The sequence below is a fragment of the Pristiophorus japonicus genome, chromosome 23 (assembly GCF_044704955.1).
Source record: "Pristiophorus japonicus isolate sPriJap1 chromosome 23, sPriJap1.hap1, whole genome shotgun sequence".
Lineage (NCBI taxonomy): Eukaryota > Metazoa > Chordata > Chondrichthyes > Pristiophoridae > Pristiophorus > Pristiophorus japonicus.
Genome location: NC_091999.1, coordinates 46,364,891 through 46,941,606, shown reverse-complemented (window position 1 = coordinate 46,941,606; position 576,716 = coordinate 46,364,891). Strand labels below are relative to the sequence as shown.

The 576,716-nt window shown below is 44.4% G+C and overlaps 11 non-coding genes, 3 pseudogenes and 1 gene segment (V, D, J or C); 4 read left to right on the top strand and 11 right to left on the bottom strand.

The window, feature by feature from the left end:
* The first annotated feature begins 10,285 nt into the window (after window positions 1-10,285).
* On the top strand, window positions 10,286-10,368 carry trnal-uaa (transfer RNA leucine (anticodon UAA)). Its single transcript has one exon. It is a non-coding gene; the product is annotated as a tRNA-Leu (tRNA).
* A 4,509-nt stretch (window positions 10,369-14,877) lies between these two features.
* trnal-uaa (transfer RNA leucine (anticodon UAA)) lies at window positions 14,878-14,961 on the top strand. Its single transcript has one exon. It is a non-coding gene; the product is annotated as a tRNA-Leu (tRNA).
* A 24,852-nt stretch (window positions 14,962-39,813) lies between these two features.
* Window positions 39,814-46,195, bottom strand: LOC139235519 (Ig heavy chain C region-like; annotated as a pseudogene).
* Window positions 46,196-159,664: 113,469 nt separating this feature from the next.
* On the top strand, window positions 159,665-399,588 carry LOC139235364 (zinc finger protein 229-like; annotated as a pseudogene).
* On the top strand, window positions 233,573-233,654 carry trnaf-aaa (transfer RNA phenylalanine (anticodon AAA)). The gene has a single exon. It is a non-coding gene; the product is annotated as a tRNA-Phe (tRNA).
* LOC139235669 (probable G-protein coupled receptor 139) lies at window positions 296,258-368,262 on the bottom strand (annotated as a pseudogene).
* Window positions 302,363-302,445, bottom strand: trnal-uaa (transfer RNA leucine (anticodon UAA)). The gene has a single exon. It is a non-coding gene; the product is annotated as a tRNA-Leu (tRNA).
* trnal-uaa (transfer RNA leucine (anticodon UAA)) lies at window positions 304,765-304,848 on the bottom strand. The gene has a single exon. It is a non-coding gene; the product is annotated as a tRNA-Leu (tRNA).
* On the bottom strand, window positions 307,171-307,253 carry trnal-uaa (transfer RNA leucine (anticodon UAA)). Its single transcript has one exon. It is a non-coding gene; the product is annotated as a tRNA-Leu (tRNA).
* trnal-uaa (transfer RNA leucine (anticodon UAA)) lies at window positions 309,564-309,646 on the bottom strand. Its single transcript has one exon. It is a non-coding gene; the product is annotated as a tRNA-Leu (tRNA).
* trnal-uaa (transfer RNA leucine (anticodon UAA)) lies at window positions 311,956-312,038 on the bottom strand. Its single transcript has one exon. It is a non-coding gene; the product is annotated as a tRNA-Leu (tRNA).
* trnal-uaa (transfer RNA leucine (anticodon UAA)) lies at window positions 314,362-314,444 on the bottom strand. The gene has a single exon. It is a non-coding gene; the product is annotated as a tRNA-Leu (tRNA).
* On the bottom strand, window positions 316,768-316,850 carry trnal-uaa (transfer RNA leucine (anticodon UAA)). Its single transcript has one exon. It is a non-coding gene; the product is annotated as a tRNA-Leu (tRNA).
* Window positions 399,589-438,984: 39,396 nt separating the features above from the next.
* LOC139235518 (Ig heavy chain C region-like) lies at window positions 438,985-457,511 on the bottom strand. The segment is given in 7 exon segments: window positions 438,985-439,151; window positions 446,348-446,656; window positions 448,616-448,933; window positions 449,883-450,182; window positions 456,594-456,635; window positions 457,033-457,338; window positions 457,466-457,511. Coding segments are annotated over 7 exon segments (1,488 nt in total).
* A 64,740-nt stretch (window positions 457,512-522,251) lies between these two features.
* trnaf-gaa (transfer RNA phenylalanine (anticodon GAA)) lies at window positions 522,252-522,324 on the bottom strand. The gene has a single exon. It is a non-coding gene; the product is annotated as a tRNA-Phe (tRNA).
* Window positions 522,325-576,716: the final 54,392 nt, after the last annotated feature.

The following is a 576,716-nucleotide window of genomic DNA, read 5'->3' as shown; positions in this document are numbered from 1 at the left end:
TCCAATTGCCCGACGGGGAGGCAGTTGTTTCAAAATGTTGAATTTTACTTCTGTTTCTTGGTAGAGATTCATATTAAAAATTCCAGAGCAATATAGAACTGTAAAAATACAGGTGGAAGAGATTGCCTGTTCCAGATTTTTAGCAAACGGAGTCTTTTTCAGGATTCGTTGGCCGTCTGCTGCACCGAGATGGATGACTGAGTTTTTTCTTAGTAACGTTTAACAAAGCAGCGACACAGTGGTAGTGGCCGAGTGGTAAAGGCGATGGACTAGAAATACGTTGGGTTATACCGCGCAGGTTCGAATCCTGCCGACTCCGATTCTCAGCATTTTTCATTCCATTTCACAATTTAGCCAGTTCTCTGCCAAACTGATCCTGAGATTGATGGAATAACGTCCCACACCTTTCAACACTGAAATTTTTTTCTCGTTTTTATTAATCTGCAATATTCATGATACATCCGTTTAAAGAAATCGCAAAAATCAGTCAAATTTGCTACAGAGATTCAGCCTGTCTATCCCTCGAGATGTCGAAGGCATCTGTGCATGCCCGTTGGTGCGTGTAATTTTTTGGTTATGTGTGTGTGTGTCTCTGTGTCTGTCTATCTCTATATATATCTCTGTGTATGTGCAACTGTCTGTGGAAATCATAACCATGAATTTGGTATATCCTGGATCTTATAAAAAAGACTTGGGGAAAATAATACGGTTGTGAACTTTTGTATCGGCTTTGGTTCAGTGGCAGTATCCTCAACTGAATCAGGAGTGTGTGTGTTCAAGTCGCACTCCTGAGACTTGAGCATATCATCTTGGCTAACACTCAAGTGCAGCACTTCAGGAATTTTGCAATGTTAAAGCTGTTGACTTTCGGATGAAATGTTAAATTGAAGCTCCGTCTGTACCCTCGGGTGGATATGAAAGGTCCCAGAGAATTACTCGAAACAGAATAGGAGAATTGCCCCCGTGTCAATATTACTAAAACTGTTCGTAAATGCTCACCAAAAGCCGATGTGCATGCGTTTGTATGTGGGATTGGGGTTGAAGCCCAGTTTGTCACAGAGACACAATCCAAGCTCTCACAGGACCAGGATAGCCGAGTGGTTAAGGCGTTGGCCGTAAAATTCAATATGTTTTTCCGGCGTGGGTTTGTACCCCACTCCTGGTATCTCGTTACTTTAACATGTATTTCCTCCCATTCTGATCAGTAGTGCCCGATTTTCATCGGTTGAATCAACAATTTTCTGCAACTGTGTGAGACTCTGAACCGATAAAGAAATGAAATTGTGAAATGTATCTGTCTCGCTCGGTCTCTGCCTCTCTCTATCTTCAGAGAGCTGTATCTGTGTTTGTATATTTGAGTCTTTGTCTCTCTCAGTCTGACTCACTCTGTCTGTCCCTGTTTCTCCGTTTGTCTCTGTCTCTCAATCTGTCTCTTTCTCACGGTGCCCACGTCTGTTCCAATGGGATTCTCTCAGACTCTTTGTCTGGCTGTCTCTCTCTTTCCCATCATTTCGGTCTGTCCATGTCTTTGCCTGTCTCTGTTAGTCCGTGCCTCTAACCTGAGAAGTATTTCCATCATTTTCTGTTTTAGTCTCTATCTCTATATCTCTATCTGTCTCTCACCTTGTCACTGTCTTTATCATTTTCTTTATCTCACTCTTTCCCTCTCTCTCTTAATAGATCACACACATTCATCTCGATATATGTATGTGTTTGATTCTTTTGCTCACTCAGTCTGCCTCTCCTTTTCAGTCTCACACTTTCTGTTTCTCATTGTCTCTATCTCGCTGTCTGTCTCTCCCTGGTTGTCGGTTTGTCTCTGTCTCTCAATGTGTCTGTCGACTTCTCATGGTGTCCAGCTCTGTTCACAGCTCGATTCCTGCTCTGATAGAACTCATGCTCGTTAGTATCGTGGTAAGTATCCCCGCCTGTTCTGCCGGAGACCGTGGTTCTACTTCCCTACGCGGTGGCAGCTTTTACAAAATGTAGAATTGTACTTCTGTTTCTTGGTGTTGATTCATATTAAAAAGTTCCAGAGTGATACAGACCCAGTACAAATACAGGAAGAGAAGATTGCCTCTTCCAGATATTTAGCAAACGGAGACTTTTTCCGGATTCTGCGGCCGTCTGCTGGACAGAGATGGATGACTGAGTTTTATCTGAGTAACATTTAATGATGCAGCGAGCCAGTAGTCGTGGCCGAGTGGGTAAGACAATAGACACAAAATCCATCAGGGGTTCTCTGCGCAGGTTTGAACTCTGCCGACTATGTTTCTCAGCATATTTCATTCTGTTTCACAATTTAACCACGTTACTGCAAAACTGATTCTGAGATAGATGAAGCAACATCTTTCGACGCAGCCGCTGTTTTCTTTCTTTCATTAATCTGCAGTATTCACGATACATATGGATAGAAACACGCAAAAACCAGCCACAGAAGCGACAGTCACACTGCCTGTCTATCCATCTATTTGTCAAAGGCAACCTGTGTATATCTTGATCTGGGTGTCATTGCACATCAGTCATTGAAAGTTGCATGCAGGTGCAGCAGGCGGTGAAGAAGGCAAATGGCATGTTTGCCTTAATGGCTAGGGGATTTGAGTATAGGAGCAGGGAGGTCTTACTGCAGTTGTACAGGGCCTTGTTGAGGCCACACCTGGAATATTGTGTTCAGTTTTGTTCCGCGAATCTGAGGAAGGACATCCTTGCTATTGAGGGAGTACAGCGAAGGTTCACCAGCATGATTCCCGGGATGGCAGGATTGACATATGAGAAGAGACTGGATCAACTGGGCTGCTATCCACTGGAGTTTAGAAGAATGAGAGGTGAACTCACAGAAACATATAAAATTCTGACGAGATTGGACAGCTTAGAGGGTGAAAGAATGTTCTCGTTGCTAGGGAGGATGAGAACAAGGATTACAGTCTAAGAGTAAGGGGTAAGCCATCTAGGACCGAGATAAGGTGAAACTTCTTCACTCAGAGAGTGGTTAACCTGTGAAATTTTCTACCGCAGAAAGTCGTTGAGGCCAGTTCGTTGGAAAAATTCAAAAGGCAGTTAGATATGGCCCTTACGGCTAAAGCGATCAAGGGGTCTGGAAAGAAAGCAGGAAAGGTGTACTGACGTTGAATGATGAGCCATGATCGAAGGGCCGAATGGCATATTCCTGCACTTAATTTCTCTGTCACTTTCTTTCTATGTTGATGCGTGTAAAGTTTTGGTTATTGTGTGTGCGTGTGTCTGTGTATGTCTATCTGTATATATGTCTCTGTGTATGTGCAACTGTCTGTGGAAATCATCACCATGAATTTGGTATGTCCTGGAACTTTTAAAAAAACTTGGGGAAAATAATATGGTTGTAAACTTTGGTATCGGTTTTGGTACAGTGGCTCCATTCTCGACTGCATCAGGAGGTTGTGTGTGTAAGTCCCACTCCTGAGACTTGAACACATCATCTTGGATGACACTCAAATGCAGTATTTGGGGAATGTTGCATTGTTGAAGCTGTTGACCATCGGCTGAAATTTTAAATTGAAGCTCCATCTGCACCCTCGGGTGGATGTGAAAGTTCCCAGAGCCTTAGTCGAAAAAGAATCGGAGAGCTGGGCTCCTGTCAATATTACGAAAAATGTTCGTAAATGCTCCCTGAAATCCAATGTCTCTGTGTGTCGCTGTGGGGGTGGAGCTGAAGCCCAGATTCTCACAGAAGCAGTGTCCAACCACTGACCGGATCAGGACCAGGATGACCGAGTGGTAAAGGCGTTGGACTTAAGATGTGATGGGTTTATTGCCCCGTGGGTTCAAACCCCACTCCTGGTAATTCCTTAATTAAACAGAGTTTTTTCCCATACGGCTCAGTGATACCCGATTTTCATCTCCTGAATCTCCAATTTTCTGTAACTCTGCAACTCTGTGACACTCTGAGCCGATAATGAAATGAAATTGTGAAATGTATCTGTGTCGCTCTCTCTCTTTAGAGAGCTGTGTTTATGTTTGTGTATTTGAGTCTTTGTCTCTCTCAGTCTACCTCTCTGACCCACTCTGTCTGTCCCTGTTTCTCTGTTTGTCTCTGTCTCTCAATCTGTCTCTTTCTCATGGTGTCTAGTTCTGTTGCAGTGGGATTCTCTCAGACTCTCTGTCTGACTGTCTCTCTCTGTCCCATTATCTCTGTCTGTCCATGTCTTTGCCTGTCTCTGTTAGTCCCTGTCTCTAACCTGATAAGTATTTCCATTATTTTCTGTTTTTGTCTCTATGTCTCTCTCTATCTATCTGTCTTTCTCTCTATCTGTCGCCCTCTTTGTCTTTCTCTTTGTCCCTGTCCTTTTCTCTGTTTCTCAATGTGTCTGTCACTTTCTCACGGTGTCCAGTTCTGTTCGAATAGGATTGTCTCAGTCTCTCTGTCTGACTGTCTCACTCTTTCCCATCATCTCTGTCTGTCTATGTTTCTGCCTATCTGTCTCTCTTTGCCTGTCGCTGGTAATTCCTGTCTCTAACCTGCTGAGAATTTCCATCATTTTCTGTTTATATATTTGCCTCAGTCTCGATCTGTCGCTCTCTCTCTATCTGTCTCTCTCCTTGTCACTGTCTTTATCACTGTCTTTCTTTCACTCTTTCCCTCTCTCTCTTTATTGATCACACACACACATCTCTGTATATGTAGGTGTTTGAGTCTTTTTCTCAGAGTCTGCCTGACTTTTCAGTCTCACCCTTTCTGTCTCTCGTTGTCTCTCTCTCTCGCTATCTGTCTCTCCCTGTTTGTCTCTGTCTCTCAATGTGTCTGCAGACTTCTGTTCACAGCTCGATAACTGCTCTGACACAACCTGTACCCTCGTCCGTATTGTGGTGAGTATCCCCGTCTGTTACGTGGGAGAACTGGATTTAATTCCCCAACAGAAAAGCAGCTTTTTCAAAATGTCGAATTTTACTCCTGTTTCTTGGTATAGATTCATGTTAAAAAGTTTCAGAGCAATATAGAACAGTAAAGATACAGCAAGAGGAGATTGCCTCTACCAGGTTTTTTGCAAACGGAGACTTTTTCAGGATTCTGTGGCCGTCTGCTGCACAGAGATGGATGACTGAGATTTTTCTGAGTAATATTTAAAGTGCCAGAGACGCAGTAGTTGTGGCCGAGTGGTTAACGCGATGGTTGAGAAATCCTTTGGTTATTCCCCGCGCTGGAACGAATCCTGCCGGCTACGATTCTCAGCATTTTTCATTCCATTTTACAATTTAACCAGGTTTTTGCAAAACGGATCCTGAGAAATGCAGAAGAACGTTCCACCCCTTTCAACACTGACATCTATTTCTCATTGTTATGCAATATCTCAATATCTGCAATATTCAAGATACATACGGATAGAAAAACGCAATAATCAGCCAAAGTAGCGACAGTGATTCAGCCTGTCTATCCCTCTATATGTATAAGGCATCTGTGCAAATCCGTTGGTGCATGTATATTTTTGGTTATGTGTGTGTCTGTGTCTCTGTGTCTGTCTATCTGTATCTATGTCTCTGTGTATGTGCAACTGTCTGTGGAAATCATCACCATGAATTTGGTATGTTCTGGAAATTTTAAAAAAGACTTGGGGAAAATAATACGGTTGTGAACTTTGGTATCGGCTTTGGTTCAGTGGCAGCATCCTTGACTGAAAAACGCAAAAGCCAGCCAAAGTAGCGACAGTGACCCTGCCTGTCTATCCATCTATTTGTCTAAGGCAACCTATGTATATCTTGATCTGGGTGTCATGGTACATCAGTCATTGATTGTTGGTATGCAGGTGCAGAAGGCGGTAAAGAAGGCAAATGGCATGTTCGCCTTCATAGCGAGGGGATTTGAGTATAGGAGCAGGGAGGTCTTACTGCAATTGTACAGGGCCTTGGTGAGGCCACATCTTAAATATTGTGTTCAGTTTTGGTCTCCAAATCTGAGGAAAGACGTCCTTGCTATTGAGGGAACACAGCGAAGGGTCACCAGCATGATTCCCGGAATGGCAGGACTGACATACGAGGAGAGACTGGATCAACTGGGCTGGTATCCACTGGAGTTTAGAAGAATGAGAGGGGATCTCATAGAAACATATAAAATTCTGACGAGATTGGACAGCTTCGAGGCTGGAAGAATGTTCCCGTTGCTCTGGTGTTCGAGACCAAGGATCATAGTCTAAGAATAAGGTGTAAGCCATTTAGGACCGAGATGAGGAGAAACTTCTTCACTCAGAGAGTGGTTAACGTGTGAAATTTTCTACCGCAGAACGTCGTTGAGGCCAGTTCGTTAGATATATTCAAAGGGGCACTTACGGCTAAAGGGATCAAGGGATATGGAGAGAAAGCAGGAAAGGGGTACTGAGATTGAATGATGAGCCATGATCTTATTGAATGGTGGTGCAGGCTCGAAGGACCGAATGGCATATTCCTGCACAAAATGTCTATGTTTCTATGTTTCTATGTTGATGCGTGTATATCTTTGGTTATTGTATGTGCGTGTGTCTGTGTTGTCGACATGTATGTATATTTCTGTGTATGTGCAACTCTCTATGGAAATCATCACCATGAGTTTGAAACGTCCTGGAACTTTTTAACAAACTTGGGGAAAATAATACGGTTGTGACCTTTGATATCGGTTTTGGTTCAGTGGCTCCTTTCTCGACTGAATCAGGAGGTTGTGTGTGTAAGTCCCACTCCTGAGACTAGAACACATCATCTTGCCTGACACTCAAATGTAGTACTTGGGGAATGTTGCATTGTTGACGCTGTTGACCATCGGCTGAAATTTTACATTGAAGCTCCATTTGCACACTCGGGTGGATGTGAAAGTTCCCAGTGCCTTAGTCTAAAAAGAATAGGAGAGTTACGCCCGTGTCAATATTAAGAAATATGTTCGTAAATGCTCCCTGAAATCCGATGTGTCTGTGTGTCGCTGTGGGTGTGGAGCTGAAGCCCAGATTCTCACAGGCAGATTCCAACCTCTGACAGGATCAGGATCAGGAAGGCCGAGCGGTAAAGGCGTTGGATTTAAGATGTAATGGGTTTATACCCGCGTGGGTTTGAACCACAGTCCTGGTAATTCCTTAATTAAACGTAGATTTTTCCCATCCTGCTCAGTGATACACGATTCTCATCTGCTGAATCTGCAATTTTCTGTAACGATATGACACTCTGAGCCGATAATGAAATGAAATTGTGAAATATATCTGTGTCGCTCGGTCTCTGCCGCTCTCTCTCTCTTTCGAGAGCTGTGTTTGTGTCTGTGTGTTTGATTCTTTGTCTCTCTCAGTCTGCCTCTCTCTGACACTCTCTTTCTGACTTTCTCTCTCTGTCCCATTATCTCTGTCTGTCCATGTCTTTGCCTGTCTCTGTTAGTCCCTGACTCTAACCTGATAAGTATTTCCATTATTTTCGGTTTTTGTCTCTATGTCTCTCTCTCTCTATCTGTCTTTCTCTCTATCTGTCTCCCTCTTTGTCTCTCTCTTTGTCCCTGTCCTTTTCTCTGTCACTGCATCGCTAATTGCCTCCCTCTCTTTATGGAGCACGCAAATACATCTCTGTGTATGTATGTGTTTGAGTCTTTTTCACATTCAGTCTGATCCTCTCTTTCAGACTCAAACTTTATGTCTCTCTTTGTCTCTATCTCACTGTCTGTCTCTCCCTGTTTCCCTGTTTGTCTTTGGTTCTCAATGTGTCTGTCTCTTTCTCACCGTGTCCAGTTCTGTTCGAATGGGATTCTCTCAGTCTCTCTGTCTGACTGTCTCACTCTTTCCCATAATCTCTGTCTCTCTATGTTTCTGCCTGTCTGTCTCTCTTTGCCTGTCGCTGGTAGTTCCTGTCTCTAACCTGCTGAGTATTTCCATCATTTTCTGTTTATATCTTTGCCTCTTTCTCTATCTGTCGCTCTCTCTCTATCTGTCTCTCACCTTGTCACTGTCTTTATCACTGTCTTTCTCTCACTCTTTCCCTCTCTTTTAATAGATCACACTTACACATCTCTGTATATGTAGGTGTTTGAGTCTTTTTCTCGCTGTCTCTGACTGACTTTTCAGTCTCACCCTTTCTGTCTCTCGTTGTCTCTCTCTCGCTGTCTGTCTATCCCTGTTTGTCGGTTTGTGCCTGTCGATCAATGTGTCTGTCGACTTCTATTCACAGCTTGATTACTGCACTGGCGCCACCCATTCCCTCGTTCGTATAGTGGTAATTATGCTTTCCCTGTTACACGGGAGAACCGGGTTCAATTTCCTGACGGAAAAGCAGTTTTTTCAAAATGTCGAATTGTTCTTCTGTTTCTTGGTATAGATTCATATTAAAAAGTTCCAGAGCAATATAGAACAATAAAAATACAGCAAGAGGAGATTGCCTCTTCCAGATTTTTTGCAACGGAGACTTTTTCAGGATTTTGTGGCCGTCTGCTGCACAGAGATGGATGACTGAGTTTTTTCTGAGCAACATTTAAAGTGCCAGAGACGCAGTAGTTTTGCTGAGTGGTTACAGCGATGGTCTGGAAATCCTTTGGGTTTTCTGCGCATTGGTTCGAATCCTGCCGACTACAATTCACCGCATTTTTCATTCCATTTAAAATTTAACCAGGTTTTTGCAAAATGGATCCTGAGATAGGCGGAATAATGTCCCACACATTTCAACACTGACATCTATTTCTCATTTTTATTAAACTGCAATATTCATGATACATACGGATAGAAAAACACAAAAATCTGCCAAATTAGCGACAGTGATTCAGCCTGTCTATCCCTCTGTATGTCTAAGGCATGTCTGTTGGTGCGAGTATATTTTTGGTTATGTGTGTGTGTGTCTCTGCGTCTGTCGTTCTGTATATATGTCTCTGTGTATGTGCAACTGTCTGTGCAAATCATCACCATGAATTTGGTATGTGCTGAAACTTTTTAAAAAGTCTTGGGGAAAATAATACGGTTGTGAACTTTGGTATCGGATTTGGTTCAGTGGCAGTATCCTCGACCGAAAAACGCAAAAGACAGCCAAAGTTGCAACAGTGACCCTGCCTGTCTATCCATCTATTTGTCTAAGGAAATCATTGTATATCTTGATCTGGGTGCCATGGTACATCAGTCATTGATTGTTGGTATGCAGGTGCAGCAGATGGTGAAGAAGGCAAATGGGATATTCCCCTTCATAGCTAGGGGATTTGAGTATAGGAGCAGGGAGATCTTACTGCATTTGAACAGGGCCTCCGTGAGGCCACACCTGGAATACTGTGTTCAGTTTTGGTCTCCGAATCTGAGGAAGGACGTCCTTGATATTGAGGGAGTACAGCGCAAGTTCACCAGCATGATTCCCGGGATGGCAGGACTGACATATGAGGACAGACTGGATGAACTGTGCTGGTATCCACTGGAGTTTAGCAGAATGAGAGGAGACCAGAAGAGACATGAAAAATTACGACGAAATTGGACAGCTTAGAAGCTGGAAGAATGTTCTCGCTGCTGGGGAGTTCGAGACCAAGGATCACAGTCTAAGAGTAAGGGGTAAGCCATTTAGAAACCGAGATGAAGAGAAACGTCTTCACTCAGAGAGTGGATAACCTCTGAAATTTTCCACTGCAGAAAGTCGTTGTGGCCAGTTCATTAGATATATTCAAAAGGGAGTTAGATATTGCCCTTACGGCTAAAGGGATGAAGGGGTATAAAGAGGAAGCAGGAAAGGGGTACTGAGGTTGAACGATCAGCCATGATGTTATTGAATGGTAGTGCAGGCTCGAAGGACCGAATGGCATATTCCTGCACCTAATTTCTATGTTTCTATGGTGATGCGTGTATATTTTTGGTTATTGTGTGTGCGTGTGTCTGTGTATCTCTCTGTATGTCTGTCTCTGTGTATGTCCAACTGTCTGTGGAAATCATCACCATGAATTTGGTACGTCCTGGAACTTTTTAAAAAACTTGGGGAAAATAATACAGTTGTGAACGTTGGTATCGGTTTTGGTTCAGTGGCTCCATTCTCGACTGAATCAGGAGGTTGTGTGTGGAAGTCCCACTCCTGAGACTTGAACCCATAATCTTGGCTGACACTCAAATGCAGTACTTGGGGAATGTTGCGTTCTTGAAGCTGTTGACCATCAGCTGAAATTTTAAATTGAAGCTCCATCTGCACCCTCGGGTGGATGTGCAAGTTCCCCGCGCCTTAGTCGAAAAATAATAGGAGAGTTGCGCCCGTGTCAATATAACGAAAAATGTTTGTAAATGCTCCCTGAAATCCGATATGTCTGGAGCTGAAGCCCAGATTTTCGCAGAGGCAGAGTCCAACCTCTGACAGGATCAGGGCCAGGATGGCCGAGTGGGAAAAGCGTTAGACTTAAAATCTAATGGGTTTATACCCGCGTGGGTTCGAACCCCACTCCTGGTAATTCCTTAATTAAAGAGATATTTTTCCCATCCTGCTCAGTGATACCCGATTTTCATCTGCTGAATCTCTAGTTTTCTGTAACAATGTGACACTCTGAGCAGATAATGAAATGAAATTGTGACATGTCTCTGCCGCTCTCTCTCTTTCGAGAGCTGTGCATGTGTTTGTGTGTTTGAGTCTTTGTCTCTCTCTGACCCACTCTGTCTGTCGCTGTCTCTCAATCTGTCTCTTTCTCACGGTGTCTGGTACTGTTGCAATGGGATTCTCTCAGACTCTCTGTCTGACTGTCTCTCTCTTTCCCATTATCTCTGTCTGTCCATGTCTTTGCCTGTCTCTGTTAGTCCCTGTCTCTAACCTGATAAGTATTTCCATTATTTTCTGTGTTGTCTCTATGTCTCTCTCTCTCTATCTGTCTTTCTCTCTATCTGTCGCCCTCTTTCTCTCTCTCTTTGTCCCTGTCCTTTTCTCTGTCATTCCATCACTATTTGCCCCCCCTCTCATTTTGGAGCACGCAAATACATCTCTGTGTATGTATGTGTTTGAGTCTTTTTCTCATTCAGTCTGATCCTCCCTTTCAGTCTCAAACTTTCTGTCTCTCTTTGTCTCTATCTCACTGTCTGTCTCTCCCTGTTTCCCTGTTTGTCTCTGGTTCTGAATCTGTCTGTCTCTTTCTCACGGTGTCCAGTTCTGTTCGAAAGGGATTCATTCAGTCTCTCTGTCTGACTGTCTCACTCTTTCTCATCATCTCTGTCTGTCTATGTTTCTGCCGATCTCTTTCTCTTTGCCTGTCGCTGGTCGTTGCTACCTCTAACTTGCTGAGCATTTCCATCATTTTCTGTTTATATCTGTCTCTCTCTCTATCTGTCTCTCTCCTTGTCCCTTTCTTTCTCTCACTCTTTCCCTCTCTCTCTTTATAGATCACACACACACATCTCTGTATATGTAGGTGTTTGAGTCTTTTTCTCACTGTGTCTGCCTCACTTTTCAGTCTCACCCTTTCTGTCTCGCGTTGTCTCTCTCTCTCGCTGTCTGTCTATCCCTGTTTGTCGGTTTGTCTCTGTCGATCAATGTGTCTGTCGACTTCTGTTCATAGCTCGATTACTGCTCTAACGAAACCCGTACCCTCGTCCGTACAGTGATGATTATCCCCGCTTGTTATGTGGGAGAAGCGGGTTCCATTTCCCGACGTCGCAGCAGTTTTTTCAAAATGTCGAATTTTCCTTCTGTTTCTTGGTTTCGATTTTATTAAAAAGTTCCAGAGCAATATAGGACAGTAAAAATACAGCAAGAGGAGATTGCCTCTTCCAGGTTTTTATGCAAACGGAGACTTTTTCAGGATTCTGTTGCCGTGTGCTGCACAGAGATGGACGACTGAGTTTTTTCTGAGTAACATTTAAAGTGCCAGAGACGCAGTAATTGTGGTCGAGTGGTTAAAGCGATGGACTAGAAATATTTTGGGTTTTCTGCGCTGAGGTTCGAATCCTGCCGACTACAATTCTCAGCACTTTTCTTTACAATTTAACCAGGTTTTGGCAAAACTGATCTTGAGATAGATGGAATAACGTCCCACACCTTTCAACACTGACATTTTTTTCACATTTCTATTAGTCTGCAATATTCACGATACATACGGATAGAAAAATGCAAAAATCAGCCAAAGTAGTGACTCAGCCTGTCTATCCCTCGATATGTCTAAGTCATCTGTGCATGTCCGTTGGTGCCTGTATATTTTTGGTTATGTGTGTGTGTGTGTGAGTGTGTGTGTGTGTGTCTGTGTCTGTCTATCAGTATATATGTCTCTGTGTATGTGCAACTGTCTGTGGAAATCATCACCATGAATTTGGTATGTCCTGGAACTTTTTCAAAAGACTTGGAGAAAATAATACGTTTGCGAACTTTTGCATTGGCTGTGGTTCAGTGGCAGCATTCTCGACGGACAAATGCAAAGGCCAGCCAAAGCAGCGACAGTGACCCTGCCTGTCTATCCGTCTATTTGTCTAAGGCACTCTGTGTACATCTTGATCTGGGTGTCATGCTACATCTTTCATTGAAAGTGGGCATGCAAGCGCAACAGGCGGTGAAGAAGGCAAATGGCACGTTCGCCTTCATAGCTAGGTGCTTTGAATTTAGGAGCAGGAAAGTCTTCCTGCAGTTGTACAGGGCCTTGGTGAAGCCACACGTTAAATATTTTGTTAGTTTTGGTCTCCAAATCTGAGGAAGGACGTCCTTGCTATTGATGGAGAACAGCGAAGGTTCACCAGCTTGATTCCAGGGATAGCAGGACTGACATATGAGGATAGACTGGATCAGCTCTGCTCGTATCCATTGGAGTTTAGAAGAATGAGAGGTGATCTGATAGAAACATATAAAATTCTGACGAGATTGGACAAGTGAGAGGCAGGAAGAATGTTTCTGTTGCTGGGGAGTTCGAGAACCAGGGGTCACAGTCTAAGAATAAGGGGTAAGCCATTGAGGACCAAGATGAGGAGAAAGAGCTTAATTCAGAGAGTGGTTAACCTGTGGAATTATCTACCGCAGAAAGTTGTTGAAGCCAGTTCATTAGATATATTGAAGAGGGAGTCAGATATGGCCCTTACAGCTCAAGGGATATGGAGGGAAAGGAGGATATAGGTACTGAGGTTGAATGATCTGCCATGATCTTATTGAATGGTGGTGCAGGCTCGAAGGGCCAACGGCCTACTCCTGCAACTAATTTCTATGTTTCTATGTTGATGCGTGTATATTTTTGGTTATTTTATGTGTGTGTGTGTCTGTCTATGTCTATCTGTATGTATGTCTCTGTGTCTGTGCAACTGTCTATGGAAATCATCACCAAGAATTTGGTATGTCCTGGAACTTTTTAAAAAACTTGGGGAAAATAATACGCTTGTGATCTTTGGTATCGGCTTTGTTTCAGTTGCTCCATTCAAAAGGTCGTGTGTGTAAGTCCCTCTCCTGAGACTTGAGCGCATCATCTTGGCTGACACTCAAATGCAGTACTTCGGGAATTTTGCATTGTTGAGGCTGTTGACCATCGGATGAAATGTAAAATTGAAGCTCCGCCTGCACCCTCGGATGTATGTGAAAGGTCCCAGAGCATTACTAGAAAAAGAATAGGAGAGTTGCCCTCGTGTCAATATCACTAAAAATGTTCGAATATCCTCGATGAAACCCTCTGTGTGTGTGTGTGTCTGTGGGGGTGGCGCTGAAGCCCAAATTCTGACAGAGACAAAGCCCGTTTCTGCCAGGCCCAGGATGGCTGAGTGGTTAATGTGTTGGACTTAAAATCCAATGGAATTATAACTGCGCGGGTTCGAACCCCACAACTATTTGCCTCTCTCTCTTTATGGAGCACACAAACACATCTCTGTATATGTACGTGTATGAGTCATTCTGTTATTCAGTCTGACCTTCCATCTCAGTCTCAAAGTCTCTGTTTCTCTTTGTCTCTATCTCACAGTCTGTCTCTCCCCGTTTCCCTGTTTCTCAACTTATCTGCCTCTTTCTCACGATGTCCAGTTCTGTTCCAATGGGATTCTCTCAGTCTTTCTGTCTGACTGTCGCTCTCATTCCCAACCTCTCTGTCTGTCCATGTCTCTACCTGTCTCTCTCTTTGCCTGTCTCTGTTAGTTCCTGTCTCTAACCTGCTGAGTATTTTCATCATTTTCTGTTTATATCTCTGCCTATCTCTCGATCTGTCACTCACTCTTTCTCTGTCTCTCTCTTTGTCACTGTCTTTGTCACTGTCTTTCTCTCACTCTTTCCCTCTCTCTCTTTAAAGAGCACATACACACGCATCTCTGTATATGTGTGTGTTTGAGTCTTTTTCTCACTCAGTCTGCCTCTCCTTCTCAGTCTCATACTTTCTGTCTCACTTTGTCTCTATCTCGCTGTCTGTCTCTCCCTGTTTGTCGGTTTGTCTCTGTCTCTCAATGTGCCTGTCGACTTCTCATGTTGTCCAGTTCTGTTCACAGCTCGATTCCTGCTCTGACAAAACAAATGACCGTCAGTTCCTCGTTAGTGTCGTAGTAAGTATCCCTTCCTGTCACTCGTGAGTTCGGGGTTCAATGCCCTGATGAAGGTGGAGCTTTTTCAAAATGTTGAATATTGCTTCAAATGTCCTGGAACTTTATGAAAAGACTTGGGGAAAGTAATACGGATGTGAGATTTGGTTCAGTGGCAGCATTCTCGGCTGAATCAGGAGGTTGTGTGTGTCAGTCCTTCCCCTGAGACTTGAGCATTTAATCTTGGCTGACACTCAAATACAGTACTTGGGCAATTTTGCATTGTTGAAGCTGTTGACTTTCGGATGAAATGTTAAATTGAAGCTCCGTCTGCACCCTTGGGTGGATGTGAAAGTTCCCAGAGCATTACTCGAAAAAGAATAGGAGAGTTGCCCCTGTGTCAATATTGCTGTAAATATTTGAAAATGCTCATTGAAAACCTCTGTCTGTGAGAGTGGAGCTGCAGCCCATATTCTCACAGAGACAAAATCCGAATACTGACAAAACCAGGATGGCCGAGTGGTTTAGGCGTTGGACGTAAAATCCAATGGGTGTGTAGCTGTGTGGGTTCGATACCCCACTCTTGGTAAATCTTTAAATTGAAACCGATTTCCTCCCATTCTGCTCAGTAATACGCAAATGTATTCTGTTGAATCTGTACATGTCGATGACTTTATAACATTCTCAACTGACAAAGAAATGGGATTATGCAATGTTTCTGTGCCTCTCACTCTCTGTTTTAAGAGAGCTCTTCATGTGTTTGTGTTTGAGTCTGACTCACTCTGTCTGAGGAATTACGAGCTGAATTTAGGGAGCCTGGAGCTAAATTAACAAATAGGACCTCAAAGGTAGCAATTGCAGGATAGCTGCCACTGACACCTGCTCGTCAGAGTAGGAATCGCAGGATAGCTCAGATGAATGTGTGGTGCAGAATGGAGTGATTCAATTTCCTGGGACATTGGAAACGGTTCAGGGGGAGCTGGGACCAGTGCAAACCAGACGCTCTGCACCTGGGCAGAACCAATGTCCACAGGGGAGAGTTTGCTTGTGTTGTTGGGGAGGGGTTAAACGAATATGGCAGTGGGATGGGAACCTATGCAGGGAGACAGAGGGAAGTATAATGGATGCTGAAAAGTAAAGGTGGAGGGCAGAGAAACCCAAGGCAAAAATCAAAAAGGGCCAAATTGAAGCCAAATTATAAAGAGACAAGGTTTGGTAAGATAACAAGCCTGAAGGCACTGTGCCTCAATGCGAGGAGTATTCGTAATAAGGTGGACAAATTAACTGCACAGGCAGCAATTAATGAATATGATGTAATTTGCATCACGGAGAAATGGCTCCAGGGTGACGAAGGCTGGGAACGCAACATCCAGGGATATTCACCAATCAGGAAGGATAGACAGAAAGGAAAAGCAGGTGGGGTGGCATTGCTGGTTGAAGAGTAAATTAACGCAATAGTAAGGAAGGACATTCGCGTGGATTCTGCGGAATATCAAAGGGAAGAAAACGCTAGTGGGAGTTGTGTATCACCAAACAATAGTAGTGAGTTTGGGGACAGCATCAAACAAGAAAGCAGGGATGTGTGCAATATAGGTACAGAAGTTTATTGGGCGACTTTTATCTACATATAGTTTGGACTAACCACACTGGTAGCAATACTGTGGAGGAGGATTTGCTGGAGTGTATACGGGATGTTTTACTTGACCAATATGTTGAGGAACCATCTGGAGGGCTGGCCATCCTAGACTGGTTGATGTGTAATGAGAAAGCATTAATTAGCAATCTTGTTGTGCGAGGCCCCTTGGGGAAGAGTAACCATAATAAGGTAGAATTCTTTGTTAAGGTGGAGAGTGAAACAATTAATTCTGAGACTGCGGTCCTGAACTTAAGGAAAGGTAACTTCGATGGTATGAGACATGAATTGGCTAGAATAGACTGGGAAATGATGCTTAAAAGGGTTGAGGCCGATAGGCAATGGAAAACATTTAAAATCACATGGATGAACTTCAACAATTGGAAATCCCTGTCTGGAGTAAAAAAATAAAACGGGCAAGGTGGCTCAACCGTGGCTAACAAGGGAAATAAAGAATAGTGTTAAATCCAAGGAAGAGGCATATAAATTGGTCATAAAAAGCATCAACCTGAGGACGGGGAGAAATTGAGAATTCAGCAGAGGAGGACAAAGCGTTTAATTCGGAGGGGGAAAATAGAGTATGAGAGGAAGCTTGCTGGGAACATAAAAACTTCTATAGATATGTGAAGAGAAAAAGATTAGTGAAGGCAAACGTAGGTCCCTTGCAGTCAGATTCAGGTGAATTTATAATGGGGAAAAATGAAACGGTCGACCAGTTGAACAAATATTTTGGCTCTGCATTCACGAAGGAAGACACGCATAACCTTCTGGAAATAGTACGTGACCGAGGGGCTAGTGAGAAGCAGGAACTGAAGGAAATCCTTATTTGTGGGAAATTATGTTCGGAAAATTGGTGGGACTAAAGGTCGATAAATGCCCTGGGCCTGATGGTCTGCATCCCAGAATACTTAAGGAAGTGGCCCTAAAAATAGTGGATGCATTGGTGATCATTTTCTAACAGTCCATCAAGTCTAGATCAGTTCGTATGGACTGGAGGGTAGCGAATGTAACACCACATTTTGAAAAAGGAGGGAGAGAGAAAACACGTAATTATAGACCAGTTAGCCTGAATATCAGTGGTGGGGAAAATGTTGGAATCAATTATTAAAGATGAAACAGCAGCACATTTGGAAAGCACTATCAGGATCGGTCCAAATCAGCATGGATTTATGAAAGGGAAATCATGCTTGACAAATCTTTTAGAATTTTGTGAGGATGTAACGAGTCGAGCGGACAGGGGAGAACCAGTGGATGTGGTGCAGTGGGACTTACAAAAGACTTTTGACAAGGTCCCACACAAGAGGTTGATATGCAAAATTAAAGCACATGGCATTGGAGGTAATGTATTGATGTGGATAGAGAACTGGTTGGCAGAGTCGGGATAAACGGTTCCTTTTCACAATGGCAGGCAGTGACTAGTTGGGTGCCGCAGGGCTCAGTGCTGGGACCCCAGTAATTTACAATATACATCTATGAATTAGATGAAAGAATTGTGCATAATATTTCCAATTTTGCAGATGACATTCTGCTGGATGGCGGTGTGATATGTGCGGAGTATGCTAAGAGGGTTCAGAGTGACTTGGACAGGTTCGGTGAGTGGGCAATTGCGTGGCAGATTTCTGTAATAACGATAAATGTGAGGTTATGCACTTTGGTGGCAAAAACACGAAGGCAGAATATTATCTGAATGGCGACAGATTCGGAAAAGAGGAAGTGCAACGAGATCCGGGTGTCATGGTACATCAGTCATTGAAGATTGGCATGCAGGTGCAGCAGACAGAAAGAAGGCAAATAGCATGTTGGCCCAATATCCTTGGGGATTTGAATATAGCAGCAGGGCGGTCTTGCCGCAGCTGTACAGGGCCTTGGTGAGGCCTCACCTGGAAAACTGTATTCAGTTTAGTTCTAATCTGAGGAAGGACGTTCTTGCTATTGAGGGAGTGCAGCGAAGGTTCACCAGACTGATTTCCGGGATGGCAGGACTGACATATGAGGAGAGATTGGATCGACTGCGTCTGTATTTACTGGAGTTTAGTAGAATGAGAGGGGACCTCAGAAACTTAAAATTCTGCATGGACTGGGCAAGTTGAATGCAGGAAGAACGTTCCCGATGTTGGGGAAGTCCAGAACAAGTGGTCACAGTCTAAGGACAAGGGATAAGCCATTTAGGACCGAGATGAGGAGAAACTTCTTCACTCAGAGAGTTGTTACCTGTGGAATTCTCTTCCACAGAACGTTGTTGATGCCAGTTCATCAGATATATTCAAGCGGGAGTTGGATATGGCCCTTGAGGTAAAGGGATCAAGGAGTATGGAGCGAAAGCAGCAAAGGGGTACTGAGGTGAATGATCAGCCATTATCTTATTGAATGTTGGTGCAGGCTCGAAGGGGCGAATGGCCTATTCCTGCAACCTTTTTTCTATGTTTCTATGTTTCATGGTGCATGCATCTAATGGCCCAGTGTGCTGTGCCATTTCTTTCAACTGGGTGCTATTTATTGAAACTTTAACTCGCCCGCTTTGTATCTGATCCATATTGTGTCTCACCTGACCAATCATCCATCTACCATAGGCATGACATGTGTCTATTTTCCTGTCCTCGGCATCGTCCTCTCAATTCCTGCTTATTTTGCTCTTTAATTGTTCGTGCATGGCCTTCCAATACGGATACACCCTCTAGCATTTTTTTTTGATCTTTTAGATCCTAACTCTGAAGATTCTATCCCAATCCTGGCCTGTTTCCTGATTAGTACCTCCGTTGTTCCCCTCAAACTATCTACACGTGTCTGGATCGCCTGTATATCTGGTGCATTTACTAGAAATGTCCCTGTAAAGTTAATACGTCATTCGCTGTAAATCTCCTCTGTCTTCCTTCTTTGTGTCTCAGCTTCTTGTGTTACTCTCTTCCTCCTGATGTGTCACTAGCTATTCTCAGGATTGTGTCTAGCAATCGTATTTACAACGCTTTAGTCTTGTGGCTAATTTTTTCTGGCAGGTATAGGGCTGATTCATTTATACTCACAGGTAACATTTCATGCTGCACATTGTCAAATAACAACATTACTTCTGTTCCAGGTTTAACTACCAGGCAATTTCCCAAGTTTAATTCCCCTGGTTTACAATATTCAGGTAACATTGTTTACACACTTATCTTATGGCTTCAAGACAAACGCTCCTGATACTTAGATGTCGCCCTCTAGAGGCTGATTTACGTAGTTGTTGTACCCTCCGCTGTGGTTAAATGCTTCTGGGCAACCTCGGGGCAGCCTTGTAGCTTGTCCTTGTACAATCTGAAGGATGGTGATGATCACGTTTATATTCCGTTGATAAAACACATCCTGGATATTCCAGGTTTTAGTTAGAGTCTTACCATTTCCATTTCAACCGGATTTTCCTTTCACTAGCCACTGTATTGGTTCTGCAATTGCTGTGGTAAGGCACAAAATTCCTGCAATAGCTAAAGAACCCCAGTACCTTACAAACCCCTCAGGCTGGTTTTGATCGGGGCATAATCCTAATGTTCTCCTTCCTGTCATTGGACATGGTCCGAGTTCCTTGGGATATTTCATGTCCCAGGTACTGTACCACAGCTTGTCCGATTTTTGCCTTTTTGGGATTTACTTTAAATCCTGCTTTCCGTTATCTTAAATGATTTTTCCATAACTGGAACAGAGTCTAGCACGGAGGCTTTGATTGTTGCTTTCCGTTATCTCAAATGTTCCAGTTTCAAAGCCTTTATGTCTCACTTTCTGTGGTTCTTCAATCACTGTATCTTAAGTCACAAGTTCAACTTATATTTTCCTTTGTTCTAAACTGCTAAAGCCTGCCGTTTTAACATTTAATTTTTTTCAAAATTCCTTTTAACTTTCGCAGATAGCTCCCCACTTGCCCAGGAGTTTGACCTGATCCCTGAAGGTATTTCTATATTGTTTTCAAACATTATAGTTTTATTTTTTTTTAATGAGATCAGATTTAACTTTTTATGTTAAATGTATTTCATTTTGTTGTGTATTTTCTTAAACAGTGGTACTTGAAATATTCACAACAAAATTAACTACTCACTGCTCCCATCCTGATTTCTGCTCCCCTTTTGTAGTATTTGTATTTTTTGTTGGATTATGAAATGTCAAATATGGTAATACTGTTTTTTAATCGGACTTATCATTTATGCTTTGTAGTGATTCATAGATCACAGAATGCAAAGTACTTGTTTTATAATTACGTGCCAAACTTCTGTTTTAGAAGATGAACATCAAAAACTCTAATCTTTTGCGTTGTAACTTCAATTTTGTGATACAGTATCTCATAAATTTAATCTTTTTGAGCTTCAGCGTCTGACGCAGTATGTTTACTTTTATTAAAAGTCTTTCCAAACCCAAGATTTTCCAATACAACCAAAATGTTTATCAAGGAGAATCACCAGAAATATCTCAAAATCCCAACTCAAATATGCCAATCTTTTATTTAAAAATCTTTTTACTGAGCTCGAAGCTTTCGTATCATGATTTTACAAAAAGAAATATGGGGGCGTACTTCCCAAGCACGCAGCCTTGAGACACCCATGCAGGATTCTTTTCTAAGGCATTACAATTTACCTTCTCCATTCTTTATCTCGTTCCTAGACTAAATGTATTGTCTTTCAAACAAATGTAATCAATGATTACATGTTTTCTTTTGACAAATGAGCGTGTCGAAATTTTTTTTTTAAACCATCGGGACCACACATTTTTTATCTTTTGCTCAACAAACCTATCCTTTGTGCATTTCCTAGCTCCATAACATATCATCTGAATAAATCCACACCTGGGTTTCTAAATTAAAATGTAATTCAATTCTAGGTTCACACTTTCTTAAAACTTCCTTCATACAGGACAACACTGCAAAGGGTTAAAACAAATTAACTCTGTCTGAAAAAGTGGTTGGGGCCATAACAACAGATAGCTCTACCACTTTCTGAAGCAGGCTTTCAGACACATGAAAAATTCATTAACTCCCAACTCAAATATTCCGAAGTCCAAAATCACACAAGCACTTTCATTCAAAGACAGACAATCCCAAAAATCTCTCTTCATTCAACAAAGCTTATTGTTTGGCCGGCTCTATTTTTGTATCCATACTTCACTTAAGAAAGTCATAATAGTTTTTGTTGTGGACTTCGGGAAAATATCTACTAAGCGAGCCTTCTGGCCCCCAATCATTACTTTATTTTCCTCAGGTCCTAATCATAACCCTATTAGTGGGGGATACAAATTTGGGCCAAATTCCTCTGTCCATTCCCTTCTGTCATCTATATCTATTTTTATACTTACATCCTGTGGTCTTTTGTCACTTTCTCTTTCCATCTCACCTTCGGGTATCTTTCTATTCATCTTTTCGGCTTTTAAAATGATCTTTTTCCCTTCATCATATCCTGCCTTAACCATCTTCATGAGCTTTTCAGATTTATCTCTCAGAAACTATTCTGGTAGTTTATACCTCAGCCGTCCAAGGGCCTTGGCAGATTCCTTTGCCATTTCATACATTGGGGCTTTTTCCCCAGTTCCTCTTTTACCATCTTTACTTAAGCAGAACTTTTTAAACCAAGGCTTTTTACCTAGTGCTGTTTTTCCGCTTTTACTTATGTGGGACTATTTACACTGAAGCTCTTTTCCTGTATACGTACTTTTTGTACCAAAACTTACAGTCTTTATTTACAGTGTCCTGACGCGCCCCTCAACTGGATTTACTGGCTGCATGGACTCTACCTCAGATTCGTTGGATCTCTCGTTACTTTGCGAGGAGAATTTCTCAAGGTAATTCTCTACTCACTTGTTATTCGGTTGGTTTGGCTTTTTGAGTCTAATCTGCCCGTCCAGTAGATCCTGCTGACTGCGCCACGTTGTTAGAGTTAACTTCAAACCATACTCGGAGTCCATTTGCCTTAAAGTAAATGCAGTTTTTATTAATAAAAGATACAAGCTGCCAGTTGAGCTATCCTTGAATGAATGCTCAGAGAAACTGCCAGAGACATCTTATTTTATACAGTTTCAGATTATAGTCTTACTTAATTATGCAAGTTACAATTAATATGTGCTGATTGATTAATACATGATTATCTGGTAGGTTGCTTCCTCCAATCAGGCCTCTATATGTTTAATTAGTAATTCAGGATACATGTTGTTATGATTCTTTTTACTTAACTTGTATCTTATGACAGAATTCAAATTCTATGTTATCTGTGTCTGTGCCCAGCTCCCAAGGCCTTTGCTCTATGAATTGGAACATCTGCTCCTCTGTGGAAGGCATCCCACACATGCTTCTCACAATCTGAAAAACAGGCTGTGGGATCCATTTTAAAAATCTGTTAACTCCATTTTAAAACATCACAATTATTATTATTAATTGGAATTACGATTTGTCATCTGCCCTTTCAGTCTATTATGGGATATCTTATCGAAGGCCTTTGGAAATCTAGATAAATTACATCTACTACATTACGTTAGTTTACGCTATCTGTTACTTCTTCGAAAAATTCAAATAATTTGGTCAATTCAAGACTTTCCCTTTTATAATCCATGCTGACTATTCATTTTTGGATTCTAGTTGTTCTTCCACTTTCTCCTTTAGTAGGGAATCCATTATTTATCCTCCCAACGACGTTAAGTTAACTGGACTATAGTTCCTCAGACACGTTCTACCTCACTTCTTAAAAATTGGTATTACATTAGGTATCTGCCAATCCTCTGGCACTGCACTTTATTCTAGCGAAATAATGAATATGTTTATTAATGCCTCTGCTATCTCTTCCCTCGATGTAATTTGTCCGAAGCCGGCATTTTATCCATTTTCGGTTTGATTAGTTTATATAATATTTTACTCTTGTTATTTTAAATGCAGTTATTTCATTTCTAATATCATCCAATATCATGTCCACATGTGTTGACTCCCTGATAAATACTGATGCAAAGTAGTTGTTTAATATTTCTTCCTATCTCTGTCTGTGGACAACATTGTGAGCCACGTACCTTGGTATGTATTGTGGATGTCCTCCACGCAATCTTTATCCCTATCGTTGGGCAGGAGCATTGTCTCATTCTCAGCCTCTCCTCAGTTCTCGCCACACGACACCCAATCAGCCACGGACTTTCCTGAACCTGCGCTTTTCTGTGGGATGTGACTGTTTTCTGGATTAAATCACTCCTCCTGTGTGTTTCAGAGTGTGTCGAACTCGCACTCCAGCCCAATTACCCTGAGCCAGAGCGAATAAAGAATACACATTTATTGCAGATGTGGGAATGTGGGACAGATTTGATGTCCACAAACTCACACACACTACAGTCTCGTCTCATTGCCTACCCTGCCATCTTTAGTTATTTTTTATAAATTTATTTGCTTATTACACACTGAATTAATTTAATTACTTAGTTTTTATTCAATGGTTATTTATAATTATATTAATTAATTAGTAATTATAGTTAAATTATTAATTTAATAAAGTATTGTTATTGCTCCCAGGTCTTAGTGTGGACCAAGCTTCGAGAAAAAAGGTAATACTCTCCAAACGTTCATCAACCTGCTGTATTTTGGAGGCCAAAGCAGCACCTCCTTCAACCACTGTTCCCATTCAAACTCTCACCAAATTCCGTTTAATATCACTGTGCAGAACACACTGTGCATCAGCAGTTAGTGTTTAGTTTTATATCTTTGGAGCCACACACAAGTTACAAGTGCTGTCTCAGCTCCATGCCCATTGCTCGCAGTAATTAGCACATATTTAAGACTAACACTTACAGCTGACTGATAGTTAACTACCACTAACAGGCAGTTTCTGCTAACTTCTGTATTTAAAGTTCTAAGTTCAATTCAAAACGTTAATCGAAATGTCCCTTTTTACAGCTAATACTCAGCCAGACTCACCACGGACTTACCACTGAATCTCACTTTCTCTACGTTCCCAAGTTTTAAACTCTCTTTGTGCACTCCGTTTAAGATCATGATGTGGTGATAGAGTAAGCTCTGACATGCTTTGCTGGGCCGAAAGGGTCGGGGTGGGGAAGGTCGCTCTGTAAATTTGCAGTCCACAGGCAGATGGGCTGCTAACTCCCAGCACCCCCAGGGAAACCTCAGGGGAACAGCCTCAGACCAGTTTGCAGCCGCGAGCACCGACTGGCCTATTTCTCTGCTGCAGACATTAAGTAACTGTATGTAAAGTAATGTGTGAAGGAGAAGGGATGTCTGAAATGCAATTTTGGGTCAACCACAGACCAGGGCATGGTCAGAAGGGCAGGTCTGTGATGTCACAATACTCAGGCACAGTGTCATGTGAGTTTCCCTGCTTTATTACATCACACATACTGCAATACCGAGCAACAAAGCTCGTTACCACCCTCCCTGAACACTGCATATTATGGGCTATGTTTAGCAAGGAGATTTTACAGAGAGTGAGGAGGAGCTGAGTTTAATGTGTGTTGAGTGTGTGCGGGGAACACTTCATCCTGCAGCTCACCGCATTGTTCAGGCAAACTTACAAAGGAATGTTATAGTTGTGAATTTCACTGGAATATACTTCGTCTGCAGGAGGCCCGTTAATCCCAAAGGTAGATTATCTGAAACAAGGATACGTCGCTATCACCGGGCGCTGGGGCTGCTCAGGTTAAACCCCACTGGGAGAAAAACACAAGGAGCCTGCAAAAGGATGAAAGCACTGACCTTTGAGCCTTTGAAACCTTGCCTCCCTGGCTGTTGTTTGGTCCCAGGCCATTTCCCCCCAGCTTTCCCTGGGAGTGCTGGGGACTGAGCGGCCCTTCCGCCCGTGGACTGAAAAGTAACAGAGCCACCTTCTCCGTGCCGCTCCCTTTGGGTAAACACATCTGACACGAGCCTGGCGGTCGGGAGCTTTATAAACCCGTCCGAGACCGCAGCAGACGTCTTAGCGGGGATAAAACCTGCAGGAGTCCAACGGGACTGATCTCCGTGGACTTCCCCACCTCTACCATTTTTGTGAGTCGCTGAATCCGCGCAGTGAAAGATCAAAACATGCCTCACTCTGTGTATATCACAGAGATGAGCGGATTGGGCAGAACACCCGCCCAAAACATTGTGTGATTCTTATAATTTAATGCATTTAACAATTACAGTAAAGGGATATTTCACCACATTCTTCAACTCCTCTCTGAATTTCGTCTGGGTCACGGCATAAGTACATGTGTTGGTGCAGCAACTCAGGAGCTGAAGCTTTAATCCCATTTCCTGTACATATCTAGGTAGAGATACAGGAATAACGTTTAACGAATACAATCGTTCAACCACAGAATACAACAGAAACACTGCCCATAAGATGATAAAATTGCCGGATATAACAAACAGTAATATGATGGATTTCCTTCGCTTCTCCATCTCTGGGTCACTGGGACTCTCCCCACTGCTGTGGGCCCTGAGTCTCCTGCGGGCTCTGCTCGACACTAAAACGTGTCTGACAGTTAAAGTATTGAGCAGAAGGATCAGAACAAATGGAATAAACGGTGTTATAATATAATGAAGGAATTCAATTACTGCCCATGATACTGACTCATAGACTTCCAATCGAACAAAACAAAACCAGGGACTATTGGAAATATTATACATACCTCCATACATAAAGTACCAGAAAGTGTTCTTTACACAGAACAGCGCACTCACTGTTCCCACAGCCACAATCGCCGTTTTCTCGGTGCAGTATTTGGTTTTGAGCTTCTGACAACAAATGGCTATACATCGATCAAAGGTAAAAGCAACTGTGAACCAGACGGAACAGTCCGTGACTGCGTAAAGCAGGATGGCATGGATATTACAAACATTAACCTTCCACATGAACACAAACACGGTTGAATAACGAATAGCAATCTGCCTGAATATCAGGTCGAGGATAACGACCAGTAGATCCGCCGCTGCCATTGCCACCAGGTAACGGGTGACACACTTGGAGAGACCGCACCTTCCTTGAGACAGGATCATTATCGTCACTAAGTTCACTGTAAGAAAGAGAAAAAGAGGGAATTTATATTTCAGATTGAGAGCAACAACAGCTGTCTCAAAGTATTATGTGTGAAATGAGTCAGGATTATATGAACCAGCCATTGGGACTTGTGGTATTTGGGTCAGGACTGATGAAATAATCGGATGAGACGTGTGCTGTTTGGGACAGGACTGATTACACCAGCGGATGGGATGTGTGGTGTTTGGCACAGTTATTGAAAGAACCACTATATGGGACGTGTGGGTGTTGGCTCTGGACTGAATGTGCCATGTATGGGATGTTTGGGTGTTGTGACAGGGAGTGAATGAAGCGGTGGATGTGATGTGTGGGTGCTGGGTCATGACTGAAAGAATTAATGTATTGGACTTTTGCCAGGTGTATAAAGCTCCGAATGAGACTCTGATATCACGCCATATCCAAGTCAGAGGGAGCAATAATTCAGCACAATAAGCCGCGAATTTGTGAACAGCCTGCGACCATTGAGGGGAATAGAGTCATTTTCCAGGGATGGGAATGTAGTATGGGGACAGCGAGGGGGATGAAATCTGTGTCCAGGGAGGAGAATGTAATTGGGGGCCAAGGGAGGGAATGCAGTCTGTGGCCAAGGAAAGGAATGGAGTCTGTGACAGGGAGGGGAATGGAGTATGTGGCCAAGGAGAGGAATCGATTCTTTGTCCACGAAGGGGAATCGAATCTGTGTACAGTGAGGGGAATGGAGTCTGTGGCCAAGTTGGGGAATGAAATCTGTGGCTGAGAGGGGAATGCAGTCTTTGGCGAGGTTACTGCGGTTGTGTCGTAAGCTGAAGAAGATGACTTGAAATGTATTATGTGTCGAAATCAGAACCTTTCCAACCATTGTTTTGAAAGTACACTTTGTAACTGGCTTAAGCTGACTTTCCACGAATATTGCAAATAATCTTTAAAGAAGGGACTGTCGCTTTACGAACGTGTCTGTTTACAGCTGGAACTGTGTCAACCAACTGCCTTTCACCTGGTGTGAGTAAATTACAGACTTCCAGTAGACAGAGAGAGTTTGAGACTTGAAATATCAAAATATTTCACAATATAATGCTCCATTTTGAATAGTTGCTACCGTGCGGCCCACCCCGAGCTCTCCTGAACTGTGGCTGAATAAGGGAAATAAATCAATTCAAACACAACTGAATAAACATTTTACTGGAAGACGTATTGCAGTTTTAACCCTGTCCTGATCATCTGGAATTAGTGATTGTGAGGCAGAGCGGGAGGCGGTGGAAATTACGACAACTGTCTAAAGCTGAATCATTAGTGAATAATGTCTCATATCTCAGTGTATTTGTGAAGGATCTCTCAACGCTGATTTCCACAGATCAGTGTCATTAACAATAACCAGTGGACCTTAAAACACTTGTTGCCGCTGAACACATATTTATTATCCAACACTGGGCATCAGTGCAGAAAGCTGATTGCAAGCTGTTCAATAATATAATCGTTCACTAACATATCTGTGTCAATAAAATCAAATTTCTCTCAAATCCTGTAAACCACTATCACTGGAAGCAAGTTGTGGAAACAACATACTGTTCATTGAACTGGGAGCAGCGAATTAACAAACGATCAAACATTACATGACAGAAACTTCTTTGCATTGCCAGACAAAGAACAAGAGGGTTAAATTGAATACAATTAATAACTAGAACTAAAGGACAAGGACAGCAAATACAGAGAAACATGGGTTACATAAATTATTGCAGATGAAGGACTCACCAGGAACACCAACAGCAGCGAGGAGCGGGTAATAAATACGTTCTACATCCAAAAGTGCCCACAGGATCCAAAGCTGAGTTGGAATCTCCCAGAACATGACTTGACTTTCTGTGAGCTCCAATGAGCGCTGTTCGTTTTAAACAACAACTTCAGTCAAACATTGCTGTATAGACTGAAAACAAATACCTATTTATAGCCTGAGGGAACTCTCCAGTGAGACAATTAAACTGCATACTGAAGGATATTAATCACAGTCACTGAATAAACAAGTTGTCCGAACCTTTTCTTTGCATCACTTTCAATTGCAAAATATCTTAAAAGCAACGTGGCTTTCAGATCAAAAAACTTTATCCAAAACCAAGCACTATTGGTAAAAGCAGAAATAGTTAACTCCACAGAATCACAGCATGCATGTGAAGGGAGCAGCTTAATTTAAGGAGTTTCTATTATTACTGAGATGTAAAATAGCTCTGTAATTTCAGATTTTCAATTCACTTCTCGGGGTAACACAAGTGAAATAAAACAAATGGAAGGATAGAGGCAGGCTAAGTAAATGTCAGTAACATACACGGGGACTGACAGTACAGTTCAAATTAAGGATACATGGGGACTGATAATACAGTGGTTAGTAAGGGTACATGGGGCAGATAATATATTGGTCAATAATGGTACATGAGGACTGATAATACAATTGTCAGTAAGGGTACATGGGGACTGATAATACAGTGGTTAGTAAGGGTACATGGGGACTGATAATACAATCGTCAGTAAGCGTACATGGTGACTGTTAATATAATTGTGAGTAAGGATACATGGGGACAGGTAATACAGTGGTCAGTAAGGGGACATGGTGCAGATAATATATTGGTCAGTAACGGTTCATGGGGACAGATAATACAGTGGTCAGTCAGGGCACATGGGGACAGATAACATATTGGTCAGTAAGGATACGCGTGTGCTATTATTACAATGGTCATTAAGGATTCATGGCGACCGATGCCATACTGACAGTCACACGCCATCAAATCGTTTATTTTCCTCAGAGCAGGGAATGTAGAGACTGGAGGTGAGGAATAGAGATGAAAGGAGCAGAGAGGTGAGGAGAGGAGAAGAGAGATGACATGAGGTGGGAGGGAAGTAGACGAGAGGAGATGAGTGTGGAGGAGAGGAGAGGAGGGGAATAGGAGAGCAGAGGTGAGGAGAGGAGATGCGTGGAGTGGAGAAGACAGCAGAGCAGAGTAGATGATAGGAGGTGAGAGGAGAGGTGGGAGAAGGAAAGAATGAAGATGAGCAGGAAGGGGAGGAGAGGTTAGTGGAGGATAGGATAGATGAAAGGGGAAGTAGAGAGGCGAGCAGAGGAGAGCAGAGCAGAGATGAGTAGAGGAAAGCAGAGGAGAGTTGAAGAGAAGATAGGAGAGCGGAAGAGAGGAGAGGAGGGGAAAGGAGATGATAGTGTAGGGGAGATGGATGGAGAGGAGAGTGGAATAGAGGTGAGGAGAAGGTAGGGGAGAGGAGAGGGATGCGAGGAAAGGAGAGGCGAGGTGAGTGGAGATGAGATTGTAGGGTAGAGGGGTGGAGAGGAGAGTGGAGTAGAGGTGGGGAGAAGGTAGGCGACAGAAGAGAGATGAGAGTAGCGGGGAGAGGAGGAGAGGAGCGTAGGAGAGAAGGGAGGAATGGAGAGAAGTGGAGAGGTGAGAGATGATGAGAGAGAAGGAGAGTAGAGCAGAGGAGAGGGGAAGGGCAGTGGGAGAGCAGAGGAGAGACCAACAGAGGAGAGGAGAGGAAGAGAGTGGGGAGAGCATGGGCGAGAAGAGATGAGAAGGGAGGGGAGGAGAGGGGAGAAGAGAGGGGAAGCGGAGAGGAGAGTGAAGGAGAGAAGAGCTGTGGAGATTCGAGCAATGGAGAGGAGAATAGAGGAGATGAGAGGATAGGAGAGAAAAGATGAAAGCAGAGTGGAGAGAGGAGGTAGTAGATTAGAGGAGAGGAGAGGAGAAGAGAGGGGACAAGGGAGGAGTTTAGAAGCGAGGGCAGGAGAGGATAGAAGAGTGGGTAACGGAGAGGGGAGTAGAGGTGAGTGGAGAAGAGGGGAGGGAGTTAGGGGAGAGAAGAGAAGAGAGAAGACAGTGCATGAGAGGAGGAGGTGAAAAGAGGGTAGAGGAAAGGAGGGCAGAGGGGAGGAGAGTGTAGGAGGGGGAGGAGAGAAGTGGAGAAGAGAGGACTAGACAGGGTACAGGAGAGCAGAGGGAAGGAGAGGAGCGGGAAGGAGAGGAGAGGAGAGAACATCAGAGGAAACAAGTGAGGAGAGGAGTTAAAATGAAAGGGGAGAATAGGTGAGGAGGAGAGGAGAGGGGTGAGGAGCGGAGGGGAGAATTTAGGGGAGAGGAGTCGCGATGATTGGAGTGGAGACGAGTGGAGAGGAGAGAGGAGAGTGGACAGAGAAGCGACCTGAAAACAGGAGAGAGGAGAGGATAGGTGAGGATAGGGGTGGATCGGGGAAGACAGGAGATGAGAGAGCAGAGGAGATGAGAGGAGAATGGAGGAGAGGGAAGGGGAGGAGAATTGTGTAGGGGAGAGGGGAGAATGGAGTAGAGGCGTGGAATAGGTAGGCAAGAGGGGAGAAAATGAGGCACAAGAGAGTTGAGGAGAACAGCTGAAAGGGAAGGAGAGTTGCGGAGAGTGGAGAGGAGAGAGGAGAGGAGACAGGAGAGAACGGGAAGACAGGTGAGAAGAGAAGTGGAGAGGAGAGAGGAGGAGATGGGAGAAGGGATGAGCCGAGTGGAGAGGATGGGGGAGGAGAGGGGAGAGGAGAGATGATGAAAGGATAAGGAGGTGAGCAAAGGGGAGAGGAGAAGAGTGTGAAGGAGAGGAGAGGCGAGAGGAGGAGAGTAGTGGAGAGGGGAGGAAAAGAGAGACGAGGGGAGGAGAGGGGAGAAGAAAGCTGAGCAGGGGAGAGTTGTGGAACGGATAGTGGATGTTATGAGAGGAGAGGAGAGGAAAGCGGAGTGAAGAGGGTAGGGAATTAGAGGGGAGGACTGGGGAGAGGAGAGGGTAGAGGCGAGGGTGGGAGAGGAGAATAGAGTAGAGGAGGGTAGATGGTAGAGGAGAGGAGAGAGGTGCGCAGAGGAGAGACGTGAGGAGAGAGGAGAGGAGATGGAGGGTGAGGAGGGGAGCTGTTGTGGTAAAAAAGAGGCTTCTCTCGCTCGGGATGGACCAACTGATATAGTTAACCGACACCTCGCCCAGCTTCCCACTGTATGACGAACACGGAAGTAAACAAACGAAACCTCAGGTTTACCAGTTTTATTACGAGCAATGAACGGGAAGGTTCAGTCTTGGAACCTCCGAAGTAGAAGAATTTTTAAGCATAATGTATACAGGTGTTGGAGAGGAGCTATCCTCCTCCAAAATCATCGAAAGGTCTATTGCTATCAGCGAAGTTACAGTGATTTGTCGACTCTTATCAGACGGGCTCTGAGTGGTACATGAAACTGCCCATCTCTCATCATTGTTTTATTGTATTTTGCCCTCTACCCCAGTCTATCCGACGCTTAGTGTGGTTGTTCTGGCTTATTTATCTCTTCATCAGCGACTTTGAAACAAAACTGCTGACTTTGGCTGTTTCAGTGTTACTAAGGTTAAGCTACAATATAATGCGTATAAGTGTGTTATACCGATATAAGCAAGTGTTACATACATCGACAATTGATAAGTTCACTACGTTCGGCATAATTCTGACCCCCTTTCTATAACCTTACTATTTATCCTTTACAATTCCCCCCTAATGGCCCAGGCTATTTGCCCCAGATAGGCAATTTCGCAATTAATTCCACATGGGTGAGCTTCCAGGGGTGTCCTTTCACTTGGGTATGGCTACTTCCCGAGTTCATGGATCTACCTGTTGGCTTTCCCATCAAGGTTATACTATGTAAGTCCTTTTTGCAGGACTGTCTGTTTTCCCTTTCTTCAATGTTTTAACTATAGTACGGGCTAGGGCCTACCTCTTACGTCGGTTACAGCTTTTTAAAGGATATCAAGGTGAGCCCCCTTGCACGACAACCAATACATTGAGTCCAGCTTCGTTCGTGTATAAGTCCTTTGTAGCCAACATTTTCTCGGTGTTCGAATTATGCCACGCCTGCGTTTTCTGCTGTTTCATCTATCTTCCCTCCACTTGGGGTCTTCACTGTTCTGCCGAAATTCTGCCCCGCCTGGAGTATCCTTTATGTTGTCGAATGGTGTTTGTTTCTCTTTCAATTCGAGTATCGGTTTTCCTTGTGGCCCGATGGTCTTCGCATAACCTCCTCAGGCAATGTCCATCATTGTCCCATCGATCATTCCTCCTTTAGCTCAGGGGTTATAATAAACCCATTTATATCTGTCTCATCAAGTGGAGTAAAGCAGAAGTCAATATCCATAATGGTGCATGAGGTTTTCCTTCATTCATTTCAGTTGCCGTGGTGCTCACACATCAATCTCCATATCCTCGTACTACAGCGATAATTTAGTAATCCTGTGTTAGTGGGGGTGATACTCAAGGTGCACCCGTCCACTTGGTTATATCCACAGTCATCTTTTCTCATTCGTAGTGGATCTCGACATAAAGCAACTTGGTTATTTTTATAACAATCTACATATGCTGAGACTCTTAGTACTGTTGTTCTCTTCAATTAAATTTCTGGTTTTTCATCGTACCGCACGCGAGTTTGATTCCTTATTTCTCCTACATTGTTTGGTATAGAGGATCTCCTGTTGTCATATCATACTGTCGTATAGATAATACAAAATCTATTTAAATGTCTGGTAACACAGCTGGCCTTTGAAACCCAAGCATGACTGTTTCTCTGCACCTCGCAGGCATGAGTCATGTTTTTGTCTAAGGTCCAGTTGGTAAATATATCGAATGTTATCCAATCCGGCACATTTCTATTCTGAAGCTACTCTATGTTATGTTGTATTCCATTGAGCAACCATGCTCCATATCCTGCACGTACTAGTTCTGTCTGTATGGGTTTACTTAAGTTGCGTTATGCTCTATTCATTTATAGTTCTGGTGTGGTCTCGCAATGTGTGGGCCACTGTAATAATTCGCTTTCTGCGCCATTACCCAGCTGTACCTGTATCTTTTCATTATCCTTATCCCTTTCCAGCAATCCCTGTCAGGTTAATGTTAAGGCGTTAACTCAATCATCTAGCGTGTGCAGGTCTATCGTTTCGCAACTCCCGCCACATACACGTATCCCGCCGTGTATTCTGCAGTGTATCCTGCCACGTATCCTGCCGTGTATCCTGCCTCGTGCCATTTCTAGTATCCCTCTTTTTCCCCTATCCCGTCTTTTTTTACCTGACCCTCTTTCCACATTAAACTTCATGGTTTTGGATTCAGCGCCTTTAAGTGCTCGAAGGATCAGGTTTCTATACAGGCTTATACTGTTTAACCCGCAGATGATTGGGTAGCTTTATTGTTTAATTTTAGGAATACAGTAATTATTCGCTGACGTACCCTGAAGTGTATCTTATCCTTGGTCTGCCTTATCAATTTCTCTTTTGCCCCAGTGTTCACAGTTGGACGCGTTTGTGGCGCTGAGGGTGTGATGGTCGAGGGCCTGGTAGCGCTCACTGTTGCTAAAGTAGTGGATGGGGCCGTGTTGGTGGGTCTATCTCTGGAGATATCCCTCCACCCCCATTCATAGATGTTCATGAAATCTGCACCCCATTCCCCTGTTGCAATATGTTTGTCCCTCCTGATTAAAAACACACCGCGGTCTTATTCCCACTAATTATGGTTCTATATTATTGGCTCATCCCCAATGTTGTTTCGTTTCCTTGTAACATTGTTTTATGTCCGTTATTTAACTCTACTGTTGCTCCGTCCGACACCATCAGTGTTTTTGATGTTTTATTAAACTAATGTCGTCCGAGTCCCTGTAATACAGGCCTTGCCATCCCTCAGTCTGTTGTCCCTGATATGAGGCTGCGTTACTCCACGTTATTTCCATGAGCTCTCGAGTCCTGCAAAAAGCAATATTTTCCGGTCGTCACTGGTTAGTTAGTGACCATGCTTTTTTAACTTGGTCCAGTGTTTCCACTTGCCGATACTCCTTATAAGTACCATAACGTAGTATGATTACCTGATAGAGACCGATCCATTTGGATGCGATCTCGAACCTCTCTGGGGTAATCTCTTGACTGCATATTTGGGGTGTTTGGAACTTCTGTTTCTTAGTGTCGTTCTCTAAATCCTTGATTTGCTGGTCTCTAAACTTTTACTCTATATTATAACTAAACAGTATGTTTTCCCCCTGTTGCTGGATAATGGTCCAATAAAATCTACCAGCAAATTTTCCCAGAGTCCCTTCGGTCGGGGCTAATGTCCCATTCTGACCTTTACTTTCCCCACTGGGTTTTATTTTGTGCATATCACGCACCTTCTGCAGAGGTCCTCTATATCTCTAAATATTCCCTTCCACCACCAGCATCTGGACATCGAGCTTATCATGTTGGTTCTACCTGTATGCACATACCCATGGTATAAATTTAATAGGCTCCCCTGGATGCATTCCGGGGCCACCACATTCGCATCTTTTCTCCATATCCCGTCGGTCCCTTGTTTGGCCCATCTTTGCTTCCATCCCTCCTGTTCCTGCGGATTGGCCTCTCCCTGTACCTCAAGCGTATTTACTTCCTCAGGCCTGATTTTACATGCTCTGCCTTGGGCTTCCCCGGTCAGTGTACCTGCCACTCGCTTGGTTGCTTCATCTGTCCATGCATTCCCCTGTTCATACTGATAATTCTTTTTTACATGTGCTTTAATCTTTATTATCGCACACTCCTGGGGTAGGTGGGAGGCTTCCATTAGATGTTTATCAATGTCCTCATGTTTAATCGGTCCTCCTCCTGAGGGCGTGTATCCCCGTCTGCTCCAGGCTATCATATAATCATGCACTAATCCGAAAGCGTTTCGACTGTCTGTATAGACGTTTACTCATTTTCCCCTAGCCAGCCTCAGAGCCTCAGTGAGAACCACTAATTCAACCACTTGAGCTGATAGATTCTCTTCTAACCGTCCTTCCCCTTTGGCCTGACCGCTGCGATCTACCACGGCCCATCCTGTCTGTGGTGTCCCATTGATATAGCGCCAAAACCTATCTACATATAGATCCATGTCTGCCTCCTCAAGCGGGGTTTTATTTGCCTGACTACTTCTCTCATCTTCTTCTGTTGTGCTACACTGATGCTCCTCTCCCTCTGTATTTTATTATTGTTACCGTCCCGTTGGGTGGGTGGGGGGGGGGGGGTGGCGGGAGAGGAGGGAGGAGAGCATTATTTACCACCTCGCCATTTGTGCATCGAATACCTTTTTAGCCTTCCAGTGTTAAGTAATTCTACTAAGGTACGCTGGGTTTGTAGAATAATGCATCCTGGCATTATTATTGGTTCGTTAACTCTGATGGCCCAAGCAGCACAGTCGAGGGCATCAACGCAACTGGACAGTCCTGCAGCTACAGGTTGCGGTTTATCTGAGTAATATGGCACTGGGCTATGCCTTTCGCCATGTAATTGAATCACTACCGCGTTATAATGATGGTTAATATGGTAGGAAGAGACGTAAAAGGGCCTATTCTGGTCTGGTAGTCCCAGGGCTGGAGCACTTGTGAGAGTTTGTTTTAACCGCACACATGCAGTTTCTTGATCTAGATCCCAGTTTAGTGGCTCTTAGGAGGGTTCCCATCCTTTGACCTGTTTCTGTATAGGTTCGGCCACCTTGGCATATTCGGGAATAACATTTCTGCAGTAGTTTAATAGCCCTAGTATCTGCCTGACCCCTTTCACGGTTCCTGGTCTGGGGATTGAGTGAATTGCTTCCTTACTGTCCTCGGGCATCTGTCTCTTCCCTTACGATATTATGTATCCCAGATATGTTACTTCGCTCCTTCTTTCTCCTAAGTCTACTGGTTCCAAAATCCCTGACAATATTCGATGAAATATGCTCCAGCTGTTATTGAATCACAGTGGTACCTTGGCCCATGTGTATTGTTATCCATTTAGCATGAAGATAAATTTTCCTTGAGACTCTTTGGCTGAGGGAATCGTCCAAGTTCCATTCACTATATCCAGCATGGTGAATATCTTATGATCTGGATCCAGGCCATTAAAAATTGTGGCCGGACTTGCCACTATTGGGTGTTGTCTGGAAGTCACCTTATTCAGGGTGGTATAATCGATAGTCAGTCGGTAACACCGGTCGGGTTTCTTCATCAGCCACACAGGTGAATTAATGGAAGCTATTACATATTTCAATATACTTTGCTCCTCTAATTCATGCACTATCTGACAGACCGCTATCTAAGCTTCGGGTGTTAATTGGTACGGTCGGTGAGCTTTGTGTTCGGGTCCAGGAAATTTGATGGGTGATATCTCTGCTAATCCACAATCTTGTTTGCATTGTGCCCACAGAGTCGGGTATAATTGGCACACGCTACCCAATACAGCCATTGAATCCCACTCGGGTTGGATTATGGTTGTTCCTGCCATTCGTTGCTGCTGGTGTCCCGAGTTTTCGAACTTAATTCGGTTTTCGTGCTGATCCCCCAAAATTATCCGATTACGCTGAAGAGCTATTAGTACCCCTATCTCTCTTAATGTATCGCTGCCTTCTGTATACCTTCTTTATGTTGCCTTCTGTATTCTGACAGCACCAAAACTGAGCAGGTAGCATTACCCCTGTATTTAGACAACACCATCTCACTTAGGGTTGCTTTCTGATATGCCCCACTCTCTCCTTGTATGTTGATGGTCCTATGGGTCAGGTGCAAATCTAAGTTGGTTATTGGGTGTTCTCTGGTTGGGGCGGTGGTGGCAGTGGTACCAGTGGTGCTGGTACCTGTCTGAGCGTGTCCATCAGATCTTCCCTGATTAATGGTATTCCCTTCTGTGCCTGTTTGTGGTCTCGCCATCCAGCGCCTTCCTCATAACTCCAGCTATCTTTGGCCAGATGTCCAAGTTTACCACAATTTTGACATCTCCCTTTAGAATTGCCGAAACCTCTGCTTTTCTGCAGGCAATCCCTATTGAACTTGCCTTCCTGATTGCAGTTTAAACATATCAGTGGAGCTGCGCAGGAGTGTGTCTCTTCCTCCTTCGTCTCTGTTGCTAACGCTGTTGTTGCTATTTTTGCTCTTTTATCCCTTGTTCTATCTTTAACCCCTCTACATGTTCTGCCCATTCCAAAGTTTCATCATAATCATCTCCAATCTTAAATAATCATTTAATTATCTTTTGATGTGCCTTTCCTCGTCCATCCTTAAACATTTTCAAGAATGCTGCATCATTTATGTTGCGGTCATCAGCCCCAGAGTGGTTTTTGTATTCAATCCACTTTCGTTCCCCGTACTCCCCAACCCTTTTCCCTGCCTCTTGAGTCACAGTATTCTACTCCAATCTTTTGTCAGAGTTCTGTATCTCTACTATTTTGCTTTAGCGGGTGGTAACTTATTCAATAGAATTTGTCTCCTGTGGGCTGAGGGGCACCTCCTTTATGGTAATTTGGGCTGCTCTACTCCCACTGGAGCGAATGGTGGTCGTACGTATCAGTGCCACTGATAAATAGCCATCATCATGTGCCGGGGCCACCTCCACTCCAAACTCATTATCCCTCTCTGATTGACTGTTAGGTTGGGGTTGTGGACTGCACTTGGTGTACATTATCTCTATTACCGTAGGTGATGGTGCTATGTCTGTGCTCTGCACTATCCATCTGGTCCTGTCTTTTTCTCTGCCAGCTTATTTATCTTAGCTTCTAACTCTTGAATTTGATGCGTTTAAGTATCTATCTGTCCTCTGCAGCAGGTGAATATTGTTACATAGGCTTTCTTCGTTTTGTTTTCATTCTGAATATCCCCACATTTCTTCTGTCTGTCAGGTGAGTCTTTTTTCTTTTATTAAGAAATCCAAATTAATAATGTCCAGTATAAAACCGCTTTCAATGGAAAGGGTTAACTCTTTTACAGGTTTGTAAGAAGGCCTGGCGTCATTACGTGACTTCGGGTATTCATCTGCAAATTTTTCCCAAGTCTTTGTGCTTTCAAAACTTGCTAAGAAATTAGGAATCCGTTAAAATAGTATAAATTATTCGTAAAGTTGTCAAAATAAAACCTTCTCAGCGGGAAAGGCAGCATTTTAGATTAAACTCCAATTTCTCTACACATCCAATTCAAATACTTGCCAACGAGTTTTTCATTGATTTAAAGCGAGACCACACATTTTAATAGCTATTTTGTTTACAGAAATCCAGTTTCCACGCAAGCTATATACATTCCAGCATTTTGTTTTTTTATGGTCCCGTTCACTGAGCAAATCTTGTGTTTTATTTCTCTCAGCACAAAATCTAAACTTCAGTGCCGGTCCATCTTTTTAAGAATCCTGTAATTCCTAGTTTTTTCTTTCTGTGCTGAGTTCACATAGCTTAGACCTTTTCCCCCTTTTGAATCTGAACTTAATCATTTTTTGATGACCTTACTCCAGTCCATAGTTAAACATCTTGGTTTCTCTTTCTCGGCACAAAGCGTTGTCGGGTTTAACTCATAAATTTTTATATTTCAACCAATATCTTTTTCACAGCCAATTTAAATCTCGTTTCTTCAAATTTGGTTTTGTATTTTGATGATCTTCCTCCAGTCCATTTTCCTCAACATCTTTGTTTCTCTGCAGCTTTCAAGGTCATATTTCTATCTTTTGATAAAAACAAACTGTCCTTTGTAAATTCAATTTGATTTCCAACATTTTTCTTTTCTTTTATTAATTTTCCATGTATCTCAGCGAGCATTTTAACCCACTGGCCAGTTTACTTTGGATCCTGGGGTCCAAGCCCACGGTTTAGGTTGTATTTCTTCTTGTTTGCACCGCACACGATCAATACCAGCCTCACAGTGTTATTACCACGTCACGCTTCAGGACATACGCCTTATATTTCCCATAACGATCGCTGGGGTCCACTCCCCCCGCGGTTGCATTCCTTCTTTTTCAGGCATACACCTATCCCACCCTTGGTTTTCAGCCATCTGTGGTTCGTTATAAGTTGTCCGACAGCTGAACCCTTCTAATCATTTATACAAATTAACTCCTTCCCCGTCAATGCTACAGCTGCATGTGGTAAAAAACATGCTCACTACCATTTAGCTGTCACGTGATCCAGGTCGGAAGGTCTGCATTCGGTTCATGACGCCAAATGTTGGGGTTAAAATGGAGGCGTATCTTCTTTGACGTGGACTAACTGATAAAGTTCATCGACACGTCACCTTTCTCCCACTATATAACGACCACGGAAGTTAACACACGAAATCCCACGATGAACTGGCTTTTATTACGAGCAATTGCACGGGAAGGTTCAGTCGTGGCACCTCCGAAAAAGAAAAGTTTTCAAGCATAACTTATACAGGTTTTGGAGAGGAGCTATCCTCCTGCAATATCATCGATAGGTCTATTGATATCAGCAAAGTTACATTGATTTGTCGACACTTATCCGACGGGCTCTGAGTGGTAAATGCAACAGTCCATCTCTCATCATTGTTTTGTTCCATTTTGCCCTCTACCCCAGTCTATCCGACGGTTAGAGTGGCTGTACTTGCTTATTTATCTCTTCCTCAGGGACTTAAAAAAACTGCTGACCGGCTGTTTAAGTATTACAGAGGTTACGGATTCAGTTCAATGTGTTATACATTTGCGCTGTACCTACATAAGCAAGTGTTACCTACATAGCAATTATAAGTTCAAGACCTTCATCATAATTCTGAGCTCCTATTTGCAACCTTACAATTTATCCATTGAAGGGGTCGATGCAAATCCTCCATCATTGCTCCCCATGAGTCCTCTCATTGTTTGGTGAGACGTTTATTCTCTCTGCTTAGATCTTCGTTTTACACCTCAAGATTTCCGAATTGTTTGCACTGCAGCCCCGACGTGAATTGCATTGATACTCTGCTGTTGGATTACTGCAGTAGCTGAGGCAAATTGACTCTGCAAATTCACAATTTTCTGTTTAATGTCTGAATCTATTTTCTGCAATTCTTCATTCTTAGCCGATTTTTTTTTTCAGTTCTGATATTTTATCCTCTAATTCTTTCTTGACCTTTGATTGACGTCCTCGGAAGTACGAAGCTGCACAGGTGACTAGACGCATCGTCTTACCGAGCTTCCATTTCTTAGCTTTAATGTGTTCATAAATAAAAGTGACCACATCCTTAAGGGATGCATTCGGATTCTTCCCGAGGCAATCTAGCAACTGTGTCTGCACTTGCGTTTCGTCCCATCTTTTTTCTATCTTTTTCTGATACTCTTCCAAGAGACACTCCTCCGGCATCTGAAAATTAATTATTTTTAAGCAAGCTTCCTTAATGAAGATAACAGTCACTAGCAGTTGACGTAAATCAACCTTACACAAGATTTGATCGGTGATCAAACGATCTGCCTTGCATCTGCTGGTGATACACAACAACTTGTTTTCAAATAGACAGAAAAAATTACAAGAGTTCCCAATTAACTTGATTATTGAGTATATTGCATTTTGTTCAATATCTCTTTGTTTTGTTCCTTCGTGGTCGCCAGATGTAGTTTTTATCCAATGAGCAGCTTTTTGCCGCTTTGCTAACTATAGCAATTCAACTATTTTCAGGGTATATATTTAATTCAAACTGGGAGACTCTTGTTCAGATCATACCAAATGCTTTTAATAGAGGTATAGTGAGTAGAAACAGTGTTTTATCAAGTAAATTACATTCTGTTACAAAAAGTAACACTAAACAAATTATAGTCGCAGCCTAATTCTCGATAACGTCCTCTCGAGCTGACCGTGGTGCCGACTCCTTATCTCCTGTTCGCTTGATTTGCACTGCCTTCTGAGTAGAAGAGCTGTTACCTTATACCATTTTTCTCCCATTCAAAAGCTGTGAAAATTTACAGCTGTTGTAGCCTTACAATAGATCATATTATCTATTGCCTTTGACTTTCTATGTTATCTCTATCTCCCTCCCTCTCTGTGGCACGAATCACTTCTCTGAGAACAATTATACAGACCATGGTCACACAGAATTCATTACTGAGCTTGGCTTTACAAAGATATGACAAGAACTGGTACGCAATGTATACCTTTATGTTATTGATTAATAATTTTGGCCTTGATCTTTCTATTTCTAAATGAAGCTTTATCAGCAGTTACAAAAATGGATAAAATAATAATGACTCAATTTAACGTGATGCTTTGTTCATGTGTGGACATGTATAAGTATGGTTATGTCGAAATGTTTGTTTATGTTGAGGTGTAAGTGTGTTTGAGTTTTCGTGTAACATTGTGTTTACATGTAAGTGTGTGTGTATGTTTTGTGTTAGTTTGCGTTTGGATTTATATGCATGTTCATGTTTGTGTAAGTGTGTTGAGGTGTGTGTTTTCCTGCAAGTGTATGGTTATGTCTCAATGTTGTTCATGTTTAGATGTAAGTCTGTGTGTGTATGTGTGTGTATGTTTCGTGTAAGTGTGTGTTTTGATTGATGCGTGTGTATAAGTGCAATAGTGTGTTTGCATGTAAGCGTGTGTGTGTTTTGTGTATATCTGTATTTGGATTGATGCGTTTGTTTACGAGTGTGTATGTGTTTTGTGCAAGTCTGTGTGTGGATTGACGTGTATATTTATCTGTGTGTAAGTCTGTTTGTGTGTTTTGTGTAAGTGTGTGTGTGGATTGATGTGTGTGTTTATGTGTGTGTAAGTTTGCTTTGTGCAAGTGTGTGCGTGGATAGATGTGTGTGTTTATATGTGTGTAAGTATGTATAAGTGTGTTTTGTATTAATGTGTGTGTGGATTGATGTATGTGTTGATATGTGTGTAAATGTATGTAAGTGTGTTTTGTGTTAGTGTGTGTCTGGATTGATATGTGTGTCTATGTTTTTGTAAGTGTGTATAAGTTTCAGTTGTGCAAGTGTACGTTTCGATTGACGTTTATTATTGCTATTGTTCAAAGTTTCAGAGAGTACCAATAACTGGATTTGACAATGATGGTTTTCATTATATTCTAGTTATGTATAATATTACGTGTCAGGTTGTTAGTATGTCTTTATATGTAAGTCTATGTGTGTTTATGTGTAATTGTGCACTTACACAAAAACACAAACTTATACAAAATCATCAAAACACTCACATGTGAACACACACAAACTCACTTTCACATGTATTCTCCTCCGCTCTGTGTAAATGTGTTCTGTGTGAGGCGCAATGTGACATCAGCCGAACGAATGCAACAATTCAACCGATGGGCTTCAGCAACATCAGGGACACAACTGTGAGAAACCCGCAGAGGATTCATTCACCAGTTTAGACATGGCCCATTAGAATTCAACATGTTAGTTTACAATTAACAGGGACTGTTGCACCCCCAACCCTATTTAAAAATATTACGTGGAATAAATAGCTATTTCAGAATATAATACTCATATGGAAAGTTTAAAATCTTTAGATCATGGGTTAGAACGTACGATGGCAACTTACTGCATTTCAAAGAGAGTGGTTCACTTCCCATCACCCTGCGGGAGGGGCAGTGGAGGTTACATGAATTACACGTTTCCCTTTCTCCTCTCGCTGGTGCGTGTGAGAGGTACAGTGAGTAAAAATTACCCTTTACTCCCTCTCAGCTGAGGTTACCTTCAGGAATCCTGTAATGAGAGAACTCCACCCAGTTTCTAACTCATGCTGTATCTGAGCTGGGAGCGCTGGCTGTACAAGCCTTGGGAACGAGATCCGCAAACACCCTATTTCAGATAAACAGCCCTCACATTGGCCAAAATAGGAAACATAATTAATTGTAAAGGCTGTGTGTTTAACTCACGGTTGGAAGAAAAGCCCTTTATTGTTTTTTATTCAAGTACTGAAATGCAATCGAGACATTCTCATTGACAAGAATGTCGAAGAAAGCAATAAAGAAAGGCAAGATCGATTACAAAGATAAACTTGCGCAAAACATGAAAACGGATAGTAAAAGCTTTTACAGATATGTAAAACGGAAAAGAGTGACTAAAGTAAATGTTGGTCCCTTAGAAGATGAGAAGGGAGTTTTAATAATGGGAAATGTGGAAATGGCTGAGAGCTTAAACAATTATTTTGCTTCGGTCTCCACAGTGGAAGACACAAAAACCATGCCAGAAATTGCTGGTCAAAGGAATGTGGGAAGGGAGGACCTTGAGACAATCACTATCACTAGGGGGGTAGTGCTGGACAGGCTAATGGGACTCAAGGTAGACAAGTCCCCAGGTCCTGATGAAATGCATCCCAGGGTATTAAAATCGATGGCGGAAGTTATAGCAGATGCATTCGTTATAATCCACCAAAACTCTCTGGACTCTGGGGAGGTACCGGCGGATTGGAAAGAAGCTAATGTAACACTTCTGTGTAAAAAAAGAGGGCAGACAAAAGGCAGGTAACTATAGGCCGGTTAGTTTAACATCTGTAGTGGGGAAAATGCTTGAAACTATCATTAAGGAAGAAATAGCGGGACATCTAGATTGGAATAGTGCAATCAAGCAGACGCAGCATGGATTCATGAAGGGGTAATCATGTTTAACTAATTTACTGGAATTCTTTGAGGAGTTAACGAGCATGGTGGATAGAGGTGAACCGATGGATGTGGTGTATTTAGATTTTCAAAAGGCATTCGATAAGGTCCCACACAAAAAGTTACTGCAGAAGATAAAGGGACACGGAGTCAGAGGAAATGTATTAGCATGGATAGAGAATTGGCTGGCTAACAGAAAACAGAGAGTCGTGATGAATGGGTCCTTTTCGGGTTGGAAATCGGTGGTTAGTGGTGTGCCACAGGGATCGATGCTGGGACTACAACTGTTTACAATATACATAGATGACCTGGAAGAGGGGACAGAGTGTAGTGTAACAAAATTTGCAGATGGCACAAAGATTAGTGGGAAAGCGGGTTGTGCAGAGGACACAGAAAGGATGCAAAGAGATTTAGATAGGTTAAGCGAATGGGCTAAGGCTTGCCAGATGGAATACAATGTCGGAAAGTGTGAGGTCATCCACCTTGAAGAAAAAAAACACGCAAAGGGAATATTATTTGAATGGGGAGAAATTATAACATGCTGCGATGCAGAGGGATCTGGGGGTCCTTGTCCATGAATCCCAAGATGTTAGTTTGCAGCTGCAGCAGGTAATCAGGAAGGCGAATGGAATGTTGGCCTTGATTGCCAGAGGGATGGAGTACAAAAGCAGGGAGGTCCTTCTGCAACTGTATAGGGTGTTGGTGAGGCCGCACCTGGAGTACTGCGTGCAGTTTTGGCCACCTTACTTAAGGAAGGATATACTAGCTTTGGAGGGGGTACAGAGTTGATTCACGAGGCTGATTCAGGAGATGAGGGGGTTACCTTATGATGATAGATTGAGTAGAGTGGGTCTTTACTCGTTGGAGTTCAGAAGGATGAGGGGTGATCGATAGAAACATTTCAAACAATGACAGGCATACACAAGATAGAGGCAGTGGGGTTGTTTCCACTGGTCGGGGAGACTAGAACTAGGGGGCAGAGACTCAAAATACGAGTGAGCCAATTTAAAACTGAGTTGAGAAGGAATTTCTTCTCCAACAAAGTTGTGAATCTGTGGAATTCTCTGCAAAGGGGAGGAATTGAGGATAGCTCATTGAATGTATTCAATTCACAGATAGATAGATTTTTAACCAATAAGGGAATTAAGGGTTATGGGGAGCGGGCGGGTAAGTGGAGCTGAGTCCAAGCCCAGATCAGCCCTGATCTTGTTGAATGGCGGAGCAGGCTCGAGAGGCTAGATGGCCTTCTCCTGTTCCTAATTCTTATGTTCTTATGTTCTTATGACGTTGTCCATCAGAACAAGGGAAATGCTTTACCATTGGATTTATTGACGGTTCTGTTGGTGATTATCAATGGGATCACTTCATGTCCCACCACACAGGAGTGAGAGTCGCCGCTGGCCCATTCCTTGGCTGCAATGGATAGCAGGCTGTACATGAAGAAGGAGCTGCTGCCGTTCTCCGCCATCACCTCGGTGTTCTTGTAGTTGCCGTAATCCACCAGTTTATCATTGACGGTCCTTTTGACGAAGATCTCTCGGGGGGAGAAACCTCTCACTAAGCAGGTGAGGCTGACCAACCTCTGAGCAGAGACTTCTTCTGCTGAGGGCAGGAGGACAGACATGGCCGGTTCCCGCGGATCTTTCGCTGTAGGACAGTTACAACAAAGGCCAATGAACTGGATAGTTCCAGAGACAATGGGGGAATTTCAACCCAATACAGCGGGCGGGTTGTGGGCGTGGAGGTTGTTAAATTGGTAAAAATCAGAATCCCGACCTCAACTCGCCTACTTCCAGTTGTAATATTACATTTGAGTAATATATTTAAATGAGATTGGAATCCTCTATTTTAACCACCATTTGGTGTTTAACTGTCGCTGGTCCGGCTTGACAAACTGTGTAAATCTCAGCAGTTACAGCAAGGCGGGGATTGCTGCGCCCAGCTGGTAATTGCCCTTACACCGACCTCCTGGATCCAGGGTCCCTGCCTAACCCATCGCCCGCGATCCGCGACCTCCTCACTCGGCTTCCAATCCTCCCGCTTTCACTGGTGGCCTGTGAGACCAACGCCCACAACTCGCCTTCCTCATTTAAATTCAGCCATTTTCCGATGGTTAGATGTGAGAGAAATGGACACTGCATTGCATTTTAACATTTTACCTTTTCCCCTCTGTTGCCTCTCTGGTTTTCCATCCCTTATCAGAGGGAACGTGATCTTTCTCTCTGAAATCTTGAAGCGTTGGACTGGAAAATGACATAGAATTTAATGCACAGAACGAGGAGATTTGGCCAACTGCTCTATGCCGGTGGTTGTGATCCACACAAGCCTCCTCCGAGCCCACTTCATCTAAACCTAATAATATACCCTTCTATTTCTTTCTCGCTCATGGACTTATCCAGTTTCCCCTAAAATACATAATCTCAGGTCCCAGAGTGCTGAGTTGGTGGAATTACCAACCTGAATGATCAGAGTAGCCATTAAACACTTTATATAATCAATTGGCCCTTGCACACGCATCGAAATTGTCGCAGTTTCTCACTTATTGCAACAATCTCCCCGCTCACCCTTTTCCTTGTGGCTGGAATCTCTGAGAGGAATCGGCATATCCTGATGGCTCACCACGCAGTAGAACTTATCCCCACTCAGCCAGTCTTTTGTCGAGATGTTTAAGTTGCTGATCACACTGTTGGGATCCTCTCTGGGTTGGACGGCAATCTCTGATTTCAAAGTCTCGTTTTTTCGGGTCCAGGTCACGGTGAGCCCATAAGGAGCGTCAGACACGACACACGTTAAGGTCACCGTCGCCTCCAGTAAAACCTGTTCCAATTACGGTGGGCGAAGAGTGATTTTTAATCGCTGCATGGGACATCCACTGCGAAACAGGAATGAAAGTCAGGAAAAGCCGCATCTTCAGAATCAGGACACCAATAATTAGCCTTAACTCTTTCAAGGGGAAATTCTCACTTTTGAGATATCAACCTCTCGCTATTGCTTGAACACCGTCGTTATGGAAGGACAATGAATTGGCAACAATTCCGGGAGGTCTGTAATATTTCCTGTGTATTTGAGCCAGAGCCACCTGTAATGGGCTATGAAACAAATACCTGGCGTAAAATGGGAATACATTGGGACGCAATTGTGATAGGCACTGAATAGCGCTCTTTCTGAAATCCTTTGCTCCTTTACGCCCGTCTATAGATTATTGCACCCAAGTGCATCTCCACTGGTTATAATGGCTGAAGCCCGAATAGCCCAAGTTCAAGAGGTCTACACTAGCATTATACTTGTTCAAAACCAGTGTCAAATTAATTTCAGGATTTATGGGACAACAGGAAACAAAGTTAAGTTTCTAGTCTTTTGCTGCTATTTTTGTTGCGATGAAAATGTGCACGAACCAGTCACATCCCCCGTCAGAGAAGAAGTGCAAGTTCCGGAGAATGGAGTTGCAAGGAATCTTTTGTGGTGGGGCATCATTTGTAATGATGTAAGGTAGTTTGTTAATATCTGTAATTACTGAACATTTATCATGTCTGGTGAGAGAGATTCAGAAAGCACTATGACCTCAGGGCATTAATAGTAACATAGGAATAGGAGAAGGCCATTCAGCCCATCCATTCTGTCCCGCCATCTAGTTAGATCATGGCTGATCAACACTCAACACCATCTTCACGCCTTGGTTATGTAACCCATGATAACCTTGCCGAACAAAAATCTATCAATTTCAGTTTTCAACTTTTCAATTGAAAGCAAGTGTCAGCAGCTTTTGGGGAGGGAAATCCCGACTTGCACTATTCTTCCTGTGAGAAAATCCTTTCTGACATCACCTCTGCACGGCCTAACTCTAATGTTAAGGTTCTGCTACTTGTTGTGGACTCTCACATCAAACTAAATAAATGTTTCTATAACTAATCGATACAATTCCATTTATCAACTTAAACACGTCAATTGTATCATCTCTTGACGTTCTATACTCACCACCTGATCATTTTACATTGTTAGCCCCGGTATAATTCGGGTAAACCTGCAGTTTAGCACCTCCACGTATATCCTTCCTCAGGTGCGGAGCCCAGAATTGGGCTCAGTACTCTGAATAGGGTAGATGCCCATTCTTGCAGTGGGTTCCTGGACAGTTAGCATTAAAGGATTCCAGACTCCTATTGCCATTCCGTATATGATCAGCCAACTCAGGATATACCTGAGACTAAGGACACTTCACTCACTGCCTGACACCAGAGCAAGGGGAAAGCTTCTTTGGCGAGGATAATAAATCCTGAGCAATGAGGAATCCTGAACCAGAAGATCGTGGGTTGAAGTCTCACTCCAGTTATTTGATCACAGTATGTAAGCTGAGTCTCTCAGTGCAGTACTGGGGGCGTGGTGCATTGTCGGAGGTGCCGTATTTCGGATCATGTGTTAAACCAAGAATCCGTCTAGCCTCTCAGGTGGAGGTAAAAGTTCCCCTGGAATTATTTCAATGAAAAGCAGAGGAGTTCTCCCTGGTGTCCTGGGAATATTAATACCTCAAGAAATAACACTAAACAAAAAAAATAGTCGTTATCACACTGCTGTTTGTGGGAGCTTGCTGTGCACTAAATGACTGCCGCACTTTATACATTACAACTGTGACCACATTTCACAACTTAATTCATTGCCTGGCAAGCGCTTTGGTTCAGTCTGTGGTCGCTGAAGGCGCTGTATAAAGGCAACATTGTATCGCAAGAATACACAAACTGCATGATTGGAAATTAGGAATATTCCTCTGCTTTCTACTAATTTCAATCAAAGTCCTGACTGAGATCAACGCTCAGAATGGTCTGGAACCTCCCTGGATTGTGCCTCTTACCCTGAGATCTGCTGAAGTTACGGCTTTGTGTGCCCCATTCATGAGTGACCTGGCAGGTGTAGACCGAGCCGGTGAACCATTCCCTGTCGGGGAGTGTCAGCCGACTGGCCGTCAAAACGTTTCTGTTCATCTCAAAGGCGGGAGAGGTGGTGAAGCCCGAATCCAGGAGTTGTTCACTCTTCAGCCAATTCACGGTCAGTGACTTTGGCCTTAATTCGATGATTAAACACATGGCGCTTGCATATCTGCTGCTGATGATTTGTTCAGTGGAGCTTAGCAAGAGGAGAACAATTGGAGGAACGATGATCCGTTCAGGACGTTTACGAGAAGGCATTTTATTGACATTGCTTGTAAAATAAATGATTAAGAAATGCAAAGTGTCCTTATATTTTAACAAGTTCTTTGCTGTCAGATTCACACTAACCTGGCATTTGAAGAGAGCAAGATTGTGCACAGTATACTCAGTGTAATATGCAGACCAGAACTGTGCATAATATTCTAAGTGCGATATGGGGACCAGAACCATGCACAGTATTCTAAGTGTGATAGGGAGACCAGAGCTGTGCATACTATTCTAAGTATGATATGGAGACCAGAACTTCACACAGTATTCTAAGTATGAGAAGGAAAGCAGAATTGTAAACAATATTCTAAATGTGATAAGGAAACTAGAACTGTGCACAGTATTCTAAGTATTATATGGAGACCAGAACTATGCACAGTACTCTAACTGTTGTCTAACCAAGTTTCTATACAAGTTGAACATAACTTCTCACCTTATCACAGTTTGCCCTGTATCTCACATCATTAACCTGACATTGTGATGTTCCACACCGATCCACCACGTCGAACCTCGCAGCAAATTGTGCTGCTCCCCAACTCGGACTCGGTGATGGTTAACTGGCTGCTCAGTGTGTAGGCTCAATTCTTTTTGATCAATGACGGGTAGATCTTCAATCCAGTGGTGATCGGCTCTTTATCTTCCTTCCAGAAAAGTCTGATGATGTCAGGGGAGTAGTCCATCACCAAACAGCCCTACGTGATGGAGCCATCGGTGCTGGGTTGTTCACAGGAGGCGAACAGGGGGCAGAGGGTGGGGGGAGACCGTGTTACTGGGAAGGAATGGCCCATTGAACAAGTTAGACTCTGTAATCCGTGCTTATAAAAGAAATAAACAAATCGAAATTTGACTGCAGAATAAACTAATTCCACCATTTCTCCATCAAAGACTACACAGGCATTTGAGCTTCTGTCAGTTCTATCGTAAGCACTTGTCAATGCGCTGGTCAGGAACGCACCTCTCTATCACCGAGCTCTATCACATTACACAACAAGAACCTTTGCACAACTCGTCAATAAAGACGCCTTCATTGGATCATACAATAGCAAAACAGAGAAATGTTCCTGTTATTTCGGCCTGCATTTATTTCTCAATCAGCACCATTTCTTGTCCTTTATTTAATTGCAGTTTGGGGAAATTTGCTCTGTGCACGTTGCCTGCGGTTTATCAGTACAAAACAACAGTGACTGCACTTCAAAGTAACATCGGAATTCCTGCTTCGGACGTTAGCAAAAAACCCTCCAAACTTGCCTACCACATAATTCAACAGGTAGCATTTCCATAGTCTAGTTTCTAAGATGCAAGTTGTAAATGAACCGCGATTGAGTCGAATTTATTCCTTATTTTCACAGCATTTGAGGGAGAGCGATGTCTTTCAGCGCACTGTGATCTGAGCTCTATTCCATCCTATTATATGCATGTCTCTTGAGTAGCCTGCTTCCTGCCACTCAATTAATAATCCGAATAAAATACCATTCCAAAATCCGATTAATTTGAAGTTACTCCTTAAATGGCCCGTTTCAATTTCCATTGTTGTTCTTGTTGTATAACAATGACATGGACTTGGTTACAGGGAATACAATTTCGAAGTTCAAAAATAATTCAAAACCTTGCAACGTAGAGAATAGTGAGCATGATAGCAGCAGACTCCATGAGGAGACAGATGGACCAGTGAAATAGGCTGGGACAGGGCAATTACAATTAAATGCGAATCATTGAGAAGCGATGCAGATTGGGTGGAAGTTGGAGAGGCAGTATAATCTAAATAGTATTATTTTGAGGGGATGCACGAATAGAGAGATCTGGATGTACATATTCACAAATCTTTGAAGATGGCAGGGCAAACTGGTAAGGCTGTTAGGAAAGCGTATGGGATACTTGACTTTGTAAATGGGGCATTCACTACAAAATCAAGGTGGTTATGCTAAACTTACAGATCACGTGTTAGGCTTCAGCTGGACTATTGCGTACAATTTTGTAACCACAATGTAGGAAGGATGTCAAGCCCTTGGGGAGTGTAAAGGGAAGGCTTTTAGCTGGATGATGCCAGGGATGGGGTCTTCAGTTATGTCGAAAGATTGGAGAAGCTGGGATATTCTCCTTAGTGCAGAGGTTAAGAGGAGACCTAAGAGAGATATTCAACATTATGTCAGGTTTTGATATACTAACTCGGGAGAAATTGTTCCGCTGGAAAATAGGTGGGTAACCAAATGTCGCAGTTTTAAAATAATTGTGAAAAGATCAGAAGGTAAAATTCAGGTGATTTTTTTCACACAGAGGGTTGGTAATTTCAGGAATGCTCCAGGCAGTATCTCCTGTACGTCAGGAGGACTCATTTGCACGTTTATAATGTTAACTCTGGGGAGTTGGACTAAATTGGACAGCTCTTTCAGAGCCGGCACAGGCACAATGCCTGAATGGCCTCTTTCAATGCTGTGAGATGCTATCAGTCTACACGAGTCAGTGGGAATAGTTCTTCTAGATTTCATGGAAGGAAACACTTCATATTTTCGATACCTCTACCAGATCTTTTTTTATTGTTCGTTATAATGAAAGAGGATATTTAAAATAAAGGGATCTTATGAATCTGACGCAAATTAGTCAATCGCATGCTGTTAGAAAGGCTTAAATTCATTGCGAATGATGACGTATTGCAGGTTGACTCTCTCTCTTTAAATGTTTCACAGAATTGCAGCCCAGTGACTGTGTGCCTTGTGTTGTGACCCAGGCTATTAGCTGCATCTCGTCACAGTTTGTCACTGCCTTTAACCTTCTCAGGAAGAATTGGACAACATAATGTTTCTAAACATGAGGTCCCCATGACGGTTATTTGAAGTGGGAGTCTCGATATTCTCTATTTTAATTGTGGAAATAACTTGTAACCTCCCATCAGATCAGAACAGGCGCTGCTTTCTGGAGCGTTATTCACTTCCTCAAACTGTTTGTTCTGAAAGTGAGCTGAGGATCAGGACAATCATGTTCATTAGTAATCTGATGCTCAAAATGTTCAAACATTAATAACTCATTAAAAATTGGGCATTTTTTCAGAAAGAATATAAACATCAAAGAATGTGCGCTTTTTAATCTGGGCAATGGGACGAATTATTGTATATATCTGGCACGAGCAGTTTATCTGCTATCTGTTAGTCGCAGATAACGGTGACTAGAACACTGCCTGACCAAGCACTCTCAGGTCAGATACAGCACGGATAAGAGAGCAAAGCTCCCGCTATGCTGCCGTGTGGTCAGGACAGGTATAGCAAGTGTTGCACACAGAGTAATATGTTATCTATACTATCCCGTCAAACATTCCCAGCTCAAGTACTGCAGAGATGTGCTACGAAATGTCTCCCCATAAAATGTGTTATCAAATTGACCGATTAATTAAGCACAATTATGACGAGTACAAAGAAAAGCTTCCAATACACTCTCCCATTAAAGCGCACCACCCCTCCAAAGCTCTGATTAAATAGAAGATCATTCTATATTGAAGGACGCAATTAAGTTCCACGTCCTTGTAAAGAAAAGGTTAAATACTGATTAAAGCTATCTCTGCAATGTCCCATCAAGCACTGCCAGATAAGATAACGCACGGGTTAGTTGCAGAGTAAAGCTTCCTATCAAACACTGTCAGGGCAGGTACAACCGGGTTAGAAACTGATTAAAGCTCCTTCGACTGTCTCACCGTAGTGTTTCGGAACTGCTCCTTCTGACTGTCACAATCTGGGTTACTGATCTCATTTCTACGGCGACTCCTCAACCTTAAAGTCAATCTTTCACGTTTCTCACATATACCAGTTTCTTAAATAACTGAATTAAGTGACACTCCCCGCAATACAGGATCACAACCCCGAAGGTTTACAACCCGTCAGGAGGACTCCTGATTCTCACACAGTGAGCATGCGCACAGAAACAGAACAGACACAAACGGTGCAACAAGGGTGCTCCAGGCAGAGAGAGACCAGTTCAATCTGTTAATTTCAATGAAGTTGTTTGATTTCTAGTTTATTTCTTGTCAATTTCCAACCACCTCAACGCTGCAGATTCTTTGAAATTAATGTGATATTAATTTGAGAGACTCTTCAACATCCAGCCATTTCCCCATCTCTGTCAACTATCTTGTAAACCGTGCAAAGATTAACTTCCCTGAAAGCAAGTATCTGGAAATAATTCACATTCCACGGGAATTTTCTGCCCGTCACACGGGACTCGGTGACAGAGTAAGAATGTCGCAATCCAGGAGACATATACAGTGATACCTAATCACCCACTGATTTTATATGTTTTCATCAGTAAATATAACCTGTAATATCATCGCGGCAAAACAGGAAATTAATTCACTAAAATCTGCAGCGACACCTTGTCGAACTCAGCACAGCCGAGTTATCAATGCATTGTTTTCTAAATTAATTTATGAATGAATTAAACATTATCTCCAACCCTTGAAATGTTGCAATAATTGTAATACTGACCAGTATGCAAAACAATTGTAAGGGCTCGCTTACGTTTTAATGAATTAGCACTTATGTTACATTCTAATTTAATGTTCATGTTAGCTGAATATTGAAAATAATCTGAGTGCCAGTCTGGCCCTTCCTCCTCAGAAGCATACCTACCTGGAACTTTTGAAATTAAATTAATGTGCTTGAATTTCAGCCATACAAATACAAGTAATTATTAATAATTTTAAAACCTTTTCTGCCTGATAACTTGTGATATATTATGGTTTACTTAACTTACCATAACAATTAATCAATATTACAATATTAAGCAGCATATTAATACATAACTACTCATAAATATACTTTATTTTTACTTAAATGGAATCAAATTTGAATAATTGACAATAATCACGCATTTCTACTATTGTCCCGCTCTCGACCGACACCTTTTTAAACTCTGCATATTTCTAATATCGCATAATCTGCGTCTATTCGCAGAGAATATTTCACATGATGGATTTGGGTGTGGACTAATTTAAATAGTTCTCTGTCCAGCCGGGGTCACAACTCCGATGGGCTGTAAACCGCTTGTTTACTAATGCTGGAATCTCGAGCTGAAATATTCTCCTCAACCTTAATCCCCAAAAATGTTTTTATTAATTAAAATATATCCTTGCAGTTTGCAGTCAGTAGCAGAGCCTCCGCTACTTAATAACACAGACAATCTTTTAAAGTTCATAGAAACATAGAAAATAGCTGCAGGAGTAGGCCATTCGGCCCTTCGCGCCTGCACCGCCATTCAATGAGTTCATGGGTGAACACTCCAGTTATTCACAAAATGCCCGTAAGTTAATGATTAAATATATTCTGCTACTTCTTGAAAATAGTTTCAAGAATGGTCAGTGTAAAACTAGAGGATAACAATTCATTCAGACCATCTGGGGCACTGAAACTGAATGAGCAAATGGAGGAGAGACTTTGTTCATCAATTTAATATTAATAAGAATTAAACATAGCACTCAGATATGATTTGTGCTTTGTCTACCGTTCTATTCCGCATACAGCAGCGTTTTGGGAGATAGGATTTTGTATCAAATTCGAAATCAGATGAACCTTTTGTAAGTAAATTAATCTGCTTGAATTTCAATGGATTATTTGCTTTCTCCAGCCATACGCAGTCGGAACCTGCCTTGAATTTCAATATAATTACATGAACAATTCTTTGACTGCCAGCGATGCCTCTCTCTCAGCTTTTGTTCTTGCAAAGTGTTCGAGATTAACTTAGTGATAATTTTATCAAACAACACACAATATTGATTCAATAACAAATTTCGGCTACACAGTGAGAATGTCACACCCCGGCAGATATATTAAATTGACAAAATGCAATTTGCAACACGGCTTCAAGTTATAATTAATTGCACTCAGTCATTCATCTGTGTAAACAGGAGGTAGCAAGTAATTGAACTCCCGACTCAAACTGAACACAGCGGTGGAATCAGTATGTTGTTAATGAAATAATTGCAGGCATAATTAACAACTGTATCCAGCCTCTAAAAGTTTCTGCTTCCCTTAATGGTGCCCAGTGTAGAGCAGGATTTTTGAAGGTGAATAATATTAAGTAAATGAACATTGGACTTATAGCATATTTTAATAACATTCGGAGATATTATTGCATTATAATCGGTTGGTTAATAGTAATTTAATTCAACTACAACCTGAATAAGTTAATTATGTAGATGGCAACTAGTTACATTTCACATATTAAAATACCAGCATCGTCAACATAGATTAATAGTTGAATATATAATTATCACTTCAATAATTGTGATTTTAAAATACCTTTCAATGATTTCTGATGTCTAAACCCGTCCTGTTCTTTGCCTACCTACTGTTTTCAAACAGTTTCAAAATACATATCGTGTTTGGATTCGATCAGAAACCTGCTGCTACCCGCTGTCACCGATATTAAACATTGTAGAAACGCCAAACAGCTTCACAAATTCTAAGTATTCTGAGTAACACAGGCACGAACTCTCCTCAGAAGATCAACACTAAATCACATCGCTGAGGGGCGGAATCCCTCGACAGAACCTTTCATGGAGCAGATCCGTAATTCTATAAACCCTTTCAGCAGAATCAAATATATCATTGCAAAAAAATCTCATTACACAATCACCGAACCCGCCTCACACTGAAATAACTAATGATTGAATTCAACAGAAATATAAAATACTGACAGAGAATTGTGATTAGATGGATCATGTTAAATACATTAATTTTGATAGTATAGCATATTTAAATAATAATTGGTGATATTACTACGTTATAATAATGTTAATTTAAATGTGTTCCAGCTGGAAATATGTTAATTTTTCAGTTCTTAATTACAGCTCACGTATTGAATCTGATCATTCGGGAACATTCGGTCAGGAGATGACAATGTAATTTTCATGATAAAACTTAAAATTCCTTAAGGGTATTTACTGATCACTAAGCTTTCTGCTTTGTGCCTACAATGTTCTTTTAAACACATTCAAACACAATGTTTGCATTCGATCAGAAAAACTGCAGCAATCATGGGTCACCAAGATTAAACATTGCAGAAACGTCAAACAGTGTAATAATCATTAAGTATTTAAAGTAACCTAGACACACAGTCTCGGCAGCAAATAAATACCAAATCACATCAACAACATTTTCTGTGGAGAAACAGTTGAATTCTATAATCACTTTGCAGCAGAATCACATTGAACATTGCAAAAAATCTCAAAACAAAATCCACCGAACCCAAGTTTCAGTGAACAAAGTAATTATTAAAATAAACAAAAATATAAAATAAAGACACAAATACAAGTGTTACTGAATCAGTGAATGCTCCTTACCTGCAGTCACCTTCACCATGGTCCCTTGTCCCCAGTAGCCCATTGCGTAACACAGTGAGACACGTTGTGTCAAATACTCCGGCGGACTGTTAACTGTAAAATACAGAGATTAAATTCCACACAGCTCTAAAAACCCGATTCCGACTCTCGTAAGAGTGAATCAGCGAGATATTTCATTTTTTACCGTTCATTATATTTACAAAAATGATTGGAATACTTCTGAAGCATCTGTGCATTTTCAACATGGCAATCAATAGTAATAAAGAAGAAAACTGTTACACATTTAAATATATATATATATATATAACTTATTTCTAATTATTTTTATTTAAGCCTCAGTTCCTTCGACGCTCCTGGCGTGGTAATGGTCGCAGGTTTGAGCAAACTCCCTGTCTGGGGTTTTTGTATGGAGAGCTCGCTCTGTATTTCACCGTGACCCACTCCCGTAGTCCTTCCTTGCACAGTAATAGATGGCGGTGTCTTCGCTCCTCATGTTCTTCATGTCCAACGTGAAGATGTTGTTTGAAGTGTCTTTGGATACAGTAAATCGGCTATCAATCCCTGGGACGTTATTCTTGTTCGATGGAGTGTAATAGTAAACCAGCCACTCCAGCTCCTGTGCGGGAACCTGGCGGACCCAGTTCATGCCATATCCGCTAAGATCGAACCCGCTGGTTTACAGGTCAGTCTCAGGAAGCCTCAGGAAATCCTGGTCTTTGCCTCGGGCTGAGTCAACACCACATCCGACTGGACACCTGTAAAAATAATCAAAATACCCTGAGGATCAATCCTCGAGAAATGATTCCTGACTCTGTAAAATTCCAGAGAGAGACTTTCACTGAGACAGTAACAATGAGAGAATTGGACAATAAAATCTACACACGGGAAAGTAAAGCCAGCAACAGAACGAAAGCAATCGCCGACCTCATCCTCATGGCAATGTGTGGTGACTGGTTCCGGCAAGAACTCACTGAGCAAACCCACTCCCAGACTGTTGTATTGCGCTCCCAGTGGCCGGCAGCTAAATACCCGGGTGATGGGGGCGAGTTGAAAGGCGCCACCCATTGATTCCCTGATAGAAGCGTTTTCTGGATCCACGTCACTCCTTCCACATCACCAACAGAATGGACTCACATCTGGACTGTAAATTAAATCCGTTTATTCCTCACTCTTTCACAGGGGATGTAAATCTTTGAGAATGAATTACCTAATCAGGATCTAAAGACACTGCCAGTTTGTGCTTTTACATCTCCCGCTATCTATCCATGCAACTGTACCAATAAAGTATCCCCTATAATCTGAATTGATATCACTCTATGTAACCGAGTGCGGTAGATGGGTAATGTGATTCTATTTACAGTGTACTTGGCTGAAGCTACACTTTTGTTCTGGAGATGAGATCATATTCCTCACATTATAAAATTGTCTCTCACTGCATTTCACTAACTGCCCCTGAGTCTGTGACTCTAAGACAGCCGTTTGTAAATTTAGCTGTAAAATAAGTCCGCTTGTCTGATGATTAAGGAGTGAGTTGACGAAGACACATAAGAAAGTGGGGCCCGCCCGCTTCAGACCAGCGTTTTATGAGAGAAGCTGGTGAATCAGAATCGATAATGTGATCAGCAAACCTCGACATCCAAAGCCTTGCAGCTAACTTTAATAGCGACCGAATGTGTAACAGACACGGGTAACAGGAACACGGTGTATCAGGACATAGTGATATGTTGCAGAATATCACAGGAATAAATGCTTCATCTCCAGCAGAAACAGATCACAATCTGGGGCCTTTCACCACCCACTGGTAGCCGGGCTATGACAGGGCTTGTTCAGGGATCCAAATCATTTCAAATTACACCACACACTGCGCGGCTACTAATCACGAATAATGGAGACATTAGTTTAGACCAGGCGCAAAATTCTGTGAGAATATTAAAGAAGTGCAGCTGGCACTTCTCTGTGAGAATAATTCAAGGCAATTCAACCTGTTTTAGTTAATTTCCGAATCCCACTCATCTCATTACAGTGTGGGGTGAGGACATTAAACCTCTCTCCAGCATTTCATGCTGTACTGAATAAATCGACTGAAAGATTTAGAATGGTCTTTATTTGGAAATAGTTTTCATTAGGTACCGTGTGGATCAATTCATTATTTTCCGATCCTGTTTTGTAATATTGTGAGCATGCAATTTACGTAAAATCATTCTTGAGATGTTATACTATGTAAAATGTTTCTTATTTTAAAAGTTCGACTGAATAATGTAATATTTAAATAGTTAAATACCATCTTTCTCTCATTCTTGTTCACGCTAATCTGACCCGCACAATATTTGGCAGTAACCCAACCGACTGCCGTCAGCGAGCATCGAACACCAGTGTCATTTTCAGAAAGCATCTGGGGTTCTGTGCACTCCATCAAAGGTCAGTTTTCTCACTACTGACCGCATGCCTGGAAGCCAACTTCAAAACATTCACATTGTCAAAAGACCTATTTATATACACATCTACCCAATAACAGAACTGGTGTTAAGTTAAATGTTTTCGTTGTGTAAATGTGTGTAACTGTTCACATATTGCAGGAAAGGAAATATATCCAAAGTCTCAGACACCATGTCAGTAGCAGCAGTCAGCTGGAGTCTCAGTACCGCACATAACTCTGTAATAGATAGATAGATAGATAGATAGATAGATAGATAGATAGATAGATAGATAGATAGATAGATAGATAGATAGATAGATAGATAGATAGATAGATAGATAGATAGATAGATAGATAGATAGATAGATAGATAGATAGATAGATAGATAGATAGATAGATAGATAGAAAGATAGATAGATAGATAGATAGATAGATAGATAGATAGATAGATAGATAGATAGATAGATAGATAGATAGATAGATAGATAGATAGATAGATAGATAGATAGATAGATAGATAGATAGATAGATAGATAGATAGATAGATAGATAGATAGATAGATAGATAGATAGATAAACAGAAAAACTAATAGATAGAAAGAGGGATCCCACAAAGATCAGTGATGGGTCCACTATTGTTCACAACTTATATTAACAATTTAGATTTTGGAGTCAAACACACAATTTCTAAATTTTACCAATGCACTTGGGGCGGGCGGGTCGGCGTGTAAATACTGTGGAACACTGCAACTAATTAAAAGAATACATGAATTGACTAATTCATTTCAGCACAGACAAGTATGAGTTATTACAGTTTGGTAAGACAAATAAGGAGGTCACTCATCACGTTTAAAATAAGAACCTATGCGGGATGGAGGAACACAGGTCTCTGAGAATGCAATTACGCACATCACTAAAGGTAGCGACGCAGGTTAATAAGCTATAAAAAGAAGAACACTTACACTCGGGTTTATTTCTAGAGGGATAGAATTGAAAAGTGCAATAGTTATGCTAAACTTGGTTAGACCACACTTGTCGTACTTTGTATAATTGACCAATCCCCCGCCATTTCCCTGAAGCCCTGCATATGTTTCCATTCAGATATATGGATAGTGCAGGGAAGGGGAGTTGAGGTAGAAGAGCAGCCATGATCCCGTTGAATGACGGAACAGGCTCGCTGAACCATATGGCCTACTCCTGCTCCCAATTCCTATGTTCTTATGTTGTGATTTCCGAGGAAATATGGACATTAGATACTCAATCTCTCCTGATAGAACATCCCCCCACCCCCGCCGCCGTCCCAGGAATCAGATCAGTCTGATGAACCTTAGATGCACTCCCTCCAAGGCAAGTGTATCCTTCCTTAGATAAGGAGAAGAAAACTGTGCACGATACACCAGGTGTAGTCTCAGCAGAGCCCCATATAAGTGCATGAAGGTTTCTTTTTTCTAATACTCCAATCCCTTTGCAATAAAATGTTGCTTACCATTTGCTTTCCTAATTGCTCACTTTGGCTCCATGTTAGCTTTCTGTGATTCGTGTACAAGGCCATCCAGGTCTTTCTGAATAACAATATTACCCAGTTTCTCTGCATTCAAAAATTATTATGCGTCTCTATTTGTCCTACCAAAGTGCGTAACTTCACACTTCTCCACATTATACTCAATCTGCCATGTTCATGCCCACTCACTTAACCTGTCAATATCCCTTTGCAGCCTCCTTACTACTTCCTCACTGTTTACTGTCCCACCTACCTTTGTATTGTAAAGTACGCTAATTTAAGTCATCTTTCTATACACGTGTAGAAGCTCGAACAATCTGTTTGTAGATTATTGATAGCTTATTTCATTTTATATTTTCTCCCATATTATCAGTTGCATGTGCATCTTTTGCAGAATTCCAAAATCTTCCCAATTTTTGGGCTTATTACTCTTTTTGTCAACATTCCATGGCTGTTAATTTCATCTATTACTATCTTTAACTTCCTTTGTTAGCCACGGTTGGACCATTTTTCCTGTGAGGTTTTTATTCATTATGGATGTTTATCTAATCTGACGGCTCTGTATGATGAGCTGAAGGTGAATTTGCAATAATAATTTTGCTAATTCCGCCCTTGATACTTCCTGATCATCTGCACCTCTTGTGGTTTGTTCTAAAAAAATCCTCTGGGTAAACGTTCAAGCAAGTTATTGTAGTGGGTGTTATGAATCATGTTTAAAGTAAGCTCTGGAGCTTGCAGTAGATGTCGTTTATCAGCAGGTGGCGACAGAGATCATATTGATACATGAGTCATGTGGAGACAGATGTTGCTGAGCATTTCAGTCACCGTCCGTTTTGTCAAAACAAGTAAAACAATATAATTAATGCTTCTCAGTCAGTCAAATTTGAAGGGAGCATGTATCCTTAGAAATAATCTGAAGGACAAATAAAGATTGCATTTTTTTCAATCCACATTTTAAAAAGATTGTCGGGCTCTTGTCGAGGATGCAGAGGAGATTGGTGGAAGGCATGAGGGAGTTCAGTTTTGTGGAGACGAGAGAGGATGGGTTTATTCTTATTATAGCAGGGTATGCTTAGGGGAGAATTAACAGATGTTTTCAAAATTGTGAAGGGGTTTCATTGAGTTAATAGTAAGGTGGGGATTCTATCGGTAGGTCTATCGGTAACCAGAACACAAAGATTAAGATGAATGAAAAAATAAATCCAGACGGGAGATAAGGAGATTTTTTATGCAGCGAGTAGTAATAACCTGGAATGCAGTGTCTGAAAGGGTGATGGCAGCAAATGTAATTATAACTTTCAAATAGGGAAATCAATATCTATTTGAAAAGGAAAGATGATCTGGGTAATACAAAGAGAGACAGTGTCGAGGATAATATAAACAGTGACAATGCCTGGCGTATTATAAAAAGAGACAGGGTCTCGTGTGATATAAACTGAGACAGTGTCTACTGGCATATAAACAGAGACAGGGTCTAGTGTAATACAAAAAAAGACAGGGAAGACAGGGTCTAGTGTAATATAAACAGAGATAGTGTCAGAAAGAATATAAACAAAGATAGTGTCTGGTGTAATATAAACAGAGACATGGTCTAGTGTAATATAAACAGAGACAGGGTCTAGTGTAATACAAACAGAGACAGGGTCTAGTGTAATAAAAACAGGGATAGTGTCAGAAAGAATATAAACAGAGACATGGTCTAGTGTAATATAAACAGAGACAGGGTCTATTTTAATATAAACAGAGACAGGGTCTAGTGTATTATAAACAGAGACAGGGTCTAGTGTAATATAAACAGGGATAGTGTCTGGACGAATAAAAACAGAGACAGGGTCTAGTGTAATATAAACAGTGACAGGGTCTAGTGTAATACAAACAGAGACAGGGCCCAGTGTAATATAAACAGGGATAGTGTCAGAAAGAATATAAACAGAGGCAGTGTCTGGTGTATTATAAACAGAGACATGGTCTAGTGTAATATAAACAGAGACAGGGTCTAGTGTAATACAAACAGAGACAGGGTATAGTGTAATATAAACAGGGATAGTGTCAGAAAGAATATAAACAGAAACATGGTCTAGTGTAATATAAACAGAGACAGGGTCTAGTTTAATATAAACAGAGACAGGGTCGAGTCCAAAATAAACAGGGATAGTGTCTGGAAGAATATAAACAAAGACAGGGTCTAGTGTAATATAAACAGGGACAGGGTCTAGTGTAATACAAACAGAGACAGGGTCTAGTGTAATATAAACAGGGATAGTGTCAGAACGAATATAAACAGAGGCAGTGTCTGGTGTAATATAAACAGAGACAGGGTCTAGTGCAATAAAAACAGAGACAGGGTCTAGTTCAATATAAACAGAGACAGGGTCGAGTCCAATATAAACAGGGATAGTGTTAAGAAGAATATAGACAGAGACAGGGTCTAGTGTAATATAAACAGAGACAGGGTCGTGTTTAATATAAAAGGACACAGGGTCTAATGTAATATGAAGAGAGACAGGGTCCAGTGTAAAATAAACAGAGACAGGATCTAGTTTAATATAAACAGGGACAGGGTCCAGTATAATATGAACTGGAAGAGGGTCTAGTGTAATGTAAACAGAGGCAGGGTCTAGTTTAATATAAACAGAGACAGCGTCTAGTACAATATAAACAGAGACAGGTTCTAGTGTAATATAAACAGAGACAGAGTCTAGTGTAATATAAACAGCGATAGTGTCTGGAAGAATATAAACAGAGACAGGGTCTAATGTAAAATAAGCAGAGACAGGGTCTAGTTTAATATAAACAGAAACAGGGTCCAGTGTAATATAAACAGAGACAGGGTCTAGTAGAATATAAACAGAGACAGGGTCTAGACTAATATAAACAGAGACAGTCTCTGGTATAATATGAACTGGGAGTGGGTCTAATGTAATGTAAACAGAGGCAGGGTCTAGTGTAATATAAACAGAGACAGGGTCTAGTGTAATATAAACTGGTACAGGGTCTAGTGTAATATAAACAGAGACAGGGTCCAGTGTAATAAAAACAGAAACAGAGTCTACTTAATATAAACAGAAACAGGGTCTAGTGCGATATAAACTGGGACAGGGTCCAGTATAATATAAAAACCGACAGGATCCATTATAATATAAACAGGGACAGAGTCTTGACTAATATAAACAGAGACAGTGTCCAGTATAATAAAAACTGGGACAGAGTCTAGTGTAATATAAACAGAGACAGGGTCTAGTACAATATAAACAGAGACAGGGACACGGGTAATATAAACAGAGACAGGGTCTCGGGTAATATTAACAGGAACAGGATCTTAAGAGAGACAGGTTCTAGTGTAATATTAGATAGAAGTACAGATAGATGGATAGAAGTACGAATCGACGGACGGACGGACAGACGAATGGACCGACCGACCGAACGACAGACAGATAGACAGTCAGACCACATGAAGATTCGCATGGCTGGAATGTTATTATCAAATTATTCCAGACATTCTATATGTTTAAATTACTCTGGACCCTGTTTAATTATAACTACATCTCTCTTTTCGGATTGCACAAGGCCCTGTCTCAGTTATTACTGCACTAGACCCTGTCTCTGTTTATATTATGCTCGGCTCTGTATCAGTTATCACAGTACTGGACCCTCCGTTATAATACATTAGACCCATTCTCAGTTACTACTGAACTAGACGCTGTCACTGTTTATATGACCGTACACCACGTTTCTGTCAATATTTCACTAGTTCCTGTCTCGCTTTATATTACACTCGACATGTCTCAGTTTATATTGCACTAGAAAATGTCAATGTTTCTACTACAATAGTTCATGTATTAGTTAGTATTAGAGCACTTTATCCGTTGTTATATTATGTTGGACTCTGTCACTATTTATATTATACTATCCCCTGTCTCTTTATAATAGATTGGTCCTGTCTCTGGTTATATTACACTAGACCCTGTCTCTATTTATATTACACTCGACCCTGTCTCTATTTATATTACACTAGACCCTGTCTCTGTTTATATTATACTAGACACTGTATTTTTTACATTACACTAGACACTGTCTCTGTTTATATTACACTAGACACTGTCTCTGTTTATATTACACTAGACACTGTCTCTGTTTATATTACACTAGAAAATGTATTTTTTATATTACACTCGACATTGTCTCTGTTTATATTGCACGATACCCTTTATTTTCTATATTACACTAGACACTGTCTCTGTTTATATTACACAAACCCTGTCTCTGTTTATATTACACTAGACGCTGTGTCTTTTTTTTTTACACTGGTCCCTGTCATTGTAGATATTACACTATATCCTCTCTCTGTCTATGTTACACTTGGACGTGTCTCGGTTATTACTGCACTAGACCCTGGTGTATATATAGGTCAAATCGAGCAATCCATTTGGCTGAGGGTCAGACGTCGCACTGATGTAGCAATGGCGACCAAATCACGTTGATGACGCTGCTTTGTTGTAAACAATGACGTCACCCATTGTTTACGTGTTGCTGACGTGATGATGTCAAACAGGTAAACACGAAATGCAATATACAGGAAGTTGCACTGACAAAAACAATTTTCTGCGATAGTGATGTCACACTGTCCATTCAAACATTCCCAGGGCAGGGACAGCGCGGGTCTATGCAAAGAAAAGCTCCCTCGATGCTGTCCCGTCAAACACTCCCAGCTCAGGTACAGCACGATTCGAAAAACAATAAAGCTCCCTCTACACCGTAACATCAAACTCTCCAAGTGCAGGTACAGCACGGTTTAGATAGAGAGTAAATCTTGCTCAACACCGTCCCATCAAACTCTCCCAGGGCAGGTACAGCTCTGGTCTATGCAGAGTAAAGCTCCCAAAACACTGTCCCAGCAAAGACTGCCAGGGCAGGTACAGCACGGGTAAGCTATAGAGTAAAGCCCCCTCTATACCGTCCCATCAAACTCTTCCAGAGCAGGTACATCACTGATCTATGCAGAGCAAAGCTCTCTCGAAACCGTCCCATTAAACACTCGCAGGGCAGGTACAGCACGTAGTTAGATGCAGAGTAAAGTTCCCGCTACAGAGTCACATCAAACACCCAAGATCATTGAGTTCACACGACATATTTTATTATAAAGCTGCCATTCCGCACACATACCAATTTGGTGTGAGGCCTGGAAATAGACCTTAGAGAACATTTTTGTTAGACATTGACTTCTTATTGTGAGGTAAAATAATGACGCATTCTTTAGAGGCAAGGCAAAAGGTGGGGATATTAGAGAGAGGCAGAGAGGGAGGGGATGCAGAGAATTGCCACGAATACATTTGAGCTGTGACTATGTATGGTGACTAGAATCTTTCCCCATTCTGGCCGCGGATAACATCGTTGATTTGTTCACCAATAACTGAAAAAAAATATCCCAAACATCAATTGTTGCTGGAATCCGTTGAGACATTAGCGTTTCTTTCTCTGTTTATTTCTATTCTGTCGTTCACTATTCTAATCTGGGACTTCTATTTCTGCGTTTATTTACAGAAACACCTCACAGGTTTCCATGAAGTGTTCATGGCAGCAAAAGCAGATGCACAAAGTAATTTACTGATTAGTTTTAACTCACAGCACAGGTTTATTTTATGAATATTGGTAGTTGGTACAAAGAAATGGAAATATCTCCAGCTGTGACATCGGTTTTTGGTTTGTTCAATTAGAAGAGATATGATTTATATCAAAGGGAACATATTAAAATTAATAATTCAATTCTGAAAATTCTGCTACCAAAGTCAATGGAACCTCGCTGAACAGATCAGTAATTCACTGAATGTCCATTTAGCGTAAGATTCCAGCCACTTAAACTAAACAAGTTAACACAGCGACCAGAGGATTCACCCATTGCAACGTGTATTTTAAATGTTGACTTTTAGAAATAACTTTCACGATTTTCATGTCCTCAGAATGTCCAAAAGTGCTTTATATTGAAGTACGTTTGAAGTGTAGTCACTTTTGTAATGTAGGAAACGTGGAGTCAAATTGCACACAGCAAACTCCCACAAACATAATGTGATAATAACCATAGAATCTGTTCTTTAGCGATGCTGGTTAATGGATAAATATGTGTAATGGACTTCGGGGTGAACTCCCCTGCTATTTAAAATAGTGCCATTCAATCTCTTACATCCAACTGTAAGCGAAGACTCAGCAGATGTAACGTCTCATCCGAAAGACTGCTCCACCGTCAATATAGCCCCCCTCCCCTTCTCCTTCGGTACTGGTACCGGGAGTGCCAGCCAAAATTATGTGCTCAGTCTCTGGAGAGGGGTTGTGAACCCACAGCCTTCTCACTCAGAGGTGAGAGTGATCCCATTGTACCAGGGATTTAGCACGTCACAGCTTAATTTTTTAGATGTTGTCATTTAGTTCAGAGTGTCCAAAGTTCAAAGCCTGAGACGAGTCTTACACAGTCGGTTTAATTCCCTCGGATAATACTCTTATCTTGCCTGGGATGATATTCTGGCACTGTTGTAAAATGGGATCAAATCTTAGCGACTCCTCATCTGGATGTTCATGAGGTGCATCAGTAGAACGGCTGGAAACTGGGACGGTGCTCCTTATATCCGAGAATGTTAAGGCAGATTTAATAGTGGCGATCGAAATTATGAGGAGTTTTAATCAATTAAATAGTTAGAAACCTTTGCCACTGGTAGGACGGACAGTAACCACAAGCCGGAGATTTAAAATGGATTACTGCACTAGACCCTGTCTCTGCTGAGATTACATTAGACCATGTCCCTGCTTACATTGCACTAGACCCTGTCTCTGTTTATATTACACGAGACCCTGTCCCTATTTTCATTACACGAGACCCTGTCTCTATTTATATTACAGTCGCTTAAACAAAGGGGACTACAGTGGGATGATGGCAGAGTTGTCTAAAGTAGACTGGAAACGCTGACTAAACGGTGGCACAATTGAGGAACAGTGGAGGACTTTTAAGGAGCTATTTCATAGTGCTCAACAAAAATATTTTCCAGTGAAAAAGAAGGGCGGCAAGAGAAGGGATAACCAGCCGTGGATAACCAAGGAAATAAAGGAGAGTATCAAATTAAAAACCAATGCGTATAAGGTGGCCAATGTTAGCGGGAAACTAGAAGATTGCGAAAATTTTAATCGACAGCAAAGAATGATTAAGAGAGCAAAAGAGAAAGGAAAGATAGATGACGAAAGTCAATTTGCGCAACACATAAAAACAGATAGTATAAGCTTTTACCGATATATAAAACGGAAAAGAGTGACTAAAGTAAATGTTGGTCCCTCAGAAGATGAGAAGGCGGATTTAATAATGGGAAATGTGGAAATGGCTGAGTCCCTAAACAATTATTTTGCTTCGGTCTTCACAGTGGAAGACACAAAAACCATTGCAGAAATTGCTGGTCACGGGAATGTGAGAAGGGAGGACCTTGAGATAATCATTATCACAACGGGGGTAGTGCTGGATTGGCTAATGGGACTCAAGGTAGACAAGTCCCCTGGTCCTGATGAAATGCATCCCAGGGTATTAAAAGAGATGGCGGAAGTTATAGCAGATGCATTCGTTAAAATCTACCAAAATTCTCTGGACTCTGGGGAGGTACCAGCGGATTGGAAAGCAGCAAATGTAACGCCTCTGTTTAACAAAGGGGTCAGACAAAAGGCAAGTAACTATAGGCCGGTTAGTTTAACATCTGTAGTGGGGAAAATGCTTGAAGCTATCATTAAGGAAGAAATAGCGGGACATCTCGATAGGAATAGTGCAATAAAGCAGACGCATCATGGATTCATGAAGGGGAAATCATGTTTAACTAACTTACTGAATTGTTTGAGGATATAATGAGCATAGTGGATAGAGATATACCGATGAATGTGGTGTATTTAGATTTCCAAAAGGCATTCGATAAGGTGCCACACAAAAGGTTACGGCAGAAGATAAAGGTACGTGGATTCAGAGGAAATGTATTTGCAAGGATAGAGAATTGGCTGGCTAACAGAAAGCAGAGAGTCGGGATAAATGGGTCCTTGTCGGGTAGGAAACCGGTGGTTAGTGGTGTGCCACAGGGATCGGTGCTGGGACCAGAACTGTTTACAATATGCATGGATGAACTGGAAGAAGGGACAGATTCAATCAAGTTAGTCAGACATGACCTTCCCTTAACAAATCCGTGCGGACTGTTCCTGATTAATCCATGTCTTTCCAAATGAAGATTTATCCTGTCATTCAGGATTTTTCCAAAAAAAATTCCCACCACTGAGGTTAGGCTGACAGGCCTTTAATAAATCGATCTATCCTTGTCTCCCTTTTTAAACAAAGGTTAAACATTAGAGGTCCTCCAGTCCACTGGCACCACACCTGTAGCCAGTGTGGATTGGAAAATGATGGTCAGAGCCTCTGCTATTTCCTCGTTTGCTTCTCTTAACAGCCTGAAATACATTTCATCTGGGCCTGGGGATTTATCCACTTTCAAAGCAGCTAAGTCCCTTAATACTTCTTCTCTAACTATGTTTACCTCGTCCAATATTTCACACTCCTCCCTCATTGCAAAATCTGCATCGCCCCTCTCTTTTGTGAAAACAAATGCAGGGTATTTATTAACAATTATATTCACTTCTTCTGCTTCCACACACACATTTCCTTTGTGGTCGCTAATAGGCCCCATTCTTTCTCTAGTTATCCACTTAATATATTTAGAATGTCTACCTGTCCTGAAACCTTCATGGGTCTGTGGATATGCACTCCTAGATCTCTTTATTCATCGACACTTCTCAGTATCCTACGATTCATTGTGTATTCCCTTGCCTTGTTAGCCCTCCCCAAATGCAAGACCACACACTTCCGCGGATTGAAGTCCACTTGCTACTATTCTGCCCACCTGATCAGTCCATTGACATCTCCCTGCAGTCTATAGCTTTCTTCTTCATTATCAACCACAAGACCAATTTGTGTGTCATCTGCATACTTCCTAATCATACCCTGTAGATTCAAGTCCAAATTATTGATAAAAAAGGGACCTAGTAGTGAGCCCTATGGATTCGCTACTGGAGACAGCCTTCCAGTCTCAAAAACACCCATCAACCATTAACCTTTGCTTCCTGACTCTGAGCCAATTTTGAATCCAACTTGCCACTTTGCCTTGTATCCCAATTGCTTATACTTTTGTGACCAGTCTGCCTTGTGGGACTTTATCAACATCGTTGGTAGAATTCATATACACTACATCAAATGCACTGCCCTCATTAAATTTTTTGAGTGGCTATACAGGAGAGTCAATCGGTAGACAGACCCGACTTTCCCTTAACAAATCCATGCTGACTGTCCTTGATTAATCCGTGTCTTCCCAAATGAAGATTTATCCTATCCATCAGCATTTCGTCGAAAATTTTTCCCACAAACGAGCTGAGGCTCTCACCAGCTTGGAGAGGATCTAGGTCCCAGCTTTGTTCAGGTGCAACCCGACTGGCTTGTCCAGGTCATACAGCCCCCAGAAACAGTCGCAATACCACAAGAATTTAAAGTCTTCCCTCCTGCATCGTCTCAAGCCACATATTCACCCGCTCGATCCTCCTATTCCTGTACTCACTAGCACGTGGTACTGGGAGTAATCTGGAGATTACTACTTTTGATGTCCTGTTTTTTAGTCTCCTTCCCAGCTCCCTCAAAACTGCCTGCAGGACGTCATCTCTCTTTCGACCTTTGTCATTTTTGACAATATAGACCACGACTTCTGGCTATTAACCCCCCTCCCCCCGGTTCCCTCACAATGTCCTGCACACTTTCAGTGACAAACCTTGACCCTTGCACCAGGGAGGCAATAACTATCCTGGAGTCACGTCTGCAGCCGCCAAACGTCCATATTACTAGGGGGATTAAGGGGTATGGCGAGAAAGCAGAATGCGGTACTGAAGTTGCATGTTCAGCCATGAACTCATTGAATGGCGGTGCAGGCTAGAAGGGCCGAATGGCCTAGTCCTGCACGTATTTTCTATGTTTCTATGTCTGTCTATTCCCCATGTATCAATTGACCTACCACTATTGCTCTTCCACTCTTCTTCCTTCCCTTCTGTGCAGCTGAGCCACCTATGGTTCCGTGGACTTGGCATTGGATTCACACCCCAGAGCAACCATGGTGCTCCTCATTAACCAGAACTGGAAAGCGGTTAATGAGTCAGGGGATTCCTGTCCTACATGCCAGTTCCACCTTGTCTGTCTGACGATCTTCCATTCCCTCTATGCCTGCACAATTTTAAGCTGCTGGGTGACTACCTCCTGAAATGTGTTATCCTCGAAGCTCTGAGCCCCGCGGATAGACTGCATTGACGCTAGCAACCGCTCAAGCTCCGAAACCCGGAGCTGAAAATGCACCCCTATGATATGGAATCTATATGGGTAGAGCTGCAGAACACCAAAGGGCAATACACGTTAGTGGGAGTTGTGTACAGACATCCAAACAGTAGTAGTGATGTTGTGGAGGGCATCAAACAGTCAATTAGGGAGCTGGCGACACTTCCCGCAACGTGGTCATCCAGGTGTTCCCACATGGCCCAGTATGTGTATTCCATGGGAATGTGCTCCCTGACCAGGATGTACATTCCATGGGACTGTGCTGCCTGCCCAGGATGTACATTCCATGGGACTGAGCTGCCTGCCCAGGATGTGCATTCCTTGTGACTGAGCTGCCTGCACAGGATGTGCATTCCTTGGGACTGAGCTTCCCTGCCCAGGATGTACATTCCATGGGACTGAGCTGCCTGCCCAGGATGTGCATTCCATGGGACTGAGCTGCCTGCCCAGGATGTGCATTCCATGGGACTGAGCTGCCTGCCCAAGATATAAATTCTCTACAGACAGTTCTAGTTTCTCTGGAACATTCTTTCCTCTCTTGCTCATCCTAAGCTGTATAATTAATCCACTCTACTGCTCTGCCTCATAACCCTGCAAATCTATGCAACTCAAATATTTATCTCATTTGCACGTAAGGAGTGAATCTGCCTCCACCACCCTTACAGGCAGTGCGTTCCAGGCCATAACATTTCGCTACTGAATGTTTTTCGCTCGTGTGGCATCTGGTTCATTTGCCAATCATCTTAATTCGGTGTCCTCTGGCTACCGAGCCGTCTGACACTGAAAATGTTTTCCCTCATTAAGAGGGTTGGTGGGCTGCAGGAGGTTAAAGAGATAGGGAGTGGCGAGGTTTTGGCGGGATTTGAACAAGAGGAGGAGAATTTTAAAGGCTGAAGACACCCGCCGTCTCCCCCAGTGCAGAATGTGGCTCTCTATTAACAGGAAATATTTTTGTTTCACAACTAAAGATGCATAATGAGGGGAAATCAATCTGTGTTCCTTTAACTAACAGCGATATGGAAAGAGAGAAATGAATGGCCTTTAAACACCTGTTTATCGACCCCCGAAATTGTAAATTATTTCTCATTATATAACCATAGAAATTTACAGCACGGAAGGAGGCCATTTAGGCCCATCGTGTTTGTGCAGACTGATAGAGAGCTATCCAGCCTAATCCCACTTTCCAGCTCTTAGTCCGTAGCCTTGTAGCTTGCAGAGGCGTGAGTTCGGGGCCATTGGGCAGCGCGGGCCAGACCACACAGTGGTCACTAGGTCCGCGCAGCAGAGCACATCTAGGATTACCCTTGCCACTGGAATAAGACCTAGCTCTGTCAAGCCCGTGTGGCGGCTGGTGTGTAACGGCCACCACACGTTAAAAAAATCCATGCACAAGCATCTTCCACCCGTCAGGATGTAGTTTGGAACCTGGAATATTAGGTCCTTCATTGAAACATCTGTGAACTCATCATTCTTTTCGGCGTGGAAGCAAGTCATCCTCGTTTCGATGCACTGCCAATGATGATATTTGTATCGGGTGAGTATGCAATGTGTTGTGTGAGTACAGATTAACATTTGTCCGTATATGTTGTTTTGTGTGGGTACACCTTGTATTGTGTGAAGTCACGATATATTGTGTGAGTAGAATTTGTGTTGCATGAGTACAGCTTGTGTTGCGTGACTACATCTTGTATTGTGGGAGTACACCATGTATTTATAAGTAAAGCTTTTATTGTGTGAGTACACCTTGTATTGTGTGAGTACTGACTTTGTTGTATGAATACAGCTTATATAGTGTGAGTATTGATATTATGGTGTGAGTTCACATTTTATATCGTGTGAGTCTAACATTTATGGTGTGAGCACACGTTGTATCGTGTAAGTACATCTTGTATTGTGAAAGTAAAGCTTTTGTTGTATGTGTACACCTTGTATTGTATGAGCACCCCTTTTACTGTATGTGTACACCTTTTATTATGTGATTACACCCTGGGGTTGTGTGCGTAAACCTTGTATTGTGTGAGAATAGATTGTATTGCGTAATTTCAGCTTGCATTGTATAAGTACACCATGTATTATGTGAGTAAACCTTGATCTCAGATCGGGAGGAGCATCAGTTGGAGGAGCTAGAGGGAGCGGGAGGATCGAGGCGGATAAAAGTTCTGCGGCAGATCGGGAGGAAGAGCAGTCACAGGAACAGCTGGTGTAGCGTCAAAAAACAAAAAGCAAAATAGAAGTAAAATGAAATCGAAGAGTAATGTCACAACCAAGCGGGTAAGTTTTTGGCTGGTTGATTGGTAAGCATTTTTTCGTTTTCTTTTTCTTTTCTTATTAGTAGGAAACCTTTGGCATTGTTGCCAAATTATGTTCATCTAAAGGTTAAGTCATGGCAGGAGAGCCCAGAGCCGTGTCCTGCTCCTCCTGCGGAATGTGGGAAGCCAGGGACACTGGCTACTATGTGTGCGTGAAGTGTGTCGAGCTGCAGCTCCTGTCAGGTCGCATTGAGGCACTGGAGCTGCGCATGGATTCACTCTGGAGCATCCACGATGCTGAGGATGTCTTGGATAGCATGCTTAGTGAGTTGGTCACACAGCAGGTAAAGGTGACACAGACAGATAGGGAATGGGTGACCATCAGGAAGAGCAGGGGAAGGAAGGTAGGGCAATTATACAGTTTTGGATACTGTTGAGGATGGTGGCTCATCAGGGAAAGGGAGCAGCAGCCAAGTTCATGGCAGCAGCAATAACAGTGCTGCGCAGGTGGGCTGGAAAAAGAGTGGAAGGTATATAGTGAGAGGAGATTCTATTATAAGTGGAAGAGATAGGCGTTTCTGCGGCTGCAAACGAGACTCCAGAGAAGTATGTTGCCTCCCTGGTGCAAGGGTCAAGGGTGACTTGGAGCGGGTGCAGGGCATTGTGGAGGGAGAGGGTGAACAGCCAACTATCGTGGTGCATATAGGTACCAACAATATAGGTAAAAAACTGGATGACATTCTACAAGCTGAATTTAGGGAGCTAGGAGTTAAATTTAAAAGTCGGGCCTCAAAGGTAGAATCTCAGGATTGCAATCAGTGCCACGTGCTATTCAGAGTTGGAACAGCAGGATAGTTCAAATGAATACGTGGCTTGAGGACTGGGGCAAGGGGGAGGTATTCAAATTCCTGGGACATTGGAACCGGTTCTGTGGGAGGTGGGGACCAGTACAAACCGGATGGTCTGCACCTGGGCAGGACCGGGACCGAGGTCCTCGGTGGTGCGTTTGCTAGTGCTGTTGGCGAGTGTTTAAACGAATATGGCAGGGGGATGGGTATTTTTGTAGGGAGGCAGTGGGAAGTAAAAAGGCGGCAGAAGCAAAAGATAGGTAGGAGAAAAGTAAGAGTGGAGGGCAGAGAAATCAAAAAGCGGCATATTAAAATTGGAAGATTTATTGATATTTGTATCTCATCATGCCAATCAGCATCGCGTGATTTGCTCTCTCTATTGCCTCACTATCCTTCCGATGCTGCAATACTTCATACCGTATTCTTAACTAAATTTCGTTAACCATGCTGTCCGTATACTAACTCCCACCATCCGTTTCATCCATCATCCCCTGTGCTTGCTGACCTACACGAGTTCCTGGTCGAACAACGCTTTGATTTGAACGTTCTCAGCCTTGGTCAAATCCTTCCATTGCACCACACCTCCAGACTTTGTAACCTCCTTCAGCCCTACTATCTTTGATCATGAATGCATTCCTTGAATTATGGCCTGTCCCCCATCCCCAATGTTCTTCATTCCACCATTGGTGGCCATGCCTTCAGCTCCCTAGTCGTTAAGCTCTGGAATTCTCTCTAGAACCGTGCTATCTCTCTCTCGTCATGAAAGACGTTCCTTAAACCTATCTCTCTGATCAAGTATTTGGTTATCGTTCCGAATATTTGGCTCATTATGATACTCCTGTGAAGCGTCTTGGGACGCTTTACTTCGTTAAATGCGCAATATAAATGCAATTTATTTTATTATATAGTTTCATTATTATCTCTTGGCTTTTATTTTCTATTCCAGTAGAGATAAAATCTCGGGGTTTATCCCTATTTAATTAGTTGCTACTTTTATTGGGGATTGCAATCTCCAATATTTTCGTTGTCGTGCAGTATGCATGAAATGACAACATGGAAATGTTGCACATGAATAACAGGTGTGTCCCCGAATGTAAGGAGCATTCGACATGTAAGGGTTGATGTGTAGGTCATTGGTGAGGAATTTATCATTTCTGGTGAAGGGCCTGTAACCGAAGCCAGATTCTTTCTGTGTTCTTTACAGATGCTGATTGAGTTGTTGTGCATTTCCATCTCAGTGGTTTATTTTCAGAGCTGCAGCATTTGCAGTTTCATTTCAGAGGGTTTTGGTTCATTTTTGCTACCCACTTTTTATTATTATTTCTCATAATGCGTTAATTGTGGCCTTTAAATTGGATCTTTCGTCGGCTTCTAGTGGGAATCCTGGCGGAAAGGATTGCGTTGCTGATAATGAAAGACTGAATATAAACTGAATACAGACAACATTTTGTAAACCAATGTAGAGATCAGACGAGAACGATCACATGTATCGGATAGAATTTTTAAAGTGAGGTTGTTAAACCAATGATTCAATCAATGATTACATTTATCGGGTAAGTTAACTTAAGTGATTATGTTTAATTTTTACAATAATTATTAATTGAGAGAGTCAGTATCACTATCAAATAAGGTGAATAGTTTATTTACTGGATAGAACGTTGTTCAGGTATTGCTGCTTAGTGTTAATGGGTAATTTCGTGATGCTCGATTCTGAGACACTCCTGATGGCCAGAAGTGGATGAGCAAGGAAGATGGCAGGGAAGACATGCTGCTTGCTCGTTCAGCATAAAACCGGGCTAGATAACCGAGAAGTGATGGGTTTGACAGGAAAATCGTTGAGGCTAAGTAGACAGAATTAGAATTTAACATGGATCACGGCATACTGACCGTGGAGGGAGTCGGAGGGGTCGGCATACATCGGGGAAGCTGGAACAGGTCTTGAAACGGTCGTGAGGTTGAGAGTTGGGCACAGGGACTAGTCGTAGGCCAGTAGAACAAAACAAGTTTTGGCTAAGATTTATTTAATAACCGTACATTAGTAGCCACGCATAATTAAATAAACTTTGAATAAGTTTGATGTTTTTGTCTTGTAAATATTATATTTAGTTGCAAAGAGAAGCTATAATATTTTAGTGACAGATGAACGTTTGATATAAAACAGTAAGCTGCATGAAATTTCCATCTAAAATATGTTCGCATCGAATTGAGTGTGACACAAAACTCTGAGAAAAAATTGAGATAGAAAGAGTGATGAACAGGAAATTCACGTGGAATGTAGGGTCCGGATATTGGGAGATCTCAATCCAGGAGCAGCATCGGGACACCTGTTTGGCGACCCGAATTGCCGGCCTGGCTTAAATGAGGCCGTTGCTTCAAAATCACAGGGACAGCACTGATATTCGACTTCAACTCGACCTTTCCGTACTATCACCATATCACTTGATACCTTCAATATGCAAAAATCTATCGATTGCAATCTTGAATAATAATATGCTAAACATATTTATGCTTGCTCTTGGTGTCTAAAGGAAAGTGACTTTCCATTTTTATATTTTGGCAAATGTGTGTGCGAATTTATTTCATTACATTAATAGAAACTGCTAACTGTAATCATTGCTATTTACTTACACAATTCCGGCATAAAGGGTGTTATAGCGCTTTAGTTTGGTGTTACACAGCAGCTTACTTTACACGATACAAAATCGCCAAATCTTCAACCAACTATTTTCCTCAAATTCAGTAACGGTTTCTATTTAACTAGGAATAATAATACTGAATCAGTATTGTAGGACTGGGTTGAATTCCTACTTTTGCTGCCAGCCAAAAAATGTCTCGCAGGCAATCTCAGCCCCTTTTGCACACCAATATATTTTCATCGACTTTGCCCATTATAATGATCGCTGTTTGTGTTCAACATTGAAGTAAATGGAAATGAAACGCAGCCGATGCTACACTCTTAATAAAGTATAAGGATCCATCCTCTCTTGAACAGAGCATTCGCGCACACATTCCCCCTCCCATTTCTCTATCTACATATATATATCGAAAATCTATAACCACATGTATTCTCGAACTTGTTTACTTTATTAATCTTGACAGAACATACAAGTATGTCATACTTCTACACTTACTAGTAGGATACCCACCGGTTTATAAGAACTATGGATCAACCCAGGATCATTCTCAGCAAGGAGTCCCAAAGGACAACTGCTGGGGCCAAATTGCCCATTTTTAGAGGCCCGTTAGTGCCTCCAGGGGTGCCAACGGGGCAAAATACTATTTTCGCAAGGGGTGGAGGTGGGGTGATGGGGGCTCTCCTGGCTCTTGGTAAATTGCACGGGAATTTGGAGAACGCTTCCCGCAAGGCTGGCGCGAGCGGGTGCCAACCCCAGCTTCTGACTTCCGCTGCAGCCAGAAGTTAAAAGTAATGTCGCCAGAGACCGGCGACATCATCTTCCTCGTTTTGCCGACTCTCGGGTTGGCTCTACATGTACCCATCTGGCATGGTCAAAGGTACTGCACAAGATAAAGTTCACTTGGTTGTGACATGTAAAGAGGATTGGCTAACAAGCAGAGAACAGAGTGTCGGGATGAATAGTTCATTCTCTGGTTGGCAACCAGTAACTAGTGAGGTGATGCAGGGATCACGCTGGGACCCCAACTATTTACAATCTATATTCATGACTTCAAAGAAAGGACTGAGTGTAACGTAACCACGTTTGCTGACGATACAAAGATGGGAGGAAAACAAATGTGTGAGTGGGACACAAAAATCTGCAAAGAAAATTGAAAGGCTAAGTGAGTGGACAAAACATTTGGCAGATGGACTAAAATGTTCGAAATTGTGAGAGGGTTTGGCCGAAAAAAATCAAAGAGCAAGTCATTATTTGAATGGCAAAAGATTGCAAAGTGCCGCAGTCCACGGGACCTGGGCGTAATTGTACATGAAATACAAAAGGATAGTACGCAGGTGCAGCAAGTGATCAGTAAGGCCAATGGTATCTTGGCCTTTATTGCAAAGGGGATGGAGTATAAAAACAGGGAAGGCTTGCTACAGCTATAAAAAGTTTTGGTGAGGCCTCTCCTGGAATAATGTGTGCAGATTTGGTTTCCATATATACGGAAGGGTATCATTGCTTTGCAGGCAGTTCAGAGAAGGTTCACTAGGTTGCTTCCGGGAATTCTGGAGTTGATTTATGAGGAAAGGCTGAGAAGGTTGGCCCTATAGTCTATGGAGTTCAGAAGAAGGAGAGGTGATCTGATCGAAACGTATACGATTATGAGCGGGTTTGACAAAATGCATGCAGAGAGACTGTTTCCACTGATGGGGGAGACTTGAACTAGGGGGTATGATCTTAGAATAAGGGGCCGCCGATTTAAAACAAAGATGAGGAGGAATTTATTCTTACAGATGGTTGTAAATCTATGGACTTCGCTGCCTCAGAGAGCTGTGGAAGCTGGGGTACTGAATAATTTAAATTCAGAAATAGACAGTTTCTTAAACGATAAGGGGATAAGGGGTTATGGGGAGCGGGTGGTGATGTGGAGTTGAGTCCATGATCAGATCAGCCATGAACTTATTGAATGACAAAGCAGGCTCGAGGGGCCGTATAACCTACTTCTGTTCATATTTTTTATGTTCTTATGTTCTTATGGTCCGAGCCACCATCGTGGAGCCCGTTATTCTCTTTTGGGTGCCGGGCTGCAGGGCCGGTTCCACGCTGTCCTGGCGGTTTATTGGAGACCACCAGAGGTTTGCAAAGTGCACAGAGGCCGTCCGCTTTAGGCGAAGGGTAGGGGCATTAAACCGCATCAGCGTTATGTGGAGCATCTGTGTAGCACTGCACTACTCACCCTGTTAGCGCTGCTGGTACCGCCTCTAAAGTAAGTGGAATGCGCGAGTTTGCACTCCATTTCATTTGAGCGGCAATAAGCACAATTCAGCAATCGGGGTGGGACTTCCACACTGGGAGCAGGACGTCCCAACCCCAGCAGGTTACCAACACCAATCAGGGTGCAGGGCAATTTCGCTCCGTGAGCTTTTGCCGATTTATACACCTAGATGTGAGATCAGTAGCTGTGAACCTATCAATTCTGAGATTATTCTCATGTCGTGTTTCTGTTGTCATGTGCCACATCACCTGTAAATGGAAGTGTGGCACCATAGACACTCCAGTCTCGCTGGGATTAGAGTTGTGTTTGTGTTGAAGATATCGAGTTTGTTTGGTTATAAAGATCAGATATCAACAGAATCTAGAACAGTTTGGAGGCGTGTTAGCTCCATACAAGCGAGAATTCTTACACATACCCTTTGATGCTCCTTAAATTGCATTAACATGAATCCTCCTGCTTACTGAGTATTATCATGCAGTATCCCAATGGCCACATCTAAACCGTGGTCGGCTCTATCAAATAATACATTCTCATAATACAAAGTTATTAATACTGACGATTATATTTTTAAGCTACTTTCCTGTTATATTATACTGTATCCTACAGTTGACAACTAATTATCGCGAGTAATGTCGAGATACAGGTGACACTGGAAACGCACTAATATTTTTTGGGGTATATTTTGTAAACGGTGTTCTGATGTGGTTGGATGAAGTCTCAAAATGTCACAGAATAACTGTCACACTTAGGTGTTTGCTGAGACTTTGACTGGTAGCTTCCCAATGTTAACTTTCTTCTTACTCTCAGTTAATTTAGTGGCAATTGTGATCCTGTCCCGAGGAAGGTGCGGTCTCTCCAGATGTATCACTCGGTACCTTGTGTCCATGGCGGTGACGGATCTTCTGGTCGTTATCACAGCTGTGATATTCAATCGGAATAGTGGCATTTATTTTCCAGTTAGTTTCTTGTCCCTGACCCCGGCGTGTACTCTTAGTACTGTGGTAATGTGTGCAGCCACGGAGAGTTCGGTCTGATTAACGGTCGCTTTCATCTTTGATCGATTTGTAGCCATTTGTTGCCAGAAGCTGAAAACAAATTATTGCACCGAGAAAACAGCGGCTGTGGTTATATGAACGGTCTGTTTACTGAGCTGTTTACAAAGCGTTCGCTGGTACTTTATATACGAACCACTCGATATAATCAACAAGGTCCCTTGGTTTTGTAATATTAAATCCAGCTTCTACACTTCACTCGCGTGGACAGCGTATGATTGGTTTGCTCGTCTTTTAAACCCAGGCCTCCCGTTCTTCCTGATCTTGCTGCTGAATGCTCTGACCGTCAGAGACATTGTAGGAGCCAACAGAGCCCGCAGGAGGCTCCGGGCCCACATCAATGGAAAGAATGAAAGTGATCCAGAGATGGAGAGGCGCAGAAAGTCCATAATTTTACTCTTCACCATCTCGGGCAGTTTTATCCTGTTATGGATGACGTATGTTGTAGATTTCTTGTATGTGAAAATTACAAACGAATCTTATTTCGCAGGTTCCAATTTCAATGACCCCAGGTTCATTCGCCAGGAAAGGGGAAACATGCTCCAGCTCCTAAGTTGCTGCACCAACACGTCTATTTATGAAGTGACTCAGAAAAAATTCAGGGAGGAGTTAAAGCATGCGGCAAAATATTTTTGCAATCGAATTGTAATGTTAGTAAACTAGGAAAGCTTTAAGAGTCGGCTTCAATTACTACTCGGATTATATCTTGGTGTCTTTCTTTTCTTCGGTCTAACATTCTGTCATGACATTGGTCTTTGTCGGCCTTGTAAAATGTGCAGCCGATTCGCTATTGCCAGCTTTGCACTGCTGCTCCCTTCAAGACTGCCCCCTTCGTCCGTGACTAGTTACCTCTGAAGAACAAAAGAACGTAAGAAATATGTGCAGGAGAAGGTCAGGTGGCCCTTCCAGCCTGCTTTGCCGGTCAATAAGGTCATGGCTGAACTTGTACATCATCTCCACTTCCCATCGCCATATTCGTTTTGAGCCCAAAAATCTATTGGCCTCTGCCTCGAATATACAACGACTGAGCCTCCACAGCCCCCGGGAACATAAAAATTCAAAATATTCACCATCTTCTGAGTGAAGTAATCCCTCCTCATCTCAGTCCTAAATGGCTGACCCGTTATGCTGGGTCTATCAACCCTCGTTCTAGAATTTCAGCGAGGGTAATCATCCTCTCATCATCGACACTGCCAAGCCCTCTTAAAATTGTCCCCATTTCAATGGGATCACCTAATTCCTCTAAACTCCAGAGAATATAGGCCCACTCTACTCAAGCTTTAATCTCTCTGTCTGACACGAGGCCACTCCCTACTCCATTTTAACCCTGAGGAAATCAAAGGATAATGCAAAATGATCTGGCAAATCGTCAGGTCAGCAAAGTTCACAAAGGAACACGAACAAATGTGTAATACATTCCTTTGTGTATTTTCTTAACATGGACTTTAAACCTATTAAAGTGTGCGCTCTTGGGCAAAAAATACCAAAGTTAAGTTCTCAAGAAGAAACTTCATCATTGGAAGGTCTGCCCTCCTCTTACTGTTCCAAATTGGCACAATGTTTTCCTGACGCTGCACATTAGGTTTTGATACAATCACAGGCACGGTCTCGACCATGTGGTACATCGAAATTTCTGTCAGCAAACACAGTCGCAACTGCAATCTTTACATTCTTTTTTAATAATGGCCTAGAAATCCCAGTCGAGGTCTTCCCGAAGGCGATTGACTAAAAAATTTTAAAAGTTGCAGAACGACCTTCAAATGCTGCGACTACCATCAATTCAGGCCTTGAGGCCTCCACGCTGTGCAGCGGAGGCGTGCACGTCTTAACGTCCATAAGCTTGAGCTGGAATCACATGGCCCTGGGCAGCCAATCACGATACAATATTTTCTCATTTAAAATAATGGGAACTCCATAAGTTGGTATTCCGATTATTATGATTGAGAAACACACCCGCCAAACATCAAAACAAAAAGAAAAAAATAGAAAATACACCACATATTTAATATTTATTTAAATTAAAGCTATTTTTGTCCAATTTAAAAAAACTTTCCAAATTTTTAAAAGTTTTTTTTAATTTCCACTTTAAAATAACCTTACCTCAGTGGGCAGGGCTTTTGACAAAAATGTGTTTTAAATTTTATTTTTCTATGAATTTTATGATTTAAAACTCTATGCCTCAAAAAGAAGGCTATGCAAATGCTTTTATCAGGTTCAAGTTTTCAGGACATTTACTGGGCAAGATATGGATAAATAACGCAATCTTGCCCATCCGAATGTGCTGGCTGCTGAGATGTGGAGGATCTGTCAAGTTGGAGCTTGACAGATGGGAAAAGCCGGCTTTCAACCATGCACATTGTGCACAGAGCACATTGTACCCAGTGAACAGTAATAAATGACGCTGTTAGACACCTGGCAATATTGAATGGTTAAAGGAACAGTTCCTATGGCATTGTCTAATGTAACTAGAGCAGACACTTCCCAAAGGCAATTACATTTTTTCTGGCTCGAGCTTTGCAGTATTTATTGCGGATTTGCCTCTGGCTGCTGAATGCATGAGAAAAAAGAAGGGTGAGGAGGTGATGTCGGATAATTACACTTCAAAGTGTAATACTGCGTTGGTGAATTGAACAGGATTTACTGGGATTGCATTGGGCATTGAACCATATTCATTCTGGCAGTTATTGTTTGTTTCTGCTGATCTGAATAACCCCGATATCTGCGCTGGAGATTAATGTTCTATATTAATGTCCTGTGATAGTTTGAACTGGTGCTCTCCTCGCTCTATCCTGTGACATTTGGAGCTGGTGGCCTCCACTCTCTCTCCTGCGACATTTGGAGCTGGTGCTCTCCACTCTCCCGTTGGTGTAGGAGGGAGGGCTTTAGTTTCCTGAACAATTGGGACCGCTTCTGGGGAAGGTGGGACCTGTGCAAGTCGGGACAGGATACACCTCAACAGCGACGGGACCAATGTTCCCGCGCGTGGTTTTGAAAGTACAGTTGGGAGGGCTTTAAATTAGCTTGGCAGGGGGATGGGTACCCAGGAGAGGTCTCTGAGCTAGCTGGAGTGGGTGAGAGCTCAGATGAACAGAACCCCAAGAAAGAATGCAAAAGCCAGGAGGCAACAAAGCAGAGTAGCACTGGTGGAAGTGGAAACCACAAGGTGATAAGAAGGAACAATATGTATGAATATAAAGGGGCTGCAGCAGGGGTCAAAACTAAAAATCATGGTGTAAAAATTAGTATTAAAATACTCTACCAAAACGCACGCAGCATTCGAAATAATGTAAATGAGTTGACGGCACAAATCATTACAAATGGGTATGATTTGGTGGCCATTACAGAAACGAGGTTGCAGGGTGGCCAAGACTGGGAATTAAACATACAGGTTATCTGACAATTCGGAAAGATAGACAAGACGGGAAAGGAGGGGTGTTAGCTCTGTTAATAAAGGATGATATCAGGGCAGTTGTGAGAGACGATATTGGCTCTAATGAACAAAATGTTGAATCATTGTGAGTGGAGATTAGAGATAGTAAGGGGAAAAAGTCACTGATGGGCTCAGTTTATAGGCCCCCAAATAATAACTTCACGGTGGAGCGGACAATAATCAAGGGAATAATGGAGGCATGTGAAAAAGGAACAGCAGTAATCATGGGGGATTTTAATCTACATATCGATTGGTCAAATGAAATCACACGGGGTAGAAACATAGAAACATAGAAAATAGGTGCAGGAGTAGGCCATTCAGCCCTTCTAGCCTGCACCGCCATTCAATGAGTTCATGGCTGAACATGAAACTTCAGTACCCCCTTCCTGCTTTCTCGCCATACCCCTTGATCCCCGAGTAGTAAGGGCTTCATCTAACTCCCTTTTGAATATATTTAGTGAATTGGCTTCAACTACTTTCTGTGGTAGAGAATTCCACAGGTTCACCACTCTCTGGGTGAAGAAGTTTCTCCTCATCTCGGTCCTAAATGGCTTACCCCTTATCCTTAGAGTGTGACCCCTGGTTCTGGACTTCCCCAACATTGGGAACATTCTTCCTGCATCTAAACTGTCTAAACCCGTCAGAATGTTAAACGTTTCTATGAGGTCCCCTCTCATTCTTCTGAACTCCAGTGAATACAAGCCCAGTTGATCCAGTCTTTCTTGATAGGTCAGTCCCACCATCCCGGGAATCAGTCTGGTGAATCTTCGCTGCACTCCCTCAATAGCAAAGAAGTCCTTCCTCAAGTTAGGAGACCAAAACTGCACACAATGCTCCAGGTGTGGCCTCACCAAGGCCCTGTACAACTGTAGCAACGCCTCACTGCCACTGTACTCAAATCCCCTCGCTATGAAGGCCAACATGCCATTTGCTTTCTTAACCGCCTGCTGTACCTGCATGCCAACCTTCAATGACTGATGTACCATGACACCCAGGTCTCGTTGCACCTCCCCTTTTCCTAATCTGTCACCATTCAGATAATAGTCTGAGCCTCTGTTTTTACTACCAAAGTGGATAACCTCACATTTATCCACATTATATTTCATCTGCCATGCATTTGCCCACTCACATAACCTATCCAAGTCACTCTGCAGCCTCATAGCATCCTCCTCGCAGCTCACACTGCCACCCAACTTAGTGTCATCCGCAAATTTGGAGATACTACATTTAATCCCCTCGTCTAAATCATTTATGTACAATGTAAACAGCTGGGGTCCCAGCACAGAACCTTGCGGTACTCCACTAGTCACTGCCTGCCATTCTGAAAAGTACCCATTTACTCCTACTCTTTGCTTCCTGTCTGCCAACCAGTTCTCAATCCACATCAGCACACTACCCAGAATCCCATGTGCTTTAACTTTGCACATTAATCTCTTGTGTGGGACCTTGTCGAAAGCTTTCTGAAAGTCCAAATATACCACATCAACTGGTTCTCCTTTGTCCACTTTACTGGAAACATCCTCAAAAAATTCCAGAAGATTTGTCGAGCATGATTTCCCTTTCACAAATCCATGCTGACTTGGACCTGTCATGTCACCATTTTCCAAATGCGCTGCTGTGACATCCTTAATAATTGATTCCATCATTTTACCCACGACTGAGGTCAGGCTGACCGGTCTATAATTCCCTATTTTCTCTCTCCCTCCTTTTTTTAAAAGTGGGGTTACATTGGCTACCCTCCACTCCATAGGAACTGATCCAGAATCAATGGAATGTTGGAAAATGGCTGTCAATGCATCCGCTATTTTCAAGGCCACCTCCTTAAGTACTCTGGGATGCAGTCCATCAGGCCCTGGGGATTTATCGGCCTTCAACCCTATCAATTTTCCCAACACAATTTTCCGACTAATAAAGATTTCCCTCAGTTCCTCCTCCTTACTAGACCCTCTGGCCCCTTTTATATCCGGAAGGTTATTTGTGTCCTCCTGAGTGAATACCGAACCAAAGTACTTGTTCAATTGGTCTGCCATTTCTTTGTTCCCCGTTATGACTTCCCCTGATTCTGACTGCAGGGGACCTACGTTTGTCTTTACTAACATTTTTCTCTTTACATACCTATAAATACTTTTCCAATCCGCCTTAATGTTCCCTGCAAGCTACTTCTCGTACTCCATTTTCCCTGCCCTAATCAAACCCTTTGTCCTCCTCTGCTGAGTTCTAAATTTCTCCCAGTCCCCGGGTTCGCTGTGATTTCTGGCCAATTTGTTTGCCACTTCCTTGGCTTTAATACTATCCCTGATTTCCCTAGATAGCCACGGTTGAGCCACCTTCCCTTTTTTATTTTTACGCTAGACAGGAATGTACAATATTTGTAGTTCATCCATGCGGTCTCTAAATATCTGCCAGTGCCCATCCACAGTCAACCCCTTAAGTATCATTCGCCAATCTATCCTCGCCAATTCACGCCTCATACCTTCAAAATTTCCCTTCTTTAAGTTCTCTGAATTAACTGTTTCATTCTCCATCCTAATGCAGAATGCCACCATATTATGGTCACTCTTCCCCAAGGGGCCTCGCACAATGAGATTGCTAATTAATCCTCTCTCATTACACAACACCCAGTCTAAGATGGCCAACCCCCTAGTTGGTTCCTCGACATATTGGTTTAGAAAACCATCCCTTATGCACTCCAGGAAATCCTCCTCCACCGTATTGCTTCCAGTTTGGCTAGCCCAATCTATGTGCATATTAAAGTCACCCATTATAACTGCTGCACCTTTATTGCATGCAGCCCTAATTTCCTGTTTGATGCCCTCCCCAACATCACTACTACTGTTTGGAGGTCTGTACACAACTCCCACGAACGTTTTTTGCCCTTTAGTGTTCTGCAGCTCTACCCATATAGATTCCACATCATCTAAGCTAATGTGTTTCCTATTGCATTAATCTCCTCTTTAACCAGCAATGCTACCCCACCTCCTTTTCCGTTTATTCTATCGTTCCTGAATGTTGAATACCCCTGGATGTTGAGTTCCCAGCCCTGATCATCCTGGAGCCACGTCTCCGTAATCCCAATCACATCATATTTGTTAACATCTATTTGCACAGTTAATTCATCCACCTTATTGCGGATACTCCTTGCATTAAGACACAAAGACTTCAGGCTTTTTTTTTAACACCCTTTGTCCTTTTAGAATTTTGCTGTACAGTGGCCCTTTTTGTTCTTTGCCTTGAGGAGGAATTCATAGAATGCATACGGGATAGTTTCTTAGAACAGTATGTTACAGAACCTACAAGGGAGCAAGCTATCTTAGATCTGGTCCTGTGTAATGAGACAGGAATACTAAACGTTCTCACAGTAAAAGATCCTCTCGGAATGATTGATCACAGTATGGTTGAATTTGTAATACAGATTGAGGGTGAGGAAGTAGTGTCTCAAACGAGCGTACTATGCTTAAAAAAGGGGACTACAGTGGGATGAGGGCAGAGTTAGCTAAAGTAGACTGGGAACACAGACTAAACGGTGGCATAATTGAGTTACAGTGGAGGACTTTTAAGGAGCTCTTTCATAGTGCTCAACAAAAATATATTCCAGTGAAAAAGAAGGGTGGTAAGAGAAGGGATAACCAGCCGTGGATAACCAAGGAAATAAAGGAGAGTATCAAATTAAAAACCAATGCGTATAAGGTGGTCAAGGTTAGTGGGAAACTAGAAGATTGGGAAAATTTTAAACGACATTAAAGAATGACTAAGAAAGCAATAAAGAAGAGGAAGATAGATTATGAATGTAAACTTGCACAAAACATAAAAACAGATAGTAAAAGCTTTTACAGATATATAAAATGGAAAAGAGTGACTAAAGTAAATGTTGTTCCCTTAGAAGATGAGAAAGGGGATTTAATAATGGGAAATGTGGAAATGGCTGAGAACTTAAGCAATTATTTTGCTTCGGTCTTCACAGTGGAAGACACAAAAACCATGCCAAAAATTGCTGGTCACGGGAATGTGGGAAAGGAGGACCTTGAGATAATCACTTTCACTAGGGGGGTAGTGCTGGACAGGCTAATGGGACTCAAGGTAGACAAGTCCCCTGGTCCTGATGAAATGCATCCCACGGTATTAAAAGAGATTGCGGAAGTTATAGCAAATGCTTTCGTTATAATCTACCAAAATTCTCTGGACTCTGGGGAGGTGCCGTCGGATTGGAAAGCAGCTAATGTAACGCCTCTGTTTAAAAAAGGGGGCAGACAAAAAGCAGGTAACTATAGGCCGGTTAGTTTAACATCTGTAGTGGGGAAATGCTTGAAGCTATCATGAAGGAAGAAATAGCGAAACATTTAGATAGGAATACTGCAATCAAGCAGACGCAAGCTGGATTCATGAAGGGGAAATGAGGTGTAACTAATTTATTGGAATTCTTTGAGGATATAAAGAGCATGATGGATAGATGTGTACCGATGGATGTGGTGTATTTAGATTTCCAAAAGGCATTCGATAAGGTGCCACACAAAAGGTTACTGCAGAAGATTAATGTACGCGGAGTCAGAGGAAATGTTTTAGCATGGATCGAGAATTGGCTGGCTAACAGAAAGCAGAGAGTCGGGATAAATTGGTCCTTTTCGGGTTGGAAATCGGTGGTTAGTGGTGTGCCACAGGGATCGGTGCTGGGACCACAACTGTTTACAATATACATAGATGACCTGGAAGAAGGGACTGAGTGTAGTGTAACAAAATTTGCAGATGACACAAAGATTAGTGGGAAAGCGGGTTGTGTGAGGACACAAAGAGGCTGCAAAGAGATTTAGATAGGTTAAGCGAATGGGCTAAGGTTTGGCAGATGGAATACAATGTCGGAAAATGTGAGTTCATCCACCTTGGGACAAAAAACAGTAAAAGGGAATATTATTTGAAAGGGGAGAAATTACAACATGCTGCAGTGCAGAGGGATCTGGGGGTCCTCGTCCATGAATCCCAAAAAGTTAATTTGCAGGTGCAGCAGGTAATCAGGAAGGCAAATGGAATGTTGGCCTTCACTGCGAGAGGGATGGAGTAAAAAGCAGGGAGGTCCTGCTGCAACTGTACAGGGTATTGTTGAGGCCGCACCTGGAGTACTGCGTGCAGTTTTGGTCACCTTTCTTAAGGAAGGATATATTAGCTTTGGTAGGGGTACAGAGACGATTCACGAGGCTGATTCCGGAGAAGAGGGGGTTACGTTATGATGATAGATTGAGTAGATTGGGTCTTTACTCGTTGGGAGTTCAGAAGGATGAGGGGTGATCTTATAGAAACATTTAAAATAATGAACGGGTAGACAGGATAGAGGCAGAGAGGTTGTTCCACTGGTCGGGGAGACTAGAACTAGGGGGCACAGCCTCAAAATACGGGGGAGCCAATTTAAAACCGAGTTGAGAAGGAATTTGTTCTCCCAGAGGGTTGTGAATCTGTGAAATTCTCTGCCCAAGGAAGCAGTTGAGGCTAGCTCATTGAATATATTCAAATCACAGATAGATAGATTTTTAACCAGCCAGGGAATTAATGGTTATGGGGAGCGGGCGCGTAAGTGGAGCTGAGTCCACGGCTCGATCAGCGGTGATCTTGCTGGGTGGCGGAGCAGGCTTGAGGGGCTAGATGGCCAACTCCTGTTCCTAATTCTTATGTTCTTCTGTTCTTATGTTCTTATTAATGTTGGGGAAGTCCAGAACCAGGGGTCACAGTCTTAGGATAAGGGTAAGCCATTTAGGACCGAGATGAGGAGAAACTTCTTCACCCAGAGAGTGGTGAACCTGTGGAATTCTCTACCACAGAAAGTTGTTGAGGCCAATTCACTAAATATATTCAAAGAGGAATTAGATGTAGTCCTTACTACTCGGGGGATCAAGGGGTATGGTGAGAAAGCAGGAATGGGGTACTGAAGTTGCATGTTCAGCCATGTACTCATTGAATGGCGGTGCAGGCTCGAAGGTCCAAATGGCCGACTCCTGCACCTATTTTCTATGTTTCTATAAATATTGAATAAATCAGCTTGGTTCAAACACAGTTTGTCGAATGTTTGATTTCTCCATAATAATAACTAATTAATGTTCTGTTACCGACTGTTCCATTTTGGGCCTTTTCTTATATAGATTATTTCACTTCTACCCCAGTTGATCTTTTATGATATCAAATACCAAGGTTGTTCTCTATGAGTATACGGCTTGTGGGTGTCATAAACTGAACCGGAATGTTTCACATTACACTCATATGACATTCCTTTCAAGCAACCATTGAAAGTATTATGTTGCTTAAGACTGGAAATCTATTATTTTGTACATTGTTTAATGCTTTTTGAATGTGGTTACTATATGTAATCGTCTTTGAAATGTGTGATCTTTTTAACTGTCTTTCCTGATGTAATAGTTTTGTTGATATAATTTCTTGTTACTAACATAGCTTGCAGAATTTCTTGCATCAAGATAATTGTTGAAATACTTCCATTATCGGGTCTTTAGCTCCTCCACTGATCCCTGTGAACAACCTTTGATTCGGGACTGGGTTTGGGCGCGGGTTTAGGGTTTAGTGGTTGTTGTTATTTGTTAGGATTGGGGTTAGTGGTTGGGATAGTCAGTAGGATATTAGGCACCTTGGAATCCCTGGCCAAAGTCCACCATAAGCGAAGGAAGAGCTTCCAGGAGGGCACTGAACACCTCGAGTCTCATCGCCGAGAGCATGCAGAAAACAAGCGAAGGTAGTGGAAGGAGCATCTGACAAAGCAGACTCCTCACCCAGACTTTCCATCAACGACTGTCTGTCCCACCAGTGACAGTGACTATAATTCCCATATTGCACTGTACAATCACCTGAGAACTCACTTTTAGAGTGGAAGCATTTCTTCCTCAATTTCGAGGGATTGTCTATGATGATGATGATGAGGCTTAGGAGATAGTAATTCTCTGAACACCTCGAGTCTCAACGCCGAGAGCATGCAGATATCAAGTGCAGGCAGCAGAAAGAGCGTGCACAAACCAGTCCCACCTACCCGTTCCCTCAACGACTATCTGCCCCATCTGTGACAAGTCAGTGGCTCTCGTATTGGATTGTTCAGCCACCAAAGAACAATCCAATACGAGAGTGGAAGCAAGTCTTCCTTGATTCCGAGGAACAGCCTATGATGATGAGTAATTAACACAGAAACCATTATTGACAATATAAGTGTCACTGGTTGTGTCCTTTTCCATTTCATGCCTTTAACCTCATGCAGACGAGTCACAAACCTGCCTCACAAACTGTTCATTCAAAGAACCTTCTTTCCTGCAAGCCTCATTTCCTCCCTTCTCTACATAATCTCACCGAACATTTAATTAGGGACATTAGATTTTGGTATTTTGGAACAAGAACAGACGTATACGTTTGCTGTGCTGGTTACATCAAATTATCAGCCTGTCTGAAAAGTGCTTCTGACAATAACCTATTACAAAATTGAAAAAAATAGAAAAGCAAATTATAATTTAAATGGAGAAAAATTGCAAAGTGCTGCAATACAGAGGGAGTTATTGGTCCTTGTGTATGAAACACAAAGCGTTAGTATGCAGGTACAGCAAGTAATCAGGAAGGCAAATGGAATGATGACCTTTATTGCAAGGGGGATGGATTAGAAAAGCTGAAAATTCCTGCTGCAACTGCACAAGGTATTGGTGAATCCAAACCAAGAGTACTGCATACAGTTTTCATCTCCGTATTTAAGGAGGAATATACTTGCATTGGAGGTGGTTCAGAGAAAGTTCACTGGGTTGATTGCAGTGATGAGGTGATTGACTTATGAAGATAGGTTGAGTAGGTTGGGCCTATACTCATTGGAGTTCAGAAGAATGAGAGGTGATCTTATTGAAAAATATAAGGATCATGAGGAAGCTCGACAATATGCTTGCAGAGAGGATATTTCCACGCACAGGGGAAACTAAAACTAAGGGGCAAAGTCTCAGAATAAGGGACCGCCCATTTAAAACTGAGATGAGGAGGAATTTCTTCTCTCAGATGGTTGTAAATCTGTGGAATTCTCTGCCCCAGAGAGCTGTGGAGGCTCGGTCATTGAATATATTTAAGGTGGAGATACGTTGATTTTTCAGCAATAAAGGAATAAAGGGTTATGGGGAACGGGCAGGAAAGTGGAGCTGAGTCCATGATCAGATCAGCCATGAGGGGCCAGGTGACCGACTCCTGTTCCTACTTATGTTCCTGTACCAGGCTCCACCAGTCACCATGTGATGCCACCGTCATATCTTCATCCATTACTCAGCTTTTGCCCTCACTAGAGCTGGTTTCAGCATCATGACCATTGCCCACACTAAGACTCTCTAATTCCCGAATGGTGCACAAACGCCAGCATGGACTGGTTATTCCGAATGGCCCATTTGTGTGTCGTAAATCCTGTGTAATTTTGTCGTCTCAGTGTAAGTGGCCCCTGGATTTGGTGCCTCAGTGTAACTGGTCCAAGGATCTCGTGTCGCAGTGTAAGTGGTCCCTGGATTTGGTGTCTCAGTGTAAGTGGTCCCTGGATTTGGCGTCTCAGTGTAAGTGGTCCCTGGATTTGGTGTCTCAGTGTAAGCGGTCCCTGGATTTGGTGTCACAATGCGAGTAGTTTTTGGATTTGTTGTCGAAAGCACCTCGTCACTGGGACTGAGTGCAAACCCGCAGCCCAGCATTGCATTCAGCACAGAATGATCCCACTCAGTCTATTCCCAATTAACACGGTCCACATTAATTCAACAGAAACAACCCAGTGCCCACAAGTAACTGCTGCCCCGCATTTAACTTCAGTGAATTATAAACATTTTAAAATAAAAATGAACCGCATCATAGCACAACAGAGGTGATTAATTTCAGTAAATCCCTTTCACTCATACACCTCCTTCACCCCGACTCTTCAACTCCCTCTCTACATACAACTCCTCACCCCAGCTCCTCTTTCCCACTGGAGGTAAATCTCAGGAGCTTCTGTGTGACGGTGCGATGATCACTGGACAATAAAGCGCAGAGACGGCGGGGAGGGCGGGGGGGTGGGGGCTGCTCATTATCCTCGATGTGATTTAATCCACTTTCCCACTGATTACTGCAGACAGACATGGTCACCTTGTAACAGAATGGTCAGTGTGACGTCACCTTTTGAACAAGAGCACACAAGACAATGTGTTATCAATAAATGGTAAAGTTATTAAACACCCCGCAATTGCATTGTAAACAGAATGGAAATAAATTGTTGGAAAATAATTGGTGAAAATAATTATTTATCTCTGTGGAATTGACTAGCAAACATTAAGAGTGTCGTGTTTTGTTTACAAACACACATAAATATTTATATATATAGCAAAGACTCTGTGTTTGCCCTTTTCAGTTGTTCTGCTCAACCCGACCGTTTTTACGATGTGCATTTTAGGACCCTGCGGCAGCCCATCCGGCGGTGCTTGCCGGGTCAGGATATAAAGAGACCGTGCGCTGTTCCTCCTCCCACTGCCTGGGGGAATGGGGCAGGTATTTAAAGGGACCGGGACTCCCCTTTCTCTGCTTCTTTATAGTTAAAGGGACAGTCCAGTTTATCTTGGGGTGTCGGAGGACTTCACTAACAGAGTTCCCATTGACAGTCGCTCCCTTCTGTACTGTGCAGTGATTGTAAAGCTGTCCATTTCAGTTACTTGAACATTTCTAAAATGTCTCACTGATTTTGATGATCCAATTGTATAATTTGGAAAGAGTCCAGAATTGTGCAGTGTGAGGAAGATTTCATTTAAAGGTGGAGTAAAATTTGTTTCAAAATATTCTGTTCTAATCCTTCCCCAACCCCCCAAATTTTAGAACACTACAATACTGACTGGGAAGGTCCCAAGTTTAATCCTTGATCTGGGCTGTTGGTTGACCTCAGCCAAGGCAGCAGTTCAGGCGTTATAATTGTCCTCAATACCATTGGGCTAAATAAGAGTAAAAATCAGACACTGCCCCTGCTCTTCAGACCGATCAAGTGACGTCAACTGGGAAGAGTGTGGATGTCATTTGAGGACAGGATTTGAGGCTGTGATGCCTACCAAAGTGGGAATCCTGCTGGCACTCACTGTGTCGACTGACGGTGAGGCACGAGAGGTTTTCTAATGTCTGTGGAATTGCACCCAGCCAGATTCAGCACTTTCTGGAGATAATACATCTCAGGCGATGAAAGGAATGCTGATTTTAGAGAGTGAGGATGGAGGGGAGAGTCTTGAATAAGGAATTTACAGCTTAGGGGGGACAGGAGAGGACAGGATGTTCTGTAGAATCTGGAATAGTGTGTTCTGAATTTCAATCCTTTACTTAAAGTAACAACGTTTGTAACCACCATTTGCAGGGTATTAGAAGAGGAGGATCTGCAGCTGGGAAACTCAAACCGGACATCACGTCAAGATTTGAGAGATTCCCTGGATTGATTAGGATCACCTTATCATCAGCCTTTGTAAAAACACCAATCACAGCGGGGAGAAACAGGACACATGTTCTGTGTGTGAATGTACCTTCAACCAATCGTTCAGCCTGTGAGACTCGTGCGCCCACCTGACTCAACACTGTAAATGTGGGGACAGTGGGAATGGATGCTGTTGCACGTGGAAAGTGATTCAGTCGCTCATCTCACCAATTGACATTCGAGGCGTTAGATAACAGACTTTCTCCTGTGAAAATAGAGCTAGGTTATTCGGCTGTGATTTGTTTACTTATTCATCTAGTTGATTATAAACCTTTGCCAATTATTTGATGTGATTGGTTTAGAGAGAGATGCTGTGGGGTGTTGTGGAAAAATATTTCCGAGATTGTATAATATATAAAAAGAGGTTTATTAAATCGGAGACAAAGCTTTGGGAGAAGTGTTGGATACCCCTGTCTCTGAACCAGCTTCTCAATTTGATATCTCCAGTGAGCTTCTTTTATCTTACAAATTACGTCACTTTACATCACGTGCTTTAGCACTAGTCCTTAAGTCGCATTACAAAGTTTACAAAGCTTTTCATACAATTACTGTCCAAGGCTGAGCTCTTGATATAAACCAGCCTCACATTGTGACAGGAATTATATACATCCAAGAGGACTAGTTCCCCTTTTATCAATAAAACAACAAGTGGCAGGCTTTTTGGCACTGGTATAGACAAACATACCCCCACTTATCTCTCCAGTCGTTCATTATCTCACTTTCCTATCTCCATAACTCAAGGTCAGCATACCTTGAAGTCTAACTGTGTTTTTTTGTATAAAGCATATTACATCAGTATTGTCCCTTACAAAATTCATTCAAGGGGAAAATAAAAACAAATGTTTGGTCCCGTATACTAGTCAAGTATATGTCCAAAAATCCGCTCCAACAATATTCCCCCTTTTGGTCCTGGAGGATGTTCGCGAAATCTAGATGACCACAATGATCGTAGCATGGTGTCATATATTCGTCCTTTCGGGTATGTTACTTCCCTGATGTTCCGTATGTCCACCTTGCCAGTAGCTCTAGGCTACCCTTCAAAGATAGTGGTCAGTGTCAACGTCGTCTGTTTATTCATCCTTGGTGTCTTCAGGTATTTCCATCAGGTGTGCTGCTGCTTCTTCGGCGATTACACTGGCTACTGGATCAGTCGGGCCATCATAACTTTACAGCAGATATTAAAACACCCGATAATCAGACAGCAAGTAATTATTATTACAACCAGAATAATTACTCCATGCATAAGATAGGACCCCCAGGATTCCCCTAACAGCCAGTCAAACCAGCCAGATCCTCCTGCTGTCGTGGATAACTTCTTTACCTCCCTTCTTATGTGATCAGCGAGGTTGGTTATGTTTTCTGAAGTATCGGGAATGTAAGTGCAACATTCAGCTCCAATTAAAGCACATGTGCCCCCACTTTGTGCTAGTATCTAGGGCCATTCGGTTCTGGAGTACCATTGTGCGCATGGCTACCATTTCAGCCGTTATGCCCTCCATTGCTTCAGCAGTGTCGTTAACTATCTGTTCCAGTACCCTCTCTAGGTTACGTAATTCATCCATGGTGCGTCCTATCCCGAATGGGAGCATCATGACCCCAAATAGCCTCTCTACCGGGGTAAGAGCTCGTCATATTCGACCTGGTGTCTGTGCTTCTGCTAAAGTATGTACCCGTCTGACAAAGCTGACCACATATCCCAAATAACAGGACCCCCTCCAGTCCTGTGGCAACCAGGGGTAGGCCTTGTGCCCGCACACAAAATAAGTGCCATTGTATGCTTTTAGATTCGATCCCAATCTCTCTCTCTCAGCCCCCGTCGCCACCTAATCTCAGGGTCCCAGTCCTGGCTACTTGTCTGATTCTTCAAACCCTTCATTTCAAGGAACCCCTGGTTTATTGTTTCGCTGTCTGTTATGTTCCACCTGGTGAGGTTAAAGTATTGCGTACAATTGCTATATCCTGCTCAAAACCTGTTTCCTCACCAGTCAGGTTTCGAGTGAAACAAATGTCAGCGGTGAGCCTTCCAACTCCTGAGGTGTTGGTCAAAACCATGAATGGGTGTCGTACCGACCTATTGTATTCCGACTGGTACCATCCATCAATGCATCCAAAAGGTAACCCCCCCATCTCCACGTTTCTTTATTACCCACTCCACTACTTCCGAAATGTTGAGGGAGATTGACCTCAAAGGGATGCCTCCTTTGCTATGTATGGGGATGTGGAAACATACCCAGCAACCAGAAAAGTTCCCATTTTGCGCGTAAACATAAGACATGTATAAAAAGGTATTCACATGTAACTCTCGTTTCGGTCTAGCTAGCAGGCCGGACCAAACATGAACTATGATAATCGCACCGGTCACAATATATAGTTTCATCTTATTACTCTATATTTAACAAATAGTCAAAGGCAAAATGGCCATATGGCTGCTTGAAGAATCTCTCGCTGTCAATCTGTAAATAGACAAACAACAACAAATAATACGTGTGCTAAACGGCTGGTTCAAAAACCTTAAGCTGGGTCCAATGCTTCCATTGTCCGTTCCCTTTAACATCGATGCAGGCACAAGTGTCCCCGCTGATTATAACCTCATATGGTCCTATCCATTTTGGGGCAAACCCCAGTTTTCCCGGGAGGACCCTTACCATAACGCGACTTCCCGCCAACGGGACTTCAGGGAGCTTTGTAAGCTCTGCTTCCGCGTATCTTTCTTGCTGATTGTCCCTAACTAATTTACACATCCCTTTTAATTGAGTACTTAGTTCCAAGGCACACCTTTTTATTATGTCTTTTAATGGGCCTCCATCGGCCCCCCCTGTTATGATGTTCTCTGGTAATTGCATCGCCCTTCCTGTCATTAGTTCATAAGGGGTTAATCCGGTTGTCCAGTTTGTCGTGGCTCTTAACTTCCTCAATATAATGGGTACTACTTCCGTCCACGTTTTTCCTGACGTTTGCATGGCCTTTGCCAGGGCGTTCTTAAGGGTATGGTTCATGCGCTCTACCATCCCAGAACTCTGCAGGTGGTAGGGGATGTGGAATTTTTATTTTATGCCCATCAGCTGGCATATTGTTTTTACAATCTTCCTTGGTCAGAATATCCTTACCACTGTTGAGGCAGTGCAATCACGTGTGGGGAAAACTTCTACCCACCGGGTAAGTTGATCTATAATCACTAGGCAATATCTTTTTTCCATGGGATGGGGACAAAGGACCTGTGAAATCAATTTGTACATGTTCCCATGGCACCCGTTGACGGGGCTGGTGTCCCATTTTAATTTTAATGGGCCGGCCTGGATCATATTGTGCGCACGTAATGCATCGATGGCAATGTTTGGTGATAGCTCTCCCCATCCCTTTCCACCACCAATCTCTCCCAAGACTCCCGGTCATGGCCTCTCATCCTGATTGAGACAGGCCATGATGCAACTCCAATAAGGTATTCTGTATGCATTCAAGCGCCATTACCTTGTAATTTCGTCTCCAAACATTATCCTTCCCTTGCGTTGCGCCCTGCTTTGTCCACATACCTATTTCCTCCTCAGAAGTGTCCTGGTGTAGTTTCTCAATACTTATCTGTTCGTCTCGGGCTCCAGCAGCACTGACTTAATTTTAATAATTTAAAATCATTATCAATGGAGAGTGTTTTTTACCTCTTCAAATTTTTTTTTCCAATTAAACCAATATCTTTTTCACAGCTGATATCAACTGGTATTTAGTAAGTTATGTCTTTACCCATCGCAAACACCCCTTTATTTTTTCCAGCACCTAATTATTGTATTACGTCTTTTTTTTTTAGATCACCTTTCTTCAAATTAGGTTTTGTATTGAAAATCATCAGACAATCGAAGACAGTTTTTCTTTCCAATCGTTCAATTTGTTTATTTTCAAAGTTGCGTCTTTATCTTTTTCTTTTCTAAACTGCTAAAGCTTACTGTTTTAGCATTTTTCAAATGTCCCTTTTACACCTTCACAGATAGCTCACCACTAGCCCAGGAGTTGGCCTGATCCCTGAAGGTATTTCTCAATTTAAATCTTTTTTTTTACTGAGCTAGAAGCTTTTGTGTCAAGGTTTTACACAAAGGAAAATGGGAGCATTTTAAAAGGCATTCTTTATCTCATTCCTCGACTAAATTTATGTCTTTCAACCCAATTGCATGTTTTCTTTCGACAAGTAAGTGAGTGTGTCAAATAAATTCTTTTTTTTTTAACTACTGGGACCATGTATTTTTTATCTTTTATTGAACAAACCTATCCTTTGTGCATTTCCTAGCACTGTAACTTATCATCCGAATATATCCACACCTGCGTTTCTAACTTAAAATGTAATACCATAAGGTTCACACTTTCTTAAACTTCCCATATATAGGACAACACTGCGAAGGGTTAAAAAAAACTTTCACCCTGTTTGGAAAAGGTGGGTGGAGCTAAAACAGTCAGCCACTCCATACCTTCCCAAACAGGCTTTTCATTCATTCCGCAGTCAAAATCACTCAAGTATTCTCATTCAAAATAGACATTCACAAAAGTCTCTCTTCATTCAACAAAGCTTAATTCTGGCCAGTTCTATTTTTGGATCCATATGTCACTTAAGATAGTCACTATCAGATTTCTTATGGCATTATGTAATTACGCAAGTTACAATTAATGATAGGAATTAATTAATGACCCGGGCAGCCCGCGTTTTACATTCCCTTCCTTACCTTCCATGTTCGCCAGTCTTGGACGTTTCCCTTTGTTTCTGTAATACTCACGGCCATGACTACTCTGTGGAGACCCTTTGTCTTCGCAACAAAGCTAGTGTGTTTCCTTACCACCGGAGTTTCGGCTCTAGGTTGGAGTGATCAGCTCCCTTCTGCACTGACCTTATTTGCTAAAGGGACAAGTCAAACTGGTTAGTCAGCCTCCTCCTGCTATCTACTTACTCGTATCTTATACACTATCCCGTCGTGCTCATACACCTCTCTCTCAGTCTCTAACACCAGATTCCAAATACTGTCTTAAGTGATCACGTCTGATCGGACAGTATCCTGTTTGTGACGCCATTTTGTTGTGGAAAAATATTTCCGAGACTGTATAATATATAGAGAGAGGTTTATTAAATCGGAGACAAAGCTTTGGGAGATGTGTTAGAGACCCCTGTCTTTGAACCAGCTTCTCAATTTGATATCTACAGTGAAATTTTTTATCTTACAAATTATGTCACTTTACATCACGTCCTTAAGTCCAATCATCGCATTACAAGGTTTACGAAGCTTTTCATACAATTACTGTCCAAGGCTGAGCTCTTGATATAGACCAGCCTCGCATTGTGACAGGAATTATATACATCCAAGAGGACTAGTTCTCCTTTTATCAACAAAAAAACAAGTGGCAGGCTTTTTGGCACCGGTATAAACAAACATACCCCCACTTATCTCTCCAGTCGTTCATTATCTCACTTTCCTATCTCCATAACTCAAGGCCAGCATACCTTGAAGTCTAACTGCGCTTTTTTTTATATAAAGCATAATGCATCAGTATTGTCCCTTACAAAATTTATTCAAGGGGAAAGTAAAAACAAATATTTGGTCCCGCATACTAATCAAGTATATGTCCAAAAATCCGCTCCAACAGGGGCACACACTCAGTCCAGTATCTGAAAGTGATTAAGAGACGGGGTATTGTGTTTAGTGATCCCGGGCGTGTTTCTGACACCTTTGCTCGATACCAAGGCAAGGAGAGGTACTCTGGAAGGTAAGAGGAACTGGGACTTGTCCCTGAGAGTAACCAAAGATATGAGACTGAAATAATGGAGAATTAGAAAGTAGAAAATGCACAACATGGTGCAGTCGGTAACAGGAAATAACTTAGTCCCCTCTTATCTTGGAGACATCAAATATCGACACAGTCTGTTATTTAAAATATCAAATTATTAAACTCCAGCCCAGTTATAGGGGTTATTCACATCAGCAGAAACAAATTCCAACCAACACAAGAAACAAGATTCAGTCAGGAAGCCATTAACACCAGCAATAACAGCAGAATCTAACCCCTGCAGTCACTTGTGAACTCGCTGGTGTGTCAGCAGGTTGGATGACTGAGTGAATCACTTCCCACAATCAGAGCAGGTGAACGTCCTCTCCCCAATGTGACTGTGATGATGCATTTCCAGTTTACAAGGTTGGGTTCAATTCTGCACCCGCTGTGCGCAGAGTGAGAATAAAATCAATGAGCTGCTGATTCTCTCTGCTGGACACTGCGTCTTTTGTGCTGGTCCAATAGGGTGAACCCATGCTGCCCCAATAAGGTGAGCCCGGGCTGGCCAGTAGGCTGAGCCTGGGCTGGCCCAAAAGAGTGCAATTGAGTGGCCCAATAGGGTGAGGCCGTGCTGGCCCAGTAGGGTCAGCCCGTGCTTGCCCAATTGGATGAGCCCATGCTAGCCCAATAGTAAGATCCTGGGCTGGACCAATAGGGTGAGCCCAGGCTGCCCAATAGGTTGAGCCCAGGCTGGCCCAATCGGTTGAGCCCAGGCTGGCCCAATAAGGTGAGTCGGGCTGGCCTAGAGTCACCAGGCAACAATCAGCACAAGAAGACTCCCTTTCAGGGGCCACTGACCTGGTCACAAACATCTGGTCCAATCAAACTGACAGACAACCTGAAGCCCCGCCCACCCATTGTCCCTGCTGAAAAAGCCACGCATGCGCCGCGAGACCCGCCCAGACCAAGATGGCGGCCGCTAAGCCCGCTCCCTCCAAACTGGCCAAGATGGCGGCCGCTCAGCCCATCTCCCACCCCCCCACCATGACCAAGATGGCGGCCGCTGAGCCCGTTCCCTCCACCATGACCAAGATGGCGAAGATGGCGGCCGCTGAGCCCGCTCCCTCCACCCTGACCAAGATGATGGCCGCTGAGCCCACTCCCCCGGACGCTCATTGACCGTGTCTGTAACCGGTGGGTAAACACGGGGTCTGCAGGCTGTGATTCGGGGCCTGGGGACGAGCCCAGGTGTGTGTGAAGCGGATGGTGCGGAGTGTTGTCTCTCGGGCCTGGGCCCACACTCGGGCTGTGTGACCCCACTCACTCCCCGGGTTTATTAACCCAGAAAACTATTGGTTCTGCACTTTGTGATTGACAAGCGGCAAGCCCCGCCCCCTCCTAGCCCGAATCATTCCATGCAGGTGGTGCAGGGAAATAGGACTTAAGGAAGGCACTTCGGCTGGGGGAGACATGTACTGGGACTGGGGTAAGGCACATCGGCTGGGGGAGACATGCACTGGGACTGGGGTAAGGCACATCGGCTGGGGGAGACATGCACTGGGACTGGGGTAAGGCACATCGGCTGGGGGAGACATGCACTAGGACTGTGGTAAGGCACATCGGCTGGGGGAGACATGCACTAGGACTGTGGTAAGGCACGTCGGCTGGGGGAGACATGCACTAGGACTGGGGTAAGGCACATCGGCTGGGGGAGACATGCACTAGGACTGGGGTAAGGCACATCGGCTGGGGGAGACATGCACTAGGACTGGGGTAAGGCACATCGGCTGGGGGAGACATGCACTAGGACCGGGGTAAGGCACATCGGCTGGGGGAGACATGCACTAGGACTGGGGTAAGGCACATCGGGTCGGGGAGACATGCACTGGGACTGGGGTAAGGCACTTCAACTGGGGGAGGGATACATTGGGACTGGGAAAAGGCACATCGGTGGGGGAGGGATACATTGGGACTGGGGTAAGGCATTTCAACTGGGGGAGGGATACATTGGGACTGTGGTAAGGCATTTCAACTGGGGGAGGGATACATTGGGACTGGGGTAAGGCACATCGGTGGGGGAGGGATACATTGGGACTGGGGTAAGGCACTTCAGCTGGGGAGGGATACATTGGGACTGGGGTAAGGCACATCGGTGGGGGAGGGATACATTGGGACTGGGGTAAGACACATCGGCTGGGGGAGGGATACATTGGGACTGGGGTAAGGCACTTCAACTAGGGTAAGCATGCACTGGGACTGCGTTAAGGCACTTCAACTTGGGCAGGCATGCACTGGGACTGGGTTAAGGCACTTCAACTAGGGTAGGCATGCACTGGGACTGGGTTAAGGCACTTCAACTAGGGTAGGCATGCACTGGGACTGGGTTCAGGCACTTCAACTAGGGCAGGCATGCACTGGGACTGGGGTAAGGCACTTCGGCTGGGGAGGAATACACTGGGACTGGGGTAAGGCACTTCAAATGTGGGAGGGATACATTGGGACAGGAACAACGTACTTCAACTGGGGGAGGGATACACATGGACTGGGGTAAGGTACTTCGGCTGGGGAGGGATACACTGGGACTGGGGTAAGGCACTTCAAATGTGGGAGGGATACATTGGGACAGGAACAAGGTGCTTCAACTGGGGGAGGGATACACATGGACTGGGGTAAGGTACTTCGGCTGGGGAGGGATACACTGGGACTGGGGTAAGGTACTTCAAATGTGGGAGGGATATATTGGGACAGTAACAAGGTACTTCAACTGGGGGAGGCATGCGCTGGGACTGGGGTAAGGCACTTCAACTGTGGGAGGGATAAACTGGCACTGGGGTAAGGCACTTCAACTGGGGGAGGGATAAACTGGCACTGGGGTAAGGCACTTCAACTGAGGGAGGCATACACTGGGACTGGAGTAAGAAACTTTGGCTGGGGAGCGATACAATGTGACTGGAGGAAAGGCACTTCAACTGTGGGAGGGATACACTGTGTCTGGAATAAGACACTTCAACTGCGGAGGCTTACACCAGGACTGGGCAAAGGCACTTCAGCTGGGAGGGATACCCTGGGACTGGGGTAAGGCACTTCAACTGGGGGATGCTAACACTGGGACTGGAGTAAGACACTTCAACTGGTGGAGGGATACACTGGGACTGGAGGAAAGGCACTTCAACTGTGGGAGGGCTACACTGGGTCTGGAATAAGACACTTCAAATGGGGGAGGCATAAACTGAGACTGTGTTAAGGGCACTTCAATTGGGGGAGGGATACACTGGGATTAGGATAAGGCACTACGGTTGGGGGAGGCATGCACTGGGACTAGGGTAAGGCACTTCGGCTGGTGGAGAATATACTGGGAATGGGGTAGGGTACTTCGGCTGGGGGAGGCAAGCACTGCAATGGGGGTAAGGCATTTCGGCTGGGCAAGGCATGCACTGCGCCTGGGGTAAAATACTTTGGCTGGGGGTGGCATGCACTCATACTGTGGCAAGGCACTTCGGCTGGGGGAGGCATGCACTGGGATGGGGTAAGGGACTTCGGTTGTGGGGGAGGTGTGCACTGGGTCTGGGGTAAGGCACTTTGGCTGGGATAGGCATAAACTGTGACTGGTTTAAGGCACTTTGGTTGGTGGAGACATATACTGGGACTGGGACAAGGCATTTTGGCTGGGAGAGGCATGCACTGGGACGGGTGTAAGCGACTTCGGCTGGCAGAGGTGTGCACTCGGACTGGAGTAAGGCACTTCAACTGGGAGAGGCATGCACTGGGACTGGGGTAAGGCACTGCATCTGGGTAGGGATACAGTGGGACTGGGGTAAGGTACTTCGGCTGGGGAGGGATGCACTGGGACTGTAACAATGCACTTCAACTCGGGGAGGCATGCACTGGGACTCGGGGTAGGCTGTTCAACTGGGGGAGGTATATACTTGGACTGGGGTAAGGCACTTCAAATGTGGGAGGGATACATTGGGACAGGAACAAGGTACTTCAACTGCGGGAGGCATACACTGGGACTGGGGTAAGGCACTTCAACAGAGGGAGGGTTACACTAGGACTGAATTATGGCACTACAGCTGGGGGAGGCATATACTGGGATTGGGTTAGAGCACTTTGGCTGAGGAGGCATGCACTGGGACTGGGGTAAGGCACAATGGCTGGGGGAGGCACTTCAACTGGGGGAGGGATAAACTGGCACTGGGGTAAGGCACTTCAACTGGGGGAGGCATACACTGGGACTGGAGTAAGAAACTTCGGCTGGGGAGCGATACACTTTGACTGGAGGAAAGGCACTTCAACTGTGGGAGGGATACACTGGGTCTGGAATAAGGCACTTCAACTGCGGGAGGCTTCCACCGGGACCGGTCTAAGGCACTTCAGCTGGGGAGGGATACCCTGGGACTGGGGTAAGGCACTTTGGCTGGGTGAGGCATATACTGGGACTGGGGTAGGGTACTTTGGCTGATGGAGGCATGCATTTGCACTGAGAAACGCTACTTCGGCTGGGGGAGGCATATATTGTGACTTGGGTAAGGTACTTCGGCTGGGGGAAGCATGCACTGGGACTGGGCTAAGGCACTTCAACTGACACTGGGACTGGGCTAAGGCACTTCAACTGGTGGAGGCATGCACTGGGACTGGGTTATGCACTTCAACTGGTGGAGGCATGCACTGGGACTGGGCTAAGGCACTTCAGCTGGGGGAGGCATGCCCTGTGACTGGGATAAGGCACTTTGGTTGGGGGAGGCATGCACTGTGACTGGGATAAGGCACTTTGGCTGGGGGAGGCATGCAATGTGACTGGGGTAAGGCACTTCGGCTGGGGGAGGCACATACTGTGACTGGGATAAGGCACCACAGCTGGGGGAGGGTTGCACTGGGACTGGGGTAAGACACTTTGGCTGGGCGAGGCATAGACTGGACTGGGGTAAGGCGCTTCAACTGAGGGAGGGATACACTGGCACTGGGGTAAGGCACTTCAACTGGGAGAGGCATAAACTGGGACTGGGATAAGGCACTTCGGCTGGTGGAGGCATGCACTGGGACTGGGGTAAGGCACTTCAACTGGTGGAGGCATGCACTGGGACTGGGCTAAGGCACTTCAGCTGGGGGAGGCATGCACTGTGACTGGGATAAGGCACTTTGGTTGGGGGAGGCATGCACTTTGACTGGGATAAGGCAATTTGGCTGGGGGAGGCATGCAATGGGACTGGGGTAAGGCACTTCGGCTGGGGGAGGCACATACTGTGACTGGGATAAGGCACCACAGCTGAGGGAGGGATGCACTGGGACTGGGGTAAGGCACTTCGGCGGGGGAGGCATGCACTGGGACTGGGGTAGGGTACTTTGGCTGGGGAAGGCATATACTGGGATTAGGGTAAGGCACTTCGGCTGGGCAAGGCATGCACTGCGACTGGGGTAAAATACTTTGGCTGTTGGAGGCATGCACTCACACTGTGACAAGGCACTTCAGCTGGGGGAGGCATGCACTGGGACTGGGGTAAGGCACTTCAGCTGGTGGAGGGTTGCACTGGGACTGGGGTAAGGCACTTCGGCTGGGGGAGGCCTGCACTCTGACTGGGGTAAGGCACTTCGGCTGGGGGAGGCATGCACTGTGACTGGAGTAAGGCACTTCGGCTGGGAGAGGCATGCACTTGAACTTTGGTAATGCACTTCGGCTGGGGAGGCATATACTGGGACTGGGGTAAGGCACTTTGGCTGTGGGAGGCATATACTTGGATGGTGGTAAGACACTTCGGCGGGAGGAGAAATGCAATGGGACTAGTGTCGGGCACTTCTGCTGGGTGAGCTATGCATTGGGACTAGGGTAAGGCACTTCGTCTGGGGGAGGCATATCTTGGGACTGGGGTAAAGCCCTTCGGCTGGGGGAGGCATGTATTGGGACTGGGGTAAAGCACTTCGGCTGGGGGAGGCATGTATTGGGACTGGGGTAAACCCCTTTGGCTGGGGGAGGCATGTATTGGGACTGGGGTAAAGCACTTCTGCTGGGGGAGGCATGTACTGGGACTGGGGTAATGCACTTCGGCTGGGGGAGGCATGCACTGGGATGGGGGCAAGGTACTTTGGCTGGCCCTTGCTATCTTATGGGGAGCTCTGTCCTCTGTCACTTCAGCAATTCAAAGTGGATCAAGTTACAATTTGCAAAGTCAGTGAGACCTTGGGATGGGCGGTTCCAGTTACACATTCCAGTGAAATCTCAGGGTGTGGCTTATCCTCCAAGGGACCAATCATAGACAAATGGTGCGGCGTGGCGGCCATTTTGGCAGTACAAATAAGCATGTTCTTTATTAACCCGCTCCCTCCCTCCGCCCATCTCTCACCTGCTGACTCACCCACTGTGCATGCTCAGTTCACACTGCCTGGCTGATTGACAGCAGCTCCCGACCAATAGGGAGAATGGGGGCGGGGCTGGAGGACCAGGCAGGCGGTTGGTCCTCCAGCCAATCAGACTGTGTGAGAGGTGAGGCTTGCAGCCCCGCAGTGGGCGGGGCTGAGTCTGGATCTCGCTCATTGGCTGAAACTCTGCCCCATTGTTAAAGCTGATGTCCCTCAAACTCCAGGAGGAAATGGGACATTTCTGTCGTGGCTTTAAACAGATGGAACTCTGTGGGGTGGAGGAAACATTGCAGCATTTGGTAGTGACATGGATTCATTCAGGCCAGACAGCGGGGATTATTTCTGGAAATAAAACAGTGTAGTTGTTTCTGTTGAAACAGATGAAACCCTGTCGTTGTGGAGCAACCACACTTCTCATGTCCTGGTCAATCACGTGTGCAACAAGTGTCGTCATGGAAGTAAAGGATGGTATCAAATTGGAAAAAATGGCAGATAATGTTGTGAAGGACAGTGGAAGGCCAGAGGATTGGGAATTTTTAGAAACCTGCAAAGGATGACGAAAAATGAAAAAGATAGAGAAGATAGCAGATGAGAGCAAACTAGCAAGAAATATAAAAACAAACAGTAAGAGCTTCTGCTGGGATATAAAAAGGAAACGAGTATCTAAAGTAAACATTGCTCGCTTAGAGGATGACATTGGAGAATTACTAATGGGAAACACGGAAATGGCAGAGATTTTGAACGAATATTTTGTATTAGGCTTCACGGTAGAGGACACTAAAAACATCCCAACAGTTGCTAACCAAGGAACTATTGCGGAGGGGGAGTGGGGGGGATGACTTAAAACAATCACTATCACTGCAGATAAAGTGCTAATCAAACTAATGTGACTAAAGGTGGACAAGTCCTCTGGACCTGACGGCATAAATCCTCGGGTCTTAAAATAATTAGTTGCAGAAATAATGCATGCATTGGTTGTAATCCACCAAAATTCCCTGAATTCTGGAGAGGTCCCAGTGGACTGGAAAACTGCAAATGTAACACGCCTATTCAAGTAAGGAGGGAGACAGGGAGCAGGAAACTATACATCAGTTAGCTTACCAGCTGTCAGTGGGAAAATAATCGAGTTCATCATTAAGGAAGTACTAGCAGGACATTTAGAAAACCATACTGCAGTTAGGCAGAGATAGCATGGTTTTATGAAAGGGAAATCAGGTTTGACAAATTTGCTGTAGTTGTTTGAGGATGTAACGAGCAGAGTGGATAAGGGAGAACCACTTGATGTTGTATATTTTAATTTCCAGAAAGAATTCGATAAGGTGCCACACAAAATATTACTGCACATGCTAAGAGCTCATGGGGTTGGGGATAATATATCAGCATGGATAGAGGATTGTCGAACTAACAGAAAATAGAGTGTCCGGATAAATGGATCATTTTCAAGTTTGGCAAACAGTAACTAGTGGGGTGCCGCAGTGATAAGTACTGGGGCCTCAACTAATTACAATTTATATCAATGACTTGGATGAAGGGACCGAGTGTAACGCAGCCAAATTTGCCGATAGTACAAAGATAGGTGGGAAAGCAAGTTGTGAGGAGGACGCAAAGAATCGACAAAGGGGTATAGATAGGCTCAGTGAGTGGGCAAAAATCTGGCAGATGGACTATAATGTGGTAAAATATCAGGTGATTTCCTTTGGTAGGAAAAAAAAAGCAAATTATTATTTAGATGTGGACAATTATAAAATGCTGTTATACAGAGAGATCTGGGGATTCTTGTACATGAAACTCAAAATGTTTGCATGCAGGTACAGCTGGCCTTTATTGCAAAGGGGATGGAGTCTAAAAGTAGAGAAGTACTGCTACAACTGTAAGACCACACCTGGGCTACTGCGCACAGTTTTGGTCTGGACTTGTCTCCATTCTCGTGCCGAGAGGATTGATACACCCAGATGGGAAGGACAACATTTGAGTACACTGATTCCCCACCAATTCCCATTCCCCTTCTTTCTGGTGGATATGGAGGGGCCACTGTGTGTAATGAGCAAGTCATTAAGAATTGTCAGCAAGCTTTTTCCAATTGGAGATTTTATTCAGTGGAAACTTTCACACACTATTGTAGATTTTGTATCAAAGATCAATTTAGGATTAAAGTAAAAGTTCATCATTTTATTGCAAACTAAATTTATGTTGAGAATTCCTGAATTAAGGGGAAAGATAACCCACAGTGTTTCTTAAATGGACACTGCAGCCCTGAGAACACAATCAGCAATATATCCAGAATATTAAAGTCCAGCCCAGTTACAGGGTTATTAACATCAACAGAGACAAACCCCAACTGTCAGAATGAACATGGTTCAGTCAGGATATGATTAACAGCCTCAATAACAGCAGAATCCAACTCCTGTCGTCACTTGTGAACTCGCTGGTGTTTCAGCAGGGTGGATGACTGAGTGAATCCCTTCCCGCACTCCGAGCAGGTGAATGGCCTCTCCCCAGTGTGAACTCGCTGGTGTGTCAGCAGGTGGGATGCCTGAGTGAATGCCTTCCCACACTCCGAGCAGGTGAACGGCCTCTCCCCAGTGTGTACTCGCTGGTGTGTCAGCAGGTTGGATGACTGAGTAAATCCCTTCCCACATTCAGAGCAAGTGAATGGCCTCTCTCCAGTGTGAACTCCCTGGTGTGTCAGCCGGTGGGATGAACAAGTGAATCCCTTCCCACACTCATAGCAGGTGAATGGCCTCTCCCCAGTGTGAACTCGCTGGTGTGCCAGCAGGTTGGATGAACAAGTGAATCCCTTCCCACACTCCGAGCAGGTGAACGGCCTCTCCCCAGTGTGTACTCGCTGGTGTGACTGCAGGTGGGATGACTGAGTGAATCCCTTCCCACACTCAGAGCAAGTGAACGACCTCTCCCCAGTGTGAACCCGCTGGTGTGTCAGCAGGATGGATGGCTGAGTGAATCCCTTCCCACACTCAGAGCAGGTGAACGGCATCACCCCAGTGTGAACTCGCTGGTGTGTCAGCAGGTTGGATGAACAAGTGAATCCCTTCCCACACTCACAGCAGGTGAACGGCCTCTCCCCAGTGTGAACTCGCTGGTGTTTCAGCAGGTTGGATGAACAAATGAATCCCTTCCCACACTCCGAGCAGGAGAACGGCCTCTCCCCAGTGTGAACTCGCTGGTGTTTCAGCAGGTCGGATGATGCAGTGAATCCCTTCCCACACTCCGAGCAGGTGAACAGCCTCTCCCCAGTGTGAACTCGCTGGTATTTCAGCAGGTCGGATGACTGAGTGAATCGCTTCCCACACTCAGAGCAGGTGAATGGCCTCTCCCCAGTATGACTGTGTTGATGAATTTCCAGGACAGATGGTGATCTGAATCCCTTCCCACAGTCCCCACATTTCCACGGTTTCTCCATGGTGCGGGTATCCTTGTGACTCTCCAGGTTGGACGATCAGTTGAAGCCTCGCCCACACACACAACACGTTTACAGTTTCTCCCCGCTGTGAATGGTGCGATGTTTCTTCAGGCTGTGTAACTGGTTAAAGCTCTTTCCACAGATATTTGAAATCTTTTCGCACAGACAGAACAAACAAACATTTCTCCTTCCACTTTGAAAGGCCGATGATATTCAGGTCCTGATGAATCGATTGACTCCGTCAGATCTTGACACGATGTTTGGTTTGTGTTTCCTGTCTGAAAATCTCCCCTTCTAATATGCTGTAAAAGGAGATAACAAAACTCATCACTGTCAGTACAAGACACAAATTCAGGATAGACACATCTAGTTTCCATGGAACATTCTTTTCTCTCTTGTTCTTCCAAAGCTGTAAATCCCTATCCCACACAGTGTCCCTCCTGCAGCGCTGAAAACCAAATCAACACACATTTCTAGCCTGTTTCTCCTCTACTCCCAGTTTTCACCACCAATTCTGGTTGGGTTCAGTTCTACACTCACTGGTTCCCGTCCCTCTCCTCCCCTGAATGTTCTGACAGTGGCTGGGTTCAGGTCAACACTCACTGGTTCCCCACATCCCTTGAAGATGCTGAGTCTGGTTGTGTTCAGTTCCGGACTCACTGGTTCCCTACCTCTGCTCCCCTGATGGTGCGGTCTCTGGCTGGGGTCATTTCTGCAATCACTGGGTCCCCTCCGTCCCTCCCCTCTTTCCCCACAACTGAAGATGCTGACTCTGGCTGGGTTTACTTCTACTGTCACTGGTTCCTCTCCCTTGAAGGTACTGACTATGGATGGGTTTAGTTCTACACTCACTGGTTCCCCTCCCCTGAAGTTACTGACTATGGCTGGGTTCAGTTCTACACTCATTGGTTCCCCTCCCCTGAAGGTGCTGACTCTGGCTGGGTTCAATTCTACATTCACTAGTTCCCCTCCCCTGAAGGTGCTGACTCTGGCTGGGTTCAGTTCTCCACTCACTGGTTCCCCTCCCCTGAAGGTACTGACTCTGGCTGGGTTCAGTTCTACACTCACTGGTTCCCCTCCCCTGAAGGTCCTGACTCTGGCTGGGTTCAGTTCCAGACACTGACATCATTCACTTTGTTCCTGCACCAAGATGGCCATGCCTGCGCTGTGCTGCTCAGTGAATCAAATTGGCGGCGTGAACATGCCTTCCTGCACCAAGATGGCCGCCGTTGGCCTGGGCCTGTGACCGGGAGAAAGCCCCAAAGCTGCAACCGCCGATATTCCGGTTATTATTCCGCGCTTGCAGTGAGCACCGATTGTTTATGAAGCCTCCCCAGCTCCCCGCTGGTCCATTAGTTTCTATAGGTATGTAAAGAGAAAAAGGTTAGTAAAGACAAACGTAGGTCCCCTGCAGTCAGAATCAGGGGAAGTCATAACTGGGAACAAAGAAATGGCAGACCAATTGAACAAGTACATTGGTTCGGTATTCACTAAGGAGGACACCAACAACCTTCCGGATATAAAAGGGGTCAGAGCGTCTAGTAAGGAGGAGGAACTGAGGGAAATCCTTATTAGTCAGGAAATTGTGTTGGGGAAATTGATGGGATTGAAGGCCGATAAATCCCCAGGGCCTGATGGACTGCATCCCAGAGTACTTAAGGAGGTGTCCTTGGAAATAGTGGATGCATTGACAGTCATTTTCCAACATTCCATTGACTCTGGATCAGTTCCTATGGAGTGGAGGGTAGCCAATGTAACCCCACTTTTTAAAAAAGGGAGTGAGAAAACAGGGAATTATAGACCGGTCAGCCTGACCTCAGTAGTGGGTAAAATGATGGAATCAATTATTAAGGATGTCATAGCAGTGCATTTGGAAAATGGTGACATGATAGGTACAAGTCAGCATGGATTTGTGAAAGGGAAATCATGCTTGACAAACCTTCTGGAATTTTTTGAGGATGTTTCCAGTAAAGTGAACAAGGGAGAACCAGTTGATGTGGTATATTTGGACTTTCAGAAGGCTTTGGACAAGGTCCCACACAAGAGAATAATGTGCAAAGTTAAAGCACATGGGATTGGGGGTAGTGTGCTGATGTGGATTGAGAACTGGTTGTCAGACAGGAAGCAAAGAGTAGGAGTAAATGGGTATTTTCAGAATGGCAGGCAGTGACTAGTGGGGTACCGCAAGGTTCTGTGCTGGGGCCCCAGCTGTTTACGTTGTACATTAATGATTTAGACGAGGGGATTAAATGTAGTATCTCCAAATTTGCAGATGGCACTAAGTTGGGTGGCAGTGTGAGCTGCGAGGAGGATGCTATGAGGCTGCAGAGTGACTTGGATAGGTTAGGTGAGTGGGCAAATGCATGGCAGATGAAGTATAATGTGGATAAATGTGAGGTTATCCACTTTGGTGGTAAAAACAGAGAGACAGACTATTATCTGAATGGTGACAGATTAGGAAAAGGGGAGGTGCAACGAGACCTGGGTGTCATGGTACATCAGTCATTGAAGGTTGGCATGCAGGTACAGCAGGCGGTTAAGAAAGCAAATGGCATGTTGGCCTTCATAGCGAGGGGATTTGAGTACAAGGGCAGGGAGGTGTTGCTACAGTTGTACAGGGCCTTGGTGAGGCCACACCTGGAGTATTGTGTACAGTTTTGGTCTCCTAACTTGAGGAAGGACATTCTTGCTATTGAGGGAGTGCAGCGAAGATTCACCAGACTGATTCCCGGGATGGTGGGACTGACCTATCAAGAAAGACTGGGTCAACTGGGCTTGTATTCACTGGAGTTCAGAAGAATGAGAGGGGACCTCATAGAAACGTTTAAAATTCTGACGGGTTTAGACAGGTTAGATGCAGGAAAAATGTTCCCAATGTTGGGGAAGTCCAGAACCAGGGGACACAGTTTAAGGATAAGGGGTAAGCCATTTAGGACCGAGATGAGGAGAAAATTCTTCACCCAGAGAGTGGTGAACTTGTGGAATTCTCTACCACAGAAAGTAGTTGAGGCCAATTTACTAAATATATTCAAAAGGGAGTTAGATGAAGTCCTTACTACTCGGGGGATCAAGGAGTATGGCGAGAAAGCAGGAAGGGGGTACTGAAGTGCATGTTCAGCCATGAACTCATTGAATGGCGGTGCAGGCTGGAAGGGCTGAATGTCCTACTTCTGCACCTATTTTCTATGTTTCTATTACTCTGCTCCGTCCCACTGAAAAGGACACTTCTTAGGAGCCTGTAAAAAACGTGTCTCCTCCGCCATTAAATGCACCGTGCATGCTCCAAACACAGCCAGGACCCGTGCTTGCGCACTGAGCTCCTGTCGTCTGGGTGCGGCTCATTCTCCCCTGCGGGGCATGCTGGGTACATATGACCATGAGAAAAAGGAGCAGGAATGGGCCAGCCAGACCCCCGGGCCTGCTCCCCATTCAATAAGTTCATGGCTGGTCTGATCACAGACTCAGTTCCACTTCCCTGCCCACTCCCCAGAACCCTTTACTCCCTTATCGCTCAAAAATCTGTCTATCTCCGCCTTAAATATATACAATGACCCAGCCTCCACTGCTCTCTGGTGCAGAGAATTCCACAGATTTACAACCCTCTGAGAGAAGAAATTCCTCCTCATCTCAGTTTTAAATAGGTTGAGGAGAAAGATTGCATTTGTGACTAGAACACGATTTACTGTGATTACATTGGGCACTGAACCATGTTCATTCTGGCAGCTCTTGTTTGTTTCTGGTTATCTTAATAACCTCTATACCTGAACATAAAACATAAGAAATAGCAACAGGAGTAGGCCATATGGCCCCTCGAGCATACTCCGCCACTCAATAAGATCATGGCTGATCTGATCATGGACTCAGTTCCACTTCCCCGCCTGCTCCCCATGCCCCCATATTTCCATATCTTTTAAGAAACTGTCTATTTCTGTCTTAAATTTATTCAATGGCCCAACTTCCACAGCTCTCTGAGGCAGTGAATTCCATAGATTTACAACCCTCGGAGAGAAGAAATTGCTCCTCATCTCTCTTTTAAATGGGCGGCCCCTTATACTAAGATCATGCACTCTAATTCTAGACTCCCCATTATCAGTGGAAACATCCTCTCTGTATCCACCTTATCAAGCCCCCTCATAATCTTATACGTTTTGATAAGATCACCTTTCATTCTTCTGAATTCCAGTGAGTAGAGGCCCAACCTACTTAATTGTTCCTCATAAGTCAAACGACTCATGCCCAGAATCAACCTCGTGAACCTTCTCTGAGCTGCCTCCAAAGCAAGTATATCCTTTCATAAATATGGAAACCAAAACTGCACGCAGTATTCCAGGTGTGGCCTCACATATAGCTGTAGCAAGATTTTCCTGCTTTTGTACCCTATCCCTTTTGCAATAAAGGCCAAGATACCATTGGCCTTCCTGATCACTTGCTGTACCTACATACTATCCTGTTGCATTTCATGCACAAGTATCCCCAGGTCCTGCTGTACTGCGGTACTTTGCAATTTTTCGCCATTTAAACAATATGTTGCTCTTTGATTTTTTCTGCCAAAGTGCATGACCTCACACTTTCCAATATTATAGTCCATCTGCCAAATTTTTGCTCACTCACTTAGCCTGTCTATGTCCTTTTGCAGATTTGTTGTGTACTCCTCACACATTGCATTTCCTTCGATCTTTGTATCATCAGCAAACTTGGCTATGTTACACTCAGTCCCTTTTTCCAAGTCGTTAATATAGATTGTAAAGCTGGAGATTAATACCCTCTATAAATGTTGAATAAATTATCTTCGTTTCAAACACAATTTGTTGAATATTTGATTCCTTCATGATCAGAGGAGATTAATTGATGTTCTGTTACGGACTGTTCCCTTTTCGGGCTTTTTCTTAATCTAACTTATATCACTTCTCACCTAGTTCGCTTTCTAGCATATCAAACTCCAAACTTGTTCCATTTGCATACATGAGTTGTGGTTGTAGTCGACTTAACTGCAGTGTCTCACTTTAAACTCAGCTGAAATCTTTTGAACCACCCCTTTATTGAACTGTCTTGCATAAGATTTGAAATCCGTTACTTTCTCGATCAGTTAACCTGTTTTTGAAACCAATTGAATATTAAAAACTCATCCACATATTTTGCACGTGATAGCCTGTGAAATATTCTGATATTTGTAATTATCATTACCACAAGCTCTGTTCCCTAGTGACCGACTCCATCCCTCTCCCCAACTTCTGTCTGAGCCTGAACCAGACTGTTCGCAAAGCTTGGTGACATACTTAACCCTGAAATAAGTTTTTGACCACATATCCACAAAATAACTAAGAATGCCTATTTCCACCTCTGTAACATCGCCCATCTCCGCTCATGCCTCAGCTCATCCACTGCTGAAAGCCTCATCCATGCCTTTTTTTACTTCTGGATTTGACTATTCCAATGCACTCCTCCCACATTCTGACCTACATAAACTAGTGTTGATCCAAAACTCGGCTGCCCATGTCCCAACTCGCACCAAGTCCAGCTCACCCATCACCCCTGTGCTCGCTGACCTACAGTGAAGCAATGCCTTGATTTCAAAATTTCCGCTCACACTGCCCCCACAACACCCCCATGCCCGCCGCTCCCGCCCATGAGATATCAGTCTTTCTGAGTATCCCTGATTATAATTGTTCAACCATTGGTGGCTTTTGTGGCTGTGCCTTCTGTTGCCCAGGCCTCAATTCTGGAACATCCAGCCTAAACATTTCTGTCTAACCCCTGCTGCACCTGCCCTGGCAGTTTTTGATGGGATAGTGTAGAGCACGTTTTTCTCTGTATCTACTCTGTGCTGTATCTTCGCTCAGAGTGTTTGACGGGACAGTGTAGAGTGATTTTTACTCAATATGTAACCCGTGTTGTTCCTGCCCTGGGTGTGTTTGATGGGACAGTGTAGAGGGAGATTTACTCTGTATCTAACCCGTGCTTTACCTATCCTGGGAATGGTTAATGGGACAATGTACAGGGATATTTACTTTGCATTATAACCCTTTCTGTACCTGCCGTGGAGTGGCTGATAGGACAGTGTAGAGGGAATTTACTCTGTATCTATCATTTGTGTACTTGCCCTGGGAATGTTTGCTGGGACAGTGTAGAGGGAACGTTACTCTGTTTGTACCCAGTGCTGTACGTGCCCTAGGAGTGTTTGATGGACAGTGTAGAGGGAGTTTTACTCTGTATCTAACCCGTGCTGTACCTGTGATGGGAGTGTTTGATAGATCAGTGTAGAGGGTACTTTCCTCTATATCTAACCCGTGTTGTACCTGCCCTGGGAATGTCTGGTTGAACATTATAGAGGGAGATCTCCTCAATATCTAATAAATGCTGTATCTGCCCTGGAATGCCTGGGACGTTAGAGGGAGATGTACTTTGTGTCTAACCTGTACTGTACTTGCCCTGGGAACTGTATAGCGGAAGCTTTGGTCTGTATTTAATCCATGTTGTACCTGCCCTGGGAGAGTGTGATGGGACAGTGTATTGGGATCCTTACTGTGTACCTACTCATATCCGTTATACCCCTTGGAGGACAAAATGCGCACTGTGACTCCGGGAGGAGCTCCTCAGCCGGAGTGACTGGAGTGCATCATCACTCCCAGCAACCAAATTTTAATTTGATTTAAGTTTACTGTCCAAAGTTTAATTGGTTTATTTTGTTGGTTATAGTGCCCCCCCACCCCAGCTTTAATCAGGGGGCACTTGATTTACAGATCAACAATGAAATACTTGTGCTCTCCCTGCCCTGGGATTTTTTTATTGGAACAGTGTAGAGGGAGAAATTACTCTGTAATTATCCCGTGCTGTTCCTGCCCTGGAGTGTTTGTGGGACATGTACTCCATATGTGCTGTACCGGCCCTCGTCTGTTTGTTGCGACAATGTTGAGGGAGCTTGATTCTGGATATAACCTATGCTGTACCTGCCCTGGGATTGTTTAATGGGACCGTGTAGAGAGAGATTTACTCTCTGTTTAAACCGTGCTGTACTTCACCTGAGAGTATTTAATGTGGCAGAGTAGAGTAGCGGGAGCTCTACACTGTATCTAACCCATGTATCACATCATGGGCCACCCCAACCTGCGAGAGAACATCTCCACAGGTTGGGGCTATAAAAAGAGCAGGAGCGAGCCACTGCAGCTTCAGTGTGAGCAGACACAAATGTGTGACGGCTTCGAGGTAGATGACTGGGTGACATCATCAGGGCCCAGATTGCCATTTGGAGCGTGAGCAGGAGCATCGGCAGGGCCCTGGTACAGCAGAGGAACATGGAAGGTTGTGGTGAACTTGTGACGAGTGATCGGGGCAGAGGAGTGATGAGGGAGCATGCCTGAGATTTGGTGGGTGATCGTGATGGAGGTTCAGTGAATGTTTGGTGCAGAGATGGGGCAGGAGATTGTGGCGGAGATGCGATGAGTGTTTTTTTGGAGGGGGAGCGGAGAGGGATCGTGCTGGAGGTGAAGCGAATGTTTGTGGTGGAGGAGTGGTGAGAGATCGTGGTGGAGGTGCAGCGAATGTTTGTGGTGGAGGAGTGGCGAGAGATCGTGGCGGAGGTGCGGCGAATGAGGGTACCGGGCGCAAAAGAGGCGAGAGCCCAGGGGCAGCACGGACCAGCCCACACTGTTATATTTATGCACACTAGCTCCGTGCAGCAAAACAGGTCTCCAGTAATCCTGATTAACCCTTACCACTGGACCAATCCTAGCTCTGTCATGCCCGTGTCGTGGCTGGTGTGCAACGGTCACCACACGTTAAAAACAATCCACCCATAGGCATCTTCCACCTTCTCAATTGGAGGTCAGGACTGGAACATTGGGTCCCTCATTGAAACATCTGTGAACTCATGTGGAAGCAAATCATCCTCATTCGAGGGGCCAGCTATGGTCATCTAACCCGTGCTTTACCTGCCCTGGGATTGTTCAGAACAGTGTAGAGGGAGCTTTATTCTGTATCTATCACATGCTGTAGTTTCCTCTGGCACTGACTCTCACTGGGGTACAGTTCCTTTGGCACAGATTTACTGTATATTTAATTCGTGCTGTACCTATCCTGGGAGTGTTTGATAGGATAGTGTAGAGTGAGCTTTATTCATTATCTAACCAATGCAGTATCCACTCTGGAATGCATGGGACAGGTTGAGGGAGATATACTCCATATCTCACCTTGGAATGTCTCCTGGGATAGTGTTGAGGAAGCTTTACTCTGTATCTAAGTAAGGCAAGGATATCCTTCCTGAGAGAAGGAGACCAAAACAGTGCACAGGACTCCAGGTGTGGTAAGGAAGTGAAGGGTTCTGGGGAGCGGGCAGGGAATGGAGCTGAGTCGATGATCAGAACAGCCATGACCTTATTGAATGGGGAGCAGGCTCGGGGGTCTGGGTGGCCCACTCCTGCTCCGATTTCTCATGGTCGTATGTACCCAGCATGCCCCGCGGGGGAGAATGTGCTGCACCCAGACTACAGGAGCTCAGTGCGCAGGCGCGGGTCCTGGCTGTGTTTGGAGCATGCGTGGTGCGTGGAATGGCGGCATCGACACGTTTTGGATAGGCTCCTCAGAAGTGTCCTTTTCAGCGGGACAGAGCGGAGTAATGGACCAGCGGAGAGCCGGGGAGGCTTCATAAACAAATTGTGCCCGGTGCAAGCCTGGAATAATATCCGGAATATCGGTGGTTGCAGCTTCGAGGCTTTCTCCCGGTCACAGGCCCAGGCTAACGGCGGCCATCTTCGTGCAGGAAGGCAGGTTCAGCGCTCCGCTATTTTGATTCAGTGAGTAGCAGAGCGCATGCGTGGCCATCTTGGTGCAGGAACAAAGTGAATGGTGTCAATGTCTGGAACTGAACGCAGCCAGAGTCAGTACCTTCAGGGGAGGGGAAGCAGTGAGTGTAGAACTGAACCCAGCCAGAGTCTGTACCTTCAGGGGAGGGGAACCAGTGAGTGTAGAACTTAACCCAGCCAGAGTCAGCACCTTCAGGGGCCGGGGAGGGGGCGGAAACCAGTGAGTGTAGACCTGAACACAGCCAGAGTCAGTACCTTCAGGGGAGCGGAACCAGTGAGTGTAGAACTGAACCCAGCCAGAGTCAGTACCTTCAGGGGAGGGGAACCAGTGAGTGTAGAACTGAACCCAGCCAGAGTCAGTACCTTCAGGGGGTGGGGGGGACAGGGAGGGGATAACAGTTCATGGGGTTGGTGGTAATATATTAGCATGGATGGAGGATTGGCTAACTGACAGAAAACAGAGAGTCAGGATAAATGGTTGCTTCTCGGGTTGACAATCAGTAACTAGTGGGGTGTTGCAGGGATCAGTGCTGAGTCTCCAACTATTTACAATCCATATTAATGACTTGGAAGAAGAGACAGAGTGTAACGAAGCCAAGTTTGCTGATGATACAATGATGGGAAGAAAAGCAATGTGTGAGGCAGGGACACAAATTCTGCAAAAGGACATAGGCAGGCTGAGTGAGTGAGCATAGATTTGGCAGATGGAGTATAATGTTGGAAAGTGTGAGGTCATGCACTTCGGCAGAAAAAGATTAAACAGCAAGTTATTATTTAAATGTTGAAAGGTTGCAAAGTGCTGCAGTACAGCGAGACCTGGAGGTAATTGTACATGAAACATAAAAAGATAGTATTCAGGTACAGCAAGTGATCAGGAAGGCCAATGGAATTGTGGCCTTTATTGCAAAGAGGATGGAGTATAAAAGCAGGGAAGTCTTGCTACAGTTGTACAGGGTATTGGTGAGGCCACACCTGGAATATTGCGTGCAGTTTTGGTTTCCATATTTCCGAAAGGATATACTTGCTTTGGAGGCAGTTCAGAGAATTTTCACAAGGTTGATTCCAGGGATGAGGGGGTTGACTTATGAGAAAAGGTTGAGGTTGGGCCTCTACACATTGGAATTCAGAAGAATGAGCGGTGGTCTTAACGAAATGTGTAAGATTATGAGGAGGGTTTGACAAGGTGGATGAAGAGAGGAATTTCCACTGATAATGGGGAGACTAGAACTACGGGGCATAATCTTAGAATAAGGGGCCGCCCACTTAAAAGAAGAAATTTCTTCTCGCAGAGGGTTGTGGATCTGTGGAATTCACTGCCTCAGAGAGCTGTGCAAGCCGGGACATTGAATAAATTTAAGACAGAAACAAAGATTCATAAACGCTAAGGGAATAAGTGGTTATGGGGAGCGGACAGGGGAGTGGACTCGAGTCCATGATCGGATCAGCCATGATCGTATTAAATAGAGGTGCAGGCTCGAGGAGCCGTATGGGCTATGCCTGCTCCTATTTCTTATGTTCTTATGTTAACTAGTGAGTGCAGAACTGAAACCAGACAGATTCAGCATCTGCATTGGATGAGAGGGGAGCCAGTGAGTTTGGAACAGATTCCGGCCAAAGTCAGCACCTTCAGGGGAGGGGACCAGTGATTGTAGAACTTGTTCCAGCCAGAGCTGACACCTCTAGGGGAGTTGATGGAGGGGAACCAGTGAGTGTGGAACTGAACCCAGCCAGAGTCAGTACCTTCAGGGGAGGGTAACCAGTGAGTGTAGAACTGAACCCAGACAGAGTCAGTACCTACAGGGGAGGAGAGGGGAACCAGTGAGTGTAGAACTGAACCCAGCCAGAGTCAGTACCTTCAGGGGTGGGGAACCAGTGAGTGTAGAACTGAACCCAGCCAGAGTCAGTACCTACAGGGGAGGAGAGGGGAACCAGTGAGTGTAGAACTGAACCCAGCCAGAGTCAACACCTTCAGGAGTGGAACCAGTGAATGCAGAACTGAACCCAGCCAGAGTCAGCACCTTCAGGGGAGGGGAACCAGTGAGTGTAGAACTGAACCCAGCCAGAGTCAGTACCTTCAGGGGAGGGGAACCAGTGAGTGTAGAACTGAACCCAGCCAGAGTCAGATACCTTCAGGGGAGGGGAACCAGTGAGTGTAGAACTGAACCCAGCCAGAGTCAGTACCTTCAGGGGAGGGGAACCAGTGAGTGTAGAACTCAACCCAGCCAGAGTCAGCACATTCAGAGGAGGAATGCGAAGGGAACCGAGTGTCGAACTGAACCCAGCCAGAGTCTACACCTATAGGAGACGAGAGGGAGGGGAACCAGTGAGTGTAGACCTGACCCCAGCCAGAGTCAGGTCATTCAGGGGACGGGAAACCAGTGATTGCCGAACTGAACCCAGCCAGAGTAAGCACCTTCAGGGGAGGAGAGGGATGGGAACAAGTGAGTTTAGAACTGAAACCAGACAGAGTCAGCATCTTCAGTGGAGGGGAGGAGGCAGTTCAGAGAAGGTTCACAAGGTTGATTCCGTAAATGAGGGGGTTGACTTATGAGGAAATATTGAGGTGGTTGGGGGCAATATATTAGCATGTACAAAGGATTGGCTAACTAACAAAAAACAGAATATTGGGATAAATGGTTCATTCTCAGGTTGGCAACCAGTAACTAGTGGGGTGCTGCAGGGATCAGTGCTGGGACCCCAACTATTTACAATCTATATTAACAACTTGGAAGAAGGGGCAGAGTGTAATGCAGCCAAGTTTGCTGATGAAACAAAGATCGGAGGAAAAGCAATGTGTGAGGAGGACACAAAAAATCTGCAAAAGGCATAGACATGCTAAGTGAGTGGGCAAAAATTTGGCAGATAGTATATGATGTTGGAAAGTGTGAGGTCATGCACTTTGGCAGAAAATAATGAAAGAGCAAGTTATTATTTAATGGAAAAAAATTGCAAACTGCTGCAGTACACGAGACCTGGGAGAACTTGTGCCTGACACGCTAAATGTTAGTACGCAGGTATAGCAAGTGATCAGGAAGGCCAATGGACTCTTGGCCTTTATTACAAAGGGGATGGAGTATAAAAGCAGGGAAGTCTTGCTACAGTTATACAGGGTATTGGTGAGGCCACACCTGGAATACTGCATGCAGTTTTGGGTTCCATATTTACGAAAGGATATACTTGCTTTGGAGGCAGTTGAGAGAAGGTTCAGTAGATTGATCCAGAGATGAGGGGGTTGGCTTATGAGGAAAGGTTGAGGAGGTTGAAGTTCAGAAGAATGAGAGGTGATCACATCGAAACATATAAGATTATGAGGGGGCTTGACAAGGTGGATGCAGAGAGAATATTTCCACTGATGGGGGAGACTAGAACTAGAAGGCATAATTTTAGAATAAATGGCCGCCCATTTAAAACTGAGATGAGGAGGAATTTCTTCTCAGAGTTGTAAATCTGTGGAATTCACTGCCTCAGAGAGCTGTGGAAGCTGTGTCATTGAATAAATTTAAGACAGAAACAGACAGTTTATCAACCGATAAGGGAATAAGGGGTTATGGAGAGCGGGCAGGAAAGCGGACCTGAGTCCATGGTCAGATCAGCCATGATCGTATTTAATGGCGCAGTAGGCTCGAGGGACCGTATGGCCTACTCCTACTCCTATTTATGTTCTTCTGAGTTTGGAACTGAACCCAGCCAGAGTCAACACCTTCAGGGGAGGGGAACCAGTGAGTGTAGAACTGAACCCAGCCAGAGTCAGTACCTACAGGGGAGGGGAACCAGTGAGTGCATAACTTAACCCAGCCAGAGTCAGTACCTTCAGGGGAGGGGAACCAGTGAGTGTAGAACTGAACCCAGCCAGAGTCAGTACCTACAGGGGAGGGGAACCAGTGAGTGTAGAAATGAACCCAGCCACAGTCAGCACCTTAAGGGGAGGGGAACCAGTGAGTGTAGAACTGAACCCAGCCAGAGTCAGCACCTTCAGGGGAGGGGAACCAGTGAGTGTTGAACTGAACCCAGCCACAGTCAGCACCTTCAGGGGAGGGGAACCAGTGAGTGTAGAACTGAACCCAGCCACAGTCAGCACCTTCAGGGGAGGGGACAGAGGGCAACCAGTGATTGTCGATGAAATTGGATTTTAGAATCTCACTGTCGAAAGACCCTGGCAATAGTCAAAGTAGGACAGCAGCAAACCCGGTTGCCCGAGCAACAGGAGGATGGAGCTGTAATAATAAAGTACATCACAGACAATGATCCAAGAAATAGCATGGGACAGGATGTTCGGCTGCGAGAATGTAAACCACAGTCAGCAGAGACTGCGAGATGTGCACTTCTCTGTAAATGTCACAGACATTGTGGTTGAGATGTACAAACCACACAATTCGAGCAAAGTTGTATTAATACAGTCAACACCATGTTTTAGAAGCAATGTTAAATGTCATGAAACCTTGCGTTGGGCCGGGCACGTGTGTCTCTGACAAAAATAGGTCAATGTCGCTGTAAAACTGAACCCAGCCAGAGTCATTACATTCAGGGGAGGGGAGAGATGGGAGGGAGGGGAAGCATGGAGTATAGAACTGAACCCAGCCACAGAAGGTACCTTCAGGTTCATAGAAACATAGAAACATAGAAAATAGGTGCAGGAGTAGGCCATTCAGCCCTTCTAGCCTGCACCGCCATTCAATGAGTTCATGGCTGAACATGAAACTTCAGTACCCCATTCCTGCTTTCTCGCCATACCCCTTGATCCCCCTAGTAGTAAGGACTACATCAAACTCCCTTTTGAATATATTTAGTGAATTGGTCTCAACTACTTTCTGTGGAAGAGAATTTCACAGGTTCACCACTCTCTGGGTGAAGAAGTTTCTCATCTCGGTCCAAAATGGCTTACCCCTTATCCTTAGACTGTGACCCCTGGTTCTGGACTTCCCCAACATTGGGAACATTCTTCCTGCATCCAACCTGTCCAAACCCGTCAGAATTTTAAACGTTTCTATGAGGTCCCCTCTCACTCTTCTGAACTCCAGTGAAGACAAGCCCAGTTGACCCAGTCTTTCTTGATAGGTCAGTCCCACCATCCCGGGAATCAGTCTGGTGAATCTTCGCTGCACTCCCTCAATAGCAAGAATGTCCTTCCTCAAGTTAGGAGACCAAAACTGTACACAATACTCCAGGTGTGGCCTCACCAAGGCCCTATACAACTGTAGCAACACCTCCCTGCCCCTGTTCTCAAATCCACTCGCTATGAAGGCCAACATGCCATTTGCTTTCTTAACCGCCTGCTGTACCTGCATGCCAACCTTCAATGACTGATGTACCATGACACCCAGGTCTCGCTGCACCTCCCCCCTTCCTAATCTGTCACCATTCAGATAATAGTCTGTCTCTCTGTTTTTACCACCAAAGTGGATAACCTCACATTTATCCACATTATACTTCATCTGCCACGCATTTGCCCACTCACCTAACCTATCCAAGTCACTCTGCAGCCTCATAGCATCCTCCTCGCAGCTCACACTGCCACCCAACTTAGTGTCATCCGCAAATTTGGAGATACTACATTTAATCCCCTCGTCTAAATCATTAATGTACAATGTAAACAGCTGGGGCCCCAGCACAGAACCTTGCGGTACCCCACTAGTCACTGCCTGCCATTCTGAAAAGTCCCCATTTACTCCTACTCTTTTTGCTTCCTGTCTGACAATCACTCCCTGGTTGCCCTCCCATCTGGTGTAGCAATCCCCTCAGCACGGGAATGGAGGCAAGTCCAGACCAAAACTGTACGCAGTACTCCAGGTGTGGTCTTACCAACGCCCTGTCCAGTTGTAGCAGGACTTCCCGACTTTTATACTCCGTCCCCCTTGCAATAAAGGCCAGCATTCCATTTGCCTTCCTGATTACTTGCTGAACCTGCATACTAACTTTTTGAGTTCCATGTACAAGAAACCCCAGATCCCTCTGTATAACAGTATTTTGTAATCGTCCATTTAAATAATAGTTTGCTTTTTTATTTTTCCTACCAAAGGAGATAACCTGACATTTACCACATTATAGTCCATCTGCCAGATTTTTCCCCACTCACTGAGCCTGTCTATATCCCTTTGTAGATTTGTTGCGTCCTCCTCAAAACTTGCTTTCAAACCTATCTTTGTATCATCAGCAAATTTGACTGCATTACACTGGGTCCCTTCATCCAAATCATTGATATAAATTATAAATAGTTGAAGTCCCCGCGGCACCCCACTAGTTACAGTTTGCCAACCTGAAAATGACCCATTTATCCCAACTCTGTGTTTTGTGTGTTACCCAATCCTCGATCCATGCTGATATAGTATCGACAACCCCGTGAGCTCTTAGCTTGTGCAGTAACCTTTTGTGTGGCACCTTATCGAATACTTTCTGGAAATCCAAATATACAACATCAACGGGTTGTCCTTTATCCACTCTGCTCGTTACATCTTCAAACAACTCCAGCAAATTTGTCAAACATAATTTCCCTTTCATAAAACCATGCTGACTCTGCTTGACTGCAATATGATTTTCTAAATGTCCTGCTACTACTTCCTTAATGATGGACTCCAGTATTTTCCCATTGACAGATGGTAGGCTAACTGGTCTATAGTTTACTGCTTTCTGTCTCCCTCTTTTCTTCAACAAGGATGTTACATTTGCAGTTTCCAGTCCACTGGGACCACTCCAGAATTCAGGGAATTTTGGTAGATTACAACCAGTGCATCCACTATCTCTGCAGCCACTTCTTTTAAGACCCTGGGATGCATGCTATCAGATCCAGGGGACTTGTCCACCTTTAATCCCATTAGTTTGCTGAGTACTTTATCTCCAGTGACAGTGATAGTGATTCTTTTAATGTTCCCGCCCCCAGCAATAACTCTTATCAAATATTGGGATGTTTTTAGTGTCCTCTATCGTGAAGACCGATAGAAAATATTTGTTCAAAATCTCTGCCATTTCTGTGTTTCCCATTATTAATTCTCCAGTCCCATCCTCTAAGGGACCAATGTTTACTTTAGCTACTCTCTGCAGAAGCTCTTACTGCCTGTTTTTATATTTCTTGCTAGTTTGATCTCGTATGCTATCATCTCTGTCTTTATCATTATTTTTAGTCGTCCTTTGCTGGTTTCTAAACATTTCCCAATCCTCTGGCTTTCCACTGTCCTTGGCAACATTGTATGCCTTTTTTTCCAATTTGATACCATCCTTTGCATCCTTAGTTAGCCAGGGATGGTTCATCCTTCTCTTAGTATCTTTATTTCTCTGCTGAGATTATGAAATATCTCCTCAAATGTTTCACAAAGCATTTCTACAGTCTTACCCTTTTACATATTTTCACAGTCCACTTGGTGTCAGTGACAAGGATTGGTTTATATCACATGGGAGGAGATTGGTGTCAGTGACTGTGGGGTTAATTCAACCTTCTTTGACACTGTCAACCGTGAGGGATTATAGGGTGTACTTTTCAAATTCGGCTGTCCTCAAAATTGGTCACCATCCTCCACTTGCTTGGTGATAACATGCAAACTGTGATCCTGAGCAATGGATCCACCACAGACCCAATTCATGTACGGACTGGGGTGAAGCAAGGCTGCGTCACAACACCCACGCTCTTCTCCATCTTCCTTGCTGCATTGCTGCATCTCACCGTCAGTAAGCTTCCCGCTGGAGTGGAGATAATCTACAGAATAAATGGGAAACTGTTCAAACCTCCATCACCTTCAGACCAGATCCAAGGTCGTGCCATCCTCTGTCATCGAATTACAATATGCAGATGATGCTTGTGTCTGCGCTCACTCAGAGGATGAGCTCCAAACCATCGTCAACACGTTCACCGTAGTGTCTGAGAGCATAGGCCTTACACTAAACATCTCCGTAAAAGAAAGGTGCTCCATCAACCTATCCCCGCCAAACAGCACTGCCCTTCACCCCCACCCCACCCCGGATGATCAAAATCCACGATGAGGCCTTTGGCAAGATGGACCATTTTTCATACCTCGGGAGCCTACTGTCAACAAGGGCACATATCAATGACTAGGTCCAACACCACCTTCTGTGTGTCAGCACAGCCTTCGGTCGCCTAAGTCATAAGTCAAGGACACCCTCAAGGCCTATTTGAAGAAGTTCAACATCCCTGCCGACACCTGGGAATCCCTGCCACAAGATCGCTCAAAATGGAAGAGAATAATCTGTGAGGGCGTCGAACACTTCGAGTCTCTCCACCTGGAGCAAGTGGAGACCAAGTGCTGACGGCGGGAGGAGCACACGACAACCCAAGCACTTCAACAAACCGGCACTTCAACCAATGTACTTTCAACCACCGTCTGTCCAACCTGCGACAGAGACTGTAGCTCCCGCATTGGACCGAACAGAGATCTGAGACCTCATTTGTAATGTGGAAGCAAGTCATCCTCGACTCCAAGGGACTGCCTATGATGATGGTTGGTTTATATCAGACAGGAGGGGATTGGTGTCAGTGACTGTGGGGTGGGTTTATATCAGACAGGAGGGGATTGGTGTCAGTGACTGTGGGGTGGGTTTATATCAGACAGGAGGGGATTGGTGTCAGTGACTGTGGGGTGGGTTTATATCAGACAGGAGGAGATTGGTGTCAGTGACTGTGGGGTTGGTTTATATCAGACAGGAGGGGATTGGTGTCAGTGACTGTGGGGTGGGTTTATATCAGACAGAAGGGGATTGGTGTCAGTGACTGTGGGGTGGGTTTATATCAGACAGGAGGAGATTGGTGTCAGTGACTGTGGGGTGGGTTTATATCAGATAGGAGGAGATTGGTGTCAGTGACTGTGGGGTGGGTTTATATCAGACAGGAGAAGATTGGTGTCAGTGACTGTGGGGTGGGTTTATATCAGACAGGAGGGGATTGGTGTCAGTGACTGTGGGGTGGGTTTATATCAGCCAGGACGAGATTGGTGTCAGTGACTGTGGGGTGGGTTTATATCAGACAGGAGAAGATTGGTGTCAGTGACTGTGGGGTGGGTTTATATCAGACAGGAGGGGATTGGTGTCAGTGACTGTGGGGTGGGTTTATATCAGCCAGGAAGAGATTGGTGTCAGTGACTGTGGGGTGGGTTTATATCAGACAGGAGGGGATTGGTGTCAGTGACTGTGGGGTGGGTTTATATCAGACAGGAGGGGATTGGTGTCAGTGACTGTGGGGTGGGTTTATATCAGATAGGAGGAGATTGGTGTCAGTGACTGTGGGGTGGGTTTATATCAGACAGGAGAAGATTGGTGTCAGTGACTGTGGGGTGGGTTTATATCAGACAGAAGATTGGTGTCAGTGACTGTGGGGTGGGTTTATATCAGACAGGAGGGGATTGGTGACATGGAATCATAGCAGTTTACAACACAGAAGGAAACCATTTGGTCCACTGTGTCTGTGTGGCTGAAAAAGAGCTATCCAGCCTAATCCCACTTTCCAGCTCTTGGTTCAGAGCCCTGTCGGTTACGGCACCTCCAGTGCGTATCCAAGTACTTCGGTAAATGCGATGAGGGTTTCTGCCTCTACTGTTCTTTCAGGCAGCAAGTTCCAGACTCTGGAGGTTATGCTTGGACTGTGTAAAACACTAGTTAGACCACAGCTAGAGTATTCACACAGTTCTGGTTACCACAGTGCAGGAAATATGTCTTTGCACTGGAGAGGGTACAGATGAGATTTACAAGGATGTTGCCTGGACTGAAGAATTTTAGCTGAAGAATTTTAGATGGGCTGGTGTTATTTTCTTTGGAATAGAGGAGGCTGACGATAGAATTGCGTACAAAATTATGGAGGATCCCAGATGGAGTGGATAGGAAGGACATAAGAACATGAGGACAAATAAATAGGAGTAGGCCATCGGACCCCTCGAGCCCACTCCGCCATTCAATAAGATCATGGCTGATCTGATCTTGGTCCCAACTCCACTTCTCTGCCCACTCGCATAAACCGTTGACTTTTTTATCTATCAAAAATCTGTTGATCTCCACCTTAAATATATTCAATGACCCAGCCTCCACAGTTCTCTGGGGCAGAGAATTCCAAAGATTCACGACCCTCTGGGAGAGAAATTCTTCCTCATTTCCATTTTAAATGGACAACCCCTTATTCTGAAACTATGCACCCTGGTTCTAGTTTCCCTCACGAGGGGAAACATCCTCTCTGCATCAAACCTGTCAAGCCCCCTCAGCATCTTATACATTTCAATATCACCTCTCAGTCTTCTAAACTCCAATGAGTATAGGCTCAACCTATCTTCATATGACAACCCCTTCATCTCAGGAATCAACCTTGTGAACCTTCTTTGAACTGCCTTGTGAACCTTCTCTGAACTGACCTATTTCCCTTCGCAGAGAGGTCAATAACCAGGGGGCACAGATTTAAAGTAATTGGTAGAAGGATTAGAGGGGAGTTGAGCAGAAACTTTTCACCCAGAGGTTGGTGGGGGTCTGTAACTCACTGCCTGAAAGTGTGGTAGAGGCAGAAACCCTCACCACATTTGAAACATACTTGGATATGCACTGGAAGTGTCATAACCCACAAGGCTGTGGAGCAAGAGCTGGAAAGTGGGATTAGGCTGGATAGCTCTTTTTCGACCAGTACAGACACAGTGGGCCGAATGGCCTCCTTCTGTGCTGTAAATGTCTATGATTCTGTGGTCGTTGAAATCCCCGACGATTGCTGCCCTATTGGTTTTGGACTTCTCAGAAACATTCCTCCATATTTGCTTTTCTATCTCCCTCTGACTGTTTAGAGTACACTCCCAACACTGTGATTGCCCCGCTTTTGTTCATCAGTTCAACACATATGGCCTCATTTGATGATCCTTCCAACATCTCATCCCTCCTCACTGCTGTAACAACACCTCAGCTGATCTGCCTTATCCCCTAGACTTCTTGCATTGAAGTATATACCATTAAGCGCGGCCAAACTCCTTTGTTGTCGATTTTCTAGCCTTTGTTTCCTCTGCCTTCCAAACTCATTTACGAATTTTCTACTCCCATTTCCAAGCTTTGCTTCTCTCCCTTCTGAATCTACGCTCAGGTTCCTATCCCCCTGCCAAGCAAGTTTAAACCCTCCCCAACAGCATTAGCAAACCCCCGGGAGGATAATGGTCGGGGCCCTGTTGAGGTGTGACCTTATCCGGCTTGTATAGTCCCCAGCCCCTCAGGAATCTGTCTGTTCACGCTCGCCCCTCAGAATGTCCTGCAGCCTCTCAATGTTATCCTTGACCCTGGCACCAGGAAGACAACCGACCATCCTGGAGTTATGTCAGTGGCAGCAGAAAGGCCTGTCTGTTCCTGTAACTATTGAAATCCCGTTCAATATTGCCGACCTGACCTTGCCCTTCCCCCCGTTCCGTACAGTTGAGCCACCCATGATGCCTTGGACTTGGCTCTGGCTGTACTCCCTGAGGAACCACCAGTACAGAAAGTGAGATGCACTGAGAGGTGTCCTGCACTACCTGCCTGGTCCTCCATGTCTGGCTGGGCAGTCACCCATTCCCTCTCTGCCTGCACACTCTTATGCTGCGAGGTGACGACCCCCTGAAAGGTGCTATCCACGTAGCTCTCAGCCACGCGGATGCAGTGACACTCGCTGCTGCTCAAGCTCCGAAACCCGGAGATCGAGCTCCTCCAGATGACGACACTTATTGCACATGTACTTGACCAGGGCACGAGAAGCGTGGTTGTTCCACAATGACAGGGTTTCATCTGTTTAAACAAAAACAACTCCACTGTTATTCCCTGAAATAATCCCCGCTGCCCGGCCTGAATGAATCCATGTCATTCCCAAACGCTGCAATGTTTGCTCCACCTCACAGGGTTCCATCTCTTTAAATGCACTCCTCCAGCCAAAGTGCCTTGCCCCAGTCCCAGTGCATGCCTCCCGCAGCTGAAGTGCCTTATCCCAGTCCTGTTTCTCAGCACCACCTGCATGGAATGATTCAGGGGGGAGCGGGGGCTAGACAGTGCGAGGGGCTTGTCGCCTGTCGGTCACAAAGTGCAGAACAAATAGTTCCCTTGGGTTAAATAAACCCCGGGGGGGGAGGTGGGGTCACACAGCCCGAGTGCGGGCCCAGGCCAGAGTGACGACACTCCGCACCATCCGCTTCACACACACCCGGGCTCGGGCCCAGGCCACGACTCACAGCCTGCAGGCCCCGTGTTCACCCTCCGGTTCCAGGCCAGGCACACACTTTTGGGCCAGCCTGGACTCACCCTATTGGGCCAGCACAAAAGACCCAGTATAAACCGGGTCTAGTGTAATATAAACCGAGACAGGGTCTAATGTAATATAAACAGAGACAGGGTCTAGTGTAATATAAACAGAGACAGGGTCTAGTGTAATATAAACTGTGTCGGGGCCCAGTGTAATATAAACAGAGACACGGTGTAGTGTAATATAAACAGAGACAGGGCGTAGTGTAATATAAACAGAGACAGGGCCCAGTGTAATATAAACAGAGACAGGGTGTCGTGTAATATAAACAGAGACAGGGTCTAGTGTAATATAAACAGTGTCAGGGCCCAGTGTAATATAAACAGAGACAGGGTCTAGTGCAATATAAACAGAGACAGGGTCTAGTGCAATATAAACAGAGACAGGGTCTAGTGTGATATAAACAGAGACAGGGCCCAGTGTAATATAAACACTGACAGGGTGTAGTGTAATATAAACAGAGACAGGGTCTAGTGTAATATAAACAGAGACAGGGTCTAGTGTAATATAAACAGAGACAGGGTGTAGTGTAATATAAACAGAGACAGGGTCCAATGTAATATAAACAGAGACAGGGTGTAGTGTAATATAAACAGAGACAGGGTCCAGTGTAATATAAACAGAGACAGGGTATGGTGCATTAATAACTGACACAAGGCCTAGTTTTACACGAAAAACAAGTCTTTAATATTGAAAGAATTTTTTGGCAATAATAATTGAAGAGGTGATAGTGTCACACTAACAGAAGCCTTTAACACTTTAACAATACCAGAAACATACTCGATAGAATACAACAGATACACAATCTACAGTTATAATAACAGAGGTGTGCACTAGAACTGGAACTACAGTGGCAGGTTATTTTCAGGTCAAGTGTAACAATTCCAGAGACAGGGTCCAGAGTAATAACAGCAAATGCATGGCCCACTGTGAGAGTAACAAAGACAGTGTTTGATCCAATAATAACAGAGGCAGACTCGAGTGCAATACTGAACACAATGCTGGATCGAGTGTGATGATCAACAAAACAAAGATTGGGTGTCCTCTAATAGTGTGTGCAAGTCAGGGCCTATTGCTATAACCTCATTCACCCATCCCCCTGTGCTCACTGACCTACATTGGCTCCTGGTTAAGCAACGCCTCGATTTTAAAATTCTAATCTTTGGTTTCAAAACTCTCCATGGCCTCGCCCCTCCCTATCTCTGTAAACTCTTACAGACCCACCACCCTCCGAGTTTCTGCACTCCTCCAAATCTGTCCTTGCCCATCCCTGATTTTAATCACCCCACCATTGGTGGCCGTGTCTTCAGCTGCCGAAGCTCTAAGGTCTGGAATTCCCCCCTAAACCTCCACCTCCTCTTGCAAGGTTCTTTTTAAAAACTACCTCTTCAAATCAACCTTTTGGGAATCTGTCCTGATATCTTTCTCTGTGGCTCTGTGTCAAAAATGTTTTCTTATTGATATCGATCGTGTTAAGCGCCGTGAGATGTTTCATTGCATTAAAGGCGCTATATTAATGTATGTTCTGGCTGTTTTCTTGTTGTAACAAATGCTTTGCCGAATGTCTGAGAACAGAATCAAAGTATGAATGTGTGGGTCAGTGTAATAACACCGGCACGGTCTAGTGTAACGGGAACAGGGAACAGACCCTGTCAGCCTTGGCTCAGTGGTAACACTCTCGGCCGAGTGAGGGTTCAATTCCCAATCCAGAGTCCGAGCACATCATCTAGGCCCAGACTCCAGGTGTCAGTACAGAGGGAGTGCTGCACTGTCAGAGGTCCGTCTTTCAGGTGAGATATTAAACCGATGCCCTGTCTAGATTTTAAGTTGGATGTAAAAGATCCCACAGCCACGATTCAGAGGAAGAACAGGCGGAGTTCACCCCGGTGTCCTGGGTAATGTGTATCCCTCAACTTACATCACTGAGAACGGATTGTCTTGTCATCATTACATGGCTGTTTGTGGGATCCTGCTGTGCACAAATTGGCTGCTGCATTTCCTACATTACATCTCCCCAAAACCCCCTCACCCCAACCCCTCCTTCACCCCTACTCTCCAACCGCCCCTCACCCCAACCCCTCCTTCACCCCTACTCTCCAACCCTCCATCACCCCCCCATCCCCTCCTTCACCCTACTCTCCAACCCCACCTCACCCCAACCCCTCCTTCACCCCTACTCTCCAACCCCCATCACCCCAACCCCTCCTTCACCCCTACTCTCCAACCCCCCTCACCCCAACCCCTCCTTCACCCCTACTCTCCAACACCCCTCACCCCAACCCCTCCTTCACCCCTACTCTCCAACCCCCCCTCACCCCCCCATCCCCTCCTTCACCCCTACTCTACAACCCCCCTCACCGCAACCCCTCCTTCACCCCTACTCTCCAACCCCCCTCACCCCAACCCCTCCTTCACCTCTACTCTCCAACCCCCCTCACCCCAACCCCTCCTTCACCCCTACTCTCCAACCCCCCTCACCCCAACCCCTCCTTCATCCCTACTCCCCAACTCCTCACCCCAACCCCTCCTTCACCCCAACCCCTTCTTCACCCCTACTCCCAGCCCCTCTTGTGTCTTGAATTGCATTCACTGTAATGGAAACTGACAATTGGAACTGGTCAGTATTTGAAAGATATTTACAACAAATTCGAGATGTTCTGAGAGTCAGTATCTTTCTCTATTCTGTCCACTCGCGGAGTTAGATGACCAACTTTCTCTTGTGAATATCGAGCTGGAGTATTGGGTCGTGATGTATTCACTCGTTCATCCTGTTGCCTCTAAATATTGAGTCTTGTGGTTTCAGACACCAGATAATCAAGCTCAGAACGACAGACTGACTTTTACTGACGTTATTAACAGCACTGCAAACATACAGACAGTATAGTTACCGGATCCGGAGAACAGGGATAATGGAGTGGGTTCCCAGGGCTCCTCTCCCCAGGTGTGTCTAACAAGCTGCGGATACACTGGCGATATTTATACTGAACTTGTTTGCGACATTCCAGATCTGACGCTGCTCAAACCATAACCACAAGGATATCGGTGCATGGTTCTGCCTGTGACCACAGGGCTGTGTCACTGTCACACACAGATACCGTTTCCTTGTTTCACATCTCCATACAAACACCATCACTTCACACATCCCCTTTCTACACAATTACAGCAGACATGAGCAAGGACATGAGCCACATTAAACTACACAAACATTTCATAATAGCAAAAGTTAAACTGGGATAAATGTTCAGTTATTTTCTGTTCAGGCAAAATGCAGAACAATCCAGCAGCTCACCAGCACCTTTACAGCGTCTCATCGGCCGACAGGCTTTCATTAAGTACATTTGCTGAGTGCATTTAAATTTAAAACCAGGTTTGTAGGCGTGATGCTCCATTCACACATCGAAGGTGAGAGAGATGCTGTGGGGCACACACTAAGTCCAGTATCTGAAAGTGATTAACAGACTGGGTTTTGTGTTTAGTGATCCCGGGTGTGTTACAGACACCTTCCCTTGATACCAAAGCTCGGAGAGGGACTCTGGAAGGTATGGGGAACTGGCACTTGTCCCTGAGAGTAACCGAAGGTATGAGAACTGAAATAATCCAGAGTTAGAAAGGAGAAAAGGTCCCAAAATTGAACAGTCGGTAACAGGACATCAATTAGAAACAAATACTCAACTGTGCGTTTGAAACAAAGCTGACCTGTTTTTTTTATTTGTTCATGGGACATGGGATATGGGTGTCACTGGCAAGGCCAGCTCTGGGCCAATAGGAAGAGCGAGGGGCGGGGCTGGAGGACTGAGCGAGCAGTTGGTCCTCCAACCAATCGGAGTGAGCGAGGGGCGGGGCTTGCGCCCCCCCCCCCCCAGTGGACGGGGCTGGGCCCGGATCTCCCGCACTGAGCATGCATGGGCTGCGGCGGCCACAGTTGGTGGAACCCGGATGATTTCGGACAGGAGACAGTCGACTGTCGGTGTGGGGCAGGAATTGGAGCCACGAGTGGGCGGGTGAACGTCAAACACCTGCTGTGGGCCCCAGGCCACAATCACAGCCCAGAGACCCCGGGTTTGCCTCGTGGTGACAGGCCCGGGTCAGCGGAGTCACTGGCCGACATCTTGGACGGGTTAGAACATCAGAACATCAGAAATAGGAGCAACAGTGGGCCATCCGGCCCCTCGAGCCTGCTCCGCCATTTAACACCATCATGGCTGATCCAATCATGGACTCAGTTCCACTTCCCTGCCCGCTCCCCATAATCCCTTATCCCCTTATCATTTAAGAAACTGTCTATTTCGTTCTTAAATGTATTCAATGTCCCAGCTTCCACAGCTCTCTGAGGCAGTGAATTCCACAGATTTACAACCCTGAGAGAGATTCCTTCTCATCTCAGTTTTAAATGGGCTGCCCCTTATTCTAAGATTATGTCCCCTAGTTCTACTCTCCCCCATCAGTGGAAACATCCTCTCTGCATCCACCTTGTCAAGCCCCCTCATAATCTTATGCGTTTCGATAACATCTCTCATTCTTCTGAATTCCAATGAGTAGAGGCCCAACCTACTCAACCTTTCCTCATAAGTCAACCCCCTCGTCCCTGGAATCAACCGAGTGAACCTTCTCTGAACTGCCCCCAAAGCAAGTATATCCTTTAGTAAATATGGAAACCAAAACTGCACGCAGTGTTCCAGGTGTGGCCTCACCGATTCATTATATAGCTGCAGCAAGACTTCCCTGCTTTTATACTCCATCCCCTTTGCAATAAATGCCAAGATACCATTGGCTTTCCTGACCACTTGCTGTACGTGCATACTATCCTTATTTCATGCACAAGTACCTCCAGATCCCGTTGTACTGTGGCACTTTGCAATCTTTCTCCATTTAAATAATAACTTGCTCTTCGATTGTTTTCTGCCAAAGTCCAGGAGCTCACACTTTCCAACATTATACACCATCTGACAAATGTTTGCTCACTCACTGAGCCTGTCTATGTCCTTTTGCAGATTGTGTGTGTCCTCCTCACACATTGCTTTTCCTCCGATCTTTGTATCATCAGCAAACTTGGCAACGTTACACTCGGTCCCTTCTTCCAAGTCGTTAATATAGATTCTAAATAGTTGGGGTCCCAGCACTGATCCCTGCGGCACCCCATTAGTTACTGGTTGCCAACCAGAGATTGAACCATTTATTCCGACTCTCGATTTTCTGTTCGTTAGCCAATCCTCCATCCATGCTAAATTATTACCCCCAACCCCGTGAACTTTTATCTTGTGCAGTAACCTTTTACGTGGCACATTGTCAAATGCCTTCTGGAAATTCAAATAAACCACATCCATTGGTTCACCTTTATCCATCCTGTTTGTTACATCCTCAAAGAACTCCAGCAAATTTGTCAAACATGACTTCCCTTCATAAATCCATGCTGACTCTGCCTGACCGAATTTTGCTTTTCCAAATGTCCTACAACTGCTCTTTTAATAATAGACTCCAACATTTTCCCAACCACAGAGGTTAGACTAACTGGTCTGTAGTTTCCTGCTTTTTGTCTGCCACCTTTTTTAAAAAGGGGTGTTACATTTGCAATTTTCCAATCTGCTGGGACCTCCCCAGAATCCAGGGAATGTTGGTAAATTACAACCAATGCATCCACAATCCCCGCCGCTACTTCTCTTAAGACCCGAGGATGTAATCCATCAGGTCCAGGGGATTTATCTGTCTTCAGTCCCATTATCTTACTGAGTACCACCTCCTTAGTGATTGTAATTGTGTTACGTTCTTCCCCCACCCTACAGCCTCTTGACTATCCACTATCGGAATATTGTTAGTTTCCTCTACCCATGTCATTGGTCCCGATGTGGACCACAACCTCCGGCTGTTCACCATCTCCCCCCCAGAATGCCCTGCAGCTGCTCAGTGACATCCTTGACTCTGGCACCAGGGAGGCAACATACCATCCTGGAGTCACGTCTGTGGCCGCAGAAACAACTGTCTGTTCCTCTGACTATTGAATCCCCTACCACTATAGATCTTCCATTCTTCTTCCTCCCCCCCGTGCAGCTGAGACACCCGTGGTGCCGTGGATTTGGCTCTGGCTGCACTCCCCAGAGCCACCATCGCCCTCACCGGTACTCAGAACAGAGAACCGGTTGGAGAGCGAGATGGACTCAGGGGAACTCCTGCACTACCTGCCTAGTCCTCCACTTCTGTCCAGGGGTCACCCAATCTCTCTCTGCCTGCACATTCTTAAGCTGCAGGGTGACCACCTCTAGAAACGTGAGATCCCCGTAGCTCTCAGTCTCATGGGTGCACCGCAGTGACTCCAGCCGCTGCTCAAGCTCCAAAACGCGGAGCTGGAGTTGGTGCAGCTGGAGACACCTCCTGCACATGTGGTCGTCCCGGCTGTGCGAAGCTTCCAGGATTTACCACATGCCAAGGATGTGTTATCCACGGGACTGAGCTGTCCTGTCATCCCTCTAGTTACACTCGCAACTATCAAGTAGAACTAAACTCTAAACCTTAGAGAAATACACCCAGCAACTACTCAGCAATCCGCTGATTTAATTAACTGGCTCTCCTTAGATAATAAAGTTCACATATATTTACTGGCAGATCCGACTTCCAACAATGCCAAAGGTTTCCTATTGAAAAGCAAATGAAAAAGATTTACCAATCCACCAGCCAATCACTGACCCGCTGGGCTGTGACCCTGCACCAGCTGGTTCCTCCGGAACTCTTCCCCCCCCCCCCATCCCAGACCGCCCCTCCTCCCTTCTCCCCCCCCCCCCCATAGACGACCCCTCCTCCCCTCTCCCCCGACGGCCCCTCTCCCCCCCAGACAGCACCCCCCTCCCCCAAATGGCCCCGACTTAATGAAAGCCTGTCGGCCGATGAGATGCTGGATTGTTCTGCATTTTGCCTGAACAGAAAATAACTGAACATTTATCCCAGTTTAACCTTTGCTGTTACGAAATTTTGTATAGTTTAATGTGGCTCATGTCCTTGCTCATGGCGGCTGTAATTGTGTAGAAAGGGGATGTGTGAAGTGATGGTGTTTGTATGGAGATGTGAAACAAGGAAACGGTATCTGTGTGTGGCAGTGACACAGCCCTGTGGTCACAGGCAGAACCATGCACCGATATCCTTGTGGTTATGGTTTGAGCAGCGTCAGATCAGGAATGTCGCAAACCAGTTCAGTATAAATATCGCCAGTGTATCCGCAGCTTGTCAGACACACCTGGGGAGAGGAGCCCTGGGAACCCACTCCATTATCCCTGTTCTCCGGATCCGGTAACTATACTGTCTGTATGTTTGCATTGCTGTTAATAACGTCAGTAAAAGTCAGTCTGGTGTTCTGAGCTTGATTATCTGGTGTCTGAAACCACAAGACTCAATATTTAGAGTCAACAGGATGAACTAGTGAATACATCACGACCCAATACTCCAGCTCTATATTCACAGGAGAAAGTTGGTCATCTAACTCCTCGAGTGGGCAAAATAGAGAACGATACTGACTCTCAGAACATCTCGAATCTGTTGTAAATATCGTTCAAATACTGACCGGTTCCAATTGTCAGTTTCCATGACAGTGAAGGCAATTCAAGACACGAAGGGGCGAGGGGGGGGGGATGTAATGTGGGAAATGCAGCAGCCAATTTGTGCACAGCAGGATCCCACAAACAGCCATGTAATGATGACAAGACAATCCGTTCTCAGTGATGTAAGTTGAGGGATACACATTACCCAGGACACTAGGGTGAACTCCGCCTGTTCTTCCTCTGAATCATGGCTGTGGGATCTTTTACATCCAACTTAAAATCTCGACAGGGCATCGGTTTAATGTCTCATCTGAAAGACGGCACCTCTGACAGTGCAGCACTCCCTCTGTACTGACACCTGGAGTCTGGGCCTAGATGATTTGCTCGGGCTCTGGATTGGGAATTGAACCCTCACTCGGCCGAGAGTGCTACCACTGAGCCAAGGCTGACAGGGTCTGTTCCCTGTTCCCGTTACACTAGACCGTACCGGTGTTATTACACTGACCCACACATTCATACTGCAGTGGGCCTTGACTCTGTTATCAGACATTCGGCAAAGCATTTGTTACAACAAGAAAACAACCAGAACTTACATTAATATAGCGCCTTTAATGCAATGAAACATCTCACGGTGCTTAACACGATCGATATCAATAAGAAAACATTTTTGACACAGAGCCACAGAGAAAGATATCAGGACAGATTCCCAAAAGGTTGATTGAAGAGGTAGTTTTTAAAAAAGAACCTTGAAAGAGGAGGTGGAGGTTTAGGGGGGAATTCCAGAGCTTAGAGCTTCGGCAGCTGAAGACACGGCCACCAATGGTGGAGCGATTAAAATCAGGGATGGGCAAGGACAGATTTGGAGGAGTGCAGAAACTCGGAGGGTGGTGGGGCTGTAAGAGTTTACAGAGATAGGGAGGGGCGAGGCCATGGAGAGTTTTGAAACCAAAGATTAGAATTTTAAAATCGAGGCGTTGCTTAACCGGGAGCCAATGTAGGTCAGTGAGCACAGGGGGATGGGTGAATGAGGTTATAGCAATAGGCCCTGACTTGCACACACTATTAGAGGAGACCCAATCTTTGTTTTGTTGCACTAGACACTGCCTGTGTGACCATCACACTCGATCCAGCATTGTGTTCAGTATTACACGAGAGTCTGCCTCTGTTATTATTGGATCAAACACTGTCTTTGTTACTCTCACAGTGGGCCATGCATTTGCTGTTATTACTCCAGACCCTGTCTCTGGAATTGTTACACTAGACCTGAAAATAACCTGCCCCTGTAGTTCCAGTTCTAGTGCACACCTCTATTATTATAACTGTAGATTGTGTCTCTGTTGTATTCTATAGAGTATGTTTCTGGTATTGTTAAAGTGTTAAAGGCTTCTGTTAGAGGGCATAGTGTCACACTTTGTTATTATTGCAAAAACGCTGTTTCAATTATTAAATACTTGTTTACAGTGTAAAACTAGGCCGTGTCTCTGTTTGTTACACGCCGGACCCTGTCTCTGTTTGTATTACGGCGGACGCTGTCTCCGTTTGTATTACGCCAGACCCTGTCTCCGTTTGTATTACGCCGGACCCTGCCTCCGTTTGTATTACGCCGGACCCTGTCTCCGTTTGTATTACGCCGGACCCTGTCTCCGTTTGTATTACGCCGGACCCTGTCTCCGTTTGTATTACGCCGGACCCTGGGTCTTTTGTGCTGCCCAATAGCGTGAGCCCAGGCTGGCCCAATAGCGTGAGCCCAGGCTGGCCCAATAGCGTGTGCCCGGGCTGGAACCGGGGGTGCAAACACTGGGCCTGCAGGCCTGGGACCGAGCCCGGGTGTGTGTGTAACGGACCGAGCCCGGGTGTGTGTGTAACGGATGGTGCGGAGTGTTGTCTCTCGAGCCTGGGCCCGCGCTCGGGCTGCGTGACCTCCCGAGATTTATTAACGCAGGGAACTATTTGTTCTGCACTTTTCTGATGGACAGGCGACAAGCCCCGCCCCGTGTCCTGGCCCGCCCCCTCTAAGCCCAAATCATTCCATGCAGGTGGTGCCGAGAAACAGGACTGAGGTAAGGCATATACTGGGACTGGGGCAAGGCATATACTGGGACTGGGGCAAGGCACTTCAGCTGTGGGAGGCATATACTGGCACTGCGGTAAGGCACTTCATCTGGGGGAGTCATGCACTGGGAGTAGGGTAAGGCACTTCAGCTGGGGGAGGCATGCTTGAGCATGGGGTTTGAGAGCTTGAGCAGCAGCGAGTGTCACTGCATCCGCGCGGCTGAGAGCTACGTGGATAGCACCTTCCAGGGGGTCGTCACCTCGCAGCATAAGAGTGTGCAGGCAGAGAGGGAATGGGTGACTGCCCAGACAGACATTGAGGACCAGGCAGGTAGTGCAGGACACCTCTCAGTGCATCTCACTCTCTGTACTGGTGGTTCCTCAGGGAGTACAGCCAGAGCCAAGTCCAAGGCATCATGGGTGGCTCAACTGTAAAGTGGGGGGCAGTGGGAAGAGGAAGGTCAGAGATACAGAGGGGTGTCGGGCTGGAGGAGGTTAGAGAGATAGAGAGGTGTGTAGGTGCTGGAGGAGGTTAGAGGGATAGGGAGGGTTTAAAAGCTGGAAGAGGTTACAGAGGGGGAGGGGTCTAGTGCTGGAGGAGATTACAGAGGGGGAGGATTGTAATGCTGGAGGGGGTTATAGAGATAGGGAGAGGTGTCGGACCTGCAGGAGGTTAGAGATAGGGCGGGGTTTAGGGCTGGAGGAGATTACAGTGAGGGAGGGATGTAGGGGATGGAGGTTACAGAGATAGGGAGGGGTTTAGGGCTGGAGGAGGTTTTCGAGAACAGGATGAGTGTAAGGGCTGGAGGAGGTTAGAGAGAGAGAGATGTTTGTAGGGTCTGGAGGAGATTACAGAGATAGGGAGGGTAGTAGGGCTGCAGCTGGTTACAGAGATAGGGAGGTGTGCAGTACTGGAGGAGATTACAGAGATAGGGAAGGGTGTAGGGGCTGTAGGTTACAGAGATAAGGAAGGATATAGGGGCTGTAGGTTACAGAGAGAGGAAGGGGTGTAGGGGCTGGAGTAGGTTGCAGAGATTGGGAGGGTTGTAGGGGCTCAAGGAGGTTAGAGATAGGAAGGGGTATAGGGCTGGAGGAGGTTACACAGATAGGGAGTGGTATAGGGCTGGAGGAGATTACAGATATAGGGAGAGGTGTAGGGCTCGAGGAGGTTACAGAGAAAGGGAGGGTTGTCGGGCTGGAGGTGGTTACGGAGATAGGGAGGGGTGAAGGGGCTGGAGGAGGTTACAGAGATAGGGAGGTGTGTAGGGGCTGGAGGAGGTTACAGAGATAAGGAGGGGTTTAGGCTGGAGGAGGTTAGAGATAAGGAGGGGTGTAGGGTTGGAGGAGGTTACAGAGATAGGGAGGGGTTTAGGACTGGAGGAGGTTAGAGAGTTCGGGACGGGTGTAGAGACCAGAGGACGTTAGAGATAGGGAGGGTTGCCGGGGCTACGGGAGGTTACAGAGATAGGGAGGGATGTAGGGCTGGAGGATGTTGCAGAGATAGGGAGGGGTGTACGGCTGGAGGATGTTGCAGAGATAGGGAGGGGTGTACGGCTGGAGGAGCTTACAGAGATAGGTAGAGATGAAAGGCTGGAGGTGGTGAGAGATAGGGAGGTGTGCAGGGGCTGGAGGAGGTTTGAGAGATAGGGAGGGGTGCACGGGCTGGAGGAGGTTAGTGAGATAGGGAGGTATGTAGGGGCTGGAGGAAGTTACAGAGATAGCGAGGGGTGTCAGTCTGAAGGAAGTTAGAGATAGGGAGGGGTTTAGGGCTGGAGGAGGTTACAGAGAGAGGGAGGGGTGTAGGCGCTGGAGGGGATTACAGAGAAAGAGAGGGGTGCAAGGACTGGAGGGGATTACAGACAAAGGGAGAGGTGTAGGGTCTGGTGGAGGATGGAGATAGTGAGTGGTGTAGGGACTGGAGGTTGCAGAGATATGGAGGGCTGTAGGGGCTGGAGGACATTACAGAGAGAGGGAGGGGTGTATGGCAGGAGGAGGTTAGAGAGATAGCGAAGGGTGTAGCGCCTGGAGGAGATTAAAGAGATAGGGAGGGGTGTATGGGCTGGAGGAGGATATAGAGGGGGAGGCTTGTAGTGCTGGAGGACGTTACAGATAAAGGGAGGGTTGTCGGGGCTGGGGGAGGTTACAGAGATCGGAAGGGTTGTCGGGGCTGGAGGAGGTTACAGATAGGGGAGGGTGTAGGGGTTGGAGGAGACTACAGAGATGGGGAGGGATGTAGGGGCTGAAGGAGGTTCCATAGATATGGAGGTCTGTAGGGATGGAGGAGGTTACAGAGATAGCGATGGTGTTGGGGCTGGAGGTTACAAAGATAGGGAGGGTTGTAGGAACTGGAGGTGGTTACGGAGATAGGGAGAGGTGTTGGGCCTGTATGAGATTAGAGGTAGGGAGGGAATTAGGGCTGCAGTTGCTTACAGAGATAGGGAGGGGTCTAGTGCTGGAGGAGGTTAGAGATCGGGAGCTGTGTAGGTGCTGAAGGTTACAGCGATAGGGACAGGTGTAGGGGCTGGAGGAGGTTAGAGAGATGTGGAGGTGTGTTGCACTGGAGGTGGTTACAGATGGGGAGGGATGTAGGGCTGGAGGAGATTGCAGAGATAGCGAGGGGTGTAGGGTCTGGAGGAAGTTAGAGATAGGGAGGGGTGTAGGGTCTGGAGGAGGTTACAGAGATAGGGAGGGGTATAGGTCCGGAGGAGGTTACAGAGATAGGGAGGGGTGTAGGGTCCGGTGGAGGTTACAGAGATAGGGAGGGGTGTAGGGGCTGGAGGAGGTTAGAGATAGGGAGAGGTGTAGGGACTGGAAGAGGTGACAGAAATAGGGATGGATCTAGAGTTGGAGGAGGTTACAGATAGGGAGGGGTGTTGGGGCTGGAGGAGGTTATAGAGATAGGGAGAGATGTCGGGGATGGAGGAGATTAGAGATAGGGAGGGGTGTATGGGCTGGAGAGGTTACAGAAATAGGGAGAGATATAGGTCTGAAGGAGATTGCAGAGATAAGGAAGGGTCTAGGGGCTCGAGGAGGTTACAGAGATCGGGAGGGGTGCAGCGATTGGAGGAGAGTACAAACATAGGGAGGGGTCTACGGGCTGGAGGAGGTTACAGAGATAGGGAGATATGTAGGTGCTGAAGGAGGTTAGAGATAGGGAGGTATGTAGGTGCTGGAGTAGGTTGGAGAGATACCAAGGTGTGTAATGCTGGAGGAGGTTACAGAGGGGGAGGGTTGTCGTGCTGGAGGAGGTTGCAGACGTAGGGAGGGATGTAGGGGCAGGGGGAGTTTAGAGAGATAGCAAGGGGTGTCGAGCTGGAGGAGGTTACAGAGATACGGAGGTGGATAGGGTTAGAGATATGGAGGGGTGTAGGGGCTGGAGGAGGGTTAGAGAGATAGGGAGGGGTGTCGGGGCTGGAGGAGGTTTAGAGAGATAGGGAGGGGTGTAGGGGCAGGAGGAGGTTTAGAGATAGGGAGGGATGTAGGGCAGGAGGAGGTTCGAGAGATTGGAAGGGATGTAGGGCTGGGGCTTTGGGGCTGGAGGAGGTTTAGAGAGATATGAGAGGTGTCGGTGCTGCAGGAGGTTGAGAGAGATATGGAGGGGTGCAGGGCTGGAGGAGCTTACAGAGATAGGGAGGGTTGTAGGGCTGAGGAGGTTACAGAGATAGGGAGGGGTATAGGGTCTGGAGGAGGTTACAGAGATAGGAAGGTGTGTAGGGGCTGGATGGGGTTACAGAGATCGGGAGGTGTGTAGGGGCTGGAGGAGGTTTAGAGAGATATGAGAGGTGTCGTTGCGGGAGGAGTTTACAGAGATCGGGAGGGTTGTAGGGCTAAGGAGGTTTAGAGAGATAGGGAGGGGTGCAGGGCTGGAGGAGATTACAGAGATGGGGAGGGGCTGGAGGAGGTTACAGAGATGGGGAGGGGAGGGGAGATTGAGGGATTTGAACACGAGGCTGAGAATTTTAAATCAGTGCCTCACTGGGGCCGAGGAGGAGGGGGGAGAAGTGCAGGAACACAACCCCCTCACTACCTACTCTGCACTAACCCCCATCATCTGTTAAATCACCGGGAGTTCCAGCGACATTCCTCCCCCTCTCTCTCGGTATTTATCTACTCACTGCCTCACTCAAAGCTTATCTCCCATTGACAGTCCGTGTGAGAGCCCTCATTGTCCCAGAATTGCTCCCCGTGGACACCGACTGACCTTCCCCGTGCCTCCACCGCCCTCCTCCTGCTCCGTGACGGCCGACAAATTCAGGTTGTGTTCCAGTCAGCAATCGAAAGATCGGCGGTGGGGTGTATAAATTAAAACACGTGGCAGCCGGAGGAAGGGTCTTGGGGGGGACATGTCCTGCCCACGGGCCGTATGTTTGACACCCCTGAGCTACACTGTCAAGCCCTGTAAGAATTTTCTATGTTTCAATGAGATCACCTCTCATTCTTCCAAACTGTAGAGAATATCGGCCTGGTCTACTCAATTTCTGCTCACTGGACAATCCCCCCATCCCAGGATTCAGTCAGGTGAACCTTCGTTACCATCCTCAATGGTCTGTACATCCTTCCTTAGGTAAGCAGCCAAATTGTACACAATACTCCAGGTGTAGTCTCACCAGGGTCCTATATAATTGCAGTCGGATGTCTAGGAGCAAGTTATTTTTTAAATGGAGAAAGATTACAAAATGCTGCAGTACAGTGGGACCTGGGGTCACTTGTGTATGAAGCACAAAAGGATAGTATGCAGGTACAGCAAGTGATCAGGAAGGCCAATGGTATCTTGGCCTTTATTGCAAAGGGGATGGAGTATAAAAGCAGGGAAGTCTTGCTACAGCTATATAAGGTATAAGTGAGGCCACACCTGGAATACTGCGTGCAGTTTTGGTTTCCGTATTTATGAAAGGATATACTTGTTTTGGAGGCAGTTCAGAGAAGGTTCACTTGGTTGATCCCAGAGATGAGGGGGGTTGACTTATGAGGAAAGGTTGAGTAGTTTGGGCCTCTACTCATTGGAATTCAGAAGAATGAGTGGTGATCTTATCGAAATGTATAAGATTATCGGGGTGCTTGACAAGGTGGATGGAGAGAGGATGTTTCCACTGATGGGGAAGACTCGAACTAGAGGGCATGATCTTAGAATAAGGGCCACCCATTTAAAGCAGAGATAAAGAGGAATTTCTTCTCCGAGGGTTGTAAATCTGTGGAACTCGCTGCCTCAGAGAGCTGTGGAAGCTGGGACATGAAATAAATTTAAGACAGAAATAGACAGTTTCTTAAACGATAAGGAGATAAGGGGTTATGGGGAGTGGGCGGGTAAGTGGAGCTGAGTACATGATCAGATCAGCCATGATCTTATTGAATGGTGGAGCAGGCTCGAGGGGCCGTACGGCCTACTCCTGTTCCTATGTGTTATGCTCTTATGTTTACTCTTATCCTCAAATCCTCTTGTAATAAAGGCCGACATACCATTTGGTTTCTTCATTGCTTCCTGTACCTGCATATTAACTTTCAGTGATTCGTGTACAAGGACACCAAGGTCCCTCTAAACACCAACATTTCCCAATCTCTCACCATTTCAAGTAGCTGTTTCCAGTCCACTTTGGCGAAATCACAGATCAGCTTAGTAAAATTGGCTTTTCCCCAGTTGAGAACTTTTATTGCTGGTCTATCTTTGTCCTTTTCCATAACTACCCTAAATCTAACTGAATTACGATCACTAGCACCAATGCTCTCCCACTGATACCCCTTCCACCTGCCCAGCTTCAGTACCTAATACTTAGTCCAGAACTTCCCCCTCTCTTGTTGGGCTTGCTACGCACTGGCTAAAAAGTTCTGGTTGTTGCTGACCCCTCTGCGAAGGGAAATAGGTCCTTCCTATCCACTCCATCTAGGCCGCTCATAATTTTATACACCTCATTAAAGATCTTGCCTCAGCCTCCTCTGTTCCAAAGAAAAACAAATATTAAGAGGGTTGGTGGGCTGGACGAGGTTACCGAGATAGGGAAGGGTGAGACCCTGGAGAGATTTGAACAAGAGGATGAGTATTTTAAAGGCTGATGCCACCAGCCATCTCGCCCAGCACAGAATGTAACTCACTACCAACAGGAAGGATGTTACTTTAACTGCTAAAGATGCATAATGCGGGGAAATCAATCTCTGTCCCTTGAACTAACAGCGACATGGAAAGAGGGAAATGAATGACCTTGAAACACCTGGTCCACTTGGCACTGAAGTGTCTGAAACTTATAATAGTAACTCATAAATATAAATAAAATACTGACAGATGTTAAAACTGTTTTGTTGACAAAAGAAATCTCGATTTAACTTTTAAAAGGTGAATTGTTTAACAGGGATTCACACAGACTCACCTGATAGGCCGACTCAGGATCCACCCCTCAAGCACCGCGATTGGTTGAAGAACACACTGCTCCCTGGGCCCTCCGGCCTCTGACCTCTCTTCCTGTTGGTTCTCAGAGCAATCAATCACCAGTCGCCAACATTACACTGACAGATTAAGTTGAGTGGCTTGGAGGAAGAAATAAAATGAGGCCGTGAATCTGAGTTAAGAAATAAAATTAGAAAAGCATGATTAAATAAACAAGGAGAGGCAATATAAATTAAAGGGTACAATCCTAAAGGGGGTGCATGAACAGTGAGACCTGCGGGTATATGTGGACAAATCGTTGAAGGTGGCAGGACAGGTTGAGAAAGCAGTTAAAAAAACTGACAGGATCCTGGGCATCATAGAGTACAAAAGCAAGGAGGTTATGATTAACCTTTCGAAAAATTGGTTCGGTCTCAACTGGAGCATTGTGTCTAATTCTGGGCACCACACATTAGGATGTGAAGGCCTGAGAGAGGGTGCAGAAAAGATTGACAAGAATGATTCACGAGATGAGTTACTTCAGTTCCGTGGATTGACTGGAGAAGCTGGGGTTGTTCTCCTTGGAGCAGAGAAGATTGAGAGGAGAATTGATAGAAGTGTTCAAAATCATGAGGGGTCCGGACAGAGTAGATAGAGAGATACTATTCCCATTGGTGGAGGGGTCGAGAACCAGAGGAGACCGATTTAAGGTGAATGGCAAAAGAACCAAAGGTGACATCAAAAAAATCAATTTTATGCAGAATAGTTAGGATCCGGAATACACGGTCTGAAAGGGTGGTGGAGGAAGACTCAATCACAGCGTTCAAAAAAAAAAGTTGGATAAGTATCTCAAAAACAACATTTGCAGGGCCGGGGGAAAGGGAGGGGAGTAGGCATGGGTTCGATGGGCCGAATGGCCTTCCGTGCTGTAACCATTCTCTGATTGTGTGAGCAGAACCATCTGTTCCCTGACTCAATCTAAAGCCTTCCTGATTGTGAGCAGCTCTGTTAAACCTGCCCTGCACCTTCACTGCTCCAAGGAGAACCACCCCAGATGCTGCAGCCATCATCTTATTTAATGGCGGCAGGCTCGAGGGGCCAAAGGGCCGACTCATCTCCTATTTCTGATGTTCTCGTGTGTTCATGTCACTGGTCCCCATCCTGCATCTGCTCCCTGCAGTAAGATGGCCGCCACGCATGCTCCCTGCCCTGCAGCGGGACAATGGAAAGTATTGTGACATCGAGGAAGCACCGCCCCTGTTGCTCCCTGCTCCCCGTGGCGGGCGGACCCCTGCTGCCCAAAGATGGCGGCTAAACTCCCGGCAATCCCCGACAATAACCAAGGCCTGTCCCTGCCCGAAGATGCCCCACAGCTGCCACCCGCCGACAAATCTCACCGCCAGCGTGAGTCTGTGAGTCCTCAGGGAGGCTGGGCGCACTGCCCGGGCTGCTCATCCATCCTCCGCGGGGGAGGCAAATCGTCGTTCGTCCACGGCTGTTCTCCCACAATAGGCTGGCTCCACGCCTGCGCACAACTCCGCCTCGCCTCACCTGGGCCCCGAGCTCAACGGCTGCGAGCGGAGCCCACCATCAAACCCCCCAACCGCCCGCCCGCAACACTCAGCCCACAGCCAATAGCGAGGGGGCGCGGGGCACCAGCCCACCCAGCGCGCTGCTTCGCACCAATCAGTGGCGGGGCCGCGGGGCCGCGGCACCCTGGAGGTACTGACTCTGGCTGGGTTCAGTTCTACACTCACTGGTTCCCCTCCCCTGAAGGTACTGACTCTGGCTGGGTTCAGTTCTGCACTCACTGGTTCCCCTCCCCTGAAGGTACTGACTCTGGCTGGGTTCAGTTCTACACTCACTGGTTCCCCTCCCCTGAAGGTGCTGACTCTGGCTGGGTTCAGTTCTACACTCACTGGTTCCCCTCCCCTGAAGGTACTGACTCTGGCTGGGTTCAGTTCTACACTCACTGGTTCCCCTCCCCTGAAGGTACTGACTCTGGCTGGGTTCAGTTCTGCACTCACTGGTTCCCCTCCCCTGAAGGTACTGACTCTGGCTGGGTTCAGTTCTACACTCACTGGTTCCCCTCCCCTGAAGGTGCTGACTCTGGCTGGGTTCAGTTCTACACTCACTGGTTCCCCTCCCCTGAAGGTACTGACTCTGGCTGGGTTCAGTTCTACACTCACTGGTTCCCCTCCCCTGAAGGTACTGACTCTGGCTGGGTTCAGTTCTACACTCACTGGTTCCCCTCCCCTGAAGGTACTGACTCTGGCTGGGTTCAGTTCTACACTCACTGGTTCCCCTCCCCTGAAGGTACTGACTCTGGCTGGGTTCAGTTCCAGACACTGACATCACTCAATTTGTACCTGCACCAAGATGGCCGCGCATGCGCTGTGCTACTCACTGAATCTGCCTTCCTGCTCAAATATGGCCGCCGTTAGCCTGCGCCTGTGACCGGGAGAAAGCCCCGAAGCTCCAACCACCGATATTCCGGTTATTATTCCGTGCTTGTGGCGGGCACGAGTTGTTTATGAAGCCTCCCCCGCTCCCCGCTGGTCCCTTACCCCGCTCCGTCCCGCTGAAAAAGAGAATCCTGAGGAGCCTGTCCAAAACATGGCTTTTCCGCCATTACTTGCACCGCGCATGCTCCAAACACAGCTCCTGCATTCTGGGTGCGGGGCATGCTGGGTAGATAAGACCATGACAAACAGGAGCAGGAGTGGGCCAGATACTGCAAGCGTTATATACAGAGTGAAGCTCCCTCTGTACTGTCCTAAACAATCCCAGGGCAGGTACAGCACGGGTTAGTTACAATTTAAAGCTTGCTGTCCGTTGACTTTCATCAAACACTCCCAGGGCAGGTACAGCAGATGTTAAATACTCAGTAAGGGTTCCTGCACACTGTCCCACCAGGTATTCCCAGGGCATGTACAGCACGGGTTAGATACAGAATAAAGCTCCCTCTGCACTGTCCCAAGAAACAATCCCAGGGCAGGTACAGCGCAACTATTTTGTTGTTAATCTGTAAATCAAATGCCGCTGATTAAAGGGAGGAGGGCACGATATCCAACAAAATAAACGAATTAAACTTTGGATGGTAAACTTAAATCAAATTAAAATTTGGTTGCTCGAGGTGACGATGCACTCCAGTCCCTCCAGTGCCAACCTCTTACAGAAGGCCGCAAGCGTACCGGTAGCAGGTAGAGCAGGGGTTAGAGACAGAGTGAAGCTCCCTCGACACTGTCCCTTCAAACACTCCCAGGGCAAGTACAGCATAATTTAAATGCAGGGTAAACGTCTTTCAAAACAGCCAATCCAAAAATTAACAGGACAAGCACAACACAGGTTAGGTACACATTATCATCATCATAGGCAGTCGCTCGAAATCAAGGAAGACTTGCTTACACTCTGAAGGTGAGTTCTTAGGTGACTAAACATTCCAATACGGGAATTACAGTCTCTGTCACAGGTGAGACAGCCGGTCATTGAAGGAAAGGGTGGGTGGGACAGGATTGCCGCATGCTCCTACGCTTGGTTTCTGCATGCTCTCAGTGATGAGACTCGAGGTGCTCAGCACCCTCCCGGATGCACTTCCTCCACTTAGGGCAGAATTTAGCCAAGGACTCCTAGGTATCAGTGGGGATGCTGCATTTTTATCAAGGAGGCTTTGAAGGTGTCCTTGAAATGTTTCCTCTGATCACCTTGGGCTCGCTTGCCATGTAGGAGTTCTGAGCAGAACGCTTGATTTGGCAGTCTTGTGTCAGCCATGTGAACAATGTGGCGAGCCAGGGTATCTCTGGAGTTGGAGCACGCCGTGTCCACAAGAGATGGCCACTGCAGAGACTGGAGTGCATCATTTCAAGAGAGAACAGAATTTTAATTTTAATTAATTTGATTTGATTTGACAAAGGTTCCCTTTATGTTGAATTATTAAGTTGTGTTTTTGGTGCACTCAAAAAAAAAACAAGGGGGCACTTTAATGAAAGTTTCTGGAGTGTGACACCCCCCCCCCTTTTAATCAGGGGGCACTTGATCATTGTTCGACTTAAAATAGTTGTGAACAATGTGGCCCACCCAATGCAGCTGGTCGAGTGTGGTCAGTGCTTTGATGCTGAGGATGTTGGCCTGATCGAGGAAACACCGGAAATGGTTGATGAGAATGACCAGGAGATCCAAGAGCTAATAAATCGCAAGCGCAGGGCATTTCTGAACCTAAAACAACAACACAACTCAGGACCAGCAAAGCAGCATTACAGGTGGCTTCAGGCCGAGATCCAAGAAAAAACCTGTGACCTAAAGCATAGATGGTGGGTGGAGAGATCACAGGAGGTTCAGCAGCTGGCTGACAGCCATGATCTGTGAGGATCCTTCACAGCAGTCAACGCCACCTACAGCCCAACCACCCAAGGCACACCCCACTGTTGGCCAAGAATGGGGAAACACACATTAAGGACACCGAGGCAGTCAGAACCCGCTGGAAGGAACACTTCGAAGATCTCCTTAACCGACACACTGCCTTTGACTCGAGTGTCCTCGACTCCAACGCACAGCATGCTACCCACTACCATCTCAGCAAAACCCCAGCCCTGTATGAGGTGGAAAAGGCCATCTGCCAGCTCAAAACCAACAAGGCAATAGGAGTGGATGAAATCCTCACTGAGGCACTAAACTATGGCGGAGAGGCACTATTGGCACAAATGCATGACCTCATCTCTCTCATCTGGAAGAAGGAGGGCATGCCTGGAGATCTCAGAGATGCAGTAATCGTGACCATCTTTAACTAGGGGACAAGTCCGACTGCGGCAATTACAGATGAATCGCCCTGGGAAAGCCATCGCTAGAATCCTCCTCAACCATCTTCTCCCTGTGGCTGAGGAGCTCCTCCCGGAGTCACAGTGTGGTTTTCATCCTCTGCGGAGTATAACGGACATGAGTAGGTACACAGTAAGGATCTCAATACACTCTCCCACCAGACACTTGCAGGGAAGATACAGCATGGGTCAGATACAGAGTAAAGCTCCCTCGACACTGTCCCATCAAATATTCCCAGGGCAAGTACAACATGGCTTAAATAGAGAGTAAAGCTCCCTCTATACTTTTCCATCAGACGTTCCCAGGGCAAGTACAGCACAGGTTAGACACAGACTGCATCTCCCTCTGACTTGTCCAGCCATTCCAGGGCAGATACAGCATCAGTTCGATATCGAGAAAATCTCCCTCTATACTATTCTGCTGGACATTCCCAGGGCAGGTACAGCACGGGTTAGATACAGAGTAAAGCTCCCCTTACACTGTCCCATCAACCATTCCCAGGGCAGGTACCACCAAGCTCATGGTCTACAGGGCTGTAGTAATACTCGCCCTCCTGTATGGCTCATAGGAATGGACTATGTACAGTAGACACCTCAAGTCGCTGAAGATATATGACCAATGATGTCTCCGCTAGATCCTACAAATCCCCTGGGAGGACTGGCACAGCAACATCAGCGTCCTTGTCCAGGCTAATGTCCTCAGCATTGAAGCACTGACCACACTTGATCAGCTCCGCTGGGCAGGCCACATAGTTCGTATGCCAGACACGAGACTCCCAAAGCAAGTGCCCTATGTGGAGCGCCGTCACAGCAAATGAGCCAAAGGTGGGCAGCGGAAACATTACAAGGACACCCTCAAAGCCTCCCTGATAAAGAGCGACGTCACCACTGACACCTGGGAGTCCCTGACCAAAGACTGCCCTAAGTGGAGACAGTGAATCCGGGAGGGCGCTGAGCACTTCGAGTCTCAATGCCGAGAGCATGCAGAAATCAAGCGCAGGCAGTCGAAGGAGCATATGGCAAAGCAGTCCCACCCACCCCTTCTCTCAATGACTATCTGTCCCACCTGTAACAGAGTCTGTGGCTCTCATATTGGACTGGTCAGCCACCAAATAACTCACTTCAGGAGTGGAAGCAAGTCTTCCTTCTATTTTTCCTCGATTCCGAGGGACTGCCTATGATGATGATGATGACAACACAGGTTAAATGCAGAGTAAAGCTCCCTCTACACTGTCTCACCAGACATTCCCAGGTCGGTACAGCGTGGGTTATTAAAGGTTAAATCTCACTCTAGCCTGCCCCAAACACTCCCAGGGTAGGTACAGCATAGGTTAGATACAGCGTTAATCTCCCTCTACGCTGTCCGATCAAACATTCGCACAACAGACACAGCACGGGTTAGTCAGAGAGCAAAGCTCTCCATATACTGATCCATCAAACACTCCCATCGCAGGTACAGCACGAGTTAGATACTGAGTAAAGCTCAATCTACACTGTCCCATCAAACAGACCCAGGGCAGGAACAACACAGGTTAGATACAGAGTAAAGCTCACTCTACACTGTCCCATCAAACACTACGAGGGAAGATACAGCGTGGATTAGATAAGAGAGAAAAGCTTGCTCTACACTATCCCATCAAAAAATGCCAGAGAAGGTACAGCATGGGTTCGACAGAAAGGTTTAGGCTGGGTTTTCCAGAACTTGGGACCTGGGCAACAGAAGGCACCGTCACCAATTATAATCAGGGATGCTCAGGAAGACAGATATCTCATGGGTGGGGGACAGGATGGTGGTTGTGGGGCTGGAGGAATATACAGAGCTAGGGAGGGATGACGCCATGGAGTGGTTTAAATATATTAGAATTTTTAAATCAAGGCGTTGCTTAACTAGAAGCCAATGTAGGTCAGTGAGGACAGGGGTGATGGGTGAGCTGGACTTGGTGCGAGTTAGGGCATGGGCAGCCGAATTTTTGATTAACTCTAGTTTATCGAGAGTCGAATGTGGGAGGAGTGCGTTGGAATAGTCAAGTCCAGAAGTAACAAAAGCATGGATGAGGGCTTCAGCAGTGGATGAGCTGAGGCAAGAGCGGAGACGGATGATGTTACAGAGATGGAAATAGGCAGTCTTAATTATGCCGTGGATATCTGGTTAAAGAGCCTATTTCAGGGTTCAGTATGACACCAAAGTTGCAAACAGTCTGGTTCAGGCTCAGACAGAAGTTGGGGAGAGGGACAGAGTCTGTGGCTAGAGAACGGAGTTTGTGGCAATGACAATCCTAAATATCAGTATATTTGACAGGCTATTACGTGCAAAATGTGTGGATGAGTTTGTAAAATTCAATCGGTTACAAAAACGGGTTACAGAAAGTAACGGATTTCGAACCTTATGCAAGATGGTTCAATAAAGGGGTGGTTCAAAGGATTTCAGTTGAGTTTAAACTGACACACTGCAGTTAAGTCTACTACAACTACAACTCGTACTCAAATGGAACAAGTTTGGGGTTTGATAGAAGGCGAACTAGGTGAGAAATGACATAAGTTAGATTAAGAAAAAGCACTAAAATGGAACAGTCAGTAACAGAACATCAATTAGTCTCCTCTGATCATGGAGGAATCAAATATTCGACACACTGTGTTTGAAACAAAGATAATTTATTCAACATTTATACACAATATTAATCTCCAGCTCAGGTATAGGGGTTATTAAGATCATCAGAAACAAAGTAGAGCTGCCGGAGTGAACATGTTTCAGTGCCCAATGCAATCACAGTAATTCCTGTTCTATTTACAAATGCAGCCTTTCTCCTCAGCCCATTCAAAACTGAGATAAGGAGAAATGTCTTCTCTCAGAGGGTGTAAATCTGTGGAATTCTCTGCCCCAGAGAGCAGTGGAGGCTGGGTCATTGAATATATTTAAGGCGGAGATAGCCAGATTTTTGAGCGATAATGGAGTATAGGGTTCTGGGGAGCGGGCAGAGAAGTGGAGCTGAGTCTATGATCAGACCAGCCATGATCTTATTGAATGGGGAGCAGGCTCGGGGGTCCGGGTGGCCCACTCCTGCTCCAATTTCTCATGGTCTTATGTACCCAGCATGCCCCGCGCGGAAGAATGAGCCGCATCCAGACTAGAGGAGCTCAGTGCGCAGGCGCGGATCTTGGATGTGTTTGGAGCATGCGTGGTGCGTGTAATAGCGGAGGAGACACGGTTTGGACAGGCTCCTCAGAAGTCTCCTTTTCACCGCGACGGTGTGGAATAATGGACCAGCGGGGAGCCGGGGAGGCTTCATAAACATCCGGTGCCCGCCGCAAGCCCGGAATAATAACCGGAATATCGGCGGTTGCAGCTTCGGGGTTTTTCCCGGTCACAGGCCCAGACTAACGGCTGCCATCTTCGTATAGGAAGGCAGGTTCATCGCTCAGCCATCTTGGTTCAGTGAGTAGCATAGCGCATGCGCTGCTAACTTGGTGTCGGAACCAAGTGAATGATGTAAATGTCTGTAACTGCACCCAACCAGAGTCAGTACCTTCAGGGGAGGAGAACCAGTGAGTGTGGAACTGAACCCAGCCAGAGTCAGCACCTTCAGGGGAGGGGAACCAGTGAGTGTAGAACTGAACCCAGCCAGAGTCAGCACCTTCAGGGGAGGGGAACCAGTGAGTGTAGAACTGAACCCAGCCAGAGTCAGTACCTTCAGGGGAGGGGAACCAGTGAGTGTAGAACTGAACCCAGCCAGTCAGCACCCTCTGGTAATGAGAGGGAGGGGAACAAGTGAGTGCAGAACTGAACCCAGCCAGGGTCAGCACCATCAGCGGAGGTGAGCTCGGGGAACCAGTGAGTGTCGAACTGAACCCAGACAGAACCAGCGTCTTCAGGGGAGGAGAGGCGAACCAGTGAGTGTGGAACTGTTCCCAGCCACAGTCAGCATCTTGAGGGAAGTGAAGAGAACCAGTGAGTGTAGAACTGAACCCAGCCAGAGCCAGCACTTTCAGGGAAGGAGATGGAGGGGAGCCAGTGAGTGTCGAACTGAACGCAGCCAGAATTGGTGGTGAAAATTGGGAGTGGAGGGAAAACAGTCTATAACATAAGAACATAAGAAATAGGAGCAGGAATAGGCCATTTGGCCCCTCGAGCCTGCTCCCCATTCAATAAGATCATGGCTGATCTGATCATGGACTCGGCTCCACTTCCCTGCCCGCTCTCCATAACCCTTTACTCTCTTATCGTTCAAAAATGTGTCTATCTCCACCTTTAATTATTCAATGACTCAGCTTGCACAGCTCTTTGGGGCAGAGAATTCCAGGGATTTGCCACCCTCAGAGAGGAAATTCCTCCTCATCTCACTTTTAAATAGGCGGCTCCTTATTCTGAGACTATGTCCCCCTAGTTTTAGTTTCCCCTATGAGTGGAAATATCCTATCTGCATCCATCTTGGCGAGCCCCCTCATTATCATTAAGTTTCAAGAAGATAACCTCTCATTTCTTCGAAACTCCAATGTGTATAGGCCCAACCTACTCAACCTATCCTCAGAAGTCAACCCCCCATCTCCGGAATCAACCTCGTGAACCTTCTCTGAACAGCCTTCAATGCAAGTATATCCTTCCTTCAATACGGAGACCAAAACTGTACACAGTACTCCAGGTGTGGCCTCACCAATACTCTTTACAGTTGCAGCAGGACTTCTCTGCTTTTATACTCTATCCCCCTTGCAATGCAGGCCAACATTCCATTTGCCTTCCTGATTACTTGCCGTACCTGCATACTAACTTTTTGTGTTTCATGCACAAGGCCCCCAAGTCTCTCTGTAATGCAGCTCTTTGCAATTTTTCTCCATTTAAATTATAATTTGCTTTTCTGTTATTTCTGCCAAAGTGGATAACTTCACATTTTCCCACATTATACTCCATCTGCCAAATGTTTGCCCTCTCACTTAACCTGTCTATATCCCTTTGCAGATTTTTTGTGTCCTCCGCACAATTTTTGTAACAACAGCAAACTCGGTCCCTTCATCCAAGTCATTAATATGGATTGTAATTAGTTGAAGACCCAGCACCGATCCCTGTAGCACCCCTCTAGTCATGTTTGCCAACTGGAAAATTACCATTTATCCCGACCCTCTGTTTTCTGTTGGTTTGCCAATCCTCTATCCACGTTAATACATAACCTCCAACCCTGTGAGCTTTTATCTTGTGCAGTAACCTCTTATGTGGCACCTTATCGAATGCCTTCTGGAAATCCAAATACACCATACCCACTGCTTCCCCCTAATCCACCTTGCTTGTTACATCCTCAAAGTACTCCAGCGAATTTGTCAAAAATGATTTCCCTTTCATAAAACCATGTTGAATCTGCTTGATTGAATCATGCTTTTCCAAATGTCCTGCTACTGCTTCCTTAATAATCGACTCCAGCATTTTCCCAATGACAGATGTTAGACTAACTGGTCTCAATTGTCCTGCTTTTTGTCTGCCTCCTTTTTCAAATAGGCACGTTACATTGGCGGCTTTCCAATCTGTTGGGACCGCCCTAGAATCCAGAGAATTTTGGTAGATTACAACCAATGCATTCACTATCTCTGCAGCCACTTCTCTTAAGACCCTAGGATGCAAGCCATCAAGTCCAGGGGACTTGTCTGCCTTTGGTCCTATTATTTTACCTAGTACTACGTCATTAGTGATCGTGATTGTATTGCGTTCCTCCCTATCTCTCGCCTCTCGCTTATTCACTGCTGGGATGTTTTTAGTGTCTTCTACCATGAAGGACTCTTACTATCTGTTTTTATATTTTGTGCTAGTTTTCTTTCATAATCTATCTTCCCTCTCAATCATGTCTGCCACTGCTCATCAACCGTCCCATTCTTTAATCTATTTTCCCAGTCCGCTTTGGCCAACTCTGCCCTCATACCATTGTAGTCTCCTTTATTTCAGCTTGGGACCCTGGTTTGAGAACCAACTTTCTCACCAACCATTTTAGTACGAGATAATTTATTAATCCTGTCTCATTACACAGTACTAGATCTAAGATAGCCTGCTCCCTGGTTGGTTCCACAACATACTGTTCAAGGAAACTATCCCAGCTACACTCTATGAACTCCTCCTCAAGGCTACCCTGGCCAATTTGCTTTGTCCAATTAATATGAAGTTTAAAATCACCCATAAATATTGCCGTTCCTTTATTACAAGCCTCCATTATTTCTTGATTTATACTCCATCCAACAGTGTAGCTACTGTTAGGGGCCTATAGACTCTGCCCACCAGTGACTTTCCCTTTATTATTCCCCATCTCCACCCAAACTGATTCAATATCTTGATCCTCTGAGCAAATATCGTTTCTCACTAACGCACTGATCTAATTCTTTATTAACAGAGCTACCCCACCTCCTTTTCATTTCTGTCTGTCCTTCCGAATTGTCAAATACCCCTGAATATTTAGTTCCCAGTCCTGGTCACCTTGCAACCACGTCTCAGTAATGGCTATCAGATCGTACCCATTTGTATCTATTTGTGCAGTCAACTCATCTATTTTGTTACAAATGTTATGTGCATTTAGACAAAGAGCTTTAAATTTGTTATTTTTACCTGTTTTTCCTGCTTTTTTCCTCTGTCCAACAGCACTGACAAACCCCCCCCCCCCCCCCCGGACGAGGATATTGGTCCCGGCTCTGTTGAAGTGCAACCCGTCCGGTTTGTGCAGGTCCCACCTCCCTCCAGAAGCGGTCCCAATGCATCAGGAATCTGAAGCCCTCACTCCTGCACCACCTCTCCAGCCAGGCATTCATCTGCTCTATCCTCCTATTTCTGTACTCACTAGTTCATGGCGCCAGGAGTCATTCTAAATATTACCCTAGACCATGTCACTGTTTATAATTACACATGACCCAGTCTCGGTTTATATTACATTCGACCCTGCATCTGTTTATATTACACTAGACCCTGTCCCTGTTTATACTACACTTGACAGTATCCCTGTTTATAAATAGAAGTATAGAGTACAAACGCATGGATATTATGATGAACCTGTACAAAACACTGGTTCGGCCTCAACTGGAGTATTATGCCCAATTGTGGGCAACACACTTTAGGAATAATGTGAAGGCCTTGGTGAGGGTGCAGAAAAGATTTACGAGAATGATTCCAGGGATGAGGGACTTCAGTTACCTGGACAGACTGGTGCAGCTAGGGTTGCAAGGGGGATAGAGTATAAAAGCAGAGAAGTCCTGCTACGACTGTCGGGTATTGGTGAGGCCACACCTGGAGTACTGTGAACAGTTTTGGTCTCTGTATTTAAGGAAGGATATACTTTCATTGGAGGCAGTTCAGAGAAGGTTCATTTGGTTGATTCCTGAGATGAGGGGGTTGACTTATGAAGAAAGATTGAGTAGTTTGGGCCTATACTCATTGGAGTTCAGAATAATGAGATGTGATCTTATTGAAACATAAAAGATACTGGAGGGCTAGACAAGGTGGATGCAGAGAGGGTGTTTCCATTCATAGGAGAATCTAGAACTGGGGGCATAGTTTCAGAATAAGGGTTTGCCCATTTAAAACTGAGATGAGGAGGAATTTCTTCTCTGAGGGTTCTAATTCTGTGGAATTCTCTGCCCCAGAAAGCTGTGGAGGCTGGATCATTGAATATATGTAAGGCGGAGATAGACAGATTTTTTGAGCGATATGGGAGTAAAGGTTTATGGGAGCGAGGGTTAAGTGGAGTTGAGTCCAGGATCAGATAAGCCATGATTTTATTGAATGATGGAGCAGGCTCTAGGGGCCAAATGGTCTACTCCCGCTCTTATTTCTTGTGTTCTCCTTAGAGCAGGGAAGATTGAGAGGAAATTTGATAGAGGTGTTCAAAGTCATGAGTGGTCGAGAGATACTGTTCCCATTGGCAGAAGGGTCGAGAACCAGAGGACACAGATTTAAGGTGATTGGCAAAAGAACCAGAGGCGACACAAGAAAAAACCTTTTTGCGTGGCGAGTGGTTAATATCCGGATTGCACGGCCTGAAAGGGTGGTGCAGGCAGACTCAATTGCGGCTTTCAAAAGGAAGTTGGATAAGTACCTGAAAGAAAAACATTTGCACGGCTATGGGGTAAGGGCGGGGGAGTGGGACTAGCTGAGGTGCTCTTGCAGAGAGCTGGCACGGGCTCGACGGGCCGAATGGTCTTGTTCCGTGCTGTAACCATTCTCTGATTCTATGGTTCTAACTCTCTCAGCATAAGCCTCTATTCCCTTCTCCCTCATATGCTGATCTTCAGTGCATCGATACTGGAAACACAGAGCGACCAATCCAGACCAATCAGGGTGGGTGCTGGATACGGAAGTCGCTCCCTGGCCTCCTGTGTGCGTCTGTTTGTTGCATCAGTTTGACCTGGAGTGGAGAGGGGGGGAAGCTGCTGGGTTTAACCCCCAGAACCTCTGGGCCCAGTTGGGACCAACAATTTCCGATGAGAGACTGTCAACGGCGGTGGATTCTAGGGGAGATTAGGTTGTGAAACAGACACTGCCCGCACAATGTAGAAGAGTATTGTTTTAGGAACAAGTATTTCTGCAGAGGCTTTCAATATACAGATTTGTTTTAATCCATTCTTAGGATGTGGATGTTGCTCATAGGGCCAGAATATATTTCCAATTTCCATTTGTCCCTTGACAAGATGATGGTGGGCCTTCTCGAACTGCTGCAGTCCGTGTGGTGAAGGCCCTCCTACAATGCTGTTAGGTGAGGAGTTCCAGGATTTTCACCCAGTGACGATGTAGGAACGGTGATATATGCCCAAGTCAGGATGGTGTGAGACTTGGAGGGGAACTTGGAGGTGATGGATTTCCATGCACCTGCTGCCCTGGTCCATCTGGGTGGGAGAGGTTGCGGGTTTGGGAGGTTCTGTCAAAGTTCTGGTCGAGTTGCAGATGATTAAATTCCCTCCCCTTCACCCCGCCCACCTCTCCCTCGTCCCATAGAAGCCAGAGTCTTGTGTCGGCCCAGACCGGTTGGTGGGTTCACTTCCCTGCAGGACATTAGTGACCAGTTGGGTTATTATGACAATCCGTCAGCTTTCATGGTCACTTTTCTTCTGCTGATGGCCGCACAAATAGCCAGCTTCATTCAGCTCAATTTCACAACCTGCCTTTGTGTTTTTGTGCGTTCTCTCTCACCCACCCTTTTTCCTGTTTGAAACTCACTTTACAGGGTATTAAAAGGGGAGGATTTGTCAACCAGAGGCCCAAACCAAATATCACATTAAGATCTGACGGAGTCACTCGATTCATCGGGAACGGAATATCATCGGCCTTTGTTCATGGAAGCAAAAAGCACTGTTCACAGCGGGGAGAAACAGTACACGTGCTGTGTGTGTGGACAAGGCTTCAGCCGATCATCCAACCTGGAGAAACACAAGTGCAGTCACACTGGGGAGAAACTGTGTAAATGTGCGGACTGTGGGAAATGTTTCAACTACCCATCCCAGATGGAAACACATCGGCGAGTTCACACTGGGGAGAGGCCATTCAGCTGCTCCGATTGTGGGAAGGGATTCACTCAATTATCCAACCTGCTGATACACCAGCGAGTTCACACTGGGGCGAGACCGTTAAGCTGCTCTGATTGTGGGAAGGGATTCACTCGGTCAGCCGACCTGCTGAGGCACCAGCGAGTTCACACTAGGGAGAGGCCATTCACCTGCTCCGAGTGTGGGAAGCATTCACTCAATCATCCAACCTGCTGATACACCAGCGAGTTCACACTGGGGAGAGGCCGTTCACCTGCTCCGATTGTGGGAAGGGATTCGCTCGGTCCTCCCACCTGCTGAGGCACCAGCGAATTCACGCTGGGGAGTGGCTATTCACCTGCTCTGAGTGTGGGAAAGGATTCACTCAGTCATCCCACCTGCTGAGACACCAGCGAGTTCACACTCAGGAGAGGCCGTTCATCTGCTCAGAATGTGGGAAGGGATTCACTCAGTCATCCCACTTGCTGACACACCAGCGAGTTCACACCGGGGAGAGGCCGTTCATCTGCTCTGAGTGTGGGAGGGGATTCACTCAGTCATCCACCCTGCTGAAACACCAGAGAGTTCACAAGTGACTGCAGGGGTGGGATTCTGCTATTATTGCTGCTGTTAATCACATCCGGACTGAACCATATTCATTCTGACAGTTGGGGTTTGCTTCCGCTGATGTCAATAACTCCTGTAACTGGACTGGAGTTTAATATTTGGGAGAAAGAGACAAATAAATTCTTGTTGCTTTCAACACATTGGTGTGGATTTCTTTCTTTCCCACCCGAGAGTTTAGCATCACCTGGCTGGAGCTCATTGAGGACAATCTGGGCGGAGGATCGTATGGGGGGTGAACTTCAGCCTGGACACAGTCCTTCAGGGTCACACTGAGAGGGGCAAATGGCACTTTGGTCTTTCTAATCACTCATTCATTAACAGCAAAGTCGCCATGCGGGTTCACCTTGACATTGTAAGGTACGGATGATATCCACCCAAGGGTGTTTAAAGAGATGGGACGGGTGCTCTGTCAGCACTTTACCTATACCTCCATCAGCTCAGTAGAGTCATGGGTTGTTCCCCGAGATTGGAAGGTAGCACACATAGTTCAAGTTTTGCAAATTGGCCACAAGTTGGGAACTGAAGGCCCATCAACGTGACCTCGATCACTGGGAAGGTGCTTGACGGGATCCTGAGAGATGCTGTTTTCCATCATGGGGAAAGGGAAGGGGCCATTTCAGATACTGAACATGGATTCCGGGAAACATGGTCACGCCTTACAAACTAGCTTGAGTTTGTAAAGAAGTTGTTCGGTTGGTGAATGGGCGAATCCGGTTGACATTGTCTACCTCAAGGTGTCAAACTCATTTTCTATGGTGGGCCTGATCCGATACCCTGGCACTTGGCATGGGCCACATTCAGCAAAAGCTATTATAATAGGAATAAATGAAGATAAACTACATCGGAATTTACATTTGGATTTTATTTACTGCCGCTGCTCCCAATCCCTGGCACCTCTTCGCTTGAGCATTCATGGACTGACCCTGCTCAAACCATAAGCTCAAGGCTATCGGTGCATGGTTCTGCCTCTGACCACAAGGCTGTGTCACTGCCACACACCGATACCGTTTCCTTGTTTCACATCTCCATACAAACACCATCACTTCACACATCCTCTTTCTACACAATTGCAGCAGACATGAGCAAGGACATGAGGCTTATTAAAAGACACATTTCATGACAGCAAAGGTTGCACTGGGAGAAATGTTCAGTTACTTTGCATTACAGGCAAATACCGGACAAACCAGCAGCACACTGGCACCTGAGCAGTGTCTCATCGGCCTTCAGGCTTTTCTTAAATAGATTTGCTGCCTGGATATAAACTTAAACCAGCTTTGCAGGCGTGATGTTCTATTCACACATTGAAGGTGAGAGAGATGCTGTGGGGCACACACTCAGTCCAGTAGCTGACTGGGTTTTGTGTTTAGTGATCCCGGGCGTGTTACCAATACCAGCAAAGATGAAGCCCATGGAAAAAAAGGGACAGTGGATACTGTCTCACTTTGAGCGAGTCAGAATGAGAAGCTTTAACAACAGCCGATGTTTCACAAAGGGAGACCTCACCAGACCAAAGGACATTGGTGGCGTTTAATGGGCTGTTTGTGTCACTGGGCTACAGGAGGCTATTTGTGACAGAAGGAAAGCTGGTCACAGCAAACAAACAGTTTACCGGCCTGTCCAGGGCCCACTCTGACCCCCACCTTCTCTCTCTCAATATTGATGGACACTGCTGCAGTATTTCCTCCTCTGACCTTTCCTCTCTTGTCCCTCCTACACCCCTAATACACGGCCCGACACAATCTCCCTCCCCCGACATCATCACTGTGCTGGAATCCACACCAGTCTCCCCATCTGTTCCTTTTTCCCTCCCTGGATCCTGAAACTACAGTCTGAATCCCAATGTACTTAAGGAAGTGGCCCTCGAAATACTGAATGCATTGGTGATCATTTTCCAACAGTCTATCAACTCTGGATCAGTTCCTATGGACTGGAGGGTAGCTAATGTAACACTACTTTTTTTTTAAGTCGAGAGAGTGAAAATGGGGAATTATAGACTGGTTAGCCTGACATCCGTAGTGGGGAAAATGTTGGAATCAATTGTTAAAGATGAAATAGCAGCACATTTGGATCGGTCCAAGTCAGCATGGATTTATGACAAGTCTTCTAAAATTCTTTGAGGATGTAACTAGTAGAGTGGACAAGGGAGAACCAGTGGATGTGGTGTACTTGGACTTTCAAAAGGTTTTTGACAAGATCCCACACAAGAGATTGGTGTGCAAAATTAAAGCACAGTGTATTGGGGGTAATGTATTGACTTGGATAGAGAACTGATTGGCAGACAGGAAGCAGAGAATTTGGATAAACAAGTCCTTTTCAGAATGGCAAGCAGTGACTAGTGGGGAGCCGCAGGGCTCAGTGCTGGGACTCCAGCTATTTACAATATGCATCAATGATTTAGATGAAGGAATTGAGTGTAATATCTTCAAGTTTGCAGATGACACTAAGCTGGAAAGTGGTGTGAGCTGTGAGGAGGATGCTAAAAGGCTGCAGGGTGACTTGGGCAGGTTAGGTGAGTGGGCAAATGCATGGCAGATGCAGTATAATGTGGATAAATGTGAGGTTATCCACTTTGGTGGCTAAAACATGAAGACAGAATATTTTCTAAATGGTGACAGATTAAGAAAAGGGGAGGTGCAATGAGACAAGGGTGTCATGGTACATCAGTCATTGAAAGTTAGCATGAAGGTCCAGCAGATGGTGAAGAAGGCAAATGGCATGTTAGCCTTCATAGCTAGGGGATTTGAGTGTAGGAGCAGGGAGGTCCTACTGCAGTTGTAAAGACTTTTGCTGAGGCCTCACCTGGAATATTGTGTTCAGTTTTGGTCCCCTAATCTGAGGAAGGACGTTCTTGCTATTGGGGGAGTGCAGTGAAGGTTCAACAGATTGATTCTCGGGATGGCAGGACTGACCTATGTTGAGAGACTGGTTCGACTGGGCCTGTATTCACTGCAGTTTAGAAGAATGAGAGAGGATCTCATAGAAACATATAAAATTTTGACGGGACTGGACAAGTTAGATGCGGGAAGAATGTTCCCAATGTTGGGGAAGTCCAGAACCAGGGGTCACAGTCTAACGATAAGGGGTAAGCCATTTAGGACCGAGTTGAGGAGAAACTTCTTCACTCAGAGACTTGTTAACCTGTGGAATTCTCTACTGCAGAGAGTTGTTCATGCCAGTTCGTTAGATATATTCAAGAGTGGGTTAGATATGGCCCTTATGGCTAAAGGGATCAAGGCGTATGGAGAGAAAGCAGGAAAGGGGTACTGAGGTGAATGATCAGCCATGATCTTATTGAATGGTGCTGCATGCTCGAAGGGCCGAATGGCCGACTCCTGCACCTATTTTCTATGTTTCTTACTCACTCTTCCCCTCCTGAAGCCTACAAGCTCTAAAACTGAAGCTTGATGGCCCTCAGTCCCCACTCCTTGATTTACCTCCACTTCTCTCCTCCTCTTTCCCCCTTGGTTCTGGTCTGCACTGTGGGACTTGGGCCATCACCGGGGATTCTCAGAATGAACAGGGGGATGTGTGTTGAGATAGGATGTCCCAGCTCTCCTCCTCTTTCCCCTTTGGTTGTGTTCCACACTCTGGACCTTGGGCCTTTCCTGTGGATTCTCAGTATGAACAGGGGGATGTGTGTTGAGACAGGATGCCCCAGCTCTCCACCTTTAAAGGGACAAGGAGATGACCAGCTGGGCTGAATGGCCCTGCTTTATGACATCACTGCAGTGCCTAGCAACCAAACTCCCTGAGCCCTGCTCATTATGGGCTGGGTTGAGCTTCGTGCTGTTACAGGAAGGGAAACAGGAGCAGGATTCGACCCGTGTGGAGCCCAGCATTAATGGGGAGAGGTACAGGATCAATTTATACCTTAGAGTGAGAAATGTCAGTGTTCCTGACACTCCCTGTCCCTCAGTATCTGTGTCGGGGAGCGACCGATGGGTTCACTCTGTATCTAACCTGTGCTGTGCCCGACTGGAGAGTGTTTGATGCTGGCACGAGGTGCTCAGCTCGATAAGCACAACATTTAACCCAAAGATGATCAGATAACCCATCACCTTGTCCCTGGAGACAGGTCCTGAACGACTTGAAGTGTTTCTAATAATTTGGCTGGTGTCCTTGATCAAATTGAAACACCTCCGATCTCTCTTTAAAAATGTGTTTATGGGATGTGCGTGTCAACTCTCACCTCTCCTTCTAAATGCGGAAGAATATAGGCCATGTCTACTCATTCTCTCAGGACAATCCCCCCATCCCAGGAATCAGTCTGATGAAGCTTCATTGCACTCCCTCTGCAGCAAGTTTATCTTTCCTTAGGTAAGGAGACCAAAACAGTGCACAATACTCCTGGTGTGGTCTCACCAGGGCCCTGTATAATTGCAGTAAGACGTAAGTACTCAAATCTTTTTATACAAAGGCCATTATAGCATTTGCTTTCTTAATTGCTTGCTGGACTTCATATTAACTTTTAGCGATTTGTGTACAAGAACACCCAGGTCTCTCTGAACACCAACCTTTTCCAATTTCTCACCATTTAAAAAACTACTCTGCCTTTCTATTTTTACTATCAATGTCTAACTTAACATTTCTTCACATTATATTCCATTTACCATGTTCTTGCCCACTCACTGAGCCTGTATATATCCCTTTGAAACCTCTTTTCATCCTTCTCACACTTACATTACCAACTAGCTTTGTATCCTCAGCAAACTTCGCTATATTACATTTGGTCCCCTCATCCAAATTATTGATATCGATTGTGAATAGCTGGGGCCCAAGCACCGATCCTTGCAGCACCCCACCAGTTACAGCCTACCAACCCGAAAATCACCCGTTTATTCCTACTCTCTGTTTTCTGTCCGTTAACCAATCCTTAATCCTTGCTCGTATATTACTTTCAATCTCATGAGTCCTAATTTTGTTAATCTCTTGTGTGGCACCTCATTGAATGCCTTCTGTAAATCTAAATACACCACATCCGGTGGTTCCCCCTTATCTATCCAACGAGTTACAACCTCAAAAAACACCAACAGATTTGTCAAGAACAATTTCCATTTCATAAATCCGTGTTAATTCTGCCCAATCCTGTTATCACTTCCGAAGTGTCCTGTTACCACGTGCTTAATAATAGATTGTAGCATTTTCCCGCTACTGATGTCAGGATTACCGGTACTGGAAGAGTTCGATACAAAGTAAATCTCACTCCAGCCTATCCCAAACACTACCAGGGTTGATGTCGAGTAAATCTCAGTCTACAACATCCCAAACACTCCCAGGGCAGGTACAGCACTTGTTGGATACAGAGTAAATCTCCCTCTGCACAGTCCCATCAAACTCTCCCAAGGCAGGTACAGCATAATTTAGATAGAGGTTAATCCTCTCTCTAACCGCGCTCTGCAATTGCACAGGACCTTGGTGAGACCACACCTGGAGTACTGTGCACAGTTTTGGCCTCTTTATCTGAGGAAGGGTATACTTGAGTAGCTTTGATACAGAGTACAGCTTCCTCATCACTGTCCCACCAGACATTCCAAGGGCAGGAGAAGGCCACCTGGCCCCTCGAGCCTGCTCCATCATTTAATAGGATCATTGCTGATTTCATCATGGACTCAGCTCCAGTTCCCTGCCCGCTGCATATAAACCTTTATTCCCTTATCGCTCAAAAATCTGTCGATCTCTGCCTTAAATATATTCAATGAACCAGACTCCACAGCGCTCTGGGAAGAGAATTCCATAGATTTACAACCATCTGAGAGAATAAATTCTTCCTCACCTCAGTTTTAAATGGGCAGCCTTTTATTCTGATACTATGTCTCCTAGTTTTAGTTTCCCTGATGAATGGAAATATCCTCTCTGCATCCACCTTATCGAGGCCCCTTATTTTCTTATCTGTTTCGATAAGATCAGCTCTCATTCTTCTGAACTCCAATGGGTATAGGCCAACCTACTCAAACTATCTTCATCAGTCAACCCCCTCATTTCTGGAATCAACCTAGTGTCCCTTCTCTGAACAGCCTCCAATGCAAGGATATCCTTCCTTAAATACGGAGACCAAAACTATACGCAGTACTCTAGGTGTGGCCTCACCAACACCCTGTACAGTTGTAGAAATACTTCTCTGCTTTTATACTCCATCTCCCTTGCAATAAGGGCTAATATTCCATTTGCCTTCCTGATTACCTGCTGTACCTGCATACTAACTTTTTGTGTTTCATGCACAAGGACCCCCAGGTCCCACTATAATGCAGCACTTTGCAATTTTTCACCATTTAAACTATAATTTGCTTTTCTATTTTTTCTGCCAAGGTGGATTACCTTACATTTTCCTACATTGTACACCATTTGCCAAATTTTTTCCCACTCACTTAGCCTGTCTATCACTTTGCACATTTTTTGTGACCTCCTCACAATTTGCTTTCTCACCCATCTTTGTATCATCAGCAAACTTGACTACATTACAGTTAGTCCCTTCATCCAAGTCATTAATATAGATTGTAAATAGTTGAGGACCCAGCACCGATCCCTGCGGCTCTCCACTAGTCACTGTTTGCCAACAGAAAAATGAGCCATTTATCTTGACGCAGATACAAAGTAAATCTCCGTCTACACTGCTCCATCAAACACTCCCAGGGCAGGTATAGTACAGGGTAGCTACAGCAAAAAGTTATCTCTTGAATGTCCCATCAAACACTCCCAGGGCAGGTATGGCACGGGTTGGATACAGAGTAAAGCTGCCTCTACACTGTCCCATCAACCACTCCCAGGGCATGTGCTGCATTGGTTGGATACTAAGTAAAGCTCCCTCTACACTTTCCAAATAAACACTCCTAGGGCAGGTACAGCATAATTTAGATTAAGGGTAACCCTCTCTCTAACTTCGCTCTACAATTGTACAGGGCTTTGGTGAGACGACACCAGGAGTACTGTGCACAGTTTTGCTCTCCTTATCTAAGGAAGGATATATTTGCCTTGCTTAGATACAGAGTAAAGCTCCCTCAACACTGTCCCACCAGACATTCCAAGGGCAGGGACAACACAGGTTAGATACGGATTATATCTCCCTCTACTCTGTCCCAAGCATTCCAGAGTCGATGCTGCATTGGTTAGATACATAAATAAAGCTCCTTCTACACTGTCCCATCAAACACTGCCAGGGCAGGTACAGCACGGGTTAGCTACAAAATAAAGCTGCCTCTACACTGTCCCATCAAATCATAGGGCAGGTACAGAATGGGATAGATATAGAGTAAAGCTCCCTCTACACTATCCCATCAAACACTCCCAGGGCAGGTCCAGCACGGGTTAGAAATCTGACACAAACACCCCAGAGAGCACAACCCCGGGGAATGATTCCCAGAGCCCGATGCCTATCAGATACACACACGCTCTCTCGATCGTTTTCTGTTATACACACCGACTCTCTCAATTTTCCACTTGAACACACAGAAAGGCTCCAGTTTTTAGACAATATTTCAGGGAGATGAGAGGCGGTGCCAGACGATGCCTGCGAGTATTATTGACCCTTCTCCGCTGGTGGGCTCAGTGGGGGTGTTGATTCCTGGATTCTTTTAACTCAATCTGGTTCAGCAAAATTACTGAAACGAATACCGTTTGTGCTTTAAACAAAGCAAGCTTTTATTTAAAAAGCAAATCCCGATCGGGGACTTTATCAGACAGAAGGAATGCAAGTCTGTTCGAACGCACTCACTTCCTACGGACAAAGTGACGTTACATTGTAAAGGGATGATGGTTATACATTTTCGGCAAAAGATAACAAGATAGGGCCAGAGTGACATCCCAGCTCAGCCCATCTCTTTTGATCCCTCCTTCCCTTTGTCCACTCATAAGCCGACCCAAACATGGTCCGATTTTAAACAAAGACCTTCTGTCAATGTTTCAGGTTAATAACATGATTTAATAAGACCTTGAGGTTTTTCTGCAAGCTGTGGGTTTTGTTTCAATATGTGTTAGTGTTGTAACATTTTGCAGTCTCGAGTCTGAGATGTCATGGCTATTCCACCATGAATTGTTTGTTAGCTTATACTGTCCCTATACAATTCCCACGTTCTCAACTTCAATGTCTCTATACATTTTTAAACATTCACATTCCCCCCTTTTATCATTCCATGATAACACTTAGGATCATTCTAGGAGTATCGCATTCATCCGTTCACACTCTATTTCCTGACAGCCTCAGTTAGGGTTAGTGGAACTCCCCCTTTGGAATGTATAGGGAATGTATAGGGAATGTGAACACACCCAACATCTAGAAAAGTTCCCATTTTGCGCATAAACATAAGACATGTAGCTCATGTCTCTGTCTCCCCTCCCATGCGCCGAAACTGTCATATATCAACACTATTATACAGACTGTGGCATACAGACAGTTTCATGTTATGGCTCAGGATTCAGATAAATAGTCCAATTATTTTGTTGATTAAAAGAGTTCAGTTTTCCCGTCTCTCTTCTCAGGTCACCGTCGGTGTAGCTGGTTGTCTATCACTATGGGTAAAAGTTCAAACTGGTCCACGTTCCAATTAGGATGCCAACGGCCTTGTTCAGCTATGGAGAAGAGCAAGTCTGGAACAGAAACAGGAGTTATAATAACCAGTAAAATAGGTTCGTTAGAGGGTGGTGAGCTTGCTGTGGTGCAGGTGAACCCAGGCACTTTCCCACTCAACCTTGGCTGCAGTGGGGATAGTGAGTAACACCTGAAAAGGCCCCTCCCATGGTGGCTCTAATCCCTTCCGAATCCATACTTCCCTGGTGCCACGAGGGACAATTCGGGTAAAACTGGGAGGTCGAGGTGAGCATCTTGAACCTGGTTGTGAGCTAGTCGCAGAGCCTGAGTCAGAGAAAGAACATAGGTGGTCATCAGTCGAGCTGAGATACCATATCTAGGAACAATTTCCCTCATTAACACCTTAACAACAGTTTGAGCCTTATTGTCCAGGGTATGGTAGGCTTCAATCCATCTGCTAAACACATGTACTATTACTAACACATATTGTAACACTGAACTTTTTGCAACTCAATGTAGTCCAACTGAAATGTCTCAAAGGGACCTTCGGGTAGGGGCATTTTACCCCAATCACAGGGGACTCCCTTTCCTGGATTATGTTGCTGGCAAACCAGGCAACGACTACTGATGTTCTGGGTGAGCGCCTGGAGTCGAGAGTGCCACCAAGTAGCCAAAAGTGTGTCACTCGTGGTCCTTGCTCCACAATGAGTAGCAAAATGCATACATTCAATAACCCATAGAGCCAACTCGTCAGACATGCAAGTCTGTTCCGCGGGAGTGGTCCAGAGTTTAGAAACATTGTCATAAGTACATGCATAATATTTCCACAACAGTTTAACTTTTTCAGGAGCGTCCTCCTGTGCTTTTATAACATCTTGCATGGCTGGCATTGGTTTTTCCGAGGCTAACTTATCCTTCGCAGGATTTTTAGTCTGACTCATAATTTTGGGCACTACCATCTGTTGGTCACGAGAGGCTTGTTTGGCCTCTTGGTCAGCGCAACGATTCCCTATATCAACCAGAGAATTTCCGGTAGTGTGGGCAGCACATTTGACAATGGCAATGCGTTTGGGGAACATGAGGGCTTGCAACAAATCAGATACTAGCTGTTTATGGGATATCTCATTCCCCTGTGAGGTTAGGAATCCCCTATTTTTCCATAGTTGTCCGAAATCATGGGCCACCCCAAAGGCATGCCTAGAGTCGATATAAGCAATTTCAAAAGTGGCAGATTCCAAGACCTGATTCTCCTGCTTTACTATGGCGTATCCTGAGATTCGAGTACTTTCTGGGTTAATTCCGTCAACATACATAATACAGTCTGGACTTTCAATTGGTACATCAACAAAATCTTCCCTGACTGATGTGGCCTCTTAAATTAAAGATAAACAATCATGACTGGGCTCTTCCTCATCTTGGGGTGGCTCAGTAAGAAAACAGGCCGGATTAATTGCAGTACAGTGCCAAAAGGTCAGCTTAGGATTGTTTAGTAAGTAGATCTCATATCTGCTTTGCCTGGCCATGGTAAGTTGTTGAGTCTGCAGTTGGCCCAGGAGGGTAGCTACGGAGTGAGATGTGTTAAGACAACGGTAGCACAGTCTTTCAGAACTGTAAATACAGTTGAAAGTGCCGGTCATAGTGGGGCCGGCCCAAAGCCGGAGCTTGCAGCAGGGCTGTCTTTAGTTCCTTAAAGGTGTGGACGTCTACGGTTTCTATTTCAAAGCTGCCTTACTTATTTGTATACGGGGTGAGGTGCTTAGTCATCAGGGCAACATTAGGGATCCAGGATCTGCAGTAATTGATCATCCCCAAACACTGTCGCATTTGTTTAGCCGTGCTAGGGACTGAAAACTGGCAAATTGGTTCGAATCGGCTAGCCTCCAAAGCTCAGTGGATACTCAGTATTGCCTGTGATAACCCACTTGGGAGGGGTCCTCTGCCCACACATGAGGATCCACATAGTCAGGTATGTCAGAGCCAGTATGATGCTGCAGAGTCGTTAAGACCTTCTCGGGGTCCCCGTGGAATTGGACTGTACGGCCATGTTTTACAATTTGCACATCCCGGCTGGTAGGGTCAGCCTCGTCTATAGCCTGGCGCACCATAACTCGCAAATCTTTAGCATGGTGGGGAGGTAATACTTCACGAGTAATATGTGGTGCCACCGTTGGGGGCTGTCCATTTCCACAAAATCTGCCTTCCCTTCCGGTCCAGTCACTCTAGACCTTAATAGAATTTCCTTCACTTCCCCTTCGTGATCCTGATAAAAGTTCTGCAGGTCCTGATTCTTTCCACTGGGATCGTATGCTAGGGTCACGTGATAGGGTGCCTGCCGCAGGTCCAGAGACCATCACTGAGGGGTTCTAGTGGTATAATACTGCCGCTTAAGGGTTCCCTGTTTTACAATGATCCCATCATCTCCACACTCCAAATGCAACTGGAATTTGCCGAGGAGGTCTCTAGCCATAAAATTACAGTCCAGATTGGTTGTGATAACAAATCGATGTTCCACCGATTCTTCCTGGTAACCCATTTTAACCGGTTCTGACACCGGGAATGTCGAGATTTGTCGCAGGAATCCTGAAAGTTCCTGTGTTTCAGTAGAGGCAGGGAGTTTAAGCTTTGATTGTACAGAAGACATGAAGGCTCCCGTATCTATCAAAAACGGTTGCCACTCATTCAGAATCTTTAACAATATCATTGGTTCGTCGTCCGGGGAGGATCCCTGCACAATCAAGCTGCGCAGTCAATCGGGGGACAATTGACCAAAGGGGTTGTTCTGGGAGAAGTTAGTGTAAGATCCTCCTCTCCCCCCTTGCCCCCCTCCTCTTCCTTTTCCATGCTGACGGTAGGGGCAATTTTTATTCCAATGTCCTTCCTGCCCACAATTAAAACAGTCAATTCCTCTTACCCAGTCCCGGCCTCTTCCCATACCATGCCGGGGACAATTGGGAGGTTTATTTGCAGGGCTCGGGCCGTTTGGTTGTTTAGTATAACCGTATTCTTGCTTATCCATCCAATTCTGTATGCAACACTGCGGTTCTATTCATCCTCCCTCCCGAGATGGCTCTTCCTTGCTAGTCACGTATTCAGTCTTGACCTGGGTTGGGGGCGCACCTCCCCCCTCCCCTTTCTTTTCCTGCCAATAATATCTAACTGCCCTTTCCATTTGTCTGGATAGCGTGAGCAATCGAATAGTTGTTCGAAGATCACATCGAAATCTAGAGTGGGGTGGTCTGCAGCTTGTTGTGCATCAGGGTTTGGCATTGTTCTGACAGGGAATTGGTGTCGGGATTTTGGGATCTTGGAAATCATTTCTAGGTCGGAGGATGTTTCGGAGCTGTCTGACTGCTTGACAGTTCTGCGTCTCGATCAGCAGATGTGTTTGCTATGTCTTTCACAACTTGGACTGGTAGATTGACTAGAAGATTTACGGAACTGTCTGTGATATCGAGATATAGTTCTGCCCTTTCGAGTGTGTGATCTGGTCCTTTCGGCTATATTGCTTGTGAACTGGGGATCCGAATCGCAATCAGAGGATGAGGAGTCAGTTTGGGTTTGATGCTTTGGTGGTATGGGGTTATTTTTAACTCCTCTCACCGGAGTGTAAGGTGGAGGGTGTTGGGAAGAGGACTGGAGCAAGGGGCCAGGAGGTGCGGGAGGCGCCGTTGGGCGCTGAGTCAGTGACCACTCATCAATTTCATCATCAGCCTCGGTTAACACAAAGCCAGCCATTTGACTACGTAGTCGGTCAATACCTTTCTCAGAGGTCCCAGAGGATCTCTTAGTAAGTTTCTCGTGCACACATTCTTTTTTTTTAAGACGTCTACAATTTTAACATATGTTCCCTCTGTCAATGAGAATCCCAATTTAATAGCATTTATTTGCCAACTTGACAGAAGTGATGCATCTTTTAATTTTTGACAATCCATGTGCTTTTTTTTGCTACCTCTACGCTCCTAGTGCCACCTAGAGGCCACTGGTCATCTCCTAATAATTTGTTCAGGGCTCCTGATAATTTTCTAACGTCTTCAGCTCTTTCAGGTAATTCCTCACATAACTTTTGTAGCGGACTATCCGCATCCGTTGTTTTATCCAACTGATTACCCATTTTCACGCTGCCCCTCATATTACCGTGTCGTTACGCGTTCGTGTCGTCGTGCAAATTGAACGAACTTAAAATAAACACAGACTTTACTGAAACTAACTCTGACTTTGAACAAACGTAAAATAAACAAAGACTTTACTAAATCTAGCACTGATCCGCGTCGCCCCGTGGTTCGCGTTGCCGCGCGATTTAAAACACTTAAAATAAACAAAGACTTACTGACACCAGCACTGACTTTGATATCACCCCGCGGTTCGCGTTGCCGCGCGTTCGCGTCGTCCCACGTTCACTCGGCCGCGCGCTCGCGCCGTCGCACGTCCCGCGCTGCCACGCGTTCCACACTGCTGTGCGTCTGCGTCAGCCCTCCTTCACTCGGCCGCACTGTCGCGCCGCTGCACGTCTCGCGTCACTACGCGTTCCATGCTGCTGCGCGTCTGCGTCAGCCCTCCTTTACTCGGCCGCACGCTCACGCCGCCGCACGTCTCACGTCGCTACTCGTCTTACGCTGCTGTGCATCTGCATCAGCCCTCCTTTACTCGGCGGCACGCTCACGCCGCCGCACGTCTCGCGTCGCTGTGCGTTCGCACCGCTGCGCGTCCGCGTCGGCCCTACCTTTCGAGTTGCTGCGTGATTTAAATTCAATCAGTGCCTAGACGGGCCAAGTGATATACGAGGTCGACGTCACACCTGACTTGAACACCTATACTCTATTTAATTCCCCATAAACCTTACTTAATTTCCTGTGAGCCTAATTTTCTAAATTTGATTTCTTATGAGCCTTATTTAAGTTCTTTTAGTCTCCAAATGTCCCGATCCTTTCGCGTCACTGCGCAGTTTAAATCCAATCAGTCAATGAAAGCCCTAATTTAATGGAGTTTTTCTGCCAATTGGACAGGAGTGATTTTTTTTTTAGACTGCCGTGGAATTTTTCTCATAATTTAAAATCTCAGAAAAAAAAAAATTTTCAGCACCTATTTAGTACGTTACTTTTATTTGTCTTTTCCATAACTAGAGGGAAGTCTGGCACGTAGGCTGTGGACTGCTTTTCGTTATCTCAATTGTTCCAGCCTCAAGGTCGTGTTATTTAATATAATATATTTTTTTGAATCCTTTTGAATCCATCTCAGTTGTTTTGCTGTGCCTTCTCTGAATGTTTTCTTTCGACAAGTAAGTGAGCATGTTAAATCCTTTTTTTTAACCACCCGGACCATGTAATTTTTTTCTTTTTTTTTTAACTCAACAAACCTATCCTTTGTGCATTTTCTGGCTCCGTAACTTATCATCCGAATATAGGTAATTCAATAAGGTTCACACTCTTAATCTTCCCACATACAGGACAACACTACGAATGGTTAAAAAAAAAATTCATTCTGTTTGAGATCAAACAAACCACAACTCCCCGGCTTTTTTTTTTAACAGTAAAAATCACATAGGCATTTCTCATTTAAACAGACGTTCACAAGAGTCTCTTTTCTTTCCTATTAATTTTTAGATCCATGATTGATCATCTATCCCTATCTAGCTCTAACTTTAACCTATCTTTCCAAGTCGCCGCTTGGTTTGCGTCATCGCGCAATTTCCCTATCTCTATCCCTATTCTAAGTTTGAAAGATATTCACCAGATTGTCCTGGATCTCGTTCAGACACTACCTGAGAACCAGCGAGTGGCTAAACTTTCCTCAGACTTTTGAAACCGGGGGAAACTGGAGCAGTATTGAAATCATACTCACACTAGTGGCCACTTTCCCCTCGTCTCGTCCAAGGCTAGTCTGGCTCTGAATTCGCAAGTTTTCGGCAGTCGTCCGTTGAGATCCCACTTTTGACACCAAATGTTGATTCCTGGATTATTTTACCTCAATCTGGTTCAGCAAAATTACTGAAACGAATACCGTTTGTGCTTTAAACAAAGCAAGCTTTTATTTAAAAACCAAATCCCGATCGGGGACTTTATCAGACAGAAGGAATGCAAGTCTGTTCGAACGCACTCACTTCCTACGGACAAAGTGACGTTACATTGCAAAGGGACGATGGTTATACATTTTCGGCCAAAGATAACAAGATAGGGCCAGAGTGACATCCCAGCTCAGCCCATCTCTTTTGATCCCTCGTTCCCTTTGTCCACTCATAAGCCGACCCAAGCATGGTCCGATTTTAAACAAAGACCTTCTGTCAATGTTTCAGGTTAATAACATGATTTAATAAGACCTTGAGGTTTTTCTGCAAGCTGTGGGTTTTGTTTCATTATGTGTTAGTGTTGTAACATTTCGCAGTCTCGAGTCTGAGATGTCATGGCGATTCCACCATGAATTGTTTGTTAGCTTATACTGTCCCTATAGAATTCCCACGTTCTCAACTTCAATGTCTCTATACATTTTTAAACATTCACATTGGCAGGGTGTGTGATCGCTGGGAAAAGTCCAATTCTGATCTAATACCATTTAATTTTGACCAGGCCAAATATGTGAGTGGAGCCCTCCTGTCGGGGAGAGCACTTGTACAATGATTTTTGGTTTTGGATTAGCCTCTTTAAATAACTCCCATGTCCAAACGTTTTAACAGACTGAGGAGCAAAGTAACCACCTCCAATCCTGCTCTAATCTCAACAACACCAATTAACCCTAACACTCAGTCTCCTATTTCCAGACTAAAGTTCGCCCTACTGGAATTAGTAATGGGGAACATGGAGATGGCAGAAACTCTGAACAAATATTTTGTATCAGTCTTTAAGGTAGAGGGCACTAGCAATAATATGGCAGTGGATAGTCAAGGGGCTGTGTGGGTGGGGGGTGGGGGGTAGGGGGAGGAACTTAACACAATCACAATCTCTAAGGAGGTGGTACTCAGTAAGATAACGGGACAAAAGGAAGATAAATCCCCTGGACCTGATGGCTTGCATCGTAGGGTCTTAAGAGAAATAATGGCAGGGATAGTGGATGCATTGGTTTTAATTTACCAAAATTCCCTGGATTCTGGGGAGCTCCCAGCGGATTGGAAAACTGCAAATGTAACACCACTATTTAAAAAAGGAGGCAGACACCAAGCAAGAAACTATAGACCAGTTAGCCTAACATCTGTCGTTGGGAAAATGTTGGAGTCCATTATTAAAGAAGCAATAGATGGAGATTTGGAAAAGCAAAATTCGGTCAGACAGTGTCAGCATGGATTTATGAAGGGGAAGTCTTGCTTGACAAATTTGCCGGAGTTCTTTGTGGATGCAATGAAGAGGGTGGATAAAGGGGAACCAGTGGATGTGGTGTATTTGGACTTGCAGAAGGCATTTGTTAAGGTGCCACATAAAAGGTTACTGCACAAGATAAAGTTCACGGGGTTGGAGGTAATATATTAGCATGGATAGAGGATTGGCTAACGAAAAGAATACAGAGAGTCGGGATAAATGGTTCATTCTTGGGTTGGCAACCAGTAACTAGTGGGCTGCTGCAGGGATCAGTGCTGGGCTCTCAAATATTGACTATCTATATTAACGATTTGAAAGAAGGTACTGAGTGTAACGAAGCCAAGTTTGCTGACGATACAACGATGGGAGGAAAAGCAATCTGTGAGGACACAAAAAACCTGACAAAGGAAATAGACAGCCTAAATGAATGTCCAAAAATTTGTCAAATGGAGTATAATGTTGGAAAGTGTGAGGTCATGCACTTCGGCAGAAAAAAATTATTGTTTAAATGGAGAAACATTGCACAGTGCTGCAGTGTAGCGGGATCTGGGGGTACTTGTGCAGGAAACACAAACAGAGAGTATGGAGGTACAGCAAGTGATCTGGAAGGCCTTGGCATTTATTGCAAAGGGGATGGAGTATAAAAGCAGGGAAGTTTTGCAACGGCTACATAAGGCCACACCTGGTATACTGCGTGCAGTTTTCGTTCCATATTTAAGAAAGGATATACTTGCTTTGGAGGCAGTTCAGAGATGATTCACCAGGTTGACTCCGGGGATGAGGGGTGGACTTATGAAGAAAGGTTGAGTAGGCTGGGCCTCTCTACTCATTGGAATTCAGAAGAATGAGAGGTGATCTTATCGAAACGTGTAAGGTTATGATGGGGCTTGACAGGGTGGATGCTCCCATTGATGGGGAGACTAGAACTAGAGGGCACGATCTTAGAATAAGGGGCCACCCATTTAAAACAGAGATGAAGAGAAATTTCTTCTGTCAGTGGGTTATAAATCTGTGGAATTCGCTGACCCAGAGAGCTATGGAAGCTGGGACATTGAATCAATTTAATGCAGAAATAGACAGTTTCTTAAACGATAAGGGGATAAGGGGTTATGGGGAGCGGGCAGGGAAGTGGAGCTGAGTCCATGATCAGATCCGTCATGATCTTATTGAATGGCGGGGCAGGCTCGAGGGCCGTATGGCCTACTCCTGTTCTTATGTTCTTATGTTCTACTCTGCTCCGTTCCCTCTGATACCATCTCCCTGAACTCACTGATCATCACCCTGGGGATCCTGTCTCCCTGCTCTGCGCCATTCCCTCTGATACAATCTCCCTGAACTCACTGACGATGACGCAGGGATCCACCAGTGACATTCGCACCCTGTTTCCCTGAAGTTTGGGAATCTGTCCTTCACCATCTGAACTTTCATTCGGAGCCACCCGACCATGGAACACCTACTGCGGTTTCTGGTCACACCCGAGTATCTTCCGGAATTTTCCATCTGATGCCACGCTGCTCTTCCTCTAAGATGATGGGGTCCAGGCCTGAGGCCTCCTGTAGTAGAATAGTGCTTCGGGTTGGCGGGAGGGAAGAATCATCGGTGCTGCTGAAGAGGCTTGCAAGTGAATTTGGGAATGTGTGGAGTTGGTGAACATTGTTATATATCACCTATTGACAGATGTTAGAAGTTAGTATTAAGAAGCTTATTTTACACATCTTTAATGAATAAATAATATTTATGTTTGTAACCTCCTGTATATGCATTGATTGTCTGTAAAACTAGTTTATAAAGATACAAAATGGCAGTAAAACATAAAATGGGGTTTAAAATGGCCAAAGGCTGAGAAGCAAAGCATCATGGTAAATTGAGCCATTATTATGTTATCCATTTTTGTAACTGCTGATACAGCTTCACTTAGAACTGGAAGGATCATGGCCAAAATTATTAATAGGTAAGATAAAGGTATGCAGCATGTACCATTTATTTTCATAATTTTGTAAAGCCAAGCTCAGTAATGAATTCTGTGTGACATGTTCTGTATAATTGTTCTCAGAGAACTGATTCCTGCTACAGAGAGGGAGAGGAGATAGAGATAACATAGAAGGTCAAAGGCATTAGATAATATGATCTATTGTAAGGCGACAACAGCTACAGATTTTCACAGCATTTGAATGGGAGAAAAGGGGTATAAAGTAACAGCTCTTCTACTCAGAAGGCAGTGCGAATCAAGAGAACAGGAGATAAGGAGTCGGCACCAAGGTCAGCTCGAGAGGACGCTATCGAGAATTAGGCTGTGACTATAATTTGTTAAGTATTACTTTTTATAACAGAAGGTATTTATTTGATAAAACTCTGTTGTTTTTACTCACTATACCTGTATTAAAAGCAATTGGTATGATCTGAACAAGAGTATCCTAGTTTGAATTATATATAAACCCTGAGAATAGTTGAATTGCTATAGTTAGCAAAGCGGCAAAAAGCTGCTAAGTACTTAACAACTACGTCTGGCCACCACGAAGGGACAAAACAAAGAGATAGCTGATAAAATACAATATATTTATTAAACAAGTTAATTGGGGACTCTTGTATTTTTTTCTCTCCATTTAAAAACAGATTGTTGTGTATAAACAGCAGACGCAAGGCAGCTAGTTTGATCACCGATCGAACCTTAGGTGGGTTGATTTACGTCAAATGATAGTTACTATTATCTTCGGTAAGGAAGCTTAATTAAAAATAATTAATTTTTTCTCCCTCATTTTTTAAAAAGTGGTGTTACATTAGCTACCTTCCAGTCCATAGGAACTGATCCAGAGTCGAAAGACTGTTGGAAAATGATCACCAATGCATCCACTATTTCTCGGGACACTTCCGTAAGTACTCTGGGATGCAGACAATCAGGCCCCAAGGATTTATCAGCCTTCAATCCCATCAATTTCCCCAACACAATTTCCCGCCTAATAAGGATATCCTTCAGTTCCTCCTTCTCACTAGACCTTCAGTCCCCTAGTACCTCCGGAAGGTTATTTGTGTCTTCGTTCGTGAAGACAGATCCAAAGTATTTGTTCAATTGGTCTGCCATTTCTTTGTTCACCATTATAAATTCACTGAGTCCGACACAAGGGACCTACGTTTGTCTTCACTAATCTTTTTCTCTTCACATATCTATAGAAGCTTTTGCAGTCAGTTTTTATGTTCCCGGCAAGCTTCCTCTCGGACTCTATTTTCCTCCTCCGAATCAAATACTTTGTCCTCCTCTGTTGAATTCTTAATTTCTCCCAGTCCTCAGGTTTGCTGCTTTTTCTGGCCAATTTATATGCCTCTTCCTTGAATCTAACACTATCCTTAATATACCTTGTTAGACATGATTGAGCCACATTCCCCGTTTAATTTTTACTCCAGACAGGGATGTCCACTTGTTGAAGTTCATCATGTGATCTATAAATGTTTGCCATTGCCTATCCACCGTCAACCCTTAAAGTATCATTTGCCAGTCTAGTCTAGCCAATTCACACCTCGTGCCATCGAAGTTAGCTTTCCTTCAGTTCAGGACCCTAGTTAGCGAATTAACTGCGTCATTCTCCATCTCAATAAAGAATTCTACCAGATTATGGTCACTCTTCCCCAAGGGGCCTCGCACAACAAGATTGTTAATTAGTCCCTTCTCATTACACATCACCCAGTCTAGGATGGCCAGCTCCCTTGTTGGTTCCTCGATAGATTGGTCTCGAAAACCATCCCTAATACACTCCAGGAAATCCTCCTCCACCGCATTGCTACCAGTTTGTTTAGCCCAATCTATATGTAAATTAAAGTCGCCCATGATAACTGCTGTACCTTAATTGCGCACATCCCTTATTTCTTGTTTGATGCTGTCCCTAACCTCACTACTACTGTTTGGTGATCTTTACACAACCTCCACCAGCGGTTTCTGCCCGTCGGTATTCCGTTGGTCTACCCATACCGATTCCACATCATCCAAGCTAATGTCCTTCCTTACTATTGCATCAATTTCCTCATTAACCAGCAACGCTACCACACATACTTTTCCTTTCTGTCTATCCTTCGTAAATGTTGAATACCCCTGGATGTTGAATTCCCAGCCTTGGTCACCCTGGAGCAATGTCTCTGTGATGCCAATTACATCATATCCATTAACTGCTATCTGCACAGTTAATTCATCCACCTTATTCCGAATACTCCTCGCATTGAGGCACAGAGCCTGAGGCTTGTCTTTTTAACACACTTTGCCGCTTTAGAATTTTGCTGTAATGTGGTCCTCTTCGTTTTTTGCCTTGGGTTTCTCTGCTCTCCACTTTTACTATTCTCCTTTCTATCTTTTGCCTCTGTCTCCCTTTTATTTCCATCCCCCTGCTATATTAGTTTAAATCCTCTGCAACAACACGAGCAAACACTCCCCCAAAGACATTGGTTCTGCTCCTGCCCAGATGCAGACCATCCGGTATTTACTGGTCCCACCTCCCCACAGAACCGGTTCCAATGTCCCAGGAATTTGAATCCCTCCCTTCTGCACCACTCCTCAAGCCACGTATTCATCTGAGCTATCCTGCGATTCCTGCAGTGACTAGCTCGTGGCACTGGTAGCAATCCTGAGATTACTACTTTTGAGGTCCTACTTTTTAATTTAGCTCCGAGCTCCCTAAATTCATCTCGTAGGACCCCATCCCGTTTTTTACCTATATCTTTGGTATCTATATCTTTGGTACCTATATGCACCACGACAACTGGCTGTTCACCCTCCCTTATCAGAATGTCCTGTACCCTCTCCGAGACCTCCTTGACCCTTGCACCGGGGAGGCAACATACCATCCTGGAGTCTCGGGTGCGGCCGCAGAAACGCCTATCTATTCCCTTTACAATTGAATCCCCTATTACTATAGCTCTCCCAATCTTTTTCCTGCCCTCCTGTGCAGCAGGGGCACCCATGATGCCATGAACTTGGCTGCTGCTGCCTTCCCCTGTTGAGTCAACAGTACCCAAAGCGGTGTATCTGTTTTGCAGGGCGATGACCGTAGGGGTCCCCTGCACTTCCTTGCTTGCACTGCTCTTCCTGTTGGTCTTCCATTCCCTATCTGGCTGTGGACCCTGTACCTGCGGTAAGACCAACTCGCTAAACCTGCTATTCACATCATGGATGCTCCAGAGTGAATCCACCCACAGCTCCGGTGCCGCAATGCGGTCTGTCATGATCTGCAGTCAGATACACTTCCTGCACATGTAGTCGTCAGGGACACCGGAAGCATCCCTGAGTTCCCACATAGTACAGGAGGAGCATAACACATGCCCGAGCTCTCCTGCCATGACTTAATCCTTGGATTAACTTAATTAGGCAACAACAATGTTAAAAGGTTACTCACTGATAAAAGAAAGAAAAAGAAAAACTATCCCTTACCTCCTTGGTTGTGACATCACCTTTCGATTTCTTTCTACTTCTTTTTTGCTGCCCTGCTGCAGCTGCACCGGCTGGGCCTTTATAGGCCTCAGTGATCTCCTGCTCCACCTCTCCGACACTGCCGCCGATCCCCGGTCTCCCGCTGGGCCTTTATAGGCCTCAGTGATCTCCTGCTCCACCTCTCCGACACTGCCGCTGATCCCCGATCTCCCGCTGGGCCTTTATAGGCCTCAGTGATCTCCTGCTCCACCTCTCCGACACTGCCGCCGATCCCCGATCTCCCGCTGAACCTTTATAGGCCTCAGTGATCTCCTGCTCCACCTCTCCGACACTGCCGCCGATCCCCGATCTCCCGCTGGACCTTTATAGGCCTCAGTGATCTCCTGCTCCGCCTCTCCGACACTGACGCCGATCCCCGATCTCCCGCTGGACCTTTATAGACCTCAGTGATCTCCTGCTCCACCTCTCCGACACTGCCGCCGATCCCCGATCTCCCGCTGGGCCTTTATAGGCCTCAGTGATCTCCTGCTCCACCTCTCCGACACTGCCGCCGATCCCCGATCTCCCGCTGGGCCTTTATAGGCCTCAGTGATCTCCTGCTCCACCTCTCCGACACTGCCGCCGATCCCCGGTCTCCCGCTGGGCCTTTATAGTCCTCAGCGATCTCCTATCTGCCTCTCCGACACTGCCGCTGATCCCCGGTCTCCCGTTGGGCCATTTTAGGCCTCAGCTATCTCCTGCTCTGCCTCTCCGTCACTGCCGCCAATCCCTGGTCTCCCTCTGGGCCTTTATAGACCTCAGCGATCTCCTGATCCGCCTCTCTGACGCTGCCGCCGATCCCCGGACTCCTGCTGGGCATTTATAGGCCTCAGTGATCTCCTTCTCCGCCTCTCTGACACTGCCACCGATCCCCGGACTCCCATTGGGCCTTTATAGGCCTCAGTGATCTCCTTCTCCGCCTCTCTGACACTGCCACCGATCCCCGGACTCCCGTTGGGCCTTTATAGGCCTCAGCGATTTCCTGCTCTGCCTCTCTGAGGCTGCCGCCGGTCCCCGGATTCCCGCTAAGCCTTTATAGGCCTCCCGAACTCCTACTCCGCCTCTCCAATGCTGCCGCCGGAATTGGAGGATAAGATATCAGCATTGAGAAAACAAAATTCGGCTAAGAATGAAGAATTGCAGAAAATAGATTCAGTCAGTAAACAAATTGAGAATTTGCAGAGTCAATTTGCCTCAGCTACTGCATTAATGCAACAGCAGAATATCAATGCAAATCACGCAGGACTGCAATGCAAAAATTACGCAATTTTGAGATTCAAAACGAAGATCTAAGCAGAGAGAATAGACATCTCACCAAACAATTAGAGAACTCATGGGGAGCTATGAGGGAGGTTTTGCATCGACCCCAAAGAGAGGCAGACCATCAACCTTGTCAGTTTACGATCCGACAGTTTTTCAACTCGTTGGGAGTAAAAACATGCAGTTGTAGCCGCAGTAACGATGGACTATACCTGCTCAGATCTTAATGAGAGTCTGGCTCGTTCTGGTTGAAATTTGTATGCATTTATCCTCGCTCTCTTACTGCTAAATACCACATCATGTGGTAATAATGACACAACAATTAAAAAGGATGAGAAAAAGGCTCCGCTCAAACCCCCGGCTATCGAAAACCAGTAAGTATCGTGACTTGAACTGATGTCACCTCAACTCAACACCAGATGACACTGCGGCAGATACTGATTGAGTTGCACCACCGGCACTCCTGTTTGGTAGGCGCTTATCAGCATTCTCAGCCTTCAAAAACTAAACTTAAAAAAGCCAGTTAGAAACCAGAAAACACAACATACCTCTGCGCGTAGCATAGAAACTTGTGAAACAGGATAAGCATGAAGTGCAGGAGAGAGAGTAGGAAGATCTAAGAACTCAGCAAAGGAAGAAAAAACGGAACTAGAAAATATGTTGCTGAAATAAACTAATTGAAAAAAAAATGAAAGTATGAATAAATTGAGCGTTAAAATATTCATTGTGTACTTAAAATTGAATTACATTTTGAGTTAGAAACGCAGGTGCCTAGTTAGTTTAATTATGATTTATGCAGCAATGGGTTTGTAAAAAGGATGGGTTTGTTTAACAAAAGATAAAATTTAAGCCTCGAAGTTACAGTTGCTAAAAAAATGATTTGGAAGTTTTAATTGGATTACAGTAAAAAAATAAATGCATGGTCTCATTTTAAATTAATTCAGATTGTAACAAAGCACTGTCTTTTCAATTGTGTTATTACAAGCTGAAAAGTTCCGAGATGCTCACTTACCTATCAAAATAAAACTTAAAAATTGATTACATTGGTTTGAAAGATAAGTGCCTTTAAAAAAAGCCTGCATAAATTTCTCGAAGCTACAAGCTAAGGGAAAATCCCCTCTCTTTTGCCTTTTGTGTAGAATGTGTTTCTGATGTTTGTTAAATACAAAAACGATTGTTTCTCCAGTTACATTCAGAATTTTAAAATTAACCTGGTCAGCAGAAAGTCGACACCATTTGGACGCTTCCGCTGCCTGTGTCAAAGACAGTGCTGTGATCCTTCTTGGGACTGATAAGATATCAAAGGAATTTAATTCTGCATTTTGCAAACAAAACAAAACCTATGTATGAACAGTTGAAAAATGAGTATGGGGAAGACTTTCGACCGGCCTGGGGTGATATCCAGACAAATTAAGTAAAATGCTTTAAAACAAGCTACAATACAGGCAACTGCTCTTATCTCTCTAGATGGGATTCAGAGTGAACACCCACTCATCTCAGCAAGCAGAATTGGTAGCCATTATTCGCGCCACCCACTATACAGTATCTGAAGCAATAAACATTTGGTCTGACAGAAGCTATGTATGCCATGCAGTTATGGCCTTGCACCAATACCAAAAACTGTGTACTATTTGTTAGATAGTAAAATTCTAATACATTCTGGTCTCCTCCGTAAACTTTGGGAAGTGCTCCAGAAACGACTCGCCCTTGTCATATAGGCCACCAGAAAGATTCCTCATCCCATAACAATGGCCATAATGCAGCTGATCAGTTGGCTAAAGAATCTGCAATAACCGGATTAAATGTACCAGGTTGCGTTTTGGAAACTCCCCAGATATCTGCTGTAGCGGCTGCCACTAAAACACAATACATCGACTTGCATAAACTCCAGTCCAAGCACGACACTACATGCGAGACGAGTAAGTCCATATGAGGCTATGACTGGGAACCAAATGTGGATACCAATAGACATAAACCTGGGGAATAACATACCACTCAAATGGACGGGTCCACATCAAATAATTGATAAATTAAATCCCGTTCTGTGCCTATTGAAACATACATAGAAACATAGAAAATAAGTGCAGGAGTAGGCCATTTGGCTCTTCGAGCCTGCACTGCCATTAAATAATATCATGGCTGATCTTTCCCTTAGTGCACCTTTCCTGCTTTCTCAACGTACACCTTGATCCCCTTAGCCGTAAGCACCATATCTACCTCCCTCTTGAATATATCCCATGAACTGGCATCAACAAATCTCAGCGGCAGGGAATTCAATACGTTAACAACTCTCTGAGTGAAGAAGTTTGTCCTCATCTCAGTCCTAAATGGCCTACCTCTTATCCTAAGACTATGTCCCCTGGTTCTGGACTTCCCCAACATCGGAAACATTGTTCCCGCATCGAACCTGTCCAGTCCCATCAGAATCTTATTCATTTCTATGAGATCCCCTCTCATCCTTCTAAACTCCAGTGAATAAAGGCCCAGTTGATCCAGTCTCTCCTCATATGACAGTTCAGCCATCCATGGAATCAGTCTTGTGAACCTTCGCTGCACTCCCTCAATAGCAAGAATGTCCTTCCTCCGATAAGGACACCAAAACTGAACACAATATTCCAGGTGAGGCCTCATTAAGGTCCTGTACAACTGCAGTAAGACTTCTCTGCTCCTATACTCAAATCTCCGAGCTATGAAGGCCAACATACCATTTGTCTTCTTCACTGCCTGCTGTATCTGCATGCCAACTTTCAATTTCTGATGGACCATGACATCCAGGTCTCGTTGCACCTCCCCTTTTCCTAATCTTCCACCATTCAGATAAAATTCTGCCTTCGTATTTTTGCCCCCAAAATGGATAACCTCACATTTATCCACATTATACTGCATCTGCCATGCATTTGCCTACTCACCTAAGCTGTCCAAATCACTCTGCCGCCTCTTAGCGTCCTCCTCAAAGCTCACACCGCCATCCAGTTTTGTGTCATCTGCAAACTTGGAGATATTACACTCAATTCCTTCATCTAAATCGTTAATGTATATTGTAAAGATCTGGGGTCCCAGCACTGAGCCCTGCGGCACTCCACTAGTTACTGCCTGCCATTCTGAAAAGGACCCATTTAACCCGACTCTCTGCTTCCTGTCTGCCAACCAGTTCTCTATCCACGTCAGTACATTACCCCCAAAACAATGTGCTTTGATTTTGTACACCAATTTATTGTGCGGGACCTTGTCAAAAGCCTTTTGAAAGTCGAAGTACACCACATCCAATGGTTCTCCCTTGTCCACTCTACTAGTTACATCCTCAAAAAATTCCAGAAGATTCGTCACGCATGATTTCCCTTTCAAAAATCCAAGCTGCCGTGGACTGATCCTGTCACTGCTTTCCAAATGTGATTTAAACACTTAAAATAAACAAAGACTCCCGTGTCGCCCCGCGGTTCGCGTCACCACGCGATTTAAAACACTTAAAATAAACAAAGACTTACTGACACCAGCACTGACTTTGATATCACCCCGCGGTTCACGTTGCCGCGCGTTCGCATCGTCCCACGTTCACTCGGCCGTGCGCTCGCGCCGTCGCACGTCCCGCGCCGCCACGCGTTCCACACTGCTGCGCGTCTGCGTCAGCCCTCCTTCACTCGGCCGCACGGTCGCGCCGCACGTCTCGCGTCACTACGCGTTCCATGCTGCTGCGCGTCTGCGTCAGCCCTCCTTTACTCGGCCGCACGCTCACGCCGCCGCACGTCTCGCGTCGCTACGCGTTCGCGCTGCTGCGCATCTGCATCAGCCCTCCTTTACTCGGCCGCACGCTCACGCCGCCGCACGTCTCGCGTCGCTACGCGTCTTACAGTGCTGCGCATCTGCATCAGCCCTCCTTTACTCGGCCGCATGCTCGCGCCGCCGCACGTCTCGCATTGCTGCGTGTCTGCGTCGGCCCTACCTTTCGAGTTGTTGCGTGATTTAAATTCAATCAGTGCCTAGACGGGCCAAGTGATATACGAGGTCGACGTCACACCTGACTTGAACACCTATACTCGATTTAATTCCCCATAAGCCTTACTTAATTTCCTGTGAGCCTAATTTTCTAAATATGATTTCTTATGAGCCTTATTTAATTTCTTTTAGTCTCCAAATGTCCCTATCCTTTCGTGTCACTGCGCAGTTTAAATCCAATCAGTCAATGAAAGCCCTAATTTAATGGAGTTTTTCTGCCAATTGGACAGGAGTGATTTTTTTTTTAGACTGCCGTGGAATTTTTCTCATAATTTAAATTCTCAGAAATTTTTTTTTTTTCAGCACCTATTTAGTACGTTACTTTTATTTGTCTTTTCCATAACTAGAGAGAAGTCTGGCACGTAGGCTGTGGACTGCTTTTCGTTATCTCAATTGTTCCAGCCTCAAGGTCGTGTTATTTAATATAATATATTTTTTTGAATCCTTTTGAATCCATCTCAGTTGTTTTGCTGTGCCTTCTCTGAATGTTTTCTTTCGACAAGTAAGTGAGCATGTTAAATCCTTTTTTTTAACCACCAGGACCATGTAATTTTTTTCTTTTTTTTTAACTCAACAAACCGATCCTTTGTGCATTTCCTGGCTCCATAACTTATCATCTGAATATACGTAATACAATAAGGTTCACACTCTTAAACTTCCCACATACAGGACAACACTACGAAGGGTTAAAAAAAACTTTCATTCTGTTTGAGATAAAACAAACCACAACTCCCCGGCTTTTTTCTTTACAGTAAAAATCACAGAAGCATTTCTCATTTAAACAGACGTTCACAAGAGTCTCTTTTCTTTCCTATTAATTTTTAGATCCATGATTGATCATCTATCCCTATCTAGCTCTAACTTTAACCTATCTTTCCAAGTCGCCGCTTGGTTTGCGTCATCGCGCAATTTCCCTATCTCTATCCCTATTCTAAGTTTGAAAGATATTCACCAGATTGTCCTGGATCTCGTTCAGACACTACCTGAGAACCAGCGAGTGGCTAAACTTTCCTCAGACTTTTGAAACCGGGGGAAACTGGAGCAGTATTGAAATCATACTCACACTAGTGGCCACTTTCCCCTCGTCTCGTCCAAGGCTAGTCTGGCTCTTAATTCGCAAGTTTTCGGCAGTCGTCCGTTGAGATCCCACTTCTGACACCAAATGTTGATTCCTGGATTCTTTTACCTCAATCTGGTTCAGCAAAATTACTGAAACGAATACCGTTTGTGCTTTAAACAAAGCAAGCTTTTATTTAAAAACCAAATCCCGATCGGGGACTTTATCAGACAGAAGGAATGCAAGTCTGTTCGAACGCACTCACTTCCTACGGACAAAGTGACGTTACATTGTAAAGGGACGATGGTTATACATTTTCGGCAAAAGATAACAAGATAGGGCCAGAGTGACATCCCAGCTCAGCCCATCTCTTTTGATCCCTCCTTCCCTTTGTCCACTCATAAGCCGACCCAAGCATGGTCCGTATTAAACAAAGATCTTCTGTCAATGTTTCAGGTTAATAACATGATTTAATAAGACCTTGAGGTTTTTCTGCAAGCTGTGGGTTTTGTTTCAATATGTGTTAGTGTTGTAACATTTCGCAGTCTCGAGTCTGAGATGTCATGGCTATTCCACCATGAATTGTTTGTTAGCTTATACTGTCCCTATACAATTCCCACGTTCTCAACTTCAATGTCTCTATACATTTTTAAACATTCACATTGGCAGGGTGTGTGATCGCCTGGAAAAGTCCAATTCTGATCTAATACCATTTAATTTTGACCAGGCCAAATATGTGAGTGGAGCCCTCCTGTCGGGGAGGGCACTTGTAAAATGATTTTTGGTTTTGGATTAGCCTCTTTAAATAACTCCCATGTCCAAACGTTTTAACAGACTGAGGAGCAAAGTAACCACCTCCAATCCTGCTCTAATCTCAACAACACCAATTAACCCTAACATTCAGTCTCCTATTTCCAGACTAAAGTTCGCCCTACTGGAATTAGTAATGGGGAACATGGAGATGGCAGAAACTCTGGACAAATATTTTGTATCAGTCTTTAAGATAGAGGGCACTAGCAATAATACGGCAGTGGATAGTCAAGGGGCTGTGTGGGTGGGGGGTGGGGGGTAGGGGGAGGAACTTAACACAATCACAATCTCTAAGGAGGTGGTACTCAGTAAGATAACGGGACAAAAGGAAGATAAATCCCCTGGACATGATGGCTTGCATCGTAGGGTCTTAAGAGAAATAGTGGCAGGGATAGTGGATGCATTGGTTTTAATTTACCAAAATTCCCTGGATTCTGGGGAGCTCCCAGCGGATTGGAAAACTGCAAATGTAACACCACTATTTAAAAAAGGAGGCAGACACCAAGCAAGAAACTATAGACCAGTTAGCCTAACATCTGTCGTTGGGAAAATTTTGGAGTCCATCATTAAAGAAGCAATAGATGGAGATTTGGAAAAGCAAAATTCGGTCAGACAGTGTCAGCATGGATTTATGAAGGAGAAGTCTTGCTTGAAAAATTTGCCGGAGTTCTTTGTGGATGCAATGAAGAGGGTGGATAAAGGGGAACCAGTGGATGTGGTGTATTTGGATTTGCAGAAGGCATTTGTCAAGGTGCCACATAAAAGGTTACTGCACAAGATAAAGTTCACGGTGTTGGGGGTAATATATTAGCATGGATAGAGGATTGGCGAACGAAAAGAATATAGAGAGTCGGGAAAAATGGTTCATTCTTGGGTTGGCAACCAGTAACTAGTGGGCTGCTGCAGGGATCAGTGCTGGGCTCTCAAATATTGACTATCTATATTAACGATTTGGAAGAAGATACTGAGTGTAACGAAGCCAAGTTTGCTGACGATACAACGATGGGAGGAAAAGCAATCTGTGAGGACACAAAAAACCTGACAAAGGAAATAGACAGCCTAAATGAATGGGCAAAAATTTGTCAGATGGAGTATAATGTTGGAAAGTGTGAGGTCATGCACTTCGGCAGAAAAAATTCGAAGAGCAAGTTATTGTTTAAATGGAGAAACATTGCACAGTGCTGCAGTGTAGCGGGATCTGGGGGTACTTGTGCAGGAAACACAAACAGAGAGTATGGAGGTACAGCAAGTGATCTGGAAGGCCTTGGCATTTATTGCAAAGGGGATGGAGTATAAAAGCAAGGAAGTTTTGCAACGGCTACATAAGGCCACACCTGGAATACTGCGTGCAGTTTTCGTTCCATATTTAAGAAAGGATATACTTGCTTTGGAGGCAGTTCAGAGATGATTCACCAGGTTGACTCCGGGGATGAGGGGTGGACTTATGAAGAAAGGTTGAGTAGGCTGGGCCTCTCTACTCATTGGAGTTCAGAAGAATGAGAGGTGATCTTATCGAAACGTATAAGATTATGATGGGGCTTGACAGGGTGGATGCTTCCATTGATGGGGGAGACTAGAACTAGAGGGCACGATCTTAGACTAAGGGGCCACCCATTTAAAACAGAGATGAAGAGAAATTTCTTCTCTCAGTGGGTTATAAATCTGTGGAATTCGCTGACCCAGAGAGCTATGGAAGCTGGGACATTGAATCAATTTAATGCAGAAATAGACAGTTTCTTAAACGATAAGGGGATAAGGGGTTATGGGGAGCGGGCAGGGAAGTGGAGCTGAGTCCATGATCAGATCAGTCATGATCTTATTGAATGGCAGGGCAGGCTCGAGGGCCGTATGGCCTACTCCTGTTCTTATGTTCTTATGTTCTACTCTGCTCTGTTCCCTCTGATACCATCTCCCTGAACTCACTGATCATCACCCTGGGGATCCTGTCTCCCTGCTCTGCGCCATTCCCTCTGATACAATCTCCCTGAACTCACTGACGATGACGCAGGGATCCACCAGTGATATTCGCACTCTGTTTCCCTGAAGTTTGGCAACCCTGTCCTTCACCATCTGAACTTTCATTCGGAGCCACCCGACCATGGAACACCTACTGCGGTTTCTGGTCACACCCGAGTATCTTCCGGAATTTTCCATCTGATGCCACGCTGCTCTTCCTCTAAGATCATGGCGTCCAAGCCTGAGCCTCCTGTAGTAGAATAGTGCTTCGGGTTGGCGGGAGGGAAGAATCATCGGTGCTGCTGAAGAGGCTTGCAAGTGAATTTGGGAATGTGTGGAGTTGGTGAATATTGTTATATATCACCTATTGACAGATGTTAGAAGTTAGTATTAAGAAGCTTATTTTACACATCTTTAATGAATGAATAATATTTATGTTTGTAACCTCCTGTATATGCATTGATTGTCTGTAAAACTAGTTTATAAAGATAGAAAATGGCAGTAAAACATAAAATGGGTTTTAAAATGGCCAAAGGCTGAGAAGCAAAGCATCATGGCAAATTGAGCCATTATTATGTTATCCATTTTTGTAACTGCTGATACAGCTTCACTTAGAACTGGAAGGATCATGGCCAAAATTATTAATAGGTAAGATAAAGGTATGCAGCATGTACCATTTATTTTCATAATTTTGTAAAGCCAAGCTCAGTAATGAATTCTGTGTGACATGTTCTGTATAATTGTTCTCAGAGAACTGATTCCTGCTACAGAGAGGGAGAGGAGATAGAGATAACATAGAAGGTCAAAGGCATTAGATAATATGATCTATTGTAAGGCGACAACAGCTACAGATTTTCACAGCATTTGAATGGGAGAAAAGGCGTATAAGGTACAGCTCTTCTACTCAGAAGGCAGTGCGAATCAAGAGAACAGGAGATAAGGAGTCGGCACCACGGTCAGCTCGAGAGGACGCTATCGAGAATTAGGCTGTGACTATAATTTGTTAAGTATTACTTTTTATAACAGAAGGTATTTATTTGATAAAACTCTGTTGTTTTTACTCACTATACCTGTATTAAAAGCAATTGGTATGATCTGAACAAGAGTATCCTAGTTTGAATTATATATAAACCCTGAGAATAGTTGAATTGCTATAGTTAGCAAAGCGGCAAAAAGCTGCTAAGTAGTTAAAAACTACGTCTGGCCACCACGAAGGGACAAAACAAAGAGATAGCTGATAAAATACAATATATTTATTAAACAAGTTAATTGGGGACTCTTGTATTTTTTTCTCTCCATTTAAAAACAGATTGTTGTGTATAAACAGCAGACGCAAGGCAGCTAGTTTGATCACCGATCGAACCTTAGGTGGGTTGATTTACGCCAAATGATAGTGACTATTATCTTCGGTAAGGAAGCTTAATTAAAAATAATTAATTTTAAAATGCCAGAGGAGTGTCTTTGGGAAGAGTATCAGAAAAAGTTAGAAAAAAGATGTGGCGAATCGCAAGTGTATACACTTTTGGTAGATTGCCTAGGGAGAAACCCGAAAGTGTCGCTTAAGGATGCGGTCATTTTTGTTGATAAACAGATTAAAGCTAAGAAATGGAAGCTGGGTAAGGCGATGAGTCTAGTCACCTATGCAGCTTCATACTGCGCAGAACGTGAATCAAAGGCCAAGAAACATAGAAAAAAAACATAGAAACATAGAACATCGGTGCAGGAGTAGGCCATTCGGACCTTCGAGCCTGCTCCACCATTCAATAATATCATGGCTGACCATTCGCCTCAGTACCTTTTCCTGCTTTCTCTCCATACCCCTTGATCCCTTTAGCTGTAAGGGCCATATCTAACTCCCTCTTGAATATATCCAATGAACTGGCATCAACAACTCTCTGTGGCAGGGAATTCCACACGTTAACAACTCTGAGTGAAGAAGTTTCTCCTCATCTCAGTCCTAAATGGCCTACCCCTTATCCTAAGACTGTGTCCCCAAGTTCTGGACTTATCCAACATTTCCATGAGATTCCCTCTCATCCTTCTAAACTCCAATGTATAAAGGCCCAGTTGATCCATTCTCTCAACATAGGTCAGTCCAGCCATCCCGGGAATCAGTCAAGTGAACCTTCGCTGCACTCCCTCAATAGCAAGAACCGTCCTTCCTCAGATTAGGAGACCAATTCTGAACACAATATTCCAGGTGAGGCCTCACCAAGGCCCTGTACAATTGCAGTAAGATCTCCCTGCTCCTATATTCAAATCCCCTAGCTATGAAAGCCAACATGCCATTTGCCTTTTTCACTGCCTGCTATACCTGCATTCTAACTTTCAATGACTGATGAACCATGACACCCAGGTCCCATTGCACCTCCACTTTTCCTAATCTGCCGCCATTGAGATAATATTCTGCCTTCGTGTTTTTGCCACCAAACTGGATAACCTCACATTTATCCACATTATACTGCATCTGCAATGCATTTGCCTACTCACCTAACCTGTCCAAATCAACCTGCAGCCTCTTAGCATCCTCCCCACAGCTCACACCGCCACCCAGTTTAGTGTCATCTGCAAACTCCAAGTTACACTCAATTCCTTCATCCAAATCATTAATGTATACTGTAAAGAGCTGGGGTCCCAGCCCTGAGCCCTGCGGCACTCCACTAGTCACTGCATCGCATTCCGAAAAGGACCTGTTTATCCCGACTCTCTGCTTCCTGTCTGCGAACCAATTCTCTATCCACACCAGTACATTACCCCCAATACCATGTGCTTTGATTTTGCACACCAATCTCTTATGTGGGACCTTGTCAAACGCCTTTTGAAAGTCCAAATACACCACATCCACTGTTTCTCCCTTGTCCACTCTACTAGTTACTTCCTCAAAAAATTCCAGAGGATTTGCCAAGCCTGATTTCCCTTTCATAAATCCATGCTGACTTGGACTGATCCTGTCACTGCTTTCCAAATGCGCTGCTATTTCATCCTTAATAATTGATTCCACCATTTTCCATACTACTGATGTCAGGCTAACCGGTCCATAATTACCCGTTTTCTCTCCTTCCTTTTTTAAAAAGTGGTGTTACATTAGCTACCTTCCAGTCCATAGGAACTGATCCAAAGTCGAAAGACTGTTGGAAAATGATCACCAATGCATCCACTATTTCTCGGGACACTTCCGTAAGTACTCTGGGATGCAGACAATCAGGCCCCAAGGATTTATCAGCCTTCAATCCCATCAATTTCCCCAACACAATTTCCCGCCTAATAAGGATATCCATCAGTTCCGCCTTCTCACTAGACCTTCAGTCCCCGAGTACCTCCGGAAGGTTATTTGTGTCTTCCTTCGTGAAGACAGAACCAAAGTATTTGTTCAATTGGTCTGCCATTTCTTTGTTCTCCATTATAAATTCACTGAGTCCGACACAAGGGACCTACGTTTGTCTCCACTAATCTTTTTCTCTTCACATATCGATAGAAGCTTTTGCAGTCAGTTTTTATGTTCCCGGCAAGCATCCTCTCGTACTCTATTTTCCTCCTCCGAATCAAATACTTTGTTCTCCTCTGTTGAATTCTTAATTTCTCCCAGTCCTCAGGTTTGCTGCTTTTTCTGGCCAATTTATATGCCTCTTCCTTGAATCTAACACTATCCTTAATATACCTTGTTAGACATGGTTGAGCCACATTCCCCGTTTAATTTTTACTCCAGACAGGGATGTCCACTTGTTGAAGTTCATCATGTGATCTATAAATGTTTGCCATTGCCTATCCACCGTCAACCCTTAAAGTATCATTTGCCAGTCTAGTCTAGCCAATTCACACTTCGTGCCATCGAAGTTAGCTTTCCTTCAGTTCAGGACCCTAGTTAGCGAATTAACGGCGTCATTCTCCATCTCAATAAAGAGTTCTACCAGATTATGCTCACTCTTCCCCAAGGGGCCTCGCACAACAAGATTGTTAATTAGTCCCTTCTCATTACACATCACCCAGTCTAGGATGGCCAGCTCCCTTGTTGGTTCCTCGATAGATTGGTCTCGAAAACCATCCCTAATACACTCCAGGAAATCCTCCTCCACCGCATTGCTACCAGTTTGTTTAGCCCAATCTATATGTAAATAAAGTCGCCCATGATAACTGCTGTACCTTTATTGCGCACATCCCTTATTTCTTGTTTGATGCTGTCCCTAACCTCACTACTACTGTTTGGTGATCTTTACACAACCTCCACCAGCGGTTTCTGCCCGTCAGTATTCCGTAGGTCTACCCATACCGATTCCACATCATCCAAGCTAATGTCCTTCCTTACTATTGCATCAATTTCCTCTTTAACCAGCAACGCTACCACACATACTTTTCCTTTCTGTCTATCCTTCGTAAATGTTGAATACCCCTGGATGTTGAGTTCCCAGCCTTGGTCACCCTGGAGCAATGTCTCTGTGACGCCAATTACATCATATCCATTAACTGCTATCTGCACAGTTAATTCATCCACCTTATTCCGAATACTCCTCGCATTGAGGCACAGAGCCTGAGGCTTGTCTTTTTAACACACTTTGCCGCTTTAGAATTTTGCTGTAATGTGGTCCTCTTCGTTTTTTGCCTTGGGTTTCTCTGCTCTCCACTTTTACTATTCTCCTTTCTATCTTTTGCCTCTGTCTCCCTTTTATTTCCATCCCCCTGCTATATTAGTTTAAATCCTCCGCAAAACACGAGCAAACACTCCCCCAAAGACATTGGTTCTGCTCCTGCCCAGATGCAGACCATCCGGTATTTACTGGTCCCACCTCCCCACAGAACCGGTTCCAATATCCCAGGAATTTGAATCCCTCCCTTCTGCACCACTCCTCAAGCCACGTATTCATCTGAGCTATCCTGCGATTCCTGCAGTGACTAGCTCGTGGCACTGGTAGCAATCCTGAGATTACTACTTTTGAGGTCCTACTTTTTAATTTAGCTCCGAGCTCCCTAAATTCATCTCGTAGGACATCATCCCGTTTTTTTGGTATCTATATCTTTGGTACCTATATGCACCACGACAACTGGCTGTTCACCCTCCCTTATCAGAATGTCCTGTACCCGCTCCGAGACATCCTTGACCCTTGCACCGGGGAGGCAACATACCATCCTGGAGTCTCGGAAGCGGCCGCAGAAACGCCTATCTATTCCCTTTACAATTGAATCCCCTATTACTATAGCTCTCCCAATCTTTTTCCTGCCCTCCTGTGCAGCAGGGGCACCCATGATGCCATGAACTTGGCTGCTGCTGCCTTCCCCTGATGAGTCAACAGTACCCAAAGCGGTGTATCTGTTTTGCAGGGCGATGACCGTAGGGGTCCCCTGCACTTCCTTGCTTGGACTGCTCTTCCTGTTGGTCTTCCATTCCCTATCTGGCTGTGGACCCTGTACCTGCGATAAGACCAACTCGCTAAACCTGCTATTCACATCATGGATGCTCCAGAGTTAATCCACCCACAGCTCCGGTGCCGCAATGCGGTCTGTCATGATCTGCAGTCAGATACACTTCCTGCACATGTAGTCGTCAGGAACACCGGAAGCATCCCTGAGTTCCCACATAGTACAGGAGGAGCATAACACGTGCCCGAGCTCTCCTGCCATGACTTAATCCTTGGATTAACTTAATTAGGCAACAACAATGTTAAAAGGTTACTCACTGATAAAAGAAAGAAAAATAAAAACTATCCCTTACCTCCTTGGTTGTGACATCACCTTTCGATTTCTTTCTACTTCTTATTTGCTGCCCTGCTGCAGCTGCACCGGCTGGGCCTTTATAGGCCTCAGTGATCTCCTGCTCCACCTCTCCGACACTGCCGCCGATCCCCGATCTCCCGCTGGACCTTTATAGGCCTCAGTGATCTCCTGCTCTGCCTCTCCGACACTGCCGCCGATCCCCGATCTCCCGCTGGACCTTTATAGGCCTCAGCGATCTCCTGCTCCACCTCTCCGACACTGCCGCCGATCCCCGTTCTCCCGCTGGGCCTTTATAGGCCTCAGTGCTCTCCTGCTCCACCTCTCCGACACTGCCGCCGATCCCCGATCTCCCGCTGGGCCTTTATAGGCCTCAGTGATCTCCTGCTTCACCTCTCCGACACTGTCGCCGATCCCCGGTGTCCCGCTGGGCCTTTATAGGCCTCAGTGATCTCCTGCTCCACCTCTCCGACACTGCCGCCGATCCCCGGTCTCCCGCTGGACCTTTATAGGCCTCAATGATCTCCTGCTCCACCTCTCCGACACTGCCGCCGATCCCCGATCTCCCGCTGGGCCTTTATAGGCCTCAGTGATCTCCTGCTCTGCCTCTCCGACACTGCCGCCGATCCCCGGTCTCCCGCTGGGCCTTTATAGGCCTCAGTGATCTCCTTCTCCACCTCTCCAACACTGCCGCCGATCCCCGATCTCCCGCTGGGCCTTTATAGGCCTCAGTGATCTCCTGCTCCACCTCTCCGACACTGCCGCCGATCCCCGATTTCCCGCTGGGCCTTTATAGGCCTCAGTGATCTCCTGCTCCACCTCTCCGACACTGCCGCCGATCCCCGATCTCCCGCTGGGCCTTTATAGGCCTCAGCGATCTCCTGCTCCGCCTCTCTGACACTGCTGCTGATCCCCGGTCTCCCGCTGGACCTTTATAGGCCTCAGTGATCTCCTGCTCCACCTCTCCGACACTGCCGCCGATCCCCGATCTCCCGCTGGGCCTTTATAGGCCTCAGCGATCTCCTGCTCTGCATCTCTGAGGCTGCCGCCGGTCCCCGGATTCCCGCTAAGCCTTTATAGGCCTCCCGAACTCCTACTCCACCTCTCCAATGCTGCCGCCGGTATTGGAGGATAAGATATCAGCATTGAGAAAACAAAATTCGGCTAAGAATGAAGAATTGCAGAAAATAGATTCAGACAGTAAACAAATTGAAAATTTGCAGAGTCAATTTGCCTCAGCTACTGCATTAATGCAACAGCAGAATATCAATGACAATCACGCAGGACTGCAATGCAAAAATTACGCAATCTTGAGATTCAAAATGAAGATCTAAGCAGAGAGTATAGCCATCTCACCAAACAATTAGAGAACTCATGGGGAGCAATGAGGGAGGTTTTGCATCGACCCCAAAGAGAGGCAGACCATCAACCTTGTCAGATTACGATCCGACAATTTTTCAACTCGTTGGGAGTAAAAACATGCAGTTGTAGCCGCAGTAACGATGGACTATACCTGCTCAGATCTTAATGAGAGTCTGGCTCGTTCTGGTTGAAATTTGTATGCATTTATCCTCGCTCTCTTACTGCTAAATACCACATCATGTGGTAATAATGACACAACAATTAAAAAGGATGAGAAAAAGGCTCCGCTCAAACCCCCGGCTATCGAAAACCAGTAAGTATCGTGACTTGAACTGATGTCACCTCAACTCAACACCAGATGACACTGCGGCAGATACTGATTGAGTTGCACCACCGGCACTCCTGTTTGGTAGGAGCTTATCAGCATTCTCAGCCTTCAAAAACTAAACTTAAAAAAGCCAGTTAGAAACCAGAAAACAAAACATACCTCTGCGCGTAGCATAGAAACTTGTGAAACAGGATAAGCATGAAGTGCAGGAGAGAGAGTAGGAAGATCTAAGAACTCAGCAAAGGAAGAAAAAAACGGAACTAGAAAATATGTTGCTGAAATAAACTAATTGAAAAAAAAATGAAAGTATGAATAAATTGAGCGTTAAAATATTCATTGTGTACTTAAAATTGAATTACATTTTAAGTTAGAAACGCAGGTGCCTAGTTAGTTTAATTATGATTTATGCAGCAATGGGTTTGTAAAAAGGATGGGTTTGTTTAACAAAAGATAAAATTTAAGCCTCGAAGTTACAGTTGCTAAAAAATGATTTGGAAGTTTTAATTGGATTACAGTAAAAAAATAAATGCGTGTTCTCATTTTAAATTAATTCAGATTGTAACAAAGCACTGTCTTTTCAATTGTGTTATTATAAGCTGAAAAGTTCCGAGATGCTCACTTACCTATCAAAATAAAACTTAAAAATTGATTACTTTGGTTTGAAAGATAAGTGCCTTTAAAAAAAGCCTGCATAAATTTCTCGAAGCTACAAGCTAAGGGAAAATCCCCTCTCTTTTGCCTTTTGTGTAGAATGTGTTTCTGATGTTTGTTAAATACAAAAACGATTGTTTCTCCAGTTACATTCAGAATTTTAAAATTAACCTGGTCAGCAGAAAGTCGACACCATTTGGACGCTTCCGTTGCCTGTGTCAAAGACAGTGCTGTGATCCTTCTTGGGACTGATAAGATATCAAAGGAATTTAATTCTGCATTTTGCAAACAAAACAAAACCTCTGTATGAACAGTTGAAAAATGAGTATGGGGAAGACTTTCGACCGGCCTGGGGTGATATCCAGACAAATTAAGTAAAATGCTTTAAAACAAGCTACAATACAGGCAACTGCTCTTATCTCTCTAGATGGGATTCAGAGTGAACACCCACTCATCTCAGCAAGCAGAATTGGTAGCCATTATTCGCGCCACCCACTATACAGTATCTGAATAATAAACATTTGGTCTGACAGAAGCTATGTATGCCATGCAGTTATGGCCTTGCACCGATACCAAAAACTGTGTACTATTTGTTAGATAGTAAAATTCTAATACATTCTGGTCTCCTCCGTAAACTTTGGGAAGTGCTCCAGAAACGACTCGCCCTTGTCATATAGGCCACCAGAAAGATTCCTCATCCCATAACAATGGCCATAATGCAGCTGATCAGTTGGCTAAAGAATCTGCAATAACCGGATTAAATGTACCAGGTTGCGTTTTGGAAACTCCCCAGATATCTGCTGTGGCGGCTGCCACTAAAACACAAGCCATCGACTTGCATAAACTCCAGTCCAAGCACGACACTACATGCGAGACGAGTAAGTCCATATGAGGCTATGACTGGGAACCAAATGTGGATACCAATAGACATAAACCTGGGGAATAACATACCACTCAAATGGACGGGTCCACATCAAATAATTGATAAATTAAATCCCGTTCTGTGCCTATTGAAACATACATAGAAACATAGAAAATAAGTGCAGGAGTAGGCCATTTGGCCCTTCGAGCCTGCACTGCCATTAAATAATATCATGACTGATCTTTCCCTTAGTACACCTTTCCTGCTTTCTCCACGTACACCTTGATCCCCTTAGCCGTAAGCACCATATCTACCTCCCTCTTGAATATATCCCATGAACTGGCATCAACAAATCTCAGCGGCAGGGAATTCAATACGTTAACAACTCTCTGAGTGAAGAAGTTTGTCCTCATCTCAGTCCTAAATGGCCTACCTCTTATCCTAAGACTATGTCCCCTGGTTCTGGACTTCCCCAACATCGGGAACATTGTTCCCGCATCGAACCTGTCCAGTCCCATCAGAATCTTATTCATTTCTATGAGATCCCCTCTCATCCTTCTAAACTCCAGTGAATAAAGGCCCAGTTGATCCAGTCTCTCCTCATATGACAGTTCAACCATCCATGGAATCAGTCTTGTGAACCTTCGCTGCACTCCCTCAATAGCAAGAATGTCCTTCCTCCGATAAGGACACCAAAACTGAACACAATATTCCAGGTGAGGCCTCATTAAGGTCCTGTACAACTGCAGTAAGACTTCCCTGCTCCTATACTCAAATCTCCGAGCGATGAAGGCCAACATACCATTTGTCTTCTTCACTGCCTGCTGTACCTGCATTCCAACTTTCAATTTCTGATGGACCATGACATCCAGGTCTCGTTGCACCTCCCCTTTTCCTAATCTTCCACCATTCAGATAAAATTCTGCCTTCGTATTTTTGCCCCCAAAATGGATAACCTCACATTTATCCACATTATACTGCATCTGCCATGCATTTGCCTACTCACCTAAGCTGTCCAAATCACCCTGCCGCCGCTTAGCGTCCTCCTCAAAGCTCACACCGCCATCCAGTTTTGTGTCATCTGCAAACTTGGAGATATTACACTCAATTCCTTCATCTAAATCGTTAATGTATATTGTAAAGATCTGGGGTCCCAGCACTGAGCCCTGCGGCACTCCACTAGTTACTGCCTGCCATTCTGAAAAGGACCCATTTAACCCGACTCTCTGCTTCCTGTCTGCCAACCAGTTCTCTATCCACGTCAGTACATTACCCCCAATACCATGTGCTTTGAATTTGTACACCAATTTATTGTGCGGGACCTTGTCAAAAGCCTTTTGAAAGTCGAAGTACACCACATCCAATGGTTCTCCCTTGTCCACTCTACTAGTTACATCCTCAAAAAATTCCAGAAGATTCGTCACGCATGATTTCCCTTTCAAAAATCCAAGCTGCCGTGGACTGATCGTGTCACTGCTTTCCAAATGCGCTGCTATTTCATCCTTAATAGAAACATAGAAACATAGAAAATAGGTGCAGGAGTAGGCCATTCGGCCCTTCGAGCCTGCACCATCATTCAACAAGATCATGGCTGATCACCCACACCAGCACCTCCCACCACGACCCCTCCACCCCCCCCTGACCCCCACAGCCGCAAGGACCACATCCAACTCCCTCCCGAACACATCCAATGAACTGGCATCAACAACTCTCCGTGGAAGGGAACCCCACAGGCCAACAACTCCGTGAGTGAACAAGTCTCTCCCAATCCCAGCCCCAAACAGTCCAACCCCCATCCCAAGAGCGTGCCCCCCACGGTTCCGGACCCACCCAACACCGGGAACACTCCCCCCACACCCAACCCGCCCCGTCCCGTCAGAATCCTTCCCAAACACCCCTGGATATCGAGCCCCCAGCCGCGGCCATCGCGGAGCCACGCCCCCGCGACGCTAACCACACCACATCCACCAACCGCCAACTGCGCAGTCAACCCATCCACCCAACTCCGAACACTCCCCGCACTGAGGCACAGACCCCCCAGGCCCGCTCCTCCAACACACTTCGCCCCCGCACACATCCGCTGCAATATGGCCCCTCCTGTCCCCCACCCTGGATTTCTACCCTCCCCCACCTCCACCACTCTCCCCTCCATCCGACGCCCCCATCTCCCCTGAACTTCCCTCTGCCTCCCCGCACAGGCTCCCATCTTGGGGGCGGTAACCTTCTGGAGCAGGGAATTTTAGCCCCCAGCGTGTAAGTCCTGCTCCCGCCGCAGAATTGGCCTTACCACCCCTCAATGGAAGCGGAGTGCAATTTCCCACACTCCACTTCCTTTGGGGGCCGTTACCAGGGCAGGATATGATGCTCCTGTGACATTTGGAACTGGTGCTCTCCACTCTCCGTCCTGTGACAGTTGGAACTGGTGCTCTCTACTCTCTCGTCCTGTGACAGTTTGAACTGGTGATTGATTCCAATTAATGATTGATTCCAACATTTTCCCCAATGCTGATGTCAGGCTAACCGATCTATAATTACCCGTTTTCTCTCTCCCTCCCTTTTTAAAATGTGGTGTTACATTAGCTGCCCTCCAGTCCATAGGAACTGATCCAGAGTCGATAGATTGTTGGAAAATGATCACCATTGCACCCACTATTTCTAGGGCCACTTCTTAAGTACTCTTGGATGAAGACCTTCAGGCCCCAGGGATTTATCGGCCTTCAATCCCATCAATTTCCCTAACACAATTTCCTGCCAAATAAGGATATTCTTCAGTTCCTCCTTCTGACTCGACCCACTCTCCCTGAGTACATTCGGAAGGTTATTTGTGTCTTCCTTCGTGAAGACAGAACCGAAGTCTTTGTTCAATTGGTCTGCAATTTCTTTGTTCCCCATTATAAATTCACCTGAATCCGACTGCAAGTGACCTACGTTTCTTTTCACTCATCTTTTTTCCCTTCACATGTATATAGAAGCTTTTACAGCTAGTTTGTCTATTCCCTGCAAGCTTCCTCTTGTACTCTATCTTCCCCTCTTAAATAAACCCTTCGAACTCCTCTGTTGAATTCTAAATTTCTTCCAGTCCTCAGGCTCGTTGCTTTTCTAACCAATTTGTATGCCTCTTGCTTGGTTTTAACACTATCCTCAATTTCCCTTGTTAGCCATGGTTGAGCCACCTTCCCCGTTTTATTTTTACTCCAGACAGGGATATACAATTGCTGAAGTTCATCCATGTGATCTTTAAATGTTTGCCATTGCTTATCCACCATCAACCCTTTAAGTACCATTTGCCAGTCTATTCTAGCCAATTCACGCCTCATACCGTCGAAGTTACCTTTCCTTACGTTCAGGATCCTGGTTTCCGAATTAACTATGTCACTCTCCTCTTAATAAGGGATTCTACCATATTATGGTCACTCTTCCCTAAGATGCCTTACACAACAAGATTGCTAATTTGTCCGTTCTCATTAAACATCACCCAATCTTGGATGGCCAGCTCTCTGGTTGGCTCCTCGACATATTGGTCCAGAAAACCATCCCCAATACACTCCAGGAAATCCTCCTCCACCATATTGCTACCAGTTTGGTTCACCCAATCAATATGTAGATTAAAGTCGCCAATGATAACTGCTGTACCTTTATTGCACACATCCCTTATTTCTTGTTTGATGCTGTCCCCAACCTCACTACTACTGTTTGGTGGTCTGTACACAACTCCCACTAACGTTTTCTGCCCTTTGGTATTCCGAAGCTCCACCTATACCGATTCTACATCGTCCAGGCTAATGTCCATCCAAACTATTGACTTAATTTCCTCTTTAACCAGCAACGTCGCCCCGCCTCCTCTTCCTCTCTGCCTATCCTTCCTAAATGTTGAGTTTCCAGCCTGGAGCCATGTCTCCATGATGCCAATTACTTCATACCCGTTAACTGCTGTCTGTGCAGTTAATTCGTCCACCTTATTCCGAATACTCTTCGCATTGAGGACAGAGCCTTCAGGCTTGCCTTTTCAGAATTTTGCTGCAATGTGTCCCTTTTTATTTTTTGCCTTGGGTTTCTCTTTCCTCCACTTTTCCTATTCTCCTTTCTATCTTTTTCTTCTGCCACCATTTTATTTCCATCTGTCTCACTGCATAGGTTCCCATCCCCCTGCCATGTTAGTTTAACTCCTCCCCAACAGCACTAGCAAACACTTCTCCTCGGACATTGGTTCCGGTCCTGCCCAGGTGCAGACTTTCTGGTTTGTACTGGTCCCACCTCCCCCAGAACCGGTTCCTATGCCCCAGGAATTTGATTCCCTCCCTTTTGCGCCACACCTCAAACCACGTATTCATCTGAGCTATCTTGCGATTCCTACTCTGACCTGCATGTGGCACTGGTAGCAATCCTGAAATTACTACTTTTGAGGTGCTACTTTTTAATTTAGCTACTAGCTCCCTAAATCCGTCTCGTAGGACCTCATCCCGTTTTTTAACGATATCATTGGTACCTATATGCACCACGACAGCTGGTTATTCACCCTCCCTTTTCAGAATGTCCTGCACCCGCTCCGAGACATACTTCACCCTTGCACCAGGGAAGCAACATACCATCCTGGAGTCTCGGTTGCGCCCGCAGAAACGCTTATGTATTCCCCTTACAATTGAATCCCCTATCACTATAGCTCTCCCACTCTTTTGCTTGCCCTCCTGCGCAGCAGAGCCACCCACGGTGCCATGAACTTGGCTGCTGCTGCTCCCCTCTGATGAGTCATCCCCTCAACAGTACCCAAAGCGGTGTATCTGTTTTGAATGTTCCACATGACCTAAAGGAAGAACCAAAACTGAAATGGTTCCATATCAATCAGATGAAACCTGTTCAGAATGAAAAAATATTATGCTTGGTTTTCTTGCACGTGAATGATGTGGATCTATACGCTTCTATTGCTACTAGGAAGTTTGGGATAGACAACGAATGAAGAGCAGGACTGCAGAGCACTCTCAGACGATAAATGTACTCAGCCCCTCTTTTTTGGAACATTTCCACTGGTTCTTGGTGGACATAAAAAATGACAGAATGAATCTTATGGATGGCATTTCCCATTGTGGATGAAGCAGGATAATAATGTAACAACAGAATACACTGCAGGTTGTGGTGCTATAACGGAAGGTGTAGATCAGTGGAAAATAAAAGAAGTATACGGAGTATGTATGAGATGTCCGTTTGGAGATACGGAAGGCCGACAGGTATGGAGATTTCTGAAAAAGAGTGGGGGATTGTGGGGAGAAAAAAAAAACAAGGCACAATAGCATCAGAAAGGAAAGCATACAACCAATTGTTTTGGCCTAGATGGTGGAAAAAACATGAAGGGCAGTACGCATGCATTGGGACACATATTAATCCTACCCACCCGGAAAATAAACCTGTCATGACGACATTCAAGGCTTGTGGAAAATATACCGACCTCACACGTGACGGAAGTGGGATAGGTGCACAGATGGTGAAATTTGAGGATGCTGTAGAAAGTGGTTTAAATGATAGAGGGGAATTCTGTAGTATTAGGGTTGAATCGTAAAAAGAAAATAATGACTCAGGTCAGGATCAGAGATGCGGAACTGTGTAAAATTTAAAGTTTGATTAAAGTATATTCAGTCAAGCACGAATGCCACAAGGTAGGGAACCAAAAATTATAGGGATTAATATAGAAAAGCTTCCCTGGATTAGAATAATTTCACATTTATTGTTAATTGTTCAACTCACATTGTTAATATGTTTAATAGTGCACATCTTCAATTTATAGCATCTCATACGCCAGACACAAACATGACTTAACGTTATAACTGCCCAAAACCTATTAGACAAGAGTCAAAATGAAAACTTAGGAAGTCCCTCCACCTCAAGGTAGGGATTGTAAGATATCAGCTATTGACAGATGTTCGAAGTTAGAATGAATAAGCTTATTTTACACGTCTTTAAATAACGAACAGCCTTTACGTTTGTAACTTCCTGTATGTGCATTGATTGTCTATAAAACTAGTTTATAAATGATAGAAAATGGCCATGTAATATAACGTGTTTCAAAATGGCCAAAGTCTGAGAAGCAAAGCATCATGGTAAATTGAGCCATTATTATGTTATTCATTTTTTTAACTGCTGATAGAGCTTCATTTAGAACTGGAAGGATCATGGCCAAAATTATTAATAGGTAAGATAAAGGTATGCAGCATGTACCATTTCTTATCATAATTTTGAAAAGCCAAGCAGAGTATAATTGTGTGTATAAAGGTCTGCATAACTGTTCTCAGAGAAGTGAGCCCTGCCATAGAGAACGAGGAAAGATAGAAATAACATAGTAGGTCAAAGGCAGTAGTCAATATAATCTATTGTAAGCTTAAAACGGCTGCAGATTTTCACAGCATTTGAATGGGAGGAAAGGGGTATAAAGCAACAGCTCTTCTACCAGGAAGGCAGTGCGAATCAAGTCAACAGGAAAAAATCATCTTCAGAAGGAAAAGAGGATAACGGGTCGGCACCACGGTCTCGCAAGAGGACGCAATAGAGAACAGGATGTGATGATCATTTGTTAAGTATTGCTTTTTGTAACAACGTAATTTACTTGAAAAATCTCTGTTGTTTTTACACAATATCCCAGTAATAAAAACATTTGTTCTCATCTGAACAAGATTCTCCTAGTTTGAACTGAATATAAACCATGAGAATATTTAATTTTCTATAACTTGCAAAGTGGCAAAAAGCTGCTAAGTAATTAAAATGTGAACGGCCTCTCATCAGTGTGAACAAGCTCGTGTCCCTTCAGCTTCCCAGAGCTTTTAAAGCTCTTCCCACAGTAAGAACACTGAAATAGTTTTTCGTCAGTGTGAACTCGCTGGTGTATCTGCAGGCAGGATGAATAAACAAGTCCCTTCCCACACACAGAATAGTTGAACGGACTGTCCCCGGTGTGACTGCACCGATTAACTTTCAACAGAGACGAGGAACTGAATCCCTTCCCGCCGTGCCCACCTTCACCCGGTTTCTCCCCAGTGTGACGGTGCACGTGTCTCACCAGGTCAGGCGATCGGGTGAATCCGGATCCACACTCGGGACACGTGTTTGATTTGTACGTGCTGCGATCGCTGCCCTCCCGTTCCATGAGCAAAGCCGATGATATTCACGTCCGAATGAATGACGTTACCCTGTCAGATCCTGACGTAATGTTTGGTTTCAGCTTTCTGTCTGTAAATGCTCCACTTCTAAAACCTTGCAAAAACAAGTTTCGAAAAGTGATAAATGTTACTAAATGTCCCCACCTCCCAGTCCGGGGGCAGAGAAGCTGATTTTCAGCCGCAACTGCTGCACAGGTTGGTTGAAAGGACCAACAATACTGGCGGCTGCAATACCCACAAGCCGCCGCGCTCCGGCCACCGCCCGGAGTTGTGACTGACACCGCGCATGCGCCCCTGGCCCCGCCCACTCCCCCAAAGGCACCGGGTCCGCACCGCGCATGCTCAGCACACACACAAACACACACACACACACACTGGGACCCAGTCAATCATCCTCCCCCCCACCCCCGCCCGCCTGCTCGCTGGGCCCCTGAGTTTCAGGCTGCCGTGCGGGCATTTCTTTGTAAAGAGAGAAACAAAGTAATTTACAGCGCAGAAGGAGGCCATTTCGGCCCATCGTGTCCGCGCTGGCCGACAAAGAGCCACACAGTCCGGTCAGCGGCCCTGAAGTTACATATAAACCTATGTACAATGAACAATGGTGGACAGATAAAGAGTACCCGGTCCAACCAGTACGCCCCCCACAACTGCGATACTCCATGTATCGCAACATTTTACACTCCGCCACTCCCGGACCCATACGATCTCTTGGGAGAGGCAAAAAAAACAGATCAAAACTCAGGCCAATTGTAGATCAGAAAAAAAATCTGGGAAAATTCCTCTCCGACTGCTCCAGGCAATCGAACCGATTCCAGGAGATCACTCTGGCCATATTAGATTCCCTGCAGTACTTACTATTGTATCTGCACCAGCCAACAAGAGGTTATCCAGTCTAAACCCACTTACCGGCTCTAGTTCCTTAACCCTGCAGGTGATGGCACCTCAAGTGCCCATCCATGCACCTTCTAAATGCGGTGAGGGTTTCTGCCTCTACCTCCTTTCCAGGCAGTGAGTTCCAGACTCCCACAACCCCCTGCGTGAAGAAGCTTTCTTTAAATCCCCTCTAAACCTTCGGTACTGGTGAAGAGCCGCAATCAGTGAGGGAAAGTGAGTTTTCCCCGAGATAGAAACATAGAAAATAGGAACAGGAGTATGCCGTTCGGCCCATCGAGCCTGCCACGCCATGCAATATGATCATGGCTGATCCTTTTATTCAACACATTATTCCCGCTTTTTCTCATTAGCCCTTGATGCCTTTTGTGTCTAGAAATCTATCTATCTCCTTCTTAAATATATTCAGTGCCTTGGCCTCCACAGCCTTCAATGGTAGGGAATTCCACAGGTTCACCACCCTGTGAGTAAAGAAATTTCTCCTCATCTCAATCCTAAATTTCCTACCCCGTATCTTGAGAGTGTGACCCCTTGTTCTAGACTTCCCAGCCAGGGGAAACCTCTTCTTCGCATTCGGTGTGTCCAGCCCTGTCAGAATTTTAAATGTTTCAATGAGATCCCCTCTCATTCTTCTAAACTCTCGTGAATACAGGCCTAGTCGACCCAATCGCTCCTCATACGACAGTCCTGCCATCCCAGGAATCAGTCTGGTGAACATTCGTTGCACTCCCTCTAGGGAAAGTATATCCTTTCTTGGATAAGGAGGCAAAACTGCACACAATACTCCAGTTGTGGTCTCACCAAAACCCTGTATAACTGTCGTAAGCGATCCTTGCACCTGTACTCAAATCCTGTTGCTGCTTGTTGCACCTGCATGTTTGCTTTCAATAACTGGTGTCCAAGGACACCAGGTCCCTTTGTACATTGATATTTCCCAAGCTATCACCATTTAAATAAGACGTTGTCTTTATGTTTTTCCAACCAACGTGGATAACTTCACATTTATCCACTTTATAATGCATCTGCCAAGTGTTTGCCCACTTACGAAACCTATCTAAATTGCCTTGCAGCGTCTCTGCATCCTCCTCACAACTCACAATCCCATCTAGTTTTGTGTCGTCAGCAAATTGGAAATATTACATTGATTCCCTCATCCAAACCATTTATATATATATTGTGAATAGCTGGGGCCCAAGCACTGATCCCTGTGGTACCCCACTAGTCACTGCACACTACGTTGAAAAAGAACTGTTTATTCCTACTCGCTGATTCTTGTCAGTTAACCAATCTTCAATCTATGTCAGGATATTACCCCCAATCCTATGTGTTTTAATTTTGTACACTAACCTCAAATTGGGAATTTATCAAAGGCCTTCTGAAAATCCAACTCCACTGCATCCCCTGGTTCTTGCTTATCTATTCTCAGTTACTTCCTGAAAAACACCAGTAGGTTTGTCAAGCACGATTTTCCTTTCATAAGTCCATGTTGACGTTATCTAATCCCGTTGATATTATCAAAGTGTCCCGTTATCACATCCTTTATAATAGACTCTAGCATTTTCCACACGACTGATGTTAGACTAACTGGTCTGTACTTCCCTGTTTTCACTCTCCCACTTTTTTAAAAGTGGGGTTACATTTGCCACACTACAATCTGCAGGAACTGTTGCATAATCTGCAGAATTTTGGAAGATGTCAACCAATGCATCCCTTATTTCCATGGCTACCTCTTTTAGTATTCTGGGATGCAGCCCATCAGGCACTGGGGATTTATCTACCTTCAGTCACATTAGTTTCTCCAGCAATATTTTCTTACTAATAATCATTTCCTTTAATTACTCTTGCTCACTAGTCCCTTGATTCCCCAGCATGTCTGGGACGTTATTTGTCTCCTCTTCTGGGAAGACAGAATCGAAGCCTTTATTTAGTTGTTCTGCCGTTTCCTTTTTCCGCATTATAAATTCTCCGGTTTCTGACTGTAAAGGGCCTACATTTGTCTTCACTAATCTTTTTTTCTTTTTACATACTTGTCGAAACGTTTGCAGTCGGTTTTTATGTTTCTTGCAATTTACTCCCATACTCTAGTTTTACGCTCTTAAATCAATCTTTTGGTCCTTTTTTGTTGAATGCTAAACTTTTCCCAATCCTCAGGCTTGCTACTTTTTCCGGCAACTTTGTATGACTTCTTTTTAGATCTAATACCATCCTTAATTTCTTGTGTTAGCCATGGTTGGGTCACTTTTACTTTTGTGTTTATGCGCCAGAAAGGAATGTATAAATGTGGCAAATCATGCATTCGTTCCGTAAATGATAGACATTGCATATCCACCACCATGCCTTTTAATGAATCTGCACATTCTATCATAGCCAATTCATTTCTCACACCTTCGTAGTTTGCTTTGTTTAGATTTAGGACCCTAATTTCGGATTGGACTACTTCACTTTCCATTTAATAAAGAATTAAATCATGTTTTAGAAACACAGAAACATAGCAAATCGGTGCAGGAGTAGGCCATTCGGCCGTTCGAACCTGCAGCTTCATTGAATAAGATCATGGCTGATCATTCTCCTCAGTACTCCTTTCCTGCTTTCTTTCCATACCCCTTGCTCCATTTAGCCGTAAGGACCATATCTAACTCCCTCTTGAATATATCCAATGAACTGTCATGAACAACTCTCTGCTTTAGAGAATTCCCCAGATCAACAACTCTCTGAGTGAAGACGTTTCTCCACATCTCAGTCCTAAATGGCTTACCTCTTATCCTTAGACTGTGTACCATTGGTTCTGGACTTTCCCAACATCGGTAACAGTCTTCCTGCATCTAACCTGTCCAGTCCCGTCAGCATTTTATATATTTCCATGAGATCCACTCTCATCCTTCTAAACTCCAGTGAATACAGGCCTGGACGATCCAGTCTATCCTCATATGTCTGTCCTGTCATCCCGGGAATCAGTCTGGTGAATCTTCGCTGCACTCTCTCAATAGCAAGAACGTCCTTCCTCAGATTAGGAGACCGAAACTGAACACAATATTCCAGGTGAAACCTCACCAAGGCCCTGTACAAGTGCAGTAAGACCTCCCTGCTCCTATACTCAAATCCCCGAGCTATGAAGGCCAATATACCATTTACCTTGTTCACCGCCTGCTGTTCCTGCATGCCAGCTTTCAATGATTGATATAACAAGACACCCAGGTCTCGTTGCACCTCCCCTTTTCCTAATCTGCCGCCATACAGATAATATTCTGCCTTCGTGTTCTTGCCACCAAAGTGCATTACCTCACATTTATCCAAATGATACTGCATCTGCCGTGCATTTGCCCACTCACCTAACCAGTCAAAGTCAGCCTGCAGCCTCTTAGCATTCTCCACAAATCTCACACCGCCACCCAGCTTAGTGTCATCTGCAAACTTGGAGATATTACACTCAATTCGTTCATCTAATCATTGATGTACATTGGAAATAGCTGGGGTCCCAGCACTGAGCCCTGCGGCACCCCACCAGTCACTGCCCGCTATTCTGAAAATGACCCGTTTATCCCGACTCTTTGCTTCCTGTCAGGCAACGAGTTCTCTATCCACATCAGTACATTACCTCCAATACCTTGCGCTTTAATTCCGCACACGAATCTCTTGTGTGGGACTTTGTCAAAATCTTTTCAAAGTCCAAATACACCACATCCACTGGTTCTCCCTTGTCCACTCTACTAGTTACATCCTCAAAAAAATCCAGAAGATTTGTCAAGCCTGATTTCCCTTTCATAATTCCATGCTGACTTGAACCGATCCTATCATTGCTTTCCAAATGCGCTGCTATTCCATCTTTAATAATTGATTCCAACATTTTCCCCACTACTGATGTCAGGCTAACCGGTTTATAATTACGTGTTTTCTCTCGCCCCGTCACTCTTCCCTAAAGGAACCCGCACAACAAGACTTAATTAATCCCTTCTCATTGCACAATACCTAATCTGTTGTGAAGGTAAATGGTATGTTGGCCTTCATAGCTAGGGGATTTGAGTATAGGAGCAGGGAGGTCTTACTGCACTTGTACAGGGCCTTGGTGAGGTTTCACCTGGAATATTGTGTTCAGTTTCGGTCTCCTAATCTGAGGAAGGACGTTCTTGCTATTGAGAGAATGCAGCGAAGGTTAACCAGACTGATTCCCGGGATGGCAGGACAGACATTTGAGGAGAGACTGGATCGTCCAGGCCTGTATTCACTGGAATTTAGAAGGATGAGAGTGGATCTCATGCAAATTTATAAAATTGGGTATTCTGCCTCTTTCTGCGTAGGCTGCTCAACATACAGGTCGAAAAAAACACCTCGTAGACACTCCAGGAATTTATCTTCCACGGTATTATTGCTAATTTGGTTTGGCCAGTCTAAGTGCAGATTAAAATCACCTACGTTTACTGTAGTATCCTTGTTACATGCATCTCTAATATCCTGTTTGATGCCATCCCCGACATTACCACCATTGTTTAGAGGCCTATAGATAACTTCCACCAATGTTTTCTGCCCCTTGGTGTTTCCTAGCTCCACCTAGACTGATTCTACATCTTGATTTTCTGAGCCAATATCCTTTCTCACTCTTAATCAGATTTCATCCTTTATAACAACGCCACACCACCCCCTTTTCCATTTTGCGAAATATCGTATATCCTGGGCTATCGAATTCACAGCCCTGATCACCCTGCAACCATGTGCCGTAATTGCAACTATATTGTATCCATTTACATCTAATTGCGCTGCTAATTCATGTACCTTATTACGGATGCTTCGTGCACTCAGATACAGTGCTTTTAGATTCGTATTTTTAGCATTATTAGATATCTTAACATTATTTTGTACTATAACCCTATTTGTCTTATCGCTATTTTTTCTTATCTGGACCCTATTTGCGAGAGCAGTTTTTTGTTTGTATGCTCTATCCCTTCCTGACGTAAACTGTGTATCATTACCACAGTCAGTTTCCTGCATTGCTTCCTTTTCTTTTGTCTAGTATTCTGGATTTCACTTTATTGTGAATCTCTCGCTGCATTATTTACTTTGAAGCCCTATCTACCTACCTGGTTATTCGATTCGCTAGAATTGTGGTCCCAGCATAGTTGAGGTGTAGTCTGTCCCCACGGAAAAGCTCTCTCTTTCTCGAGTATTGGTGCCAGTGCCCCAATAATCGAAACCCACTTCTTCGACACCAACCTCTGAGCCACATATTCATCTCCCTGATTCGACTGACCCTATGTCAATTTGCTCGTGGCTCAAGTAATAATGCAGAGATTATTAGCTTTGTGGTTCTGTTTTTCCATTTAGTCCCTAGCTAAAAAGAGTAGGAACGCGATAGTGATAGGGGATTCGATGGTGAGGGGAATAGATAGGCGTTTCTGCGGACGCAACCGAGACTCCAGGATGGTATGTTGCCTCCCTGGTGCAAGGGTCAAGGATGTCTCAGAGCGGGTGCAGGACATTCTGAAATGGGAGGGAGAACAGCCAGTTGTCGTGGTGCACATTGGTACCAACGACATAGGTAAATAAAGGGATGAGGTCCTACGAAAAGAATTTAAGGAGCTAGGATCTAAATTATAAAGTAGGACCTCAAAAGTAGTAATCTCGGGATTGCTACCAGTGCCACGTGCTAGTCAGAGTAGGAATCGCAGGATAGCGCAGATGAATACATGGCTTGAGCAGTGGTGCAGCAGGGAGGGATTCAAATTCTTGGGGCATTGGAACCGGTTCTGGGGGAGGTGGGACCAGTACAAACCGGACGGTCTGCACCTGGGCAGGTCCGGAACAAATGTCCTAGGGGGACATCTAGTGCTGTTGGGGAGGAGTTAAACTAATATTGCAGGGGAATGGGAACCTATACAGGGAGACAGAGGGAGACAAAAATGAGGCAAAAGCAAAAGACAGAAAAAAGATGAGGAAAAGTGGAGGGCAGAGAAACCAAAGGCAAAGAACAAAAAGGGCCACTGTACAGCAAAATTCTAGAAGGACAAAGGGTGTTAAAAAAGCAAGCCTGAAGGCTTTGTGTCTTAATGCAAGGAGTATCCGCAATAAGGTGGATGAATTAACTGTGCAAATAGATGTTAACAAATATGATGTGATTGGGATTACGGAGACGTGGCTCCAGGATGATCAGGGCTGGGAACTCAACATCCAGGGGTATTCAACATTCAGGAAGGATAGAATAAAAGGAAAAGGAGGTGGGGTAGCATTGCTGGTAAAAGAGGAGATTAATGCAATAGTTAGGAAAGACATTAGCTTGGATGATGTGGAATCTATATGGTTAGAGCTGCAGAACACTAAAGGGAAAAAATCGTTGGTGGGAGTTATGTACAGACCTCCAAACAGTAGTAGTGATGTTGGGGAGGGCATCAAACAGGAAATTAGGAGTGCATGCAATAAAGGTGCAGCAGTTATAATGGGTGACATTAATATGCACATAGATTGGGCTAGCCAAACTGGAAGCAATACGGTGGAGGAGGATTTCCTGGAGTGCATAAGGGATGGTTTTCTCGACCAATATGTCGAGGAACCAACTAGGGGGGAGGCCATCTTAGACTGGGTGTTGTGTAATGAGAGAGGATTAATTAGCAATCTCATTGTGCGAGGCCCATTGGGGAAGAGTGAGCATAATATGGTGGAATTCTGCATTAGGATGGAGAATGAAACAGTTAATTCAGAGACCATGGTCCAGAACTTAAAGAAGGGTAACTTTGAAGGTATGAGGCATGAATTGGCTGAGATAGATTGGCGAATGATACTTAAGGGGTTGACTGTGGATGGGCAATGGCAGACATTTAGAGACCGCATGGATGAATTACAACAATTGTACATTCCTGTCTGGCGTAAAAATAAAAAAGGGAAGGTGGCTCAACCGTGGCTATCTAGGGAAATCAGGGATAGTATTAAAGCCAAGGAAATGGCATACAAATTGGCCAGAAATTGCAGCGAACCTGGGGACTGGGAGAAATTTAGAACTCAGCAGAGGAGGACAAAGGGTTTGATTAGGGCAGGGAAAATGGAGTACGAGAAGAAGCTTGCAGGGAACATTAAGGCGGATTGCAAAAGTTTCTATAGGTATGTAAAGAGAAAAAGGTTAGTAAATACAAATGTAGGTCCCCTGCAGCCAGAATCAGGGGAATTCATAACGGGGAACAAAGAAATGGCAGACCAATTGAACAAGTACTTTGGTTCAATATTCACTAAGGAGGACACAAACAACCTTCCGGATATAAAAGTGGCCAGAGGGTCTATTAAGGAGGAAGAACTGAGGGAAATCTTTATTAGTCGGGAAATTGTGTTGGGGAAATTGATGGGATTGAAGGCCGATAAATCCCCAGGGCCTGATGGACTGCATCCCAGAGTACTTACGGAGGTGGCCTTGGAAATAGCGGATGCATTGACAGTCATTTTCCAACATTCCATTGACTCTGGATCAGTTCCTATCGAGTGGAGGGTAGCCAATGTAACCCCACTTTTTAAAAAAGGAGGGAGAGAGAAAGCAGGTAATTATAGACCGGTCAGCCTGGCCTCAGTAGTGGGTAAAATGATGGAATCAATTATTAAGGATGTCATAGCAGCGCATTTGGTAAATGGTGACATGATAGGTCCAAGTCAGCATGGATTTGTGAAAGGGAGATCATGCTTGACAAATCTTCTGGAATTTTTTGAGGATGTTTCCAATAAAGTGGACAAAGGAGTACCAGTTGATGTGGTATATTTGGACTTTCAGAAGGCTTTCGACAAGGTCCCGCACAGGAGATTAACGTGCAAAGTTAAAGCACATGGGATTGGGGGTAGTGTGCTGACGTGGATTGAAAACTGGTTGTCAGACAGGAAGCAAAGAGTAGGAGTAAATGGGTACTTTTCGGAATGGAAGACAGTGACTAGTGGGGTACCGCAGGGTTCTGTGCTGGGGCCCCAGCTGTTTACATTGTACATTAATGATTTAGACGAGGGGATTAAATGTAGTATCTCCAAATTTGCGAATGACACTAAGTTGGGTGGCAGTGTGAGCTGCGAGGAGGATGCTATGAGGCTACAGAGTGACTTGGATAGGTTAGGTGAGTGGGCAAATGCGTGGCAGATGAAGTATAATGTGGATAAATGTGAGGTTATCCACTTTGGTGGTAAAAACAAAGAGACAGACTATTATCTGAATGGTGAGAGATTAGGAAAAGGGAAGGTGCAACGAGACCTGGGTGTCATGGTACATCAGTCATTGAAGGTTGGCATGCAGGTACAGCAGGCGGTTAAGAAAGCAAATGGCATGTTGGCATTCATAGCGAGTGGATTTGAGTACAGTGGCAGGGAGGTGTTGCTACAGTTGTACAGGGCCTTGGTGAGGCCACACCTGGAGTATTGTGTACAGTTTTGGTCTCCTAACTTGAGGAAGGACATTCTTGCTATTGAGGGAGTGCAGCGAAGATTCACCAGACTGATTCCCGGGATGGTGGGACTGACCTATCAAGAAAGACTGGATCAACTGGGCTTGTATTCACTGGAGTTCAGAAGAGTGAGAGGGGACGTCATAGAAACGTTTAAAATTCTGACGGGTTTGGATAGGTTGGATGCAGGAAGAATGTTCCCAATGTTGGGGAAGTCCAGAACCAGGGGTCACAGTCTAAGGATAAGGGGTAAGCCATTTAGGACCGAGATAAGGAGAAACTTCTTCACCCAGAGAGTGGTGAACCTGTGGAATTCTCTACCACAGGAATTAGTTGAGGCCAATTCACTAAATATATTCAAAAGGGAGTTAGATGAAGTCCTTACTACTCGGGGGATCAAGGGGTATGGCGTGAAAGCAGGAAGTGGGTACAGAAGTTTCATGTTCAGCCATGAACTCATTGAATGGTGGTGCAGGCTAGAAGGGCTGAATGGCCTGCTCCTGCACCTATTTTCTATGTTTCTAGCTGTTCAGACTCTCTCAGCAAAAACTCTTTCTTAGTCCTACCTATATCATTAGTACCTACGTGCAACACGACAAATGGACCCTCCCCCTCCCACTGAAACTTCTTCTTCAGCCCGGAAGAGATGTCCTTTATCCTGGCACCGGGTATGAAACAAAATCTTCAGGACCCATGCTCTAGGTTGCAGAGAACCCTATCTATCCCCCTAAAATTAATGTTCCCAACCACAACCATTTTCATAGAAACATAGAAACATAGAAAATAGGTGCAGGAGTAGGCCATTGTTCCCTTCTAGCCTGCACCGCCATTCAATGAGTTCATGGCTGAACACGCAACTTCAGTACCCCATTCCTGTTTACTCGCCAAACCCCTTGATCCCCCGAGTTATAAGGACTACATCTAACTCATTTTTGAATCTATTTAGTGAATTGGCCTCAACAACTTTCTGTGGTAGAGAATTCCACAGGTTCGCCACTCTCTGGGTGAAGAAGTTGCTCCTCATCTCGGTCCTAAATGGCTTATTCCTTATCCTTAGACTGTGACCCCTGGTTCTGGACTTCCCCAACATTGGGAACATTCTTCCTGCATCTAACCTGTCTAAACCCATCAGAATTTTAAACGTTTATATGAGGTCCCCTCTCATTCTTCAGAACTCCAGTGAATACAAGCCCAGATGATCCAGTCTTTCTTGATCGGTCAATCCCGCCATCCCTGGAATCAGTCTGGTGAACCATCGCTGCACTCCCTCAATAGCAAGAATGTCCTTCCTCATGTTTGGAGACCAAAACTGTACACAATACTCCAGGTGTGACCTCACCAATGCCCTGTACAACTGCAGCAACACCTCCCTGCCCCTGTACTCAAATCCCCTCACTATGAAGGCCAACATGCCATTTGCTTTCTTAACCGCCTGCTGTACCTGCATGCCAACCTTCAATGACTGATGTACCATGACACCCAGGTCTCGTTGCACCTCCCCTTTTCCTAATCTGTCACCATTCAGATAATAGTCTGCCTCTCTGTTTTTACCACCAAAGTGGATAACCTCACATTTATCCACATTGTACTTAATCTGCCATGCATTTGCCCACTCACCTAACCTATCCAAGTCGCTCTGCAGCCTCATAGCATCCTCCTCACAGCTCACACTGCCACCGAACTTATGTCATCCGCAAATGTGGAGATACTACATTTAATCCCCTCGTCCAAATCATTAATATACAATGTAAACAGCTGGGGCCCCAGCACAGAACCTTCCCTCCCTCCCCCTTCCTCCCTCCCTCCCCCTTCCTCCCTCCCTGCCCCTTCCTCCCTCCCCCTTCCTCCCTCCCTCCCCCTTCCTCCCTCCCTCCCTCTTCCTCCCTCCCTCCCTCTTCCTCCCTCCCACTGCCCCGCTCCCGCTCCCTCCCTCTGCCCCGCTCCCCCTCCCTCCCTCTGCCCCGCTCCCGCTCCCTCCCTCTGCCTTGCTCCCTCCCTCCTGCCACGCTCCCTCCCTCTGCCGCGCTCTCTGATGTTACCCCGCACAAAGATGCCGCATTTTTTCCTCTTTACTCCGCTGACTTGAACGGCGTTATGACCACGGGATTAGAATTATATCCCATGTGTTCGTCCTAGTGCAGCTGATAGTGGTGTTGATGCTCCTGGGAGACTGTGCAGGCAGATACAAGTAACCCCAGACCTGCTGTACTGCGGCACTTTGCAATCTTTCTCCATTCAAATAATAACTTGCTCCTAGACATCTTACTGCAATTATATCGGACCCTGGTGAGACTACACCTGGAGTATTGTATACAGTTTTGATTGCTTACCTAAGGAAGGATGTACTTACCATTGAGGGTAGCAATGAAGGTTCGCCAGACTGATTCCTGGGATGGGGGAATTGTCCTGTGAGGAGAGTTTGAGTAGACTAGGCCTATATTCTGTACAGGTTAGAAGAATGGCAGGTGATCTAATTTTAAAACATTCACAATTCTTATAGGATTTGACAGTGTAGATCAGGGGTGTCAAACATACGGCCCGCAGGCCGGACACGATCCCGCAAGCCCCTTCCTCCGGCAGCCACGTGTTTTAATTTATATAACCCCTCCTCCCCCCAGCCCTTATCTTTTGCTTGCTGAATTTGTCGGCCGTCACAGAACAGGAGGAGGGCGACGGAGGCATGAAGAAGGTCAGTCGGTGTCCACGGGGAGCAATTCTGGGACAACGGGGGCTCTCACACGGACTGTCAATGGGAGATAAGCTTTGAGTGAGGCAGTGAGTAGATAAATACCGAGAGAGAGGGGGAGGAGTGTCGCTGGAACTCCAGGTGATGTAACAGATGATGGGGGTCAGTGCAGGGTAGGTAGTGAGGGGGTTGTGTTCCTGCACTTCTCCCCCATCCTCGGCCCCAGCGAGGTGCTGATTTTAAAATTCTCAGCCTCCTGTTCAAACCCCTCGATGGCTCCGCCCTCCCTATCTCTGTAATCTCCTCCAGCCTCTACACCCCTCCCTATCTCTGTAACCTCCTCCAGCCCTACACCCCTCCCTATCTCTGTAACCTCCTCCGGCCCCTACACCCCTCCCTATCTCTGTAACTCCTCCAGCCCTGCATCCCTCCCTGTCTCTGTAACATCCTTCAGCCCTATACCCCTCCCTATCTCTATAATCTCCTCCAGCCCTACGCCCCTCCCTATCTCTGTAACCTCCTACAGCCCTACACCCCTCCCTGTCTCTCTAACCTTGTTAGGATTAACTTCAAAACACCACTAGGATTCTGTGAGACTTGAAGTAAATGCAGGTTTTATTAATACAAGCCGGCAGGGGAGCTATCCTTGAAGGAATGCTCGAAGATACTGCCAGAGACATCTTACATTATACAGTTTCAGATTATAGCATTACGTCATTACACAAGTTACAATTAATACATGCTGATTGATTAATACAGGATTGATTGGTACAGCGCTTCCTCCAATCTGGCTTCTATATGCCTTAATTGGTAATTCCAAATACATGTTGTTATGATTCTTTTTAATTAACTCTTATCTTGTTATACAATTCAAATTCTAGGTTATCTGTGTCCGTGCCCAGCTCCCAAGGCCTTTGGTCTATGAATTGGAACACTGCTCCTCTGTGGAAGGCATCCCACACACACTTACCACAGTCTGAAAAACAGGCTGTGGGTTCCATTTTAAAAACCTGTTAACTCCATTTTAAAACATTGCCATTATTATTATTAATTGTAATTACAATTTGTAATCTGCCCTTTCAGTCCCTCCTGTTGCTCCCTGATTATTTCTAAATAATCAGCTGACCACATATATGTTCTGAGTCATCTGCTGGAAATGATGATAGCAAGTCCCTTTCCCTGGGCTCGCTTGTAGTTCCATCTTTTGTGGAGTCTTTACATACTACCCCTGACCATTTCCCTGGGATATTGGCACGCCACTGATATTTCTTTGTGTACATACAGTGCATAAGCTCGGGGGTCTTGGTTGTTTCCCTAACGCATTACAAAGTCATTCGCATCCTTAGCATGCCTACATTACATAATTAATGAGGCTGTTTGCTGTTCGGCTAGAACCATGTGGTTGGATATCTCTCTGATCTTACACATCAGATATAGTTGGATCACGATACATATCCCTAAGTCTACCATTATTGCCACAATTGAATGCCACATCAATTTGAGGACCACGTAGGCTTTAGGTGACCAGCCCTTAAAAATATCCCATCATGAACAACAATTTTCCTTTCCCTGCCTTATCCTGTCTTGATTCGTTAGTGTCCCGCCTCGGTTTCGTTGATCAGGCGATAGGATTGTGACACTCACGACTCAGATCAGGTATTCATGCCGTCTTTTTGTTTGATTAACCCTCTTTGGATCCAGCAAAGGCTTTCTGTGTTCTTGGTTACGGGCCTTGGCCAACCTTTTCTTTCTGCGTCTCTTGTATCTGCCTGCACAGTCTCCCAGGAGCATCAACACCACTATCAGCTGCACTAGGACTAACACATGGGATATAATTCTAATCCCTATCTTGTAACTTTGCTCGGGTAAGCCTCGCCTGTCTTTGCACTTGTTACATAACATCACCAACCAACTCAAAGCTATTACTATCTTACTGCCACTAGGGTATGTGAAAGGATCGTTATCCAGGGACATAGAATCTCAAGCACCAAGGCGGGTTTTTCAGGTCATCCTTTATTTCACTGTCCAGTTCTTTTGCTTTATCCTTCAGTTTTTAATATCTTTTAATGTTATTTCTTGAGCTCAGTTAAATCTTCAAGTAACAGGGGAATTGATTGTGCTTGCTCTTCCATGTAAACATCAATATCTTGCTTAATCTCACCGCTTATATTTCATGTCATTTTCTTCCTGGCATGTCATGCGTGCTCTTCCCACTGCCACCGACAGTCTTGGAGTAACATAAGTTCAGAGGCTAGTTACCACACCATATTCTCCTCACACTTGATAGTTGTAATGTGTGGGTTCGGTTCGGGCAGAGTTTATTCCAATGACACATCCTTCCGTAGTATTTTCAAACCCGCAGCTATCCTTGCTCCCATCTCCCACTGGGTGAGGGCCTATAGTTAGGCTTCCCCTCTCCGGCACATGGATAAAGATATTCCCCTTATATTTCCATTCGTTTTGATCTCATACTGGTCCATCGCGGATGTACTCTTCCCCTCGTATTATGTTTGTTTCTCCTCACAGCATCCTGTAACCACATACACCCTTTTCATTCCTTTCAAAAAGGGCCACATTACAGCTAAAGTCAGAGGAACAAAGTGTGTTAAAAAGACAAGCCTTAAGGCTCTGTGCCTCAATGCGTGGAGTATTCGTAATAAGGTGGACGAATTAACTGCACAGGCAGCAATTAACGAATATGATATAATTGGCACCACGGAGACATGGCTGTCCTAAGGCTGTGTCCCCTGGTTCTGGACTTCACCAACATCGGGAACAAGCTACCCGCATCTAACCTGTCCCGTCCCGACAGAATCTTTATGTTTCTATGAAATCCCCTCTCATCCTTCTAAACTCCAATGTATAAAAACCCAGTTGATCCAGTCTCTCCTCATATGACAGTCCAGCCATCCCGGGATTCAGTCTGGTGAACCTTCGCTGCACTCCCTCAATAGCAAGAACGTCTTTCCTCAGATTAGGAGACCAAAACTTCCAATGAGGCCTCATCAAGGCCCTGTGCAACTGTAGTAAGAATCTGTTGAATCTGCATTTTACTGTAACTCGATGACATTCTGAACCGATAAAGAAATGGAATTGAGAAATGTATCTGTGCCTTTCAGTCTCTGCCTCACTCTCTACCTCTGTCTCTTTAGAGATCTGTGCATGTGTTTCCGTGTTAGAGTCCTTGTCTCCCTCACCCTGCCTCTCTCTGACTCACTCCGTCTCTCTCTGTTTCTCTGTTTGTCTCTGTCTCTCAATCTGCCCGTGTCTTTCTCACAGTGTCCAGTTAAATTACAATGGGATTCTCTCAGTCTCTCTGTCTCGCTGTCTCTCGCTTTCCCATCATCACTGTCTGTCTATGTCTCTGCCTGTCTGTCTCTCTTTACCTGTCTCTGCTTGACCCTGTCTCTAACCTGTTGAGTATTTCCATCATTTTCTGTTTTTATCTCTCTCTCTCTCTCTCTCTCTCTCTCTCTCTCTCTCTCTCTCTCTCTCTCTCTCTCTCTCTCTGTCTCATCTCTCACTATCTCGCTCTCTCTTTGTCGCTCTCTTTGTCCATGTTTTTGTCTTTGTCTCTGGCTTTCCATCACTATTTGCCTCCCTCTCTTTATGGAGCACACACACACACATCTCTGTGTATGTGTGTGTTTGAGACATTGTCTCACTCAGTCTGCCTATCCCTCTCAGTCTCACATTTGCTCTCTCTCTATTTCTCTCGCTCGCTGTCTGTCTCTCCCTGTTTCTCTGTTTGTGTCTGTCTCTCAATGAGTCTGTCTCTTTCTCATGGTGTCCAGTTCTTTTCACAGCTCGATTCCTGCTGTCTCAAAATCTACACCCGTCAGTACCTCTTAAGTATAGTCGTGAGTATCCCCGCCTGTCACGCGGGAGGAAGCATTTTCGGAACGTAGAATTGTACTTCTGTTATTCAGTATAGATTCATATTAAAAGTTCCAGAGCAACATAGAAGAGTAAAAATACAGCATGAGGAGATTGGCTCTTCCAAAGTTTTAGGAAATGGTTACTTTTTCAGGACTCTGTGGCGTTCTGATGCAGAGAGAGGGATGATTGAGTATTATCTGAGTAACATTTAATTCGGCAGCAATCCAGTAGTCGTGGCCGAGTGGTTAAGGCAATGGACTAGAAACCCATTGGGGTTTTCCCGCGCAGGTTTGAATCCTACCGACTACGGATCTCAGGATTTTTCATTCCATTTCACAATTTAACCAGATCCCTGCAGAACTGATCCTGAGATAGATGGAATAATGTCCCACACCTTTCAACGCTGACATTTTTTTTCTCATTTTCATTAATCTGCAATATTCACGATACATAGGGAGAGAAAAACGCAAAAATCAGCCGAATTAGCGACAGTGATTCAGCCTGTCTATCCCTCTCTATGTCTAAGGCACTCTGTGCATGTCCGTTGGTGCGTGTATATTTTTGGTTATGTTTGTGTGTGTCTCTGTGTCTGTCTATCTGTATAGTATGTCACTGTGTTTGTGCAACTGTCTGTAGACATCATCACCATGAATCTGGTATGCCCTGGAACTTTTAAAAAAGATTTGGGGAAAATAATACGGTTGTGACATTTGATATCGACTTTGGATCAGCGGCAGCATTTTCGACTTCAAGTCCCACTCCTGAGACTTGAGCATATAATCTTGGCTGACACTCAAGTGCAGTATTTGGGGAATTTTGTATTGTTGAAGCTGTTGACTTTCGGATGAAATGTTAAATGGAAGCTCCGTCTGCTCTCTCGGGTGAATGTGAATGTACCCACAGCATTGTTCGAAAAAGAATATGAGTTGCCTCCGTGTCAATATTACTGGAAATGCTCACTGAAAACCTGTGTGTATGCGTGTGTCTGTGAGGGTGGAGCTCAAGCCCAGATTTCCACAGAGACAGAATGTGAAGGTTCCCAAGTCTAGAATGGCCGAGTGTATAAGTCGTTGCATTTAGGATCTAATGGGTTTATACCCGCGTGCGTTCGAACCCCTCTTCTGGTAACACTTGAATTTAACACCAATTTTCTCCCATCCTGCTCAGTGATACCCGAATGCCTTCTGTTGAATCTGAAACTCTGTCACACTCTCAACTGACAAAGACATGGTATTGTGTATCTCTGCCTCTCACTCTCTGTCTTTAGAGAGCTCTGTGTATCTTTATGTTTTTGAGTCTCTGTCACTCTCTGACTCACTCTATCTGAGGACCGACAAGCTGAATTCATGGAGCTCGGAGTTAAATTAAAAAGTCGGACCTCGAAGGTCGCAAAGTCAGGATTGCTACCAGTGCCACCTGCTCTTCGGAGCAGGAATCGCAGGATAGCTCAGATGAATACGTGGCTTGAAGTGTGGTGCAGATGGGAGGGATTCAAGTTCCTGGCACTTTGGAACCCGTTCTTGGGGAGGTGGGATCAGTACTAAATCGGACGGTCTGCACCTGGGCAGGATCAGAACCAATGTCCAAGGGGGAGTGTTTGCTCGTGTTGTTGGGGAGGGTTTAAAATAATATGGCAGGACGACGGGAGACAGAGGAACGTGGAATGGGCGCAGAAGCGAAAGAATAAAAGTAAAGGTGGAGGGCAGAGAAACCCACGGCAAAAATCAAATAGGGCCACTTTACAGCAAAATTCTAAAGGGTCAAAGTGTGTTAAAATAACAAGCCTGAAGGCTCTGTGCCTCATTGCGAGGAGTATTCGTAATAAAGTGGACGAATTAACTGCACAAGCAGCAATTAATGAATATGATATAATTGGCATCACGGAGACATGGCTCCAGGGTGACCAAAGCTGGGAACTCAACATTCAGGAAGCATAGACAGAAATGAAAAGGTGGTGGGGTAGCGTTGCTGGTTGAAGAGGAAATTAAGCCAATAATAAGGAACGACATTAGCTTGGATGATGTGGAACATGTATGGGTGGAACTGCGGAATACCAAAGGGAAGAAAACGCAAGAGGAGTTGCGTGCAGATCAGCAAACAGTAGTAGTGAGGTTGGGGACAGCATCAAACAAGAAATTAGGGATGCGTGCCATAAAGATACAGCAGCTATTCAAGGGCGACTTTACTCTACATGTAGATTGGGCTAACCATACAGAAAACAATACGGTGGAGGAGGATTTCCTCGAGCGTATTAGGGATGGTTTTCTCGACTAATATGTCGAGGGACCATCTGGAGGGCTGGCCATCCTAGACTGGGTGATGTGTAATGAGAAAGGACTAATTAGCAATCTTGTTGTGCGAGGCCCCTTGGGGAAGAGTGATACCATAATATGGTCGAAATCTTTATTAAGGTGGCGAGTGACACAGTTAATTCAGAGACTAGGGTCCTGAACTTAAAAAAATGTAACTTCGATGGTATGAGACGTGAATTGGCTAGAATAGACTGGCGAATGGTACTTAAAGGGTTGACGGTGGATAGGCCATGGCAAACATTTAAAGATCACATGGATGAGCTTCAACAATTGTATTTCCTTGTCTGAAGTAAAAATAAAACGGGGAAGGTGGCTCAACCGTGGCTAACAAAGGAAATTAAGGATAGTGTTAAATCCAAGGAAGAGGCATATAAATTGGCCAGAAAAAGCCGCAACTTGAGGACTGGGAGACATTTAGAATTCAGCAGAGTAGGACAAAGGGTTTAATTAGGAGAGGAGAAATAGATTATGAGAGGAAGCTTGCTGGGAACATAATAAAGTTCTATAGATATGTGAAGACAAAAAGATTAGAGAAGACAAACGTAGGTCCCTTGCAGTCAGATTCAGGTGAATTTATAATGGGGAACAAAGAAATGGTAGACCAGTTGAACAATTACTTTGGTTCTGTCTTCACGAAGGAAGACACGCACAACCCTCCAGAAATACTAGGGCACCGAGGATGTAGCGAGAAGGAGGAATTGAATGAAATCCTTATGAGTCAGGTAATTGTGTTTGGGAAATTGAAGGGATTGAAGGCTGATAAATCCCCGGGGCCTGATAGTACTTAAGGAAGTGGCCCTAGAAATAGCGGATGCATTGGTGATCATTTTCCAAATGTCTATCGACTCTTGATCAGTTTGTATGAACTGGAGGGTAGCTAATGTAACACCACCTTTTAAAAAAGAGGGGACATAGAAAACGGATAATTATAGACTGGTTAGCCTTACATCAGTAGTGGGGAAAATGTAGGAATCAATTAATAAAGATGAAATAGCAGTGCATTTGGAAAGCAGTGACAGGATCGGTCCAAGCGGCAAGAATTTATGAAAGGGAAATCAAGCTTGACTAATCTTCTGGAATTTATCGAGGATGTAACTGGTATAGTGGACAAGGGGAACCAGTGGATGTGGTGTATTTGGACTTTCAAAAGGCTTTCAACAAGGTCCCACACATGTATTGGTGTGCACAATTAAAGCACATGGTATTGGGAGTAATGTACTGACGAGGATAGAGAACCGGTTGGCAGACATGAAGCAGAGAATCGGCATAAACGGTTCATTTTCAGAAAAGCAGGCAGTGACTAGTGGGGTGCCGCTGGGCTCAGTGCTGGGACACCAGCTATTTACAATATACATTAATGATTTAGATGAAGGAATTGAATGTAATATCTTCAAGTTTGCAGATGATACTAACAGGGGTGGCGGCGTGAACTGTGAGGAGGATGCTAAGAGGCTGCAGGATGACATGGACAGGTTAGGTGAGAGGGCAAATGCATGGCAGATGCAGTGTAATGTGGATAAATGTGAGGTTATCATTTTTGGTGGCAAAAACACGAAGGCAGAATATTATCTGTATGGCGGCAGATTAGGAAAAGGGGAGGTGCAACGGGAGCTGCGTGTCATGGTACATCAGTCATTGAAAGTTGGCATGCAGTTACAGCAGGCGGTGAAGAAGGCAAATGGTATGATGGCCTTCATAGCTAGGGGATTTGAGTATAGGAGCACGGAGGTCTTACTGCAGTTGTACAGGGCCTTTGTGAGACCTCACCTGGAGTATTGTGTTCAGTTTTGGTCTCGTAATCTGAGGAAGGACTTTCTTGCTATTGAGGAAGTGCAGCGAAGGTTCACCAAACTGATTCCCGGGATGGAAGGATTAACATATGAGGAGAGACTGGATCGACTGGGCCTGTAGTCACTGGAGTTTAGAAGGATGAGAGGGGATCTCATAGAAACATAAAACATTCTGACGGGACTTGACAGGTTAGATGCAGCATACTGTTCCCATGTTGGGGAAGTCCAGAACTCGGGGACACAGTCTAAGGATAAGGGCAGGCCATTTAGGACCGAGATGAGGAGAAACTGCTTCACTCTGAGAGTTGTTAACCTGTGGAATTCCCTACCGCAGAGAGTTGTTGATGCCAGTTCATTGGATATATTCAAGAGGGAATTAGATATGGCCATTATGGCTAAAGGCACCAAGAGGTATGGAGAGAAAGCAGCAAAAGGATACTGAGGTGAATGATCAGTCATGATCTTATTGAATGGTGGTGCAGACTCGAAGGCCCGAATGCCCAACTCCTGCACCTATTTTCTAAGTTTCTAGGTTTCTCTGTTTGTCTCTGTCTGTCAATCTGTCTCTTTCTTTCTCACGGTGACAAAGGTCTGCTCCAATGGGATTCTCTCATTCTCCCTGTCTATTTGGCTCGCTCTTTCCCATTATCCCTCTCTGTCTGACTGTCACTCTCTTTCCCATCGTCTCTCTCTATCTGTCTCTGTCTCTGTCTGTTTGTTTTTCTTTGCTTGTCTCTGTTAGTCCCTGTCTCTAACCTGATAAGTATTTCCATCATTTTCTGGTTTTGTCTCTATCTCTCTCTCTCGATCTGTCTTTATCATTCTCTTTCTCTCACTCTTTCCCTCTCTCTCATTATAGATCACACACACACACATCTCTGAAAATGTATGTGTTTGAGTCTTTTTATCAATCAGTCTGCCTCTCCTCCTCAGTTTCACACTTTCTATCTCTCGTTGTCTCTATCTCGCCATCTGTCTCTCCCTGTTTGTCGGTTTGACTCTGTCATAGCGGAACCATGGACAGTCATTTTCCAACATTCCATAGACTCTGGATCAGTTCCTATCGACTGAAGGGTAGCCATGTAACCCCACTTTTTAAAAAAGGAGGGAGAGAGAAAACAGGGAATTTTGACCGGTCAGCCTGAGATCAGTAGTGGGTAAAATGATGGAATCAATTATTAAGGATGTCATAGCAGCGCATTTCGAAAGAGGTGACATGATAGGTCCAAGTCAGCATGGATTTGTGAAAAGGAAAGCATGCTTGACAAATCTTCTGGAATTTCTGAGGATGTTTCCAGTAGAGTGGACAAGGAAGAACCAGTTGATGTGGTATATTTGGACTTTCAGAAGGCTTTCGACAAGGTACCACACAAGAGATTAATGTGCAAAGTTAAAGCACATGGGATTGGGGGTAGTGTGCTGACATAGATTGAGAACTGGTTGTCAGACAGGAAGCAAAGAGTAGGATTAAATGGATACTTTTCAGAATGGCAGGCAGTGACTAGTGGGGTACTGCAAGGTTCTGTGCTGGGGCCCCAGCTGTTCACATTGTACATGAATGATTTGGAAGAGGGGATTAAATGTAGTATCTCCAAATTTGCGGATGACACTAAATTGGGTGGCTGTGTGAGCAGCGAGGAGGATGCTATGAGGCTGCAGAGTGACTTGGATAGGTTAGGTGAGTGGGCAAATGCATGGCAGATGAATTATAATGTGGATAAATGTGAGATGATCCCCTTGGTGGTAAAAACAGAGAGACAGACTATTATCTGAATTGTGACAGATTAGGAAAAGGGGAGGTGCAACGAGACCTGGGTGTCATGATACATCAGTCATTGAAGGTTGGCATGCAGGTACAGCGGGCAGTTAAGAAAGCAAATGGCATTTTGGCCTTCATAGCGAGGGGATTTGAGTACAGGGGCAGGGAGGTGTTGCTACAGTTGTACAGGGCCTTGGTGAGGCCACACCTGGAGTATTGTGTACAGTTTTGGTCTCCTAACTTGAGGAAGAACATTCTTGCTATTGAGGGAGTACAGCGAATGTTCACCAGACTGATTCCCGCGATGGAGTGACTGACATTACAAGAAAGACTGGATCAACTGGGCTGGTAGTCACTGGAGTTCAGAAGAATGAAAGGGGATCTCATAGAAACGTTTAAAATTCTGACGGGTTTAGACAGGTTAGATGATGGAAGAATGTTCCCAATGTTGGGGAAGTCCAGAACCAGGGGTCACAGTCTCAGGATAAGGGGCAAGCCACTTACGACAGAGATGAGGAGAAACTTCCTCACTCAGAGTGGTGAACCTGTGGAATTCTCGACCACAGAAAGTTGTTGAGGCCAATTTACTAAATGTATTCAAAAAGGAGTTAGATGGGGGATCAAGGGGAATGGCAAGAAAGCAGGAATGGGGTAATTAAATTGCATGTTTAGCCATGAACTCATTGAATGGCGGTGAAGCTCGAAAGGCCTAATAACCTACTCCTGCACCTATTTTCTATGTTTCTATGTTTCTATGTCATTCAATGTATCTGTCGACTTCTCATGGTGTCCAGTTCTGTTCATAGCTCGATTCCTGCTCTGACAAAACTGATATTCGTCAGTTCCTCGTTAGTAGAGTATTACGCATCCTCGCCTCTCACGCGGTGAGGCAGTTTTTTTCAAAATGTTGAATTTTACTTCTGTTTCTTGGTAGAGATTCATGTTAAAACGTTCCATAGCAATATAGAACAGTACAAATACAGGTAGAGGAGATTGCCTCTTCCAGATTTTCAGCAAACGGAGACTTTTTCAGGATTCTCTGGCCGTCTGCTGCATAGAGATGGATGACTGAGTTTTTTCTGAGAAACTTTTAAGACAGCAGAGAAGCGCTATCCGTGGTCGAATGGTTAAGATGATGGACTTGAAACCGCTTGGATTTTGACTGCCCTGCTTCGAATCCTGCCCACTACGATTCTCAGCATTTTTCATTCCATTTCACAATTTAACGAGATCTCGTCAAAACTGATCCTGAGAGAGATGGAAGAACGTCCCACACCTTTCAACACTGACATTTTTTCTCATTTATATTAATTTGCAATATTCACGATACATACGGATAGAAAAACGCAAAAATCAGTCAAAGTTGCGACAGTGATTCAGCCTGTCTATCCCTCGAAATGTCTAAGGCATCTGTGCATGTTTGTTGGTGCGTGTAATTGTTTGGTTATATATGTGTGTGTGTCTCTGTCTGTCTATCTGTATATACGTCTCTGTGTATGTGCAACTGTCTGTGGAAATCATCGCCATGAATTTTGTATGTCCTGGTACTTACAAAAAAGACTTGGGGAAAATAATACGGTGGTGAACTTTTGTATCGGCTTTGGTTCAGTGACAGCATTCGCGACTGAATCAGGAGTTTGTGTGTTCAAGCCTCACTTTTGAAACTTGAGCATATAATCTTGGCTAACACTCAAGTGCACCACTTAGGGAATTTTGCATTGTTGAAGCTGTTGACTTTTGGATGAAATGTAAAATTGAAGCTCCGTCTGCACCCTCGGGTGGATGTGAAACGTCCCAGAGCATTACTCGAAAAAGAATAGGAGAGTTGCCCCCGTGTCAATGTGACGAAAAATGTTCGTAAATGCCCACTGAAAGCCTCTGTGTGTGTGTGTGTATGTGGGTTTGGAGTTGAAGCCCAGGTTCTCACATGCACACATAGACATAATCCAGATGCTGACAGGACCAGGGTGGCCGAGTGGTTAAGACGTTTGCCTAAGAAATTCAATGGGTTTTTCCCGCGTGAGTTCGTACTCCACTCCTGCTGTCTCTTTAATTTAACACGGAATTCCTCCCATTCTGATCAGTGATATCTGTTGAATATGCAATTGTTTGTAACGATGTGACACTCTGATCCGATAATGAAATTAAATTGTGAAATGTATCTGTGTCGCTCGGTCTCTGCCTCTCTCTCTCTTTCGAGAGCTGTGAATGTGTTTCGATGTTTGAGTCTTGGTCTCACTCTGACTGTCCCAGTTTCTCTGTTTGTCTCTGTCTCTCAAATTGTCTCTTTCTCACGGTGTCCACTTCGGTTCAAAGTGGAATTCTCTTTGTCTGACCCGCTGTCCCTTTCCCATCATTTCGGACTGTCCATGTCTTTGCCTCTCTCTGTTCGTCCCTGTCTCTAACCTGATAAGTATTTCCATCGTTTTCTGTTTTTTCTCTATCTGTCTCTCTCTTTGTCACTGTCTTTATCATTGTCTTTCTCTCACTCTTTCCCTCTCTCTTTTAATAGATTACACACACATCTCTGTATATGTATGTGTTTGAGTCTTTTTCTCACTCAGTCTGCCTCTCCTTCTCAGTCTCACACTTTGTGTCTCTCGTTGTCTCTATCTCGCTTTCTGTCTCTCACTGTTTGTCGGTGTGTCTCTGTCTCTCAATGTGTCTGTCGACTTCTCATGGTGTCCAGTTCTGTTCAGAGCTCGATTCCTGCTCTGACAGAGCTAATCAGCCTCAATTCGTCGTTAGTATAGGGGTGCGTATCCTTGTCTGTTACATGGGATACGGGGGTTCAATTCCTGACCGGGTGGCAGTTTTTTCAAAACGTAGAATTTTACTTCTGTTTCTTGGTCGAGATTCATGTTAAAAAGTTCCAGAGCAAGATAGAACAGTAAAAATAATGGTAGAGAAGATTGCCTCTTCCAGATTTTCAGCAAACGGAGACTTTTTCAGGATTCTTTGGCCGTCTGCTGCATAGAGATGGATGACAGAGTTTTTTTTTGAGTAACGTTTACGAAGGCCCAGATGCAGTAGTCGTGGCCGAGTGGTTACGGCGCTGGACTCGAAATCCATTGGCTTTTCTGGCGCAGCTTCAAACTCTGCTAACTACAGATCTCAGCATTTCACATTCCATTTCACAATTGAACCCGGTCTCTGCAAAACTGATCCTGGGATCGATAGAATAACGTCCCACACCTTTCAACACTGACATTTTTTCTCATTTTTATTAATCTGCAATATTCACGATACAGACGGAGAGAAATACGCAACAATCAATTAAAGTTACGACAGTGATTCAGCCTGTCTATCCCTGATTGATAGCCACGGTTGAGCCACCTTCCCTTTTTTATTTTTATGCCAGACAGTAATGTACAATTGTTGTAGTTCATCAATGTGGTCTCTTAATGTCTGCCATTGCCAATCCACAGTCATCCCCTTAAGTATCATTCGCCAATCTATCCTAGCCAATTCACGCCTCATACCTTCAAAGATACCCTTCTTTAAGTTCTGGACCATGATCTCTGAATTAACTGTTTTATACTCCATCCTAATGCAAAATTCCACCATATTATGGTCACTCTTCCCCAAGGGGCCTCGCACAACGAGATTGCTAATTCATCCTCTCTCATTGCACAACACCCAGTCTAAGATGGCCTCCCCCCTAGTTGGTTCCTCGACATATTGGTCTAGAAAACCATCCCTTATGCACTCCAGGAAATCCTCCTCCACCGTATTGCTTCCAGTTTGGTTAGCCCAATCTATGAGCATATTAAAGTCACCCATCATAACTGCTGCACCTTTATTGCATGCACCCCTAATTTCCTGTTTGATGCCCTCCCCAACATCACAACTACTGTTTGGAGGTCTGTACACAACTCCCACTCACGTTTTTGCCCTTTGGTGGTCTGCAGCTCTACCCATATAGATTCCACATCATCCAAGCTAATGTCCTTCCTAACTATTGCATTAATCTCCTCTTTAACCAGCAATGCTACCCCACCTCCTTTTCCTTTTATTCTATCCTTTAATTTAACACGGATTTCCTCCCATTCTGATCAGTGATCCCGGATTTTCATCTGTTGAATCTGCAATTTTCTGTAGGTATGTGACACTCTGAGCTGATAACGAAATGAAATTGTGAAATATATCTGTGTCGCTCGGTCTCTGCCTCTCTCTCTCTTCAGAGAGCTGTGTATGTGTTTGTATGTTTGAGTCTTTGTCTCTCTCAGTCTGACTCACTCTGTCTGTCCCTGTTTCTCTGCTTATCTCTGTCTCTCAATCTGTCTCTTCCTCACGGTGTCCACTTCTGTTCCAAAGGGATTCTCTCAGACTCTTTGTCTGACTGGCTCTCTCTTTCCCATCATTTCGGTCTGTCCATCTCTTTGCCTGTCTCTAACCTGAAAAGTATTTCCATCTTTTTCTGTTTTAGTCTCTATCTCTCTATCTCTACCTGTCTCTCTCCTTGTCACTGTCTCTTTCATTGTCTTTCTCTCACTCTTTCCCTTTCTCTCTTAATAGATCACACACACACATGTCTGTATATGTTTGTGTTTGACTCTTTTTCTCACTCAGTCTGCCTCTCTTTCTCTGTCTCACACTTTCTGTCTATCGTTGTCTCTATCTCGCTGTCTGTCTCTCCCTGTTTGTCGGTTTGTCTCTGTCTCTCAATCTGTCGACTTCTCATGGTGTCCAGTTCTGTTCACAGCTCGATTCCTGCTCTGACAGATCTGGTACCCATTAGTTTCTCGTTCGTTTAGTAGGTATATCCCGCCTGTTCCGCGAGAGACCGGGGTTCAATTCCCTGACGGGGAGGCAGTTGTTTCAAAATGTAGAATTTTACTTCTGTTTCTTGGAAGAGATTCATATTAAAAGGTTGCAGAGCAATATCGAGCTGTAAAAATACAGGTAAAGGAGATGGCCTCTTACAGAGTTTGAGCAGATGGAGACTTTTTCAGGAATCTTTGGCCGTCTGCTGCACAGAGATGGATGACTGAGTTTTTTCTGAGTAACGTTTACAAAAGGCAGCAACACAGTAGTCGTGGCCGAGTGGTTAAGGCGATGGACTAAAAATCCATTGGGGTTTTCCAGCGTAGATTCGAATCCTGCCGACTATTTCTCAGCATTTTTCATTCAATTTCAACATATCTCTGCCAAACTGATCCTGAGATCGATGGAATAACGTCCCACACCTTTCAACACTGACATTTTTTTCTCATGTTTATTAATCAGCAATATTTACGATACATCCGTTTAAAAAATCGCAAAAATCAGTCAAAGTTGCGACAGTGATTCAGCCTGTCTATCCCGCGAGATGTCTGAGGCATCTGTGCATGTCCGTTGGTGCGTGTATATTTTTGGTTCTTTGTGTGTGTGTCTCTGTGTCTATCTATCTCTATATATATCTCTATCTATGTGCAACTGTCTGTGGAAATCATCACCATGAATTTGGTATGTCCTGGAACTTATAAGAAAGACTTGGGGAAAATAATACGGTTGTGAACTTTTGTATCGGCTTTGGTTCAGTAGCAGCATTCTCGCCTGAATTAGGTGTTTGTGTGTTCAAGTCGCACTCCTGAGACGTGAGCATATCATCTTGGCTAACACTCAAGTGCAGCATTTGGGGAATTTTGCAATGATGAAGCTGTTGACTTTCGGATGAAATGTTGAATTAAACTCCGTCTGCACCCATGGGTGGTTATGAAAGGTCCCATGGCATTACTCGAAAAAAAATAGGAGATTTGCCCCCGTGTCAATATCACTAAAAATGTTCGTAAATGCTCACTGGAAGCCGATGTGCATGTGTTTGTATGTGGGGTTGGGGTTGAAGCCCAGATGCTCACAGAGACAGAATGCAGGGTCTCACCGGACTAGGAAATCTCAGTGGTTAAGGCTTGGGACTTAAAATTCAATGGGTATTTTTCCGCGTGGGTTCGTACCCCACTCCTGGTATCTCTTTAATTTAACACGGATTTCCTCAAATTCTAATCAGTGATACCGGATTTTCATCGGTTGAATCAGCAATTTTATGTAACAATGTGACACTCTGAACCGATAATGAAATGAAATTGTGAAATGTATCTGTGTCGCTCGGTCTCTGCCTCTCTTTCTCTTCTGAGAGCTGTGTATGTTTTTGTATGTTTGAATCTTTGTATCTCTCAGTCTGACTCATTCTGTCTGTCCCTGTTTCTCTGTTTGTCTCTGTCTCTCAATCTGGCTCTTTCTCACGGTGCCCACGTCTGTTCCAATGGGATTCTCTCAGATTATTTGTCTGACTGGCTCTCTCTTTCCCATCATTTCGGTCTGTCCATGTCTTTGCCTGTCTCTGTTAGTCCCTTCCTGTAACCTGAGAAGTATTTCCATCATTTTCTGTTTTAGTCTCTATCTCTCTCTCTCTGTCTGTTTTTCTCCTTGTCACTGACTGTATCATTGTCTTTCTCTCACTCTTACCCTCTCTCTCTTAATAGGTCACACATACACACATCACTGTATATATATATATGTGTTTGAGTCTTTTTTCTTACTCAGTCTGCCTCTCCCTCTCAGTCTCAACTTTCTGTCTCTCTTTGTCTCTATCTCACTGTCTGTCTCTCCCTGTTTCGCTGTTTATCTCTGCCTCTCAATGTGTCTGTGTCTTTCTCACGGTGTCCAGTTCTGTTCCAATGGGATTCTCTCAGTCTCTCTGTCTGACTGTCTCTCGCTTTCCCATCATCTCTGTCTGTCTATGTCTCTGACTGTCTGTCTCTCTTTGCCTGTCTCTGTTAGTTCCTGTCTCTAACCTGCTGAGTATTTCCATCATTTTCTGTTCATATCTCTGTCTCTCTCTCTATCTTTCTCTCTCTCTCTCTATCTGTCTCTCTCCTTGTCATTGTATTTATCACTATCACTCTCTCACTCTTTCCCTCTCTCTCTTTATAAAGCACACAAATATATCTGTGTATATGTGTGTGTTTGAGGCTTTTTCTCACTCAGTCTGCCTCTCCTTCTCAGACTCACACTTTCTGTCTCTCTTTGTCTCTATCTCGCTGTCTGTCTCTCCCTGTTTGTCGGTTGGTCTCTGCCTCTCAATGTGTTGGTCGACTTCTCATGGTGACCAGTTTTGATCACAGCTCGATTCTGGCTCTGACAGCATCCACCTCTGTCACTTCTTCGGTAGTATAGTGGTGAGTATCCCCACCTCTCAAGCTGGGGAGCGGGGTTCAATTCCCTGACGAGAAGGCAGTTATCTCAATATGCAGAGTTTTACTTTTGTTTCTTGGCATAGATTCATATTGAACAGTTCCAGAGTAATATAGAACAGTAAAAATACAACAAGAGCAGATTGCTTCTTCCAGATTTTTAGCAAACGGAGATTGTTTCAGGGTTCTGTGGCCGTCTGCTGCACAGAGATGGATGACTGAGTTTTATCTGAGTAACATTTAAATAGGTAGCTAACCAGTGGTCGTGGCCGAGTGGATAAGGTGATGGACTGCAAATCCATTGTGGTTTCCTGGCACATATGCGAATCCTGTTGACTACGTATCTCAGCATTTTTCATTCCATTTCACAATTTAATCAGGTCCTGCAAAACTGATCCTGAGTTTGGTGGAATAACGTCCCGCACATGTCAACACTGACATTTTTTTTCTTATTTTCATTAATCTGCAATATTCACGATACATAGGGATAGAAAAACGCAAAAATCAGCCAAATTAGCGACAGTGGTTCTGGCTGTCTATCACTCTGTATGTCTAAGGCACTCTGTGCATGTCCGTCGGTGCGTGTATATTTCTGGTTTTGTGTGTGTGTGTGTGTCTCTGTGTCTGTCTCTCTGCATGTATGTCACTGTCTATGTGCAACTGTCTGTGGATATCATCACCATGAATTTGGTATGTCCTGGAACTTTTTAAAAATAATTGTGTAAAATAATACGGTTGTGAACTTAGGTATCGGCGTTGGTTCAGTGGCAGCATTCTCGACTGAATCTGGAGGTTGTGTGTTCAAGTCCCACTCCTGAGACTTGAGCATATAATCTTGGCTGACACGCAAATGCAGTACGTGGGGAATTTTGCATTGTTGAAGCTGTTGACTTTCGGATGAAATGTTAAATTGAAGCTCCGTCTGCACCCTCGGGTGGATGTGAAAATTCGAAGAGCGTTAATCAGACACATAGAAAAATAGAAAATAGGTGCAGGAGTAGGCCATTCTGCCCTTCGAGCCTGCACCACATTAAATGAGTTCATGGCTGAACATGCAACTTCAGTACCGCATTCCTGCTTTCTCGCCACACCCCTTATACACCTAGTAGTAAGGACTACATCTAACTCCTTTTTGAATATATTTTGTGAATTGGCCTCAACAACTTCCGAAGGTAGAGAATTCGACAGGTGCACCACTCTCTGGGTGAAGAAGTTTCTCCTCATCTCGGTCCAAAATAGCTTACCCCTTATCCTTGGACTGTGACCTCTGGTTCTGGACTTCCCCAACATTGGGAACATTCTTCCTGCATCCAACCTGTCTAAACCCGTCAGAATTTTAAACGTTTCGATGAGATCCCCTCTCATTCTTCTGAACTCCAGTGAATACAAGCCCAGTTGATCCAGTCTTTATTGATATATCAGTCCCGCCATCCCGGGAATCAGTCTGGTGAACCTTCGCTGCACTCCCTCAATAGCAAGAATGTCCTTCCTCAAGTTAGGGGAGACCAAAACTGTACACAATACTCCAGGTGTGGCCTCACCAAGGCCTGTACAACTGTAGTAACACATCCGTGCCCCTGTAATCAAATCCCCTCACTGTGAAGGCCAACATGCCATTTGCTTTCTTAACCGCCTGGTGTACCTGCATGCCAACCTTCAATGACTGATGTACCATGACACCCAGGTCTCGTTGCACCTCCCCTTTTGCTAATCTGCCATCATTCAGATAAAAGTCTGTCTCTCTGTTTTTACCACGAAAGTGGATAACCTCACATTTATCCACATTATACTTCATCTGCCATGCATTTGCCCACTCAACTAACCTATCCAAGTTATAGCATCCAACTCGCAGCTCACACTGCCACCCAACTTAGTGTCATCCGCAAATTTGGACATTCTACATTTAATCCCCTCGTCTGAATCATTAATGTACAATGCAAACAGCTCGGGCCCCAGCACAGAACTTTACGGTACCCCACTAGTCACTGCCTGCCATTCTGAAAAATACCCATTTACTCCTACTCTTTGCTTCCTGTCTGCCAACCAGTTCTCAATCCATGTCAGCACACTACCCCCAATCCCATGTGCTTTAACTTTGCACATTAATCTCTTGTGTGGTACCTTGTCGAAATCCTTCTGAAAGTCCAAATACACCACATCAAATGGTTCCCTCTTGTCCACTCTACTGGAAACATCCTCAAAAAATTTAAGATTTGTCAAGCATGATTTCCCTTTCACAAATCCATGCTGACTTGGACCTATCATGTCACCTCTTTCCAAATGCGCTGCTATGACATCCTTCATAATTGATTCCACTACCGATGTCAGGCTGACCGGTCTATAATTACCTGTTTTCTCTCTTCCTCCTTTTTCAAAAAGTGGTGTTACATTTGCTACCCTCCACTCGATAGGAACTGATCCAGAGTATATGGAATGTTGCAAAATGACTGTCAATGCATCAGCTATTTCCAAGGCCACCTCCTTAAGTACTCTGCAGTCCATCAGACCCTGGAGATTTATCGGCCTTCAATCCCATCAATTTCCCCAACACAATTTCCCGACCAATAAAGATTTTCCTCAGTTCCTCCTTCTTACTCGACCCTCTAACGCCTTTTATATCCGGAAGGTTGTTTGTGTCCTCCTTAGTGAATACCGAACCAAAGTACTTGTTCAATTGGTCTGCCATATCTTTGTTCCCAGTTTTGACTTCCCCTGATTCTGACTGCAGGGGACCCACGTTTGACTTTAGTAACCTTTTTCTCTTTACATATCTGTAGAAACATAGAAACATAGAAATGTTCCCTGCAAGCTTCCTCTCGTACACTATTTTACCTGCCCTAATCAAACCTTTTGTCCTGCTCTGCTGAGTTCTAAATTTCTCCCGGTCCCCTGGTTCGCTGCTATTTCTGGCCAATTTGTATGCCACTTCCTTGGCTTTAATACTATCCCTGATTTCCCTTGATAGCCACGGTTGAGCCACCTTCCCTTTTTTATTTTTATGCCAGACAGGGATGTACAATTGTTGTAGTTCATCCATGCGGTCTCTAAATGTCTGCCATTGCCCATCCACTCACAACCCCTTAAGTATCATTCGCCAATCTATCCTACCCAATTCACGCCTCATACCTTCAAAGTTACCCTTCTTTAAGTTCTGGACCATGGTCTCTGAATTAACTGTTTCATTCTCCATCCTAATGTAGAATTCCACCATATCATGGTCACTCTTCCACAAGGGGCCTCGCACAACGAGATTGCTAATTAATCCTCTCTCATTACACAACAACCAGTCTAAGATGGCCTCCCCCCTAGTTTGTTCCTCGACATATTGGCCTAGAAAACCATCCCTTATGCACTACACGAAATCCTCCTCCACCGTATTGTTTCCAGTTGGGTTAGCCCAATCTATATGCATATTAAAGTCACCCATGATAACTGCTGCACCTTTATTGCATGCACCCCTAATTTCCTGTTTGATGCCCTCCCCAACATCACTACTACTGTTTGGAGGTCTGTACAGAACTCTCACTAGCGTTTTCTGCCCTTTGGTATTCCGTAGCTCCACCCATACCGATTCCACATCATCCCAGCTAATGTCTTTCCTTACAATTGCATTAATTTCCTCTTTAACCAGCAACGTCAATCCGCCTCCTTTTCCTTTCTGTCTATCCTTCCTAAATGTTGAATACCCTTGGATGTTGAATTCCCAGCCTTAGTCACCCTGCAGCCATGTCTCTGTGATGCCGACCACATCTTATCCGTTGACTGCTATCTGCACAGTTAATTCATCCACCTTATTCTGAATACTCCTCGCCTTGAGGCACAGAGCTTGCCTTTTTAACATACTTTGACCCTTTAGAATTCTGCTGCATAGTGGCCCTTTTTATTTTTTGCCTTGTGTTCCTCTGCCCTCCACTTTTACTCATCTCCTTTCTGTCTTTTGCTTCTGTCTCTATTTTGTTTCCCTCTGTCTCCCTGCATTGATTCCCATTACCCTGCCATATTAGTTTAACTCCTCCCCAACAGCACTAGAAAACACTCCTCCTAGGACTGTTGTTCCGGTCCTGCCTCGGTGCAGACCGTCTGGTTTGTACTGGTCCCACCTCCCCAGAACCGGTTCCAATGCCCCAGGAATTTGAATCCCTCTCTGCTGCACCACTGTTCAAGCCACGTATTCATTTGAGCTATCCTGCGATTCCTACTCCGACTAGCACGTGGCACTGGTAGCAATCCCGAGATTACTACTTTTGAGGTCCTACTTTTTAATTTATCTCCCAGCTCCTTAAATTCGTCTCGTAAGACCTCATCCCGTTTTGTTTTAGCTATATCGTTGGTACCAATGTGCACCACGACAACTGGCTGTTCACCTTCCATTTTCAGAATGTCCTGCACACTCTCCGAGATATCCTTGACCCTTGCACCAGGGAGGCAACATACCATCCTGGAGTCCCGGTTGCGGCTGCATAAGCGCCTATCTATTCCCCTTACAATTGAATTCCCTATCACTCTCGCTCTCTCTCTTTTTCATACCAACTCGAAAGAGAATAGGAGAGTTGGCCCCGTGTCAATATTACTAAAAATGTTCGTAAATGCTCACTGGAATCCTATGTGTATATGTGTGTCTGTGGGGAAGCCCAATCTCTCACAGAGACAGAATCCGCATACTTACAGGACCAGGATTTCAGAGTGCTTAAAGCGTTGGACTTAAGATCCACTGAATTTGTAATCACGTCGGTTCGAGCCCCACTCCAGATAAGTCTTTGATTTAACACTAATTTTCTCCCATCCTGCTCGGTGATACCTGATTGTTAACTGTTGAATCTGCATTTTTCTCTGTGACACTCTCAAATATCAAGAAATTGAATTGTGAAATGTATCTCAGTCTCTGCCTCTGCCTCTTTCCTTTAGCAGCAGGTAACCTTTATCATTATTGTTGACAAATTAAGTTAATCTAAGGGTTAAGTCATGGCAGGAAAACTGGGACACAAGTTGTGCTCTCCTGTGCTTCGTGGGAAGTCACAGTGTCCTTGACGATTACATGTGCGCGAAGTGTTTCCGCCTGCAGCACCGGACAGAGCGTATTGTGGCAGTGGAGCTGTGGGTGGATTTTCTCTGGAGCATCCGTGATGCTGAGGATGTCGTGAATTGCACGTTTAGTGAGTTGGCCACACCGCAGGTAAAGGGTACACAGCCAGATAGGGGATGTGTGAACAACAGGAAGAGCAGTGGAAGGAAGGGAATGCAGGGGTCCCCTGCAGTCATCGCCCACTGCAAAACAGTTACACCGCTTTGGGTACTGTTGAGGGGGATGGACTCATCAGGGGAGAGCAGCAGCAGCCACTTTCATGGCACTGTGGGTGGCTCTGCTGCACAGGAGGGCAGGAAAAATAGTGGGAGAGCTATAGTTGCAGGGGATTCTATTGTAAGGGGAATAGATAGACGTTTCTGCGACTGCAATCGGGACTCCAGGATTGTATGTTGCCTGCCTGGTGCAAGGCTCAAAGGTGTCTCGGAGCAGGTGAAGGACATTTTGAAGGGGGAGGGTAAACAGCCAGTTGTCGTGGTGCATATAGGTACCAACGATATAGGTACAAAAACGGGATGAGGCCCTACAAGTTGAATTTAGGGAGCTAGGAGTTAAAATGAAAAAAGTAGGACCTCAAAGGTAGTAATCTCAGGATTGCTACCAGTTTCACGTGCTAGTCAGAGTAGGAATCTAAGAATATCTCAGATGAATACGTGTCTTGAGGAGTGGTGCAGCAGGGAGGGATTCAAATTCCTGGGATATTGGAACCGGTTCTGGGGGAGCTGGGACCACAAAACGGACGGTCTGACCCTGGCCAGGACCGGAAGCAATGTCCTCGGGGGAGTGTTTGCCAGTGCTGTTGGGGAGCGGTTAAACTAATATGGCAGGGGATGTTAACCTATGCAGGGAGACAGAGGGTAGTTAAACAGGGGCAGAAGCAAAAGATAGAAAGAAGAAAAATAAAAGTGGAGGGCAGAGAGAGCCATGGAAAATATCAAAAAGGGACACATTGCAGCAAAATTCTAAAAGGGCAAAGTGTGTTAAAAAGTCAAGCCTGAAGGCTCTGTGCCTCAATGAGAGGAGTATTCGTAATATGGTGGACTAATTAACTGCACAGGCATAATCAATATGATATAATTGGCATCACAGAGACATGGCTCCAGGATGACCAATGCTAGGAACTCAAAAACCAGGGGTATTCAACATTCAGGAAGAATAGGCAGAAAGGAAACGGAGGTAAGGTAGCGTTGCTGGTTAAAGAGGAAATTAATGCAATAGTAAGGAAGGACATTAGCTTGGATGATGTGGAATCTGCATTGGTCGAACTGCGGAATAGCATAGGAGAGAAAACGTTAGTGGGAGTTGTGTACAGACCACCAAACGTAGTAGTGAGGTTGGGGCCAGCATCAAACAAGAAATTAGGGATGCATGCAATAAAGGTACAGCAGTTATCATGGGAGACTTCAATCTATACATAGATTGTGCTAACCAAACTGGTACCAAGACGATGGAGGAGGATTTCCTCGAGTGTATTCGGGATGGTTTTCTGGGCCAATATTTCGAGAAACCAATGAGATGGCTGGTCATCCTAGACTGGGTGATGTGTAATGAGAAATAACTAATTAGCAATCTTCTTGTGCGAGCCCCCTTAGGGAAGAATGATCATAAAATGGTAGATTTCTTTATTAAGATGGAGAGTGACACAAGTAATTCAGAGACTAGGCTCCTGAACTTAGGGAAAGGTAACTTCGATGTTATGACAAGAGAATTGTTTAGAATAGACTGATAATTAAAGGCTTGACGGTGGATAGGCAATGGCAGACATTTAAAGATCACATGGATGAACTTCAATAATTTTACATTCCTGTCTGGAGTAAAAATAAAACGGGGAAGGTGGCTCAACCGTGGCTAACTAGGGAAATTAAGGATAGTGATAAATCCAAGGAAGAGGTATATAAATAGGCGAGAAAAAGTAGCAAACCTGAGGAGGGGGAAAATAGAATACGAGAAGAAGCTTGCCGGGTACATAAAAACTGACTGCAAAAGCTTCGATAGATACGTGAAGAGAAAAAGATTAGTGAAGACAAACGTAATTCCCTTGCAGTCGGATGCAGGTGAATTTATAATGAGGAACAAAGAAATGGCAGACGAGTTGAACAAATACTTTGGTTCTGTTTTCACGAAGGAAAGCACAAATAATCTTCCGGAAATACTAGGGGACCGAGTGTCTAGTGCGTAGGAGGTACTGAAGGATATCCTTATTAGGCAGGAAATTGTGTTCGGAAAATTGATGGGATTGAAGGCCGATAAATCCCCAGGGCCTGATAGTCTGCATCCCAGAGTACTTAAGGAAGTGGCACTAGAAATACTGAATACATTGGTGATCATTTTCCAACAGTCTATCGACTTAGGACCGAGATGAAGAGAAACTTCTTCATTCAAATAATTGTGAACCTGTGGAATTCTCTACTACAGAACGTTGTTGAAGCCAGTTCGTTAGATGTATTCAAAAGGGAGTTAGATGTGGCCCTTACAGCTGAAGGGATTAAGGGTATGGAGAGAAAGCAGGAATGGCGTACTGAAGTTGCATGATCAGCCATGATCATGTTGAATGGTGGTGTAGGCTCGAAATGCCTAATGGCCTACTCCTGCACACAGTTTCTATGTTTCTACGTTTATATGTATCACTCAATATCTCCCTCAGTGTCTCTCAATGTCTCCCTAAATCTCTCTTTCAATGTCTCTCTCATAGTCTCCCTCAATGTATGTCTCAATGTACCTCTCAATGTCTCTCTCAATGTCTCGCTAAATGTCTCCCCCGACATCGCCCTCAATGTCACTGTCACTGCCTCCAACAATGTCTCTCTCAACTTCTCACACAATGACTCGCTCAATATCTCCCTCAGTGTTTCTCAATGTCTCCCTCAATCTCTCTTTCAATGTCTCTCTCATAGTCTCCCTCAATGTATGTCTCAATGTACCTCTCAATGTCTCTCTCAATGTCTCGCTAAATGTCTCCCGCAACATCGCCCTCAATGTCACTGTCACTGCCTCCAACAATGTCTCTCTCAACTTCCCACACAATGACTCGCTCAATGTCTCCCTCAATGTGTCTCTCAATGTCTCACTCAATCTCTCTCTCAAAGTCTCTCTCAATATCTCCCTTCAGGTGTTTGTCAATGTCTCCCTCAATGCCTTGCTCAATGACTTTCTCAATATATCTTTCACTGTCTCCCTCAACGTCTCTCTCAATGATTCTCTCGATGTCTCTCTCAATGTTTCCCTCAATGTCTCCTTCAATGTTTCCATGAATATGTCCTTCAATTTCTTTCTCAATGCTTCTCGCAATGTTCCCCTCAATGTCGGTCTCAATGTTCCCTCTCTGTCTCTTTCAATATCTCTCTCAATACCTGCCTCAATGCCATCCTCAATGTGTCTCTCGATATCTCTCTATGTGCCTCTCCCAATGTCTCTCTCAAAATCTCGATCAATGTATTTCAAAGTCTCTCTTACTGCCTCCCTCAATGTCTCCCTCAATATATCTCTCAATGTATCTCTCAATGTTTCTCTCAGTGTCTCTGTCAATGTTTCTCTCAGTGTCTCTCTCAATGTTTCTCTCAGTGTCTCTCTTAATGCCTCCCTCAATGAATCTCTCAATATATCTCTCAATGTATCTCTCAATGTTTCTCTCAGTGTCTCTGTCAATGTTTCTCTCAGTGTCTCTCTCAATGTTTCTCAGTGTCTCTCTCAATGCCTCCCTCAATGAATCTCTCAATATATTTCTCAATATATCTCTCAATGTATCTCTCAATGTTTCTCTCAGTGTCTCTCTCAATGCCTCCCTCAATGAATCTCTCAATATATCTCTCAATGTATCTCTCAATGTTTCTCTCAATGTTTCTCTCAATGTTTCTCTCAGTGTCTCTCTCAATGCCTCGCTCAATGAATCTCTCAATATATCTCTCAATGTATCTCTCAATGTTTCTCTCAATGTTTCTCTCAATGTTTCTCTCAATGTTTCTCTCAGTGTCTCTCTCAATGCCTCCCTCAATGAATCTCTCAATATATCTCTCAATGTATCTCTCAATGTTTCTCTCAGTGTCTCTCTCAATGCCACCCTCAATGGCTTTTTCAATGTCTCTCTCAATGTTTCCCCCAATGTCTCCCTCAATGTCTCCCTCAATATCTCTCTCAATGTGTCTCTCAATGTGTCTCTCAAAGAATCTCTCAATGTCGCCTTAATGTCTCACTCAATGTCTCATTCAATGTTTCACTCGATGTGCTTCTCAATATCTCACTCAATATATCACTCAATGTTTCTCTCAATGTCTCTCTCCATGTCTCTCTCCATATCTCTCTCAATGTTTCTCTATGTCTCTCGTTCTTCCTTTCTGTCTCTCTCTTTCTCTCTCTCTGTAACTTCGCCCTCTCTGTCTCCTTCTCTCAATGTCTCATTGTGATTCACGTGCACTCCCTCTCCTTCTGCCTCAATCACTCTGTCTTTTTATCTGTCTTCATCTGTCTTCTTTAACTCAATTTTTAAAATAACTGCAACTTTATCCCCTTGTGCATTAATTAGCAAGTCCAATTTAACAACTAACTAATTTAATTAGGTCTGTGCTCGTTATATTCAATTGAACAATTAACTGTAACTTTACTCCACTGTATAATAATTAACCGGTCCAATTTAACGATTGACATTAATTTTATTACCCTGCGTATTTGATATCATGCCAACTTTCACAATTATCTGTAACATTATTCTCCTGTGTATTCGTTATCATTAAATTAACTGTAGTTTTATCCCGTTTGCCCTCGTTATCATGACCAATTTAATAATTAACTACATTTATTAGCCAATGTGTTCGTTATATTCAATTGAATAGTTATCTAGGTTTATTCCCCTGAGATTTACTTATCATTTGTGCTGGTTGTCATGTCTAATTTTACCATTAACAGTAACGTTATCCCCCTGTGAACTGTTTATCATGTCCAACTTTACCATTAACAATGACGTTATCCTCCTGTGTACTAGTTATCATGTCCAAATTTAGCATTAACAGTGATGTTATCCTCCTGTGTACTGGTTATCATCTCCATTTTTACCATTTACACGAACGTTACCCTGTGTACACAGGAGCACAAGAAATAAGAGCAGGAGGAGGCCATTTGACCCCTCGAGCCTGCTCTGCCATTTAATAAGATCATTGCTGATCTGATCATGGACTCAGCTCCACATCCCTACCCGCTCCCCGTAACCCTTTATTACCTTAACGCTCAAAAATGTGTCTATCTCCATCTTAACTGTAACTTTACTCCCCTCTGTAATAGTTATTGCGTCCAACTGAATGATTAACTTTATTTTTGTTACTCTGTGTATTGGATTTCAACCCGAATTTCACAATTATCTGCAACATCATTCTCTTCTGTATTCGTTATCATTTCCAAATTATACAGTAATTGTAGTTTTGTATTTTGTGCACTCGTTATCATGACCAATTTAACAATTAACCACTTGTATTAGCCAGTGTGTTCGTTATATTCAATTGAATAATTAATTAAGTTTATTGCACTGAGCTAAGCTTATGTCCATTTTTACCATTAACACTATCATTACCCTGTGTACTGGTTATCATGTTCAATTTTACCACTTACATTCACGTTATCCTCCTGTGTACAGGTTATCGTGTCCAGTGTTACCATTTACAATAACGTTATCCTGTTTACACAAGAACACAAGAACTAGGAGCAGGAGTAGGCCATTTGACCCCTCGAGCCCGGTCCGCCATTTCATAAGATCATTGTTGATCTGATCATTTAATCAGCTCCACTTGTCTGCACGCTTCCCATAAACATTTATTCCCTTATCGCGCGAAAATCTGTCCATCTCCGCCTTAAATATATTCAATGACCCAGCATCCACAGCTCTCTGGGGCATTGAATTCCACAGATTTACAACCCTCTGAAAGAATAAATTCCTCCTCATCTCAGTTTTAAATGGGCGGTCACATATTCTCAGACTATGTCCACTAGTTTCAGTTTCCCCTATGAGTGGCAAAATATGTTCTGCGTCCATCATGTCCAGACCTTTCATCATCTTAGATTTTTGGATCTGATCCTCTCTCGTTCTTCTGAACTGCAATGTATATGGACTCAACCTACTCAACCTATCTTCATAAGTCAAACCCCTCATCTCTGGAATGAACCTACTGAACGTTCTCTGTACAGTCTCCAATGCAAATATATCCTTCCTTAAAAACGGAGAACAAAACTGTACGCAGTACTCCAGGTGTGGCCTCACCAATACCCTGTACAGTTGTAGCAGGACGTAGCTGCTTTTATAATCAACCCCCTTGCAATAAAGCCAAACATTCCATTTGCCTTCCTGATTTACAAGCTGTACCTGCTTTATAATTTTCGTGTTTCATGCACAAGGATCCGCAGGTCCCACTGTACTGAAGCACTTTGCAATTTCCCGTCATTTAAGTTATAATCTGCTTTTCTATTTTTTCTGCTAAAGTGGATAACCTCACATTTTCTAACATTATATTCCATCTGCCGAAATTTTGCACATTCACTTAGCCTGTCTATATCAATTTGCAGATTTGTTGTGTCCTCCTCACAATGTGCTTTCCCACCCATCTTTGTGTCGTTTGCATGTCCAATTTTACCATTAACACTAACGTTAACCTCCTGTGTAACGATTATTATCACCAATTTTATCATTAACTGTTATGTAAATCTCCTGTGTACTTGTTATCATCACCAATTTTACCATTAGCACGAAATTTATCCTGTGTACTGGTTATCATGTCCAATTTTTCAATTAAAAGTAACATTATCCTTTGTAATCTTTTTCGTGACCAATGTTACAAATAACAATAACGTTATCACCCCGTGGACTGGTTACTAAGCCCACTTTAACAAAGAACTGTAATTTTTTTCACCGCAGTATTAGTCATCATGTCCAATTCAATAATTACCTGCAGCATTTTCCCCCTGTGTATTGGTCATCCTGACAAATTTATCTGTTAACTGTAACCTTATTACCCTGTCTATTTGTTAGAAATTCCAGTTTAAAATGTAAAGATAACATTGTACCCAATGCACATGTTATCACAACCAATTAAACGTTAATTAATTTTATTTGCCAGTGTAGTTGATATAGTCAGTTGAAGAAGTAACTGAGACATTTTCCTCTGTTGATTACTTATCATCTCAATTAACTGTGATTTTATACACCTGTGCAACAGTTAATAAGCCCTTTTAAAAATTAGTGATGAATTTATTGTTCAATGTATTTTGATGAAGCTCAATTCCATAATCAACTGTAACTTTGCACGAATTTTACGAGTAATCATGTCCAATTTAACAATTAACTGTAACTTTATTCCCCTTTCTAATGGTAACCAAGTCCAATTTAACAATCACCTGTACCTTCATACCCTCTGTATTAATTATATCCAGTTCAACAATTAACTGTACCTTTATATCCTGTCAATGAATTATATCCAATTTAAGAATTAAAAGAAGATGTATACACTGTGTATTAGATGTATCCAGTTAAACAAGTGGGAGAACCATTAGAAGTTCCTGAGTCGACAAGAGGCAGCGTGGGGAGGCCTATAAAAAGGCCCAGCGTTGGTGAGTCAGCGAGAGGCCAACCGGTGCAGCTGCAGCAGGGAGAGAAGGCAAAAACGAAGTAAATAAAATTGAAAGGTGACGTCACAGCTAAGGGGGTAAGTGATTGGCTGGTGATTGGTAATTAGCTTCTGTTTTTTCTTTTCTCTATCAGTAAGTAACATTTAGCATTGCTGTTGCCAAATTAAGTTTATCTAAGGGTTTTGTCATGCCAGGACAGCTCGGACACGTGTTATACTCCTCCTGTACTATGTGGGAAGTCAGGGACGCTTCTGGTGTCCCTGACGACTACGTGTGCGGGAAGTGCATCCACCTCCAGCTTCTGACGGACTGCATTGCGGCACTGGAACTGCTGGTGGATGAACTCTGGAGCATCCACGATGCTTACAATGATGTGAATAGCAGCTTTAGTGAGTTGGTCTTACCACAGGTAAAGGGTGCACAGCCAGATAGTAAATGGGTGACAAGCAGGAAGAGCAGTACAAGGAAGATGGTGCAGGGGTCCCCTGCGGTCAACCCCCTGCAAAACAGATACACCGCGTTGGGTACTGTTGAGGGGGATGACTGATCAGGGGGGAGCAGTACCAGCCAAGTTCATGGCACCGTGGGTGGCTCTGCTGTACAGGAGGGCAGGGCAAAGAGTGGAGGAGCAATAATGATAGAGGATTCGATTTTAAGGGGTTTGGCGTTTCTGCGGCCGCAACCGAGACTCCAGGATGGTATGTTGCCACCCTGCTCCAGGATGTCTCAGAGCGGGTGTAGAGCATTCTGAAAAGGGATGGTGAAAAGCCAGTTGTCATGGTGCATATAGGTACCAATGATATAGGTAAAAAACGGGATGAGGTCCTACGAGATGAATTTAGGGAGCGAGGATTTAAATTAAAAAGTAGGACCTGAAAGATAGTAATCTCAGGATTGCTACCAGTGCCACGTGCTAGTCAGAGTAGGAATCGCAGGATAGCTCAGATGAATACGTGGCTTGAGGAGTGGTACACGAGGGAGGGGTTCAAATTCCTGGGACACAGGAACCGGTTCTGGGAGAGATGGGACCAATACAAACTGGATGGTCTGCACTTGGGCAGGACTGGAACCAATGTCCTAGGGGAAGTTTTTGCTAGTTCTTTTGGGGATGAGTTAAACTAACATGGCAGGCGGATGGGAACCTATGCAGGGAGACAGAGGGAAATAAAATCGAGGCAGAAGCAAAAGATAGAAAGGAGAATAGTAAACATGGAGCGCAACATGGAGGGCCACATTACAAAAAAATTCAAAAGGGGCAAAGGATGTTAAAAAGACATGCCTGAAGGCTCTGTCCCTCAATGCGAGGAGTATTCGGAAAAGGTGGACGAATTAACTGCGCAGACAGCAGTTAATGGATATGATGTAATTGGCATTACAGCGACATGGCTCCAGGGTGACCAAGGCTGGGAGCTCAACATCCAGAGGTTTCAACATTTAGGAAGGATAGGAGAGAGAGGAGAAGAAGGCAGGGTGGCGTTTCTGGTTAAAGGGGAAATTAATGCAAGAGTAAGAAGGGACATTAGCCTGGATGATGTGGAATCGTGATGGATGCAGCTACGGAATTCCAAACGGCAGATAACGTTAGTGGGATTTAGACGGCAGATAACGTTAGTGTACAGACCACCAAACAATAGTAGTGAGGTTGGGGACAGCATCAAACAAGAAATAAGGGATGTGTACAATAAAGGTACAGCAGTTATCATGGGCGACTTTAATCTACATATTGATTGGGCTAACCCAACTGGTAGCAATGCGGTGGAGGAGGATTTCTTGGAGTGTATTAGGGATGGTTTTCTAGACCAATATGTCGAGGAACCAACTAGAGAGCTGGCCATCCCAGACTGGGTGATGTGTAATGAGAAGGGACTAATTAGCAATCTTCTTGTGCGAGGCCCCTTGTGGAAGAGTGACCACAATATGGTAGAATTCTGTATTAAGATGGAGAGTGACACAGTTAATTCGGAAACTAGGTTCCTGAACTTAAGGAAAGGTAACTTCGTCGGTATGAGATGTGAATTGGCTAGAATAGACTTGCAGAGGATACTTAAAGGGTTGACGGTGGATTAGCAATTGCAAATATTTGAAGATGGCATTCATGAACTTCACCAATTGTACATCCCTGTCTGGAGTCAAAGTAAAACGGGGAAGGTGGCTTAGCCATCGCTACAAGGAAACTTAAGGATAGTGTTAAAGCCAAGGAAGAGGTATATAAATTGGTTGGAAAAAGCAACAAACCTGAGGACTGGGAGAAATTTAGAATTCAACAGAGGAGGACTAAGGCTTTAATTAAGAGGGGGGAAATAGAGTATGAGAGGAAGCTTTCAGGGAACATAAATACTGACTGCAAAAGCTTCTATTAATATGTGAAGAGAAAAAGATTAGTAACAACTAACGTAGGTCCCTTGCAGTTGGATTCAGGTGAATTTATAATGGGGAACAAAGAAATGGTAGACCAATTGAACAAATACTTCGGTTCTGTCTTCACAAAGGAAGACACAAATAATCTTCTGAATGTACTAGGGGACAGTGGGTCTAGCGAGAAAGAGGAACTGAAGGATATCCTTATTAGGCGGGAAATTGTGTTAGGGAAATTGATGGGATTGAAGGCCGATAAATCCCCCGGGTCTGATAATCTGCATTCCAGAGTGCTTAAGGAAGTGCCCCTAGAAATAGTGGGTGCATTGGTGATTATTTTCCAACATTATATCGACCTGGATCAGTTCCTATGGACTGAATGTAAAACCACTTTTTTAAAAAGGAGGGAGAAAGTAAACGGATAATTATCGACCTGTTAGCCTGACATCAGTAGTGGGGAAAATTTGGAATCAATCTTTAAGGATTAAATAGCAGCGCATTTGGAAAGCAGTGACTGGATCGGACAAAGTCAGCATGGAATTATGAAAGGGAAATCATGCTTGACGAATCTTCTGGAATTTTTTGAGGATGCAACTAGCAGAGTGGACAAGGGAGAACCAGGTGGATGTGGGGTATTTCAACTTTCAAAAGGCTTTTGACAAGGCCCCGCACAAGATATTGGTGTGCATAATCAAAGCGCATGTTATTGGGGTGATGTACTGACGTGGATAGAGAACTGATTCGCAGACAGGAAGCAGAGAGTCAGGATAAACGCGTCCTTTTTAGAATGGCAGGCAGTGACTAGTGGAGTGCTGCAGGGCTCAGTGCTGGGACCCCAGCTCTTTACAATATACATGAACGATTTAGATGAAGGAATTGAGTGTAATATCTCCAAGTTTGCGGATGACACTAAACTGGGTGGCGGTGTGAGCTGTGAGGAGGACGCTAAGAGGCTGCAAGGTGATTTGGACACGTTAGGTGAGTGTGCAAATGCATGGCAGATGCCGTATAATGTGAATAAATGTGAGGTTATCCATTTTGGGGGCAAAAATTAGAAGGCAGAATATTATCTGAAGATTAGGAAAAGGGGAGGTGCAACGAGACCTGGGTGTCATGGTTCATGAGTCACTGAAAGTGGGCATGCAGGTACAGCAGGCGGTGAAGAAGGCAAATGGTATGTTGGCTTTCATTGCTATGGGATTTGAGTACAGGAGCAGGGAGGTCTTACTGCAGTTGTACAGGGCCTTAGTGAGGCCTCACCAGAAACATTGTGTTCAGTTTTGGTCTACTAATCTGAGGAAGGACATTCTTGCTATTGAGGGAGTGCAGCGAAGTTTCGCCAAACTGATTCCAGGGATGGCCGGACTTTATTATGAGGAGAGACTGGATCAACTGGGTCTTTATTCACTGGAGTTTAGAAGGATGAGAGGGGATCTCTTAGAAACGTATAAGATTCTGACGGGACTGGACAGGTTAAATGCAGGAAGAATGTTCTCGATGTTGGGAAGTCCAGAAGAAGGGGACATAGTCTAAGAATAAGGGATAGGCCCTTTAGGACTGCGATGAGGAGAAACTTCTTCACTCAGAGAGTTGTTATCCTATGGAGTTCCCTGCCGTAAATAGTTGTTGATGCCAGTTCATTAGATATATTCAAGAGGGAGTTAGATATGGCCCTTACGGCTAAATGGATCAAGAGGTATGGAGAGAAAGCAGGAAAGGGGTAATGAGGGAATGATCAGCCATGATCTTATTGAATGGCGGTGCAGGCTCGAAGGGCCTAATGGCCTACTCCTGCACCTATTTTGTATGTTTCTATTCTTCTATAACAACTAACTGCAACTTGATACCCTGTGTATTATTAATTTCCAGTTTAACAAATAACTGTACTTTTATACCTTGTGTAACAATCAACAATCAACTCTGGATTTATACCTTGTGTATTAGTTATATCCAGCTTACCAATGAACTGTACCTCTAGTTATATCCAGTTTAACAATTACCGGTGAGATTAGTCAACTCTTGTGCACGAGATATCATGTCCAATTTAACAATTATCTGTAAATTTAATCAACCCTTGTGTATTAGTTATATCGAGTTTAACATTAAACTGTAGAGTTATTCAAACCTTGTGTATGCGTTACCATGTCCAATTTAACAATTTTCTGTAAATTTTCGCCCCGTGCCTATGTTCTTTTTCCAGATTTAAAATTAACTGCAGCTTTTACCCCTGTGCGCTCATTATCATGATCAGCGTAACAATTAACTCATTCCATTTTCTGTGTATTTGTTTTATTCAATTAAACAATTGACTGCAACATTACTAAGCATCTATATCAGGCTGAAACAGACTGTTCGCAATCTTAGTGTTAAATTTGATTTTGATTGAGTCCCACAAGGCAGAATGTTCAGGAAAATATAGGCCCATGGGATCCAAGGCATTGTGGCAAGTTGGATCCAAAATTGGCTCAGATGCAGATAGCAAATTGCAATGTTTGATGGGTGCTTTTGCGTATGGAAGGCTGTTTAGAATGGGGTCCAACAGGGCTCAGTAATAGATCCTTTGCTTTTCGCGGTATATATTATGATTAAAATGTTAGCAGATGATTCTAAATTTGGCTGTGTGGTTCAAAATGAAGAAGAACGCTGCAGAATGCACGAAGATGTAATAAACTAATCAAAGGTGAGCAGAACAGTGGCAAATGGAATTCAATCAGGAGAAATGTGAGGAAATGCATTTGGGGAGGGCTAACAAGGTAAGGAAATATATATTAAATGGTACGGCATTGAGAAGTGTAGAGGAACAAAGAGACCTTGGTGTGCATGTCAACAGATCAATGGCGATAGCAGGTGAAGAAAATAAGGTGGTTAAGAAGGCAAACGGAATACTTGCCTTTATTGGCAGAGGAATAGAATACAAGAGCAGGGATGTTATGCTTGAACTATATAAAATACTAGTCAGGCCAAAGGTAGAGTACTGCGTGCATTTCTGGTCACCACATTACAGGAAATATGTGATTTCATGATAGGAGACTTACAATGATGTTGCATGCACGGATTAATTTTAGATGAGGAAAGATTGGATTGACTGGCCTTGTTTTCTTTGGAAAAGAGGATGCTGAGGAGAGACGTTAATGAGGCGTGTAAAATAATTAGGGTATAAATAGAGTGGCTAGGAAGCACTTATTTCGCTCAGCCGTGGTGTCAGCAACAAACGGGCATATATTTAAAATAATAAGCCTTGGAGAGGCAAGAACAAGGTAAAATGCCAGGCCATTTAAGAAAAGAAATCTGCGAAAATTCCTCTCCGACTCATCCAGGCGATCGAATCTAGAGGTGATTTGAGGGGAAATGTTTTCACCCAGATGCAGGTGGAGGTCTTGAACTCACTGCCTGGAAGGTGGTAGAGGCAAAAACGCTCACCACATTTAAAATGTGTTTGGATGTACACTTGAAGTGCTTAACCAACAAGACTCCGGACCAAGAGGTGGAAATTGGGATTAGGCCGGATAACCCTTTGTCAGCCATAATGGACACGATAGGCCGAAATGACCTCCTTCTGTAAATTTCTATGAATGTATGATTGTATGATTGATTTAACCCTGAAATGAAATTCCGACCACAAGGTTGCACCGTTATTAAGACGGCCTATTGTCACCTCTGGAACATTGCCTGACACTGGTACTGTCTCAGCTCATTGGCTACTGAAACCCTCATCGTTGTCTTTAGAAACATAGAAACCTAGAAATCTACAGTGCAGAAGGAGGCCATTTCAGCGCAACGTGTTCACGCCGGCCGACAAAGAGCCACACGGCCCTTGGTCAGAAGCCCTGAAAGTTACATAAACCTATGAACAATGAACAATGGCGGAAAGGTGAACAGCACCTTTCATAGCCTGAGAATCTGTTTCAATCTGTCCTGAACTGTCTGTCAGTGGCCCTAAATCATCTTTAACGGTCTTCTGACTCCTGAAGTAGCTGGAAAAGCTTTTGCTATTATTACCAGTATTGTTCACCATCTTCTTTTTCCACAGATTCTCTAATGGCTGCTCTAATCTCCCTCAATTGTGGGTGATATTTGCTGCTATTCTGCTGTAAACTGAATCCATCTTGTTCTGAACTGGAGTCAATGTGAGACAAGAGTACAATACTGTGGATCCTGGAATCTGAAATAAAAACAGAAAATGCTGGAAATCTCAGTGGGTCAGACAGCATCTGAAGAGAAAAACTGAGTGAACGTTTCGGGTCGATGACCCTCCGTCAGAACTGGCGAATGTTCGAAATTAACAAATTCGAAAGGAGCACTGAAATGGGAAGGGGAGAAAAGGGAAGGTCTGTGATAGGATGGATGACAGGAGAAACCAAAGGGATGATGGGACGACTTGAGATTATAATAGCAGAAGTTAGAAACGAAACGAAGGTGCGTTATAGCCTTCTGGACTCAACATTGAGTTCAACAATTGCAGACCTTAGCCTCTGCCCATATTTTGCTCTGATATATTTTTTCTCTCTTTGTTTCCCATGGCAGCTGCTAATTAATCTGCCATTTACACCCTATCTAAACTAATCTTGATCTAACTTCTCCTATTACCATCTCAAGTCATAGCATTAGCCCTTTTGTCTCTCCAAACTCTCCTGTCTTCCACCATATCACAGATCTTCCCTTTAGTTCTTTCCCCCTTTGGTCATTTCAAATATTCGCCTGTTCTGACGAAGGTTCATCAACCCGAAACGTTAACTAGGTTTCTCTGCACAGATGCTGCCTGACCCGCTGAAATTTTCAATGTAAGACAGTTCTGGGAGTCAGGAATCATTCACCCCCAGACCTAGGCTGGCAGCTAAAACCCCAGGCGATTCTTTAGTAAGGATTCATTTTGGTCCTTGTCATATATTTGTCAGGGTACCGAATTCCAGCTTTCTTACAGTCCACTCCTGGAGATTCCACTCCCTGAGCCTATAACCTTCAGCGGGGCCACTGGTGGAGTTCCATAGCGGGACTGTCCCAGATAAACTGTCGGGATCACGCCTCAGGTGTTGTTCCATGTCATTTATTTTTAGCTATCCTGATGTCTAATAAGCAATCATCCATAAAGCAGGGAATTTCTGGAAACAGGCTGCAGGTCCTACTGTAACTGGAGAGGAAATATCTGTTGTATAATTGTACCAGGCTATAATACAGATGCTGCAGGATGGTGGTGCTCAGCACCTTTCACTGTTTGCCCTCGGTACCTTGCCGAGTGTAAGTTCTGAGCTCTTAGCCTATACAGAAGCTGCTGCATGATGGTGGGGTTCAGCCCCAGTCACCGTTTGCTCACAGTAACTTGCCGAGTGGTAATTCTGAGCTGTGAGTGAGCCTGCGGCATTTCATAAAACATTATAAAGAGGAGGAGAGTAGGGCCCAGCGCACTTTGAGCCTGCTCCAACATTCAATAATATCCTGGCTGATCATCGACCACAACTCCACTTTGCCACCTGATCTCCATTCCTTGATTCTCCTAAAGGCCAAAAATGTATCTGTCTCAGCTGTGAATATATTCAGAACTCAGCATCGACATCCTCTGAGGTAGAGAATTCCAAAGATTTACAAGTCTCCGAGTGCCGAAATTCCTCCTTACCTCAGTCTTAAGTGGCTTACGCCTTATCCTGAGACTGTGCCCTCGAGTTCAAACACTCCAGCAAGGGGAAACTACCTCCCAAGGCTAACAGGGGTAGCAGCACAGCCTCCGTCCCCGGCTGAATCTGTCTGGCAAAGCAGAGCAATAGCAACTAGAATTTACATAGGACCGCTACCATAGTAAAGCGATCGAATGCGCAACACAAGAGAGCAATCTCTCAAAAATTTACACTGACCCACGGAAGAAGACATTGGAACAGGTGACCCAAACCCGGGACAAACATTGTAGGTTATCAGAAACTGAAGGCACGGCCGCCAATGGTGGAGAGAAGGAAATGGGGTTTGCACAAGAGGCCAGAGTTAGAACCATACAACAACACAGCACAGAAGGAGACTATTCAGCCCACGGAACCTTTGCTGGCTCTTTGAAGAGCTTTTCGATTCAGTGCCAAACAACTGCGCTTTCCCCTGAAGTTACAGCAGTTATCATGGGCGACTTTAATCTACGTACAGATTGGGCTAACCAAACTGGTAGCAATGCGGTGGAGGAGGATTTCCTGGAGTGTATTAGGGATGGTTTTGTAGACCAGTATGTCGAGGAACCAGCTAGAGGGCTGGCCATCCTAGACTGGGTGATGTGAAATGAGAAAGGGTAAATTAGCAATGTTGTTGTGCAAGGCCCCTTGGAGATCAGTGATCATAATATGGTAGAATTCTTTACTAAGATGGAGAGTGACACAGTTAATTCAGAGACTAGGGTACTGAACTTAAGGAAATGTAACTTCGATGGTATGAGACGTAAATTGGCTAGAATAGGCTGGCAAAAGATACTTAAAGGCTTGATGATGGATAGGCAATGGCAAACATTTAACGATCACATGGATGAACTTCAACAATTATACATCACTTTCTGGAGTAAAAATAAAACGGTGAAGGTGGCTAAACCGTGGCTAACAAGGGAAATTAAGGATAGTGTTAAATCCAAGGAAGAGGCATAGAAATTGGCCAGAAAAAGCAAAAAACCTGAGGACTAGGGGGATTTTATAATTCAGCAGAGCAGGACAAAGGGTTTAATTAGGTGGGGGAAATAGAGTATGAGAGGAAGCTTGCTGGGAACATAAAAAATGACTGCAAAAGCTTCTATAAATATGTGAAAGAAAAAGATTAGTGAAGACAAATGTAGGTCGCTTGCAGTCAGATTCAGGTGAATGGGGAACAAAGAAATCGCAGACCAGTTGAACAAATACCTTGGTTCTCTCTTCACGAAGGAAGACACAAATAAGCTTCCAGAAATACTAGGGGTGCGAGGGTCTAGTGAGAAGGAAGAACTGAAGGAAATGCTTAATGTTGGGAAATTGTGTTAAGGACATTGATGGGATTGAAGGCCGATAAATGCCCGGAGCCTGATAGTCTGCATCCCAAAATACTTAAGCAAGTGCCCCTAGAAATAGTGGATATATTGGTGATCATTTTCCAACAGTCTATCGACTCTGGATCAGTTCCTGTGGACTGAAGGTTAGCTAATGTAACAACACTTTTTTTTAAAGTAGGGAAGAGAGAAAACTGGTAATTATAGACCGGTTAGCCTGACATCAGTAGAGGGGAAAATGTTGGAATCAATTATTAAAGATGAAATAACAGCGCATTTGGAAAGCAGTGACAGGAACGGTCCAAGTCAGCATGGATTTATGAAAGGGAAATCATGCTTGTCAAAGCTTCTAGAATTTTTTGACGATGTAACTGGTAGAGTGGACAAGGGAGAACCAGTGGATGTGATGTTTTTGGTCTTTCAAGAGGCTTTTGACAAGGTCCCACACAAGAGATTGGTCTGCAAAATTAAAGCACATGGTATTGGGTGTAATGTACTGACATGGATAGAGAACTGGTTGACAGACAGGAAGCAGACTCGGGATAAACGGATCCTTTTCAGAATGGCAGGCAGTGACTAGTGAGATGCCTCAGGGCTCAGTGCTGGCACCCAAGCTATTTACAATATACATTAATTATTTAGATGAAGGAATTGAATGTTATATCTCCAGTTTTGCAGATGACACGAAGCTGGCTGGCGGTGTGAGCTATGAGGAGGACGCTTTGAGGTAGCAGGGTGACTTGGCCAGGTTAGGTGAGTGCATGACAGATGCAGTATAACGTGGATAAATATGACGTTATCCATTTTGGTGGACAAAACATGAAGGCCGAATATAATCTGAATGGCGGCAGAATAGGAAAACGGGAGGTACAAAGAGACCTGGGTGTCATGGTACATCAATCATTGAAAGTTGGCCTGCAGGTACAGTCGGCGGTGAAGAAAGCAAATGATATGTTGGCCTTCATAGCTGGGGTATTTGAATATAGGAGCAGGAAGGTCTTACTGCAGTTGTACAGGGCCTTGGTGAGGCATCACCTGGAATATTTTGTTCAGTTTTGGTCTCCTAATCTGAGGAAGGACGTTTTTGCTATTGATGGAGTGCAGCGAAGGTTCACCAAATTGATTCCCAGGATGGCAGGACAGACTTATGAGGAGAGATTGGATCGGGTGGGCCTATACTCACTGGAGTTTAGAAGGATGAGAGGGGATCTCATTGAAACATATATAAAATTCTGACGAGACTGGACAAGTTAGATGCAGGAAGAATGTTCCCGATGTCGGGGAAGTCCAGAACCAGGAGGCATAGTCTAAGGATAAGGGGTAAGCCATTTAGGACTGAGATGAGGAGAAACTTCTTCACTCAGAGTTGTTAATCTGTGGAATTTCCTACCGCAGAAAGTTGTTGATGCCAGTTCATTGGATACATTCAAGAGAGAGTTAGATATGGCCCTTACGGCTAAAGGGATCAAGAGGTATGGAGAGAAAGCAGGAGAGGGGTACTGAGGTGAATGATCAGCCATGATCTTATTGAATGGTGGTGCAGACTCGAAGATTCGAATGGCCTGCTCCTGCATCTATTTTCTGTGTTTCTATGTTTCCATGTCTCGCCTGCAATTTATTTTCCAATTAAAATTTTTACCCAATTCCCATTTAAAAATTGCTAGTGAATCTAGTTGCATTGGCCTTTCAGGCACTGCCTTGCATGTCTTAACATCTCGCTGTGTAATTTATGCCCTCATGTCACCTCTGGGTCTTTCACCAATTACCTTCAATCTGTGGCCTCTGCTTATCGACTCTTCTCACTGCAAACTGTTTCTCCTCAGTAAGGTGGGTTGTGGGGCTGGAGGAGGTCAAAGACATACGAGCGAGGCCATGGAGCGATTTGAACAAGAGGATGAGAATTTTAAATGCTGAAGCCACCAGCCCTCTTCCCCAGTGCAGAATTTGACTCAGTACTAACAGGAAAGACATTACTTTATCTCCTAAAGGTGCAGCATGTTGAGACATTGTCCCTCTAAATATCACAACAGATGCATAACGAGGGGAAATCAACCTCTGTACCTTTAAATAACAGTGACATGGAAATCGGAAATTGTATGGCCTTTAAACATCTGGTCCACTTGGCATTGAGCTGACTGAAACTCATAATAGGAACTCCAGGCAAATGAAAGAATGAGAGATGCTAAACAGTTCCCTTGACAACAGAAACCTCGATTTAACTTTCAAAAGATAAATAGTTTAACAGGGGTTAATACTGACTCACCAGAATGGCCAATCAGGCACCACGAATGGTTTCAGAACACGCTGCTCCCTTGGCCTTCCGACCTCTGACCAATATTCCTGTTGGTTCCTAGGACAATCGATCACCACTCATTACGCTACCAGGTGAGTCCCAAATGCTCCGAGCAAGAATCTGAGCTGGGAACTGCAGTTACAGAAATATGATACAGTTTATAAAATAAGCTATTTAAAATCAAATCAAATGAATTGCTGCAATTAATATTTGCCTCTTGCTCCAAGTGAGCAGCAAGTGGTGTGTGGGCTGTGCAGGAGTGTTTGCACCCGATTAAACTGCATGTTCCTGTCTGTCCACTCCAACTGCACTTCTTTCAGCTCATCGGTCTCATTCACACATCTAACTGACTGGATTAGCCTCGCCCTTCTTAACCCCATCACAGCAAGAGCAACATTGGTGTTGACTTCTGGAAAAGATTTATAAAACACTGGTTAAATTTCAGCTGGAGAATTGTATTCAATTCTGAGCGTCACACATTGGGAAGGATGTCAAGGCCGTAGAGAGGATTCAGATTTACTAGATTGGTAGGAGGGACGAGGAACATTTGTTGTGTTGAGAGACTGGAGAAGCTGGGGTTGTTCACCTTAGACAAGAGACGGTTTAGAGGAGATTTAATAGATGGGGAGAAAAGGAGAAACGGTTTCCTCTGGCAGAAGTTTCTGTAACCAGAGGACACAGATTTAAGGTGATTGGGCAAAGAGCCAGAGGTGATGTGAGGAACGTTTCCTTTACACAACAATTTTTTATGACCTGCAATGCACTGCATGAAAGTGTGGCGGTAACAGATTCAATCGTAACTTTCCAAATGGAATTGGATAAATACAGGAGGGGAAATATTTGCAGGTTTATGGGGAAAGAGCCCGGGTGTAACATAGAAAAAACATAGAAAATCGGTGCAGGAGCAGGCCATTCAGCCCTTCTAGCCTGCACCGCCATTCAACGAGTTCATGGCTAAACATGAAACTTCAGTACCCCCTTCCTGCTTTCTCGCCATACCCCTTGATTCCCCGAGTAGTAAGGACTTCATCTAACTCCCTTTTGAATATATTTAGTGAATTGGCCTCAACTACTTTCTGTGGTAGAGAATTCCACAGGTTCACCACTCTCTGGGTGAAGAAGGTTCTCCTCATCTCGGTCCTAAATGGCTTACCCCTTATCCTTAGACTGTGACCCCTGGTTCTCGACTTCCGCAACATTGGGAACATTCTTCCTGCATCCAACCTGTCCAAACCCGTCAGAATTTTAAACGTTTCTATGAGGTCCCCTCTCACTCTTCTGAACTCCAGTGAATACAAGCCCAGTTGATCCAGTCTTTCTTGATAGGTCAGTCCCACCATCCCGGGAATCAGTCTGGTTAATCTTCGCTGCACTCCCTCAAAGGCAAGAACGTCCTTCCTCAAGTTAGGAGACCAAAGCTGTACACAATACTCCAGGTGTGGCCTCACCAAGGCCCTATACAACTGTAGCAACACCTGCCTAATGTGTGACTAATTGGATAGAACATAGGAACATATGAACAAAGCCACAATGACAGGCAGGTAAAAACCATTTGGTCCATCAAGCCTTCCACATACAATTGCAATAGCGTGTGTATCACAACATATACACTTCACTCCACCCAAATCATGTGATCTCCTGGGAGCTGCGAAATACCAGATAAACAGCACGGGCCAATTTGTGGGGAAAAATCTGGGAAATTCCTCTCTGATCCATATAAGCGATCGAAACAAGCTCAGGAGATCACTGTCGACTTGAATTCCCTGCAGAACCTATGCTTTGAAAGAGTTAAACTCCACCGCAGCAAGAAACAAATTCAGCTTTCACTTGAAGAAATTCAGTGAGTGTGCATCCACCAAATGAAATAGCAGCTTTTTCCTGAAGTCTACTATTTTCTGGCGAAAGAACTACTTCGTGACGTCTAACCTCGACCTAATTCTATAAAATTAAAATATGTGACTGCTTGTTCCGCCTAACCTATTTAATTCAAATAAACTGTCAGCTGGAATACCGTCTATTCTCTTTATTATCTTATAGAGCTGAATCAGATCGCCTCTAAGTCTGCGATGCTCTAATGTATAGAGGGGGCTGGAACCTCCAATTTTTTTGCCTGCTTAACGCCCACTTAACGCCCATTTTATCGCAATGATTCTCGTAAAAAGCCATCTGGTTCAAAAAGGTCCTTTAGGGAAGGAAATCTGCCGTCCTTACCCGGACTGGCCTACATGGACTCCAGTCCCACAGCAATGTGGTTCACTCATAACAACCAAAAGGTATTAATCTCCGGAATACTCCTGCTGCCACGGCGAGTGAGTATAGAACCTGGAGGATAGAGCAGATTAATGCATGGCTGCAGAGATGGTGCACAAGGGAGGGCTTCAAATTTCTGGGGAATCTGGGACCGGTTCAGCGGGTGGTGGGACCTCTACAGGCCCGAGGGAATGCACCCCAAAACAGCTGGTACCAATATCCTCACGGGAATGTTTTCTATTGCTGTTGGGGAGTGGTTAATCAATTTGGCAGGGCGATAGGCCCCAGGATGTAACATTAGAAAGGGGAAAGAAAGTGTCCAAATAATTGGGAGAGGCAGAGAACACTAAAGTACGAAATAGTAAGGTATCTGGTGGGGTCAAAATAAGAGAGAATACAGGATGGCTTTACAATGTATGTATGTAAGGGAGTAAAGGGTTATGGGGACCGGGCTGGGGAGGGGAATTGAGGCCAAGATCAGATTAGCCATGACATTATTGAATGGCGGAGCAGTCTCGATACGCTGAATGGCCTTCTCCTGCTCCTATTTCTTATGTTCTTATGTGAATGCACGAAGTTTAGTAAACAAGGTAAGTGAACTGGAGGCACAAATAGCCAGAAATTGGAATATGATTTTGTGGCAATAAATGTGATCTGGCTAAAAAAAGGCAGGATTGAGTATGAAGTATTCCTGTTTATAAGGTATTCAGGAAAGATAGGGAAGGAAAGATAGGAAGTGGCAATATTGGTTAAGCAGAATGTTACAGAGCTGGAGAGGGAGGATGTCTGGAGAGTCCCGGACAGAATCTATATGGCTACAGATAAGAAATAATAGAGATGCCATTACACTACTAGGTGTTATCTATAGATCACTAAATAGTGGTAAATATATAGAGGACCAAATTTGCAGATACATTACTGAGAGGTGCAAGAACTATAGACTAGTAATAATGGGGGACTTCAAATAACCTAATATAGACTGGGATCAAGTTAGTGTTATGGGCAGAGAAGGGGAATAATTTCTGATGTGTGTTCCAGAGATCTTTTTTGATCAGTATGTTTACGACACGACGAGAGAGGAGGCATTGCTGGATTTTGTTCTGCGGAATGAAGTTGGTCAAGTGGAGCAAATATCAGTCAGTGAACATTTAACCATCAGTGATCATAGCATCATAACGTTTAGATTAGCTATGGAAAAGGACACGGAGCAAACTAATGTAAAAAATCTTCAACTGGGTGAAGGCCAATTTCAGTGGATGAGAACGAAATCTGGCCCGGGTAAACTGGAATGATATATTTGCAGGCAAAACTATAGTGGGATAATGGGCGGACTTTAAAGAGGAAATAGTTCCGGTACAGCCGAGGTACATTTGCACGTAAAGAAACTAAAGTCAGAGCTCCCTGGATGATGAAGCAGAAAAATAGCGTGTAAATCAGATATGAGGTTGCAAATATATATAGAAAGATGAGAGGGGAAATGGAAAAGAAAATGAGGGGCAAACAGAGAGTATGAGAATAGAATGGCAGCCAAAATATATCATAAAGGGTTAATAAGAGATGGGGTGGAGCCGATGAGAGAATATGTGTGGAGGCAGAGGGTATGGCTGAGACACTAAATGAGTAACTTGCATCTTTCTTCACTCAGGAAGAACATGTTGCCACAGACATAGTGAACGACGAGGTCGTGGAGACACTTGATACGTTAATATTGGTAAAGAATGAGGTAGTAGAAAGGCTGGATATACTAAAATAGATCTATCACCAGGAGTGGATGGTATGCATCCCAGAATGCTGAAGGAATTGAGGGTAGAAATAGCAGAGGAACTGCCCATAATATTCCAATCCTCCATAGGTACGATGGTGATGCCAGAGGCCTGGAGAATTGCAAATGTTGCACCATGTTCAAAAAGGGAGTGAAGACAAACCTAGCAATTACAGGCCAGTCAGTTTAACTGCGGTAGTGGGGAAGCATTTAGAAACAATAATCAGGGACACAATTAACAGTCACTTGGATAGCTGTGAATTAATTAAGGAAAGCCAGTATGCATTTTGTAAAAGGCAAATCGTGCTTAAGCAAATTGATCGAGGCTTTTGAAGAGGGAACAGAGAGGGTTGAGGAGGGCAATGGGATTGATGTACTGTACATGGATTTCCAAAAGACGTTTGACAAATTGACACATAATAGGTTTGCCAGCAAAATTGAACCCGTGGAATAAAAGAGACACTGGCAGCATGCACACGAAATTAACTACGTGACAGTGGTGAGTGATTGTTTTTCGGACTGTAGGAAGGTATACAGTGGTGTTCCTCAGCGGTCGGACCTAGGAGCAATGCTTTACTTCATATATATTAATGACTTATATGTGGGTGTACAGAGGGTTCGTTCACAATTTGCAGATGAAACTAAACTTGGAAATATAGTGAACAGTGAGGAGGAGAGTGATAGACGTCAGGAAGATATAGACAGGCTGGTGAAGAGAACACACATGTGGTATTCGACGTTTAACACAGAAAAAATGCGAAGCTACAGAGGTAGAAATAATGAGGAGAAGCCTTATAAAGTAAGTGGTACAACCCTAAAGGGGGTGCATGTACAGAGAGACCTGGGGATATATATGTGCAGAAAGTGTTGAATGTGGCAGGGCAGGTTGAGAAAGCAGCTAAAAATGCTTACGGGATTCTCAGCTTCATAAATAGAGCTACAGACTACAAAAGTGTGGATATTATGATGAACCTCTTTGAAACAGTGGTTCAGCCTCAGCTGGAGTATTGTTTCCAATTCTGGGCACCGCACTTTAGGAAGGATGTGAAGGCCTTAGAGAGGGTGCAGAAAATAATTACGAGAATGATTCCAGGGATGAGGGACTTCAGTTACGACATCAATAAAGCACGCAAAGTCAAGATGGCTCCAATGTGGAACTTTGTTTATTTGTATTTCTACTTCATCTTTGGCAGTCCCTTGGACTCAAGGATGACTTTCTTGCACGCTAATATGAGGTCTCAGGTTACTGATGAGTCCAGTGTGGGACCGACAGTGTCTGTCACAGGTGCGTCAGATAATGGTTAGGGGGACGGGTGGATGGACTGCTTGGGTTGCCATGTGCTCCTTCTACTGTTTCCACATGGCTTCCATGTGCTCGCAGCTAAGAGATTGGTGGTATTCGGGCCATTCCCGGATGCTTCTCCTCCACTTTGAGCGCTTCTGTGAGAGGGATTCCCAGGTGTCGGTGGGAATATTGTACTTTTTCAAGGAGGCTTTGAGGGTGTCCTTAAAGAATTTCCTCCACCCATTTGGGACTCGCTTACCGTGTCGCATCTCTGAGTAGAGCTCTTGTTTTGGCAGCCTAGCATCGGGCATGCGGATGCTGTGGCCCGTCCATCGGAGCTGATCAAGCAGGGTCAATGCTTCAATGCTAAGGATGTTGGCCTGAGCAAGAACACTGACGTAGGTTCGTCTATTCTATCAATGGAGTTGCAGGATCTTGCAGAGGCAGCGCTGATGGTACTTCTCCAGTGCTTTGAGGTGCCTACTGTACACGGTCCGTGTCTCTGTAGCATACAACAGGACGGGTATCACTACTTTTGGGTAGACTGTAATCTTATTTCCGGACTTGAGTTCCTGGACTTCGTCATCCACGTTTGCCCTTGTCAATAGTAGGATCCAGAGGTATGGAAAAAGGTCCATGTGGTCCAAGGCTTCCTCGTGGATCTTGATAATCACGGGGCAGTACTGTTTGACGGAAGCAGATTGATTGAGGTCCTTTGCATTACTGATGTTTATTATAAGGCCTATACTTGGTGCGCTTAGTGAAAGTGTTGAAGACGGTTTGGTGTTCGACCTCCGAATGTGCACAAACACAAATGTCGTCTGATTACTGTAATTCAATGACAGACGATGGAATATATTGGATCTGGACTGGAGACGACGGATGTTGAATATTTGTTCTGCAGATTACTGTAATTCAATGACCGAGGATGGGATGACCTCGGACCTGGACTGGAGGAAATGGATGTGGAACAATTTCCCGTTTATTCTGCAGATTAGCTCCACTCCCGCGGGGAGATTATTGAATGTGACATTGAGCATTGCAGCAAGGAAGCTTGGGTAGTTCGGTGTTGCGATGATACAGCCTTGCTTGACAGCGGTCCGCACGTGTATTGTGTCTGGGATGAATCCATTTGTCAGGATCACGGCTTGCATGTCATTGTGAAGCAGGTGGAGGATCGTGACGAACTTTTGAGGCGAGCCGAATTTCAGCAGGACACGCCATTACCCTTCGCACTTGACAGTGTCCAAGACCTTTGTGAGATCAAAGAACGCCATGTACAGAGGTTTGTGCTGTCCCTGCATTTTTCTGGAATTTGTGGGCGGAATCCACATTGCAAATCTAGGAGGAGCTGTTCAGCCACTTCAAGACAGCGATTGAGGAGGATTCTCGCGATGACTTTCCCTTTGACAGATAGCATGGAAACTCTTCTGTAATTACCACAATCGGTCTTGTCACCTTTCTTGAAGATCGTCACGATCACAGCGTCTCTGAGATTCCCTGGCATGCTCACCACCTTCCAAATAAGAGAGATGAGTTTATGGATTCGCGCCAAGAATGTTTTTCCACCATACTTTAGCGCTTCAGCGGGGATTCCATCTGCTCCTGAATCTTTTTTGTTCTTCAGTTGTCAGATGACCTTTTCAACCTCATGCCGGGCTGGGCAAGTGCTGAGGTTATGGAGTCGAGGATACTCTCGTCGAAGACAGTGTATTGGTTAAGGAGATCATCGAAGTGCAACTTCCTGCGGGCAGTGACCACCGCCCCCCGTACCCTCTCTGTCCTTCACGAGTAATGCTCCGTTCTTGGCCCTCAGTGGGGTAGGTCCTTGGGTGCTTGTGCTGTAGGTGGTCTTGACTTCGATAAAGAGTGTTTGCATGTCGTGGTTGTCGGCTAGTTGCTAAATCTCCTGCATTTCTCCACACATCATCTGTTTTTAGGTCGCGAGTTTTTTGTCAGACCTCTTCTTCAGACGTCAGTAGATTTGCTTTCTTGCTCTTGAGTTGTGTTGCTATTTCGAGTTCAAGAATGCCTTAAACTTGTCGGCTATTAGCTACTGGATCTCTGATCTTTCTCGTACAACCAGTCTTGGTATTTCCTGGTCGAATGACCGAGCGTCTTTTCACAGGTGCTAATTATAGAGGCCTTGAGGGCAGACCAGGCACTGTGGAGATTCTGTGCCTCTGGATCACTGGTAGTCGTCAGGTTGGCAGTGAGGCGCTGGCTGAATAGAACTTTCTTAGTCGGGTCTTTGAGTGCTCCAGTGTTGGTTGTCCTGCCGCATTGCTTCTGTTGCCGTTGCTATTATGGAGCTTCATTAATGGTGATGACAGAGCGGATTAAGATGTGGGCCGTCCAGCAGTCGTCAGCTCCTGTCATGCCGTGGGCGATGCGCATGAACTTGCGGTCCCTTGCTCGGACGATGACATGGTCTAACAGATGCCAATGCTTGGAGTGAGGGTGTTGCCATGAAGTCTTATATTTGTCTTTTTGATGGAATAAGATGTTGGTTATGACAAGGCCATGTTCCAAGCATTTCGTCAGCAGGAGGGTGCTGTTGGAGTTGGTTTTCCCTACTCCCTCTCTGCAGGACATAAATCCCCGGAGGTCTGTGTCCTTTCCAACTCTGGCGTTAATTTCGCTGAGGAGGATTAGATTGTCGCCCGCTGTTTTGGATCAATAATAACAGACCCAGGTTCGGGATCTGGATGAATGTTAATTAAGAGACAAGACAAATGAAGTAAAGAATAAAATGCAATTTTACTGAGAGAAAAGAAACATTAGTAATACAGTTTACGAAGAAAAGAGAAGTATGATAAGATGCAACAACACTCACGGTCTTCTGCCCGTCTGGAACTCCTCAAGGGACGCCTGGTCTGGAGCATTTGGGTCCAGGCACCGCTCGCGAATCATGGTCCAAGGTGAAGTTCGAAGAGCTACGGTAGAGTGCTGTACCTTTATACTATCAAATAACATATTATTGAGCAAAACATGGGTGCATGTGGCTTATGGCTAACTCCTAATCTGTAAGGCCCCAGGTGCTCGTCCACAAAGCATGAGAACTCAAGGTCTCTCTCTCGCTGTTTCTCTGCATAACATTCCACGAGGCCTGGGAGAAACACACACAAGATGACTAAATATCATAATTAACCTTATATGATTAACCCTATAAAATACAATCCACCCTTGATGTCTAGACATTCTAAGTGAAATAATCAAGTTAAAGGCGTAATGCATCAGTTACACGTTGAGTAGGCACAAGCAACACACGCAATCTACACCAAAGAATACATACAAGCAGTAATATCAGTAATAACACGACGAATCAAATGACGATCAGTGTTAGCTTTTAGAAATTGAGCTAAACGAGTTAGGTCTGCAGTGGGAGGAAGGTTAGTCATTGTCGTGCATACGACCAGTGTTAGCTAACCGCCACCCTATACGGCCATCCCATGCTGTGTTTGAGGATGGAGTAGCACGGCCACAGATAACGAGACAAAGAGACTGGCCAGCATGAGTTGGTATTCGCCATTTTGGGCAGAATTCCTGCGGGAGGAAGCATAGGTATGTTAATTCAGCCTCGTTTAGTCAATTTACCCTTGTCAACACAGCGAGGAATATCTTGACCAGTCAGGAACACCCAATAAGTGTTTTCTTCTCCTTTCGCTAAGATTTCTCCTGCTTGTAAGGGTTTCTGGGGGTACTGCACCACCACTTTTCCTCCTTCATAAACTGAGTCCTCAGTCTGATTTGCCTTTTCAATAGTAGGGACACTAACTTTGCTTAACATGTGGCTTATGGGAGCTCCCCCCGCTAATGCTCAGTGATTCAGATTGCGCACTGCTTGTGGTAAGACCTTTAACCATCCTTGCAAGGTGTTAGTGGGAATTAATATTAATCTGTTGTTTAAGTAGACCATTCATGCGTTCTATTAACCCTTTTGTTTGCAGATAGTAAGGAATGTGAAACATCCAATAGATCCCATTGTCTAACACTCACTGTTGCACTGCTTGACCTGTGAAGTGCGACCCATTATCGGACTGTACTTCTGCTGGCTCTCCGTAGTATACGTTTAAATTCTCCAGTCGTTTAATCGTACTTTGTTGATTCGCTTTAGTCACTGGATAAGCTATCAAAAGTCCAGAATAGTTATCGACAGCAGTGAAGAAATATTGGAACCTTTGTTGCAATGGTAAGGTCCTATATAATCAATTTACCATATTTGTGCTGGTTGAGTCCCTCTCTTAATATGGGCACCGGTTTGTCATTGTAGGGAAAATGCTTCACCTTTTGACAAATTTCACAGGTGTTTATGATCTGTTTAACACCGTCCGTAATCAAATGTAACCCCCTAATCCGTGCCCATTTTATCGTACCCTGAATGCACAAACGTCCAGATTTGTGGTGGGCCCACTTGCCGATGCCATATTCTTCCTCTTCCGCCTCTTTGACAGCCCGTACCCGGGCTATATTATCAATGGTGTTATTATATTCAGAGGCCTTTGAAGTGTTTTTCATGTGAGCGTCCACATGATATCCAGCTATTTTCATCTTCTGGGCTTTGAACGATATTTGTTCCCATAAGTGCTTTCCCCACAAGTCTTTGCCAGTTATTTGCCAGTTATGTTCATGGCAGTTTTGCATCAAGCTCGCCATGCCATTGGCTACAGCCCATGAGTCAGTATATATGTTTACTTGTTGCTGTTCCTCTTCTAACGTAAGGACTACAGCTGCTAGTTCTGTGAGCTGGCTGGAGCCTCCCACGCCCTCATCATACACATTTGTCTGGGTTTTTGTATTGAAGGCAGCGGCTTGCCATCACCGAAGGCCGTTTCGCCAGACCGCTGAGCCATCTGTGAACCAGGCATGGCTACGTTCTTCAGGTGTTAACTGTTCAAAAGACACGCCCCAGGAGACCGGTGACTCTTTGGTTAAACTGACAGACGACTGCGTAAGTTCACTCTCAGCTATATGTAGGCACTCATCCACATGATCATGTAGTCAGGTGATTCCTTCTATTCCTGTACTTGCTCTGTCTGCGAAATACAATTTCCAGCGCATTATGGAGCTTTCCTGCGCTCGCCTGACCTTGTGTGTCTCATTGGCCAGGTCGATTACCACTCCGCACCTTCTTCAGACAGCCGCTCTGTTATAGTTGCTACATCTGGGACAGCGGTTGCCAGGGGAGGGGTAAATTTGTTCAGTTGTCGGTAGTCCACAGTCATTCTCCAACTTTTGTCGGGTTTCTGCACAGGCCAAACAGGACTATTGTAGGGGGACACTGCGTGTCCAATGATACCCGCCCCCAAGAGCTCTTGTATGGTGTCCGCATATGGTTCACACTTTCTGAAGACTTCCCACATACAGGACAACACTACGAAGGGTTAAACATGTTTTCACTCTGTTTGAAAAAATGGGTGGAGCTAAAACAAACAGGCAGCTCCACTATTTTTCCAAACAGGCTTTCAGACATATGAAAAATTAATTCCGCAGTCAAAAATACACAAAAGTGCTTTCATTCACAGACAGTCATTCACAAAGTCTTTCGTCATTCAACAAAGCTGATTATGGTTACTCCCCTGTCAGGTAAGTAATCAGAATGTGTGGCCTCAGATCCCTGGGAGCTTGGGTTGATATGGTTGTAACGGGGGGTGCTCCCGGATTCCGGCAACACCCCTAGTCGAGGGGATCTTCTACATCCTCTAACTGTCCTAAAAATAGGCAGGCGTGCGCCACCCGCTGCCCTTGGGCTGGTCCCAATAATGCGTGTAGCGCACCCCTCATCATAGGAGGGCCACTCTTCATCAGGCTGATCCGCCTTCCTGCCGTAAAGAGCTCGTGATCTGGCCCCCCAGATTGTTGATGATACATTCCTCCCTGTGTTGCCATGTTGCGCAACTGTATTGCACACTCTGCCATAGTATTCCAAGGTTTTACCTCCCCTTCCCAATCAACGGCAGAGGGATAGTTTTGCTGGACCCCAATAGTAACCATTTCTTGTAACTCACTAGTGGTGAAGTCATGCACCCCTCTAGTGGTTATCGGCTGTTCCCCATCTTACTGTTTCGTCTTATTTGTCATAAGGGGTCTAGCTTCCGTGCTCGCACCGTATGGGGGAGGGTCTTTAGTTTCTCCCGTTCCCCCCTCCTCTCCATTTCTTCCAGCTTGTATACATTCCCCATATGATTTTGCATGGGCTTTTAAACACTCACTGGGATCGGATTGAGCAAGCCCATACCACATGCCGCAGCAAATACAAACGATATATTTCGAATCCAGCTGTAATTTCCGTCGTCTAGCTTTCTTTTTAATTTGTACTGTCACCAGACGGCATATTAAAGATTCTGTTTGTTCATTGACCTTGTCCACCCGCTCTTGTGCAGTGTGGACTGCTTCAGTCAGGGTCGAGTTTTGAATTTCCAAAACCTTAACAGCTGTTTTTAGCGGTAGGTTTTCTGTCTCACTTTCCTTCAGTTGTTTACACATCGCCCTTAAGGCTATCAACAAAATCCATTCCATTTGTGGGAGATTATTCTTCTCCTGTGGGAAGCCCTCTTCGTCCAGGAGAGGCAGTACTGCGTGGGGGACGGCTCTACCTTTGTTCTGTTCCAATAACGGCGTATCCCCATGTTGCCGGGGTCCAAACCGGGCTAGCACCTTGGCTAGAGAGCCAAAACCCTCATCCCTCGTGCCCCACCCTGGTATTCTATACTTCTCTCTCGCAGGAGGAGACTGCTTCTCGTCTTTTCTCTTAAGCATTTTACCAGATCCTGTTTGTGACGCCAAAATGTTTTGGATTGATAATAATAGACTCAGATTCGGGATCTGGATGAATGTTAAATAAGAGACAAGGCAAATGAAGTAAAGAATAACATACCGTTTACTGAGAGAAAGGAACATTAAAAATACAGTTTACGAACAAAAGAGAAGTATGATACAAACTAACAAAGCACACGGCCTTCTGCTCGTCCAGAACTCCTCAAGGGACGGCTGGTCTGGAGCATTGGGGCTCCCGGCACAGCTCGCGAATTTCGGTCCAAGGTGAAGTTCGAAGAGCTACGGGACAGTGCTGTACCTTTATTTTATCAAATAACATACTATTGAGCAAAACATGTGCATGTGGCATATGGCGAACTCCTAATCTATAAGGCCGCAGGTGCTCGTCCACAAAGCATGAGACCTCAAGCTCTCTCTCTCTGTTTCTCTGCTTATCATTCCATGAGGCCTGGGACAGAAACACACTCAAGATGACTAAATATCATCATTAACCCTATATGATTAACCCTATACAATACACCCGCTGAGCCGAGGGACAGGGATTGTTCGAGCCTGGAGTAGAATTACTCTTTGGTCACGTCTGTTGCTTCCAGGGTTGGGGGGTACGCTCTGTAGACCGTAGCACCCTGGTTCTGGGCTACGGTGAGGCAAAGAATCATGATGCTTTCGTTTATCCAGCAAGGGGAGTCTCTGACACGGCCGACTAGCTCATTTTTTTATGGCGAAGCTAACACTACGGAGCCGGCATTCTTCTTCTGGTTTATCTTTCCTGAAGAAGCTGTCCCCACCGCCTTGTTTTTTGAGCTGGCTTTCCCCTAGCCGCTATCTCGCTTAATGCGGTGATGTGTCCATTAAAACGTCAGAGTTCCCGGGCAACGACAGTAATGCGACATTTTTGTCTGTCACTGTTGAAGTTGTCCATGAGGGTCCTGACGTTCCAGGTCCAGCACTTCCTTTTGAAGGGTGGAAAATGCCTGTATGTGATATATTTTAAACTCGGGTTGCGGTTGCACACCAGCTATCACACGGGCTTGGCAGAGCAAGGTCTTGGCCAAGTGGCAAGGGGATACAAGGTGACTGAAGACCACGCTCTGCTGCAAAGGTATAGTACGTACACTCATGCATACACCAACTGACTTCGTCTCTCGTTCCAGCAGTTCCTGTCTCCTTGGGATTCATGGGACTCGAAGTTGCTGCTCATGGGTACTGACCTCGCTGTTCCCAACATCTATTCCTCGCCACTTCCCATCTCCAAGCCTCGCTGGTCCCGTCCTCCGCTCCTCGCTAATGTCCACAGCTCGCCGACCTCCTGTCCTCTCCCTAATCGACGACTTGCGAACCTCCTGCTGCTGGCCGACCTCCGAACCTTGCCACTGCTCCCACTGCTCACCGACCTGCGGAGCTCGTGCTGATCGGTGACATCCGGAACTCCCACTGGTTACCGTCCTCCGGACCTCACGCTGCTCGCCAACCTCCGAAACTTTCCATTGTTCGCCAAACTCTTCTGGGCCCCGACCTCGCCGCTTGGCTCGATGTCACTCCAAGTTACGCCAACAACCAGCTACTTGAGTTGCTGTGAAGTCGGTTTTGTCACCCACTTTGCTTTTGTCTTCCTCTCAGGACGGCTTACGCTGCTCCCTGCGTTGGGCTAGCTCATCGTATCTCCGCTGTAGTTGCTGGTGTTCCCAACCAGGACGGCCTCGGTGACTCCACCACTCTGTTCAGGCAGTGCATTCCAGATCTCAACCAGTAGCTGTGCGAAAAAGTTTTTTCCTTATATTGCCTTTGGTTCTTTTACCAATCGCCTTAAATCTGTGTTCTCTTGTTCTCTATCCTTCTGCCAATGCATACCGTTTCGTTCGATCTGCTCTGTGCAGAACCTTCATGATTTTGGACACCTCTATCACCTGCCAAACATCTCTGCTCTAAGGAGAACAACCACAGATCCTCTAGTCTGTCCAGGTAACTGAAGTCCCTCATCTGTGGAATCATTCTTGTAAAACGTTTCTGCACCTTCTCGAAACATTTCGGATCGTTTTTAAAATGCAGTGCTCAGAATCGGACACAATACTCCAATTGAGGTGGAACCAGTGTTTTGGGCGGGTTCATAACAATGTCCTTTGTACTCTATACCTGTATTCTTGAAGCCCGGTGTCTCGTGTGACTTGTAACCGCTTTGTCAAACTACCCTGCCCACCTTCAACGATTTGCACACATATACAGCTAGCTCTCTCTGTTCATGCACCCACTTTAGGATTATAACCTTCAGTTAACTTTAAAACAGCCCCTGAGCTCAGGACTGGGTCGCTGGTAACACAAACTCGGTTCTAAACACAGGACTCGGCCTCTGTTAACATTAACCCGGCCCCTGGTCGCAGGAGTCAGCCTCTGTTAACATGAACCCGGTCCCTGAACTCAGGACTGGGTCTCCGCTAACATGAACGCGGCTCTGAGCACAGAAATCGATCTCTGTTAATATGAAACCGGCCCTCTGAGCACAGAACTCGGTCTCTGTTAACATGACCTCGGCTCCTTTAACACAGGACTCGTCTTTTCATCAGAAATGATAGAATAGTTACAACGCAGAAGGAGGCCATTCTGCCATATAAGCCGGTACCGGGTCTCTGCCAGATCATAGAATCATAGAAACATAGAAAACAGGTGCAGGATTAGGTCATTCGGTCCTTCGAGCCAGCACCGCCATTCAATGAGTTCATGGCTGAACATGCAACTTCAGTACCCATTGCTGCTTTCTCGCCATAGCCCATGATCCCCCTAGTAGTAAGGACTACATCTTACTCATTTTTGAATATATTTAGCGAATTGGCCTCAACAACTTTCTGTGGTAAAGAATTCCACAGGTTCACCACTCTCTGGGTGAAGAAGTTTCTCCTCATCTCGGTCCTAAATGGCTTACCCCTTATCCTTAGACTGTGACCCCTGGTTCTGGACTTCCCCAACATTGGGAACATTCTTCCTGCATCTAACCTGTCTAATCCCGTCAGAATTTTAAACGTTTCAATGAGATCCCCTCTCATTCTTCTGAAATCCAGTGAATGCAAGCCCAGTTGATTTAATCTTTCTTGATATGTCAGTCCCGCCATCCAGGGAATCAGTATGGCGAACCTTCGCTGCACTCCCTCAATAGCAAGAATGCCCTTCCTCAAGTTAGGAGACCGAAACTGTACACAATACTTTGGTGTGGCCTCATCAAGGCCCTGTACAACTGTAGTAACACCTCCCTGCCCTGTACTAAAATCCCCTCGCTATGAAGGCCAACATGCCATTTGCATTCTTAACCGCCTGCTGTACATGCATGCCAACCTTCAATGACTTATGTACCATGAAACCCAGGTCTCGTTGCACCTCCCCTTTTCCTAATCTGTCATCATTCAGATAATAGTCTGTCTCTCTGTTTTTACAACCAATGTGGATAACCTCACATTATACTTCATCTGCCATGCATTTGCCCACTCACCTAACCTATCCAAGTCACTCTGCAGCCTCATAGCATCCTCCTCGCAGCTCACACTGCCACCCAACGTAGTGTCATCAGCAAATTTGGAGATACTACATTTAATCCCCTCGTCTAAATCATTAATGCACAGTGTAAATAGCTGAGGTCCCAGCACAGAACCTTGCAGTGCCCCACTAGTCACTGCCTGCCATTTTGAAAAGACCCCATTTACTCCTACTCTTTGCTTCCTGTCTGCCAACCAGTTCTCAATCCAAGTTAGCACACGACACCCAATCCCATGTGCTTTAACTTTGAACGTTAATCTCTTGTGTGGGACTTTGTAAAAAGCCTTCTGAAAGTCCAAATATACCACATCAACTGGTTCTCCCTTGTCCACTCTACTGCACACATCCTCAAAAAATAAGAAATATGATGGTTGGGAATTGAACCCAGGTCAACTGCTTGGAAAGCAACTATGTTTACCACTGCACCTCTATGACACAAAGTACGTCGAAGGTTCCTGGGTGAGGGAATTGAGTTACATGGAGAGACTGGACAAGCTGTGGTTGCTCTCCTCAGAACATGGAAGTTGGAAAAGTGACGAGATTGAGGTGTTCAAAATGTAGCTAGCTCCACTACCCCGTCCTTTCCCCGTTTCTTTGCAGTTTATTTTTCCTTCGGGTTCTTATCCAACTCCATTTTGAAAGCAGTGATTGAAACTACCTCCACTCCCTTTCAGGCAGTGCATTCTAGATTCTAATCACTAGCTGGATAAAAAATGTTTATCCTCATGTAGCCTTTGGTTCTTCTGCCAATCACGTTAAATCACCTGTCCTCTGATTCTCCACCATTCTGCCAATGGGAATAGTTTCTCTCTAACTACTTTGTACAGACCGCTCATAATTTTGAACACCTTAATCCAGTCACTTTTCCAACTTCCATGTTCTTCTGAGGAGAACAACCACAGTATGTCCAGTCTATTCATGTAACTCAATTCCCTCACCCAGGAACCTTTGACGTACATTGTTTCTGCACCTTCCCTAAGGCGTTAACAGCCTTCGTAAAATAGTTGTCCAGAATTGGAGACAATAATCCAGTCGAGGCCGAACCAGTGTTTCATAAAGGTAAGTCAAAGCTTCCATGCTTTTGTACTCTATGCCTCTATTTTGAAGCCCAGTATCTTTTAACGCTTTCTCAACCTGCTCTGCCATCTTCAACGATTTATGCACATATAACCCCTGGTCTCGCTATTCATGCACCTCCTGTAGAATTGTCCCCTTAAGCAAACATGAAGCCGGCCCCTGACCAAAGTTTTCGGCCTCTGCTAAAATGAACCCGGCCACTTAACATAGAACTCAGCCTCTGTTAACATGAACCAGCCCGTGAACTGCAGGGTTTGCCACGATTTGCCGAATCATTTAACCTCATGTAAAGGTCTATATCCATTTTGAGCCTCCTTGCATCCTGCCCACAACTTACCTTCCCACGTCACATTGTTTCATCAGAAAACGTGGATATATTTCTGCACGTCTCCTCATTTAGTCATTGATGTAGATTTGAAATTGCTCAAGCCAAAGCATTGGTCTTATTGGTAACCCACAAGTTGCAACCAGCCATTCAGAAAAACACCTGTTTATTCCTGCTCTCCTTTCCAGCCGTGGCTCGGTAGGCAGCACACTCACCTCTGAATCAGAGCTTCTGGCTTCAAGTCTAACACCAAATATTTCAGCACAAAACTCGAGGCTGAAGCAGTGTTGAATTGTTGGCGTTGCCGTCTTTCAGATGAGACAATAAACTGAGGCCCCTGCTTTGCTCTCAGGTGTATGTAAAAGATCCCACAGCACTGAATAGGGGAATATTCCCCGTTGTTCTTGCCAATATGTATTCCTTAGTAAATATCCCTTAAAACAGATTATCTCGACATTGCACATTGATGTTTGCGAGAGATTGCTGTGTGAAATTGGCTGCCGTGTTTCCTACAATACAACAATAACTACACTTCAAAAGTCCTTTATTGACTGTAAAATTCTTTGTGATGTCCGGTGTTCATGAAGCATGTTCTCTAAATGCAAGTCTTTCTTTTTAATTTTTACTGGCCGTAAGCAATCCCCAATCCATGCTACATTTTGCAATTGCATGATCCCTAATCCTGTGTAAAAACCTCTTGTGTGGCAACTTATTGAATGCCTTATCGAAGTGCAAATATACTACATCCACCGGTTCCGCCTTATCTACCCCTTAAAAAACATGAATATATTTGTCAAACACTATTTTCCTTTCATTAAACAATTATGGTTCTTCCTAACTTTTTTGAGTTTTTCCAAGTGCCATGTTGCTATGCCCTTAATATTAGATTCTTGCATGTTCCCTATTCCTGATGTCAGGCTAACCAGTTTATGGTTTCCTGTTTTCTCTCTCCCTCCTTTCTTGTATAGCCGGGATATATTTTCCTCCTTCCAATCCACTGGTACCGTTCTAGATTCTGGGGAATCAATGCATCCACTATCTCTGCAGCTACCTCTTTCAAAGCCCTATGAGGTAGGCCGTCAGGTCCAGGGGATTGTCGTCTTTCAGTCCATTAATTTCTCCAATACTTTTACTTTACTGATAATAAATACTTTAAGTTCCTCACTATAAATACACATTTGATTCCCCACAATTTCCGTTATGATCTTTGTGTCTTCTACTGTGAAGACACACAAAAAACATTTGTAGAAATCCTCTGCGATTTTCTTATTGCAATTAACATTTCGCATGTCTCTGCCTCTCAGGGACCCACGTTTAATTTCGCTCATATTTTTTTTCCATACTTACAAAAGCTTTTAATATCTTTTAAAGTTCATTTCTGGTTAACTCTCATAATTTATATTCTCCCTGTTCATCAATTTATTACTCATCATTGCTGATATTTAAAACCTTTCCAATCTTTATGGTTATTAGTAGTTCTTGAAACCTCTTCTTTTAACCAAGTACTATCCATAACTTGTTTAGTTCGTCATGGCTGTCGTGATTTTCCAATGGAGTTTCTTCCCATACGTTATGTATACTCGTTGACAATCATGAATTATTTATTTAAATATTGTCCACTTCATCTTCCGTCATATTTTTTAATCTAATTACGAGAATGTATCTCAGCCAACTCGCATCTAAATGGCATTGTTTAAATTTAAGACTGATGTTTCGGACTTAACGTGGAATACTATCCTAATTTGATCACTCTTCCCCAGATGATACTTCACTAGAAGATTACTAATTAACCCTGCCTCTTCACACAATGCTAGATATAAAATAACCTGTTCCTTTTTGGTTCATCGACACATTGTTCCAGTAAACTCTCTCGAATGCATTCCAAGAACTCATCCTTCAAGTACTTTTTGCCAATGTGTTTCTCACAGTCCATATGAAGATTAATAATCATTCACAATATATACATTGTCCACTACTATTAGTACTCTCAGTGCAGCTATAAAGTACTCCCACCACTGTTTACTGCCCTTTGTTTCATCCGACCTCCACACATACTGAACCCACATTCTGATGTTCTGAGCTAAGAGCCTTTCTCACTATTGCCTTTACCTCTTCCTTTAATATCAGTGCTACCACAACTCCTTGGACTGATCATCCATGCTGGAGAAATAAAGTCATTTCTGTATACTGAAATGACATGTGCAAACTCGAAGCATGTTGGAAGAATCAGCAATGGAAAGAGTTTGACTAACATTGGTAAGATGTTTGGTGTCAACGTTATGATATATATCTACGACATGACATGAATCTGATAAATCGGTGGGTCACTGGTCAGAATCTGTTTTACACTCAGATGGGGATCGACTCCAAACACATCCTGTTCCTGCGGTTGTTTGTATCCCTGGTAAAATAAATGGGAATATTGTCTCTCAGTGACTCACTGTGACTCCCATCGTTATTGTTCATCTAGGAAAGCGTTTATCTGGGAGTACCTGACTGAAGTAGAGTTAACATGTCAGAGTCATATTTTATGCTCTTATCCTTCATAAAAGCTTCTCGAAGCAGCAACGAATGTCATCTTCCAGTCCAGATGGCTTCCGAAGTTGGTCCTTGCAGATGACATGAGGCAACTTCTAACGCAGCAGGTACAGAGGGTACACAACAAAGATATTTAAGGACATTTCAGTCACACAGCGGCGTGCCTGAGTGGTGGTGACAAATGAGGGAAAGACAGCGGATGGGCATGGTAGGTATTCTAAATTCAGGAACCTTCCTATTATTGGTAATTGAATCCTTCCCAGGACGAACATTTAGTTAACATAGAAACATAGAAACATAGAAAAATAGGTGCAGGAGTAGGCCATTCGGCCCTGAAAGCCTGCACCGCCATTCAATGAGTTCATGGCTGAACATGCAACTTCAGTATCCCCTTCCTGCTCTCTCGCCATACCTCTTGATCCCCCTAGTAGTAAGGACCATGACACCCAGGTCTCGTTGCACCTCTACTTTTCCTAACCTGTCACCATTCAGATAATAGTCTGTCTCTCTGTTTTTACCACCAAAGTGGATAACCTCACATTAATCAACATTATACTTCATCTGCCATGCATTTGCCCACTCACCTAACCTATCCAAGTCACTCTGCAGCCTCATAATATCCACCTCGCAGCTCACACTGCCACCCAACGTAGTGTCATCAGCAAATTTGGAGATACTACATTTAATCCCCTCGTCTTAATCATTAATGTACAGTATAAACAGCTGAGGCCCCAGCACAGAACCTTGTGGTACCCCACTAGTCACTGCCTGCCATTCGGAAAAGTACCCATTTACTCCTACTCTTTGCTTCCTGTCTGACAACCAGTTCTCAATCCATGTCAGCACACTACCCCCAATCCCATGTGCTTTAACTTTGCACATTAATCTCTTTTATGGGACCTTGTCGAAAGCCTTCTGAAAGTCCAAATATACCACATCAACTGCTTCTCCCTTGTCCACTCTACTGGAAACATCCTCAAAAATTTCCAGAAGATTTGTCAAGCATGATTTCCCTTTCACAAATACATGCTGACTTGGACCTATCATGTCACCTCTTTCCAAATGCGCTGCTATGACATCCTTAATAATTGATTACTTCATTTTACCCACTACTGAGGTCATGCTGACCGGTCTATAATTCCCTGTTTTCTCTCCCCCTCTTTTTTTAAAAAGTGGGGTTACATTGCCTACCCTCTACTCGATAGGAACTGATCCAGAGTCAATGGAGTGTTGAAAAATGACTGTCAATGCATCCGCTATTTCCAAGGCCACCTCCTTAGGTACTCTGGGATGCAGTCCATCAGGCCCTGGGGATTTATCGGCCTTCAATCGCATCAATTTCCCCAACACAATTTCACGACTAATAAGGATTTCCCTCAGTTCCTACTCCTTAATAGACCCTCTGACCCCTTTTATATCCGGAAGGTTACTTGTGTCCTCCTTAGTGAATACCGAACCAAAGTACTTGTTCAATTGGTCTGCCATTTCTTTGTTCCCCGTTATGAATTCCCCTGATTCTGACTGCAGGGGACCTACGTTTTTCTTTACTAACCTTTTTATCTTTACATAACTGTAGAAACTTTTGCAATTCGTCTTAATATTCCCTGCAAGCTTTTTCTCGTACTCCATTTTCCCTGCCCTAATCAAACCTTTGTCCTCCCCTGCTGAGTTCTAAATTTCTCCCCGTCCCCAGGTTCGCTGCTATTTCTGGCCAATTTCTATGCAACTTCCTTGGCTTTGATATTATCCCTGATTTCCCTTGATAGCCACGGTTGAGCCACCTTCTGTTTTCTATTTTTATGCCAGACAGGAATGTACAATTGTTGTATCTCATCCATGCGGTCTCTAAATGTCTGCCATTGCCCATCCACAATCAACCCCTTAAGTATCATCCACCAATCTATCCTTGCAAATTCACGCCTCGTACCTTCAAAGTTACTCTTCTTTAACTTCTAGACCATGGTCTCTGAATTAACTGTTTCATTCTCCATCCTAATGCAGAATTCCACCATATTATGGTCATTCTTCCCCAAGGGGCCTCGAACAATGAGATTGTTAATTAATCCTCTCTCATTACACAACACCCGGTCTATGATGGCCTCCCCCCTAGTTAGTTCCTCGACATATTGGTCAAGAAAACCATCCCTTATGCACTCCAGGAAATCCTCCTCTACCGTATTGCTTCCAGTTTGGCTAGACCAATCTACGTGCATATTAAAGTCACCCATTATAACTGCTGCAACTTTATTGCATGCACCCCTAATTTCCTGTTTCATGCCCTCCCCAACATCACTACTACTGTTTGGAGGTCTGTACACAACCCCCACTAACGTTTTTTGCCCTTTGCTGTTATGCAGCTCTCCCCATAAAGATTCCACATCATGAAACTAACATGAAACTAAAAATCTAACACATCATTGTTGCGTTTACATAGGATATGGTTATACATCACACTATTGGATTAATTCGTTTATATCATTGGTTATTGTCATGTATATTTATTGCTTTATGTGAAGATATTATAGAATAGTGTCATATATCGCTATTTACTTTAAGTAGAGGCATTATTGATAATTGTCATGTATCTGTATTGCCTATGTTTAGAGGTATTATAGAATATTGTCATTTATCCTTATTGCTTTAATATGAATGTATTAAAATTCATCATGCATTCTTTACCTGTAACACAAGTTCGAAAAATGGAAAACAATTAAAAGATTATTTAAAGCTCCTGCATTTATATAGCGCCTTTCATGAACCGCGGATGCACCAAAGCGCTTTACAATCAATAAAGTTCTTCTGAAGTACAATCGCTGTTGTAATGTAGGAAATCAATTCAAAGAGATAATAATACACACCAATTATGCACAATGCATATGAGATCGGTAGTATTTATAAATAATTTGCAAATGATTGGTCATCAGGAGATCACATGCGTGTTGTGTTTGCTTTTTACACTAGCCTCAGAAGAAGCAGATTGAAGATTTTCCAGCAGCTTCAGACAGTGGTATTTTTCTAAAGAATGTTTGCACCATATGTTAGGACTACATCTCTGCGTAAATGCTATTGATACAGTTGCACTCATTTAGTCCTAAGTTTAACTGTTACCATTTGTTGTGCATGTGTTGATGTCTTATCTCTTCAAACCTTTATTTCATAATATTGATTTTCTCTTTTCTAAGCTGGCAATCGAAATTCCTTCTTCACACTCCCCTCTGATAAAAGCTCACTTCTACAGCTTTGCATCTCGCTGTTGTGTGTTTTAACCTTACAATCTTACAGTACTTTCGTTTAATTACACAAAATACCAACTAAGTTATTTTATTTCATAATCTATACGTGCATCTGCTTATATTCAATAATCTGACTATCTCAATTATTAATGTCGAGATTGTCAAGGGTGAGTGGCGCTCTAAAATCTGTGCAAAAGAAAGACAGCGCCTACAGAATGGATAGAATTACTGAAAACATAATCAGAGCCTTTTACAAGATTCGATTTGGGAGAAATAGTTAAAATACCCTCAAACATGCCCACGTTGTGTGTATGTGGAACAATCTTGGAGCGAGAGGCAATCTGGGAGTTCCGTGTGAAAGCAAAGGTAGTGAGTGCATATGTTTGGTAAAAGTCTGCACCGTGGCATATTGGACAGAATCAATGTTACAATCTATGTAATTATGTAAATCATTTAACAAGTAGATTGAGAGGAAACGTCACCATATTCTTCAACTGTTGTCTGAATTTATTCTGGATAATGGCATAAATACAGGTGTTGGTGTAGGAACTCAAAAGCTTCAGCATAGTTACAAATAACCTGAAAATAAACTTTGGCTCATTGAAGTTGAAACCAACGGAATAATTACCTTTTGTAATTTCAACAAATAATGCCTTTGCAACATAGCCATCCATAATAAGTTAAAACTTCCTGACATGGCGAAGAGTAAAACGATGGAATTTCTGCGGTTCTCTGTTTCTAGCTCACTCTGAGTATCTTCATTGCCGTGGGCTCGAAGTCTCCTGCGGGCTCTACTGGCCTAGAATGCGTCTAACGGTCGGAGCATTGAGCAGCAAGATCAGAATCAACGGGAGCCACGGGGCTAGAATGCAGCCACTCCAGTCAAACGCTGTCCATAAAGGAGGCGTATAAAAAAGTAACTTAACGTTGCAGTAACATAATATCTTGTTAATTATATACCATGATTTATAGATACAATCAAAATGGATGTAAAGCACAGCGCACAGACCGTTCATATAACCACTGCCGCCGTTTTCTCGATGCTGTATTTTGTTTTACGATTTTGCAAGAAATGGCTACAAATTGATCGAAAGTGAAAGCGATGTGTGAACCAGGCCGAACTGGCTGCAAATATTAATACACTACTGACATTAAACAGCGGGAATGGATAGGAAGCTACCTGGCGAATAAGTAATACTGATCCTATTTCATATTACAGCGATGATAATGACCAGGAGATCGGTCAGCCCCATCGACACCAGATACAAAATGATACATCTGGAGAGACCACACCTTCCTTGGGAAGGGATCCCTTTCGTCACTAAATTCGCTGCAAGTAAGAGAAATGGCAGATTAGAATTACAATATGACTTTGTGTGAATGGTGTCTGAAGGTAGTAGCCTCTTTATTTTACAGAACTACATAGTGTCCATTGATACCGATGCATGGCATATTACCAAATGGTATAAGTGCGAAAGTAAATTGTGAGGAGGACATGAAACATTGCAAAGACCTGCAGTACATAGGTACCTGTGGGGTCCTTGTGCATGAAAAACAAAGAGTGAGTATGCAGGTGCAGCAAGTAATCAGGAAGGCAAATGGAATGTTGACCTTTATTGCAAGAGGGATAGAACATAAAGCAGAGAAGTTCCCCAACAACTGTACAGGGTATTGGTGAGGCCACACCTGGAGTACTGCGTACAGCGTTGGTCTCCGTATTTAAGGAAAGATATACTTGCATTAGTCGGTGTTCAAAAAAGGATATTTCCACTCATAGGGGAACTTAAACTAGTGGACAGAGATTCAGAATCAAGGCCGACCATTTAAAATTGAGGTGAGGAGGAATTTCTTCTCTCAGAGTGTTCTAAATCTAAGGAATTCTCGACCCCGGAGAGCTGTGAAGGCTGGGTCATTGAATAGAGCGGAAGTGGTTATGGGGAGCGGGCAGGGACGTCCAAGATCACATCAGCCATAATCTCATTAATTGGCGTTGCAGACTCGAGGGGCCAGGTAGCTTAATCCTGCTTCTTTTTCACATATTCTTATGTTTTTATGGAATAATACAGTAACATTTGAAATTACAACTGAAGTTTGTCAAAAGACCTGAGTGAAAGTAAAATAACGTGAAAAATAATGGGTTAAAAGTGAAGGTAGTTTGTTGCAGTACATGGAACATTGAAGTTAATTGGAAAATAAGAAACTGTGAAATCACAATAAATTAAAAAGCAACGGTAAATGATGAAAATATAAAAACAGAAAATGAGCTTTCAACGTCAAGGTAAGAATTAATAATTTAATGAATCATCAATTCAAAATCAAGCAAATAATTTGGCCAGGATTTTGTCTTTGTAAGAATCACGAAACTCGCAGCGTTTGCCTTCATTAACTTATGAAACTACCAGCACATTCTAGTGTCCAAAGATGCAGATTTAAATGTCGAAATCTGGAAGTTGCTGCAAGTAATACCCTGCTCTTCCATAGGCTGCACTGATGAAGCTCTCGAAGAAAGAAATCTTAAAATCATCGGAATTAACGTGAACTTCCACTTTTACACTCTAATATCGCATCTAAAAAACTGAAAACGTTATGCCTTGTTGAATGCGGCGAACGGCGGGTTTAAAGGCATAGCAAGTCATAATTACTGTTGAAAACGCTCTCTTGCATTGGATAAATACGTTGTAGACTGTTAAATTTCTGCATTGTGAAAAAAATCCTAGATTGTTAAATTAATAAAATATATATTTTAAGTTTTTTTAATTTATATTTCAGCTTCATTCTTAATGCCATGAGTATGTCCCAATATAATTTTCGCTTGTTATTAAATGATTAAAAAATGAATGATAATCCATGCTTTCTACTTCCTGGGTTGCTGTTTAAAGAATTATTCATTGTCACCGTCTTCTTAGCCTGCTTGATGACATCACTGTCGCTGCTCGCCACTGATCCCCTATAGGTAACACCAGAATGAAATTAATGTTGGGAAAGGTGGAATCCATGCCACAGTGATCGCTAGATGATTGTGGGCACTATTAATTGAGGGCAGCTAACTGCAAAATCCGTGGCTCTCCTTTATCCTCTCCTTTTTTTCCATCACTTTCTTTTGCTTTGTGTCCATGACTTAGCTTTTAATTAACTATTATAACTTACACTTCCTGGATCAAACTTGGCATGTCTGTGTAAGGATTTTTTTCAGTCTGGTTGGTTAAGGAGATACGCAGTTACTGGTCCTCTACACACACTGATCGGCGCTGTTTTGGATTTCTGCAGACCAAAAGTTCCAGTGCAAAAATCCATATAAAGTCTGTGGGCAAGTGTAAGTACAATGAACGGCTAGCGTTGTTCGTTAAACGCTGTCCACTATTAACCAATCAGATCGAACAATCCGCAGAATCTGAACCAAGAAGTGTAGTTAGAATAGTTTCTTCAAAACCAATCAGGTAAAGCGAAATAAATTGAAGCAACGAAAGCTAGGGTATAGCGAGAGAGATAAAAGTGAAAGAAATAACAAATATTTATCTTTTACACTTATTGAACATCTCCAACAAAAATTAACAACTGAAGGAACAGGACTCTGCATATGTAAACGTTATGTTACAGTCCCAGAGAGATAGCTTGACTGTCATTAATAATTATCTCGCCGTTAAAAATAATTTACATATCAATTGACTTACCCTAAATGATTCTGCGGTGTAAAGTGTGTATCTATCACATAACTATTCCTACTTCACGCCGTGTATTTGAAAGCCGAGTCTGTCGGCAAGTACCAGTTAAAGGATACAGGAAGCTCCTGTAGGAGCCAAGAAACTCGGATGGCAACTTTCTGATTTCACCATTTGAATCTGCATGTGTGGACGCCGCAAGTTGATGTCCGATTTACTTTTAATAAGAGTAAGCGCTGATAGCCTCGTCTTTAATTGTTTTAGCAAAGTCAGGGCCAAAGCTTTTAAACCTCATTTCAAGGCACTGATCAGAAGTAAGACACAATGTCTCGGATTTTCCTGTAGAAACAACGGCAAGGCTATCAGTGCTGTGTTCCATAAACTGGGCGGGTTCAGATACGAGGCTGCAAATCGGTTGTGAAGGAGAATAATCCTGTATCCATTGTGTGCATGAGTGTATGAGTGTGTGTAAGAGTGTGAATCGGAAGTTAACTAATTGTTTCAAAAAAATAAAAAACAGAAAGCTGGGCTACATTATTGTCTGAAAGGATACAACTTTAAGGGAGGAATTGGTGGTTAAGACAACGAGACAATTATAACTTAACTCCAACAAGTAAGCGATTTGTATCAATAATAAATTAATACCATAACTTACATGGGACTCCGACAGTTGCAAGAACGATGTAGTAAATGGTATAAATCAGGCTCTTTTGTGGTGCATGCATTTTCTGTGAGCCATTCTCTGTGACACATAAAAAGGTACCTTTGTTTATATCTGGTGTTACTCGTCCGAGAGATGATTTGATCACATCATAAATTTATTTTTATCAGTTATTTAAACAAACAAATTAACATTGATTTTCACGCATGGGAATTGAATACAGTGAATGGAACAAGCAGATGTGAGTCACTTTTACTCGAATGGGTTGGATGCATTAGACTGGATTCAAATAGAAATTATACAGGCCTAAAGCGATTTTAAGAGATTCTATGAAAAGCTTGTTGTGGATTTGCCATGGTGAAACAAAGAGCCAAACATGAAAGGAGGTCACAGTAACACTGTTACTGTTCAAACCTATTTGGCAGAGGGAAGGAAACAAGGGTGATGTGTCAGAGAGGAGAAACATATCACGAATATAACTGGGAGATAAGGCACGTTAGAATAAAGAGTAGTCTAGAAAGAGAAGGAATCAGACAGAAGTTGCTGTCAGATTCACAGGATAAACGTGGTGAACGCTGACAGTTTCGCTGCAATTGCAACCGCAAAATCCGAGCCATTACGTCAACTGCATTACCCTTTATTTACTTCCTCAAATAAATTAAGCTGATTGGTTAGACATCATCGGACCTTTTGTATTCCGCAACGATTAAACTTTATGACATCTAGTTTCTAGTTTATAGATGTTTTTCGACTACATCTTTTGGTAAATGTTGAGTAAGTAGCAAGAAAGATAAAAACAGAATGTAAGACCTTTTACAAGTATGTAAAAAGGAAGAGAGTAGCAAAAGTAAGTGTTGGTTCCTTACAGGCTGGGGCAGGTTAAATAATGAAATGGCATAGACTTTAAACAAATATTTTATTTCTGCCTTCACAGTAGTAGACACAAAAACATAAAAAAGCAATGGAAAAACAAGGGAATATTAAGAGTGAGGAACTTAAATTCATTAATATCAGTAGAGAAAAAGTACTTGAGAAACCAAAATAACTAAAGGCCTACAAATCCATTCGACCGGATTGCCTCCACCCTCGGGTTATAAATGGGGTGATTGCAGAGATAGTGGATGCATTGGTTGTCATCTTCCAAACTTTTCTGATAATAGAATGGCCCAGTGGATTGGGAGGTAATAAATATAACGCCACTGTTCAAGAAATGGAGCAAAGATAAAAAAAAAGGGAACTACAGGCCAGGTAGCCTGAACTCAGTCGTAGGGCACATGCTGGAATACATTACTGAGGAAATGATAAAAGAATATCATAACTCAAATAAATGTGTGAAACGTGATTTCGTTGGAGCAGCTGACTCCATCCCTCTGCCCAACTTCTGTCTGAGACTGAAGCAAACCTTGATATCATATTTTGACCCTGATATGAGCTTCTGACGACGTGACCACAGCACTTGCCTCAGCGCATCCGGTGCTGTAGCCCTCATCCATGTTTTTGTTACCTCTAGATGTGTCTGTTCCAATGCACTCATAGCTGGCCTCCCACATTCTACCCTACATAAACGATAGGTATCCGAAACTTAGCTGCCCGTTTCCTGCTCACCCATCGCCCCTGGGCTCACTGAGCTACATTGGTTTCTGGTTAAGTAATGCCTTAATTTCAAAATTACCATCCTTATTTTGAAATCCCTCCATGGCATCGCCTCTCCAATCTCTCTACTTTCTTCCAGCCTCTAATTCTGACCTCTTGCGCATCCCTGATTATAATCGCACAACCATTGTTGGCCCTGCCTTCTGTTCCCTGGGCTTCAAGCTCTGGATCTCCCTCCCTAAACCTCTCCGCCTCTCTACCTCCCTTTCCTCCTTCAAGGCGCTCCTTAAAACTTACCTCTTTGACCAAGCTTTTGGTACCTGCGCTAATTTCTCCTAATGCGGCTCGGTGTCAAATATTTCAGTAGCAAAATTCACATTCGGGTTTCTGACAGTTGCCCATATCAAGAAACAACAAAGATTGGTGGGAAATTAGGTTTAATTTATTAACAAGTTTGATTATTGACATACGCATGCACTGCAGTCAAAGGTTAGCTGCGGGTGTATAGTTTTGACAGCTTTATTAAAACAAGATTAAAACTTGTAACCTCTACAGGGCATCAAATCCTGCAGTAGGTTGATTGTACAGCCCGCCCTAATTTATTTATTTGTTAATGGGAATCAAATCGGATGGGGTATATGCTCTCTTGTAAGATCCATGCAAATTTGGGCGAAAGTTACTGGCGCCCAGATTGAGGCATATACTGGTTCATAGATCAGCGTGATTGTTAAGTAACTAGGATCCAGGAAATTCCTGCTCGAAATTCAGGAGGAAGCCATGTGAAATACATTTTAAAAGCAAATCTAGCAGTTAACTGGTTTATGTTGATGTGGGGTGAGGGCATTATGCGATATGGTTGCAAAGTCTAAAACCCACAGTTCCTGGATATAGCTCCTTGACCTAATCTGCAAGGGGAAAAATGATTTCCCAGCCCAATGGAGATCACACGCCTACAATGCGAGATGAATGGGAAAGCACTCTATTGGAATTGAACTGTATTGATGCAAAGTCTGGCAAAGAATGCTGAATAGCATAGAACATAATAAATAGGCGCAGAAGTCGACCATACGGCCCCTTGACCCTGAGCGCCAATTAATTAGATCATGGCTGTTCTTCGACCTCAACCCCAATTTTCCACCTGATCCCCATATCACATGATTACATTTGCGTCCAAATATCTATCACTCTAAGCATTGAATATAATCAACGACTGAACATCCACAGTCCTCTGCGTTACAGAATTCCAAAGAATCGCAATCCTCTGAGCGAAACAAAATCTCCTCATCTCAGTCCTCAATGGTCGACCCTTGTTCCTGAGATGAAACATCCTATTTCTAGACCATCCAGGCAAGGGAAACACGGTCTGAGCATCTAGCCTATCAAACCCTCTGAGAATCGTACGTCTTTCAATGAGATAATACTTAATGCCAATACATTGAGATATAATCCAAAACCGGGCAAAACTGTGGCAGTTGGAATTTAATGTGAGTATGTTTGAGATCATCCAATTGGACCTAAAAGAGATAGATCAGAGTATTTACTAAATTGTGAGAAGCTTGGAACTTGAGAGGAACAGAGAGGTTCCCACGTACAGGAAGCACTACAATTCAGTGGACAGGCACAAAATATATTCAGAAAGACTAATGGAATATTGGGCATTATCTCAAGTTATTACAAGCGAACTGGAATACAAAAAGGTGGAAGTACAAGTACATATATAAGACTGTAGGTAAAACACATTTAGTGTATTGTGTTCAATTCTGCACCTCTTTCAATTCCCATTCCAGCACTGTTACCTCTGATGTTCCCCAAGTATCTATCCTTGGCAACTCATGCTTCCCATCTCCGTGCTGCCCCTCGGCGATTATATCCGAACACAATATTACAGATTGCACATGTATGCTGATGACACCACGCTTTACCTCATCATCTGGTCTCTCGACACCTAAACTCTATCAGATTTGTCAAACAGCCTGTGCTACATCCAGTACTAAATATCATTGTCTTTGGTCTCTGGCACAAACCCCGTTCCCTAATTACTGACTCTACCTGATAACTTTCTGAGCCTGAACGAGACTGATCGTAATCTTGGTGCCATAATTGAACATTGGATGTGCACCCTACCACATTACTGATCCATCACCACGACCGCCCACTCCGAACTCCATAACTTCGCAAAATCTATCTCTGCCTCAGCTCAGCTGCTGCTGAAAACATGAGCCATTGCTTTTTGACATCTAGACTTGACTTTGCAATGCACTCCTTGCAGCTTACCTACATTCTACCCCATCGTAAACTTTAGATCATCCAAGACTCTGCTGTCCATGGTTTAATTCGCTTTAATCCTGCTTACCAATCATCCCTGTGCTCGCTGATCTACATTGGCTCCTCGTCTGATAAATGCTCGATTTTATAACGTTAATTCTTGTTTTCCAATCCCTCTACGGTCTCGCCTCTCCCGACCTCTGTAGTCTCCTCCAACCGGACTCTCCTACGAGATCTCTGCGCTGCTCCAGTTCTGGCCTCTTGAATATCTCCGGTAACTGGGAGGCCAGAGGATTGGGAATTTTTTTTAACAGCAAAGGATGACTAAAAAAAAAACTCAGAGGGGAAAGATAGATTATGAGAGTAAATTAGCAAGAAATATAAACAAACAGACAGTAAGAGCTTCAACAGGTACAAACAAAGGACGAGAGTAGCAAAAGTAAACATTGGTCTCTTACATGATGAGACTGGTGAAAAAATAATGGGGAACAGGGAAGTGGCTAATACTTTGAATACATATTTTGTATCGGTTTTTATGGTAGAATAAAAACATCGCAATAAAAATAATCAAGGGGGTATAGGGAGGGAGGAACTTTAAACTATCCTTATCACTAAAGTAAAAGCACTCGGTAAAATATGGCGACTAAAGATGGACAAGTCATCTGGACCTAGTGGCCTGCATCCTAGGGTCTTAGCAGAAGTTGCTGCGGAGATACTGGATGCATTGGTTCTAATCTAGTAAAATATCCTGGAGTTTGTAGAGGGTTCGGTGGATTGGAAAACCGCCAATGCAACAACCCTATTTGAAAAGGAGGCAGATAGAAAGCAGGAAACTATAGACTAGTTAGACTAATATCTGTCGTTGGATAATTGCTGGAGTTCATTATTAAGCAAGCAATAGCAGGACATTTGGAAACCAATAATAAAGTCAAGCAGAGTCAGCTGTGTTTTATGAAAGGGAAATCATGATCGACAAATTTTCTGGAGTTGTTTGAGGATATAAAAGGGGGAACCAGTGGAAGTGATGTATTTGGATTTCCAGAAGGCAGTCTATAAAGTGCCACATAAAGGGTTACTGCACAAGATAAGAGTGCACGGGGTTTGGGGAAATATATTACCACGGATAGCGGACTGGCTACCGAACAGAAAACATAGAGTCTGGAATAATGCAAAATTTTCCGGTTGGCAAATGATAAAGACTGCGGTGCAAGTGTCTCAACTATTTACAATCTATAATAATTATTTGGATGAAGGGTCCATGTAATGTTGTCAAGTTTGCTAATGATACAATGATGGGTGGGAAAGCAAATTGTGAGGAGGACACAGAAAATCTGGCAGGAAACAAAAAAAAGCAAATTATTATTTAAATGGAGAGTAATTGCGAAATGCTGCAGTACAGAGTGAACTGGGGTCCGTGTGCATGAAACATAAAAATTTGGTATGCAGATGCAGCAAATTATTGGGAAGGCAAATGGAATGTTAACCTTTATTGCAAGGTGTAAAGAGTATAAAAGCAGACAAGTCCTACAAAAACTGTGTAAAGTATTGGTGAGAACACTCCTAGAGTACTGTGTACGAATTTGGTCTCATTATACAAGCAGCGATATACTTGCATTGGAGGCTATTCAGAGATGGTTCACTAGGTTGCTTCTTGAGATGAACAGGTTGACTTGTGAAGAAAGGTTGAGCAAGTTAGGCACATACTCCTTGGCGTTTAGAAGAATGAGAGTTGATCTTATTGAAACATACAAGATACTGAGAGGGCTCGTCACGGTAGATGCAGAGAGGATTTTTCCCCTCGTGGGTTATTCAAGAGCTAGGGGGCATAGTTTTAAAATAAGGGGTCGCCCATTCAGAGCGGAAATGAGGAGGAATTTTTCTCTCAGTGTGTATTACATCTCTGGATTTCTCTGCCAAGGAAAGCTGTGGAGGCTGGGTCACTGAATATTTTTAAGTGGAGATAGGCAGATTTGTGTGTGATTAGGGTGTAAAGGGTGATGGGGAGAGATCAAGGAAGTGGAATTGATTCCGTGATCAGATCAGCCATGATCTTAATAAATGGCGGAACAGGCTCGACGGGCCAAATGGCCTATGCTTGCTCCTATTTCTTGTGTTCTTAATCGCTCAACCTTTGACAGCTATACCTTCAGCTGAAAAGGCATAAGCTTTCTAATTCCCTCCCTAAACATCTACGCCTCTCTGACGCCTTCTCCTTCTTTAACACGCTCTTTATACCCTACCTTTTTGTCCAAACTTTTGATCACCTGCGCTAATATCTCCTTAAGTGACTCGTTGTCACATTTTGTTCGATAAAGGTCCTGTGAAGTGCCTTGAGATTCTTTACTATGTTAAAGGCGCTGAATAAATGTAATTTATTGTTGTTGTGCACCGCGCAAGAGGAATGATATATTAGCCAGAATGACATGAAGCAGTTATTTTTTGGTATCAGCGAATAGCACACGGAAGAGAAACGTGTTGATTTGGTGAATTGCAAACATTCCTTTAAAGCCATAAAGTTCACAGTGTATATTTATACATTGAACAAGTGCCAGTCAGTGCCTGGTAATCCGTTGGCCCAGTACATCACCATGTTTTCTCTAACACTTACCCTTCACGTTCCTATTTCACAGTCTCAGTGTATATATTCTTATCATTTCATTGGAACAGAGGCAGCTGGAATGGATAGGGGAGGTTCATCACATGTAAGACTGAAGAGTTGTTCTTCAAATTACAACAGGCAGAGATTGCGATGTAAAAGTGCGTGTTGTTTTACATTAATCAACGATTAATGCAACAGAACAACATTACGAAAAAGCTGTGACCGAGACGTAGTCCCACTTTTGTGTGTAGACACTTTACAGTTTTATTTTTCGGAGATTTCTAGCGAAATATTGTACAAACATTCTTTCAATTTCGCTAGATCTAACGATGGAGAATATATTTCCTAATATTTACTGTATCAGTAATGGAGCAATTATTCCTTGCCCGTTTAGTCTATTCCAAGTGAAAACAACGAGGGATATTTTGTACATCCAAGTGAGCTGGCAGTGTTAAGTTTAAGATTCGGGCCTGTAGCTCTCTCATTAATGGATACAGCTACTTGTGTTTAAAGTGGAGACAGCAAATTTGGTAAAAAGGAGAACGAAAGAGGGATAATAAAATTATAGCTTATCTCTGCAAGAGGCAAAATAACAGTATTCCATTTTTGGGACACAACTCACTTGCTGCAGTTTCAATCCTTTTCCCTTTCCTGATGCAATGTCCAATCTCAGCTGTACGGACAAAGGACTGCGGCTGAGCGGTGGGCAATAGGAGGATAGAACAACGAAGCTGTTCTCATCTGGGAGCAGTAATTAACTTGTCTGTCCAACCTATCGGGATGCTCCAAAGGGCGTTGCAGCCAGGGTTGACCAAACGAGTGTGACATACAGGAAGGTACTAAAGAACTTTACAACCAGGGAGGTTCCAAAGTGCTTTACACCCAGGGAGGTTCCAAAGGGCTTTACACCCAGAGACGTTCCAAAGTGCTTTGCACCGAGAGAGGTTCCAAAGGGCTTTACACCCAGGGAGGTTCAATGGAGCTTTACAGCGAGGGAGGTTCCAAAGTGCTTTACACCCAGAGATGTTCCAAAGATATTTACACGCAGGGAGGTTCCAAAGATACTTACACTCAGGGAGGTTCCAAAGTGTTTCATACCCAGTGAGGTTCCAAAGTGCTTCACACCCAGGAAGTTTCCAAAGATATGTATCCCCAGGGAGGATCCAAAGTGTTTTACACGCAGGGAGCTTCCAAAGAGATTTATACCCAGGGAGTTTCCAAATATATTTACATCCAGCGAGGTTCCAAAGTGTTTTACACCCGGAGGTTCCAAAGTGTTTCACAGCTAGGCAAGTTCCAAAGTGTTTTACACCCAGGGTGGTTCCAAAATGTTTTCATGCAGAGAGGTTCCAAAGTGTTTTCCAACCAGGGAGGTTCCAAAGAGCATTACACCCAGGGAGGTTCCAAAGCGCATTACACCCAAGGAGGTTCCAAAGGGCATTACACCCAGGGAGGCTCCAAAGAGCATTACACCCAGGGAGGTTCCAAAGTATTTTAAACCCAGGGAGGTTCCAAAATGTTTTACACCCAGGGAGGTTCCAAAGTATTTTACTCCCAGGGAGGTTCCAAAGTGTTTTACACCTAGGGAGGTTCCAAAGTGTTTTACACCCAGGGAGGTTCCAAAGAGCATTACACCCAGGGAGGTTCCAAAGTGTTTTACACCCAGGGAGGTTCCAAAGTGTTTTACACCCAGGAAGGTTCCAATGTGTTTTACTCCCAGAGAGGTTCCAAAGTATTTTACACCCGGGATGGGGGGTGGTTCCAAAGTGTTTGACACCCACAGGGAGGTTTCAAAATGTATTACACCCAGGGAGGTTCCAAGGCGATTTACACCCAGGGAGGTTCCCTGGAGCTTTACACCCAGTGAGGTTCCAAAGTGTTTTACACCCAGGTATGTTCCAAAGTGTTTTTCTCCCAGGGAGGTTCCAAAGTATTTCAGTCCCAGGGAGGATCCAAAGTTTTTTTACACCCAGGAAGGTTCCAAAGTGTTTTACTCCCAGGGAGGTTCCAAGGCGATGTACTCCCACGGAGGTTCCATGGAGCTTCACACCCAGGGAAGTTCCAAGGTGCTTTATATTGAAGTGTAGTCACTGTTGTAATGCAGGAAATCGTGGCAGCAGATTTGCACTCAGCAAAGTTCCACCTACCGAGAAATAAATACAGGCGCATATAATCAGTTTTGCTGATATTTGTTGAGCGATAAGCATTGGTCAGGGCATCGGCAGAACATTTACTCACTTCTTGAAAATAATACACTCAGATCCTTGGCATCCACCTGAGAGGGAAGACGGAACCTCGGTTTAAAGTCTCACTTGAAAGACAGCACCATCTGACAAAGAAGCATTCCATCAGTACTGCACTGGCGGGTCAGCCTGTAATGGGACTTGAACCCACATTCTTCTAACTGAGGTGCAAGAGGGCTACCACGGCTGAGTGCATCCACCTCAAAAACCAAGCTATTCCTAAAGATACAACTGACTTACTGCACTAAGGTAAGTGTCAGCATCCATAGGACATGACGGGTCACTTGGGAATAAAATAAATCAGTTTACAACATTAAATTGGGTGATAAAGTGCATGTTTCCACTGTGGAGAATAGGAATGACCAGCGGGTTTGGAGAATTGGAACGAAAGACTACAGTGCAGAGCTTAATTGTGGTTGAGTGCTGGAATAGCTAGTTTCGTTATAGAAGTAATTTAACAACTAGATTCAATGGATATTTCAGCGCGTTCTTTAACTGCTGTCTGAAGTTACTCTGAGTCACTGTATAAATACACGTGTTAGTGCAGCAGCTTAGGAGCTGAAGCATGTTTCCACTTTCCTGCAGAATAAATTTGGGGTCATTGAAATTAAAACCTGTGAAATAATTATTGTTTTCAATTCGGACATAGAGAAAATTGATAACATACGTCAACCACAACAGGATGAAACTTCCCGAGATGGTGAAGAGTAAAATTATGGACTTTCGCCGGCTCTCCATCTCTGGATCACTCTGACTCTCTCCATTGTTTTGGGCCCGGAGTCTCCTGCGGGCCCTACTAGCCCCTAGAATGTATCTGACGGTCACAGCATTGAGCAGTAACATCAGGAGGAACGGTGCACACGGGGTTAGAATACGGTCCAGCCAGTCAAACGCTGTCCAAGCGGGTGAAACATAAAAAGTAAGTTTTATGTTGCAGTACCAGGCCACCTTATTAATAGTAAATAATGGTTCATACGTGAAGTAGAAAGGGATGTTTTTTAAACATCTCAGGGCACAGACCGCTCCTATCACCACAGCCGCCGTTGTCTCGGTGCATATTTTGTTTTCAGCTTCTGGCAACAAATGGCCACAAATCGATCAAAGGTGAACGCGACCGTTAACCAGACAGAACTGTCTCTTGATGAATAAATGAGCACAGTGCTGATGCTGCACGCTGGTGTGGTGGACAGAATGCTATTCCGGAAATAGATACCACCAATTCTATTCAATATCACAGCGGTGATAATGACCAGGAGATCGGTCACCGCCATGAACACCAGGTACCGAGTGATACACCTGGAGAGACCGCACCTTCCTCGGGACAGGATCACAATCGCCGCGATGTTCGCTGCAAAAAGGAGCAAAATGGAAATTACACATCAGACTACCATCATAAGAACATAAGCACATATGAAATAGGAGCAGGAGTAGGCCATTTGCCTCCCACCGCACCCCCTTCCCCCGGGCCTGCTCCGCCATTTAATAAGATCATGGCTGATTTGATCATGGATCAGCTCCACTTCCTTGCCCACCCCCCCGAAACCTTCTTTCACTTATCGCTCAAAAATCTGTTTATCTCCGCCTTAATTATCTTCAGTGACCCAGCCTCCATAGCCATTCAAAGTCTTAGTTTGACTGGACATGGTTTCTGAGTTCATTACCTGATCAGTTGATGGAAACCAATCAATTTGCCAGATCAGCAGAGCTTTACAATATGGAATCGCAGGGAAAGCGTTTTGCTCGATAGACTTGAAGCTATAATCGCCTGAACTCGGCACAAAAAGAGAAGGAGAGCGAAACTGACCATAGTAAAGAACAGACATAAACTAATAGTTAATGAATAATTTATCCCAACATTAAATAGGACAAGCTAAACATAATGTCACCTTGAAAATTGATGGTAGAAAGAGTGCGATCGACTGCTATTTACACCTCAGGAGAATCGTAAAATTCCCATATGGAATGACTCCAAATTACGATTGTTGCTCTCTTGTTAATGGAGCAGCCATTCTGCTAATGGGCGGTGAAAAAAGGCAATGAGATCATTGACCAGAAAACTGCACGTTTGTGATATTGGTTGAGGGACAAATGTTGGCCAGGGCACAACTCCCAGCACTCGGTCCAGTTGTTCCTTGAACATTAGACAGTGTCATGGTATCCAGTATCACTGTAATGGCGTCACTGCAGAGAACCTGTCAGTGACAGCTGGGTTGAGCCTATAAACTGCAGGATAAGTGGTGAGGGAGCATTGTATGGGAGCCACTCAGTGAGAGCCAGAGGTGAGTCCATAACCTGTAAGATAGAAGGTGAGGGAGCGTATAGTGTGAGCCACTTCTTGAGAGCTGGGGGTGAGTCTATAAATTGCGCGATAAGTGGTGAGAGAGTGTTTAATCGTAGCCACTCAGTGAGAGCCGGGGGTGAGTCCATAACCTGTGGGATAGGTGGTGAGGGAGCGTTTAATGGGAGCCAGTCAGTGAGCGCCGGGTGCGAGTACATAATCTGTGGGATTGGTGGTGAGGGTGCATTTAATGTGAAGCACTCAGTGAGAGCCGGGGGTGAGCCTATAAACTGTGGGATAGCTGGTGAGGGAGCGTATAGTGTGAGCCACTCCATGAGAGCCGAGGTGAGTCTATAAACTGCGGGATAGGTGGTGAGGGAGCGTTTAATGGGAGTCACTCAATGAGTGCCGGGGGTGAGTCCATAAAATGCGGGACAAGTGGTGAGGGAGCATTTAGTGTGAGCCACTCAGTGAGAGCTGGTGGTGAGTCTATAACCCATTGGACAGGTGGTGAGGGAGCGTTTAATGGGAACCACTCAGTGAGAGCCGGGGGTGAGCCTATAAACTGTGGGATAGGTGGTGAGGGAGCATATAGTGTGAGCCACTCCATGAGAGCTGAGGTGAGTCTATAAACAGCGGGATAGGTGGTGAGGGAGCGTTTAGTCTCAGCCAGTCAGTGAGAGCTGGGGGTGAGTCTATAACCCATTGGATAGGTGGTGAGGGCACGTTTAATGGGAGCCATTCAGTGACCGCCGGGGGTGAGTTTATAACCTGATGAATACTTGGTGAGGGTGCGTTAAATGGGAGCCAATCAGTGAGAGCCGTGGTCAGTCTATAATATGCGTGATACGTGTTCAGGGAGCGTTTAACATGAGCCACTCAGTGACAGCCGGGGGTGTGTCCATAACCTGTGGGTTAGGTGGTGAGGGAGCGTTTAATGGGAGCTACTCAGTGACAGCCGGGGATGAGTCTATAACCTACGGGATAGGTGGTGAGGGAGTATTTAATGGGAACCACTCAGTGAGAACCGGGGGTGAGTCTATAACTTGTGGCATAGGTGGTCAGGGAACGTATAGTGTAAGCACTCCTTGAGAGCCGGGGATGAGCCTATAAACTGCGGGATAGGTGGTGAGGGAGCGTATAGTGTAAGCTACTCGTTGAGAGCCGGGGGTGAGCCTATAAACTGCGGGATAGGTGGTGAGGGAGTGTTTAATGAGAGCCACTTAATGAGAGCTGGGAGTGAGTCCATAACCTGTGGGATAGAAGGTGATGGAGAGTATTGTGTGAGCCACTCCGTGAGAGCCGTGGGTGAGTCCATAACCTGTGGGATAGGTGGTGAGGGAGTGTTTAATGGGAGCCACTCAATGAGAGCCGGGGGTGAGTCCATAACTTGTGGGATAGGTAGTGAGGGAGCGTTTAGTGTGAGCCAGTCAGTGAGCGCCGGGTGTTAGTCCATAACTTGTGGGATAGGTAGTGAGGGAGCGTTTAGTGTGAGCCACTCAGTGAGAGCTGGGGGTGAGTCTATAACTCATTGGATAGGTGGTGAGGGAGCCTTTAATGTGAGTTATTCAGTGACAGCCGGGGGTGAGCTTATAACCTGCGGCATAGTTGGTGAGGGAGCGTTTAATGGGAGCCACTCAGTGAGAGCCGGGGTCTGTCTAGAACCTGCGTGAAACGTGTTGAGGGAGCGTTTAATGGGAGCCACTAAGGGACAGTCGGGGATGAGCTTATAGCCTGCGGGATAGGTGGTGACGGAGTTTTTAATGGGAGCCAACCATTCAGAATCGGACATGCAACAAGAAGCAGATTGTAAAAGACACGTTAAATGTTGTGAATCATTTCAGAGGTGGTGAATGTGGACTGTGCCACAAGGGATGATGAACGGTCGGGTTAAATTTGGATTTTGGCTCCCGGTTTGAAGATGGGATTAGGAGTTACATGGAAACATCGTGGAGGAGCAAATGAGCCACTGGTTGACCGGCTCCAGTAAAATGACCAAGGGGTTGCTCCAATCTGAAGTAGGAGGCCAAGGGCCAAGCAGTGAATGATACAGCACAGAAGTAAACCATTCGGCCCATCGTGCCTGTGCAGGCTCTTTGACAGAGCTATCCACTGTTCTCCTCTCGGAACCGTGCTATTTCCACCTTAGAGTACTTATCGAATTCCCTTTAGAAAGTTACTATTGAATCTGCCTCCACCACCCTTTCAAGCATTGCATTCCAGATCACAACAACACGCTGCATAAAAAATGATTCCTCCTGATTCAGTCAAGAAAGCTGCCACTGAACCAAAGCTGAGACAAAGGTTCACAGACATATTACTTTCCCCAAGTCTTTTTTTTAAGTTCCAGGACATACCAAACTCATGGTGATGATTTCCACAGACAGTTGCACATACACATAGACATTTTTACAGATAGACAGACACAGACACACACACACAAAAATTTACACGCACCAACGGACATGCACAGATTACTTAGACATCTCGAGGGACAGACAGACTGAATCACTGTCGCAACTTTGGCTGATTTTTATGATTTACTATCCGTATGTATCGTGAATATTGCAGATTAATGAAAGAAAGAAAACAGCGGCGGCATTGAAAGGTGTGGGACGTTGTTCCGTCTATCTCAGAATCAGTTTTGCAGGGACCTGGTTAAATTGTCAAATAGAATTAAATATGCTGAGAAATGGAGTCGGCAGGATTCAAATCTATGCGGGGAAACCCGAATGGATTTTTAATCTATGGCCTTAACAACTGGGCCACGACTACTGGCTCGCTGTCTTTTTAAATGTTACTCAGTTAAGACTCAACCATCCATCTCTGTGCAGCAGACGGCCACAGAATCGTGAAAAAGTCATCGTTTGCTAACAATCTGGAAGAGGCTGTATTCTTGCTGCTCTATATTGCTCTGGAACTTTTTAACATGAATCTATACCAAGAAACAGAAGCAAAATTCTGCCTTTTGTAAAATGCAGCCTCCCCGTTAGGAAATTGAACCGTGGTCTCCCGTGTGACAGGTGGGAATATTTACCACTTTCCCACGAGGAATTGATGCGCATGGGTTTTGTCAAAGCAATATTCGAGCTGTGAATAGAACTGGACATCATGAGAAGTCGATAGATAGATTGAGAGACAGAGACAAACCGACAAACTGGAAGAGATCGACAGCGAGATCGAGACAACCTGAGACAGCAAGTGTGAGACTGATAACGAGAGGCAGACTGAATGAGAAAATGACTCTCAAACACATACATCTAAAGCGATCTGTGTGTGTGATCTATAAAGAGAAAGAGGGAAAGAGTGAGAGAAAGACAATGATAAAGACAGTGACAAGGAGAGAGACAGATGGAGAGAGAGCGACAGATAGACAGAGAGACATAGATATAAAAATAAAATGTTGGAAATTCTAAGCAGGTTAGAGACAGGAACTACCAGCGACAGGCAAAGAGAGACAGGCAGGCAGAGACATGGATAGACAGAGATGATGGGAAAGAGTGAGACAGTCAGACAGAGAGACTGAGAAAATCCCATTGGAACACAACTGGACACCGTGAGAAAGAGACAGGCACATTGAGAGACAGTGACAAACAGCGAAACAGGGAGAAACAGACAGCGAGGTAGAGACAGAGAGAGACAGAAAGTTTGAGACTGAGAGGGAGAGTCAGACTGAGTGAGGCAAAGACTCAAACACATACATATACAGAGATGTGTTTGTGTGATTTATAAAGAGAAAGAGGGAAAGAGTGAGAGAAAGACAGGGACAAGGAGAGAGACAAAGAGGGAGACAGATAGAGAGAAAGATAAATAGAGAGAGAGACATCGAGACAAAAACAGAAAATGATGGAAATATTCATAAGGTTAGAGACAGGGACGAGCAGAGACAGGCAAAGACATGGACAGACATAGATGATGGGAAAGAACGAGACAGTCAGACAGAGAGTATGACAGAATCCCATTGGAACAGAACTGGGTACCGTGTGAAGGAGACAGATTGAGAGACAGAGACAAACAGAGAAACAGGGACAGACAGAGTGAATCAGAGAGAGGCAGACTGAGAGAGACAAAGACTCAAACACACAAATACATATTCAGCTCTCGAAAGAGTGAGCGAGAGGCAGAGACTGAGCGATACAGATACAGTTCACAATTTAATTTCATTATCTGCTCAGATTGTCACCAAGCTACAGAAAAATGCAAATGCCACAGATGAAAATCATTTATCACTGATCAGGATGGAAGAAATCTCTATTTAATTAAGTAACTACCAGGAGTGGGGTTCGAACCCACGCAGGTATAAACCCATTCGATCTTAAGCCCAACGCCTTAACCACTCGGCCATCCTGGTGCCGTCAGCGATTGGATTCTGTCTATGTGAGAATCTGGGCTTTAACTCCACCTCCACAGACACACACAAACACATCGGGCTTCAGGGAGCATTTCCGAACATTTTTCGGAATATTGACACGGGGGCAACTCTCCTATTCTTTTTCGAGTAATGATCTGGGACCTCTCACAACCACCCGAGTGCAGACGGAGCTTCAATTTAACATTTCATCCGAAAGTCAACAGTTTCAACAATGCAAAATTCCCCAAGTGCTGCAGTTGAGTGTTAGCCAAGATTACATGCTCAAGTCTCAGGAGTGCGACTTGAACACACAAACTCCTGATTCAGTCAAGAATTCTGCCACTGAACCAAAGCTGAGACAAAGGTTCACAGCCATATTACTTTCCCCAATTCTTTTTTTTAAGATGCAGGACATACCAAATTCATGGTGATGATTTCCACAGACAGTTGCACAAACACATAGACATTTTTACAGATAGACAGACACAGACACACACACACACAAATTTACACGCACCAACGGACATGCACAGATGCCTTAGACATCTCGAGGGATAGACAGGCTGAATCACTTTCGCAACTTTGGCTGATTTTTGCGATTTTCTATCCGTATGTATCCTGAATACTGCAGATTAATGAAAGAAAGAAAATAGCGGCGGCATTGAAAGGTGTGGGACGTTGTTCCGTCTATCTCAGAATCAGTTTTGCAGGGACCTGGTTAAATTGTCAAACAGAATGAAATATGCTGAAAAACGGAGTCGGCAGGATTCAAATCTTTGCGGGGAAACCTGAATGGATTTTTAGTCTATTGCCTTAACCTCTGGGCCACGACGACTGGCTCGCTGCCTCTTTAAATGTTACTCAGTTAAAACTCAACCATCCATCTCTGTGCAGCAGACGGCCACAGAGTCGTGAAACAGGCACCGTTTTCTCGAAATCTGGAAGAGGCTGTATTTCTGCTGCTCTGTATTGCCCTGGAACATTTTAATATGAATCTATACCAAGAACCAGAAGCAAAATTCTGCCTTTTGTAAAGTGCAGCCTCCCCGTTACGGAATTGAACCGTGGTCTCCCGTGTGACAGGTGGGGATATTCACCACTTTCCCACGAGGAATTGATGCGCATGGGTTTTGTCAAAGCAATATTCGAGCTGTGAATAGAACTGGACACCATGAGAAGTCGACAGACACATTGCGATACAGAGACAAACCGACAAACAGGGAGAGACAGACAGCGAGATCGAGACAACGAGAGACAGCACGTGTGAGACTGAAAACGAGAGGCAGACTGAGTGAGAAAAAGACTCTTAAACACATACATCTAAAGAGATCTGTGTGTGTGATCTATAAAGAGAAAGAGGGAAAGAGTGAGAGAAAGACAATCATAAAGACAGTGACAAGGAGAGAGACAGATGGAGAGAGAGCGACAGATAGACAGAGAGACAAAGAAATAAAAATAAAATGTTGGAAGTTCTCAGCAGGTTAGAGACAGGAACTACCAGCGACAGGCAAAGAGAGACAGGCAGGCAGAGACATAGATAGACAGAGATGATGGGAAAGAGTGAGATAGTCAGACAGAGAGATTGAGAGAATCCCATTGGAACACAAATGGACACCGTGAGAAAGAGACAGGCACATTGAGAGACAGAGACAAACAGTGAAAACTGAGAGATACAGAGAGCGAGGTAGAGACAGAGACAAACAGAAAGTTTGAGACTGAGAAGGAGGGTCAGACTGAGTGAGGCAAAGACTCAAACACATACATATACAGAGATGTGTTTGTGTGATTTATAAAGAGAGGGAGGGAAAGAGTGAGAGAAAGACAGGGACAAGGAGAGAGACAAAGAGTGAGACAGATAGAGAGAAAGATAAATAGAGAGAGAGAGACATCGAGACAAAAACAGAAAATGATGGAAATACTCATCAGGTTAGAGACAGGGACGAGCAGAGACAGGCAAAGACAGAGATGATGGGAAAGAACGAGCCAGTCAGACAGAGAGTATGACAGAATCCCATTGGAACAGAACTGGATACCGTGTGAAGGAGACAGATTGAGAGACAGAGACAAACAGAGAAACAGGGACAGACAGAGTGAATCAGAGAGGCAGACTGAGAGAGACAAAGACTAAAACACAAAAATACATATACAGCTCTCTAAAGACTGAGCGAGAGGCAGAGACTGAGCGATACAGATACATTTCACAAATTCATTTCATTATCTGCTCAGATTGTCACCGAGCTACAGAAAAATGCAAATGCAACAAATGAAAATCAGTTATCACTGAGCAGAATAGGAAAAATCACTGTTTAATTAAGTAATTACCAGGAGTGGGAGTTCGAACCCACGCGGGTATAAACCCATTGGATCTTAAGCCCAACGCCTTAACCACTCGGCCATCCTGGTGCTGTCAGCGATTGGATTCTGTCTCTGTGAGAATCTGGGCTTCAACTCCACCTCCACAGACACACACAAACACATCGGGTTTCAGGGAGCATTTCCGAACATTTTTCGGAATATTGACACGGGGGCAACTCTCCTATTCTTTTTCAAGTAATGCTCTGGGACCTCCAACAAACACCCGAGTGCGCAGACGGAGCTTCAATTTAACATTTCATCCGAAAGTTAACAGTTTCAACAATGCAAAATTCCCCAAATGCTGCAGTTGAGTGTTAGCCAAGATTATATGCTCACGTCTCAGGAGTGCGACTTGAACACACAAACTCCTGATTCAGTCAAGAATGCTGCCACTGAACCAAAGCTGAGACAAAAGTTCACAGCCATATTACTTTCCCAAGTCTTTTTTTTAAGTTCCAGGACATACCAAATTCATGGTGATGATTTCCTCAGAGAGTTGCACATACACATAGACATGTTTACAGATAGACAGACACAGAGACACACACACAAAAATTTACACGCACCAACGGACATGCACAGATGCCTTTGACATCTCGAGGGATAGACAGGCTGAATCACTGTCGCAACTTTGGCTGATTTTTGCGATTTTCTATCCGTATGTATCGTGAATATTGCAGGTTAATGAAAGAAAGAAAATAGCGGCGGCATTGAAAGGTGTGGGACGTTGTTCCGTCTATATCAGAATCAGTTTTGCAGGGACCTGGTTAAATTGTCAAACAAAATGAAACATGCTGAGAAACGGAGTCGGCAGGATTCAAATCTATGCGGGGAAACCCGAATGGATTTTGAGTCGATGGCCTTAACCAATGGGCCACGACTACTGGCTCGCTGCCTTTTTAAATGTTCCTCAGTTATAACTCAACCATCCATCTCTGTGCAGCAGACGGCCACAGAATCGTGAAAAAGTCACCGTTTGCTAAAAACCTGGAAGAGGCTGTATTTTTGCTGCTCCATATTGCTCTGGAACTTTTTAATATGAATCTATACCAAGAAACAGAAGCAAAATTCTGCCTTTTGTAAAGTGCAGCCTCCCCGTTAGGGAATTCAACCGTGGTCTCCCGTGCGACAGGCGGGGATATTCACCACTTTCCCACGAGGAATTGATGCGCATGGATTTTGTCAAAAGCAATATTCGAGCTGTGAATAGAACTGGACACCATGAGAAGTCGACAGACACATTGCGAGACAGAGACAAACCGACAAACAGCGAGAGACAGACAGCGAGATCGAGACAACGAGAGACAGCAAGTGTGAGACTGAAAACGAGAGGCAGACTGAGTGAGAAAAAGACTCTCAAACACATGCATCTAAAGAAATCTGTGTGTGTGATCTATAAAGAGAAAGAGAGAAAGAGTGAGAGAAAGACAATCATAAAGACAGTGACAAGGAGCGAGACAGATGGAGAGAGAGCGACAGATTGACAGAGAGACAAAGAAATAAAAAGAAAATGTTGGAAATTCTCAGCAGGTTAGAGACAGGAACTACCAGCGAAAGGCAAAGAGAGACAGGCAGGCAGAGACATAGATAGACAGAGATGATGGGAAAGAGTGAGACAGTCAGACAGAGAGACTGAGAGAATCCCATTGGAACACAACTGGACACCGTGAGAAAGAGACAGGCACATTGAGAGACAGAGAAAAACAGCAAAACAGGGAGAAACAGACAGCGAGGTAGAGACAGAGAGAGACAGAAAGTTTGAGACTGAGAGTTAGGGTCAGACTGAGTGAGGCAAAGACTCAAACACATACATATACAGAGATGTGTTTGTGTGATTTATAAAGAGAGGGAGGGACAGAGTGAGACAAAGACAGGGATAAGGAGAGAGACAAAGAGGGAGACAGATAGAGAGAAAGATAAATAGAGAGAGAGAGACATCGAGACAAAAACAGAAAATGATGGAAATACTCATCAGTTTAGAGACAGGGACGAGCAGAGACAGGCAAAGGCATAGATGATGGGAAGGAACGAGCCAGTCAGACAGAGAGTATGACAGAATCCCATTGGAACAGAACTGGATACCGTGTGAAGGAGACAGATTGAGAGACAGAGACAAACAGAGAAACAGGGAGAGACAGAGTGAATCAGAGAGAGGCAGACTGAGAGAGACAAAGACTCAAACACACAAATACATATACAGCTCTCTAAAGACAGAGCGAGAGGCAGAGACTGAGTGATACAGATACATTTCGCAATTTCATTTAATTATCTGCTCAGATTGTCACCGAGCTGCAGCAAAATGCAAATGCAACAGATGAAAATCAGTTATCACTGAGCATTGTGGGAGAAATCACTGTTTAATTAAGTAATTACCAGGAGTGGGGTTCGAACCCACGCAGGTATAAACCCATTGGATCTTAAGCCCAACGCCTTAACCACTCGGCCATCCTGGTGCCGTAAGCGATTGGATTCTGTCCATGTGAGAATCTGGGCTTCAACTCCACCTCCACAGACACACACAAACACATCGGATTTCAGGGAGTATTTCCGAACATTTTTCGGAATATTGACACTGGGGCAACTCTCCTAATCTTTTTCGAGTAATGCTCTGGGACCTCTCACAACCACCCGAGTGCGCAGCCGGTGCTTCCATTTAACATTTCATCCGAAAGTCAACAGTTTCAACACTGCAAAATTCCCCAAATGCTGCAGTTGAGTGTTAGCCAAGATTATATGCTCAAGTCTCAGGAGTGCGACTTGAACACACAAACTCCTGATTCAGTCAAGAATTCTGCCACTGAACCAAAGCTGAGACAAAGGTTCACAGCCATATTACTTTCCCAATCTTTTTTTTAAGTTCCAGGACATACCAAATTCATGGTGATGATTTCCACAGACAGTTGCACATACACATAGACATTTTTACAGATAGACAGACACAGAGACACACACACAAAAATTTACACGCACCAACGGACATGCACAGATGCCTTAGACATCTCGAGGGATAGACAGGCTGAATCACTGTCGCAACTGTGGCTGATTTTTGCGATTTTCTATCCGTATGTATCGTGAATATTGCAGATTAATGAAATAAAGAAAATAGCGGCGGCATTGAAAGGTGTGGGACGATGTTCCGTCTATCTCAGAATCAGTTTTGCAGGGACCTGGTTAAATTGTCAAACAGAATGAAATATGCTGAGAAACGGAGTCGGCAGGATTCAAATCTATGCGGGGAAACCCGAATGGATTTTTAGTCTATGGCCTTAACCACTGGGCCACGACTACTGGCTCGCTGCCTTTTTAAATGTTACTCAGTTAAAACTCAAACTTCCATCTCTGTGCAGCAGACGGCCACAGAATAGTGAAAAAGTCACCGTTTGCTAAAAATCTGGAAGAGGCTGTATTTTTGCTGCTCTATATTGCTCTGGAACTTTTTAATATGAATCTATACCAAGAAACAGAAGCAAAATTCTGCTTTTTGTAAAATGCAGCTTCCCCGTTAGGGAATGGAACCGTGGTCTCCCGTGTGACAGGTGGGGACATTCACCACTTTCCCACGAGGAATTGATGCGCAGGGGTTTTGTCAAAGCAATATTCGAGCTGTGAATAGAACTGGACACCATGAGAAGTCGACAGACACATTGCGAGACAGAGACAAACCGACAAACAGGGAGAGACAGACAGCGAGATCGAGACAACGAGAGACAGCAAGTGTGAGACTGAAAACGAGAGGCAGACTGAGTGAGAAAAAGACGCTCAAACACATACATCTGAAGAGACCTGTGTGTGTGATCTCTAAACAGAAAGAGGGAAAGAGTGAGAGAAAGACAATCATAAAGAAAGTGACAAGGAGAGAGACAGATGGAGAGAGAGCGACAGATAGACAGAGAGACAAAGAAATAAATAGAAAATGTTGGAAATTCTCAGCAGGTTAGAGACAGGAATTACCAGCGACAGGCAAAGAGGGACAGGCAGGCAGAGACAGCGATAGACAGAGATGATGGGAAAGAGTGAGACAGTCAGACAGTGAGACTGAGAGAATCCCATTGGAACACAACTGGACACCGTGAGAAAGAGACAGGCACATTGAGAGACAGAGACAAACAGCAAAACAGGGAGAAACAGACAGCGAGGTAGAGACAGAGAGAGACAGAAAGTTTGAGACTGAGAGTTAGGGTCAGACTGAGTGAGGCAAAGGCTCAAACATATACATATACAGAGATGTGTTTGTGTGATTTATAAAGAGAGGGAGGGAAAGAGTGAGAGAAAGACAGGGACAAGGAGAGAGACAAAGAGTGAGACAGATAGAGAGAAAGATAAATAGAGAGAGAGAGACATCGAGACAAAAACAGAAAATGATGGAAATACTCATCAGGTTAGAGACAGGGACGAGCAGAGACAGGCAAAGACATAGATGATGGGAAAGAACGAGACAGTCAGACAGAGAGTATGACAGAATCTCATTGGAACAGAACTGGATACCGTGTAAAGGAGACAGATTGAGAGACAGAGACAAACAGAGAAACAGGGACAGACAGAGTGAATCAGACTGAGAGAGACAAAGACTCAAACACACAAATACATATACAGCTCTCTGAAGACAGAGCGAGAGGCAGAGACTGAGCGATACAGATACATTTCTCAATTTCATTTAATTATCTGCTCAGATTTTCACCGAGCTACAGAAAAATGCAAATGCAACAGATGAAAATCAGTTATCACTGAGCAGAATGGGAGAAATCACTGTTTAATTCAGTAATTACCAGGAGTGGGGTTCGAACCCACGCAGGTATAAACCCATTGGATCTTAAGCCCAACGCCTTAACCACTCGGCCATCCTGGTGCTGTCAGCGATTGGATTCTGTCTATGTGAGAATCTGGGCTTCAACTCCACCTCCACAGACACACACAAACACATCGGGTTTCAGGGAGTATTTCCGAACATTTTTCGGAAAATTGACACGGCGGAAACTCTCCTGTTCTTTTTCGAGTAATGCTCTGGGACCTCTCACAACCACCCGAGTGCGCAGCCGGTGCTTCCATTTAACATTTAATCCGAAAGGCAACAGTTTCAACACTGCAAAATTCCCCAAATGCTGCAGTTGAGTGTTAGCAAAGGTTGTATGCTCAAGTCTCAGGAGTGCGACTTGTACACACAAACTCCTGATTCAGTCAAGAATGCTGCCACTGAACCAAAGCTAAGACAAAAGTTCACAGCCATATTACTTTCCCAAGTCTTTTTTTTAAGTTCCGGGACATACCAAATTCATGGTGATGATTTCCACAGACAGTTGCACATACACATAGACATTTTTACAGATAGACAGACACAGAGACGCACACACAAAAATTTACACGCTCCAACGGACATGCACAGATGCCTGAGACATCTCGAGGTATAGACAGGCTGAATCACTGTCGCAACTTTGGCTGATCTTTGCGATTTTCGATCCGTATGTATCGTGAATATTGCAGATTAATGAAAGAATGAAAATAGCGGCGGCATTGAAAGGTGTGGGATGTTGTTCCGTCTATCTCAGAATCAGTTTTGCAGCGACCTGGTTAAATTGTCAAACAGAATGAAATATGCTGAGAAACGGAGTCGGCAGGATTCAAATCTATGCGGGGAAACCCGAATGGATTTTTAGTCTATGGCCTTAACCAATGGGCCACGACTACTGGCTCGCTGCCTTTTTAAATGTTACTCATTTAAAACTCAACCTTCCATCTCTGTGCAGCAGACGGCCACAGAATAGTGAAAAAGTCACCGTTTGCTAAAAATCTGGAAGAGGCTGTATTTTTGCTGCTCTATATTGCTCTGGAACTTTTTAATATGAATCTATACCAAGAAACAGAAGCAAAATTCTGCCTTTTGTAAAATGCAGCTTCCCCGTTAGGGAATGGAACCGTGGTCTCCCGTGTGACAGGCGGGGATATTCACGACTTTCCCACGAGGAATTGATGCGCATGGGTTTTGTCAAAGCAATATTCGAGCTGTGAATAGAACTGGACACCATGAGAAGTCGACAGACACATTGCGAGACAGAGACAAACCGACAAACAGGGAGAGACAGACAGCGAGATAGAGACAACGAGAGACAGCAAGTGTGAGACTGAAAACGAGAGGCAGACTGAGTGAGAAAAGACTCTCAAACACATACATCTAAAGAGATCTGTGTGTGTGATCTATAAAGAGAAAGACGGAAAGATTGAGAGAAAGACAATCATAAAGACAGTGACAATGAGAGAGACAGATAGAGAGAGAGCGACAGATAGACAGAGAGACAAAGAAATAAAAAGAAAATGTTGGAAATTCTCAGCAGGTTAGAGACAGGAACTACCAGCGACAGGCAAAGAGAGACAGGCAGGCAGAGACATAGATAGACAGAGATGATTGGAAAGAGTGAGACAGTCAGACAGAGAGACTGAGAGAATCCCATTGGAACACAACTGGACACCGTGAGAAAGAGACAGGCACATTGAGAGTCAGTGACAAACAGCGAAACAGAGAGAAACAGACAGCGAGGTAGAGACAGAGATGACAGAAAGTTTGAGACTGAGAGGGAGGGTCAGACTGAGTGAGGCAAAGACTCAAACACATACATATACAGAGATGTGTTCGTGTGATTTATAAAGAGAGGGAGGGAAAGAGTGAGAGAAAGACAGGGACAAGGAGAGAGACAAAGAGGGAGACAGATAGAGAGAAAGATAAATAGAGAGAGAGAGACATCGAGACCAAAACAGAAAATGATGGAAATACTCATCAGGTTAGAGACAGAGACGAGCAGAGACAGGCAAAGACATAGATGATGGGAAAGAACGAGACAGTCAGACAGAGAGTATGACAGAATCCCATTGGAACAGAACTGGATACCGTGTGAAGGAGAAAGATTGTGAGATAGAGACAAACAGAGAAACAGGGACAGACAGAGTGAATCAGACTGAGAGAGACAAAGATTCAAACACACAAATACATATACAGCTCTCTGAAGACAGAGCTTGAGGCAGAGACTGAGCGATACAGATACATTTCACAATTTCATTTCATTATCTGCTCAGATTGTCACCGAGCTACAGAAAAATGCAAATGCAACAGATGAAAATCAATTATCACTGAGCAGAATGGGGGAAATCACTGTTTAATTAAGTAACTACCAGGAGTGGGGTTCGAACCCACGCAGGTATAAACCCATTGAATCTTAAGCCCAACGCCTTAACCACTCGGCCATCCTGGTGCCGTCAGCGATTGGATTCTGTCTCTGTGAGAATCTGGGCTTCAACTCCACCTCCACAGACACACACAAACACATCGGGTTTCAGGGAGTATTTCCGAACATATTTGGGAAAATTGACACGGGGGCAACTCTCCTATTCTTTTTCGAGTAATGCTCTGGGACCTCTCACAACCACCCGAGTGCGCAGCCGGTGCTTCAATTTAACATTTCATCCGAAAGTCAACAGTTTCAACAATGCAAAATTCCCCAAATGCTGCAGTTGAGTGTTAGCAAAGGTTGTGTACTCAAGTTTCAGGAGTGCGACTTGTAAACACAAACTCCTGATTCAGTCAAGAATGCTGCCACTGAACCAAAGCTGAGACAAAAGTTCACAGCCATATTACTTTCCCAAGTCTTTTTTTTAAGTTCCGGGACATGCCAAATTCATGGTGATGATTTCCACAGACAGTTGCACATACACATAGACATTTTTACAAATAGACAGACACAGAGACGCACACACAAAAATTTACACGCTGCAACGGACATGCACAGATGCCTGAGACATCTCGAGGTATAGACAGGCTGAATCACTGTCGCAACTTTGGCTGCTCTTTGCGATTTTCGATCCGTATGTATCGTGAATATTGCAGATTAATGAAAGAAAGAAAATAGCGGCAGCATTGAAAGGAGTGGGTCGTTGTTCCGTCTATCTCAGAATCAGTTTTGCAGGGACCTGGTTAAATTGTCAAACAGAATGAAATATGCTGAGAAACGGAGTCGGCAGGATTCAAATCTATGCGGGGAAACCCGAATGGATTTTTAGTCTATGGCCTTAACCAATGGGCCACGACGACTGGCTCGCTGCCTTTTTAAATGTTACTCAGTTAAAACTCAACCTTCCATCTCTGTGCAGCAGACGGCCACAGAATAGTGAAAAAGTCACCGTTTGCTAAAAATCTGGAAGAAGCTGTATTTCTGCTGCTCTATATTGCCCTGGAACTTTTTAATATGAATCTATACCAAGAAACAGAAGCAAAATTCTGCCTTTTGTAAAATGCAGCCTCCCCGTTAGAGAATTGAACCGTGGTCTCCCGTGTGACAGGCGGGGACATTCACGACTTTCCCACGAGGAATTGATGCGTATAGGTTTTGTCAAAGCAATATTCGAGCTGTGAATAGAACTGGACACCATGAGAAGTCGACAGACACATTGCGAGACAGAGACAAACCGACAAACAGGGAGAGACAGAGTGCGAGATCGAGACAACGAGAGACAGCATGTGTGAGACTGAAAACGAGAGGCAGACTGAGTGAGAAAAAGACTCTCAAACACATACATCTAAAGAGATCTGTGTGTGTGATCTATAAAGAGAAAGAGGGAAAGAGTGAGAGAAAGACAATCATAAAGAAAGTGACAAGGAGAGAGACAGATGGAGAGAGAGCGACAGATAGACAGAGAGACAAAGAAATAAACAGAAAATGTTGGAAATTCTCAGCAGGTGAGAGACAGGAACTACCAGCGACAGGCAAAGAGAGACAGGCAGGCAGAGACATAGATAGACAGAGATGATTGGAAAGAGTGAGACAGTCAGACAGAGAGACTGAGAGAATCCCATTGGAATACAACTGGACACCGTGAGAAAGAGACAGGCACATTGAGAGACAGAGACAAACAGCAAAACAGGGAGAAACAGACAGCGAGGTAGAGACAGAGAGAGACAGAAAGTTTGAGACTGAGAGTTAGGGTCAGACTGAGTGAGGCAAAGACTCAAACACATACATTAACAGAGATGTGTTTGTGTGATTTATGAAGAGAGGGAGGGAAAGAGTGTGAGAAAGACAGGGACAAGGAGACAGACAAAGACGGAGACAGATAGAGAGAAAGATAAATAGAGAGAGAGAGAGACATCGAGACCAAAACAGAAAATGATGGAAATACTCATCAGGTTAGAGACAGGGACGAGCAGAGACAGGCAAAGACATAGATGATGGGAAAGAACGAGACAGTCAGACAGAGAGTATGACAGAATCCCATTGGAACAGAACTGGATACCGTGTGAAGGAGACAGATTGAGAGACAGAGACAAACAGAGAAACAGGGACAGACAAAATGAATCAGAGAGAGGCAGACTGAGCGAGACAAAGACTCAAACACACAAATACATATACAGCTCTCTGAAGACAGAGCGAGAGGCAGAGACTGAGCGATACAGATACATTTCTCAATTTCATTTAATTATCTGCTCAGATTTTCACCGAGCTACAGAAAAATGCAAATGCAACAGATGAAAATCAGTTATCACTGAGCAGAATGGGAGAAATCACTGTTTAATTAAGTCATTACCAGGAGTGGGGTTCGAACCCACGCAGGTATAAACCCATTGGATCTTAAGCCCAACGCCTTAACCACTGGGCCATCCTGGTGCTGTCAGCGATTGGATTCTGTCTATTTGAGAATCTGGGCTTCAACTCCACCTCCACAGACACACACAAACACATCGGGTTTCAGGGAGTATTTCCGAACATTTTTCGGAAAATTGACACGGGGGAAACTCTCCTATTGTTTTTCGAGTAATGCTCTGGGACCTCTCACAACCACCCGAGTGCGCAGCCGGTGCTTCCATTTAACATTTCATCCGAAAGTCAACAGTTTCAACACTGCAAAATTCCCCAAATGCTGCAGTTGAGTGTTAGCAAAGGTTGTATGCTCAAGTCTCAGGAGTGCGACTTGTACACACAAACTCCTGATTCAGTCAAGGATGCTGCCACTGAACCAAAGCTAAGACAAAAGTTCACAGCCATATTACTTTCCCAAGTCTTTTTTTTAAGTTTCGGGACATACCAAATTCATGATGATGATTTCCACAGACAGTTGCACATACACATAGACATTTTTACAAATAGACAGACACAGAGACGCACACACAAAAATTTACACGCTCCAACGGACATGCACAGATGCCTGAGACATCTCGAGGTATAGACAGGCTGAATCACTGTCGCAACTTTGGCTGATCTTTGCGATTTTCGATCCGTATGTATCGTGAATATTGCAGATTAATGAAAGAATGAAAATAGCGGCAGCATTGAAAGTGTGGGACGTTGTTCCGTCTATCTCAGAATCAGTTTTGCAGGGACCTGGTTAAATTGTCAAACAGAATGAAATATGCTGAGAAACGGATTCGGCAGGATTCAAATCTATGCGGGGAAACCCGCATGGATTTTTAGTCTATGGCCTTAACCAATGGCCCACGACTACTGGCTCGCTGCCTTTTTAAATGTTACTCAGTTAAAACTCAACCTTCCATCTCTGTGCAGCAGACGGCCACAGAATAGTGAAAAAGTCACCGTTTGCTAAAAATCTGGAAGAGGCTGTATTTTTGCTGCTCTATATTGCTCTGGAACTTTTTAATATGAATCTATACCAAGAAACAGAAGCAAAATTCTGCCTTTTGTAAAATGCAGCTTCCCCGTTAGGGAATTGAACCGTGGTCTCCCGTGTGACAGGTGGGGATATTCACGACTTTCCCACAAGGAATTGATGCGCATGGGTTTTGTCAAAGCAATATTCGAGCTGTGAATAGAACTGGACACCATGAGAAGTCGACAGACACATTGCGAGACAGAGACAAACCGACAAACATGGAGAGACAGACAGCGAGATCGAGACAGCGAGATCGAGACAACGAGAGACAGCAAGTGTGAGACTGAAAACAAGAGGCAGACTGAGTGAGAAAAAGACTCTCAAACACATACATCTGAAGAGATCTGTGTGTGTGATCTATAAAGAGAAAGACGGAAAGATTGAGAGAAAGACAATCATAAAGACAGTGACAATGAGAGAGACAGATGGAGAGAGAGCGACAGATAGACAGAGAGACAAAGAAATAAAAAGAAAATGTTGGAAATTCTCAGCAGGTTAGAGACAGGAACTACCAGCGAGAGGCAAAGAGAGACAGGCAGGCAGAGACATAGATAGACAGTGATGATGGGAAAGAGTGAAACAGTCAGACAGAGAGACTGAGAGAATCCCATTGGAACACAACTGGACACCGTGAGAAAGAGACAGGCACATTGAGAGTCAGTGACAAACAGCGAAACAGGGAGAAACAGACAGCGAGGTAGAGACAGAGATGACAGAAAGTTTGAGACTGAGAGGGAGGGTCAGACTGAGTGAGGCAAAGACTCAAACACATACATATACAGAGATGTGTTTGTGTGATTTATAAAGAGAGGGAGGGAAAGAGTGAGAGAAAGACAGGGACAAGGAGAGAGACAAAGAGGGAGACAGATAGAGAGAAAGATAAATAGAGAGAGAGAGACATCGAGACCAAAACAGAAAATGATGGAAATACTCATCAGGTTAGAGACAGAGACGAGCAGAGACAGGCAAAGACATAGATGATGGGAAAGAGCGAGACAGTCAGACAGAGAGTATGACAGAATCCCATTGGAACAGAACTGGATACCGTGTGAAGGGGACAGATTGAGAGACAGAGACAAACAGAGAAACTGGGACAGACAGAGTGAATCAGACTGAGAGAGACAAAGATTCAAACACACAAATACATATACAGCTCTCTGAAGACAGAGCGAGAGGCAGAGACTGAGCGATACATATACATTTCACAATTTCATTTAATTATCTGCTCAGATTGTCACCGAGCTACAGAAAAATGCAAATGCAACAGATGAAAATCAGTTATCACTGAGCAGAATGGGAGAAATCACTGTTTAATTAAATAATTACCAGGAGTGGGGTTCGAACCCACGCAGGTATAAACCCATTGGATCTTAAGCCCAACGCCTTAACCACTCGGCCATCCTGGTGCCGTCAGCGATTGGATTCTGTCTATGTGAGAATCTGGGCTTCAACTCCACCTCCACAGACACACACAAACACATCGGGTTTCAGGGAGTATTTCCGAACATTTTTGGGAAAATTGACACGGGGGAAACTCTCCTATTCTTTTTCGAGTAATGCTCTGGGACCTCTCACAACCACCCGAGTGCGCAGCCGGTGCTTCCATTTAACATTTCATCCGAAAGTCAACAGTTTCAACACTGCAAAATTCCCCAAATGCTGCAGTTGAGTGTTAGCAAAGGTTGTATGCTCAAGTCTCAGGAGTGCAACTTGTACACACAAACTCCTGATTCAGTCAAGAATGCTGCCACTGAACCAAAGCTAAGACAAAAGTTCACAGCCATATTACTTTCCCAAGTCTTTTTTTTAAGTTCCGGGACATACCAAATTCATGGTGATGATTTCCACAGACAGTTGCACATACACATAGACATTTTTTACAGATAGACAGACACAGAGACGCACACACAAAAATTTGCACGCACCAACAGACATGCACAGATGCCTGAGACATCTCGAGGGATAGACAGGCTGAATCACTGTCGCAACTTTGGCTGATCTTGGCGATTTTCGATCCGTATGTATCGTGAATATTGCAGATTAATGAAAGAAAGAAAATAGCGGCGGTATTGAAAGGTGTGGGATGTTGTTCCGTCTATCTCAGAATCAGTTTTGCAGGGACCTGGTTAAATTGTCAAACAGAATGAAATATGCTGAGAAACGGAGTCGGCAGGATTCAAATCTATGCGGGGAAACCCGAATGGATTTTTAGTCTCTGGCCTTAACCAATGGGCCACGACTACTGGCTCGCTGCCTTTTTAAATGTTACTCAGTTAAAACTCAACCTTCCATCTCTGTGCAGCAGACGGCCACAGAATAGTGAAAAAGTCACCGTTTGCTAAAAAGCTGGAAGAGGCTGTATTTTTGCTGCTCTATTTCTGCTGCTCTGTATTGCCCTGGAACTTTTTAATATGAATCTATACCAAGAAACAGAAGCAAAATTCTGCCTTTTGTAAAATCCCCGTTAGGGAATTGAACCGTGGTCTCCCGTGTGACAGGCGGGGATATTCACGACTTTCCCACGAGGAATTGATGCGCACGGGTTTTGTCAAAGCAATATTCGAGCTGTGAATAGAACTGGACACCATGAGAAGTCGACAGACACATTGCGAGACAGAGACAAACCGACAAACAGGGAGAGACAGACAGCGAGATCGAGACATCGAGAGACAGCAAGTGTGAGACTGAAAACGAGAGGCAGACTGAGTGAGAAAAAGACTCTTAAACACATACATCTAAAGAGATCTGTGTGTGTGATCTATAAAGAGAAAGAGGGAAAGAGTGAGAGAAAGACAATCATAAAGAAAGTGACAAGGAGAGAGACAGATGGAGAGAGAGAGCGACAGATAGACAGAGAGACAAAGAAATAAAAAGAAAATGTTGGAAATTCTCAGCAGGGTAGAGACAGGAATTACCAGCGACAGGCAAAGAGGGACAGGCAGGCAGAGACAGCGATAGACAGAGATGATGGGAAAGAGTGAGACAGTCAGACAGAGACTGAGAGAATCCCATTGGAACACAACTGGACATCGTGAGAAAGAGACAGGCACATTGAGAGACAGAGACATTCAGCAAAACAGCGAGAAACTGACAGCGAGGTAGAGACAGAGAGAGACAGAAAGTTTGAGACTGAGAGTTAGGGTCAGACTGAGTGAGGCAAAGACTCAAACACATACATATACAGAGATGTGTTCGTGTGATTTATAAAGAGAGGGAGGGAAAGAGTGAGAGAAAGACAGGGACAAGGAGAGAGACAAGAGGGAGACAAATAGAGAGAAAGATAAAAATAGAGAGAGAGACATCGAGACCAAAACAGAAAATGATGGAAATACTCATCAGGTTAGAGACAGGGACGAGCAGAGACAGGCAAAGACAGAGATGATGGGAAAGAACAAGATAGTCAGACAGAGAGTATGACAGAATCCCATTGGAACAGAACTGGATACCGTGTGAAGGAGACAGATTGAGAGACAGAGACAAACAGAGAAACAGGGACAGACAGAGTGAATCAGAGAGAGGCAGACTGAGAGAGACAAAGACTCAAACACACAAATACATATACAGCTCTCTAAAGACAGAGCGAGAGGCAGAGACTGAGCGATACGGATACATTTCACAATTTCATTTCATTATCTGCTCAGATTGTCACCGAGCTACAGAAAAATGCAAAAGCAACAGATGGAAATCAGTTATCACTGAGCAGAATGGGAGAAATCACTGTTTAATTCAGTAATTACCAGGAGTGGGGTTCGTACCCACGCAGGTATAAACCCATTGGATCTTAAGCCTTAACCACTCGGCCATCCTGGTGCCGTCAGCGATTGGATTCTGTCTATGTGAGAATCTGGGCTTCAACTCCACCTCCACAGACACACACAAACACATCGGGTTTCAGGGAGCATTCCAGAACATTTTTCGGAATGTTAACACGGGGGCAACTCTCCTATTCTTTTTCGAGTAATGCTCTGGGACCTCTCACAACCACCCGAGTGCGCAGACGGAGCTTCAATTTAACATTTCATCAGAAAGTCAACAGTTTCAACAATGCAAAATTCCCCAAATGCTGCAGTTGAGTGTTAGCCAAGATGATATGCTCAAGTCTCAGGAGTGCGACTTGAACACACAAACTCCTGGTTCAGTCAAGAATGCTGCCACTGAACCAAAGCTGAGACAAAAGTTCACAGCCATGTTACTTTCCCAAGTCTTTTTTTTAAGTTCCAGGACATACCAAATTCATGGTGATGATTTCCACAGACAGTTGCACATACACATAGACATTTTTACAGATAGACAGACACAGAGACACACACACAAAAATTTACAAGCACCAACGGACATGCACAGATGCCTTCGACATCTCGAGGGTTCGACAGGCTGAATCACTGTCGCAACTTTGGCTGAATTTTGCGATTTTCTATCCGTCTGTCTCGTGAATATTGCAGATTAATGAAAGAAAGAAACTAGCGGCGGCATTGAAAGGTGTGGGGCGTTGTTCCGTCTATCTCAGAATCAGTTTTGCAGGGACCTGGTTAAATTGTCAAACAGAATGAAATATGTTGAGAAACGGAGTCGGCAGGATTCAAATCTATGCGGGGAAACCCGAATGGATTTTTAGTCTATGGACTTAACCAATGGGCCACGACTACTGGCTCGCTGCCTTTTTAAATGTTGCTCAGTTAAAACTCAACCATCCATCTCTGTGCAGCAGACGGCCACAGAATAGTGGAAAAAGTCACCGTTTGCTAAAAATCTGGAAGAGGCTGTATTTTTGCTGCTCTCTATTGCTCTGGAACTTTTTAATATGAATCTATACCAAGAAACAGAAGCAAAATTCTGCCTTTTGTAAAATGCAGATTCCCCGTTAGGGAATTGAACCGTGGTCTCCCGTGTGACAGATGGGGATATTCACCACTTTCCCACGAGGAATTGATGCGCATGGGTTTTGTCAAAGCAATATTCGAGCTGTGAATAGAACTGGACACCATGAGAAGGCTATGGGACCTTTCACATCCACACGAGTGTGCAGATGAAGTTTCAATTTAACATTTCATCCGAATGTCAACAGCTTCAAAAATTCCCCAAGCACTGCATTTGAGTGTTAGCCAAGATTATATGCTCAAGTCTCAGGAGTGCGACTGACACACACAACCTCCTGATTCAGTCGAGAATGGAGCCACTGAAACAAAGCCGATACCAAAGATCACAACCGTATTATTTTCCCGAAGCTTTTTAAAATTTCCAGGACGCACCAAATTCATGGTGATGATTTCCATAGACAGTTGCACATACACAGAGACATGTATACAGACAGACATACACACACACACACACACACACACACACAATAACCAAAAATATACACGCATCAACATAGAAACATAGAAACAAATAAATTAGTTGCAGGAGTAGGCCATTCGGCCCTTCGAGCCTGCACCATCATTCAATAAGATCATGGCTGATCATTCAACCTCAGTACCCCTTTCCTGCTTTCTCTCCATACCCCTTGATCCCTTTAGCCGTAAGGGCCATATCTAACTCCGTTTTGAATATATCTAACGATCTGGCCTCAACCACTTTCTGCGGTAGAGAATGCCAGAGTGAAGAGGTGTCTCCTCATTTCGGTCCTAAATACCTTACCACTTAATCTTACACTGTCACCCTTGGTTCTCGAATTCCACAGCAATGGGAACATTCTAACCGCCTCTAACCTGTCCAATCTCGTCAGAATTTTATATATTTCTATGGGAGCGCCTCTCATTCTTCTAAACTCCAGTGGATACCAGCCCAGTTGATCCAGTCTCTCCTCATATGTCAGTCCTGCCATCCCGGGAATCAAGCTGGTGAATCTTCGCTGTACTCCCTCAATAGCAAGGACATAGAAACATAGAAACATAGAAAATAGGTGCAGGAGTAGGCCATTCGGCCCTTCTAGCCTGCACCGCCATTCAATGAGTTCATGGCTGAACATGCAACTTCAGTACCCCATTCCTGCTTTCTCACCATACCCCTTGATTCCCCTAGTAGTAAGGACTTCATATAACTCCTTTTTGAATATATTTAGTGAATTGGCCTCAACAACTTTCTGTGGTAGAGAATTCCACAGGTTCACCACTCTCTGGGTGAAGAAATTCCTCCTCATCTCGGTCCTAAATGGCTTCCCCCTTATCCTTAGACTGTGTCCCCTGGTTCTGGACTTCCCCAACATTGGGAACATTCTTCCTGCATCTAACCTGTCTAACCCCGTCAGAATTTTAAACGTTTCTATGAGGTCCCCTCTCATTCTTCTGAACTCCAGTGAATACAAGCCCAGTTGATCCAGTCTTTCTTGATAGGTCAGTCCCGCCATCCCGGGAATCAGTCTGGTGAACCTTCGCTGCACTCCCTCAATAGCAAGAATGTCCTTCCTCAGGTTAGGAGACCAAAACTGTACACAATACTCCAGGTGTGGCCTCACCAAGGCCCTGTACAATTGTAGCAACACCTCCCTGCCCTTGTACTCAAATCCCCTCGCTATGAAGGCCAACATGCCATTTGCTTTCTTAACGGCCTGCTGTACCTGCATGCCAACCTTCAATGACTGATGTACCATGACACCCAGGTCTCTTTGCACCTGCCCTTTTCCTAATCTGTCAACCATTCAGATAATAGTCTGTCTCTCTGTTTTTACCACCAAAGTGGATAACCTCACATTTATCCACATTATACTTCATCTGCCATGCATTTGCCCACTCACCTAACCTATCCAAGTCGCTCTGCAGCCTCATAGAATCCTCCTTGCAGCTCACACTGCCACCCAACTTAGTGTCATCCGCAAATTTGGAGATACTACATTTAATCCCCTCGTCTAAATCATTAATGTGTAAACAGCTGGGGCCCCAGCACAGAACCTTGCGGTACCCCATTAGTCACTGCCTGCCATTCTGAAAAGTCCCCATTTACTCCTACTCTTTGCTTCCTGTCTGACAACCAGTTCTCAATCCATGTCAGCACACTACCCCCAATCCCATGTGCTTTAACTTTGCACATTAATCTCTTGTGAGGGACCTTGTCGAAAGCCTTCTGAAAGTCCAAATATACCACATCAACTGGTTCTCCCTTGTCCACTCTACTGGAAACATCCTCAAAAAATTCCACACAATATTCCAGGTGTGACCCCACCAAGGCTCTGTACAACTGCAGTCAGACCTCCCTGCTCCTACACTCAAATCACCCAGCTATGAAGGCGAACATGCCATTTGCCTGCTTCACCGCCTGCTGCACCTGCGTGCCAACTTTCAATGACTGATGTACCATGACACCCAGATCAAGATATAGACAGAGAACTTATACAAATAGATGGATAGACAGGCAGGTTCACTGTCGCTACTTTGGCTGGCTTTTGTTCCATCTATCTCAGAATCAGTTTTGCATGAACCTGGTTAAATTATCAAACAGAATGAAATATGCTGAGAAACGCAGTCGGCCGGAATCAAATCTGCACGGGGAAACCCCAATGGATTTTCAGTCCATCGTCTTAACCACTCGGCCACAACCACTGGTCCGCTGCCTCTTTAAATGTTACTCAGATAAAACTCAGTCATCCATTTCTGTGCAGCATACGGCCACAGAATCCTGAAACAGTCTCCGTTTGCTAAAAATCTGGAAGTAGCAATCTGATCTTGCTGTATTTGTAATGTTCTATATTACTCTGGAACTTTTTAACATGAGTCGATACCAAGAAACAAAAGTAAAACTTTGTATATTTGAAACAACTGCCTCCTCGTCGGCGAATTGAACCTCAGTCTCCTGCATAACAGGCAGGGATACTCATCACTATACTAACGAGGAACTGACAGATCGTGGCTCTGTCAGACCTGGAATCGAGATGTGAACAGAACTGGACACCATGAGAAGCCGACCGACATATTGAGAGACAGAGACAAACCGACAAACAGGGAGAGACAGACAACGAGATAGAGACAACGAGAGACAGGAAGTATGAGTCTGAGGCAGACTGAGTGAGAAAAAGACTCAAATACAAACATATACAGAGATGTGTGTGTGTGATTTATAAAGAGAGAGAGGGAAAGAGTGAGAGAAAGACAATGATAAAGACAGTGACAAGGAGAGAGACAGATAGCGAGAGAGAGATAGAGACAAAAACTGAAAATGATGGAAATACTTATCAGGTTAGAGACAGGGACGAATAGAGGCAGGCAAAGACATGGTCAGACAGAAATGATGGGAAAGAGAGAGCCAGTCAGACAAAGAGTCTGAGAGAATCCCATTGGGACAGACGTGGACACCGTGAGAAAGAGACAGATTGAGAGACGGAGACAAATCGAGAAACAGGGACAGATAGATTGAGACAAAGACTCAAACATACAAACGCATACACAGCTCTCGAAAGAGAGAGAGAGGCAGAGACCGAGCGACACAGATACATTTCACAATTTCATTTCATTATCGGCTCAGAGTGTCACATAGGTACAGAAAATTGCAGATTCAACAGATGAAAATCCGGTATCACTGATCGGAATGGGAGGAAATCGTGTTAAATTAAAGAGATACCAGGAGTGGGGTACAAACCCACGCGGGAAAAGTCCATTTAATTTTAAAGCCACCGCCTTAACCACGCGGCCATCCTGGTCCTGTCACAATCTGGATTCTGTCTCTGCGAGAATCTGGATTCAACCCCACTCCCACAGACACACACATATCGTTTTTCAGTGAGCATTTACGAACATTTTTAGTAATATTGACACGGGGGCAACTCTCCTATTCTTTTTCGAGTAATGCTCTGGGATGTTTCACATCCATACGAGGGTGCAGACGGAGCTTCAATTTAACATTTCATCCGAACTTCAACAGCTTCAACAATGCAAAATTCCCCAAGTGCTGCACTAGAGTGTTAGCCAAGATTATATGCTTAAGTCTCAGGAGTGGGAATTGAACACACAAACTCCTGATTCAGTCGAGACTGCTGCCACTGCAACAAAGCCGATACCAAAGTTCACAACAGTATTATTTTTCCCAATTCTTTTTTATAAGTTCCAGGACATACCAAATTCATGGTGGTGATTTCCACAGACAGTTACACGCACCAACGGAGATGCACCGATGCCTTAGACATATAGAAGGATAGGCAGTCTGAATCACTGTAGAAACTTTGACAGCTTTTTGCGTTTTTCTGTCCGTATGTATCTTTAATATTGCAGATTAATAAAAATCAGAACGAGCTGTCAGTGTTGAAAGGTGTGGGATGTTATTCCACCTATCTCAGGATCAGTTTTGTAGAGACATGGTTAAATTGTGAAATGCAATGAAAAATGCTGGGCATCGAAGTCTGCAGGATTCGAACCTGCATGGAGAAAACTCAATGGATTTCGAATTCATCGCCTTAACCACTCGGCCACGACTAATGCATTTCTGCCTGCTTGAACGTTACGCAGAAACAACTCAGTCATCCATCTCTGTGCAGCAGACGGCCAAAGAATCATGAAAAAGTCTCCGTTTGCTCAAAATCAGGAAGAGGCAATCTCCTCTACCTGTATTTTTACAGTTCTATATTGCTCTAGAACTTTTTAATATGAATCTCTTCCAAGAAACAGAAGTAAAATTCAACATTTTGAAACAACTGCCTCCCCGTCGGTGAATTGATCCCCGGACTCCTCATGACAGGCGGGGATACTCACCACTAACAAACGAGAAACTGACGAGCATCAGTTCTGTCAGAGCAGGAATCGAGTTGTGAACAGAACTGGTCACCATGAAAAGTCGACAGACACATTGAGAGACAGAGGCAAACCGACAAACAGGGAAAGACAGACAGAAAGTGTGAGACTGAAAAGGAGAGGCAGACTGAGTGAGAAAAAGACTCAAACACATACATATACAGAGGTCTGTGTGTGTGATCTATTAAGAGAGAGAGGGATAGAATGAGAGAAAGACAATGATAAATACAGTGACAAGGAGAGATACAGATAGAGAGAGAGAGAGAGAGACAAAAGCAGAAAATGATGGAAATACTTATCAGGTTAGAGACAGGGACTAACAGAGACAGACAAAGGGAGACAGACAGGCAGAGACATAGACAGACAGAGATGATGGGAAAGAGTGAGACAGTCAGAAAGAGAGACTGAGAGAATCCGATTGGAACAGAACTGGACACCGTGAGAAAGAGAGAGGCACATTGAGAAACAGAGACAAACAGGGAAACAGGGAGTGACAGAAAGTGAGATAGAGACAGAGAGAGACAGAAAGTTTGAGACTGAGACGGAGGGTCAGACTGAGTGAGACAATGACTTGAAAACATACATACACAGAGATGTGTTTGCGTGCTCCAAAAAGAGAGGGAGGCAAATAGTGATGGAATGAAAAGAAAAAGCCAGGGACAAAGAGAGAGACAAAGAGGGAGACAGATAGAGAAAAAGACAGATAGAGAGAGAGACAAAGAGGCAAAAACAGAAAATTATGGAAATACTCATCAGGTTAGAGGCAGGGAGTAATAGAGACAGGCAAAGACATGGACAGACAGAGATGATGGAAAGAGAGAGACATTCAGACAGATAGTCTGAGAGAATCCCTTTGGAACAGAACTTGACACCGTGAGAAAGAGACAGATTGAGAGACAGAGACAAACAAAGTAAAAGGGACAGACAGAGTGAATCAGAGAGAGGCAGACTGAGAGAGACAAAGATTCAAATACACAAACACATACACAGCTCTCTAAAGGGAGAGAGAGGCAGAGACTTAGCGACACAGATATATTGCACAATTTCATTTCATTATCTGCTCAGAGTGTCACCGAGTTGCAGAAAAATGCAAATGCAACAGATGAAATTCGGGTATCACTGAGCAGGATGGGAAAAAAAATCTTTGTTTAATTAAGCAATTACCAGGACTGGGATACGAACCCACGAGCGTAAAAACCCATTGGATCACCAGCCCAACGCCTTAGCCACTCGGCCATCCTGGTCCCGTCAGCAATTGGATTCTGTCTCTGTGAGAATCTGGGCTTCATCTCCACCCCCACAGCCACACACATGCACATCGGGTTTCAGGGAGCATTTCCGATCATTTTTAGCAATATTGACACGGGGGCAACTCTCCTATTCTTTTTGATGTAATGCTCTGGGACCTGTCACATCCACCCGAGGGTGCAGACGGAGCTTCAATTTAACATTTCATCCGAATGTCAACAGCTTCAACAATGCAAAATTCCCCAAGTCCTGCAATTGAGTGTTAGCCAAGATTATATGCTCAAGTCTCAGGAGTGCGACTTGAACACACAAACTCCTAATTCAGTCGAGAATGCTGCCACTGAACCAAAGCTGAGACAAAAGTTCACAGCTGTATTACTTTCCCCAAGTCTTTTTTTTTAAGTTCCAGGACATACCAAGTTCATGGTGATGATTTCCACAGACAGTTGCACATACACAGAGACATATATACAGATAGACAGACACAGAGACACAGTCGATTCAATCTCTCCTCATATGTGAGACCTGCCATCCCGGGAATCAGTCAGGTAAACCTTCGCTGCACTCCCTCAATAGCAAGAAAGACCTTCCTCAGATTACGAGACCAAAACTGAACACAATATTCCAGGTGAGGTCTCACAAATGTCCTGTACAACTGCAGTAAGACCTCCCTGCGCCGATACTCAAATCCTCTAGCTATGAAGGCCAACATACCATTTGCCTTCTTCACTGCCTGCTGGAACTGCATGCCAGCTTTCAATGACTGATGTACCATGACACCCAGGTCTCGTTGCAGCTCCCGTTTTCCAAATCTGCTGCCATACAGATAATATTCTGCCTTCGTGTTTTTGCCACTAAAGTGGATAACCTCACATTTATCCACATTATACTGCATCTGCCATGCATTTGCCCTCTCACCTAACCGGTCCAAGTCACCCTGCAGCCTCTTAGCATCCTCCTCACAGCTCACACCGCCACCCTGTTAGTATCATCTGCAAACTTGAAGATATTACACTCAATTCCTTCATCTAAATCATTAATGTATATTGTAAATAGCTGGGATCCCAGCAATGAGCGCTGTGGCACCCCACTAGTCACTGCCTGCTTTTCTGAAAAAGACCGTTTATCCCGACTCTCTGCTTTCTGTCTGCCAACCAGTTCTCTATCCACGTCAGTACATTACCCCCAATACCATGTGCTTTAACTTTGCACACCAATACGTGTGTGGGACCTTGTTGAAAGCCTTTTGAAAGTCCAAATACACCACATCCACTGGTTGCCCTTGTCCATTATACTAGCTACATCCTCAAATAATTCCAGAAGATTTGTCGAGCTTGATTTCCCATTCATATATTCATGCAGCTTGGACCGATCCTGTCACTGCTTTCCAAATGCGCTGCTATTTCATCTTTAATAAATTGATTCGTACATTTTCCCCACTACTGATGTCAGGCTAACCGGTCTGTAATTATCCGCTTTCTATCTCCCTCCTTTTTTAAAATGTGGTGTTACATTATTTACCCTTCAGTTCATACGAACTGATCTAGAGTCGATAGACTGTTCGAAAATGATCACCAATCATCCGCTATTTCTAGGGCCACTTCCTTAAGTACATTCCAATGCAGACTATCAGGCCCCGGGGATTTATCGGCCTTCAATCCCATCAATTTCCCGAACACAATTACCTGACTGATAAGGATTTCCTTCAGTTCCTCCTTCTCGCTAGATCCTTGGTGCCCTAGTATTTCTGGAAGGTTATGCGTTTCTTCCTTCGTGAAGACAGAACCAAAGTGATTGTTCAACTGGTCTACAATTTCCTTCTTCTCCACTATAAATTCACCTGAATCTGATTGCAAGGGACCTACGTTTGTCTTCTCTAATCTTTTTGTCTTCACATATCTATCGAACTTTATTATGTTCCCAGCAAGATTCCTCTCATAATCTATGTTCCCCCTCCTAATTAAACCCTTTTTCCTCCTCTGCCGAATTCTAAATTCCTCCCAGTCCTCAGGTTGAAGCTTTTTCTGGCCAATTTATATGCCTCTTCCCTGGATTTAACACTATCCTTAATTTCCTTTGTTAGCCACGGTTGAGCCACATTCCCCGTTTTATTTTTACTCCAGACAGGGAAATACAATTGTTGAAGTTCATCCATTTGATCTTTAAATGTTTGCCATGGCCTATCCACCTTCAACCCTTTCAGTATCATTCGCCAGTCTATTCTAGCAAATTCACGCCTCATACCATCGAAGTTATCTTTCCTTAAATTCAGGACCCTAGTCTCTGAATTAGCTGTGTCACTCGCCACCTTAATAAAGAATTCTACCTTATTATGGTCACTCTTTCCCAAGGGGCATCGCACAACAAGATTGCTAATTGGTCCTTTCTCATTACACATCACCCAGTCTAGGATGGCCAGCCCTCTAGATGATCCCTCGATATACTGAGTGAGAAAACCATCCCTAATACGCTCGAGGAAATACTCCTCTTCCATATTGCTACCTGTTTGGTTAGGCCAATCTACATGTAAAGTAAAGTCGCCCTTGATATTTCTATGGGAGCGCCTCTCATTCTTCTAAACTCCAGTGGATACCAGCCCAGTTGATCCAGTCTCTCCTCATATGTCAGTCCTGCCATCCCGGGAATCAAGCTGGTGAATCTTCGCTGTACTCCCTCAATAGCAAGGACATAGAAACATAGAAACATAGAAAATAGGTGCAGGAGTAGGCCATTCGGCCCTTCTAGCCTGCACCGCCATTCAATGAGTTCATGGCTGAACATGCAACTTCAGTACCCCATTCTTGCTTTCTCACCATACCCCTTGATTCCCCTAGTAGTAAGGACTTCATCTAACTCCTTTTTGAATATATTTAGTGAATTGGCCTCAACAACTTTCTGTGGTAGAGAATTCCACAGGTTCACCACTCTCTGGGTGAAGAAATTCCTCCTCATCTCGGTCCTAATTGGCTTCCCCCTTATCCTTAGACTGTGTCCCCTGGTTCTGGACTTCCCCAACATTGGGAACATTCTTCCTGCATCTAACCTGTCTAACCCCGTCAGAATTTTAAACGTTTCTATGAGGTCCCCTCTCATTCTTCTGAACTCCAGTGAATACAAGCCCAGTTGATCCAGTCTTTCTTGATAGGTCAGTCCCGCCATCCCGGGAATCAGTCTGGTGAACCTTCGCTGCACTCCCTCAATAGCAAGAATGTCCTTCCTCAGGTTAGGAGACCAAAACTGTACACAATACTCCAGGTGTGGCCTCACCAAGGCCCTGTACAATTGTAGCAACACCTCCCTGCCCTTGTACTCAAATCCCCTCGCTATGAAGGCCAACATGCCATTTGCTTTCTTAACCGCCTGCTGTACCTGCATGCCAACCTTCAATGACTGATGTACCATGACACCCAGGTCTCTTTGCACCTGCCCTTTTCCTAATCTGTCACCATTCAGATAATAGTCTGTCTCTCTGTTTTTACCACCAAAGTGGATAACCTCACATTTATCCACATTATACTTCATCTGCCATGCATTTTCCCACTCACCTAACCTATCCAAGTCGCTCTGCAGCCTCATAGAATCCTCCTTGCAGCTCACACTGCCACCCAACTTAGTGTCATCCGCAAATTTGGAGATACTACATTTAATCCCCTCGTCTAAATCATTAATGTGTAAACAGCTGGGGCCCCAGCACAGAACCTTGCGGTACCCCATTAGTCACTGCCTGCCATTCTGAAAAGTCCCCATTTACTCCTACTCTTTGCTTCCTGTCTGACAACCAGTTCTCAATCCATGTCAGCACACTACCCCCAATCCCATGTGCTTTAACTTTGCACATTAATCTCTTGTGAGGGACCTTGTCGAAAGCCTTCTGAAAGTCCAAATATACCACATCAACTGGTTCTCCCTTGTCCACTCTACTGGAAACATCCTCAAAAAATTCCACACAATATTCCAGGTGTGACCCCACCAAGGCTCTGTACAACTGCAGTCAGACCTCCCTGCTCCTACACTCAAATCACCCAGCTATGAAGGCGAACATGCCATTTGCCTGCTTCACCGCCTGCTGCACCTGCGTGCCAACTTTCAATGACTGATGTACCATAACACCCAGATCAAGATATAGACAGAGAACTTATACAAATAGATGGATAGACAGGCAGGTTCACTGTCGCTACTTTGGCTGGCTTTTGTTCCATCTATCTCAGAATCAGTTTTGCATGAACTTGGTTAAATTATCAAACAGAATGAAATATGCTGAGAAACGCAGTCGGCCGGAATCAAATCTGCACGGGGAAACCCCAATGGATTTTCAGTCCATCGTCTTAACCACTCGGCCACAACCACTGGTCCGCTGCCTCTTTAAATGTTACTCAGCTAAAACTCAGTCATCCATTTCTGTGCAGCATACGGCCACAGAATCCTGAAACAGTCTCCGTTTGCTAAAAATCTGGAAGTAGCAATCTGATCTTGCTGTATTTGTAATGTTCTATATTACTCTGGAACTTTTTAACATGAGTCGATACCAAGAAACAAAAGTAAAACTTTGTATATTTGAAACAACTGCCTCCTCGTCGGCGAATTGAACCTCAGTCTCCTGCATAACAGGCAGGGATACTCACCACTATACCAACGAGGAACTGACAGATCGTGGCTCTATCAGACCTGGAATCGAGATGTGAACAGAACTGGACACCATGAGAAGCCGACCGACATATTGAGAGACAGAGACAAACCGACAAACAGGGAGAGACAGACAACGAGATAGAGACAACGAGAGACAGGAAGTATGAGTCTGAGGCAGACTGAGTGAGAAAAAGACTCAAATACAAACATATACAGAGATGTGTGTGTGTGATTTATAAAGAGAGAGAGGGAAAGAGTGAGAGAAAGACAATGATAAAGACAGTGACAAGGAGAGAGGCAGATAGCGAGAGAGAGATAGAGACAAAAACTGAAAATGATGGAAATACTTATCAGGTTAGAGACAGGGACGAACAGAGGCAGGCAAAGACATGGTCAGACAGAAATGATGGGAAAGAGAGAGCCAGTCAGACAAAGAGTCTGAGAGAATCCCATTGGGACAGACGTGGACACCGTGAGAAAGAGACAGATTGAGAGACAGAGACAAATCGAGAAACAGGGACAGATAGATTGAGACAAAGACTCAAACATACAAACGCATACACAGCTCTCGAAAGAGAGAGAGAGGCAGAGACCGAGCGACACAGATACATTTCACAATTTCATTTCATTATCGGCTCAGAGTGTCACATAGGTACAGAAAATTGCAGATTCAACAGATGAAAATCCGGTATCACTGATCGGAATGGGAGGAAATCGTGTTAAATTAAAGAGATACCAGGAGTGGGGTACAAACCCACGCGGGAAAAGTCCATTTAATTTTAAAGCCACCGCCTTAACCACGCGGCCATCCTGGTCCTGTCACAATCTGGATTCTGTCTCTGCGAGAATCTGGATTCAACCCCACTCCCACAGACACACAAATATACATCGTTTTTCAGTGAGCATTTCCGAACATTTTTAGTAATATTGACACGGGGGCAACTCTCCTATTCTTTTTCGAGTAATGCTCTGGGATGTTTCACATCCATACGAGGGTGCAGACGGAGCTTCAATTTAACATTTCATCCGAACTTCAACAGCTTCAACAATGCAAAATTCCCCAAGTGCTGCACTAGAGTGTTAGCCAAGATTATATGCTTAAGTCTCAGGAGTGGGAATTGAACACACAAACTCCTGATTCAGTCGAGAATGCTGCCACTGCAACAAAGCCGATACCAAAGTTCACAACAGTATTATTTTTCCCAATTCTTTTTTATAAGTTCCAGGACATACCAAATTCATGGTGGTGATTTCCACAGACAGTTACACGCACCAACGGAGATGCACCGATGCCTTAGACATATAGAAGGATAGGCAGTCTGAATCACTGTAGAAACTTTGACAGCTTTTTGCGTTTTTCTGTCCGTATGTATCTTTAATATTGCAGATTAATAAAAATCAGAAAGAGCTGTCAGTGTTGAAAGGTGTGGGATGTTATTCCACCTATCTCAGGATCAGTTTTGTAGAGACATGGTTAAATTGTGAAATGCAATGAAAAATGCTGGGCATCGAAGTCTGCAGGATTCGAACCTGCATGGAGAAAACTCAATGGATTTCGAATTCATCGCCTTAACCACTCGGCCACGACTAATGCATTTCTGCCTGCTTGAACGTTACGCAGAAACAACTCAGTCATCCATCTCTGTGCAGCAGACGGCCAAAGAATCATGAAAAAGTCTCCGTTTGCTCAAAATCAGGAAGAGGCAATCTCCTCTACCTGTATTTTTACAGTTCTATATTGCTCTAGAACTTTTTAATATGAATCTCTTCCAAGAAACAGAAGTAAAATTCAACATTTTGAAACAACTGCCTCCCCGTCGGTGAATTGATCCCCGGACTCCTCATGACAGGCGGGGATACTCACCACTAACAAACGAGAAACTGACGAGCATCAGTTCTGTCAGAGCAGGAATCGAGTTGTGAACAGAACTGGTCACCATGAAAAGTCGACAGACACATTGAGAGACAGAGGCAAACCGACAAACAGGGAAAGACAGACAGAAAGTGTGAGACTGAGAAGGAGAGGCAGACTGAGTGAGAAAAAGACTCAAACACATACATATACAGAGGTCTGTGTGTGTGATCTATTAAGAGAGAGAGGGATAGAATGAGAGAAAGACAATGATAAATACAGTGACAAGGAGAGATACAGATAGAGAGAGAGAGATAGAGACAAAAGCAGAAAATGATGGAAATACTTATCAGGTTAGAGACAGGGACTAACAGAGACAGACAAAGGGAGACAGACAGGCAGAGACATAGACAGACAGAGATGATGGGAAAGAGTGAGACAGTCAGAAAGAGAGACTGAGAGAATCCGATTGGAACAGAACTGGACACCGTGAGAAAGAGAGAGGCACATTGAGAAACAGAGACAAACAGGGAAACAGGGAGTGACAGAAAGTGAGATAGAGACAGAGAGAGACAGAAAGTTTGAGACTGAGACGGAGGGTCAGACTGAGTGAGACAAAGACTTGAAAACATACATACACAGAGATGTGTTTGCGTGCTCCAAAAAGAGAGGGAGGCAAATAGTGATGGAATGAAAAGAAAAAGCCAGGGACAAAGAGAGAGACAAAGAGGGAGACAGATAGAGAAAAAGACAGATAGAGAGAGAGACAAAGAGGCAAAAACAGAAAATTATGGAAATACTCATCAGGTTAGAGGCAGGGAGTAATAGAGACAGGCAAAGACATGGACAGACAGAGATGATGGAAAGAGAGAGACATTCAGACAGATAGTCTGAGAGAATCCCTTTGGAACAGAACTTGACACCGTGAGAAAGAGACAGATTGAGAGACAGAGACAAACAAAGTAAAAGGGACAGACAGAGTGAATCAGAGAGAGGCAGACTGAGAGAGACAAAGATTCAAATACACAAACACATACACAGCTCTCTAAAGGGAGAGAGAGGCAGAGACTTAGCGACACAGATATATTGCACAATTTCATTTCATTATCTGCTCAGAGTGTCACCGAGTTGCAGAAAAATGCAAATGCAACAGATGAAATTCGGGTATCACTGAGCAGGATGGGAAAAAAAATCTTTGTTTAATTAAGCAATTACCAGGACTGGGATACGAACCCACGAGCGTAAAAACCCATTGGATCACCAGCCCAACGCCTTAGCCACTCGGCCATCCTGGTCCCGTCAGCAATTGGATTCTGTCTCTGTGAGAATCTGGGCTTCATCTCCACCCCCACAGCCACACACATGCACATCGGGTTTCAGGGAGCATTTCCGATCATTTTTAGCAATATTGACACGGGGGCAACTCTCCTATTCTTTTTGATGTAATGCTCTGGGACCTGTCACATCCACCCGAGGGTGCAGACGGAGCTTCAATTTAACATTTCATCCGAATGTCAACAGCTTCAACAATGCAAAATTCCCCAAGTCCTGCAATTGAGTGTTAGCCAAGATTATATGCTCAAGTCTCAGGAGTGCGACTTGAACACACAAACTCCTAATTCAGTCGAGAATGCTGCCACTGAACCAAAGCTGAGACAAAAGTTCACAGCTGTATTACTTTCCCCAAGTCTTTTTTTTTAAGTTCCAGGACATACCAAGTTCATGGTGATGATTTCCACAGACAGTTGCACATACACAGAGACATATATACAGATAGACAGACACAGAGACACAGTCGATTCAATCTCTCCTCATATGTCAGACCTGCCATCCCGGGAATCAGTCAGGTAAACCTTCGCTGCACTCCCTCAATAGCAAGAAAGACCTTCCTCAGATTACGAGACCAAAACTGAACACAATATTCCAGGTGAGGTCTCACAAATGTCCTGTACAACTGCAGTAAGACCTCCCTGCGCCGATACTCAAATCCTCTAGCTATGAAGGCCAACATACCATTTGCCTTCTTCACTGCCTGCTGGAACTGCATGCCAGCTTTCAATGACTGATGTACCATGACACCCAGGTCTCGTTGCAGCTCCCGTTTTCCAAATCTGCTGCCATACAGATAATATTCTGCCTTCGTGTTTTTGCCACTAAAGTGGATAACCTCACATTTATCCACATTATACTGCATCTGCCATGCATTTGCCCTCTCACCTAACCGGTCCAAGTCACCCTGCAGCCTCTTAGCATCCTCCTCACAGCTCACACCGCCACCCTGTTAGTATCATCTGCAAACTTGAAGATATTACACTCAATTCCTTCATCTAAATCATTAATGTATATTGTAAATAGCTGGGATCCCAGCAATGAGCGCTGTGGCACCCCACTAGTCACTGCCTGCTTTTCTGAAAAAGACCGTTTATCCCGACTCTCTGCTTTCTGTCTGCCAACCAGTTCTCTATCCACGTCAGTACATTACCCCCAATACCATGTACTTTAACTTTGCACACCAATACGTGTGTGGGACCTTGTTGAAAGCCTTTTGAAAGTCCAAATACACCACATCCACTGGTTGCCCTTGTCCATTATACTAGCTACATCCTCAAATAATTCCAGAAGATTTGTCGAGCTTGATTTCCCATTCATATATTCATGCAGCTTGGACCGATCCTGTCACTGCTTTCCAAATGCGCTGCTATTTCATCTTTAATAAATTGATTCGTACATTTTCCCCACTACTGATGTCAGGCTAACCGGTCTGTAATTATCCGCTTTCTATCTCCCTCCTTTTTTAAAATGTGGTGTTACATTATTTACCCTTCAGTTCATACGAACTGATCTAGAGTCGATAGACTGTTCGAAAATGATCACCAATCATCCGCTATTTCTAGGGCCACTTCCTTAAGTACATTCCAATGCAGACTATCAGGCCCCGGGGATTTATCGGCCTTCAATCCCATCAATTTCCCGAACACAATTACCTGACTGATAAGGATTTCCTTCAGTTCCTCCTTCTCGCTAGATCCTTGGTGCCCTAGTATTTCTGGAAGGTTATGCGTTTCTTCCTTCGTGAAGACAGAACCAAAGTGATTGTTCAACTGGTCTACAATTTCCTTCTTCTCCACTATAAATTCACCTGAATCTGATTGCAAGGGACCTACGTTTGTCTTCTCTAATCTTTTTGTCTTCACATATCTATCGAACTTTATTATGTTCCCAGCAAGATTCCTCTCATAATCTATGTTCCCCCTCCTAATTAAACCCTTTTTCCTCCTCTGCCGAATTCTAAATTCCTCCCAGTCCTCAGGTTGAAGCTTTTTCTGGCCAATTTATATGCCTCTTCCCTGGATTTAACACTATCCTTAATTTCCTTTGTTAGCCACGGTTGAGCCACATTCCCCGTTTTATTTTTACTCCAGACAGGGAAATACAATTGTTGAAGTTCATCCATTTGATCTTTAAATGTTTGCCATGGCCTATCCACCTTCAACCCTTTCAGTATCATTCGCCAGTCTATTCTAGCAAATTCACGCCTCATACCATCGAAGTTATCTTTCCTTAAATTCAGGACCCTAGTCTCTGAATTAGCTGTGTCACTCGCCACCTTAATAAAGAATTCTACCTTATTATGGTCACTCTTTCCCAAGGGGCATCGCACAACAAGATTGCTAATTGGTCCTTTCTCATTACACATCACCCAGTCTAGGATGGCCAGCCCTCTAGATGATCCCTCGATATACTGAGTGAGAAAACCATCCCTAATACGCTCGAGGAAATACTCCTCTTCCATATTGCTACCTGTTTGGTTAGGCCAATCTACATGTAAAGTAAAGTCGCCCTTGATATTTCTATGGGAGCGCCTCTCATTCTTCTAAACTCCAGTGGATACCAGCCCAGTTGATCCAGTCTCTCCTCATATGTCAGTCCTGCCATCCCGGGAATCAAGCTGGTGAATCTTCGCTGTACTCCCTCAATAGCAAGGACATAGAAACATAGAAACATAGAAAATAGGTGCAGGAGTAGGCCATTCGGCCCTTCTAGCCTGCACCGCCATTCAATGAGTTCATGGCTGAACATGCAACTTCAGTACCCCATTCTTGCTTTCTCACCATACCCCTTGATTCCCCTAGTAGTAAGGACTTCATCTAACTCCTTTTTGAATATATTTAGTGAATTGGCCTCAACAACTTTCTGTGGTAGAGAATTCCACAGGTTCACCACTCTCTGGGTGAAGAAATTCCTCCTCATCTCGGTCCTAATTGGCTTCCCCCTTATCCTTAGACTGTGTCCCCTGGTTCTGGACTTCCCCAACATTGGGAACATTCTTCCTGCATCTAACCTGTCTAACCCCGTCAGAATTTTAAACGTTTCTATGAGGTCCCCTCTCATTCTTCTGAACTCCAGTGAATACAAGCCCAGTTGATCCAGTCTTTCTTGATAGGTCAGTCCCGCCATCCCGGGAATCAGTCTGGTGAACCTTCGCTGCACTCCCTCAATAGCAAGAATGTCCTTCCTCAGGTTAGGAGACCAAAACTGTACACAATACTCCAGGTGTGGCCTCACCAAGGCCCTGTACAATTGTAGCAACACCTCCCTGCCCTTGTACTCAAATCCCCTCGCTATGAAGGCCAACATGCCATTTGCTTTCTTAACCGCCTGCTGTACCTGCATGCCAACCTTCAATGACTGATGTACCATGACACCCAGGTCTCTTTGCACCTGCCCTTTTCCTAATCTGTCACCATTCAGATAATAGTCTGTCTCTCTGTTTTTACCACCAAAGTGGATAACCTCACATTTATCCACATTATACTTCATCTGCCATGCATTTTCCCACTCACCTAACCTATCCAAGTCGCTCTGCAGCCTCATAGAATCCTCCTTGCAGCTCACACTGCCACCCAACTTAGTGTCATCCGCAAATTTGGAGATACTACATTTAATCCCCTCGTCTAAATCATTAATGTGTAAACAGCTGGGGCCCCAGCACAGAACCTTGCGGTACCCCATTAGTCACTGCCTGCCATTCTGAAAAGTCCCCATTTACTCCTACTCTTTGCTTCCTGTCTGACAACCAGTTCTCAATCCATGTCAGCACACTACCCCCAATCCCATGTGCTTTAACTTTGCACATTAATCTCTTGTGAGGGACCTTGTCGAAAGCCTTCTGAAAGTCCAAATATACCACATCAACTGGTTCTCCCTTGTCCACTCTACTGGAAACATCCTCAAAAAATTCCACACAATATTCCAGGTGTGACCCCACCAAGGCTCTGTACAACTGCAGTCAGACCTCCCTGCTCCTACACTCAAATCACCCAGCTATGAAGGCGAACATGCCATTTGCCTGCTTCACCGCCTGCTGCACCTGCGTGCCAACTTTCAATGACTGATGTACCATAACACCCAGATCAAGATATAGACAGAGAACTTATACAAATAGATGGATAGACAGGCAGGTTCACTGTCGCTACTTTGGCTGGCTTTTGTTCCATCTATCTCAGAATCAGTTTTGCATGAACTTGGTTAAATTATCAAACAGAATGAAATATGCTGAGAAACGCAGTCGGCCGGAATCAAATCTGCACGGGGAAACCCCAATGGATTTTCAGTCCATCGTCTTAACCACTCGGCCACAACCACTGGTCCGCTGCCTCTTTAAATGTTACTCAGCTAAAACTCAGTCATCCATTTCTGTGCAGCATACGGCCACAGAATCCTGAAACAGTCTCCGTTTGCTAAAAATCTGGAAGTAGCAATCTGATCTTGCTGTATTTGTAATGTTCTATATTACTCTGGAACTTTTTAACATGAGTCGATACCAAGAAACAAAAGTAAAACTTTGTATATTTGAAACAACTGCCTCCTCGTCGGCGAATTGAACCTCAGTCTCCTGCATAACAGGCAGGGATACTCACCACTATACTAACGAGGAACTGACAGATCGTGGCTCTATCAGACCTGGAATCGAGATGTGAACAGAACTGGACACCATGAGAAGCCGACCGACATATTGAGAGACAGAGACAAACCGACAAACAGGGAGAGACAGACAACGAGATAGAGACAACGAGAGACAGGAAGTATGAGTCTGAGGCAGACTGAGTGAGAAAAAGACTCAAATACAAACATATACAGAGATGTGTGTGTGTGATTTATAAAGAGAGAGAGGGAAAGAGTGAGAGATAGACAATGATAAAGACAGTGACAAGGAGAGAGGCAGATAGCGAGAGAGAGATAGAGACAAAAACTGAAAATGATGGAAATACTTATCAGGTTAGAGACAGGGACGAACAGAGGCAGGCAAAGACATGGTCAGACAGAAATGATGGGAAAGAGAGAGCCAGTCAGACAAAGAGTCTGAGAGAATCCCATTGGGACAGACGTGGACACCGTGAGAAAGAGACAGATTGAGAGACAGAGACAAATCGAGAAACAGGGACAGATAGATTGAGACAAAGACTCAAACATACAAACGCATACACAGCTCTCGAAAGAGAGAGAGAGGCAGAGACCGAGCGACACAGATACATTTCACAATTTCATTTCATTATCGGCTCAGAGTGTCACATAGGTACAGAAAATTGCAGATTCAACAGATGAAAATCCGGTATCACTGATCGGAATGGGAGGAAATCGTGTTAAATTAAAGAGATACCAGGAGTGGGGTACAAACCCACGCGGGAAAAGTCCATTTAATTTTAAAGCCACCGCCTTAACCACGCGGCCATCCTGGTCCTGTCACAATCTGGATTCTGTCTCTGCGAGAATCTGGATTCAACCCCACTCCCACAGACACACAAATATACATCGTTTTTCAGTGAGCATTTCCGAACATTTTTAGTAATATTGACACGGGGGCAACTCTCCTATTCTTTTTCGAGTAATGCTCTGGGATGTTTCACATCCATACGAGGGTGCAGACGGAGCTTCAATTTAACATTTCATCCGAACTTCAACAGCTTCAACAATGCAAAATTCCCCAAGTGCTGCACTAGAGTGTTAGCCAAGATTATATGCTTAAGTCTCAGGAGTGGGAATTGAACACACAAACTCCTGATTCAGTCGAGAATGCTGCCACTGCAACAAAGCCGATACCAAAGTTCACAACAGTATTATTTTTCCCAATTCTTTTTTATAAGTTCCAGGACATACCAAATTCATGGTGGTGATTTCCACAGACAGTTACACGCACCAACGGAGATGCACCGATGCCTTAGACATATAGAAGGATAGGCAGTCTGAATCACTGTAGAAACTTTGACAGCTTTTTGCGTTTTTCTGTCCGTATGTATCTTTAATATTGCAGATTAATAAAAATCAGAAAGAGCTGTCAGTGTTGAAAGGTGTGGGATGTTATTCCACCTATCTCAGGATCAGTTTTGTAGAGACATGGTTAAATTGTGAAATGCAATGAAAAATGCTGGGCATCGAAGTCTGCAGGATTCGAACCTGCATGGAGAAAACTCAATGGATTTCGAATTCATCGCCTTAACCACTCGGCCACGACTAATGCATTTCTGCCTGCTTGAACGTTACGCAGAAACAACTCAGTCATCCATCTCTGTGCAGCAGACGGCCAAAGAATCATGAAAAACTCTCCGTTTGCTCAAAATCAGGAAGAGGCAATCTCCTCTACCTGTATTTTTACAGTTCTATATTGCTCTAGAACTTTTTAATATGAATCTCTTCCAAGAAACAGAAGTAAAATTCAACATTTTGAAACAACTGCCTCCCCGTCGGTGAATTGATCCCCGGACTCCTCATGACAGGCGGGGATACTCACCACTAACAAACGAGAAACTGACGAGCATCAGTTCTGTCAGAGCAGGAATCGAGTTGTGAACAGAACTGGTCACCATGAAAAGTCGACAGACACATTGAGAGACAGAGGCAAACCGACAAACAGGGAAAGACAGACAGAAAGTGTGAGACTGAGAAGGAGAGGCAGACTGAGTGAGAAAAAGACTCAAACACATACATATACAGAGGTCTGTGTGTGTGATCTATTAAGAGAGAGAGGGATAGAATGAGAGAAAGACAATGATAAATACAGTGACAAGGAGAGATACAGATAGAGAGAGAGAGATAGAGACAAAAGCAGAAAATGATGGAAATACTTATCAGGTTAGAGACAGGGACTAACAGAGACAGACAAAGGGAGACAGACAGGCAGAGACATAGACAGACAGAGATGATGGGAAAGAGTGAGACAGTCAGAAAGAGAGACTGAGAGAATCCGATTGGAACAGAACTGGACACCGTGAGAAAGAGAGAGGCACATTGAGAAACAGAGGCAAACAGGGAAACAGGGAGTGACAGAAAGTGAGATAGAGACAGAGAGAGACAGAAAGTTTGAGACTGAGACGGAGGGTCAGACTGAGTGAGACAAAGACTTGAAAACATACATACACAGAGATGTGTTTGCGTGCTCCAAAAAGAGAGGGAGGCAAATAGTGATGGAATGAAAAGAAAAAGCCAGGGACAAAGAGAGAGACAAAGAGGGAGACAGATAGAGAAAAAGACAGATAGAGAGAGAGACAAAGAGGCAAAAACAGAAAATTATGGAAATACTCATCAGGTTAGAGGCAGGGAGTAATAGAGACAGGCAAAGACATGGACAGACAGAGATGATGGAAAGAGAGAGACATTCAGACAGATAGTCTGAGAGAATCCCTTTGGAACAGAACTTGACACCGTGAGAAAGAGACAGATTGAGAGACAGAGACAAACAAAGTAAAAGGGACAGACAGAGTGAATCAGAGATAGGCAGACTGAGAGAGACAAAGATTCAAATACACAAACACATACACAGCTCTCTAAAGGGAGAGAGAGGCAGAGACTTAGCGACACAGATATATTGCACAATTTCATTTCATTATCTGCTCAGAGTGTCACCGAGTTGCAGAAAAATGCAAATGCAACAGATGAAATTCGGGTATCACTGAGCAGGATGGGAAAAAAATCTTTGTTTAATTAAGCAATTACCAGGACTGGGATACGAACCCACGAGCGTAAAGACCCATTGGATCACCAGCCCAACGCCTTAGCCACTCGGCCATCCTGGTCCCGTCAGCAATTGGATTCTGTCTCTGTGAGAATCTGGGCTTCATCTCCACCCCCACAGCCACACACATGCACATCGGGTTTCAGGGAGCATTTCCGATCATTTTTAGCAATATTGACACGGGGGCAACTCTCCTATTCTTTTTGATGTAATGCTCTGGGACCTGTCACATCCACCCGAGGGTGCAGACGGAGCTTCAATTTAACATTTCATCCGAATGTCAACAGCTTCAACAATGCAAAATTCCCCAAGTGCTGCACTTGAGTGTTAGCCAAGATTATATGCTCAAGTCTCAGGAGTGCGACTTGAACACACAAACTCCTAATTCAGTCGAGAATGCTGCCACTGAACCAAAGCTGAGACAAAAGTTCACAGCTGTATTACTTTCCCCAAGTCTTTTTTTTTAAGTTCCAGGACATACCAAGTTCATGGTGATGATTTCCACAGACAGTTGCACATACACAGAGACATATATACAGATAGACAGACACAGAGACACAGTCGATTCAATCTCTCCTCATATGTCAGACCTGCCATCCCGGGAATCAGTCAGGTAAACCTTCGCTGCACTCCCTCAATAGCAAGAAAGACCTTCCTCAGATTACGAGACCAAAACTGAACACAATATTCCAGGTGAGGTCTCACAAATGTCCTGTACAACTGCAGTAAGACCTCCCTGCGCCGATACTCAAATCCCCTAGCTATGAAGGCCAACATACCATTTGCCTTCTTCACTGCCTGCTGGAACTGCATGCCAGCTTTCAATGACTGATGTACCATGACACCCAGGTCTCGTTGCAGCTCCCGTTTTCCAAATCTGCTGCCATACAGATAATATTCTGCCTTCATGTTTTTGCCACTAAAGTGGATAACCTCACATTTATCCACATTATACTGCATCTGCCATGCATTTGCCCTCTCACCTAACCGGTCCAAGTCACCCTGCAGCCTCTTAGCATCCTCCTCACAGCTCACACCGCCACCCTGTTAGTATCATCTGCAAACTTGAAGATATTACACTCAATTCCTTCATCTAAATCATTAATGTATATTGTAAATAGCTGGGATCCCAGCAATGAGCGCTGTGGCACCCCACAAGTCACTGCCTGCTTTTCTGAAAAGGACCGTTTATCCCGACTCTCTGCTTTCTGTCTGCCAACCAGTTCTCTATCCACGTCAGTACATTACCCCCAATACCATGTGCTTTAACTTTGCACACCAATACGTGTGTGGGACCTTGTTGAAAGCCTTTTGAAAGTCCAAATACACCACATCCACTGGTTGCCCTTGTCCATTATACTAGCTACATCCTCAAATAATTCCAGAAGATTTGTCGAGCTTGATTTCCCATTCATATATTCATGCAGCTTGGACCGATCCTGTCACTGCTTTCCAAATGCGCTGCTATTTCATCTTTAATAAATTGATTCGTACATTTTCCCCACTACTGATGTCAGGCTAACTGGTCTGTAATTATCCGCTTTCTATCTCCCTCCTTTTTTAAAATGTGGTGTTACATTATTTACCCTTCAGTTCATACGAACTGATCTAGAGTCGATAGACTGTTCGAAAATGATCACCAATCATCCGCTATTTCTAGGGCCACTTCCTTAAGTACATTCCAATGCAGACTATCAGGCCCCGGGGATTTATCGGCCTTCAATCCCATCAATTTCCCGAACACAATTACCTGACTGATAAGGATTTCCTTCAGTTCCTCCTTCTCGCTAGATCCTTGGTGCCCTAGTATTTCTGGAAGGTTATGCGTTTCTTCCTTCGTGAAGACAGAACCAAAGTGATTGTTCAACTGGTCTACAATTTCCTTCTTCTCCACTATAAATTCACCTGAATCTGATTGCAAGGGACCTACGTTTGTCTTCTCTAATCTTTTTGTCTTCACATATCTATCGAACTTTATTATGTTCCCAGCAAGATTCCTCTCATAATCTATGTTCCCCCTCCTAATTAAACCCTTTTTCCTCCTCTGCCGAATTCTAAATTCCTCCCAGTCCTCAGGTTGAAGCTTTTTCTGGCCAATTTATATGCCTCTTCCCTGGATTTAACACTATCCTTAATTTCCTTTGTTAGCCACGGTTGAGCCACATTCCCCGTTTTATTTTTACTCCAGACAGGGAAATACAATTGTTGAAGTTCATCCATTTGATCTTTAAATGTTTGCCATGGCCTATCCACCTTCAACCCTTTAAGTATCATTCGCCAGTCTATTCTAGCAAATTCACGCCTCATACCATCGAAGTTATCTTTCCTTAAATTCAGGACCCTAGTCTCTGAATTAGCTGTGTCACTCGCCACCTTAATAAAGAATTCTACCTTATTATGGTCACTCTTTCCCAAGGGGCCTCGCACAACAAAATTGCTAATTGGTCCTTTCTCATTACACATCACCCAGTCTAGGATGGCCAGCCCTCTAGATGATCCCTCGATATACTGAGTGAGAAAACCATCCCTAATACGCTCGAGGAAATACTCCTCCACCATATTGCTACCTGTTTGGTTAGCACAATCTACATGTAAAGTAAAGTCGCCCTTGATAACAGCTGTATCTTTATGGCACGCATCCCTAATTTCTTGTTTGATGCTGTCCCCAACCTCACTACTACTGTCTGCTGATCTGTACACAACTCCACTTGCGTTTTCTTCCTTTGGTATTCCGCAGCTCCACCCATTCATATTCCACATCATCCAAGCTAATGTCGTTCCTTACTATTGCCTTAATTTCCTCTTTAACCAGCAACGCTACCCTACCACCTTTTCATTTCTGTCTATGCTTCCTGAATGTTGAATTCCCAGCCTTGGTCACCCTGGAGCCATGTCTCCGTGGTGTCAATTATTTCATATTCAGTAATTGCTGCTTGTGCAGTTAATTCGTCCAGCTTATTACGAATACTCCTCGCAATGAGGCACAGAACCTCCAGGCTTGTTATTTTAACACACGTTGACCCTTTAGAATTTTGCTGTAACGTGGCCCTATTTGATTTTTGCCGTGGGTTTCTCTGCCCTCCACCTTTACTTTTATTCTTTCACTTCTGCGCCCATTCTACTTCCCTCTGTCTCCCGTCACCCTGCCGTATTACTTTAAACCCTCCCCAGAAACGCTAGCATGCACTCCCCCTTGAACATTGGTTCTGGTCCTGCCCAGGTGCAGACCGTCCGGTTTCGTTCTGGTCCCACCTCCCGCAGAACCGGTTCCAAAGTCCCAGAACTTGAATCCCTCCCATCTGCACCACACGTCAAGCCACGTATTCATCTGAGCTATCCTGCGATTCCTGTTCCGACTAGCAGGTGGCGCTGGTAGCAATCCTGAGTTTGCGACCTTTGAAGTCCTACTTTTTAATTTAACTCCTAGCTCCCTGAATTCAGCTTGTTGGTCCTCAGACACATTCAACACGTAAAGATATACAGAGCTCTCTAAAGACATAGAGTGAGAGGCACTTCACAATCCCATTTCTTGGTCAGTTGAGAATGTGACAGAGTTACAGTTTCAACAGAAGGCATTAGGGTATCACTGAGCAGGATGGGAGAAAATTGGTGTTAAATTCAAGAGTTACCAGGAGTGGGGCTCGAACCCACGTAGCTATAAACCCATTGGATTTGAAATGCAACGACTTATACACTCGGCCATTCTGTCTCTGTGAGAATCTGGGCTTGAGCTCCACCCTCACAGACACACGCAGACACACAGCTTTTCAGTGAGCATTTCAGAATATTTATATAAAAGTAACATGGGGGCAACTCAGTACTCTTTATCGAATAATGCTGTCAGAACTTTCACATTCACCCGAGAGAGCAGATGGAGCTTCAATTTAACATTTCATCCGAAAGTCAACATCTTCAACAATGCAAAATTCCCCAAGTACGGCACTTGAGTGTCAACCAAGATTATATGCTCAAGTCTCAGGAGTGGGACTTGAAGTCGAAAATGCTGTCGCTGAAGCAAAGCCGATATCAAATGTCACAACCGTATTATTTTTCCCAAATCTTTTTTAAAAGTTCCAGGACATACCAAATTCATGGTGATGATATCCGCAGACAGTTGCGCATACACAGAGACATATACACAGATAGAAAGACACAGAGACACACACGCATACATAACCAAAAATATAGATGCACCAATGGACATACACAGAGTGCCTTAGACATATAGAGGGATAGACAGGCTGAATCACTGTCGCTAATTTCGCTGATTTTTGCGTTTTTCTATCCGTATGTATCGTGAATATTGCAGATTAATGAAAATGAGAATAACATGTCAGTGTTGAAAGGTGTGGGACGTTATTCCACCCAACTCAGGATCCGTTTTGCAGGGACCTGGTTAAAGTCTGAAATTGAATGAAAAATGCTGAAATCCGTAGTCGGCAGGATTCTAACCTGCGCGGGTAAACTCCAATTGATATCTAGTCCATCGCCTTAACCACTCGGCCACGATTACTGCGTCTGTGTGTTTTTAAATGTTACTAAGATATAACTCAATCATCCATCTCTCTGCATCAGAACACCACAGAGTCCTGAAAAAGTCTCCGTTTCCTAAAAATCTGGAAGAGCCAATATCGTCTTGCTGTATTTTTACTCTTCTATGTTGCTCTGGAACTTTTAAGATTAATCTATACCGAATAACAGAAGTACAATTCTACATTTCGAAAATGCTTCCTCCCGCATGACAGGTGGGGATACTCACGACTATACAAACGAGGTACTGACGGGTGTAGATTTTGAGACAGCAGGAATCGAGCTATGAAAAGAACTAGACACCATGAGAAAGAGACAGACACATTGAGAGACAGATACAAAAACAGGAACATGGAGAGACAGACAGCGAGCTAGAGAAATAGAGAGAGAGCAAGTGTGAGACTGAGAGGGATAGGCTGACTGAGTGAAACAAAGACTCAAACACACACATACACAGATATGTGTGTGTGTGTGCTCCATAATGAGAGGGAGGCAAAGAGTACAGGAAAGCCAGAGACAAAGACAAAGACATGGAAAAAGGGAGCGTCAAAGAGAGAGAGAGAGAGATAGTGAGAGGTGAGAGCGAGAGACAGAGATAAAAACAGAAAATGATGGAAATACTCAACAGGTTAGAGACAGGGTCGAACAGAGACAGGCAAAGAGAGACAGACAGGCAGAGACATAGACAGACAGTGCTGATGGGAAAGAGAGAGACAGTCAGACAGAGAGACTGAGAGAATCCCTTTGGAACAGAACTGGACACTGTGAGAAAGACACGGGCAGATTGAGAGATCAAGACAAACAGAAAAACAGGGAAAGACAGAGTGAGTCAGAGAGAGGCAGAGTGAGGGAGACAAAGACTCAAACACGCAAACACATGCACAGATCTCTAAAGAGACAGAGGTAGAGAGTGAGGCAGAGACTGAGAGACACAGATACATTTCACGATTCCATTTCTTTATCGGTTCAGAATGTCATAGAGTTACAGTAAAATGCAGATTCAACAGATTCTTACTGCAGTTGTACAGGGCCTTGGTGAGGCCTCACATTGAATATTGTGTTCAGTTTTGGTCTCATAATCTGAGGAAAGACGTTCTTGCTATTGAGGGATTGCAGCGAAGGTTCACCAGACTGATTCCCGGGATGGCTGGACTATCATATGAGGAGAGACTGGATCAACTGGATTTTTATATATTGGAGTTGAGAAGGATGAGAGGGGATTTCATAGAAACATAAAGATTCTGGCGGGACGGGACAGGTTAGATGCGGGTAGCTTGTTCCCGATTTTTGGGGAAGTCCAGAACCAGGGGACACAGCCTTAGGACAGCCATGTCTCCGTGGTGCCAATTATATCATATTCATTAATTGGTGCCTGTGCAGTTAATTCGTCCACCTTATTACGAATATTCCTCGCATGGAGGCACAGAGCCTTCAGGCTTGTCTTTTTAACACACTTTGTCCCTTTAGACTTTTGCTGTAATGTGGCCCTTTTTGAAAGGAATGACAAGGGTGTATGCGGTTACAGGAGGATGTGAGGGGAAACAAACATAATACGAGGGGAAGAGTGCATCCGCGATGGACCAGTATGAGATCAAAAAGAATGGAAATATAAGGGGAATATCTTTATCCATGTGCCGGAGAGAAGGGAGCCTAACTATATGCCCTCACCCAGTGGGAGACGGGAGCAAGGATAGCTGCGGGTTTGACAATACTATGGAAGGATGTGTCATGGGAATAAACCCTGCCCGAACCGAACCCACACATTACACCTATCATGGGCGAGGAGAATATTGTGTGGTAACTAGCCTGGGAACTTACGTTACTCCAAGACTGTCGGTGGCAGTGGGAAGAGCAAACATGACATGCCAGGAAAACAATGACATGAAATATAAGTGATGAGATTAAGCAAGGCATTGATGTTTACATGGAAGAGCAAGCACAATCAATTCACCTGTTACTTGAAGATTTAACTGAGCTCAAGAAATAACATTAAAAGATATTAAGAGCTGAAGGAGAAAGCTGAAGAACTGGACAGTGATATAAAGGATAACCTGAAAAACCCGCCTTGGTACTTGAGATTATACATCCCTGGATAAGGATCCTTTCCCATACCCTAGTGGCAGTAAAGATAGTAATAGCCTTGAGTTGGTTGGTGATGTTATGTAACAAGTGCAAAGACAGGCGAGGCTTACCCGAGTAAATTTACAAGATAGGGATTCGAATTATATCCCATGTGTTAGTCCTAGTGCAGCTGATAGTGGTGTTGATGCTCCTGGGAGACTGCACATGCAGATACAAGAGATGCAGGAAGAAGAGGTTGGCCAAGGCCCGTAACCAAGAACGCAGAAAGCCTTTGCTAGATCCAAAGAGGGTTAATCAAACAAAAAAAAACGGCATGAACACCTGATCTGAGTCGTGAGTGTCCCAATCCTATCGCCTGATCAACGAAACCGAGGCGGGAGATATAGGAAACAGGTTAGGATAAGGCAGTGAAAGGAAGATTGTTGTTCATGGTGGGATATTTTTAAGGTCTGGTCACCTGAAGCCTACGCAGTCCTCAAATTGATGTGGCATTTAATTGAGATAATAATGGTAGTGGAATGGACATGTATCGTGATCCAACTATATCTGATGTGTCAGATCAGAGAGATATACAACCACGTGGTTCTAGCCGAACAGCAAACAGCCTTGTTAATTATGTAATGTAGGCATGATAGGGAGGCGAATGATTTTGTAACGCGTTAGGGAAACAACCAAGACCCCCGAGCTTATGCACTGTATGTACAAAAAGAAATATAAATGGCGTGCCAATATCCCAGTGAAATGGTCAGGGGTAGTGTGTAAAGACTCCGCAAAAGATGGAACTACGAGCGATCCCAGGAATATGGACTTGATATCACCATTTCCAGCAGATGGCTCAGAACATATGTGTGATCAGCTGATTATTTAGAAATAATCAGGGATCAACAGGAGGGACTGAAAGGGCAGATTACAAATTGAAATTACAATTAATAATAACAATTGCGATGTTTTAAAATGGAGTTAAGAGGTCTTTAAAATGGATCCCACAGCCTGTTTTCAGACTGTGGGAACCATGTGTGGGATGCCTTCCACAGAGGAGCAGATGTTCCAATTCATAGACCAAAGGCCTTGGGAGCTGGGCACAGACACAGATAACATAGAATTTGAATTGTATAGCAAGATAAGAGTTAATTAAAAAGAATCATAACAACATGTATTTGGAATTGCCAATTAAGGCATATAGAAGCCAGATTGGAGGAAGCGCTGTACCAATCATGTATTAATCAATCAGCATGTATTAATTCGAACTTGCGTATTTACTTAATGCTATAATCTGAAACTGTATAAAGTAATATGTCTCTGGCTCTATCTTCGAGCATTCCTTCAGGGATAGCTCCCCTGCCGGCTTGTATTAATAAAACCTGCATTTACTTTAAGGCTAACAGAATCCTAGTGGTGGGTTGAAGTTAACCCTAACAACGTTAGAGAGATCGGGAGAGGTGGAGGGGCTCGAAGAGGTTAGAGAGCGAGGGAGGGGTGTAGGGCTGGAGGAGGTTACAGAGATAGGGAAGGGTGTAGGGCTGGAGGAGGTTACAATTATAGGGAGAGGTGTAGGGGCTCAAGGAGGTTAGAGTGATAGGGAGAGGTGTAGGGCTGGAGGATGTTACAGAGATAGGGACGGGTGTAGGGTCTGGAGGAGGTTACAGAGATAGGTAGGGGTGTAGGGACTGGAGGAGGTTACAGAGATAGGGAAGGGTGTCGGGACTGGAGAAGGTTACAGAGAGAGGGAAAGTTGTAGGGGCTGGAGGAGGTTACAGAGATAGGGAGGGGCGGGGCCATCGAGGGGTTTGAACAGGAAGCTGAGAATTTTAAAATCAGCGCCTCACTGGGGCTGAGGAGGGGGGAGAAATGCAAGAAAACAACCCCCTCACTACCTACCCTGCACTAACCCCCATCATCTGTTACATCACCTGGAGTTCCAGCGACACTCCTCCCCCTCTCTCTTGGTGTTTATTTACTCACTGCCTCACTCAAAACTTATCTCCCATTGACAGTCCATGTGAGAGCCCTCGTTGTCCCAGAATTGCTCCCCGTGGACACCGACTGACCTTTCCACTGCCTCCGCCACCCTTCTCCTGTTGCGTGACGGCCGTCAAATTCAAGTTGTGTTTCAGTCAGCAAGCAAAAGATCGGGGCGGCGGGGGGGGGGTGGGGTGAGGGTTCATATAAATTGAAACACGTGGTGGGCCGGAGGAAGAGGCTTGCGGGACCGTGTTCGGCCCGCGGGCCGTATGTTTGACACCCCTGATCTATACTGTCAAACCCTGTAAGAATTTTTATGTTTTAAAATGAGATCACCTCTCATTCTTCTAACCTGTACAGAATATAGGCCTAGTCTACTCAATCTCTCCTCACAGGACAAGCCCTCCATCCCAGGTATCAGTCTGGCGAACCTTCGTTGCCATCCTCAATGGTAAGTACATCCTTCCTTAGGTAAGCAATCATAACTGTACACAATACTCCAGGTGTCGTCTAAGCAGGGTCCTATATAATTGCAGTAAGATGTCTCTGAGCAAGTTATTATTTAAATGGATAAAGATTGCAATGTGCCGCAAAACAGCAGGCCCTGGGGTTACTTGTGCATGAAACACTAAAGGATAGTATGCAGGTACAGCAAGTGAACAGGAAGGCCAATTGTTTTTTGACCTTTTTTGCAAAGGGGATGGAGTATAAAAGCGGGGAAGTCTTGCTGCAGCTATAGAAGGTTTTGGTGAGGCCACACCTGGAATACTGAATGCAGTTTTGGTTTCCATATTTAGGAAAGAATATAATTGCTTTGGAGGCAGTTCAGAGAATGTTCACTAGGTTGATATAAGGGATCAGCAGGTTGAATTATGAGGAAAGGTTGAGTAGTTTTGGCCTCTACTCATTGGAATTCAGAAGAATGAGAGGTGATCTTATCGAAACGTATAAGATGGGGGGAGACTGGAACTAGAGGGCATGATCTTAGAAGAAGGGGCTGCCCATTTAAAACAGATGAGGAGGAATTTCTTCTCTAAGAGGGTTGTAAACCTGTCGAACTCGCTGCCTCAGAGAACTGTGGAAGCTGGGATATTGAATAAACTTGAGACAGAAATAGTTTTTTAAATGATAAGGGGATAAGGGGTTATGGAGAGCTCGTGGGTAAGTGGAGCTGAGTCTATGATCAGATCAGCCATGATCTCATTGAATGGCGGAGCAGGCTCGAGGGGCCGTATGGCCTACTCCAGTTCCTATTTCTTATGTTCCTGTTCTTATGTTTACTATTATCCTCAACTCCTCTTGTAATAAAGGCCGACATACCATTTGTTTTCTTAATTGCTTGCTGTGCCTGCATGTTAACTTTCAGTGATTCGTGTACAAGGACACCAAGGTCCCTCTGAACACCAACATTTCCCAATCTCTCACCATTTCAAGTAGCTGTTTCCAGTCCACTTTGGCTAAACCACATCTCAGTTCAGTAAAATTGGCTTTCCCCCAATTGAGAACTTTTATTCCTGGTCTATCTTTGTCCTTTTCCATAACTACCCTAAATCTAAGAGAATTACGATCAATAGCACCAATGCTCTCCCACTGATACCCCTTCCACCTGCCCAGCTTCAATCCCTAATATTATGTCCAGAACTTCCCCCTCTCTTGCTGGGCTTGCTACATACTGGCTAAAAGGTTCAGCTAGTTGCTGACCCCTCTGCGAAGGGAAATAGGTCCTTCCTATCCACTCTATCTAGGTCCCTCATAATTTTCTACACCTCATTAAAGTCTGCCCTCAGCCTCCTCTGTTCCAAAGAAAACAAACTGTTAAGAGGATTGGTGGGCTGGAGAAGGTTACAGAGATAGGGATGGGTGAGACCCTGGAGAGATTTGAACACGAGAATGTGTATTTTAAAGGTTGATGCCACCAGCCATCTCGGCCAGCACAGAATGTAAATCACTACCAACAGGAAGGATGTTACTTTTACTACTATAAATGCATAATGAGAGGAAATCAATCTCTGTCCCTTTAACTAACAGCGACATGAAAAGAGGGAATGAATGACCTTTAAATACCTGGTACACTTGGAACTGAAGTGTCTGAAACTCATAATAGGAACTCATAAATGGAAATAAAATACTGACAGATGTTAAACTGTTTTGTTGACAAAGGAAATCTCAATTTAACTTTTAAAAGATAAATTGTTTAACAGATGTTGAAACATACTTACCCGATGGGCCGACTCAGGATCCACCCATCAAGCACCGTGATTTGTTGCAGAACACGCTGCTCCCTCGGCACTCCGGCCTCTGACATCTCTTCCTGTTGGTTTCCAGGACAATCAATCACCACTCGCCAACATTACGCTGCCAGATTAAGTTGTGGGGCTCGGAGGAAGAAATAAAATGAGGCCGTGAATCTGAGTTAAGAAATAAAATTAGAAAAGCATGATTAAATGAACAAGGAGAGACAATATAAACGAAAGGGTACAATCCTAAAGGGGATGCATGAACAGTGAGACCTGCGGGTATATGTGGACAAATCGCTGAAGGTGGCAGGACAGGTTGGGAAAGCAGTTAAAAAAGCTTGCAGGATCCTGGGCATCACAGAGTACAAAAGCAAGGAGGTTATGATGATCCTTTGTAAAACACTGGTTCGGTCTCAACTGGATCATTGTGTCCAATTCTGGGCACCGCAGATTCGGATGTGATGGCCTTAGAGAGGGTGCAGAAAAGATTGACAAGAATGATTCACGAGAATAGGGACTTCAGTTCCGTGGATTGACTGGAGAAGCTGGGGTTGTTCTCCTTGGAGCAGAGAAGGTTGCGAGGAGAATTGATCGAGGTGTTCAAAATCATGAGGGGTCCAGACAGAGTAGATTGAGAGATACTGTTCCAATTGGTGGACGGGTCGAGAACCAGAGGAGACGGATTTAAAGTGGATGAGAAGAAGAACCAAAGACAATGGAAGAAAAATCTATTTTATGCAGTGAGTCGTTAGGATCTGGAATGCACGGCCTGAAAGGGTGGTGGAGGCAGACTCAATCACAGCTTTAAAAAGGGAATTGGATAAGTATCTGAAAGAAAACATTTGCAGGACCGGTGGGAAAGGGCGGGGCAGTGAGACTGGTTGGGAGCCGGCAAGGGCTCGACGAGCCGAATGGCCTTTCGTGCTGTAACCATTCTTTGATTGTGTGAGCAGAACTACTCTGTTCCCTGACTCAATCTAAAGCCTTCCTGATTGTGAACAACTCTGTTAAACCTGTCTACCTCAGCCTTAAATATATTCAATGACCCAGCCTCCACAGCTCTCTGGGGCAGAGAATTCCACAGATTACAACCCTCTGAGAGAAGAAATTCCTCCTCATCTTAGTTTTAAATGGTCTGAGGAGAAAAGCTGCATTTGTAAATAGAACATGATTTACTGGGATTGCTTTGGGCACTGAACCATGTTCATTCTGGCAGCTCTTGTTTGTTTCCGATTATCTTAATAACCCCTATATATGGGCTGGAGATTAATATCTTGTATAAATGTTGAACAAATTATCTTCGTTTCAAAAACAGTGTGTCGACTTTTTGATTGCTCCATGATCAGAGGAGACTAATTGATGTTCTGTTACTGACTGTTCCATTTTTGTGCTTTTTCTTAATCTAACTTACATCACTTCTCACCTAGTTCACCTTCTATTATATCAAACCCCAAACTTGTTCCGTTTGAGTACACGAGTTGTCGTTGTAATAGACTTAACTGCAGTTTAAACTCAGCTGGAGTCCTTTGAACCGCCCCTTTATTGAACTGTCTTGCATAAGATTTGAAATCCGTAACTTTCTGTAACCTGGTTTTGGAACCGATTGAATTTTAAAATGCATCCACACATTTTGCACGTGATAGCCTGTGAAATATTCTGATATTTGTAATTGTCATTGCCACAAACTCAGCTCTCTAGCCACCGACTCAATCCCTCTCCCCAACTTGTGTCTGTGCCTGAACCGGACTGTTTGCAACCTTGGTGCCATACTTAACCCTGAAGTATGTTTTTGACCACATATCCACAGCATAATTATGAATACATATTTCCACCTCTGTAACATCGCCGTTGCCTCAGCTCATCCGCTGCTGACCCGTCATCCCTGCCTTTGTTACTTCTGGACTTGACTATTCCAACGCATTCCTGCCACATTCTCACCTGCATAAACTTGAGTTGATCCAAAATTCGGTTGCCCATGCCCTAACTCTCACCAAGTCCAGCTCACCCATCAGCCCTGTGCTCGCTGAACTACATTGGCTTCTGGTTCAGCAACGCCTTGCTTTCAAAATTCTAATACATTTTCAAAACTCTCCATGGCCTCGCCCCTCCCTAGCTCTGTAAACTGGTCCAGCCCCAACCAGCACCACACCGCCCCCCCCCCTCCCACCCATGAGATATCTGTCTTCCTGAGCATCCCTGATTATAATTGTTCAACCATTGATGGCTTTGGTGGCTGTGCCTTCTGTTGCCAAGGCCCCAAGTTCTGGAAAACCCAGCCTAAACATTTCTGTCTAACCCGTGCTGTACCTGCCCTGGCAGTTCTTGATTGGATAGTGTAGAGCAAGCTTTTCTCTCCATCTACTCCGTGTTGCATCTTTCCACGGAGTGTTTGATAGGAGAGTGTAGGGTGAGCTTTACTCAGTATCTAACCCGTGTTGTTCCTCCCCTGGGTGTGTTTGATGGATAGTATTGGGGGAGCTTTACATTGTATGTAACCCGTGCTATACCTGCGCTGGGAGTGTTTGATGGGGCAGTGTTGCAAGAGTTGTACTCTCTATCTAATCCATGCCGTAACTGCGATGCGAGTATTTGATGGATTAGTATATGGGGAGCTTTACTCTCTGACTAACCCCTGCTGTGCCTATTGTGCGAGTGTTTGATGGGACAGTGTAGAGGGAGATTAACTCTGTATCTAACCAATGTTGTACCTACCCTGGGAGTGTTTGGGACAGGCTAGAGGGAGATTTAACCTTCAATAAACAAAGCTGTATCTGCCTGGGAATGTGTGGTGAGACATTGTAGAGGGAGTTTTACTCTGCATCTAACCTGTGTTATCATCATCATCATCATAGACAGTCCCTCAGAATCGACGAAGAGTTGCTTCCACACCTGAAGTGAGTTATTTTGGGCTGAACAGTCTAATACGAGAGCCACAGACTCTGTCGCAGGTGGGACAGATAGCTGTTGAAGGAAGGGGTGGGTGGGACCGATTTGCAGCACGCTCTTTCCACTGCTTGCAATTGTTTTCTGCATGCTCTTGCCGATTAAACTCCCGGATACACTTCCTTCACTTAGGGTGGTCTTTGGCCAGGGACTCCCAGATATCAGTGGTGATCTCACACTTTATCAGGGAGGCTTTGAGGGTGTCCTTGTAACGTATCTGCTGCCCACCTTTGGCTCATTTTCCGTGAAGAAGTTCCGCATAGAGGACTTGCTTTGGGAGTCTCGTGTCTGGCATGCGAACTATGTGGTCTGCGTAGCGGAGCTAATCGAGTGTGGTCAGTGCTTCAATGCTGTGGACGTTAGCCTGGTCTAGGACGCTGATGTTGGTGTGCCTGTACTGCCAGGTGATTTGTAGGATTTTGCGGGAACATTGTTGGTGATATATCTCCAGCGAGAAAAAGTGTCTACTGTACATTGTCCATGCCTCTGAGACATACAGGAGGGCGGGTATTACGACAGCCCTGTAGACCATGAGCTTGGTTGTACCTGCCCAGGGAATGGTTAATGAGACAGTGAAGAGGAAACTTTACTCTGTCTCCAACCCACGCTGTATCTGTTCTGGGAGTGTTTGATAAGAACATAAGAACATAAGAATTAGGAACAGGAGTAGGACATCTAGCCCCTCGAGCCTGCTCCGCCATTCAACAACATCATGGCTGATCTGGCCGTGGACTCAGCTCCACTTACCCGCCCGCTCCCCATAACTCTTAATTCCCTTATTGGTTAAAAATCTATCTATCTGTGATTTGAATACATTCAATGAGCTAGCCTCAACTGCTTCCTTGGGCAAAGACTTCCACAGATTCACAAACCTCTGTGCGAAAAAATTCCTTCTCAACTCGGTTTTAAATTGGCTCCCCCGTATTTTGAGGCTGTGCCCCCTAGTTCTCGTCTCCCCGACCAGTGGAAACAACCTCTCTGCCTCTATCTTGTCTATCCCTTTCATGATTTTAAATGTTTCTATAAGATCATCCCTCATCCTTCTGAACTCCAACGAGTAAAGACCCAGTCTACTCAATCTATCATCATAAGGTAAACCCCTCATCTCCGGAATCAGCCTAGTGAATCGTCTCTGTACCCCCTCCAAAGCTAGTATATCCTTCCTTAAGTAAGGTGACCAAAACTGCACGCTGTACTCCAGATACGGCTTCACCAATACTCGATAAAGTTGCAGCATGACCTCCCTGCTTTTTTACTCCATCCCTCTCGAAATGAAGGCCAACATTCCATTCGCCTTCCTGATTACCTGCTGCACCTGCAAACTAACTTTTTGGGGATTCAAGCACCTGGACCCCCAGGTCCCTTTGCACCGTAGCATGTTGTAATTTCTCCCCATTCAAATAATATTCCCTTTTACTGTTTTTTTTCCAAGATGGATGACCTCACATTTTCCGACATTGTATTCCATCTGCCAAACCTTAGCCCATTCGCTTAACCTATCTAAATCTCTTTGCAGCCTCTCTGTGTCGTCTACACAACCCGCTTTCCCACTAATCTTTGTGTCATCTGCAAATTTTGTTACACTACACTCTGTCCACTCTTCCAGGCCATCTATGTATATTGTAAACAGTTGTGATCCCAGCACCGATCCCTGTGGCACACCACTAACCACCGATTTCCAACCCGAAAAGGACCCATTTATCCCTACTCTCTGCTTTTTGTTCGCCAGCCAATTCTTGATCCATGCGAATACATTTCTTCTGACTCCGTGTACCTCTAACTTCTGCAGTCACCTTTTGTGTGGCACCTTATCCTTTTGGAAATCTAAATATACCACATCCATCGGTACACCTCTATCCACCATGCCCGTTATATCCCCAAATAATTATAGTAGATTAGTTAAACATGATTTCCCCTTCATGAATCCATGTTGCATCTGCTTGATTGCACTATTCCTATCTAGATGTCCCGCTATTTCTTCCTTAATGATAGCTTCAAGCATTTTCCCCACTACAGATGTTAAATTAACCGGCCTATAGTTACCTGCCATTTCTCTGCCCCCTTTCTTAAACAGAGGCGTTACATTAGCTGCTTTCCAATCCGCTGGTACCTCCCCAGAGCCCAGAGAATTTTGGTAGATTATAATGAATGCTCCTGCTGTAACTTCCGCCATCTCTTTTAATACCCTGGGATGCATTTCATCAGGACCAGGGGACTTGTCTACCTTGAGTCCCATTAGCCTGTCCAGCACTACCCTCTTAGTGATAGAGATTATCTCAAGGTCCTCCCTTCCCACATTCCCGTGACCAGCAATTTTTGGCATAGTTTTTGTGTCTTCCACTGTGAAAACCGAAGCAAAATAATTGTTTCAGGTCTCAGCCATTTCCACATTTCCCATTATTAAATCCCCTTCTCATCTTCGAATGGACCAACATTTACTTTAGTCCCTCTTTTCCGTTTTATATATCTGTGAAAGCTTTTACTATCCGTTTATATGTTTTGTGCAAGTTTACTTTTGTAATCTATCTTTCCTTTATTTATTGCTTTCTTAGTCATTCTTTGCTGTCGGTTAAACTGTTCCCAATCTTGTAGTTTCCCACTAACCTTGGCCACCTTATGAGCATTGGTTTTTAATTTGATACTCTCCTTTATTTCCTTGGTTATCCATGGCTGGTCATCCCTTCTCTTTCCGCCCTTCTTTTTCACTGGAATATAATTTTGCTGAGCACTGTGAAATAGCTCCTTAAAAGTCCTCCACTGTTCCTCAATTGTGCCACCGTTTAGCTGTGTTTCCAGTCTACTTTAGCCAACTCTGCCCTCATCCCACTGTAGTCCCCTTTGTTTAAGCATTGTACGCTTGTTTGAGACACAACTTCCTCACCCTCAATCTGTATTACAAATTCAACCATACTGTGATCACTCATTCCGAGAGGATCTGTTACGAGGAGATCGTTTATTATTCCTGCCTCATTACACAGGACCAGATTAAAGATAGCTTTCTCCCTTGCAGGTTCTGGAACATACTGTTCCGAGAAGAAATCCCGTATGCATTCTATGAATTCCTCCTCAAGGCTACCCTGTGCGATTTGATTTGACCAATCGATATGTAGGTTAAAATCTCCATGATTACTGCCGTTCCTTTTTCACATGCCTCCATTATTCCCTTGATTATTGTCCGCCCCACCATGAAGTTATTATTTGCGGGCCTATAAACTACGCACACCAGTGACTTTTTTCCCCTTACTATCTCTAATCTCCACCCACAATGATTCAACATTTTGTTCATGAGAGCCAATATCGTCTCTCACAACTGGCCTGATATCATCCTTTATTAACAGAGCTACCCCAGCTCCTTTCACTTCTTGTCTATCTTTCCGAATTGTCAGATACCCCTGTATGTTTAATTCCCAGTCTTGGCCCCCCTGCAACCACATTTCTGTAATGGCCACCAAATCATCCCCATTTGTAATGATTTGTGCCGTCAACTCATTTATTTTATTTCGAATGCTGTATGCGTTTAGGTAGAGTGTTTTAATAATAGTTTTTGAACCATAATTTTTAGTTTTGACCCCTCCTGCAGCCCCTTTATATTTATAAATATTGTCCCTTCCTATCACCTTGTGGTTTACTCTTACCCCAGTGCTGCTCTGCTCTGTTGCCTCCTGCCTTTTGCATTCTTTCTTGGGGTCTTGTTCATCTGAGTTCTCCCCCACTCTAACTAGCTCAGAGCCCTCTCTTGGTTCCGAATACTCCTCGCATTGAGGCACCGAGCTTTCATGCTTGCCTTTTTATTACAGTGGGACAGTGTAGAGGGAGCTTTACTCTGTATCTCACCCGTGCTGCACCTGTACCGCGAATATCCGCTGGAACAGTATAGAGGGATATTTTCTCTAGATCTAACAGATCTGTATCGGCCCTGGAATGGCTGAGACAAGTTAGAGGGAGATGTAGTCTGTATCTAACCTGTGCTGTACTTGCACTGGAAACGTTTGGTGTAACAGCATAGAGTGAGTTTTATTCTATATTTAACCTGTTCAGTTCAGAAAAAGTAATGTGATTGAGTACTGTAGACGTGAGTAATTGTGACCTGTCTCTTTATTCTAACTTCAGAGTGCACGTACAACATGGAAGGTCTGCTTATATACAGTGCTCCCAAGGGAAGCTGGGATCCCTTGGGACTCCAACAGATACGGCCTATTGTGGTGGTAGAATTCTGGTTACATAGGGTTGCACACATAACATCACTCCCTCCCAAAGTCAATAGTACACTTATTTGCAAGCTGAGATGATCTGGGGCTTTTCGCTCCTGAGTCGATCGTCTCAGTACAAATACAGGTGCAGGTGAGTTGGTTGGTTCTTCGCTGGACTGCTGCGCAGATGAACTTGCTGGGCTGCTGGGGATGATGAGTTCAGCTTCGTGGTCTACCATGGTGTTGGCTGCCACTTGTGTGTGCGTCGGAGGGTCGAAGTTGGTTGCTTGTGGCTGTCTGTGAATCGCAGTTTGGTTTGGTCCAAATGCTTTCTGCAAGTTATTCCATTTGCGAGTTTGACCTGAAACACCCTCCTCCCTTCTTTGGCTATGACAGTGCCAGCAAGCTATTTGGGACCATGTCCATAGTTGAGTACAAATACAGGGTCATTGACTTCAATATTGCGTTACAAATTTGTGCGATCACGGTACATGCTTTATTGATGCTGCCTGCCCTCGACTTGATCATGGAGATCAGGGTGAACGAGAGAAAGCCTTGTTTTGAGCACCCTTTTCAGGAGCAGCTCAGCTGGGGAACCCCGGTGAAAGAATGGTGTCTGGTGCAGTGGCAGAGCAGGAGTCGGGACAGGTGGGTCTGCAGGGATTCTTTTGACAGGTGTTTCAAGCTTTGTTTGATGGTTTGGACTGCACGTTCTCTCTGGTGATTGGATGCGGGCTTGAACGGGGCAGTTGTGATGTGCTTGATCCCATTGTGTGTCATGAATTCCTTGGATTCAGCGCTGGTGAAGCACGGCCCATTGTCGCTGACAAGGACATCAGGCTGGCCGTGCGTGGCTCGTAGGTTTTCGAGGGTGGCAGTGGACGTGCTTCCAGACATTATTACACACTCAATCCAGTTGGAATAAAAATCCACAAGAACGAAGAACATTTTGCCTAGAAATGGGCCAGCAAAGTCAGCGTGGATCCTAGACCACGGTTTGGAGGGCCATGACCACAAACTTGGGTGCACTGGGTGCATTGCTCAGTTACGAGCAAGTGGTGCATTGGTACACGCAAGACTCCAAATCTGAGTCGATATCGGGCCACCTGTATGGACATTTCGTCTTTACGCTGCTGGAACAGCTTGATCTCTTCATGCATCTCCGCTGGGATGCTGGACCAACTCCCATGGAGGACACAGTTTTTACAAGGGACAGTAAAGGATCCTGGCTGGTCCAGGTCCTCATCTGGCGGCCGTAACGGGTGACTTTTCATTTTCAAATGCATCCATCACAAAGAGCAAGTCTGCAGGCTGTGCCATTTCCACCCCGGTGGTGGGAAAAGTAGCCGACTGAAGGCATCAGTGCAGTTCTCTGTGCCTGGCCAGTGATGAATTACATACTTATATGCATACAGCGTGAGCACCCATCTTTCGATGCGAGCAGAAGTATTGGTTTTAATACCTTTGCTCTCTGTGAATAGCGATATGAGCGGCTTATGGTGAGTTTCTAAATCGAACTAAAGCCGAAACAGATACTGGTGTATTTTTTCATCCCGTAAACGTATGCCAGAGCTTCTTTTTCAATCATGCTGTCGGTTATTTCGGCCTTGGACAAACTCCTGGACGCATAGGCGACCGGTTGCAATGTTCCCAATTCGTTTGCTTATTGTAACACACGCCCGACCCCGTACAAAGATGCATCGCAAGCTAGCACTAAACGTTTACATGGATCATACAGGACAAGCAGTTTGTTGGAACATAACAGATTTCGGGCTTTCTCAAAATCAGTCTCTTTTGATCTTCCCCCATGCCTAATAATCTCCCTTGGACAGCCAAATGTATAGAGGTTCTAGCAAGGTGCTCAACCCGGGTAGGAAATTACCAAAATAATTGAGGAGCCCAGGAACGACCGCAGCTCCCTCACATTCTATGGTCTCGGTGCGTTCTTGATGGCCTCTGTCTTGGCGTCAGTGCGCCTGGTGCCATCTGCCACGATTCTTCTGCCTAAGAACTCGACCTTTGGCGCCCGGAAAGCACACTTCGAGCGTGTCAACCTGAGTCCCACATGATCTAGCCGACTTGGAACCTCTTCCACGTTCTGCATGTGCTCGATGGTGTCCCGACCTGTGACCAGTATATCATCCTGGAAAATCACGATGTGCAGCACCGACTTTAGCAGACTCTCCATGTCCCTTTGAAAAATAGCCGCGATCGATCGAATTCCAAACGGGCATCTAATGCAGATGGACAGACCTATGTGCGTGTTGATGCAGGTGAGGCCTTTTTATGATTCCGCCAGCTCCTGCGTCATGTAGGCCGAGGTCAGGTCAAACTTGGTAAATATCTTTCCTCCTGCCAGTGTCGCAAATAGATTGTCTGCCTTGGGTTGCTGGTACTGGTCCTGCAGCGAAAAATGCTTAATCATTAATTTATGGTCCCCGCATATGCTGACCGTGACATCACCCTTGAAAACCAGAAAAATCTGACTATCCCACTCGTTGAACTCCACCAGTGCGATGATGTCCTCTCATTGCAGCCTGTCTAACTCGATCTCTACTTTCTCTCGCATCATATATGTCACTGCCCGTGCCTTGTGATGGATCGGTCATGTACTGGGAATCAAATGGATCTGCACCTTCGCCTCAAGAAACTTCCGATCCCTGGCTCAAACACCGATGGAAACTTGCTCAGAACCTGGGCACATGAGGCGTCATCGATGGATGAAAGCGCTCGGATGTCATCCCAGTTCCAGCGAAATTTTCTCAGCCAGCTTCTGCCGAACAGTGTGGGGCCATCTCCTGACACGATCCTTAGTGGTAGTTCGTGTACTGTTCCATCATAAGAGACTTTTAATATGCTGTGCTGTCAATTATAGGGATCAGCTCTTTCGTGCACGTTTTCAGCTTGGTGTGAATGGGGCTCAGCTTGGGCCTGTCGAAGGCCGTTTTCTCATGATGGACTGACTCGCACCCATGTCCAATTCTATGGATACTGGAATTCCGTTCAGTTCAACATTTAACATGATCGGTGGACATTTCGTGGTGAAGGTGTGTACCCCATACACATCTGCCTCCTCGGGTTGAGTCTCTAGTTCAGTTTGATCCACCATGGATCAGTCTTCCACTGCAATGTGGTGCTTTGCAGTGTTTGCAGCTCATCTGCACATTCGCTGGAGGTGTCCCATTGTTCCACAGCCTTTGCACGCATAGTGTTTGAAGCTGCATTGATGGGCTCGATGATCACCTCCGCAGTGCCAACAAGCTGTTAACTGCCTCGCATTAATGCTTGATGGCAGACTCTGAGTCATCTGAGATCATGCAGCTGCAGGCGTGTACATTCTGCCATATGCATTCCTGCCTGAAAACGATGTTACTTTGTGTACAGTACTTGCCGAAACATCTGATTGCTGAGAAATTTGTTTGGTGTTATCGCTGGTGGACATAAATGCCTCGGCTATCATTATGGCTTTGCTTAGGTGCAGTGTTTCAACAGTCAATAGATTGCGAAGGATATCCTCATGGCCAATGCCAAGCACAAAAAATCTCTTAGCATTTACTCCCGGCATCCATCAAATTCACAATGTCCTGCAAGATGCCTTATTTCGCCGACGTAGCTCGCCACTTCCTGGCCTTCAGACCGTTGACATGTGTAAAATCGATACCTTGCCATCAGAATGCTCTCCTTCGGATTTAGGTGCTCCTGGACCAGCGTACACAGTTCTTCATGCGATTTGGTTGATGGTTTCACCGGAGCAAGAAAATTCTTCATGAGGCCATAGGTTGTTGCCCCGCAGAGAGTGAGGAGGATCGCCCTTTGTTTGGCAGCATTCACATTCCCTGCCAGTTGGCCATGAAGTATTAGTCGAGTCGCTGCATGAAGACATCCCAATCGTCCCCTTCTGAGAATTTCTCCAGGATACCAACAGTTCTCTGCATTTTTGCATGATGTTTCGTTATCTCGTCGCCAATTGTTATGTCCAGAATAAAGTAATGTGATTGAGTACTGTAGACATGAGGAAGTGTGATCTTGGTCTCTTTTTTTCTAACTCCAGAGTGCACGTACAGCATGGGGGGCCTGCTTGTATACAATGCTCCCAAGCGATGCTGGGATCCCTTGGGACTCCAACAGATATGCCCTCTGATGGCGGTAGATTGCTGGTTTCATCAGGTTGCATACATAACATAACCCATGTTGTACTTGCCCTGGGAATGTCTGATGGGACAGTGTAGAGGGAGCTTTAATCTGTATCTACTCCATGTCCGTTGTACTCCGTAGAGGATGAAATCCACATTGTGACTCCAGGAGGAGCTCCTCAGCCACAGGGGAAGACGGTTGAGGAGGATTCTAGCGATGACTTTCCCAGTGGCTTGTAACAGGGAGACTTATCTGTAATTGCCACAGTCGGACTTGTCTCCTTTGTTAAAGATGGTCACGATTACTGCATCTCTGAGATCTCCAGGCATGCTCTCCTCCTTCCAGATGAGAGAGATGAGGTCACGCATTCATGCCAATATTGCCTCTCCACCATACTTTAGTGCCTCAGTGGGGATTCCATCTGCTCCCATTGCCTTGTTGTTCTTGAGCTGGCGGATGGCCTTTTCTATCTCATGCAGGGCTGAGGTTTTGCTGAGATGTTGGCGGGTAGCATGCTGCTGGATGGAGTCGAGGACACTCGAGTCAGAGCCAGAGTCTCGGTTAAGGACATCTTCGAAGTGCTCCTTCCAGCGAGTCCTGACGGCCTCAGTGTCCTTGATGAGTGTTTCCTCATCCTTGGCCAGCAGTGGAGTGGTGCCTTGGGTGCTTGGGCCATAAGTGGCCTTGACTGCGATGAAGAATCCTCGCACATCATGGCTGTCGGCCAGCTGCTGAGCCTCCTTTAATTTCTCCACCCACTATCGATGCTTTATGTCACAGGTTTTTTTCTTGGACCTCTGCCTTAAGCCGTCTGTAATGCTGCTTTGCTGCTCCCGAGTTGGGTTGTTGTTTTAGGTTCAGAAATACCCTGTGCTTGTGATTAATTAGCTCTTGCATCTCCTGGTCATTCTCATCAAACCAGTCCTGGTGTTTCCTCGATCAGGCTAACATCCCCATCATCAAGCACTGACCACACTCGACCAGCTGCATTGGGTGGGCCACATTGTTCACAACTATTTTAAGTAGAACAATAATCAGGTTCCCCCTGATTAAAGGGTGGAGGGGGGTCACACTCCAGAAACTTTCATTAAAGTGCCCCCTTGTTTTTTTAGGGTAACCAAAAACACAAATTAACAATTCAACATAAAGGTAACTTTTGTCAAATCAAATCAAATGTATTAAAATTACAATTATGTTCCCTCTGGAATGATGCACTCCAGTCTCTCTGGTGCTCACCTCTCATGGAAGGCCACGAGTCTACCGGTGGACACTGGATGCTCAATCTCCAGGGATACCCTGGCTCGACACATTGTTCACATGCCTGACACAAGATTCCCAAAGCAAGGCTCTACTCGGAACTCCTACATGGCAAGCGAGCCTACAGTAGGCAGAGGAAACCTTTCAACGACACCCTCAAAGACTCCTTGATAAAATTCAACAACCCCCTGATACCTGGGAGTCCCTGACAAACGTCCGCCCTAAGTTGAGGAAGTGAATCCGGGAGGGCTCTGAGCAGCTCGTGTCTCATCACTGAGAGCATGCAGAAACCAAGCGTAGGAGCATGCGGCAAACCAGTCTCACCCACCCTCTCATTCAACGACTGGCTGTCCCACCTGTGACAGAGACTGTAATTCCCGTACTGGATTGTTTAGTCACATAAGAACTCACCTTTAGAGTATAAGCAAGTCTTCCTCGATTTTGACGGACTGCCTGTGATGATGATGATGTGCACCTAATCTCTGTTGTGCCTGTCCTGTGCATTTTTGGATTGGCTGTTTAGAGAGACGTTTACCCTACATCTAAATTATGCTGTACTTGCCCTGGGAGTGTTTGATCGGACAGTGTAGACGGAGCTTCACTCTGTATCTAACCCATGCTGTACCTGCACTGGAAGTGTTTAATGGGACAGTGTAGAGGGAGATTTACTCCGTATCTAACTGGTGCTGTACCTGACCTGGGAGTGTTTGATGCGTCACTGTTGATGGAGCTTTACTCTGTATCTAACATGTGCTGTACATATCCTGGCAGTGTTTGATGGGACAGTGTAGAGGGAGCTTTACTCTGTATCTAACCCGTGCTGTACCTGCCACCAGTGCGCTTGCAGCCTTCTGTAAGAGGTCGGCAATGGAGGGACTGGAGTGCATCATCAGCTCCAGCAACCAAATTTTAATTTGATTTAAGTTTACCGTCCAAAGTTTAATTGGTTTATTTTGTCGGTTATAGTTCCCCTCCCTCCTTTAATCAGGATGCATTTGATTTAAAGGTTAACAACAAAATAGTTGTGCTGTACCTGCCCTGGGATTGTTTCTTGGGACAGTGCAGAGGGAGCTTTATTCTGTATCTAACCTGTGCTGTGCATACCCTGGGAATACCTGGTGGGACAGTGCAGATGGATCCTTGCTATGTATTTAACATGTGCTGTACCTGCCCTGGGAGTGTTTGATGAGTCAGCGTACAGCAAGCTTTAAATTGTAACTAACCCGTGCTGTCCCTGCCCTGGGATTCTTCAGGACAGCACAGAGGGAGCTTCACTCTGTATATAACCGTGTCGTAACGAGCCCACTCCTGCTCCTGTTTCTCATGGCCCTATGTACCCAGCATGCCCCGCGGGGGAGAATGTGACGCACCCAGACTACAGAAGCTCAGTGCGCAGGCGCGGGCCCAGGCTGTGCTTAGAGCGTGCGCAGTGCGTGTAATGGCGGAGGAGACATCTTTTTCAGAGGTTCCTGAGGACTGTTCATTTCAGCGGGGCGGAGGGGAATAATCGACCAGCAGGGAGTCGTGGAGGCTTCATAAAGAACCGGTGCACGCCGCAAGCCCGGAATAATAACCGGAATATCGGTGGTTGCAGCTTCGGGGCTTTCGCCCGTTCACAGGTCCAGGCTAACGGCGGCCATCTTCCTGCAGGAAGGCAGGTTTAGCGCTCCGCCATCTTGATTCAGTGAGTAGCACAGCGCATGCGCAGCCATCTTGGTGCAGGAAAAACGTGAATGATGCCAGTGTCTGGAACTGAACCCAGCCAGAGTCAGTACCTTCAGGGGAGGGGAACCAGTGAGTGTAGAACTGAACCCAGCCAGAGTCAGTACCTTCAGGGGAGGGGAACCAGTGAGTGTAGAACTGAACCCAGCCAGAGTCAGTACCTTCAGGGGAGGGGAACCAGTGAGTGTAGAACTGAACCCAGCCAGAGTCAGTACCTTCAGGGGAGGGGAACCAGTGAGTGTAGAACTGAACCCAGCCAGAGTCAGTACCTTCAGGGGAGGGGAACCAGTGAGTGTGGAACTGAACCCAGCCAGAGTCAGTACCTTCAGGGGAGGGGAACCAGTGTGTGTAGAACTGAACCCAGCCAGAGTCAGTACCTTCAGGGGAGGGGAACCAGTGAGTGTAGAACTGAACCCAGCCAGAGTCAGCACCTTCAGGGGAGGGGAACCAGTGAGTGTAGAACTGAACCCAGCCAGAGTCAGTACCTTCAGGGGAGGGGAACCAGTGAGTGTAGAACTGAACCCAGCCAGAGTCAGTACCTTCAGGGGAGGGGAACCAGTGAGTGTAGAACTGAACCCAGCCAGAGTCAGTACCTTCAGGGGAGGGGAACCAGTGAGTGTAGAACTAAACCCAGCCAGAGTCAGTACCTTCAGGGGAGGGGAACCAGTGAGTGGAGAACTGAACCCAGCCAGAGTCAGCACCTTCAGGGGAGGGGAACCAGTGAGTGTAGAACTGAACCCAGCCAGAGTCAGTACCTTCAGGGGAGGGGAACCAGTGAGTGTAGAACTGAACCCAGCCAGAGTCAGTACCTTCAGGGGAGGGGAACCAGTGAGTGTAGAACTAAACCCAGCCAGAGTCAGCATCTTCAGGGACCAGTGATTGATTGGTGCCGTGGCCCCGCCTCCCCGCCACTGATTGGCGCGGAGCAGCGCGCTGGGTGGGCTGGTGCCCCGCGCCGCCTCGCCATTGGCTGCGGGCTGAGTGTTGCGGGAGGGCGGTTGGGGGGTTTGTTGGTGGGCTCCGCTCGCAGCCTTTGAGCTCGGGGCCCAGGTGAGGTGAGGCGGAGTTGTGAGCAGGCGCGGGGCCAGCCTATTGTGGGAGATTAGCTGCGGACGGACGATGTTTTGCCCCACGCGGAGGATGGATGAGCAGCCCGGGCAGTGCGCTCAGCCTCCCTGAGGACTCACCTTCTCACAGACACGTGTGGGCGGTGAGATTTGGCCGCCGAGTCGGCGGGTGGCGGCTGTGGGGCACCTTCGGGTGGGGACGGACCTTGGTTACTGTCGGGGTTTGCCGGGAGTTCGGCCGCCATCTTTGTGCAGCACGGGGCCACCCGCCACGGGGGGCGGGGCTTCCTCGATGTCACAATACTTTCCATTGTCCCGCTGCAGGGCAGGGAGCATGCGCGGCGGCCATCTTACTGCAGGGAGCAGGTGCAGGATGGGGACCAGTGACATGAATACATGAGAACATCAGAAATAGGAGATGAGTCGGCCCTTTGGCCCCTCGAGCCTGCCGCCATTCAATAAGATGATGGCTGCAGCATCTGGGGTGGTTCTCCTTGGAGCAGTGAAGGTGCAGGGCAGGTTTAACAGAGATGCTCACAATCAGGAAGGCTTTAGATTGAGTCAGGGAACAGAGTGGTTCTGCTCACACAATCAGAGAATGGTTACAGCACGGAAGGCCATTCGGCCCATCGAACCCTTGCCTGCTCCCAGCTAGTCCCACTGCCTGCCCTTCCCCCAGCCCTGCAAATGTTTTCTTTCAGATACTTATCCAACTTTTTTTTTTGAAAGCTGTGATTGAGTCTTCCTCCACCACCCTTTCAGGCCGTGCTTTCCGGATCCTAACCACTCGCTGCGTTAAATAGATTTTCTGATGTCACCTTTGGTTCTTTTGCCATTCACCTTAAATCCATCTCCTCTGATTCTCTACCCTTCTGCCAGTGGGAACAGTATCTCTCTATCTACTCTGTCCACACCCCTCATGATTTTGAACACTTCTATCAATTCTCCTCTCAACCTTCTCTGCTCTAAGGAGAACAACCCCAGTTTCTCCAGTCAATCCATGGAACTGAAGTCCCTCATCTCGTGAATCATTCTTGTCCATCTTTTCTGCACCCTCTCTCAGGCCTTCACATCCTAATGTGCGATGCCCAGAATTGGACACAATGCTCCAGTTGAGGCCGAACCAGTGTTTTACAAAGGTTCATCATAACCTCCTTGCTTTTGTACTCTGTGATTCCCAGCAACCTGTCAGCTTTTTTAACTGCTTTCCCAACCTGTCCTGTCACCTTCAGTGATTTGTCCACATATTCCCGCAGGTCTCACTGTTCATGCACCCCCTTTCGGATTGTACCCTTCAGTTTATATTGTCTATCCTTGTTTATTTCATTATGCTTCTCATTTTATTTCTTCACTCAGGTTCACGGTCTTGTTTTATTTCTTCCTCCAAGCCCCTCAACTTAATCTGGCAGTGTAATGTTGGCGAGTGGTGATTGATTGCCCTGGGAACCAACAGGAAGAGAGTTCAGAGGTCGGAGTGCCCAGGGAGCAGCGAGTTCTGCAACCAATCGCGGTGCTTGAGGGGTGGATCCTGAGTCGGCCTGTCGGGTGAGTCTGTGTGAATCCCTGTTAAACAATTTATCTTTTAAAAGTTAAATCAAGATTTCTTTTGTTAACAAAACAATGTAACATTGCTCAGTTTTTTGTTTTCCTGGAGCTCCTATTATGAGTTTCAGACACTTCAGTTCCAAGTTAATCAGGTGTTTAAATGTCATTCATTTCCCTCTTTCCATGACGCTGTTAGTTAAAGGGACAGAGATTGATTTCCCCGCATTATGCTTTCGTAGTATTTAATGTAACATCCTTCCTGTTGGTAGTGAGTTACATTCTGTGCTGGGCGAGATGGCTGGTGGTATCAGCCTTTAAAATACGCATTCTCTTGTTCAAATCTCTCCAGGGTCTCACCCTTCCCTATCTCTGTAACCTCCTCCAGCCCACCAACCCTCTTTGGAACAAAGGAGGCTGAGGGGAGATCTTAATGAGGTGTATAAAATTATGAGGGGCCCAGATTGAGTGGATAGGAAGGACCTATTTCCCTTCACAGAGGGGTCAGCAACCAGCAGAACTTTTTAGCCAGTATGCAGCAAGCCCAACAAGAGAGGGGGAAGTTCTGGACTTAGTATTAGAGACTGAAGCTGGGTAAGTGGAAGGGGTATCGATGGGACAGCATTTTGGTGCTAGTGATCATAATTCAGTTTGATTTAGGGTAGTTATGGAAAAGGACAAAGACAGACCAGGAATAAAAGTTCTCAATTGGGGAAAAGCCAATTTTACTAAGCTGAGATGTGATTTAGCCAAAGTGGACTGGAAACAGCTATTTGAAATGGTGAGAGATTGGGAAACGTTGGTGTTCAGAGGGACCTTGGTGTCCTTGTACACGAATCACTGAAAGTTAATATGTAGGTACAGCAAGCAACGAAGAAAGCAAATGGTATGTTGGCCTTTATTACAAGAGGATTTGAGTACAGGAGTAAAGACGTCTTACTGCAATTATATAGGGTCCTGGTGAGACTGCAGCTGGAGTATTGTGTACAGTTTTGGCTGCTTACCGAAGGAAGGATGTACTTGCTGTTGAGGATGGCAACGAAGGTTCACCAAACTGAATTCCTGGGATGGGAGGATTGTCCTATGAGGAGAGATTGAGTGGACTAGGCATGAATTTTCTAGAGTTTAGAAGAATGAGAGATGATCTCATTGAAACAAACAAAATTCTTACAAGGCGTGACAGGATAGATGCAGGGAGGATGTTTCCTCTGGCTGAGGTGTCCAGAACCAGGGGTCACAGTCTCAAAATAAGGGGTTGGCCATTTAGGACTGAGATGAGCAGAAACTTATTTACTCATTAATCTTTGTAATTCTCTACCCCAGAGGGCTGTGGAGGCTCTGTCATTGATCATATTTAAGACAGAGATCGATAGATTTTTGTAAATTAAGGTAATCAAGGGATATGGAATAGTGCAGGAAAGTGAAGTTGAGGTAGAAGATCAGCCATGACCTCATTGAATGGCAGAGCAGGCTCGAGGGGCCGAATGGCTTACTCCTGCTCTGAAATCTTATGTTCTTTTGTTGAAGTTAAATCAGTCTCAGAGCAGTGGGAGGCATTCAATGAAGAGATAATGAGGGTTCAGAGGAAGTATGTTACCTGAAAGAAAAAGGGTGGGACTAATAAATCTAGAGTCCCCTGGATATCAACATAAGAAATAGCGGCAGGAGGAGGCCATAATGTCCCTCGAGCCTGCACGGCCATTCAATAAGATCATGGCTGATCATCGCCCTCAACGCCACTTTCCCGCCTGATCTCCATATCCCTTGATTCCCTTAATATACAAAAATCTATCTATCTCAACCTTGAATAGACTGAGCATCCACAGCCCTCTGGGGGAGAGAATGCCAAAGATTCACAACCCTCTGAGTGAAGAAATTCCTCCTCATCTCTGTCTTAAATGGCCTACCCCTTATCCTGAGACTGTGCCCCTAGTTCTAGACAGTCCAGCCAGGGGAATCAACCTCTCAGCATCTAACCTGTCAGTCCCCTTCAGAACCTTGTATGCTTCAATGAGATCACCTCTCATTATTCTAAACTCGAGAGTGTATAGGCCCATTCTACACACTATCTCATCATAAGACAGCCCTCTCATCCCAGGAATCTTGTGAACCTTTGTTGCACCGTCTCCAAGGCAAGTGTTTCCGTCCTTAGATAAGAAAACAAAACTGTGCCCAGTACTCCAGCTGTGGTCTCACCAAGGCCCTGTGCAATTGCAGCAAGACCTCCTTACTCTTATACTCCAAACCCTTGCAATAAAGGACAAACCATTTCCCTTCCTTATTGCTTGCATACCTGCATGCTCACTTTCTGTGTGTCTTGCACAAGGACACCCCAAATCTCTCTGAACACCGATGTTTAAAAGTTTCTCATAATTTAAAAGATACTCTGTTCTTCTGTTGTTCCTACCAAAGTGAATAACCTCACATTTCCCTACATTATACTCCATCTGCCACCTTACTGCCCACTCACATAGTCTATCTATGTATATCTTGCAGACTCTTGTGTTCTCACAGCTTACTGTCCCACCTAGTTTTGTATCCTAAACAAATTTGGATACATTACACTCGGTCCCTTCATCTAGATCATTAATCATAAAATCATCGAAATTTACATCATGGCAGGAGACCATTTCAGCCCACCATGTCCGTGCCGGCCGACAAACAGCTATCCAGCCTAATCCCACTCTCCAGCTCTCGGTCCGTAGCCCTGTAGGTGATGACACTTGAAGTGCACATCCAAGTATTTTTCAAATGTGCTGAGTGTTTCTGCCTCTATCACCCTTTCAGGCAGTGAGTTCCAGACCCCCACAAACCTCTAGGTGAAGAAAATTCCCTTTGTATCTCCTCTAAACCAATTACTTTAAATCTGTGCCTCCTTGTTGTTGACCACTCTGCCAAGGGAAACAGGTCCTTCCTATCCACTCTATCCAGGCCCCTCATAATTTAATACACTTTCATCAGATATCCCCTCAGTGTCCTCTGATCCAAAGAAAATGGACTCTGCATCTCCAATCTTTCCTCAAAGCCAAAATTCTCCAGTCCAGGCAACTTTCTTGTAAATCTCCTCTGTACCCTTTCCAGTACAATCACATCTTTCCTGTAATGTGGTGACCAGAACTGCACACAGTATTCCAACTGCGGCCTAACCAGTTCAAGCATAACCTCCTAGCTCTTGTATTCCATGCCTCGACTAATAAAGGTAAGTATTCCATATGCCTTCTTAACCACCTTATCTACCTGGCCTGCCACTTTCAGGGATCTGTGGACCTACACTCCAAGGTCCCTTTGTTCCTCTACAATTTTCAGTGTCGTACCATTTAATGTGTATTCCCTTGCCTTGTTAGACCTCCCCAAATGTATTACCTCACACTTATCCGGATTAAATTCCATTTGCCACTTTACTGCCCACCTGACCAGTACATTGATATCTTCCTGCAGTGTGCAGTTTTCTTCTTAATTCTCAACCACACAGCCTATTTTAGTGTCACCTGCAAACTTCTTAATCATACCCCAACATTGAAGTCCAAGTCATTGATATATACCACAAAAACAAGGGACCCAGCACTGAGCCCTGCAGAACCCCACTGGAAACAGCCTTCCGGTCACAAAAACACCGAATGGCCCACTCCTGCAACTATTTTCTATGTTTCTATGACCCAACTTTCACAGCTCTCTGAGGCAGCAAATTCCACAGATTTACAACCCTTTGAGAGAAGACATTCCTCCTCATCTCAGTTTTAAATGGGTGGCCCCTTATTCTAAGATTATGCCCTCTAGTTCGAGTCTTCCCCCATCAGTGGAAACATCCTCTCTGCATCCACCTTGTCCCGCCCCCTCATAATCTTATGCGTTTCGATAAGATCACCTCTCATTCTTCTGAATTCCAATGGGAAGAGGCCCAAACCACTCAACCTTTCCTCATAAGTCATCCCCCTCATCCCCGAAACCTTCTCTGAACTGCCTCCAAAGCAAGTATATTCTTTCATAAACATGGATCAGGAAGGCCAAGATTCCGTTCGCCTTCCTGATCACTTGCTGTACTTGTATACTGCCCTTTTGTGTTTCATGCACAAGTACCCCCCAGGTCCCGCTGTACTGCAGCACTTTGCAATCTTTCTCCATTTAAATAATAACTTGCTCTTGAATTTTTTTTCTGTCAAAGTGCATGACCTCACACTTTCTAATATTATACTCCATCTGCCAAATTTTTTCCCATTCACTCAGCCTGTATATGTCCTTTTGCAGATTTTATGTGTCCTCACATATTGCTTTTCCTCCCATCCTTTGTATCGTCAGCAAACTCGGCAACACGACATTCAGTCCCTTCTTCCAAGTCCTTTAATATAGAATGTAAATAGTTGGGATCCCAGCACTGATCCCTGCAGCACCCCACTAGTTACTGGTTGCCAACCAGAGAATGCACCATTTATCCGACTCTCTGTTTTCTGTTAGTTAGCCAATCCTCTATCCTTGCTAATATATTACCCCCAACCCTGTGAACTTTTATCTTGTGCAGTAACCTTTTACGTGGCACCTTGTCAAATGCCTTCTGGAAGTCCAAATACACCACACTCACTGGTTCCCCTTTATCCACCCTGTTTGTTACATCCTCAAAGAATTCCAGCAAATTTGTCAAACATGCCTTCCCCTTCATAAACCCATGCTGACTCTGCCTGACCGAATTTTGCTTTTCCAAATATCCTGCTACTGCGTCTTTAATAATGGACTCCCAACATTTTCCCAACCACAGAAGTGAGGCTAACTGGTCCAGAGTTTCCTGCTTTTTTTCTGCCTCCTTTGTTAAATAAGGACGTTACATTTGCAGTTTTCCAATCGCTGGGACCTCCCCAGAATCCAGGGAATTTTGGTAAATTACAACCAATGCATCCACTGTCCCTGCTGCTGCTTCTCTTAAGACCCGAGGATGCAAGCCATCAGCTCCAGGGGATTTATCCACCTTTAGTCCCATTATCTTACTGAGTACCACCTTCTTCGTGATTGTGTTAAGTTCCTACCCCCTGTAGCCCCTTGACTGTCCACTGTTGGGATATTGTTAGTGTCCTCTACCGTAAAGACTGAGAGAAAATATTTGTTCAGAGTTTCTGCCATCTCCATGTTCCCCATTACTAATTCCCTGATCTCGTCCTCTAAGGGACCAACATTTACTTTAGCCACTCTTTTCCTTTTTATATACCTGTAGAAACTCTTGCTATCTGTTTTTATATTTAGTGCTAGTTTACTTTCATAGTCTATCTTCCCTTTCTTAATCATTTTTTTTAGTCATTCTTTGCTGGCTTTTAAAAGCTTCCCAGTCTTCTGTCCTCCCACTAGTTTTGGCCACTTTGTATGCCCTTGATTTTAATTGGATACCGTCCTTTATTTCTTTAGTTAGCCACGGCTGGCTATCTTTTCTTTTACATCCTTTCCTCCTCAGTGGAAAATATTTTTCTTGAGAGTTGTGCAATCAATATCTCCTTAAATGTACACCACTGTTCATCAACCGTCCTGCACTTTAATCTATTTTCCCAGTCCACTTTACCCAACTCTGCCCTCATACCTACATAGTCTCCTTTATTTAAGATTAGTACGCTGGTTAGAGATCCAACTTTCTCACCCACCATCTGAATTTCAAATTCAGATCATGCTATGATCACTCATTCCAAGGGATCCTTTACTAGGAGATTGTTTATTAATCCTGTCTCATTACACAGGACCAGATCTAAGATAGCCTGCCCCCTAGTTGGTTCCATTACATACTGCTGAAGGAACCCGTTCCTTATGCACTCTATGAACTCCTCCTCAAGGCTACCCTGACCAATTTGGTTTGTCCAATCAATATGGAGGTTAAAATCACCCATGATTATTGCTGTTCCCTTTTTACAAGCTCCCACTATTTCCTGGTTTATGCGCTGACCAACAGAGTAGTTATTGTTAGGGGGCCTATCGACTACACCCACCAGTGACTTTTTCCGCTTATTGTTCCTTATCTCCACCCAAACCGTTTCAACATCCTAATCATTTGAGCCAATATCGTTTCTTACTATTGCAGTGATTCATTCCTTTATCAATAGAGCTACTCCACCTCCTTTTCCTTTCTGTCTGTCCTTCCGGATTGTCCAATACCGCTGAATATTTAATTCCCCAATTGCTCACCTTGCAACCACGTCTCTGTAATGCCGATCAGATCATACCCATTTGTATCTTTATGCCGTCAACTCATCTATTTTGTTACAAATGCTACGTGCATTTAGACAAAGTGCCTTGTTTTTTTACACTTTTTTCCTGCTTGTTTCCTCTCTCCTCCAAACTCACTTTCTTTCTTTTTGCTTCCTAATTCCAGCTTTACTCCCCTCCCTACTGACTCTATTTTCAGGTACCCATCCCCCTGCCAAGCTAGTTTTAAACTCTCCACAACAGCACTAGCAAACCCCCCCGCCACGAGGATATTGGTCCCGGCTCTGTTAAGGTGCAACCCGTCCGGTTTGTCCATGTCCCACCTCCCCCAGAAGTGGTCCCAGTGCCTCAGGAAACTAACGCCCTCCCGCCTGCACCATCTCTCCAGCCAGGTATTCATCTGCTCTATCCTCCTGTTTCTGTACTCACTAGCTCGTGACATTGGGAGGAATCCGGAGATTACTACCTTTGAGGTCCTGATTTTTAATCTCTCTCCTCACTCCCTGAACTCTGCGTGCTGGAGAGGGGAGGGAGGGGAAACAGTGAGTGTGGAATTGAACACAGCCAGAGTTAGCGCCTTAAGGGACGGGGCAGATGGGAGGGAGGGGAACCACTGAGTATACAACTGGACCCAGCCAGAGTCAGCACCTTCAGGGGAGGGGAACCAGTGAGTGTAGAACTGAACCCAGCCAGAGTCAGCACCTTCAGGGGAGGGGAACCAGTGAGTGTAGAACTGATCCCAGCCAGAGTCAGCACCTTCAGGGGAGGGGAACCAGTGAGTGCAGAACTGAACCCAGGCAGAGTCAGTACCTTCAGGGGAGGGGAAACAGTGAGTGCAGAACTGAACCCAGCCAGAGTCAGCACCTTCAGGGGAGGGGAACCAGTGAGTGTAGAACTGAACCCAGCCAGAGTCAGTACCTTCAGGGGAGGGGAACCAGTGAGTGTAGAACTGAACCCAGCCAGAGTCAGTACCTTCAGGGGAGGGGAACCAGTGAGTGCAGAACTGAACCCAGGCAGAGTCAGTACCTTCAGGGGAGGGGAACCAGTGAGTGTAGAACTGATCCCAGGCAGAGTCAGTACCTTCAGGGGAGGGGAACCAGTGAGTGTAGAACTTAACCCAGCCAGAGTCAGTACCATCAGGGGAGGAGATGGAGGGGAACCAGTGAGTGTAGAACTGGATCCAGCCAGTGTCGTCATCTTCAAGGGGAGAGGAGAACCAGTGAGTGTAGAACTGATTCCAGCCCGAGACAGCACCTTCAGGGGCGAGGAGAGAGAGGAACCAGTGAGTGCAGAACTGAAACCAGACAGATTCAGCATCTTCAGGGGAGGAAAGGAGAGGCAGTTGAGAGAAGGTTCATGAGGTTGATTCCGGAGATGAGAGGGTTGACTTAGTAGGAAATATTGAGTCGGGATAAATGGTTCATTCTCAGTTTGGCAATCAGTAATTAGTGGGTTGCCGCAGGGATCAGTGCTGGGACCCCAACTATTTACAATCTATATTAACGACTTGGAAGAAGGGACCGAGTGTAGCCAAGTGTGCTGATGATACAAAGATGGGAGGAAATGCAATGTGTGAGGAGGACGCACAAAATCTGCAAAACGACATTGACAGGCGACGTGAGTTGGCAAAAATTTGGCAGATGGAGTATAATGTTGGAAAGTGTGAGGTCATGCACTTTGGCAGAAAAAAAAATCACAGAAGAAGTTATTAATTAAATGGAGAAAGATTACCAAGTGCTACTGTACAGCGGAAACATAGAAACATAGAAAATAGGTGCAGGAGTAGGCCATTCGGCCCTTCTAGCCTGCACCGCCATTCAATGAGTTCATGGCTGAACATGCAACTTCAGTACCCCATTCCTGCTTTCTCACCATACCCTTTGATTCCCCTAGTAGTAAGGACTTCATCTAACTCCTTTTTGAATATATTTAATGAATTGGCCTCAACAACTTTCTGTGGTAGAGAATTCCACAGGTTCACCACTCTCTGGGTGAAGAAATTCCTCCTCATCTCGGTCCTAAATGGCTTCCCCCTTATCCTTAGACTGTGTCCCCTGGTTCTGGACTTCCCCAACATTGGCAACATTCTTCCTGCATCTAACCTGTCTAACCCCGTCAGAATTTTAAAGGTTTGTATGAGGTCCCCTCTCATTCTTCTGAACTCCAGTGAATATAAGCCCAGTTGATCCAGTCTTTCTTGATAGGTCAGTCCCGCCATCCCGGGAATCAGTCTGGTGAACCTTCGCTGCACTCCCTCAATAGCAAGAATGTCCTTCCTCAGGTTAGGAGACCAAAACTGTACACAATACTCCAGGTGTGGCCTCACCAAGGCCCTGTACAATTGCAGCAACACCTCCCTGCCCTTGTACTCAAATCCCCTCGCTATGAAGGCCAACATGCCATTTGCTTTCTTAACCGCCTGCTGTACCTGCATGCCAACCTTCAATGACTGATGTACCATGACACCCAGGTCTCTTTGCACCTGCCCTTTTCCTAATCTGTCACCATTCAGATAATAGTCTGTCTCTCTGTTTTTACCACCAAAGTGGATAACCTCACATTTATCCACATTATACTTCATCTGCCATGCATTTGCCCACTCACCTAACCTATCCAAGTCGCTCTGCAGCCTCATAGAATCCTCCTTGCAGCTCACACTGCCACCCAACTTAGAGTCATCCGCAAATTTGGAGATACTGCATTTAATCCCCTCGTCTAAATCATTAATGTACAGTGTAAACAGCTGGGGCCCCAGCACAGAACCTTGCGGTACCCCACTAGTCACTGCCTGCCATTCTGAAAAGTCCCCATTTACTCCTATTCTTTGCTTCCTGTCTGACAACCAGTTCTCAATCCATGTCAGCACACTACCCCCAAACCCATGTGCTTTAACTTTGCACATTAATCTCTTGTGTGGGACCTTGTCGAAAGCCTTCTGAAAGTCCAAATATACCACATCAACTGGTTCTCCCTTGTCCACTCTACTGGAAACATCCTCAAAAAATTCCAGAAGATTTGTTAAGCATGATTTCCCTTTCACAAATCCATGCTGACTTGGACCTATCATATTACCTCTTTCCAAATGCACTGCGATCACATCCTTAATAATTGATTCCATCTTTTTACCCACTACCGATGTCAGGCTGACCGGTCTGTAATTCCCTGTTTTCTCTCTCCCTCCTTTTTTAAAAAGTGGGGTTACATTGGCTACCCTCCACTCCATAGGAACTGATCCCGAGTCAATGGAATGTTGGAAAATGACTGTCAATGCATCCACTATTTCCAAGGCCACCTCCTTAAGTACTCTGGGATGCAGTCCATCAGGCCCTGGGGATTTATCGGCCTTCAATCCCATCAATTTCCCCAACACAATTTCCCGACTAATAAGGATTTCCCTCAGTTCCTCCTCCTTACTAGACCCTCCGACCCCTTTTATATCCGGAAGTTTGTTTGTGTCCTCCTCAGTGAATACCGAACCAAAGTACTTGTTCAATTGGTCCGCCATTTCTTTGTTCCCCGTTATGACTTCCCCTGATTCTGACTGCAGGGGACCTACGTTTGTCTTTACTAACCTTTTTCTCTTTACATATCTATAGAAACTTTTGCAATCCGTCTTAATGTTCCCTGCAAGCTTCTTCTCGGACTCCATTTTCCCTGCCCTAATTAAACCCTTTGTCCTCCTCTGCTGAGTTCTAAATTTCTCCCAGTCCCCAGGTTCTCTGCTATTTCTGGCCAATTTGTATGCCACTTCCTTGGCTTTAATGCTATCCCTGATTTCCCTTGATAGCCACGGTTGAGCCACCTTCCCTTTTTTATTTTTACGACAGACAGGAATGTACAATTGTTGTAGTTCATCCATGCGGTCTCTAAATGTCTGCCATTGCCCATCCACAGTCAACCCCTTCAGTATCATTCGCCAATCTATCCTAGCCAATTCACGCCTCATACCTTCAAAGTTACCCTTCTTTAAGTTCTGGACCATGGTCTCTGAATTAACTGTTTCATTCTCCATCCTAATGCAGAATTCCACCATATTATGGTCACTCTTCCCCAAGGGGCCTCGCACAACGAGATTGCTAATTAATCCTCTCTCATTACACAACACCCAGTCTAAGATGGCCTCCCCCCTAGTTGGTTCCTCGACATATTGGTCTAAAAAACCATCCCTTATGCACTCCAGGAAATCCTCCTCTACCGTATTGCTTCCAGTTTGGTTAACCCAATCTATGTGCATATTAAAGTCACCCATTATAACTGCTGCACCTTTGTTGCACGCACCCCTAATTTCATGTTTGATGCCCTCCCCAACATCACTACTACTGTTTGGAGGTCTGTACACAACTCCCACTAACGTTTTTTGTCCTTTGGTATTCTGCAGCTCTACCCATATAGATTCCACATCATCCAAGCTAATGTCCTTCCGAACTATTGCCTTAATTTGCTCCTTAACCAGCAATGCTACCCCACCTCCTTTTCCTTTTATTCTATCTTTCCTGAATGTTGAATACCCCTGGATGTTGAGTTCCCAGCCCTGATCATCCTGGAGCCACGTCTCCGTAATCCCAATCACATCATATTTGTTAACATCTATTTGCACAGTTAATTCATCCACTTTATTGCGGATACTCCTTGCATTAAGACACAAAGCCTTCAGGCTTGTTCTTTTAACACCCTTTGTCCTTTTAGAATTTTGCTGTACAGTGGCCCTTTTTGTTCTTTGCCTTGGGTTTCTCTGCCCTCCACTTTTCCTCATCTCCTTTCTGTCTTTTGCTTTTGCCTCCTTTTTGTTTCCCTCTGTCTCCCTGCATTGGTTCCCATCCCCCTGCCATATCAGTTTAAATCCTCCCCAACAGCACTAGCAAACACTCCCCCTAGGACATTGGTTCCGGTCCTGCCCAGGTGCAGACCGTCCGGTTTGTACTGGTCCCACCTCCCCCAGAACCGGTTCCAATGCCCCAGGAATTTGAATCCCTCCCTGTTGCACCACTGGTCAAGCCACGTATTCATCTGCGCTATCCTGCGATTCCTACTCTGACTATCACGTGGCACTGGTAGCAATCCCGAGATTACTACTTTTGAGGTCCTACTTTTTAATTTAGCTCCTAGCTCCTTAAATTCGTTTCGTAGGACCTCATTCCTCTTTTTACCTATGTCGTTGGTACCAATGTGCACCACGACAACTGGCTGTTCTCCCTCCCTTTTTAGAATGTCCTGCACCCGCTCCGAGACATCCTTGACCCTTGCACCAGGGAGGCAACATACCATCCTGGAGTCTCGGTTGCGGCCGCAGAAACGCCTATCTATTCCCCTCACCATTGAATCCCCAATCACTATTGCTCTCCCACTCTTTTTCCTGCCCTCCTGTGCAGCAGAGCCAGCCACGGTGCCATGAACTTGGCTGCTGCTGCCCTCCCCTGATGAGTCATCCCCCTCAACAGTACCCAAAGCAGTGTATCTGTTTTGCAGGGGGATGACCACAGGGGACTCCTGCACTACCTTCCTTGCACTGCTCTTCCTGTTGGTCTTCCATTCCCTATCTGGCAGTGGACCCTTTCCCTGTGGTACGACCAACTCGCTACACGTGATACTCACGTCATTCTCAGCATCGTGGATGCTCCAGAGTGAATCCACCCTCAGCTCCAACTCCGCAACACGGTCTGTCAGGAGCTGGAGGCGGATACACTTCCCGCACACGTAATCGTCAGGGACTCCGGTTTTTTACCTGGGGGTACTTGTGCATGAAACACAAAAGATCAGTATGCAGGTACAGCAAGTGATCAGGAAGGCCAATGGAATCTTGGCCTTTATTACAAAGGGGATGCAGTATAAAAGCTGGGAAGTCTTGCTACAGTTGTACAGGGTATTGGTGAGGCCACACTTGGAATACTGCGAACAGTTTTGGTTTCTGTATTTACGAAAGGATATACTTGCTTTGGAAGCAGTTCAGAAAAGGTTCACAAAGTTTATTCTGGAGATAAGTGGGCTGAATATGTTGGGTCTCTACTCATTGGAATTCAGAAGATAGAAAAGTGATCTTATCGAAATATATAAGATTATGAGGGGGCGTGACAAGGTGGATGCAGAGAGGATGTTTCACTGATGGGGGAGAGTAGAACTAGAGCGCATAATCATAGAATAAGGAGTCCCCATTTAAAACTGAGATGAGGAGAAATTTCTTCTGAGGGTTGTGGATGTGGAATTCACTGCCTCAGAGAGCTGTGGAAGCTGGGACATTGTATAAATTAAATCAGAAATAGACACTTTCTCAAACGAGAAGGGGTTATGGGGAGCGAGCAGGGAAGGGGACCCGAGTCCATGATCGGATCAGCCACGATCGTATTAAATGGCGGAGCAGGTTCGAGGGGCCGCATGGCCTACTGCTGCTCCGATATCGTATGTTAACCAGTGAGTGCAGAACTGAAACCAGACAGAGTCAGTACCTTCAGGGGAGGGGAACCAGTGAATGTAGAACTGAACCCAGCCAGAGTCAGCACCTTCAGGGGAGGGGAACCAGTGAGTGTCGAACTGAACCCAGCCAGAGGCAGTAACTTCAGAGGAGAGGAACCAGTGAGTGCAGAACTGAACCCAGCCAGAGTCAGTACCTTCAGGGGAGGGGAACCAGTGAGTGTAGAACTGAACCCAGCCAGAGTCAGTACCTTCAGGGGAGGGGAACCAGTGAGTGTAGAACTGAACCCAGCCAGAGTCAGTAACTTCAGGGGAGGGGAACCAGTGAGTGTAGCACTGAACCCAGCCGGAGTCAGCACCTTCAGGGGAGGGGAACCAGTGAGTGTAGAATTGAACCCAGCCAGAGTCAGTACCTTCAGGGGAGGGGAACCAGTGTGTGTAGAACTGAACCCAGCCAGAGTCAGTACCTTCAGGGGAGGGGAACCAGTGAGTGTAGAACTGAACCCAGCCAGAGTCAGTACCTTCAGGGGAGGGGAACCAGTGAGTGTAGAACTGAACCCAGCCAGAGTCAGTAACTTCAGGGGAGTGGAACCAGTGAGTGTGGAACTGAACCCAGCCAGAGTCAGTGCTTTCAAGGAGGAGGCACAGAGGTTTCGGGAGGGTGTTCCAGAGCTTGGGGCCTCCGTAACAGAAGACAAGGCCACCAACGGTTGAGCGATTATAATCAGGGATGGTCAGGAGGGCAGAATTTGAGGAGCGCAGACATCTCTGGGGGTTGTGGGGCTGGCGGAGATTACAGAGATAGGGAGGGGCGAGGCCATGGAGGGATTTGTGAATAAGGATGAGAATTTTGAAATCGAAGCGTTGCTTAACCGGGAGCCAATGTAGGTCAGTGAGCACAGGGGGTGATGGGTGAACGAGACTTGGTGCGAGTTAGGACACGGGCAGCCGAGTTTTAGATGAGGTGAAGATTACGTGGGGTAGAATGTGGGAGGCCAGCCAGGAGTGTGTTGGAATAGTCAAGTCTAGAGGTAACCGAGGAATGGACGAGGGTTTCAGCAGAGGGTGAGCTGAGGCAGGGATGGAGACGGCCGATATTACACAGGTGGAAATAGGCGGTCTTGGTTTTCTGGGGATATGTGGTCGCAGCATTCTGGATAAGATCATCCGCCATTTTCATAGAATGAAAGCGCAGGAGGCCATTCGGCCCATCGTGCCTGTGCTGGCTCTATGTTCGAGCTATCCAGTTAGTTCCACTCCCCTGCTCTTTCCCCATAGCTCTGCAAATATTGCCCCTTTAGTATTTATCCAATTCACTTTTGAAAGCCACTATTGAATCTGCTTCCACCGCCCTATCAGGCAGTGCATTCCAGATTGCAACAACTCGCTGCTTATACAATGGTTCCTCATGTCGCCTCTGCTTCTTTTACCAATCATCTGAACTCTGTGTCCTCTGGTTACCGACCCTTCTGCCACTGGAAAGTGTTTCTCCTTATTTAGTCTATTAAAACCGTTCATGATTTTGAACACTATCAAATCTCCTCTTAACCTTTTCTGCTCCAAGGAGAATTACCGCAGCTTCTCCAGTATCTCCACATAACTGAAGTCCCTCCTCCTTCGTACCATTCTAGTAAATCTCTTCTGGTCCCTCTCGAAGATGTAGATACCCTTCTGAAAGTGTGGTGCCCAGAATTGAACACAATGTGTCAGCTGAGGCCTAACCAGTGTTTATAAAGGTTGAGCAGAACTAAACATCAAATGCTGCTATTTGTGTGATGGGGTTTAGACGGGCGAGGTTTATCCAGTCAGTTGGATGTGAGCTGAAACATGTGCACTTGGAGTGGGGAGCCAGGGACACGCTGTGTAACCGGGAACAGACACTCTGCACAGCCCACACATCACTTGTTTCCCACTTGGCCCAGAAGGATGTATTAAATGCAACAATTAATTTGATTTTACTTTAAATAGTTTTGTTTATAAATTTAATTATGCTTCTTTAATTTTATTTCTGAACTCAGATTCACGGCCCCATTTTATTTCTTCCTCCGAGCCCCTCAACTTAATGTGGCAGCGTAATGTTGGCGAGTGGTGATTGATTGCCCTGGGAACCAACAGGAAGAGAGGTCAGAGGCCGGAGGGCCCAGTGAGCAGCGTGTTCTGCAACCAATCGCGGTGCTTGAGGGGTGGATCCTGAGTCGGCCTATCAGGTGGGTCTGTGTGAACCCCTGTTAAACAATTTATTTTTTAAAGTTAAATCGAGATTTCTTTTGTCAGCAAAACACTTGAACATTTGTCAGTATTTTATTTCCCTGGAGTTCCTATTATGAGTTTCAAACTCTTCAGTGCCAAAAAAGTGAACCAGGTGTTTAAAGGTCATTCATTTCCCTCATGTCGCTGTTAGTTAAAGATACAGAGATTGATTTCCCTTCATTATGCATCTTTTGTAAGTAAACAAAAATCCTTTCTGTTAGCAGTGAGTCACATTCTGCACTGGGGGAGACAGCTGGTCGCTTCAGGCTTTAAAATTCTCATCCTCTTGTTCAAATCCCTCCAAGGCCTCACCCCTCCCTATCTCTGTAACCTCCTCCAGCCCGCCAATCCTCTTAATAAGGGGAAACAATTTTCAGTGTCAGAAAGTTCAGTGACCAGAGGCTCAGATTTAATGTGATTGGTAAATGAACCAGATGCTACATGAGGGGACTAATGAAGCAGCGAGATGTTCTGGCCTGGAACGCACTGCCTGTTCGGGTGCTGGAAGCAGATTCACTTGTAACTTTCGAAAGAGATAAACATGAGTTGAAAAAATTTTCAGCGTTATGGGGCAAGAGTAGGACAGGAGTCCCCTGAGTGCATCTCGCTCGCTCACCGGTTTTCAGTTCTGGATACTGCTGGTTTCTCTGGGGAGTGCAGCCAGAGCCATGTCCACGACACCGTGGGTGGCTCAGCTGCACAGGGCGGGGAGGTAGAAGAGTGGAAGAGCAATAGTGGTGGTGGATTTGATAGTTAGGGGAACAAACAAGCGCTTCTGCAGGCACAGACATGATTCCAGGATGGTATGTTGCCTCCCTGGTGCCAGGGTCAAGGATGTCACTGAGCGGCTGCAGGACATTGTTGAGGGGGGAGGATGAACATCCACAGGTTGTGGTCCATATCGGGACCAATGACATCGGTAGAAAGAGGGATGAGATCCTGCAGGCAGATTTTAGGGAGCTAGAAAAGAGATTAAAAAACAGGACCTCAAAGGTAGTAATGTCCGGATTACTCCTGGTGCCACGTGCTGGTGAGTACAGAAATAAGAGGATAGAGCAGATGAATGCATGGCTGGAGCTTGGTGCAGGAGGGAGGGCTTTCGATTCCTGAGGCATTGGGAGCGTTTCTGGGGAGGTGGGACCAGTATAAGCCGGACAGGTTGCACGTCAACAGGACCGGACAATATCCTCACTGGATAGAGAGAGGGGACGGTGTGGACAGAGAGAGGGGACGGTGTGGATAGAGAGAGGGGACGGTGTGGATAGAGAGAGGGGACGGTGTGGATAGAGAGAGGGGACGGTGTGGATAGAGAGAGGGGACGGTGTGGATAGAGAGAGGGGACGGTGTGGATAGAGAGAGGGGACGGTGTGGATAGAGAGAGGGGACGGTGTGGATAGAGAGAGGGGACGGTGTGGATAGAGAGAGGGGACGGTGTGGATAGAGAGAGGGGACGGTGTGGATAGAGAGAGGGGACAGTGTGGACAGAGAGAGGGGACAGTGTGGACAGAGAGAGGGGAACGGTGTGGACAGAGAGGGGGGACGGTGTGGATACAGAGAGGGGACGGTGTGGATAGAGAGAGGGGACGGTGTGGACAGAGAGAGGGGACAGTGTGGACAGAGAGAGGGGACAGTGTGGACAGAGAGAGGGGACAGTGTGGACAGAGAGAGGGGACAGTGTGGACAGAGAGAGGGGACAGTGTGGACAGAGAGAGGGGACAGTGTGGACAGAGAGAGGGGACAGTGTGGACAGAGAGAGGGGACAGTGTGGACAGAGAGAGGGGACAGTGTGGACAGAGAGAGGGGACAGTGTGGACAGAGAGAGGGGACAGTGTGGACAGAGAGAGGGGACAGTGTGGACAGAGAGAGGGGACAGTGTGGACAGAGAGAGGGGACAGTGTGGACAGAGAGAGGGGACAGTGTGGACAGAGAGAGGGGACAGTGTGGACAGAGAGAGGGGACAGTGTGGACAGAGAGAGGGGACAGTGTGGACAGAGAGAGGGGACAGTGTGGACAGAGAGAGGGGACAGTGTGGACAGAGAGAGGGGACAGTGTGGACAGAGAGAGGGGACAGTGTGGACAGAGAGAGGGGACAGTGTGGACAGAGAGAGGGGACAGTGTGGACAGAGAGAGGGGACAGTGTGGACAGAGAGAGGGGACAGTGTGGACAGAGAGAGGGGACAGTGTGGACAGAGAGAGGGGACAGTGTGGACAGAGAGAGGGGACAGTGTGGACAGAGAGAGGGGACAGTGTGGACAGAGAGAGGGGACAGTGTGGACAGAGAGAGGGGACAGTGTGGACAGAGAGAGGGGACAGTGTGGACAGAGAGAGGGGACAGTGTGGACAGAGAGAGGGGACAGTGTGGACAGAGAGAGGGGACAGTGTGGACAGAGAGAGGGGACAGTGTGGACAGAGAGAGGGGACAGTGTGGACAGAGAGAGGGGACAGTGTGGACAGAGAGAGGGGACAGTGTGGACAGAGAGAGGGGACAGTGTGGACAGAGAGAGGGGACAGTGTGGACAGAGAGAGGGGACAGTGTGGACAGAGAGAGGGGACAGTGTGGACAGAGAGAGGGGACAGTGTGGACAGAGAGAGGGGACAGTGTGGACAGAGAGAGGGGACAGTGTGGACAGAGAGAGGGGACAGTGTGGACAGAGAGAGGGGACAGTGTGGACAGAGAGAGGGGACAGTGTGGACAGAGAGAGGGGACAGTGTGGACAGAGAGAGGGGACAGTGTGGACAGAGAGAGGGGACAGTGTGGACAGAGAGAGGGGACAGTGTGGACAGAGAGAGGGGACAGTGTGGACAGAGAGAGGGGACAGTGTGGACAGAGAGAGGGGACAGTGTGGACAGAGAGAGGGGACAGTGTGGACAGAGAGAGGGGACAGTGTGGACAGAGAGAGGGGACAGTGTGGACAGAGAGAGGGGACAGTGTGGACAGAGAGAGGGGACAGTGTGGACAGAGAGAGGGGACAGTGTGGACAGAGAGAGGGGACAGTGTGGACAGAGAGAGGGGACAGTGTGGACAGAGAGAGGGGACAGTGTGGACAGAGAGAGGGGACAGTGTGGACCGAGAGAGGGGACAGTGTGGACAGAGAGAGGGGACAGTGTGGACAGAGAGAGGGGACACAGTGTGGATAGAGAGAGGGGACAGTGTGGATAGAGAGAGGGGACACAGTGTGGACAGAGAGAGGGGACAGTGTGGACAGAGAGAGGGGACAGTGTGGACAGAGAGAGGGGACAGTGTGGACAGAGAGAGGGGACAGTGTGGACAGAGAGAGGGGACAGTGTGGACAGAGAGAGGGGACAGTGTGGACCGAGAGAGGGGACAGTGTGGACAGAGAGAGGGGACAGTGTGGACAGAGAGAGGGGACAGTGTGGACAGAGAGAGGGGACAGTGTGGACAGAGAGAGGGGACAGTGTGGACAGAGAGAGGGGACACAGTGTGGACAGAGAGAGGGGACAGTGTGGATAGAGAGAGGGGACACAGTGTGGACAGAGAGAGGGGACAGTGTGGACAGAGAGAGGGGACAGTGTGGACAGAGAGAGGGGACAGTGTGGACAGAGAGAGGGGACAGTGTGGACAGAGAGAGGGGACAGTGTGGACAGAGAGAGGGGACAGTGTGGACAGAGAGAGGGGACAGTGTGGACAGAGAGAGGGGACAGTGTGGACGGAGAGAGGGGGGACCGTGCGGATGGAGAGAGAGAGGGGACCGTGCGGATGGAGAGAGAGAGGGGACCGTGCGGATGGAGAGAGAGAGGGGACAGTGCGGATGGATAGAGGGGACAGTATGGCTAGAGAGCAGGGACAGTAGGTATACTGTTTGGAAGGCAGAGGAAACAAAGGCTAGAAAATAGACAATAAGGGAGTTTGGCAGCGCTAAATGCCAGTGCCAGTGTGTTTCAATGAGATCACTCATTTTTCTAAACTCCAGAGAGTATAGGCCCATTCTCCACAAACTCTCATCATAAGACAGTCCTCTCATCACAGGAATCAATCTAGAAATCCTTCAATGCCAATGCAAGGAGTCTGGGGATTAAGGCAGATAAGCTGAGGGCACAGACAGACATGTGGGGGTATGATATTGTAACTATTAGTGAAACACGGCTAAAAGAACTGCAGGAATGGCAGCTCAACATTCCTGGTTACAGGGTTTTAAGACGAGATAGAAATGGGGATAAAAAAAGGCGGGCGCGTCGCAGTGTTGATTAAAGAAACAATTCCAGCTGTGGGGAGGGATGATATGTTCGAAGGATCATCAAATGAGGCCACATGGGAGAAGTGAAGAACAGAAAAAGGGGCGATCACACTGCTGGGGATGTACTATAGACCCCCAAACAGTCAGAGGGAGACAGAAGAGCAAATATGTTGGCACATTTCTGATACGAGCAAAAATAATCGGGCAGTAATAGTCGGGGATTTCAACTACCCAAATATTAACTTGGATAGAATTAGTGTGAAAGATATAGAAGGAGCAGTATTCTTAAAATGCATTCAGGAGAACTTTTTTAGCCATTACGTAGCAAGCCCAACAAGAGAGGGGGTGGTTCTGGACTTAGGTTTAATGAATGAAGCTTGGGCAGGTGGAAGGGGTATCAGTGGGAGAGCATTTTGGTGCTGGTGATCATAATTCAGTTAGATTTAGGGTAGTTATGGAAAAGGACAAAGATAGACCAGGAATAAAAGTTCTCAATTGGGGTAAAGCTAATGTTACTAAGCAGAGATGTGATTTAACCAAAGTGGACTGGAAACAGCTACTTGAAGGTAAATTAGTGTCAGAGCAGTGGGAGACATTCAAGGAGGAGATAGCGAGGGTTCAGAGCAACTATGTTCCCTTAAGATAAAGGGTGGGACTAATAAATCTAGAGCCCCTCAAATGTCAATATTAGAATATCAGAGATAGGAGCAGGAGTAGGTCATACGGCCCCTCGAGCCTGCTCCGCCATTCAACAAGATCATTGCCCTCAACTCCACTTTCCCACCTGATCTCCATATCCCTTGATTCCCCGAGAGTCCAAAAATCTATCTATCTCAGCCTTGAATAGACTGAGCATCCACAGCCCTCTGGGGCAGAGAATTCCAAAGATTCACAACCCTCTGAGTGAAGAGATTTCTCATCTCTGTCTTAAATGGCCTGCCCCTTATCTTGAGCCCCCGAGTTCTAGTCACTCCATCCCGGGGAAATCGAGCTCTCAGCATCTCCCCTGTCAATACCCTTCAGAATCTTGTATGTTTCAATGAGATCCCCTCTCATTCTTCTAAACTCCAGAGAGTATCGGTCCATTCTACACAATCTCTCAATCGTAAGACAGCTCTCTCATACCAGGAATCAATCTTGTGAACCTCCATTGCACCATCTCCAAGGCAAGTATATCTTTCCTTTGATAAGGAGACTGAAACTGCCCAGTACTCCAGGTGTGGTCTCACCAAGGCCCTGTACAATTGCAGCAATAGATCCTGACTCTTATACTCCACCCCCTTACTGCTTGCTGTACCTGCATGCTCGCTTTCTGTGTTTCTTGCACAAGGACACCCAAATCTCTCTCAACACCAACATTTAAAGTTTCTCACCATTTAAAAGATATTCTGTTTTTCTATTCTTCCTACCAAAGTGAATAACCTCACATTTCCCGACATTATACTCAATCTGCCACCTTACTGCCCATTCACATCGTCTGTCTATATATCTTTGCACTCTTGTGTTCTGCTCCCAGCTTACTGTCTCACCGAGCTTTGTATCGTCAGCAAATATTACACTGGGTCCCTTTATCTAGGTCATTAATATAGATTATAAATAGCTGAGGCCCCAGCACTGATCCTTGCTGCACCCCACTAGTTACAGCCTGCCGGAAGCCCCGCCCCTCACACACTCCAATTAGTTGGAGGACCAACCGCCCATCCGGTCCTCCAGCCCCGCCTCACTCTTCCTATTGGTGGGGAACTGCCGTCAATCACCCGGGCAGTGTGAGCTGAGCATGTGCAGGCGGCGGTGACAGACGCTGACGCAGGAGGTGAGCGAGATCCAGGGAGCGGGTTAAAGAAACGCTGGGGACAACAACACCGAGTGCAGCCCCCGGGCCCAGATATAAACCGGGGAACATTCTCCCCACACCGGGGGGGGGGATATAAACCGGGGAACATTCTCCCCACACCGGGGGGTGGGATATAAACCGGGGAACATTCTCCCCACACCGGGGGGGGGGATATAAACCGGGGAACATTCTCCCCACACCGGGGGGGGGATATAAACCGGGGAACATTCTCCCCACACCGGGGGGGGGGATATAAACCGGGGAACATTCTCCCCACACCGGGGGAGGGGGGGGATATAAACCGGGGAACATTCTCCCCACACCGGGGGGGGGGATATAAACCGGGGAACATTCTCCCCACACCGGGGGAGGGGGGGGATATAAACCGGGGAACATTCTCCCCACACCGGGGGGAGGGGATATAAACCGGGGAACATTCTCCCCACACCGGGGTGCTGGATATAAACCGGGGAACATTCTCCCCACACCGGGGGGGTGGATATAAACCGGGGAACATTCTCCCCACACCGGGGGGGAATATAAACCGGGGAACTTTCTCCCCACACCGGGGGGGATATAAACCGGGGAACATTCTCCTCACACCGGGGGAGGGGGGGGATATAAACCGGGGAACATTCTCCCCACACCGGGGGAGGGGGGGGATATAAACCGGGGAACATTCTCCCCACACCGGGGGGCGGGATATAAACCGGGGAACATTCTCCCCACACCGGGGGGAGGGGGGAAATAAACCGGGGAACATTCTCCCCACACCGGGGGGGGATATAAACCGGGGAACATTCTCTCCACACCGGGGGGGGGATATAAACCGGGGAACATTCTCCCCACACCGGGTGGGGGGATATAAACCGGGGAACATTCTCCCCACACCGGGGGGTGGGGGGGATATAAACCGGGGAACATTCTCCCCACACCGGGGGGGGGATATCAAGCGGGGAACATTCTCCCCACACCGGGGGGTGGGGGGGATATAAACCGGGGAACATTCTCCCCACACCGGGTGGGGGGATATAAACCGGGGAACATTCTCCTCACACCGGGTGGGGGGATATAAACCGGGGAACATTCTCCCCACACCGGGGGGTGGGGGGGATATAAACCGGGGAACATTCTCCCCACACCGGGGGGAGGGGGGATATAAACCGGGGAACATTCTCCCCACACCGGGGGGAGGGGGGATATAAACCGCGGAACATTCTCCGCACACCGGGGGGAGGGGGGATATAAACCGGGGAACATTCTCCCCACACCGGGGAGGGGGGATATAAACCGGGGAACATTCTCTCCACACCGGGGGGGGATATAAACCGGGGAACATTCTCCCCACACCGGGGGGGTGGATATAAACCGGGGAACATTCTCCCCACACCGGGGGGGAATATAAACCGGGGAACTTTCTCCCCACACCGGGGGGGATATAAACCGGGGAACATTCTCCTCACACCGGGGGAGGGGGGGGATATAAACCGGGGAACATTCTCCCCACACCGGGGGAGGGGGGGGATATAAACCGGGGAACATTCTCCCCACACCGGGGGATATAAACCGGGGAACATTCTCCCCACAACGGGGGAGGGGGGGGATATAAACCGGGGAACATTCTCCCCACACCGGGGGGCGGGATATAAACCGGGGAACATTCTCCCCACACCGGGGGGAGGGGGGAAATAAACCGGGGAACATTCTCCCCACACCGGGGGGGGATATAAACCGGGGAACATTCTCCCCACACCGGGGGGTGGGGGGGATATAAACCGGGGAACATTCTCCCCACACCGGGGGGGGGATATCAAGCGGGGAACATTCTCCCCACACCGGGGGGTGGGGGGGATATAAACCGGGGAACATTCTCCCCACACCGGGTGGGGGATATAAACCGGGGAACATTCTCCCCACACCGGGGGGGGAATATAAACCGGGGAACATTCTCCCCACACCGGGGGGAGGGGGGATATAAACCGCGGAACATTCTCCCCACACCGGGGGGAGGGGGGATATAAACCGGGGAACATTCTCCCCACACCGGGGAGGGGGGATATAAACCGGGGAACATTCTCTCCACACCGGGGGGGGATATAAACCGGGGAACATTCTCCCCACACCGGGGGGGGGCGGGGGGGATATAAACCGGGGAACATTCTCCCCACACCGGGGGGAGGGGGGATATAAACCGGGGAACATTCTCCCCACACCGGGGGGGGGGATATAAACCGGGGAACATTCTCCCCACACCGGGGAGGGGGGATATAAACCGGGGAACATTCTCCCCACACCGGGGGGGATATAAACCGGGGAACATTCTCCACCTGCCTGCCGGGTCCTGGGTCCGCTCCAGCCCGAAGGAGCGGTCAGTGCATGCGCTGTGTCTGCGTCAAACTCTCAGGGAGTGTCTGTAAATCAACGAGAAATAGTAATGGACCAGGGAGCGTCTGTAAATGAAGGTTCAATGGTGACTGAGCAGGGAGCGTCTGTAAAGAATTCTAGAATCACAGAATATTGCAGCACAGAAGGGGGCCATTCGGCCCATCGAGTCTGTGCCGATACTTTCGGGAAGCAATCCGGTTATCCCGCTTCCCCCGCTCTTTCCCCAAAACCCTGCAATATCATTCTGCTTCAAGTGTTTGTCCAATTCACTTTTGAAGGCTACGATTGACTCTGTCTCCACCGCTCCGTCAGGCAGTGCATTCCAAACCCTAACCACTCCTTGTGGGAAAATGGTTTTCCTCATGTGACCTCTGTTTTTGCCAATCGCCTCAAATCTGTGCCCTCTGGTTATCAGCCGATAGAAACAGTGTCTCTATTTATTCTATCTAATCTTCATGATTTTTAACACCTCTATCAAATCTCGTCTTAACCTTCTCTGCTCCAAGCAGAACAATCCCAGCTTCTCCAGTCTCCACATAAATGAAGTTCCTCATCCCTGGCACCATTCCAGTAAATCTCTTCTGTCCCCTCTCCAAAGCCTTTGTGTCCTTCCTGAAGTGTGCCCAGAATTGGACCCAACCCTCCAGCTGGGGTTGAGCTAGTGTTTTATATAGCTTTAGCATAACTTCCCGGCTTTAGTACTCTGAGCCTCGATTTATAAAGCCCAGGATCCTTTACGCTTTATTAACAGCTTTGTTAACCTGTCCTGCGACCTTCAAAGATTTATTAAACTCTTTAAATATTTCAAAAAATGTAGCAGAAATGGAGAGTGGTCAGGGAGCGTCTGTAAAGGAAGGAGAAATGGGGAGTGGTCAGGGAGCGTCTGTAAAGGAAGGAGAAATGGAGATTGGTCAGGGAGCGTCTGTAAAGGAAGGAGAAATGATGAGTGGTCAGGGAGCGTCTGTAAAGGAAGGAGAAATGGAGAGTGGTCAGGGAGCGTCTGTAAAGGAAGGAGAAATGGAGAGTGGTCAGGGAGCGTCTGTAAAGGAAGGAGAAATGGAGAGTGGTCAGGGAGCGTCTGTAAAGGAAGGAGAAATGGAGAGTGGTCAGGGAGCGTCTGTAAAGGAAGGAGAAATGGAGAGTGGTCAGGGAGCGTCTGTAAAGGAAGGAGAAATGGAGAGTGGTCAGGGAGCGTCTGTAAAGGAAGGAGAAATGATGACTGGGCACGAAGCTCAATTAAAAAATTCTCATCCTTGTTTTCAAATCCCTCCGTGGCCTCGCCCCTCCCTATCTCTGTAACCTCCTCCAGCCCTATAACCCTCCAGGATCTCTGGCATCCTGCACATTCCTGATTTTAATCTCACCACCATTGGTGGCTAGGCCCTAAGCTCCAGAATTCCCTCCCTACACCTCTCCCTCCTCCTTTAAGACCCTAAGAACATAAGAAATAGGAGCAGGAGTAGGCCATTTGGCCCCTCGAGTCTGCTCCACCATTCAATAAGATCATGGCTCATCTGGTCATCGACTGAGCTCCACTTCCCTCCCCACTCCCCATAACCCTTAATTCCCTTATTGTTCAAAAATCTGTCTATCTGCACCTTAAATATATTCAATGACCCAGCCTCCACAGCTCTCTGGGGCAGAGAATTTCACAGATTAACAACCTTCTGAGAGAAGAAATTTCTCCTCATCTCAGTTCTAAATGGGCGGCCCCTTATTCTAAGACTATGTCCTCTAGTTTTAGTTTCCCCTATGAGTGGATGCAAATATCCTCTCTGCATCCACCTTTTCGAACCCCCTCATTATCTTATATGTTTCAACAAAATCCCATCTCATTCTTCTGAACTCCAATGAGTATAGGCCCAACCTATTCAACTTATTTTCACCAGACATCCCCCTCATATCCGGAATCAACCTAGTGAACCTTCTCTGACAGCCTCCAATGCAAGTATATCCCTCCTTAAATAAGCAGACTAAAACTGTACGCAGTACTCCAGGTGTGGCCTCACCAATACCCTGTACAGGTGTAGCAGACTTCTCTGCTTTTATACTCCATTCCCCTTGCAATAAAGGCCAACATTCTATTTGCCTTCCTGATTACTTGCTGTACCTACATACTAACTTTATGTGTTTCTTGCACAAGGACCCCCAGGTCTCTCTGTACTGCAGCACTTTGCAATTTTTCTCCATTTAAATTATAATTTGCTTTTCTTTTATTTCTGGCAAAGTGGATAATCTCACAGTTTCCCACATTATACTCCATCTGCCAAATTTTTGCCCACTCACTGAGCCTTTGCAGATTTTTTGTGTCCTCCTCACAATTTGCTTTCCCACCCATCTTTGTATCATCAGCAAACTTGGCTACATTACACTCTGTCCCTTCATCCAAGTCATTACTATGGATTGTAAATAGTTGAGGACCCAGCACCGATCCCTGCGGCACTCCACTAATCACTGTTTGTCAACTGTAAAAAGACCCATTTATCCCGACTGTGTTTTCTCTTAGTTAGCCAATCCTCTATCCATGCTAATATATTGCCCCTAACCCAGTGAGCTTTTATCTTGTGCAGTAACCTCTTATGTGGCACCTTATCGAATGCCTTCTTGAAATCCAAATACACCACATCCACTGGTTCCCCCTTATCCATCCTGCTCTTTACATCCTCAAAGAACTCCAGCAAATTTGTCAAACATGATTTCCCTTTCATAAAACCATGCTGACTCTGCTTGATTGAATCATGGTTTTCCAAATGTCCCATTACTGCTTCCTTAATAATGGACTCCAACATTTTCCCAACGACAGATGTGAGGCTAACTGGTCGATAGTTTCCTGCTTTTTGTCTGCCTCCTTTTTTAAATAGGGGCGTTACATTTGTGGTTTTCCAGTCTGCTGGGACTGCCCAGAATCCAGGGAATTTTGGTAGATTTAAACCAATGCATCCACTCTGCAGCCATTTCTCTTAAGACCCTGGGATGTAAGGCATCAGGTCCAGGGGATTTGTCCACCTTTAGTCCCATTATTTTACCTAGTACCACTTCATTACTGATAGTAATTGTATTAAATTCCTCCCTACCTATCGCCCCTTGATTATCCACTATTGGGATGTTTTTAGTGTCTTCTACCGTGAAGACCGATACAAAATATTTATTCAACGTCTCTGCCATTTCCCTGTTCTCCATTATTAATTCCCCAGTCTCATCCTCCAGGGGACCAACATTTACTTGAGCCACTCTTTTCCTTTTTAACCCTCTTTAAAATGTGCCTCTTTGACCATCGGTGTCAAATTTTATCTGATAATGCTCCTGTGAAGCACCAGGGGACATTTTACAGAGTTATTTCAAGGCTGAGATAGATACATTTTTGGTGTTTGGGGAATCGAGGGATATGGAGATCGGGCGGGAAAGTGGAGTTGAGGTTGATGATCAGCCATGATGTTATTGAATGGTGGAGCAGGCTCGAGGGGCCGTATGGCCTACTCCTGCTCATAACTCTTATGTTCTTAAAGGTGCTATATAAATGAAAGTTGTTGTTGTCTATAGAGGAAGGAGAAATGGTGATGGGTCAGGGAGAGCATTTGATCAGAACTGGGAGATATGGCAGATGGACAGCTTAAAGGGAGCGATAGAGTGAGGGAAAGGAGAGAGAGAGAGAGAGACCATGTACACAAGACATGAACTGTAAAGTTGGGTGGGGAAGAGGAAGTGGGGAAGTGACAGCAGACAAAAGGAGGCACAATGGGAGAAGGGAGAGTAATAAAAGACATATAGAAAATAAAAAGACTTGCATTTATTTTGCACCTTTCACCACCACCAGATGCCCCAAAGCCCTTCACAGTCAATTAAGTTATTTTTGAAGTGTAGTCTCTATCATAATGTAGGAAACGCAGCAACCAATTTACAATGTGATAATGACCAGATAATCTGCTTTACTGATGTTGAGGGAAAATATTGGCCAGGACATCGGGGATAACTCCCCTGTTCTGCTTGAAATAGTGCAATGGGACCTTTTACGTACACCTGAGGGAGCAGACGGGGCCTCGATTTAACATCTTATCCAAAAGACAGCACCTCCGACAGTACAGCAGTCCCTCAGCACTGCACTGGAGCATCAGCCGAGATTTTTGTGTTCATGTCTCTGGAGTGCGACATCAACCCACAACCTTGTGACCCAGAGGCAAGTGTGTTACCCACTGAGTCACAGCTGACACAAATACTGACATAGTTACAGCAGGTTAGCTCAGTTGGAGATGTTAGATGATGCATTTATCAATGCTTAGATATTTTGTCTATTCCTCAAAATCATCTCACGAACACCCTGTACAGTTGTAGCAAGACTTCTCTACTTTTATACTCCATTCCCCTTACAATAAAGGCCAACATTGCATTTGCCTTCCTGATTACTTGCTGTACCTGATGCTAACTTTTTGTGTTTCATGCACAAGGACCCCCAGATCCCTCTGTACCGCAGCATTTTGTAGTCTCCATTTAAATAATAATTTGCCTTTTTATTCTTCCTACCAAAGTGCATAACCTCACATTTTCCCACATTATACTCCATCTGCCAAATTTTTGCCCACTCACTGAGCCTGTCCATAACCCTTTGCAGATTCTTTGTCTTTGTCTCCTCACAACTTGCTTTCCCACCTATCTTGGTATCAGCAGCATATTTGGCTGCAGTGCACTCCGTCCCTTCATCCAAGTCATTAATATAGATTGTAAATAGTTGAGGCCCCAGCACTGATCCCTGTGGCACCCCACTAGTTACAGTTTGCCAACCTGAAAATGACCCATTTATCTGTTTTTTCTGTTAGTTTGCCAATCCTACATCTATGCTAATATATTACCCCCAACCCTGTGAGCTCTTATATTGTGCAGTAACCTTTTATCTGGCACCTTATCGAATGACTTCTGGAAATGCAAATACACAACTGCTACTGGTTCCTCTTCATCCACCCTGCTCGTTACATCCTCAAAGAATTCCAGCAAATTTGTCAAACCTGATTTCCCTTTCATAAAACCATGCCATCTCTGCTTGACTATTATGATTTTCTAAATGTCCTGCTACTATTTCCTTAATAATGGCCTCCAGCATTTTTCCAATGATAGATGTTTGGCTAACTGCTCTATAGTTTCCTGCTTTCTCTCTCCCTCCCTCCCTTGTTGAATAGTGGTGTTACATTCGAGGTTTTCCAATCCACTGGGACCTTGCCAGAATCCAGGGAATTTTGTTAGATTACAACCAATCCATCCATTTTCTCTGCAGCCACTTCTTTTAAGACCCTAGGGAGGTCCACATTTAGTCCCAATAGTTTGTCTAGTACTTTTTCTCTCGTGATAATGATTGTTTTAAGTTCCTCACTCCCTGTGACCCCTTCATTAATATTATTGGGGTGCTTTTAGTGTCTTCCACCGTGAAGACCACACAAAATATTTGTTTAAAGACTCTGCCATTTCCCTGTTTCTCATTATTAATTCCCCATCTCATCCTCTAAGGGACCAACGTTTATTTTAGCTATCTCTTCCTTTTTATATACCTGTAGAAGCTCTGACTGTGTTTATATTTCTTGCCAGTTTACTCTCAATCTACCTTTTCCCTCTTTATTATTTTTATTAAGTCAATACTTAAAACCACACAGCAGAAGGAAAGAATGTTCCATAGAAACTAGAATTGTCTCTGTTGAATTTCGATCCTGCACTTCCAGTGATGACTTTTGTAAACACTTTTTGCAGGATGTTAGAAGGGGAGGATTTGAAGGAGGGAAACTCAAACTAAACGTCACGTCAAGATCTGATAGAGTCACTCAATTCATCAGGACTTGAATATCATCGGCCTTTGAATGTGGAAGGAGAAATGTTTTTTTGTTTTGCCTGTGGGGAAAGATTACAAACATCAGTGTGACTGAAAAAGCAGAGACACAAACACCCGATTGAGAGTGTTTTAGTGCACTGATTGTGGAAAGAGCTTTAACCAGTTACACAGCCTGAAACACCATCGTACCATTCACAGCGGGGAAAACTGTAAACGTGTTGTGTGTGGAGGAGGCTTCAACTGATCATCCAACCTGGAGAGACAGAACCACACCCGCACCACGGAGAAACCGTGGAAATGTGGGGACTGTGGGAAGGGATTTAGCTACCCATCTGCACTGCAAATTCATCAACACAGTCACACTGGGGAGAGGCCGTTCACCTGCCCCGTGTGTGGGAAGGGATTCACTCGGTCATCCGACCTGCTGATACACCAGCGAGTTCACCCTGGGAAGAGGCCATTCACCTGCCCCGTGTGTGGGAAGGGATTCACTCGGTCATCCAACCTGCTGATACACCAGCGAGTTCACACTGGGGAGAGGCCATTTATCTGCTCTGAGTGTGGGAAGGGATTCAGTGTGTCATCCTGCCTGCTGACACACCAGCGGGTTCACACTGGTGAGAGGCAGTTCACCTGCTCGGAGTGTGGGAAGCGATTCACTCGGTCATTCCACCTGCTGGCACACCAGCGAGTTCACAAGTGACTGCAGGGGTTGGATTCTGCTGTTATTGCAGCTGTTAATCACATCCTGACTGAATCGTGTCCATTCCGACAGTTGAAGTTTGTTTCTGATGAAAATAACCCCTATAACTGGGCTGGAATATAATATTTAGATGTTTCAATAACAGAGTGTGTCGATATTTAATGTTCCAAGATAAGAGGAGACTAATTAATGTCCTGTTACTGACTGCACCATTTTGGGGCCTTTTCTCCTTTCTAACTCTGGATTATTTCAGTTCTCATACCTTCGGTTACTCTCGTGGACAAATGCCAGTTCCCCTTACCTTCCAGAGTGCCTCTCCTAGCCTTGGTATTGTGGGAAGGTGTCGGTAACATGACTGGGAGCCCTGAACACAAAACCCAGTCTGTGAATCACTTTCAGATACTGGACTTAGTGTGTGTCCCACAGCATCTCTCTCACCTTCGATGTGTGAATGGAGCATCACGCCTGCAAACCTGGGTTCAATTTAAATTTGAATCCACTCAGGAAATGTATTTAAGAAAATACAGATCACATCAAATAATTGCCAATGGTTTCGAGTCAACAAGATGAACAAGTAAATACATCCCGGCCCAATATTCCAGCTCTGCATTCACAGGAGAAAGTCTGTTATCAAACTCCTCGAGTAGACAGAATAGAGAACAATGCTAACTCTAAGAATATCTAGCATCTGTTGTAAATATCTTTCAAATCCCGACTGATACAATCTGGCGTTTTCCTTTCAGTTGAAGTGAATGGAAGATGAGAGGGGTATTGGCATCGGGAATTCGGTTAATTCAGCTTCTGAAAGGTGTTCATGTTTAGTTCATTCCATAGCGGCGAAAATATGGTTGTTATCATTAAAGAGAGATTTCATTGAGCAACAGTTGGTGTTTGCAACCAACTGGCTGAGGATATTTTCTTCATAGAATGTTTAGATTAGAAATATTATGTTAGAATAAGAAAAGTTCAGAGACTAGTGGTTTGTGCTTGTCACAGGAAGACCAGTGCTTCCAACATTGTTGATGAATGTTGAAGAAAATGCAGACTTGTGTCTCTGGACTATGCCGTAGCCAAAGACTACCATATCAGGCAATGCCAGTTCCAGTTGGATAAGAGGTTGATGGCATAGCAAAAGATCCAGCAGTTAAAACAAAATTATCTCCAGTTATCTGCAGACATCGAATGTCGCAGCATGCTGACAAAGTTGGACTTAAGAATTTAAAGTATTGAGTTAAATTATTGGGATTGATTGTTATAGAATTGAATTGTTATAGAATGGAAAAGTGGTGAAGTTATGCTAAACTTGTATTGAACCTTGGTTAGACTTTGTGTGTGCAATTCTGGTCACCATATTATAAAAAGGATATGGAGGCACTGGAGAGGGTGCAGAGAAGATTTACAAGGATGATACCAGAAAGGTGACCGTATACCTATCGGGAAAGGATGGACAGGCCGGGTCTCTCTTCTCTTGAAAAAAGAAGGCTGAGGGGTGACCTAAAATGATGAAAGATTATGATAGAGAAGATACAGTGTTTCCACTTGTGGGGACCAGCATAATTAGAGGCCATCAACATAAGATAGTCACCAAGAAATGAAATAGAGAATTCAGAAGAAATCTCTACCCGGAGAGTGGTGAGAATGTGGAACTCACTGCCACAGGGAGGGGTTGAAGCGAATAGTATCGATGCATTTAAGGGGAGGCTAGAGAAACATGAGGGAAAAGGGAATCGAGGGCTATGTGGATATAGTTAGATGAGGAAAGAAGGGAGGGGGCTCGAGTGGAGCATAAACGCCGGCATGGACTGGTTGGGCCGAATGGCCTGTTTCTGGGTCCTATATCCGATGTAATCCTATTGTCCAAGACACACTGCTCGAAGGAGAAGATAAATGACTTGCATCCAAACGCGATTGTTACTTTTGTCTTCTTTGTAAAATGACAAAGTCTGGGCATAATTTGTTTGTGAAATTAAAACTGATTTTTTATATATATATATATATATATATATTGCTAAGCGTCGCTGGTCAAACACATGGGAAGGAAAATTTAGCTGAAAATTGAGATAATTAAGTTTTATTTTTGAAAAAGTCCCGTCTCTGTGGTTCTGTCCAAACTATGTATTCAGAAATAAGTTTTTTGGGGCGACTGTTATGCTAAAGGTAACTAACACCCTTCCTCGTGGCATATTTTGGAGAATAAAAGGTCCAAGAAGAGGTTCGGTTAAATAAAATTAAACAAAGAAACTGGGTCAAAACTTGGAGCAAGTGGGAATGTTTGATCGATGTTTAAAGACAGTATGATAATATTGTATGCGACAGTAAAGTTCCTCTGGGCTCATGAATGAAATGGTGAACACTGTATAAAATGTAATGAGAGGAAATGAGTGAGGATATAAGAGGAAAACAGGAAAGTTACACCTCCAAATAGAAATGTTTCTTCACTAATTGTTCCTGGGTGAATTGTCATAAATCACCTGGGTACAATCTGGTGTTAATGTAAATTCTTGTTAAAGTCAGGGAAGTGTAGGAAATTGCTAAGATTTCTCTGAGATGTTTGTGTCATTGCCTACACTGAACAATAAGAAAACTGAATTTGATCGCCTGGCCCCTACCCGAGACATCAGGACCGTGCAGAGGGAGATGAGCAAAGATCTTCAGACACCCCACGATCTTTTGATAAGATCACCTCAAATGGCTTGGGTCAGATGTCACATGTGGCATGATATTGGGATACCGCTGTGTGTGTGTGTGAACGAGTCTCAGGCATGCTCAGTTATCGACAACAGCACAACATGAAATGGCTAATGTGGCTCAGGAGAGTGAGAGAACTTTTTAAACCGTCAAGGCCGTGACACGTTCTCCATAGAGAAACCGACTTTGAAATAATCAGGATGGAGTTAAACACACTGCTACCTGTCAGAGGCGTTAGAATTAACAGTAGCGAGAATGCTGATCAAATTCGGATTTCCTTACAGCTAGAATGGTTGTCAGTTTCAATGCTGCCACTAAGTACTGAACAAAGAAAGCTTGTAGAGAGGCTAAAAATAAAAAAAGTCAGCCTGTTTCTGTCTGGACAAGGTGGCCATGGCTGTGTACAGATCAGCTACAAGCTGAAGGTGGGAGAGAAGGAGGCCAGACCTTACAGGCTCCATAACAAAACATGGATCCAAGTGAGAGGCGATCTCCAGGAGGAAGCAGAGGACCTCAAAAGGGTTAGTTTTGGAATCCGTGATAAACCGAGGTATAGATCCTCAAAAGCATAATTTTGGTGGTAATAGAGAAAGAACCCTAAAGCCTGCTCCTTGGGAAGATTGGGAGACCAGGAAGACTCCCCTGAACCAGGTGGGTTGGGACACATCCTGACCCGAAACACTAAATTAATAGTGTTCACTTAAAGAGTTAGTATCACACCAGGACAATAAGTAATTCAAGACCATAATAAAATACTTCAATACAAACTTAAAATGTAATGACGGCAGGTTATTTTAAAGTAAGAAATGTCGTATGTTGATCAGTAATGTTTACTATTGGTTTGCCAAGTACAAACGCTGATAGTGATCATCATATGTGGGACTTAAATAAAATGACATCCCACCTCACAAAAAGAACTCGACCTGTCCCATCCAGTAAAAGAACCCACATGTAATGGACTAGAAGTAACTGAATCAGGAAATGTATTATATAACAATGTGTGTTTTTAAATTGTACATTGAAATCAAAAGATTTAAACATGAGCTTGAATCTATCAACTAGATTATGTGAAGGGAGATATTCACAATTAATAGACAAAATGGGAAGAGAAATAGTAAAGGATGTGTTTGTAAAGAAAAGAAAACAGGAACCAAGGGATGAGGAAGATGGGGAACACAAGGAGAATCAGTTTAAATCACAAGGAAAGTGAGAGCTGACAGGATAGCTCAGAATATGAGCCACAGCAAGGTTAGCAGGAGTGAACAGAATAGATATAGAAAGTGAATGGGAACATGATGTGGCTTACTGGAGGTATCATGTGTAGCCTCTGACATTTATGATGAATGTAGTGCAGAAGGGACTGGACAAGAGAGAGACTAATCAAATCCCTTTGTTTATTCATGAAGAACAACTGAGAAAATGGTTTAGGGGAACCAAGTCATATGCTTTGATGTGATGCAGCCAATAGGAATGGGGATTTTGTCCCCGAGGGAAGGAGAAAGAAGTGAAGATATTAGACCAGTGGGACTAGTCTTGTTTTTGCTAAGGAAAAATGGAAATGAAACGAAACCTTGGACGGTGTATAGGGTAGAACCGTTTGCAAGGATGGAAGACTGAGCTAGGTCCGATCCATAAACAGTATGAGGAATATCCAAGATATCTGATTAAGAAGGGAGTAACTTGGATAGCACCAGATATGCAGTGTTGTACTCTGAAAGGGACAACATGGGTTTGTAGCTGTTCCAGCTTGTGGGTTCACCCTCGACAAGGAATCTCCAGAATGCCAGATTGAAATAAATAAATGGGGCGAAGGCCAAACTAATACCATGTATAAAGGAAAAGGACAGTATTGTGTGACTACTACTGTCACGTATATGACTGTGGGTTCAACCCGATGCCCCAGACTGGAACATCACTTTAGCTTGATTCCACCGAGGAACACATGTATCAGTGCTAAACGTTGATTCTGGTACATCATCATAACGCAACTTATCTGCAGACAAGGCTGCCTCTGGAGGATGAAGCCATTCAAGTCATTCCACATATAGGACACTATATTCTCCCTGTTTCTGGCTTTAAAGCTCATAATTCAGCGAATTAGGTCATCCCAGAAACACACAGTGCAAATCATAGAGGAAGAGAGAGACAGAACAGGCAATCCCAAGACTTGAGAATCAGGAATGGTGGAAAGTAGTATCTAGTTAGATTGTTCCAGCTGGGATTGGTGATAGCACGGATCATAGCTTCAGGGATTATGGTCATTGCATTATGCTGTAAGGAAGTCAATAAGGGACATTGAAAATATAAGGGAAGGGAAGGACGCTGAGACGAAACTGGGATTAGTAAAGACAAAGAAGGATATAAAACACTTTGTCAACAGGTAATGTAACCCATAAAAAAACCTGTGGGACAGGTTGACATGTGGACCCTGGTTAATTCAGCTTCTGAAAGGGGTTTATGTTTCATTCATTCAATAGAGGGAAAATGTGGTTCGTATTATTAGGGAGAGAGTGACAGATTTCACTTAGCAACAGCTGGTGTTTTGCGATCAACCAGGCTTCGATATTCATAATAGAATGGATTAGAAATATTGTTTGGATAAGAAAAGTCCAGAACTAGTGGTTTATGATCACCATAGCAGGCCACAATGCTTCTAAATGTGTTGCTGATGTAAACTTGTGTCTCTGTAAGATGCAGTAGCCAGAGACTACCATATTTGGCAAAGCCGGCTCCAGTTTGATAAGAAAATAGTCTATAAATGTAAGCTTTTTCCTTTGTTCGTTAGCGTGGAGATACCCATGCCTGGTTACACGTGCTCCATCTGTGACTATACTCCACTTGTAAATTGATTAGAAACAGAAGATTTAATTCGTTACGACTCAAGTGAACAAACAGAAGTTTGTTTTAAATCAACACTTGGTTCTTTTTTTGAAGTTTGGAAATTCAAAACTTCCTTAGGAATTAAAAATCCGTCAAAACAGCTGAAATCATTCGAAAAGCTATCATTATTAACCTTGAATAAAACATAGCTTAGTTCATTTCAATAGCTCCTATTTAATTCGGAACAATATTTTATTAACTAAACAATACAGAACAGATAAAATAAAACAAAGTAGCACATGCTTACAGAACACAGTAAATTACATCATTGTTACCTTCAGGTGTTTTTCCAAATGACTAAAAATACTGAATATGAGTGGAGAAACATTGATTCAATTTGCTTAAATGTGAAAAAACAAAGTGCTTTGAGAAATTTCAAACCAAGTATCAGGCACATGGCAACCGTAACTTCAAGGCTGAAGTTTATCTTTACCGCAGGGAAAGGGTTCACAGCCAGATAGGGAATGGAAGACCAGCAGGAAGAGTAGAGCAAGGAAGGTAGTGCAGGGGTCCCCTGCGGTCATCCCCCTGCAAAACAGATACACCGCTTTGGGTACTGTTGAGGGGAATGACTCATCAGGGGAGGGCAGCAGCAGCCAAGTTCATGGCACCGTGGCTGGCTCTGCTGCACAGGAGGGCAAGAAAAAGAGTGGGAGAGCGATAGTGATAGGGGATTCAATTGTGAGGGGAATAGATAGGCGTTTCTGCGGCCGCAACCGAGACTCCAGGATGGTATGTTGCCTCCCTGGTGCAAGGGTCAAGGATGTCTCGGAGCGGGTGCAGGACATTCTGAAATGGGAGGGAGAACAGCCAGTTGTCGTGGTGCACATTGGTACCAACGACATAGGCAAAAAAAGGGATGAGGTCCTACGAAACGAATTTAAGGAGCTAGGAGCTAAATTAAAAAGTAGGACCTCAAAAGTAGTAATCTCGGGATTGCTACCAGTGCCACCTGATAGTCAGAGTAGGAATCGCAGGATAGCGCAGATGAATACGTGGCTTGAGCAGTGGTGCAGCAGGGAGGGATTCAAATTCCTGGGGCATTGGGACCGGTTCTGGGGGAGGTGGGACCAGTACAAACCGGACGGTCTGCACCTGGGCAGGACTGGAACCAATGTCCTCGGGGGAGTGTTTGCTAGTGCTGTTGGTGAGGATTTAAACTAATATGGCAGGGGGATGGGAACCAATGCAGGGAGACAGAGGGAAACAAAAAGGAGCCAAAAGCAAAAGACAGAAAGGAGAGGAGGAAAAGTGTAGGGCAGAGAAACCCAAGGCAAAGAACAAAAAGGGCCACTGTACAGCAAAATTCTAAAAGGACAAAGGGTGTTAATAAAACAAGCCTGAAGGCTTTGTGTCTTAATGCAAGGAGTATCCGCAATAAGGTGGATGAATTAATTGTGCAAATAGATGTTAACAAATATGATGTGATTGGGATTACGGAGACGTGGCTCCAGGATGATCAGGGCTGGGAACTCAACATTCAGGGGTATTCAACATTCAGGAAGGATAGAATAAAAGGAAAAGGAGGTGGGGTAGCATTGCTGGTTAAAGAGGAGATTAATGCAATAGTTAGGAAAGACATTAGCTTGGATGATGTGGAATCTATATGGGTAGAGCTGCAGAACACCAAAGGGCAAAAAACGTTAGTAGGAGTTGTGTACAGACCTCCAAACAGTAATAGGGATGTTGGGGAGGGCATCAAACTGGAAATTAGGGGTGCATGCAATAAAGGTGTAGCAGTTATAATGGGTGACTTTAATATGCACATAGATTGGGCTAGCCAAACTGGAAGCAATACGGTGGAGGAGGATTTCCTGGAGTGCATAAGGGATGGTTTTCTAGACCAATATGTTGAGGAACCAACTAGGGGGGAGGCCATCTTAGACTGGGTGTTGTGTAATGAGAGAGGATTAATTAGCAATCTCATTGTGCGAGGCCCCTTGGGGAAGAGTGACCATAATATGGTGGAATTCTGCATTAGGATGGAGAATGAAACAGTAAATTCAGAGACCATGGTCCAGAACTTAAAGAAGGGTAACTTTGAAGGTATGAGGCGAGAATTGGCTAGGATAGATTGGCGAATGATACTTAGGGGGTTGACTGTGGATGGGCAATGGCAGACATTTAGAGACCGCATGGATGAAGTACAACAATTGTACATTCCTGTCTGGCGTAAAAATAAAAAGGGGAAGGTGGCTCAACCGTGGCTATCTAGGGAAATCAGGGATAGTATTAAAGGCAAGGAAGTGGCATACAAATTGGCCAGAAATAGCAGCGAACCTGGGGACTGGGAGAAATTTAGAACTCAGCAGAGGAGGACAAAGGGTTTGATTAGGACAGGGAAAATGGAGTACGAGAAGAAGCTTGCAGGGAACATTAAGGCGGATTGCAAAAGTTTCTATAGGTATGTAAAGAGAAAAAGGTTGGTGAAGACAAACGTAGGTCCCCTGCAGTCAGAATCAGGGGAAGTCATAACGGGGAACAAAGAAATGGCGGATCAATTGAACAAGTACTTTGGTTCGGTATTCACTAAGGAGGATACAAACAACCTTCCGGATATAAAAGGGGTCAGAGGGTCTAGTAAGGAAGAGGAACTGAGGGAAATCTTTATTAGTCGGGAAATTGTGTTGGGGAAATTGATGGGATTGAAGGCAGATAAATCCCCAGGGCCTGATGGCCTGCATCCTAGAGTACTTAAGGAGGTGGCCTTGGAAATAGCGGATGCATTGACAGTCATTTTCCAACATTCCATTGACTCTGGATCAGTTCCTATGGAGTGGAGGGTAGCCAATGTAACCCCACTTTTTAAAAAAGGAGGGAGAGAGAAAACAGGGAATTATAGACCGGTCAGCCTGACCTCAGTAGTGGGTAAAATGATGGAATCAATTATTAAGGATGTCATAGCAGTGCATCTGGAAAATGGTGACATGATAGGTCCAAGTCAGCATGGATTTGTGAAAGGGAAATCATGCTTGACAAATCTTCTGGAATTTTTTGAGGATGTTTCCAGTAAAGTGGACAAAGGAGAACCAGTTGATGTGGTATATTTGGACTTTCAGAAGGCTTTCGACAAGGTCCCACACAAGAGATTAATGTGCAAAGTTAAAGCACATGGGATTGGGGGTAGTGTGCTGACGTGGATTGAGAACTGGTTGTCAGACAGGAAGCAAAGAGTAGGAGTAAACGGGTACTTTTCAGAATGGCAGGCAGTGACTAGTGGAGTGCCGCAAGGTTCTGTGCTGGGGCCCCAGCTGTTTACATTGTACATTAATGATTTAGACGAGGGGATTAAATGCAGTATCTCCAAATTTGCGGATGATACTAAGTTGGGTGGCAGTGTGAGCTGCGAGGAGGATGCTATTAGGCTGCAGAGTGACTTGGATAGGTTAGGTGAGTGGGCAAATGCATGGCAGATGAAGTATAATGTGGATAAATGTGAGGTTATCCACTTTGGTGGTAAAAACAGAGAGACAGACTATTATTTGAATGGTGACAGATTAGGAAAAGGGAAGGTGCAACGAGACCTGGGTGTCATGGTACATCAGTCATTGAAGGTTGGCATGCAGGTACAGCAGGCGGTTAAGAAAGCAAATGGCATGTTGGCCTTCATAGCGAGGGGATTTGAATACAGGGGCAGGGAGGTGTTGCTACAGTTGTACAGGGCCTTGGTGAGGCCACACCTGGAGTATTGTGTACAGTTTTGGTCTCCTAACTTGAGGAAGGACATTCTTGCTATTGAGGGAGTGCAGCGAAGGTTCACCAGACTGATTCCCGGGATGGCGGGACTGACCTATCAAGAAAGATTGGATCAATTGGGCTTGTATTCACTGTAGTTCAGAAGAATGAGAGGGGACCTCATAGAAACGTTTAAAATTCTGACGGGTTTAGACAGGTTAGATGCAGAAAGAATGTTCCCAATGTTGGGGAAGTCCAGAACCAGGGGTCACAGTCTGAGGATAAGGGGTAAGCCATTTAGGACCGAGATGAGGAGAAACTTCTTCACCCAGAGAGTGGTGAACCTGTGGAATTCTCTACCACAGAAAGTAGTTGAGGCCAATTCACTAAATATATTCAAAAGGGAGTTAGATGAAGTCCTTACTACTCGGGGGATCAAGGGTTATGGCGAGAAAGCAGGAAGGGGGTACTGAAGTTTCATGTTCAGCCATGAACTCATTGAATGGCGGTGCAGGCTAGAAGGGCTGAATGGCCTGCTCCTGCACCTATTTTCTATGTTTCTATGTTTCTATGTTTCTATGTAAAACAAACTCGCCTGACTTTCAGTGTTGCACAGCTTGCCCCAGTCAAAATATACCAACAGCGTCTTTAACTTCAAAATGTAAATCATAAAGATCCCCTGCTACTAGTTCCACAATCTGAATTGAAATGAACATACTGAACATATCCACACTTGCTTAAAACTCCCAACATCCAAGACAACAAAGGGTTAAACGGCTTTTAGCTCCATGCAGAGAAAAGTGGGTGAAGCTAAAACAAACATAACAGACGCTTTTTTCAAAGACAGACTTTCAGACAAAAGGAATACTGTAAATTCTTAAACATTCATGGTCAGGAAAACTTCCACTCTAATACAATTCACACAAACTGAAATTCCAGCATCCTTTCAGGTTCCTTTCACTCAGTAATCTTGTGCTTTATTTTTCTCGGCACAGAAACTGACAGATTCAGTGTTGGTTTCAACTTCAAGTTTCCTTTTTTCGCCTTTTAAATTGTCATCTGAGCAACTTATTCCCTCATTCTGTTTTTTCCTTCCTTTGCTGAGTTCTCGGCTGGGTTAACTTGCAGCTTAGATCTTTTTCCCTCTCTGTCTCGCCTGTTCCTTATGCTTCTCCTCTCTCACCTGTTAATTTCTCAAGTCTGTGCGCAGAGGTGGGTTGCATAAGCCAATATAAGCTTCCCTTTGTCAAATTGGGACTTGCCCTCGTCAATTTGACTCTGGACCCAATCGACCGCTTTCGGTATGAGTCACCTTGTGGACTCGCGAGGAATGATGGCAAGTGAGTGGTAGGGAGCAGCTTCCCATGTTCATTGTCCCTGGCACGTTCTGTTAGGTTAGCCATGCTTAGCAAACCCATCGCTCAACTACTGGTAGGAGATTAGTCGTCCATCTCCCAGAGATTCTCCATCCTGGATTGATAGCCTGGCCAAGTAAAACTAATTGGCCACAGATCTCCGGACCCCAGTTCCACTGAACAAAATGTTGATTAATTACTATCCGTCAAGTCAATTTGTTGAGTTTTTGGGTCTGTGCCAATTAACCCTTTCACGCCTAAGTTCAGAAAGCTTTGACTTAACTCATATTGGTGACAATAATTATATTTTATTCAGTGAAATTGAGAGACTACTATTCACCAAAACCCTCATCCCAACTCCTCTTGCTCCTCTGCTCTCCAACCATCTTCATCCCAACTCGTTTCACCCTTATTCTCCACCCTCACTTACCCCTCCTCTTAAACCCCTCTCATCTTCCATTCATTTCAATTGAAAGGAAACCGAGAGATTGTACCAGTCAGGATTTGAAAGATATTTACAACAGATTCTACAGGTTCTTAAACTTATGGTCTTCCTATATTCTGTTCACGTGATCAGTTAGAAAACAGACATTCTCCTGTGAATACAGAGCTGGACGATTGGGCTGTGATGTGTTTACTTGTTCATCTTGGTGACTCTAAAGCTTTGCCAATTAATTAATTAATTGATGTAATCGGTTTACTTGTTCATCTTTTGTTAAATACATTTCCTGAGTGGATTCAAATTAAAATTAAAACCAGTTTTGCAGCCATGATGCTCCATTCACACATCGAAGGTGAGCGAGATGCTGTGGGGCACACGCTAAGTTCAGCAGCAGAAAGCCTCTCCCCAGTGTGAAATCGCTGGTGTGTCAGCAGGTGGGATGACCAAGTGAATCCCTTCCCCTGGTGTGACTGCGCTGATGAATATCCAGGTTAGATGGGGAACTAAATCCCCTCCTACAGTCCCCACATTTCCACGGTTTCTCCATGGTGCAGGTATCCTTGTGTCTCTCCAGGTTGGATGATCAGTTGAAGCCTGGTCCACACACACCACGTGTACGGTTCTCCCCGCTGTGAATGGTAAAATGTTTTTTCAGGCTGTGTAACTGGTTAAAGCTCTTTCCACAGTCAGTGCACTGGAACACTCACTTGGGTGTGTGTGTCTCAGTGCTTCTCCAGTCACACTGATATTTGAAATTTTTCCCACAGGCAGAACAGACAAATATTTCTCCTTCTATATTAAAAGGCCGATGATATTCAGGTCCTGAGGAATCAAGTGACTCCGTCAGATCTTGGTGTGATGTTTGGTTTGAGTTTTCCGTCTCCAAATCCTTTGAATACCCTGTAAAAGGAGTTTACAGATCTCATCACCATAAGTACAGGAAAAACATTCAAAACAGTAAATTCTAGTTTCGATGGAACATTTTTTCTTCTCTTGCTCCTCCAAAGCTGTAAATCGCTGCCTCCTCCCTGTGCTGAAATCCAAACCCATCGCACGTCTCAAGACATTTTATCCTCCACTCCCAGTTTTCCCCAGCAACTCTGGCTGGGTTCAGTTCTACACTCACTGGTTCACCTTCCTCTCCTCCCCTGATGGTGCTGACTCTGGCTGGGTTCACTTCTATACTCACTGGGACCCTGAAGACCCAAGCACTCTGTGTTCATTTACAAAGATGGCCACACATGCGCTCTGCAGCTCGATGAACAGCGATAGCGATGCACAAACTTGCGGCGTTCCTTTACAAAGGCGGCCAACCTGGGCCTGTTCCTGTGAAATGTCCCGGAGCTGCAAACGTGAGAGCTCTAGGTTCTTAGTCAGGGTTTACCACCAACACCAGTTACAAATGGGTATGATCTGATAGCCATTACAGAGACGTGGTTGCAAGGTGATCAAGACTGGGAACTTAACATTTCAGGGTACTTGACAATCCGGAGGGACAGACAGAAAAGAAAAGGAGGTGGGGTAGCTCTGATGATAAAGGATGGAATCACTGCCACAGTGAGAAACGATATTGGCTCAAATGATCAGGATGTTGAAACAGTTTTAGTTACCAACGGATGGCTATCTTTTCTCTTATGCGCTTTCCTCCTCACTGGGATATATTTTTCTTGAGAGTTGTGAAATATCTCCTTAAATGTACACCAACCGTCCTACACTTTAATCTATTTTCACAGTCCACTTTGGCCAACTCAGCCCTCACCCCTTCATAGTCTCCTTTATTTAAGCCGAGTACGCTGGTTAGAGATCCTCCATCTGAATTTGAAATTGAATCATGCTACTCATTCCAACGGGATCCTTTACAAGGAGATTGTTTATTAATCCTGTCTCATTACACAGGACCATATCTAAGATAGCCTGCCTCCTTGTTGGTTCCATTGCATACTGTTCAAGGAACCCATCCATTATGCACTCTATGAACTCTTCCTCAAGCCTACCTGACCAATTTGATTTGTCCAATCAATATGGAGGTTAAAATCAACTATGATTATTGCTGTTCCCTTTTTGCAAGCCCCCACTATTTCTTGATTTATACTTCGACCAACAGAGTTGCTACTGTTCGGGAGCTTATAGACTACACCCACCAAGTGACTTTTTAAGAATTAGGAACAGGAGTAGGCCATCTGGCCCCTCGAGCCTGCTCCGCCACTCAACAAGATTATGGCTGATCTGGCAGTGGACTCAGCTCCACTTACCCGCCCGCTCTCCATAACCCTTAATTCCCTTATTGATTAAAAATCTATCTGTGACTTGAATAAATTCAATGAGCTAGCCTCAACTGCTTCCTTGGGAAGAGAATTCCACAGATTCACAACCCTGTCGGAGAAGAAATTCCTTCTCAACTCGGTTTTAAATTGGCTCCCCCGTATTTTGAGGCTGTGCCCCCTAGTTCTAGTCTCCCTGACCAGTGGAAACAACCTTTCTGCCTCTATCTTGTCTATCCCTTTCATTATTTTAAATGTTTCTATCAGATCACCCCTCATCCTTCTGAACTCCAACGAGTAAAGACCCAGTCTACTCAATCTATCGTCATAAGGTAACCCCCTCATCTCCAGAATGAGCCTCATGAATCGTCTCTGTACCCGCTCCAAAACCAGTACATCCTTCCTTAACTAAGGTGACCAAAACTGCACGCAGTACTCCAGCTGCGGCCTCACCAATACCCTGTACAGTTGCAGCAGCACTTCACTGCTATTGTACTCCATCCCTCTCGCAATGAAGGCCAACATTCCATTCGCCTTCCTGATTACCTGCTGCATCTGCAAACTAACTTTTTGAGTTTCATGCACAAGGACCCCCAGGTCCCTCTGCACCACAGCATCTTGTAATTTCTGCCCATTCAAATAATATTCCCTTTTACTGTTTTTTTTTCCCCAAGGTGGATGACCTCACATTTTCCGACATTGTATTCCATTTGCCAAACCTTAGCCCATTCGCTTAACCTATCTCAATCTCTTTGCAGCCTCTCTGCGTCCGCTACACAACCCGCTTTCCCACTAATCTTTGTGTCATCTGCAAATTTTTTTACAATACACTCTGTCCCTTCTTCCAGATCATCTATGTATATTGTACACAGTTGTGGTCCCAGCACCGATCCCTGTGGCACACCACTAACCACCGATTTCCAACCCGAAAAGGACCCATTTATCCCGACTCTCTGCTTTCTATTAGCCAGCCAATTCTCTATCCATGCTAATACATTTCCTCTGACTCCGCGTACCTTTATCTTCTGCAGTAACCTTTTGTGTGGCACCTTATCAAATGCCTTTTGGAAATCTAAATACACCACATCCATCGGTACACCTCTATCCACCATGCTCGTTATATCCTCAAAGAATTCCAGTAAATTAGTTAAACATGATTTCTCCTTCATGAATCCATGTTGCGTCTGCTTGATTGCACAATTCCGATCTAAATGTCCCCCTATTTCTTCCTTAATGATAGCTTCAAGAATTTTCCCCACTGCAGATGTTAAACTAACCGGCCTATCGTGACCTGCCTTTTGTTTGCCCCCTTTTTTAAACAGAGGCGTTACATTAGCTGCTTTCCAATCCGATGGTACCTCCCCAGAGTCCAGAGAATTTTGGTAGATTATAACGAATGCATCTGCTATAACTTCCGCCATCTCTTTTAATACACTGGGATGCATTTCATCAGGAACAGGGGACTTGTCTACCTTGAGATCCATCAGCCTGTCCAGCACTACCCCCCTAGTGACAGTGATTGTTTCAAGGTCCTCCCTTCCCACATTTCCGTGACCATCAATTTTTGGCATGGTTTTTTTGTCTTCCACTGTGAAGATCGAAGCAAAATAATTGTTTAAGGTCTCAGCCATTTCCACATTTCCCATTATTAAATCCCCGTTCTCATCTTCTAACGGACCAACATTTACTTTAGTCACTCTTTTCCGTTTTATATATTGGTAAAAGCTTTTACTATCTGTTTTTATGTTTTGCGCAATTTTACTTTCGTAATCTATGTTTCATTTCTGTATTGCTTTCTTAGTCATTCTTTGCTGTCATTTAAAATTTTCCCAATCTTCTAGTTTCCCACTAACCTTGGCCACTTTATACGCATTGGATTTTAATTTGATACTCTCCTTTATTTCCTTGGTTATCCACGGCTGATTATCCCTACTCTTCACGCCCTTCTTTTTCACTGAAATATATTTTTGTTGAGCACTATGAAAGAGCTCCTCAAAAGTCCTCCACTGTTCCTCAATTGTGCCACCGTTTAGTCTGTGTTCCCAGTCTATTTTACCCAACTCTGCCCTCATCCCACTATAGTCCCCTTTGTTTAAGCATAGTATGCTCCTTTGAGTCACTACTTCTTCACCCTCAATCTGTATTACAAATTGAACCATACTGTGAACACTCATTCCAAGAGGATCATTTACTGGGAGATCATTTATTATTCCTGTCTTATTACACAGGACCAGATATAAGATAGCTTGCTCCCTTGTTGCTTCTCTAACATACTGTTCGAAGAAACAATCCCATATGCATTCTATGAATTCCTCCTCAAGGCTACCCCATTTGACCAATCGATATGTGGGTTAATATCCCCCATGATTACTGCCGTTCCTTTTTCACATGCCTCCATTATTCCCTTGCTTGTTGTCCGCCCCACCGTGAAGTTATTATTTGGGGACCTATAAATACGCCCACCAGTGACTTTTTTCCCTTACTATCTCTAATCTCCACCCACAATGATTCAACTTTTTGTTCATTAGAGCCAATATCGTCTCCACAACTGCCCTGATATCATCCTTTATTAACAGAGCTATCCCACCTCCTTTCTCTTCTTGTCTATCTTTCCGAATTGTCAGATACCCCTGCATGTTTAATTCCCAGTCTTGGCCACCCTGCAACCACGTTTCTATGATGGCCACCAAATCATACCCATTTGTAATGATTTGTGCCATCAACTCATTTACTTTGTTTCGAATGCTGCGTGCGTTTAGGTAAAGCGTTTTAATACTCGTTTTAAAACCATGATTTTAAGTTTTGACCCCTCCTGCAACCCCTTTATATTCATTCATATTGTCCCTTCCTATCACCTTGTGGTTTACACTTACTCCAGTGCTGCTCTGCTCTGTTGCCGCCTGCCTTTTGCATCCTTTCTTGGGGTTCTGTTCATCTGAGCTCTCAACCACTCTAACTAGCTCAGAGCCCTCTCCTGGGTTCCCATCCCCCTGCCAAGCTAGTTTAAAGCCCTTCCAACCGCACTATCAAAACCACCCGCGAGAACATTGGTCCCGTCTCTCTTGAGGTGTAACCTGTCCGACTTGTACAGATCACACCTACTCCAGAAGCGGTCCCAATTGTTCAGGAAACTAAAGCCCTCCCTCCTACACCAATGCCCCAGCCACGTATTTATCTGACTAGCCTTCCTATTTCTACCCTCACTAGTACGTGGCACTGGTGGTAATCCCGAGATTACCACCTTTGAGGTCCTTGCTTTCAATCTTACCCCTAGCTCCCTAAACTCAGCTTTCAGGACCTCACCCCTCTTTCTACCTATGTCGTTGGTACCAATGTGGACCACAACCACTGGCTATTCCCCTTCCCTCCCCAGAATGCCCTGCAGTCGCTCAGTTACATCATTGACCCTTGCACCAGGGAGGCAACACACCATCCTGATGTCACTTTTGCTGCCGCAGAAGCGCCGATCTGCTCCCCTAACTCTTGAATCTCCTATCACTATAGCCCTTCCCGTTTTCTTCCTCCCCCCCTGTGCAGCTGAGCCACCCACGGTGCTGTGGACTTGGCCCTGGCTGCACTCCCCAGAGTCATCACCGCCATCGCCAGTAGTCAGAATAGAGTACCGGTTTGAGAGCGGGATAGTCTCAGGGGACTTCTGCACAACCTGCCTGGCCATACTCTTGTGCGCGACGGTCACCAATTCCCTATCCTCCTGTACCCTTTTAATCTGTGGGGTTTGCCTTTATTATTCATTATTTCCACCCAAACTGTTTCAGCACAGAGCCAATTTAATTAACTGGTTCTCCTCAGATAAAAAAGATCACAAATATTTAATTGCAGTTCCTAACCAAAGATTTCTTAAAGAAAAAAAATACTCATCAATCCACCAGCCAATCACTTACCTGCTTGGCTGTGACGTCACACTTCGATTTCAACTTTTTTTTTTTACTTTATGTTTTTGGTGAAGCTGGCCTCCTGACTGCAGCCCTTTGTACTCCCGCGTCCACTCAGGTCTTGTGATGTTGGCCTCCTCCAGACTGTGGCCCTTTGTACTCCCGCGTCCACTCAGGTCTTGTGATGCTGGCCTCCTCCAGACTGTGGCCCTTTGTACTCCCGCGTCCACTCAGGTCTTGTGATGTTGGCCTCCTCCAGACTGTGGCCCTTTGTACTCCCGCGTCCACTCAGGTCTTGTGATGTTGGCCTCCTCCAGACTGTGGCCCTTTGTACTCCCGCGTCCACTCAGGTCTTGTGATGCTGGCCTCCTGACTGCAGTCCTTTGTACTCCCACGTCCACTCAGGTCTCGTGATGCTGGCCTCCTGACTGCAGTCCTTTGTACTCCCGCGCTCGCTCAGGTCTTGTGATGCTGGCCTCCTGACTGCAGTCCTTTGTACTCCCACGTCCACTCAGGTCTTGTGATGCTGGCCTCCTGACTGCTGCCCTTTGTACTCCCACGTCCACTCAGGTCTCACGATGCTGGCCTCCTGACTGCAGTCCTTTGTACTCCCACGTCCACTCAGGTCTTGTGATGCTGGCCTCCTGACTGCCGCCCTTTGTACTCCCGCGCTCGCTCAGGTCTCATGATGCTGGCCTCCTCCAGACTGTGGCCCTTTGTACTCCCATGTCCGCTCAGGTCTCGCGATGCTGGCCTCCTCCAGACTGTGGCCCTTTGTACTCCCGCGTCCGCTCAGGTCTCACGATGCTGGCCTCCTCCAGACTGTGGCCCTTTGTACTCCCGCTCTCGCTCAGGTCTTATGATGCTGGCCTCCTCCTGACTGCTGCCCTTTGTACTCCCGTGCTCGCTCAGGTCTCACGATGCTGGCCTCCTCCAGACTGTTCCGCAGAAGCAGGGGGTTTGTCTGCTTTTATCCATGAATTTAACAAGTCTATATTAAAATGTTAAATTTAAAAAATCTTCATTAAAATGTGAGCCAGTGGGTTGTGAGCCCCAGAGCCTTGTGTCCATGGTAAACGAGCCAAATGTGGGCAGCAGAAATGTTACAAGGACACCCTCAAAGCTTCTCTAATAAAGTGCGACATCACCACTGACACCAGGGAGTCCCTGGCCAAAGACTATCCTGGATGGAGAAAGGGCATCCAGGAGGGCACTGAGCGCCTCGAGTTTCAATGCCGAGTGCATGAAGAGGTTAAGCGCAGGCAGTGGAAGGAGTGTGCGACAAACCTGTCCTACCCACCAGTGACACAGTCTGTGGTTCTCGTATTGGACTGTTTAGCCACCAAAGAACTCACTTCAGGAGTGGAAGCAAGTCTTCCTCGATTCAGAAGGACTGCCTATGATGATGATGATGATGATGATGTGTCCAAAAGGGCCCACAATAAAGGCCCATCGCCTCCCCTGGCCCCAGGCCCTGAACAAGGGACTGCACAAGGTCGTGCCCTGCGGCTCAGACAATCAGCGGCACAAATCCCGCCTCTCGGGCTCCCCGATTGGTTGGAGGACCCTCCGCCAGCTCGCTTCTCCAGCCCCGCCCCACTCGCTCCGCATTGGTCGGAAGCTCCTGTCAATCAGGCCCGGGTCACGTGTCCCTCAAGCGCGCTCCGCCAAACTGGTGGAAACTGTTCTCGGGGACCCGGATGGGCGGACTCTCGGGTTTGGATCTCCCTCTATTCTCTCCCTATCCCCCCCGTGCAATTCCCTACACAATCGGAGCGGAGAAAACTTACTTTGCATCACCGCTCATGGCTCTTAACAGACACAAACGCCTTTCCCCGGAAGGTGCTGTGCTGACTCCACACCACAGGATCCGAGTGAGCAGGCGCAGCTCCGAGTGTGGGGGGGAGGCGGCGGTTGGTGTCCCCTGGGCATGCGCGGTTATTACCGATATCGACCGAGATGGGGTGCTGTGCCGGACATGGTTATCGGTGCACATGCGCAGACTGTCGGCTGTCAATCACCCATCAGGCAGCGCAGCTGCTGGTGAGACCTGTGACATCATCGAATCCCAGACATTGACAGCACAGAAGGAGGTCATTTAGCCCATTGTGTCCCTGCTGGCCGGCACAGAGCTCTCCAGCCTAATCCCACTGTACAGCTCTTCGTCTGTAGCTCTGTAGGTTACGGCACAAAAAAGAAAGCCTTACATTTATATAGCGCCTTTCACGAACACCGGACGTCTCAAAGCTATTCACAGAGAATGAAGTACTTTTGGAGTGTAGTCACTGTTGTAATGTGGGAAACACGGCAGCTAATTTGCACCCAGCAAGCTCCCACAGAGAGCAATGTGATAATGACCAGATAAATTGTTGTTGTTATTTTGGTTAAAGGATAAATATTGGCCACGACGTCGTGGATAGCTTCCCTGTTCTTCTTCGAAATAGTGCCATGAGATCTTTTACGTCCACCAGAGAGAGAGTTGACCAGGCTTCGGTTTAAAGCCTCATCCGAAAGATGGCTCCTCCGACAGTGCAGTGGCACTGGCGTGTCAGCCTAGATTTTTTGTGCTCAAGTCTCTGGAGTGGGACTTGAACCCACAACCTTCTGACACACTGAGCCACAGCTAACACCTCTGCTAAGGCAAATAGGTCCTTCCTATCCACTCTATCTAGTCCCCTCTAGTGCATATCAGAATACTTTTAAATGTTATGAGGGTTTCTGCCTCTACCACTCTTTCAGGCAGCGAGTTCCAGATTCCCACCATCCTCTCGGTGAAAAAACTTCTCAAATCCCATCTAAACCTTTCACCAATTACTTTAAATCTATGCACCCCCAGGTATTGACCCTCTGCTAAGGGAAATAGGTCCTTCCTATCCCCTCTATCTAGGCCCCTCATAATTTTATACACCTCAATGAGGTCTCTCCACACGTCCTCTTTTCCTAAAAAAACAACCCCAGCCTATCCAATCTGTCCTCATAGCTAAAATTCTCAAGTCCAGGCAACATCCTGGTAAATCTTTGTAACCTGAGTGGTGCAATCACATCTTTCTTGTAATGTGGTGACCAGAACTGCACACAGTACTCTAGCTGTGGCCTAATTAGAACCCAGCCAGAGCCAGCACCTTCAGGGGAAGAGAGGGAGGGGAACCAGTGGGTGTAGAACTGACCCAGCCAGTGTCAGCACCTTCAGGGGAGGAGAGGGAGGGGAACCAGTGAGTGTAGAACTGAACCCAACCAGAGTCAGCACCTTCAGGGGAGGAGAGGGAGGGGATCCAGTGAGTGTAGAACTGAACCCAGCCAGAGTCAGCACCTTCAGGGGAGGAGAGGGAGGGGATCCAGTGAGTGTAGAACTGAACCCAGCCAGAGTCAGAACCTTCAGGGGAGGAGAGGGAGGGGATCCAGTGAGTGTAGAACTGAACCCAGCCAGAGTCAGCACCTTCAGGGGAGGAGAGGGAGGGGAACCAGTCAGTGTAGAACTGAACCCAGCCAGTGTCAGCACTTTCAGCGGAGAAGAGGGAGGGGAACCAGTGAGTGTAGAACTGAATCCAGCCAGAGTCAGCACCTTCAGCAAGAAGGAAAAAATGTTGGTGATGATGTAATGGGTTTGGATTTCAGCATGGGGAGTAGGGATAGTGTGTGGGTTAGGGATTTACATTTGTGGGGAAACTAGAGAGGAATATGTGTACCACAGAAACCAAAATTGACTGTTCTGAATTTATATCCTGTCCTTACAGAGATGACTTTTGTAAACTCCTTTTTCAGGGTATTAGAAGGGAAGGATTTGCAGATGAGAAACTGGAACCAAACATCACCAAGATCTCACAGAGTCACTTGATCCACCGCAACATGAATATCATCGGCCTTTGAATGTGGAAGGAGAAATGTTTGTCTGTTCTGCCTGTGGGCAAATATTTCAAACATCAGTGTGACTTCAAAAGCACCGAGACACACACAGACGAGTGAAAGTGTTCCCGTGCACTGCCTTTGGAAAGAGCTTTAACCAGTTACATAGCCTGAAAAAACAGCGCACCATTCACAGCGCAGAGAATCTGTAAACGTGTTGTGTGTTGGCGAGGCATCAACTGATCAACCAATCTGGAGAGACACAAGGATACCAGCACCATGGAGTAACCGTGGGAATGTGGAGACTGTGGGAAGGGATTCAGTTACCCGTCTGAGCTGGAAATTCACAAGCGCAATCACACTGGGGAGAGGCCGTTCACCTGGTCAGAGTATGGGAAAGGATTCAATTGGCCATCCCACCTGCTGAGACACCAGCGAGTACATACCGAGGAGAGGCCGTTCACCTGCTCCATGTGTGGGAAGGGATTCAGTGATTCATCCAGCGAACTGACACACCAGCCACCTCACACTGGGGAGTGGCCATTCATGTGCTCCGTGTGTGGGAAGGGATTCACTTGTTCATCCAACCTGCTGGCACACCAACTTGTTCACACCAATAAGAAACCGTTTAAATGTTCTGACTGTGAGAAGAGTTTTAAAAGCAGAAATGATTTGAGGAAACTCCAACGCGCTCACACTGGGGAGAGGCCGTTCACCTGCTCCATCTGTGGGAAGCAATTCACTGCCCCATACAACCTGCTGACACACCAGCGAGTTCACACTGGGGAGAGGCCGTTCACCTGCTCCGTCTGTGGGAAGGGATTCACTGCCCCATACAACCTGCTCAGACACCTGCGAGTTCACAAGTGACTGCAGGGTTGGATTCTGCTGTGAATCACATCAGGCCTGAATCGTGTTAATTCTGACAGTCGGGCTGTGTTTCCCCTGTAACTGGGCTGGATTTAATGTTCTGGATATCTGACAAATAAATCAGCTTTGGTTCCAACACACACTGTGTAGATTGCGTGACTTCTCCAATATAAGAGGAGTCTAATTGTTGTCCTGTTACTAATTGTTCCTTTTTTGGAACTTTTCTCCTTCATTTAACAAAGACCTGTCCTTATGCAGCGCCTCACATGACCTCAAAATGTTTACAGCCAATGAAGTGCAACAACACCAAAGTACATTTGAAGTGCATTCACTATTGTAGTATAGGAAATGCAGCAGATGCTTTGCACACATCAAGCTGCCATGAACAGCAATGGCCAGATAATCTGTTTGAGTGATATTTGTTGAGAGCTGATGGGGCCTCAGTTGAACGACTCACCTGAAAGATGGCAACACTGACAGTGCAGCAATCCTGTGCGGTACCTGCCCTGGGCGTGTTTGATGGGACAGTGTAGAGGGAGCTTTACTCTGCATCTAACCCGTGCTGTACCTGCCCTGTGAGTGTTTGATGGGACAGTGTAGAGGGAGCTTTGCACTGTATCTAACCAGTACTGTACCTGCCCTGGGAGTTTTGATGGGACCGTGTAGAGGAAGCTTTACTCTGTATCTAACCCAAGCTGTACCTGCCCTGGGAGTGTTTGTTGGGACAGTGTAGAGGGAGCTTTACTCTGTATCTAACCCCGTGCTGTACCTGCCCTGGAAGTGCATTAGGCTGACACAAGGTGCTCCGAATGACCCATTCCCAAACACTGACATCCATCACCTCGATGAGAACATCATTTAACCCAAAGATAAGGAAAACCCATCAGTTCCTCCCCTGGACACAGGTCCGGAGGGACAGTGAGTGTCCCGGACATTGTTGTACAGTGTGTTCGATAGCTCACCCTGGGTCTGAGCCTTTTGTTGATGGTTTGAATTTGACGCCCTCGAATTACTGACTCACCGACTGGTGGAAATAGTTTTTCCTCATTTACCGATCAAATTTTGAATACCTCCCTCAGATCTCCAATGACCCTTTGTTCTAATGAAAAGAGTCCCAGTTTCTCCAATCTCCCCTGATAACTAAAGCCTCTCTTCCCTCGTATCATCTCAGTGAATCTCTCTGCACCCTCTCCATGGCCTCCACATCCTTCCTGGTGTAAGTTCCCCAAAACCTGACACAATATTCGAACTGTAGCCTAACCAATGATTTATGCAAGTTTACATGACCTCTGCCCTTTTGTACTGCACACCCCTATTTATAAACCGTAGGACCCCATGTGCTTCTTTAACGACTTTATCAACATAAAATGGCTAAAATACATTGACTTCGACTTAAATATGCATCATGGGAAAGATAAGTTTAGGCTGAGTTAGAAACGCAAACAATCGATTCGCTGCAGACAGGTCACCATGGCAACACTGATCAGACATTCCATTCGCTGAACCCACTGTTGCAATCTATAATCAGATCAGGGGAAAGAACAGGGTTTGTCTGTTAGTAACCACAATGTAAGCTTAAACCAGAGTGAGTAACACAATAGATTAGATTATAATGCGTGATGCTGATACCTATAATTGTGAAACTATAAAACATAACAACTAATAGCAGGCAGGGGAGTTTAGGGACAATGAGAATATTACTGAAGAAAAGTAACTGCTGGGAACCAGGAAAAGTGTCCTTGTAAATCACGGATTAAAGAAGTTCCAGCTGTCTTTTCCTCGCTTCATGCCCAAACCCAGCAGAGAAGACAAAGAAGACTCCGGTGTCAGAGGTGAATCAGTGCAGGGTATAAAAGTGAGGGGAGACTGATGTAAGGGGGCAGTGGGGACTGGAGACACCGGAGATCAAGCTCAGGGCACCCGAGGTTCCATCCAGTGGGCTGACCTGGTGTCAGGTACTGTGGACACGCGGGACTTGCATCTTTACTCTGATGTGGTAGAGCACAGAGAATCTGCTCAAATTATATTTCTTAAAATATTAATGTTTCTAATAATAATGATTGAATATATTTAAGGTGGAGATATACAGAGTTTTGAGCGATAAGGGAGTGAAGGGTTATGGGGAGCGGGCAGGGAAGTGGAGTTGAGGCCCGGATCAGATTAGCCATGATCTTATTGAATGGCGGAGCAGGCTCGAGGAACCAGATGACGTACTTCTGCTCCTATTTCTTATGTTCTCGTGTTATAACACTCGTCTCTCGATCCTCAATAAAATAAGGAATTAGCTAGAATCTTACAACCCTAAATCTCTCTGCTCCTCTACTCCATTGAAAGTTTTACCATTTAATATATATTGCCTCCCTTTTTCTTCCTCCCGAAATCTATCGCAGCACATTTCTCTGCATTAAATTTCATTTCACATCTACCTGCCCAATTACTAACCTGTGTATTGACAATGAAGGCACTTAAAGTCCTCTTCACAGTTGGCCATGGGCCCTTTTTGGCGTTCCCTGGAGATTTTGATCATGTGCCGCATATACCCAAGCCCAGATCATTTCTCTATATTAAGCAGAGCAATGGTCTCAACACTGACCCTGGGGACACCATTGTTTACATCCCCCCAGTCTGAAAAACCTCCATTAACCGCCACTCTCTGTTTTCTGCCCTTGACCCAAATTCCTCTCTACGCTGCCCCACTCCCTTTAATACTATAAGCCTTAATTTGATCAACAAGCCTCCTGTCCGGCATCTTATCAAACACCTTTTGACAATCCATCTGCACAACATTTATTTCCTTTCTCACTGCACTGTGTGATTTCCTGAAACCCTGCTGCCTGTCCTGAATGAATCCATTTCACTACCAAATGCTGCAATGTTTGATCCACTCCACAGGGTTCCATCTGTTTCATGCCATAACACAAAATCCCGTTTCTTCCTGGAGTTTGAGAGACAACACTCTGCATTATCCGCCGTTCCACAACGACCTGCCAGTTACAGACACAGACTCCAGGACCACCAGGAAGTGCTGGGAAATCTCCAGCGAGTCAGGAAATGTCTGTCAATGTAGGAGAAATGGGGAGTGGTCAGGGAGTGTCTGTAAATGGAGAAATGGGGACTGGTCAGGGAGCGTCTGTAAATGGAGGAATAATGGGGATTGGTCATGGAGCGTCTGTAAATGGAGGAGAAATGGGGATTGGTCAGGGAACGTCTGTAAATGGAGGAGAAATGGGGACTGGTCTGGGACTTTCTGTAATTTAAGTAGAAATTACTATTTTTAGTGAACAAATGTATCAGTGAATTAATGGAACACTTCGCGTGTCCCAGCTCCTGTAAGTACTGGCTGTAAAGGAATGGTATTCTGAGGAGGCTCCACGCTGCTGGCTGCTCATTAGTCAGTTATCTCCCATCATATTAATGTGCTTCTGCTGTGTGTGTTTAATAAAGTGCCATGAGCACTTCACAAACAGTGGGGAGCCAGGAAGTGTAGAACTGAACCCAGCCAGAATCAGTACCTTCAGGGGAGGGGAACCAGTGAGTGTAGAACTGAACCCAGCTAGAGACAGCACTTCAGGGGAGGGGAACCAGTGAGCGTAGAACTGAACCCAGCCAGAGTCAGTACCTTCAGGGGAGGGGAACCAGTGAGTGTAGAACTGAACCCAGCTAGAGACAGCACTTCAGGGGAGGGGAACCAGTGAGTGTAGAACTGAACCCAACCAGTGTCAGCACTTCAGGGGAGGGGAAACAGTGAGTGTAGAACTGAACCCAGCCAGAGTCAGTACCTTCAGGGGAAGGGAACCAGTGAGTGTAGAACTGAACCCAACCAGTGTCAGCACTTCAGGGGAGGGGAACCAGTGAGTGTAAAACTAAACACAGCCAGAGTCAGTACCTTCAGGGGAAGGGAACCAGTGAGTGTAGAACTGAACCCAACCAGTGTCAGCACTTCAGGGGAGGGGAACCAGTGAGTGTAGAACTGAACCCAGCCAGAGTCAGCACCTTCAGGGGGGAGGGGGAGAGCCCGAGTTGGGGGAGGGGGAGAGCCCATGTTGGGAGAGAGGGGGAGGGGGAGAGTCCGCGGTTGGGGGAGGGGGGGAGACGGGGTTGGGAGAGAGGGGGAAGTGGAGAGCCGGGATTGGGGAAGGGGGAAAGATGTCGTTGGGAGAGAGGGGGAGGGGGAGAGCCCGGGTTGTGGGAGAGGAAGAGCCCGAGTTGGGGGAGCCCGAGTTGGGGGAGCCCGAGATGGGGGAGAGAGGAAAGGAGAAAGACCGAGCTGGGGGAGGGGAGAGGGGTGGAGAGGGAGAGCCCGCAGAGGGGGAGAGCCCGAGTTGGGGGCGGGGGGATGGGGAGAGCCCGAGTTGGGGAGAGGGGAAGGAGGAGACCCCGAATTGAGGGGGAGGGGGAGAGCCCGAATTGAGGGGGAGGGGGAGAGACGTGGTCGGGGGAGAGAGGGAGGGGGAGAGCCTGAGTTGGGGGAGAGAGGGAGGGGGAGAGCCCGAGTTGGGGGAGAGAGGGAGGGGGAGAGCCCGAGTTGAGGCAGAGGGGGAGTGTGAGATTCTGAGTTGGGGGAGAGGGGGAGGGGGGCCCGAGTTGGGGGAGAGGGAGTGGGAGGGGGAGAGCCCGAGTTGGGGGAGAGAGGGAGGGGACGAGCCAGAGTTGAGGGAGAGGGGGAGGCTGAGATTTTGAGTTGAGGAGAGGGAAACGGGGCGAGACCGAGTTGGGGGAGAGGGAGAGTGAGGGGGAATGCCCGAGTTTGAGGGGAGGGGGAGAGCCCGAGTTATTTCGGGAGGAGTGGAGAGCCCGAGTTTTTTGGGGGGAGGGGAAGGGGAGGAGCCTGAGTTGTGGGGAACGAGAGGAGTCCGAGTTGGGGCGGAGGGGAGGAGCCAGAGTCGGGGGGGAGGGGAGGGTGGAGTAACCCGAATCGGGGGAAGGGGAGGGTGGAGGAGTCCGAGTCGGGAGTGGAGGGAGCCCGAAACCGGGGGTGGTGTGTGGGAGGGGAGGGAACCCGAGTTGGGTGGGAGGTGTGGAAGACCGAATTGGGGGAGGGGGATTGTTGTGTATCTATAAAGCATGAACTCCCATGCTTCGCCACCAGGGAGCACATCCCCTGAAATCCCAATGGATCCCAACATGCCTTGGGAGCACTGTATATAAGCCGGCCCCTACGGTCTGTTCCTCACTCTGGAGTGTCTTAATAAAGACTGAGGTCACTATTACTTTCACCTCCCTGTGTGCAGTCCCATCTGTGTTTGGAACACAATAACTGGCGACGAGAATACGAATCCAACACAAAGATGCAGCAAACTGTAGGCATCCTGGAGCAGAGCTCGGAGAGTGGGGACTGGGAAGCCTATGGCGAACGGCTAGACCAGTACTTTGTAGCCAACGAGCTGGACGGAGAAGGAAGCACTGCAAAAAGGAGAAACGTCCTCCTCACGGTCTGCGGGGCACCGACCTACAGCCTCATGAAGGATCTTCTGGCTCCAGTGAAACCACAGACAAGTCATATGAGGAGCTGTGTACACTGGTTCTGGAGCATCTTAACCCGAGGTAGATTGTGCTGATGACAAGGTATCGGTTCTACACGTGCCAGCCATCTGAAGGTCAGAAAGTGGCGAGCTACATCGCCGAGCTAAGGCGACTTGCAGGACAATGTGAGTTTGATGGCTACCTGGAGCAGATGCTCAGAGAATTTTTTTTACTGGCCATTGGCCAAGAGACCATCCTATGAAAACTTTTTACTGTAGAGACACCGACCATTAGTAATGCCATTGAAATAGCACAGGCGTTTATGTCCACCAATGATAACAACAAACAAATCTCTCAGCACACAAGTGCTAGCAATGTTCATACATAACTGGAACTGGGTTTGCGAGCAGAAATGTACAGGGCAGAAACCATGAGTCTGCAACTGCCAGCAAGCCTCAGGTGACCAAGATGACTCAGAGTCCGCAAGGCAATTAACACCTTGTTGGCATTGTGGAGGCTTCCATTCTGCCTATTCATTCCGGTTCAAAGGGTATGTTTGCAACAGCTGTGGAACAATGGGGCACCTCCAACGAGCTTGCAGACGATCTGCAAGTTCAGCTAAACCTGCTGACCACCACGTGGCAGAGGAATATCGGTCCATGGTGGAACAAAGCAATTTCAAGCCTCAGAGAGAGGAGGCAGATGCTGAAGTACACGGGCTGCACACATTTTCGACAAAATGTCCACCTATATTGTTAAATGTAAAATTCAATGGCTTACCCATAGCCATGGAACTGGACACTGGTGCTAGCCAATCCATCATGAGTAAAAAGATGTTTGAGAGACTGTGGTGCAATATGGCACTCATACCAACCCTGAGCCCCATGCACACGAAACTGAGAACGTACACCAAAGAGCTCATCACTGTCCTGGGCAGTGCCATAGTCAAGGTCACCAACGAGGGCATGGTGCACGAACTGCCACTCTGGATTGTCCTGGGCGATGGCCCCACACTGCTTGGAAGGAGCTGGCTGGGAAAAATCCGCTGGAACTGGGTGACATCCGAGCGCTATCACATGTCGATCAGGCCTCGTGTACCCAGGTTCTTAAAAATGTCTTTCCCTTTTTGAGCCAGGCATTGGAAACTTTTCCGGGGCGAAGGTGTTTATCCACTTGGTCCGAGAGGCACGGCCCATTCACCACAAGGCCGAGCGGTACCTCACATGATGAGGGAGAGAGTGGAAATCGGGCTGGACAGGCTGCAACGTGAGGGCATCATCTCTCCAGTGGAATTCAGTGAGTGGGCCAGCCCGATTTTTCCAGTACTCAAAAGTGATAGCACGGTCAGGATTTGCAGCGATTAGAAAGGAACTATTAATTATTTCTCGCTACAGGACCAATACTCACTACCTAAGGCAGACGACCTATTTGTGACGCAGACAGGAGGCAAGACGTTCACCAAGCTCGACCTGACTTTGGCATACATGACGCAGGAGCTTGAGGAGTCTTCGAAGTGCCTCACCTGCATTAACACGCACAAGGGACTGTTCATCTACAACAGATGTCCTTTTGGAATTCGATCGGCTGCAGCGATCCACCAGTGAAACATGGAGAGCCTACTCAAGTCGGTACCACGCACGGTGGTTTTTCAGGACGACATATTGTTCACGGGTCGGGACACCATCGAGCACCTACAAAACCTGGAGGAGGTCCTCCAGCGACTGGATCGCGTAGGGCTGCAGCTGAAGAGGTCGAAATGCGTCTTCATGGCAACAGAAGTGGAGTTTTTGGGGAGAAAGATCGCGGCGGACGGCATTCGGCCCACAGACGCCAAGACAGAGGCTATCAGGAACGCGCCCAGGCCACAGAACGTCATGGAGCTGCGGTCGTTCCTGGGACTCCTCAACTATTTTGGTAACTTCCTATCGGGGTTAAGCACCCTCTTAGAGCCCCTACATGTGTTATTGCGTAAAAGTGAGAACTGGGTATGGGGGGGATAAAACAAGTAATTGCTTTTGAGAAAGCCAGAAACATTTTATGCTCCAACAAGCTGCTTGTATTGTATAACCTGTGTAAACGACTTGTGCTAGCATGTGTTTGGATTGATAATAATAGATCCAGGTTCGGGATCTGGATGAATGTTAAATAAGAGACAAGACAAATGAAGTAAAGATAAAACACCATTTACTGAGAGAAAGGAAACATCATACAGTTTACGAAGAAAAGAGAAGTATGATAAGATGCAACAAAGCTCACAGCCTTCGGCCCGTCGGGAACTCCGCAACGACAGCTGGTCAGGAGCCTTGGGGCTCCCGGCACCGCTCGCGAATCACGGTCCAAGGTGAAATTCAAAGAGCTACTGAACAGTTCCGTTCCTTTATACTATTGAACAAACCATGGGTGCATGTGGCTTATGGCCAACTCCTAATCTGTAAGGCCCCAGCTGTTCTTCCACAAAGCATGAAGCATCGAGGCGCTTATCGTCCCATAAATAAGATGGTGTGTGCATCAAGGTCTCTCTCTCTCTCTCTCTGCATCAACAACATTCCACGAGGCATGAAGCAGAATATACACTATAAGTGTCGGAATATCATAATTAACCCTATGTGATTAACCCTATACAATACAATCCACCCTTGAAATTTAGACATTCTAAGTATTATAATCGAGTTGAAGGCGTAATGCATCAGTTACATGTTGTGTATGCGCAAGCAACGCCCGCAATCTACACCAAAGAATACATACAAGCAGTAATATCAGTAATAACGGGACGAGTAAAACAACAATAGGATGTATTAACAGCTTCAAAGTGGCGGATGTTTTTGGGGACCATCCTTAAAAGATGTCCCACCAATGGTGTACTGTAAGGTCAGTGATCGTTGTCGCAACTCTGACCAAGGTGCCTTCACTGTAACTCATAGCAACTTGCAGAGTATGAAGAGTACGCCCTCGTTTGCTCAATTCGTCAGTAACCTTTTGATTATCTTTTAGAAATTGAGCTTAACGAGTTAGGTCTACAATGGGAGGAAGGTTAGTAATTGTCTTGCGTACGATCAGTGTTAGCCTAACCGTCACCCTTTATGGCCATTTGATGCTGGGTTTGAGGATGGAAGTAGCACAGTCACAGATAACGAGACACAGATGCTGGCCAGCACGAGTTGGTAGGTCGCCATTTTGGGCAGAATTCCTGTGGGAGGAAGCATAATTATATTAATTCAGCCCCGTTTAGTCAATTTACCCTTGTCAACAGAGAGAGGAATGTATTGACCGGTCAGGAGCACCCAATAAGTGTTTCCTTCTCCTTTCGCTAAGATTTCCCCTGCTTGTAAGCGTTTCTGGAGGTACTGCACCCACACTTTTCCTCCTTCACAAACTGTGTCCTGAGTCTGATTTCCTTTTTCAATAGTAGGGACACTAACTTTGCCTAACATGTGGCTTATGGAGTTCCCCCCCACAATGGTCGGTGATTCAGATTGCGCACTGCTTGTGGGAAGACCTTTAACCATCCTTGCAATGTGTTAGTGGTAGTTAATATTTTAATCTGTTGCTTAAGTAATCCATTCATGCGTTCTATTAACCCTGCAGCTTGCGGATAGTAAGGTATGTGAAACATCCAATAGATCTCGTTGTCTACCGCCCACTGTTGCACTGTTTGACCTGTGAAGTGCGACCCATTATCGGATTGTACTTCTGCTGGCTCACCGTAGTATGTGATTAAATTCTCCAGTCCTTTAATCATACTTTGTTGATTCGCTTTAGTCACTGGTTAAGCGATCAAAAATGTAGAATAGGTATCAACAACAGTGAGCAAATATTGGAACCGTTGTTGCAATGGTAAAGGTCCTACATAATCAACTTGCCATGTTTCTGCTGGTTGAGTCCCTCTCTTAATATGGCACCGGGTTGTCGTTGTAGGGGGAAATGCTTCACCTTTTGACACATTTCACAGGTATTTATGATCTATTTAACACCGTCCGTAGTCAAATGTAACCCCCCCATTTCGTGCCCACTGTATCGTACCCTGAATGCCCAAATGTCTAGATTTGTAGTGGGCCCACTTGCCTGTGCCATATTCTTCCTCTTCCGCCTGTTTGATAGCCCGTACCCGGGCTATATTATCAACGGTGTTATTATATTCAGAGGTCTTTGAAGTGTTTTTCATGTGAGTGTCCACATGATATACAGTTATTTTCATCTCCTGGGCTTTGGACCATATTTGTTCCCATAGGTACTTTCCCTACAAGTCTTTCCCCGTTATTTGCCAGTTATGTTCATGCCAGTTTCGCATTCAGCCCGCCATGCCATTGGCTACTGCCCCTGAGTCAGTATATATGTGTACGTGTTGCCGTTTCTCTTCTAACGCAAGGACTACAGCTGCTAGTTCGGCTTGCTGGCTGGAGCCTCCCACGCCCTCATCATGCACAATTGTCTGGGTTTTTGTATTGAAGGCAGTGGCTCGCCATCGCCGAAGGCCATTTCGCCAGACCGCTGAGGCATCTGTGAACCAGGCATGGCTACGTTCTTCGGGTGTTAACTGTTCAAAAGGCACGCCCCAGGGGATCGGTGACTCTTTGCTTAAACTGACAGACGACTGCGTAAGTTCACTCTCAGCTGTTTGTGGGTATCCAGCCACATGCTCATGTAGTCGGGTGATTACTTCTTTCCCTTTACTTGCTCTGTCTGCGATATACCATTTCCAGCGCACTATGGAGCTTTGCTGCGCTCGCCCGATCTTGTGTGTCCCATTTTCTGAGAGAACCCACGATAAAATGGGTAGGTCTGGTCTTAAATTGACTTTGTCGTCCCCTGTCTGTCCTTCTGTTTTTGTAATGGCCCAATAACACGCTAATAATTTTTTCTCAAATGGAGTGTAACGAGCAGCAGCATCTGTCAATTTTCTAGACCAGAACCCTAACGGTATACGAGTGCCATGTTGAACCTGCCACAAACTTCATACTGCAGTATCATTGGTAACGGATACCTGTAACTCAAAAGGCTGTCCAGGCACTCGTGGGGCTAGGGGTAAAGCTTGAGCTACGGCTTCTTTGGCTGCATCAAAAGCCACCTGTTGTTCCTTTCCCCACTCGAAGTGGGCCTTTTTTCGTGTTACGGCATACAACGGTTTTAAAAGCATCGTGAGGTGAGGTATATGTCTCCTCCAGTAACCCAATAGTCCCACGAACCATTGTGCCTCAGCTTTATTCGTGGAGGTGGCCATTTCTTGAATTTTATTCTTCACAGGCTCGGGTATGATGCGCTCACACCGAGACCATTGGATCCCCAGAAACTGGACAATCTGGCTAGGGCCCTGCACCTTCTTCGGATTTATCTCCCAGCCCATATCTCACATGTGTTGGACTAAAGTAGCTAGGGCTTCTGACACCACAGCCTCGGTGGGATTTCTCATTAGTACATCATCGATGTATTGTGCCAGTGAGACATTAGGAGCCAACGTGCACAACCAGGTCCCGGGCCACCAATCCGTGGCATAGGGTACGGCTATGTAGGTAACCTTGAGGTAGGCTTTTAAACTTGTATTGCCTCCCTTCACAAGTGAATGCAAACTGGTCCTGGGATTCTTCCGCTATTGGAATGGAGAAAAAGGCATTGGCCAGGTCGATTACCGCATACCACTCCGCAACTTCTTGAGACAGCCGCTCTGTTATAGTTACTACATCTGGGACAGCGGTTGCCAGGGGAGGGGCACATTTGTTCAGTTGTCGGTAATCCACAGTCATCCTCCAACTTTTGTTGGGTTTCTGCACACGCCAAACAGGGCTATTGTAGGGGGACACCACATGTCTAATGATTCCCGCCTCCAAGAGCCCTTGTATGGTTTCCTCTATTTCTTTGTGTCCCCCAGGTATTTGGTACTGTTTCATTGTAACTATATGCAATGGCTGTGGTATTACCACTTGTTCCCACTTTGCTTCCCCTGCAATCTCAGTGTTCGCCCGTATCCCGAATGAAAATTGCCTGAACGAGGTGTTGTGTGTGGTTCCCTTTAAAAGGTCCATCCCAATAATATGTTCCTTTACTGCCGATATTAATACCGTTACCCAGCGCAGAGACCAATTTCCCACCGCCATTCTGAAAGTTGTTTGGACAGCGGGCGTTTCTGCCCCACGAACCCATTAATCATCATACAGGTCCCTGTGTGTTTCCTAGGATTTCCATGGATAATAGTAACTTCTGCCCCTGTGTCTAGTAAAGCAACATCTCTTTGTATGTTCCCCCCCGTCCCGCCAATGTATCATAATTGGAATGTGTGGCCTCAGATCCCCGGGAACTTGGGTTGACGTGGTTCTAACAGGGAGTACTCCCGGATCCCAGTCACAACCCAGTCGAGGGGATTACTAGCCTTCCACAGCTCTTCTACGCTGGGGTATAGACTAGTGGGAGGTGGTTTCTCCGCATCCACAGATTATCGCTATCCGACTTAGTCGCCCTTACCTCCCTCCTTTTAACCTTCCCTGTTCCCGGGACGCAGTGTTGCTTCCACATAGAATACATTGCTCCTGTTGGGATTCCATAAATTTTTTCCTTGGGGACCCCTGCTTTCAGTAAAGCCGCGTACATGTCCCTCCGCACAATTTTTTTTTTTGTCTTTCCTGACCTTATATCTTTCCCAGAGGTCGAACCTTGTCGCTGGTCCCGATTCCCCTCTACATTAGCCGTTCTCGACTCTCGCACACTATCTTCGACATCCTCTAACTGTCCTAACAACAGGAAAGCGTCCCCCACCCGCTTCTCTTGGGCTGGTCCCAATAATGCACGTAGCGCATCCCTCTTCATCAGCCTGCTCCGCATTCCTGCCGTAAAGAGCTCCTGATCTGGCCCCCCATATTGTTGGTGATATATTCTTCCCTGTGTTGCCATCTTGCACAATTGTATCACACCCTCCAGCACAGTACTCCAAGGTTTTACCTTCCCTTCCCAATCAATGGCGGAGGGATTTTTTTTCTGGACCCCTATAGTAACCATGTCCCATAGCGAACTTGTGCCCTGGACATTCCGTAGCATTGCTGTGATATGGTGGTCCGTAATCATAGTCCTCATTTTTGTTAATTCTTCAGGGTTAAATATTACGCCTGATGCTCCCTGATCCCAAATCCGGGTTAGCCATTCTGACAATGATTCCCGGGTTTTTGGCGAAATCGAGATCCTATTTCTTGTAACTCACTAGTGGTGAAGTCACGCACCCCTCTAGTGGTTACCGGCTGTTCCCCATCTTGCTGTTTCGCCTTATTTATCATAAGGGTTTAGCTTTCGTGCTCGGATCATATGGGGGAGGGTTTTTAGTTTCCTCCCGTTCCCCCCCCTCTCCATCTGACCATTCATATTCTGAGTCAGAGGATTACCAGATGTCTCCTTCCCAATGAGCCGGATCCCAAGTGGGTCCAGCTACCAATGCACGTACCTTTGACCGATCTATCTGTAATTTCCGTCATCTGGCTTTTTAATAATGTTGTACTGTCACCAGATGGCATATTAAAGTTTCTGATTGTTCATTGAGCTTGTCCACCTGTTGTTGTGCATTGCGGACCGCTTCAGTGAGAGTCGAGTTTTGATTTTCGAAAAACTTAACAGCTGTTTTTAACTCTAGGTTTTCTGCCTCACTTTCCTTAAGTTGTTTACACATCGTCCTTAATGCTGTCAACAAAATCCATCCCATTTGTGGGGGATTACTTTTCTCCTGTGGGAAGCCCGCTTCCTCCAGGAGAGACAGTACCACGTGGGGTACGGTTCTATCTTTGCTCTGTTCCAATAACTGCATATCCCAATGTTGCAGGGGTGGAAACTGGGCTAGCACATTGGCAAGAGAGCCAAAACACTCATCCCTCGTGCTCCACCCTGGTATTCTATACTTCTCTCCCGCAGGAGGAGACTGCTCCTTGTCTTTTCTCTTAAACATTTTACCAGATCCTGTTCATGACACCAACATTTTTTGGATCGATAATAATAGACCTAGGTTCGGGATCTGGATGGATGTTAAATAAGAGACACGACAAATGAAGTAAAGATAAAACACCGTTTACTGAGGGAAAAGAAACATAATACAGTTTACAAAGAAAAGAGAAGTATGATAAGATGCAACAAAGCTCACAGCTTTCGGCCCATCGGGAACTCCACAACGATGGCTGGTCTGGAGCCTTGGGGGTCCCGGCACCGCTCGCGAATCACGGTCCAAGTTGAAGTTAAAAGAGCTACTGGACAGTTCCATTCCTTTATACTATTGAACAAACATGGGTGCATGTGGCTTATGGCCAACTCCTAATCAGTAAGGCCCCAGCTGTTCTTCCACAAAGCATGAGACCTCGAGGCGCCGACCGTCCCATAAACAAGATGGTGTGTGCATCAAGTTCTCTCTCTCTCTCTCTGCATCAACAACATTCCACTCGGCATGAAGCAGAAACACACTGTAAATGTCGAAATATCATAATTAACCCTATGTGATTAACCCTATACAATACAGGGGCCGCACCACTTGCACACGCCGATTGGTTGGAAGACTAACCGCTCACCCAGTCCTCCAGCTCCTCAACTGCTTTCCCTATTGGTCGGGAGCTGCCATCAATCAGCCAGGCAGTGTGAGCTGAGCATGCTCAGTGGGCGAGACAGGGGGTCAGAGATGGGTGGAGGGAGGCAGCGAGTTAATAAAGGACGCGCTTATTTGTACTGCAAAAATGGCCGCCATGTTCCAACCATTTTCCATGATTGGTTCCTTTGGAGGATGAGCCAAAGCCTGAGGTTTCACTCGAATGTGTAACTGAAAACACCCATCCCAACGTATCACTGACTTGCAAATTGTAACTTGATCCACTTTAATTTCCTGAAACAACAGAGGCAGAGCTCCCAGAAGACAGCGACTGCCAGCCAAAGTGCCTTGCCCCAATCCCAGTGCACCCCTCCCCAGCCGAAGTGCCTTACTCCAGTCGCAGTTCAGGCCTCCCCCAGCCGAAGTGCCTTACCCCAGTCCCAGTGCATGCCTCCCCCATCTGAAGTGCCTTACCGCAGTCCCAGTGCCCGCCTCCCCCAGCCGAAGTGCCTTACCCCAGTCCCAGTATATGCCTCCCCTAGGCGAAGTGCCTTACCTCAGTATATGCCACCCCCAGCCAAAGTGCCTTACCCCAGTCGCGGGGGAAGTCTCCTCCAGCCGAAGTGCCTTACCACAGTCCCAGTGCATTCTGTCCCCAGCCGAAGTGCCTTACACCAGTCCCAGTGCATGCCTCCCCCAGCCGAAGTGCCCTACCCCAGTCCCAGTATATGCATCCCGCCGCCAAAGTGCCTTACTTCAGTCCAGTGCATGCCCCCACCCCAGCTAAAGTGCCTTCCCCTTTCCCAATGCATGCCTCCCAGAGCCCAAGTGCCTTACCCTAGTCCCAGGGCACGCCTCCCCCAGCTGAAGTGCCTTACCACAGATCGAGCGTATGCCCCCCCAGCTGAAGTGTCTTACCCCAGTCCAAGTGCATGCCTCCCCCAGCCGATGTGCCTTACCGCAGTCCCAGTGCCCGCCTCTCCCAGCCGAAGTGCCTTACCCCAGTCCCAGTGCATGCCTCCCCATCTGAAATGCCTTACCCCAGTCCCAGTGTATGCATCGCGCAGCCGAAGTGCCTTAGCCCAATCCCAGTGCATGCCTCCCCCATTCGAAGTGCCTTACCCCAGTCCCAGTGTATGCCTCCCCCAGCCGAAGTGCCAGTTTTATTTCACTGCACCACATGCATGGAATGATTCGGGCCCGGATGGGGCGGGGCTTGTCGCCTGTCAGTCACAAAGTGCAGAACCAATAGTTCCCTGCGTTAATAAACCCAGGGCGGGACACACAGCAAGAGTGCGGGCCCAGGCCCGAGAGACAAAAATCCGCACCATCATCTTCACACACACCCGGGCTCGTCACCAAGAACCGAAGCACAGGCCGGTTCCAGGCCCAGTCAGTGAGCGCCCGGGGGAGCGGGCACAGCGGCCGCCATCTTGGTCAGGTTGGGGGAGAGGGCTCAGTGGTCGCCATCTTGGTTAGGGTGGGTCTCGGGGCGCATGCGCGGCCCTTTGGGCAGGGATAATGGATGGGCGGGGCTTCAGCATGTCTGTCAGTTTGATTGGACACATGTTTGTGACCAGGTCAGTAGCCCCTGACAGGGAGCCTTGTTGTGCTGATTGTTGTCTCACGCTAATGGGCCAGCCCGGGCTCACACTATTGGGCAGGCCCGTCTCACCCTATTGGGCCAGCACGGGTTCACCCTAATGGGCCAGCCTGGGCTCACCCTATTGTGCCAGCACTGGCTCACCCTATTGGGCCAGCCAGGGCTCACACTATTGGGCAGGCCCGTCTCACCCTATTGGGCCAGCATGGGTTCACCCTATTGGGCCAGCCTGGGCTCATCCTGTTGAGCCAGCCTGGGCTCGACATATTGAGCCAGCCCGGGCTCGCCCAATTGGACCAACCCGGTTCACTCTATTGGGCCAGCATGGGTTCACCCTATTGGGCCAGCATGTGCTCAACCTATTGGGCCAGCCCGGGCTCACCCTATTCGGCCAGCTCGGGCTCACCCTATTGGGCCAGCCAGGGCTCACACTATTGGGCAGGCCCGTCTCACCCTATTGGGCCAGCACGGGTTCACCCTATTGGGCCAGCCTGGGCTCACCCTGTTGAGCCAGCCTGGGCTCGACATATTGAGCCAGCCCGGGCTCGCCCAATTGGACGAACCCGGTTCACTCTATTGGGCCAGCATGGGTTCACCCTATTGGGCCAGCATGTGCTCACCCTATTGGGCCATCCCGGGCTCACCCTGTTCGGCCAGCTCGGGCTCACCCTATTGGGCAAGCCTGGCTCATTCTATTGGGCCAGCACAGGCTCACCCTATTGCGCCAGCACAGGCTCACCCTCTTGGGGGCCATTCTCCGGTGTTGTGCTACCTTGAGCGTTTGTATCAGATTTCTAACCCGTAATGTACCTGCCCTGGGAGAGTTTGATGGGACAGTGAAAGGTAGACTTACTCTGCCGTGTACTGAACTGTGACAATCTGTGACGGAACGGAGTGCTGTTTTTTAATAGAACCTGCCATGTGACTGTGACAGACCATAATATTAGAGGAGACTGCATGGTGCACCTGGTCGTTGTGCCGTAATTCCGCCTCTGGAACCGGATACAACAAGGCAGTGGTAGAGGTGTCTTTAATCCGATGGGACACTGGGTGGTCCCGTGGGTCCTTCACCAACGGGACTTGGGTTCAATCACAACCCAGACAGGACGGGTGAAATATACCTGTCAGGCAAATAAAACACAGTGTGACAGGAAAAATGGAGCGGTGTACAGGAGCCATGGAGAAAATCCAAGTTACTTCAATTTGTCATTCCAGATTTATTAACAATTTCACGGAAAACAATTTACAGGGAAGTGTAAAAACGTGAACACAAAGTGAATATAACTGAGCAATACATTGAGAACCGAACACAGGCGGATTGGGCCTATACTCTTTGGAATTTAAAATAATGAGAGGTGATCTGATTGAAACATAAGATTCTGAGGGCGCTTGACAAGTTAAATGCAGAAGGTTTGTTTACCCCGCCATTTAAGACGGAGATGAGGAGGAATTTCTTCACTTAGAGGGTTGTGAATGTTTGGAATTCCCTGCCACAGACGGCTGTGGATGCTGAGTCTCTAAATATATTCAAGACTCAAATAGTTAGATTTTTGGAACCTAGGAGAAGCAAGGAATATGCTATCAGGCGGGAAAGTGGAGTTGAGGTCGATGTTCAGCCCTGATCTTATTGAATGGCGGAGCAGACTCGAGGGGCCGTAGGGCCTACTCCTGCTCCTATTTCTTATGTTCTTATGTCGGAGCTGCCGCTATCTGCACAGTTGTGACAGACATCAGAGCGAGTGAACAGGGGCTCAGCATAAAGGGAAGGGAACACTTGTGAATAAGAATGAGAAAAGTTATTTATTTACACATGAAATGTACAAGGCACGGTGAAACTCTGAGATGCAGTTACATTACAGCCACAATTATCGAACACATTTCAAACAGAAAGACGGAAATCCCAGTTATATATTTCTCAGCGACTGATTCGGATCTAGTAACTGAAGGTAGTTTACTCTGAGAATCACCAAGAGGATATATTTTATTTTTAGTGACACAGGGATGATAAACAGATGAGGAACATCCACGGCGGCCGAAATTCAGACCATCATTTGAGCTGTAAAAGAGGGATAAAAGAATGAAGCGGAGGTTTAATGGTCTGGGGCATTTATCTCAGGGTTTATATTAATGAAACATCCAGAGATTTGTCAAACGGCTTCAGTCAGATGGAAGTGTGAGCGGATTGAATCTTCCCACCTTCACGAGCGTGACGGCAGCGCTGTAGGAAATGCTCAGGAAGAACAGGATGATGAATGTGGAAGCTGTTGTCCAGATGTTGACGCTCTCGTCCTCATAGTCTTCATTCCAGATGTGGTCTGAGGAATCTACGGGGATGTAGGGGAGGAAATATATTCAGATCGTTTATTAATCCCGGGTATCATACTATTATTTTATATTCTCTTTTTTTCACCTTAAAGTATTAGTTTGATCTTTAATTGGACTTTCAATGTATATTTTGTGTTATGTTAATCACTCTCAGCAACCTCTCACTGTTCCTCACTCCACTGCCGCTCTTCCATTATAGAAACATAGAAACATAGAAACATAGAAAATAGGTGCAGGAGTAGGCCATTCGGCCCTTCTAGCCTGCACCGCCATTCAATGAGTTCATGGCTGAACATGCAACTTCAGTACCCCCTTCCTGCTTTCTCACTATACCCCTTGATTCCCCTAGTAGTAAGGACTTCATCTAACTCCTTTTTGAATATATTTAGTGAATTGGCCTCAACAACTTTCTGTGGTAGAGAATTCCACAGGTTCACCACTCTCTGGGTGAAGAAATTCCTCCTCATCTCGGTCCTAAATGGCTTCCCCCTTATCCTTAGACTGTGTCCCCTGGTTCTGGACTTCCCCAACATTGGGAACATTCATCCTGCGTCTAACCTGTCTAAACCCGTCAGAATTTTAAACGTTTCTATGAGGTCCCCTCTCATTCTTCTGAACTCCAGTGAATACAAGCCCAGTTGATCCAATCTTTTTTGATAGGTCAGTCCCGCCATCCCGGGAATCGGTCTGGTGAACCTTCGCTGCACTCCCTCAATAGCAAGAATGTCCTTCCTCAGGTTAGGAGACCAAAACTGTACACAATACTCCAGGTGTGGCCTCACCAAGGCCCTGTACAATTGTAGCAACACCTCCCTGCCCCTGTACTCAAATCCCCTCGCTATGAAGGCCAACATGCCATTTGCTTTCTTAACCGCCTGCTGTACCTGCATGCCAACCTTCAATGACTGATGTACCATGACACCCAGGTCTCTTTGCACCTCCCCTTTTCCTAATCTGTCACCATTCAGATAATAGTCTGTCTCTCTGTTTTTATCACCAAAGTGGATAACCTCACATTTATCCATATTATACTTTATCTGCCATGCATTTGCCCACTCACCCACCCTATCCAAGTCGCTCTGCAGCATCATAGCATCCTCTTCGCAGCTCACACTGCCACCCAACTTAGTGTCATCCGCAAATTTGGAGATACTACATTTAATCCCCTCATCTAAATCATTAATGTACAGTGTAAACAGCTGGGGCCCCAGCACAGAACCTTGCGGTACCCCACTAGTCACTGCCTGCCATTATGAAAAGTCCCCATTTACTCCTACTCTTTGCTTCCTGTCTGACAACGAGTTCTCAATCCATGTCAGCAAACTACCCCAATCCCATGTGCTTTAACTTTGCACATTAATCTCTTGTGTGGGACCTTGTCGAAAGCCTTCTGAAAGTCCAAATATACCACATCACCTGGTGCTCCCTTGTCCACTCTATTGGAAACATCCTCAAAAAATTTCAGAAGATTTGTCAAGCATGATTTCCCTTTCACAAATCCATGCTGACTTGGACTTGTTATATTACCTATTACCAAATGCACTGCTATGACATCCTTAATAATTGATTCCATCATTTTACCCACTACCCATGTCAGGCTGACCGGTCTATAATTCCCTGTTTTCTCTATCCCTCCTTTTTTAAAAAGTGGGGTTACATTGGCTACCCTCCGCTCCATAGGAACTGATCCACAGTCAATGGAATGTTGGAAAATGACTGTCAATGCATCCACTATTTCCAAGGCCACCTCCTTAAGTACTCTGGGATGCAGTCCATCAGGCCCTGGGGATTTATCGGCCTTCAATCCCATCAATTTCCCCAACACAGTTTCCCGACTAATAAGGATTTCCCTCAGTTCCTCCTCCTTACTCGACCCTCCGACCCCTTTTATATCCGGAAGGTTGTTTGTGCCCTCCTCAGTGATTACCGAACCAAAGTACTTGTTCAATTGGTCCGCCATTTCTTTGTTCCCCGTTATGACTTCCCCTGATTCTGACTGCAGGGGACCTACGTTTGTCTTTACTAACCTTTTTCTCTTTACATATCTATAGAAACTTTTGCAATCCGTCTTAATGTTCCCTGCAAGCTTCTTCTCGTACTCCTTTTTCCCTGCCCTAATCAAACCCTTTGTCCTCCTCTGCTGAGTTCTAAATTTCTCCCAGTCCCCGGGTTCGCTGCTATTTCTGGCCAATTTGTATGCCACTTCCTTGGCTTTAATGCTATCCCTGATTTCCCTTGATAGCCACGGTTGAGCCACCTTCCCTTTTTTATTTTTACGCCAGACAGGAATGTACAATTGTTGTAGTTCATCCATGCGGTCTCTAAATGTCTGCCATTGCCCATCCACAATCAACCCCTTCAGTATCATTCGCCAATCTATCCTAGCCAATTCACGCCTCATACCTTCAAAGTTACCCTTCTTTAAGTTCTGGACCATGGTCTCTGAATTAACTGTTTCATTCTCCATCCTAATGTAGAATTCCACCTTATTATGGTCACTCTTCCCCAAGGGGCCTCGCACAACGTGATTGCTAATTAATCCTCTCTCATTACACAACACCCAGTCTAAGATGGCCTCCCCCCTAGTTGGTTCCTCGACATATTGGTCTAAAAAAACATCCCTTATGCACTCCAGGAAATCCTCCTCCAACGTATTGCTTCCAGTTTGGTTAACCCAATCTATGAGCATATTAAAGTCACCCATTATAACTGCTGCACCTTTATTGCACGCACCCCTAATTTCATGTTTGATGCCCTCCCCAACATCACTACTACTGTTTGGAGGTCTGTACACAACTCCCACTAACGTTTTTTGTCCTTTGGTATTCTGGAGCTCTACCCATATAGATTCCACATCATCCAAGCTAATGTCCTTCCGAACTATTGCCTTAATTTGCTCCTTCACCAGCAATGCTACCTCACCTCCTTTTCCTTTTATTCTATCTTTCCTGAATGTTGAATACCCCTGGATGTTGAGTTCCCAGCCCTGATCATCCTGGAGCCACGTCTCCGTAATCCCAATCACGTCATATTTGTTAACATCTATTTGCACAGTTAATTAATCCACATTGTTGCGGATACTCCTTGCATTAAGACACAAAGCCTTCAGGCTGTTTTTTTTAACACCCTTTGTCCTTTTAGAATTTTGCTGTACAGTGGCCCTTTTTGTTCTTTGCCTTGGGTTTCTCTGCCCTCCACTTTTCCTCATCTCCTTTCTGTCTTTTGCTTTTGCCTCCTTTTTGTTACCCTCTGTCTCCCTGCATTGGTTCCCATCCCCCTGCCATATTAGTTTAACTCCTCCCCAACATTATGATCCTCCTATAGTCCGTTTTGGAAAATATGATAGTTTTTCTTCCATGTCAGAGGCTAATTGATTTTGGATGACTTTGCTACGATCTACCATTCGGGAATAATACGATGAAACATCGAGGAAGGTGTACAGCAGGATATCGATTATTGTTCCGCTAGGTTAAGGTAGTTACTTAGTTGGAGGCTGCCAAGGAGGCTTTTAAGAGATTAGTTGTGAGTTATAACCTTTTTTTTATATATGTTACGGCAATGCTCTGAACATAAATAACGTTTCAGCTTGCAACAACTACATTGATCCAGTGTATGTGTAAGGACAGAATAGTGAAATGTTAGATATTATGGTATCAGTAATTATTTATTCAGGCCAAGCATTGGATACTTTGCCCGTCCAAAAACTGCATCTTTGTTCTACATTCTTCTATAGCCTGACGTTTTTGTTTGTGCTCTTTAGTGTCTATATCACTGTATAACTATCTGTTGTTCTGGCTTAGTCAGTGTTTGTGTTCCCTGTGAGGGTGTTGATCTGTGGGGTTGTGCGTGTGTGTATTTCTAAGATTGTGTATGTGTGTGTAAATCTTTCTTTATGTTTTGTTTAAGAATGCGTGTGTTTTTATGTAAGTGTGTGTGTTTAAATTTAATTGTGAGTGTGAGATTTGGTGTAGGTGAGTGTGTGTACTTTTATGTGTAAGCATGTTCATATCAAAGGGTTTGTGTGTGTGTGTGTGTGTGTGTGCAAGTGTATTCATGTGTGTGCTTATGTGTAAGTGTATGTGTAACCCGGTGTATATGTATGTTCATGTGTGTGTTTCCCTGTAAGTGTATATGTATGGTTATGTCCAAGTGTTTGCTAATGTTGAGGTGTAAGTGTGTGTTTGTGAGTTTTCATGTCACATTGTGTGTACCTGTAAGTTTGTCTGTGTGTGTTTTTGTTAGATTGTGTTTGGATTTATATGCGTGTTCATACTTGTGTAAATGTGTTCAGGTGTGTGTTTCCCTGTAAGTGTACGGCTATGTCTCAGTGTTGTTCATGTTTAGGTGTAAGCGTGTGTGTGTTTATGTGTAGCAATGGGTTTGCAGGTAAGTTTGTGTGTGTTTGTGTGTGTGTGTTTTGTGAAAGTGTGTGTTTTGATTGATGTGTGTGTCTAAGTGCAATAGTATGTTTGCATGTAAGCGTGTGTGTGTTTTGTGTAAATGTGTGTTTGGATTGATGCGTTTGTTTACAAGTGTGTGTGTGTTTTGTGTAAGTGTGTGTGTGGATTGATGTGTATTTATGTGTGTGTAAGTGTGTGTAAGTGTGTTTTGTAAGTGTATGGGTATGGATTGATGCGTGTGTCTATGTGTGTATAAGTGTGTTTTGTGTAAGTGTGTGTGTGGATTGATGTATGTGTTTATGTGTGTGTAAGTGTGTGTAAGTGTGTTTTGTAAGTCTGTGTGTATGGATTGATGCGTGTGTCTATGTGAGTGTAAGTTTGTTTTGTGTAAGTGTGTGTGTGGATTGATGTATGTGTTTATGTGTGTGTAAGTGGGTGTAGGTTTGCTTTGTGTCAGTGTCTGTGTGGATTGATGTGTGTGTCTATGTGTGTGTAAGTGTGTGTAAGTATCCGTTGTGTAAGTGTGCATTTAGATTGACGTGTATTATTGCTATTGTTAAAATTTTCAGAGAGTACCAATAACTGGATTTGACAATGATGGTTTTCATTATATTCGAGTTATGTATAATATTATGTGTCAGAGTGTTAACGTATGTCTTTATATGTAAGTCTATGTGTGTTACTGTGAAATTGTGCACTTACACAAAAATACACACACTTATACAAAATCATCATCACACTTACATATGAACACAGACAGACTCACTTTCACATGTATTCTCCCTGCTCTGTGTAAATGTGTCCTGTGTGAGGCGCAATGTGACGTCAGCCGAAGGAATGCAACAATTCAACCGATGGGCCTCAGAAACATCAGGGACACAACTATGAGAAACCCGCAGAGGATTCAATCACCAGTTTAGATATGGCCCATTAGAATTCAGCATGTTAGTTTACAATTAACAGGGACTATTTAATTAAAAAATATTACGTGGAATAAATAGTTATTTCAGAATATAATAATCATGTGGCAAGTTTAAAATCTTTTGACCATGGGTTAGAATGTGACATTGTACTGATGGCAACTTAGTGCATTTACAAGAGAGTGGTTCATTTCCCATCTCCCTGTGGGAGGGGCAGTGGGGGTTACGAGAATTATGCATTTCCCGTTCCCCTCTCGCTGGTGGGTATGAGAGGTACAGTGAGTTAAAATTACCCTTTACTCTCTCTCTGCTGAAGTTACTTTCAGGAATCCTGTAATGAGAGAACTTCACCCAGTCTCTAACCCATGGTGTATCTGAGCTGGGAGCGCTGGCTGTATAAGCCTTGGGACCGAGACACGCAAACACTCTACTTCAGACAAACAGCCCTCACATTGGCAAAACTAGGAAACATAGTTAATTGAGCGGCTGCCTGTTTAACTCACGATTGGAAAAAAAGCCCTTTATTGTTTTTTATTTAAGAACTGAAATGCAATCGAGAGATTCTCATTGACAAGAATTGACGGTGTCCATCAGAACAAGGGAAATGTTGACGAAACTGGGTTTACCGCTGGATTTATTGATGGTTCTGTTGGTGATCTTCAAGGGGATCGCTTCGTGTCCCACCACACAGGAGTAAGAAGCGCCGCTGGCCCACTCCTCGGCTGCAACGGATAGCAGGCTGTACATGAAGAAGGATCTGCTGCCATTCTCCGCCATCACCTCGGTGTTCTTGTAGTTGCCGGAATCCACCGGCTTGTCATTGACGGTCCATTTGACGAAGATCTCTCGGGGGGAGAAACCTCTCACTAAGCAGGTGAGGCTGACCAACCTCTGAGCGGAGACTTCTTCTGCCGAGGGCAGGAGGACAGACACGGCCGGTTCCCGCGGATCTTTCGCTGTGGAACAGTTACAATAAAGGCCAATGAACTGGACAGTTCCAGAGACAATGGGAAAACTTTAAATCAATACAGCAGGCGGGTTTTGGGCGTGGAGGTTTTTAAATTGTTAAAAATAGGAATCCCGACGTCAACGCGCCCACTCCCGGTTGTAATATTATATTTGAGTAAAATATTTAAATGGGACTGGAATCTTCTATTTTAACCACCGTTTGGTGTTTAACTGTCGCTGGTCCGGTTTGACACACTGTGTAAATCCCTGCAGTTACAGCGAGGCGGGGACTGCTGCACCCAGGTGGTAATTGCCCATACACCTACATCCTGGATCCAGGGTCCCTGTGTAACCCAGCCCCCGCGATCCGAGACCTCCTGACTCGGCTTCCAATCCTCCCGTTCTCCCGGGTGGCCTGTGAGACCACCGCCCACAACTCGCCTTCCTCATTTAAATTCAGCCAATTTCAGGTGGTTAGATGTGAGAGAAATGGACACTGCGTTGAATTTTAAAGCTTTTCCTTTTCCCCTCTGGGGCCTCTCTGGTTTTCCATCCCGCAGCAGAGGGAACACAATCTTTCTCTCTGAAATCTCCAAGGGTTGGTCTGGAAAATTACATAGAATTTACTGCACAGAATGAGGAGATTTGGCCAACTGGTCTATGCCGGTGTGTATGTTTCACACAAGCCTCCTCCTAGCTCACTTAATCTATTCCTAATAACATACCCTTCTATTCCTTTCTCACTCATGGACTTGTCCAGTTTCCCCTAAAATACATAATGTCAGGTCCCAGAGTGCTGAGTTCGTGGAATTACCAAACTGAATGATCAGAGCAGCCCATTAAACACTTTATATAATGAATTGTCCCTTGCACATGCACTGGAAATAGTCACAGTATCTCACTTATTGCAACAATCTCCCCGCTCACCCTTTTCCTTGTGGATGGAATCTCTGAGAGGAGTCGGCATATCCTGATGGCTCACTACGCAGTAGAACTTATCCCCACTCAGCCAGTCATGTGTCGAGATGTTTAAGTTGCTGATCACTATGTTGGGATCCTCTCCCGGCTGGAAGGCAATCTCTGATTTCAAAGCCTCCTTTTCCCGGGTCCAGGTCACGGTGAGCCCATAAGGAGCCTCAGACACGACGCAGGTTAAGGTCACCATCGCCTCCAGTAAGACCTGTTCCAATGACGGTGGGCGAAGAGTGATTTTTGAATCGCTGCATGGGACAACCACTGCGAAACAGGAATGAAAGTCAGGAAAAGCTGAAGCTTCAGAATCCGGACACCAATATTTAGCCTTAAATCTTTCAAGGGGAATATATCACTTTTGAGATATCAACCTCTCGCTGTTGCCTCAACACCGGCGTTATTGGAAGGACAATGAATTGGCAACGATTCCGAGAGATCTGTAACATTTCTTGTGTATTTGCAGCCAGAGCCACCTGTAATGGGCTGTGAAGCAAATACCCGGCATAAAATCGGAATACATTGTGTTAGGCATGGCATAGCGCTCTTCCTGAAATCCCTTGCTCCTTTAAGCCCGTCCATAGATCCTTGCACCCAAATGCATCACCGTTGGTTATAATAGCTGAAGCCCGAAAAGCCCGAAGTTCAAGAGGTCTACACCAGACATTATACTGGTTCAAAACCAGTGTCAAATTAATTTCAGGATTTATGGGACAACAGGAAACAAAGTTATGTTTCTGGTCTCTTGCTGCGTTTTTTGTTGCAGTGAAAATATGCAGGAACCAGTCACAGCCCCCGTCAGAGGAGAAGTGCAAGTTCGGGAGAATGGAGTTCCAAGGAATCTTTGTGGTGCGGCATCATTTGGAATGATGTGAGGTCGCTTGTTAATTTCTGTAATTACTGAACATTTATCATGTCTGGTGAGAGAGATTCAGAGAGAAATATGACCTCAGGGCATTAATAGCAACATAGGAACAGGAGGAGGGCATTCAGTCCATCCATCCTGTCTCGCCAACCAGTTAGATCATGGCTGATGAACACTCAACACCATCTTCACGCATTGGTTATGTAACCCTTGATAACCTTGCCTGACAAAAATCTATAAATCTCAATTTTCAACTTTTCAATTGAAAGCAAGTGTCAGCAGCTTTTGGGGAGGGAAATCCCGACTTGCACTATTCTTCTTGTGAGAAAATCCTTTCTGACATCACCTCTGCACGGCCTAACTCTAATGTTAAGTTTCTGCTACTTGTTCTCGACTCTTTCATCAAACTAAATAAATGTTGTATATCTACTCGATCAATTCCATTTATCAACTTAAACACGTCAATTGGATCATCTCTTAACGTTTTATACTCGTCGACTGATCATGTTACATTATTAGCCCCGGTTTAATTCGGGTAAACCTGCAGTTTAGCGCCTCCATGTATATTCTTCCTGTGGTGCGGAGCCGAGAATTGAGCTCAGTGCTCTGAATAGGGTAGATGCCCATTCTAGCAGGATTCCTGGACAGTTGGCAGGAAAGGGTTCCAGACTCCGACAGCCGCTCCATTTATGATCAGCCAACTCAGGATAAACCTGAGACTAAGGACACTTCACTCACTGCCTGACATCAGAGCAAGGGGAAAGCTTCTTTGGCGAGGTTAATAAATCCTGAGCAATGAGGAATCCTGAACCAGAAGATCCTGGATTGAATTTCCACTCCAGATATTTGATCACAAAATGTAAGCTGAGTCTCCCAGTGCAGTACTGGGGGCATGGCGCACTATCGGAGTTGCCGTCTGTCGGATCAGGTGTTAAACCGAGGATCCGTCTGGCCTCTCAGGTGGAGGTAAAAGATACTCTGGCATTATTTCAATGAAAAGCAGAGGAGTTCTCCCTGGTGGCCTGGGAATATTTATCCCTCAAGAAATATCACTCAACAAAAAAAAATGGTCATTATCACACTGCTGTTTGTGGGAGCTTGCTGTGCACTAAATGACTGCCGTACTTTGTACATTACAACTGTGACCACATTTCACAACTTAATTCATTGGCTGGCAAGCGTTTTGGTTCAGTCTGTGGTCGCTGAAGGCGCTGTATAAAGGCAAGTTTGTATCGCAAGAATACACAAACTGCATGATTGGAAATTAGGAACAGTCCTCTGCTTTTTACTAATTCCAATAAAATCCTTACTGAGGTCAGCGCTCAGAATGGTGTGCAACCTCCCGGGATTGTGTCTCTTACCCTGAGATCTGCTGAAGTTACGGTTTTGCGTGACCCCTTCATGAGTGACCTGGCAGGTGTAGACCGAGCCGGTGAACCATTCCTCGGCGGGGACTGTCAGCCGACTGGCCGTCAAGAAGTTCCCGTTCACCTCAAAGACGGGAGAGGTGATGATGCCCGAATCCATGAGTTGTCCACTCTTCAGCCAATTCACGGTCAGTGATTTTGGCCTGAAATCGATGATTGAACACACGGCGCTTGCATATCTGCTGCTGGTGATTTGTTCAGTGGAACTCAGCGTGAGGAGAACAGTTGGAGGAACGATGTCCGGTTCAGGATCTTCAAAAAAAAACATATTATTGACATTGCTTGGAAAATAATTGATTAAGAAATGCAAAGTGTCCTTATATTTTAACAGGTTCTTTGCTGTCAGACGAACACTAACCTGGCATTTACAGAGAGCAGAACTGTGCACAGTATTCTCAGTTTAATATGCAGACCGGAACTGTGCATAATATTCTAAGTGCGATATGGGGACCAGAACCATGCACAATATTCTAAGTGTGATATGGAGACCAGAACTATGCACACTATTCTCAGTATGATATGGAGACCAGAACTTTACACTGTATTCTAAGTATGAGATGGAAACCAGAACTTTAAGCAATATTCTAAGTGTGATATGGAGAACAGAACTATGCATACTATTCTAAGTGTAATATGGAGACCAGAACTATGCACACTATTCTCAGTATGATATGGAGACCAGAACTTTACACTGTATTCTAAGTATGAGATGGAAACCAGAACTTTAAGCAATATTCTAAGCGTGATATGGAGAACAGAACTGTGTACAGTATTCTAACTGTGATATGGAGACCGGAACTGTGCATAATATTTTAAGTATGATGTGGAGAGCTAACTTTCGACAGTATTCTAAGTATGAGATGGAAACCTGAATTGTGAACAATATTCTAAATGTGATAAGGAGACTAGAACTGTGCACAGTATTCTAATTATTATATGGAAACCAGAACTGTACACAATACTCTAAGTGTAATATGGAGACCAGAACTGTACACAATATTATAAGTATGATAGGGAGAGCAGAATTGTACACAATACTCTAAGTGTGATTTGGAGACGAGAACTGTACACAGTATTCTAAGTATGATATGGAGAGCAGAACTGTACACAGTACTCTAAGTGTTGTCTAACCAAATTTCTCTACAAGTTGAACATAATTTCTCACCTTATCATTGTTTGCCCTGTAATCCACATCACTAACCTAGCATTGTGATGGCCCAGACCGACACACCACGTCGAACCTCGCAGTAAATTGTGCTGCTCCCCACATCTGACTCGGCGATGGTTAACTGGCTGCTCTGGGTGTAGATTCCCTTCTTGTTGAGCACTGACGGGTAGCTATTCAATCCAGTGGTGATTGGCTCTTTATCTTTCTTCCAGGAAAGGCTGGTGATGTCGGGGGAGTAGTCCATCGCCAAACAGCCGTACGTGATGGAGCCATCGGTACTGGGTTGTTCACAGGAGGAGAGCAGGGCGTAGAGGGTGGGGGGAGACGGTGTTACTGGGAAAGAATGGCCCATTGAACAAGTTAGACTCTGTAATCCGTGCTTATAAAAGAAATAAACAGCTCGAAATTTGACTGCAGAATAAACTAATTCCACCATTTCCCCATCAAAGACTACACGGGCATTTGAGTTTCTGTCAGTTCCATCATAAGGACCTGTCGATGCCCTGGTCAGGAACACACCTCTCTATCCCCGAGCTCTATCACATTACACAACAAGAACATTTACACAACTCGTCAATAAAGAATCCTTCATTGGATCATACAATAGAAGAACAGAGACGTGTTCCTGCTATTTCGGCCTCCATTTATTTCTCAATCAGCACCATTTCTGGTCCTTTATTTAATTGCAGTTTGGGGAAATTTGCTCTGTGCACATTGCCTGCGGCGTATCCCTACAAAACAACAGTGACTGCACTTCAAAGTAACAGCGGAATTCCTGCTTCGGACGTTAGCAAAAAACCCTCTAAATTTGCATACCACATAATTCAACAGGTAGCATTTCCATAGTTAAGTTTCTAAGATTCAAGCTGTCGGTGAATTGCGATTGAGTCGAATTTCTCCCTCATTTTCTCAGCATTTGATGGAGACCGATGTCCCTCAGTGCACTGTGATCTGGGCTCTATCCCATCCCATTGAATGCATGTCTCTTGAGTTTCCTCCTCCCTGCCACTCAATTAATAATCCGAATAAAATACCATTCCAAAATCCGGTTAATTGGAAGTTTCTCCTTAAATGGCCCATTTCAGTTCCCATTGTTGTTCTTGTTATATCACAATGACCTGGACTTGGTTATAGGGAATACAATTTCGAAGTTCGAAGGTGATGCAAAACCTGGCAACGTAGCCAATAGTGAGCATGAAAGCAGCAGACTCCATGAGGAGACAGATGGACCAGTGAAATGCGCCGGGACATGGCAATTGCAATTTAATGCGAATCATTGAGAAGCGATGCACATTGGGTGGAAGATGGAGAAGCAGTATAATCTAAATAGTATTGTTTTGAGGGGATGCACGAACAGAGAAATCTAGATGAACATATTCAAAAATCTTTGAAGGGGGCAGGGCAAACTGGTAAGACAGTTATGAAAGCGTATGGGATACTTGACTTTGTAAATGGGCCATTGACTACAAAAACAAGACGGTTATGCTAAACTTACAGATCACGTGTTAGGCCTCAGCTGGGGTATTGTGCACAATTCTGGAACAACAATGTAGGAAGGATGTCAAGCCATTGGGGAGTGTAGAGGGGAAGCTTTTACCAGGATGATGCCAGGGATGGGGTCTTCAGTTATGTGGATAGATTGGAGAAGCTGGGATATTCTCCTTAGAGCAGAGGTTAAGAGGAGACCGAAGAGAGATATTCAACATTATGACAGGTTTTGATAGAGCAAGTAGGGAGAAACTGCTTCCGCTAGAAAGTAGGTGGGTAACCAAAGGTCACAAATTTAAAATAATTGGCAAAAGATCAAAAGGGGAAATTGGGGTAATTTTTTCACACAGAGGGTTGGTAATTTCAGGAATGCTCCAGGCAGTTCCTCCTGTACGTCAGGAGGACTCAGTGGCACGTTTAGAAGGAAAACCCTGGGGAGTTGGACTAAATTGGACAGCTCTTTCAGAGCCGGCATAGGCACGATGCCTGAATGGCCTTTTCAGTGCTGTGAGATGCTATCATTCTACACGAGTCAGTGGGAATAGTTCTACTAGATTTAATGGAAGGAAACGCTTCATATTTTGGACACCTCGACCAGATCTATTTTTATTGTTTGTTGTAATTAAAGAGGATATTTAAAATAAAGAGATCTTATAAATCTGACGCAAATTAGTCAATCGCATGCTGCTATAAAGGCTTAAAATTCATTGCGAATGATGACTTATTGCAGGTTGACTCTATCTCTTTAAATGTTTCACAGAATTGCAGCTCAGTGACTGTGCGCCTTGTGTTGTGATCCAGGCCAATAGCTGCATCTCTCATAGTTTGTCCCTGCCTTTAACCTTTTCAGGAAGAATTGAACAACATAATGTTTCTAAACATGAGGTCCTCATGACGATTAATTCAAGTGGGAGTCTTGATATCCTCCATTTAAATTGTGAAAATAACTTACAGCCTCCCAACAGATCAGAACAGGCGCTGCTTTCTGGAGCGTTATTCACTTCCTGAAACAGTTTGTTCTGGAAGTGAGCTGAGGATCAGGCCAATCGTGTTCAATAGTAATCTGATGCTCAAAATGTTCAAACATTAATAACTCATTAAAAATTTGGCATTTTTTCAGAAAGAATATAAACATCAATGAATGTGCGTTGTTTAATCTGGTCAATCGGACGATTTATTGTGTATATCTGTCACGAGTAGTTTATCTGCTATTTGTTAGTCGCAGCTAGCGGTATCTTGAACATTGCCTGACCAAGCACTCTCAGGTCAGATACAGCAGAGATATGAGAGCAAAGCTCCCGCTATGCTGTCATGTGGGTCAGGACAGGTATAGCAAGGGTTGCACACAGAGTAATACGTTATCTGTACTATCCCGTCAAACATTCCCAGCTCAAGTACTGCAGAGAGGTGCTACGAAATGTCTCTCCATAAAATGCGTTATCAAATTGACCGATTAGATTCAGCACAATTATCACATGTACAAAGACAAGCTTCCCATACACTGCCCCTTTAAAGCGCACCAGCTCACCTATAGCTCTGATTAAATAGAAGATCAATCTATATTGAAGGACCCAATTAAGCTCCACGTCTTTGTAAATAAAAGTTTAAATACTGATTAAAGCAATCTCTGCGATGTCCCATCAAGCACTGCCAGGTAAAGTAAAGTACGGGTTAGTTGCAGAGTAAAGCTCCTTCATCACTGTCATATCAAACACTCCCAGGGTAGGTACGGCACGAGTTAGATAAAAAGTAGATTTCCCTCCACATTGCCAATTAAACACACTCAGGGCAGGTACAGTCAGGCTTGGATAAAGAATAAAGCTTCCTCTACACTGTCCCATCAAACACTCCCAATACAGGTACAGAGTAAAGCTCCCTCTACAGTGTCCCATTAAACATTCCCAGGGCAGGTACAGCATGGGTTAGATACAGAATAAATCTCCCTCTACAATGTCCCATCAAACAGCCCCAGTGCAGGTCCAAAATTGCCAAAATAAATTGGAGCACCCATCAGATCAGACGAGGCGCTGTTTGTTCTGAAAGTGAGCTTCGGATCAGACCAATCTCATTCAATAATTATCTGATGCTCAACTGTATAACCATTACTAATTCGATATCTTATTAGTTAGATGCAGATTGAAGTTTCTTCAATATTTTTAGAAAATCACTCAAATCAGATACAGGATAGATTCGATAGAGTAAATCTCTCTCTTCACTGATCTGTCTGGCGCTGTAAGGTCATGTAAAGCAAAGGATGAATGCATATTAAACTACACTACCCCGTAAGACGGGCCAAATATAGCAAGGTTTAGATTCCGAGTAAAATTATTTCTGCACTGTGCCATCAATCCAAACAGGGCAGGTACAGCATGGGTCAAGATACAGCGTAAAGCTCCCTCTACATTGTCCCATCAAACACCTCCAGAGCAGGTACAGCATGGGTCAGATACAGAGTAACACTCCCTCTACACTGTCCCATCAAACACTTCCAGAGCAGATACAGCATGGGTCAAGATACAGAGTAAAGCTCCCTCTACATTGTCCCTTCAAATATGCCCAGAGCAGGTACAGAATGGGTCAGATACAGAGTAAAGCTCCCTCTACATTGTCCCATCAAACACATAGAAACATAGAAACATAGAAACATAGAAAATAGGTGCAGGAGTAGGCCATTCGGCCCTTCTAGCCTGCACCGCCATTCAATGAGTTCATGGCTGAACATTCAACTTCAGTACCCCATTCCTGCTTTCTCGCCATACCCCTTGATCCCCCTAGCAGTAAGGACCTCATCTAACTCCTTTTTGAATATATTTAGTGAATTGGCCTCAACAACTTTCTGTGGTAGAGAATTCCACAGGTTCACCACTCTCTGGGTGAAGAAGTTCCTCCGCATCTCGGTCCTAAATGGCTTACCCCTTATCCTTAGACTGTGACCCCTGGTTCTGGACTTCCCCAACATTGGGAACATTCTTCCTGCATCTAACCTGTCTAACCCCGTCAGAATTTTATATGTTTCTATGAGGTCCCCTCTCATTCTTCTGAACTCCAGTGAATACAAGCCCAGTTGATCCAGTCTTTCGCCCACGCCCAGAGCACGTACAGCATGGGGTTAGATACAGAGTAAAGCCCCCTCTACACTGTCCATTCAAACACTCCCAGGGCACGTACAGCATGGGCTAGATACAGAGTACAGCTCCTTCTGCACTGTCCCATCAAACACTCCCAGGGCATGTACAACTGGGTTAGAAACTGATTAAAGCTCCTTCTACTGTCCCCCCATGGTGTTTCGGAACTGTTCCTTCTGACTGTCACACTCTGGGTAACTGATCTCATTTCTGCGGCGACTCATCAACTTTAAAGTCAAACTTTTACGTTTCTCACATATACCAGTTTCTTAAATAACTGAGTTAAATGACACTCCCCGCAATACAGAATCACAATCCAGAAGGTTTACAACCGGTCAGGAGGACTCCTGATTCTCACACAGTGAGCAGGCGCACAGAAACAGAACAGACACAAACGGTGCTCCAGGCAGAGAGACCAGTTCAATCTGTTAATTTCAATGAAGCTGCTTGATTTCTAATTTATTTCTTGTCAATTTCCAACCACCTCAACTCCGCAGATTCTTTGAAATTAAACTGATATTAATTTGAGAGACTCTTCAGAATCCAGCCATTTTTTCATCTCTGTCAACTTTCTTGGAAACCGTGTAAAAATTAACTCCCCTGAAAGCAAGTATCTGGAAATAATTCACATTCCACGGGAATTTGCTGCCGTCACGGGACTCGGTGACAGAATAAGAATGTCACAATCCAGGAGACATCTACATTGAAATCTGACCACCCACTGATTTGATATATTTTCATCAGTAAATATAACCTGTAAAATCATCGAGGCAAAACAGGAAGTTAATTCACCAAAATCTGCAGCGGCACCTTATCGAACTCAGCACAGCCGGGTTATAAATGCATTGATTTATAAATTAATTTTGGAATTAATTAAACATTCTCTCCAACCATTGAGGTTTTGCAATAACTATAATACGGACCAGTATGCAACGCAATTGTAAGGGATCGTTTGTGTTTAATAAATGATCACTGATGTTACATTCTAATTAATGTTCATGTTAGATGATTATTGAAAATAATCTGAGTGCCTGTCTGGCCCTTCCTCCTCAGAAGCACACTTACCTGGAACATTTGAAATTAACTTAATGTGCCTGAATTTCAGCCTTACTAATACAGCGAAATTTGTTATTGATAGACAGGTTTTGGTCTTGCAAAGTGTTCAAGATTAGTTTAGTGAAAGTTTTAACAAACAACACCCAATATTTATTAAACATTGTAGAAACGCCAAACGGTTTCACAATTTCTAGGTATTCTGAGTGACACAGGCACAAACTCTCCTCAGCAGATCAACACTAAATCACATCACTGAGGGGCCGAATCCCTCGACAGAACCTTTCATGGAGCAGACCCTTCACTCTATAAACACTTCCAGCAGAATCAAATGTATCTTTGCAAAAAATCTCATTACAGAATCACCGAACCCGCCTAACACTGAAATAACTAATGATTGAATTCAACAGAAATTTAAAATACGTTCAGCAGAATTGTGTTTAGACTGTTAAATACATTAATGTTGATATTATAGCATATTTAATAATAATTGGTGATATTACTGCATTATAATAATGTTAGTAATATTAATTTAAATCTGTTCCGGCTGGAAATGTGTTAATTGTTCAGTTCTTAATTACAGTAACGCGTCACATATTGAATCTAAACTTTCGGGAACATTCGCTCAGTAGATGACAATGTAATTTTCAATAAAAAGCATTCAATTCCTTAAGATTATTTATTGATCGCTAAGCTTTCTGTTTTGTGCCTGCAATGTTCCTTTAAATAGATTTAAACACAATGTTTGCATTCGATCAGAAAAACTGCAACAATCATAGGTCACCGAGATTAAACATTGCAGAAACGTCAAAGAGTGTAACAACCATAAAGTATTTAAAGTAACCAGGCACACAGTCGTCAGCGAATAAACACCAAATCACATCAACAACATTTTCTGTGGAGAAACTGTTGATTTCTATAATCTTTTTGAAGCAGAATCACATTGAGCATTGCAAAAAATCTCAAAACAAAATCCACCGGACCCAAGTTTCAGTGAACGAAATAATTATTAAAATGAACAGAAATATAAAATAAAGACACAAATACAACAGTTTTTGAATGAGTGAATGTTCCTTACCTGCAGTCACCGTCACCATGGTCCCTTGTCCCCAGTAGCCCGTAGCGTCACAGTGAGATATGTCATGTCAAATATTCCGGTGGACTGTAAACTATAAAATACAGAGATTAAATTGCACTCAGCTCTAAAAACATGATTCCGACACCCCTAAGAGTGAATCAGTGAGATATTTCAGTTTGTACCGTTCATTATATTTATAACAATGATTGGAATACTTCTGAAGCCTCTGTGCAGATTCAGCATGGCAATCACCATTAATAAAGCAGACAAATGTAATACATTTAAATATATATATATATCTTACTTCCACTCATTATTTTTATTTAAGCTTCAGTTCCTTCGACGCTCCTGGTGTGGTAGCGATCACAGTTTTGAGCAAACTCCCTTGGGGTTTTTGTATGGAGAGCTCGGTCTGGATAGCACCGTGATCCATTGCTGTAGTCCCTTGCACAGAAATAGATGGCGTTGTCTTCGCTCCTCAGATTCTTCATGTCCAACGTGAAGATGTTGTTTGAAGTGTCTTTGGACGCAGTAAATTGGCTCTCAATCCCTGAGGCATAATACTTGCTCGATGGACTGTAATAGGTAACCAGCCACTCCAGCCCCTGTCTGGGAACCTGGCGGATCCAGTACATGTAGCTACCACCAAGATCGAAGCCGCTGGATTGACAGGTCAGTCTCAGGGAGCCTCCGGGAATCCTGGTCTCTGCCTCGGGCTGAATCAACACCACATCCGAGTGGACACCTGTAAAAATAATCAAAAACCCCAGAGGATCAATCCTGGTGAAATGATTCCTGACGCTGTAACATTCCAGAGAGAAACTAATACTGAGACAGTAACAGTGAGAGATTGCACAATAAAAACTACTCACGGGAAAAGAAAGCCAGCAACAGACTGAGAGAAATCGCCAACCTCATCCTCCCGGCAATGTGTGGTGAATGGTTCCGGCAAGAACTCACTGAGCAAACACACTCCCAGACTGTTATATTGCAGTCCCAGTGACCGGCAGTTAAATACCCGGGAGATGGGGGCGAGGTCACTGGCGCCGCCCATTGATGCCCAGATAGGGGCGGTTTCTGGATCCACATCACTCCTTCCGCATTACCAACAGAATGGACTCACATCTGGACTGTAAATTAAATCCCTTTATTTACTCACTGTTTCACAGGGGTTGTGAATCTCTGAGATTGAATTATATTATCAGGGTCCAAAGACACTGCCAGTTTGTGTTTCTCGATCTCCCGCTAACTATCCATGCATCTGTACCAATAAAGTATCCCCTATAATCTGAATTGTTATCACTCTATTTAACCGAGTGCGAGAGATGGGTAATGTGATTCGATTTACGGTGTACGTGGCTAAAGCTACACTTTTGGTCTGGAGATGAGATCATGCTCCTCACATTACGCAATTGTCTCTCATTTCATTTCACTAACTGCCCCTGAGTCTGTGACCCTAAGACAGCTGTTTGTAAAATTAGCTTTAAAATAAGTCCGCTTGACTGATGATAAAGGAGTGAGTTGACGGAGACACATAATAATATGGGGCCCGTCCGCTTCAGACCTGCGTTTTATGAGAGAAGCTTGTGAATCAGAACCGATAATGTGATCAGCAAACCTCGACATCCAAATCCTTGCAGCTAACTTTAATAGCGACCGACTGTGTAACAGACACGGGTAACAGGAATTCGGTGTATCAGGACATAACGGTATGTTACAGAATATCACAGGAATAAATGCTTCATCTCCAGCAGAAACAAATCACAATCTGGGCATTGCACCACCCAATGGTAACCGGGCTATGAGAGGGGGTGTTCAGGGATCCAAATCAGCGCAAATTACACCGCACACTGCGCGGCTACCAATCAGGAATAATGGAGACATTAGTTTAGACCAGGCGCAAAATTCTGTGAGAATATTAAAGAAGTGCAGCTGGCACTTCTCTGTGAGAATATTCAAGGCAATTCAACCTGTTTTATTTACTTTGCGAATCCCACTCATCTCATTACAGTGTGGGGTGAGGCCATTAAACCTCTCTCCAGCACTTCATACTGTACTGAATAAAGTGACTGAATGGTCTAGAATGGTCTTTATTTGGAAATAGTTTTCCTTAGATACCGTGTGGATCAATTCATTATTTCCGATCTTATCTTATTATATGGCGAGAATGGAATTTATGGAAAATCATTCTTGAGATGTTATACCATGTAAAATGCTTCTTATTTTAAAAGTTCGAATGAATAATTTAATGTTCAAATAGTTAAATACCATCTTTCTCCCATTCTTGTTCACGCTAATCTGACCCACACAATATTTGGCAGTAACCTAACTGACTACCGTCAGCGAGCCTCGAACACCAGTGTCATTTACAGGAAGCATGTGGGTTTCTGTGCAGTCCATCAAAGGATGTTTTCTCACTACTGACCGCATGCCGGGAAGCCAACTTCAAAACCTTCACATTGTCAAAATACTTATTTATATACACATCTACCCAGTAACAGTACTGGAGTTAAGTTTAATTTTTTCGTTGTGTAAATGTTCCCATATCCCAGGAAAGGAAATATATCCAATGTCTCAGAAACCATGTCAATAGCAGCAGTCAGCTGGAGTATCAGTACCACACATAACCCTGCAATAGATAGATAGATAGATAGATAGACAGATAGATAGATAGATAGATAGATAGATAGATAGATAGATTCATAGCTAGCTAGCTAGATAGATTGATATATAGCTAGATAGATAGATAGCTAGATAGATAGATAGATAGAGAGAGGGAGAGAAAGAGATAGATACATAAATAAATAGATAGAAAGATATATATCTATATATATAGATAGATGGAAAGATAGATAGATAGAAAGATAGATAGATAGATAGATAGATAGATAGATAGATAGATAGATAGATAGATAGATAGATAGATAGATAGATAGATAGATAGATAGATAGATAGATAGATAGATAGATAGATAGATAGATAGATAGAGAGATAAATAGATAGATAGATAGATAGATAGATAGATTCATAGCTAGCTAGCTAGATAGATTGATATATAGCTAGATAGATAGATAGCTAGATAGATAGATAGATAGAGAGAGAGGGAGAGAAAGAGATAGATACATAAATAAATAGATAGAAAGATATATATCTATATATATAGATAGATGGAAAGATAGATAGATGGAAAGATAGATAGATAGATAGATAGATAGATAGATAGATAGATAGATAGATAGATAGATAGATAGATAGATAGATAGATAGATAGATAGATAGATAGATAGATAGATAGATAGATAGATAGATAGATAGATAGATAGATAGATAGATAGATAGATTCATAGCTAGCTAGCTTGATAGATTGATATATAGCTAGATAGATAGATAGCTAGATAGATAGATAGAGAGAGGGGGAGAGGGGGAGAGAAAGAGATAGATAAATAAATAAATAGATAGAAAGATATATATCTATATATTTATATATATATAGATAGATGGAAAAATAGATAGATAGAAAGATAGATAGATAGAGAGATAGATAGAGAGATAGATAGATAGATAGATAGATAGATAGATAGATAGATAGATAGATAGATAGATAGATAGATAGATAGATAGATAGATAGATAGATAGATAGATAGATAGATAGTTAGATAGATAGATAGATAGATAGATAGATAGATAGATAGATAGATAGATAGATAGATAGATAGATAGATAGATAGATAGATAGATAGATAGATAGATAGATAGATAGATAGATAGATAGATAGATAGATAGATAGATAGATAGATAGATAGATCGATTCCACAAGGATCAGTGCTGGGTCTACTATTGTTCACAACTTATATTAACAATTTAGATTTTGGAGTCAAAAACACAACTTCTACATTTCCGAATGCACGTGGGGCGGGCGTGTCGGGGTGTAAATACTGTGGAACACTTCAACGAATTACAAGAATACATGAATTGACTAATTAATTTCAACACAGAAAATAATGGGGTATTACATTTTGGTAAGAAAAATAAAGAGGTCACTTATCACGTTTAAAATAAGAATCTAAGTAGGATGGAGGAACAAAGGTCTCTGAGAGTGCAAATACACACATCACTAAAACTTGCGACGCAGGTTAATAATTCCATAAAAAGAAGAATACCTGAACTCGGGTTTATTTCGAGAGGGATAGAAAACTAAAAGTGCAAAACTTATGCTAAACTTGGTTAGACCACACTTGAAGTACTTTGTATAATTGACCCAATTCCCCGCCCTTTCCCCGAAGCCCTGCATTTGTTTCCATTCAGATATGTGGATAGTGCAGGGAAGTGCAGTTGAGGCAGAAGATCAGCCATGATCTCGTTGAATGACAGAACAGGCTCGAGGCACCGTATGGCCTAATCCTGCTCCCAATTCTTATGTTCTTATGTTCTGATTTTCTCGTAAATATGGACATTACATACTCAATCTCTCCTCACAGGTCAGCACCACCCCCCCACCCCCGCACCCCCTCCACCCCCGCCGCCGACCCAGGAATTAGGTCAGTCTGATGAACCTTAGATGCACTCCCTCCAAGGCAAGTGTATCCTTCTTTCGGTAAGGAGAACACAACTGTACACAATAAACCAGGTGTAGTCTCAGCAGGGCCCTATATATGTGCATGAAGGCTTCTTTGCTCTAATACTCCAATCCTTTTGCAATAAAATGTTGCTTACCATTTGCGTTCCTAATTGCTCACTTTGGCTCTATTTTAGCTTTCTGTGATTCGTGTACAAGGCCATCCAGGTCTTTCTGAACTACAACATTACCCAGTTTCTCAGCATTCAAAAATATTCTTGTTTCTATTTGTCCTACAAAAATGCGTAACTTCACACTTCTCCACATTATACTCAAGCTGTCATGTTCTTGCCCACTCACTTAACCTGTCAATATCCCTTTGCAGCCTCCTTACTTCTTCCTCACTGTTTACTGTCCCACCTAACTTTGTATTGTACAGTACGGTAATTTAACTGATTTTCTATACACGTGTAGAAGCTCTAACAATCTGTTTTTAGGTTTTTGATAGCTTATTTAATTTTATATTTTCTCCCATATTCTCAGTTGCATGTGCATCTTTTGCAGAATTCTAAAATCTTCTCAATTGTCGGGCTTACTACTCTTTTTGTCAACATTCTAAGCCTGTTCATTTAATGCACTACTATCTTTAACTTCCCTTGTTAGCCATGGTTGTACCATTTTTCCTGTGAGGTTTTTATTCATTATGGAAGTTTATCTAATCTGACGGCTCTGTGTGATGGCTTGAAGGTGAATTTGCAACAATAATTTTGATATTCCGCCCTTGATACTTTCTGATCATCTGCACCTCTAGTGGTTTGCTCTAAAAAAAAATCCTCTGGGTAAACGTTCAAGCAAGTTATTGTGGTTGGAATTATGAATCATGTTTCAAGTAAGCTCTGGTGCTTGCAGTAGATATCGTTTATCAGCAGGTGGCGACAGTGATCATATTGATACATGCGTCATGTGGAGACGGATGTTGCTGAGCATTTCAGTCACCGTCTGCATTGTCAAAACAAGTAAAACAATATAATTAATGCTTCTCAGTCAGTCAAATTTGAAGGGAGCATGTATCCTTAGAAATAATCTGAAGGGCAAATAATGATTGCATTTATTTCAATCCATATTTTAGGAAGATTGTCAGGCTCTTGCTAAGGATGCAGAGGAGATTGCTACAAGGCATGAGGGAGTTCAGTTATGTGGAGACGAGAGAGGATGGGATTATTCTTATTATAGGAGGGAATGCTTCGGGGGGAATTAAAATTGTGAAGGGGTTTCATAGAGTTGATATTAAAGTAGGGTTTCCATCGGCAGGTCTATCGGTAAGCAGAGGACAAATATTAAGGTGATTGATAAAATAAATAAAAGAAGGGAGATAAGGAGATTTTTTATGCAGCGAGTTGTAATAACCTGGAATGTAGTGCTTGAAAGGGTTATGGCAGCAGATTCAATCATAACTTTCAAATAGGGAAATCAATATGTATTTGAAAAGGAAAGATGATCTGGTGTAATAAAATGCGAGAGAGTGTCGAGGATAATATAAAGAGAGACAGTGCCTGGCGTAATATAAAAAGAGACAGGGTTTCCTGTAATATAAACTGAGACAGAATCTACTGTAATGTAAACAGAGACAGGGTCGAGTGTAAAATAAACAGGGATAGTCTCTGGAAGAATATATAGAGAGACAGGGTCTAGTGTAATATAAACAGAGACAGGGTCCAGTGTAATATAAACAGAGGCAGGGTCTAGTGTAATATAAACAGGGATAGTGTCTGAAAGAATATAAACAGAGACAGGGTCTACTGTAATATAAACAGAGGCAGGGTCTAGTGTAATATAAACAGAGATAGGTTATAATTTAATATAAACAGAGACACTGTCCAGTGTAATATAAGCAGAGACAGGGTCTCGTGCAATATAAACAGAGACAGGGTCTAGTGTAATATAAACTGGGACAGGGTCTAGTGTAGTATAAACAGAGACAGGGTCTAGTGTAATATAAACTGGGACAGGGTCTAGTGTACTATAAACAGGGACAGGGTCTACTGTAATATAAACAGAGACTGGGTCTAGTACAATATAAACAGAGACAGGGTCTTGTGTAATATAAACAGAGACACGGACTCGGGTAATATAAACAGAGACTGGCTCTAGTGTAATATAAACAGAGACAGGGTCTAGTGTAATATAAACTGGGACAGGGTCCAGTGTAATATAAACAGAGGCTGGGTCTAGTACAATATAAACAGAGACAGGGTCTTGTGTAATATAAACAGAGACAGGGACTCGGGTAATTTATACAGAGACAGGCTCTGGTGTAATATAAACAGAGACTGAGTCCAGTGTAATATAAACAGAGACAGGGTCCAGTGTAATATTAGATAGAAGTACAGATAGATGGATAGAAGTACGAATCGACGGACGGAAAGACGGATGGACCGATCAACCGAACGACAGACAGACAGACAGACAGATAGACAGTCAGACAGACATGAAAATTTGCATGGCTGGAATGTTGCTATCAAATTACTCTAGACATTCTATATGTTTAAATTACTCTAGACCCTGGTTAATTATAACTGCACTCGACCATCTCTCTATTCAGATTGCCCAAGGCCCTGTCTCAGCTATTACTGCACTCGTCTTGGGCTCTATTTTATTACTGTAGATCTTGTCTCAGTTACACTGCACTAGACATGGTCTCTGTTTTTATTATGCTAGGCTCTGTATCAGTTATCACATTTCTAGACCCTCCGTTATAATACATTAGAACCTGTCTCAGTTACTACTGAACTAGACGCTGTCTCTGTTTATATTACCGTACCCCTTGTTTCTGTCAATATTTCACTAGTCCCTGTCTCTCCTTATATTACACTAGACTCTGTCTCAGTTTATATTGCACTAGAAAATGTCAATGTTTCTAATACAATAGATCATGTATTAGTTATTATTAGAGCACGATATCCTTTATTATATTATGTTAGACACTGTCACTCTTTATATTATACTATCTCCTGTCTCTTTATAATAGATTGGTAGATTGGTACTTTCTCTGTTTATATTACACTAGACCTTGTCTCTATTTATATTACACTAGACCCTGTCTCTATTTATATTGCACTCGAACCTGCCTCTGTTTCTATTATACTAGACCCTGTATTTTTTATATTACACTAGACACTGTCTCTGTTTATAATACACTAGAGACTGTCTCTGTTTATATTACACTAGACCCTGTATTTTTTATACTACACTAGACCCTGTCTCTGTTTATATTACACGAGACCCTGTATTTTCTATATTACACTAGACACGGTCTCTTTATATATTAACTAGACCCTGTCTCTGTTTAAGTTACGCTAGACACTGTCTCTGTTTATACTACACTAGACGCTGTGTCTGTTTATTTTACACTAGACCTTGTCACTATATCCTCACTCTGTCTATGTTACAATTGGACCTGTCTCGGTTATTACTGCACTGGACCCTGGGGTATAGATGTGTCCATAGAGATCAAATCGACCAATCCGTGTGGCTGAGGGTCAGAGATCGCACTGATTTAGCTATGGCGACCAAGTCACATTGATGACGCTGCATTGTTGTGAACAATGACGTCGCCCATTGTTTACGTGTTGCTGACGTGATGATGTCAAACAGGTAAAAACGAAATGCAATATACAGGAAGTTGCACTGATAATAACATTTTTCTGGGATAGTGATATCACACTGTGCCATCAAGCATTCCCAGGGCAGGTACAGCGCGAATCTATACAGAGAAATGCTCCCTTCATTCTGTCCCATCAAACACTCCCAGCTCAGGTATAGCACGATTCGAGAAACAGTAAACGTCCCTCAACACCGTCACATCAAACACTCCCAGGGCAGGTACAGCACGGTTTAGATAGAGAGTAAAGCTTGCTCTACACCGTCCCATCAAACTCTCCCAGGGCAAGTACAGCACTGGTCTATACAGAGTAAAGCTCCCTCCACACTGTCCCAGCAAACACTCCCAGGGCAGATATAGCATGGGTTAGCTACAGAGTAAAGCCCGCTCTACACTGTCCCATTAAACTCTCTCAAGGCAGGTACATCACTGGTCTATGCAGAGCAAAGCTACCTCGAAACCGTCCCATCAATCACTTCCAGGGCAGGTACTGCACGGGGTTAGATGCAGAGTAAAGTTCCCTTTACAGAGTCCCATCAAACACTCAGGATCTTTGAGTTCACACGACATATTTTATTATAAAACTGCCTCTCCGCACACCCACCAATTTGGTTTGAAGCCTGGAAATAGACCTTAGGGAACATTTTTGTTAGACATTGACTTCTTATTGTGAGGTGAAGATAATGAGGCATTCTTTAGAGGCAAGGCAGAAGGTGTGGATAGCAGAGAGAGGCAGAGAGGGAGGGAATACAGGGAATTGTCACGAATAAATTTGAGCTGTCACTAAATACGTTGACTAGCATCTTTCCCATTCTGACTGTGGATATCATCATTGATTTGTTCACCAATACGTGAAAGAAATATCTGAAACATCAATTGTTGCTGGTATCCGTTGAGACATTAACATTTCTCTCTCTGTTTATTTCTATTCTGTATTGATGAGGAAACATTGTTTGTGTTTCTGTCGTTCAATATTCTAATCTGGGATTTCTATTTCTGTGTTTATTTACATAAACATCTCACTGATTTCCATGAAGTGTGTTCATGGCAGCAAAAGCAGATCCACAAAGTCACCTACTGATTCGATTTAACTAACAGCACGGGTTTATTTTACGAATATTGATAGGTGGTACAAAGAAATGGAAATATCTCCAGCAGTGACATCGGTTTTTGGTTTGTTCAACTAGAAGAGATGTGATTTTTATCAAAGGGAAAATATTAAAATTACAAATTCATTTCTGAAAATTCTGCTACCAAAGTCAGTGGAACTTCTCTGAACAGATCAGTGATTCACTGGATGTCCATTTAGCGTAAGATTCCAGCCATTTAAACTAAAGAAGTTAGAACAGCGACCAGAGGAATGACCCATTGCAACGTGTATTTTAAATGTTGACATTTAGAAATAACTTTCACGACTTTCACATCCTCGGAATGTCCAAAAGCACTTTACAATGAAGTACGTTTGAAGTGTAGTCACTGTTGTAATGTAGGAAACGTGGAGTCAAATTGCGCACAGCAAGCTCCCGCAAACGTAATGTGATAATAACCACAGAATCTGTTCTTTAGTGATGCTGGTTAATGGATAAATATGTGTAATGGACACCGGGTTGAACTCCCCTGCTATTTAAAATAGTGCCATTCAATCTCTTACATCCAACTGTGAGGGGAGACTCAGCAGATGTAACGTCTTATCCGAAACACTGCACTACTGTCAATATAGCGCCCCCCCTTCCCCTTCGGTACTGGTACCGGGCGTGCCAGCCGAGATTATGTGCTCAGTCTCTGGAGAGGGGTTTGAACCCACAGCCTTCTCAGTCAGAGGCTAGATAGATCCCATTGTACCTGGGCTTTCGCAAATCACAGCTTTATTTTTTAGATGTTGTCATTTAGTTCAGAGTGTCCAAAGTTCAGTGCCTGAGACGAGTCTTACACAGTCGGTTTAATTCCTGTGGATAATGCTCTTATCTTGCCTGGGATGATATTCTGGCACTGTTGTAAAGTGGGATTTCCATATCAAATCTTAGCAACTCCGCATCTGGGATGTTCATGAGATGCATCAGTAGAGCAGCTAGAAACTGGGACGGTGCTCCTTAGATCCGAGAATGTTAAGGGCGATTTAATAGAGGCGATCAAAATTATGAGGAGTTTTAATCGAGTAAATAGTTATGAACCATTTCCACTTGTAGGATGTTCAGTAACCACAAGCCAGAGATTTAAAATGTTTTACTTCACTAGACCCTGTCTCTGCTGAGATTACACTAGACCCTGTCCCTGCTTACATCACACTAGACCCTGTCTCTGTGTATATTACACGAGACCCTGTCCCTGTTTACATTACACTAGACCCTGTCTCTGTTTATATTACACGAGACCCTGTCTCTCTTTATATTACAATAGGCCCTGTTTCTGTTTATATTACACGAGACCCTGTCTCTCTTTATATTACACTCGACGCTGTCTCTGTTTATATTACACTAGACCCAGTCACTGTTTAGAATACACTCGACACTGTCTCTGATTATATTACACTAGACCCTATGTCTCTTTATATTATACTAGACATTGCCTCTGTTTATTGTAAAGCAGGCCCTGTTTCTGTTTATATTGCACTAGAACATGTCTCTGTTTATATTACACTAGACCCTGTCTCAGTTTATATTACACTAGATCCTGTCTCTGTTTACATTACACTCGACCCTGTCGCTGTTTATATTACCATAGACCCTGTCTCTGTTTACATTACACTAGACCCTGTCTCAGTTTATATTACACTAGATCCTGTCTCTGTTTATATTACACTCGACCCTGTCTCTGTTTACATTACACTAGACCCTGTCTCAGTTTATATTACACTAGATCCTGTCTCAGTTTATATTGCACGACCCTATCTCTGTTTATATTAAACTAGACCCTGTCATTGTTTATGTTACACTCGTCCATATCTCACTTTATATTACACTGGAACCTATCTCTTTATATGTTACACAGGAGCCTATCACTGTTTATCTTGCACTAGACCCAGTCTCTATTTAAATCACTCTAGACGCTGGCTCAGTTATTAATCTGTTGCAACTTATATCTGCTTATATTTGGCCTTAGATTTCACATGGAATATTATGGACAATTTTGGGCACCACATTTCCATAACGATGTACAGACACTAGAAAGGGTACGGAAGAGGTTTAACGTGTTGTTACCAGGGATGAGAGGCTTCAATTAGAGCGTTCAAAAGTTAGAACTTTTCTCCTTGTAAAAGAGAAGTTTAATTAGCGACCTAATAGATGTCTTCAACATGCTAACTTGTTTTTATAATGTAGAGGAGATATAAGGGGACATGTCTTCACCGAGAGGGTGGTGGGTGTCTGAAACGCACTGCATGAAATATTGATTGAGGCAGGAATCCTCACCATATTTAAACGATACTTGGATGTTCAATTAACGTGTCGTAACCTACAGGCTGCAGAACATGAGCTCGAAAGTGGGATTAGGCAGGATAGCTCTTGGTCGGCTGGCGCTGTACAAAGGGCTGAAATGGCTTCCTTCCGTACTGTAAATTTCTAAGATTCTATGATATAGTGTATCGGCTCTCACTAAGCAGAGGTCCTATATTTAAAAGCATTAGCAAAAGATCTAGAGTGGAGAAGAGCAGAATTTGTTTTCACTCAGAGCCAGCAGAGGCGTGATGGAACGAATGGCTTTCTTTATGCCATAATTGTCTGTGACACTATGAAATCACAGCAGATTGTTTCTCAGTTATTACTCCACTACACTATGTCTCTGTTTATATTACACTAGACCCTGTCACTATTAATATTACATTAGCCCTCTCTCTGTTTATATCACACTCGATACTGTCACTGTTTATATTGCACCAGACGCTGGCTCTGTTTATATTGCACTATACCCTATCTCTGTTTATATTACACTAGACCCTGTCTCTGCTTATTCTACACTAGACCCTCTCTCTGTATATAATATACTAGACCCTAACTCTATTTGTATATCATGTCTCTGTATACATTACATTAGACCCTATCTCTGTTTATATTACACTAGACCGTGTCTCTATTTATATCAGACTAGACCATGTCTCTGTTTATATTACACTAGACCGTGTCTCTATTTATATCAGGCTAGACCATGTCTCTGTTTATATTATCCTAAACCATGTCTCGTTATATATTACACTAGACCCTGTCTCTATTTATATTACACTAGACTCTGTATCTGTTATATTAGACGAGACCATCTGTCTTTATATATTACACGAGACCCTGTCTCTGTTTATTATACACCAGATCCTGTCTGTGTTTATATTGCACTAGATCCTGTCTCGGTTTATATTACACTGGACCCTGTTTCTGTTTATATTACACGAGACATTGTCACCGTTTAATTTACCCAATACGCTATCTCTGTTTTAATTACACGAGATCCTGTCCCGATTTTATAAAGGAGAAAGTCAAAAATTGGAAACTATAGACAAGTTAGCCTAACATCTGTCGTTGGGAAAATGCTGGACTCCATTATTAAGGAAGCAGTAGCGGGATATTTGGATATGCATAATTAAATCAAGCAAAGGTTTTATTAAAAAGAACTCATGTTTGATAAATTTGCTTGTGTTTGTTGAGGATGTAACGATCAGGGTGGATAATGGAGAACCAGTGGATGTGGTATATGTGGATTTCCAATCGATTAGGTGCCACACAAAAGGTCCCTGCACAAGATAAAAGTTCACGGGGTTGGGGCTAATGTATTAGCATGGATAGAGCTTTGGCTAACTGACAGAAAACAGAGAGTCGGGATAAATGTGTCATTTTCCGGTTGGCAAACAGTGACTAGTGTGGTGCCGCAAGGATCGGTGCTGTGTCCTCAAATTTTACAATCTATGTTAATGACATGGATGAAGGGACAGCGTGTAATGTAGCCAAGTTTGCTGATGATAAAAAGATTGGCAGAAAGCAAATTGTGAGGAGGACACAAAATAGCTGCAAAGGGACATAGACAGGCTAAATGAGTGTGCAAAAATTTGGCAGATGGAGTATAATGTGGGAAAATGTGAGGTTATCCACTTTGGCAGAAAAAGTAGAAAAGCAAATTTGAATTTAAATGGAGAAAAATTGCAAAGTGCTGCAAGACAGAGAGACCTGTATGTCCTTGTGCATGAAACACAAAACGTTAGTTTGCAGGTGCTACAATTAATCAGGAAGGCAAATGGAATTCTTGCCTTTATTGCAAGGGGGATAAAGTATAAAAGCAAAGAAGGCTCGTACGTGGTATTGGTGAGGCCACACCTGGTGCACTGCGTACATTTTTGGTCTCCATATTTAAGAAAGGATATACGTGCATTGGAGGCTGTTGAGAGAAGGCTCACTAAGTTGATTCCGGACATGAGGGGGATGAATTATGAAGATAAGTTGACTATATTGGACCTATACGTATTGGGGTTAAGAACAATGAGAGGGGATCTTATCGAAACGTATAAGGTAATGTGGGGCTCGCAAGGTGGATGCCGAGAGTATATTTGCACTCATCAGGGAAAATAAAACTTGGGGACATAGTCCTAGAATAAGGAGCTGCCCATTTTAAACTGAGATGAGGAGGAATTTCTTCCCTCAGAGGATTGTAAATCTGTGGAATTCGCTGTCCTAGCGAGCTGTGGAGGCCGGGTCATTGAATACATTTAAGGCGGAGATACACATATTTTTGAGCGATAAGAGAATGAATGGTTATGGGAGCGGGCAGGGAAATAGAGCTCAGTCTATGATCAGATCAGCTATGATGTCGTTAAATGATGGAGCAGGCTCGAAGGGCCAGCTAGCCTGAACCTGCTCCTATTTCTTATGTGCTTATGTTCCTACGATTCTATGAAAATGTTTATACTGGCAGGAGGGCCATTATCTAGAGGGCACAGCTATTACTGCACAAGACCATGTATCAGTTAATATTACACTAGGCACTGTCTCTGTTTATATTGCATGAGGCCATATCTCTCCTTATATTATACTAGATCCTCTCTCGGTTTAAGTTATTTTGACCTGCCTCTGTTTCTATTAAACTCGATCCTGTCTCTGTTTATCTTGCAGTAGATCCTGTCTCTGCTTATATTACACCATGTCTCTGTTTATATTATATGGGGCCCTTCACAGTGGAAGACACAAAAATCACAGTGGAAGACACAAAAACCATCCCAAAAATTGCTGGTCACGGGAATGTGGGAAGGGAGGACCTTGAGACAATCACTATCATGAGGGGAGTAGTGCTGGACAGGCTAATGGATCTCAAGGTAGACAAGTCCACTGGTCCTGATGAAATACATCCCAGGGTATTAAAACAGATGGCGGATGTTATAGCAGATGCATTCGTTAAAATCTACCAAAATTCTCTGGACTATGGGGAGGTACCATCGGATTTGAAAGCAGCTAATGTAACGCTTCTGTTTTAAAAAGGGGGCAGACAAAAGGCAGGTAACTATAGGCCGGTTAGTTTAACATCTGTAGTGGGGAAAATGCTTGAAGCTAACATTAAGGAAGAAATAGCGGGACATCTAGATAGGAATAGTGCAATCAAGCAGACGCAATATGGATTCAGGAAGAGGAAATGAAGTTTAACTAATTTACTGGAATTCTTTGAGGATATAACGAGCATGGTGGATAGAGGTGTACCGATGGATGTGGTGTATTTACATTTCCAAAAGGCATTCGATAAGGTACCACACAAAAGGTTACTGCAGAAGATAATGGTAGACAGAGTCAGAGGAAATGTATTTGCATGGATTGAGAATTGGCTGGCTGGCAGAAAGCAGAGAGTCGGGATAAATGGATCCTTTTTGGGTTGGAAATCGATGGTTAGTGTTGTGCCACAGGATCGGTGCTGCGACAACAACTGTGTACAATATACATAGATGACCTGAAAAAGGGGACAGACTGTAGTATAACAACATTTGCAGATGACACAAAGATTAGTAGGAAAGCGGGTTGTGTATAGGACACAGAGATGCTGCAAAGAGATTTAGATAGGTTAAGCGAATGGGCTCAGGTTTGGCAGATGGATTACAATGTCGGAAAATGTGAGGTCATCCACCTTGAAAAAAAAACAGTAAAAGGGAATATTATTTGAAAGGGGAGAAATTACAACATGCTGCGGTGCAGAGGGACCTGGGGGTCCTTGTGCATGAATCCCAAAAAGTTAGTTTGCATTTGCAGTAGCATTCAGGAAGGCGAATGGAATGTTGGCCTTCATTGCGAGAGGGATGGAGTACAAAAGCAGGGAGGTCCTGCTGAAACTTAACAGGGTATTGGTGAGGCCGCACCTGGAGTACTGCATGCAGTTTTGGTCACCTTACTTAAGGAAGGATATACTAGCTTTGGAGGGTTACAGAGACGATTCACTAGGCTGATTCCGGAGATGAGGGGGTTACCTTATGAAGATAGATTGAGTAGACTGCGTCTTTACTCATTGGAGTTCAGAAGGATGAGTGGTGATCTTATAGAAACATTTAAAATAATGAAAGTGATAGACAAGATAGAGGCAGAGAGGTTGTTTCCACTGGTCGGGGGGACCAGAACTAGGGGGCACAGCCTCAAAATACAGGGGAGCCAATTTCAAACCGAGTTGAGAAGGAATTTCTTCTCCCAGAGGGTTGTGAATCTGTGGAATTCTCTACCCAGGGAAGCAGTTGAGGCTAGCTCATTGAATGTATACAAGTCACAGATAGATTTTTAACCAATAAGGGAATTAATGGTTATGGGGAGCGGGCGGGTAAGTGGAGCTGAGTCCACGGCCAAATCAGCCATGATCTTGTTGAGTGGCTGAGCAGGCTCGAGGGGCTTTATGGCCTACTCCTGTTCCTAATTCTTATGTTCTTATGAACACTACACCCTGTATCTGTTTATGTTACACTAGGCCCTGTCTCTGTTTACAGTACACTCGACCATGTCCCTGTTCATATTACACTCGAATCTGTCTCTGCTTATATTAAATTAGACCCTGTCTTTGGTTAAAGGCCTCTAGGCCCTGACTCAGTTATCATTCTGCTAAACCATGTTTCCCTTTACATTACATTCAATGGTATCTCTGTCTATATAAAGTACGGCCCTGTCTTATTTATTCCTGCACTAGATCCTGCCTTTTTTTATATATTACTCTAGCCCATGTCTCTGTTTATATTACATTAGACCCTGTCTATGTTTATATATTAGACTAGACCTGTCTCTATTTATATTACACTAGGCCCTGCCTATATTTATATTACACAGACCCTGTCTCTGTTTATATTGCACTCGACCCTCTTGCTGTTTAAATTACAGTGGACGTTGTCACTGTTTATATCATACCAGACGCTGTTACTGTTTATATTGCACTAGATCCTGTCCCCATCTAAAAAAGCAGTAAACTACAGGCGAGTTTGTCTAAAATCTGTCGTTGGGAAAATGCTGGAGTCTAAGTATCAGTACCGGGACAATTACAAAAGCATAATTCAATCAGACAGTGTCTGTATGGTTTTATGAAAGGGAAATCATGTTTGACAAATTTGATGGATTTCTTTAAGTAAGGATGCAACGCGCAGGGTGGATGAAGTAGATTGGTAGATTGGCCCTGTCTATGTTTATATTACACTAGACCACGTCTCTGTTTATATTACACGAGACCCTGTCCCTGTTTATATTACACTCGACCCTGTTGCTGTTTAAATTACACTAGGCCATGTATCTGTTTATATTACACTCGATCCTGTCTCGGTTTATAATACAATAGACCCTGTCTCAGTTTATATTACAGTAGACCCTGTCTCAGTTTATTTTGCACTAGACCCTGTCCCTGTTTACGTTATGTTAGGCCTGTCTCTCTTTATGTTCTACTAGACCTTGTCTATTTTCATATTACACTAGACCCTGTCTTTGTTTAAATTACACTAGACCCTGGCCCTGTTTATATTGCACTCGACCCTGTCTCTGTTTATATCACTCAAGGCCCTGTCCCTGTTTATATTACACTAGACCCTGCTGCTGTTTACATTAAACTAGGCTCTGTCCCTGCTTATATTATATTATACCTTGTCTCTCTTTATATTGCACTAGACCCTGTCTATGTAATATTACACTAGACTCTGTGAGGATGCAATACTTTTTTTGGTTTGAAGTATATGTTTAGTTTGTTAACAGCTATCAAGAGCTGTCTGCAATTTCTGCTTGATTTGGTATTGTTTCGTTAATATTTGTGTTGAGAAGATGTGGTGAATTTTGTAACAATGTCCAAGAGGTGGACTGGGATTGAGGGACAGGAGTGAATGTGTGCAATAGTGCACTGCACTTTGTACTACTTAGTGGCAATCTGTGTGTTAAAGGTTACTAATTTGCACGTGTGTTGTCCTGTGCCAATTACTCCAAGTTCTTTAATGTTAAGGATTGTTTTTCCTGCAGTATTTGCTAGTTCGCTGTCACGTGACCCACTGATTATGTCAGACAGAGCCTGGAAACTTGACCGAACAGCACCGCCGGATGGGCGGCCGCGTGGTCCTAATATCCACCTGAAAAAATGTTCTCATCTCGTTAAGTTGAACAACTGAAAAGAGCACACACGAAGTTTTTCCGATATGTGTATGTATATGTGTATGTGTGTTTGTACAAAACACATCATTCATTATGTGTGCATTAAACAAAGATAAATGATTAGCTTCAACCATTATTTTTAAGCATTTTATTGTATTCAAAATGCAATTGCATGTCGTTTAATAACTTTAAAATTTATTGATAACCCATTGTCCTGTATGCTCTTGTATAGGAAGTGATGTCGCACTGACCATTCCGTTACCAAGGTGAGCATGTCTGTCGTTGTATTCAGTGGGAAAGGCGATTGAATCCCACCGAGTATAATCAGCAGCCCCCCGCTTTATTGTCTAGTGATAAACTCACCGTCACACAGAAGTTCCTGAGATTTATCTCCACTGTGGATGATTAGTGTAAGTGTTGGTAAAAATGAAAATGCACCTGTACCTGACATGAGGTTAATAAATCTGTAATTGTCTGATGTGTTGTTTCTCTCGTTACACCAGACCCCGTCGCAGTTTTTACTGCACCAATACCCAGTCTCAGTTTATATGGTTGATGTGGTCCACTTCGAAAAGGCGTTAGATAAAGTGTCTTGATAATATCCTTGCCGGCAAAGTTGAAGCCCATAAAATAAAAAGAACAGTGGCAGCATGGATATGAAATTGGCTGAGTGACAGAAATCAGAGAGTAGTGTTTTTATTTGGACTGGAGGAAGGTACACAGTGGTGTTCCGCAGCGGTAGGTAATTGGAACTCTGCTTATCTTGATTTATATTCATGGCGTAGATGTTGGTGTACGGGGCACAATTTAAAATGTTCATATCATTCATGGCTTGGAAGCATAGTGAACAGTGAGGAGGATAGTGCTGACTGCAAGAGGACATAGATATTCTGGTGGAATGGGTGGACACGTGGCAAATGAAACGGAGAACATTTTCAAGTGATACATTTTTGTAGCATGAACGCGGAGAGGGAAAATAAACGAAAGAGTACAATTCTAAAAGGTGTGATGAACAGAGAAACCTGGGGGTATGTTTGCACAAATTATCGAAGATGGCAGGAAAGGTTGAGAAATTGTTTTAAAAGCATACGGAATCCTGGGCTTCATAAATAGAGTCATAGAATACAAAAGGAAGGAAATTATGATGAACATGTATAAAACATTGGTTAGGCCTCAACTGGAGTATTGTGTCCAATTCTGGACACCACACTTTAGCAAGGATGTGAAGCTCTTCCAGAGGGGGCAGAAAGGATTTACGTGTTGTTCCAGGGATAAGACACTTCAGTTTTGTGGATAGACTGGAGAAGCTGGGATTGTTTGCCCTAGAGCAGAGAAGTTTGAGATCAGATTTGAGAGAGGTGTTCAGAATCATAAGGGGTCGAGACAGAGTAGCTGGAGAGAAACTGTTCCCATGAGGAAAACGTTTTTACACAGCTAGAGGTTAGGATCTGTAATGCACTGCCTGAAAGGATGGAAGACGCTGAGTCATTCATGGCATTACAAAGGGAATTCGATAAGTACCTCAATTAAGAAAATTCACAGGGCTTTTGGGAAAGGGCGGGCGAGTGGACTAGCTGAAATACTCTTGCAGAGAGCGGCACGGGCTATATGGGCCAACTGGCCCTCTTCTGTGCTGTAACCATTCTATGATTCTATAATACACCAGAACCTGTCTCAGTTATTATTACACTAGACCCTATTCCTGTTTATATTACTCAATTCACCACGTTAAATATTCACTACCTCCACCACCGGCGCACTATGTCTGCAGTGAGTACTATCTACAAGATGCATTGCAGCAACTCGCCAAGACTTCTTCGACAGCACTTTCCAAACCTACGACCTCTTCCACCTAGAAGGACAAGGGCTCCGGGCTCATGGGAGCACCATACCCTCCACATAACCCTCCAAATCACACACCATCTTAACTTGGAAAGTTATTACCGATCCTTCATAATCGCTGGGTCAATTTCGTGGAACACCCTCCCTAACACTGTGGGAGTACCTTCACCACACGGGCTGCAGCCGTTCAAGATGGCAGTTCACCACCTGCTTTTCAAAGCCAATTAGGGATAGACAATCAATGTTGGCCTTGCCAGCGACACCCACACGCACATGCCAGCAACCAATAAACAATGTCCCAGTATCAGTACTTACTGCACGAGCCACTACTTCAGTTATTACTGCACTAGAAACACTAATATTGTATTAGGCCCTGTTTCAGATATTACTGGAGTATGCCATGCCTTTGTTCCTATTACTGAAGACCCTGTCTCTGCTTATAGTAAATTAGACAAAGACACTCTTTATATTACACGAGCCCAATTCTTTCATAATAATAAACTAGACCATGCCTCTGTTTATATTAAACTAGACCCTGTCTCAGTTATTACTACACTAAGCTATGTAACTTGCAGGGCAGGTACAGCATGTGTCAGATACAGAGTAAAGCTGTCTCTACACTGTCCCATCAAAAACGCCCAGAGCTGGGAAAGCACGGGTTAGATACTGTTTAAAGATCCCTCCACATTGTCCCATCAAAAACTACCAGATAATTAAATGCACATGTCACATTTTGGATTAAAGCTCCTTCTGCGTTTCTGATCAATTTGGTTCGAGGCATATGATTAGGGCTCAAGGAAAACGTTTGTTGGATGTTGACATCTCGTTGTGGGGGAAAGCCAATTATCCATTCTTGAGAGACAAGACGGAAAGTGGAAATAGGAGAGGGAGAGGATACAGGAAGTCTCCACTGACACATTTGTGATGTCACTATATACGGTGATTAGAATCTTTCCCCTTTCTGTCTGTGGGGATCATCTTTACTTTATTCACCTATAATTTAGAGAAATGTACCAAAAACAGTTGTTGTTGGAATCTGTTGAGAGATTTGCATTTCTCCCTATTTTTATTTCTCTGCTGTGTTGATGGGGAAACATTTATTGTCTTTCTGTCGCTCAATACTCTAATCTGAGACTGCTATTTCTGTGTTTATTTACATAAACGCCTCACTGGTTCCGATGAAATATTCATGGCAGCAAAATAAGATCAACAGACTCACTTATTGATTCTTTTCAACTCACAACAAGGGCTTATTTTAAGAATATTGACAGTTGGTACACAAAAATATACATATCTCGAACAGTGACGTTGGCTTTAGTTTTGTTCAATTAGAACAGATGTGATTTATATCAAAGGAAATAAATTTAAAAATGAATAATTCAGTTCTGAAAGTTCTGCTGCCAAACTCAGTGGAACATCTCTGAACAGGCTGCTATTCCACTGGATCTCCATTTAGTGGAATACTTAATCCATTGAAACTTAATAGGTTAAAGCAGTGAGCAGAGGAGTGTCGGCCAATCACAGTAATATCTGAGCTTTTCACATATCACAACATGTATTTTCCAATGTTGACATTTAGAAACACCTTGCATTTATATAGCACCTTTAATGACCTCAAGTTGTCCCAAAGTGCTTTACAGCCAATGAATTATTTCGGAAGTGTGGTCACCGTTGTAATGTAGGAAACGTGGCAGCCAATTTGTGCACAGCAAGATCCCATAAACAGCAATGGAATAATGATCAGGTAATCAATTTTTCAGATGTTGGTTGAGGGATAAATGTTTCTGCTGGAAACCCTGGAGAACTCCTCTGCTCTTTAACATTGTGCCATGAGTCCTTTAAATCCACCTGAGTGGGAAGACGGGGCCTCAGTTTAATATCTGCCACGAAAGACAGCACCTCTGATCATGCAGCACTCCCAAAGTACTGACATCAGGCGTGTCGGTTTAGATTATGGGCTCAGATGTCTCGAGCGGGGTTTAGTATCTGTGTCCTTCTGAGTCAGAGGCGAGAGAGATCCCGCTGAGCCGAGGCTTGAACATATCACTGCTTGTATTTTAAAATGCTGCCATTCAGCTCATCATGTCTGAGGTTCAAGGTCTGAGCCCAGTCTTACACCGCTCCATTTATCATCAGGCGCGAGTTCTCTTATCTTGCCTGAGATGTCATTACCACACTGTGATTTCCACTGGGTCCGTAAACAAGTGTCAGTGATTCCTCAGCGAACATTTGAAGTGCTCGAGGCAGAAGGACCCACGGAACTTGATATTTACATTGTGTGAGCTGCACCATCAGAGCAGCTGGAAGCTGGAACTGTTCTCCTTAGAGCCGAGCAAGTTCTGGGCCACTTAATAGAGCTGTTCAAAATCATGAAAAGGTTTGATCGGGTAAATTGGAAGATACACCATCATTCCCTCCGACCATCCCTCCCATCCTCCACCCGTCTCTCCTTCCCTCCATCCCTTCATCCCTCCCTCTCTCTATCCCGCCCACCCGCCATACCTGCCTCCATCAATCGCTCCCTCCCTGGACCCACCTCTCCCTCCCTCCAGCCGGACTCCACCCGTCTAATACACTACACCTCCCTTGCTCCACTCCTCCCTTCCTCCATCGCCCCCTCGATCAATTGCTCACTCCGTGCACCCATTCCTACCTCCGTCCATCCCGCCACCCCTCCACCTCTCCATCCATCCCTTGTTCCATTCCTAACTCCCTCCCTCCCTCTGTCAGCCCAAACGTGTCTTTTTTCCCCTTTGCAGTGTTTCTGCTTCCATTGATGAGGATTCCTCAGCTGGAATTTTCTGCAGCCAATTCCTTCACTGGGCTTTCATATATATTAACAAATGAGAGAGAGAGCAATGGCAATTATATATATATTTAACCCCCCTACCCCCACCTAAAAAAGCTGACAGGAATTAAAATGTTGACCTTTCCGGAGAGGGAGTTGGTTGGTGAACTGTCACAGGGTAGAAATTCTAGTTGGCACAGTCAGGATATTTTTCCTGTTTATAAAAAAAAGTAAGCGTAACAATTTTAAAAATTGTTTTAAGTCATCGGTCGACTTTCAGCTGCTGTTTTTTCCTTCCCTTTCTCGCTGTTGTGGACAGGCCAGTGCCCGCCTGGAGTTCGCTGTCAATGTGTGTACGGGACAGTAGGACGTAAGCTCTCGCTGCGCGGACAGAGTTGGAGAAGCTGGGGCTGTTCTCCTTACAGCAGAGAAGGCTGAGGGGAGATTTACCAGAATAGTACCAAGGATGAATGATGAGAAACACTAGTTCTGCCCCAGCTGGAGTATTTTGTCCAATTCTGGGCACCACATTGTAGGAAGGACGTGAAGTCTTTCCAGAGGGTGCAGAATAAATTTACTGGAAACGCATCAGGTATGGGGGTTACAATTATGTGGAGAGACTTGCGAAGCTGGGGTTGCTCCCCTTAGAGCAGAGAAGGTTAAAATAAGATTTAGTAGATTGGTACCTAGATGAGGGATTTCAGTTAATGTGGAGAGACCGGAGAAGATGGGTTTGTCCTTCGAGTAGAAAAGGTTAAGAGGAGATTTAGTAGATTAGTGTCTGGCATGTGATACTTCAGTTAACGTGGAGTTGAGGTCAGAGACCAGCCATGCTCTTATTAAAATGTGGAGCAGGCTTGAGGGGCCGAATGGCCTACTCTTGCTCCGAATTGTTATTTTCTTTTGTTCTTAAAAAGGGACAGTGTGTATAACTCAGACAGGGCCGAGTGTAATATGAATCAGGTCCTGAGTTATGTAAACAGAGAAAAGATCTGTTTCAGTAATAAGTTATATAGGGACGTATTTAACATAAACAAAAATATGCTAAGATATAATTTAAATAAAATTTGTTCTGGTGCAGGAATAACTGAGAATGGGTCATGTGTAATATAAACATGGATATGGTCGAGTATAATATAAACTGAGGCTAGCTTGAGTACACTAATAAATTTGAAAGCGGCATCCTGCTTCAGTTATACTGATCTAGACAATGTCTCTGTTTAAAGTACAGTAGGACATGTCTTGGTTTTTGCTGCAATCGACCTTGTCTCTCTTTATATTACACTAGACACTGTCTCTGTTTAAATTACACTAGACCCTGTCTCTGTTTATATTGCACTAGACAATGTCTCTGTTTACATTACACTAGACAATGTCTCAGTTTATATTGCACTATACAATGTCTCTGTTTATTTTACATTAGACAATGTCGCTGTTTACATTACACTAGCCAATGTCTCCGTTAATATTACACTTGACAATGTCCCTGTCTATTTTGAATGAAGAGAGTACTCGAGTAATTTTGACTGTGGAATGAATGAAAGCCTGTTTTAAGAAGGTGTGGAGCTGCCTGCCTGTTTTAGCTCCATCCACTCTTTCCAAACAGAGTGAAATGTTTTTTTTTAACCCTTCGTAGTGCTGTCCTGTTTGTGGGAAATTTAAGAAACTGTGAACCTTATGGTATTACATTTTAAGTTGGAACCGAAGGTGTGGATATAAGTTACGGAGCTAGGAAATGCACAAAGGATAGGTTTGTTGAGTAAAAGATAAAAATACATGGTCCCGGTAGTAAAGAAAAAAAAAGAATTTGACACGCTCACTTACTTGTCGAAAGAAAACATGCAATTGGGTTGAAATACATAAATTTAGTCTAGGAATGAGATAAAGAATGCCTTTCAAAACGCTCCCATTTTCCTTTGTGTAAATCCTTGACATGAAAGCTTCTAGCTCAGCAAAAAAAAAGAGTTTTAAATGTCGAAATACTTCAGGGATCAGGTCAAACTCCTGGGCGAGTGGGGAGCTATCTGTGAAGGTGTAAAAGGGACTTTTGAAAAAGGCTAAAACAGTAAGATTTAGCAGTTTAGAAAAGAAAAAAGATAAAGCAGGAAAAGGTCTCTGCCACGGGAACAGGAGGAGGGAAGAAAAGGGGGACTTGCCACAATACCCTATAAGACCTGAAGCTAGAACAGCGGTTGTAGAAATAGTAAAAGGGCTAGTGGAAAAGGGTATCTGTAAAGAAAGAGTTAGCACCACTAACTCCCCAAAAAGGCCCAGGTAGGGAAATCCCAGGTCCTGTACCTAGGGTACTGCCTCTCAAGGGGTTGAAAGAAACGCCCACGGATAGGAAAAAGGCTGTCAAGGACATGCCTAGACCAGTAACGGTAAGGGGGGTGAGGAAGGTACTGGGCCTCTTTAATTACAGCCGGAACTTTATCCCTGATAAAAGGAGACCCTTATCCTATTACTCTACCACCGAAAGCCCGGTGGTGACTGGGTTATCCTGATGTATAGCCGCGCTAGATTGCGCAGCTTGGGCGGTAAAAATTAAGCGAGCTTGTGGTGATGACTGGAAACATCATTCTCCACATTAAACACACATTGGTAGAAATGTTAAACACAGGAAAACTGAGAACCGTATCTAATATGAGACGGGCAAAGTGGGAAGCAGTCCTCTTAACACCCAACAAAGCGGTAACCATAATTAGTGATGAAGGAAACAACCCCACAGAAGGTATGATGGGTGAAGGGGAACCCCACTTTTGCGAAGAGGTATGTGAGGATATGGAAGAGGATAGAATAAAAGACGCCCCCCTTCAAACCGCAGAACAAACCTTGTTTGTGGACGGCTCACGAAAATACGTAGAGGGACTACCTCGTACCGGATGGGCCGTAGTTAACCAGGATCGAGAGACAGTTGAATCAGGGCGAATTAATGGGGGGTCGTCAGTTCAAGTGGCAGAACTGGTAGCCCTCACCTGGGCACTGGAATTATCGGAAAATATGATTGTTAATATTTATACGGACAGTAGATATGCATTCGGGGTAGTACACGATTATATGACAGCATGGGGGAGAAGGGATGTTTGCGATGGATAAAGACATAACTTACGAAATACCAGTTGATATCAGCTGTGAAAAAGATATTGGTTTCATTGAAAAAAAAATAATTTGAAGAGGTAAAAAACACTCTCCATTGATAATGATTTTAAATGATTAAAATTAAGTCAGTGCCGCTGGGGCCCAAGACGAAGAGATAAGTATTGAGAAACTACACCAGGACACTTCTGAGGAGGAAATAGGTATGTGGACAAAGCAGGGCGCAACGCAAGGGAAGGATAACGTTTGGAGACGAAACGACAAGGTCATGGCGCCTGAATGCATACTGAATACCTTATTGGAGTTGCATCATGGCCTGTCTTATTCAGGATGAGAGGCCATGACCGGGAGTCTTGGAAGAGATTGGTGGTGGAAAGGGATGGGGAGAGATATCACCAAACATTACCATCGATGCGTTACGTGCGCACAATATAATCCAGGCAGGCCCATTAAAATTAAAATGGGACACAAGCCCCGTCCACGTGGGCCATGGGAACACGTACAAATTGATTTCACAGGTCCTTTGCCCCCATCCCATGGAAAAAGATATTGCCTAGTGATTATAGATCAATTTACCCGGTGGGTAGAAGCTTTCCCACACGTGATTGCACTGCCTCAACAGTGGTAAGGATATTGACCGCGCAGGTGATTCCCCGATGGGCAGTGCCTCTTCAAATAGATTCCGACCAAGGCACCCACTTCACCGGAAAAATTGTAAAAACAATATGCCAGCTGATCGGCATAAAACAAAAATTCCACATCCCCTACCACCCGCAGAGTTCTGGGATGGTAGAGCGCATGAACCATACCCTTAAGAACGCCCTGGCAAAGGCCATGCAAACGTCAGGAAAAACGTGGACAGAAGTATTACTCATTATATTGATGAAGTTAAGAGCCACGACAAACCGGACAACCGGATTAACCCCTTGTGAACTAATGACAGGAAGGGCGATGCAATTACCCGAGAACATCATAACAGGGTGGGCCGATGTAGGCCCATTAAAAGACAAAATAAAACGGTATGTTTTGGAACTAAGTACTCAATTAAAAGGGATGCATAAATTAGTTCGGGACAATCAGGAAGAAAGAGACTCGGAAGCAGAGCCTACAAAACTCCCTGAAGTCCCGTAGGCAGGAAGTCGCATTATGGTAAGGGTCCTCCCGGGAAAAACCGGGGTTTGCCTCAAAAATGGATATGACCATATGAGGTTATACTCAGCGGGGACACTTGTGCCTGCATCGATGTTAAAGGGAACGGACAATGGAAGCATCGGACCCAGCTTAAGGTTTTTGAACCAGCCGTTTAGCACACATATTAGTTGTTGTTGTTTGTCTATTTAAAGATTGACAGCGAGAGATTCTTCAAGCAAGCCATATGGCCATTTTGCCTTTGACTATTTGTTAATTATAGAGTAATAAGATGAAACTATATATTGCGATCAGTGCGATTATCATAGTTCGTGTTCGGTCCGGCCTGCTAGCTAGACCGAAACGAGAGTTACTTGTGAATACCTTTTTGTACATGTCTTATGTTTATGCACAAAATGAGAACTTTTCTAGTTGCTGGGTATGTTCGCACATCCCCATACATAGCAAAGGAGGCATCCCTTTGAGGTCAATCTCCCTTAACAGTTCAGAAGTAGCAGAGTGAGTAATGCGACAAAACGGTACAGGGGAAGTAAATGATACTTGGAACCACAGTGGGAATAAAGAAACGTGGAGATCGGGGGATTACCTTTTGGATGCATTGACAGATGGTACCAGCCGGAATACAATAGGTCGGTACGACCCCCGTTCCTGGTTTTGACCAACACCTCAGAAGTTGGAAGGCCCACCGCTGACATTTGTTTCACTAGAGACCTGACCGGTGAGGAAACAGGTTTTGTAGCAGGATATAGTTTAACCTCACCAGATGGAACATAATAGCCAGCGAAACAACAAACCAAGGCTTCTTCGAAATAGAGGGTTTGAAGAATCAGACAAGTAGCCAGGACTGGGACGCTAAGATTAGGTGGCGACGGGGGCTGAGAGAGAGATTGGGATCGAATCTAACAGCATATAATGGCACTTATTTTGTGTGCGGGCATAGGGTCTACCCCTGGTTGCCTCAGAACTGGAGGGGGTCTTGTTATTTGGGATATGTGGTCACCTTTGTCAGACGGGTACGTACTTTAGCAGAAGTACAGACACCAGGTCGACTAAGACGAGATCTTACCGCGGTAGAGAGGCTATTTGGGGTCATGATGCTCCCATTCGAGATAGGACGCACCATGGATGAATTACATAACCTAGAGAGGGTACTGGAACAGATAGTTAACGGCACTGCTGAAGCAATGTAGGGCATAACGGCTGAAATGGTAGCCATATGCACAATGTGCCTTAATTGGAGCTGAATGTTGCACTTACATTCCTGATAATTCAGAAAACATAACCAACCACGCTGATCACATAAGAAGGGAGGAAAAGAAGTTATACATAACAACAGGAGGATCTGGCTGGTTTGACTGTCTGTTAGGGGGATCCTGGGGGTCCTATCTTATGCATGGAGTAATTATTCTGGTTGTAATAATAATTACTTGCTGTCTGATTATCGGGTGTTTTAATATCTGCTGTAATGTTACGATGGCTCGACTGAAGCCAGTAGCCAGTGTAATCGCTGAAGAATAAGCACATCTGCTGGAAATACCTGAAGACACCAAGAATGAAGAAACAGACGACAATGACACCGACCACTATCTTTGAAGGGTAGCCTAGAGCTACAGGTAAGGTGGACATACGGAACATCTGGGAAGTAACATACCCCAAAGGACGAATATATGCTACTATCATTGTGGTCATCTGGATTTCGTAAACATCATCCAGGACCAAAAGGGGGAATATTGTTGGAGCGGATTTTTGGACATATACTGGACTAATATACGGGTTCAAACATTTGTTTTATTTTCCCCTTTAAATTAATTTTGTAAGGGACAATACTGATGCATTATGCTCGATATAAAAAAAAAACAGTTAGACTTTAAGATATGCTGGCCTTGAGTTAATGCAGATAGGAAAGTGAGATAATGAACACTGGAGAGTTAAATGCTGGATATGTTTGTTTATACCGGTGTCAAAAGCCTGCACTTGTTTATACTGCCCTGTCACAATGCAGGATGGTTTATATCAAAAGCTTAGCCTTCGATAGTCAAAGCTTTGTAGTGCTAAAGCATGCGTTGTAAAGTGACATAATTTGTAAGATAAAAGAACTTCACTACAGATATCAATTTGAGAAGATGGTTCAAAGACAGGGTTCTTTTACACTTCTCCCAAAGTTTTGACTCCAATTTAATAAACCTCTCTTTATATATATTATGCAGTCTCAGAAAAAATTTCCACAACATATTACAAGAGACAATGTCTCATTTTATATTACACTAGACTCTTCCCCTGTTTATATTGCACTAGACAGTGTCACTGTTTATATTACACGAGACAATGTCACTGTTTACATTACACGAGCCAATGTCTCCGTTAATATTACACTTGACAATGTCCCTGTTTATTGTACACTAGCCAATGTCTCAGTTTATATTACACTAGACTCTTTCCCTGTTTATATTACACAAGACAGTGTCACTGTATATATTACACGAGACAATGTCTCTGCTTATATTACACAATAGCCTTTTTCTTTTTTATTACATCAGACAATGTCTCAATTTATATTACACTGGACTCTGTCTCAGTTATTACTGCACTAGACCATGTCGGTGGCATATTACATTAGGTTCTCTCTCCGTTAGTACTGTACTAGAGTCTGTTTATGTTAGTATTGCACAATGCCCTGCCTCATTTATTATTGCACTAGATCCGGTGACTAGTTATATTACACTGGGCCCTGCATCTGTTCATATTACACTGGGCCATGCCTCAGTTATTACTGCACTAAGCCATGTCTCTGTTTATATTACACAATGCTCCCTCTGTTATACTGCATGAGAACACGTCTCTCTTTATATTACACTAGGCCTTGTCTCAGTTATCACTGCACTAGACCATGCCTGTGATTAGATTTCACTCAGCCTTGTCTCAATTATTACTGCACTGGACCGTGCCCCTTTTCATATAGTCTTATATTAAATACTGTCTCATTTATTGCTGCCCTCTGGTATGTATCTCTCATATTACACGAAACCTTGCCTCAGTTATAAAGCACTAAGCAATGTCTATGTTTATAATACACTGGGCACTCTCCGTTATTATAATCTATACCATGTCTCTATTTATATTACACTAGGCACTGTTGCAGTTATTACTACACTAGACGACGTCTCCTCTTTATATTGCTCTAGGTCTTGTCTCTGTTATTAATGGATTCGACCAGTCTTCTGTTTAAATTACACGATACGCTTTCGCAATTAGTACTGAACTATATCATGCCTCTATTCAATTAGATGACGGATGATCGGCATCTTAACTCCATCGACCAGCTTTGGTTCCGTCGCCCGTAATCTCCTAACCGAACCAAAATCTACCAATCAATCTCTGGCAGCAATCAGAAAATAATGCCTCTGCCTGTCATAGCCTTCCTTTTATGAAGGGATTTGATACGGTTAAAAGTGAGATAATGTTTACACTGAGAGTGTCGGTAACCAGAGGATACATATTTAAGATCATTTGCAAAAAAAAAAACAAAAGGGAGATGTGGAGATGTTTTAATGTAACAAGTGGTTCTGATCTGGAATGCAAAAGGTATACACTATCTTTAGTTTTCATAAATAGAGATATAGGGTTCAAATGCGAGGAACCTATTGGTAAGCATCTGTAAAACATTGGTTATACTCCAGTATTGTTTTTAATTCTGAGCGCCACATTTAGGAAAGATTGAACGGCTTTGGAAAGTGTGCTTGGGGAATTTACTAGAATAGTACCTTGGATAAAAGACTTCAATTAAGTGAAGACACTCGGGGCATTGAGATTGTTGTCATTAGAGCAGAGAAGGTTAAAAGGAGCTTTTACAAACATGCTCAAGACCGTGAATGGTTTTGACACTTTAAATAAGAAGATAATTTTCCAGTGGCTGATGAGTCTGTCACCATATGACACACATTTAAGGAACTTGGCAAAAGAGCCCGAGGCGAAATGAGGAAAAAGAAATATACAACTAGCTGTTATGATCTGGAATACACTATCTGACAGGGTTCTGGAAGCAATTCCAGTAATAAATTTCAAAAGTGAATTGGGTAAATAATTGAATTGGAAATAATGCAGGGTTATTGGGAAAAAGCAGGGATAGTGGGACCAATTGGTTAGCTGTTTCAACTCAGTGCAGGCACAGGCACCAGAGGGCTTAATGTGCACGTTATGTGCTGTATCATTCTTCCATTCTGTGATTTTATATCGACATCATGTCTCGGTTCATATTACACTAAGACACGTCTCGGTTTATACAACACTAGTTCCTGCCGCAGCTATTATTGCACTGGTCACGGCATGTTTTTATATCACGCGAAGACCTTCGAACACAAGAACATAAGAATATATGAAATATGAGCAGGAGTAGGCCATTTGGCCCCTCGAGCCTGCTCTGCCATTTAATAAGTTCATGGCTGGTCTGATCATGGACTCAGCTCCAATGCCCTGCCCGCTCCCCCTAACCCTTTATTCCCTTATCGCTCAAAAATCTGCCCATCTCTGCCTTACATATATTCAATGACCCAGCCTCCACAGCTCTCTGTTGCAGATACTTCCACAGAATTACAACCCTCTGAGAGAAGAAATTCCTCCTCATCTCAGTTTTAAATAGCAGCCCCTTATTCTGAGATTAAGCCTCCTAGTTTTAGTTTCCCCTGTGAATGAAAATGTCCTCTCTGCATTCACTTTCTCGAGCCCCCTCATTATCTTATATGTTTCGATAAGATCTTCTCACATTCTTCTGAACTCCAACATGTATAGGCCCAAACTACTCAACTTTTCTTCATACATCAACCTCCTCTTCTCCGGAATCAACCCAATGAACCTTCTCTGAAAAGTCGCCAATGCAAGTATAACCTTTCTTAAATCCGGAGAACAAAACTTTATGCAGTACTCCAGGTGTGGCCTCACCAATACCCTGTAGGGTTGTAGTAGGACTTCTCTGCTTTTGTACTCCATCCCCTTTGCAATAAATGGCAACATTCCATTTGCCTTCCTGATTACTTGCTGTACCTGCATAGTAACATTTTGTGTTTCATGCACAAGTACAACCAGGTCCCTCTATACCGCAGCATTTTGCAATTTTTCTCCATTTAAATTATAACTTGCATTAATTTTTTTTCTGCCAAAGTGTATAATCTGAGATTTTCACGATTATAATTCATCTGTCAAAGTTTTGTCCACTCACTTAGCCTCTCTATATCTCCTTGCATAATTTTTTAGTGTCTTCCTCACAATTTGCTTTTGCACCCAACATTTATTTTTACACAACCACTTGAATGTCCCCATTAACTCCGTGTTGTAGTCAGTTTACTAATCTTCTCAGCAGTCCCTCTCTTGTTTATCGATGCCCTGGACCCAGTCACAGTTATAACTGCAATAGACCCAGTCTCTGTTCATATTACATTGGACTCTGTCTCTGTTTAATTTACATTCTTCCTTGTCTCTATTTATATTACACTAGACCTTGTCTCTGTTTATATAACATTAGACCCTGTCCCTGTTTATATTACACTACACACTGTCTCTGCTTATATTACACTAGACCCAGTCACTGTTTATAATACACTAGCCCCTGTCTCTGTTTATGTTACACTAGACCCTGTCTCTATTTATATTACACTCGTCCCTGTCTCAGTGTATATTACACTATACTCGGTCCTTGTGTATATTATACTGGACCCTGTCTCAGTTTATATTACACTACACCATGTCTCTGTTTATATTACACTAGGCACTGTCTCAGTTATTCCTGCCATAGACCATGGCTGAAATATATTATAATAAATGCCTGTCTCTCTTCATATTACACTAGATCTTGTCTAAACTATTAGTGCGCTGGATCCTGTATCTATTTCTTGTAGCATAGACCCTGCCTCAGTTATTTCTCCACTTGCACATGCGTCTATTACATAGGCAGACGATATAAAGAGATATCGACAGATATTAATATAAATAAAGATGTATATATGTGTGGCTGTGAGGATGCAATACTTTTTTGGTTGGAAATATAGGTTTAGATTTGTTAACAGCTATCAACACGTGTGTGTAATCTTGAATTAATCTGGTATTATGACGGTAATATTTGTGTTGAGAGGATGGGGTGAATCTTTTAACAATCTTCCAGTAATGGACTGGGATTGAAGGACAGGACGGAAGGTGAGCAATAGTGCACTGCACTTTGAACTACTGGCAAAATCTGTGTGTTTGAGGTTACTAAATCACACTTGTGTTGTCCTGTGCCTATTTCTCCAAGTTCTTTAACGTTAAGGATTGTTTTTGGTCCAGTATTTTCTATTTAGCTGTGACGTGGCCCACTGATTATGTAAGACAGAGCCTGGAACCGTGAGCTCAGAGCACCGCCGGATGGGCAGCCGCAGGGTCCTAATATCCACCAGAATAAATGTTCTCACCTTGTAAAATGAACAACTGAAAAGAGGACACAGAAAGTGTTTGCTATATGTGTATGCGTGTTTGTGTGTATGTGCGTTTGTGTGTTTATGTATGTGTGTGTGTGTGTGTGTGAATGTATGTGTGTGTGTACAAAACACTTGCTCACATTCATAATGTGTACATGTGCATTCCAGAAAGATAAATGATTAGCTTCAGCCAATATTTTTCAGCATTCTACTTTATTCAAAATGCAATTACAGGTCGTTTAATAGCTTTAACATTTATTGATAACCCATTCTCTTGCGTGCTCTTGTTTAGAAAATGATGTCACTCTGACGATTCTGTTACAGGTGACCATTTCTGTCCGCAGTTTCAGTGTGAAACGGGATTAAATCACACCGAGGATAATGAGCAGCCAGACGCCAGTCTCTGCGCTTTATCGTCTAGTGATCACCTCAGCATCACCCAGAAAACACTGATATACACCTTGAGGGAGTGCAGCCAAAGTTCACCAGACTGATTCGCGGGATGGCAGGACTGACATATGAAGAAAGATTGGATTGACTAGCCTTATATCCACTGGAATTTAGAAGAATGAGAGGGGATCTCATAGAAGCATATGAAATCTGACGGGATTGGACAGGTTTGATGTAGGAAGAATGTTCCCGATGTTGAGGAAGTCCAGAACCAGGATTCACAATCTAAGGATAAGGGGTAAGCCATTTAGAACAGAGATGAGGAGAAACTTCTTCACCCAGAGAAATGTGAACCTATGTAATTCTCTACCACAGAAAGTTGTTGAGTCCAGTTCGTTGGATATATTCAAAAGGGAGTTAGATTTGGCCCTTACTGCTAAAGGGATCATGGAGAGAAGACAGGAGTGGGGTTTGATCAGCCATGATTATATTGAATGGTGCTGCAGGCTCGGAGGGCCGAATGGCCTTTTCCTGCACATATTTTCTATGTTTCTATGTTTCTATGATTAGTGCCCATGATGGTAAAAATGAAACTGCACCTGTACCTGGCAGGAGGTTAATAAATCTGCAATTATCTGGCATTATTTCTCTCATTACACCAGACCCCGTCGCAGTTTTTACCGCGCTAGATCCAGTCTCAGTTTATAAGGTTGATGTGGTGGCCTTCTAAAAGGTGTTTGATAAAGTGCCTTAATAATAACCTTGCCATAAAAATTTAACCACATAGAATAAAGAGGACAGTGCCAGCATGGATATGAAATTGGCTGAGTGACAGGAACCACAGAGTAGTGGTTACCAGTTATTTTTTGTTGGACTGGGGTAAGGTATATTGTGGTATTCTGCAGCGGTTGGTACGAGGAACACTGCGTTTCTTCATTTATATTCATGACTTAGACTTAGGAGTACAGGGTACAATTTCGAAATTTGCAGATGATACAAAACCTGGAAGTAGAGGGAACAGTGAGGAGGATAGTGATGACTTCAAGAGGACATAGACATGCTGATGGAAGGGGTGCACTCGGGGCAAATGAAATGGAGAAAAGTGTGAAATGAATCATTTTTATAAGACGAATGAGGAGAGGAAAAATAAACTCAATGTACAATGCTACAGGAGCTTCATGAACACAGTGACCTGAAGGTAAATGTGCACAAATCATTGAAGGTGGCAGGGCCGGTTGAGAAAATGGTCAAAAAAGCTTACATAATCCTGGGCTTCATAAATACACGCATAGAGTACAAAAGAAAGGAAGTTATGATGAACTTCACCTGGAGTATTGTGTCCAATTCTTTAGGAAGGATGTAAAGCTTGAGAGAGGATTCAGAAAAGATTTACAATTATGGTTCCAGGGATATGGTACTTCGGTTACGTGGATAGTCTGGAGAAGCTGGAATTGTTCTCCTTAGAGCAGAAAGGTTGAGATGAGATTTCATAGAGGTGTTCAGAATCATAATGGGTCTAGACAGAGTAGATAGAGAGAAATTGTTCCGATTAGTGGAAAGATCGAGAACAAAGGACACAGATATAAGGTGATTAACAGATTGGAAAACTGCAAATTTAATGCCCCTATTTACGAAAGGTTGCAGGCAAAAAGCAGGAAACTATAAACCAGTTAGTCTAACATCTGTGCTTGGGAAAATGTTGGAGCCCATTATTAAAGAAGCAGTGGCAGGATATTTGGAAAAGCAAAATTCGGTCAGGCAGAGTCAGCATGGATTTATGAAGGGGAAGACATGTTTGACAAATTTTCTGGAATTCTTTGAGGATGTAACAAACAGGGTGGATACAGAGGAACCAGTGGATGTGATGTATTTGGGCTTCCAGAAGGCATGTGACAAGGTGCCAAATAAAAGGTTGCTGCACAAGATAAACATTCACGGGGTTAGGGCTGATATTTTAACATGGATAGAGGATTAGCTAACTAACAGAAAATAGAGAGTCAGGATCAATGGATCATTCTAGGGTTGGCAATAAGTAAATAGTGGGGTGCTGCAGGGATCAGTGCTGGGATACAATCTATATACAATCTACCGACTTTAAAGAAGGGATCGAGAGTAACATAGCCAAGTTTTCTGATGAAGCAAAGATGGGAGAAAAAGCAATGTGTGACGAGGACACAAAAATACTCCACTACACTACAGTAGACCATTCTCAAGTTTATTTTACCCCATCCACCGCGTTAAATATTCCCTCCCTCCCCCAACGGTGCACCATGCCTGCAGTGATTAACATCCCCAAGATGCTTTGCAGCAACTCCCCAAGACATCCTCAACAGCCCTTTCCAGACCAGCGACCTCTTCCACCTAGAAGGACAAGGGCAGCGTGCTCATGGGAACAACATCACCTCCATGTATCCCTCCAAATCACACATCACCCTGACTTGGAAACTTATTACCGTTCCTTCATAGTCGCTGGGTCAAATTCGTGGAACCCCTTCCGAACAATTTGGGGGTTCCATCACCACATGGACTGCAGCGGTTCAAGGTGGCAGCTCGCCACCTGTTTTTCAAGGCCAATTAGGGCTAGACCATCAATGTTTGCCTTGCCAGCGACACCCATACCCATATGCCAGGAGACAATAAAGAAATGTCCCTGCATCAGTAATTACCGCACGGGGCCCTATCTCAGTTATTACTGCACTAGAACTATTAATATTGTACTAGGCCCGGTATCAGATATTACTGGAATATGTCATGCCTTTGTTCCTATTGCACAAGACCCTGTCTCTGTTTATATTAAACTAGACCAGGACATAGATTATATTTCACTAGCCCCAACCTTTTACATTACTAAACTAGAACATGTCTCTGTTTATATTCCTCTGGACCCTGTCTCAGTTATTACTGCACTAAACTCTGCAACTTCCAGGCCAGGTTCAGCATGTGTTAGCTACAGAGTAAAACGCCCTCTACACCGCACTATCATACATTCCCAGGCCAGGTACAGCATGTGTCAGGTACAGAGTAAAGTGCCCTCTATACTACGACATCACATACTCCCAGGGCAGGTAGAGTACGAGTTAGACACAGAAAAAAGCTCCCTCTACACTGCCCCATCAAACACTCCCAGGGCAGGTACATCATATGTCAGATACAGAGTAAAACTCCCTCTACAATGTCCCATCATACACTCCCAGGGCAGGTACAACTTTAAGCATAAACCTCCACTATCACATTAGTGATATTGCTGTACATGCTGACAAGAAGTAGTATTTCCTCATTCTGTCCGTGGGTATCATATTTCCTTTATTCTAATAAAATTTAGTGAAATGTACCAAAAAACAATTGTTGCTGGAGTCTGTTGAGAGATTTGCATTTCTGTCTATCTTTATTTCTATGCTGTGTTGGTGGGGAAACATTTATTGTGTCTCTGACGCTCAATACTCTAATCTGGGACATCTATTTCTGTGATTATTTAAAAAAGGTCTCAATGGTTCCTATGAAGTGTTCATGGCAGCAAAATCATGCCAACAGAGTCACTTACATAGAAACATAGAAAATAGGTGCAGGGGCAGGCCATTTAGCCCTTCTAGCCTGCACCGCCATTCAATGAGTTCATGGCTGAACATGAAACTTCAGTATCCCCTTCCTGCTTTCTCGCCATAACCCTTGATCCCCCGAGTAGTAAGGACTTCATCTAACTTCCTTTTGAATATATTTAGTGAATTGGCCTCAACTACTTTCTGTGGTAGAGAATTCCACAGGTTTACCACTCTCTGGGTGAATAAGTTTCTCCTCATCTCGGTCCTAAATGGCTTACCCATTATCCTCAGACTGTGACCCCTGGTTCTGGACTTCCCCAACATTGGGAACATTCTTCCTGCATCTAACCTGTCTAAACCCGTCAGAATCTTAAACGTTTCTATTCTAAACTCACAGCAAGAGCTTATTTTAAGAATATTGACAGTGGGTACACAGAAGTAGCAATATGTCGAACAGTGACGTTGGCTTCAGTTTTGTTTAATTAGAACAGATGTGATTTATATCAAAGGGAATAAGTATAAAAAAATAATTCAGCTGTGAAAGTTCTGTATTCCACTGGATCTCCACTTCGTGGAAGATTTAACCCAGTGAAATTAAATAAGTTGAACCAGCGACCATCAGTAATATCTGAGCGTTTCACAAATCGCAACGTGTATTTTAAAATGTTGACATTTAGAAACAACTAGCATTTATATAGCGCCCTTCATGACCTCATGATGTCCCAAATGCTTTACAGGCAATGAATTACTTTGGAAGTGTTGCAACGTAGGAAATGTGGCAGCCAATTTGTGCAGAGCAAATCCCATACACAGCAATGAAATAATGACCAGATAATCTGTATTTCAGATGTTGTTTGAGGGACAAATGTTTTCCGTGGAAACCCTGGAGAACTCCTCAGCTGTTTAAGATAGTGCAACGAATCCTTTAAATCCACCTGAGTGGGAAGATGTGGTCTCAGTTTAATGTTTTCCCCGAAAGACGGCAGTTCTGATCGTGCAGCACTCCCTCAGCACTGGCACCGTGCATGTCGGCATCGATTATGGGCTCAGGTCTCTGGAGTGGGGTTAATATCTGCGACCTTCTAAGTCAGAGGCGAGAGTGATCCCACTGAGCCGAGGCTTGAACATATCACAGCTTTATTTTAAAATGTTGCCATTCAGTTCATCCTGCCTGAAGTTCAGGGCCTGAAGTTCAGGGCCTGAACCCAGCCTTACTCCGATCCGTTTATTATCACGGGCGAGTTCTCTTATCTTGTCCGGGATGTCATTCACACACTAGGGTTTCCACTGGGTCTAGATAAAAGCGATTCCACAAGGAACGTCTGGAAGTGCCCGAGGCAGAAGGACTCACGGAACTTGAGTTTTACACTGTGTGAGCTGCACCATAAGAGCAGCTGGAACCTGGGATTTTTCTCCTTCGAGCCGAGCAGGTTATGGGGCACTTATTAGAGGTGCTCAAGAAGATGAAGAGTTTTGATCTTGTAAAATGGGAGATACTCCATTACTCCCTCCAACTATCCTTCCCTCCGACCACACGTCTCTCCTTCCCTCCCACCATCAACCCTCCATCACTCCCTCCCACCATCCTCTGCCACCCTCCTTCCATTTCCAGCCCTCCATACCTCCATACCTCCCTCCATCAATCTCTCCCTTCCCGCAACCATCCCTCCCACCCTCCGACCATCCCTCCACCCCTCCATCACAGCACCCCTTCCTTGCTCCACTCCTCCCTACCTCCATCCCTCCCTCAGCTCAGCCGATTCGTATTTTCCCTTTGCAGTGTTTCTGCTTCCATCGATGAGGATTCCTCAGCTGGAATATTCTGCACACAATTCCTTCACCGGGCTTTTATATATATTAACAAATAAGAGAGTGAGCGACAGCAAATGTATATATTTAACCCCCCTGCCTAAAATAATACTGATGATAAATAAAATGGTGACCTTTCCAGAGAGGGAGTTGGCTGGGGAACTGGCACTGGGTAGAAATTCTAGTTGGTACAGTCGGGGTATTTTTCCTTTTCATGATTAAAAAAAAGAAGGGTAACTTCTTTAAAAATTGTTTTAAGTCATCGTCAACTTTCAACTTCTCGTTTTCCCTCCCCATTCTGGCTGTTGAGGATGGGCCAGTGCCCGCCTGGAGCTTGTTGCCATTGTGTGTACGGTATGGTAGCTCACAAGCTCTTGCTACATGGACAGACTTGGAGAAGCTGGGGCTGTTCTCCATACAGCAGAGAATGGTGAGGGGAGATTCAGTACATTGGTACCTGCATGAGGGACTTCAGTTAAAGCGGAGACTGGAGAAGATGGGTTTGCTCTCCTTGGAGGAGGCAAGGTTGAGGGCATGTCTAATAGAATGGTACCAGGGATGAGGGACTTCAGTTAATGTGGAGAGACAGGAGAAGATGGGATTCTCCTCTTCAGAGGAGAGAAGTCGAAGAGAAGATTTGATGGACGTTTTTGAAAATATCAATCATTTGACAGAGTAAATAAACAGAAACTGTTTCAGATGGGTGGTGATTGACAAAAGAACAAGAAGCGATATGTAGATAAAATTTCTATGCAACCACTGGTTAGAATTTAGAGTGTACTGCATAATAGGGTGGTAGATACAGATTCAATAGTAGCCTTCAAAAAGGAAATTGTGCAAGTATTTGAAGGAGCAAAAATGCAGGGATATAGGGAAGGAGCGGGGGATTGACATTAATGGGCTTGCTCTTCGAAAGAGCCGGCACAGACTCTATGGGCTGAATGGCCACCCTGTGTGCCGTACCAATCTATGAATGACCATAACATAGTTGAATTTCAAATTCAGTTGGCGGTGGGGGAGGTGGTGGGATAGAGTTGGTTCACAATCCAGTATCCTAAGTTTAAATGAAGGATACTATGAGGGCAGAGTTGGCTAAAGTGGACTGGGAAATTAGATAAAAGGATGGGACAGCTGATGAGCAGTGGCCGACATTTATGGAGATATTTCATAACTCGAAACAAAAATATATCCCAATGAGAAGGCAACACTGCATGAGAAGGGATAACCATCCGGGGCTAACTAAGGAAATAAGGGAATGTATCAAATTGCAAACAAATGCATACATTGTGGCCAAGACGAGTGGGAGGTCAGAGGATTGGGAAACTTTTAAAAGCTAGCAAAGAAACAATAAATGATAAAGAGAGGGAAGATAGATTATGAAAGTAAACAAGCACGAAATATAAAAAACAGATAGTAAGAGTTTCTACAGGTGCATAAAAAGGAAAGGTTTGGCTAAAGTAAATATTGGTCACCTAGAGGATGAGATTGGGCAATTAATAATGGAGACCAAGGAAATGGAAAAATCGTTGAATAAATATTTTGTATTTGTCTTCACGGTAGAATACATTAAAAAAATTCCAATAGTGGAACATCAAGGGGCTATAGGGAGGGAGGAACTTATTACAATCACGATCACTAATGAAGTAGTACTCGGTAAAATAATGGTAATCAAGACGGACAAGTCCCCTGGACCTGACGGCTTACATCCTAGGGTCCTAAAAGAAGTGGCTGCAGAGATAGTGGATGCGTTGGCTGTAATCTACCAAAATTCCCTGGATTCTGGGGCGGACCCAGCAGATTGGAAAACTGCAAATATAACGCCCCTATTTAAAAAAGAAGGCAGACAAAAAGCAAGAAACTATAGATCAATGAGCCGAACGTCAGCCATTGTAAAAAAGCTGGATTCCATTCAGGTAGCGGGACATTTGGAAAAGCATCATTCAATCAAGCAGAGTCAGCATGGTTTAATGAAAGGGAAATCATGTTTGACAAATTTGATGGAGTTCTTTGAAGATGTAACGAGCAGGGTGGATAGTGGGGGACCAGTGGATGTGGTGTATTTGGATTTCCAGAATGCATTCGATATAAAAGGTTACTGCACAAGATAAAAGTTCACGGGATTGGGGTTAATATATTAGCATGGGTAGCGTATTGGCTAACTAGCAGATCGGCGAGTCTGGATATTTGGGTCATTTCCCGATTGGCAAACAGTGACTAGTGGGGTGCCGCAGGGATCGGTGCTTGATCCTCAACTATTTATAATTTATAGTCATGACTTTGGATGAAGGCACTGAGTGTAATGTAGCCAAGTTTGCTGATGATATAAAGATGGGTGAGAAAGCAAATTGTGCGGAGGACACAAAAAATCTGCAAAGGGATATAGACAGGCTAAGTGAGTGGGCAGAACTGTACAGGATATTGTAGTACAGTACTGCGTAAGGTTTTGGTCTCCGTATTTAAGGAAGGATATACTTACATTGAAGGTTGTCCAGAGAAGGTTTACTAGGATGAGTCCGGAGATGAGGTCGTTGACTTATGAAGATAGGTTGAGTAGGTTGGGACTATACAGATTGGAGTTCAGAACAATGAGGTGATTTTACTGAAACATAGGATAACGAGAGAGCTCAACAAGGTGAATGCAGAGAGGATATTTCCACTCCAAGGGGAGAAAGAAACTAGGGGACATAGTCTCAGAATAAGGGGCAGCACATTTAAAACTGAAATGAGGAGGAATCTCTTCTCTGCGAGGTTTGTATATCTATGGAACTCTATGCCCCAGAGAGCTGTGGAGGCTAGACATGCAATATATTTAAGGCGGAGACAGACAGATATTTGAGCGATAAGGGAATAAAGAATTGTGGCCAGCGGGCAGGGAAGTGAGGCTGAGTCCATGATCAGATCAGCCATGACATTCCTATATGACGGAGCAGGTTCGAGCGGCCAGTTGGCCTACTCCTGCTCCTATTTCTTATGTACTTATGTTTTTATATTTATATTGCACTAGGCACTGTAGCTATTTCTATTACACTAGACCTTGTCTCTGTTTATAATACACCACACCCTGTCTCTGTGTATATTACACCAGGCCCTGCCTCTGTTTATATTACTCTAGACCCGGTCTCCCTTTATGATGGACGAGGTCATGTATCATTGCACTTCACAAGAAGACCCAGCAGATTGGAAAACTGCAAATGTAAGACCTCTATTTAAAAAAGGAGGCAGCCAGAAAGCAGGAAATCATAGATCAGATAGCCGAAAATCTGTGTTTGGGAAATTGTTGGAGTTCATTATTAAGAAGCTATAGCAGGATATGAAGAAAAGCATAATTCGGTCAGGCAGCGTCAGCATAGATTTATGGAGAGGAAGTCATGTTTCCCAAATTTGCTGGAAATCTTTGAGTGTAACGAACAGGGTGAAGAAAGGGGAACCAGTTGATGTGGTGTACTTGGACTTCCAGAAGGCATTTGACATGGTGCCACATAAAAGGTTATATCACAAGATAAACCTTCAAGGGGTTGGAGGTAATATATTAGCATTGATAGAGGATTGTCTAATTAACAGAAAACAGAGAGTCGGGCTAAATTGTTCATTCTCGGTTTGGCAATCAGTAAATGGTGGCGTGTCACAGGGATAAGTGCTGGGGCCCCAGCTATTTACAATCGATACTAACGACTTGAATGAAGGGACCGAGTATAACACAGAGAAGGTTGTTGACGATACAAAGATGAGACGAAAAGCAACGTGTAAGGAGGACACACATAATCTGCTAAAGGACAGACAGGCCATGTGTGTGGGAAAAAAATTGACAGCTGGAATATAATGTAAGAAAGTGTCAGATCATGCACTTTGGCAGAATAATTGCAAAGTGCTGCAGTACAGCGGGACCTGGGGGTATTTGTGCAGGTAAAGGAAGTGATCATGAAGGCCAATGGAATTTTGGCATTTATTGCAAAGGGGATGGAGTATAAAAGCAGGTTGATCTTGCTACAGTTATACAGAGTATTGGTGAGGTCACAGCTGGAAAACTGCGTACTGCTTTGTTTTCCACATTTACGAAATATTATACTTGCTTTGTAGGCAGTACAGGGAATGTTCACTAGGTTGATTGCGGAGATGAGTGCCTTGACTTACGAGGAAGGGTTGAGGAGTTTGGGCATCTACTCATTGGAATTCAGAAGAATGAGTGGTGATCTTATCGTAAAGGTGGATACATAGACGATGTTTCCACTGATAGGGTAGACTAGAACTAGGGGCATAATCTTAATATAAGAGCCGCCCATTTAACATTGAGATGAGGAGGAACTTCTTTTCTCAGAGGGTTGTAAATCTGTGGAATTCACTGCCTCAGGGAGCTGTGGATGCCGGAAAATCGAATACATTTAAGACAGAGATAGACAGTTTCTTATGCGATAAGGGATTAATGGGTTACGGCGCGCGCACAAGGAAGTGGATCTGACTCCATGATCGGATCATCCATGATCATATTGAATGACGCAGCAGGCTCGAGGGGCCGTATGGCCTACTCATGCTTCTATTTCTTATATCCTTACGGTCTTCTAATGTTACAATGTCTGTTTGTGTCAGCCGAGGCACAGTGTGTCTCACTTCGCCCCGTCTAAGACAGTTTTGGGATAAACTCCCACTCCAAGGAATATGTCTCTAGTTATTGTACTATAGACCCTGTCACCGTTATTTCTGCACTTGACCATGCGTCTGTTAGATTGACAGAAGATATATAGACGCTGGATAGATATTGATATAAATAAAGATATTTATATGTGTGGTTAGGAGGATTTAATACTTTTTTGGTTAGAACATAAGTTTAGTTTCAATAATAGGTAACAAGAGTTGTGTGCAAAGTCTAATTGATCTGGTATTGTGTCGGTAATATTTGTGCTGAGGGGATGAGGTTAATCTTGTAACAATCTCCCAGAGATGGACTGGGATTGAGGGACAGGACTGAAGGTGAGCAATTCACTGCACTTTACACTACTTAGTGGCACTGTGTGTTAAAGGTTACTAACTCACACTGGTGTTGTCCTGCGCCAATTGCTCTCGGTTCTTTAATGTAAACGATTGTTTTTCTCGCAGTATTTTCACGTGTCCCACTGATTGTGTCAGACAGAGCCTGGAACCGTGACCTCACAGCACGGCCGGATGGACGGCCGCATGGTCCAAACATCCACCGGACTAATAACGCATCTGCTTAAGCCGAACAACTGAAAAGAGCACACACACAGTGTTTGCTATCTTTGTGTGTGTGTGTGTGTGTGTGTGTGTGTGTGTGTGTGTGTTTGTGTGTGTGTATTTGTGTGTGTATGTGTGTGTGTATATGTGTGTGTGTATGTGTGTGCATGTATGTGTGTGTATGTGTTTATTTGTGTGTGAGTGTGTGTAAGTGTGTGCATGCATGTGTGTGTATATGCGTGTGTGTGTGTATGTGTGTGTGTGTTTGTGTGTGTGTGTATGTAAAAAGCACATCATTCATAAGGTGTGCAAGTGCATTCCACAAAGATAAATTATTAGCTCCAAACATTATTTTTCAGCATTTTATTTTATTCAACAGCTAATTGCAGATCGTTTAATACCTTTAACATTTATTGATAACACATTGTCTTGCGTGCTCTTCTTTAGAAAGTGATGTCACACTGACAATTCCATTACCAAGGTGACCATGTCTGTCCGCAGTGTTCAGTGGGAAAGTGGATTAAATCACTCCGAGAATAATGCGCAACCAGTCACCAGTCCCTGCGCTTTATTGTCCAGTGATCATCTCACCATCACACAGAATCCGCTGATATACACCTCAAGTGATGGTAAACATGAAACTGCACCTGTATCTGGCATGAGGTTAATAAATCTGTAAATATCTGACTTACTGTCTCTCTCATTACACCAGACCCCATCGCGGTTTTTGCTGCAGTAGACCCAGTTTCAGTTTATGATGGACTTCCAAAAGGCATTTGATAAAGTGCTTTGATAATATCATTTCCAGCAAAGTTAAAGCCCATAGAATATAAGGGACAGTGGCATCATGGATATGAAATTGGCTGAGTGACAGGAATCAGAGAGCTGTGTTTTATTTAGGACTGGAGGGAGGTATACAGTGGTGTTTCGCAGCGGTTGGTACTCGGAACGCTGCTTTTTTTGATTTATATTCATGATCTAGATTCGGGTGTACTGGGCACAATTTCAAAATGTTTAAACTATTCAAGTCTGGGAAGTTTAGTGAACAGTGAGGAGAGGAGGATAGTGATGACTTCAAGAGGACAGCGACATGCTGGTGGAATAGACGGACACTTGGCAAATGAAACGCAGAAAAGTGTGAAGTTATACATTTTGGAAGGAAGAACGAGGAGAGGAAAAGTAACCAAAGGGTACAAAACTAAAAGCTGTGATGAACGCAGGGACCTGGGGGTCGAAATGCAAAAGTCTTTGAAGGTGGCAGGGTAGGTTCATAAAGTGTTTTAAAAAACATATGGGATCCTGGGCTTCATAAATAGAGGCATATAATATATAAGCAAGGGAATTATGATGAACCTGTGTAAAACACGGTTTCGGCCACAAGCTATTACTGTGTCCAATTCTGGGCACCTTACTTTAGGAAGGATGTAAACGCCTTCGAGAGGGTGCAGAAAAGATTTCCCTGTGGTTCCAGGGATAAGGTACTTCAGTTATGTGGATAGACTGGAGTAGCTGGGGATGTTCTCCTTAGAGCAGAGAAGGTTGAGATGAGACTTGATAGAGGTATTCAGATTCATAAGGGGTCGAGACAGAGTAGCTGGAGAAAAACAGTTCCCATTGGCGGAAGGGTTGAGAACAGAGGATACAGATTTAGCGCAATTGGCAGAACAACCTAAATCGACACGAGGAAAAATTAGGATCTGGAATGCACTGCCTGAAAGAGTGGTGGAGACAGATTCAATCATGGCACGGAATTGGATAAGTTCCTGAAGGAAGAACAATCACAGGGCTACGGAAAAGGGCGGGGGAGTGGACTAGCTGAAATACTCTTGCTGAGAGCGGCATGGTCTGTATGGGCCGAATGACTCTCACACCCGCATGACAGGAACGAATAAAACAATGTCCCTGTATGAGTAATTACTGCACTAAGTCCTGCCTCAGTTATTACAGTACTAGAATTATTAATATTGTACTACGCCCTGGCTCATATAATACTGGAATAGTATGTGCCTTTGTTCCTATTACACAAGTCCCTGTCTCTGTTTATATTAAACTAGACAAGGACGGTGTTTACATTACTCTAGCCCCATCATTTCACTTTACTAAACTAGACAATGCCTCCGTTTATGTTAAATTAGACCCTGTCACCGTTATTAATGCACTAAACACTGTAAATCACAGGTCAGGTACAACATGTGTCAGATACAGAGTAAACCGACCTCTACATTTTCTAATTAAACATTCCCAGGACAGGTACAGTACGGGTTAGATACAGCAAAATGGACTCTATACACTGTCCCATCAAACACTTCCAAGGTAGGTACAGTACGGGTTAGATACAGTGCAAAGCTCCCTCGACTCTGTCCCATCAAACACTCCCAGGACAGGTGCAGCATGTGTCAGATCCAGAGTAAAACGAGCTCTACAGTGTCCTATCAAACACTCCCAGGGACACTGTAGAGCACAGTTTAAATACAGAGTAAAGCTCTCCCTACACTGTCCAATCAAACGCTCCCAGATCGTTTAATTCACAGGTCATATCTTGGATTAAAGCTCCCTCTGCGCATTCCAATGAAGTTGGTTCGAGGCGTATCATTAGGGTTCAAGAAAAACATTTGTTAGGTTTTAATATCTAGTTGTGGGAGATGGCTAATTATCCATTCTTGAGAGACAATACACAAATTGGAAATAGGAGAGGGAGAGGGTACAGGAAATCGCCACTGACAATTTGTGATGTTACTATATACGGTGAATAGAATCTTTCCCCATTCTGTCCCTGGGTATCATCTTTACTTTATTCTCTTTTGTTTAGAAAAATGTCCCGCAAAACAATTGCTACTGGAATCCGTTGGGAAATTTGCATTTCTTTCTCTGCTTATTTCTATTCTGTGTTGGTGGGGAAACATTTAACTTGTTTCTGTCACTCAATACTCTAATCGAGAACTTCTATTTCTGTGTTTATTTACATAACCGCCTCACCGGTTCCCATGAAGTGTTCATGGCAGCAAAATCAGATCAACAGAGTCACTTATTGATTAGTCTCCTCTCACAACAAGTGTAATTTGTAAAAATATTGACAGTTGGTACAACTTTAATAGAAAAATCTCCAACAGTGAGGTTTGCTTCAGTTTTGTTCAATTAGAACAGATGTCATTTATGTCAAAGGAATACATAGTAAAATGAATAATTCAGTTCTGAAAGAACTACTGCCGAAATTAATGGAACATCTCTCAACAGGCTGCTATTCTACTGGATCTCCATTTCGTGGAAGATTTAACCCATTGAAACTAAACATTGAAAGTAAAACCAGTGACCAGAGGAGTGTCCTACAATCACGTTAATATCTGAGCTTTTCACATATCTCAACTTTTATTTACAAGTGTTGACATTTAGAAACACCATGCACTTATATAATGCCTTTCTTGACCTCATGATATCCCAAAGTGCTTTACAGCCAATGAATTACTTTGGAAGTGTGCTCACTGTTGTAATGTAGGAAACGTTGCAGACAATGTGTGCACAGCAAGCTCTCACAAAGAGCATGAAATATTGATCAGATAATTTGTTTTTCAGATGTTGGTTGAAGTATAAATATTTGCGCTGGAAACCCTGGAGAACTCATCTGCTCTTCAGTATAGTGCCATGAATCCCTTACAACCAACTGAGCAGAAAGATGCAGTGATATAGGGAAAGTGCACAGGAATGGGACTAACTGGGTTGTTCTTCGAAAGAGCCGGCACAGACTCTATGGGCTGAATTATCACCTTCTGTGCCGTACTAATCTATGAATGACCATAACACGGTTAAATTTCAAATTCAGTTGGAGAGTGCGAGAATTGGTTTTCAAACCACTGTCCAAAGCTTAAATAAACGAGCCTACAAAGGTATAAGGGCATTGGTGGCTAAAGCGGACTAGGAAAAAAGATAAAAGTATGGGACGGTTGATGAGCAGTGGCAGACATTAAAGTAGATAATTCATAACTCGCAACAAAAAAATATCCCAATTAGAAGGCAAGACTGTAAGAGAGGGGATAACCATCCGTGGTTAACTCAGGAAATAGGGATGGTATCAAATTGGAAACAAAGGCATACAATGTGGCCAAGACTAGTGGGAGGCCAGAGGATTGGGAAACTTTTAAAAGCCAGCAAAGAACAACTAAACAAATGATAAAGAGAGGGAAGATAGATTATGAAAGTAAACTAGCGCGAAATATAAAAACAGATAGTAAGAGTTTCTACAGGTACATAACAAGCAAAAGAGAGGTTAAAGTAAATGTTGGTCATCAAGCGGATGAGACTGGGGAATGAATAATGGAGAACAGGGAAATGACAGAGACGTTGAACAAATATTTTGTATCGGTCTTCATGGTAGCAGACACTAAAAACATCCAAATTATGCAAAATCAAGGGGCTATAGGGAGGGAGGAATTTATTACAATCACTATCACTAATGAAGTCGTACTCGGTAAAATGATGGGACTAAAGGCGGACAAGTCCCCAGGGCCTGATGGGTTACATCCTATGGTATTAAAGAAGTGGCTGCAGAGATAGTTGATGCATTGGTTGTAATCTACCAAAATTCCTTGAATTCTGGGGCTGGCCCAGCGGACTGGAAAACTGCAAATGTAGTGCCCCTATTTAAAAAAATAAGCAGACAAAAAGCAAGAAACTATAGACCAGTGAGCAGAACATCTGTCATTGGGACAATGCTGGAGTCCATTAAGGAAGCAGTAGTGGGAGATTTGGAAAAGCAAAATTCAATCAAGCAGAATCAGCATGGTTTCATGAACGGGACGACATGATTGACAAATTTGCTGAAGATCTTTGAGGATGAAACGAACAGGGTGGATTAGGGGAATCCAGTGGATGTGGTGTATTTGAATTTCCAGAAGGCATTCGATATGGTGCCGCATAAAGGTTACTGCACAAGATAAAAGTTCTCGGGGTTGAGGGCAATATATTGGCATGGATAGTGGATTGGCTAACTAACAGATCGGAGGGTCGGGATAAATGGGTCAATTTCCGGTTGGCAAACAGTATCTCGTGGTGTGCCGCAGGGATCGGTGGGGGAACCTGAACTATTTACAATCGATAGTAATGACTTGGATGAAGGGACCCAGTGTAATGTAGCCAAGTTTTCAGATGATAAAAAGAAGAGTGGGAAAAAAAATTGTGAGGAGGACACCAATAATCTGTAAAGGGATATGGACAGACTAAGTGAATGGGCAAAACGCTAGAGGATATTGGTGAAGCCACATCTAGAGTACTGCGTCCAGTGTTGGCCCCTGTATTTAAGGAAGGATATACCTGCATTGGAGGCTTTCCAGCGAAGGTTGATTCCGGAGATGAGGGTGTTGAATTATGAAGATATTGTGAGTAGGTTGGGCCTATACACATTGGAGTTCGGAAGAATGAGAGGTGAACTTATTGCAAATTATAAGATAATGAGGGCACTCGACAATGTGGAAGCAGAGAGGATACTTCCACTCATAGGGAAAATTAAAACTAGGGGACATAGTCTCAGAAAAACAAGCTGCACAGTTAAAACTGAGCTAACGGGGAATTTCTTCACTCAGAGGGATGTAAATCTATGGAATTCTCAGCCCAAGAGAGTTGTGCAGTCTAGGTCATGGAATATATTTAAGGCGGAGATAGAAAGATGTTTGAGTGATAAGAGAATAAAGGGTTATGGGGATCGGGAAGAGAAGTGGAGCTGAGTCCATGATCAGATCAGCCATGATCTTATTAAATGGCGAGCAGGCTCGAGGGGCCAGGTGGCCTACTACTGTTCCTATTTCTTATGTTCTTTTGTTTACATTACACTAGGCACTGTCTCTCTTATATTACACGAGACGCTGTATCTGTTTATATTACCCTAGACCCTGTCTCTTTTAAATTACACTAGACCCTGTATCTGTTTATATTACACTAGACCCTGTCTCTGTTTGTATTACACAAGACCCTGCCTCTGTTTACATTACACGAGACTATGTCTCTTTTTATATTTCACTAGATCCTGTCTCTGTTTGTATTACACTAGAACCTGTCTCTCTTTCTGTTATACTAGATCCTGTCTCTCTTTATATTACACTAGACCCTTTCTCTGTTTATATTACAGTCGACCCTGTCTCTTTATATTACACTAGACCCTGTCTCTGTTTATATTACACTTGACCCGGTCTCTCTTTCTATTATACTAGACCCTGTCTCTCTTTATTTTACACTAGACCCTGTCTCTGTTTATATTTCACTAGACTTTGTCTCTGTTTATATTACAGGAGACCCTGTCTCTGTTTATATTCCACAAGACCCTGTCTCTGTTTATATTACACTAGCCCCTGTCTCTGTTAATATTACACTCGATCATGTCTCTCTTTATATTACACTAGACCTTGTCTCTGTTTATATTACACTAGACCATGTCTCTGTATATATAACACTAGACCCTGTCTCCGTTTGTCTTACACTAGACCTTGTCTCTGTTTATTTTACACTAGGCACGGTCTCTCTTTATATTACACTAGACCCTGTCTCTGTTTATATTACACTAGACCATGTCTCTGTTTATATTACACTAGACCTTGTCTCTGTTAAAATTAGACTAGACTCTGGCTCTGTGTATATTACACTAGGCCCTTTCTCTGTTTATATTACAGTCGACCCTGTCTCTTTATATTACACTAGACCCTGTCTCTGTTTATATTACACTAGACTTTGTCTCTGTTTATATTACACGAGACACTGTCTCTGTTTATATTCCACAAGACCCTGTCTCTGTTTATATTACACTAGCCCCTGTCTCTGTTAATATTAAACTCGATCATTTCTCCGTTTATATTACACTAGACCTTGTCTCTGTTTATATTACACTAGACCATGTCTCTGTATATATTACACTAGACCCTGTCTCCGTTTGTATTACACTAGAACTTGTCTCTGTTTATTTTACACTAGGCACGCTCTCTCTTTACATTACACTAGACCATGTCTCTGTTTATATTACACTAGACCTTGTCTCTGTTTATATTACACTAGACTCTGGCTCTGTGTATATTACACTAGACCCTGTCTCTGTTTATATTACACTAGACCCTGTCTCTGATTATACGAGACCCTGTCTCTGTTTATATTCCACAAGACACTGTCTCTGTTGATATTACACTAGACCCTGTCTCTGTTTATATTACACTAGACCCATGTCTCTGTTTATATTACACTAGACCTTGTCTCTATTTATATTACACTAGACCATGTCTCTGTTTATATTACACAAGACCCTGTCTCTGTTTGTATTACACTAGACCATGTCTGTGTTTATATTGCACTAGACCCTGTCTCTGTTTAGATTACACTAGACCCGGTCTCTGTTTGTATTACACTAGACCCTGTCTCTGTTTATATTACACTAGACCCTGTCTCTGTTTATATTATACGAGACCCTGTCTCTGTTTATATTCCACAAGACACTGTCTCTGTTGATATTACACTAGACCCTATCTCTGTTTATATTACACTAGACCCATGTCTCTGTTTATATTACACTAGACTGGGTTTCTGTTTGTATTACACTAGACCATGTCTCTGTTTATATTACACTAGCTCCGGTCTCTGTTTGTATTACACTGGACCTTGTTTCTGTTATATTACACTAGACCCGGTCTCTGTTTATATTATACTTGAACCTGTCTCTGTTTATATTACACTAGACCATGTCTCTGTTTATATTACACAAGACCTTGTCCCTCTTCCTGTAATACTGGGCCCTGTCTGCCTTTATGTTAGACTGGGCCATGTATCCATTGACTTCACAAGACAATGCCTGTTTGTGTCAACCGAGGCTCAGGGTGTCTCACTTTCTCCTCGGTCTGAGATAGTTTTGGATGAACTCCCTCTCCAGGGACTATATCTCTATTTATTGTACAACAGACACTGTTGTCAGTTATTTCTGCCATGCGTCTGTTAGAGAGACAGAAGATATATAGACGGTGGATAGATATTAATATAAATAAAGATATTTATGCGTGTGGGTAGGAAGATGCAATACTTTTTTTTGGTTGGAACATAAGTTTAATTTCGTTACTAGCTATCAAGAGTTGTGGGCAATGTCGAATTGATCTGGTATTGTGTCTGTAATACTTGTGTTGAGACGATGGGGTGAATCTTGTAACAATCTCCCAGAGATGCACTGGGAGTGAGGGACAGGACTGAAAGTGAGCAATTCACTGCACTTTGCACTACTTAATGGCACACTGTGCTTTAAATTTCAATAATTCACACTTGTGTTGTCCTGTGTCAATTGCTCCCAGTTCTTTAATGTTAAGGATTGTTTTTCCTGCAGTATTTTCTGTTGAGCATTCACTTGACCCACTGATTGCGTCAGATAGAGCCTGGAATCGTGATCTCAAAGCACCGCCGGATGGGCGGCCACAGGGTCCCAATATCCACTGGAGTTCATTCCCTTACGACGATCAACTGAAAAGAGAACACACACAGTGTTTTCTATGTGTGTATATATATATATCTGTGTGTGTGTGTGTGTGTTTGTATTTGTGTGTATTTGTGTGTGTGTGTGTGTGTGTGTTTGTGTGTGTTTGTGTGTGTTTATGTGTGTATGTGTGTACGTGTGTGTGTGTGTATGTGTGTGTACGTGTGTGTGTGTATGTGTTTATGTTCATGTTTGTATGTGTGTGTGTGTGTAAAAATTATAATGTGTGCAAGTACATTCCACAAAGATAAATGATTAGCTTCAACCATCATTTTTCAGCATTTTATTTTATTCAACAGCTAATTGCAGATCGTTTAATACTGTTAACATTTATTGATAACACATTTTGTTGCACGCTCTACTTTAGAAAGTGAAGTCACACTGACGATTCCATTACCAAGGTGATCATGTCTGTCCGCAGTATTCAGTGGGAAAGGGGATTAAATTACACCGAGGATAATGAGCAGCCAGCCATTTTATTTTCCAGCAATCACCTCACCATCACACAGAGTCTCCTGATATACACCTCAAGTGTATGACGATTGGTGCAAGTGATGGTAAACATGAAACTGCACTTGTACCTGGCATGTAGTTAATAAATCTGTAATTACCTGACTTATTGTTTCTCTCATTACTGCACTAGACCCAGGCTCAGTTTAAATCGTTGATGTGGTGGACTTACAAAAGGTGTTTGATAAAGTGGTTTGATAATATCCGTGCCAGCAAAGTTGAAACCCATAGAATAAAAGGGACAGTGGCAGCCTGGATGTGAAATTGACTGAGTGACAGGAATCAGAGAGTAGTGTTTTTTTTGTACTGGAGGAAGGTATACAGTGGTGTTCTGCAGCAGTTGGTGCCAGGAACACTGCTTTTCTTGATTTATATTCATGACTTACATTGGGTTTAAGGGCACAATTGCAATATTTACAGACGACTCAAAATTTGGATGTATAGTGAACAGTGAGGAGGGTTGTTATAGACTTCAAAAGCATATAGGCTTGCTGGTAGAATAGACGGACACATGGAAAATGAAACACAGAAAACTTTGAAGTGATACATTTTGGTAGGAAGAACGAGGAGAGTCAAAGTGAACCAAAGGGTACAATTCTAAAGGGTATGATGAACACAGAGACCTCAGGCTATCTGTACATACATCATTGAATGAGGCAGGGCAGATTGAGAAAGTGGTTTAAAAAGAATAATGGATCATGGGCTTCATAAATAGTGCATAGAATAAAAGCAAGGAACTTATGATGAACTTGTATAAAACACTGATTAGGCCTCAACTGGAGTATTGTGTCCAATTCTGGGCACCGCACGTTAGGAAGGATGTGAAGGCCTTAGAGAGGTGCAGAAAAGATTTACGTGTGTTTCCAGGGATAAGGTACTTCGGTTATGTGGTCTAGTCTGGAGAAGCTGGGGTTGTTTTCCTTAGAGCAAAGAAGTTTGAGATGAGATTTGATCGAGGCGTTCAGAAACATAAGTGGTCTAAACAGAGTAGCTGGAGAGAAACTTTTCCCATTGGCAGAAGGGTCGAGAACAGAGGACAAGGATTAAAAGTGATTGATACAACCAAGGCTACATGAGAAAAACTTTTTTATGCAGCGAGTGGTTATGATCTGAAATGCATTGCCTGAAAGGGAGGTGGGCGAAGATTCAATCATTGCATTCCAAAGGGAATTGGATAAGTACTTGAAGGAAGAAAATTCACAGGGCTACGGGGAAGGGCGGAGGATTGGACTAGTTGAAATACTCTTGCAGAGAGCGGCACGGGCTATATGGGCCGAATGGCCCTCTTCTGTGCTGTAACCATTCTATGATTCTATAATACACCAGAACCTGTCTCAGTTATAACTACACAAGACACTATTCCAGTTTATATAACCCCACACACCACGTTAAATATTCACTCCCTCTACCACTGGCGTACCATGTCTGCAGTGATTACTATCTACAAGATGCATTGCAGTAACTCGCCAAGACATCTTCAACAGAACTTTCCAAATCTACGACCTTTTCCAACTCGAAGGACAAGGGCAGCAGGCTCATGCAAACACCATCATCTCCACGTACCCCTCCAAATCACACACCAATCTGGCGTTGAAATGTATTGTCTTTCCTTCATAAACACTGGGCCAAATTCTTCAACTCCCTCCCTAACATTTTGTGAGTACCTTCTCCACACGGTCTGCAGCGGTTCAAGGTGGCAGCTCACCAATTGCTTCTCAAGGCCAATTAGGAAAAGACAATCAATGTTGGCCTTGCCAGCGACACGCACACCCACATGTCAGGAACCAATAAAACAATGTCCCTGTATCAATCGTTACAGTACTAGCCACTACCTCTGTTCGTACTGCACTTGAACTACTAATATTGTACTTGGCCCTGTCTCAGATATTAATGGAATATGCCATGCTTTTGTTCCTATTACAAAAGACCCTGTCTCTGTTTATATTAAGCTAGACAAGGGCATTGCTTATATTACAGTAGCCCCATCCTCTCACATTACTGCCTTATACCATGTCTCTTTTTTATATTAGACTAGACCCTGTCACCGTTATTACAGCACTAGACCATGTCTCTCTTTATATTACACTACACGCGATGTCAGTTATTACTTCTCTAGATCCTATAACTCCCAGGGCATGTGTCAGATACAGAGTGGAGCTCCCACTATACTCTCCAATCACACATTCACAGAACAGTAACAGCACGATTTAGATACAGAGTGATGCTCCCTCTATACTGTCCCATCACACACTGCCAGGACAGGTACAGCACGGTTTAGGTAGAGAACAATGCTCCCTCTATAACATCCCATCAAACAATTCCCAGGACAGGTAAAGCACGTGTTAGATACAGAGTAGAGATCCCTCCAAACTGTCCCATCAAAAAATCCCATGCCATTTAATGCACAGGTCACATTTTTGAATAAAGCTCCCTCTGTGCACTGCAATCAATTTGCTCCGAGGCATATCCTTATGGCTGAGGGAAATATTTTGTTAGATGTTGACATCCAGTTGTGGGGGAATGTCAATGTTCCATTCTTGAGATATAGGAGGAAAATGGAAAATTGAGAGGCAGAGGATACACAAATCTCCACTATCACCTTTGTGATGTTGCTGTACATGCTGACGAGAAGCACTCTTTCCCCTTTCTGTCCGTGGGTATCATCTTTACTTTATTCTCCTATAATGTAGAGAAATGTACGAAAAACAATTGTTCCTGGAGTCTGTTGAGAGATTTGCATTTCTCTCTGTCTTTATTTCTATGCTTTGCTGGTGGGGAAACGGTTATTGTGCCTCTGTCGCTCAATGATCTAATCTGGGACATCTATTTCTGTGTTTATTTACATAAACGCCTCACTGCTGGCCATGAAGTGTTCATGGCAGGAAAATCAGATCAACAGAATCACTTATTGATCAGCCTCAACTCACGACAATGGCTTATTTTAAGAATATTGACAGTGGGTATACAGAAGTAGAAATATGTCGAACAGCGACGTCAGCTGCAGTTTTGTTCAATTGCAACAGATGTGATTTATATCAAAGGGAATAAATATTAAAATGAATAATTCAGTTCTGAAAGTTCTGCTGCTGAAATCAGTGGAACATCTCTGAACAGACTGTTATTCTACTGGATCTTCATTTAATGGAATATTTAACTAACTGAAACTAAGCAATTTGAACCAGTGACCAGAGGAGTACCGGCAATCACAGGATTATCTGAGCATTTCACATATCGCAACTTGTATTTTGAAATGTTGACATTTAAAAACACTTTGCATTTATATAGCGCATTTCATAATCTCATGATATCCCAAAATGATTTACAGACAATGAATTACTTTGGAAGTGTGGTCACTGTTGTAATGTAGGCAACGTGGCAGCCAATTGGTGCACATCAAGATCACGCAAACAGCAATGAAATAATAATCAGGTCATTTATTTTTCAGAAGTTCGTTAAGGGATAAATATTTGCGCTGTAAACCCTGGAGAACTCCTCTGCACTTCAATATAGTGCCATGAGTCCTTTAAATCCACCTGAGCGGAAAGATGGGGCTCAATTTAATGTCTGCCCCGAAAGACGGCACCTCTGACCGGGCAGCACTCCCTCAGTACTGGCACCGGGCGTGTCGGCCGAGATTATGTGCTCAGGTCTCTGGAGTGGGGTTTAGTATCTGACCTTCTGATTCAGAGTGATCCCACTGAGCCAAGGCTTGAACATGTCACAGCTTGTATTTTAAAATGTTGCCATTCAGCTCATCGTGTCTGAAGTTCAAGGACTGAGTCCAGTCTTACTCCGGTCCATTTATTATCAGGAGCGAGTTCGCTTATCTTGCTTGGGATGTCATTCCCTCACTGGTATTTCCACTGGGTCCATGTAAAAGTGTCAGCGATTCCGCAAGGAACATCTGGAAGCGCCCGAAGCACAACGACTCACGGAACCTGAATGTTACACTGTGTCAGATGCACTATCAGTGCAGCTGGAAGCTGGGAGTGTTCTGCTTAGAGCCGAGCAGGTTATGGGCCACTTAATAGAGGTGTTCAAAATCAGTCAGAATTTTGTTCGGGTAAATTGACATATACTCCATCACTCCGTTCCTCCATCCCCCCACGCTCCACCCGACTCTATTTCACTCCCTCCCTTCATCGCTCCCTCCCACCATCTCTTCCACCCTCCACCCGTCTCTCCTTCTCTCCCTCCGTCCATCCCTTCCGCCCTCCATACCTCCATCCCTCGCTCCGTCAATCTCTCCCTCGCTGCACACTTCCCTCCCTTTCTCCGTCCATTCCTCACCCCTCCATCACTCCCCCACTCCCTTGCTCCACTCCTCCCTCCCGCCATTCCTCCCTCAGGCCAACCGATTATTCTTATTTTCCTTTGCAGTTTATCTGCTCCCATCGATGAGGATTCCTCAGATGGAATTTTCTGCATCCAATTCCTTTAGCGAGCTTTAATATATATTATCAAATAAGAGAGAGAGCGATGGCTAATATATATATATATTTAATCCCCCTGCCTAAAAACACTGACACTTAATAAAATGGCGACCTTTCTGGAGAGGGAGTTGGCTGGGGAACTGGCACTGGGTAGAAATTCTAGTTGGGGCAGTCAGGATATTTTCCATTATTTAAATAAAAAAGATAAAGATAAGAATTAAAGAAATTATTTTAAGACATCATCGACTTCAGAAGCTCATTTTTCCTCTCCCTTCTCGCTGTTGAGGACGTGCCATTGCCCGCCTGGAGCTCGCTGCCATTCTCTGTATGGGATGGTAGGATTCAAGCTCTCTCTACGCGGACAGATTTGGAGAAGCTGGGGCTGTTTTCCTTACAACACAGAAGGTTTCAGGGGAGATTTTCCAGATTGATACCAGGGATAAATGACTAGAAACACTAGTACAGCCCTAGCTGGAGTATTGTGTCTAATTCTTGGCACCACACTTTAGAAAGGACTTGAAGACTTTCGAGAGGATGCACAAGAGATTTAATGAAAATGCATCCAGTATGGGCGATTAAAATTATTTGGAGAGACTGGAGAATCTCGGGCTGCTCTCCTTAGAGCAGAGAAGGTTAAGCGGAGATTTAGTAGATTATAAGAACATAAGAACATAAGAAAGAGGAGCAGGAGTGGGCCATACGGCCCCTCGAGCCTGCTGCAACATTCAATACGATCATGGCTGACCTGATCATGGACTCAGGTCCACTTCCCCGCCCGTTCCCGCTAAACCCATATCCCCTTATCGTTTAAGGAACTGTCTATTTCTGTCTTAAATGTATTCAACGTCCCAGCTTCCACAGCTCTCTGAGGCAGCGAATTCCACAGATTTACAACCCTTTGAGAGAAGAAATTACTCCTCATCACTGCTTTTAATGGGCGGCCCCTGCTATAAGTTTGTGCCCTTTAGTTCTAGTCTCCCGCATCAGTCGAAACATCCTCTCTGCATCCACTTTGTCAAGCCCCATCATAAACATATACGTTTCGATAAGATCACCTCTCATTCTTCTGAATTCCAATGAGTAGAGGGCCAACCGACTCAATCTTTCCTCAAAAGTCAACCCCCTCATCCGCGGAATCATCTGAGTGAACATTCTCTGCATTGTCTCTAAAGCAAGTTGTTCCTTTCCTATATATGGAAACCAAAACTGCACGCAGTATTCCAGGTGTGATCTCAACAATATCTTATATAACTGTAGCAAGACTTCCCTGCTTTTATACTCCATCTCTTTTGCAATGAAGGCCAAGTTACCATTGGCCTTCCTGATCACTTGCTGTACCTGCATATTATCCTTTTTTGTACAAGTACCCCCACGTCCCGCTGTAAAGTGGCACATTGCAATCTTTCTCCATTTAAATAATAACTTGCTGTTTGTTTTTTTTTTCTGCGATGTGCATGACCGCACACATTCCAACATTGTACTCCATCTGCCAAGTTATTTCCACTCACTTAACCTGTCTATGTCCTTTTTCAGATCGTGTGTGTCCTCACACGTTGCTTTTCCTCTCATCTTTGGATTGTCAGCAAACTTTTCCACGTTACACTCAGTCCCATCTTCCAAGTCATTAATGTAGATAGTAAATAGTTGGGGTCCCGACACTGATCCCTGCACACCCCATGATTTCTGGTTGCCAACCAGAGAATGACCCATTTATCCCGACTCTCTGTTCTCTGTTAGTTAACCAATCCTCTATCCATGCTAATATATTACCCGCAACCCCGTGAACTTTTATCTTGTGCAATAACCTTTTATGTGGCACCTTGTCAAATGCCTTCTGGAAGACCAAATACACCACACCCACTGGTTCCCTTTTATCCACCCTGTTCACTACATACTAAAAGAAATCCAGCAAATTTTTCAAACATGACTTCACCTTCATAAATCTATGCTGCCTCTGCCTGACCGAATTTTGCTTTCCAAATGTCCTGCTACTGCTTCGTTAATAATGGATTCCAAAATTTTTCCAAGCAAGATTAGTACTAGGCATTAGGGGCTTCAATTAATGTGGAGAGACTGGAGAAGATGGGATTGTTCTACTTGGACGAGGAAAGTTAAAGTGGAGATTTGATAGACGTGTTTAAACTCATCAAAGGTTTAGATCAGTGGTTCTCAACCGGTGTTCCGCGGCACATTGGTGTGCCGTGACCCCTTCACAGGTGTGCCCCCAAATTGTGTAAAAGTATGGTGGACTTTAGCTAATTTCACAATGAAACACAAACCACTTAACTCTGAAACAGAAGGGGAGGGGAGAGAGAGAGATAGGCAGACACATGTATCATCTACCTATATGTATGACGCCACTGCTGTTATAAATTTTGCCAATATTGATAAATAACTATTTATATATCTCTACTATTGTCAAAACACTATGTTCTAGAGTTGTACAAGTAATAATGACAAGAGACAACACACACAAACAACTTGAATGACCATACTCAAAACAGAATCCTTTGGAAAATGTGTTTCCCTTGAGTACTGAACACCGCCACCCCCCCCCCTCCCATTCCCTTACTCCCTCCCATTGATAATAAAGAAGTGTGAGTGCCTACCATCGAATGCGATTGTGTGTGTGTGTGTATGTATAAGCGTGTGTCTGTATATTTACGTTTGTGTGTGTACCAAGGGCATAGCCAGGGGGCAGTTGGGTCATGACCACACCCAATCCAAAATAATAGTATTAAATTGTTCATGTGAAAAGCTTACAATGTCATTATTATACTGGATGAAAGAAATGAAAGACGAGTCTAACACATATGCAGTAAAACGTGTAGTTTTTATAATAAAATGTCAAAAACTATTTAATTTCATTTAACCACATTCTAATTTATATTTTGTTATTTTTGTTTATTGATCTGCAGCTTGTTGTGTGGCCGGGACTGGCGGCATCTTTGATGCTTTGACCTGATACAGCGCCAATTAGTGACTCCTTTGATGTAGGCGACATCCAATTTGACCTGGCTTCGCCACCCTAGCGGTTACTTTGATTTCTGAGAGATGGCTTTTAGCATATTTTGACCATAGTCAAAATCAAAACTTCCTGTTCAACTCTAGGTTCGTTTCTGTCTGGACTCTCTGGAGTTTGGAAATAGGAAGTCTCAGTTCGTGTCTGTCTGGAGTTTGGATCATTCAGCCGAATAAAGTTTGTCCCCGCAATGGACAAATTAATTATAAGAAAACGTAAACATGAGCAAGGAGATATCAATGACAATGCCACTACAAGTGGCGCTAATAGGCCGACAACCAATGCCAGTACAAGCGGCGCCGAACCAAATCCTAAAAAATCCAAAATTCATCGTCAATATATGGAGGATTATTTGAGGTTCGGTTTTTCATGGACAGGATAAGAAGAATGTCCCATTCCATTGTGTGTTTGTGCGGCAAAAAACTGTAGAACAGTGCAATGGTTCCCAGCAAATTGAAACGTCATTTTACTACGAAGCATGCACATCTTTCAACAAAAGATCAGAGTTATTTTAGGAAATTTATGTTGACGCAATCAAAAGAAGTGAAATATTTTGAAAAAAATGTTAAGTGCGTTAGATAAGGTTCAAATTGCTTCTTATGAAGTTGCTGGATTAATAGTGCAGTAAATGAAGTATCATACTTTAGCTGAGTCACTTATTTTGCCTGCAAGTCGTAAAATTGCCAAAATATTGTTTGGTGATGCAGCAGAACAAGACATTGCAAAGATTCCGCTGTCTGATGATACAATTCGGAGAAGCTTAAATGAAATGTCACCTTACATTGAAGAAAATGATGCCAAGAAGCTGACAAACTCGAATTTAGCTTTGCAAATCGACGAGTCCACCGACATTAGTGGTAAAGCCAATTATTAGCATCTGTTCGCTTCATTCATGAAAACGAGATATTTAACCAATTTCTGTGCTGCAGAGAACTTCCAGAAAATACTGGAGGTCAAGGCATATTTGATTCTGTGAATTCATATTTAGAAGACTTGAATATTTTATGGGACTCATGTGCTGGAACCTGCACAGACAGTGCTCAATCTGTGGTGAGATGTGTCAAAAGATTCAATATGCTCGCAAAAAAACATAATCCAAATATATTATTCACCCATTGCTTTTTGCATAGAGAAGCACTTGCTGCAAATACATTACTGCTAGAATTAAAATCTGTGTTAGATCAAGTTGTTAATATTGTAAATTATATAAATTCAAAATCTTTAAAAACTTGCTTGTTTAAACAGCTCTGCAAAGCTATGGATGCACAGCACGAATGTTTACTTTTGCATACAGATGTAAGATGGCTTTAAAGGGGGAAAGTCTAACGTCGTGTATTTGAACTTAAAGAAGAATTGTCAGTATTTTTTGAAAGAGAAGGAAACGATACCTTTTGCAAATACCTTAAGAGTGAAATGTGCTGTGCTAAGTTAGCATATTTGGCAGCTATATTTAATTGTCTTTGCAGCGATAATACCAGTATGCAAGGGCGAAATGAAAACATTCTCACCTCTACAGACAAGCTATTACCTTTTCAGAAAAAAAATTCTATCTGGAAAAAGAGAGCAACAGAACAAAATCTTGAAATGTCCCCTTTGATAACAAATCACATTATTAAAAGTTTGCTCCGATTGTGATGGAGCATTTGGCATCACTGGAAGACAACATCATAAAATATTTTCTATCTTTGGATGTAGAGAAGTATGATTGGGTAAGAAATCCATTTTCTCCAACTAGTACGTCAGATTTTGATTTGACATTGCAAGAAGAAGAATAATTAATTTCTATTTCTATAGACCACGGTCATAAAATTAAACATTGAGATATGTCTCTTGATGCATTCTGGATTTCTATTAAAGAAGAATATCCTGCAGTATCAAAAAAAAGCTTTGATAATTCTGATGCAGTTTTCAACATCATATCTCTGTGAATTAGGATTCTTACCTCTTACGAACATCAAATGCAAAAAAAGGGAAAAACTTAGCGAACTTGAACACGAAATGAGAGAGGCCTGATCGGTTATATGCCCTAATATCAGTGACAGAACTAAAAAACGTCAGGCTCAAGTAGCACATTAAAATACTAATTAATCTGTAATTAATGTGAGGAATTATTATTATAGTTTATTAATGTATTGGTACATTCAGAATAAAAAATAATTAATAAAATACATGTGTACAAAGTTGTATACCTCATATACTGTGATTAATAAAATGTTTTTTAAATTTTCTGAAACTTGATTTTTTAACCTGTTAATCCCTTAAAGTGTGCACCAAACATTCTAGTATAAGAAATTGTGCCGCGAATACAAGATTTTGAGAACCACTGGTTTAGATAGAGTAAATAATATACGAATTGATTCAGATGTAAGGTGATTGACTAAAGAACAGAGGCGATATTTGGACGAAATATTTTATGCCACCACTGGATAGGATTTGGGTTGTACTGCCTGATAGCGTGGTAGATATAGAATCAATAGTTGCCCTCAATATAAAATTGTACAAATACTTGAATGAGGAAAAAATTCCAGAGATAGAGGGAAAGTGCGTGGGAGTGGGACTAACTGGATTGCTCTTCGAAAGAGCCGGCACAGACTCTTTGGGCTGAATGGTGACCTTCTGTGCCATACTAATCTATGAATGACCATAACATGGTTGAATTTCAAATTCAGTTGGAGGGTGAGAGAGTTGTTTCTCAAAGCAGGATCCAAAGCTTATATAAAGGAGACTACAAAGGTCTGAGGGCAGTGGTTGCTAAAGCGGACTGGGAAAATAGATAAAAGTATGGAATGGTTGATGAGCAGTGGCAGACATTTAATGAGATATTTCATAACTCGCAACAAAAATATACACTAATGAGAAGGCAAGACTGTAAGAGTAGGGATAACCATCCGTAGCTAACTAACGAAATAAGAGATGGTGTCAAATTCGAAACAAAGGCATACAATGTGGCCAAAACTAGTGGGAGACTAGAGGATTGGGAAACTTTATAAAGCCAGCAAATAACAATTAAACAAATTACAAAGAGAGAGAAGACAGATTAGGAAAATAAACCAGCACGAAATATAAAAACAGATGGTAAGACTTTCTACAGGTTCATAACACGCAAAAGAGATGCTAAACTAAATGTTGGTCAACAAGAGGATCTGACTGGGGAATTAATAATGGAGAACAGGGAAATGGCAGACGCGTTGAACAAATATTTTGTATCGGTCATCACGGTAGCAGACACTAAAAACATCCAAATAGTGGAAAATCAAAGTACTATATTGAGGGAGGAAATTATTACAATTACTATCACTAATGAAGTAGTACTCGGTAAAATAATGGGACTTAAGGCAGACAATTCCCCAGGACTTGCTGGCTTACATCCAAAGGTCCTGAAAGAAGTGGCTGCAGAGATGGGGATGCATTGGTTGTAATCTACCAACATTCCTTTGTTTCTGGGGCGGTCCCCAGCGGATTGGAAAACTGCAAATTTAGTGCTCCTATTTTTAAAAATAGGCAGACAGAAGGCAAGCAACTATAGACTAGTGAGCCGAACAACTGTCATTGGGAAAATGCTGACTCCATTCAGAAAGCAGTAGCGGGACATTTGGAAAAGCATAATTCAATCAAGCACAGTCAGCATGTTTCCTGAACGGGAAATCAAGTTTGACAAATTTGGTGGAGATCTTTGAGGATGTAACGAGCAGTTTGGATAAAGGGGCTCCATTGGATGTAGTGTATTTGGATTTCCAGAAGGCATTCGATAAGATGCCACATAAAAGGTTACTGCACGATAAACGTTCGCTGAATTGGGGTTAATATAAAAATAGAGGATTGGCTAACTAACAGATCAGAGAGTCGGGATAAATTGGTCAATTTCCATTTGGCAAACAGTAACTCGTGGTGTGTCGCAGGGATCAGGGTTGGAACCTCAACTTTTACAATCGATAATAATAAATTGGATGAAGGCCTGCAGTGTAATATAGCCAATTTGCAAATGTTACAAAGACAGGGATAGGTTGGGAAAGAAAATTGTGAGGAGGACACAAAAAATCTGCAATGGGATATGGACAGACTAAGTTCATGAGCAAAATTGTACAGGATATTGATGATGCCACACCGAGAGTACTGCGTCCAGTTTTGGTCTCTGTATTTAAGAAAGGATATATCTGCATTTGAGGCATTTCAGAGAAGATTGATTCCAGAGGTATGGGGGTTGACTTATTAAGATAGGTTGAGTAGGTTGGGCCTATACACATTGGAATTCAGAAGATGAGAGGTGATCTTATTGAAACTTATAAGATAATAAGGGTGTTCGACAAGGTGGATGCAGAGAGGATATTTCCACTCATAGGGGAAAATAAAACTAATTGACATAGTCTCAGAACAAGGAACCGCCCATTTAAAACTGAGATGAGGGGGAATTTCTTCGCTTAGAGGGTTGTAATATGTGGAATTTTCAGCCCCAGAGAGTAGTGGAGGCCAAGTCATTGAATATATTTAAGGTGGAGATAGAAATATCTTTGAACAATAAGAGAATAAACGGTTATGTGGATAGAAACATAGAAACATAGAAAATAGGTGCAGGAGTAGGCCATTCGGCCCTTCTAGCCTGCACCGCCATTCAATGAGTTCATGGCTGAACATGCAACTTCAGTACCCCGATCCTGCTTTCTCGCCATACCCCTTGATCCCCCTAGTAGTAAGGACTTCATCTAACTCATTTTTCATTATATTCAGTGAATTGGCCTCAACAACTTTCTGTGGTAGAGAATTCCACAGGTTCACCACTCTCTGGGTGAAGGGTTTCTCCTCATCTCGGTCCTAAATGGCTTGCCCCTTATCCTTAGACTGTGACCCCTGGTTCTGGACTTCCCCAACATTGGGAACATTCTCCCTGCATCTAACCTGTCTGAACCCATCAGAATTTTAAAAGTTCCTATGAGGTCCCTTCTCATTCTTCTGAACTCCATTGTATACAAGCCCAGTTAATCCAGTCTTTCTTGATAGGTCAGTCCCGCCATCCCGCAAGAATGTCCTTCCTCAAGTTAGGAGATCAAAACTGTACACAATACTCCAGGTGTGGCCTCACCAAGGCCCTATACAACTGCAGCAACACCTCCCTGCCCCTGTACTCAAATCCCCTCGCTATGAAGGCCAACATGCCATTTGCTTTCTTAACCGCCTGCTGCACCTGCATGCCAAAAAACATCTGCCAAAACCCAGGATTGAACCAGGGACCTTTCGATCTTCAGTCTAACGCTCTCCCAACTGTGCTATTTCGGCTGGCATTTCGGCTTGCACAGAGGTGGAGCTGAGTCCATAATCAGATCAGCCATGATAGTAAATTGCAGAGCAGGATCGAGGGACCAGGTAGCCTACTCCTGCTCCTATTGCTTATGTTCTTTTGTTTTAATTACACTTGGCACTATCTTTGTTAAAATTACACTAAACCTTGTCGTTGTTTAATTACATTAGGCCCTGTCTCTGATAATATTACACTAGGCCCTGTCTCTGTTTATATTACACGAGATCTTGTCTCTGTTTAAATTACGCTAGACCCTGTCTGTGTTTATTTTATACTAGGCCCTGTCTCTCTTTATATTCCACTTTGCCCTGTCTCTGTTTAGTTTACACTAGACCTTGTCTCCCTTTATGTTACACTAGGCCCTGTCTGCCTTTATGTTAAACTGGGCCATGTATCTGTTGACTTCACAAGACAATGTCTGTTTGTGTCAACCGGGGCTCAGTGTTTCTCACTTTTGCCTTAGTCTCAGATAGTTTTGGGATAAACTCCCACTCCAAGGATTATATCTCTATTTATTGTACAGCAGATACGGTTGTCAGTTATTTCTGCACTCGACCATGCGTCTGTTAGATAGACAGAAGATATATAGACGGTGGATATATATTAATATAAATAAAGATATATATGTGTGTGGGTGGGAGGATGCAATACTTTTTTCGTTGGACCATACGTTTAATTTCGTTACTAGCTATTAAGAGTTGTGTGCAAAGTACTTTAAATCTGTTATTGCGTCGGTAATATTTGTGTTGCAAGGATGGGCTGAATCTTGTAACAATCTCACAGAGAAGGACTGGGATTGAGCGACAGCACTGAAGGTGAGCAATTCACTGCACTTTGCAATATTTAGTAGCACTCTGTGTGTTAAAGGTTACTAATTTACACTTGTTTTGTACTGTGCTCATTTCCCCCAGTTATTTAATGTTAAGGATTGTTTTTCTTGCAATATTTTCGATTGCGCTTTTACGTGACCCACTGGTTGTGTCAGACAGAGCCTGGAACCATGACCTCACAGCACCGCCGTGTCGGCGACTGCAGGATCCGAATATCCGCCGAATACTTCTCTCCTCTGGTTAAGACGATCAACAAAAAAGAGCACACACAAAGTGTTTGGTGTGTGTGTGTGTGTGTGTGTGTGTGCAATTGCATTCCACAAAGATAAATGATTATTTTTCAGTATTTTAATCAACATCTAATTGCAGATCGTTTAATACCATTAAAATTTATTGATACCATATTGTCTTGCATGCTCTGATGCAAAGTGATGTCACGCTGACCTTGCTGTTATCAAGGTGACGATGTCTGTCCACAGTATTCAGTGGGAAAGGGGATTAAATCACACCGAGGATAATGAGCAGCCAGCCACCAGTCTCTGCACTTTACTGTCCAGTGATCACCTCACCATCACACAGAATCCCCTGATATACACCTGCAGCGTGTGATGAATACTGCAAATGTTGTGAAACATGAAACTGCACCTGCACCTGGCTTGAGATTAACAAATCTGTAATTAGCTTACACATTGTTTCTCTCATTACACCAGACCTTGTCGCAGTTTTTACGGTAATAGACCCAGTCTCAGTTTATGCCATTAATGTGGTTGACTTCCAAAAGGGGTTTGATAAAGTGCGCTTACAATATCTTTGCCAGCAAAATGGAAGCCCACAGAATAAAAGGGACAGTGGCAGCATGGATATGAAATTGAATGAGTGGCAGGAATCAGAGAGCAGTTTTTTTTTGTACTGGAGGAAGGTGTACATTGGTGTTCTGCAGCAGTTGGTGCTAGGAACACTGCTTTTCTTGATTTTTATTCATGACTTAGATTTAGGTGTAGGGGCACAATTTCAAAAGTTGCAGATGACTCAAAGCTTGGTCGTATAGAGAACAGTGAGGAGGATGGTAGGAGACTTCAAGAGGACATAGACATGCTGGTGGAATAGACGGACACGTGGCAAATAAAAAGCAGAAAATTGTGAAGTGATACTTTTTGATAGGAAGAATGAGGAGAGGCAAAATATACTAAAGGATACAATTCTAAAAGGTGTGATGAACACAGAGACCTGGGGATATATGTGCACAAATCATTGAATGTGGCAGGACAGGTTGAGAAAGTGTTTTGAAAAGCATACGTCATCCTGGGCTTCATAAATAGAGCCATAGAATACAAAAGCAAGGAAATTATGACGGACCTGTTTAAAACACTTATTAGGCCTCAAATGGAGTTTTGTGTCCAATTCTGGGCACCGCGCTTTAGTAAGGATATGAAGGCCTTAGCGAGGGTGCAAAAAGATTTACGTGTGGTTCCAGGGATAAGGTACTTTGGTTATGTGGAAAGACAGGAGAAGCTGGGGTTCTTATCCTTAGAGCAGAGAAGGGTGAGATGAGATTTGATCGAGGTGTTCAGAATCATAAGTGGTCTAGACAGAGAATCTGGAGAAAAACTTTTCCCATTGGCGGAAGGGTTGAGAAAAGAGGACACAGATTTAAGGTGATTGACAGAAGATCCAAAGGCGACATTCGGGAAATATTTTCATGCAGCGAGTGTTTAGAATCTGAAATGCACTGCCTAAAAGGGTGGTGGGGGAGATTCAATCATGGCATTAAAAAGGGAATTGGATCATTACTTGAAGGAAAAAAATTCACAGGGCTACCAGAAAGGGCGGGGGAGTGGACTAGCTGAAATCCTCTTGCAGAGAGCTGCACGGGCTATATGAACCGAAAGGCTCTCTTCTGTGCTGTAACCATTCTATGATTGTATAATACACCAGAGCCTGTCACAGTTGTTACTGAACGAGACTCTGTTCCAGTTTACATAACCCCACACACACCACGTTAAATATTCACTCCATCCACCACCGGCGCACCATGTCTGCAGTGATTACTATCCACAAGATGCATTGCAGCAACTCGCCAAGACATCTTCGACCGCACTTTCCAAACCTACGACCTCTTCCAACTAGAAGGGCAAGGATAACAGGGTCATAGGAATACCATCATCTCCACGTACCCGTCCAAATCACACACCATTATGTCTTTGAAATGTATTACCGTTCCTTCATAGTCACTGGGTCCAATTCGTGGAACCCCTCCCTAACATTGTGCAAGTACCTTCACCACACGATCTGCAGTGGATCAAGGTGGCAGCTCACCACCTGCTTCTCAAGGCCAATTATGGATAGACCATCAATAATGGCCTTGCCCGCAACACCCACATATCAGTGACCAATAAAACAATGTCCCTGTATAGAACTACTAGCTTTGTACTCGGCGCTGTCTCAGATATTACTGGAATATGCCATGCCTTTGTTCCTATTATAAAAGACCCTGTATCTGTTTATATTAAATTAGACAAGGACATTGCTTCTATTATACTAGCCCGATCTTTTAACATTACTGTACTAAACCTTGTCTCTGTTTATATTAGACTAGACCCTGTCACCGTTATCACTGCATTAGATTATGTCCTTGTTTATATTAAGCTAGACGCTGTGTCAGTTATTACTGCCCTAGACGCTGTAACGCCCAGGGCAGGTACAGCATCTGTCAGATACAGTGTAAACTCCCGCTATGCTGTCCCATCACACACTGCCAGGGCAGGTACAGCACAGTTTAGGCACAGACTAATGCTCCCTCTACAAAGTCCCATCAAACAATCCCGGGCAGATACAGCACGGGTTAGATATAGCGTAAAGATCTACACTGTCCCATCATATACTCCCATGTCATTTAATGCACAGTTCACATTTGGATTAAAGCTCCCTCTGTGCACTCCCATCAATTTGTTCCGAGGCATATCCTTATGGCTGAGGGGAATCTTTTATTAGCTGTTGACATTTATTTGTGGGGAAATGTCAATGAACAATTCTTGAGAGACGGAACAGAAAATGGAAATAGGAGAAGGAGACGACACATGTGATGTTGCTGTTCATGCTGACGAGAAGGAATCTTTCCCCATTCTATCCGTGGGTATCATTTTTACTTTATTCTAATATAATTTAGTGAAATGTACCAAAAAACAATTGTTACTGGAATCTGTTGAGACATTTCTATTTCTGTCCATCTTTATTTCGATGCTGTGTTGGTGGGGAAACATTTGTTGTGTCTCTGTCGCTCAATACTCTAATCTGGGACTTCTATTTCTGTGTTTATTTACAGAAACGCCTCACTGGTTGCCATGAAGTGCTCATGGCAGCAAAATCAGAACAACAGAGTCGCTTATTGATTAGTCTCAACTCACAACAATGGCTTATTTTAAGCATATTGACAGTGGGTACACATAAGTAGAAATATTTCGAACAGTGACGTTGGCTTCAGTTTTGTTCAATTGCAACAGATGTGATTTATATCAAAGGGAATACATATTAAAATTAATAATTCAGTTCTGAAAGTTATGCTGCTTAATCATTGGAACATCTCCGAACAGGTTGGTATTCCACTGGATCTCCATTTAATGGAAGATTTAACCAACTGAAATTAAACAACTAAACCAGTGACCAGAGGAGTGTTCGACAATCACAGTAATATCTAAGCTGTTCACATATCGCAACTTGTATTATGAAATGTTGACATTTAGAAGCTCTTTGCATTTATATAGCGCCTTTCATGATCTCATGATGTCCCAAAATGATATACAGCCAATGAATTACTTTCCAAGTGTAGTCACTTTTGTAATGTAGGAAACGTGGCTGCCAATTGGTGCACAGCAAGATCTCGCAAACAGCAATGAAATAATGATAAGATAATCTATTTTTCAAATGTTGGTTGAGGGATAAGTATTTGCGCTGGAATCCCGGAGAACTCTTCTGCTCTTTAAAATAGTGCCATGCGTCCTTTATATCCAACTGAGTGGGAAGATGTGCCTCAGTTTAATATCTGCCCTGAAAGACGGCACCTCTGACCGTGCAGCACTCCCTCAGTACTGGTACCGGTCGAGTCGGCTTAGATTATGGATCAGGTTTCTGGAGTGGAATTTAGTATCTGTGACCTTCTGAGTCAGAGGCGAGAACGATCCCACTGGGCCGAGGCTTGAACATATCACAGCTTGTATTTTAAAATGCTGCCATTCAACTCATCGTGTCTGAAGTTCAGAGCCTGCGCCCAATCTTACACCGCACCATTTATTATCAGGGGCCAGTTCTCTTTTCTTGCCTGGGATGTCATTCCCACACTGGGATTTATACTGGTGTCAGCGATTCGGCGGGGAACATCTGGAAGTGCCCGAGGCAGAAGGACTCACCGAAGCTGAGTTTTACACTGTGTGAGCTGCACCATCAGAGCAGCTGGCAGCTGGGACTCTTCTCCTTAGAGCCGAGCAGGTTATGGGCCATGTAATAGAGGTGTTCAAAATCATGAAGAATTTAGGTCGGGTAAATTGGCAGATACTCCATCACTCCCTCCCACCATCCCTCCCACCATTCACCAGTATCTCCATCTCTCCCTCCCTTCATCCCTCCCTCCATCAATTGCACCTTCCCTATAGCCATCCCTCCCTCCCGCTGTCCATCGCTCCAACCCTGCTTTACTCCACCCCGCCCTTGCTCCACTCCTTCCACCCTCCATCCCTCCCTCAGCCCAAACGATTCTTATGTTTCCTTTGCAGTGTTTCTGCTTCCATCGATGGGGATTCCTCAGCTGGGATTTTCTGCACCCAATTCCTTCACCAGGCTTTCAAATATATTAACAAGTAAGAGAGATAGCGATGCTTAATCTATACATTTGACCCTAACACCCCCCACCCTCTCCTAAAAAACTGACGTGAAATAACATGTTGACCTTTCCTGAGAGGGAGTTGGCTGGGGAACTGGCGCGGGGTAGAAGTTGAAGTTGGGGCAGTCAGGATATTTTTACTTTTTTTAAATAAGAAAAGTACATTTTTGAAAGACAACGATGACTTTCAGCTGTTCTTCTTTACCTCCCCCTTCTCGCTGTTGAGGACGGACTAGTTCCCGCCTGGAGCTCGCTGCCATTGCGTGTACGGGATGGTAGGATGCAAGTTCTCACCAGGCGGACAGACTTTGAGAAGCTGGGCCTGTTCTCCTTAGAGCGGGAAAGGGTGAGGGGAGATATAGCAGATTGGTACCAGGGATGAATGACTAGAAACACAATTCTGCCCCAGCTGGAGTATTGTGTCCAATTCTGGGCACCACACTTTAGGAAGGACGTGAAGACTTTCGAGAGCGTACCGAAGAGATTGACTGGAAACGCATCAGGGATGGGCGATTAAAATACGTGGAGAGACTGGAGAAGACGGTGCTGTTCTCCTTAGAGCAGAAATGGTTAAGAGGAGATTTAGTAGATTGGTACCTGCATGAGGGATTTCATTTAATGTGGAGAGACCGCAGAAGATGGGATTGTTATCCTTAGAGTAGAAATGGTTAAGAGGAGATGTAGTAGATTATCATCAGGCATGAGAGACTTCAGTTAATGTTGAGTTGCGGTCGAAGACCAGCCATGCTCTTCCTGAATGGTGGAGCAGGCTTGAGGGGCCGAATGGCCGACTCTTGCTCCTCATTGTTATGTCCTTATTTTCTTTAACAGAGGCAGTGTGTACTGCAGTATATCTCAGACAGGACCTAGTGTAATATAAACCAGGTCATGAATTATATAAACAGAGAAATATCTGTTTCAGTAATAATTGATATTGGGACTTATGTAATATAAACATAGAAATGATCAGATATAATTTAAATAAAATATGTTCTGGTGCAGGAATAACTGGGACTGGGTCATGTGTAACATAAACAGGGACATGGTCCAGTATAATATAAACTGAGACCAGGTAAAGTACATTAATAACTTAGACAGTTATGCCCTGCCTCAGTTATACTGATCTGGAGAATGCCTCTATTAAAAGTACAGCAGGATATGTTTAATTTTTGCTGTACTAGAACTTGTCTCTGTTTATATTACAGTAGGTCCAGTCTCTGTTTATATTACAGTAGACAATGTCTCAGTTTATATTACACTGGACAATATCTCTGTTTATATTACACTAGACACTGTCTCAGTTTATTTACACTAGATAATGTCTCAGTTTATATTACAGTATACAATCTCTCTGTTTATATTACACGAGACAATGTGCATGTTTACATTGCACGAGACAATGTTTCTGTTTATATTACACAAGACAATGTTCCTGTTTATATTACACAAGACGATGTCTCAGTTATTACTGCACCAGACCATATCGCAGGTATATTAGACTAGGTCCTGTCTCCATCAGTACTGTACTAGACTCTGTTTCTGATAATATTGCGCAATGTCCTGCCTCATTCATCATTGCACTAGACCTGGTCACTAGTTATTTTACGCTATGTTCTGCATCTGTTCATATTACACTGAGCCATGTGTCAGTTATTACTGCACTAAGCCATGTCTCTGTTTATATTACACAAGGCTCTCTCTGTTAGTATTGCATGAGAACACGTTTCTCTTTATATCACACCAGGCTCTGTCTCAGTTATCACTGCACTAGACCATGCATGTGATTAAATTTCACTCAGACTTGTCTCATTTTACATTACACGATGCCCTGTCTAAGTTATTATTGCACTGGACCGTACCCCTGTTCATATAGTCTTAGATTAAATACTGTCTCATTTATTGCTGCACTCGGCTATGTATCTTTCATATTACACGAAACCTTGCCTCAGTTATAATGCACGAGGAAATGTCTATGTTTATTGTACACTGGACACTCTCAGTTATTACAATCTATACCGTGTCTCTATTTATATTACAGTAGGCACTGTCGCTGTTATTACTACACTAGACGATGTCTCGTCTTTTTATTGCTCTAGGTCTTGTCTCTGTTATTAATGGATTAGACCATTCTTCTTTTTAAATTTCACGATATGCTTTCTCAATTAATACTGAACTATACCATGCCTCTATTCAATTAGATGATGGATGATCGGCATCTTATCTCCATCGACCAGCATTGGTTCCGTCATCTGTAATATCCTAACCGAACCAAAATCTACCAATCAATCTCTGGCAGCAATCAGAAAATAATACCTCTGCCTGTTATAGCTTTCCCTTTATGAAGGGATTTGATAGAGTTAAAAGTGAGACAGTGTTTTCACTGACAGGAGTGTCGGTAACCAGCGGACACTGATTTAAGATCATTTGCAAAGAAAAACTGAAGGGAGAACAGGAGATGTTTTAATATAGCAATGGCTCTGATCTGGAATGCAGAAGGTATACACTATCTTCCGTTTTTATAAATGGAGACGTAGGATGCAAATGAAAGGAACTTATTGCTAAGCATTTGTAAAACATTGTTTATTGTGAGCGTCACATTTTAGGAACGATTGAACGGCCTTGGAAATGGTGCAGCGGTAATTTACTGGGATAGTACCTTGGATGAAAGACTTCAGTTAAGTGAAGACACTCAGGGCATTGGGATTGTTGTCCTTAGCACAGAGAAGGGTAAAAGGAGCTTTGATAAACAAGTTCAAATTCGTGAATGGTTCTGACACTTTAAATAAGAAAATCATTTTCCATTGACTGACGGGTCTGTAACCAGAGGATATAGATTTAAGGAATTTGGCAAAAGAGCCAGAGGCGAAATGAGGAAAAAGAAATACACAACGAGCTGTTATGATCTGGAATACACTACCTGATAGGGTGCTGGAAGCAGTTCAGGTAATAAGTTTCAAAAGGGAATTGGGTAAATAATTATATTTGAAAAAATGCAGGGATATTGGGAAATAGCAGGGGGAGTGGGACCAATTGCTTTGCTCTTTCAGCTTAGTGTCAGCGCAGGCACAAGTGGGCTGAATGTACACATTAGCTGCTGTATCATTCTTCCATTTTGTGTTTCTATAACTACATCATGTCTTGGTTCATATTAAACTAAGACCCTTCTCTGTTTATAAAACACTAGATCCTGCCGCAGTTATTATTGCAATGGACAAGGAATCTTTTTAAATCACGCTAGGACCTAAGAATATAAGAACAAAAGAAATAGGATCAGGAGTAGGCCATTTGGCTCCTCGAGCCAGCTCTGCCATTTAATCATGGCTGATCTGATCATGGACCCAGCTCCACTTCCCTGCCCGTTCCCCATAACCCTTTATTCCATTATCGCTCTAAGATCTGCCCATCTCTGTCTCACATATATTCAATGACCCAGCCTCCACAGATCTTTCTGGCAGAGAATTCCATAGCTTTACAGCCCTCTAAGAGAAGAAATTCCTCCTCATCTCTATTTAAACTGGGCAGCCCCTTATTCTGAGAATAAGCCCCCTAGGTTTAGTTTCCCCTATGAGTGGAAATATCCTCTCTGCATCCATCTTGTCGAGCCCCCTTATATGTTTCGATAAAAACACCTCTCATTCTTCTGAATTCCAACAAGTATAGGCATACCTACTCAACCTTTCATCATAAGACAACTACCTCACCTTCAGAATCAACCTAGTGAACCTTCGCTGAACAGCCTCCAATGCAAGCATATCCCTCCTTAAATACGGAGACCCAAACTGTAAGCAGTACACCAGGTTTGGCCTCACCAATACAGTGTACAGTTGTATCAGGACATCTCTTCTTTTATACTCTATCCCCGTTGCAATAAAGGCCAACATTCCATTTGCCTTCCTGATTACTTGCTGTACATGCATACTAACTTTTTGTGTTTCATGCACAAGCACGCCCAGGTTCTTCTGTACCGCAGCACTGAGCAAGTTTTCTCCATTTAAATTTGAATGTACTTTTTAATTTTTTCTGCCATAGTGGATAACCTCACATTTTGCCACATTATACATCGTCTGCCAAATTTTTGTCCATTAATTTCGCCTGTCTATATCCCCTTGCATATTTGTGGTGTCTTCCTCACAATTTACTTTCCCACCCAACATTTCGTTTTACTCCCCCCGCTTGCATGGTCCCCTTACCTCGGTGCTATAGTCAGTTTGCTCATCTTCCCTGCAGTCCCTGTCGAGGTCGTTGATGCCCTGGACACTGTCACAGTTATTACTGCAATAGACTCAGTCTCTGTTTATATTACACTCGACCATGTTTCAGTTTATATGACACTGGACCCTGTCTTTGTCTATATCACTCTACACCCTGTCTCTGTTTATGTTATATTAGACCCTGTTTCTGGCTGTACTACACTAGACCCTGTCTCACTTTATATTACACTAGACCCTTAATCTGTTTCTATTACACTCGAGCCTGTCTCTGTTTTTATTACAGTAGACCCTGTCTCAGTTTAATTTACACAAGGCCCTGTCCCTGTTTATATTACAATAGACCCTGGCTCTGTTTATATTATACAACGCCCTGTCCCTGTTTATTTTACAGTAGACCCTGCCGCTCTTTATATTACACTCGGCTCTGTCCCTGTTTATATTACACTATATCCTGTCTCTCTTTTTATTACACTTGACCCTGTCTATATTTATAATACACTAGCCCCTATCTCGGTTCATATTACATTACACCCTGTATCCGTTATTCCTGGCATAGACCATTCTGAAATATATTATTATATACCCCGTCTGTCTTCATATTACACAAGACCTTGTCTAAAATATTCGTGCACTGGACGCTGTCTCTATTTATTGTACAACAGACCCTGCCTCAGTTATTTCAGTGCTTATCCATGCGTCTGTTACTTAAGCAGAAGATTTAAAGAGGGATCGATAGATATTAATATAAAAAAAGATGTATGTGTGTGTGGGTTTGAGGATACAATACCTTTTTGGTTTGAACTATTTGTTTAGTTTTGTTAACAGCTATCAACAGCTGTGTGCAATTACTAATTGATCTGGTAGTGTGTCGGTTATATTGGTGTTGAGAGGATGTGGTGAATTTTGTAACAATTTCCTGGAGATGGACTGGGATTGAGGGACAGGACTGCAATTTGCACTGTTTAATGGCACTCTGTGTGTTAAAGGTTACTAATTGACACTTGTTTTGTCCTGTGCCAATTCCTCCCTGTTCTTTAATATTAAGGAATGTTTTTCCTCCAGTATTTGCTATTTAGCTGTCCCGTGACCCACTGATTGCGTCAGACAGAGCCTGGAACCGTGACGTCACAGCACTGTCGGATGATCGGAGCGTGGTGCTCATATCCACCGGAAAAAATGTCTCATCTGGTTGAGATGAACAACTGAAAAGAGTTTGTGTGTCTCTATGTGTGTGTATGTGTGTGTGTACAAAACACATCATTCATAATGCGTGCATTCCACAAAGATAAATGATAAGCTTCAATCATTTTATTGTATTCAAAATGCAATTGCAGGTCATTAATACCTTTACCATTTATTGATAACCCATTGTTTTGTGTGCTCTTGTTTACAAAGTTTTGTCACTCTGACCATTTCTTTACCAAGCTGACCAAGTCTGTCCGCAATATTCAGTGGATTAAATCACACCGAGGATAACGAGCAGCCACCCACCTGTCTCTGCGCTTTACTGGCCAGTGATCACCTCACCATCACACAGATGCTCCTGAGATTTACCTCTAATGTGTAAGTGATGGTAAAAATGAAAATGGAATGTAGCTGGCAAGAGGTTAGCAAATCTGTAATTATTTAACTTATTGCTTCTCTTATTACACGAGACCCCGTCCCAGTTTTTAATGCACAAGACTCAGTCTCAGTTCATATGTTTGACGTGGTCCACTTCCATAAAGTGCCTTGATAATATATATGCCTGCAAAGTTGAAGCCAATAGAATAAAATGGACAGTGGCAGCATGGATATGAAATTGGTTGAGTATCAGGAATCAGACAGTCGTGTTTTTTTTGGACCAGCGGAAGGTATACAGAGGTATTCTGCAGTGGTTCGTACTTGGAACTCTGCTTCTTTTGATTTATATTCATGATATGGATTTTGGTGTACGGGGCTCAATTTCAAACTTTTCAAATGACTCAAAGCTTGGAAGCAACGTGAACAGTGAAGAGGATATTGATGACTGCAAGAGGACATAGACATGATGGTGGAATGGGTGGACATGTGTCAAACTAAACGGAGAAAATTTTGAAGTGGTACATTTTGGTGGGAAGAAGGAGAGGCAAAATAAACGAAAGGGTAGAATTCTAAAGGGTGTGATGAACAGAGAGACGTTGGGGTATGTGTACACAAATTATCGAAGGTGGCAAGGCAGGTTGGGAAAGTGGGTTAAAAAGCATACATAATCCTGGGCTTCATTAATAGTGGCATAGAATACAAAAGCAATGATCAACCTGTATAAAACACTGGTTAGTCCTCAACTGAGTATTGTTTCCAATTCTGCGCACCGCACTTTAGGAAGTATGTGAAGGCCTTAGAAAGGGTGCAGAAAAGACTTACGTGTGTTTCCAGGGATAAGGTACTTCAGTTATGTGGCTAGGCAAGAGAAGCTGGGATTGTTCTCCCCAGAGCAGAGAAGGTTGAGATGAGATTTGAGAGAGGTATTCAGAATCATAAGGGCTCTAGACAGAGTAGCTGCCGAGAAACTGTTCCCATTGACGTAAGAGTCGAGAACAGAGGACATAGATGTAAGGTGATTGTCAGGAGCACCAAAGGCGATGTGAGGAAAATGGTTTTAAGCAGCGAGCGGTTAGGATGTTGAATGCACTGCCTGACAGGGTGGTGGAGGTAGAGTCAATCATGGCATTGCAAAGGGAATTGGATAAATACGTGAAGGAAGAAAATTCACAGGGCTACGGGAAAGGACGGGGGAGTGGACGAGCTGAAATACTCTTGCAGAGAGAGGCACGGGCTAAATGGGCCGAATGGCACTTTTATGTGCTATGACCATTCTACAATTGTATAATACACCAGGGCCTGTCTCAGTTATTACTATACTAGACCCTGTTCCTGTTTATATCACGACATCCATTAAAAATTCAATACCTCAACCATCGGCGGACCTTGTCTGCAGTGAGTATTATCTACAAGATGCATTGCAGCAACTCGCCAAGACATCTTCGACAGCACTTTCCAAACCTACGACCTCTTCCACCGAGAAGGATAAGGGCAGCGGGCTCGTGGGAACACCATCACCTCCAGGTACCCCTCCAAATCACTCACCATCCTGACTTGGAAGTTTATTACGGCCCATTCATAATTGCTGGGTCAAATTCGTGGAACCCCCTCCCTAACACTGCGGGAGTACCTTCACCCCACGGACTGCAAGCGGTTCAAGGTCGCAGCTCAACACCTGCTTTTCAAATCCAATTAGGGTTACACATTAAATCTTGGCCTTGCCAGCGACACCCACATGCCAGGCATAAATAAAACATTGTCCCTGTATCAGTAATTACTGCAGTAGGTTCTACCTCAGTTATTACTGCACTAGAAGTACTAATATTGTACTATGCCATGTCTCAGATATTACTGGAATATGCCATGCCTTTGTTCGTATTACTCAGGACCATGTCTCTGCTTATAGTAAACGAAACAAAGACACTGTTTTTTTAAACTAGTCCCATTCTTCCATGATAAAAAACTAGCCCATGCCTCTGTTTATATTAAACTAGACCTTGCCTCATTTATTACTGCACTAAACTCTGTAACTCACAGGGCAGGTACAGCATGTGTCAGATACAGAGTAATGCTCCCTCTGCACCGTTCCAGCAAACACTCCTAGGGCAGGTACTGCTTGGATGAGATACAGATTAAAGCTCTATCTACACAGTCCCATCTAACACGCCAAGGGCTGGTCCAGCACGGGTTGGATACAGTGTATAGATCCCTCTACATTGTCCCATCAAAAACTCTCAGATCATTTTATACACATGTCACATTTTGGATTAAAGCTCTCTCTGCGCACTATAATCAACTTGGTTCGAAGCATTTCAGTAGGCCTCAAGGAAAACGTTTGTTAAATGTTGACATCTAGTTGTGGGGGGAAGGCCAATTATCCATTCTCCAGAGAGAAGGTGGAAAGTGGAAACAGGAGAGGGAGAGGATACAGGAAATCTCCACTGTCACATTTGTGATGTCACTTTATACGGTGACTAGAATCTATCCCAATTCTGACCGTGGGTATCAACTTTATTTATTTTCCTATAATTTAGAGAAATGTAACAAAAAACAATTGTTGCTGGAATCTGTTGAGATATTTTCATTTCTCTCTATCTTTATTTCTGTGCCATGTTGGTGGGGACACATTTATTATGTTTCTGTCGCTCAATGCTCTAATCTGGGACTTCTATTTCTGTGTTTATTTACATAAACGCCTCACTGAAGTGTTCATGGCAGAAAAATCAGATAAACAGAGTCAATTACTGATTCATTTCATCTCACAACAAGGGCTTTTTTAAATAATATTGACATTTGGCACACAGATATATACATATCTCGAACTGTGACGTTGGCTTCAGTTTTGTTCAATTAGAACAGATGTGATTTATATCAAAGAGAATACATTTTGAAATAAATAATTCAGTTCTGAATGTTCTGCTGCCGAAATCAGTGGAACATCTCTGAACAGGCTGCTATTCCACTGGATCTCGATTTATTGGAAGATTTAACCAATTGAAACTAAATAAGTTAAACCAATGCCCAGAGGAGTGTCCTATAATTGCAGTAATATCAGAGCTTTTCACATATCGCAACTTGTATTTTCAAATGTTGACATTTAGAAACACCTTGCGTTTATACAGCGACTTTCATGAACTCATGTTGTCCCAAACTGCTTTACAGCCAATTAAATTTTTTTGGAAGTGTGGTCGTTATTGTAATGTAGGAAATGTGGCAGCCAATTTCTGCACAGCAAGATCCCACAAACAGCAATGAAATAATGATCAGATAATCTATTTTTCAGATGTTGGTTGAGTGATAAATTTTAGCGCTGGAAACCGTGGAGAACTCCTCTGCTCTTTCCAATAGTGCCAAGAGTCCTTTATATCAAACTGGGCGGGAAGATGGGGACTCAGTTTAATGTCTGCCCCGAAAGACGGCACATCTGACCATGCAGCATTCGCTCAGTACTAGCATCGGGCATGTCGGCACAGCTTATGAGCTCTGGTCGCTGGAGTGAAGTTTAGTATCTGTGACCTTCTGAGTCAGGGGCGAGAGCGATTCCACTGAGCGAGGCTTGAACATATCACAGCTTGTATTTTAAAATGTTGCCATTCAGCTCATCATCTTTGAAGTGCAGGGCCTGAACCCAGTCTTACACCGATCCGTTTATTATCAGGGTGAGTTCTCTTATCTTGCCTGGGATGTAATTCCCTCACAGGGATTTGCACTGGCTCCATAAAAAAGTGTCAGTGATTCCGCAGGGAATATCTGGAAGTGCCTGAGGCAGAAGGACTCACGGAACTTGAGTTTTACACTGTGTGAGCTGCAACATCAGAGCAGCTGGAAGCTGGGATTGTTCTCCTTAGAGCCGAGCAGGTTATAGGTGCTCAAGGATATGAAAAGTTTTGATCGGGTAAATTGGGAGTTATTACATCAGTCCCTCCCACAATCCCTTCCTCCCTCCACCGGCCTCTCCTTCCCTCCCTCCCTTCATCCCTCCTTCCCTTCATCCCACCCTCCCCCCTCCCTCCATCAATCGCTCCCTCTCTGGACCCACAGCTCCCTCACTCCGTCCACATTCCACCCATCTTTCACTCCAACGCTACCTTGCACCATTCCTCCCTCCCTCAATCCCTCCCTCCATCAATCACTCCCTCCCTGCACCCATCCCTTCCTCCGTCCACCCCTACACACCTCCATCACTCCACCCCTCCCTTGATTCACTCCTTCGTCCCTCCATCCCTCCCTCAGCCCAACTGATTCTTATTTATCCTATTGCAGTGTTTCTGGTTCCATCGATGAGGATTCCTCAGCTGGAATTTTCTGCACCCAATTCCTTCACCGGGCTTTGATATATATTAACAAATAAGAGAGAGAGCGATGGCAAATATATATATTTAACGCTCCCACCTCCATCTAAAAAAACTGACAAGAAATAAAATGGTGACCTTTCCGGAGAGGGAGTTGGCTGCGAACTGGCACTGGGTTGAATTTCTAGCTGGGGAAGTGAGGATATTTTTTCTGCTTTTAAATTAAAAAATAAGGTTAACAATTTTTGAAAAATTGTTTTAAGTCATCGTCGACTTTCAGCTGCTCTTTTTTCCTGCCGTTTTTCGCTATTGAGGACGGGCCAGTTCCTGCCTGGAGCTCGATGCCATTGTGTGTACTGGAATGCAGGACGCAAACACTCGTTACACGGACATCTTGTAGAATATGGGGCTGTTCTTCTTACAGCAGAGAAGAGTGAGGGGAGATTTACCAGATTGGTACCAAGGATGAAAGACTGGAACCACGAGTTCGGCCCCAGCTGGAGGATTGTGTCCAATTCTGGGCACGACACTTTAGGAAGGACTTTCGAGAGGGTACAGAAGAGATTTACTGGAAACGCATCAGGGATGGGGGATAAAGATTATGTGGAGAGACTGGAGAAGCTGGCGTTGTTTTCCTTGGAGTAGAGAAGGTTAAGAGGAAATGGGTGACTTTAATATGCACATAGATTGGGCTAACCAAACTGGAAGCAAGACGGTGGAGGAGGATTTCCTGGAGTGCATAAGGGATGGTTTTCTAGACCAATATGTCGAGGAACCAACTAGGGGGGAGGCCATCTTAGACTGGGTGTTGTGTAATGAGAGAGGATTAATTAGCAATCTGGTTGTGCGAGGCCCCTTGGGGAAGAGTGATCATAATGTGTTGGAATTGGGAGCTCGAGAGTCAGCGGCAGTTGGCGAGAAGTGGGAGCAGTGTCAGAGCGGCCTATAAAGGCCCAGTGGGAGCTCGAGAGTCAGCGGCAGTTGGCGAGAGGTGGGAGCAGTGTCGGAGCGGCCTATAAAAAGCGTACCAGTGCAGCTACAGCGGAAGAGCAAGGAAAAAAGAAGTAGAAAGGAATCAAAAGGTGACGTCACAGCCAATGGGGTAAGTGATTGGCTGGTGATTGGTGAGTAGCTTTTCTTTTTATTTTTATATCAGTAAGTAAACTGTAACATTGTTATTACCAATTTAAGCGTATCTAAGGGTTAAGGCATGGCAGGAGAGATCGGTCACGTGATATGCTCCTCCTGTGCCATGTGGAAACTCAGGGACGCTTCCGGTGTCCCTAACGACTATGTGTGTAAGAAGTGTATCCGCCTCCATCTCCTGACGGACTGCGTTGCGGAATTGGAGCTGAGGGTGGATTCACTCTGGAGCATCCACGATGCTGAGAATGACATAAGTGGCATGTGTAGAGGGTTGGTCTTACCGCATGAGAAGGATCCACAGCCAGCTAGGGAATGGAAGACCAGCAGGAAGAGTAGTACAAAGAAGGTAGTGCAGGGGTCCCATCTGGTCATCCCCCTGCAAAACAGATACACTGTTTTGAGTGCTGTTGAGGGAGATGACTCATTAGGGAAGAGCAACAGCAGCCAAGTTCAGGGCACCGTGGCTGGCTCTGTTGTACAGGAGGGCATAAAAAAGAGTGGGAGAGCGATAATGATAGGGGATTCAATCATAAGGGGAATAGATAGGCGTTTCTGCGGCCGCAACCGAGACTCCAGGATGGTATGTTGCCTCCCTGGTGCAAGGGTCAAGGATGTCTCCCAGCGAGTGCAGGACATCCTGAAAAGGGAGGTAGAACAGCCAGTTGCCGTGGTGCACATTGGTACAAACGACATAGGTAAAAAAAAGGATAATGTCCTCCGAGACGAATTTAAGGAGCTAGGAGTTAAATTAAAAAGTAATACCTCAAAAGTAGTAATCTCGGGATTGCTACCAGTGCCACGTGCTAGTCAGAGTAGGAATCGCCGAATAGCACAGATGAATACGTGGCTTGAGCAGTGGTGCAGCAGGGAGGGATTCAAATTCGTGGGGCATTGGAACAGGTTCTGGGGGAGGTGGGACCAGTACAAACCGGACGGTCTGCATTTGGGCAGGAGCGGAACGAATGTCGTAGGGGGAGTGTTTACTCGTGCTGTTGGTGAGGAGTTAAACTAATATGGCAGGGGGATGGGAACCAATACAGGGAGACAGAGGGAAACAAAAAGGAGACAAAAACAAAAGACAGGAAAGAGATTAGTAAAAGTGGAGGGCAGAAAAACCAAAGGCAAGAAACAAAAAGGGCCACTGAATATAAAAGGGCAGCAGCAGGGGTAAAAAGTAAAAATCATGTTTTAAAAACTACGATGAAAACACTCTACCTAAATGCACGCAGCATTAGAAATAAAGTAAATGAGTTGACGGCACAAATCATTACAAATGGGTATGATTTTGTGGCCATTACAGAAACATGGTTGCAAGATGGCCAAGAGTGGGAATTAAACATACAGGGGTATCTGACGATTCAGAAAGATAGGCAAGAAGGGAAAGGAGGTGGGGTAGCTCTGTTAATAAAGGATGATATCAGGGCAGTTGTGAGGGATGATATTGGCTCCAATGAACAAAATGTTGAATCATTGTGGGTGGAGATTAGAGATAGTAACGGGGAAAAGTCACTGGTTGGCGCAGTTTATAGGCCCCCAAATAATAACTTCATGGTGGGGCGGGCAATAATCAAGGGAATAATGGAGGCATGTGAAAAAGGAACGGCAGTAGTTATGGGGGATTTTAACCTACATATCGATTGGTCAAATCAAATCGCAGGGGGTAGCCTGGACGAGGAATTCATAGAATGCATACGGGATTGTTTCTTAGAACAGTATGCAACAGAGCCTACAAGGGAGCAAGCCATTTTGGATCTGGTCCTGTGAAACGAGACAGGAAAAATAAACGATCTCCTCGTAAAAGATCCTCTCGGAATGAGTGATCACAATATGGTTGAATTTGTAATACAGATTGAGGATGAGGAAGTTGTGTCAGAAATGAGCGTACTATGCTTAAACAAAGGAGACTACAGTGGGATGAGGGCAGAGTTGGCTAAAGTAGACTGGAAACAAGGACTAAACGGTGTCACAATTGAGGAACAGTGGAGGACTTTTAAGGAGCTCTTTCATAATGTGCAACAAAAATATATTCCAGTGAAAAAGAAGGGCGGCAAGAGAAGAGAATATCAGCCGTGGATAACCAAGGAAATAAAGGAAAATATCAAATCAAAGACCAATGCGTAAAAGGTGGCCAAGGTTAGTGGGAAACTAGAGGATTGGGAAACTTTTAAGCAACAGCAAAGAATGACTAAAAAAGCAATAAAGAAAGGAAAGATAGATTACGAAGGTAAACTTGCGCAAAACAAAAAAACAGATAGTAAAATCTTTTACAGATATATAAAACGGAAAAGAGTGACTAAAGTAAATGTTGGTCCCTTAGAAGATGAAAAGGGGGATTTAATAATAGGAAATGTGGAAATGGCTGAGACCTTAAACAATTATTTTGCGTCCGCCTTCACAGTGGAAGACACAAAAATCATGCCAAAAATTGCTGGTCATTGGAATGAGGGAAGGGAGGTCCATGAGATAATCACTATCACTAGGGAGGTAGTGCTGGACAGACTAATGGGACTGAAGGTATACAAGTCCCCTGGTCCTGATGAAATGCCTCCCAGGGTATTAAAAGAGATGGCGGAAGTTATAGCAGGTGCATTTGTTATAATCTACCAAAATTTTCTGTACTCTGGGGAGGTACCAGCGGATTGGAGAGCAGCTAATGTAACGCCTTTGTTTAAAAAAGGGGGCAGGCAATAGGCAGGTAACTATAGGCCTGTTAGTTTAACATCTGTAGTGGGGAAAATGCTTGAAACTATCATTAAGGAAGAAATAGCGGGACATCGAGATAGGAATAGTGCAATCAAGCAGACGCAGCATGGATTCATGAAAGGGAAATCATGTTTAACTAAATTACTGGAATTCTTTGAGGATATAACGAGCATGGTGGATAGAGGTGTACCGATGGATGTGGTGTATTTAGATTTCCAAAAGGCATTCGATAAGGTGCCACACAAAAGGTTACTGCAGAAGATAAAGATACGCGGAGTCAGAGGAAATGTATTAGCATGGATAGAGAATTGGCTGGCGAACAGAAAGCAGAGAGTCGGGATAAATGGGTCCTTTTCCGGTTGGAAATCAGTGGTTAGTGGTGTGCCACAGGGATCAGTACTGGGACCACAAATGTTTACAATATACATAGATGACCTAGAAGAGGGGACAGAGTGTAGTGCAACAAAATTTGCAGATGACACTAAGATTAGTGGCAAAGCGGGTTGTTTCGAGGACTCAGAGAGGCTGCAAGGAGATTTGGATAGGATAAGCGAATGCGCTAAACGTTTGGCAGATGGAATACAATGTCGGAAAGTGTGAGGTCATCCACCTTGGTAAAAAAAACAGGACAAGGGAATATTATTTGAATGGGGAGAAATTACAACATGCTGTGGTGCAGAGGGACCTGTGGGTCCTTGTGCATGAATCCCAAAAGGTTAGTTTGCAGGTGCAGCATGTAATCAGGAAGGCAAATGGAATGTTGGCCTTCATTGCGAAAGGGATGGAGTACAAAAACAGGGAGGTGTTGCTGCAATTGTATAAGGTATTGGTAAGGCCGCACCTGGAGTACTGCGTGCAGTTTTGGTCACCTTACTTAAGGAAGGATATACTAGCTTTGGAAGGGGTACAGAGACGATTCACTAGGCTGATTCGAGAAATGAGGGGGTTACCTTATGATGATAGATTGAGTAGACTGGTGTCTTTACTCCTTGGAGTTCAGAAGGATGAGGAGTGATCTTATAGAAATATTTAAAATCATGAAAGGGATAGACAAGATAGAGACAGAGAGGTTGTTTCCATTGGTGGGGGAGACTAGAACTAGGGGGCACAGCCTCAAAATACGGAGGAGCCAAATTAAAACCGAGTAGAGAAAGAATTTCTTCTACCAGAGGGTGGTGAATCTGTGGAATTCTCTGCCCAAGGAAGCAGTTGAGGCTGGCTCATTGAATGTTTTCAAGTCAAAGATAGATAGATTTTTAAGCAATAAGGGAATTAAGGGTTGCGGGGAGAGGGCGGGTAAGTGGAGCTGAGTCCACGACCAGATCAGCTATCATCTTATTGAATGGCGGAGCAGGCTCGAGGGGCTAGATGGCCTACTCCTGTTTCTAATTCTTATGTTCTTATAAATCTGCATTAGGATGGAGAATGAAACAGTTAATTCAGAGACCATGGTCCAGAACTTAAAGAAGGGTAACTTTGAAGGTATGAGGCGTGAATTGGCTAGGATAGATTGGCGAATGATACTTAAGGGGTTGACTGTGGATGGGCAATGGCAGACATTTAGAGACCGCATGGATGAACTGCAACAATTGTACATTCCTATCTGGCATAAAAATAAAAAAGGGGAGGTGGCTCAACCGTGGCTATCAAGGGAAATCAGGGATAGTATTAAAGCCAAGGAAGTGGCATACAGATTTGCCAGAAATAGCAGCGAACGCGGGGACTGGGATAAATTTAGAACTCAGCAGAGGAGGACAAAGGGTTTGATGAGGGCAGGGAAAATGGAGTACGAGAAGAAGCTTGCAGGGAACATTAAGACGGATTGCAAAAGTTTATATAGATATGTAAAGAGAAAAAGGTTAGTAATGACAACGCTGCAGTCAGAATCAGGGAAAGTCATAACGGGGAACAAAGAAACGGCAGACCAATGGAACAGGTACTTTGGTTCGGTATTTACTAAGGAGGACACAAACAACCTTCCGGATATAAAAGGGGTCAGAGGGTCTAGTAAGGAGGAGGAACAGAGGGAAATTCTTATTAGTCGGGAAATTATGTTGGGGAAATTGATGGGATTGAAGGCCGATAAATCCCCAGGGCCTAATGGACTGCATCCCAGAGTACTTACGGATGTGGCCTTGGAAATAGCGGAGGCATTGACAGTCATTTTCCAACATTCCATTGATTCTGGATCAGTTCCTATCGAGTGGAGGGTAGCCAATGTAACCCCACTTTTTAAAAAAGGAGGGAGAGAGAAAACAGGGAATTATAGACCGGTCAGCCTGACCTTAGTAGTGGGTAAAATGATAGAATCAATTATTAAGGATGTCATAGCAGCGCATCTGGAAAGATGTGACAGGATAGGTCCACGTCAGCATGGATTTGTGAAAGGGAAATGATGCTTGACAAATCTTCTGGAATTTTTTGAGGATGTTTCCAGTCGAGTGGTCAAGGGAGAACCAGTTGATGCGGTATAATTGGACTTTCAGAAGGCTTTCGACAAGGTCCCACACAAGAGATTAATGTGCAAAGTTACAGCACATGGGATAGGGGTAGTGTGCTGACATGGATTGAGAACTGGTTGTTAGACAGGAAGCAAAGAGTCGGAGTAAATGGGTACTTTTCAGAAAGGCAGGCAGTGACTAGTGTGGTACCGCAAGGTTCTGTGCTGGGGCCTCAGCTGTTTACTCTGTACATTAATGATTTAGACGAGGGGATTAAAGGTAGTATATCCAAATTTGCGGATGACTTTAAGTTAGGTAGCAGTGTGAGCTGCGGGGAGGATGCTATGAGGCTGCAGAGTGACTTGGATAGGTTAGGTGAGTGGGCAAATGCATGGCAGATGAAGTATAATGTGGGTAAATGTGAGGTTATCCACTTTGGTGGTAAAAACAGAGAGACAGACTATTATCTGAATGGTGACAGATTAGGAAAAGGGGAGGTGCAACGAGACCTGGGTGTCATGGTACATCAGTCATTGAAGGTTGGCATGCAGGTACAGCAGGCGGTTAAGAAAGCAAATGGCATGTTGGCCTTCATAGCGAGGGGATTTGAGTACAGGGGCAGGGAGGTGTTGCTACAGTTGTATAGGGCATTGGTGAGGCCACACCTGGAGTATTGTGTACAGTTTCGGTCTCCTATCTTGAGGAAGGACATTCTTGCTATTGAGGGAGTGCAGCGAAGGTTCACCAGACTGATTCCCGGGATGGCGGGACTGACCTATCAAGAAAGACAGGATCAACTGGGCTTGTATTCACTGGAGTTCAGAAGAATGAGAGGGGACCTCATAGAAACGTTTAAAATTCTGATGGGTTCAGACAGGTTAGATGCAGGAAGAATGTTCCCAATGTTGGGAAGTACAGAACCAGGGGTCACAGTCTAAGGATAAGGGGTAAGCCATTTAGGACCGAGATGAGGAGAAACGTCATCACCCAGAGAGTGTTGAACCAGTGGAATTCTCTCCCACAGAAAGTTGTTGAGGCCAATTCACTAAATATATTCAAAAAGGAGTTAGATAAAGTCCTTACTACTAGGGGGATCAAGGGGTATGGCGAGAAAGCAGGAATGGAGTACTGAAGTTGCATGTTCAGCCATGAACTCATTGAATGGCGGTGCAGGCTAGAAGGACCGAATGGCCTACTCCTGCACCTATTTTCTATGTTTCTATGTTTCTATATTTCAGTAGAATAGCAGCGGGAATGAAGGACTTCAGTTAATGTGGAGAGACAGGAGCAGATGTGATTGTTCTCCTTGTAGTGGACAAGGTTAAGGGCATCTTTAATCGAATGTTACCAGGGATGAGGGACGTCAGTTAATGTGGAGAGATTGGAAAAGATGCGATTCTCCTCCTTAGAGGAGAGAAGTCTGAGAGCAGATTTGAAAGACCTGTTTAAAATCATCAAGAGTTAAGATATAATAAATAATAAAAGTTGTTGCAGCTGTGAGGTGATTGTCAAAAGAACCAAAGACGATATGTGGGCAAACTTCTTTATGCGACCACCTGTTAGGATTTCGAGTGTACTGCCTGAAAGGGTGGTAGAAATAGATTGAATAGTATTCTTCAAAAGTAAATTGTGTAAATACTTGAAGGAGAAAAAAATGCAGTGATATAGTGAAAGAGTGGGGGAGTGATACTAACTGGATTGTTCTTCGAAAGAGCCGGCACAGACTCTATGGGCTGAATTGCCACCTTCAAATCTATGAGTGACCATCACAATCACTAAGGAGGTGGTAATCAGTAGGATATTGGGACTAAAGGCAGATAATTCCCCTGCACCTGATGATTGTCAGCTTGGAGTCTTCAGAAAAGTAGCGGCAGGGATTGTGGATGCATTGCTTGTAATTTACCAAAATTGCCCGGAGTCTGAGGACGTCCCTGCAGATTGCAAAACTGCAAATGTAACGCCACTATTTAAAAAAGGAAGCAGACAAAAAGCAGGAAACTATAGACCTGTTAGCCTAACATCTGTGGTTGGGAAAATGTTGGAGCTCATTATTAAAGAAGCAGTAGCAGGACATTTGGAAAAGCAAATTTCGGTCAGGCAGAGTCAGCATGGATTTATGAAGGGGAAGTCATGTTTGATAAATTTGCTGGAGTTCTTTGAGGATGTAACGAACAGGGTGGATAAAGGGGAACGAGTGGATGCGGTGCATTTGGACTTCCAGAAGACATTTGACAAGGTGCCACGTAAAAGGTTACTGCACAAGATAAAAGCTCACGGGGTTGGGGGTAATATATTAGCATGTGTAGCGGATTGGCTAACTAACAGAAAACAGAGAGTCGGGATGAATGGTTCATTCTCTGGTTAGCAACCAGTAACTAGTGTGGTGCCGCAGTGATCAGTATACAATCTAAATAAACGATTTGGAAGAAGGGACTGAGTGTAACGATGTCAAGTTTGTTGATGATACAAAGATGGGAGGAAAAGCAATGTGTGAGGAGGACACGAGAAATCTGCAAAAGGTTACAGGCAGGCTAAGTTAGTGGTCAAAAATTTGGCAGATGGTGTATAATGTTGGAAAGTGCGAGGTCATGCACTTTGGCAGAAAAAAACAAAGAGCAAGTTATTATTTAAAAGGAGAAAGATTGCAAATTGTTGCAGGACTACGGGACCGGGAAGTACTTGTGCATGAAAGGCAAAAGGATACTATGCAGGTACAGCAAGTGATCAGGAAGGCCAATAGTATCTTGGCCTTTATTGCAAAGGGGATGGAGTATAAAAGTAGGGACGTCTTTCTACAGCTTTTTAAGGTATTGGTGTTGCCACACCTGGAATACTGCGTGCAGTTTTGGTTTCCATATTTACGAAACGATATACTTGCTTTGGAGGCTGTTCAGAGAATGTTCACTCGGTTGATATCGGGGATGAGGGGTTTGACTTATGAGGAAAGGTTGAGTAGGTTGGGCCTCTATTCATTGGAATTCAGAAGAATGAGAGGTGATCTTATCGAAACGTATAAGATACTGAGGGGGATTGGCCGGGTGGATGCAGAGAGGATATTTCCACTCACAGGGCAACATAAAACAAGGGGACATAGTCTCATAATGAGGTGCCGCCTATTTAAAACTGAGATGAGGAGGAAGTTCTTCTCTCAGTGGGTTTCAAATCTATAACATTTTCTGTCACAGTGAGCTGTGGAGGCTAGGTTATTGATTATATTTAAGGTGGTGATAGACAGATCTTTGTGCGATAAGGGAATAAAGGGTTATGGGGGGCAGGAAGTGGAGCTGAGTCAATGATCTGATCAGCCATGATCTTATTGAATGGCGGAGCAGGCTCGAGGGGTCAGGTGGCCTACTGATGCTCCTATTTCTTATGTTCTTGTGTTCTTAAGTTTATATTACACTAGGCAATGTCTCTGATTTTAATACACTACGCCTTCTCCATGTTTATATTACACTAGACCCTGTCTTTTTTAAGTTACACTACATACTGCCTCTGTTTAGATTACACTAGGCCCGGTCTCTGTTTATATTACACGAGACCCAGTCTCTGTTTAAATTACACTGCATCCTGTCTCAGTTTATATTACACTACTCCTGTCTGCTTAAATTACACTGGGCTCTGTCTCTGTTTAATAAGCACTATAACCTGTCTCTTTATAATTCACGAGGCCCTGTATCCTTTTATGTTACACTAGGCCCTGTGTCCCTTTATGTTACACTGGGCCATGTATCCATTGCGCTTCACAGGACAATGTCTGCTTGTGTGAGACGATGCTCAGTAAGTCTCACTTTCGTCTCGGTCTCAGATATTTTTGGGATAAACACCGACTCCAGGCTCTATATCTCAATTTATTGCACAGCAGACCCTGTCTCAGTTATTTCGGCACTTGACTATGCGTCTGTTAGCTAGACAGAAGATCATCATTAAAGGCAGTTGCTCGGAATTAAGGAAGACTTGCTTCCACTCTTAAAATTAGTTCTTAGGCGGCTGAACAGTCAAATACAGGAATTACAGTCTCTGTCACAGGTGGGACAGATAGTCGTTGAAGGAAGGGATGGATGGGACTTGTTTGCCATGCGCTCTTTCCACTGCCTGCACTTGATTTCTGCATGCTCTCGGCGATGAGACTCGAGTAGCTCAGCACCCTCCCGGATGCACTTTCTCCACTTCGGATGGTTTTTGGCCTGGGACTCCCAGGTGTCAGTGGGGATGTTGCACTTTATCAGGGAGGCTTTGAGCGTGTCCTTGTAACGACCTCTACCAGGCCGACATCCCCAACAGTGAAGAACTGACCACACTTGATCAGCTCCGCTGGGCAACCCACATAGTTCGCATGCCAGGACACGAGAATGCCAAAACAAGACAGAAGATATATAGAAGCTGGAGAGATATTAATGTAAATAAAGATATACATATGTATGGGTAGGATGATGCAATACTTTTTTGGTTGGAACATATGTTTCGATTCCTTAACAGCTATCAAAGGTTGTGTGCAATGTCGAATTGACCTGGTGCCATGTCGTTAATATTTGTCCCGAAAGGATGGAGCGAATCTTGTAACAATCTCCCAGAGATGGACTGGTATTGAGGGACAAGACTGAATGTGTGCAATAGTGCACTGCACTTTGCACTACTTAGTGGCACACTGTGTGTTAAAGGTTACTAATTCACAGTTGTGGCGTGCTGTGCCAATTTCTCTCAGTTAATTAATGATAAGAATTGTTTTTCCTGCAATATTTTCTCTGGAGCTGTCACGTGACCCACTGGTTGTGTCAGCTGGAGCCTGGAACCGTGACCTCACAGCACCACCGGATGGGCGGCTTCAGGTTCCTAATGTCCACAAAAATTTTATCGCTCGTTTGGTTAAGACGAACAACTGAAAATAGCACACACAAAGTGTTCGCTACATGTGTCTGTGTGTGTGTACTTTATCAGAGAGGCGTTGAGGGTGTCCTTATAACGTTTCCAGTGCCCACCTTTCGCTCGTTTGCCGTGAGTTCCGAGTAGAGTGCATGCTTTGGGAGTCTAGTGTCTGGCATGCGAACAGTGTGGCCTTCCCAACGGAGCTGATCAAGTGTGGTCAGTGCTGCAATGATGGCGATGTTGGCCTGGTCGAGGACGCTAACATTGGTGCGTCTGTCCTCCCAAGAGATTTGCAGGATCTTGCGGAGACATCGTTGGTGGTATTTCTCCAGCGACTTGAGGGTTCTACTCGACATGGTCCATGTCTCTGAGGCATACAGCAGGGCCAAAGACAAAAGACTGCCCTATTTGGAGGAAGTGCATTGCGGGAAGGTGCCGAGCACCTCGAGTCTTATCGCTGAGAGCATGCAGAAAGCAAGCGCAGGCAGCGGAAAGAACTTGCGGCAAACCTGTCCCACACCACCTCGCCCCTTTCCCTCAACGGCTCTCTGTCCCACCAGTGACAGGGACTGTGGTTCTCGTATTGGACTGTTAAGCCACCTAAGGTCTCATTTTTAAAGTGAATGCAAGTCTTCCTCGATTCCGAGGGACTGCCTATGATGTGTGTGTGTGTAGGTGTGCATGTGTGTGTGTGTGTGTGTGTGTGTGTGTCTATGTATGTGTGTGTGTGTACAAGTTTGTGTGTATAAAACACATCATTTATAATATGTGCAAGTGCTATCCACAAATTAAATGATTAGCTTCAACCATTACTTTTTCTCCTTTAAATGTTATTCGACAGCTAATTGCAGGTCGTTTAATACCTTTAATATTTATAGATAACACATTGTCTTGCGTGCTCTGCTTTAGAAAGAGATGTCACACTGACCAGTCCGTTACCAAGGTGACCATGTCTGACCGCAGTATTCATTGAGAAAGGGGATTAATTCACACCGAGGATGATGAGCAGCCCACCACCAGTCTCTGCGCTTTTTTGTCCAGTGATCAGCTCACCGCCAGACAGAATGCCCTGTTATACACCTCGAGTGTATGATTATTGGTGCAAGTGATGGATAACATGAAACTGCACCTGTACCTGTCATGCAGTTAATAAATCTGCAATTATTGTTTCTCTCATTACACCAGACCCTGTCGCAGTTTTTACTGCACTAGACCCAGTCTCAGTTTATATGGTTGATGTGGTGGACTTCCAAAAGGCGTTTGAAAAAGTGTCTTGAAAATATCCTTTGCAGCAAAGTTGAAGCCCATAGAATAAAACGGACAGTGGCAGCATGGGTATGAAATTGGCAGAGTGACAGGAATCAGAGAGTAGTGGGTTTTTTTTGGATTGGAGGAAGGTATACTGGGGGGTTCTGCAGCGGTTGTCATTAGGAACACTGTTTTTCATGATTCATATTCATTACTTAGACTTGGGTGTACGGGCACAATTTCAAAATTTACAGATGGCATCAAACTTGAAAGCATAGTGAACAGTGAGGAGGATAATGATGAATGCAAGAGGGCATTAACATGCTGGTGGAATGGGTGGACACGTGGCAAATGAAACGCAGAAAATTGTGAAGTGATAAATGTTGGTAAGAAGAACGAAGAAGGCAAAATAAACTAAAGGATACGATTCTAAAGGGTGCATGAACGCTGTGAACTGGGGGTATACGTGCACAACTCATTGAATATGGCAGAGGCGGCTGAAAAAGTGGCTAAAAAGCATACGGGACCCTGGGCTTCATAATTAGAGGCATAGAATACAACGGAAAGGAAGTTATGATGACCATTTTTAAAACACTGGTTCAGCCTCAACTGGAGTATTGGGTCCAATTCTGGGCACCCCATTTTAGGAAAGATGTGAAGGCCTTAGAGAGGGTTCATAAAAGATTTACAAGTGTGGGTCCAGGAATAAAGGACTTCGGTTACGTGGTAGTCTTGGGAAGCTGGGGTTGTTCTCTGCAGAATAGAAAAGATTGAGATGAGATTTGATAAAGGTGTTAAGAAAAATAAAGTGTCGAGACAGAATAGATTGCGAGAAACTGTTCCCATTGGCGGAAGGGTCGAGAACAGAGGACCACAGATTTAAGGTGATTGGCAGCAGAGCCAAAGGCGACATAAGGAAAACGTTTATAACAGCGAGCGGTTAGGATCTGGAATGCACTGCCTGAAAGGATGCTGGAGGAAGAGTCAATCATGGCATTGCAAAGAGAATTGGATAAGTACCTGCAGGAAGAAAATTCACAGGGCTACGGGAAAGGGTGGCGTGTGGACAAGCTGAAATACTCTCGCAGAGAGCGGCACGGGCTACATGGGCCTAATGACCCTCTTCTGTGCTGTAGCTATTCTATGATTCTGTAATATATCAGAGCCTGTCTCAGTTATTACTACCCTCGACCCTGCTCCAGTTTATATTACCCCATTCACCATGTTAAATATTCATTCCCTCCACCACCGGCGCACCATGTCTGCAGGGATTACTAGCTACACGATATATTGCAACAACTCGCCAAGACTTCTTCGACAGCACTTTCCAAACCTACGGTTTCTTCAACCTACAAGGACAAGGGCAGCAGCCTCGTGGGAACACCACCACCTCAAAGTTCCCCTCCAAATCACACAACATCCTGACTAGCAAATGTATTACCGTCCCTTCATAGTCGCTGGGTATAATTCATGGAACCCACTCCCTCACACTGTGGGGGTCCCTTCACCACACGGACAGCAGCGGTTCAAGGTAGCAGCACATGACCAGCTTCTCAAGGCCAATTAGGGATAGACAATCAATGTTAGCCTAGTCAGCGGCAGCCACACCCACATGCCAGGAACCAATTAAAATGTCACTGTATCAGTAATTACAGCACAAGGCTCTACCTCAGTTATTATTGCAGTAGAGCTACTAATATTATTCTAGGCTCTGTCTCAGATATTGCTGGAATGTGCCATGCCTTTGTTTCTATTACACAATACCCTGAATCTGTTTATATTAAACTAGACAAGGACACTATTTATATTACACTGGCCCCATCCTTTCACATTATTAAACTAGACCGTGTCTCTGTTTATATTAGTCTAGACCCTGTCACCATTATTACTGCACGAAACCATACCTCTGTTTCTATTAAACTAGACCCTGTATCTGCTTTTATTATAATTCACCATGTCAGTGTTTACATTACACTGCACCCTGTCTCAGCTATTACTGCACTGAACACAGTAACTCCCAGCGCAGTACAGCATATGTCAGATACAGAGTAATTCTCCCTCTACACCGTCCCATCAAACATTCCCAGCGCCGGTGCAGCACGGGTTGGAAACAGAGTGAAGCTTCCTCCACACAGTCCCATCAAACACACCAAGGGAAGGTACAGCACGGTGTTAGAAACAGAGTAAAGCTTCCTCGACACGGTCCCATCAAACACACCCAGGGCAGGTATAGCACGGGGTTAGAAACAGAGTAAAGCTCCCTCTACACGATCCCATCAAACACACACAGGGCAGGTATAGCACGTGTTAGATACAGTGTAAAGATCCATCTACACTGTTCCATCAAACAATCCCAGATAATTTAATACACGTGTCATATTTTGGATTAATGCTCCCTCTGTGCAACCGAATTAATTTGTTCCGAGGCATATCATTGGGGCTTAAGGAAAACATTTGTTAGATGTTTACATCTAGTTGTGCAGGAAGGCCAAATATCTATTCTTGAGAGACAAGATGGAAAGTGGAAATAGGAGAGGGAGAGGATACAGGAAATCTCCACTGTCATATTTGGAATGTTGCTGTGTACGGTGATTAGAATCTTTCTCCATTTTGTCCGTGGGTATCATCTTTACTTTATTCTCCTATAATTTAGTAAAATGTACCCAAAAACAATTGTTGCTGGAATCTGTTGAGAGATTTGCATTTCTCTCTATCTTTATTTCTGTGCTGTGTTGGTGGGGACACATTTATTGTGTTTCCGTCGCTTAATACTCTAATCTGGGACTTCTATTGCTGTGATTATTTACATAAACGACTCACTGGTTCCCATGAAGTGATCATGGCAGCAGAATCAGATCAACAGAGTCAGTTATTGATTAGTTTCAACTCACAACAAGCAATTATTTTAAGAATATTGACAGTTAATACAATATTAATATAAATATGTCGAACAATGAAGTTGGCTTCAGTTTTGTTCAATTAGAACAGATGTGATTTTTATCAAAGGGAATAATATTAAAATGAATAATTCAGTTCTGAATATTCTGCTGCTGGGATTATCTACGAACAGGCTGCTATTACACTAGATATCCATTTAATGGAAGATTTAACCTTTTGAAACTAAACAAGTTAAACCAGTGACCAGAGGAGTGTCCTACAATCACTTTAATATCTGAACTTTTCACATAATGCAAATTGTATTTTCAAATGTTGAAATTTAGCAACAGCTTGCACTTATATATCGCCTATCAAGACTCCATGTTGTCACAAAGTACTTTACAGCCAATTAATTACTTTGGAAGTGTGGTAACTGTTGCAAGGTAGGAAATGGGGCAGCCAATTTGTGCACAGCAAGAGACCAGAAAAAGCAATGAAATAATGATCAGATAATCAATTTTTCAGAAGTTGGTTGAGGGTTACATATTTGACCTTGAAACCATGGATAACTCCTCTGCTCTTTAACAGAGTGCCATCAGTCCTTTAAATCCAACTGAGTTGGAATATGGGCCTCAGTTTAATGTCTGCCCCGAAATATGGCACATATGACCGTGCAGCACGACCTCAGTACTTGCACTGCGCATGTCGGCATAGATTTTGAGTGCTCAGGTCTCTGGAGTGGGTTTAGTATCTGTGACCTTCTGAGTCAGAGCCGAGAGCGATCACACTGAGCCGAGGCTTGAACATATCACAGCTTGTATTTTTAAAAATTTCCATTCAGCTCATCGTGTCTGAAGTTGAGGGCCTGAGACCAGAATTACACTGATCCATTTATTATCAGAGGCCAGTTCTGTTTTCTTGCCTGGGATGTCATTCCCACACTGGGATTTACACCGGGTCCATAAAAAAGTGTCGGCAATTCCGCAAGGAACATCTCGAAGTGTCCCAGGCAGAAGGACTCACGGAACCTGAGTTTTACCCTCTGTGAGCTACTCCATTAGAGCAGCTGGAAGCTGGGACTGTTCGCCCTAGAGCCGAGCAGGTTTGGGCCACTTAATAGAAGTGTTCAAAATCATGGAGAATTTTGATCAGGTTAATTGGGAGATAGTCCATCACTCCCTCCCACTATCCCTCCCACCCTCCACCCATCTTTCCATCCCTCCCTCTATTCATCGCTCCCACCCTCCATACATCCATCACTCCCTCCATCAATTGCTCCTTACCTGCACCCATCCCTCCCTCCCTCCATCAATCCACCCCTCCCTTGCTCCATTCCTCCCTCCCTCCATCATTCTCTCAGCCCAAGTGATTCCTATTTTTCTCTTTGCAGTGTTTCTGCTTCCATCGATGAGGATTCCTCAGCTGGAATTTTCTGCACCCAATTCCTTCACCGGGCGTTCATATATTCTGAAGCTGGATAAGCTGTGGGTGTTCTCTTTGGAGCAGAGAAGGTTAAGAGGTGATTCACGAGTTGAGTACCAGGCATGAAGGAGTTCAGTCATTGTGGAGAGACAGGAGAAGATGGGATTCTACTCCTTAGAGGAGAGAAGTAAGAGGAGATTTGATAGACGTGTTTAAAATCATCAAGGGCTTAGATAGAGTAAATAAATAGAAACTGTTTCAGATGTAAGGTGATTGACAACAGAACCAGAGGCGATATGTGGACAAACTTATTTATGCAACCACTGGTTAGGATTTGGAGTGTACTGCCTGCTAGGGTAGTAGATACAGATTCAAGACTAACTTTCAAAATGAAATTGTATAAATACCTGAAGGAGAAAAATTCAGGGATATAGGGAAAGAGTGGGGGAGTGAAACTAATCTAATTGCTCTTGAGAAGAGCCGGCTCAGACTCTATGGGCTGAATTGCCACTGTCCGTGCTGTACTAATCTATGGGCCCGAGTTTGGTCAAACTTAAATTCCGCCCATGTATCGTTGAAAGGACTGCTAAGATCCTCACGGTGCAGGGTGAAAGTTTGGTGGAAAATAGGAAAAAAAATGCCCAGTGGATAAAAATTGGCCTTACACACCGATTCTAGGCAGCTGCGGGCCGTGGTTCGGATCCTGGCTGGTAAATGCGATCCTTGGCAAAGTAACGCCGTGGATAGAGTCCAGCCCACGGAGTGGGTAACGGGATAAAAACATTTCAACAAATGAAATGGAAACTATTACAAAACCTTCAGAGGACCAACAAAATGGCGACAAAAGAAATGAAGAAAACAAGTGCACGAACCTTTTCTTGCAAGTCTCTATACTTACCATTCAGGTAAGAACTGCCTACATGCGGCAGTCTCTTCTGCTGCCAGAGCGGAGGACTGGCTGGACCAATCTCGGAAGGGAGCGGGCAGGAAGTCTTTTGTCGGTGTTGCGACCTCACCAAAATCGCTCGGAGAGGAGAGGACCCAAAATACAGGGAGAGTGCGGAGAAAACGCGGTGGCAGCTGGCAAAGTCCAACAAATTCGGGCCCTGTGATTTTGTGAAAATGTTTCCACGTGCAGCAGGGCCATTAAACAGAGGGCACAGCTATTACTGCGCAAGACCATGTCTCAGTTTCTGCTATTCCAGGCACTGTCTCTGTTTATATTGTATTAAGCCCTGTCACTGTTTAAATTACACTAGATGCTGTCTCTGTTTATATTAGATGGGGCCCTGTCTCTGTTTATATTACACTAGACCCTGCTCTGTTTATATTACACTGGACCATGTCTCTGTTTAAATTACACTAGACCCTGTCTCTGTTTATATTAACCTGGGCCCTGTCTCTGTTTATATTACACTAGACACAGTCTCTGATAATATTACACGAGATTCCGTCTCTGTTTATATTACACTAGACTTTGTCTCTGTTCATATTACACTAGATTCTGGCTCTGTGTATATTACACTAGACCCTGTCTCTGTTTATAATACACGAGACCCTGTCTCTGTTTATATTCCACAAGACCCTGTCTTTGTTTATATTACACTCGACCCTGTCTCTGTTTATATTACACTACACACTGTCAATGTTTATATTACACTACAACCTGTCTCTGTTTATATTATACTGGACCCTGTCTCTGTTTATATTACACGAGACTCTGTCTCTGTTTACATTACACTTGACCCTGTCTCTGTTTATTTTACACTACAAGCTGTCTCTGTTTATATTATACTGGACCCTGTCACTGTTTATATTACACTAGACCTTGTCCCTGTTTATATTACACAAGACCTTGTCCCTGTTTATATTCCACAAGACCCTGTCTCTGTTTATATTACACTAGACCCTGTCTCTGTTTATATTACACTATACATTATCCCTGTTTATATTACACTATCCCTGTCTCTGTTTATATTACACTAGACGCGGTTTCTATTTATATTACCCGGGGGCATGTATTCATTGCACTGCACAAGACAACTTCTGTTTGTGTCAGCCGAGGCTCGGTGTATCTCACTTTTCCCTCGGTCTAAGATAGTTTTGGGATAAACTCCTTGAGCGCAAAGTCCAGGCACATCACTCCTGGTGCATGAGGAAGTGCAGCACTGTCGGAGTTGCCATCTTTGGGTTGAGAAGTTAACCCGAGGCCCCATCTGCCCCCTCAGATCTACTTAAAAGGTCCCATGGCATGATTGTGCAGAAGAGCAGGTGATTTCTCCCCAGTGTCCGGTTCAATAACTTCCACTCAACTAACTACACAGAGAAAATCGATTATCTGCTCATTGATCACTTGCAGTTTGTGGGAGCTTGCTGCACTCAATTTGGCTGCCATGTTTCCTACATTACAACAGTGACTACACTTCAAGGAATGTCATTGGCGGTAAAGCGCTTTGGGACGTGCTCAGGTGGTGAAAGGAGCTGTGTAAATGCAAGTCTTTCTTTCTTATTGATGCATTTTCTTTTGAATGATGTTCAGATGATGCATTTCCACGCCGAAGAAGGAGAAGTATCAGCACATGGGCAGCAACAAGACATCAATGTGTTCCACACACATCAGCATGATCCACACACACATCAATGTTCCTTGCACACATCAATGTGTTCCACACACACATCAATGTGTTCCATACACAAACATCAATGTGCTCCACACACACATATCAATGTGCTCCACACACGCATCAATCTGCTCCACTCACACATCAATCTGTTTCATACACACACATCAATATTTTCCACACACACACAACAATGTATCCACACACACATCAATGTGCTCCACATACACATATCAACGTGCTCCACACACATATCAATGTGCTCCATACACACATCAACGTGTTCCACACACACACATTAGTGTGACCCACAAGCACATCTATGTGCTCCAACACAAAAAATGGTGTTAAAGTGTTGGTAATTAACAAAAGCGAAAGTCCAGTTATTCACGGGGCAGTGAAATAAATTATTTTGCGCTGGGTGAGCGAGAGGTCTTAATCGGGATGTCCAAATAAGTCCTTTCCCTTCCTCATATTGTACCATAGAATCTTAGAAGCTCACTGCGCAGAAATAGGCCATTTGGCCCACCGCATCCGTACTGGACCTGTACTGGAATAACCCAAATCTAATTATGCTGGTCCGCTCTTTCTGCATAGCTTGGTATCATACTTGCTTCAGACAATTGTTCCACCGTCCCCTTGAAAGATGTTCTGATGAAGGGTCATCGACCTGAAACGTTAACTCTGTTTCTCTCTCCTGCCTGACCCACTGAGATTTCCAGTATTTTCTGTTTTTGTTTTGATCCTTAAAACATGTAGCGGCCTTTGTCTCAAAGAGTGCCTCATGTGCATAACCTCTCTCCTCTCTGCCTCAGACTTAACAAATCTCCTCTCTGTCTTTCTCTCTCAGATATCACCGAACTCACACAACCTCTCTCCTCTCTCTGAACCGTTAACTCTGTTTCTCTCTCCACAGATGCTGCCTGACCAGCTGAGATTTAAAGTGTTTCCTGTTTTTATTTTGTCCCTTAAAAGATGTAGCGGCCTTTGCCTCAGAGAACACCTAACGCACTTTACCTCTCGCCTATCTCTCCCTCTCTATCTCTCAGAGAGCATCTAAATTACCTAAAACCTTCTATTTTCCAATAGCACTGTTTGGGGTAAATTCATTTTTATCTCCCCACTTTTATCCCAGTAATCACATTCAGTCCATCTCGCTCGTTAGTGAACGTGTTAAACCACAAATAAGTCCTTGGGTTTTAATCTTTAAAATATGGAGGTGAATGCAATGTTGAGATGAAGGGCAATCTGTGCTGTGGGTCTTGGTGCTGTCAGGGTGAGGCCGCCCTCACAGACCGGAAGCCTGTTCATGGTGATAACATCAAATTAACGCTATTTCAGTCTCAGCCAACACAACTTCCTGTTTCTGTGCTGCCGGCTCCAAACCGCACATCTCATTTCTGAGCAGCAAATAAACCCAGGGCTGCAATCTGGTGGAAACATCTGACAAGAGACCTATATCTGGCCAGGGAGTCGGTGCAGAGCCACACATTGCGGTGACATTTGCAAATGAGCCTGTTGTTCAGAGTATCCATTCTGGAAATGACTGGTGGTGAGTGTGGATCGGTCACTGAGCTCCCTCTGCTCTCTGAAGCCGGGAGATAGTCACTCGCTCCCTTTCATTTTATATGGTGATGTTTTTCTTTACGCGGCGAGTTGTTGTGAAATGGAACGCACTGCCTGACAGGGTGGTGGAAGCAGATTCAGTAATAACTCTCGAATGGGAATTGGACAGATACATGAAGGGAGAACATCACAGGGCTATGTGGAAAGAGCAGGGGAGGGGGACTAATTGGATCGCTCTTTCAAAGAGCCGGCACAGGCACGATGGGCTGAATGGCCTCTTGTTGTGCTGTATCATTCTGTGATTCCATTTCTCATCTTTTATCTCCCACCATCTCGTGTCTCCTCTTTTTAAGTCTCTTTCTCTCTTTATCAGTCTTTCTGGGCTTCATACATTAAAGTTTAGACTACAGAAGTGGGCCGAATACTGCAGCTGGGGCCGAACCTGTGATTTATAAACCTTTAGCAATAACGTCCTTGCTTTAGAATGGAAATAGGGGGCAAAATAATCCGGTAAGTTCTCCCAGTGGAGTTTCTGTCCCTTCTGGAGAAGGTATTGAACCCACTGCTTTAACACAAGAAACTCCCTTTTTTGCGGTTACACTAAGAGCCCTGGGAGTCATTTTCATCGTCACGCTCGGGCGGAAACCCTGTCGCAGGATCCATCACCTGTAATAAAAACATAAGAACATAAGAAATAGGAGCAGTTGCAGGTCAAAAGGCCCCTCGAGCCTGCTGCACCATTTAATACCATTTAATACCAAGGGTCTGCAGGTTTTCTCAAGGACTCAAAGGGGCTCACATCAACTTTCACCTTTCAGTCCTCTTCCACCCCTTTATTTTTACACCAGACCTCGCTTCTGCTGTGATCTCTTCCCGATGTTATTCTTAAACCAGATCCCATTTCTTCTCTTGTAACACCACACTCCCCGCCTCTATTAGGCAGGAACATAGGAACACGAGGAGGATGGTCTGCCCCTCGATCCTGTATGTATAACCAATTACATAAGAACGTAAGAAAACGTAGCAGGAGTAGGGCATGCGGCCCCTCAAACCTGCTCCACCATTTAATACAATCATAGCTGATCCGATCAGGGACTCAGCTCCACTTCCCTCCCCGCTCTCCATAACCCCTTATTACCTTATCAGTTAATAAACTGTCTATCCCGGTCTTAAATTTATACAGTGACCCAGCTTCCACAGCTCTCTGAGATAGCGAATTCCACAGATTTACAACCCTCTGAGAGAAAAGATTCCTCCTCATCTCAGTTTTAAATGGGCGGCCCCTTATTATAAAACTATAGAAACATAGACAATAGGTGCAGGAGTAGGCATTTCGGCCCTTTGAGCCTGCACTTCCATTCAATAAGATTATGGCTGATCATTCTCCTCAGTATCCCGTTCCTACTTTTTCTCCATACCCCTTGATCCCTTTAGCCGTAAGGGACATATCTAACTTTTCCTTGAATATATCCAATGAACTGGCATCAACAACTCTCTATGGTCGAGAATTCCACATGTTAACAACTCTCTGAGTGAAGAAGCTTCTCCTCATCTCAGTCCTAAATGGCTTACCCCTTATTCGTAAACATTGTCCCCTGGTTCTGGACTTCGCCAACATCGGGAACATTATTCCTGCATCCAACCTGTGCATTCCCGTCAGAATTTTACATGTTTCTATGAGATCCCCTCTCATCCTTCTAAACTCCAGTGAATACAGGCTCAGTCGACCCAGTCATTCCTCATATGTCAGTCCTGTCAACCCGGGAATCAGTCTGGTGAAGCTTCGCTGCACTCCCTCAATAGCAAAAACGTCCATCCTCAGATTAGGAGAACAAAACTGAACACAATATTTCAGGTGAGGCCTCACCAAGGCCCTCTACAACTGCGGTAAGACCTCCCTGCGCCTATTCACAAATCCCCTAGCTATGAAGGCCAACGTACCATGACAGCCAGGTATCGTTGCAACTCTCCTTTTCCTAATCCCCCGCCATTCAGATGAAATTCTGCCTGCGTGTTTTTGACACCAAAGTGGATAACCTCACATTTATCCACATTATACTGCATCTGCCATGCACTTGCTCACTTACCTAACCTGTCCGAGTCACCCTGTCATCTTTTAGCATCCTCCTCACAGTTCAAACCGCCACCCACCTTAGTGTCATCTGCAAACTTGGAGATATTACACTCAATTCCTTCATCTAAATCATTGATGTATATTGTAAATTGTTGGGATCCCACACTGCGCCCTGCAGCACCCCACTAGTCACTGCCTGCTATTCTGAAAAAGAATCTCTGCTTCCTGTCTGCCAACCAGTTCTCTATCCACGTCAGTACATTACCCCCAATACCATGCACTTTAATTTTGCGCCCAAATCTCTTGAGTGGGACCTTGTCAAAAGCCTTTTGAAATTCCAAATACACCACATACACTGGTTCTTCCTTGTCTACTCTATTGTTACATCCTCCAAACATTCTAGAAAATTTGTCAAGCATGATTTCCCTTTCCTAAATCCATGCTGACTTGTACCGATCCTGACACTGCTTTCCAAATGCGTTGCTATTTCATCTTTAATGATTCATTCCAACATTTTCTCCACTACTGATGTCATGCTAACCGGTCCATAATTAACCGTTTTCTCTCCCCTCCTTTGTTAAAAAGAGTTATTACATTAGCTACCCTACAGTCCATAGAAATTGATCCAAAGTCGCTAGACTGTTGGAAAATGATCACCGATGCACCCACTATTTCGAGGGCCACTTCCCTAAGTACTCCAGGATGCAGACTATCAGGCCCCGGGGACTTATACGCCTTCAACACCATCAATTTCCCCAACACAATTTCCCGCCTAATAACCTTCTCACTAGACCCTCGTTCCCCCAGTATTTCATGAAGGTTATTTGTGTCTTCCTTCTTGAAGACAGAACCAAAGCGTTTGTTCAACTGGTCTGCCATTTCTTTGTTCCCCATTATACAGTTACCTGAATCTGACTGCAAGCGATCCACGTTTGTCTTAACGAATTTTTTCTCTTCACCGATCGATAGAAGCTTTTGCAGTCAGTTTTCAGTTCTGACTGAAAACCCCTAGTTCTAATTCTAGTCTCCCCTATCAGTGGAAATTTCCTCTCTGCATCCACTATGTCAAGCCCCCCATAATCTTATACGTTTCGATAAGATCACCTCTCATTCTTCTGAACTCCAATGAGTAGAGGCCCAAACTACTCAACCTTTCCTGATAATCAACCCCTCATTTCCGGAATCAACCTTGTGAACCTTCTCTGAACTGCCTCCAAAACAAGTTCATCCGGTCGTAAATATGGAAACCAAAACTGCTCGTAAATATGGAAACCAATACCCTATACAACTGCAGCAAGACTTCCCTGGTTTTATACTCCATTCCCTTTGCAACAAAGACCAAGATTCGATTGCCTTCCTGATCACTTGCTCTACCTGCATAATAATCTTCTGTGTTTCTTGCACAAGTGCCCCCAGGTCCTGCTGTACTGCGGCACTTTGCAATTTTTCTTCATTTAAATAATAAATTGATCTTTGATTTGTTTCCGCCAAACTAGAACTAAAGGGCAAAATCTTATAATAAGGGGCAGCCCATTTAAAACTGAGATGAGGAGGAATTTCTTCCCACAGATGGCTGTAAATCCGAGGAATTCACTGCCTCAGAGAGCTGTGGAAGCCGGGACATTGAATAAATTTAAGACAGAAATACACAGTTTCTTAAACGATAAGGGAATAAGAGGTTATGGGGAGTGGACAGGGAAGTGGACCTCAGTCCATGATCATATCAGCCATGATCTTATTGAATGGCGGAGCAGGCTCGAGGGGCCGTAAGAACATAAGAAATAGAAGCAGGAGCAGTCTATTTGGCCCCTCGAGCCCGCTCCGCCATTTACTGAGATCATGGCTGATCTGTTGCTAGCTTAGCTCCACCTCCCTGCCCGCTCCCCATAACCCTTCACCTCCTTATCATTCAAAAATCTGTCTAACGCCATCTTAAATATATTAAGTCGTAGCAGGATATTTAGAAAATCATAATTGCAATCAAGCAGCATAAGCATGGTTTTATGAAAGGGAAATCGTGTTTGATAAATTTATTAGAGTTATTTGAGATATAACGAGATGAAGGGGAACTGGTAGATGGAGTGTATTTGGATTTCCAAAAGGCATTCGATAAGGTTCCACATAAATGTTACTACGCAAGATAAGAGGTCATGATTTTGGGGGTAATATGGATGGAAGATTTGCTAACTAACAGAAAACAGGGTTGGGATAAAATGGTCATTTTCAGGTTGGCAACTGTAACTAGTGAGGTCCCACAGGGATCAATGCTGGGGCCGCAAATATTTACAATCTATATTAATGACTTGGATTAAATGACAGTGTAATGTTGCCAAATTTGCTGATTATACAAAGATGGGTGGGAATGCAAGTTGTGAAGAGGACACAAAGAGTCTGCAAAGGAATGTAGACAAGCTCAGTGAGTGGACAAAAAAAATGGCAGCTGGCGGATAATGTGGGAAAATGTGAGGATATCAACTTAGGTAGGAAGAATAGAAAAGGAAAATATTGTTTAAATGGAGAGCGACTACAGAATGCTGCGCAACAGAGGGATTTTGGTGTCCTTGTACATGAAACACAAACAGTTAGCATGTAGGTACAGCAATAATCAGGAAGGCAAATGGAATGTTGAGCTTTATTGCAAGGGGGATGGAGTATAAAAGTAGGGAAGTCCTGCTCCAACTGCACAGGGTGTTGGTGAGACCACACCTGGACTACTGCTTACAGTTGTCGTCTCCTTATTTAAGAAAGTACATACTTGCATTTGAGGCAGTTCAGAAAAGGTTCATGAGGTTAATTCCTGAAATGAAAGTGTTGCCTTATGAGGAAATTTTGAGCAGTTGGGCCTGTACTCATTGGTGTTTAGAAGAATATGAGGTGATCTTATTGGTGGATATACGATTCTGAGGGGGCTTGACAGGGCAGATGCTGAGAGGATATTTCCCCTCGTTGGGGAATCAAGAACTAGGGGGCACAGTTTCAGAATAAAGGGTCACCCATTTATCACGGAGATGAGGAGGAATTTCTTCTATCAGAGGGTCGTGGATCTGAGGAATTCTCTACCTCAGAAAGCTGTAGAAGCTGGGTCATTGAATACATTCAAGGCTGAGACAGACGGATTCTTGAACTACAGAGGAGTCAAGGGTTAGGGGTACAGGCAGGAAAGTAGAGTTGAGGCCAATATCAGATCAGCCATAAGCTGACTGAATGGCGACGCAGGCTTGAGGGGCCGAATGGCCCACTCCTGCTCCTAGTTCTTATGTTCTTATATAGCAAACACCTTGTGTGTGTTTTTTTTGTTCCTCTCAACAAACTGAGAGCAGTTGAACTGAGTGGACATTAGGACACTGCGGCTACCCATCCGGCGGTGCTGTGAGGTCACTGTTCCAGGCTCTGTCTGACACAATCAGTGGGCCATGTGAAAGCTGAATGGAAAATACTGCAGGACAAACAATCCTTAACATTAAAAACTGTGAGCAATTGGCACAGGTCAACACAAGTGTGAATTAGTAACATTTAACACGCAGAGTGCCACTAAGTAATGCAAAGTGCAGTGAATTGCTCACCTTCAGTCCTGTCCCTCAATCCCGGTCCATCTCTGGGAGATTGTTACAAGATTCACCCCATCCTCTCAACACAAATATTACCGTCACAATACCAGATCACTAGGACATTGCCCACTGCTGTTGATAGTTGTTAACAAGAATAAATTTGGTCCTAAGTAAAAAAAAAAATAATTGCATCCTCTCACACACGCAAATATATATCTTGACGATTATCAGTATCTATCTATCATCTGTCTCTCTATCATACAGAGACAAGGTCTAGTGTAATATAAACAGAGACACGTTCTAGCGCAGTAATAACTGAGACAGGATCTAGTGTAATACAAACAGAGACAGGGTCTAGAATAATATAAAGAGACAGTGTCTAGAATAATATAAAGAGACAGGGCCTACTGCAATATAAACAACGACAGGGCCTTGTGTAATATAAACAGAGATACGGTATAGTGTAGTAATAACTGAGACAGGTACTTCTGTATAATAAATATTATTTTGCTGTAAGCACTGAGGTACTGCCTAATGTAATCTTTTTTATTTCTTCGTAATGGGGTCTGGATTTCACTTGCAAGGCTAGCATTTATTGCCCATCCCTACTTGCCCTTGAGAAGGTGGTGGTGAGCCGCCTTCTTGAACCGCTGCAGTGTGTGTCGTGAAAGTACTCAGTGCTGACTTTGTTCTAGCGGTTTGATACAACTGAGTGGCTTGCTGGGTCATTCCAGAGGCAGTTAAGAGACCTTTACTGTGGGTCATATATCGGCCAGACCGGGTAAGGATGGCAGATTTCATTCCCTAAAGGACAATCCGGTAGTTTCATGGTCAGCATTACTCATATTAGCTTATGATTTCAATTTTACATTCAGTTAACTGAATTTAAATTCGCCCAGCTGTTGTGGCTGGATTTGAAATCACGTCTCTGGATTATTCTTCTAGATCTGTGGATTAGTCCAGTATCATAACCACTATGCTACCGCACACTGTATAAACAGAGTCATGTTATAGTGCAGTAATAACTGAGACAGGTTTTCTTGTAAGATAAACAGAGAGAGAGAGTTTTTAGTGTAATGTAAACAGAGACAGGGTCTAGTGCAATGTAAACGTCTATGATTCTATCACCACCTCTCATCATTTTAATCACCTCAGTAAATGTAACTAAGACACAGCTTTGCATATTATAAAAAGATGCATGGTCTAGTGCAGTAGTAACTAGGACAAGGTCGAGTGCAATATGAACAGGAGCAGGTTGTACTGTAAATGATTTCACACATGGTCTAGGGCAGTAATAACTGAGACAGGGCCCAGTGTAATTTAAACAGAGACAGAGTCTAGTGTACTATAAACAGAGACAAGGTGTTGTGTAATATAAACAGTGAATGGGTCTAGTATCATATAATCAGAGACAGGGTCGAGTGTAATATAAACAGTGTCAGGGCCTAGTGTAAAATAAACAGAGACAGGGTCTAGTGTATTATAAACAGAGACAGGGTCTAGTGGAATATGAACGAGTCAAGGTCTAGTGTATTAAACCAGAGACAGGGTCTGGTGGAATATAAACAGAGACAGGGTCTAATGTGATGTAAACGTCTATGATTCTATCACCACGTTTCAGCATTTTAATCACCTCTATTAAATCAACCTTTAACCTTCCCTGTTCAATCGCAATTTCTCTAGTCTCTGCATAACTGAAATACCTCATTCCTGGTAGAATTCTAGTCGAGGATGACTTGCTTCCACTCGAAAAGTGAGTTCTCGGGTGACTGGAGAGTCCGATGCGGGACCTACAGTCTCTGTCGCAGGTGGTCAGACAGTGGTTGAAGGAAAGGGTGGGTGGGGAGTCTGGTTTGCCGCATGCTCTTTCCGCTTGGTTCTACATGCTCTCAGCGATGAGACTAGAGGTGCTCAGCGCCCCCCCCGAATGCTCTTCCTCCACTTAGAGTGGCCTTTGGCCAGAGAGTTCCAGGTGCTGGTGGGGATGTTGCACTTTATCAAGGAGGCCTTTTGGGTGTCCTTGAAATGTTTCCTCTGCTCGCTTGCCGTGTCGAAGCTCCATGTAGGAACCCCTGTGTTATGCCCCACAACCCTCCCGAGAGCTCCGCGCTCCTCCAATATTTGACTCCAGAGCATCCGTGATTTTAATCACCCCACCATCGCCGTGCCTTCAGCTGCCAAGGCCCTAACCTCTGGAATTCCCTCCCTAACACTCTCCACCTGTCTTCACTTCTTTAAGACGCTCTGTAAAACCGACCTCATTTACCAAGCTTTTGATCACCTGTCCCAATATCTCATTCTGTGGCTCGGTGCCACAATTTGTTTGATAACGCTCCTGTGAAGCAATTTTAGGGCATGAAGTTGCCCCAATTCTGAAGGGATGGACAGGTTAGATGCGGGTAGAATGTTCCCGATGTTGGGGAAGTCCAGAACCAGGGGTCAAAGTCTTAGGATAAGGGGTAGGCCATTTAGGACTGAGATGAGGAGACATTTCTTCACTCAGAGAATTGTTAACCTGTGGAATTCCCTGCCGCAGAGAGTTGTTGATGCCAGTTCATTGGATAAATTCAAGAGGGGGTTAGATATGGCCCTTACGGCTAAGGGGATCAAGAGGTATGGAGAGAAAGCAGGAAAGGGGTACTGAGGTGAACGATCAGCCATGATCTTATTGAATGGTGGTGCAGGCTCGAAGGGCCGAAAGGCCTACTCCTGCACCTATTTTCTATGTTTCTATGTTTAATCTGTTCTGCACCGTTTTCAAGGCCGTGACATATTTCCTAAAGTCTGGACTGAAATTAATTCAATCTCTATTGTTCCGTTAGATTAATTATAAGGATTCTTGATCTCTTAAAATTGGACTCAGCAGTAATCTGAGTATTAGTAATTATTAATTGATAAAGGCGATATAATTTGTTCTGACAATGCAGATGGTGAGTTAGAAACATAGAAACATAGAAAATAGACTTCTCTGCTCAGCAACAGCAGCCTCTGCATGTTTGCTGTTTCAATAAGCTCACTCTCGCTACCTGCTGATCATGTACAACTACTGCAGGCGCCAGAGTTTTTTAAACATGTTTATTCATTTCCACATACAACAACTTGCATTTTCCCAGTGACGTTCGCCCAGAGGAGTTTCTCAGAGCAAACCACAAGAGGGCCAAGAGATGAGGGGGAGTTAAGCGAGAAAGGACAAAATTCGTGTTATCAATTCTGAAGAGGTTTTCATGGGAAGGTGTGAAGTTATATAAGAACATAAGAATTAGGAGCAGGAGTTGGCCATATGGCCCCTCGAGCCTGCTCCGCCATTCAATAAGATCATGGTTTATCATCGGCCTCTACTCCACTTTGCTGCATTATCCCCATATCCCTTGATTCTCCTACAGTCCAAATATCTATCTATCTCAGCCTTGAATATACACAATGATTCAGCATCCACAGTCCTTTGGATTGAGAATTTAAAAGACTCACAACTCTCTGAGTGAAGAAATTCATCCTCTTCTCTGTCTTGAATGGCCGACCCCTTATCCTGAAACAAAGCCCTCTCGTTCTAGACTCTCCGGCCAGAGGAAACAACCTCTCCGTATCTACCCTGTCAATACTCTTCAGAATATTGTACCTTTCAATGAGAGCATCTCTCATTCTTCTACACTGCAGAGAGCATAGACCCATTCTATTCAATCACTCATCATAAAACATATCTCTCATCCCAGGATTCAATCCAGTGAACCTCCGTTGCACGACCAGTAAGGCAATTATATCCTTCCTTAGATAAGGAGACACAAACGGCCCAATGCTCCAGGATTCTGGATTGCAGGTCCAAAGATCCCTGAAGGTAGCAGGCCAGGTAGATAAGGTGGTTAAAAAGGTTGATGGAATACGTGCCTTTATTAGTCGTGGCATAGAATATAAGAGCAGAAAAGTTATGCATTAAATCCATAAAACACTAGTAAGGCTTCTAGTAAGGCATTCAGTTCTGGTTACCACATTACAGGAAAGATGTGATTGCACTAGAGAGGGTATAGAGGAGATGAACGAGGATGTCGCCTGGACTGGAGAATGTTACCTATGGGGAGGGATTGGATAGGCAGGAGTGTTTTCTTTGGAACAGAGCAGGCTGAGGGGAAATTAAATTGACATGTTCAAGATTATATAGGGCCTAGATAGATTGGATAAGAAGGAGCAATTTGCTTAGCAGAGTAGTCAATAACCAGAGAGAATAGATGTAAAGTAATTAGTAGAAGGCTTATAAGGTATCGGGGAGAAATACTTTTCATCCAGAATGTGGTAGGAGTCTGGAACTCACTGCCTGAAAGGGAGGTACAGGCAGAAACCCTCATCTCATTGAAAAATACCTGGATATGCACGTGAGGTGCCGTAACCTAAAGGGCTATGGACCAAGAGCTGGAAAGTGCGATTAGGCCAGACGGCTGTTTCTCGGGAGGTAGAAACACGATGGGTGCAATTGCCGTCCTCTGTGTTGTAAACATCTATGATTCTGTCAAAACCTTTCATCATTTTAATCACCTATATTATATCATCCTTCAACCTTCTCTGATCAATCCCAGTTTCCCTAGTCTCTGCATAACTGAAATACCTCATTCATGTCAGAATTCTAGTTAATCTCTTCTGCACCATCTTCAGGCCTTGACATACTTCCCAAAGTCTGGATTGAAATTAATTCAATCTCTATTGTTCCGCCAGATTCATTCTAAGTATGCATGTTCTCTTAATATTGGACTGAGCAATAATCTCAGTATTAGTAATTATTGATTGATAACAATTATATAACTTGTTCTAAGAATGCAGATTGTGACTTACCTGCTCAGCAACAGCAGCCTTTGCATGAATAATGTTTCAATAAGCTCACTGTCGCCATCTGCTGGTGATAAACATCGACTGCAGGCGCCAGAGTTTTTTTAAAACATAATTATTTAATTCCACACACAACAACTTGCAGTTTCCCAGTGACGTTCGCCCAAAGGAGTTTCTCAGAGCAAACCACAAGAGAGCCAAGAGATCAGGGGGAGTTAAGGGAGAAAGGACACAATTCATGTAATCAATTCTGAGGGGGGTTTCATGGGAGGGTGTGAAGTTATATGGAACATAAGATTTAGGAGCAGGATTAGGCCATACGGCCCCACGAGCCTGCTCCACCATTCAATAAGATCATGTCTAATCATCAACCTCAACTTCACCTTGCAGCATTATCCCCATATTCCTTGATTCTCCTACAGTCCAAAAATCTATCTATCTCAGCCTTGAATATACTCAACGACTCAGCATCGACAGTCCTTTGGATTGAGAATTTCAAAGATTCACAACGCTCTGATTGATGACATTCATCCTCTTCTCTGTCTTAAATGGCCGACCCCTTATCCTGAAACTATGCCCTCTAGATGTAGACTCTCCAGCCAGGGGAAACAACCTCTCAGCATCTAACCTGTCAATCCGCTTCGGAATCGTGCATCTTTCAATGAGAGCACCACTCATTCTTTTAAAGTGTAGAGAGCAGAGGCCCATTCTATACAATCTCTCATCATAAGACAGCTCTCTCATCACAGGATTCAATCTAGTGACCCTCAGTTGCACCACCACCAAGGCAAGTATATCCTTCCTTAGATAAGGAGACCCAAACTGCCCCAGTTTTCCAGGACTTTGGAGTACAGGTTCTCAGATTCCTGAAAGTAGCAGGCCAGACAAATAAGGTGTTTTAAAAAGGAATACAGAATACGTGCCTTTAGTGGTCATGGCATAGAATATAAGAGCAGCGTGGTTAGGCATTAACACTATAAAACACGAGTTCGGCCACAGTGTGCAGTTCTGGTCACCACATTACAGGAAAGATGTGATTGCACTATAGAGGATACAGAGGAGATTGAAGAGGATGTTGCCAGGACTGGAGAATTTTAGCCATGAGGAAAGATTGGACAGGTTGGAGTTGTTTAGTTTGGAACAGAAGAGGCTGAGAGGAGATTTAATTGACGTGTACAAGATTATTGTGGTGGGATAATTATTGGAAAAAGGTCCTAAAAGACAGGATGAATCTACACTTGGAAGGCAAGGATTAATTAGGGACAGTCAGCACGGATTTCTTAAGGGAAGATCGACCCTTTTGCTTACCTCCTCAAAAAATGCAATCAGTTTCCACATGGTAGACTGGTCATGAAGTATAAAGAGCATGACAATTCAGGGCAAAGTGGCAAGTTGTATGCAAAATTGGCTTGGAGGTAGGAAGCAAAGGGTAATGATTGATGGATTTTTTTTGACTGGAAATCTGTTTCCAGTGGGTTTCCGCTGGGCTCAGTACTTGGTCCCTTGCTTTTTTGTGGTATATATCTGTTATATATGTGGACTTGTATTTACTCTGTACAGCCACCAGAGGGCTCATTCCCCGGAGTTCCAAGGGATCCCATAATCCCTTGGGAACACAGGTATTTAAGAAGGCTTCACAGGTTGGAGAGGCACTCTGCAATAAAAGATTAAGGTCACACTTCATTTTGAGCTCACAGTGTTCAGTCTGACTCTGACTCCATACACTAAACTGGCGACGAGATACAGTTAGTGCTGCTACAAGGATGATGAACAAAGTCACGTTGTTTTCGAAACGGAACGTACAGGACAGGGCACACATACCTGCAGCTACATGTCGGCAGATGTCTCAGAGTCTAACATCAAGGCCATTAACACCTTGTGGCACTGCGGGGGTGATCATTGTTTCCTTTCATGCCGATTCAAAGGATAAGCTTGCAAGGGCTGTGGAACAATGGGACACTTCCGACGAGTATGCAGGCGAGCTGCTCAGCCTGTTAAACCGGCAAACCACCAGGTTACAGAGGAGGATCATGACGAAACAGAGCTTCAGATAGAGGAGGCTGAGGGACATGAGGTATACACATTCACCACGAATTGTCCCCCGATAACGCTGAATGTTGAACTAAATGGACTCCCGGTGTCAAGGGAGCTGGACGCGGGTGCAAGCCGTGGGTGCAGTCCATTATGGGCAAAAAGACTTTTGAAAGGTTGTGGTGCAACAAGGCCTCAAGGCCAGTCTTAACTCTAATTCGCAGGAAACTAATAACTTACACAAGAGAACTGATTCCTGTAATCGGCAGTGCTACCGTAAAGGTCTCTTACGATTGAGCGGTGCACAAGCTACGACTCTGGCGATGGTACCACGCTGCTCGGCAGGAGCTGGCTGGGAAAGATATGTTGGAACTGGGACGACATCCGAGCGCTATCACCGGCTGACGACACTTCCTGTGCCCAGGTCTTAAACACATTTCATTCGTTGTTCGAACCAGGCATCGGGAAATTCCGAGGAGCAAAAATGCAGATCCACCTAATTCCGGGGGCACGACCCATCCATCACAAGTCGAGAGAAGTACCGTACATGATGAGAGAAAGGGGAGAGATCGAACTAGACAGGCCACAAAGAGAGGGCATCATTTCATCGATCGAGTTCAGTGCGTGGGCCAGTCCTATTGTCCCAGTCCTCATGGGGGATGGCACCGTCAGAATCTATGGTGATTACAAAGTAACCATCAATTGTTTCTCCCTGCAGGACCAATACCACTACCAAAAGCCAACGACCTCTTTGCAACGCTGGCGGCAGGAAAGACGTTCACGAAGCTGGATCTGACTTCAGCCTACATGATGCAGGAACTGGAGGAATCATCGAAGGCCCTCACCTGCATCAACACGCATAAAGGTCTTTTTGTTTATAACAGATGTCCGTTTGGAATTCGATCAGCGGCGGCAATATTCCAGAGAAACATGGAAAGTTTACTGAAGTCGGTCCCGCAAACCATGGTCTTCCAGGACGAAATGTTGGTCACAGGTTGGAACACAGTCGAGCACCTGCAGAACCTGGAGAAGGTTCTTCGTCGACTCAACCGTGTGGGGCTCAGGTTAAAACGCTCGAAGTGAGCGCAATCGAGAATGCACCGAGCCCACAGAACGTGACCGAACTCCGGTCGTTTTTGAGACTCTTGACCTACTTTGATAACTTCCTACCGGGTCTCATCACACTGCTAAAACCACTACAGTTCTTCCTACGAAAAGTGGGCGAATGGGTTTGCGGCAAAAGCCAAGGAAATGCCTTCGTAAAAGCGAGAAAATTATTGTGCTCAAACAAATTGCTTGTGTTGTATGATCCATGTAAGCATTGGTACGAGCATGTGATGCGTCGTCATATGGCGTCGGGTGTGTATTGCAACAAGCTAATGATTTCGGGAAACTGCAAACGGTTGCTTATGCATCCAGAAGTCTGTCTAAGGCCGAGAGAGGCTACAGCATGATTAAAAAGGAAGCGTTAGCGTGTGTCAATGGTAAAAAAAAAGCATTAAAACATGTCTGGGCTAAAATGCGAATTGGAAACTGCCCATAAGCCACTTATATCCCTGGTTTCCGAGAGTAATGGCATAAAAACCAACGCATCGGCCCGCATCCAGAGATGGGCGCTCACGTTGTCCGCATATAATTACGCCATTCGCCACAGACCAGGCACAGAAAACTGCGCCGATGATCTCAGTAGGCTGCCGTTGCCCACGACGGGGGTGGATATGAGGCAGCCTGCAGATCCAGCCATGGTAATGGAAGCATTTGAGAGTGAGCAATCACCCGTCACTGCCTGGCAGATCAAAACCTGGACAAGCCAGGACCCCTTATTATATCTTGTCAAAAGCTGTGTGCTTCACGGGAGCTGGTCCAGTGTCCCAGTGGAAATGCAGGAAGAGATAAAGCCGTTCCAGCAGCGCGAAGATGAAATGTCTATACAGGCAGACTGTGGGGCAATCGAGTAGTGGTCCCTAAGAAGGACAGAGACACCTTCATTAATGACCTTCACAGTGCCCACCCAGGCATCATAATGATGAAAGCGATAGCCAGATCTCACGTGTGGTGGCCCGGTATCGATGCGGATTTAGAATCCTGAGTTCACAGATGTAATACATGCTCGCAGTTGAGCAATGTACCCAGGGAGGCGCCGCTAAGTTTATGGTCTTGGCCCTCCAAACCGTGGTCTAGGATACACGTCGACTACGCAGGCCTGTTCTTGGTTAAAATGTTCCGTGTGGTTGTAGATGTGTAATCCAAGTGGATTGAATGTGAGATAATGTCGGCTAGCACGTCCGCTGCCACCACTGAAAGCCTGCAGGCCATATTTGCCACTCACGGCTTACCCAATGTTCTGGTGAGCGACAACGGGCCATGTTTTACCAGTGCTGAGTTCAAAGAATTAAAGACCCGTAACGGGATCAAACATGTCACATCTGCCCCGTTTAAACCAGCGTCCAATGGTCAGGCAGAGAGAGAGCAGTGCAAACCATCAAGCAAGGCTTGAAGAGGGTAACTGAAGGCTCACTGCAGACTCGTCTATCCCGAGTCCTGCTTAGCGACTGCACACGTCCCCACTCACTCACTAGGATCGCACCTGCTGAAATGCTCATGTAAAGAGCACTTAAGACAAGGCTCTCGTTTGTTCACCCTGATCTACATGAAGAGGTAGAGAGCAGGCGTCTTCAACAAAGTGCAAACCATGATAGCGGAAATGTGTCACGCGAGATTGAAGTCAATGATCCTTTATTTGTATTACATTATGGACAAGGTCTCAAGTGGCTTTCCGGAACTGTCGTGGCCAAAGAGGGGAGCAGTGTGTTTCGGGTAAAACTTTCAAATGGACTCATTCACCAGAAACACTTGGACCAAATCAAACTCACATTCATGGACTACCCTGATCAACCCACCTTGGACCCTATTTTTTTAGATCCCTAACATACACACCAGTGACGACTGACACCACGGTTGACCACGAAGCAGAACCCATCATCCACACCAGCCCTGCAGAGCCCAACACACCAGGCAGCCCAGCAAGGCCAGCTGCACAGAGCCCAGCGAGGGCCCAACAAATGATTCAACAACACCAACCTTCACACCGAGATGATCAACCAGGGCAAAAAGGGACCCAGATCGACTCACATTATAAATAGTTACCCTATTGACTTTGGGCAGGAGTGTTGTTATATTTGTGGACTTGTATTTACACTGTACAACCACCCATAATCCCTTGGGAGCACAGGTATTTAAGAAAGCTTCACAGGTTGGAGAAGCACTCTGGAGACCTGCAATAAAAGATTAAACTCACACTTTACTTTGAGCTCACAGTGTTCAGTCTGACTCTTTCTCCATACACTACACTATCAACGATTTAGATTTGAAAATAGGGAGTATGATTAAGAATTTTGCAGACGAAACTAAAATTGTGGTTAATTAAGAACAGGAAAGTCGTGTGCTGCAGGAGGATATCAATCTACTGGTCAGGTGGGCAGAGCAGTGGCAAATGGAATTTATTTCAGAGAAGTGTGAGGTGATGCACTTTGGGAGTGCTAATAAGGAAAGGGTATACACATTAAGCGGTAGGCCACTTAATAGTGTAGATGAACAAAGGGACTATGGAGTGCTTGTCTACAGACCCCTGAAAGTAGCAGGCCAGGTGGATAAGGTGGTCAATAAGGCATATGGAATGCTTGCCTTTATTGGCCAAAGCATAGAATATAAGAGCAGGGAGGTTATGCTTAAAGTGTATACTACTTTGGTTAGGCCACAGCTGGAGTACTATGTGCAGTTCTGGTAGCTAATTTATAGGAAGGACGTGATTTCTGAGAGGGTGCAGGTGAGATTTACTAGGTTGCTGCCTGGAATGGAGAATCTTAGTTATGAGGACAGATTGGATAGGCTGGATTTGTTCTCATTGGAACAGAGGATTTTGAATGGAGACCTCATTGAAGTGTACAAAGTATTGAGGGGCCTGGAAGTAGTGGATAGTAAGGGCCTATTTCCATTGGTGGAGCAATCTATTAAGAGGAGGCAAACTTTTAAGATGGTTGGTGGAAAGTTTAGAGGGGATTTGAAAGGGGGGTTTCTTTACGTAGAGGGTTCTGGGGATCGGGAACTCTATGCCTGGAAAAGTGGTGAATGCAGAGAACCTCTCCACTTTTAAGAGATGGTTGGATGGGCACTTAAAGTGCCGTAATTTGCAGGGTTACAGACCGAGAGGTGATAGTTGGGAGTAGACTGGCCGACCTTTTGTTGGACGGAGCAGACATAATGGTAAGTACTGTGGGGAACAGAATACGGCCAGGGTGACCTGTCCGAATAATTTCGATCACCTGGATGGGTCAGAGAGTAATTTTCCCAGATTTTTTCTCCCTAATTTGGCCCAGGATTTTATCTGTTTTTTGCCTCTGGTTTTGAGATCACATGGCTCCTGTTGAGGTGGAGTGTAGAATGTTTCAGTATAAGAGGTGTCACAGTTGTGTGGGGCGGACTAGTTTGGCTGGGTGCTCTTTGCCTTTCGATCATTCTTCATAGGTTTATATGTAAACTTTAGGACTGCTGACCAAGGCCTGTGCGGCTCTTTGTCGATCGGCGTGGACACGATGGGCCGAAATGGCCTCCATCTGCGCTGTAAATTTCTACGTTTCTATGTTTCTAGTATAAGGGGCCGAGATAGAGTTGCTCGGAAGGAACTATTTCCCTGAGCAGAGTGATCAATAACCTGGGAAAATAGATGTAAAGTAATTGGTGGAAGGATTAGAGCGGATGGAGGAGAATTCCTTTTCATCCAGAGGGTGGTGAGGGTCTGGAACTCACTGCCAAAAAGGGAGGTATAGGCAGAAATCCTCATCTCATTGAAAAAGTACCTGCATATGCACTTGAGGTGCCATAACATACAGAGCTATGGACCAATGGAAAGTGTGATTCTGCCGGATCGCTGTATTTCGGCCGGCATGGACATGATGGGCATAAAGACCTCCCTCTGTGTCGTAAACCTCGATGATTCTGTTACAACTTTTCATCATTTTAATCACCTTTATTAAATCATCCTTTAACCTTCTCTGCTCAATTACAGTTTCCCTCGTCTCTGCATGACTGAAGTACCACATTCCTGGCAGAATTCTAGTAAATCTTTTCTGCACCATCTTCACGGACTTGATATACATCCCAAAGTCTGGTTTGAAATTCATTCAATTTCTATTGTTCTATAAGATTAATGATAAGGATGCATGCTCTCTTAAAATTAGACTGAGCAG